The sequence below is a fragment of the Battus philenor genome, unplaced genomic scaffold (assembly GCF_028537555.1).
Source record: "Battus philenor isolate CCGP_79_NKW_IND1 unplaced genomic scaffold, ilBatPhil1.0.hap1 SCAF_22, whole genome shotgun sequence".
NCBI lineage: Eukaryota > Metazoa > Arthropoda > Insecta > Lepidoptera > Papilionidae > Battus > Battus philenor.
In genome coordinates, this window is record NW_027181685.1 from 9,113,379 (window position 1) to 9,690,094 (window position 576,716).

General features: G+C 32.9%; 15 protein-coding genes, 3 long non-coding RNA genes and 3 other non-coding genes across 22 annotated transcripts; 11 read left to right on the forward strand and 10 right to left on the reverse strand.

Annotated features, from left to right (window-relative positions):
- Positions 1 to 11,987: 11,987 nt before the first annotated feature.
- Positions 11,988 to 13,306, forward strand: LOC137923633 (uncharacterized). The gene is made up of 3 exons (XR_011107562.1): positions 11,988 to 12,067; positions 12,876 to 12,950; positions 13,252 to 13,306. It is a non-coding gene; the product is annotated as an uncharacterized lncRNA (long non-coding RNA).
- Positions 13,307 to 16,933: 3,627 nt separating this feature from the next.
- On the reverse strand, positions 16,934 to 19,232 carry LOC137923819 (uncharacterized). The gene is made up of 3 exons (XR_011107571.1): positions 19,097 to 19,232; positions 18,068 to 18,142; positions 16,934 to 17,111 (listed from the first exon to the last, which is right to left on the reverse strand). It is a non-coding gene; the product is annotated as an uncharacterized lncRNA (long non-coding RNA).
- Positions 19,233 to 44,679: 25,447 nt separating this feature from the next.
- Positions 44,680 to 182,822, reverse strand: LOC137923711 (uncharacterized). Of its 2 annotated transcripts, XM_068766958.1 has the most exons (17): positions 182,440 to 182,822; positions 105,046 to 105,181; positions 104,082 to 104,259; positions 84,843 to 85,229; positions 83,051 to 83,172; positions 58,648 to 58,917; positions 57,781 to 58,097; positions 56,148 to 57,710; positions 54,418 to 54,631; positions 52,187 to 52,327; positions 50,387 to 50,546; positions 49,714 to 49,855; positions 48,743 to 48,862; positions 47,875 to 48,070; positions 46,895 to 47,080; positions 46,413 to 46,559; positions 44,680 to 45,833 (listed from the first exon to the last, which is right to left on the reverse strand). In XM_068766958.1, exons 1-17 carry the CDS (start codon positions 182,630 to 182,632, stop codon positions 45,716 to 45,718), a joined length of 4,590 nt encoding a protein of 1,529 aa, XP_068623059.1. In that variant the 5' UTR covers positions 182,633 to 182,822; the 3' UTR covers positions 44,680 to 45,715. The 2 variants fall into 2 exon arrangements, with proteins under 2 accessions (XP_068623059.1, XP_068623060.1); XM_068766959.1 differs by lacking the exon at positions 52,187 to 52,327.
- A 1,112-nt stretch (positions 182,823 to 183,934) lies between these two features.
- On the forward strand, positions 183,935 to 197,226 carry LOC137923812 (RIB43A-like with coiled-coils protein 2). Its single transcript, XM_068767082.1, has 9 exons — positions 183,935 to 184,106; positions 184,689 to 184,829; positions 185,867 to 186,027; positions 187,012 to 187,147; positions 188,976 to 189,080; positions 191,361 to 191,500; positions 195,444 to 195,531; positions 196,168 to 196,274; positions 197,085 to 197,226. The coding sequence occupies exons 1-9, from the start codon at positions 183,984 to 183,986 to the stop codon at positions 197,224 to 197,226; spliced, it is 1,143 nt and encodes a 380-aa protein (XP_068623183.1). The 5' UTR covers positions 183,935 to 183,983.
- A 1,980-nt stretch (positions 197,227 to 199,206) lies between these two features.
- HDAC11 (Histone deacetylase 11) lies at positions 199,207 to 204,689 on the reverse strand. The gene is made up of 8 exons (XM_068766998.1): positions 204,534 to 204,689; positions 204,325 to 204,448; positions 203,345 to 203,455; positions 202,900 to 202,991; positions 202,143 to 202,347; positions 201,081 to 201,247; positions 200,361 to 200,469; positions 199,207 to 199,565 (listed from the first exon to the last, which is right to left on the reverse strand). The coding sequence occupies exons 1-8, from the start codon at positions 204,539 to 204,541 to the stop codon at positions 199,386 to 199,388; spliced, it is 996 nt and encodes a 331-aa protein (XP_068623099.1). The 5' UTR covers positions 204,542 to 204,689; the 3' UTR covers positions 199,207 to 199,385.
- A 369-nt stretch (positions 204,690 to 205,058) lies between these two features.
- Positions 205,059 to 215,075, forward strand: LOC137923607 (uncharacterized). The gene is made up of 11 exons (XM_068766825.1): positions 205,059 to 205,109; positions 205,189 to 205,359; positions 206,528 to 206,635; positions 207,125 to 207,454; positions 208,127 to 208,205; positions 209,923 to 210,106; positions 211,677 to 211,800; positions 213,147 to 213,295; positions 214,273 to 214,371; positions 214,710 to 214,784; positions 214,934 to 215,075. Exons 1-11 carry the CDS (start codon positions 205,059 to 205,061, stop codon positions 215,073 to 215,075), a joined length of 1,512 nt encoding a protein of 503 aa, XP_068622926.1.
- Positions 215,076 to 215,736: 661 nt separating this feature from the next.
- Positions 215,737 to 221,044, reverse strand: lsn (vacuolar-sorting protein SNF8). Its single transcript, XM_068767056.1, has 4 exons — positions 220,682 to 221,044; positions 217,009 to 217,210; positions 216,503 to 216,649; positions 215,737 to 215,911 (listed from the first exon to the last, which is right to left on the reverse strand). Exons 1-4 carry the CDS (start codon positions 220,947 to 220,949, stop codon positions 215,773 to 215,775), a joined length of 756 nt encoding a protein of 251 aa, XP_068623157.1. The 5' UTR covers positions 220,950 to 221,044; the 3' UTR covers positions 215,737 to 215,772.
- On the forward strand, positions 218,115 to 218,187 carry TRNAR-UCU (transfer RNA arginine (anticodon UCU)). Its single transcript has one exon. It is a non-coding gene; the product is annotated as a tRNA-Arg (tRNA).
- A 3,100-nt stretch (positions 221,045 to 224,144) lies between the features above and the next one.
- On the reverse strand, positions 224,145 to 224,217 carry TRNAR-UCU (transfer RNA arginine (anticodon UCU)). Its single transcript has one exon. It is a non-coding gene; the product is annotated as a tRNA-Arg (tRNA).
- Positions 224,218 to 224,581: 364 nt separating this feature from the next.
- LOC137923609 (uncharacterized) lies at positions 224,582 to 245,969 on the forward strand. The gene is made up of 17 exons (XM_068766826.1): positions 224,582 to 224,765; positions 225,201 to 225,295; positions 226,405 to 226,558; positions 227,957 to 228,088; positions 229,742 to 229,926; positions 230,583 to 230,669; positions 232,411 to 232,533; positions 233,011 to 233,172; positions 234,371 to 234,841; positions 235,257 to 235,397; positions 236,367 to 236,488; positions 237,422 to 237,598; positions 239,058 to 239,155; positions 240,671 to 240,767; positions 241,808 to 241,906; positions 243,395 to 243,618; positions 244,720 to 245,969. Exons 1-17 carry the CDS (start codon positions 224,582 to 224,584, stop codon positions 245,901 to 245,903), a joined length of 3,735 nt encoding a protein of 1,244 aa, XP_068622927.1. The 3' UTR covers positions 245,904 to 245,969.
- An 816-nt stretch (positions 245,970 to 246,785) lies between these two features.
- Ankle2 (ankyrin repeat and LEM domain-containing protein 2) lies at positions 246,786 to 261,872 on the reverse strand. Its single transcript, XM_068766967.1, has 14 exons — positions 261,741 to 261,872; positions 261,414 to 261,655; positions 259,962 to 260,117; positions 258,300 to 258,463; positions 257,620 to 257,760; positions 256,686 to 256,859; positions 255,351 to 255,503; positions 253,498 to 253,658; positions 252,029 to 253,077; positions 250,848 to 250,966; positions 250,176 to 250,327; positions 249,220 to 249,351; positions 248,505 to 248,664; positions 246,786 to 247,401 (listed from the first exon to the last, which is right to left on the reverse strand). The coding sequence occupies exons 1-14, from the start codon at positions 261,746 to 261,748 to the stop codon at positions 247,309 to 247,311; spliced, it is 2,904 nt and encodes a 967-aa protein (XP_068623068.1). The 5' UTR covers positions 261,749 to 261,872; the 3' UTR covers positions 246,786 to 247,308.
- Positions 261,873 to 262,330: 458 nt separating this feature from the next.
- Positions 262,331 to 263,808, reverse strand: LOC137923774 (WD repeat-containing protein 18). The gene has a single exon (XM_068767043.1). The coding sequence runs from the start codon at positions 263,675 to 263,677 to the stop codon at positions 262,331 to 262,333; it is 1,347 nt and encodes a 448-aa protein (XP_068623144.1). The 5' UTR covers positions 263,678 to 263,808.
- A 216-nt stretch (positions 263,809 to 264,024) lies between these two features.
- MCTS1 (malignant T-cell-amplified sequence 1 homolog) lies at positions 264,025 to 318,481 on the forward strand. Its single transcript, XM_068767059.1, has 5 exons — positions 264,025 to 264,166; positions 314,582 to 314,734; positions 316,277 to 316,377; positions 317,146 to 317,347; positions 318,226 to 318,481. Exons 1-5 carry the CDS (start codon positions 264,156 to 264,158, stop codon positions 318,305 to 318,307), a joined length of 549 nt encoding a protein of 182 aa, XP_068623160.1. The 5' UTR covers positions 264,025 to 264,155; the 3' UTR covers positions 318,308 to 318,481.
- AdipoR (adiponectin receptor) lies at positions 265,071 to 268,202 on the forward strand. Its single transcript, XM_068766872.1, has one exon. The coding sequence runs from the start codon at positions 265,390 to 265,392 to the stop codon at positions 266,548 to 266,550; it is 1,161 nt and encodes a 386-aa protein (XP_068622973.1). The 5' UTR covers positions 265,071 to 265,389; the 3' UTR covers positions 266,551 to 268,202.
- A 2,166-nt stretch (positions 318,482 to 320,647) lies between the features above and the next one.
- Positions 320,648 to 333,265, forward strand: Etf-QO (electron transfer flavoprotein-ubiquinone oxidoreductase). Its single transcript, XM_068766902.1, has 15 exons — positions 320,648 to 320,688; positions 321,053 to 321,157; positions 321,839 to 321,951; positions 322,527 to 322,725; positions 323,455 to 323,546; positions 323,985 to 324,144; positions 325,016 to 325,128; positions 326,101 to 326,320; positions 327,333 to 327,488; positions 328,302 to 328,426; positions 329,601 to 329,718; positions 330,395 to 330,502; positions 331,306 to 331,419; positions 332,026 to 332,100; positions 332,663 to 333,265. Exons 1-15 carry the CDS (start codon positions 320,655 to 320,657, stop codon positions 332,749 to 332,751), a joined length of 1,821 nt encoding a protein of 606 aa, XP_068623003.1. The 5' UTR covers positions 320,648 to 320,654; the 3' UTR covers positions 332,752 to 333,265.
- Positions 333,266 to 337,018: 3,753 nt separating this feature from the next.
- Positions 337,019 to 347,742, forward strand: LOC137923610 (uncharacterized). Its single transcript, XM_068766827.1, has 6 exons — positions 337,019 to 337,085; positions 341,974 to 342,218; positions 343,494 to 343,734; positions 344,581 to 344,736; positions 345,798 to 345,869; positions 347,554 to 347,742. Exons 1-6 carry the CDS (start codon positions 337,041 to 337,043, stop codon positions 347,740 to 347,742), a joined length of 948 nt encoding a protein of 315 aa, XP_068622928.1. The 5' UTR covers positions 337,019 to 337,040.
- A 1,466-nt stretch (positions 347,743 to 349,208) lies between these two features.
- On the forward strand, positions 349,209 to 353,782 carry LOC137923611 (uncharacterized). Its single transcript, XM_068766828.1, has 5 exons — positions 349,209 to 349,232; positions 349,305 to 349,471; positions 350,557 to 350,728; positions 352,629 to 352,724; positions 353,645 to 353,782. Exons 1-5 carry the CDS (start codon positions 349,209 to 349,211, stop codon positions 353,780 to 353,782), a joined length of 597 nt encoding a protein of 198 aa, XP_068622929.1.
- Positions 353,783 to 362,123: 8,341 nt separating this feature from the next.
- LOC137923612 (fibroin light chain-like) lies at positions 362,124 to 375,260 on the reverse strand. Its single transcript, XM_068766830.1, has 7 exons — positions 375,225 to 375,260; positions 370,384 to 370,466; positions 369,251 to 369,449; positions 368,248 to 368,379; positions 365,927 to 366,024; positions 363,892 to 364,036; positions 362,124 to 362,455 (listed from the first exon to the last, which is right to left on the reverse strand). The coding sequence occupies exons 1-7, from the start codon at positions 375,258 to 375,260 to the stop codon at positions 362,363 to 362,365; spliced, it is 786 nt and encodes a 261-aa protein (XP_068622931.1). The 3' UTR covers positions 362,124 to 362,362.
- Positions 375,261 to 389,877: 14,617 nt separating this feature from the next.
- LOC137923639 (uncharacterized) lies at positions 389,878 to 392,881 on the forward strand. Its single transcript, XR_011107563.1, has 3 exons — positions 389,878 to 389,930; positions 391,471 to 391,572; positions 392,777 to 392,881. It is a non-coding gene; the product is annotated as an uncharacterized lncRNA (long non-coding RNA).
- Positions 392,882 to 440,774: 47,893 nt separating this feature from the next.
- TRNAQ-CUG (transfer RNA glutamine (anticodon CUG)) lies at positions 440,775 to 440,846 on the reverse strand. The gene has a single exon. It is a non-coding gene; the product is annotated as a tRNA-Gln (tRNA).
- Positions 440,847 to 468,541: 27,695 nt separating this feature from the next.
- LOC137923764 (uncharacterized) lies at positions 468,542 to 470,931 on the reverse strand. Its single transcript, XM_068767031.1, has 2 exons — positions 470,109 to 470,931; positions 468,542 to 469,018 (listed from the first exon to the last, which is right to left on the reverse strand). The coding sequence occupies exons 1-2, from the start codon at positions 470,904 to 470,906 to the stop codon at positions 468,542 to 468,544; spliced, it is 1,275 nt and encodes a 424-aa protein (XP_068623132.1). The 5' UTR covers positions 470,907 to 470,931.
- Positions 470,932 to 576,716: the final 105,785 nt, after the last annotated feature.

Consider the following 576,716-nt stretch of genomic DNA (forward strand, 5'->3'; position numbering starts at 1 on the left):
GTTAAATAATTATGTCGTAATTTTAGTTGGAATATGTACAAATTATTTTCATAACTATTGAAAATCTATGGTGGAGGCCTATGTCCAGCAGTCGAAGTCCTGTGGTTGTCATAATGATTTATACATTTCAGAAAAAAAATATAATATTCTCATATTTATAAAATTTAACGATATTTGTTTAACTCAAAAAGAAGAAAGACTGACGAACAAAGGAAAAAATTGTTCATGAGACGTGAATAAAAGATTACATTTTTATACCTTTATGTTTAAAGTGTCAGTTCTTTGTAAGGGATTATCGGCATTATGGCAAAAGGCATTGAAATATGGTCTCTCTCTTCGTGTCTCTTAAAAAGTTATGGAGGGTGTTCGGGACTTATCTTTGAGATTGAATCAGGGTGAGGAGGTCCATAGATAAACGAATAACCGATATAGGCCAACGGATTTGCAAGTTCGTAGAGGGCAGACCACGTAGCGAATCTAGGCGAGAAAATTTTGTCCTGCTGTGGACAACCGTCCAACATTTATATATATTATACACTTAAAGTTATTTAAGTGAAAAGTAAATGGAGCCGTAGTTTGATTCTAAGCCACGAATTCGTCTTATGTAGCAACTTCGAATTGAAACGTGAATCTAGTTACATCACAAGATGAGGTACTCGAGTCACTCTAAGAAGTGTTAGCTTATGCGGCTCTGGTAACTGTAAACAAAACTTTCTTAAGTGCCTTTAGTCCACTGTCATCAGTGAATGTGAAAATGACAACGAGCTAAACATCATTGGTTAATGACAAAACTATTGGCTATCTCTAATTATGTGCGTATTTCACAGTTGTTTTGCTACAGGGGTAGGGTAAGTAGAAAAATACACAAAATGAAATAACGAATGAAATAACACAAAAGCACTTAGGTCATGATAATAAAACAATAATTCCTGAGAATTAGTATCCCTTTCGGGTTTATTTTCAGAAATTGTTTTACGATTTGTTACATTCACGACAGAGGTAATTTATTCATGTATTTAAAATTGGAACTTATCGCGTCATTGGAAGCTGTACTTGTCATACTAGAATTATAATTTAAAGGTATATTTAAACGGAGAAGCGTAAATAGCTATATATATATTACATATATGTGAAGTTTTTGTATGATTCTCCTGTTGCATACAAGTTTTATGTTAAATTTTAATTGAGTCCGGTTTCCGAACGCATTGCTCTGCGTTAAATTTATCGCAGCCGGCATACCGACGTATAAATTGCTTAGCTCCACTTCTTACTTCGTTTCAATACGACGCGAGCGTTCCAACGAGCAGCATTCAGTTTGTTTCATTTTCAAATAAACTTTAAATCCATTCAAAATGCCTTGTGGAGGATGCGGTGATAGTACGTACATACTTATTTAAATTTTATTACTAATCAAAACTGTATTTATTCATATAAATTTAAATTATGCATTTTATATCTATGTATGTTTAATAATTCTTACACATACAGGTTACTTTATAGGTTCCATTTGTTTATAAATACAAAAATTAATATTATTATAAAATATATCCTATACATTGACATTATTAGAAATTGAAATATATAAGCAAAATCTAAAAAAAAAATTCACGTAAATATTTTTATAAACGTAATTTAATTAGTTATTATTACAGTAAAATTAAATTTATATTCCTAAAGCTTGAATTTGAAAAATTGATTTTGGATTTTTTTATTACTGTCACATATACTTTTTTGGTTTTAGTTTAAATATTCTTTGAATATAAAACAAGCATTACATGAAACTTTTCTACATTATTTTTATATTAATTCGAGACATAATTTCTTAAACTATTGTATTTTTGATATATATGTTAATTATTATTAAAAAATATAATGTACCCTAGATTAATATTTCTTAATAACCTCTGCTTCTTTCTTCTTTTTATTATTACTTCTAAACGAAATAAACATGTTTAGTGTAATTATAAATAATTTACAAAAAGTTACGAATAAATTGATTCGAGTTAGTCACTACACGCGGTGCCCAAGGTCAAATCGACCACGGGCACATGAAAAAAGTCTTCATTCCCTGTTTTTTTTCTAATTTGCTTCGTGGCTTGGCAACTAAATAACCGGGTTCATGTAACCAGTTTTTCAAGTCAGCCGCACAAGAAAGTACATCATCTTTTTGCTCCATTTTACGATAATAACTACGATATATTCGTGTTTTTGTTTCCCTACCGCTGTGTGAACCTTTAATTAAGGTCTGTGGAATGTTTTAACGAGTCGCAAAGTATAGAAGCAATTTTATTTTATTTTCTGTACATCATGTAGTTTAGTTACGTATAGACGGTAAGCTATAGTTATTTGTTTAGGGTACCTGTTTCGTGCTCTTAAGTAACACTAGATGTAATTTATTTCGCATTTACTATTTGTTAATTTTCTGGGTATATGGTTCAACTTCATTACAATTTTAGCAGTAGGATGTCCACTGATGCTTTCCCCATAGATTTCCAAAACGATAGAAAGAGTAGTCTGCATCCAGTGTGCCCTTAACAATACCATACAACAGTTATTTCAAAGTAATTTAGATAATTTCAAAATATATACTATTCTATTTTAAAATAATTTATTTAGTTTTTGTCAAATAATATAATAGGAATTACGGATAAATTATTTATTTAAGAAAGAACATTGATTAATATAATGAGATAATTATGTTACGTTGGCAGTTGATATTTTAAAGAGAAATTAAAAATAAGTAATTTTCTTCGCATAATAACAAAACGTCGCAGTGTAGGATTTTTTTATTTTAATTTAAATTACATACTAATTACTTTATATCGTGCCCATTCTGTACTTACTGTAATAAATAACTTTTGTTTTAAAAATCTTATTACCTATGAACATTATTTTCATGTGTAATTTCTTGTAATGAAAAATAGTTAAACTTTTTGGTTTTAATTGTCATTCAATCAAGCTGTGTTTTGGTCCATTATAGCTTTGCTAGTGTATATTCACGTGTACGAACGCACGTCGTTTGTTTCACGGCAACAATGCAAGCGTCCTTTGTTTTGACAACATTAATGTAGAAAAGAAAACTTTGCGCTTGTCATGATAATAAAAGGTATATTCATTCAATCCATTACCTTAATTATATTATATAGAAATATATTATTATAGAAAAAAATATAATACAATTATGGCTTGTATCATCTTCCAAGTCACCAACTACCCGCTTACTCCCTTTTACCTTCAATCTAGATTTTCTTTTCTTACGTGATTCACATCGTAAGTTGCTTAGATCATCGGAGAACTTGAATTTGACTACGCCTGTTCATTGTACCATATTTATGGAGAAATCTTTCACTATTTCGCTGTCAGATTACGGATTGAATTATCAGAACCAATAAGGTGCACTAAATCGCTTTCAGCATTTAAAAAAGATAGAAGTGCACTTCTTTGGTCTCTAAAATAGGATATCGTGTAGCATTTGTTATTCCTTCTAATTTATGTTATACCTTTTCCACGTCACTAAATATATTTATATTTTGTATGTATATATAAGTATTTTTGCATATATGTAAGTTTTATTTATTTTGTAGACAATATATTACATATATAAACATATAGATAAAATGAAAATTAAATACGTCTTTTCATTTCGAATTTCGAATAACATCGTATATGCGTTTTAAAATTATCGACGTCGAACAGGAAAATCGTTTATCTTATATTTACAAAACGCTTGAGAATAACAGCCTTGGTCATGTTATCTTTCCTATTAAAACATAACAGGTCTAAGTGGATACGTATAGGCTATTCCATTGTCTTTGTCACGGTTGTAAACAAGAATTTTCGAGATCATTTTCTGAATATTGAGTCATGTGTATTGCTTGTAGGGGCCACATACACACCAATCTATCATATAAACGACTGTCGCCGTATTGTGTTATTGCAATTGACTTGGGGGCAGACTAATTATTCAAAGGTTGTAGCAATTCAGAGCTGGGTACATACATCATTCGAGTTTAATAATTGACGTGATTTATGTATGAATGTAATTGTTATACATTATTATATTTTATTACATTTTATCGAGTGCTAAATGAAATATAATATCAAATAAACTTGAAGAAGTGTTAGAGCCAAAAATCTTTCTAATAGTATAATATCGTCGATCAAATTATCTAATATAAATAAAACACCAAATTGAAACGCAAATATAAAAGATTGTAGACTACACCAGCGGTTACATTGGTCGCTGGACGAAAAAAAATATTTTTACTACAAATTTTTTTTTATTCAAAATAAATTTAAATAAAGCGTCGTAATTTGTTTTATTCCCAATTAGCTGATACTAATATATATTAGCGAACGTTTCATCTTAGCTATGTAAAATTAATTAAAAACTTAACATATTAATGAATATATTTCAAAAGTATAGTGTTTGTTACATTGATTTTTAGTACACGATATCATTAGTTATATTTTCAAGGGAATAAATAATATTTATGTTTTTATAACAAGGAAAAAGATGTCATACAATATGCATTTTAAAACATGGAGTTTAAATATCGATTATACACAAAATACTGCCCTTGCGAGATATACATGGACATTGAACGGAAAGTTTTTACTAAATTTCTAGTATTTAAGCCATATAGTTCCTATAGAGATATTATGATCATATATGATGAGTAACCTTTTTAATCAACGCGCTAATTTAAATATAATTTTTTTTGTGGCGGGTAGCACATAAAATGAGAAATATTAATAATTTACAAAACATTACTTATTACAATTAAAATTATTTTAAAAGAAATAGTAAAGAATTAAAACAAGAAAAACGAATACTCAATACTTTGAATTTTTATATATGATCATCATCAGTCGGAATTTACTATATGTACTCAAATTTCTGATCATGCTTCACACAGTCCTAATTAGCAAGTAGAATTTTTGATTAATTGTTTCAGTTTAGTTTACCATTTTATTATAAATTATTTTGTAACAATATATTGATGAATGTCAATAAAATAAATTCCGTTTTAGAAAACCTTGGCAGGCCACATAAACATGTTTACCGCAAGCGATCCGCGGGCTGCGTGTTGCTCATCTCTGATATATCCCCCTGGCATATAGACATAAAGACTGATAAATATTTTTATTTAGAAAGTATTTTTTAAATTATTTTATAGACTGCAAATGCACCAGCACCCAATGCTGCCAAAGCTGCAAATGTGATGCGTCATGTTCCTGCAACTGCAAGCGTTCTACCGGTGGAGATTCCGGTGCTGCTGCCACCAAGAAGTAGCTTCTTTGGACTAACAAAGACAAATTAATCATCCATTCATCTTAATATGATCATTTTTCAATATATTCATTATTAGTTATAAGTTTATATCGTATAATTAAATACTTTTAAACTTGGGTGTTACTTGATTAAATTCAAGTTATCTCAAGGCATAAAAATCGTTCTAATTTTAGCTAGCATTGTCCTACATGACTGACTAGCATTTAAAAGTGTCTTAAACTATGTATATCTTTAATCGATGTGTATTCATTTATTAAAAAAAAAACAATAAAAATGCGTAATTACAATCTCTTTTATTTTAACAATTTTTCAAATTAATTTACCGATTTCTTTTCAGTCTTTGTTTAAAACAATTTTGTTCCAGTGCAATTCGATTATTTCATGCACGTACCTGAAAACAAAGAAACAATTAAAGCCAATAAATAAGTCAATATGCTTATAATTACTTCGATAAATAATGAACAATTGGCTGTTGAAGGTCGAGTCAGTACTCAAACAAACATTTAATACCTTTTGTACTCAAGATTCTTCAAGAAGTTTCGATACGTATATAATTTATAAATACTTTGTGACTCGATACTTTCGATGATACCTACAAACTGTTGGCGGAGAGAAACTAAAGCGAAATGACACGTAACCGACAAACACTAATGACATTTTGATAGAAATTAGTAAATGATAATTAACTTCTAAAATTAATGCAATATAAGCACTTCAATATTTTACAAATCATTAATTATTTTTTATAAATATAAAAATTGCTTTAAGATCTCATAGTCGTTGATAGGATGTTTTCTAAATAATTTTCCGAAAAGACTTTCGTCATCAATAGTTTATATTTTTTAAGATACATGTAAGGCGAATGATCAGAATTAGATGTATTTTAACTCAACACTTTTTTAAAAAATATTCTTAAAAACAACTGCATGCACTTAACTATATGAAAGACTAAAATAAATGATGGATACAAAAAGAATGTTCCAGATTATTTTCGTATTATGCATTCATTGACTGGCTTCTAATATTAAATAAACATTTGTAAATCAAGTAATTTAGGGTGGATAAGAAAAGAAATTGAACAGTGATAGAGGACAAAGACTTGCGGTTCATAAGTCGCCGTTTCGATTCCCGGGATATAATTCACACTTTTTACATTAGTTGTAAACGATTGCCACTGTTCTCAAAAAGTTTCCAGTGGCACGACAGCAGCGTTCTTCGATCCTACCATAATACCACAACGCGATCGCCAACCCTATGTCTTGCAGTAGGCGCAATGGGATGAAACGACATAGCCTTGCAGTGGGCGACTATCTAGCATGTTATGTAGTGTAATAAAAAAATTCTAATAACAATTTTACACAAGTTAAAAGAGGGATAAAAAATTTAAGAGACTTTCTAATGTTTAATAAAAATTAAATTTATGAACAACTTCTTTAAGATCTTTAATATAAGATGATGTCATTATAAATATTCCAGGCAAATGTCACTGCGTGCCGTTTTGTCGATCCAGAGATTAATTTAGCAATAACCTTTCCTTACACACACGAACACTCATGCGGATACACACAAAAGCAAGGAAGAGTACATCAATACCTCGCTTAATGCGCATCGATACTGCGCAGTTAACAAGTTTATTTATATCCAGAATTTTGTTTTCATCGTTAACTTATTTTGATAGGTATTAATTATTATTATCTCAATATTAATAAATATATGTCAGGTTTAAAATAAAAAAAAATATTTTTATCAAATACTCAATGAGTCTTGAGACACGAAAGACAATGTTTGAAAAAGTATTTTTTTTAATTTAGTATTTGACATATATCCAACTACTTTTTAAAAGGAAAACACATAAAGGAAGTTTATGTACCCTCATGACAATTGTATTCGACCTACAAATATATACATAGTTCTTTATATACTTCGTCTGAAAGTAAAATTAAATACTTCTGTCATCATCATCACCATTTCGCCATAGATCGACTAGTACATGATATAGACTTTTTTACCTTGTTATATCTCTAACAAAACCAGCTAGTAGCCTGCATACAGCGTCTTTCGACGATCTTAATATCCATCCACCTTATGGGTGGACGTAGAACCTTAATACCACCTGTTCTGTGTTCCATGTAGCCTACCCCCAGCCACTTTCACTTTCGAATTCATTAGGCTATGATTACATTAATAATAATAATAGTAAAAAAAAAAAACAAAAAAAATCGGATTAAAGTTATAGATTTAAATTATACTACATCTCAGCACTTGCGCAGTAATGCGTGTGATATTCGGACCTAGTATTGAATTCTTTAATTATCTTTCGTAATATAAAATAAGTGTGTGCTTGATGAAGAATTTTACAAGGTTAAAGTTACCCATTTATCTTTATTTGCCAACAATGAAATATTACTTGATTTATGCTGAATGTACTTGAATCAACAGTCTTTTATCTTGACATTCTCAATAACTTCTGCGCTGTCGTACATACATTGATTAGCAACATAGGCATTCCTTGTTCTATTCTTATCATAATGAGCGCTATGGTTAATTATTTTATAGTACCTGACATTAGATTTCGACAAAGCTCGGCTGGATTCGATTTTGTAGATGTGGTCTTTATTGCACAGTTCGCATATGTATATAGAGAAGTTAAAAAGGAAGTTTTCATAAAAGATTAATATTACGTGCCAAATCGAATGCCGGATATAATAATTATGATCAGCTGGAAAAGTACGAACACAAAATTGATATACATCAATTTAGTCTTAGTCTTTACAGACTACTGTATTCAAATCCATCGAGACATTGCCTTTTAACATTTTATGGTTTTTTTTTACAATACATGCGACGAAATATTATTGTATATAATCTTTTCAATATTAATATTATGCAGGTTGATTAAAATTAGATATAAAAGCTTTTTTTACACCTATTTTCAACTAGCCCTGAACAAGTGATAACTCTGAAATATGTTACATTAATCAATTTCCTTTTTTGAAATGCTAAAGATTAATAGCTTCTGGAAGTCAAAGTCTGCAGGGACAAACAGTAAACAATAATTGTATTAATGTGCTGTAATTTGGATTTGGAAAAAGGCTTTTTCTTAAAATACCATCATTGCGACATTTGTTATTTCTGAAGCCATTGGTTTTGGATATATCGTACGATACATTAATTAACAGCATATATTCATATATAAAGATTTTACAAACCAATCAGCCTGTACATATTTAGACAGATAAATATTTTCAAAGAAAGATAGTTCTAAACCAATTCAAATATCAGGCACTATAATAATGATAATAATTTGGAAAAGTGCATATACAAAACTGATATTTATTGTACGGTGGCTGAATTTGAATTTTGAATTCCAATTTTTCTATAACTGTTGAACTAAAAAGCAGGAAAGTGTACAGCGCTGTCTATTTTATTCGTGCGGGTTTGTTAATAATTAAGTTAAATTAAACAAGAGAAAAACGCGCGTTTACAATCGAAATAAGCATATGAACGATTGCCTTTGAAGAGTTTATGATTTTACTAAATTATTATTGGGAATATTCCGAGAAACACAACTCACTCTCTCTCACAATATATTTGGGCTATACCAGACCACCATTATAATATATTTTACAGTAATTTCTAAGAATTGTGGTTTCAGAGATATCATGATAAGTCAGTATATAATTGGAAATATGAACATCTTGATATAAATATATACACAAAAACATACACGTATCAATAATAAGCAAGGAATGCTGGTTAAAACAATTTTGAAGGCCTAGCGAGTGTTTTTAAAAATTTGTATGCATTCCAAGATCTAACAGCGACTGCAAGTGAAATATTTATTCATAAATATATTAGTACACATATGAATCTTCAATTTGACATTCTCTAAGAAGCCCTTAATTATTAAAAAATGTATAACCGAATTACCATCAAGATCCATGCTCTGACAATCACATCCAGGCACGCAATCTCCGCTCCATGAGTTATCTGCATACAAATCTATACGAAACAAAATATTATTTAATTTAATATAGTAAAGAGTTAGAAAAGATGTCACTGAAATGTGTTTTCAATAGGACGAAGTCACGAAGAAAACAGCCGCCAAGCAAGGTTTTATTGCAAACCAAATTTCCCAATCGTATTATTACAAGTCTAAATGTTAAATGACTGCACCGATTTAACTGGACTGTTTTTTGTGGGGACAGAAATTGTAGAGAGAAACGAAACGCATCCAAAACTAAAACATAACTCGTAACATTATTAAAGAAATAGGCTTACTATTTTGCCATATATATGGTACACATATTATGTGTTATTACACATATTACACAATCGACTTAATTTTACAATTAGCATTATTGCCAAAACGTATTTCTTCTGCAAGTGATTCCAGCACAAAAAAAAAATTTTGAATTTTGTTCTAATTTGATTTGAAAACCAAACATCGATTTGCTGTTAGAAGTTATAATATTTATTTTAATAGGTAATATAGTCAGAATCGGGGAAGGGCTGTTTGTTGTCCATTAAACATGTTCATGTGGTCCGCCAAGCATTTCTAAAATTCAAATTATCTAACCGACTTTCTCTAATCAAAATATTGTTATAAAATTAATTACAATAAAATGGTGGTACACGATAAACCGAAATAAGCAATTATTAATAACCATCGATCAAAACTGAGTGACGCACAATTAGAAAGCTGCATTCATATTACATATATGCTTGTATCGAAAAAACGGTACCAAATTTCTCTTTAAAGTTTATCCCTTTTTCCATTGTTATTTTGTCTAATTTTATATTGCATTAAAATCAAAACAAACTAGTTTTGTCAATTATAAATAAGTGTTGCATTATGTGCATTCCGTGAAACAATTTAAATTTAAATTGGCTTTTGATTGGTTGCCCGTCCCTGGTCAAAATTATATTCGCAGCTGTGTTATCTGAATAAACAAAATCTTAGATATTTATTTCTGTGAATACATCATGTCATTGGTGTGACTTAGTTGTAAATAAATTATGTTTAAACTTACGTTGTCGTGCGTCGAAAATTTTCATTTTTATAAATAAATATGAACCGTCTAGTCCGGTCTAAAGGTATCAAGGAACTGCAGATAAATGCAACAATGGATAACTGAGCATAATGCTTAAAAAATTATATGATGTAAAAATTGTTAAAGCGCTGTGACGTAATAGCAATGGACAAAAATCGTTGTTACAGTTAAACAGATTTTTGTGGTCTTGATACTGCCAAGATTTCTCAACTTCAACCAATAATTGTGTTTATGCGGTTGTATGATGTAATCTGGATTAGGAAACCATTTTAGAAAAAGTTTAAAAAAAAAACAATTCTTATTTAAAATAAATACATTTAAAAAACTTTTAATTTAAACGGTTTTTTGATACCCATGTTGTGGTGGTTGTGGAAAAATATGTACCTAGTCCGCCATATTTGAACGGTGTCCATGTTGAATTTAAAATTTTGACATAATCATCGTGTTTTACTAGTGTAGCCCTTTCATTTGATACCCATATTGAGGGGGTTAAGGAAAAATACGTAATTCGCCATTTTGTATCGGCAGCCATCTTAGATTTATAATGTTATTGATTTTATTATATTGTATTGTCATCTAAATTAAATGTGTGTACCAAATTTCAGATCAATCTGACAACGGGAAGGTGCTTAAATTTCAATTTCTAATTTTGATCCAAATAAATTCCGTACGGGTCCTTTAAAAATTGTAATTTTATCATGATAATGCGATTTTTATTTATTTTTTTAATATTTTCGGTATGTACGATTTTGTTTTTTGAAGTAATTAAGGTACCCATACTAAATAAAAATATAATAGAATCATTATAAATAACGTTTCAGCTGTAGGAAGTCTACTGTTGGATATAGGCCTTCTCCACAGATTTCCCTTGAAACCGATTGAAAGCGACCAGATCCCAAAAATGTCGAACACTTGCAATCAAGATGTCACTTCTTATAATGTAGATATAGTCGAAATTAATATTTTTGGAGACTCTAGAAGTACTTTTAGGAATGTAATGCTTAAAAACTTCGTAAATTAAAGTAAAAAAATGCGGTAATAATTAATTAACCAAGGCATTGTTCATGTCCTGATTTATTATTATTTAGAAAGCCTAAAACCGTATTACTATTTTATTAATTTTTAGGTGTAAGCTAACATAATTATGGCCAGGGCTATGTACGTCTGCAATAGGTAAATATAATAAAAAAACAACATTTCTATTTTATAATGCGAAACTAAAGAAAACCTATGTTTTGTTGTTGGCGTACCTATTTAAAATAAAGAAATAAAAAGATCAATCATCTTTCGATTACCTAAAAAAATAGCATGAATAAAAATCTTAAAATGCATTATTATTTATTTTATAAGATCAAATACATTTAACAGAATATAAAGCTTACAATATACGATAGCCTACTTTAGGGAGGTTTGCTTAGAAAAACATAGTCACGTCACACTTCGTAGAACATTAACATTGAAAACTGTTGGAGCAGAAACTGGCTGTAAACAATCCAATCAATAGAACCGTCTAGTATGCACTTGTAAAAACACTGGAAGCCATCCGTCCTTGTGATGGCGTGGGCATTTGGTGCTTTTTACAACTATTTGATAATATATAAACTCGGACAAAATGCAGTAGGAGCATTCCGAAGTAGCTTCGCAATCGTTTAGTTTCAATAAACCTAAGAAATTTCTAAATCAACCAAAATGCCTGGACCTTGCGAGCCCTGTAAAGGTAACGTATATAAAATTATTTTAAGCTGTTCAGTTGAGTTCTTCTTTCCTACTATCTTTACAGAAGATAGAAGATCCCTTAAAGTATCTCATTGTTAGGTTTGTTATTTTCACCCTCTATATTTGATCTTTAGTTTCTCGATGTTGTTAACACTGGGAGTCCCGTCAATCTAACTTCGTTAAAACATCCGCTAAGTGATGCCTTTAGAGACTTTAAATAATTTTCTTTAAATAATGACTTTGTCTGTTATTGTTTAAAACAAAAACAATCTCAATTTTGATAGCGTCTTTCATATTATAATAACATGTGTAATATGTAGTGTTTTCTAAAAATACAGTTTGAATTAGTACATGTAAAAATTACTTTGATTTCTTGTAACATTCTCATTGCTTATTACAAGTATCAGAAAATACGGGTTGTAAAGCAGCATGTGGATGTCACGAATGTACGATTTTGTTTCTTAAGTTATCTATCTCGTCATGATGTTTTCTTTGACTATCTGTGAGAAGCCGTGGTATTGATTGTTAGGTACTGTAATCTGAATTTACTCTGTTGTTTGTATGGGATCGGGTCCATTTTTCGTAGCAATTTTTCCATTATTTTTCTTAAAAAGAACTTTCTATAAGGTTTAAAAATAAACAAATTGGTATCTGATCCCAAATTTTGAGCTTAAAACATATTTGGCGATTAACTTTACTTACATAGATACGTATAATTTTAGATTCGAATCGTCGTATAGGACAGATCCATGTTTTTAATTTGTATAATAATACAAAAAATAAATATGTAAAATTGATTACTCTTACAGACTCTTGCAAAGGAGACACTGGATGTAAAGATGATTGCAGTTGCAAAGACAACTGTGGCGATTGTTCTTCGAAAGGTATACTAATTTATTTGTATTAATTAATAATTTATTTATTTGTTTATTAATAATTTATTTGTATATTTCCAGAAACTTCCACATCGTATTCTGTCTCTAAAATATAACATTTAACTTCGTGATATTAAGTTTACACTGTAGTTGTTATGTCCAAAAATAATAATGTTTTGTATCTCATTCTTTCTTTTCGTTTTTTTTGTACACATTTCTGATATCTATATAGCGAACATTGGACACATTTATTATTATCTGTACTTGTTCCTTTTAAACATCTTTTAAATGTAAATAATTTTTTTTTCAGGTGATTGCTGTTGAGTCCTTTACATCTAAGATGATCGTTATTGGATTATATTAGTTTATTTGATGTAATTAAAATACTAATTAATGTAAGAAACTTAAGTTTTATTTCTGCGAATAAATCAGTTGCAACCAAATTTATGTCTTTCATTACTTATATAAAACCTCTGTATATTCTTAATAATTCTAAGTATTCTTAAATCTCGCCACAAATTATCGAATTGCCGTCAATAGCAATAAACCTACGTTTCTTAACACGCATTTTTTGTGACTCATTGCAACTATATTTGTGTCCTAAATACGTGAATTTAGTGAAGGCAAAAAATTTGCAATTAGCAAATATAATTATAAGCAGATTTCATTAACGATCTATGTACAGGTGTAAAAGGGTTTATAGGTGTAAAAACTTCAAAGGTTTGAATGTATTGAAAAAACTTAAAGCTTTTACACTTATATCATGTCATCTTGTGTAATGTAGTCACATAAATTTTTTTTCTATTCAAATGCGACAGGCCAGTAACTCCTGGCAGTACAATGTTTGCAGATAAAATAAATACTAAATAATATGAAGGAATATGATTTTTTTAAAAAGCTTATTCTCATTATATAACCATTTTGTTCTTTTTGAAACCATCGATTTTTGGATAGGATGCAGTAATTTAAAGCTAATGAGCTATTTATTGGTTAGTGGTAACTCAGCGGCAGAGGACTAAGACATGCGACCATGAGTCGCGGATTCGATTTCCGGGATACAATCTTATGTAATTCACACTTTATGCATTTATTACATAGAATTGCTTCTGCTAACAAACGAGTTTCCAGAGGATGGATAGCAGTGTCCTCTGCGTACCAAACTGCGATCACCAACCCGCCCCCTAAGTATACTGGTTATGATATATCTCTCCATGGATACTTTTAGGGGAGGCCTATGCCCTACAGTGGGCGTCTGTGGCTAAAACGATGACGTCGAAGAGCTATATATTCTCCCCTTCTTTAAAGCTTTTACATTAATAACCATTTACTATATATATTACTATATTATTATAACCTTTCAAAATAATATTTCACAGTGATTACTTAATATATTGATAGGAACATTTATTTTTACAACAAACTTGCTCGAAATATTTGTTCGAAGATAATGAAAATTGTGCTAATAGATAGATTATGACAGCTTGTATTGGAATGGAACATTGATGTAGATTATTGTACTAAATTTTTCATTTAACATATTTTATATTAAAAATACTTTTTCACTGTATGGGACATGAGGCAAATACTTCTTGAACTTCAATTTACTTGTCACTGAATACATAGAAAATTTAATAGATTTTGATAACTGTTTCTGCAATATTAAAATCATAAATATAAAAATAAATTGGTAAATATTTCCAGATTTGTATATAATGAAGCTTTACGGCATAGCCTAGCGAATATACAATATGAAGTGGCGGTGGATAGACCACATAACGCAGATAGCTGCATATGCAGAGAACGCAGCGTAGAACCACTACAGCCCATTTGAAATCGATGAGCGAGCTCTCTTTATCCATCGCTGGACGTATATCGGCTGAAATGAATACGACCATGAAAGCCATTCGCTTCGTTATAGCAGCATGCTCATAACATAATAGTAAACCCATAAATAATACTTAAAAATATCAAGCTTGAAATAAGGTAGGATTGGTCCGTTTTATCATCTCAATAGCTCGATAGCACATAACAAGCATAATAAAATTTTCGATGACACAGTGCTTCGAATAAAATCCAACCAGCATGAAATTGTTCGCGGAAATCAAATTACAGGCAACACTTTGACCTACTAGTCTAATTCCTTTGTTATATTCAACGTAAAATTTTTGCTGTTTTGTTGTGTTTTATATAACGTGCTATTTTTGTTTCCTGGTTATGTTTGATGACTGTTCATTTATAAACATCAGAAGTTTTTATTTCAGTTTCCAAATATTATACAATATATACTACTGTGATCATTATCATTCCATTAAACTCCCGGGCATTAGGAAAGCGGGTATTTTTATTCCTAGATTGGTAGGACAGTCTATAACATCTGCCGAGTGTCTGTTTGTCGAAAACTGGAATATTATTTGTCTCAGCTCAAACCATTTTGAAAGATGTTTTATGTCTCAAACTCATCAAGGCACGTTAGGTGCCGAAATAGCTCAATTTTTTTCTAAAAAAAGCGTCAAAAACTCGACTCATATTGTTCAGCAACCACCGCATCTGGTTATCCGCATTTTATTCCGTGCGATTTCTGGCTATTCAGCGAACTCAAAAGACCAAAGCAGAGAGGCCATTTTGACACGATTAAGAAGATAAAAACCGAATGGAAGGTTTTGAAGGCTATACTGGAAAAAGACTATTCAGACTGTTTCGGAGACTAGAAAAAGCATTTGCAAAAGTACGTTTCATCGCACGGTAATAACTTGGAAGTGGAGGAAGTTGATTTGGAAGAATAAATAAAGAATTAACATATTATAATTGAATTCACCTTGCCTTTTGATCACATTATTAAATATTTGGTTAGATCGTCGAAGACACTGGATGCAAGCCGCGTTCAACGAGCCCCATTCAAAATATATGGGGGAGATCCATGTCCTGTAGTACATTCACAACTGGACATAGGACCTTCTACGACTGCAACGATGATGATATACTAATCGTATACTATTTTAGCTTTCAGCGGACAGATCTCTTGGTGCATTGTAAAATAAAGCGAGAAATATTAAATTGTAAACTTGAGTAAAATCCGTCCTTAATTAATATCTATTCAATTACTCTGAAATTCTGCTGTAAATTTGCTGCCATTACCACGTGATTTAAGATCACTTAAGCTCAAGAAATGGTCTACACAGACTAATAAATATAGCCGCCATTTTGCGAAAATGTGAATGAAAATTTCATGAGAAACGATTTAAATTCTCTTTGTTAGTTTGCAAAAAGTATGTCTTGTTACAAAAAACCTTGTGCCGAAAATTGTCATGCTTTTTAAGTTATATACCAAAATGTAATTTAGATTCAAACTATTATTAACTGCTATTCAGTATAAATAATAATATATTCGTTTTATGAATTCACTGATATGATTTCACATATTCTTGTCTTAAATGTTTTACTCATACATTATTTCTATATTATGATTAAAATATGCAATAAAATTTAATAGCGAAGTAAATGTTCAGCTTTCTTTGGGTACAAATGTACAGTAAATATTTACAAAAACCATAATAATAAATATAATATAAGAATAACACCGAATTTACTCAATCCTCCTTCACAATACAATTTATTCTTCTCCGGAAGGCGCTTTCCCTCGATATAAGGATGATCAGGTATCGTTGCGCATTTAAAGTGAAGGTTTAAAAGCTGTTTGCTTTTTTAATTTATTTTTCGTCTTTTATGATATTAACTTGTTTCATATAGCTTCATTAATTTATCTTTGCACCAAACAATTAACTGGTAGAAAATACCTTCAGCATTAAAGTCGCCGTTATACATAAAATGTATAAAACTGTGCTTAAATAAATATGTTATACTTCTGTAATTGTACGTAGATTCATAAAGGTATTTCGAATTGCTTTTCGATACCAATAGACAATTACATAGGATTTAATCAAATCCGTAATAAGTGTAAGGCTTAAAAAATAATAATTAATAAAAAACAAAAATAATGTCAACAAAACATTTATATGAAGCAATAAAACAGAATAATTGTTACAAGGAAGACAGTAGTGAAGGAGACGGGAAAGCAGGTCTCGAGAACGGAGCTGACGCGAGAGAAAAGCGAAGGTCTGCGCCTACGGCGTTCCAGTCCCTCCATGCTGAGAAGAGTTTAACAGCAACCACCTGGAAATCATATATTCATAATAATATAAAAAAAATAATGGATCTTTTAATAAAAACATTGACAACAGTTTTTTACCCGACTTGCACTGCGGCAAGTGATATTTGTATATTCCACAGGTTTAAAGTGAAAGAGAGTAAAGCTTTTAACCTCTGTTAAAGTAACGAAGCTCAAGGTCTCTCAGGAAAGCCTTGACTCGGGCCTTTATATACTACAGTTTCAACGGAGTGGTAAACCGTGAAGCTCTTAGTTCGTCCTTGCTTCACAAATGATGAGACGCAAGTTCCTCTAGGACCTCGGCTTGTATCGTCGCTAATAGTTGATACTCCTATTTTATTTCGACTAGTTTTACCGAGACTATTTGGTTCCCATTACTATGACGAAACAGCAATGAACCCAATTTGTTTCTAGTTTCTTTTGACGTACAAAACTGTTTACTATAAATGTTGAAGGTGGTGATGGCGATGCCCACTCAGGACCACTCAAGGTCTTAATCAAAAGGCGCCTAGCTTCAGTAAGCGTATGTTGTTTAAATATTTTATTATCTAGGATTAGATCCGTAGATGAAGGAAGGTAACCGAGCCTTGCTGATTAGCAAATTGAAGTTGCAGTGGGCACGCCACATAGTGCGCACAGATGGTAGTAGCCTTAAGGATCTGAGTGGAGACCACGGATGGGAAGCGCAGCGTAGAATGTGTCCTAAAACGCTTGGTGCAGACTACTTCCTACCGGCCTTATTGGAAATCTTTTTGGGAAGCCTTTATCTAGCAGTGGATTTCAAAGAGCTGATGTGTTGATAACGGTTTTCTATTACTTATAAAAAGATATTTTAAAACAGTTTTTTGAAAAATTGTCCATACATGCCTGATCATAATATGCGTACGTGTAGACATAAATATAAAGAGGAAAAATATTGCAAATGCTTTAATAGAATATATTTTTAAACATTTATAGTTACCTTTAGATGAGCAATCGTTGCACCCTTTGTCCTTGCAGTCGCAGTTATCTTTGCAGGATCCGTCCTTGCACGTATCTAAGAAAACATATTGGCTTTAGATATTTACATTACACTGACTAATTGTTTGGCATTCATAGAGTCCCCCGCGGTTGTGATTAAAAGCTGAAGGCGCTTGGCATAGACTTTTTTATAGCAACTTTTCTAACTTAAGGTTTCCTAATGAGCTTCGGCCTAAGTCGTTACATTTATCCTACCGTCCCGCCAAAAAGAGATCAATTAACCTTTATAAGATGTCAGACGTAAAGTCTGACATTGGATTTTTAAAACTGGATGATTTTTAAAACCGGAATTTTGGATTTTTGAGCCCGGAGTTGGACAAAGCTGTAAAAGCCAGTAATGCTAACAGCGCCCCAATCTAATCGAATACAGCCATCATATTAAATCTCTGGAACCTCAGTTTAAACAGTCACACGAAGCCTTTAGCATTCGAAGGTTCTTTGAAGTAACAAAGTACAATTCGATCGTTGCTAGTATTGTGAATTACATATTACAGCAAAATTTAAACACGAAAATGTTAACGTCAAATTCAAATCTCAAGTTTTACAATTAGAAACAAAATTTACTATTGCTTTTCTTAATATTGTAACAGATTTATTGTCCTTGCTCCTGAGCAGTGGTAGCCTAGCGATAAAGGACTAAAACTTGCGATTGCAGGTTGCGGGTTCAATTCCCGAGATACAATCTTATATAATTCACATTTTGTGCAATAATTATATAGGATTGTCACTGCTTACAAATTTATTTCTAAAAGATGAGCAGCGTCCTCTGTTTATCATAATATCACACTGCGACTGCCAACCCGTCTGCCAAGAGTGGCGATTATGGTATATTTCCCCACAGATATATTTATGCGAGGCTTATGCCTTGCAGTGGGCATGAGCTGGAACGATGTATTAGTATATGATTGTACACACGACACGTTTGTTATGAGTGAATAAATATAATAAATTTAATAAGACAAATAGGTACCTTTGCAGGGTTCACAGGGAGAAGGCATGTTTGTAGTGGCTTGTCTGGGGCAATATCAAACTATGCCACGACCGGTCCGACGCGATGTTTTATACCGCAGAATACTTGCAAAAACTTTTGCAGTAAGATTTAGAACAAGGCTATTTAAAAAACCTCACTCGATTATGCCTCGTACAACAATAGAGAAATGTGACCAATTGATTCGGAAAAAAATTATGGATTCAATGCCTATTCAACAATCCTAAGGATGTTAAATTGGTAAATGTTATTTTATTTCAGTTTCGACGAGTCCGGCTGTGCACTACAATTCACCATGACACAATTAACTTAACTTACCTTAAAATAATATCTTAACTATTTAATTAAAAATCGATTCTTAGAAAATCGTCTATAAAATTCGTGGGATATTATGTCTAAAGAAGGTTTCTCATTTTTAATTTTGATAGTGACCACCGCACTTAAAAAAGAATAAATAATTAAGATTTTAATTACTTTTATTTCCATATATATTATTTTATAACTGAAATGCCATTAATATATTAATACCTTCTTTGGGTGAAGGCCTTCTCCAACTTCTTCTTCTCCTCTGACTTGGTCAATCAGTATTTTCACTTTCATAGATTATATCATCAGCGTGCCGTCTGTTTGGTGTTATTATTATTTATTGTTACGTTATGCATATAAATTCTACCTTTTTTTGCGGCATTTAAATTTAATTAAACGGTGAATTAATAAAGTCTGTGAAATAAATATATCATGTTATCAACAAGTGTGGCATATGTTTAACTGTGGACATCCTACGTATGAAATAATGATGACGATGAAATACATTTTATCCGCCTATTACATGGAAATCATCCATAAAATTAAGACAGAAAATTTTTATGAACTTCGATACCGAAATCACTTTTTCACGTTTATTATTTGAATTTACACTTGTGTAAGCCTTCTGGTCGAAACCTAGCATATGAATGGGGATCGCGAACATTCTCTCTCTGGTGAGCCAGCATTTTTATTAATTGAAATATAAATGCGGTTATTTATACAAAAAAAAAATTGATCCCTTTTACCGTACATATTTCTTATTTGTACCATCATGAAAGTTCAAAAATCCCAATGTTTTTATTAGATTTGGAAAACATTCGCCATAGTTACAATATGACGCTTGTGAGAAACGTTTCCGATGAACCCTATACGCAGATAAAATGGTTCAATGTGAGATGGCTCACAAGATAGCCACGCGGCCTTTAAGTAAATACTAGATTTTTCACGTGCTACTTATTAAAAACACCTTTTTATTGTTTTAGTGTTGTAAGCTTCTGTATATGTAATTCTAATATTGGTCGTGTATTATCTCATTGTCCCTGAATCTCACTTATGAAGTTTATTGAATAAATTTGATAAATCATAATGTGAAGAACTTTCAAGTGATAATAAAGATTTTGAAAAAAATACTCTACTAATATACTAAAGAAGTGTTAAAAGTGATCATAAAAACAAAGCATCTGAACTTGTTATGAGCGCTTTTCAGACTAGAGCACTTAGAACCTCTTTAACTTTAAGTTGAAGGAAACCATTTTAGCGTTAGCTTAATCTAATTTTTGTTTCTTGCAAAATAACGTTCACTAGTGTACTCACTTTAAATGTTCTTAATTAGATAATACTAGGAGTGTAAATGAATAAACTCGTTTTTGATTTACAAAATAGATACCAATTTCATACTTATGTCGTACCACTGATAATGATACGTTTCTTTTCAAATTCGAAATTCTATCTACTAGGTCTATGTCATATTGAATTATTATTATATAATATAAACATTTCGCAAAGTTAGGTTTAGTTTACTGCACAGAAATCAGCCTATGAGGTAACAATGGCTGTTTTTGCTAACGGAAATTAGGCAAACTGATGTTTCCGCACGATTTCCCTGGATGATCTGGCACGGAAGGCCTTGTGCCATCGATTTCCGGGCTGTCAACCTCCGCTGTTGCATAACAGGTGATATTTATAATGATTAAATATTATATCATTATCATTAGGAAGTTAAGCGCTGGAAGCTACGCACCATGGCAACCGTTGTCGAAACAATCGAACGTAAGTAGTGCAGAAAATATTATTATTACATGAAATGAAATTATACATCTATCTCTATCTCCTGAATCTGATGCTTTAATTAAATTACACACATACATCTAAATTCTCATATACACAAAAACACACACATGGATCACCTATTCCATATATACTTTTTTATTCAACTTTTGCTATGTATTTTAAAGTGTTTTTCGTTGCTAATAGCATTATTTGAAATACGTCCAGTGCCTATAAATCAAGTTTTTCTTTGCCATACATTGACCCCCCACCTGCCCTTGTTAGATTCGCACACAAAACCAATCGGAATGAACTATGACTCCGCCCTGGAGCCACTACACGGGTCCTCCCTTCGGAGAGGAGTTGTTCTTCTTTGTGCGTACGTCTTCGATGTAACTGAGATTCCATCTCCCAGCATAAATTCTTTACCTCGCAGACATGCTGTTTCCGTTGGCTCAATATCGATGAGGCTGCACAAAGCCAAAAGTCTAGCAGCAAAAAAATCATCTGTAACAATAGTAGTGCCTTGATTGAAACTTTCATTGTTGCTTAATTACACTATATACCCACGGTTATATGATTCGCTATATTTGGCAATAGACATTATTATTCTTCATAATTATTACTCAATATGTAGTTCTTATATTGCAAAACTTTGTATAAATTTCCAGCACGCCTCGCGTACCGCAAATTATATGAGATGTATTAAATTATGTTATCTAGCTGCCTATTTATCTTAATTAACGCCCACATAACCCTTTTACGTGTGGAATTTCGTAAAACCCCTTTTAAGTCGACCTTTACGCGGCGAAAAGAATTTCACTAACAAATTTCAAGTCTAGGAACTTGTATATCAGTTTGTTATTAGTTTTTAATACAACACTATTAGTCTGAAGAAGACAGACTTATTGCCAAATGGTATTAGCCTATTCCAGTCGTATTTCAGAGCGATTGCTTTATTTATTTATTTTATTTCCTAATAATAAACAACGATTATTGACATAGGTAAGCATCCTATTTAGTAAGATTTTAGAAGCAATGTGATTAAATTGCACTGTAATACCGTATGGTACACGATATTATTTTGTGTTTTATTTTAATTGTAAAGGACAGATGTTTTATTTTACTCTGTTACTCTGTATGTGTGGTGAAAGATAAATGTTGCTTTTACTATCTTACGCGTAATATTTCCATTTTTCCGTAAGAACCTTCCTCGTGCTTTAACGAAAACGTAAAACGAAATTAGAGGATTTGGTAACAAAATTTTTGTTTGTATAATTGTTTCTCAGTAAAAATAATTAGTTTGTCTGCCTAGATTAGAGTTTTAAAAGTGCTCTTTATTCGCCTGTTTGAATTTTTCCCTTAATTCTTTTCTAATTTTATCTCCATAAGGAACTCTGAAAATTTGCTGAATTGATGAAGGCTTATACGATATTTGGTTAAGAAATAATTTTCGCGAAGATGAGTATTCAAATACTCAAAGACTTTAAACAGAATTCTTATTGATCGTGAGTTTGTTGTTGGTTTATTTTTTTATCAATTTTATTTTTGATTTTACTCTGCTTCGCAACCTGTTATAGTTGTGTGAGAAGAAGCAAAAACTCCACAGCAACACGTATTTTATTAAAATTTAACAATACAGATTTATACATATACACTATTAGATATAGCCTAAATTTAATCAAAATAATCAAGCCAGGATTCTTGTCATTTAAATATTAGTTAATGTGTATATCTAATATGTATATATTTAATAAGTATTGCTAGCCTTAAAGAAAAGGACTGTATATGTATGAAATAGAATTGTATATTAGGTTCCATAAAACGAATGCTAAAGCCTATATACCTTGACTAAAGTTGTGTATCTATGGCTGTTGGGCGACAAAGGTTTTAATAATTTAACACAATTTCACTTCACGGTTGTATAGTTTATTACCACTTATTTATTACAACATAGTGAAGGACATTTAAAAAGAAACATAATAATTTTTGTTTAATTTATACTTTATAAGTAGATATAGTTTTATAACGACTGTCCACATATTTATTTCAAGCTGAAAAAAAAACATGAATAGAATTTTTTAACTAAAAAATCCCTTTTTATATTTATTCATTTACAATTCTTTGTCATCTGGTAAGTGTGAAAATGAAGAAAACACGCCTGTAGAAATTATTATAGCAATTGTGAAAAAAGTTGTCTGTGCTGATAAGAAAGACTTCGTATACATACAGTGACAAGTAGGGATGTTTACAAAAGTAAGCATAAGCTTATCACTGGATATATGTTTATATTCTATTTTAAAAGTGTAGTATATGCATTATAACAGACTGTAATTATTATTATGCATATGTATGTACATCCGTTTCTAACCTCTTCTATCACTTGATGATCGCCCATATTTTTCCTAATTAACAAAGTGCATCAAAAGGTTGTCTAGAAAAAATCGCTGTTTGGAATAACACCTTTGTACTTTTATATGATTTCTTTCTATGTCATGTGTTCATGTACATTAAAATGTAAATAAACTGACAATAACTACACTCACAAACGACCTTGTTAATATCATCGGATAACTCTATATATAGGCTTCCAACTAAGAAATTTATGGGGGACACCTATGTTCATCAATGGACGTCCTATTTTTGTGTCCTATGTCGTGATCACATAGTTTATGTGATAAATACCTGTAGGTGAGATAAAGAACAAATACACCAATAGTCTAAAAAAACTTCTGATGTAAATGTGGTAAGCAAAATAAATTTCTATTAAAATGTGTTGTGCAAATAAACGTACGAATGTACGAAGGATACCTTATGCACAATAGTGAATACCTTACAATGGAAATGGTGATGATAAAATAAATAAAATAAATACCTAATTTTCTTTTCACAGAAACTCTAACACTACACAGATGTAAACCAAACTGCATTTGCAAGAAACGGCCTACATGTCCTCCGGATTGTCTATGCAAGAAGGAAAACCCCCGTGCCACTGCAGTTCGTATCATGTTTAACGTTCTAGGGATCCTTGTCGCTATACTAGCTACCTACATGATAGTCACAACCGATTCAAAACTGTATTTAGTTTTCTGGATATTCTATTCTGTCCTAAGACGAATGATGTTGAAAACTAAAAAGGCCCATATCAAATCTGACTAAATTGTTAAAACAGAAATGAATCTAAAATCCATGGATTGGTAAAAAATTACTGTAACATAATTTTGTGATTCAAGATTTATTTTTAGGATCATACAACTGCCTATATAGAAATTGATTTTTCTGAAATTGACTGATATTTATTGAATGATATAAATAAGAAACGATATAATATAATAATTCTATATACAGAATTAATTAAATGTAATATTTACCTACATATGTAGTTACCATTATTGTAAATAAATTATTTGGTTTATATTATCATGGATTTAATTTAAAATGTTAAATAAGAGAATTTCGTTATATTTTACGATTTTCCGCTATCAAAAGTTGTTTGCTTCATCAGATATCCGAAGTCGTTAATTGTCAGTGCCGCCACCTGCAATGAGTCACCCAAATATCTAATAGTCGCGGCATTGCACCGATACATGCTTTCGGCTATCTGAACATAAATAAGACATATACTTTAATAATACTTGACGTTGTTGGAGTTTCTAACGCCACACAACAGCGTTAAAGCTTTCCAAAGACTACCATTTTTAATCTTAACTATGCGATAGCAACCGACCAAGACAAGAACCTTATCACGGGCGCTCTTAAGTCGGAAAACTGAATGAGTAATGACTGGCAGCTCAATCCGATTACCTCTTGGGCTTGATCTTACAGCACGTTGGCTTCTCAATCCGGTAATATGTATATGTTTTAGCGTCTCGAGTCAAGGTTCCTCGAAGAGCCCTCATGGTAACATACGTAAACGAGATTTAGTCCAAGCGCATTACACGCTCTGTAATTCAAACCTGCGAAATCTGTAAATTTAACAACAGGCATCAGCGTACGCCTTAAAAATCGTTAAATTTAATGTAACTACCTCCGGGATACTTAAACCTCTTAGGTGGATGCTCCGATGACCTAGGCGTAAAGGCACTCGAGAATATAGTGTAAGCTAAGATCCCAGCTTAAGGTTCGAGTGATCGAAGCTTTAGCATTTACGGAGCTTGGCGCGATCTGTTGCAATTGTCGCAATATTATTTAAAATTTATTTATTTAATTCCACCAGCCTAGTTGCAAAACTATTAAATTCAAACATTAATATGAAATAACTGGGGGAAATAAAGAGCATCGTTATTATTATGGATACAGCTATACAACAATTTCGTAACGGAAATAATATTTACATAAATCCATTTATAATATATTTGAACTAGATTAAATTATCCGTTCAACTTAAACATAATTCATAATTATAACATCATAATGACTGAAATCGAAGAAAAAAAACGTAAAATTTAAAAATTAGATCAATTTAAACTTATTTGAACATGAATAACATTGAAAAATTGAAATCAATCAATCACTATAACGAAACAATTGGAAAATATATTGTAGAAATCGTCCTTAATCTCATAACATCAAAGACCTCAAAAATATAGACCAAATTACTGATTTCTGTATGTGTCAACTATACAATTAAGAGCACATGATATTTTAGTCTTGGAAGAGGTGTGGCGTTCACGTGAGACGACATTTCCGGCCAGTACAGCCACTATACTTTTTGGAATTAAATTATTCTTGCGCTTTCAAATTAAAATTCGAACGCCGATTTGAATTTAGAAGTCTAAGGCTATATAGCAACTGCCATTGTGGTTGGATTAGGCAATGTACACCGCATTAATCACACCATGATTTAATTTACTTTGCCAACGAGAACGAACAAAAGAGACAAAAGCATAACGCCTATCGCTAAGGTGCAATCTAGCAGATATCTAGGATATCGCCACGGAACACATAAGCCTAACATTTGCCAGCAAATCTGGTGCATCAATGGTGCTGCTAATCTATTTGTATGAAAAAGTAAGTCGAATAACGTTCGCTGGTCTTCAAGAGCTATTTGGATAAAGGAATTGCCTAAAAAAATAATTTAAACATAGTGTATACCATTGTAGAGTAGAATAAACAACAGATTATTTGCCGTTTATATTTGTTTCTCAAAAAGAAAATGGCAAACATAAACTACTCTTGGTCATAAAATATATTAATGCCCGCTATAAATGAATCAAAATGTTGACTGTATCCAAAAGCAACTAAACGGGAAATATATTCTTTAAAAGATTTGTGGTTTCTACGTATGTATATAGATAAAAAACAGTCTATTCAGAGGCCATTCAACTCACAAAGCAGTTAGATATGATGATTGTTTTTTAAATACGAGAAAATCTGAATTGAAATTCTAAATTTGAAGCCATTTTTATAATAAAAAACTGTTTAATAAATATTGTGTATAAATGAAGTTCAGAGATAATTTTATGAATAATCCATAGTTAAAAATGTTATTAAGTGTAAGGGGGTTTGCTAAGTAATTATTTTTTTATTTGGTTCATTGTCAGGTTTCAACCGGTGTTATTAAAAATCTATGAGGTTAGCCTATGTTCAGCAGTGGACGTTCTATTGAGGAAATAATGATAGCAATGATGATGATTTTCTTCATCAAACTAGTCGATTACATAAAATATAAATGAAGAAAGTATATAACTCGAACGAGATGTACGAATTTCTAGAAGTAAACACTACATGCAATCAAAAATAACACATTGAATAAGAACTAAGTTATACTGTGATTATTTGAAAATAAAATATTATAGATATAGGTTTTATTTTGAGCATCTTTATTTGAGGTATTTTAATTAAAAATTATTAGTCAGCCACTGTCTCCGCCAAATTCTCAGTATTTACTAGCCCCAAAAAATTACCAACACTAATCTATGGAGCAGCTGCAATAAGAACTCAATCGAACAGCTAATCATACTTCGGAAATGAAGCCGAATAAGACACAAGCTCCGAAGGGATCTCCAAGAAATACTGAGGCAATCCGGGACAGGAGCCCTCAAAGAAAGTGAAAATATGGTCTCCCTAACTTGGTAACTGTTCTTGGGGGCGTAGGATAATTACATAGACCGAGCATATAGGAAAAACATGGTCCAAGTTAAACTCTTAGGCTGAAAACCGATCGGAATCTGTGGACGCTTCTGCCTGACTGCTCTGACATGGAATATTAAGTAAGTAAGGAAGTTATATTTAGAATATCAATTTATTTTTGCGTATCATTTTATAAAATTTTATGATTTTATAAGACAGTCTAAAAATCACTTTAACTTTTTAAAACCAACTTTTATAAATACTTAAAAATTAAGAAGTGTCTCGTGAACGTCTAGCAAGTGAAACTGCGTAAAAAGCACAAGTTACTTCTGAAAGTTAAACTTATTAGCAGTGTCCAATTCGCGGTTGCGATTAGATTCTAGAAATGCCACGAAACCGTGAGCTGGAGTCACGCCGCGAGTGCACTGCCCTCCATGAGCGCAGGGCTGCATCTATATATATATATCGAATAAATAGTAGTCCGGTAAATGATAACTCTTAAAGGTCTCAAATCTTTCTCTCCTTCTTATACACTTATTTACTTCATCAATGCCAAAACCCTGAAAATAATGGATAAATTAACAAATACCCTGATTTTTTTTTATTCGTTTTTCGGCTGGAACGACGATGACGAATGAAATATAACTAAATTAGGAAATACCTGAAATAAAAAGTTGCTTCATTGTACCTTTTATTGTTTAATGTTTTTTTTAAATATTCTGTGATATCTATAATCGACATTGAAGTATCTTCCTAGTGGACACTTATTTTTTAACATTCCATTGCCAAAACACAAGAGGTAGTGTTTTCGCCGCACTTCAGGGCAAATGTTTTATTTTTTATTTCTTATCAACGGCTTCTAATTTATATATATATATATATATATAAACAAACACTATTTAAAAAATTATCATAAATAAATTAATCACATGGTTCAAAACTTTTCTAGCGAAATTATCCCGAAACCTATACCTGTTTCAGCGCAATTAATTTATTTATTTATACAAGCGTATAAATAAATAAATTATCTAATTATAACTTTTTCCTTTATTGAATTATTAATAAAGTAGATAGAAGAATTCTCATTATTTTTTTAATCATCAACGTTAAAATTTTAAGATAAAAACCGCCATACGTAGCAATTAAAATTTTTACGACCTAAATATAATATTAAAACTTGCAATATTTAGTCACAATTAATATTAATTAAAAATATGATAAAATACAACTATATCTGATAGTAGCCCTGTTCAGATATTCAGTGTATCAATTAAATCTAAGACATGCAGTCTTGGCAAATGTATTGCATAATTCATGGCTTTATTGTGTCATTGGGTCATATAAGCTACTGAGATTGTAATATTACTTGTCCGCTGCAACTCGACTCAGTTCAACTGTTATAATACTTTAAGAGTAAGGAAGCAGACGTGCAAAGTGGAATAAAATTTAAAAACTTGTTAAACAAAAACTTGTAAACAAAACCCTAACGGAAAGATTTTTTAAATGTTTAATAATTAGTATATAGTCGATATGTATATGATGTTCTATATGTGCATTAGAATATTGATGATTATAACTAAAATAACGATGTACATAAGGCTAGAGAAATGCAAAGTGGTGGCCCAGCGATAGAGGATTAATACTTACGGTAGCAGATAGTGGTTTCGATTCCCGGGATACAATCTTATATAATTCACACCTTTTGCATTAATTATATGGATTTAACACTGCTCAGAAATTAATTTCCAGAGGATAGTGCTGCCCATCGTCCTGATCGTACTATAACACCATACTGTGATCGCCAACCAGATTTACAAGGGTGGCGATAATGGTATATCTAACATAGATATCTTTGGCAGAGGCCTATGCTTTACAGCGGGCATCTATGGGCTGAAACAACAACGACAATAACGGCGACGATAGGGCTAGAACTAGAAGTAAAGATAAAGATCGTTAAACCTTTTTTTTAGCCTTCGTATAATTAGTTACTCTTTTATGAGTAACTTTACGGTATTACATACACTCTTCTGTAATATCTCTGAATTATCGTTCATTAAATTTAAGAAGTTGATTAAACAAAAAATTGTTAATTTGCCTATTATAGTGTAAAGTATTCTTAGATCACAATACACACATATTGTGAAAGTGACCACAATAAACCTGTCAGAGATTGTTGTAAGTACTTTTTCAAACAGAGCTCCTTTGGAAGCCTTATATCTTTAAGTCGGAGGATTTCAAAGTAGGTGAGTTCAATCTAAATCGAGATTCGGGCAAATTGGGTTCTTTTGAATTCGTTTTATGACATGACATATAAAAACGGTCATTGTAAATGATTTTAAGTGAGTCTACAACGAACAAATTATTATTTACATTTTCAATAACAAATTAAAGCAAAGAAATAATACAAAATGCAATAATAAAACAAATTTATTACAATTAAAGTAAGATATATCTACATCCATATCAAAAGATTCTATGATAAGCATTTTATTAATCGTATCCGTCAAATTATTATTTTTGGAATTCAAAACATGTTTTTTCAAGTACACGCACTTTTCAACTGTCGATTATTTTAACATAATAAGTATTATACTTCCACCGGAGTGCTGAGAAGCACCGCCCAGAAACTCAACAGTTGCTATTTTAAAATAAAATTTAACAATAGATGATGTATGTATTATATTGTAACAAAGTATGTAAGTTACACGTATTACTATAAAAAAAACTCTCTAATGCTATGATAAGATTAATTTAATTAAATATTTTTCATTTAAAATCTAAAGCAAGAAAAGGAATGTGTATGATAACTTGCCGAACTTTATATATATATATATATATATATATATATATATATATATATATTATATGTAAATGTGTACGCTCAGAACCGTAAAAGATCTATTAACTTTTTCAAGACGAAATTTTGGCATTACATGTAAATCATCTATATTTAATGATTTTTAATATACCATTAGATATTATTCTTTACTCAGTGAATGATAAGAAGAAATACTCGAAGCAAGTTAAAAAGTTAAACTATTGATTAGTACAAATGACACGTTTCAAATGGTTTCCTTCATTAGTATTCAATCGTAATGCCATTAAATAAAGTGGCGCCGGTACATTTTCGATAAACTGGAAATTTAATAAGTAGTTTAATGTTTTTTTTTCTCATCAAAGTTCTATAAAGTTGGCCTCTGTTCCGCTCAGATTAATTTCAAGGTCGTAACTGACTACATTAAAAGTTCCTTGCTCGGCGTCGGTGATGCGTTTCGAAGTAAAAACTACATACGACGCACAGATTGAAAACAAACCATAGCGTTGCTTGTATTTATTTCACGCCCGGATATAATATCGAAAAAAATGACTACCATTCTATGAATACAAGAAGGAAAAATAAGCCGGTAACACCAGTTTTCGTTTACTTAAAGTTAATTTGTCATTCTCGGGAAAGTCCCTGAATTACATTTTTGATTTTTAATTTTATTTTGTGGTTTCATTATTGTTACATGTCAATCCCATTTTAGCCATTATTAATTTTCACTGTTAAACCATTCAACAATCACTTTGGAGGCAAGACGCCAATCTACAAAATAATATAAACTCTTCTGACTTTGATTCCGAAAAAATATATTGCGCGGTGCCAACATCGTACAAACCAATTGCCTCAACAGTGAGTGTCTTAATTCAAATCTTGTCTCATTTCATCAACATGTGATACACATTTTTCTCTATACCATACAAACTACAGTTAATAGAGTCTGATTTCTTCATCAAATACAATTTTTTTTCAATAGTATGTGTCCAGAAGCATATTATTGTTCTTATGTTCATAAACGAGACATGTACGTCTGGGATTAGAATCATATTGATTTATAGGTGGAAAAAAAATTATAGATTTGTAACAAAAAAAATTCTAAAATTGATAAAGATTCTTGCTAAATTCTTCTCGATAGAAACAATATTCCGAACCTGACAGTTGTTTATGGAGAAAACTAGAACCAAGAAGATTATATAAAATGTTTATATATATATATATTTTAAAGGTTCATTATAACAATGTTTTGACGTCACGAATGAACAAAAAGCCTATTCAAAAATATTATAAAAACGTAGTCAAGAACATTTGGTCTATAATCGATTTGCCGACACACAACAAAAAACTTAACCTGGTCCATGTTTGTGATGCCTGGATATAAGTTGCCAACATTCACGACACTCTCGTCCAAGCTCTCAGAAAAAGTGTCGATTAGCTGCGCACGTAACGTGCTGTTAAGATAAATAACATAAACACTGCTGTCAATAAATTGGAAAAATCAGTTGGCAAAAGAAAAGTTGGTAGACCATAAAAAAGATATTATACATTATATTTCAGTAATATTAGGGCAAAAGACAGATGCATGGAATACGCTAGAGGAGGCCAACACCCACAGAGGGGTCCAAATCAATGAAAAATAAATTACCAATGATATTAATAACTTACATACTTTATTTTTATTATTAAGTTTGATTTTAGTGTCATAATAACTTTTATTTAATCAAATTATCTAATTCAGATTGTAGTATTGTTAGTAATTCAATTATCTAACTATATACATGATTGATTATAGATGTAAAGGGTTACGTAAAGTACATTTATCTATTCCAATCACCCTTTATACAGTAAACACTATGAAAAAGACATGATTTTTTGCTAATGGAATGCGACTGGCCTTATACACTACAAAGTCTACACAGACAGATAGTTAAAAAAATATTTAGTAATGCGAATTAAAACAAAAAACTCCTTTTCGCACTATATCGTTACATTATTTATTATTTATGAAGCCCTGTATTATAAGTTTGAGTGTACTATATGTTGATTGACGGTAAATAAGCTGTTATAAGCAGGGCCCCTCTAGGTGGACCGAGGACACAGATCGCTGGAAGTCAGCCCAAGACCTGCCATCGTGGCGATCTTTGAACGAGGCTTATGCCTTGCAGTAGGCGTCCATCGGCTGAAAAGAAGTAACTATTAATTCACCTATAAAACTTCAAAACTTACACCTGTAACTTATGTTCCAGCACATAAGAGATATATTTCTATGTACTGACTCATAAGATATCTCTGGAATCATAAAGCTTAAAGACTTGTCTTGGTTTCTCCAGAAATATTCATTTCTCCAAGTAGAGGTCAGCTAAGTACGGCTTTTACGAAATTCCACGTGAGAGAGAAGTTGACGTCATTCATTAAGTCCGAGCAGGCGGAGAACAGGAAGTTATTTATAAAATATCGATAAAACTTCGCTTCAGTCTTGTGTCTTTCGTTCAAATATCTGATGCTATAAATTAAAATTATCATTTACTTCTATTATAAATTATATATTATAATTGTCTGTGCAGTTATATCTAATTTAATAGTAATGTTATTCTTTTTAAATTGTATATTAATTATATCGTTACTTTAATAAAAATATTTAGAACCGTAAATAAAGTGGTTACGTTCCAAAAAAACACGACACAAATTGAAACGCCGCATAATGAATTAAGATCTTTAGCAAACTATGTAAAAATCGAAGATAGGTTCCAGGGTTACGAAAATACTATTTTTTAAAAATAAAGTTGAACTTAGTAAACATTTAAAAAACAAAAATAATATAATTCTGCCAATAGATAATTTGGAAATTTTTTTACCTTTTTTATAACCAGACACATCACGTAAAAAATTATATAAATTTATTATTCTCTTTTAAACTGAACTCTTAAATTAGCAAAACAAAGTGAAAATAAAACTGTATTCAAATTGCGTTGTTTTTAGTGAGAAAGGGTATATAGGGCAATAAGAAACAAAATGTTGCCATCTTTTGGAAAAAAAAGAAAATTTAGAAAAAAAATTAAAGACTCGAACAGAAAACAACGCAACCTCGAAAGTCTAACGACGCACTGTGAAAATTAGTAATAATTAAGCAGCGACGACGCAAAGCGAAGTATTGGTGTGGTTACTTAAGCAGTCTATTATATGTTGTCTTTGTTAATTACAATCTTCTTCTTTTATTGAGGCAATGGACGCCCGCTGCAAAGCATAGGCCTTCCCCAAAGATCTCCTGCACTGCCCGCATCCAGCAACTTTAAGCGACCTTAACTGCTTCGTCACGAGCCACGTCGGTGATCTTGGTTCTTGTATTGTATTGTCTCTGAGATGTTTTTGCTGCATACATATATATACAAATACAGCTTCCGAACGAAACAGAACGGAGAGATCCGTGAACTATATAAAACTAAAGGAGTCGGGTTTCCGAACCTGCATTAGGCACTCAGTTGGAGGACAAGGAAGTAACAGTGAGGCAGTAGCCGCGAGGCAGTAGCAGCAAGGCACACCCAACCGGCCAGTAGAACTAACAGCAAGCGTGCTTAAGTCAGTCGGGTTAGTGTTACTGGTCGTGTGCTGAATGAGGAGTTAAGTGTGGAGGGCAGCGTGGACCACTCGGCAATCTAAGGAAAGATACTGATCCTACCTCGGATCGCCCACGCTGTTCACATTACGACGCTGTTTATATAACGGACGGCGAAGAGTGTTGCTTGATTTTTGAACATCGCACGCGTTTTTTCGTGCGGTGAGCGGTCGCCAGTGGAGTGGTACCTGTAGATGGTGAGTTAGCGCTTGCAGTGTAGGGTCTTGGTTTTTTTGCGGATCTCGTCTTTTATAATTCGATCTTATAGCCAAACTCCGAGCACTTTGGATGACGTTGACCTTTCTAATGAGGCCCGTTGTTGATTTTAATAAGAATATTAAATTATTACATACAACATACATACATAGGAATATACAATCACACACAATCACAGAGTAACAATGAAGTTTTTTGCTAGGTTCTCGTTAGAATCAGCATTATGAAACTGGCTAGTATAAAATCGGGACTATTAACACTGTGTATAAATATATATACAAATATGCACCTAAATGTATTACTACTAATGTTAGTAATGTTAGTACTACTGATGTACTCTTGGCGTATTTGTTGTAATTATAAAAACATATAGTTTATAAATGAGACAAAAAATATCTAAACTCTTGTTAAATATAATGCGATGGGTTTATTTTAATGATTTAATGACATTTATGACTATAAGAAATAAATTTACAAACGCTTATATTATAATTTAAAATTTTATTAGCTTGTCTGTTTTGATTAATAGTGTCATAAAATGCGACAAGTTATATATCGGAGAATAGTTTTCAATGCATTCAACGTCAGGTGATTTACGTATTTTTAGAATCTTTAAAGATTAAATAATTAGACAGTAAAATCATTTTTTGTATTATTTGTGGGTTAAATTGTATCGAACTATAAACACGATAATATATAAAATTAGATAAATTAACTTTGATATAGGACTATCGCCGGGATTTCTCTATGAAATCGAAGCAAAAATGTAAGGTATCTTTACACGAATGAATGTAACCGATTTAGTGCAATGTTTGTAAGTTGAAAAAGCAGTGAGCAAACCACATAGTGGAGCGAACAGATGACAGTTGGGATCTTAAACTTCTAGACTGGAGACGGGCTTGCGTTAAATTGAAAAGTCTAACTAGAAATATAGATAGTAATATACATTGATCCACAAGGCTACTTTCGTAAATGCATAATTTTGAAATAGGCAGAAATATTAATTCAAATTTGCAAAAGTAAACCGTTTAAGCGTAGCGAAGGACGTCCGCCTATTAGGAGGACAGACGACCTTATTAAGGTCCTTCGAAGAAGCTGGATAAAATGATGGTAATGATGAATAGTAATATAACAATAAAAATGTTTTTATTTCTCTTACATATAAAAAGTTAAATTATACATTTCGTCCTATTAATTGTATACATTATTTATTTTCATGTATGATTTCTATTTAATACATAGTAATAAATAATGAAAATTAAAAGGTGAAACAGTAACTTTCCGGCCACGTGTTCCAATCATAGCCGGTCGTTACGTAACATGTAATTAGTGCCTCGGCTAGATCTCTGACTAACATTTTCTTGTTTTCCCTTGTGAAACTCATATTAGGGGTTATTCTGCAACTTTAATTAAATAAAGATTTTTTATTTATTTTATAAATTATACTTTCATCATCATTATTTCGCTGTTAAGACGTACACTGCTGGACATAGGCCTCTCTTAGAAATTTTTAATAGCACTGGTAGAAGGGGCGTGTATCTGAAGTCTTCCGACGACGAATGCTAAATAAAAGTATAAATAGACGTAAAAAGATTTGTATTCGCTTCTCTAATGGAAGGTTTACATTTTGATTTCAAATTATCTTAATAATTAAGTTTTATTATAAAGAAAATAATAAAATAATGTAGTAGAAATAACAAAAATATTGTGTAGATTTAATGATTATGCTATTGTTAATTATTTTTAGAAATCTACGAGAGAAATCTATGTCCAGTAGGCCATGTAGACGTCATGTGGGTGAAATAATCATGATGGTAAGTGTTGGCGGGCGTGTGGAATATAGATCCAGAGGCCGCTGGTTCAGATCCGGCTCAAAAGACCAAAGATGTTGGTGAGCATGTGCACTGTATAAACGGATTAAATAAATGCAAATTATGGTTGTAATTTAATTATAATTTTACAAAACTAAGTAACAGTAAAATAATACGTAATAATAGATTGACAAAACAAACGAAAATATGTAGAACGCATAACGACGTATACTGTCAATATAAAAAAAAAAAAAAACAAATAAAAATTTAAAGATATTTTAAGTGGCCCAGTCAGTCGCTAAAAGTAAGTGATTGTTTAGTTTGATGACTTATGAACTAATATTATGTATAAATCATGATTGATGTTTTAATGTCAGAAAAATACAAAAATCTGTTATTAGGTGGGTAAGTAGCAAAGTTATTTATGTAAAACTAAATATGGATAAAGATTATAATAAATTATTGCAGAATGAAGCATAGACGGCGGGTCGTTGACTTAGATAATCTGTCACAAGGCAGTGATTGTGTTCTGCTCGCAAAGATGCGAAATGATAAATACGAAGTAGTAAAAACCCGTAATTTTTAAATTAAAAATTTAGTTTTTAGAGACAAGATTATGTTAACATTATAAAAATAAAAATAATCGACAAATGTTATCGGTTTAGCAACTATAAGTGGCAGTGGACAGGTTACATGGCACGCAGAACAGTAAGCAAGTAAAGAGAAGGACATCCAAGATGATAATGTCGTTGGAAGACGCTGGATGCAGGCCGGTTCTGGTACCATTTGAAATCTATGTGGAGGCCCTTATCTAACCGAAACGATGACGAACGATTATACTGTCAGGAATTTACGGAACCGTTATTTTTGCTTGTGTTTTTTATTATATGTAGTTATTTATCAAATCTTATGGAATATGTATCGTGGCCTGTGTTCAAGTTTCCGCGAATTCAAAATTTGTTAAAAACTTCAGAATGCCAATAAGCTAACATCGGTGACTAAAAAAACATCAAATAATCAACTCGTAGTCCACCAATTTTTTTATTAGTTTCGACACATAATGAGAGATCTCTTTTACTGTAATTTGAACGTCTTTCTCAGAGTATAGCACTGTTACCTAGTGCTTCGCTTAGAAGAGGTCTATCCAAGAGTAGTTCCAAAGATATTCTAACACTTTCTTTAGTGGTCACCTTTTTATTTGAAATATTAATTATATTATTGATTTAGTGACTACATCATTCTATGTTCTCCAACACCATCATTTAAGCTATAGGACGTCCACGGCTGGGTATTTATCCATTAGCGTATGCTTTACCTGTAGACTTCTAAAATGACAGGTTGGAATTTAACTGCATCTAGAGTCTTCCGATGACCTCGACAAGGTTGTTTGTCTACCTCGTGGGTGGACGGCCTACCCTTGCTTGCCGGTCTGTGGTCTCCACAGTAGAACCTACAAGGTCTGTTGTGCTTTTGAAAAATCAGGTAATAAAGAATCATTCACTAGATTTTTAAAGTGATTTTGTGAGCTCGTCTAAATTCAGGGCGCGTTTGGATCGTAGCGTTCAGTTCAAGAATAAAGTTACAACATTAATCTTGTTCTCATTTCTGTCGAATTGAATTCGTTTCATATTCTTCTTATGATGTACACAAGAAGTCACTGGTAATAATCCTAAGTGAATGATGATATGAAGAAATATCATTTAGTTTCAGTTTTTTGTTGCGATATTATTATAATTTAAGATATTTTAGGAGCATTTTGACAAGTTGAGATAAATATATATAAACAGTAATGGTCTGGATTGACGGTATATGATCGACAACAACATTGTTATCTCGTTTTATTGCCTTTCATTGATTCGTTCGATTCACGGCTCGAAGCCTGCCCGGGGAAGGAACCGGTCTTCCGTCTCGCGTGTTTTTGTTGATAGCACCGCGACCATTTTATTGTGGCTACGAACCAAAGCGAACACTATAACTTACTAAGCTATGTCATTAGTTGTAGGAGCTTTACATGTTTTAAAAAAAGATTACTTTTGACAAGTTTTTTTTTTGTTATTTGTGAAAGAAAAGGCTAGACGATTTTAATAAATTCTACTTTAATTGTATGCATGTAAAAAAGATGTAACATCCATCTTTTTTTTCTTTCTAAGTATAAATATTGGAAAAATAATAAACTAAACGATGAAACAAAATTATTAAAAATAATAACACAGGCTACATACCTACATAAATTTATTAGTATATTTATAAATGTATATATATTTAAGTGTATGGTTCTACCAGAATTGCTTGTGATTCTTTAGACTATGGGTTTCTATTAAGTGATAAGCTACAATAACTTGATTTAAACTTATTTATACCTGATTTGAACCTTTTAGTAATGATAATGTCACTTATGATTAATTTCAGCTTGGCTGGTCTTATTTATCTGCAGACCCTGAGGTCCCGAAGACATAGTGGTTTGTTTGCATATAGTGCTTAAACATTTAGAAAGGTCAATATTATATTTTTGCAACTTTTTCCTTGTTGTTGAGGAACGAAAATTTAACTGCAATTATCTAATGGTAACTGAAGAATATTCATGCTAACGTAAAACAAAACAAAATACTTTTCTGGACTAATAGTTACCAAAAATGACACAGTAAATGATATTTGCTATAGTTAAAAGTAAATGAAAGAGGTGTACATTTTCAAACACACCCTTTTACTGATTTTTTAAGATCATACCTGATCAGAAAAAGCGAAAATAAAAATGTGATAAGAAATCATAAAAAACTAAATGACATGAGCTGTATGTATTATAGAGAAAACTACATTAATCATACAACAAAAAATTACATGGAAATTTCTTCTTGTTTTTTAAGATTTGAGATACGTATGTATGTGCGTGCAACTGTGAAATGTTTGTGCGATCGATATGTGGAAAAAATGGAACATCGAGTTAACAAAAAACTTTTACACATAGTACTTTATAATATGAAGTGGGTCGGATACATGTATATATACATATACAAAGTTGTGTGTAAAGTTTAGTTAAAAAGCTTCAAAGAGGTAAATCTATTGTTCATATGTCAGCAAAAAGCTTTTATAGTTATTTTCAATCGCCCTGTGTAAAGAGATCACACGGAAAGATGTTACATTATTTGAGGGCAGTACAAAATCTACAGGAACAGGTAGTACATAATAACTAACTTTAATATGCAGTAATCCGTTTTATGAAGACTTTTTCTTACTATATCATTATTACGTTTAATCCTCTTTATTATTAATTTAATGAAAACAATGATTTATTTAGAATTTCACCAACATGGTAAGGGTGTAACTAGAAAATATATTAATTAAGCCCATATAAGTATAATTGACAATTAAGAGGTGCATGTAAATAGCTACATAAGTATAGATATTTTGAATTTGTTTGGTATAATGGCAACCAAAAACATTTCCTTCGAGATAAACTATTGATTATGAACACTGTTACCAATGTTAAGTAGTGATGAAGCCTGTATTAGTAAACGAATTAGTCTAGTTAACGTTTATAATTATGTTAAATAAATTCAATAAGTCAGGTACCTTCCGTGATAGTTTCTATAGCTATCGTGTATCTCGTAACCGAGATCCCGGCGAATTGCAGACAAAATCAATACAGCTCTTGGCCTACGTGAGCGAAGGAGACCCAATCGTTTGATTCCCCCACGTAGCAACTCAGTTATTGACCTGCGGCTGAGCGCAGCGCGCCGGCGCGCACCGAGCTCGACTCTCCGCCGACTCAGCCTCGCACAGGCCCCGCCGCACGATGCCTGCGCCCTGCGACTCGTGCAAAGGTAACAATTAATTAATTTAATCATTTACATTATTTATTATTTAATCATTAATATTTAAACTCCTAATACGCGGCGATATTATTTCAGTCTTTCCCGGTTTAATTACGTGGCGTTCTATGACGCAGTTATGTCGTACATTTTAAGTCGTTAGTGATCTTATTTTTAAAATATAATCTAATCTTTAATATTATATAGTAAAATATAGTAATGTTGAATAAACTATTATAAAAATATTAACATATATCTATACTAAAGTTCAATTAAAACCAAATAAATGTCGAAAGTTCTGTTTTGTTTATCAAAAAAGATTTAATTTGTGCGTATTTATATTTCACTTTCAAGTAATGAAGTATATCTGACTGTATTATATTTAATTCTTGATAAGTTTAGTTCCTTTATAAATATATCATATCGATACTGAAGCAAGAGAAAGTAGACGGTATATTACGCATTAATGATTTAGTGCGATTATTAAATTGGCATATTTTTGTTGTGAAATCTATTTTATATGTGAAAGGACTGTAAATTTGTTGTCAATAAATGTCGCTTTTATTTAAAAAGTTTTCGATGATTTATATTATTTTAAGGCTATGCTCGAAGTGTATGTGAGATAGAATCAGAACTAAAATCACCAAAAAAAAAAGTAGCTTGAAGAATTGTTCGTTTGAAATGGGTGGTGCACATGGTGTGTGCTAACGAGGGGGTCTAAAGTTCCTTTTGGGCCTTGTTCCGATAGACCTCTACTTGAGCAACAGGTGTTGACATAATGATGTTGATGGAAATGTTTGTTCGTTTTCAGGGACGTGCGGCGGTGGCTCGGCGGCATGTGGCCCCAACTGCACATGTGGCCCAAACTGCACCTGTGGCAATGGCAAGCCATCAGGTAATCTCTCTACCCTTCTACATTTTTCCTTCACATTTTAAGCAATAATTCGTACTAATTTATTGACCTAATTATATTACTATCCAGATTTAAAGTGATCATTTATATACCACATACGAAGAATCACAGAAGAGCTTAAATTAGATTAAACTTCCTTTAAGGCATTCTGTGAAGCTACGAGGATTCCTAAAGCGCCTAGATCTGAGAAAAAAAACTCGGACGGGTTTCATTTTGTGGTCACTTTGACACTATTCAGTATTTACAACAATTCATTTACAAACTCTATTATCACTTAAAAATGTTTGACGCCATAACAGAATTATTTTAGTTTTTCTTTTACGAAAATTTAAATTTTTTTACAAGATAATTTAGAGACATTACATTGTAGTGTATTGTAATACCGTACACAGTTGCATACGAGAGAGTTGCTAATTTTATGAAGCCTAGGGAAAGTAATAACATGTTTCCTTTCTTTCTGGCGCTAGCTACTGACAATTAAAATATAATTTACATCGCTTGCGCTGTTAAAACACATAACAATTTATTTTTTCAGGTGGCAAACCTTGCTGTCAAGATGGCAGCAAAAAATAATTAAGAATAGAAACTAGAAAACTAAAAAATAAGTACATCATGTAATCAACACTAGTATAAGAAAGACACAAATATGAAGATCTTCATATTTAAAAATACATTAAGCAAGTTCTACTAGCATAAGTACATGTAACTTATAGATATAAGAAGGAAACGTAGGTAACTTATTTATTATTATATATATATAAATATGTATCTTTTATTTTTTCCGGTCATTAAGAAAAAAACTGTGTCATGGAAAAAATGTTGGTGATTCTTAGGCTTGCTAATCAATTAATTGGTGTTAGAACGGATAAGGTCTACTGTAACTACGTGCTTAGCTATTATAGTTATAAGATTGTAAGGTTATTAAGTAAGTAAGAATATTTTATCGCATTCAGTGTTGAAGAAATTAGCTGTCGTTTAAAAAATTCATAAAGTAACATAATAAAGTTCTGTAGTACGTATAATACTCATTAGTAGTAAGTTTTAAGTGTTTGTGGGCACGCACACACACATGATTATCAGTGTAGTGTAATAGCATTATCTTATAAATAAAGATTGTAGATCAATTGTGCATTTTTATTTACCTTCCATAATTAGTCGTATTCAGGGCCACTAGTGTAAAAAAGGCAAAAAATTTTAATCCTTCTACACATATTTCCAATCAACCTGTATAAATTAATCATTCTGAAATAAGTTACTTTAGTTGATTTCTTCTATAAGAATGGGTCAGACTAATAAATCCTAGCAGTACAAAGTCTAACAGAGACAGACATTAAAAAGTAAATCAGCGAAAGTACCCAGATCACCGACAAATCTTGGAAAATCACTCATCCAAAGTGCCAGTGGGCGGGGCTTTTGCTACTGACGGCCGTTAGGACAGTAAGCTTATAGGATGAACACCATGAGCCGATAAGCGTGTCGTTGGTACACCTCCCACTAGATGGACTGAGGATATAGTCAAGGTTGCAGTAAGTCTCTAGATAGGAGCAGCGCAAAACCGGTCATCTTTGCGATCTTGGCAGAAGGCCTATACCTTACAAAACTCGTGTTTTCTCTCTAGTACGGCGGTTGTTTACACTCAACCCTATGAGGTATGACAAAGACAAAAATAGCTTTCTTTATGTCTGCGAAACATTGACTCAATATTGTAAAAAAATATTAATGAACATGAGGCAGAAAAGGCCTCAACCGCACTACTAGGAAGTTTAGCTTGAGGCTGATTCGACCTCAGCCGCACCAGCTGAAAGTTTTTCAAAATTGGGCCCGCAGTGAACGTGTTAAAGGTTACAAGCACACAATTGTAAACATTTTTGGAGACTTACAAATAATTTACATGAAATCGCGTATTATCGACCAACAGAAGTTATAAATTTTAATTTCTGCCATATACCAATACTCCACCGTCTAATTTTAGATTTTAGATTAAGATTTAGATTTAGAATTTAGATTTTAGAGAATTTTAGTTCATTGACTGTCATAAGCAACCATAAATTTCTAATATGACTATATGTGTCATATATGTGGTCTTTATAAAAACAACTATTCGTCTGATAATAAGACTAATTTCACCAATTAAGTTATTATAAATTATAGTCAGACGCTGGAACGTGCTTCCAACGGATCTTATTGAAGTCTATGATGAGAGACTGTGAAATGTAGACTGATGAAATAAGATAGACGCATTTTTTTCTAAAGCTTTTCTCCAACGGGTCGCGCCTTATTGATTACTACAATCTGACTAATTACAATCGTGTACTGTTTAAAATTTTGACCAGAACGCAACGGCAGCAACTATCTCATCTACGGCGTCCTAGATCAAATTGGCGTTCGAATTTCAATTTGAATGCGATAGAATGATTTAATTCTGCAATGTAGCCGTAGTGGCCAGTAATATTAAGCGTTTTGGGTTTAATTTTTTTAAGCACATAATTAAGGAATGACGTTAAATGTGACGAGAATATCTTTACGGGTAGCGTATTTTAATAGGTTAGCGCCGTTTTAATTTTGATACGAAGGGTGCTTTATCACACAACCAGTGAGAGCGCAGTTAACTTTTTCCCTACTTTTCAGCCGATTGACCCCGACTGCAAATCATAGATCTAACTCAAAGATCGCGACAATGACCAGTCTACTATATTATTAAATAAAATGGACTTAGCAACATTATTTAAGTAATTTCTAGATTAACAATAAATTATGATTAAGTTTTTTAAATTTACGGCTGTAAAAGTGTAGTAACGGTTACATTGTATCTTCAGATGCCGTCGTTTCAGCTTAAAGATGCCGACTTCAAGGCATAGGTCTGTCCCAAGATATTTATACGTTGTAAATAATAAAGGGACTATGCATAGCGGAAGTAGCTATATCCGCTATGCAGCTGCAGTCGTGCAATGAAGTGCACCGCTCGCTAACCCGCCGATAAATGCGCATGCGGCAAACAATGCGAATTACACAACTACCATCATTAATTCACTTAACACGCGTTTCACCCCTCCACGGGGCATCCTCAGGAGTAACGTTATTCCGATCAGAGCCAAACACCGAGTGTCATTTGACGGGCGGTGCACTTCATTGCAAGACTGCTGCTGCATAGCGGAAGTAGCTATATATTAGTTTATTTCTTACTTAGGATGGACTTCTGTAAAGTAACGCCTGAATCTATTAAATATATAGGTTGATATGCTAAATTACCACGCTTAGCAGGTGGGTTAAAGATAGCAGTGTGATATTTATATTTTTACAGGACGCTGCTGCCCAACTTCTGAGTAGTTATTTGGGAGTAATGGTAATCGTATATAATTAATGAACATAGTGTGTATTATATAAGATTGTATCCTGTGAAACAAACCCATGACTTCAGGTCGCAAGTCTGTCCTCTACTGCTGTGCTACCACTACACAAAATGTAACTCCAATGGATGTATTTTTATATTATGATAATTAGTGAGAAATTTCCTTTTATTTTGGTTACCGATAAAAAGATTCTCCCTCGGAATTACCCCGGAAATAGTTATTTATTTTAAAATAAGGTTCGAAATTTATTTGCGGAAGATTCTACTTAATTATCGACGCTATTCGTGTATAGTACATGCGAAAGTCACAAAATGCGTTAATTATTCGCCGAGCACTGGTAACCTAGCGGTAGGACTAAAACTCGTGATCCGAGGTCGCGGGTTCGATTCCCGGAATACAATCTTATATAATTCACATTTTGTGCTTTTAATTAAAAAGGATTGACACTGCACACAAAGAAGTTGCCAGAGTATGGGCAGCTATCTCGTCTGCATACCATAATACCACACTGCGATGGCTAACCTGCCTACCGAGCGTGGCGATTATTGTACTATAGATATCTTTTGGGGGAGGCATACGCCTTGCAGGAGACAACAATTAGTAGCTTAATATTTTTTTTATAAATAACTAATGGTTTTTATTGATTTAAATAAAAATTAACTGCAGTATCTATTATATCTATATTTATTTAAATATTTAAACACAAAAAACTTCTTCTATTGTCCCCGCAAGCCTTTTTTTTACGACTAGCGTATTTCTTTGAACTATTCCATAATAGTATATTAAACTAATTTGCGCCTACAGTATCAGTTTATAATAGACTTTCTTAAAAGAATGGGTTATGAAATAATACAGTGACAATTTATAAAAAAATCTTTATTCATGCGACATTAAGTTGGTAAAGGTTATATTATCTATGGAAGCAACAAATGGGACTGGTTATTTTTAACCTATAAATATAGGAATATTAGTTTTTACCTTAATTACTTTATTTATTTATTACGTAAAAATAATCGCCCCTTAACGAATTTAAACAATGTAGATATAATAAAACACAGTAACAAAAGAATTATGATTTATAAAAAAATTAAATTTAAAAATCAGTCCGTCATTAACATACATATTCTATTGTATAATTATTAAACAAAATAGAATCTGAATGTTAATGCTGCCATAAAACTACCAGAGACCCGTTTCATTTCGCAAATGATACTTCAGGGCTGCACAAGAAATAAGCAAAATTTTAAATTTCAAAATGTCTTTTACTTAACAAAAAAAAAACACTTTAATTAAATTTAAGTCCAGCGAAAGCATTTCGTTGCAATAGTTGAATAAATTTAATAATATAATGAAACCTTTATATTGACTTATTATACATAAAGCCTACCATGTACACGTAGGATTTACTTATGATTTTCATACGCCTTACCAATAAACTACTAATATCCCGAGAGATACAAAGATCAACATTTATCAAAATATAATAAGTACCTAACGACGTATAATTTTAGGTACGTAAAATCTATTCACGATAAACTCTATAATATAATATATTTCACTGAATAAGAACAGTTGGACACAATAAATAGACTGAATATTACTCTCAAATACCAACAGACATACAACATTTAAAAAAATATATTTCCAATAACGTGAAACATCAAAAAATACCAAGCTGAACAAATGCACGTTTAAAATCAAACTACAATCAATATAAAACCGCGAAAATGGCTATTAAAAATATGGCAACTCAAAGTTAACCTTATAGGTACTTATATTTATGTAAATAGCAATACTAGACAATTAAGTCTTAAACATTTAATGTTGTTTATATATCGATCACAAGTAGCACAATCACTGTAAGATCACAACTCGCTCTGCGATGTACATATCTATGGACATTTTGGCGGGAGATTTGACAGTTGTCTATGGCACTGGCTCTTCGTCGGTTCCTTCGTCTGAATCGTATACAGGAGCGCCATTTTTCATTTGAATCACTGATTTCTTTCTGTGCCTGCGTTCATTGACATCTCTGTCGAGGTTCCTGAAATGAGAAACTCTGTTTAACATAAATATAACGTAGACTGTCAATAATACCGCAATTTTTAAAGACTAATGTATGTTGCCAGTGACGACATACGGATCCGATACATTGTCTCTAACGATGGGCCACTAAGGAAGGCTTAAGCTCATACAGGGAGCAACAGAGAGGACAATGCTCGGAGTTTCGCTGCGAGATCGAATGAGAAATGAGAAAATCCACAGAAGAACCAAGTTCACCAATGTAGCTCGGAGAATCGGTCTGAAGTGGAATGGGCAGGGTCTATCGCTCATATGAGCAAATGATGGCCGTCAAGGCCAAAAGGTTCTCTAGTTACGGCCACGAGCCAGTAGAAGGAGCGTAAATAGGTTAGGTCCCCGCTCCTGGAGGGCCTTGTATATTTTAACACATAAATAATTTTGACAAATGTAATATTTTAAAGATTAAATTCATATAAAGTATTTAAGTCAAGATTAAATCCGCGATCTACGAATCATAATCATGAAACAATAGAAATTTTTCTCAAGCAAAATTGCGCTCATTTTGCCTAATCTGTTACAATGTATAGTTATTTAACCTTACCTTGCACTAATAAGAGGATGCATAGCGGTCTTCAGGCTGCTGAATAAATAGGGATGGATTCGTTCTTGGCTGGACAGTAGTTCGCGGGCCGCTTGTAGCAGCTCAACGGGGGAGTCGGCGATCGACGCGCGGTCACAGCAGGGTTTGCTTAATAAACAAAATTAAATTTCATCACAATCATTATTATATCAGCCGTGGAACATACATTGCTGGAAATCGGAATCCCCTATAGACTTCCAGTAAGACCTTGAAAAGACGTCTACATTATACTTGAAATTTAATGTTCACAAATCTTAAAAACAAAAGTGAATGTTTCCATCGATTTGAAAGGTTTTGCATTTACGAAAATAACTTTGTTAATCGATGTATAATAATATCTATATTTTTTTTATTATATATGAATGCAATAGAGTGAGGTATTAGGTAATACACATATATATATTTGTACATATATATTAACTACATAAACATATTGAGCTTACCTAGTTTCGCTTGCGGATTTTTCACTGTCAGGTTCTGGTAGGGTTGTGGTAGTTTGCGTAGCCGTGTGCTCACACTTGTGAGGTGTGGAGCTGGTGAAGTCAGGTAATCCTCGGGAGCAACCGAACGCCTCCAACGATCGAGCTCGTACGTAGATAAACGGTCTTATTATGCGCAAATCTTGATCTCTGTAAAGATTTTATTCTATTTTAAACACCATACTTATTAGCATGGATAATAAATTTATTTATAATAATATTACAAAAATACTTCTGCGCTAGGTGTAGATCTATCTGTGTTATGTAAGTCAGGAGTCTTCAGCAAATAGGAATAAAAAAAAATATTACTTTGAATAAAGCTAAAACAATAAAAGAACTGATCATAAAACATTTAACAGTATTTAGAAAATGGACTGCAGTACTATTCCCTTGCAAAATAAGGATAGAGTTATAATGTAAATAACATTTATATGTATCTTACACAATAGTTAAATTCGCGGATTGCATATTGCTACGTCCGTTCTAAGACGTCCAATTATTTGTAAAAGGACCGGTTGGACGGCTTTCATCCAGTGTTTTGTAACTTTAACAGGTTTAACTACTTCCACCTTGTGGATGAACTTCCGAACGGTCCGTGTTCTTCACCTCTGAACATAAGAGCCCCAGCAGACATCTATTGCTCTCGCTAAGTAGCCTACGCACTGCCAGTTCAACTTAACAAAACGTTAAGCTAGCTATGTCTTTTACTTTTGTTAAGCTACCAATTTTTCCATTCTTTTAACGATCTCGCAAAGAAATCCCAAGAGCAGGAGTTTCATTGCGCGACTGTTTAAAAAAAATCATGTAACCCGGTAGATACCCACTTTAAAGCTTAGGCAACCTAAAAATTACCTCGATGATCCGGGGACTACCCGCGAACTTGACTATTTCATAAAAAAAACACATGTAATGGTTTTCAGCCTCTGAGTCGGAATTTAACAAACCTGACTCTATAATGTGCTTTGACAGTTCGTAAAGCGGCGCCGTACAGCGCAGCGGCGAGGAATGAAGACGCGGCGTAGTCCAGGCATTGGGCAATAGCCGCTACCCCATAACCGTGGGCAGCTGCTGCTATATACGCTCGCCGTCGGACTGAATGTGATGCCCAACGATGGAGCTCCGATTTACTGTTACTGCCTCCTGAAATACACAAATATTTTCAATGCTATCGATGGTTGCATAATGTGTGTATTTTTCATTTATATAACTTTATAAAGAAGTATTATAATTTTTATAGTATATACCACAAGAAGTCACCTTGGTTTGTATTTGTGCTATCAAGGTTTATTTATTTATTTATTTTAGGAAAATATATAGTGATACTAATTAAGTTAAAAGTGGTCCCATCTATAGAAAAAAGAACGTTAACCTTACTTTCAGATGAATATAAAAAAGTGTGTTTAGTGTATAAGATCACAAATATAATACAATTGTTTAGAGTATATTATTACACCACTACCTAACCTGTGCCCTGTGTCAATTTAAAAAGAAATGTTTAGTTATTGAACAGTTCAAAGTCAAAGGAGTTTTTTATTTACAGTTCTGATGAAAAATGCATTTATTCTGTAATATGTTGTGCTTTGAGACGCATATAGACCAATAAAAAAAAACTAATTTTAATGAAGTTGATCAATAGGAATGAACGAAACAGGACAAGCCACTGTTTGAATCGGCAATAGGAATCTTGAATATATGCACGTTCGTCATTAGTTATTAAATAGACAGTTAAATAACACTTGTATTTTTTTTAAATATTCGATGGTAAACTTCATTATGGCTACTTTTAGATATTAATTTAAAAAATTAACTTACTCAATGTGTCATCATCGTCCAGTTTATCTTGATATATGAACTTCACTCCCAGGGTTCTGCAATAGGCCATCAGATGTAATGGATCTACATCCGACTGTGGCTCGTGGACAAACAGAGCACCTGCAATACATTTTTTAGTTTATATACATTGTGATTATAGATGTAAAAGTACTAAATGGGGTGAAAGTATATATCACCAGCTGTCAATTAATGTACGATACATCCAAAAATGAATAGCGTCGGAAATAATAAATAACGAGATGATAATACGAGTATAGTTACAAAAAACGTTTTACAAAATCCCGATTGTTATATATTAAAATGAATTGTTTACTACGAGTATATGTCAGGAACATGACTTTGTACTGATAGATGTTGGCCTATCGCATTCCAATAAAAAAATGAATTATTGTGATATATTTCGGATTGACCGGCCAGGTTGAGACCATGACGGGTAGGCCCTCCACCAGTTGGAGCAATAAGATAGTCAACGACGCGAGTAATAACTGAAAGCTGGCGACTTAATACCAGTCATTGTGGAGATATTGGAAGGTCTATGCTTTTGCAGTGGGCCTCTTTGGGCTAATTTTATGAAATAGCAATAATGAATAAAAGGGTAATGTTAACGGTACATAGTTATTCATCGATCGTTAACCTACGCATTCTTTGTACGCTTGTAGATGAATAATCGACACTTACTAAGACATCGACTAACTAGTGGATTAATATTATAGACATTTTTTATATAATTTTAAATAATGCACATGTGTATATATACATATATAGCATCAAAAATGATTTTGACAAAACATCAAAGTAGACGAAAGAGTTATAAATCAATTTGTTACCTTTTTTATTAAACAATACATAAATTATGATAAGCGATTTTAATGTATAATGATGCTCATGTTTACTATACATCGATATACAAACGATTTTTTTGCGAATACGTAATTGTACAGTCTGCTTACCAATACTGAAGTGTATCCCTTTCGCGCGTGCGTAGAATTGATACTGGTGCATGGTGTGGAGCAGCGCTATGGAGTCACGTCTGCCTGATAGGCACACCAGCACCTTGTCGCCAGGGCGGACCATGTTGTACTCTTGTATCGCCTTTAAACATACACGCTAACTTATAAAGACATATAAACGAAGTTTCGGTTCACTAGAATATGTCACTACTTTTACTACTTATTTCGCTATAAATAATTATTGTAAGAAAAGCCTTAAGACATGTACTGTACACCAATGTAAGCAGTATCTATATTATATAACTTGAGGTATGGTGGTTAGATTAAATAAAAACTGATTATGTTATTCTGGAGGTTACTATTAATATTGAACAGCGAAACAGTTCATTGATCACAATCTAAAGTTAACCCACGATGTAGAGATCGTAAGGGCAGTTGTACAGTGTTTGTGGTATGAATCTGAAAAATTCATATTTATCACATGGCCAATTATATGTCGCAATTGTATGTTTGACTGTCACTAATGTTAATTATTTACGCAACAATAATAGTACTTTGTTAGGTATAAAAAAGTGTTAAATAAACATTGTTTTTAAATAACTCTTTTTAACTATGTATTATAAAGATATACCGTCGGTCAAATTGATAATAGCCATATGTAGATAAAACTTACCTCAACGGTGGCCTTCCAGATGTGTTTCGGCGGACAGTGCCACTTGCCCTCGTCATCCATTGTGAAGTCAGTGAGGGAGGCATCGCTACAAGCGCTGCTGTCATCCCTCTCAGTTTCCTCCCAATAGCACTCCGCTTTCAAATGCCGGCACTCCAAGTCACTGCGACCAAAATAGAATTACATTAATTATAACTTTCTATTAATGAAATCTGGGTAGACGGAAATAGCAAGTAATAAATAAATATATAATATAAAGTAACACCTCTGTTATACACGATAGATTACTTCTGCGTTATAAGAAATGCGGTACGTACAAATAATTCACATTTAATATCCATCTACCTTTAAGAAAACTCATTATATAAACAACAGAAAGTCTTCATAATGCAAATCAGCCAATCATTTTCATAGGAAAGCATACATAAACATTTAAAATTTTTTATCGGACTCAGTTGTTTTTGTTGTTGTTGTTGTTGTCAAGTTATTGGGTTGGCCTTATGGTATTAACATCTTCATTACACAATGTGTGATAAGCACACGATATTTACAGGAGCTTAAAAACAATTTTTGAAAAAGATCAAAACCAAATTATTCTTTATTTAAATAGGTAGTACTTTCGAATTGTAAGTGAAGATAAAATGTCGGCATTGTTAGCACTTCAGGAATCTACCACCGGCTCGGAAGACAATTCTGCAGAGAAGAACCCCCGAGAAACTCAACAGTTACTCTTTACAAATAAAGCTTCATAAAGAGTGATTTATAATAATTAGCTTCCCGAGTGAGCATCAAAAACTTTTAATTCCACGCATTAACATCAGTATATAGGTAGTATTTTTTGGTAGAATAATATACTTTTTTCAAGTAATTTTTACTATTTTTTAATATTGGTTTTAAATCTCTGTCAGGTCCGAAATTGATTGTGGAATTTACTTGTACATACGTATAACCTGTGCCATAAATTATTTATTTAATATTTGACAAGACAACTAGGAGTATACGCTTTATTTATATTCCTTGTATTAACACCTTGTCTATTACTGTTTTTTTTTGAATAATATTTGATATTTTTGCGGACTAATAAAACATTAATATAGATATATTGCGATGGCACCGTAAGAATACTAGTTTTATTAAAAACTTCTCGCAAAGAATTACGTAAAGTAAGCGATATAGCCCTACAGTTTAGCAAGTTAAAGTGGCAGTAGGCAAGCCACATAGCTGGGGCCTTAAGGTTCTGGAGCGGAGACCAAGGACTGACAAGCACAGTGTAGGGACGTCCATCCACAAGGAAGACGGATGGCCTTGTTAAGGTCATCGAAAGACGCTGAATGCAGACTTGCTTCCAAACACTCTTATTGGAAATCGTTAAAGGAGATCTATGTTTACCAATGCACGTCTTATGGCTGAAATGATAATGATGGGAGAAAGCTTTTAAAAAGAAATTGAATAGTAAGAAGATGTGACAAATGCATTATCTCAGCGTTACAATAAGCTCTACCTTTAAGCGATATTGTTGAACATTTCTCTAATAAAAAAAGTTAATGATAGGTGAGTGCGTTTTTGTGTTATGTTGTGTTGTTTTATGGTATGAATAATCATTGTTTACAAACGCATTCAGTTTCGCTGATAGTGCTAAGAGTGCCAAAAGTATTTAGTATAAATTTCTTCAGCTTCTACCGGAACTATGGTGGATGCTCTGTGGTGTGACCTTATTAAAGAGATAGGTATCCTTGGCTTAGGCTGTCTTAAGGTGCCCCTCAGGGCCGGACCTGGGTTTCTGCTTAAGATGACGTGCCTCACCTCCTGTCACAGCAGGTCTCCTCTTGCGAGGAGCGGTGTGCGTCTGTACAGTATCCGCTGGAACGCGAGCTGCGGTCCGAACAGCTGGAAGATGCGTTCGACGACCTGCTCGATCGTTTCCAGTCTGACGCCGTTGTAGTTCTGGAATGTTATGACGTCATTCAGAAACTACAGAACTATATAATGCCAACCATGTAGGTATTATATACGAGTATGTTACTTCATGTATGTCATGAAATTCTTTGTAGCACCCCAAACTTCGGGCAATAAAATTCATTCACTCATAACTTTTCTTATAGTTAACACTATTAATTAATAAGTTTTGATGCCCTAACTAGAATCCAAAGAAAAAGCGCTTTACCATTTCAGTCCTAGGACGTTCACTGACGGACTTAGATCTTCTCCAAGGATTTAAAAAAAGAACGGTTGGCCTGCAGCCAGCGTGATACCGACCTTAACAAGGTCATCTGTTCACCATCAGATGAATGTTCATAACAGTTTAAAAACACTACTAAATTGATTTTTCATCGACCGTAACTAATTAGTTTTATTATTTCATTCTTGGAAACAAATAATATAAATTAGCAATATGTTTATTGACGATTATTAGCAACTGCACAAAAAAAATTACAAAATTAATGCACTAACAGTATTTTAACAAAGAGTTGACGTGTTTTAAATATTTAAAGTGACTATAAAATAATGTTTCAAATGATAATTTGTAGAGTTTTCATTGTAAATAATGAGACTGTGTTAAAGTAAAAATATGTACTGACATATGATTTCCATTAAACTGTGGCAAAGTTTGCCAACTATTTCGTATTTAATTTAGTATAATCTAAATATGAGTGCGTAATTGTTTTATTACCCGTTTTAAGTGTAAATTTGTGTATGAAAATATTCGTTATAATTCAATCGACATTTAATCCTTTTATTAAAATTTGTAAGCGTTACTTAATATATTGTAATTTAAATTTGTATCAAATATCATTAATTATACATTTCGAATATTGTATGGCTATCTGTTTTAATGACGTCCTATTTACGCGCCGTAAATAAAAAGTTAAATGAATAATTGTGAAAAAATACATTATAAATACAATAATTAAAAGAAATCATATAGGAAATAGATAACAAATGCTTTAAGGGTCTAAGTGTACGCGTATATAACCTAAGTTCTATAAGATACCTTAGACGTTCTTTTTCTTATTTTGAAACATAAAAATAGAAGAATACAATTAAGCAACTTATAACAGTATTCAAGATTTTTTAAATGATCAAAATGTATGAAACTTGGTTTGTAGACTCATTTACATGGCTGATAATATAATGTACACATTACAAAATGGTAAATTTAATTTAAAAAGAATAACTGTTGAGTATCTAGCCGACTCTTCTCAGCAAAACTGCATTCCAACCCGGTGGTAGCTAACTATTTAAAATTTAAAATAAACCACCATCCAAAAGTGCATGTAAATGCCTACTTAAATAAAAAAAATTTGGGTGTTTAATTTTTGAATTTCAAAATAGAAAACATGCACCAGAATGACAGCGACGATAAATTATTTGTGCAATAGGCAATGCTGGAGACAACACCTAACGAGCTGATAGATTGATAGATAAACGAAAGCATCTTAACAACAGTAATTATTTCGCTACAAGTATTACATTGTATTTTATTATTTACTTCATAGAACACGCACACCTACGGAATCATGTATTTGTGTTCAGGCTATTTCAATCTTTACAGAGTTTGTAATTTTATTTTAAGAAAGTATATCGTCGTCGTCTTCATTTCCACCCATCCACGTTCACTGTAAAACATAGGCCTTTTCTTAATATACCTATAGCGGGATATACCATAATCGCCACGTTTGGCAGAAAGGTTAGCGATCGCAGTGTAGTATTATGGTACGCAGAGGACGAAGCTGCCTATCCTCTGAAAACTTGTTTCTAAGCAAAGGCAATCTTAGATTATTAATGCACACAGTGTGAATGTCGGGAATCGAATCCGCGGCCTATGATTTGTCTCTGTACTCGATTGATGGGCTACTACTGCTTGAATAAAATACATATTCCCACAGAAGAAACTTTTACTCCTCTGTCTTCTCAAGTTGACTCAACTCGACATCAATAAGAGATGTTATCCATTGTACTGTATAATGGTTAAATAAAACGCAACTATCAATATTGTCTTATTATAACAGAGATGTCGAAATATGTATACTCACACATTCTGCCTCTCAGCTTCGTCAGATATTTGGAAGGCAACCCTGCCGGCGCCCGCTTCGCAGTTCTTGTCAGTTCTAGAATGATCTCCAGAACAAACTGGAACTCCTTCTATGATATCGGGTACTTCGCTCTTCTCGTGTTTGCATATTCTTAGCCTTCCTTGTAGTTTCTTGAGCTTGTTTGTCGTAGGATCAGATGATGTGCGCCATTTAACTGAAAATAAAATTTAACAATGATCAATTTAAAAACAGCCATTCTATTTTTTGTTGGTGATTGAGGATTAGGTCGTCCACCCACTAGGTGGAGAGAGGTCATCAGGAGACGCTAGATGCAGACCGCTTCCGGTCTCACCGGAAATTTTTGGGTGAAGCCTATATACAACGGCTGAAATGATAATGATGAATTTGGTATTTCTCATTCGTATATGAATATTAATTTTGTTTTCTCTGTGACTGACACACTGACACAACACACGGAAACATATATGTTTCAGATCAATAGGGGAAACTTGTTCGGCAGTGGGTGAAGATTATAAGTTAACATAAAAATAAAATCCGTATGCACTTCGAATGCAGTTAACAACACTAATGAATATATATATATATATATATATAATGTTAAGCTCTAACCGCAACTACGGCTCGGTAACATATACATAACATAACAAAAGCAATAATAATAAAAATGTCACAGACGTTAAAACGTCGTTCTCTCTGTTTAACATTTACGAGCGCATGAAAATTAACAGTGCACAGTAAAAACTCGGCTAAATCTGGACGCAAGCGGCCTTTAACAAGGCGCAATATAGTGGCGCCAGGAGTATAAGAAATACCTTTGTTAAGAATCATTGACATGAATTATTCTATTAATTATTAGTGGAACAAAATTCCTTATTGTTAAGTGCTATACTCTATATAATTCCTGGTATGTTTTGAAATAAAAATATTTCTACACGTTTGAGTTTGTTGAAAAATTGTTGACATTGGCATCTCGCATTATTCTTTTGTAATAGGAATGCCGAAATCAGTTTACCCGAATTCGAGTAAACAAAGCTCGGCAGACTTAAATCTATAAACTCCAGATTGAAGTAAATTTGGCATCTAATAGCCATCTGATTAAAACATATAAAACATAAAAATATATTCGTCGCAGAAATATAGAAGGCCATGGTGTTTAGAGTGTGGTAAATAATATAAAAGAGAATTATGATCATTAAGTCAGTCAACAGACGCCGACTACAAGGCCGTCCTCAAGGATCGACCCCATGTTCAATCTTACGATGCCCGAATCTAACAATTTCCTGCGACTTTGACTATATCGTTGGTTCACCTAGTTGGGAGCCTATCCAAGCCAAAAAGAATGAGAATGAATCAATATCCTACAATGTTTTCACTGTCGAGACCCTTAAAGAGCTGTACTGGCGTAATGTTTTAGCGGTGTTTGTTCTTCGTTTGTGAACAAGTGATGTTGTGTATAGAGTCTAAGATTTGCGATTCTCTGCCACCAGTCCACCACTGTCTAAAATTTAGTGATATAAGTTAGGTAATTTAAAACAACATTTCAATTAATATCTATTTCCGTAGTGTGTATTGCGTATATTGGTTATTGGTAAGTTTGTATTAAAGCCAAGTAGACAAGTGAACAATGTATAAATAATAATACAAGTCGAGTGATATTTGCAAATACAATAAGCTAATATTGAAGTCTGTTATACATAAAAAGTACATACCGAAGTCTAAATACGAATCCGTTTCAGTAAATGTCATATTGATACCGCTGTCTTGCGAGCTGATGGAAGGATTTTGACACCAAGTCTTCTTCACGCAACAATGTCTGCAAGTCACGTCTGTGCAGGCTTCGTCATCTGACAATTTGTTTGAGCTTAAAGACTTCGGGAGGACGGGAGAATCTTGAGCCGTTGTCACCACTTGAATAATTGTATCCGGAGTGGAAGTTTCACTAGAGTTGAAGGAGACATTGTTAGTACCAGATCCTTCATGTGAAGGTGTACCGTGAGATGACTTAGGAGATTGAGTGCTTGGAGATTTCTTTTCGGAACTACCGTCTTCACCGTCAACAAGACACGGCAGGACAGGGCTAGTCGTACATTTTCTCAAGCATTGCGTAGATTTCTTCAAATCTAATCCCAGCTCTGGACCAGACCCTATTCTTCTTCTGCCCGATTGCGGAGGAGAACATCGCCTAGAACAAGATCCTACGTAATCTGGAGAAATCATTTCGTCAACCTGATTAACCATTTCCCGTATTTCATGTTTAACTTCCGAAGCCATCTCTTTTGACATACCCATGAGGTATTGGGCCACGTCTATGACCGATACTGAATTCTTTTCGCTCTGACTAGAGACTGAATTGATGCTAACGTTTGATTGATCAAGCGAATCGGAATTTTCTAGAATATCATCAACCTTAGAAATGACTCCTCTAATTTCCGATTTTATTTCTGTAGCAAGTTCTCTAGTCATTTCTTTGACGTATGCCTGGATATCTTCCGACGTATGCGATGTGACTGACGTTGTTGGAGATATGCGACCTGTCTGGCTACTGTCTGAGATAGAAGTGCTGCTTTGGGCGCTATATGGGAATGCTTTTCCAGGAGAGATCATTGCATCATCTAAGGACTGTAGGTCAGTTTGACTGCCACAATTGCAAAAGCCGTTAGCCGTATCTACATTGTTAGGACTTGTTTCTTTTAAGCCTAGGTTCATTTTAGTTTCTGCACTCAACTGTACGGGTGGACTGTCTGATCCCAAGCTATAGCATCTAGATCTACCTAACATCGATTTAGTAGACTGTGGACACATTCGTAGCGGAGAAACAGATTCGCCTAAAGCGAATTTTACTGGATGTGCAACAGTGACGATTTCTTCTTTAGTTGTCTCTTTTAAACTCGATTCTCGTGAGAAGAATTTTTGCTTTTGTTTTAACCGAAACATTTGACAATCGTCTATGGCCGAAAGACTAAAATGTCTAGATGATGCTCCAAATACTGGAGAAGATGTAACAGAAGACCTGGAGAAATTCAGGCTCTTTCTTGCTCCGGTATATCCAGACGGGTCGAAAGGAACGATGTGTTTGACGTTAGCTGATCGACCGAGCAGTAGATCATGGGCTTCTTTGGGCAACATGAACCATCTCAAATAGTCTATACGCGGATTGAAGCCTCCTTCAGGCTCTACTGTTGAGCATTTCATTGCCAGCTTTCTGGCTCTATTGAAAAGATTTCTTGCTGTCTGTAGGCATTCAGTAAACGTTTGTGGAAATATCCCGGGACCTGAAATGAATAAAGATATAAAAGCACGATACAAAATATCCGAAGATATTAAAAATATTTTAATAATTACCAGAAATTCTTCGCTCTTTCGCAGTCATTTGTCCATCGTTGTACCTTAAAGAGTACAAAGATTTCCTGTCGCGGAGAATGGAACAAGTATGATGTCTCCACTGTCCAGTTTCTGTATTGACTACGTACTGAGGCAAAATCTTCCAGCCTTCGGTAGCGACCATCTTTAGTGCTTCTAACACAAAAGCTAGCTCCGTCTCGGACATGAAATATGGTAACGATACTCTGAAAAATCCTGGACGTAGATGCTCGTTATATATAGGTACATCTGGAGCTTTTGCATCGCTCAATTTGCGAACTCGGGCGACTTCCTTTTGTCTGCAATAAACATGTTAATGTCAACCATTACAATTAGCTTTGCCTACATTAAAGCGACCTTCGCCTGCCAACGGCAATCGCACACATGGGACTCGTACGTTTTATTATTCAGCTATTAATTTTTTTTGCGATAATGAGTTTCTAGAATATTCCAAATGGGCATATAAAAGTACTATCATTATATAATAATTTTAAAATGTATTACTTGTTGCGATTTATCATTTAGTCACCAATTACTTTTTTCGGATGAGATTTTTTAGAAAGAGAAGTCCGTTAAGATTTTACTGTCTAAGATATTTATAGACTATTTTATTACGGAAGTTAACATCAATGAAAAATACAATGAAAAGATTGTATGTAAATTTTATGTTATTAAAATCTGTACGAAATTATTTTACCTACTTGTATTTTTCTATATGTTTTGTGTATTGACTTCAGATAATCAAAATTAGAAAAAAATAATTTTAAGCCCAAACTAAGAGTCATTATGTGGCTTCTTGCTTTCTGAAGAAAAAAAATATTTTAGAAATACAAAATAAGTGTTACTTACGCTTCGACATCTAATAATTTCTCGTACTCTTTGAGGAGCTGGTCATCAATTCCCAGGACATCAGATCCATAGTTCAAGTTACTACTTAAACCACCCCTAGCTTGGATGCCGAATACATCATTAAGGACTGCGCAGATAAAGTTGTGGTGAAGGAATGTACCGCGCGGATGTTTGACCATGAGTGAGAAAATAGGAAGTCTTCGGACCGTTGGTGACTCGCTTCCCAACAGGATCAGCTCTGGGATATTCTTTATGTGTGATAGAACTTGTCTGCAAAAGAACAATGAATTGGTTAAATTGAGACTTAAAAAATTCAGCATCCTCAGGTACATTAAAGCAGACATAATGATCAAGGTGTTATTTTGGTGGTGAATTGTACGCCTCAAACTATTTGATACTAATGGGTGTTTTGAATTATAAAATCGCGTGCAACAACACTTAAGAATACATTTCCCCAGTAATTATTCTAGCAAAAGCGTTCTTGAAATTATAACAGTAATACTTATACTATAATGTTCGTTGACGGCAAAAATAAACATTGGGATAGTACACAAAAAGTCTTTAAGTTACAACAAAAGACTGCGGAGAGGAAGAAAGAGAAAACATCAAAGCTTTACATCTGCAGGTGGAGTTCTTGAGCTCAGAGAAGATTATACCACGACCTGTTCGGACCCACATAATATAGCTTTAGCCACAGATTTAGGGTGATCAACCACATGTATCTTTCACCTGGCTCTGGATAGCTCCTGCTCTACCCTAGATGGTTAAGGCTCTAGGCCAATGCCGTTAAGCCTGCGATAATATGCGACGGCGATCCTCCTGAATTGATCCGATAGGAATTTCGAGACCTTTTTTACTTCGAAGGTAAGCCCTGTAAGGTCAAACGGCGCCGGATAAAGGCCCGTCTACGTCATCAGTTAACGTACTGCGGCTAGTGAATGCAATGAAGATCATGATAAAGTATACCGGAAACACAGCAAGTAAGATGTAATTTCATCACAAAAACACTCATTATCCGCGTTCAGCTGCAGCTAGGCAGACGATCTTGTTAAGACCGTTGGAAGTCAGTGAATATGGACTGCTTCCACCCGGCCTTGTTGGAAATTTATGAGAGAAGCCTATGTTTAACAGTGAACATCCTATAATCTGACGTGATATAATGATGACATATATCTGTATTTCGTATCGAATAACTCCATCCTTGCTAATGAAATTTATCGACTAAAATATTAACCAGCGGATGCTGTGTTTCAAAGCTTTATTATTACCCTATCGTTTAGCTAATTTTAATCTTTAGTCCGTCTTTGTCCTCGCGTGTATATAACGATATTTTTCCACGTAATACACATACATACATAGTTTAGCAGAAAGTAGCTGAATATTATTAAAATAAAGGATTTTCTACGTTTATAACATTAAAAAGGCCAGTAAAGATTTGTGAATATAATAATACTCTTTAAGTTCAAACTGATTATTTATTCACTTAAAGTATAAGACATAACAGCATATATTATATTGTCAATAATTTTTTCGAGGCTATCACTGGATTACGATTTGGCGTTAATTTATGGGACAATATATGTCAATGTTTTAGGGAGACCGGAAAGTAATGTCGTTTCCGTCGACATTTTTTTACAGAAAAACCGCTTGATTTAAAAAAAATTGTACTATATGGCAAAAGTTTTTTGATAACGAAGGTTAGGTTAGGTTAGGAATATTGTTGATTAGAAAGAAAAAACTTGTTAAAAATGTAGTCGTGTGAATATAACTTAAGAATTACTATATTACTATATGTAATTCTTAAGTTGTGTATATATTACTTTCTGGTCATATAAAAATTTAAAGTTATTTTTCATCGCTTACTTTCTCAACGTAAAAGATAAAAAAGCAATATATACATTATAGTCAATGTACAGGAGAAGAAAATTTATGAAAGAGGAAAATTCATACGGAAAATGTGTAACATTATTTCTTAGTACTCACCCGCGCATCTAACAAAGAACATTATAATAGCGAATCGATTTTGTAGCTGTTGCATGAAACTTAGACATGCGGGCGCTGGGAAACGAAGAATCGAAAAAGAGTTTTATATATAAATCGCTTTTATATATTACTGTACCGATATAAAATAGTTAATCTGATGTTTGTTACTAATGTTTGACTATCCCAAATAAATACGTAAATATGTATTTATTTGGGATAATATTGTGAGTACGTATACGTATGTTTGGAAACCTTGTAGATTTATTCATCTCTATCTGATTCTAATAGATAATCTAAAAGATATATCAAAATTGCATCTTCTGACATTGTTTTTATAACTAATCATGAAAAATAATGTCATGGATATATATTAATGGATACATTTGTTAAAACGATATCTCAATCATTGATATAGAGCAGGGGTGGCCAAACTCCTTGATTTTTTAAGCCATTATTCGAAACATGAAATGTTTGCGAACCGCAATTTAATACGCATTTAAAACACGTTAACGAACATTTCTGTTTTTACAAAAATTGTACTTACTGAAATTTTATGACAAAAGAACAAAATATGTGTATTGAACTTACATATCCATTATATGTACACGTATATGATAGCACTCCTAAAAATACTTAAGACGCCGGTTAGTTAATAATGATCGGTATTTGGATTTCCCTAATTTTATGGTGGAATAATAATAATTATTATTCACACTAGCAATTTGTTTTGATTTACCAGGAGCTGATATAAGTAACATAAATTTAAATATTGAAATTATTCGACAATTTGAGCTAAAAATAATAAGACTACTGGCTCGCGAGCAGCAGTTTGACCACCCCTGATATAAAGCCTATGTTCGCCGACATACTTCCGATCGAAATATATTTAATCAGAGTAATATTAGAGGAAGGGTTTGACAAGCCATTTTAACGCAGGATGTGGGCGATACCATCGTTTGTGTCCATCTTAGAATTCTAAAGCGCTATGACATAATATCGATTGTCTTGATAAAGCCTTTATAATAATTCAAGTTGAAAATGAACGAATGATTGGCTTGATAATTTAAATTCTTCAAGCAGATGCCTATCAGTAAAATATGAGTGTTACATGATTACATAAAAACTATCAAAGATTTCTGAATTATAATTGGCTCCTTTTAAATCGTTTTATCATAAGTACACTTAAAGGTTTAAACTATTTGAGAGGCCCATTCAGCACAAACGTAATACTGTCGAAGATTTTCAATTTGAAAACCCTACATAACAAATTATAGTAGGTAGCAATCTTTAGCGTATTGGATCAACATAAAATATTACATTTTAATATTAGTGTATATCCATGTTTCTACATGTCATTTTATATATTAAATGCATTGCATATGCACAGCCGCGACATCCAAAGGGAATCAAAAGTTAGCACATAACTTGTGATAAAAGGACTTTGTTATGTGCTAAAGTGTATTTCTTCATGTTTAAAGCACATAACCATTATTATTTTATTGTTACTTGGATTCAAACGATATCATATCCATAGGTGATATACACGGGATAGGTTATGCAAAGTTAAACAAAATTCAAATTTAAAAACATATGTTTCACAACATATACGTCTCTTTGGTATAAAGAAAATTAGCAAATGTTAAAAATTAATAATAAAAACAGATAAAAATTTCATCTATAAATTAAATGCTTAATTCATCACGTTCAAAAGCAATTGGCAAACCGTATGTTTTATTTACCAGAACCGTAAATCAAAATTCTTCATTGAATCAGTTGTTCACCAAAACTTTATAGAATTAAATTGCGATGTATTTTCAAATCCATCATATAATCCTGACTTTTACCGTCTACATTACAATTTTTTAAAATCCAAACAGTTTTACTTAAATATTTACTGACACTGGTGATAAAATCACATTTAACTTTCACAATGATAAAAATCCAATATTGATTAACGAAGTTATGATACGACTTAAAAAAGGTTATTCACAATAACTGACAGTACTTAATTAAAGAAGTTTATTACAAAGGAAAACTTTTAAATTTTTCCTTGGCATTCAGGAATCGCGAAGTTATAAGGCCAATATTGAAAAAATAATTGAAAAATTGTTTCTTCGATGATATGAAACGAAGTTTTCGTTATATTTTCAGAAATATAGCGCAAATCTAAAAGGAGTGGGACCATGCGTTTCAATAGCTTTAATATATCCTCGACATCTATATGTAGTTTTGAATTTAAATCTTCGTAAGACCGTATGGTCGTATGCTAAAACTGTTGACTATACGACAACATCGATCTACGCGTATGCCATCTGCGTTTTTCTCTCCCACTTCACCTTCCTATTTATCTTCTCAATTCCTGTACTTAATTAAACAAGCTTGCAATGTGTCTCTCTCATACAACTGACTCAACTCACTTCTCTTTCACAGTACAATTTATTCTTCTTTGGAATGCGCTCCTCCATGGTAAGATCAACACCGTTGCGCATTTCGAATTGTTACAAGAACTGAATTCTATTATATATTTACATACTATGTTTTAGTTCTATAGTATGTAGTATTTCACGCATTATCACTTCATAAGTAATTTCTTTTTATTTCTACCTTTTTATGATTTCAACTACATTCATGAACGCACGACTCAATTGGTTTACTGGTACAAAATATCTTCGGCATCATGTTCGCTGATGTACTTTGTAAAATAAGTAAAAAAATATATTTGTAAACATTTAACTGTAAGCTGTGTTTAAACATTGTAGTTTAATTTTGCAACTTCCGATCAGCAGTCATAGGTTCGATTCCATGCTCAAAAAACGATAAAGAAAGAGGGACAAAACCGGTGTGTTCTAAAAAGTAGAAAGGCATGCGATATCTTTTTAACCGCACAAGGCCTACGTCGTTGAATTCAATCTTTGCTCTTTCACTCAAATAAAAAGCCCCAGCTGTGGGAATCTTATAAAACTATTACAAATAAAAAAAACTTTTTGATATAAGCTTTATAAAATACGCTGTGGAGATAAAAATTACTTTATCTCTTGTTATTAATTTTTTTTGTCTCTGATACGTATGTCGGCGTGACTGTCTTATAGAATAGCGTAATTTTTAATTTTAGGTGTACCATAAAAAAACAGTTATACTATATATTTAGGGAACACTTGATTATTAAAAATTATTTATTTATGATTTACGAGTCTCTACTACTTGTATTTAAATATAACTAAAATATAAAAAAAAATATTTAAATTTGGTACGACGTTCGATATACAATAGAAAAATTTCATGTCAATTCAATTGTTCTTTTTACATTATTTCGGTGGCTTCAATTTAGTGCACTCGTAGGCCTTTACTTTTATATTTATTTTAAACTCTATATGCATAATTCGTATCAAATATTATCAGCTCTATGCCATTAAAAAGGCATAATATAGTTTTAAAATGAGATATAACCGTGTTAAACAGAACTTAATTGTTATTAATTCCGTTTTGAGGACATTTTCTTTGTTGTGGATTGGTTTTGGGAACGGCGACATAATTTACGAGTGCATTATTTCGTTTCGAAGAAAAACGTTTGATCCGTATCATGTTCCACATTTAAAAATATAGTTTTTATTTTAATTGTTGTTTTAGGTCAGTCAACGTAACAATACTGGACGTTTTTGGTTATTTACTGAATTAACGGTGTGACAGGCACTTTTTTGTAATTAATCCTAATTAATTAAAGTTCAAATATAAAGATAAGGTTTGACCTAGTTTGTATTGCTATGTTCGTGAAGTCATCGCTCTATGTATACATTCGTAGTAAAAATAATTATAAAAAACCTTTTAATGCAATTCAAATAAAAAAGTAACTATTATGTATTATATAATATTGACGTGCAAATAGATTAAATAGAGTAAACATTAATTAAATCAGAGGTCACAAGCTTCCTGTTACAAAAGATAAACCCTGACTCGAGACATCTATTCCAAAACATTTATTATTACTTATTACATGCGCGATAATCAGACCGAACTAGACATTCTGTCACGAAAACATTATTCATATCCTCTTATAACTCTGTATAACGAATTACAAATTTATTAAAGTATACTTAAATTCGTATTTTGTAACCAGGAAACTTCTATAAATTATTGAACAAAAAATTCTTCGATTCCTACTCGATCTTGAGCGTTGTAATATATACGATGAAACAATGTTTGGTCTCTCAACGCAAGTAGTTATAAATAAAACTACAGCGGCTTCAGAAATAACAAGTTCTAAGATGTTCAGAAAATTAAAAATAAGAAAATCTAATTCACATTTTATGTTATAAAAAAGAAACCAATTGTAATATTTACGTTAATTAATTTTAAATTAACAGTTATTTCACAGCTCGATAAAATCACGAATTGGATTTATAACTACAAATTAAGATAATACGGTTTGTAAAATAAAAAAGTAATGAAAGTTACCTAATTTTACCTTCTCCATAATATAAAGAAACTCCTGGATCGCTAGGAGATATACCATCTCCATATTTCAGAGTGATCAATTTATACAGGGTGATTGGGAAAAGATGTAATATCTCAATTATTAACTTATGTGACATATATGTCATATTTTCACCCAATTTAAATTTTTACACCTATAACTAATCACCCGTGTAGAGATAAGTGACAAGACACTATAAATATAGCCGCTTTAAAAAGTTTTGTAATTAAAAATAAAGTGCAACAACATATCTTAGGGAATAATCGTTGGACATGAATCGGTATTATCTATTAAAGTACCTTTTTACCAACTACGAAACCCATAAGTGGGGACAGAGCAATGTTAAGTTCAGAGACATACAGAAGGCGTCTGTTAATATATATACACTTTTTAATGGTGATAAAAAAGGATAAAAATATATCTTCGTATCATCAATCGTCGTATTTTAAACGACGAAATTTAATATCTCACCCTCGTCTAATAAGGATAAATTTAATTTAATTAAAGCTTACACAATAGGATTATTTTGATCTAAAGTAAGTTATAATTAATCGCGCCGTAAATCCAGAGCGATATTAATAAAGCTGTCAAGACGAAATATTCTGCGAATACCATAAATAATAAACGCAGAGATTTATGCGCGGAATGCTACAGATAACGAATTTCTCGCTTTATAATTCATAATCATTATTTTAGCTATAAAATGTCCATTGAACGTCTACACTGGACATATGCCTTGCTCATAGATTTCCGATAAGACCGGTTCCATAGGATCCAGGGTCTTCCGAAAACTTTAACAAGGACTGTCACTCTATTTGCGGGCGTACGTCTTACGCTGCGCTTGCCGGAAATGGTCTCCACAACTTTTAAACCCCTATCTATCTATTCTGCTTGCTATGTGCCTATTGTCACTTTAACTTGACAATCTGTTTAACTACATACAGACATTAATGTCCGTGCGTTTGTTTTACATTTATAAGTATTATTGCCGATGTCATTTGTTCATGTATTTGTTTTGTTTTCGTTTATCTTAACAACGCCCTTGCTATATCCAATTATTAAGATTCCGTTTCGTGCGATCACTTCCTCTTCCCTACTCCAAATTGCTATCCTCCGCAAAGAAAAGTCATTCACATTAATTTCATTTCATTCAATTTCACAACCATCTTATTTTCTAGAAAGGATTTTTTTCTTAAAATAAATACGAATACTGAAACTATATAAAAAGAAATGTAATAAATAAATATTCGTTAATTTATTTTATTGGCTTTATTTCCCACATTGAATCATACATAACAATTTTTTTGTATATCGCGAAAAGAATGCTTGCTTTTAGATCAATTTCATAGAAACTGGTTATCAAATAGAACCGGACTATAATGACAATTTACAATAATGTTACATATAAGAATACAATAAAATCAGTTTGGTTTTCAAGAAAACGTTCAGAAGAAGTGATTCGAGCAATTCACTCCCAACCTATAATTTCACTTGAACTTTTTAAAATTAAGCATCGTGGTTTAAACCTTGAGACGCCCACTGCAAGGCATAGATATCCAGATATATCAATGGGGTGATATACCATAATCGCCATGCCACTAGGCAGGCGCCGGAGAGGCATCAAGGAAGTACTTCCAAGACGCTGTACACCACCCGAACCATCTGGTGGCCCAAGCGGCCGACTACGAACCAGAACAAATCTCAACAAAAGTAAAGCGAAGGCCACGCAATACCGGACGAGGACGCACCGACCACGAGAGGTATCAAAAGAAGCTCCCCAAAATGACCAAGGGAGGCCCCCATAAAGAAGGTCACACACAAAGTGACAAGACACGCCCAAGCAAGAAGAGCGCACCGAATAGCAACTACCAGGAGGTAGAAGCAAGAAGAAAAACACAACAAGACACCGACGCCGACGCCGACTCCAACACCACCATCAAAGGAGAAAAGCCGCAACACAGCAAATCCCTCGCAGCGCACCGACGCCGGGAGGCGGCAAATAGTAGTGAAATTCTTATTAGCTCGCGGGTCAAAAGTTGTATAAGCCTCACAAGGCTAACAACGGAAACACCATTCAGAATAGGCAGGCGGGTTGGCGATCGCAGTGTGTTATTATGGTACGCAAAGGACGTTGCTGCCCATCCTCTGAAAACTTGTTTGTGAGCATCGGCAATCCTATACAATGAATACACAAAGTGTGAAGTAATGATAAGATAAATAAGATTGTATCTCGGTAATCGAACCCGCGTCCTGCGATCGCAAGTTTAAGTGTTCTACCACTGGCCTACCAATGCTCTTTACATTAAATGAAGTATGCTGTGGTATTTAATGGATCATAGTAAATGCCAATTAGATTAACACCAAAAGTTGCTATACCTACTCCAATTACTGTTCGTAACATGTTAAATGAGGTAGACAGACATTCCAACCTACCGGTCCTATTGCAAATGAACAGAGGGTTCTATCTTCAGCAGTGGGCATCCTAAGGCTGAAATGTTGATGATGTAATAGTGTAGTAGTGAGGTAATAGTAATAGTCAGGTACTTTATTTATTTTCATTAAGAAAGTTTTAATAGCGTCGTTACTTACAAAGAATGAGTTTAATGTTTAGTTACCTGTTATTTGATTTAGGATGGATTTTATTCGTTCGCGATACATTAAATTGTTACGATGGAGATATGTTTCGGATTTATCCAATCGAGTCGACATATAAATTTAATGTTTTTATCTCTTATTTAAAATATAAATGGTAATGTTTCAACATTTTCACATTTCAAAGAGTCGTTCCCTATTCAGTGTTAAGGAGCCAAAAATTTTGTTCTTGGCTTTGGTTTTGACGCTATATTTAGCGCTGTGTGGGCTACGTCTCCATTGGCAGCTATAAATAGAAAACGAAATGAATGCGCTAATGAAACCTTACGAGAATCGCACCGAGTGATCGGAGGCAATTGGAATATTAAACGTTTAGCTTGTGCGTAATTTCCTACTGACATTGATTTATATACAAAGTACATAGAATAAAACAGGAAAATATTCACAGACGATAGGAGGCAACACCTCCGGAAAATATTCAATAATAAAAACTGTGCTCGCCAATACGAATGTCAAGCGTGTTGAGCAACATATACTCTTCGTATGATAGACAATCAGACCAGGTCCGCATTTCCCAGCACCTCCACTATTCCCGGCATGGAGTTTCCTACAACTAGATTATTATGCATAACAACACACTCCTACAGCGACTGACCCTGGTAATTTCTTTTTTTTACAGACAAGACCCCAAGAAGCGGTGACAACTTAAAAGAAGCATTGACCACTCAAATTGTAGATGGACCACGCGAGCTCAGTGTTAATTGACAAACTAAAGTCGTAGCATATATATGGTTCCTTAACCTTTAAGTTGGAAAGGTTCACAAACGGCGACCGAGAGCCGACAGACACGGCGTGGGTAAGCCCCTCACTAAATGTACCGACGACATAATCAAGGTCGCGGGAAGTCACTGGATATAGGCGCAAGACTGGTCAACATAGCGATCTTTGTGGGAGGCCTTGCAGTGGGCGTCTATCGCCTAAAATGGAACTATATATTATCCCAGAGACAAGAAATTTTGTAGAAAATTTTTTTGCTCAGTAAAAGCCAGTTAAGAACAACTTTTATGCAATTCCACCTTATCGTAGCCAGCAGGGCAGTTAAAATGTACAATTATGTACAAGTATGTAGCAATGGCATTATCGTATTTGCAAATCTTACATAATTGCAATTTTTCAAATAAATAATACGACGAAGATTTGGCAAGCGCCACAATAATTCGCATCACCCGACTGGACCAACCCCAACGAAAATAAAACACAACGTAATCAAAACCGTAACGGACAGTCAAATACGGAGACGATAAAGGTGTTTATCGTGTGAATGTTATGCGCAAAAGATTTATTGCCTTGACAGCGACACGCATCTCGCACACTGACCCACTTCTCGGAGCGACAAATCAAATGATTGTGCACGGAACGGGTTGCGGACTTTTCCGTCGGAGCGATCGAACTCGCGCACGTGTAGGAGCGGTGGACCGAAATAGTTATGTTTATTAAAGCCGATTATGAAAGAGACCATTTCAGTTATTTTGAAAGCAGGCTTAACAAAGTCATTTTTTATTTAACATTGTACACATAACTAGATACACAAATATCTACATTTATACATCTACTACAATATTTAAAATAATTAAAAATGATCCCAAGCCACAAAATTTTTTTGTATGTACATGTAGGGATTATTTCAACTGGTCAATGTGAATATAGCTTTCTAATTTAGTTGGATCTAATCGATCAAACTTAGTGACAACGATAGAACTATTTTATTGTTTTTATTTATTTGTGAAAACAAAACAACCAAGACAAAAATCCACACAGTTTCCAGAAATTTAAAAATCACGTTAACGAAGACAGGTGTTGCGGTGTTTAGTGCATATATATATATATATATATATATATATATATATATATATATATATATATATATAAAGTCAATTTTTAATATATATATCGTAAAAATTGTTCAACAAATCACCCCAGTAACAATAATAAGTTTTATATGTATGTAAGTTTTATATTACATTTTCTCAAAAAAGATAAGCCAAATATGAATAAAATCAGTTCAAAGTAATTCAAATTGAATTTATGCTCAAGATATTTCGCTGCGAAACCGCGAGTACTCTACTTTGAGTCAACAAAAATACATCGAAGCGTTTCGTGTATTTTATACAGTAAATTCGTTTCAATACGAATCTCCTATCGCAAATGGCTTGGCATAAATTCGGCGCTATCCGTATAAATTTTATTACACAGTAAAACATTTAACTTTATCGAAACTGTAACATATTTTTTGACAAATATCAAAACTAATATGCCCTGTTAATAAAAAGCGGTGTACCTATGATTTTGAAAAACACTTTTCCGCTTAGCACTGAATTAGTGCTCGTAAATATTCACTCAACCGAAAACATGAAGATCCTGTCAATCCGATTATCGAAAGAAAATAAAGATCCGAGACGAGAATCTCGGAGTAGCTCCTAAGCTTTGTTACTAAAGTACAGGTTAAGCGCCATCAGCGCACAGCCACTATAAATATAAATAGCCAAACAGTGACCATCAGTTGCTAAAATAGTATAAACTAATTGTTGCCAATTTTACTAGTTAGGTATCCCTTTCATACTCCTTCCCAGTAACATACATTAGTAGAGACTTATCTTCTCAGCATTCCATGGATTCACCATGCAGCTGCCGGGTAAGTCGCGTTTTAGGGGGAGGGACTGGAAACGATGTTCCGGACAAACGACCCGCGTAACAAGTTTAAGGAGGCCTCATAGGCGCCCACTGCAAGGCATGGACCTCCCCCAAAGATATCTATGGTGGATATACCATAATCGCCATCGTATTATGGTACCAGAAGACCGCTGCTACCTACCTTTTGTAAATTTGTTTGTGAGTAAATCATATTCCGGGAATCGAATCCGCGACCTTCGATCGCAAGTCTCAGTTCTGTGACGCTGGGCTACCACTGCATCTTCACCAAATTATAAAAGATCTAATGCTGGTTTGAAACGCCGTTCCAGAAATGAGCTTATGTTCGCTCTTAATATGTCTAAATCCTTAAACAACGTATGAATAGATTTCGCTTTTGTACCTCCCGCTCCTTCCTTCACCGCGTGCAAAGTCACTATGTATTTGTTTCTAGTTATTTAGTAGAGTAAGTCGTAGTAACATACTTGTTCATCTTAGTTGTGTGGTCTTAGGCATATTTGTAGCCCCGGAAACGGTAAATGATAATAATACTAAAATTTTCCATGTTCTTGAGTATGTCAATAAGTCAACAAAGTCAAAAAAAGGTATACGTCACCACAATCGTCTGGGGGATATAATATTGTTTTTCATACGTATCTACCATAGCGTGAAAGATTCTGTGATCTTCATACTTTAGATGGATGCGTATGTTTTTATGCCTGTATTTCAGATAATTTTCACCCTGTCTGTGATGCGCTTTTCTCTTTCAGTGTACATCAAGATAATAAAAATATGTGTTATTATATATATGTGTATATTATATATGTGTTATTATACACATAAGAAATGTGTGTTTAATAAAACTACATGTCAGTAAACGTTGTCAACCGTTCATTCGTCTCAAACCTAGTAAACAATCTTCATACTTTGATGTATGTAGCTACTTTTGCAGCTTTATTCTCGAACTTGATTCATGATACTCATCGCTGATGCTAAAATACTATGGTATTATGTGATAATAAAGCACGCTAATAAAGTTTTTTATTTAATTATTTTCGTTCCGAATAAATTAGCAGAAACTTGTGGAAATGTATAAAATATTCACTTGACTTTATTTATTTTTAACAACATATTTATTACTTCGGAAAATGAATTTTCAACTAATAAATAAAATTTCAATTTAACTTGGCTTCAAAATTTTAATAGGAGGAAAATCAGAAACAAGTTTGCGGAGCGTAGTTTCCCGGGATATAGGTCAGCGTGGAATTAGGTGGTTACTGATAGAATTGGGAGCGGATCTGACAACGTTCTCGGCATGTTCACTTTTATAATAAAGTTTAATGTTTTTTTTATTAATTCTATCGGACTACAAGTAGACTAGTTCCATTTTATCTTAAGTACGAAATCTTCGTCAATAAAACGTGACAACCAATTTTCCACTCCCGAAAAAATATTTACCCGTAGATTTCCAATAATACCTTTTGGAAGAAGCCTGCACCTAGCGTATTCCGACAATCTTAACAAGGTCGTCTGTCCAAGTATGGACGACATACCCTGTGCTTGCCAATCCGTGGTCTTCCCTCCTGTAGCCATATCTACTGCCATTTCTACTTGATAATCCGCTTAGTAGCTTTGGTTACTCTATATGCATTAGTTTTTGCGTTAAATATAAATACAACATGCTAATTCACATTAAATATAGTACATTACAGTTAAAAAATAATCTTTTAACAGTTATTTTTAGTATGTTTGACCCGCATAAAGCTATTAAACAAACCCTTGTACATTTTTGCAATTGTTCTGTAATCCTAAATAAAATAATTGTCAGTTAACATTTCACTTCTAGTTACAAAGAGTAAAAATACGGAACTGATTAAAAATATTATAAATTTTTAATGTACATGTAGAAGAAGTAATAAAAAGAACATTAATCTCTTTAATAACGTCCCAAAGACTTACAGAAATTTACTGTCTTCAGTGTCATTAGAATTATTTTTGGCAACAACGTATGAAAAATAGAAAATAAATGGTTTTCGGAAATGAGTTTATCGTCCTATTTCTGTACAAAAGACACATTTAAAAACTTATATTTTACCCGAAAGTCAAAACCTCTTCCAATTTTATAAATAGGGCGGTGTTTATTATGCCAAATATATATTTGAAAAATATTTATTTGCCAAATATATATTTGAAAAATATTACAGATTTTATTTTCAACTATGGGTAATAAAAATCATTTGTGTTTTATGATAAACTTAGTATAATTTATTGTATTGTTACAGCTTGACGGTGCGGGGAGTTTGAAATAAATTTTTTGCTGTTTTTTTTTAGAATATGTTCACATAAAAGAGCAAAAGTATAATTAAATAGTTGGTTATTTCAGTGAAGATATCTATGGGGGATTTACTATAATTGCCACGCCTCGCAGGCGGGTTCCCCATTGCAGTTTGGTATTATGGTACGCAGAGGACGCTGCTCCCCATTTTCTGGAGGCTTGTTTGTGAGCAGTGGCAATTCTAAATAATTAATGTACAAAGTGGGTATTATACAATATATACCTACGATTGCAAGGCTCAGTCTTCTACCGCCTACACTACAAATGCTCTACTCAAGGGTTCTCGGCTCGAGAAGTTCACGTGGTTTTGAATCTTATTTATATTATTTACTAAATATTTAATATATTATAGTATCTTAACAAAAAGTATTAAAAAAAAATTATCTTCTTATTCTTCTAATAATTTTTTTTAGAGAAATATATATCTCATACATGTGATAAAAAGCTGGGAAATGAAATTATGGTAGAGTATATATGGGGTAATCTACTACGCGCATCCATAGAGATCTGGGGCTTATTATTGGTTATTATATTATAAAGGGACTAGATAAAGTCCAGCCGTTACTTATAAGTAAAAGTTTCGAGAGCGCCTAAAACAGAAGACCGCTAAAGCCTTAAGGTTCTGGAGTAGAGACTGCGAAGCGCACCGAACGACGTCCACCCAAAAAGACAGAGAAGGATATTTAATGGATTAGGCGTTACCTTGCGGAAGTCCATCCTAAGTAAGAAAGGGACCAATGTTTAGCCACTTCCGCACATGCAGTGGTAGTCGTGCAATGAAATGCACCGCTGATAAATGCGTATGCGGCAAACAATGCGAATCACACAACCGCCACCACCAAATTACTCAACACGTGTTTTACCCCTCCCCGGGGCATCTTCAGGAGTTATGTTACACCGATTAGTGCTAAACACAGAGAAGAAATTATTAAAATAGACGGAAGACGCTAGATGCGAGCTACTTCCAACCGTTCCTTTTGGAAATCAATGGGAGAGGCCAACGTCCAGCAGTTGATGTAAAATGACTATATTTTGTTATATATAGGAACAAGCTGTTTATACGGCCTTCTCTATCGCCTTTTAATAAATCCTCTTACTACCAATAATTGTACTTTTTATTAAAACAAATTTCGTTGTTATCGATTGAGGTCCTTATTTAAGTATTTTATATATTACTTTCACAAGATTATTTTCTTGTTTATAATGAATATATGTCCGTGGTATATAAATACTTGCGTAACATGCATAATAAATTTCCTTTTTATTTATTTATGTCAGCTGAACGACTCCCCTAAATCTCGGCAATGACAGATAGACAGACTAGCGCTGCTTACATCCAGTGACATTCCGTGTCCTTAAGTATATTTTAGATCAGTTAATATACCCTTATGAAACTGTATTGAAATATTTATTGTGTAATGTAGTTAGTGTACTATTTAACAATAAACATATACATACCCTAACGAAATTATCTGATATAGTCCAGCGAAATGAGCTTAATCAGTAGTTTGAAGTGGTAATAGCAATGCCACATGCGCGAAGAACAGAAACACGAACTGACAAGTGCATCGTAGGACGCCCACCGACAACATGGAGAAAGGAATTTGTTTAGATGGAAGAAGCTGGATGCGAGCCGCTTCCAACCAGTTCTGTTGAAAATAATGGAATCATACTTCCAGTATTTTATTTTTTACAATATGCATGTTTCGTTTAAAATCGTATTTGACTGTCGAATTTCAAATTGGCGGCTGGGTGTGTTTAAACAATACAAATTCGAATTAGCCGAATCAATTCGTAAACATGACGTTTGGCGTCGATTTCAACTACGCAGCCCGTCTAGGAGTGTGGCGCCTTCCGCGAGTAAACACGCGAATAAATTATAATTAGCGGTCCCCGCCCGGGCGTCGAACAGTGCCGCTCTTCACGAGCCTGAGGTTAACGAGTGGACTTGACTCTAGTACGTAGAAGAACGAAGTTATTTTCCAAGTAAACAGCTCCTGGAATGCGTCTAATGGGTGTCTAGGCGATAACAAAATAACTGAATCTTACTATATTTTCAAGACAAAGTTTTTAACATCCTACTCATACTCTCGAGTTTTATGAGATTTTTGTTTTTCGTGTGAAGCTTTTATGAATGTTATTGAAGTTTTGATAGCATTACGTAACTTAGTATTTGTTTATTATAACACAGACAGTTTGTCTATATGTTAATAAGCTTTGAAAAGTTTGACCATGTTAAAACCACTCTAAAATTCTTTACATCCATTTATTTTTTTATTTAAATCCGTCATAACTTCTGTCGTACAAAGTCGCGAATACAGATAATAAACTCTAAAATTATTTTTAATATGTAGTAATAATATGTAGTAATTCGAATTTCGAAAACGCTTTTTCTTAATATATTATCAATACATTATTAATTATTTTCGTATACAACAATATTTTTATTTCCGCTGTAAGGCTTTTGCACCTATAACCAATCATCACGTTCATTCACTTTAACTACATCACGGATTTGATATTAATTCTGCAATATATTCGATAATATCTTTACGATACATCTCAAAAATAATTCAGTGTCATTAAATGGTATGGTTGGTACGACCAATTAACAGCTGAAGGTCGTTTACAATAAATTAACTGTTTCGTAGGCTGTGACGTACAGTAGTAAGTATCATTCTGTTAAAACTATATCTTAATGTTTTTTTAATCTGTTGGTTGAACAAAGTTCTATTAAAAGAAGTCTCCTCAAGACAGTAAACAGCATTACGAGTAAATGCTTTATAAAGTGTAATATCTAAAATAATTTTTATTTTATTTAATAAAAAAAACATACAGTTTTTAATAATTTATAGCTAATATAACGTTAAGGCTTTCAAGTAACATTCGCAGTGACAAATTTTTGTTTTTTGTAGGAAACCAAATTTTCTTTTTTCTTTTCTTTTTTCAAACTAATGTTACTTTAACCGTGTTTAGAAGCTTCAAAATTATAAATTTTCCCAATATTCCGATAATTAAACGTCAATTACGTATACGGCAAGAATTAAAGCTATCTCTAGTATTGAGTTTAATGAAAAGTAAACTAGGTTATTGGACTCATTTAACGCAGAGCAAATTCGTTTATACTCGAAAATGTGACTGAAATTAAATATTCTTTCCTCTTATCGTCAAATGGAAATTGAACATGAAAGTTAATTTGATTCTTACCTGTTATATTCAGAACATATTTTTTATTACATAAAATATTACTGAAGCTTCTGGATTTTATAAAAGCCTCTCAACTCGAAATGTTGTTAATATATTTTTATTGGTTGTATCCATCTTTTATAAGACTCAATGTGATTGGCACCGCTGTGTCTTCTGATTTCAAACTGTTTTTCAAAAGGTTTACTGTAAATTAGTTTAAACGCTACTATCACTTTTATAAGTATAAAGTTTGACTTGAGTTTCTTTTAGCATGTAAAATAAATAAGAATAGATTTTTAACGAAATTACATAAACATTACACACACTCGAAGCGAGCGGGGGATATCTAGTTAACAACTATAGTTTAACGGAATAAAATAAATAAGTTTACCATCGGTATTCTCCTTTTAATTACTCGTTACTCGTCCTTCTACAATTACAATACTATATTTGTCTATAAGATATTTTCTTGGTGATAAGACATTGTATTCTATTTCTAAGTTATTATGCAACTATAAACTTTTCAGTAAAAAGAATTATCTAAATAAATAGATTTAACTTTCGATGATCATATTTTATTACAAGTCCTTCAAAGACAATCTATTGTGGGAGATATATACACGAAGCGTCAAAGTGTAGCCAAGAGACATGCACTAATGACGCAGCATCCTACTTGCAATTAGAATGCGTCTCGGTGGCACCGGACCGGCGCCTAGCAACAATTTGTTGCCCATCGTCCGCTGCCCACTGACCCATTTCCAGCCCCACATCGGAGCGATGTCCTAATTTCATTCCCAGTTGTGTCTGTAGTCACAGACAAGGATATCTGCGTAAGTATATTGTACCACAGATAACATAGATACAAGTTAGATGTACATAGGTCAGGTGTTAATAATTCTTTTATACATACGATATGTATTTATTAATATGTAACAATCTATACAAACCTTATAAATTTATAGGAAATGTAATTTTAATATCGAGTAATATTCATTTTAGCATCATTTAATTCTTTTAATTATTATCATCATCCGTAGAAAGTCCACAGCTGGGCATAAATCTCCTCCCATTTAGATTCTCATTTAACAAATTATAGATGGAAGTCCTACAACCCCAACGGCAGTCTATTGGGCATCTGACTTGCCCACATTCACTTCAACTTGTGATGACTTGGGCTACGTCGGTGATATTTTAGTCCGTCTTTTTCAATATATTATAAAATTCTTAACTTAAATGGAAATTCGTCATATTAAAAACATTCAAAAATAATTCTATATAAATAAATATACAACACCAAATGCATCAGTAACCGCAAAATTCAAATATATCTTTAGTAATTCCGGTCTTATTTAATTATTTCAGTGTGGCACTAGGAAGGTTCTTATAGAGAAATTGCAAGAAAAATATTATAAACAACACTTTTCTTTACCAACACAAACCAGAGATAATTAAAGTTTGATATATATATATATATATATATCAAGCATTTAACGTCAATTTAAACCAAAAAGGTGTGTTAAGTTTTAATAAAACAAGAAAAAATATAAAACAAAAAAGTAAATCTTACTATGAAAATAAAATGATCAGCAATTACTATATGTGCGAAATAGTAGAATTAAGATTGAAAGAAATCATTTCCTATTTTACATTAAATCGTTAAATAAAAAAGTCACTATGAAAAAGGTTTTATTTTTTTTCCTTTAAAACTGTAACGGACCTATAATTTAAACAATACGAAATCTGTGGGGACAGTTAGTACAGTACAGTACTTTGTTATTAAATAAATAAAAAAGTACTGTCTTTTATTGGAAAAAAAAACTTCTGAAATGTAGAGATAAATAAACAGATAATAAACAACAAAGAAAGACAATTTGATCCGCTTCCTAATCGAAATAAATGAAAGGAAAGCGATTAGGTAAGTCAATAGATATAACCTCAAAGATATATCCCGCAAAAGTCGATGAAACGTCCCTGATGGACGGAAATAGGAAGATGGGAATTTATTGTTCCGTTATAATGCTAACGAGTGTGGAAGGTCGTTCGATAACACAAATTGTTACATTCGTTTTGTTCCTCTAAATGTGCATCGTTTTATGGCTACTATTTACTATTTCATTTCAAAGACCTTCGAGCTACTGAAACAACAAACGGCACAAATAATGTGGTGATTACTTATCTTTTTGGAAGATCTTTTAAACACGTTTTCTAGTAAATTTTAAAGGTGTTGGACACTTCTTAGCCAGGCGCTTTTGGCACAATAGTCGTGGACACAGAATCCGTAAGAAAGCCTTTTTTAATCTCCTACCAACAACACAGAATGAGGCAATTTTGTGAGAGTCTTTACTTGATAAGTACATCACAATGCGGAGCGATTGGATCACGATTTATTTACACCAGCCACATCGACAAGACGCTCTATTGTTATCTGTAGTCTGCATAACTTGGCTGAAGAAACACAAAATTATATAGTGAACGAGTATAGAGTAAGGTTGCTTGATATTGAGCTCCTGAAGCATGATGACATTAGTGCGTCACTAAGTCCATTTGGCCAAGAGGTTCTTTGTGGCAATTACCAGAAGGTAGACGTAGCGCGTATAGGCCTTCTCTGCTAGGTGAACAGACAACATAGTTCAGGTCGTAAGTCACTGAATGCGAGCAGCACAAACCCAGTCATTGTGCCGACCTTTGGGGGACGCTTACGCATTGAACGAATGAAGTCCATGATTCTTTTCCAGTAAAGTAATTCCAAAGTATCGATGTTATTGTTTTAATACTAAAACTCTATTCGAGGCGTTTTATTGTTTCTTCCGTTGTTTATCTTATCGTTTATCCATACTATCCTTAGTTGTAGTTATCTTTTTATTTATATTTAACTTGATTTTATAATCCACGAGGTTGCCAGTTTTCGGTGCTATCTAGGACTTTAAAATCCAGCCAAGCCTAAACTTGTATATGTCTTCTTATTAATGGTAATTCTTTTTGACCTGATACTATACTAATAATTCTACAAATAACTGTGTTCACTGTTGTGGATATGTGTGCTATAAAATCAGCGATCAGTTTTTTTTAACTAGCCTGCATTTTAACACGTTATGCTTGAAAAGTTTTGATTAACGATAGAAGCTTCATTCACTACTAATGCTAATACTAGAAGCAGATAATACTCAGTAATAAAATATTGTATACTGTGTATCATTTGTACGTAGCAAAGTATAAGTCTTACACAATACGACCTCAAACTGAGTACATTTCACAACTAGTTAGTAGAGCGAATTCTATTTTTCAATCTCCCGACGCGACTTCCTGGCTCTAGCGTAATATATTCTAATGCACGGCTGCAATAAAAATCCAATGACGTAATAAAAGTAAACGTGCACGAACTGTACGATAGGAATAATCTCGGAGTTATTTACGTCATAAAAATGTCGAAGTACTCTGACAAATATTAACGTGTCTTAGATAACATCAACCGATCTGACCTGGATTCGTCTCTCTTCTACATCAAAAAATCGGAACTCTTGAATGTGTATCCAATGATCGGCCAAAGTCTGTGGTCTTAGAGGTTCTTCATCATCATGATCTCAGGTAATAGATGACACAACTGTTTTTTGTCTTGACAACCCATAGGGCATCCGCCCAAGTGGTCTTAAACTCTAGACCAGAGGAGAATAACCTGTGGCTCGCGAATCATATGTAACTATTTGAAGAACTACAAAGGTTTCGTAAATTTTAAAGAATTAACAAGACAGGTAAAATAGAAGTGTTTAATTTTTAATACATAAATTCAATACACATATTTTTTACTTTTACATAAATGTTTTCAAGAAATATATAATTATTTATTTATTTAAACTCTTTTAATACATTTTTATCACGGTTTACGAAAACTGCAAATTTTTAAAAAATAATCTAGATTATCAAGGGCGAGTCCCTTCCACTTCTGTCCTAAACCTACCTGGCCTTTTTGTCAGAAACTTATGGCAGAACTTTAAGCCATATACTATTTAAATAGCTTCATTTATCGTATTATACGGAAAATATAGCACAGTTTATCAAAATAAGTTATTCAATGTAATATGTAAATGTAACTTCCGAAGCTTGCATGTAGGTGTACTTTGTATGTCGTATCTTATTGCGAACTCAAGGTTAGTGATTCAATTTAAGTTATAAATGCAATATTTGTGCATAACTTCAATAATGATTTATTTGATTACTTAAATGTTACTATAGATAGACTTTAGACAACACTACTAAAAACGTGCGCGATTTTTCTGTTGCCTAAAAAGTGAATGGCCCAAAATCTAAGTCGATCAAATTTACTATAGCAGGATTAAGTGAAAGCCCTCAAGAAATGACTCTTAAACGTGTGCACCACACAGTTTTCACAAATTTTTAAGGGGGCAATTCGAAAATGCACTTGACACTAAAACTTCTTTGCCGAATTTGACTGTTACTGCAAATTCTTAAATAAATACGAGTATAGGGGTGCATAAGAATTTTAGAAGGGCTAATAAGGTTGAACATGACACAAAAATGATTCGGAAACACTGTTCTAAACTGCTAAAAAGGCCGTGCAAAGAATAACTAAGACTTGCAAAAAAAATATCCTCTACCTTAAAAACAATAATTTCAAATAAAATGATTTCGTAAAGAATGTTAATTATTAAAAATGAGAGAAGTTCGCGTAAATATTCAACAGACTCTACTCCACAGAGAACTAGTTTCCAAATATGAATTTCTCTAATCGTGCAACTGTCATACCGCACTCGACCGATCGTCACGACAGCACGACAAGCATACTGTCAACGCTCACCTATCGAAACTATCTCGCACTGCAGTTTCATCGTCATCATTACAAACAGTATATCCACTGCTGGACTTTCTCCATAGATTTCCAATAAAAACGAAATACCATAAAACTGTTATTCATGATAAACAAACAATGAACCCCACAAATGTTTATTTTTTAAGCTATCATTAATTTCGAAATGAAACCTTAACCAAACCTTAAAAAGGCTTCATTTAATGAGCAGAAATAAATAATATTTATCAAGCCTTTTAAACTCCTGTGGCAATCCTTATACATCGCTGGCTTTATGAGATTTTATTGCTAAGAAAGTTTCAGCTTTGTATATTTGCATAACTGTACATATTAGGAGTACATAAAATTACGTTTCCTCATTACTCAAGCACATCCGGCGTAGATGAGTTTTTAAGCTTTAGTTACCAAAAAAAAGTTAAGCTTAGGTTACCAAGGCTTAGGTTACCAATTGAGAATATCTTGACAAGTTATGGAACTTTGGTACTATATAAAGGGTCGTTTAGATGGAACAAAAAGTTTATGTTATCTTTAATTATTACTGTATGCAATAGTCTTTTCTTCAATAGTTGAATGTTTATCAAACCGGCACCGGTTAAAATCGGCCTTGTAAATATTTACCCCGGCCGCGGCGACCGTAGTGATTTTCCGCGGTTTGTAGACGAAACAACTTGTGTTTATACTAATTCCTGGACATGTGAGATTTATAAGTTCTACGCAAATCATCATATATCTGCAGGATGTCCACAGCTGAACAAAGGCCTCTCTCTTGGACTCAATTAAGATAAGTATTTGACAAGGTCTGTCCACCTTGTGGGTGGACGTCCTGTATTGCGCTTACTAGCTCCTGGTCTTCACTTAAGACCCCAGCGGTCACTAGTTCTGTGCACTATGTTACCAGTTGCCACTACTTCTTCAAATATGCGAATTCTTTGAGCTATATCGGTTACTTTCGTTCGTCTGTCTACAAATCTCCTGATTTGTGATTCGATCTAGTAGAGAAATGCCGAGTACAACCCTCTTCATGGCAGGTTGTGTGATTGTGAACTTTCTAATATTGCCACACAGCAAGCACATAGTAAGTGATTATAGAAAAACTTTTGAGAAACCGAAGAACAGAGAGGTCTATGTATTTTTTTAAATGACAAATGCTTTTTATTCGCTAGAATTCATCGTTTCAACTACGATAGCAGTTCGCTGAAGGCGTTGAGCCTTTGGTAAATATTCACTAAGATCGAGCGTATTCCTTAGCCTCGGCTCGAACCATTCCATTATTTATTTGACCGGATTAAGGGATCGTCAAGATTCTTGGGCTATCTTGGACATGCCGAACCAAAATAAAAATTAAAACATAGCTTATTTTTTATTCTGATAACGTTATTAATATCCGTTCGCTAAATATAGAGTACCTTATATTACAAGTATTTTAATTTTATTTTGAAGAGTTTGAATGTTGTGTAAACTTCAAGAATTGGAAGAAAAATGGATAAAAAGTGATTTCTTACCGGGCTCATTAAGTTTATAAAGAAAGTAGTCGTGGATTTAAAAAGTTGTACCAAATAATGGGTAGATAGGTAAGTCTATGCATATTTGTATTGTAAATAATCTCGGCCGAGGTACGGATCATTCGTCTCATAATTCATTTATAATGACAGAATAAATCCTTCGCCTATACACGACGTGCGGCGGTCGGCCAAAATTTTTACAATGACATATTTACAAATGACTTCACTGGTCCTATCGCCAAAGAATCTTCGCTGACCTGAATAGTTATTATTTGCAAGACCGCTCCAGGTTGACCTAGTAAAAAAAAAACTATCTACCATCTATATTTTCCCGCGAAAAATATACAATTTGACGGCGGTAACATGAAACAAACCGAAACATTGAAATAAATTTTTAAGACATTTGATTTATCGTTTCGGCGTCGTATCAATTTAAATATCTATTACAAATGATAAATGAGGTGAATATATAAATATTTTTACACAACAAGTTTCATAATAAAGTTTATAATAGCCGAACTTAAAAATTGCTATGTTTTACCGACAATTAATTAAATTCGTTCTAAACGAGAATCGCAAAATTATGTTATTATATAAATAGCTTTTTAATGAGCTTTACATTTCAAATAAAAATATGTAGTGCATGTGTGGACAACACAACGGTGTCACATGTCACATCTATCTTAACAATGAATTTACGACAAATTAAACTTTTAGAAGATTAATTTTTAACAGTCTATGTTAAAGATGGGGACTATACAAATTCAATTGAATCGAATGAATTTCATTGGCAAAAATACAAATAATAAATAACTCTTTCCTACCTGGTGATATAATCTTGTTTCTCCACTATGTTCTGCAGGCCAACTGCATCACGAAGCTGAACCGCTAAGGCCGCCCGTACAGCCTCCGAACATCTGTATTCTTCAATTCTCTCCGATAATACCTGTTTCGATAAAACAATTATTAGATGGTGGTCCGACTACTAAAAATAATTCTTCCCCGATTTTTGATCATCATCATTATTTCAGCTTTAGGTCGTTTAATCCTGGACATAGACCTTCCGAATAGTCCCACGAATTCTTTCATATCCGTGGTCTCCTATCCAGAACCTTTAAGCCATAACCATCTATTCCGGGCGCTTGTGGATTTTTAAAAGCAAGAAATTAATTAAATAAAAACGTTTAATTTGTACTACTCCCATTTAAAAAAAAACATCGATATTCAGAACTAGGCACTTTGGCATCTTTATTTTATGAACGGTTTAACGTTTATTGATGAAATAAATAAAGAGTGCATGATTCCATAACACTTCTGGGACCTTGTCTAGCACGGATATATATATATAATACAAAGTAAAAATAATACATTATATAATCTGAAATTACCAATCGAACATCGAATTTCATTACAATGTTGAATCTTTGTACATTTTTTGTTCTTAAAGCAAAGACTCCCTGGAGACACAGACAACTCTAATAAAAATACTCAAGTATAAATATATATAAAAAATTAAATATATGACTATATGTAGGCATCGATATGTAAACATCATGTGGATCATCATTGAATACATTTAAAGTATATTATTTTTAAAGACTTAACGCAAACGTTTACAAAATGTCGTAGATATAATATGCTTAATATTATTAATAATGTAAATTTCAATTGACTTATTTATTTACTCAAAACGAGTACTATAAATAAATTTATGCACTATACGAACCGTACCCACATAACCGAGGACATAAACAGCAAGTAAAATTATTAAAATATCCTTAGAAATAAAGAAATTTTCTAAGTTTATACTTTGGAACCTTTTTTTGTAAATCTACAAATTTCAAGTTAGCGCTGTACTCGTTGCTTAAAAAAACTTTTTTGACTTTTATTTTTATACGCCGCATTTTGATATTATAAAAAAGGTATAAAAAAACATTTAGTTCTCTGTTGTTTAAAGTTATAAAAGAAATGTTTATTTTAAAAGCAGCCATTGTTTTAATGAATGCGCTCGAAACCGGCAAAGCATTTGATATACTCAAAGACCGTCGCAATATATACATTGTAATAATCGTACATTTTTCATATTTTATTTGGCAAGACAACAAAGTAGTAAAGCATTATAAAAACAACGAGCAAATGGGTGGTCACCACTTACAATTTTATGCGCATTAAAACCTAGAAGTGTTCAAAGTACAGTGATGTGAATGGAGGGAACTATAATTAATGTAATACATAATGCAATACCTAGTGCAAGGTAATAGAGAGTGCTATGCTCGGAATTACTCTACAATATCGGATCAGAACTGAGGAGATCGGTAAACAGGCAAGTTCAAGTAGTTGTGAGCAGGGCACATAGCGCACAAGATAAATAGCCGCTGGGGCTTTAAGAAGAGAACGCGAACCAACAAGCAATAGGATGTCTGACTCTGGATGCAGGCTGCTTCCAACCGGTCCTGTTGTAAATTTATGGGCGGGGCTTTTGTCCAGTTTGGCAGAAATGATTATTCAGCAATATATATATATATATATATATATATATATATGTATGTATATATATGATTTAACTACTAGAAGCCATAAATCTTATTTCAATTTTACTTTATATACAATACTGACCTCAACATCATCCGAATAAAGTGGAGAATTTTTAAACACATCTTTCTTCACAACAGCCACGTAAGGACCCTGAACTCCTCCGATAAACTTCTCACAATTGAAGAAAAGCGCATCCTTCTTCACCATGCCTTCTTCAACACCGAGAAAAGTTGGATTCATGTCCACATTACAAGATGGGGCGACGAGGGTGTAGTCCCAGAAAGACCAGGCTCCATACTGATGTAAGAGTAGAGTTGTGGCAACATCGTCAGCGAAGACCCCTGTGAGTTTAGAAGCAGCTGGGAAGAAACCAATCATTCGCTTTCCAGTCCCAGTATTCTCTTGAAGTCGCAGCTCTAAATTGTTCAAGTCTATAAAACCTTCTTTTGATTCGGAAATCTTGATTATCTGAAAAAAAAATAACAATTATGTTATATGCCATTTATTACGCGAATATTGGAAAATGATAAGACTGTTCTGTGATAGTTTGTACTATAGTACGTCATACTTTTTTTGTAACCACTTTTTAAATTAGTATTCATGTTGGCAACACTTTGATGGCATGTTCAAACCTTATCGGTGAATCTTTTATGCGGTTTATCGTCGCTAATATCAAGTGAATGGTTTTGACTTTTAATTTTGGATTCTCATATTAATTCTAAAGAAGTCTTTAAAACGAAATAGGTTTTTTATTGTGGACGAAAATAGTCTTATGAGAACGTTATTCTACAACACGATAAGTCACCTGTTTGTGACCGCCGACAGGTGACTACATTGTTTCGCTTTGCTCAATAATGACACTAGTTAGAGCGATTTTCAAACGAAAACCTCTAGCATTTGCATATTAAAATCTCGCTACAAAATAAGACGAAAGGTATACGAAATTTTATGTTGCCCAACTGATACCTATCGTTTAAATAACTTTTGACATTTAACTAAATTTTAAATTTATTAAATAAAATATTGAATATATGTTATATACTTTCGCAAGCCATTTTAAAATAAAAAAAAAATGTTTTTCACAATCATAAATATACTCATTTGTTTATACTTTATTTTAAATTAAAATTATCATCTAAAAGAAAATGTAACAAAAAATGATGTTACCAAAACAATATATGCAGAGGTGGTGCAAGAGGCAGCTAATTTATTTATTTACTGTCAAGGCAATTTATTTATTTAATAATAAATGGCGATTACTGGTAAACATAAGCTTTCTATTAAATACACTACTAAATGATTTGATTTATCCAATACAATCATGACACATCTTTCGTTTTCAATCACCAATAAATTCATCTGCCTGTGTTTAGCACAATCAGGTATTATTATTTACTGTATGCAAAAAAGTTTTAAATTTAAATTAATAAATGTCGTGTCTTTCGCGAGTACATAGCAACTAATTTTAATTTATATTTATATAATCTTCAGCACAATAGCTATTATATTATTACCTATGTATGCATAACACGTATAGATACTTTTTTAATATTTCAACACGTCGTCGGTACGGTGTTCCCGCAAACTATCTTATCAGATTGCGAACGACCAAAATAGTAACTGTCTATGACGGCTGTCCCGCCTTTTGGAAATGGTAGGTTATCAACCTCATGTCCAAAGTCTATTTAAGCCAGTGTTTCTCAATTTGGGGTCGATACCCCACAGCGAGCAATTTGATAGTTAAGAGGGACAATTTGAAAGTAGACTCGACACTAGTAACGAGTAACCTTTTCAATATTAAAACATATATATGTTACATAGAGGACGTATTTAATGGAATCAGGCGTTACTTTGCGGAAGTCCATCCTAAGTAAGAAAAGGACCAATATTTAGCCACTTCCGCACATGCAGTGGTAGTCGTGCAACAAAGTGCACCACCCGCCAGCCCGCTGATAAATGCGTATGCGGCAAACAACAACCGTCACCGCCAAATTACTCAACACGTGTTTCACCCCTCCACGGGGCATCTTCATTAGTTATGTTACACCGATTAGTGCCAAACACAGAGTCTTGACTTGACATAACTTTTATTACTTATAGAGCACGTAAGAATTTTAAAAAGACTACCCCACCATAGCCTTTTTAAAATTCTTAAATTTCAATGGTACTTAAAATGAGAAACACTGGTCTAGTCTGGAAAAAAGCCGTAAAACGACTAAGACAGGAATTAAAACCACTGTATTCCAAAATTTTCAGATAATTCAATTCATGTTCATAATCTATAAATGTACATTAAAATGCGAAACAATGCCATTTGAATTATAGCTATGTAAAAATTAAGGTCCTGGAGAAGAGACCACGGTGTGGCAAGCGCAACATATATCGGCCTCAGTGGACAGATGCAGGTGGTATATAAATTTAGCAGTGAATGTTTATGTAATAAATATTATTAATAATTATTGCAAAAGCTACGCAAAAATATCTCTTTCCGCTTAACCTATATTATATGCCAAAATTTATATTTGGTCAGAACGCCCGAAGCTTGAATACTACTTGACTAACATAGCTATCACTTTAGAAAGCGATAGCGCTGGGACAAGAAATAGTGGAAGAAACTCCAACCAAGCTTTTGTCTAGAACGAACGGGGGTTGGCGACCCTTGTGACAAACGATCCGACTTCGACTCCAACGAAACCTTTTGGTTGTAAGATACCTGCTTTACGATCGCGTCTAAGGAAACGGCTGATACTCCAAGTCTCGCCGTGAGTACGAGTATATCTCTCTGTGTTTGGCACTAATCCATGTAACATAACTCCTGAAAATGCCCCGTGGAGGGGTGAAACACATGTTATTACATATAACACGCATTATTTGCCGCATACGTATTTATCAGCGGGCTGGTGGGCGGTGCACTTTATTGCACGACTACCACTGCATGTGCGGAAGTGGCTAAATATTGGTCCTTTTCTTACTTAGGATGGACTTCCGCGAGGTAACGCCTGATTCCATTAAATATACGAGTATATCTAACACACGGTACAGCAGTTTCACTGGCACTATAGTTAAAACACGTTGAGAACAAAATGACAACATGTAATTATAAACTGGAATTAAACGTGACATACTATGTTCCGTCACTCCAAATGCAAAGTTTATTTGCTTGTTCTCCGGGCTGCAAGTCGGTCAAGGTCCAACAAGCACTTGAGGTTGCACTCGAGGAGGATTTAAATCCTAATAAGGAGGGCGCTGTCTAAGTGTGGGTTATAAGTATCGGCTTGCAAAATTATTTTATTCGAGGCATTCCTGATACGATCTTTCCTGTCCCCGAGTATTTTTAACTTTATTTATTACTCTAAAAATGTTTGTTTTTTTTTACAAGAGAAGTCACAGTTCATCCGGATAAGTACCACATACCAAATTAATCATGAATTACATATTTGTATGTATTTGTGGAAGGTTTTTTGTGGCGACCATGAACCTGTAGACGCGGGTTGGGTAGACACTAGCTAGACGGATGACACAGCCATGGGAACTCCCTAGATACAGGCAGCGTAAGACTTTGGGGAAAGTCCTATACTTAGCGGTTGCCGTTTATCGACTGATATAATGATGATGATCAACGGAAGACAACTATTAAGTTTAATGTGTTTATCATTTTTAATGTAAATAATAAATACTATTGGAATAGAGATTGTATATATGCCTAATTAACAACAACAATACAGCGAAATAATAAATTACATTATCTTATTTCAGCCGAAGGACATTCACTACTAGACATAGACCTCCACCATAGATTATCAATGAGATCGGTGGGACAGTGAGTTTCTATTTTGTTGAATCGTTAAATAGATAAAAATATAATTTTTAAAAATAGAACACTGAACCGATTTTTTTTTTCATATTGGGGTTATTTTTACCATATATCTTATCAAAGAGTAAAAAAAATAAAATTTTCGACTTAATGCTTTACAATGCTAACGAGATATAACGGATCTATGTCTATTAAACATCGTGAAGCCTTGCTACGAGTAACGCTGACTTCGCGGAATTATAAAGCGTGTTTATTGTTCGATCTTGGATACAGTATGATTAGACATACGTGCAAAAGCTAGGGTAAATAAATAGTTCATATCCTGACAAATTTATATGGTACATCAGTGGCGTAGCTATGGTATTTGGGGCCTGGGGCAGATTGGGGCTTGGTGCCCCCCTCCCCTCCTATAGAGTCTAAATAATTTCAAAATTCAGAAGAAAATGTAGTTAATATATATATATATAAATATATATATATATATATATATATATATATATATATTGTTCAAAATAAAAATAAATATATAAAAAATAACATTAGATCTTAATAAAATTTATTGGGAAAATTTAAAAACGAACATTCCTCGCTTTTTGGCCTGCAGTCATTAATCACATTTTCAAAATCAATAGTGTCGACTAGTTCATGTTCATGGCTTAAACACTGTATATTATAATTTGTAACCGTTTATTTTTGATTAATGTTCATATTATTTAACAACTTTTTTAGCATAAAAATAGTAAAATTCGATATTCTTTTTGTTATTTACTTTAATTTATGGTTTTCATTTTTCTTTTAACATTTCATTATTCATCATTCAAAAAAAAAATTCAAAAAAATTATTTTCAACTTTGGTGCCCCCCCAACTTGTGGTGCCTGGTGCGGCCGCCCCGTTGCCACCCCCTAGCTACGCCACTGTGGTACATCCTATCCAAAAATTAATGGTTTCATAAATAATTAATATTTAATGATAACATAGTAACAATAATGGTTTCGAAGTTCAGATTACTATATATTAAAATCAATAATTGTTTACTATCTAACGTAACCAGTTTATACAGGTTGATTTGAAACAGATGTAAAAGCCTTCAAATCATTTTATACATTTATGTAAATTATGAGTATTTACATTGTAAACATAATGTAACTATCACCAAACAACTTGTATATATAAAACTATAGCTTTGTTTCTTTATTCATAAAAGGTTGTTGTGATAAAATCTATATATAAAACCGAACTCTCCTGAATTTACTAATCAACAGTTATGTTAGTATCGGTTATGTTCAAATTAATACGTCATCATAGATTAAAATTATTTTTTTTTATTTAACAAACTACATTTGGTCCTTTCATTTATATGAGCTGATAGACGCTCACTACAAAGCATAGGACACTTCCAAAGATCGCCACAATGGCCGCCCTAATCCTTATTATGTAATCCCTGTATACTAATTACTGTAAAGAGGTCTAGATTAAGTACACCCATTGCTATGCCATCTCAAACTTGATGACTTACATGCATCTATCAATCTTTGAATCTGTTATTTACATTTACAATGTAAATGTTAATATGGTGGAAAGTAAATATTTAAAAAAAATTCTTCAGTAAGTTTTTATATTAAGCGATTTTTTTAAATAAGTTTTATAGTTAAATTGTATTACATACTAATCCATAACTATTATAGCCTTTAAGTAAATTTTGTTACTAACTTACTTATATTCTATGGACTCACTAGATACTGAAATAATATTTATTATCATTATTATTAAATATTTAATATATACTCGATCTTATTTTCGACACACATAGGCTTCAGGGAAGGGATACAAATGTCTTATGACACCTCTCTTATGTCGTTTTCATGTTAGTCTTTTATTATTTGCGAGTATATGGAGAATATTGTACAATGGATATTTTTAACGAAAAAAAATATTCAAGCATAAATTATTTAGTGTATATATTTATAATCTGGACACTTTGTACTAGTATTAATTTTTTCATGTGTCATTAATATCTAATAAAACTTTACCTACTTTTTGCCTATATTATTGTACTAATTAAAACTATGATTTAAATATTTAATAACGTTTACCAATAGTATCTATTGTACTGTATACGTTTTGAAACTGAAAGTTTTAATTATATTAGCATAAATAAATACAAAACGTACATGTATTCAACAAAATATATAAACAAACACAGTGTTTTTTGTTGCCCCGTCGCGCGTGGGTGTAGTAAGATAAGTCACGTTCAACCCTTTGTATAAGCTTTGCATTCGATTGCTTCTAACATATGATACTTAAAATCACAATTTATGTAAGTTAAGTCAATTACTTTTATCATCATCATCATTAGAGCTGTAGAACGTTCAATTCTAAAAATAATCCTCGCCTATGGATTTCCGGAGTTAAGGATAAACAAAAATTTTTTTTTAATTTGTCAAGAACAATGACTAAAATTCATGAAGCGACAATTAACCGTGTTTACTTTTTTATCGCAATCAATTAATACTAAATTAATTACATAGTAAATATAAATAAATACTGTTTAAAACCAATCGATTAACGTACAATAAAAATAATAGTTGCCTTCAGCCGCTTTATTTATTTAGAACTTTATTCTATTATTTTTAAACGGTTTTATTTAGTTCAACCCGTACAGAATTTATTTGGGTCAAAATTAGAAATTGAAATTTAAGGACCTTCCCGTTGTCAGATTGATCTGAAATTTTGTATACACATTTAATTTAGATGACAATACAATATAATAAAATCAATAACATTATAAATCTAAAATGGCCGCCGCTACAAAATGGCGGATTACATATTTTTCCTTAACCCCCTCATTATGGGTATCAAATGAAATGGCTACACTAGTAAAACACGATGATTATGTCAAAATTTAAAATTCAAGATGAACGCCGTTCCAATATGGCGGACTAGGTACATATTTTTCCACAACCACCACAATATGGGTATCAAAAAACCGTTTAACTTAAAAGTTTTTTTAAATGTATTTATTATTGTTTACTATATTGTTTTAATTCCGAAATCACGGTGGCATGTCCATAACAATTTCTTGAACAATGTGTAACGGTAAACTTAAAGGTATTATCTACTAGGGTGGTGCAGAGATAAATTTATTCAGGAAGGTGAAATAATTGAAAACCTTACTCGAGAAAGAAAAAAGTCTTCATTTCCTGTCGACTTACCGATTCCAATAATTTGTAAATGACGTCACGTTATCCCCTTTGTAAATAGGTAATCATACCAAGTTTTAAAAAAAATACATTATATTACGTAATATTTCCACCAGTCCCCTTGACACAACAGGCCACGCAATTTTATTATATTTAATTCTTCATCAACGTACAACGTATTCTTAATATTAATTTCTTCGATATTTATTTGTCCTTCGCAATATAAATATTCTCCTGAACTATCTAAATTATTGTGACAATTTTAATTAAAAGATCAATAGGCAAGTCGCAATACGCTGCCCTGCGTTCGACTGGTGTTATGAAAGTAAATCATTTTGTTGTTGCAAATAAACTGTTTCTAATATCCTGTGAATGAACTTTGGATTAAGATCATACGTTGTATGTAGTAAAGTTCGAATTCCAGCAAATGCGCACCAAATATTCAAAAGATATATGAAATCACTTTAATCTCTACTGAGCTGGCGTAACGGCTCGTAATAAAGTTGATAAAACAAAAATTATTAAAGCTACGAATATATTTTTTTTTCGGTCTGTGTATATACTATCGGCTTTTTGGTACAAACTGATTATGCGGGATTACAAGCGCATAACCAAATTCATTTACGCACGAAAAAAATCCCGAGATACCTCCGTTCAACTTACCAGACCTTCTCAAGAAAAAATCTACGGCAGAATCTTTGGATGAGTTTGCTCCGCACATTGTCCTAAACCTCAAGGTATTTAACGGTCTGTAGCGCTTGGGCAGCGACTTGAAATAATATAATGTACCAATCAATGTATAATTAAGTAGAACTTACTAGTTGTATTATTTATATGTATACATTTTACTTGTATTTACTTATAAGAAAAATTGTAAATAATGATAAAGCGCTGTCTTGACTCGTAGCTGGGAGAAGAAAGATCCGTATTAAAAAACGGCAATCCTCCCCCAACTGTCTGCGTTTAGTAAAAGCGAAAACATTTAAAAAAAACACTAGCGGTAATAATTAGAAATAATAATAAAAAAAAACATCTCGGCCGCTACGATACTTTACATCACATATAACATAATCGAATTGGTTAAAGTGATAGAATGGTGAATGATCTAGTGTCAAGGTAATAAGTCAAAACTAGTGGTTAGTTTAGTCACGCTAGTGGTTAGTCACGCGTTATCTATCCTTTTTCTTTGCTTAATATTTTTAGTTGTCGTTTTATGTCTTACTTACAAAGTAACTTAATAATCTATTATTATACTCAAAATTATAAGAAATATAATTTAGACAGGTAATAGTTACATTAAGGTTAGAAAGCTACGAAACTATATGTTTATAATTTCGAAATGATTATTTGTTATTGCAGTGGTAGCATAGCGGTAGAGTATTGAGACTTTTGCGATCATAATTTTATATAATTCACGCGTTGTGCATTAATTACATAGGATCGCCACTGCTTACAAAAAAGTTTCCAGACTCTCGGCGCATCCTAATACCACACCGCGATGGACAACTTGCCTACAAAGCGTGGCGATTATGGTATATCCCCCAATAAATCTTTGGGAGAGACCTATTCCTTGCAGTGGTTGTCTATGGGCTAAAATGACGACGACGAAGTTATTATTCCAAATCTCTTGTTAAAATTACCGTTAAAAGAGTTAAAAAAAGCCTAGACAGTGTTAAAAACAATCACAGAAAATAAATAGATAATTAATAAACAGTGACTTGTCTATCCTATTGTAATAAGCGGTTTCTGTATTTACGTGCATTGTAACTGATAATGAGCAAATAGGAATTTGCCGATCGTAACTCTGTAATACGTACTCAAACGCATAGGGTTTGTACTGTACTTATTTAAATTATATTATAAAATATAAATTAAAAAACTACACTGGCGGTCATTTTTCAATGCAATAACTTGAACAGTGATTCTCATAATATCATAAATAAAGCCTTTATACATAATTCATTCATCACTTACCTAAATCGATAAGTAAAGATCTTAACTTTTTTTTCACGATTCAGCGGCCACAATGAGATAAATATTAAACCAAATAGCGTTATAGAAGCTCACTGTTATATATACTTAAATAGTCTGAAGTTATTTTGAGTACTGTTAAAAAGGTAAAATATAAACGTAATGTTATTTCTGAATGTTTACACTATTGGAATTTAAGCGCTGAATTGCTGGATTTGAACTCGATTTTGCTCTAAAAACATGTTCGTTTATTCATTATTATTTCCGTCTCTTTTTGTGAGTAGTATAAATATTATATAATTTACTCAATGTGCGTCCACTGGGTAATGAAACCACAACCTCGTTATTCACGGTCCCTCACCAGTAGGGTATTTAAGAGGAGGTCGAAATTCCGATTAAAATTTATTTAGCAATACTTTAAAGTATAAACCATATTGTTTTAACGAACCACGGAGGTGATTTGTTTGCAATAATATTACGCAAGTTATATTCACGTAAAGTAGATGGCAATAATTATGAGAATAATTTAAGATATGTCTACGATTTTTTTTTAATGTACATCAATAAAAACAAAGTTCTTAAATATTTAATGGAATCAGGCGTTACCTTGCGAAAGTCCATCCTAAGTAAGAAAAGGACCAATATTTAGCCACTTCCGTACATGCAGTGGTAGTCGTGCAACAAAGTGCACCGCCCGCCAGCCCAGTGATAAATGCGTATGCGGCAAACAATGCGAATTACACAACTGCCACCGTTAAACCACTCAACACGTGTGTCACTCCTCCACGGGGCATCTTCAGGAGTTATGTTACACCGATTAGTGCCAAACACAGAGATAGAGGACGACTACATGTGCGGAAGTGGCTAAATATTGGTCCTTTTCTTACTAAACAGAGTTCTTGTTAAAAAAAAATATATATTTAATATGAGTCATCGGTAATGATGTTGACAACCCTAACGTACATGTAATAAAGCAACTGTTATTACGACCTTGAGTTTACATAATAGGTGCGATAGTTATGCACACTGGCAGTTATCGAAGGACACGACCGCCACGACGCGTCCACTTGCGACGTTAAAACCAATCCGTGCATTAGCACGTACGATCACAAAATAATGGCGTTCACATATTTCACTTAGGTATCATAGGTCAGTTCTGATTTTATTTATTACTAACTGATCTCGCAAACGTTGTTTTGCAAAAAAAAAAATAAAGTTTTTAATTAACAAATAAAAAATAAGGGTTAATCGTAGAGGGGTGAAAATTTAGGGTTGTATGTATTTTGGTATGCTGTATCATAATAAAATAAAAACCAAAAAATTTGTTAAAAAAAAAAGAATAGCGGTGGACCACCCTTATCACTTAGGGGTATGGAAAATAGATAGTAGCCGATTCTCATATCTACTGAATACGCATATAAAATTTGGTAAAAATCCGTCGAGCCGTTTCAGAGGAGTTCAAGTTCGAAAACCGTGACACGAGAATTTTATATATTAGATTATTTTAAAAATTTACATGTGGTAGTGTATATATATATTTATTTATACATAAAAAGACTGTCATATTAAAATACAATGTCGTAGGAAGTCCCCGACTGGATTTCTAATAGGACAAGTTAAGTTGCGTGCATCCAGTGTCTTCCCGATCTTACCAAGGTCCTTTATCGACCTTATGGATGTGAGTCTCACTCTGCGTTTGCCGGTCTGTGGTATCCAGAACCTTAAACTCCTAGCAGCCATTTATTCTGGCCGCTGTACATCCTGCGCACGGACTGCTTAATTTTCCTACCCGCAAGGCAATGTCGATTACTTTTATTTAAGAATCTCGTTGAGAAATCACTCATATAATTCATTATAACAATGTGTTCGGTACATTAGTACTAAACATTTTACTAAATTAATTTTGATCAGAATTCCGTTTATCTTCCATTAAAAACCCTATTGTTTATGGACCGCAAACTCGATAGTTACGTATCGAGGTTGCGGTTCCAGTTCCCAGAAGACACGCACTGACAGACGGTAGTATAATCCACATATTATACTACCGTCTGTCATACAGACTTTGTACTGTTTTCAGCCCATCGCATTCCAATAGAAACAACAGATTAATATAACATATTTCAGAACGATCACTTTATTCAGGGCGATTGGATTTTAGGTTTAAAAGCTTTAAAACTTATTGCTGTCAAACGAGCTAAATATTCGCTCACTTAGAGCACACCTATTTATAATTAACCAGTATTACCTCTAAACAAATCACAGATGGAGTCTATCTCTAATCATATTAAAGAAACGAACATGTTCTTAAACCAAAAATCAAGTTTAAAAAATACAGATATCCGCACTCGTTGCACGACGTTACAAATATTTTTTTTAATCGTCTAAAATTTTATTAAGGTTCTTGCAAGTTTGTGAAACATGTACATTTTCATTTATTTTTACACACACTTCGTACTAAAATCATAAATGTGATAAATTCATTCCAAATTTAAAAATATACTTTGTTAAAAGAGACATTATTAAAAAAATTTAAGACAGGTTAAGATTCGTATCCCGTTACATTTTCTAGTTATGCCTAATTTATATTCCATGCAAGGGTGTCGTTGTTAGTAAAATCACTAGACTAATGAAGAGCGGCTAGGACATCTTAATGAGAAGAACATAAACGTGTTCAAAAGCCCATGTAGCGTTCATTGTTATGCATAAAACGTTTGACATTCAGAACGCCCCATTCGTTTCTAAAATATATGCATGAATGAAGTGTTGGACGTAACAAGAAGCTCTTTACAAATTTATATACATCAAACTGTTATTAAATTTGTTTGGCTTTGAAACACCTTGTTAATATTATAGTAATAACTTACAAACTTTAAACCTTTTCGCATCTACCATATATTATATTTGTTTTTCAAATAAATTACCATAAGTTCCAATTAATTTGTTTAAAAATTGACCAACAACCTAATGAAGACTGTCAAAAGACGCTCTACATAGCTCTATCTACAAATCTACGGCGAAGTTCTAAGACTAGAAGTTAAGGTTCTGTGTTTGAAATGAATAATTTTTTTTTATTTCAGAATCTAGTGAGTCCATAGAATATAAGTAAGTTAGTAACAAAATTCACTTAAAGGCTATGTTATGGATTAGTATGTCATACAATTTAACTATAACACTAATTTTAAAATAGTCGTTTAAGATAAAAACTTACTTAAGATTTATTTATTTTTAATAGTAGTGGTTATTTTGTGAATGGTCACACTTTTGTGTAGGTTTATCCAGTGGTGATAAAATACAATGAATACAACAAAAGATGATGATAGTTTTAATTTAACTATTATTTTACTAAACAAAATATTCCTGTAACGATACATGAAATGTGCGACAGTATTTTAAAATATTAAAAATATAGACAATTTCAGGTATACAGGGACGGCTAGAATTATACTCTTTGTTAAATTCAAAGAGAGGGATTTTAAGAATGCGCCTTTCAGTTGCTTATCTATAAATGAAAGGTGAATAAGTTTGCTAAAAATATTAAGTATTATGTAATTTAATACGAGATACAAATTAGTATATTTATCTAAACACGGAGCCGTCTGAGAAATGTTTGGAAAGCCTTCAAACAGGTGACGTGACTGAAGACGTGGACTAAGTACAGGTTACTGAGGGAGCATAAGATTGCATAGTTCCTTCAGAGAAATTTTAACCTTAAACCAAGTGAATCTGGAAATACTGGCAAAAAACAGCATTCGTCATTAATAAACAACCGTATCGAGTAATTTCTTTATATTTTTTTTTAATTGTCAGTTTATATCACAGAAATTCTTTTTAAACCTGTGGTCTACTATTTAATTTAATATTTATATACAGGGAAGGTATAAAAACTTTTATTTATAAAAACCTTTTTGCTTTACAGATAACGACCAAAACTTCTTTAGATTTACTATTTATATTTTGAGCGCTCGATGGCAGTTTAAATTACGCGGCTAATCCTACATTGTATAATGTATTAAAATATCTCAAGTTCGAACATCTTACTCATCCTGCACATTACTGGCATAAAAACACTACATAAAAAAGGACAGTTAAATCTTATTACCTATTAAAAACATGTTGTTATTACATAAACATACATAATATCCTGAGACATAAATACATACATACCTACCATGGGAATACAGATTTCTGTTTTTTCTGGTGAGTTTTTTCACTTCAAAAAATCTATTTTAGGCAACTTGTTTTTGACATATAATGTCTGTTTTTATTTGTCCATTTTAAGTCATTAAAAATGTAAGTCAAAGACCAGAAAAGCCTAATTTAATTGTAACTATTGTAAAATTGATCTCTCTTACAACCACACGCCTTAACTTATAGTAAAAGCACGAAGGTTCTTTACGTGTCTTGGTCTTAACAGAGCCCAAAAGAAAGTCATGTTTCTCATTGCGGTTTTAGTACAAAGTTTCTATATACAAAGTCCGAAGAAGGCTCATTTGTTGAATCCGCTATTGTGTTCATTCGTATTTTAATATGTTACCAATATATTATACAATCTTTGTATATATTATTAAGTGCAGTATTTATCTTAACTTACAAATATACATTGGACTACTGGAAATTTTGCTTTTATGTTGAAGTTTTTACCGTGTAAGAAGAAATTATATTAAACACGTGAGGTTTATTGATTTTAACCCTTTCACGACCACGGGGACGCCGGTGTCCCAAGCAAAAATCATGTATTAATTAAATATTTACGTAACCATTGTAAATTATTTTTTTGTTTTAACATTTCGGAAAGTACCTTTTTATGATTTTTTACTGGAAATTCATGATAACTAACACCGTTTATTGTCTATCGTCACCGGAACGTTAGAGTTCTTTTGGCGCGAATGATCTGCTATTTGGAATAAATAATTGATATTGTAAAAGTGCTTTTCAAATTTTTACAGTGTCAAATTATCATTACCTGGTAAGTAAATTGTTATTCTAAATATTCAGTAGTAATGTGTTTATGTTGTATTCTGTGATAAATCGTTATAAAGATTATGGGACAGGGATGTCCCTGTCGGCGTAAAGGGATACTTTTTATACGGAATTTCTTAACTTTTGGCTTGGTGATATACCAAAATGCAATCATTTTCTTATTGATATTTTTCGCAAAATATATTTCGTAAGGGACGTGAAGTTTTTGAACTTCGAAAAAATAAAATTGTTCAAATTTTTGTGGGTGACAATAGCGATGAGGTAGATGACTTAGCGCTTGATGACGAAGACCAAAGACTTCTAGTACAGGATGATGACCAAGGGGTATTTGGTGTCGAGGTGGAAGAAACGACGACTCTTCAACGGCAAGAATCACCTGAACCTTCAACATCTCAAAAAAACAATCCATCTAATCAGTAACCAATCATCTAACAACAGGAATTGTTTCGCCGAGTACCACAAATAACTTGCTCTATTATATTTATATTATTCATAAACAAGTAAAAAAAGTACACTACGTAACAAATGTACATTATTTACAACAAAATAGACTTACCAATACGAAAACCAAAATTTACATGTTTAAGTAGAATGTAACCCTTAGCGACCATAGGGACATATTTGTCCCATAAATTTCCAAAAAAATTGTAAAACTTTTTTGAATTATTTGTATAAATTATGTTTTTAGGATGCCTATTAATTCATTACATCTAGCTAAATTGATTAAATAAGGTACCGTAACCTTATGGTCCTGAAAGGGTTAATACATTATTATACATGACATAATACTGATACATATTATGAAATACTGGTTCTAAAGTGTGTAATTATATGTTTTACTCGATTATACACAACGTCCGGTAGCGGGTTTAATTAATGCAAATTTAAATCGCTTCTGGATCAACTATCTACGCAATGAAATAAAGTATATTGACGAAGAAAATATTATAGAGATAATAAAGCTTTTTGTAACAAATTATTGATTATTTTCATACAACTATTTCACAATTCTATTAACTATATTATATCTTGTTATTCAGCGTGGTTCTTGGTACAAGGCTTCCTACAGATCTCTGCTATATAATGTAGGTTAATATAACTCTAAGTCCAGGCGAGATTGCGGCTTCCCATCTTGTTTTCTTCGAAGTCCTCTTATTCCAGTGTCCTCTCTTTTGTACCATGAAGGTACTTATTTGGTCCATTTGACTATATTGCTCTGTACGAGCTCAGTAAACAAATTGACGAATATATAATAGTATCATAAGCAGGTCATCAAAACACGCTATATGCATGACGAAATCTTTGTACGTGGACCATATCCGATAATGGACATCCTACGATTTGAAACGTTGATAATGATAATAACCACGATATACGGTCTAATAAATTTGAATGAAAGTTTCTTTTATGTAAGACTAAAATAGAATAAGTAGATATCGATTTGAAATAAAAAATAATAAAAGTAAATATGCAATTTCAAATAGTCACGTAATGTCACGTAAATGTCATGTAATAATAATGATAATAATATATAATCAACCCTTAAATGCAAAATGATAAAAAACTGCAACATATCACTTTGATTACAATAGTGTACGGTAAATGAATAGTGTTGTATATCTGCAACATACGGTTTTTTTTAATAAATAGGTATAAAAATATCACATTTTTTTTTCTATTGTTCCCTGCATTGTAATGTACTTGTCTGCAAGATCTATATTTTTTTAAACTATAAATAAAAGTCATGCATTTAAGGGTTAACGCATCCAAGGAATCGACCCCGCGATCTGCGATCAAAAGTCAGTCCCCGATCGCAGGACCACCACTGCTCACAACAATAAATAAATAAAAACAAAGCTAAGTTTTTTGATAATCCAAGGAGATGTTATTTTTTCTGGTAAATAAATAACGTTCATGCTTTTCTAACACCGGAACAGTCAACGTACAGACAAATGTCGCAATACAGATTTTTTATATTTATCGACATTGACAAATGCAAGTCACAATGAAAACTGTAATATTTTTTTTAAAAGAACCTTCTACAAAGTATTTGGAAATATAAAAAAGATGAAAGAAATAGGTACAGTCGTTCTAAGTTATGGTTACGAGATGAAAGGATTCATTATAACTTTAAAATAGATTAAATGGCGCAGTAAACGTATTACGTAACCATGTGTATAACTTTTAAAATTGATTACATTCAATTAATTTAGGATACATTTTCGTAACAACCTTTGGTCATATTTCATTACATTTATAACAATGCTTCGTCATTAACACATGTCGATACCGAAGTAATAAACAACGTACTGTTGGGAATGCAATAAAACACTATGTCGCAAATATTTATAGTATGCTAGTAAATATATTACTGGGTAAATTTTTAATTTATATTTTTTATAAACAACGACACTACGACGAAGAGAATTGCGTGTTCAATATTTTTCAGCGTTGCATTTTTAAAAACTTGGATTACTCTTAAAATTTAATTTTACTAGAGATTTGACTTATATAACAATGATACTTCTAGTATAAACGAATTCTCTAAGTACGTATGTTTATTTTTTTTTTACAAAAAAAAATGTACGTTGTATACAGTCTTGTTTTTAATCAGTTAACGCTGTTTTTTTTTTTAAAAAAAAAAGCTAATAGCGCATATATCATCATTTTGATAAAGTGATTTACTCAGCTAGATAGGTTATAATTAAATGTATTAAAGAGGTAAATGCTTTAAAAATGACAGTACAAACTTTAAAATCATTAACACCTATATCCAATCATTATACAAGATAAAGTGTTCTCTCTAAACCCTAAAATCTGCAGCATTAATTTATTTTTTCATTTGTAATACGACAATTCAATAACTTCTAGCAGTAGAAAGTCTGCAAGGACATGCAGTAGGAAATAATGAATTTTAATATTTAGACATCCTAATTTTGCAAACACTTTGTTATTATATTACAGTAACGTTATTTTTTATCTCTAAAACCATTGACTGTTAGACAGGGCGCACATTTCACTAACTGATAGCAAATTAATAATACATTTGACACTTAAGAGCTTAACACTTAAAAGCCTTTACAATCGATCTACATATAACCGAACATCTTGTATATTTATTTCGTCTTATAAATTGACCAGGTTAAAAAAATACTTTAATAACAGAAGCCGGTAGACGCGGCGAGGATAGGTCCTTCACTGGGTTGACCGACGACATAGTTAAGGGCGCTGGATGGTGGTCGTGCCGCTCGTTGGGGGAGGCCTATCCCTTATTAACTTGTTTCATTTATCATTAACAAATTATTTGGAATTGATTTTCATTAAAACTACTACATTATCCAAGACAATACTAATTTTTAACAGACAGAGTTTAAAACGAATTTTCGAAATATACCGTATATTATTATGAATAAAAGGAATTTCAATTTTTTAATTTAAAGTTATTAATGTATATTACAGCCTCATGTAAATAGGTGCAACTGTTCTGTTATAGAAAGGGAAGAAAAATAATTCCTGAAATGTACACTTACTTACGTTCTTAATTCAAAAACGTAAATAATAGACAACATGCCCACGCTTATCAACAATGTATACATCAACAATATTATATAATATGATAAGAAACTTATGCTGTCTGCGTCTAAGAAGATAACAAGGAAAAAACTTTGTTTTTCAATTTAAACTATTGTAATTTTTATTTCACCTCATATATTTTATTTTCCTGTTTTATTTATAAGTTCATTATGAATCAGAGTATCTGATGTTATGATTTTTGCTAGAACTTAAGTAGATATAATGAAAATTGTTTAATCACATATATTAGAGGGACCAGAAAGTAATGTCGCTTTCTTAAATTAAAATCACACGACTACATTTTTAACAAGTTTTTATTTCTAATCAACAATATATTCACCTTCGTTATCTACAACTTTTTTCCATCTAGTGTGCCGTCTTCCAAGTACGTAATTAGCTACCAAATGACAATCAAATATTATCCGATCCCCCTAATATCTTTTGAATTTTTGGTACTAAGATATACAAGTTTTGTCAGAATATTAAACCGATCTTTCTTCACAAAAAAATAAACTTGTGACATGCACTACTACCCAACCAGTGAACACCAAAATACTTATTAAAAATTATTATTGCAGTCAGACACATATTTCATAGAACCCTGTATCACAAAGCGTTAGAATACTTTTAACTAAATAAGTTGAAGTCGGCGAGGTCTCTGTGATTTATGGGATTTAGAAATGCATGAGAACTTCCACGAAAGCTTTTTTATTTCTTACTGCGATTCATACGAAATATTTGACTTTTAACTATTTATACAGGCCAACACGCTACAGGGCAATGACCTCTGTTTATTACTAACAATGATGACTACTGGCATATAAAGAATTATTTTGTAATTTATTGTATAATAAAGGGATTGTTGTTCAGCAATGAAATAAGAAAGAATTCTTACATGAAGACCCAACAAAGCAGTATCAAATCGAAAACAATATTTCGTCTTTAAAAATTGATAATTTTTAAGCCTCAATTTTTTAAAATTACGTGCATAATAAATATAGATAGACACTTGTGATGTACACGTATAAAATACAACACGATCCTTTAGGATAGCGGTGATGTCATCTAGATCGAGTATAAACCTACTTTAGAAAACAATGAAAACAGTAGTACCAATGGGACTTACAGTCCTTTGAGAAACAAATCCAAATGATTAGGAACAAATTAATAATGAAATATACGTTGGAAGTAGAAACGAGTGGTATAGTAGCAAAATCTCTCTAAAACCTGTTAAAGAATGCGAGCTAGTCAAGAACAAACACAGGATATTCTTTAAATGAGCTTTTAAAGCACCATTACTAGGATCATTAAAAATTGGGTTAGTTGGGAAGAAGTCTGGTCGGTAATAGTGAATGCCAACGCACATTGCAAGGAGGCGTCCTTTAATCTACCATGCGGGTCTTAAGCCCCGAGCACCGTATCGGCTCAGGCACTTACTTTACAATACGGTAGACCTGTCACCTTTACGGTAAATCCATAAATGCTGAGAAGTCACGTCTCTATAATGACTTTATTATATATGGAGCATAAACTTTTTAAGAAAATTTTAAAAACATTTACCAATTCACGATATGATTCTTACAGTAATATAACAGAGTATTTTTATTAAATAATTTGGCTAGTAAAAGAGTTGAATTATTAAAATATCTATCTCTACAAACACATCTCTTAGCATATATTGGTTTAACAACATTTTTTTTTCATTTTACATATAGCATAAGCTCTTGTCACAAAAAAATGAGACGATGCAATATATTATTCAACAGCTGTTATAAAATTACCTCTGCATTAAACTCCCTCCAAGGTGCCAATTGCCTCTCCGTTTCCCTCGAAGATACGAAAAGTGCGACCCTCTGAGGTCGCAGAGCACGGAGGAAACGGGGCAAAGAGGCACCCAATACTATGACGTCATCGGAGTTAGCTCCTACCGCGTTTCCAATTATCGCTTTTGACTCTGATCTGTTGACAAAAGATAATAATTGAACTGTAAACTTATACAGGTTAAGGTAAACATATACTTATTACAGCAACAAATCAAGGAAAAATCCTTTTAGCTATTACATAAAATATTTATTACTTTAATCTGTGTTAATCTATACATTAATACAAGAACATAACATAGCTTTGTACTTCATAAATATTGTGAATGTTTTACACACGTTAACAAGCAGGTATTGCAGTTTTTTTATGCATTTGCCTATGTGTTATTTTCTAAATATATAAAAAAAAATATTAAAATTTTATGAAGCTTATTCTTAAAGATCCATTGGGTTAAATGCAGCCGCTGTCGTAAAATATCAATAGGGTCACGCAGACTTTCCACGAAAAATTTCACTGTCAATATTAAGGATTGTTTCAGACAGTTCAAATTAGTTAATTATATAGCGTATAGAACTTGCCATGCTATGTAAAGCTGAGTGTAAATCAAAATCTAACGAATTAGGATCGGAACTAGTTTCAGACTTTACTCCTGTTGAAATCCAAAACGTCCGTTCCTAACCAAACTTGTGTGGATCGAACGTTACGAGTGAGCTGTTATATTCTTGGTAATGGAAGTTTGTGGATCATTTAGGTTCCAGTGTCGAGACAAGGGAGAGGCGTATGTCCAGCAGTGGATGTCCTATGACTGAAATAATAATGATGGTATGTCGTTGTTAAGAGACTTAATTAACTTATCAAGAATCGTATCTCGATACGCTTGTGCCGATGTTTTACTTCGTACAGTCTATCGATGATATTAATTACCTGTATATCTCGCTCTGGCCGGACGTGTAGGAGAGTGCAGTACACCTGGTGGCGTGCGTCGGCAGCACGTCTCGTGCGATGTACTCCTCGATCCACTGAAGAGCTCTGCCGGATCCATTGTAGTCGCAGTACACCACTGTTGAAGAAAGTACACTATTAAAGCGCGCTGTTCAAAAATCACCTTTATATTCATAGAGATCGAGTTCATAATTACAGAGAGACATTTTCCCACTCTATAATATTCTTTTTAATCCGTTCACTCCCTCTTATCTCAAATCAAGGTTGCGATTTTAGAAAAAAAGATCTTTGAGATCATCAGAGAATCGTAAATTAAAAATGCCGGCGCATTATTTTTCGTTTATGGCGAAATCTTTTACCGCACAGGCCGTTCGATTGTGGAATGATTTACCGCTGAATATAAGACTAGTCACTACCTATTTTTAAGAAAATAGTTAAGAACTATTTATTAAAGATATGATAATTTATGCGTTAATTCATTTCTTTTTCCTCCTCTGTTTCTTTTTTCTCTCTGAGGCAAGTGCGATCCTAATCAGTTTGATGTTTTTATTTATTATTGTATTGTATTTATAATATGTATTATGCCGTAATATGCTCTATACATATGTACAAATGTTTGTATATATGTATGTTTTGTACACGTTAACTACCCATTATTTATACTTCTATTGTTTCCATACTATGGATGTCTGTAAGAGATTGCCTCGTGTGATGGAGACCACCCTTTGTATTTTTTTATTATCATGAAAATATTTAAATATATCCTAGCGTGTACAATAAAAATATTTAAAAAACAAACTAATATACATATGTCGAAAATTCGGACTTTTTGTGTAGAGTGTTGTGATTTCAACTCGTGAATAAAATATTTACCACCTTCCAAGATGAATCAATAACTGATCCGTCTTTTAAAGTATCGAATTCTACGTCTTTTACGGCCAAGAGAATCTAATATCGAGTATAGGCTTATATATTTGTATTAAATATTTTCATCGGTATAAATTTAAATTCTTCTATAATGACATTCTTCAGATGATCTAGTCGGATGGCGTAAGGTGCAGGCCGCTTCTAATCGGCATTATTAGAAACCTATAGAGGAAATATGCAGCTGAAATGATGGTAATGACGTTCTTCTACCAACATAAAGCAAATCCGAACGTAGGGCACATTAGGGAAAGCAAAATTATGTTTTTTTTTTGTTTAAATTTTCAGAAATGTCGTAATAGAATTTCAGGAAGCCATTGAACTTAACAAGCGCAACCAAAAGTTGCCAAACAAATGTTGACATCGAATCCGAAAACTTAATCGCAAAAAGTTTGGTCATAACATCGAAACTAAATCACGTTTATCGAATTAAAATACACAGTCACGTGTTTTATCGAGCAGAAATATTGCATGCGTCATTGCTTTTTTATATTATAACTCTAAAAATTATTAAAAAATTTTACATCTGTAATGATATAGTTTTACTGTGAATTTGAATCAGAAATAAGGACATTCGCAGAAGATCGAACGACACGTCCAAAGTGGCAGTGGGCGGGGCACGAGGGGATGGCCGTTGGGACCGAAAGGTTCTCGGGTGGCGACCACAAACTGGTAGACGCGTCGTGGGTTAACCCCACTAGGTAGACCGATGATATGGTTAAGGTGGCAGGAAGTCGCTGGCCTGGAGATCTATGGCTTGCAATAGACTTCTATCGGCTGAAAAGAAAAAGAGAAGACTATTCAGATTTAACATTCGCTCAACGAGCTATGGAAAGGGCTACGCTCGGGATTTCTCTACGACATCGAATCAAAAATGAAGAGATCAGAATTGCCAAGTTTAAAAGGCAGTAGAAAAGTCACGCAGCCTGTGGAACAGAGGGCCACTGGGGTCTTAAAGTTCTGGAATGTCGACCACTCTCCGGCAAGCGCCAAAAACATCGGTGCTTACTTCTGCCTGCTTCTATTGGAAATTGGTACGATTGAATATGTCTTAAATCCAACCACAAGTTGTATAGTTCTATTATTAATATAATTTTTAGTACCGTGTTATAATTTCAAATCGTAACATTTACTTGCACAATAACTCCAACAAAGTTCAAGTAAATTTCCGCAAATTAACAACAGTTGACATTTAATGCAACAGTAAATACAATGTAATTGTCTATACAATTATTTATACAAAAACCGTAATAATTTTCGTAAATTTTATAACGAAAATTTGTTTATATTTTTTTGCAGGAAAAAAAATTTATAGCCTAGCATATTTCGTATTTCATTTGTTACTTTATGTAGACTATGACTTTGTTCTATTTAGAAGAATGTAAATTTAATGATTACATCATTTGGTAGAGAACGAAATCTATATAAACAGCTTAATTTTTAATAACCAGATAGATTAACGTCACGATAAGAACATTATCTAATGTTGCATACTGATAGTGTACTTTTGAATTCAACAATGCTTGATAGGTTACTTGGCAGCTGTGGCCGAGTAGGAGTGTCGGAGTTCGACGAACTTCTATGCCAATGTCAGACAGGTTGGCCATGCATCGAACAAAAAATAACGAATAGCTATCTACGCTGCGATATTATCTGTGTACACCGTTGATGTTAATGTCGATGACAAATAAAAAGGCGGGCTTTTAGCGGCCACGACTATTGGCACAGATAACGTATTGTATTGTTAGTGTTCTGTCAATATGGGTGCGATTTTATGCGCTAGGAAAGTTTAAATTGTTTAAACTTTAAATTAGAATTTGTATATTAACTCTGCTGTTAAATACTCCCAGATGCCTTTTTAAATGTTACAAAAAACTCTCTAAGTTAAGTATTAAAAAAAATATAATTAAAATGTTTTTTTTTTAAGTTTAAAAAAAAAATATTCACTATATATTAATTCCACGAACCATAGGAAATCGTTCTAAACATTCTCTATCATCTTATTACGTCACTCAAAGCCAAAACAACTATAGATTCAATTTGTAATTCAGAAAACAAAATTGTATAGAGGAAGTTGGCAACATATACTGCTATAAATCAGACAGTGCGGAACTTTTCGGTTGAATATCAGAGGGCAACATTCAATAGGACAAGAATATCGCCGTGAACGTTCACGAAAAAGTTTATTTTTACAAATCAACAAATATTTCTTTACTCTCTTGAAAACTATCCAGTTCCAATATTTGAAGATAAAGTGCAAACTACTAAAGTAACATATTCCAAGAGGTTTTACGTAGCCGAGCGCGAAATTTTGTTATGTAAGAATAAAGATATTGATCAAAAACTGAGACCCATTTTCATGCAACACGAGACAACGCTGTAAGCAAAAAAAAGAAAAGAAAAGCTCTAAAGGAATGAATGTGTAGTCAATTTGTCAGCAAAAAGTTTTAATCTTTTCACGCCTATTCCAATCCCCCTGTATAATGTAATAACTCTGAATTATATTACATTTTTTTTGCACAGAGTCACACTGTGTTTGGCACTAATCGGTGTAACATAACTCCTAAAGATGCCCCGTGGAGGGGTGAAACACGTGTTGAGTGGTTTAACGGTGGTTGCCGCATACGCATTTATCAGCGGGCTGGCGGACGGTGTACTTTGTTGCATGACTACCATTGCATGTGCGGAAGTGGCTTAATATTGGTCCTTTTCTTACTTAGGTTGGACTTCCGCAAGGTAACGCCTGATTCCATTAAATGTATTATTTATTATTTTATTATTACTGTGAGCATTGATTTTTTAATTAAATGTACCATACATTAATAGACAGTAAAGGTACATCCATCCTTTTAAAGCTTTTACTTTTTATATTATTTAGACCAGAGTTTCATAGTCTATCGAAGATCGAACCTATAGCTTATGATTCGATTGCTACCCGTTGCGCTGTCATCGCTCTACAATTGAAAGCAAAAGGACAAATAAAAACTCATTCAAATCGTTCAACCTGTGTGATAACATGGCAATAATCAACATCAAATCCATTTAAACGTTAATAAGCCATAATAAAACAACTCAGGCACCGATAGCGCGACCTATGTCCGCCATTTTCAATTACGTGTCGAGATAAGCGCCGACCGCAGAGCGAATTGTTATGCAAAACGCCCGCATTCGTGTCACAAGAAAACATCTAGGTAAACTTCATACATAAAAAAATACTGGCAAGTTTATTCCATTTTTCAATTTCAAAGCATAAAGAACGATATACACTGTGGTTACTAAGTCGTATAGTGCTGGACATACTCTTCCGATGACCTTAACAAAGTCGTCTCTGTACCTGTGGGAGGATGTCCCATATTGCGCTTGCCGGATCATGGTTTCAATTCCAGAATCTTAAGATCTTAGCGAACATTATTTCATTTTATATATATATTATTAGTTCTGCACACCTTATGGCCTGCCTACTTTTATACATCTATGAATCTCTCATTTCTAATGGTGGAGTTATCCCGAACATGGTTTTCTCTATGGCTCGTTGAGTAACTGTTAGCTTTCGTGTACTCGAAGTAAAGTATCACGTTTCACTGCTAAGTCCTTATAATATGGTCTTAAGGCATTGAGGGATATTTGGTGAGATGCATTATTTTTCTCTCTCTCCGACTTGAATTTTATATCAAATGTATTATATATAAGCTGATAATGAAATTAGAAAAATCAGAGTGCATTTTCTGTTTTTAATGAACAGCAACAATCATAGCTATGATATTTTGTTTTGCCAAATAGAATAAGCATATATCTAAAATAAAATATCTTTATAAACGAATTAAATATTAACTACGCAATGATCCAAATTCAAAAAATCTTACAAAATTATATTCTATAACAAATTAATAAAGTGATGTGAATGGTACAAGTTCCAAGTTTGAATCCATCTTAAGTAAGATAGTTTATGTCATAAGTGATAGATAAGATGAAGCGATTTACGAGAAATAGTGCCAAAATATATAATGTGGAAATGCTCCCAAGATTCCGGAAATTGTGATAGATGACCTCGATTAATGTTCTTATCTATTTACTGGCTTCGTTTTACGACTCATTGTATAAGCCAACGACAGGAGTTTAAAAACTCGCATGCTCTTAGTAGTTACTAGAATAAAAGGCATATCTTTACTGGACGTAGTCCTCCCCTTAAGATATATATAAATATATATATATAGACGTATGAATATTTATATTAATATATAAAACCGGTTGGAAGCGACCTTTTATCTTTGTTATGACTCTTTAATCGAAAGTTATGGTTTTTAATGTCATAGTAATTGTGATAAAAATCATGACAATAATCTTCTTTAATTAAGAAAAGTTTGATTCTTTGATATGAATGGACAAAAGTCTAGAATATTCCACGACAGACCGGTAAGTAAACGCGACGAATTATGAATAAATTGCATTAGCTATAAGTATAGCGTAGATTACATTAGACCCGTATATGGAATTTCATCTATATAGTAATGTGATTATATAACGCTGTTGTCGTACGTGTTGAGTTTTTAATTAGTATAAAACGCGTGAGTTGCTTCAAAATATGATTTTGAAACGACGCAGTGTCATTAATGTAAGAGTTATATAGACGATATCTTTGAAGTAGACAATCGTGAAGATCATCGGGCTAATCATCGAACAACGCGAAGTTCTAGCTTTTCTTTTTTATTTAATTTCGTTTGTCCGTTGGCATTTAAAGTTTCACAAATGTTGGAGGTAGAGTGTTGAAGGTGCCAAAATTAGACCTTTACAAACTTACTAAGCACTATGTCTTCCTTTCGAACTAAAGCTCAGACTGTTTAGTACATGTTCCATCAGATTTGAGAGCCGAAAAGCTCCGAAGTCGTTTAGAACAACGCTCCATGCCAACCCCAGCCAGTTGCTACCAGGTTTGAGTGTTCCAGGGTCTGGAATTTTGGCGACTGACTGGGTCATTAATAACCTCTCTATTTTTTTACGTTTTTTATACTTTTTATATTGACAGTTCGTGACGCGAGACAGTTGCGTAATATCGTTTGTTCTGACAGTCTATTGTTACATCTTATTTTATTGTTGCTTAGTTTTGTAAAATTATAATTCAATAATTTCATCATTTTCATTTATTTAATCAGTTTATACTGTCCACACGCTCACCAACAGCACTCTAGAGCCCCCAAGATAAAGTTTCTCGTCTTATGCGTCCCGTGCCCGAGAAAATTGAACCACTGCTTGATTGTTAATATATATGGGTCATCAGCTGAATTAGTATATATAACATTATTACCACTCGAAATGTATATTATATATGTAAAAACAAAAAAACAAACAATACAATCATTACTGGTAAAACTATGGTTATTACATTACATCAAGATATATTTTTAATACACGCTAATATTAGGAGGTATATGATAATAATCGTTTATTTTCGAGCTGACGCCAATAGTCTTTGTAAACAGTTTTTCTAAGAAGCTAATGTCATTGATAATTATAAAAGTATACATTTATTTCATTTTTGCATTTATGCTGAAGACACTATATAAGTGACCATAATGTTATATGTTTTTTGTGACGAATAATCTCTGTCCTGTTGTCATTTACCGATTCAAAAAGTTTGAGGGAGCAGTGCGCAGTTGGCGCTTTGTTTGAATCTAGTTTTAGGTAGGAAGAGCCATTGCCTACAAGCGACAATCCAAGTTGAATTAAGTCAATTTTTCTTGAGAGGGCGCTTGAACCTAATTACTTTATGGAGCGTCCGCTTAAGCGATTCAAGAGTAGCGGCCTTCCGGTTCGGTGAAACTACACTGTCTAGGGATCCCGCGAGCTACCTTAAATGAGTTTTTAAGGGCTAAGTACCATCTGAGCTCTGACTCTTTGAACACAATGAAACTGCAATTGCGCAGCAGTGTCAACCAGGAAATACATCCCTAGAGAGCCTCGACTGAAGCCGCTACAAACTACTTTTTTATTCGACAGGGTATACAAGGTAGATGTAATAATAAAACAAAATGGCCGGTCGCGGCTATTACTGTTAAGGTGACTTAGTAAAATGTAGTCATGTGTTGTAAACCAAAACACAAAGTTGTTTTTCACCTTATGTGAGAGTAATATAATGATTATCATACAAAAATATCCAGTTCAGTCTAACTAATTTGCAAGTTGTATAAGGAGTGGGCAGACTACATAGCGCGCAAACTACATGGCTACTGAGGCCTTCAGATTTTAGAGTGAAGACCACGGGAGCGTAAAAAGTCCACCCACAAGTTACACAGACGACCTTGTTAAGGTCGTCGGAAAATCTGGATCCAGGCCGCTGCCTATTTTGGACATAGAACGTTTTACGGCTGAAATTATGACGATGATGAAGTATACCGCTAACACGCCATTAAAAAGGTAATCTCAACACATAAAACACTCATTATTCGTTGCTAGTTGGTTTGAAGTTGGAATTAACCTATCCATGCATATCTCATAAAGCATTTAATAGTTTTAATTGTACATAATTGTGAATTAAATGTAAAGTCGTCGTTACAGCCCATAGGCATCTACCTACAGCAAGTCGTAGGTCTCCCACAAAGATATATGTTGAGCGGTATACCGTATTCGCAACGGTTAGCAGGCGGGTTGGCGATCCACAGAAGACGCTCCTGTCCATCCGCTGAATCTTGCTTGTGAGCAGTTGCTATCCTATATGATTAATGCACAAATTATGAACTAACTATATAGGATTGTATCCCGGAATTGAACCCGAAATCGCAATCGTCTACCACTGCTCAATGTTACTGTCGCTGTATGTCACTAGTTTTTAATGATCCTATATATCTTGCATTAAATGAATATGTTACGGTTTTCCGGATTCAGTAAGTCAGAAGTTAAAAGGAAAAAAAATGTCAAGTGCGGAAATATTTAAGTTAATCTTTAGGAAGTGAAAAAACACAATAATAAAACGTTACAAAAAAAAACCTCTAAACGAAAGCGAGAAGTCGGTTTCCATACTTTTCTGGTGTAAACAAAAGGTTTATTTATAGCTTCAGTAAATTATTTCGATCCATGCTGCAGTCGTGTTTAATTACTGCAAGTTAAAATGCCGTTAATATGGCGGCTCACTGAATGTTTGCTTATCGTGATGTTTGGCCACTATTAGTACACTGGTTTGAAAAAAGAACTGTTTTATTTCTCCTATCCAATGCCAATAACTTGCACAAATCGGTAACAAGATTCTTCTGCAATAACCAATTCAAATATGTATGAATTAATAATATTATTTTTCACGTGAACATTTTTGTTGATATTTTATGAAGGTCATATGAAGAATCGCTGAAGCCCCATTTAACATAAATAATACAATAAACCAAAATAATAATAGACTGGTCATATAGAAAAATAATCGGTTATTTTTTACCGGTATGATTTTTATTTTTTTGCTGGTGATAATACTGCAGGCGTTATTAATAATTAATAGTGTTTATTTTGATAGGTATCTTTGCAATCTTCATCATTGTCATCATATCAGCTGATAGATGCCTAGTGCAAAACATAGGCCTCCCTCAAAGACCACGTAGACCGGGGTCACATTGCACGCATTCAGCATTGTCTTACCGACCTAAAAATCAATGGTTTCATAAACAATACATAACATAATAAGGAAAAGCGTTTACCAAATTCTTGAAACTTAATAATAATATTAAATATGGTATACTATCTGTCCGTGCAGACTTCATACTAACAGAAGACATATTTTTTTTATTTTTTTGGACAGGAAGTCTTATACATAATTGACTGCAAATTCTGTCAAATAAAGAACGAAAACATACTTGTGAACAGAGACTAATAGTGAATATGATGTCAAATTGAAATATTGAACTGGAATGCACGCTGGCAGCATTGCTATAGGCAAGTCAATATACATTTACGAGTATATATTTTAATATCGGCCCCTGTTATTGGGGACTACTCTTACTCCCCTAATTTATTTTGGGACATGGCATATACATATTTATTAAATAATTCTTTTCACATACTTTTTTACCTGTCATATGATCTTTCTTTTTCTTTCATTCTATTGCCTAAAGACATTAATCAGTCGTTTTACAATAGAAAAAAAATTAATGTAACGTATTTCAGAGTGATACCAATAACACATAGCCAATCAGCATATAAATTCAATTATTTTCGTTGACCAAAATAATCATCTGCGAACATCCTTTACCAAGAAAGACCAGAAGAATCACAGGAATTGTAGTAACTAGTTTATTAACGTTATTTCGACTATTTTTATTTATCGACCTACTCAAAGATATGTAAGTTAATATACAAGGACGCTTACACGGGATGAGCGTGTGAATTAAAAGATAAACACTACACATTGCCTTGCACAAACACCCGGTATTTGCGCGAACAATATTTGTGCCGTGGTTTAAATATTACACTAATCAGTCGTCGAATACGTGATAGGGTAGTGTTACAGTTTTCCTACTGTTTTATCTAGGCATGTATAACAATGTAACGAGAGTTATCTTAGCTACTACTGGGCAAACTTGCTATAGACTGTCTAGATACCAAAATACAAGACTGTGTTCGATTTAAAGACATACACTATACATTGCTGACCTAATTCAACGCATCATATCAAGTCATAAGGTGAAGAACACCAATGGATAAATACATATGCCAGATTTCGATTCAAATATATATAATCTAATATAACTTGACACGTAAACAGGGAAAAATGGTATGCTGGCAGTTAAGAGTTTGTACATATGATCGTATGACTATATATGAGACGGCATACACGCCATTTATCAAACAATATATTGCATAATGATATTTGCCCACAGACAGCTACTGCAAGGCATAAGTCTCTCCCAAAGATATATATGTGGGGATAGATCATAATCTTCAGATCTTGTCAATCGCAATGCGATATTATAGCACGTAGAGGACACCGCTGCCCATCCTATGGAAATTTATTTATGAGCAGTGGAATTTTCATATAATTAATGCACAAAGTTTAAATTACAAAGATTGTATTCCGGGAATTGAACCCGCGTCCTAAGATCGCAAGTCTCAGTCTTCTACCACTGCTAATACACCACCATACTACACAAATTTACTAGACTATAAACACTATACAAATTTGTTTAAACCTATCAAGTTTTATTTAATAACCTATCTTGACGGTTGTGCCAAGGCCCTCACTGATTTTCTAAAGACCTTCTAAACGGAACATTTTAAATTAATTCAATTTTATCCTTAACATTACTAAAAAAAGAAACACGAAAAAAAATATCAAGGTAAGCGATAAGAATTGTACTATCAGTTGTAAAGTTTATCATACATCAATTTTTCTAAAAATAATCAAAGATAAAATATCATACAGATGCAAATACAACTTACAATGTTGTCGGCAATAGTTCACGGACAAATATGTTTAAACACACACACCTTAACCTTGCAATGTTAAATATAAGTAACGAAGAAATATTTTGTATCGATTTAGGAACGTATTTTTTTATTTTCATAGGAAAGTGCGAACTGCATCCAAGTTCATTTGATAAACATATTTATTCATCAACATTTAAGCTACAGGTCTACTGAACATAGGCATCTGCCATAGATTGACAAAGAAACGCATGGTAGAGATGTTCGCCCACAAGGTCGAAAGACGACTGTTAAATTCATCGGAAGACACTGGATGTATGTTGCTTCCCGTATATATACATATATATATATATATATATATATACATACATATACATCTATGTATTTGTCTCATTGAGTACATAATATATTTAATAAATCTTGAGTTTGGAAACACTTAACATATATGAATATCAGTCTTGTTCTAAACATTAAAACTTACTAACATACGTTTTCATTTTTATATTTTTTACATGTACGAGGCAAAGACATGATAATAAGTGCGCATCTATGACTTAGAAGCCGTACACTGTCACCGGCAACGTAACAGTTGTCAATATTCTTTTACTACAACCACATACTAGGCAATTCTTACAATAATATGACAACAAAAGTATTGATAGTTGTTTTAGCTGGTAGCTAGGGCACATACGTCGTGCAGGCATCAGCTGTTCGTCGAAAAGTTCTTGAGTGGCGACCACAGGCTGGTAGGCCCCCTACTTGGTAAAACGACAATATGGTTAAAGTCGCGAGAAATCACTGAATGCTGTCAGCGCAAAACCGGTCTTTTAGTGATCTTAGAAAGAGGTCTATGGCTTGCACTAGGAGTCCATCGACTGAAAAGAAGTGTTTGCATTATTTATTTTATTTATCATTAACAAATATTTTGAATTGATTTCCATTAATTCGACTACATTATCCAATACTATATTAATATTGTAACAGAGTTTAAAGCGCAAATATGAAGTATCAACCACCCTGAATAATGCGATAATTTACGTTAAATCTGATATTCATTAGAAACAATATAAATCCGCATTTTTTTTTCAAACGTATAAGCAGGTTTACAATGATTCCATATGTTAATCAAGCAGGGGAAATTTGATATTGAAATTCGAACTTTAAATGTGAACGGAGATGTCGAATGCGCGGACGATCTGTAATCTCATCGTGATGCATTCCGACGGGCGTTGACAATGACACGCGCGTCGCTTAAATGCTTCTGGCGTTAGCCGCTAGACCTTGACAGTAAAGAGCATTATGTAATGCACACAATTATACGCACATGTAATGGTCGCGTCACGTGAGCAGATGTGGCGAGGCTGAGATCCGTTATCGCGACCGATCTCTGTCAAGGCGTGCGGTTTGTTTTTTTTTTTTAATAAATCTAACTTTTATAAGGATTTTATTAAAGAATTCAATTATAAATGGACACGGCAATGTATACTTTTTACGAAGGAATCACAAACGTGTTCAAAAAACCATTTGCTAGATTTAAAAAAAAAAGTTAAATGTGTTTGTGTGCTAAGGGTTGCTACAATTTAAATGACTACTTAGAAAATAGCACACCTTGGGAATGACCACACTACCTTGTTTTGACCTTATTACAATTACGTAATTAAATATTATTTAAAAATATATTTTTGCGCTGCGGTTCTTACGTCTGTTCTTCTGACTGGCATTTCATCTGAACAGGTGGGAAAATCAACTTGACGTAAACAAAAGATATAATCCATTGTATGGTGAATAAATAATTCTTGAATTTTGAATTTGTATTTAATCGAATACCACATATGAAACACTTAACATTAATATTTTTATTACCGTTTTTTTCTGTTATTTGACACTATCTTTTTAAAAAATAACAATCTTTGAGATGCCTCGCAACCAATCAAAACGACCCGTCACAAACAACCGCTTTTATAAGCTATCTCTCAGTAAAATGCCACTATTAGAAATGAGTTCCGTACACGAGAGAACATAACCAACAAAGCCAAGCGAATGGGCGAGTTGAAATGGCACTGGGCAGGTTACATATACCAGAACAGACGGCCGCTGGGAGCTTGGGGTTCTAGACTGGAGAGCACATAAGAATATAAATAAATTACTGAGTTGTTCTCGAGTTTTACGCTTTGCAATATTTATATATATATATATATATATATATATATATATATATATATATATATATATATATATATATATATATATATATATATATTAATATATACATATATTATATAAGAACGGTAAGATAAGAGAAAAAAATCTGTAAAATTTTAACTTACGTGACAAACATTTTAAGAATGTATAAAACGTATTTGACCCCTGCGTACACAATCAGGACATTCAATATTATATGCAAATCGAAGGATTCGCAACTGAGATAACGCTGTAGGGGCAAACTCGGAATGTTATCGCGATAAGATTCGACAAATCGGAACACTTGTGAGCTCAGAACAAACTGCTTATTGATTATTTATACAGCTGGTGTTTGATTTATGATAGGAATTCGTTTTGAATTCTAACCAATGCCTAGAGCCTGTGGACGAGAACTAGTTCCTTACTACGCAGTCAGTTTCGAACGGCAATTGTCTTGCCTTACGACGGAATGATAGCAAATACTTTTATACTTCAAATCAAATTTTATTTGTTTACGTTCTTACTATAATAAAGTCGCGGAAAGACGATGTTTGCGGGAATACCAGTCATAGTGGCGTTCTTTGAGGGTGGCATGTATTGCAGTAGGCATCTATCGGCTGATATGATGTTGAAGCTCGTATATATATTTGATTAATTTATTTTACTTTTTATTTATTAATTACTGATAATTTGCCATAATAAATGATTATCTACAATATTGTGGACATTTTTCATTTATCAAATATGCCACTTGCAATGGAAGTTGAATGTACTTATTTTTAATACTGTATGTCGGAACTGCCACTTAGGTCACATACATGTGTAACATTCTAAGTAGCTATATGTTTCAAGACTTGCTGTAACTGTGTAAACTTACTAATCGTAATTTATATGTCATACAACATTACTCATTATCCAATTTATATATAATAGATAATGGATTTATTTAAGTATTATTTAACATTGTCGTGCAGTATGTTGAATAATTTTAACACTTGAATAAAATAAACTTTGAAAAGTTAAAGACTACGGCCTTTTTACCATTGACAAACACCCATTTACCCGAAGACATTTACAACTTCATGACTTAAAGTTCGCACAGCACTACAGGCGCTGAACATAGACGTCTACTGAAAAATTTTATATTTCACTAGCTTGGGGACTACAATCCATATTATCGCCTCTGATAGGGCTCCTGTCGGCGTAAACGACAGTAGGCTAATAAAATACCAAAATAAAATACACATCTTGTAATCGAATTAAACAAAGTTACTAAAAGATGAATAGTACAGTACAGGTAACCGCTGGGGCCATGAGGTTTTTCGTATGCAGTCCCCGGACCTTTTCATTGTGAATCATTTTTTTAACTAAAACTAAAATAATGACATGCTCAATATTACTTATTTTTTAATAAACTTCCAGAACTTATTTTCGCTCAATAAGCCATAACGAGCTATACTTGGGATTTTCTAGATTCGTAGACGAAAAAAACTAGCCCACAGCTCAGTGAAGTCGCAAGTGGTAATAGGCAGATAACATAGCGCACAGAGACCATGAACTGGCAAGCGCAGCGAAAAACATGCGTCAACGAGTTGGATAGATGACTAAATATCATCTGAAGACTGGATGCAAGCTGTCAAAAATCGTTCTCATTGGAAATTTATAACAAAGACCTATGCATGTATGAAATACTGCTGAAAAAATATAAAAGTCTCTATAATATATTATTATTTTCTAAAACACTCTGAAACTTCGGAAAGAGTCTATGGCAGAATAATTGGCAATCGCAATATGTCACATATTAAGCCCTCTGACGCAAACGTCACGATCGTAAACAGGTGCTGTAGTCCTGAGAAAAATTATAAATATTCAATCTTATGTCATCTAGTTTATTTTAAACACTGAATATAGTAGATGTAGATATAGCTCTGTCTAGCATTTCGAATTGAAATAAACAGTACGTGGCGTCAAAAATTTAAAAATTGAATTTAGAATTTAATCGTTACGATAATCTATTTCGTAACGTAAACAAGAGTAAGAAAATTTAAAAAAATTGTCAAAACAATTTCTCAAACTTGTCGAGATATCTTCAAAGAATCTCATTTACATTTTTATTGAGTTCTGTCTACTAGGAATCATTTTTATACTATGCAATGAGAATATAAAACGGGTGGTTTTGTCTAGAAAATGGTGAAAATTTCAAACCTGTATTACAATTTTTTTCTTGTCTCTTTCTTCAATTAGACAAAAGTTTGCGCTCCGTTATCCATCATTAATGATTGATTACTAAAAGAATATCTTTGAAAATAGCATTATAGCTGTTTGACAAAAACAGGGTAGCGTCTTCTTTACTTGAACCAGATTGTTTCACTGACGCACCTATATTTACCATTAAGCCGCAGTGTGTATACTCGTATAGCCTTGAGGCTAGTAACAAATACCGAAAAAGGTTGTCAATTGATGACCACGAGCTGGTAAATGGTCAAGGTTGTGCGAAATCGCTGGATACGGTGAGCGTAAGATCTGTCGTCGTGGCGATCATTGGTGGAGGAGACTTGTGCCTTGCAATGGGCGTCTACCGGCTGACATTAATGAATAAGTAAATTTAAAGCAAAGAAAACACTGTAATAGACAAATAAACAATACAAAGCGGAAGTGTAACAGGCATTATTTGATACCACACAAGAACACATTGATAAGCTAAACCATACCGGTCAATGCTATCAACGTTATTAAACAATATTGAGAGTCAAACAAATTATTATAATTGTTTACAAAAACAAATACTAGCCGTAATAACTTAAGACAACTCTGCGTAAGAAGTAAACAAGTATTGTTTTAATAAGTAAAATGTTTTAAAAGAGTAATAAGGCTAAGATGTCTCCTGACCAACATAAAAGACCCTTAATATGAATTTGATTCGAGAAATTAAGGATTCGATTCCAATGTTGAACGACGAAGTTCCACAGTACAGATAACATGTTAATGTAGAGTATCGATGACCCCAGAGGATGTTGAACCCTTCGTCGAGACGTGTCTAGATGCAGTATCAAATGTCACCGATGCGTTCCTCAGAAAATCTTTGGGCACACTTTTGACGTACTTCGACCAGTGAAACGAAGAAAGTAATTGAACTCATTGCTAACCAAATATGAATTATTAAATAACTAATGATTAAATGCCTAAATATGTATAAATATTACAGTCGTGATTAAACTAATATTTATTATGTACACTTTTTAAGATTTAGTCCTACATATGACTTTTAAGACCAGTTTACTAATTGTGTATCTTATTCCGACAATTGTCACTAGACCTTCCGCTCTATTTTCCCTAATCCAAGTTCATCTAATGCTTGTCTAAAAGATATGGCCGTTTGCAACAAGATCGTCCTATGTACTTAATTTTCTGCCTATATTCTGTTGATGTAGAATAAAGAGTACATAAATAAAATTTTCGTATTAAAAATTACATGTCACTCTTAACAATGTACGGTGAATTGAAGCTAACAATCTAATACGTGCATTAGAAAATATTAAAGTATGTTTTATTCATTATCTCGTTACATGTTTTGCGCAGCAATTATTTGCTTGGTGGCATAAAAAATACTTCAACCCATTACAATTTAAAAAAAAAACAACTAGGGGTATATCGTGAATATAATTCACATTTAAAGAAGTATTTAAAAAAAAATCATGGTGCCGAAGTAAATTTTATCATATATAATTTGTACAAAGGTTCAATTTTAAATGGTGTAATGTTAGCAAATAAACTCGCCTCACGTTGTCGAAGTAGGAAGTTCAAAAATAAAGATATACACACATTAGCGGGCCCGATATCGCTCGGGGACCTTGTGTGGCGGACTGTAAAACGCCTAGCAACACGCCGCTAACAGATATTTTAGGCCCGAAGCGGCTTACGTCATGTGTTTTGATGAAAATTCACGCCGATACCTCTACGAGCGTTACAGTAACCTATATAACAGGTTATGTAAATATTGTGTTTAACATAGTGTTTAACGTGTGATATTTTAAAAATAAACTAGAATTTTTTAAAATTTTTAAATAAAATTAAATGTAACATGAGGTTCGACTTGTTCCTTAATTATATATATACCATATTCGATCGTTTCCGTAAAGATATATAACTATTAATACATGTTGACATTATATTTTAATGAGAATATTAAGAAATATTTTTTTTTACTTCTAGAACATTAATCGTCTTCATCATCATTGCAGCCTTAACTGCACTCTTCTATATTTTTCCAAGAGGTCCATTTAGAAACGGCCTGCACCCAGAGCCTTCCGATCACCATAACAAGGTCAAATGTCTACCGTATGGGTGTCTACAGTCCAGAACTCAATTTCCCCCAATTCATCTTTCCAGAATATAATGTTCATGAATCGGATCATGTTCTGATCCTAAAAATACCTCTAAATATAGTAACCTTTAACAATGTATAATAATGTTCTAAATTGAAATACCGATAACACTTTCAAAGTTCAAATCATTTTAAATCTACATAGCGGTTAAAAATCTATAATCAACCCTTAACAGCAAACATGTATGTTTATCATCTTACATTCCGACTATGCATAGTAATATAAACAATTATAATTCTGGTATAATTGAAATTATATTCGGTGAGAAAATTTTATTTCATCATTGCGAATATCAAATGTAGTTTCTAAAATGCGTCGTTGCTCTAAAACCGCGAAGCTATCACATTTGTTTCTATTAGCATACCTAAACATGTAACGCGCAATTCAAACAATACAATACCTAACATAACATATGAAAACAAGGTCAGAGTCCACCAATTAATTACGGGAGCATAAATTATTTTTATTGAAACCGCCAGCGACAACTTTATTAATTGTAATGACTAAATGTTCATTCTGTGTAAAATATGTAATACACTTAAATAATAATACTTCTAATGATATTAAAAAAAAATAAACAAGCCACTTGTGATAACATTTTTTCGATGAAATCGTGTGTTTGCGTTTATACAATCTGCAATTTACCTTTATTTTATATAATTAAATTATCTAAAATAATTTTGAATAAAAACACATTACATTAACTTTCCTTTTCTAACGAGACCCCCAATGTAATTTTTTATGGTATTATAATTCTATGTTTTTCTTTCTGGTGATACGTGTATAATAAATAGTATTAAATTAAAGACAAACGAATGTAGACGTTTCAATTTATCCACTAGATTTTGTTTATTATTTTGATTTTGTTTATTTTGTAAAATGTAGTAATTGTTCGTATCTTATATGCTGTCATCCATTTCGATATCATAGTTATATTACGTAACATATTTATTGTATTTCAGTTCTGACAACGATAGAACAGTAGTCCTTCTATAATTTTAACTGTTTTCTAAAAGCCTTCTAGTTTGTCTATTTCTGTTTCACGAAACATTACAGTGTTTATGTTGAAGGAAGCTATATTTATTAAAAAGGTTTAAGCTTTATTTTATAAATAATTGTACTCTTCCGGTATTCTTCTCATCAAGTATGCAAATGGTCACTATAAGTGATCATAAGAGGATTCCAAGAACATAACTTTCTATGTGACTTAATAAATGAATACAGCTAGATGGATAGTCTAAGGCAGTGCTTAAGAGATTTTTTACTTAAGGAGAAGCTACATATGATTCATTCAAATAAGAACACTAGAACAAGGAGAATCAGTTCAAAGTTCATAAAACAACACACTAATCTTATAAACTTTGTATTGTTGATGTAACCAAAGTACAATGTTTAATGTATCCAATAGTATTTCAATCCAGTTCGATGGACTACAACTGTATTCGTAAGGCCACAAGGTCAAAGAGCAGAAACAGTTAGTCATTCAAAACATGTGTTTTATTTCGGTTACAAAACAGTTCTTTGTGAAAATAATCGTTTGCACGAAAGCGGAAAACAAGTCTTTAAGAATATAAATCCCTTGTAGCACAATGTTTACATTTGCCACGTGACAAGTTTGCATATACTATTACTCCTGTAATTATGATTATTAACTTGGTAATACCACTGACAAATCTCCTCAATTAAAAAGAACTCGTGGGTTATAATCCACCACAGACCCACTGTGGATTTATTGCTACATTCACTCATACCTTTCGCATTGTCAGACTATGTACATATTCAGCTCTATTAGGGTTTCAATATAAGAAACAAAACAAAAGCCTTGAGGACATCGTCTATAACGAATATTTTTTTATTTTCAAGAACCTTGAAACGTGTATATCTAATAGAAGCTAATAGAGCTTATGTTCCCTGAAAACAAATATGTATAAGTCATTAGCCAGAACAACTAAGGTAAATAAGTACCGACTTAGTGAACGAAATGTCTAGGAATAAATTCTTAGCGTCTTACCTCTTTTACGTTTAATCACAAAGCGAAAGGTATAACAGAGAAATTTCGCTATAAAGTACTTAATAATTTAGGAATGTCGTGTTTAAACAGCTGTCCAATTCTGGAACAGGTTTACAAAGCAGCATTGGTAGAATCATTTATAGCTTGGTTAGATAGTGAGAGGAATATATTCGAAGAAGATGTATTGCAAAAAGGTGTCCTTGAATCTGCCACACGAGCACCGATTATCGTACCTGGTTCTTTTCTCTACCCCCATTGTGAATTCATAGAATGCTGAGAAGTTACGTGTTATTCCAGTTACCTTATGATATAATTTTTTTTACTGTTTAAGACTAATGCTGACATATAGTTGACATAAAGTGTAGAGTATTAATCGAGGGTTTTAAATGATTGGTCTTAACCACTTTTGTATGCCTCTAGTATGTAGTAGTAGAGATAGATACTGCGGCACTCATCGGTGTCTTCCTAGAGTTCTAGTACTAGTTAAAATCCAACAAACTCTGAATCAAAAATGTCAAACAATAAGTGGTCATCATTATCATCATATTAGCTGATAGACGCTCACTATAAAGCTTAGATCATCTACACAAAAATTGCCACGATGACCCGACTTGCGGTATCCGTATACAGTGACTTCCTGCAACCCTGACTATGTAATAGTTCATCTAATAGGGGAGCTTTCAATGCCACGTTTACAACAAGGAATATAGGACAAATAATCCTTGAAACATCGAAAAAAAATACGCGCGGAACCAGTTTCCGCAGACCTGCCGCGACCTTGGGTCTGTAGTTATTCGCCACGTGCTCGAACGTCGTCGACGTGTTGATTTGGCGCCCATATTACGTAAACACAAAAAATACTTATTTAACTTATTCATAACATATCCCATTAAAATTATATAGCACTTTCTTCCAGCAATGAACCACTTCGGTATAGCTATTTTTTATAAATATAAACATTGTCTTAAAAATACAATTATAGAAATTCAAACCTATTAACACAATAGGCGACCAGTATTCTTGTTCTTGTTTATATATTGATTTTATGGAAATTAATACGAGGAGTCGATCGAAAGCATTCAATATATTTATATTGGTAAATGAACGATGGTAAAATTTCAATAGAACACCAGCCATTATTGACCAAAAAAAAGCATATCTATACTTATGTATGAATACTAAAATTCTCTCCATTTATAGCGATCACTGTTTTCAGATGATAATTGAGGGTGGAAGAGTGGTCGCGGGCTTAGATAACAGCACACCGAACGTACAGAGTTGTTATGGCTTGAATCACCAAAACATTCCGACCTCTCAAGACATTGTTATGATCATAGTCGAATATAAAAAAATTCTGCGTACTGTTGGAAGAAGAGTAATCATCAAAGTGATGATGTTTAAGTTATTGTCAATCAAATCAAAAGAAAAGTACTGGAGCTGTTCCTTCGACACATAAGGGGTGATTAATTATAGGTGTAATATCTTTAAAGCAGCGAATGTAAATCTCATTTGCAGTCAAATAATGTAGGATACACTCTATGCAAAAATCACTGGTTTAAAAAATAATACTCACTATATTATTAGTCGTTACTAAATCAGTTATAGTATATCATTATAATAAATAACATTATGATAATGCAGTAAGAAAATATGTTTTCAAAATTCGGATTACTACATATTAAAATTAATTATTTTTGACTATTTATCAAATCAGACTTTGTGAAGTTATTGGAGTGTCTCATACCAATAAATAGAATAATTTTTAAGAGTAAGTATCTCTACAGAATTATGTAACGTAATATAATGAAATATTAATTTTACACCTAAAACCAATCAAGCTATAAAAAATACAAATTAAATCAGAAAAAGTAAGTGTATTCGACGTTTTGTACTTTGACAGCAAATTAAACCTTCAATAAAAATCATCTCTACCAGTTACGTATTAATATAGCAACACCTATAAAAGTTAAAATAGATTGTAAAAAAAATGTCTTATTCCCTTAAGTGATAAATCGTGTACGACTTTTCTAATTTTAAATAGTGAATCGATGTCATGCATTCCACTTTGCGGAATGTAAACGTGATTGATATCTAAGCCGAGCTATTGCATTGAAATATGAGAACAAGTTATGTGCGACTGTCACACTATATTCGCGTGCTTTGAAGACAAAACATTTCTGTATTAGATCGCTTATTACGTAAATATTTAAGTGTAAAGATCTTTGCACTGAATTTTTATAAAGCGTAGTAAGAACGCAATTTCATAATACGTTGTTTATGAAAAATGTTATATTTATAAAACTGCATTTTAAAACTATTGTATATATGTTTTAATTTATATCTTAGTTTCACAACAAATAGTAATAGTTTTATAACAAACACATCTCACTTGCGCACTTGCGATCATAGATCGCGGATTCGAATCCCGGGATGCAATTTTATATGATTCACACTTTATGCAATAATTATAAAGGATTGCTACTGCTCATATACAATTTTTCAGATAATTGGCAGCAGAGTCCTCTGCCTACCGTAATACCTCACTGTGATCGTCAACCTTTGATATCTTTGGAGTAATTCTATGCCTTGTGGTGGGCGTTTATAGCCTTCACGACGAACACAAAACTATACAATGTTACCTATACTTACATTATGTTACAAACTATATAGTTTTTCGCTTCCAGAATGCATCAACATCAACCACAATAAAAACTAATGATTTTTTGTACTTTTTCTTAATTAGAGGTAGCCAAAATTTTACGAAAAATCGGTAGATCTATTTTGTAATCAAAACTGCGTAAGTGTTACCCCATTTTTTCTTGGTAAGCACCCTAGAAATTAATGACCAAAACGATATTGCAAAATGCTGTCTCAGGTAAATGGAAATGTATGTTAAATAAATATATATACTACTACATTGCCATCAGACATATTTATTGTCAGATGTAAGCCTCATTCTTCTTGTGATTTTATTTATTATTCATCTGCGTTACGTTTACGTTTATCAAGGTATTGGAATACCTTCAAATCTTTCTTTATTCGTGAAAAAAACTAAATATTAGCATATACCACGAAATATATAACCACGAAGATTAACTTCACAATGAAATAAATGGCACAGAGACCTTTTTGATCATAGATAAATGTGTTAAGAATTGAACTTAAAAAAGACTTGTGTCGCTTGTGTAGATGTCACTGTGTCAATAGTTAAAAAAGATAATCTATAGCTTTACTCGAAATAATACGACAACATATTAGCGAGCAAAAAATATCCGTGACGTAATAGAAACATCCTATAGTTAAATAACAAGTTCGTGGACAATAACGTGCTTGTACCTTTGTACCTACACGAATATAACTAATTTAAATAATTATAATAACAGAATACTTTATTTCGGACCATTAATAAAACGTGTCCATTTGTTTGAAAGACATGACTTGTTTTTAAATTCGCTTTACGAATTTCAAAGTAAATAATTATGGTTATATATGCCCGATATACCAGAATATGCCAGGTATACAAGTACAATATTTTAAACTTCATTTATATCATCACCATTATCATTTCAGAAGTAGGAAGTCCACTAATGACTATTCATTCCTGAGCCTATGCTTAGGAAACAGCCTGTAATCAATGTTTATGAAAAATGCGTATAAAAATTACTAACAATTTTGTCTCATTTTTATAACAAAACATGAAGAAAGATATAAACTAAGTAAAAATCATCATCATTTCAGCCGTAGGAGGTCCACTGATGGTCTCTGGACTGATTGGAAGCGGCCTGCATCCACGAAAGCCTTAACAAGGCCGTCTGTCCACCTCGAGAGCCTCGCAGAAGCCTTACGCTGCTCTTGCTGGTCCGTAGTCTCCTTCAGAACCTTCAGCTCTTAGCGACCATCTGTCCTCGCGGCTTGTCACGTGCCTATTGCCACTTAAACTTGACAATCTTTGGTTTGTCTATATGTCTTCACGTTCCTGATTCGATCTAGTAGCAAAATCCCACAAATGTATATTAACCGTTTTATAATATTAATGAATAAAAAATGGTATTTTTTACTATTTGATAACATAAAACCCTGATAAGCATCGCATTGTTGAATCAAGACAATCACACTTGCCTCGTCATCATATGCGTAAAAAAAATAATATTATTGAACGTTCACAATCTCGCATCAAGATAAAGATTTCTGTAAAAACTTTCCACGAAACAATAACAGCTATTGTTAACCACAACAAAACGTAAACACTTTAAAATCATCCGCCGTGTTTTGTTTACGCTAGAACAGATAATATATTGTAATGTGCTAATAAGTTTCAAAACAATCCTCTGTCCTCTGCCCACCAATAATCCCACGCGAAGCAATAAATTTATTTTAGAAATAATTACGAATATTGAAATTCAAAGCTTACTACGCTAATGTATATTTACAAAACGAAATACATTTCAAACTTCTTGATGTATCTTTTACCTATCTATTGCAATGTTATTTTTTACACGAAACATGACGGACTGCTGACTTCAAATATAAAACATTGTTATTTGCGGTTAAGCTAATAAAACCGAAAGCCTTTGCGTTTCGGTCAACCTAAGGAGCGTTCGCTTACGTGACCCATGAGTATATGTGCTCCCAAATCTGAGACATGTACACATATATACACTTAAAATATATACAAAGAAGTCCACATTTGTAAAATCTTTCTACCCATATTTCCTATTATTAAATTATCAAACATAAGCACAGTTCATTTGCAATTAATTGTTTCTAAAACAATTTAGGACTTCCATAAAGAATGATACTTTATTGAGTTATTTATCTCGTCATAACCCATTTACACTTTACGAAATGTGATATGTAATAATAAAATTATTTCGATAACTTGTTGGACTTCCAAAATAAATTTAGGTAAAGATAACGGAACAATTTATTACAATATTGGTTATAAGTTTCTATGAAATAAAACTCGTTTTTGTTAAGTAAATGATTAATGCCGAATATGTCTGTTTTGTTACTACGAAGTCCTTGAACGGAAGGCCGACGTCGCGAAACTGTTCGCCAAAACAAAACAATTAAAATACCGCGACACGAAATATGGCTCGTACGTGTACTGCCTTAGAAAATTTATCTAACCATATCTACATTCACAGTGCCTTACTGACTCTGAAAACAAACACACAAAAAAAACGGAAGAAACCTTCATAAATTATTCTGAACGTAACTCTAAAAATTTTTTACCTCAATATTTTTAATAATATTTTTGTAATAAAAATATCTACATCGTACACCTGAAATAATGTTTTTGCACCGATATTTAAATTAAATCTCCCTGTATTAAATGAAGACTTGATATGTAAATTTCTTTCAACGTAGGTATTAAAATATAAATGAGTACTTGTTAATTAAACTAACTATATATTAAATATATACTAACTAACGAACTAAATATATATTTTTATACAATAAAGTAATGATTCCTAATGTATATATTATTTTTTATTATTTTATCCAAATATTGTTTTTAGTAATAAAAAGCCAAACCGAAATAAAATCAATAGTTAAATTATGATTTCATTACAGATATTGAATGTCAAAGTGATATATTTAAGATAATTATCGCCGTCAGTCGCTAACGCTCGCGGCGTCCACACCTCACACCACTTTCTTAAAGAACGGTACAGAGGTTTCGGTAACACTAGTGATTACTTGCTTGGTCTAATAAGAAATTGGTCACATGTCGTTGTAAGGCTTCCCCATTCAGATGGAATAACTAAAGTAACAGCTCAAGTAGCGGCTCTTGGAGGAGCTCTCGTGTGTGGTTATTATAAAGATGAGTTTCTGTTTACATTCCGTACTCCCAGCCTCTAACGTAGTGAAACAACAAATGCTTAAGGTTAAGACCATTTGTCAATGACAAAAAACGTTCAGTTAGATTTATATTGTTTTTAAAAAAACCAGTACGACTCTTTTATCATAAAGCTAAAATAATAATAAATTTAATGATAGCAAAGAAACATTACAGTTAAATTTCTCTATCTTTCAAAACGCAAAAAATGTAATTTATTCAATAGCAAAAGAAAAACGCGCCACGGACAAGAGGTACACCTGCACGAAATACATGACATCATCTCGAAACTAGCGTACATGTTTTTATTTTAATCCATATCAGGCTGTAATATTTACTGTTCGGTCATGTTTTAATGTAACGGTGCTATAATAGACAAATCTTGAGACTCTCTACATAGTTTATAATAAAAAAATAACTTCTGGTCTTTCGATAAATACCTATACAAGGTGATCGGTTATAGTTTTAAGTTTTAAAGGAGTGAATGTATTAAAAAAATATACATTTCGTCAATTATTTCTAGTAAATTAGTCAATCTCACATATGTTATATTAATTTTATTATTTAACGTTAGTAAAATGGCAGTACAGTCTGAAAGAACAGATAAAAAACATTTAATGGAATCAGGCATTACCTTGCGGAAATCCATCCTAAGTAAGAAAAGGACCAATATTTAGCCACTTCCGCACATGCAGTAGTAGTCGTGCAACAAAGTGATACCACCCACCTCGCTGATAAATGCGTATGCGACAAACAATGCGAATTATACAACCGCCACCGTCAAATCACTCAACACGTTTTTCACCCCTCCACGGGGCAAACACGGCTAAACACATGCATACCACTGTATCTGCGGAAGTGGCTACATATTGGTCCTTTTCTTACTTAAGATAATAAACAATAACTATATTCGATATGTATTAAACCGAATTTTCAAAACGTTTTTTCTAATTATATTATCATTACGTTATTTCGTATTTTTGGAACCAATGGTTTTTAGATTCAGAGAACCATATATTAATGTGCTGGTACACACAGCTACACATTCGTCCCTCTAAAGCTTGTACAGATATAAGCGGCTTGTATCCAGAGTATCCCGACGACATTAACACATGGCTTGACACCTTATTTGTGTACGTCCTTCCCTGCACTTTTCTACACCATTTCTACCAGAACTATTACATAATAATTTTACATCCTCTTTCTCGCATCATGAACCTTGCACGCACAACAAATTTTGTATTCATAATGCTACGCCACCTGCTCTTATCCCTGGCATTTTAAAAGATAAAATTCATTTATACAACATTGGAACTTTTAAGTACTCTTATTGATGGTCAATTTATTTTTTTAATCTATTTTGTTCTTGACTCTACTCTACTCTGCAAAGGTTTTATTTGTTGCGTGTTCAGGTTTTTATCCAGGAAGAAACTCCACTTTTGGAGCGATGCGTGACGTTTAGTTAACGTGGGAAAATCAATTCAAATTAATAAGATGGCACCAATCTTATATAGATATACAAAACCAATATTCATGTGATTACGAAGTCTGTATTTTCCCGTGACTTTTCTATTCACCAACAGTTATTTGAAGCCTAGTTCATGATTACAGGTTATACAACCGTATGACTCGAGTTTAACCACAATCAACAACGAACAAATACGATCGATATAATCTGCAGCATCTAGAAACTATACCATCCTTTACGACCTAGATAGGCCTTCTTCAAGGTCCACGTTTATAACCTATAGCTGAAAATATGGAGAAGAACTATGGGTTGATTAGAAAAACCATTTATATATATATATATATATATATATATATATAAATATATATATATATATAGTAGTGCACAGACATTTTGTTTCAAAAGGTGAATTGATTATGTTAACAATACAGCTAAATAAACAGGAAAGCAGGGCTTATACATAGTAAAGAGATAGCTTATCTAAGCGAGATAAGTAAATCGGTGATTACCACAATAAAGTATATATGTCCTGCCCTTTAAAATAGAAAACATGTTTATACGTTAAATTCTAGTATTGTCTAGTACGATAAATATTTTATGGTTTTTATTTGATTGCTAATTATCATTTACAATTTATATTCTTCAATACCAAGATTACATTAGTTCATTATTAATGTATACAAAATTGACACTTCTCGGGGCGCGTTTGGGACGTAGTAAGCTTTATGTTGAAAGATGAATCTGAGAAACTCAATCTTATTCTGGTTTTAACCAATTGACCGCTACTTGTATTATTCTCACGATATTAAAGTTATCATTATAATTTTTTTCTAAATTAATAACATGGAAAAATGAATAAATTTCCGGTAAATGAAATGAGTTAATTAAGTTTATATTATTAGTATTTGTAAATGTATATGTATAACCCTGTACCTTGATTATATTTATGTATAGATATGTGTGGTAGCTCTACGGTAGAGGACTAGAACGAGATACAATCTTATGTAAATAATACTTCTTGCATTAATTATATTGGGGATTCCCACTGTTAACAAAAAAAAATCCAGAGTATGGGCAGCAACTTTCTCTCCGTACCATAATACCACACTGCGATCTTCAACCTGCCTGCCAAGCTTGGCTAATATGTTACATCCCCCCATAGATATTTTTGCCTTGCAGTGGACGTCTTTGGATTAAACGACTACGACAATGATGTAGAACAAGTTAAATAGTGTGAAGTTGGTAAGTACTACTAAATTTCGTACGTAATATTCAAGAGAATAATTTATGAATTCACACAAATTGTTCCCTTGAAGGGTACGGAAAAACATATCACAGCATTTGATGTTGTTTATTTATTAAACTTTACTGTACATAAACATATTTTCACCATATTCTATATACTTAATTAATTCTGATCGACACATATCATGTGTTTAATAAGAAATAAATTAATATAATAACATGAAAAGTACGTAATAATGTTTGATATATTATATTAAAAACATTTCTAAGTGCGGTAGTCTTTATAAAGGTAATATACAGGACTTCAATATGTAGGTGTAATAAGGAAGATTGAGTAAAGATAGATATATAGTTAACAGGACAAGTGCGGTTCCAGTTTCAGTTCCCGGAATTATTGATCGTGACGATAATAGGTCACGGCGTACGCTACGCTCAGGGTCAGCTTTGTTTGACATCTCTCCTTCTCCCACATATATCAGCATCCCTTTCGGCAAAAACACGTTTATAATTCGGAGCCACCATAAGACCACTATAAGATTACTCCATTCTACTGAATGTATTTTTATCTCGTGTTTTATTTTTCATAACATTACTTTTACAAAATTCGAATGTTTTCGAAAACTTCAAAGGCCTTTATTTAGAGGCCATTGAATAATAATATACGCAAATTATTGTTTCTACATTATCTGTGCTGTCATAAATCGCAGACAAATTGACTTTTAGCGTTTTTGATAATGGAATCGGATATTAATTTAAAACGTTTATTAAAGTGTATTCATATATATTAACATATTAATAATAATTATTAGCGGTAATTTAATTTTAAATAACTGTAGTTTATTTTATTCGGTAATTCTAAATTTAATTTCATGACTAGCAGTAAATAAACAAGCGATCAACAAATCGATTTTATTTTGATGCTTTGGAATGGCGCCAATGAGGATGTGTCGTTATTTAAGACGGTTAATACTTTATATTGGCTCTATGAGCGTTTTATAACGTAGCCCCGAAATAAAATCAATGTAAAAAAAGAAAATTGAGAACGAGTGTGACATACTATATTACCTTAGCTGCGTATTAAACTTTTGAAAGTAAATTTTTATTAGGATATAAAGTAAAGTTGCCGAAAAGTTTCAATGATCTACTACGCTTCCTTTTAACGAGATGCCATTAATTTTATTAAAAATAAATTTGTTTTAACTTATCTCTTTTGATTAAAAAGTCTTACTTACCAGTTTTAAGTACTACTACCTTACTAAAAAAATATACATGATTTTAAATAATAAGATTTTACATTTGACCTTATATTCCTTACAGTGTAATTATATTAAAGAGAAAATAATTTAAATTACATTAATTTATTTAAAACACATCGATTAAGTTTTAACAAACCATGCATCACTGTTACAACCGTTTCATTGTCCTTATCATTCTAAAATTATTCCGCAGATCACCTACTTCTAATTTTTGGCATTTAAAGACTCCGTGGACTAGATGGGCAGGAGGTAAGGAGTGTAGAAGACGTTAGCCTTACCCTTTGTAACATACCTGGAGGACTAAAAGTGGGAATTATATAAGACTGTATTCCAGTAATTGAAACCGCAACCTACGATCGCAAGTCTCAGTCCTTACCACTGGGCTACCCTTGCTAAACACATAGATAATACACAATATTAACTACTATACTATGTTAAATTGAAACTATTACACTACACTCCGTTTGCGTTAATAATGTCTGTCTACCTAGCTATGTCCCGTGATCACCAATATCGTTTTGTGTTCTAAATTTAAACGATTTATTGTGCATTGTTAGTCCGGCAAACAAGAATGAATCATTACATTCTATAACGCGAACAGACAACACTGAGAGGAACGCTTGTCGAGGCAGAATTGGTAGACAGGAAACTTTTTTATTACAAAATCCTGAAAATAAAAATTTTATAGTAATAGATTTTCAATCAAAGTTTTCCGGCGACTATAACAAGGTCTTAACATCTTGCCTAAGGAAGCCAGATTATTTGGCGTTCCGAGCGAGAATTGCATCGTTCGTGCGTTCTTGATTACATATCGGAGGTGAGAGAACCTCAGAAATCCATCACTTGCTTAGAGTGTTAAATAGTGTATTAGCACAAGGAACACTGGCCTTACAGAATACTGAAGTCAGAGACGGTGGAGGCAAGACCTACCCTAAAAAGGTCCCTGCCTTCGGGCAGGTATACTGTCCCTATTGGTATAACTTAACGGCTTGGTACTTTGGGGACATATAATTTGCAAATTTAAGAAGAGGCAAAGAAATGATTCCTGTCCTTACTGGTGAACTTCTTTAAGTTGCGCTAGTCAATCTTCTGCAAACCTTTCATAAGGTTTTAACGGCCATCTGTTCTATGTGCTGGCAGGCCACTTCAATAGTGATCATCGAATCTGGTGTTATTTTATCATAATGCGTTTAATGACCAAATAACAAAACGTGTCGCCGGCAACCTGGCACGTATCCATCTGGCGCCACGTTCTATCGTTGGTGGTGATTTTCCGCTTTCACTCACCGATTCCACAGTTAATTTCCTCCACGAATGCAACAAACGGAACGGCATAAGATCATTTGGCAATCGATCAAATCATTAATGTCTAATTGCAGAAATTTACGAAACTGTGTTACTGTTTATGAAATATTACGATGTAATTAAACGCATCAACGATGAAAACTAATGCATTATATTTAATATGAAAAGATGCGAGAAACGTTCAATAACTTACACTACGGTTTTGGCATACAAAAGCTTTGGGCACTACACGTGCACTTATGTTTGACATTTAAATGCCGAGATGTATTATTACAGTAAAAATAAAATTCAAAATAAAAACGTAGCGAACCGTTAATACTGGTGGTGGAAGTTATAAATAAGAATTTTTATCATCATCACTGTTGGATACACGCCTCTTCCATAGATTTTTATCATCAATCCGTGTCTTTCGAAGACTTTACCAATATCGTCAGTTCACCTTTGGGGTCACGCTGCATTTGTTAGTCCCTGGTTTCCACTCCAGAACTTAGTCACCAGCAGCCATCTTTTCTGTGGTCACTTAGACTTGTCAATCCGCTGAACTACTTCATCTTCTACTACTTGTCGTTCTAGATACGATTTACAGAAGTTTTAACACACAAAATATTTTCTGATTAACTAGATATTAATCTAAATTTTAATAAAGAGATATTTGTAAGACAACATATTATTTCAATATATATATTTTCAACATATATTCATATTTCAACATATATTTTCAACATATTATTTCAAACAATCTATAACTGATATATTTCAGTATTTAACAATATTTTAACATTAAAATATGTAAATCAGGGGTAAGTAATATTTCTCGCGGTGCTCTGAACGGAGGTGTCTCGAGTTAACCCGTTTTCAAGTTACGATCATTATTCAACTGCACCAAATGAGACGAATAAAAATATTACGCCATTATTTCGATGTCAGCCAGCACTCCCTAAACGTTATGAGCGCGCGTGACATATAAATCGATATATTAAGAGCAATGTATCACGAGTGAATGAGACCGGGCTTCGCTGACACCAATACTGAAATAAATTAAGTAATGCAAAACTTTCCTTCAAAACATAAGCAAAATCAACATCCAATTAAAATTCACATGGAACCGTAACAACTTTGGCTTCAGATATATCTACGTATATCATCTTTATGAATTAAAAAAAAGTGTCTAATATTGGCAAATAGACAATATGCTGGTGATGTCTCAAGGTTCTTGAGTAGAGACCACGATGCAGTAAACGCAATCTAGAACGTCCACCTACGAGGTGAACAGATGACCTTATCAAGGTCGTCAAGACGCTGGATGAAGGCGGCTTGCTACCGCTCCTATTCAAGATCTACGAGTAGAACTATGCCCAGCAGTGTACGTTAAGCCACTGAAAAAGTGATGATATGGTGATGATGATACGAAAACAGACGTAACCTTGGTGCTAAATTCGAAAAGTCTCTAAATGTGTAATATATGTATAATTAGTTATTATTTTTAAAATATAAGACAACAGTGAATGGGTTAAAATGTCTCAATGTTTTACGATGGACGCATAAGGTGAGAACTCCCATAGTAACTTAATCAAAGTACTTCGGAATGATATGAGAAGGGCCGTGCAATGATCTCAACAGTTCCACCAAATGCATAAGACTACGGCATAACTTAGATATCGACCTCGTATCGTGTGAACATTAGAACGCACAAGGAAAAAACATATTATTAAACTATTTACATTGTAAGTAATAAAATTTAAATGTCATTTAAAAATATTAAAAACATTGCAACAATGCATTTACGATAAGCGTAGGTAATGTTTATAAATTTTATTGCGAAATTTTGTAATGAGAAACTAACTATTCGTAGAGCTGTAAAAATTACGACGGAGTAGCGCCCGCGCAAACAAACATTACATCAGCAAAATAATAAACTGTGAGAAATGCAGCGTCGGTCTAAACACCGGCTTCGTATTTCACGCGTATCTGCCTCGCGTTCACAACTTACTACGACTTACGTCCGGATATCCAATAACGAGGGGACATAACGAGGGTCCCAGGCGAACGCTTTGTAGCAATAACTCCCATAATTGTACACTTAAGCTTCATGTGACCTACATATTTTTTTAAACATACGCTCGCTATATTTATTTTACGCAGTAACGAATATTACGTTAATTTGTACTTTGTACTAATTTATACATAAAATATAGTTAAATGACTAAGCATTAAATGATCAACTGTGGTCATTTATAAAGTTGCTACAGTCACTTAAAATATTTGAAATTGCTCAACAGCGTTAATTGATAAAAATAAATAGATAAAATTAATAGTAAAACGTGTTTTCTCCCATCTGACTCGATTGGTAAACTTACAATCGCACAACAAACCATAGAATGCTCGGAATTTCTCTAGAAGTAATGAGGAGAACCATATATAAACTAATATAACCGATATAGCAGAAAATTTGCAGTAGATGTTGCAGTGGGTAAGTAACACAGAACGCAAAACTAATAGCCGTGAGGACCTTTATTTTTATATTCTGGAGACCGCGGATTGGCAAGCGCAATGTAGAATGTCCATCAACAAAGTGGATGACCTATTTAAGTTCGTTGGAATACGCTATATAGAGACAGTTTCCTATGGTAACTATATTGGTGAGGTCTTTACTCGGCAGCGAAATGATGATGATTGATTGTCTACGACCATATCTCACAGCAAGTAATAATAGTAATATAAACAGACAGTAAAATCCACTAAATGTGGTGGGTTTTACTGTACGAATTAATATTAATATATTTGACCTAATAAACGACATTAAAATAATTATTATTTAAATTGTCTAACACGAAAATGTGGAACGCTTTAAAATTATTTTTATACATCATTATTATAATTACTACAAAAAAAAAAACATTTATAACGACCGATAAAATTAATAATATAGATCACGAGTTAATCAATGTTTACATGAAACAGATAATTAAGTAAATATTAAAGGAAAAAAATATAGGTTTGATAAGAATTAAAATAATAACAATAACAAAAATTTAATACAATACAAAACAATTGGACTTGTATACTATTTTGTTACATATCAACGTCTTGTTTGTTACCCACATTTGGAACGGCAAATTTGCATATGGAAATAAAGAGTGACATATAGATTGCAAATTATTGCCACGTTTAGCAGTTAAAAAAGCATTTTTATGCGGGTGCGAAGGAGTAGGCAGGGTTTAAATAATACTTAGCCTTAATCTGTTTTATACCTCTATCAAAACTCGGGGGCTCCCTCGGGAGCATCGTCTCAGTCCGATCCACAGTGTTAGAATGACCTGGTGCAATAACCCACAAGAACTGACCTAGGCTTAGAAGAGGTTTGAAGTTTGACTTGCTCAGTTGCTACTGCCTAGCTACTCGCTACTGTTAGTAGTAGCAATAATTAGTTATCGAAAGGATAAAAGGATTTTAGCATTAGGCATCAACCATTAATTATATACCTGGTCAAGTGGCACGGTTCCCATGGTCTCCGCATTGAAACACGTCTAATCTATCGATAGTCACTTGAGAAATTTACATAATTGCCACTTGAAATTGTAGATGCGACAGCCTATATTATAAAAGCCTGATGAAAAAATCTATTTTAACATTATAAGTTGTAGCTTACTACTTTTAATGTTAAAATAATCGACAATCGAAAAGCGCAAATGCCTACTTAAATAAAGAAAAAATAGAATATTTAAATTTTGCATGTAGCCAGTACGTGTCTGAAATTCTCACGAGCTTAATACTCGTTTGAACCCAAATTCTTATTAATCTTTGCGTTAACAAGAACTCGCAGTTCCAATAAAAAGATAACATATAAATTGTGCATCGCATCAAAATATACATAAAGATATTAAGCGGGAGAATATGAGGACAATACACATGAATCACTGTAAAAAATACACAGCACATTAATTTTGTAAATGTAGGTCAATTTGCACAAGGATGTTATTGTATACACGATTTGCTTTGTTTGGAAACATTTATGCTAATGCAACCCTCGTTTGTTCAGTGGGTAACTTAAAGAATTTCAGATATTTATTTGTACATTCACAAGGAGAAAACATACATAATTCTTAGATGAAAACAGTATATTTTATTATAACACTAATAAATATGTAACTTGCGAAATTATACAAATAAGACAGGTATTACGGTCACAGGTAAAGTTCGAAGAAATGCTCATTGGAAGTGTCGGTAGACGGCACATATTGCTCGTGCAAACGACGGTCGTCGAGGTCGAAAGGTTCTCGAGAGACCAGGAGCCGGTGGACCTGACGTGGGTATGACCCATTAGGCCGACCGATGACATAGTCAAGGTCACAGGAACTCGCTGGATGCGGGCAAAGCAAGACCAGTAATCGTGGCGATCTTTAGAGAAGTCTTATGCCTTGCAGTGGGCGTCTATCTGATTACATGAAAATGAGATAGGTACACCAAACTCGCGACTGAATTTTTTTTTTCAGTGTTCTGTTTATAGCTGAACATGGGCATTTATAGCTTCATCGAATTCCAGTTGGCAGTAACTAAGCTTGAGAGCTCCTTGGAATATCGTCCCGGGCCATCCTATTTGGTAAAATGATTTTTCTACCAGGTCAAATAAGGCGAAATATAAAGAAAAAAAATCCCGACGGATTAGCAAGTTGGAGCTGTAGTGACCAAATCACATATCGCACAAAACGCATGGTTGCTAAGGCCTTAGGAATCTTGAGTAGAGATCACAGTCCAGTAAGATTAGCGTAGGAAGTTCTCCCATAAGATGAACAGATGTTAAAGTATTGCGGCTATATTAAGGTCTGTACGCCGAACGCAGGCCACTTCCTACTGGCCCTAATGAAAATTTAAGGAAAAAGGATATATCCACAGGTGATCGTCCTAAAGTTGTCGTGATTGCGATGATTTTTTGGAAATATACTCGTATTAGATTTTAAAGAGGAAATTTAAATTCGATATCTCAAAGTTAACTAGGATTTTAAAAAACGTTGATTCATTTGCAAAATGTCCCATAAATCAAAGTCATAATGCTAACAAACCTTGAAAATTTATTACAAAAATCTAGGTCACGATTTTTCAATTACTCAAACTTTCATATAACCATAATTTCTAGTAGATGGTTTAATGAAAAGCCATTTAACTACAGTATTCATTTTTGTAACATTTTGTACATGAAAGTATAAAAGTTAATTTGAATTGTTATAACAATAAATAGAACATCATAGGGAGTTTAAATTGAAATCGCCCTTATTAATTTATTTTTATATATATATCATCGGTTTTCTATTTGACGTTGATTTATGGGAAAGTGTGTATTTGTAGAGTTGCAGAGACATCTGCAAATAATATAACCATGCACAAACATACATAACATGTTTGATCAAGCCGTGCAGGTTATCTCACACGTGTCGTGACTGGTTATACGTTCACATAGTGATAACGAACAGCACGCTACCCAACCGTCCGACGCCGTTGTAAACAAAATCGTAAATTCAACGAACAGCTATCATGTACGTAACACGACAGAATTTTCTTATAATTATCGATAATTACAAGGTAACCTATTTCATTATTTATACGAGTGGGTTTACTCTATTTGTATACAAATATACGTTTAATTTTTGTAAACACTATCACATGGGCAATATATATATATACGTTCAAAATGTCACTTTTAGCTTAAATTATTTTCTCTACGTGTTCATATATATTTTCTGTGAAACAGTTAAATATTCCACTGTAGTTAACACCAATCGAATATATCTATGTTCATATGCATCTTTGTACCAAATAATTTACTAACGGATGTTGTTACCAAAGGCTATGAAAGTAAAAGTGTTTATGAAAATAGATTCCTATTTAAAAACACCGTTTTTTCAAACTACTACTACGTTAGTATCTTATAGCAAAGTTTCGTAGCAATTTTTAATTTGCGTAAGAATGCGTTTAATATTCACATTATTTACCTACAAATTAAGAGAAAATAAGAAAAGAAAGCTACGAAACATCTTTCCATCCGGAATACTGCAATTCACGGCCGTCGGATTTGAGACTTGGTCGCTTACGGTGGGCTTTGTAAGGCAGAAGGTCACCCAAGAGTAATGGAGATAGCTACCCTCGGAGTTTCGCGAGATCTAATCAGTAATAAGGAGATCCGCAGGTTACTGACGATGCTCGAAGAATTGCCTGTTTGAAGCCGCTGTACGCAGAGAATATTGCTCGTGCAACCAATGGCCTATGCCTTGCAGTGAACGACTTATTTATTTATAGCAGTTTTAAATGGATTAGTTTCGTGGGAATCAAAAAATTCTCTCCGTTATTAAACTATCAGTTATAAAAAAAATACAAAATCTTAATATTTTTTTCAATAAAAGGAAAATATGAAATTTTGGTTATATGACTGTTTTTAATTCCAATGTGCTGGTAACATGACACTAGCATTATTCTTCGACAATACCTGAATCAACACGACAATTAAACTTTATATTTTATTTATTTAATATGAAACTATTACATTTGATTATTAATAACAATTATAGTAGAGTATTGATAGGAATATAAAATTGTATTGCGTGGGATAGGGACTTTCACTTTAACATGTAGCCTAACAACTAACTATGTCAATGTCTAACTAGTTTAAAATCTAGTTCTAGAACAACGAATTGTACAACACCAAGTTTAAGTTCGTCACCTTGAGTACTGTCTCAATCTCAAGTCTCAAGTATTATGTCTTGTTAGCATAATAATTTTACTGGCTGCGATGCCCTTCAAACTTAAATAGTCAAATGTTTGCACATTGCAACATTGTACCTGCTACATAGGTGACTATGGTACAATACACATAAATTTATACAGATATATACATACAGATTTATAATGATATATATATATATATATATATACATATATATATACATATATATAAATAACCACAAATAAGTTTTTCACTTGTAAATCTTTATTAATGCAAATTATTTTTAAAACCTGTTGATCATTGTACTAGGCTCACAGACTTGTAAAGCAGAGACCAGAGTGGTTACAACTACGTTTGTTTATATTCAAGTTATTTTATTTGATTCTTATCATATATAAGTAAAAACAAACAATTACATCTTTTACTAAACAGTTTATCTTTATAGAAGGAATGCACACTAAGTTAAAAATTTGTATCTCTCTTCCAAACACGTAATCAAACGAATAACAATTTAGGTCTGAAAATATAACTAATGTAAATAAATAAGGTGAATAAATATATCAGTGCAAATATGGTAAAATTAGGCTATGGTTAGACAATACGGAATCATTATATCTACACGTGTGAGAATGCAAATTTTATGTGGTAAAATTATCCTAAATTAATTGATTATTGTTCAGTATCTTGGTGTGAAAGTGTTAAAAACCAATCAGTTATTTTCGGTTTAATCAAGTTATATGTGTTTATATATACGATACTATGTATAAAATTATTTATCATTATTGTCATGTTTGCCATAGGACGTTCACAGCTGGACATAGGACACTTCTATGCATTTCTGGACCGTTAGGATCCATCCAGTTTTTTCCACGACTATAACAAGATTGTCAGTTTGTTGTGTCTACCTTGTGGGGGGACATCTTACGCTGTTTTTCCACTTCTGAAACTTAAGATATGATCTGCGCCACTACCATTTTGTCTAATTTACTTTTGTTCGTCGATCTTTTCATCGCTGATTCGATCTAGATATAACCCTATAAAAATTGATATTTGAAGCCTGAAATTATTCATTTCTAGAAGCGAAGCTTTAAAAGTTATTAGTTATAATAACTGAAACACTAATTCTGAAATATATTTTATCTAGCTTACGTCACTGATTATCATAGTCAAGCAGCCATGTTTGCATACGTATGACGTCATACGCCGTGCTAATTTTAGCCTAGTTAACACTTTTATCAGAGAACTAATTCTGAATCTATAAAGACCTAAGCAGAGCACAATTTTAAATTTTAAATTAGATACATAGCAAAGACGACGAGAATTTCAATAACCTGGAAAAGTATTCCTAACTTTTATAACTTCTGGATTTTTATTACTAAATATAAATATTTTATTTGCTAAGGTCAACCCTATTAGATCAAAGGTTCGATAGAAGCAAAAAGTATACAATTTAAATGAATTATATCTTTGCAGATAACGATAAAAGATGAATAATCTATTTATGTCTTGACTTACATTGTAAGAGAGAATATTAGAGATGTAATTGTATACAATAATGTATAATAAATTTATATAAGTACAAAGTTAGAACAAAAAAAGTTAATATTGATATACCAGCATTGCCAAATCATTTAACAGCGTCCCTGAAATGGTCTAAAACAAAACAAAACAGTAGAACAGGAAGTGTGGCGACGGATGGGAGGCGGTGCGTAAATATAACGTGAGTGAATGCTGTATGTTGCGTGTATGATGAATAATAGTAATTATGAAGGATAAGAGAAAGAGAGGAGTTGAAAGTCTTTTAGGGTGTATGTCCCTGTCTCGAAAATAAGATGTAGAAAAGTGTGTTTATAAAAAAAATGGTCTTGAGATGTAAGACGTTCACTGTTGATCATGGACCAGCCTGCATCCAACGTCTTACGACGACCTTCTATAAGCCATAGTGTCATAAGCTTTATTGTTTTATTATTTAAAAAGTGTTTAGCTACACATTTAATTTGTATAATGATTACATTTGTTGTGATATGTAAAAAAAAAACATTGATTGGCCTGAGTAAAACGGATCTGATACGGTCATTGCATTCATCACGTTGCTCCGCTAGGTTCCATTCACCTGCCCGTCTCATCACAACGGGACCTGTCCTGCATTGTTCGATCACAGCGTACTAAATACTAAGCATTGTCTGCTCGATATAGAGGCTAGATTTTAAAAGTAAATTGAATCCTTTCTTTAACAGTTAACCAGTTACAGCAGCGACAAATTGTAAATTTATTAACAAAAAATTGATCTACTTTCACGTGAAAATTTCATTAAAAACCTTATTGAAAAAAAGTTGAAACAAAACAAAGTCATCCGAATGCCGAAAATTAAGTTTCTATATGTATGGATGCTATAAAAGAAGAAGAACGATTGATATTATAATATATACATCAAACATTATTAAATTTCATTTAAAAAAAGCAACTGCTGAATTTTTGGCTGGCTTTTTTTAACAAATGAGCATTGCGATCTTATGAAAATAACTTATAATGTAAAAATAATTGACGAATCAAAATTTCAAGTATAAGCCTACTTGAATAACGATATTTAAATTTGATTCTGAGAAAACATTATTATCGCTATTTAATTATAACTGTCATGCATGAAAACAGGAAAAGAAAATTAAATAAGGCTCCACTGACGGTAGTTGGCTAAGGATCGTACGACCGTACGACCTAAGTTCGACGACAAATGCGTACGAATTTCAAAACATAAGGTTATCTGCTTGTTGGAATAGAATCTATGCTCTTTTAATAATTAATGTCCTCATTGAGGAATGAAAAAAAATACAAGATGATTGCTCATCTTAAATATTTAAAACGGTGAATGTACAGCTCATTTTTAAGCAAAAAGCTTTTACATCTATTTTCAATCACTCTGTATAAAGTGATCACTCTGAATTACGCAACATAATTTTCTTTGTTTGTTAGGATGCGAGAGTCTAGTAATTTATGACAGTATAAAGTCTGCAAGGACAGATTTTATACAATAGTTAATATAAATATTTAGTTTTACAGATTTTGAAACGCTTTACCTTGCTATATTATTCTTACATTATTAATTATATCAAAAACCATTAAACTTCGGATAGGCTGTACCATACATTAATTGACAGCAAATGACTTTAACATTCACTTATTTCATTTAAGCTTTTACACCTATAACTAATCATCCTGTATAAATTAAAAACTTATTTTTTATAAATCATTTATATGCAGACATTAATTGCAAAATTAAAATTAAACTAACAGGATTTCTCATATAAGTCATAATTTTAATAACTAGACAGGCATGTGAGAGAAAAATCCTTTTTAAAGTACATTCACGTTGATTGGTTTATTAAGAGAAGTTTCAACATTGCTGTCCAACGTACTGACACTCAAATAGACGTTGAAAACGGTTCTCGAAGGTTCCGTAAGCCTTTGAAAAGAACATGGGCGATTCTCAGAATCGGCGACTTGCATTCCAACTTTATAGGTCCCGGTACCTTTAGCTAGAAATTGTTAGAGCGGATGAGAAAAATTAAATTCTCCACTGGTAATAAATACTAACATTCTTTAAAGAAATAATTAAAATTACAGAAAAAACTACACAAATTGTTACCTTATAAATATAAAATACTTATAGTGGCTAAAGAAAAATTGAATAGATTTTGCGTGAATTTGTGAGTGAACGTATTTATAACATATGTTTCGGAAACAACTAAAATTCTTAAAAACGAAATAAATATGTACAGCTACCAAATAATAAGTAAATTATTTAATGTAATAATAGGTCTAGTTAGTGTAAAGTAATCTTATTTTATTATCATAATTATCATTTCAGTGGTAAGACGTCAACAGTTGGACATAAGGTTCCCCCATAGATTTCCATTAAGACCGGCTAGAAGCGGCCTGCTTCCAGTGTCTTCCAAAGATCTTAAAGTCCACATATGAGGTGGACACCGATTGTCCAACGCTACGTGTGCCGGTCCTTGGTCTTGACTACAGAACCTTAATACTCCGGCGGCCATCTGTTTTGCACGCTATGGAACGTGTCTGTTGGGGGAATCTGTTGGGCTTGGTCGCTTACTTTCTTACGTACTTCTTTCGTACGTACTTTCTTTCTTTCTGTCGTCTCCTCATTCCTTATTCGATTTCTTAGAGAAATCCCTGGTTTAGCCCTTTCCGTGTCTCGTTGAGCAATAAATCCAGAAGCGTGTATTATTTCTTAACATTATAATTTTCTTTGTTATATCTTTGTCGCTGAGATCGTGATAAACTTGATATATAGCCGCAGATTGACGTTATTATAAGTTCTAAAACTTCCTACATAAGTTTACGCGACAAAACGATTTCTGTAATTGGATAATTGTTTGTTGACATTTCCTCGATCTCGAAGGATTTATGTGCCACGAAAGCTAAACAAAGATACTTGTTATTTCATTTATTTACAACAAAATCGTAAGAAAATATATTTTATTTAATAAAGCAAAATATTCAAGCATATCATCGCTATTATCAAACAAACAGTGTTTAATTTTGGCATCGAGGTTAGATCGACAAAGCACATTCACTTCAACCCGAGACATCGATAAATATCATTTAAAAAAAGATAAAATAAATCAACATGTGTAATTAAAAAAAATAACACATGGCCAGTTTGAAGTTTCAATTGATTTTTTATTACATTTGTTTTTTATTCCTTGTTAAAGAGGTTATATAATTGAACGTGTATTAGTCACTGCATAAATCGCACTGCACTAAAAGAATGAAAAAAAAGTATATTAGTTTTATAATGAATTTACAGTAGACTTATTGTCTCTTGATGTAGTTTTTTATAAAGCGAGACGTAGTTGAAAACTTTGAACATTGTCACAATTGTCGCGGCAAACAAAGCTTCCACAGTGACGGACAATCACACTATTCAGTCGATTTCTTGCCATTTAACAGTAAATACTCCATAATGTAGCTGTATAAATGTTAGATACATTTATACACTAGGTCGTACAAATTATATCTGGCCTTGTACATTCGTATCTGACTTTAATACAACACTATTATTTGTGTATATATTTAAGTGTATATAAATAGTTATTAAAAACGAAATGTGCACTATGCATAACCAATATTATTATTAACGTCAATGTGTTTAAAATTATTGGTTGTTTTAATCGAAAAGAAATTTGTTTCTTATTTAAGAGCAGTCTTCTAATAAAGACTTCTATGTGTAAATGAAGGTTTCAGCGATTATTGTGTAAGCAAAAAGGTTGTAATAGAATAATTAATAATTTAGTATATGTTGTTGATATGCGTTATAAATAAAATATAAAAAAATAGATTAACTACAAATGATATATTAACAAAATGGTAATGTAGATTTTCTCATCTCTTGGTTCCTAGACTTTTGTCATAGACTACTTTAAAAATTTAACTGGTTCTAATGTACCACCAGCAACAACATTTCTTATATTTGCCGATTAACAAAAAACTTTTTTTACATATATGTTTAAATAAATTATCACCTAACATTGATATGAGTCGACTTGTTAATTATTTTTTTCCTGGATCCCTGGTTGCGAATTGTGTACCCCATTTTTTCACTACGCCAACGTCGAGTTTTCTGTAGACCCCTAGACTCCTGGGGGTCCATCTAGGCAAGTTTCGGGACTAAGGCCATAGTTTGTCAATGACCATGGATCAATGGCCTGTGGTAGATGAGGCAAAAGAAAACAGGGCAATTGAGCTTAATGACTAAAAAAGCTAATAAGCGTTCAACGCTCTGCCATCGTACCAATAAAAAGCTAGATATTGTCGAAGACGCAGTATTTTAACCGCTTAATTAGCGCTAATAAATAATATTCTAGACTCGCCAGCTAACTCGACTTCCGCAAACCGAGCGTCCCGGCGCAATTAATTCAACACAAGTGCACCAATTACCGAGCCCGTAATTATCGCGACAATCACTGCCACTGCACAATCTGATCGAAGATGCCGTATATAGTTCTCTGGACGGAAGCTATAAATTAATGGATGAGATATAATGCGATTGCTTCAATAGTCATGAGATAAAACTTAATTGTGATAGATACGGAGAAAGAAATACGGTTTTTTATTATAATATATTTCAATTAAAACTATTTTCTATAGTATTTCTTAATTAACTTGGACAAAAAGATTTATAGGATATTTTATTCATTATCGAAATTACATAAAAACTCTTATTATTTCAAATTTTATTATATTGTTCAAAGTGGTTAAAATTTCATAAATATAAGGTTCCTCCTTTACACCGTAGGGCATTCACCGCCCCATATAAGCCTTAAATATTTCCAATAGGATCGGTTTGAAGCCTCCATCCAACGTCATCCGACGACCATAAGATCGTCTATTCACCTTGTAGATAGACGTCTTATGCCACGCTTGACAATCCGAGTTCATCACTCCAGAAACTTAAGAACCTAGAAACCGTCTGCTCCAGGCGCTGTTCCTGCCTTCTGCTACTTCAAATTGCCAATTCAGTGCGCGATGTCGGATACCAATCTATACAAAAAAATTGGATTGTCTATTTATAACAACAATATACGTTTTTACTACATGCATATTAATATAAACGGTAAACAAACCAAAATAATTTTTTTTTAAGTTTTTGCCTGTCTTCCTGCCTGTTTGTTCCGACTAATCTCTGAAATGGCTGGATTGATTTTAACGGATCTTATGCTGGCAGGTAGCTGATGTAATAAGGAGTAACCAAGGCTACTTTTATTTAAAAAAAGTTCTTAAATGTAAAAAAACTTAATGAACTAAATAATTTTATAGTTAAATTCCACGCGGATGCAGTTGCGGATAGAGCTAGTATATAAATATTTGAATATTATTTGGGTATTTTAAGTCGCTCATTTGTCTGAAACTACGTATTTAAAAATATATTGCGCAAAACGTATTCCGTCATTATTAACACAAAAACCATTCAATTTAATAAAAAATCAAAATTCGACAAAACATTACTGTAATCTTTACGGACACACTGTTTGACTGTTTAATTAAAATGTGTTTGAATATTTACTTTTATAATAAACTTCAAACAATCGATTTTATAGAAAAAAAAAATAAATACTTTAAAAAGGCCTCCTGACAATTTTATATTTGCGTGTATATTAGCCATGTTATCTACTACAGTTTCTGACAAACTTTTTCACAAAGAGAACATTCGAGGCGCAATTCACTGCGGTTCTAGTTAGGATTACAGGTATTATAATTGTAATAATATATTATTTCGTTTCATATAGTGACACGTGAAAAAAAATTGTATAGTAAGAAGACGTCAAATATTAGACATTGCGTCGATAATGTTTCTATTTGTTTTAAACCTCTGATCAACGTTGACTTTGTTTAACTTTACAATTAACTTTATTCTGCAGAAAACAACTCGAAATCCAGTGCCGCGCAGCTGCATATTAATTTAAAGAAATAAGGCAGAATATACACCGTCATACAAAGTTGGCAAATAAAGAAGGAAAACCCTACCGTCTTTGTTTCATTTAATCTTTGCCAGGAATATGAATCGGACAATTTGTATCAAGTCTGACAAACAAATTTTATGAGATACTAGCCAAAGTTATTATATTAATAAGCACATTTGACCAATTCAATGTTTCTTTTTTACTATTGGCATTCACAACTTGAATTTAATCAAATTTATTTATAAAATTAAAAATACATCATTAATATGAAAATTATATAAAGCATATTTTATTAAGATTAGAAAAATTACAGACTGCATAAAATAGAATGCACAATCATTTGTCTTTCTCTTGCTTACATAAGTTTGATCGAAAGACAAGAATACGTGCGTTAATATTAAGTGCAGATATAACCCAATAAATTTATAAAAGAATATTTTAATATAACATATCGGTGATTATAATCACGTCGTCACGTTACCTAACAAAGTACTCGATATAAAATAATTTATTTCAATGAAATAAATCTTCACTCCTAACGAACGTTCTTCAAAGACGCCGCTGCAATATTCCTAGTATTCGCATAAGGCTAATAAAATAATTTCTGCTGCTTAGAATAAAGGATGTAAGAATTAACTCTATAATGAAAACATATACCTGTCGCATTACTAATTAAAAATACACGCTCACTTCAGATTGGATAAAATTGCAAGTTTTAATTGCAATGTCGCTCAAAAGTCTTATTCTGTCCTAAATTTTAATATCTGCTTTTTATCTTTTATTTCGGGCGAGATGAAAAGCCTTTAGAAATCAAGAAAGTTATATAAAGACCTTTTAATTAAATGTCAAATATGATACGACCATAAAATGTCTGCCATCATCATTTCAACCGTGGGACGTCCACTGCCTCTCCTGAAGATTCGAATCGGTTGGAAGCCTGCATCCAGCGAATTGAAAGATCGTCTGTCTACCTCGTGTGATGACATTGTACTCTTGCCAGTTTATAATCTCCACTCTAGAACCTTAAGGCCCCAGAGGCATATATAGCCTGTCTATTTTCACTTCAACATACCATTCCGCTAGTCTATGTTAGCTAAGTTTTTTTCTATTCTACAAAACATACGATTTGATTTTAAATTGAAAATAAATATATGTTCGTGATCTAGAACAGACTATCGATTGAGAATGCACTATTACCTATGAAGACAAAGATATATTATCTTTTCACTAGCTACAAGTTATAACAAAGAATAGTTAGAATAAATGGTAGACGTATAATAGCGTCATTATCTCTCCTGTACAATAAATTTAAACAAATTATGCAGCGAAAGCATACAAGATTAGTGACTGTAAAAAGGTCTAGGCTAAGAGCCTTCGGCGCTCTACGGCCTCAATAAGTAGCTGTATATGCCAATGAGCAAACAGCATTTGTCACTGTATATAGAAATATATAAAACTTTGTTTACTGTAAAACAAATATATTAGGGGAAATGGAAAGTAATATCGCTTCCTTAAGTTAAATTCACTCGACTACATTTTTTAACAAGTTTTTATTTCTAATCAAAAATATATTCACCATCGCTATCAACATCAATGGCGGAGCAGTAAATCAATCAGTTTTTCTGTAAAATATATCTAAACAAACGACATTACTTTTCAATCCCTCTAATATTTTATGACCACAAACTTATGTGAACAAATATATCAAAATTAGTAGTAAATTTGTACGCATTGGCGGAAAGAGCGAGTGGCTTAAAACCGAAATATTTTTATAACCTGCTGTAGAATTGATGCCTGTCAAAAACGAAACAGCTCATTTCTGAAACTGGCAGTATTGGCAGGATCATTTGTTTAGTTAGATAGAGTGGGAAATCTGGTCGATAAAGGTGAACGTGAATTCGTTTCAATTAGACCTCTTTCAACCTACTATGAAGGCCGCTGGGGACTGAAGGTTGTTTGGTGGCTAAAATAAATCACCAGGTGAGTCCCCGATGTAGTTGTGGTCTCTGGAGGTCGCTAGATGCGGGCGGCATAGGACCTGTCATCGAGGCGAACTTTTGTGTAATGAAAGCTACTTAGCGGATCATCAGCACCGAGCAACGTATATAACGGTCGAGTTGTTGTTTGGTATTGTATAGAATGTTCCAATTAATTTACATTTTAAAGTACCTAAATAAGTTAAAAGAATTACTCTTATTACACAGAATATTTGGATAAGAAGAAAGATTTTATAAACAAATTAGTTATTCAGTGAATACACTAACGACTGTGATGAACGTCGTCACGATAGAAGGCACAAGTGAGCCATTGTTTAATAGTGATAAATAAGTGGAAAACAAAGTGACTCACGTACAGCGTTTATGTAATAGCACTTGAGAAACCGAACATTAGAGTATTGAATACATTATAACATTTATTCGCCATATTTATTACGGTTTCTTGCGGTCATGCTCAACATATAATTTGCAAGATAAAAAGATATAGTTTAATAAACATGTTGAAACGTACCGACAGAAGCAATAAAATTTTACTAGCCCGTTTGTTATAATGCAAGATGCGCCAACATATTATAAGAGTTAGACGATCTGGTCCCTCCGACGTCTGGTCTCTAAGAGATAATACAAATTTGTAATAATATAAAACTTTGATAATATGTACAAATGTATTAATATACTATAACAATCAAATAATATTGTGAAAAACCTGATAACTGTCATACTTGACGAGTTTAAGTGATGAATGAAAGGCAATGAAAAAAAAATTATGTTAGAAGACTGAATGAATGATCATAAGAAGAAAGAAATAAGGGAAAATAAATAAAAGAAGAATGCAAAAAAAAACATTAAAAAATTATAAGTGGCCTGTCCAAGATGGAGTACGACAGGTTCCTAATAACGGGGGCCTTAAAGAAGATAGTCCAATGCTACGCATTAAATCGATCCGATGAACGTCTGAACGCAGTGTACTTTTTAATTAGATATTGCGACGATATCGAGCTATCGATGATGGCACATGATTATCTCCCTTCATACGATATTCAACAAAAGCAACCGAAGGCGCAAGTAGACGAATTGTTTTCAGGGAACTCCACTCACTTAACACCTCCGTTATTTCCTTTAAGATTCTAAATACTCGTAAATACATGACTCACGATTCCAAGAGGAAAAGTATATTCTGGCATTGTTAAAGGTAGAGCTAATTGTGGTATTTTGGGGTCGACATTTTTATATAATTCACACTTTGTGTATTAATTATATGGTATTGCTACAGCTAAGTAAGAAAAGGACCAATATTTAGCCACTTCCGCACATGCAGTGGTAGTCATGCAACAAAGTGCACCGCCCGCCAGCCCGCTGATAAATGCGCATGCGGCAAACAATGCGAACTACACAACTGCCACCGTCAAATCACGGTATCTAGGTAGATAACGCCTGATTCCATTAAATATTGCTACAGCTTATATATAAGTTTTCAGGGAATAGGTAGCAGCGTCTTCTGCATACCATAATACTACACTGCCATCGCCAACCTGCCTGCTAAACATGGAAATTAAAGTATAACCCTCCATATTTTTGGGGGAGATCTAGGCCTTGCAGTGGGCGTCTAGAGCTGGAACGATGATGACGATGACAACCGTGGTGTCATAACATGGATATGTCTATTTTCCTGTCTACTTATAGCAGTACAATTTTTATCTTTTATTTTACACTTTATTTTCATAGAAGATCACTAGACGCACTCGCTATTCGACATACAAGATTAAAAATACCCGTCAGCTGTGAGTGTTATTATTAAATCAGTCTTGTATTTTCGCTCTATTATTCTATTTCTCGATGGTGAATAATTTAACTAAACCTAGAATTTGACTTGTCTAACTAGAATTTGACTGGAATAACCTATACCCCGAAACACTAAAGCCCTTAATAACATTGATTATCCGGAATTAACATATTTAAGGATCCGGGAGGCATTTTCGTATTTATATTGACATCATTTACTGTTAATCGTACAAGCACTGGATACAATGATTATTTAATTATATTATAAAATGATTGATTATAGATGTAAAGGGGTCCCTCCCTTAAAGCTTTTATATATAGCTCTTTTGCTGGTAATTAATTTACAGTACAATCAAAAACAATGGTTTCAGAAATAATAAATAACGTAATATTAACAACGAACAATGTGTTCAATCGTGTTCAAAATTCGGATTACTTCATATTAAAATTAGTTAATGTTTACTATGGTCCCCGTATAATTTACTTTGTTAGAAATTAAATCAATGTGATATAGTTTAGATAAATCATTTGTACATGTTGTTTTAAAATAAGTGTAAGAGCTTTCACTACTTTAAAGCATTTATACCTATAACAAATCACTCTGTATATTTGGACTTGATACTTAAACATTGTATCTTAAAACATTCTCGAAAATTGTCAAAAATCGATTCTTCATGTATCGATATCGGTAATGTTGACCCTCGCTACATTTGGCCTAAATATTTCAGTGTTTTGGCCCGAGTCCAACCGAAAAGTTCCGCATGCACTCCCTGGCGACACAGAGTCTAGTTCACAAGTTGAAGGACAAATAGTTTTAACTGTTTTATCTGTACGTTACCCCTGAGGGAATCTCTGAAGATAAAACTTGTTTAATTATCCGTGCTAGTGTAAATAGTTACAACTGTACATAACATCAACTACGGACTGTGTTAAAATTGTAATGTAATTAAAAAAAGATTTTAGTCAGTTTTAAAACTTAGACGAGAACCTTTTGACGTGAACACTTAAATCATTTTCAAATACAAGTTATTGCGAACATGTTCTGTCGTTTGAGCTGTGAACTTGTTTGAGCGGATCGCAGTCCACGAAATTTGTATCTTCCTTTAGCACCACATCCCCAATGCATCTATACGATCTCAATCGGACTTCTTCAAGGTCTTATTTCTTACCTGTTGCTAAATATGGAAAAGATTAATGAATTGACCACTTTACTTTTTGTATTACTCGTAATGTTCGTCTGTCTGATTATACAACATCTAATTTTTCTTCACGGGTGTTGCTGATGATAAAGCTTATGTAATATAAGTAATTAGAATCGCAAAAAGCTGGTATTGTGGTTATAGTGCATATATAGACAACCGTAAAATTTAGCTAATGTAACTTTGCAAACAATATTTGCTATGTGCAAAAAGTAAAATGTTAAATTATTACGCTCTCTTGATAATTTTAAAGTCCGTTCTTTTCTGTAATGAAAGTCTTGGATTTCCACGTAAACTGCTTTCAACTAGTTCAATGTTTTCTAGAGTCCTTGATGATCAACTGGGCCCTGGCCTTAGGGTGAACAGTTGGGTTGCGTGAACCACACAAGCATTTACATACTCTTAAAATTGCCTTGATGATGAACGCACCAAGCTCACTCGACCAATGCAATATGTGACAAATTTTTTTAAATTTGTAAAACATAACATTCAAAATTTCGAAAGATCTATTAGGTGTACGAAGTGTATTTTGACTAACACAATATTTTGTTTCTATTTCCATTCACCCTAAATATTTTACATGACTGAATGACTCTGATTTAAAAATTTACTTAGCTTTGTGCCGGTGATAAAGAAAATCTTGAACATTACCCACATTGATCTGACAAAGCAGCTATTACGCACTATTGTTATAGAAATTGCAATAAAATAATTATGACGTGGATGCCTTCAAAGGGAAAGGTAAAGAAGTTATTACAAGTCTACTAGCATTCTACCTACGAAGGCCGCATCGCTACTTAACAAAAGGTGGGATCGTAGCCAAGCGCTGATCTAACTTGATAAAAAAATACAGTGTATGTACATTTACATAAGTAATGATTTTTAGTTTTAATATTTAAAATAATTTATCATCGCCATACATACATACATTTCCATCTCCTATACATTTCCAATAGGACCGGTAGAAAGTGACCTGCGTCCAACGTCTTCCGACGACGTTTTGATTGAATGATAATTGAACATAATGAATGCAAATCTGTCGACATCTGGTTTGGCTTAACCGATATGATCCGAATGACATACCAGTGCCATTATAAATTTCAAAATTTCTTTATCGATTATAAAATTAAGGGTACTTAATAAGTACATAAATCTGTATGTCACAAGACTTCAGCCATTGCCGTAACTAGATGATGTAGTCATTTTAGCATAAAATAAAGCGCCTTAGTTTAAAGTACATAATAAACTCTGATCAATATACTGTTCTGTGGTTGCTCTCAAACGTTTGCCCAATTAGTTTCCGACCGTACATTAGGATTATACGCAACGGTTTCTACATACGCCGGAGAAACTTAAATATCAAAGCGGCCATACAGCTTCCATTCACTTATATTTCACAACAATGTGGAAACCATCTCAAGATACATTTCGTACCTCGCGTTGCCGGCGTCTCTTTGCCAACGGCAATTTTCTTTGACCTTTCAGTCGCATTTGTTACGTTCTTTCGTGAACAGTTTGAGAGATTAAATTGCACTAAAAGCTTTTTTGACGAGACTTTGAAGAAAAATATATTCGTAACGCTTAAATTTTGTCTTCAAAAAGTTAAACAAATCCGTGAGTGTACGCATGTATAATAAAGTTCTAAAAGATATATCAGACCTTCCTTTTCTTAATTTTAAATTTAAAATCAAATGTATACTATGAAACAAATAGTAGTATAGCATTCAAGAGTTTTTAGTTGATCGAAATGTGTGGAAGTTCATTTTTATAACTCTCTTAAAGGATTGATGCTACAATGTATGTATCAAACATTGTTAAATTTATTTAAAAAGTGCCACTGAGGTGTTTTTAGCCGGACTTTTCTCAAAAGATCAGCATTCCGATGGTAGCTTATTCACGGACTGACTACAATAATATTTTTAAAGAGTTAAAAGTGTGTGTAAATGCCTATTTAAATAAAAATATAATGTATTTAAATTTGAGTATCTCAAACAACATAGTGAATGATATCTTAAAATAAATTGATCACTCAAATGTATTAACGACAATATTAAGAAAATAATTCTCATTTCAAAGAATAATCATTTAATAAAAAACTGTGTAATATTAAAAAATTTTTACCATGTTAAAAGGGAGACTTAATTTAAATTATCTAGATACAGGACAAACGATGAAATACGGTGCAAAAATAACTCTGTACCCTTACCTAGATAGAACCCTGTAACTCATATGTATTACACATATAATTATATCCCACATATAATTATATACTACTGTTAAGTAAAGTAATCGACAGGATACAACAAACAGAAATTCAATAACTTACGTATACAACTTACGTATTTCATATAAACGGTGCAGTGTAAAATATTACCTGTAACAACAAAATAAATATTAATTAATTTTATGATTAAAAAATTATAACTGTTGCTGAAAAGACTACATTATAGGCATGGGCAAACAGAGCGGCAAGTTTAAGTTGCCGTAGGTGGTGGAGACAGCTTAGGGGCCATCGAAGAGGCTCCAGGGGACGTTAAGGTTCTAGAATACCACGGATCGGCTAACGCAACGCACGACGTCTACTCACAATGTGGACAAACGATCATGTCAAGGTCGTCGAAAGATTAGTCCAACTGGTTTATTTAATATATACATATAAACAATGAGGTCGGATGAAATTATTACTTATAGGAAAACTTACGTAAAAAACCTTTTTTTAATTATTTTTTAAACACATGTGTATATCTATCAGAAAATTAATCATTTGATAAATAGCACATTTTTATTTTAATACAGAAATAAGATAAAACAACAAGTTGTTTTAATATTTTAAACCAAATATTCTTTGTAAATACATCTATGTAATGATATCAATGGTAAACAATCGAATCGTTGTACATAAACACCTCGCGCGATAAGGAAAACAGTCGGCCATTGTGAACTCATGTCCCGCAGACACGATTTGAATGTAATCAATTGCGAAATCGACGCTAACTGATCACTATGAAAAAAAAACAAGCGTTTTATTCTTATCGAACGACATGTCCCAGGCAAAAACATTTATACATAACTCTAATGGTAACAATTATTCAAAACATATGTATAAAAAGGCTTGTCATCATTATTTCTGTCGTAGGACGCCCACTATTGGACCTTATCCCCCGCCACTGATTTCTAATAAGATCGGTCTGAATCAACTCATATCCAGCCTTTTGGTGACAATCTGAACAATGTCATCTGTCTTACTATAAGATATACATCCTGCGCTTGCCGGTACGTGATCTTCGCTTCAGAACCTCAAAAATCGATCCCGCGACTTAGGATCGAAAGTAAGAAAAGGACCAATATTTAGCCGCTTCCGCACATGCAGTGGTAGTCGTGCAACAAAGTGCACCGCCCGCCAGCCCGCCGATAAACGCGTATGTAGCCAACAATGAGAATTACACAAAACACAGAGACTCTGTGTTTGGCAATAATCGGTGAACATAACTCCTGAAGATGCCCCGTGGAGGGGTGAAACACGTGTTGAGTGGTTTGACGGTGGCAGATGTGTAATTCGCATTGTTTGCGCTAATTATTGGTCCTTTTCTTACTTAGGATGGACTTCCGCAAGGTAACGCCTGATTCCATTAAATATTTAGGATATAATAATTATAAGTCTCAGTCCTCTGCCTCTGGGCTACTAGAGCTTACTTGAATATTGTAATTTTCTTGTAATTACAACTCCGTGTTTTTTTTTTGTTCTGTCGTAAAATAATGAGTATTAAATATATTGTTAATTATGAGCGTATAAAAAGGTAAACAGATGATGCCGACGAGTAAACAGTATAATTGAGTCTATTTTTAAAAACTGTAATTGATGAACAAAGACTATTGAATGTGTTTTAATTACACTAATAAACGACGAAATTAGCGGGGCATTCACCCTTTGGTAAGTAATACGACGAATCCATAACAAAGCATTGAAATACAGAATTATGTAAATTAGATTTATTCATTAAAACTGCGCTAACCACATTTTAATATGAGATTAGGAGATACAAGGTCTGAAAACTGAAACAATTGCTACAGCAATGCGTGAAAACTGCTGAACTGCACCTTATGAAAGCGCATCGAGGTGGAGGCTGAAGAAAAGAATCATTCAGCGCCACCACCGTGACCGTTGGTAGCGGTCTGACGAAAAGGCGCGGCGAATGCTCTCTCTGTCTCATCACCGAAGCCGGAAGCCCTATCCCACTAGGCGCGATACAGCGGCTTCGGTCGTAGAAGGTCGCATTTATGTATATAGAGCCATTTTACAAACCCCTCCTCCACCATTTTTTCCATTAGTTTCACGATATGCTGAGACTGTAAGGACCATGTCAATTCCATAATCACATCAATTTTGCCAAATGCTTATCACTAACAAAGGTTTGCTTGCACAAATTTAAGTGAAAAATACTTTGATCATTTACAGTAATAACTTGTATACTTCACGTAAAGAATGCCAGAATAGCCCAAATTGACTAAAACTAGAATCAAATTAAGCTCGACTATAATGACATCCTTCAACTTAAAACTATAAAAGTTCTAAACGCACCCTGATTTGACGAAGTCCCATAGCTAACTTAGAAGGGTTTTTATTTTATACTCGTACACTAGTTAGAAATTGCATTCCCTAGCTTGTAAATCACTTAAAAATTCCTATACACTTTAATAGAATATATGTCAGAAGTTTTTGTTTCATTAACTAATTCAATTTATGACATGATAATTAAGAGAAATGACACAGGGGTGTATTGTAAAACCGTATACAAGTGTCAATCTGTTCATCGTGAAGTTGGACTAGATTTCGATCTTATTTCATTCACTCTACCATGGATGACAAGCGTTTCAAGTCGTTAGAATAACTTTCAATAATAAACTGCAATAAGTAATGATATAATGCAAATGAAGGTAAAGAATCAATTACTCCTCCTGATTAACCTTAGAAACTCGTTGCAAACGAACTGAACAGAAGTTAAGATTGAAGTAAGGCGATAGCTGCCGTGTGCAGCCTGCCTAACAGACCACCATGATAACTGATATGAGTCTCAAAACCGTGCCTCATTAATAATACTTTACCGAGGTCAATAAACTTTAGGCGTCGTACAGTCTGAAGCATACAGCCGTCACAACTATTAATAAATGTAATTTTTTGCCGGCTACAAAAAGCGAACGTAATTATACACTGACAGTGACGGAGGTTGATGAACCTAACTCCATGTTGTGTTGACCGTTCAGGTGTCAAATGGATCTAATGATTTCAATTGAGCGACTTTTGTCCTCTACGATTATACAGTTCAGGGATAAGGAAAAATACTCTTGAAATATTTCTCTTCTTATGGTATCTACGAGGCGTGATAGATCTCGCAGCGAGCGCCTATAGACTGATATGATGATGACGATAATGGTGCCTTCTCTTGCCAGAGGTTGGATATCATGATGGTTATCTTAATATACGACTTAGTTATAACGTCTCAAGTCTGAAGCGCTCTCTGGTGTTCATTTATTCACCGTAAATTCTCCACGCAGGATAATTTACAGTGACCACTTGTGTACGTCATGAAGAATAATGCCAGGAGAGCCCGAATTGATAGAAACTAGAATCAGATTCAAATCTTCTATAATAGAATCTTTCAACTTAAAGCTAAAAGGGTAAACCGTCCCGATGTTAGAAGAACCCGAACCTTTGCAATACCCAACATACAATAATACTAATTAAAGCCAATAATAATTCAAGCGCATTTCATTAAACTTTACTGTCTATCAAAAAATCCTTCACGATATAATTGGATTTTTATATAAGTTATGATTCAACGAACTTCTTGAATTTATTGCATGATAATTAAGAAACATCTTCAAAGACATCATGTGGTTTTCCAGACATGATGTGCGTCTTCTGTCTGGTATTCGATCTTTTACCCTGCTTTATTAATTGCTAAATAGATATGTTATTAGTTAATTAAAAGCAGAATTGCTATTTATTTTTAATAAAAAAATTATTATGATAGATTAGAGGTTCACTTCGATTAAAAAAAAAGATACATTCTTCTCTAGCTTTTTTAGAAAACACTTACGTTTATTTGCTCGAAAATAATGAGTAATTAATAACATTTTAATTTATAATTAGATTTGTTATCTCTTTGTTTCTTTTCTACGGAAACTGAAACCTCACAAAGTCGCTGCTTCGATCGACTAATTAGTTTTTAAGTTTCTTGAGAAATAAATATTGACTATTTATAAATAATGACTTGCGTAAAAAAGGAATATAACTATATTATCACGCATAAACGAATAAGCTTCAACTTATGACAAAGAGCAATTCGAAAGAAATGATTTACGTGTGAAAAAATTCACATTACAGTACGTATTGCATGTATATTCTTATATAAATAATTTTGTGGATAGTCATAAATTTTTAAATTTCGATATCGACGTCGCTACAACATTGATCTTGTTTTGACACTTTAGTATCCTGACACAACCATCTATTATCCCAGATACTTTCAAAATAATGTTTGGCCTACTAAAACTAAAGGTTCAATATAACGGAGGTATAATTAGCTTCGAATTCGAATTTCGAAGTTTAATGCCATGGTATCTAGAAAACATAAAATAAGAGCCCTCGGTCACATTAATTAGATTATATCAACATATCTCTTCTTTTGGATTCAACGCATAATTTTTTAAATAATAAATCTAGGCGTATATGATTACCCGTGTTAATGACCGCTTGGGAAATAAGCTAATTGAACATTCTACTGTAGTTTTAGATTAGACATGATAACTCCAAACTTAAAAATAAATTAAGTCAGTTAATTGAGAAATCATTACAATTATTAAATTTTAATAGTTAAAATTTAAATATCATGATGTAAGCAAGAGAGAATGAAAGACAATAGTCGAAACGTAGGCTAATAATAAATACGTATAAATACTGGCCAGTAACAAAATTTAATAAATTAAAGAATGAAAAAAAAAACATCAGTCACCAACCTCTTGTTCCACTTAACACACCCACAAACTATTAGCGCTTCACTTCAAAGAGAATGTAAAAAGGTTGAATTGTTACCGTTTTAAAATAATTGCCAACAGAGATTTTTGCACGGAGCTATGTTTTTATATACCAAGTTTATACATTACTTTTGCTAGTCGATAGAATAATTACAACTATTTGGTTTCTACAATTCAATAATTAAAGAAACATGTAATTGTTTATATTTAAATCTTTGAAGAGAAATCTTTTACGAATTGAAGTTATCGTGATTACTGTTATGGAAAAAATATGTAGTTATATTCACACAAAGTAGATAGCAAAAATAAGGTAAGACATGCCTGTTAACTATTTTTTGTATGATACATCAACTAACATAAAGCAATAACTTACAATTAAGTAGGCTTACAGAGATAATGGAAATTATAGTGTCTGGTAATTACGATTGTGGGTCGCGGGTTCTATTTCCGGGATGTAATCTTAAATAATTCACATTTTGTTTATTAATTATGTAGATAGCAGCGTCGTCTGCTTATCATAATACCACACTGCAATCGCTAGCTCATCTGCCAAGAGTAGTGACAATGGTATATCCCTCCATAAATATCTTTGGCGAAGGCTTATGCCTTGCAGTGAGGGTCTATGGGCTGAAACAAGGACGACGACTAAGTTGATAAGTGCTATTGATCTCAAAGTGATGAAGAGATGTGTATTATTGCAATGCTATACTATAAAACTAGCCCTGTTGTGAGGATGCCGCGAATAAAGCAAATCAAAAATTAAAATTATTTATCGTGTTACAATTTCTTTTAACTAAAATAATACCAGGAATGTAGAAGATGATTTGTAGAAAAATCTCTTTTAGTTCCAGCATTTTATCACAAATAAATCTGTGAACACGCGTTCTCAATATTTCCTTATAATTCCTTTTGGTTTTGTTTCATGATTAGTTACTGTCATCAATAACAATCCGTCTCTTTTATTGACGACTAAAATTGTATTTTAAGTTTCCTCGTTCCTCGTCTTTTTACAGAATATTGATTTAATTAATGGATAAAATAGTCCCTACTCTCTCCTCCCTTGATTGCCGTAAGTGCCAAACGTGGAAATCGACCCACACTTCCTAATATTTGATAAAAAGATCACGACTTCTATCCCCGGCAGTTACGCTGTTCCTGACAAGGGTAGTAATCATAAAACCGCCGGAGCAGAAGATGCTAAGCTTAGATGTAAATCAGTTCCTACCGCTTCTATTGAAAAGTTATGAGAGGAAACCTATCTCCAGCATTGGACTTTCTACTACTAAAATGGGAATGATCAAGAGATTTTAGAAGGTATAATAAATTTATCACATAAATTTATGTATGCCACGGCATATGGACTGGACATTTTACAAACAGCCCAATCTTTCACAATTAACGCAGCGTAGCGAGTATATTTTAGTACAAACTGAAATCTGTCGATTCGAACAAAAAAAGATGTTTCTACGTAAATTATATCTGTATGATATAGACTTACATTGTTATTATTTTAAATCGATATAATTAGAAGTAGCGATTTCGACTCGAGAAAGGGTCAATAAAATCATATTAAGACAATTCTACGGAGAAACTTGTGTAGAAACACCACATCTATACTTAAGATCCATCCCTTTTACATCATCATCATAATTTCAACCTTGGGACGTCCGGTGCTAGACATAGGCCTCCCCTATACACTTTCAATTAGATCTAATAGAAGTCAGCGTTATTTGACGACCTTTTAAAGGTCCTTTGCTCAACTTGTGGGTGGACGTCCATTCTGCTCGCTTTATAGCCCGACTACCGCGACAACTTGCCATCCTACCCTGTTCATTCGTTTTGTTCATCTACGAATCTCCCCATTCCTGACTCGTTCTCGTAGAATCCCGAGCATATCACCCATGACTATTCCTCCCCTTAACCCTGTCTGCATAATATATATATATATATCTTTAAGTCTGTAATATATTTTTTATTAATATTGAATTTATATTGAATGTGCGAAAGAAGATCAAAAAGTGATGTATGAAAGGAAAAAGATAAATAAAAAATATATTGTAATGTGCTTGCCCCACACAAAGTAGGGGAAACGAGAGATTTCCAAAAACGGAGGCCATAGAAAAAACAATGTCATTTAATGGAATCAAGCGTTACCTTGCGGAAGTCCATCCTAAGTAAGAAAAGGACCAACATTTAGCCACTTCCACACATGCAGTGGTAGTCGTGCAACAAAGCGCACCGCCCGCCAGCCCGCTGATAAATGCGTATGTGGCAAACAATGCGAATTACACAACTGCCACCGTTAAACCACTCAACACGGGGCATCTTCAGGAGTTATGTTACTACGATTAGTGCCAAACACAGAGTCCAAAAACACTGCCATACGTAGCTAGACAGCATTTTGCATTGCAAATCTGCAATCAGTAAACGTGTAAAGGTATATTAAAGATTTTCTTTGACATACCCCGCTCTGTTTAAATCATCATATCCTGGCCTCTCCATAGATTTCCAATATATACGCGGTAAGAAAAGTTATCAATGGCTCAACTACTAATATATCCTTATTCGTTCAGGTAAAATATAACCAACGACCGTTTATTTACTTTATTGGAGATAAACAGTAACAAAAGGCAGTAAGGAAGTACAAATTTAGAAACTCAGAAATATAAAATTACTTACAATTGTTACCTTATAACTATTGAGATAGTACATAGTACTAAGAACATTTAATGATTTAAAGTCAAACAATGACAAAACAAAGAAAAACAGTACTAAACAGGGATCAAAGATCCAGCGCATTCTGCAGATCACATCGCAATAATTACGAGTCACAACAAGCCGTCACGTTTCAATGAGGTTTAAATTGTATTATGTGTATTCAATAATTTCGAACGAAATTGTCTTTTAAAAGATGCGAGAGAGCATGAAAATATATCAATATCATTAATATATGAATTGAGGAGGGCACAGATCCTGTATAAGGGTGCACGTTTATTGATATTTGTCTTAGCCGCTGATAAAAAAAGAGAGATCTAGAACGCGTTCTTGTTGCAGGAATTTGAAAGTTTACCTCGGACAACAGTTCCGAACAGTTAACATGGCCAGCACAAATATTTTTAAGTATAGTGTTAGGTGCACAAAAAGTTTTAAGTGTAGTATAATATTAGAGAACGTCGATCCTTCAATGATTTAATTTTTAGTTCTTTAATTCGCGAAAAAAAGCCTTCTCCACACTAACAGGGTCATGCTAACCGGAGTGCCGCCATAGTTTCTCATTACATAGTTTGACCTCATAAAAAACCTACACTCGTTTTTAATGCAGCGTACTAACGGCATTGATGCAATTGCTAGTGATGTCCCTCCGATATATGTTTCAAGTTAAACATCACTAGTGCAAAAATTCTATCATAAATCATACGTTACTAGTACTAAGAATTTAAATTTTACATATTAAGTTCGACAACAGTTCAAATATACTACTACTAATATAGTATTTTTAAATAAAATATAAATTGTCCAAAATTACGGTCTTTAATATTTGATCACACAAATTAATATGACAAATACGGCATTACCAAAACTGATGTACCGCGCCTTGGGAGCGCGGAGGAAAGCGCGGTGAGGTTGGGGCTGGGGGAAAAGATTTTTAGCGACGCCACCGCGATCATTACTAGCAGAATGAAGAAACGGAGCAGTAGATACTCTGCTCTGTCCCGCCGTCTCGCGGCATAAGGTGCAGTACAGCGATCACACTTTAATATGTACAACATAAAGTATAATATCAACAAATTCCGAGACTTAATATTTGGAAAAATTAAGACTTAAGATTAAGATCTTATTTTTTTCGTTTATGACAATGCCGTTTGAAAACTTTTACGCAACATTTGATGTTCCTCCGGATTATAAGGCTGCCAAGCTTAAGTTAGTTAAGCGCCATTGAGGAGTGAGAGAAAGGACCTAGAAGATGGAATCTCGGTTCGAGTTCCACAACTTAGTTGGTTACAATTATCGTATCATCATGGTTATCACTTCAGCTACAGGTCGTCTACTGTTGACCTTCCTCGTAAATATCCAATAGGACTGGTTGGAAGCAGCCTGTGTCCAATACTTTTATGACTTTCACTAGGTCAACTATCCACTTTGTTTAGGTATGCCTATGTCTGTCTCTTAAATTTCGTTATACAGGGTAATTGGTTATAGATATAACAAGTTTCAAGAGGTGAATGTGTAACCCAATTAGCAGTCAAGTAATGTATGATATTCCTATTTATGCATCAATAGTTTGGAAAATGACAAATAAAGTAATTGATTATTGTTTACTATCTGTCTCTGCAGACTTTGTACTGTCAAAATATATTGTAATAGCCTGTCGCGTTCCAAAAGAAAAAAAAATAAATGTAACATATATCAGAGTAATCACTTTTACAATATATATGAAAATAGGTGTATAATGTCTAAAGTTTTTTGTTGACAAATTAAAAATACAATCACGTCTTTATATTTTTACACTTATAACCAATTACTCTGTATATTTTGTTTAATAATATTTCTGCGAGTAAACTTCAAAATAAAACAAATAAAAAGTTGAAACGACCACATCACTAGCTGCGGCATTGGGTCGCGCGTTATATGGTTCTTTAAGCGAACATTTCACACGAGTAGCCGCCAGTTCCCTCTATCGACTTTTCTGTTACCAGCGTACATTTTCTATTTCCGGTGCGAAGTTAACCTTTAAGCGAGTTCATGAGGGCGGTCTATTCAATTCTAGATTCAATCAGGTTCATCCGCATCGATTTTCATTCTATTCACGATCTTGTACAAGCAGTGAAAAGGTTGAATTTTCTTTGTTCAAGTAAAGACAAGGATGATGAGTCAGTCAGTACAGTGGAGATCACGCACCGGCAAGCGCAGCATGACACGTCCGTCCACAAAGTTGATAGACGACTTTGGATGCTAGGCTCTTGCAACCACTACCATTGGAGATCTATGAGGGAGACGTATGTTCAGCATTGGACGTGGTACAGCTGATAATGATAGTAATGATAACATAAGAACAGAATAAAAGTTTTAAATGTTGAACTATTAACAAAACTATTGTATTTATCGTGGCTATCTTTTAGAGAGCTCTATGCCTTGCAATTAACATCTGTCGCAGATGCGACGATGGTTCTTTTTCATGTGAAATAAAAATCTACAAAACATATTATATGTATATTTCTACATTTTTTCTTGCATTATATCATGACTACATTCGAGACTTCTATTCTTAATAATTAAATAAATAAATATATACTGCAGTTATATATAATGCACAAATCTTCGTTTATATATCCTGTCATCTAATTAAAAATTTGCAAGTTCACGAACTCTTCCGTTCTAAGGATAAAGGCATAAACATCTTTAAAAACAATGGTAATCAAAGATAGACAATATGATAGATAATATGTTCATCAATAAACTTCGCAAGACGTCAGTTAAACCAGAGAGCGGCACTGATGCGCCGAACAATGAAAACAAATGAACATCTATTAGCATCTAAATTAAGTCGCACGCGACAGCGATCGCTGACAACTGTATTCTATTAGACGTCGCGAAGTCTGGAAAATACCCGGTTTACTAACCTAACCGAGGGTCGGCGACAGGGCGCACCTGCGTCGACGTCCTATCGATTTTAATATTCCATTCACCTTCATACATTTTTGTATTTCAATCGCATAGACTTAGTTGCAAAGCATCGTGCAATCTGTTCATTCGTTCATTTTATTTTATTTAACATTTGTGGAGATAACGCAGGTGTGGGAATGACCTTTACTAGGTGGGCCAACGACATAGTTACGATCGCGAGAAATCGCTGGATGCGTTCAATGCAAGACCGAAGATCTTTGGGAGAGGCATATGTCTTGCAGTGAGCATCTATCGCGGCTATTATGATGATGATGATAAATAACTTGAGTAAATCATCAAATTGAAGCTCGCTATAATGGCAAAGTCAATAGAGCTTGGAGATTAAATACTCTACTATAGTAAATTGTGTAAACTTCTGTGGAAGTGTTCAATAAAAAACCGGACTTCGTATGTTATGGGCTCTTCTGAGATTAGAACATTTTTAAACTGTCTAAGGTTCATTTTAAGTCGAGAGATGTTATTATTGAGGAGTTCAATGTGATACTAGTTTCTATCAAATGGAGCTGTTCTGATATTCTTCTCTTATCCTACATTAGTGATCGTTATAGATTATTGAAAATGAAGAAAAAGGTGCATATTAGAGAATTAAACATCGAAGTTTATTGCAACATAAGCATTACTATATTACAGTTTGAATTTCAACGTAGTTAATATATAATAATGTACTGTGCATATAAAATATATTATTTAATGTCTCCAAATGATCAAGGCAAAGAAGATATTATCCAGGATATCGTGTTTCATTTCTTTATACAGCACCGCAGTGCTATCTCAGTCTGTATCAATTGGTAATAAGTATATGAAAATGTTCAAAAAAAATAATTAAAACCTTAAACGTTCCTTTTAAAGAATCTAATTTATTTCTCTCGTTGGAAAAATTAACACGTAAAAAGGGATATAATAAGAATTATATTTGGATTGAGTTAATGAACAATTAATAACTTTTTCAAGAATTACTTAAAATATAATAATATATAAATATACAAATATATTTTATCTATTCTTTATATTATAAATAAACGTAGGACATAGGCTAATAGGTTGTAGGTGGTTAAAAGGATATATAACCTACGACCGCTTCCAACCCATCCATTTGAAAATCTATGGGGAAATAGGGAAAGCCATGTCCGACAATGAATGAAGCGAAAATAATAATTGATTCAAAAAAATGTACGTCAAAATTAACATTTTATCTTTCGTATTTTACTGCGTTCATTAAAACCTCAATGATTTATTTGGTTGAAAACTTGATATACATATATATTTAAAGCTCATATTTACTCCCGCGTCAAAATGACCCCTAATTTATGAAATCTTGCCTAGACCGCTCATAAATTTTATAATTTTACACCAAAAATAATACAATATCTCTATCTCTTACTATAACCAAACATTTTTGTGTTTATCTATTAATATGAATTCTCTATAAGTACAATTTTTTTATACATACATTACTCAAAAGACAACATACAGAGATCATTACTTAAGCAGCAAGTTATGTATTTTATATTACAAACATTATACAACAAAAAAAATAAAACAATAAAACATTTCGTGGGGCCACCGACGCTCATCAAAATTTTGTTTAGCGCTCGGTAGATGTGCTGACTTATCGTTTTTTGGTCGAGGTATTGTTGATAATTGTAAAAGTCCGATATCTGCTAGTTTTATTTATTACTGTTACACGTACCTACTCATAAGTATTGTGTCGATCAAATAAAGATGTAATGCATTCATTTATTCATTCAAAATGATTATTATAAATTTAGAAAAGATCATGCTGAAGCGCAATTTCACTTGCATTTGTACGACCTGTTGTTGTAGCAAACAATGCGTAGACACGGACATCTTCGCAATTATAGTCTTGTACAATATAAAATATTTACTTTAGATACATTTTTTACATATTGATCTCAAAAATATGATACTTGCATCGAATCCATTCAGTTCCCATGAAGAATTATAGCTGGTAACTTCTCTTAGAAAGGTTATTGTTGAAATCAACGATTATAACAAAAATTAAAATGCCCCGGTCTTTTTTAACATTTTATTATGAATTTAAATAATAACCTCAGGGCACAATGTCGAAAATTATCCCAAATTATTCATATTCAATCTAAAATTTATAGCAAAAAAACGTAATAAGACTCTTGGATCGTCTCAAGCGGAACATTAGCGATAAAACATTGTAGATATAATAAAATTAAACAAAGTGACACTTCTATCTCCGCGCTCATGTCGTCGAGTCATCGATCAACAAACAAGTTTAGATAAGAGCCACTAATTGAATGAAACCCGAAAACAAGATTGAAAACGAAGCTTACGCAATCACGCAAGATCATTGGAACAAATATATAAATATTATTTGGTCCTTCTAATTACAAACGACTTCGTCTAACCAAAGGAAGACGTACAAGTGTTAGAAACAAATGACAGTTCAGCTGTGAATGTAATATAATAAACCCGTTCTTTAACCTGATGAACTACTAGAAACGGAGAAATATGGTCGCCGATAAACATTATATTCAGGCGTCTTTTGGCAGGACTTATTGGAAATTTTTGGGAGACGTCGATGCCCAACAGTATATGCTCTATAGCTAAAATTGATTGTGGTGATGAATGTCATTTTAGGACAATATATAATTGCTCATACTATATCTATAGTATATCTTAGAAACCATGACACATTGATGTCATTGAACTCCGCTGGAATAATAAAAATATAAAAAAAAGTAATTATCGGTGTGCTGCCCACTAAATTTACAGAAATGAAAACACTTTTTTTAATTAATAAAACGTCAGTTGATATGTATTTACTTACGTTATTCACTTGAAATAAATTGCAGGCTGTTTCCAACCAGTCCGATTAGAAATCTATATGGGAAGCCTATGTTCAGCAGTGGATGTTCCATGGCTGAAATGATGATGGTGATGATGATTGAATCATTTACAGCGACCACTAATTTCAGCGTTTTGGAAAAGGTAACAACTCTCTTTTATAAGGGCGACTTATATTCTTTTATTTATATAATTAACCATATAAAATCATTTCAATCACCACACGTGTAACTCGTGTGAAAAATGCTAGAAGAACCCATTTTTATTCACAACTAGATTTAGATTAAGGCCTCATATGAACACCCAAATATTATTGTTAATCATTATTGTCTAAACGTACAATTATCCGTACTTCATCATAATAATATAATAAATCTCTTTGGAAACTATTTACGCTAATTAGTAACAACGCCTCCGCTTTACGGTCAAAGGGGCCAGAGGATAGTCTGTATCCGAGCACGTGATCAATTCACACGTAAAGCGATATAAACAGGACACAAATTTTGAATATCATTCTTATTAAAGCTATATATTTTAAATAATAGATGAAAAACATTCTCTTGTATTCATTTCATTCTCTTGTGTTTCACTCAACTGCAGAGATGATTTATAATACTTTGGTTAACCAATAACTTGAAACGTTTTTAGAACCAAAAAAATAAGATACTATTCGAATTAAGAATAAATTTTTGATAAAACTGACTTTTCTAATTATTTTATAAAACAAAAAAGAAAATGATAAACACCCGTATACAATAATTATTTGATCAGTTTGACCTTGCAACGCGAGAAAATATCATATACGTCTAACGACTTTACCATTCAAAAGATACAAAACAGAAAATAGAATTTTAAATCGGTATTTTGAAGTAAAACGCATAATAATCTAATCTCGTATTGTTTGCGGAGGTAATCTCGACAGATTGTACAGACGTAGATCAAAGCAGTAAGAGATAAAAATAAGATAATGAAAACAATTACAGAACAGTATACGTACTCACGTACGGGGTACATTCTCAGAGGTAAATATCAAAAAACCCTGTGAAGCTTTAAATGCAAAAACAAAGAGTGAAAAAAAGTTTATAACTATGGAGTATAATATTGTATATGTATGTGTACATTCTGCATTTAAAGCTTCACAGGGTTTTTTGATAACATTGAAAGCATAGCCTAACCTTTTTTGCGATAACACAGAGAGCTTTCTCAGAACATTGGCTCGGTCATTTTACTATATTATATAGAAGTCACCAAGTTTTAAGGTTGTATAGGTTGCGGTTCCATAGAGTTACAAGCTCAAGGGCCTATATAGTACACCTGTCAATGTAGCAACATGTATATTTTTAATCTCGTTATCTATCTTAATTTTGGGGACAGGGATATAAATCTTCTTATTGTCACCCTCTCTCTCTCTCATCCTTTACAATTTCTCTCTTTCTCCCCTCCTTCATCCTTAATATCTTCTATGATTCTCAGTGACATGTATTGAAGGCCTTATTTGTAATAACACTCACTGGCTTCATTAGCTAAGCTTACAGTCGTTCAACGAGCCATAGATAGGGCAAAAAGGACATTCGAATAACGAATGTAACCAACAGCTCAGCGGTTTGGCAATTTGAAGTGACAGGAAGAAGCCGGCCACATATGACGCAAATCAGATGATTATTTAGACCGGCAAGCTCAGCGTAGGATGTCACAAAGTAGATAGATGACCTTCTCGGAAGCTGCTAGAAGCAGGCCGCTTCCAACAGGTTCTATGAAATCTATGTAAAAAGTCTATATCTTGCGGTCGACTGAAATTAAATGTTGATTTGTAATAACAATCCAACGCATTCAGTGTCAAACGAATTCGTCATCAAATGTAAAAGATTTCCATGAACATTTATCTGAAATGATGACTAAGATATGAAATACGACAGTTTTGAACGTTAATATTTACATTGGCTAGTTAAATTTTTGACAAACGAATGACAATCGATCTCAAGATGATATTAGGAAAGGTAGATGCCTTTTTAAGACCTCTTGTAAAACTTTATAATAGCTTATCATCTATTTCAACCGCAAAGTTAATACACAGCCGTTAAGAGTGACGTCTTAGTTAAGTACTGCTTATACTTACCACAACATCAAGTGATTTTCAAAAAGCTTTAAGGCTTCTACCCTCTAGCCAAATCGCTCTAAAATTTGTTACATTCATTTTTATTTACTAATGCATTTAGACAGACCAATAACTTCTGGCTGTACAAAGTCTGCAGAGCAAGATGGTAAATAATAATTAATTTTAACATGAGATAATCCCAATTTATTTATTTTATTTTATTCTGACGACATAGTCAGAGTCGTGGATCGTCGCTAGATGCGGACAGCGGAAGACCGGTGATCCTGGTGACCTTTGGGGCGAAAATAAGCCGTGCAGTGGGTGTCTACCGGCTAAAAAGAAGATAAAAAAATTATCTAACTAAATTCATTGTAGTCTATTCTTAGATAAGGTTCTGTTTGAAAATCTCGTAATATTCTATATTGAAGTATGTTTTATTTAAACCGGCATCTTCTGGCATTATTTTGATAAATAGTTATTTCACTAAATAGAAAATAATAAACATGGTCATATAAGGAATTCAAATTCTTCTCTTGATGTATGCAAGTTATTATTATTAATGATACAGAGTGATTAATAATATATAGAAACTATATGAAGAAAGTGAATTGTAGTTAAGCCCCTCTTTAGGTAGACTGACGTCATAGTGAAGGCCGTGGTAAGTCCCTGGGTGCGGGCAGTGCAAGTGGCGATCTTTGAGGGAGCCCTATGCTTAGCAGTGACTGTCTATCAGCTAATATAATGATAATAAAAGATATATTATATATATCATGAATACAACAGCAGAACCCAATTGCTTTCTTCGTTCGTCTTCGTATTTTCTTTATAAAATCAATTATTTTGCTTAAGTTATAAAAAGGATATTTATAAACTTTGAAGGAAGTCGTTGGCCCCGGGCGACGCGAGACCCGACATCGTAACGATCTATGGTGAAGCCTATGTTTTGCTGTGAACGTTTATCGACTGACATGACAATGATATAAAGAAGATAAAATAATATTGATTATACATGTATAAAAGCTATAACATACCAACCATAAATCAATAAATAGAAGCGAAAAATACACGTACAATCAATAGTAAGAAGAATGAGAAAAGTAAAGTATAAAAAACGGAGTTACGAAATAGTTTATGCAAATAAAATTGCATTTTCATTTACATTACCTAAATTTAGAATTCTAAAGTCGGATATTTGTGCTAGACCGATACGGGTGCGACGAAAACAAGCCGCTCGCGGCATTGGGTGTTGTTAATTTGCATTTCAAACATCGCTAATGCGCGCACCACGTTTACATATCAAGTGTTCCACGATACGAGCCTGCGAATCGTACAATCACTTCGGACGCACGCTCTTGAATTGTTTGCTATCACTTGTTATGATTGCTGGCAATATAATGTTTCATATTTGAGTATTATTACAAGCTTATTTAGTTTATTCCTTGTTATAATATTATGTTTGCTATTTAAACATTTTTTAATACAACGTTTTTTCCTAATTTCGCATAAAGAATATATGTCTACACCCGTATTTGAATAAGTAATATATTGTGTGTAATTTTTTCACCTTTGTGCACGGAAGTATCCTGGAGAAAAATATTTGACAGATATTTGATTACTTACGTCTTTTATGTGTTTTAGCTATATTACATTCAAAATAATATATTTATTATTATAAAACGAACCGTCATGTGTATTATCATAAGCAAAATTCGCCCACAAAATTAATAGTTCGAATTAAATACAATCAGTTTATTACTAAGTCATTGGGTGTATGAAAGAATAAACTTAATTTTTTTTATTAATTGTTGTTTATAGTTAATTATCAAATCTATAAATAAGGCGATCTTTCGAGATAAGCTTGCCTTTTTTTCGTTTAATTGAATTGCAATAAGGTCTGTCGGTGCAGCTTAGCTTAGCTCAGCTGTTTGTGCCGTTGCAGTTATCAACAAAATCCATAAAAGTATTGCACCGGCATTTTAATGGTAAAAAAAATACAAGACATGTCTCATAGAAGGTAAGAGGTAATTCCCCGAGTGTATATTTGTGACGTAATGGAGTTCATCTGATTTTTAATTCTCATCAAATACTAGTTTTCATTCTTATTTTAAATCGGTGTTTTTTACACCTGTGAAGAATCGAACGGATCTTAAGTTTTTGAAACTGATAAACGTTATGTGGAGATCTTATATTAACAAATAAAATATATAATCACTGTTATTGTATTGTTTATTTTACAGTATCACACCATAGAAAACAGAGAGAACAAAAAGAGACGAAAGCTGAATTGACATATGTCACTACAAGTTCGTTCAGTTTTATTAATAATAGCAACATAAAATTATTATATTAACAGAAACAACACTACCACTACTTTTGAAACTCGATCGTTTTTATCTCGGAAAACATTACAAGACTTCTAATGAATTACCCTGGGCCATTCGCGTCCATTTAACGTTCTGAATTTAGTATACCTACGCAATAATTTTAACAGCTACAAGTTATTGTTTCGATTTCCTGGATTAGAAACAATAGGTGGGCCACCTTGGCAACATTCCTGTTGCGCCGGACGTGGAATCAATTGTATGCAGTTAAGTTTTATTTGTGTGTCATTTGGTGAAGGACTTTTGATTGAATTTCTGTGAAAATCACTTTATGTTGTGGTAAGTATAAAATACATAATCATGACCCATTCGCGCTAAACTAAGACAAGATAAGAACAATGACTTTATAGCTAAATATAGTACCGGCATTTGATTTGGCACATCAATCAGAAGATCTGATCAGATCTGGATTCTGAAAAGCAAAGAAAATATATAATTATATATATATTTATATATATAATTATATAAAAAGACAATGGCCAATCGATAAACTCGGTTCCATGAGCCATAGGTTTTTTTTTATCGCTCCTAGATATTTTAAATACAATAGTTAACATAAACTTCAAAATATACTTAAATTATATTACCTCGACAACTCTTTTATATTGTAGTATATAATATTTACTTATTAAATTTTTTCGTTAGTATTTATTCTTAATAAGCTTTTTAAATTTATTGCTTGATAGTTCATAAATAAAATGAATAATTTATAACAAATTATAACCTCTTTAAATATTCAGACTTCTCACGTGTACATTTTATGTCATTATTATAGCCAAAATCAAAACCTATGTCCAGAACGATTGTTAATTTTCTCTTAACATTCCATATATTAATTTATGTATATACGTAACAATTATGGCTGATGCAATTACAAAATGTGTATAAAAAGGTAACAATTTTTCAGTAAATTCTGGGTCAAATTTTAACGAGCTTGAAATTGAATAAATTTCACCTCATTTCGCTGAAAGCTGAGGGGTTCTTTATGGCTTTGTCTTGCAAATCAAATTGAATGTAATCATTTATTTGTATTTCTGAGCAGTATTACCCCAGCGGTAGACAACTCATACTTGCGATCGTGGGTCACGGGTTCGATTTTTGAGATACAGTCTTATATATAGTTCACATTTTGTACATTAATTATATAGGATTTTTACTGCACATAAAACAAGTTTAAGAGGATGGGCAACAGCGTCCTCTGTTTACCATAAAACCACACTGATATCACCAAGCTTTCTGCCAAGCGCGGCGATTGTGATATATCTCCTCATAGATATCTTTTGGGGAGGCACCATGGCATTTAGTGGGCTAAAACAATTTATTTGCATAATACTTTAACATTGTGTATTACCAATTATTAATAAAAAGATATTAAGTTTTTCACGAATTTAAAAAGTTGAAATATTCGTTTCGTGTGTATTCGGTATTTAATATATCTATTATATATATATTTAATATATCTACACAGACCATACGAACGAATTTATTAATAAAAATCTTTCAATTTACCACAGATTCAAAATAGATTTTTTTATAAAATTAACAAGTTTTTATAAAAACTTGGTTATTTAAAAAAAATATGCCGAGAGTACAATACAATATATGAGTGAAATAAACAAATAAAAATAATATCAAACCAAACGTATACATCGCTATGGACATGACCCAGAAATTTCTAAATAAAATTGCGTAATTTTGAAGACTGATATTGTTGTTGTTTTCTGAAGACTGATTTTGTGGTCTTTTAATATTTTGATATAACCGTTATAAAAACAATAGTAACAAATAATTTACGTTCAAATTTAAAAATTAATTAAACAACACTTGTAAACTCTTCCCTGACAGTTCATCATTGTTAACCTGAACTTGTACTTTATTAATTAAGTCGTAACTTTGTATATTGTAACATAAATTCATGGTTCTTGTTTTTTTTTTTAAAAAAGTGATAAACAATATTATGGTCGTTACCTATTTAAAAAATATATGCATTCTAATAATTGTTCTCTTCATCTAAAAACATAAATTTTTACCCCTTAAGAATTAATTTTAAAAAGGAATATCTATGTTATGATTTTTCGATAGAAGTACTAAAAATCACTGCACTTGTTTCATTCCTCAATAATTATCAATGTAATTCAGAACATTGCAAACTATGCTTAAATAACCAAAACTGAACGCCGTCCGTCTTTCACTGTTCATGACGTTTCCATTAAAAACAGCTCCATTTCGTCTGGTGTGACTGCAACGGGTTGACAGGTGGACAAGGTGCACACGAGTAATACGCAGCGTGATGTCAATCAAATTTGGCACACGGAGCGCGGTACGGAATTTCACCAGTGACTACAAAGCTTCGTTTTGCTAGTTATGTCATCGGTTTGGTTGAGTGCCATGGGCCTTCTGTTGCGGAGAAATCGGGCCGAAGGCTCTTACACATAATCACAATATTACTTCGCTTAATGAGCCGAAAATTTCTTTATTAATTAATCCAATTGGTATGAGACATGCTTATAAGGCAGTAAAAATTCGGTAGTGACTTCTAGTTATTATTAGAAAAATATATATATAATATATTGCATCGATGATGGTTGAATGAAAGAAAGACCTGATCAATCTTTTTTAAAAAAAAAATAATCTTTACGAGAAGTGACAGATGAGTTTAGTAATAAATGTGTATCCAGCGTTATAATTGTCCGACACATCACCTCTTATCCGCAAAGCAACAATCATTTCCATTGACCATATGCTCTAGAACATACTAATGTGAGTCATTTTAACATGGACAATTACGCAAAGTTGCATCTATTGTTACGCGGTGTTATCTCTGTGATAATAATAATGGTTTCATTACATAAGAAATATCTGTACACAACGAAGACAAAAAGCAAAAATGAATAATGTGTTATTGAAGTGCTTAATGAAGATTATCAACATCATTTCAGGTATAGGACCTTCACTTCTGGACGCAAGCCTCTCCGCTAGTGTCCATCATCCAATCATCCGACGATCTTAACAAGTTCCATCTGTCTTCCTCGTCTTGTAGACGTACATTGCACTTGCCGTTCCATGGTATCCATTCCAGAGCCTTACAACTCCCAGCCTTCATATTTTCTTGGCACAAAGATCTGCCACTTCAACTTGCCAATCCGATTGGCTATATCGGTATACATTCATTCAGCAGCGGACCTCATCATTCCTGATTCAATCTCGTACAGAAATCTCGAGCATAACTCTGTTCACGGCTGGTTGAGCGACAACCACCTTGCCAATTAGGCCTGAAGTGAGAGTCCATGTTTCTGAGCCGTTGGTTGTAGACGTACGTCTAAAGGCACTGAGATATTAAACGATGTATGTTTCAAACACTTTAATAACGTTGTAAATATGGATACATATACATTAAGCTAACCAGCTTGTCGCTAAACAATGGTGCATTACTACCCATTGCAAGTATTGTTGTGTTCGATCGAGTCAGGTTTTTATTTCTTTATTTAATAGCCTCCGTTTTTGTAGGCCTGTCGTTCCCTCTGGTGTGGGAGGGGCTTTACAACATCGGGTTAAATGAGTTTTTCAGTTTTTAATTTTACATTCTCTTTCGTCCTTCACATAATCTTTTATGCTTCACATGATCTGTCATTCTTCGCTGGTAAATCTTGTTCTTTGCATCGCCTTACTTCTCTTATCTACAATCCTAGATCACTGACACGCCCGGGATTCTTCAGAATTCTACACATATCGAGAGAGTCAGCTAAAGACGAAGACACCTCTCAGGACACTTCATTCCCAATACACTTCATGGATGGCATGGCATTCTAATTTCTAGATATATCTAATATAAATACTCGAACAAAGATTCAAGTGAAACTCTCAAGTTTAGTTCATGTTTAGAGGCAAATTTTATTTATGCACGGCAAAAAATCCGCTGTGAAGGACATTGGTTGCTAAATTATTTTCGTCTTCTTATACAGTATGATTTATTATAAATATATAAAAATATATTACACCCCATTTTAAAAATAAATGGTTTCATGAATAACTAACAACAAAATCATACAATGTTAAAATTAATTATTGTTTCATTTTTCACCCTGTAGACTGTACCGTCAGAATTTAATATCCCGTCGTATTCCATTAGAAAAATAAATTAATGAATCACATTTCCAAGTGAGCACCTTGGACAGTATGATTAAAAATGAAGGTACAAGATTTGAAATAAATGAGCAATACATTTATAAAACTTTTACACCTATAACCAAACATCCTGTATAATCTAATACCAAGCTCATTAATTAGTCTTGTACTAATGAAGAACGAATGCAGCGGTTTTTGCAATTCAAAATCATGTACCACAATGTACATACAGTAAAGACAATCATATAAATTATACATGTGATATTTCTTCGTAAAATTTGTAGTACAATAAAGTTAAATTTTTTGTACTAAAAATTTTTCGAATGCAGAACAAAGGTTACCGTCTTTAGCTCCTATATAGGTCAATGGCTTCGTAATAGGGTCAGAATAGGTAGGCGAGTAGAGTAGGTATACATAGTTGTTTTGCACGCTTTATTTGCGACGCAAAAGCTAAATTCTCGCATTTCCTTCATTCAAATACGTTTGATTGTTATGCAATTGTTTGTGTTGTAATGTGAGACCCACTTCCTCCCCGGTTACCTGGTTTTAATGCTAATATACTAGTTTGTTTGAATTATTAATAAACCGACTCTTTTATGTAACAGGAATGTGACTTTAGTTTTGTTTTGCATTGTAAACATTAATAAAAAAATTAATCACATTAGACGAAGGCTTGATTACCGTTTGTAACACTTAATTCTGTGGGAAGCACTAATCAGTGTAACATAACTCCTGAAGATGCCCCGTGGAGGGGTAAAACACGTGTTGAGTTGTAAAGCGGTGGTAGTTTTGTAATTCGCATTGTTTGCCGCATGCGTATTTATCAGCGGGCTGGTGGGCGGTGCACTTTGTTGCACGACTACGACTGCATGTGCGGAAGTAAATGTGAAGAAGTGGCTTAATATTGGTCCTTTTCTTACACTAAATTCTCTTAGTTTTTCGTCATATTCTTATACTGTCATATTCATTTTACATTTTACATTTTTGCAGTAGGAATAATACATGAGAAGATCCGTAGTTCAGTGAATTAGCAAGTTGGATTAATAGCGTCTTTACTCCTAATCAATAATAAGAAGTAAAAACGCTGGATACAGTCCACTTTCTACTGAAAATCTGAGGAGTCTTATGTCCATCAGTGGACGCCCTATGCTGACATGATAATGATAACGAATAGCTGCCTTTACCTGATCCGAGTGATAAAAAATCAAGCTTATTTGTACATCGTACATAAAACATTACGTACAAAAATTCAAAAAGCTTAAACGATCCGTTGTTCCGTATACTTTTTGCTCACACCGGGCGTCCTTCGAAACTTGTTTTATTTTTTTTTATGCGGCTACGTGCTCTCTGCCTTTCACCCAGACTTTCCTCCAGGAAAAAAAAAACCATAACGGTCCCATTACTGGTTCATTGCTTCGGTATTTTCCATTACACGTAGTATAATTACACAGAAGTTGCATATGATTATTATTTAATTTCACATTTATATTCATATAAAATGCCGTTAAACCGATCTCAATAAAAATATATAGTCAAAAGTTTTTTATTATTTAATTATATCGTTGAACAGGTACAACACTATTAAATCGAAATAACAATAAAAATTGACACAAATATTAATACGTAAGAGAGTAATAATAATAAACACATTTTAATATTTAGGTCTATTTAATATATAACATATCAAGATTACGACGTAAATTTTTTAATCTTAACATTTAGGAGGTATTTTCTTATCAGTTCATTGTACTTGAACTTTTCAATAACAAATCAATTTTGAAACCCACCGACATGCGACGGCAATCGATTAATTCTGGCTTAAAACAAAATTACTATTAACATTTTTACTATGTAAAAACATCAAGAAAACAAGTTACAAATTAGAATTATCACATTGCATTGACTCTACCTACAATTTTGATTCTATATAAAATTCGTTAGGATATAATAAAGTATAAAGAAAATAAAAATGATCATTTTTATTTCGTAGAATTGCCCGCGGCTGGCCTGTTCCATAGATTTTTAATAACACCGGGTAAGGTAATCAATCAGCAAAGTTAAGGTCGTTGGAAGGGGACAGCCTTCACATGATCGACTGTCCACCTTATGGGTGTCTTCGCTTGCCGTTCCATGGTGTCCACTCTAGAACCTTAAAGCCCAAGCTGCTATTTATTTCGACTTCAAGCGATCTTACCAAGTTTGTGCTTGCCAGTCTATACTTTCCACTTCAGAACTTCAAGGTATGGGACCTTGTTCTGTGCTCTATGTCGCCTGCCTACTGCCAGTTTAACTAGCCAATACCCTGAGCTATGTCAGTTACTTATACCGTCTACGGATCTCCTCATTCGTTTTTCAATCAATATACAGCTTGGTAATAGTAGAGAAAGTCCGAGCATGAATATATCCATGGCTCGCTGAACTACAGCTTTCCCCAAAAATCCCAAAATGAAAGACCATCTTTTGTTTCAATAAAATTATACATATAGTTCATAGAAAACTAGACGTATTTACCACAAACATACCGGTAAATGTTCTGGCATTTAAAAGTTTAATTAAAAAATAGAACGTAACAAAACAATAGTGGCATTCCGCATTTTTCTATCGATAAGCGTGCGTAATCGATTGTACTAAATCGAATTCAAGGACGACTCGGGCGCACGATTTAATGTCTATTTTCGCCCAGTTCTCGAGACATAAATACAGCTGAGAAATGTCCGGTCGGACAGACGAGTGGTCTAAACACGAGTTACCAAAATTTAAAACGTACTATTATATATATGAAATAATAATCAACTATTTCACATTATATACGCAACAATAAAAAATACTGCCTGCAATAATTTTATATTTTTATGGATGTCTAAGTAAATATATGTTTATGTAAATATATCTAGTAAATATATAAAAAATAGTTACAATTACTTCAAACTTCGTCCATTTCATAGGTTAACTGGAAGAGAATCCGTGTGCGCCTTTATATATACAATATTTAAAAAAATAAAATAAAACAATATCTGGTATTATTGTCCCAATCGTAAATAACTGGGTAACTAAAGTTTATCTTTATATATGATTTTACTCTACAATGTGTGTACATTCTCTCTCACGACTATCAAAACGGAAGGCGATATATACATATGTATTAATATCATCTAGAAATTTAGATATCATCCAATTTTTATTAATAGTTAAGACACTATTAAATCTTACTGCCATATCCATGGATAACAAAGACACGGTCATATACATTATATGATATACATATCTATATATATATATATATATATATATATATATATATATATATATATATATATATATATAACACATTTATATAGGCAAATGTAAGAATTACATATATAATAACTATAATAAAAGTGAATATTAATCCATTGGAAAACTCGGTCAATGTTCATAATTATTAAATGTAAATCATTTAGATAAATAAGATAGATCATCACAAAGTAAAGTCTTAGTGGTTATCATTGCTTATCCAAATCCAGTCAGAGATTTATAAATATTTCTATATTCGTCGCAAAATATATTCGTCATATAAATTAATTTAATAATATAAATGGCGCAAATGTCACGCTATTTAATTTTAAACATAAATATTTATAATTACATTAGTTTTTATGAAAATATCGATTAATAAAGAACTTCTTAGGAATTACACAAAATACAAAATCATACTCTACCATGATATACTTATGGATTAATCTGAATTATAAATATATGAACTATGTACTCGTTTATTGTCCCATATGAAACATATGACATAAACACACGCCGATCAGGGGACTAATAAAACATACAAGTTTATTTAGGGAATTGATAAATAACCAAATTAAAATTCGTAAACAATGTACGCATGCCAAAATACTAATTGGATATACATAATTATAACACTAAAAACATTTAAATAAATATTTATTTGGCATAAAATTTTGCTATGTCATTTATAAAAAAATATTTTTAAAAAATATGAAAGGACTGTAGAGAATATTAATGAATGGAAACAGTTTACCTTTTCTTCGTCCGAATGGCCCGCAGAAGGAGTTGCCTTTTCCGATTATATTATCATCAATGTATCTGATGAGGCTGGAGACATCCTCGGACTTGTGCCCGCGGGACAAGTTCCCCCATCTCGTCGGCAAATCTTCTTGCATGGATTCTGATTTACCTTTTGTGCCTCTAGATTTTTTTAAAACACTTATCATATTATAAATCACATCACAAAATACGATAGCTATTAAACTTCACTGTAATTTATAATGCACTGTCTCAATTAATTTAAATTTTTGAAGAAAAAAAATGTTTTTATAAAATTGTTTTAAGTATTTGTCCGCGCGAACTGAATACACGTCTTTACAAGGTCAAGTCAGCGGACGAGTGAAGCTCATAGCAGTCGCAACTACGAGCGCTGTGTTCATGCAATTGGCATCGCGGTACGGGACGCACAGACACAATAAACGGTGTTGCCATATGACTAATATTATTACCGTTTAGTGCTATATATCGTCTACATATATCCATATGTATATATATGTATACACATATAAATATATACGTATAGAGACATGTACATAATATATACTTAAATTTAAAATTAATGTACGCGCATATATATATATATATATAAATAAACATAAAAGTCTTCATCGTTTATTTTAAATATTTTTTTAATTTTATAGAAATCAAGTACAATGCAACTTCAACCAAATATCAAGAAATAATGTTTCCTCGAGATAAACCCAATTGTTTTTACTGACATTTAAATGTAACGGTTACGTGATAGAAAATGTAATTTTTTTGTTGTTTAATGTAAGTCATTGGCTATTACCTAATTAATTAAAAAAAAAAACAATAACGACGCAACGTAGAGCGTTTTATATACACAAATAAATATACACAAATTGTAATGCCTATTAGTAATATTAAAGCTGGCGATTTCTACTACATGTGTATGGATATATACATATAAATAAATATATATATATATATATATTTATATATTTATATATTTATATATTTATATATATATATATATATACATATAGGCGCGTACATTAATTTTAAATTTAAGTATATATTATGTACATGTCTCGATATGTATATATTTATATCTGTATTTTAGTCAAATTCCGCCGCAATCAAAGTCGCGGGCATAGTTTGTTGAATATTTTATTTCAATGTTACATTTATAAGCTGGAGCCCTGAGGTTCTGGAGTTGGACCACGGAACAGCAGAGGGCTGCATAGTACTTCCACGCAAAAGGTACACATGAACTTTTGGTTATCGAAAAACGTTGTATGCAACACGCTCTCAACCGGCCCAATTGGAAATCTATAAAAGAAGTCTATATCCAGCAGTAGACGTTCTATTGCAGAAACAATGATGGACATTTATATTTATGTAGACAACACTTTTATTTAGTATGAAGATCGTATCTATATACGTAACCTAGGCAATAAACAAATGAAGTTACTTTGACAACCAAAGCTGTTACTTCGTTACTAATATTGATTTTCAACATTCTATTTCGAAGACTCTGATATTAATTTTAATAAGATGATGAAACTACAAATAGCTAATGAACAGGACAGAAAGGAAGCTAAGAACAGGGAAAGGAGACGGCAGTGTGAACTCGAGAGAAGGTCCAGGATCTTTAACGCCAGAAATAGGAAAATAGGCGTGAGTAAATTTTATTTTGTCACGTCACACAAGTCGTTTTATTAGTTTTATTAAAATCGTCAATGTGTATAATAATAATTATTATACGCTGTTATGATCACTGTTTTTTTTTTAATTATTAACCTCTTACGTACTTACACAAGGCGAAGGGTTAATGATGTAAACGACTTAATGTATCACTCATTTGCTATCAATTATGGTACACCCTATCTAAAACTCAAGGTTTTTTTTCGGACATTTAAAATTCATTATTTACTATCTGTCTTTGAAGACTTCGAAAAGGCAGCATTCTAATAGAATTCCATTATGATCACTTTATACATGGTAATTAAAAATAAATGTAAAAGCCTTAAAGCTTTTTGCTAACAAATGAACTCTACATACCTTTAACCAATTATAAAGTTAGCAATTATAATTACTTGATACGTTTTTAAAAACATTACTATTTTTATAAAACGAGCTACAAAAACCAGTATTAAATTAATAAGGCTATTTGTTGCCTTCTACGAACTCGCCGTGAGTTTCTTAGCAAAAGGATATATTTCTTGACGCTTAAATAATATCGACGTTAATTATTTACAGGTTGATGTGCCTTTCCTGGAACGTCAGGTGGCGGAGAAGCGGGCTGAGAGGGAAGAACAGGAGAGGAAGAACCTCGCGTTTGCGCAGCAGATGATCAAAGATAGCAATCTCGCTGTAGTTCTAGAAGCTAGAGAAAGAGAGGTTGTTTCAATGTTTCCACTACCTTTAGGTGTTTCACCTCTGACGACCATGACCTCTTCTAACTCTACCAGCTGTGACCATTGGATTTATTCCATTACGTGATGTATGGAACTAATTGATAACCCCTGCAATATCTGGTCTGACTCCCCAAATGCCTAGTCATTATCGGCGGTGAACACATTCTAGAGCTTACTCGTAAATAGAACAAACGCTTATGTCTAATTTTTATATACCAAAATACTTAAACTAGTAATAAAATCGTACGGTGATAATTGATAAGTGCATATACTGTCAATCGATTTCGATCTGAAATTTATTAATCAATTTTATATATATATTGTATGTATCTCTACCAACAGCATACACATGGAAGCTGGTTTCTGTTAGATGTCGACGCTGTTAGCCATGTAGGGATGTTACAGCTTCCTCTATCATCACATTAAAGCATTTACATCAGTTAACATTGTCAGGCATTAATTTCAAATTACACGTACACTATTCACTGGTATCGTTACAGCGTAAACAAAATATAAATATAATTACCTGCCTATTCTTCGAGTATTGAGTACATTATAGAAAATAATTGTAAAAAAGAGCAAAACTTATTGTACTACTTATTATACATCACAAAAGTACAATTGGTATTGATAAAGCATTTCGGATTTATTAAACGCAATTTTCGGATGAATTGAAAAAGTTTGTATTTAAATAACATCTCTCTTTGTTACACGAAAAAAGAAGAATTAATAACGTATAAAGAATAAAGACGTAACCTGACTACACTAACGCGCGGTACTGGGGTTCCGGTCAGACCAATGCAATTAATTACAACTTAATAGAACTTAATGTGTGTATAGTTTAAAAAATTAATAGATTAAACTAATACAACAATGTTTGTTGAATTAAACGCAGTGCTTTTAAAATGTTAATAATTGTTTTTTTCATTTAAATTATAGAAAGACGTAAATATTTTTTACGAAGTCTGTTTTTTTGTTACTCCTTAAAATACTATTATACTTACATGCTAACTTTAATAGGAGCGCCGTCGCATTGGTCTCGAGATCAACGAGTACAGGCAGCGATACCAGCGACCCGAGGATCGGCGCGAGTATGACCTGAACGACCCCGATGTCCTGAAGAAACAACTGCCACCACGGGCAACCGATGATACGCCCGTTGGCATGTCCAGCGCTCAGAAGTAAGATTTCAAAAAATGTATTAACCTAAACAAGTGTAATACTAAGAAAGAGACGCAAGTGGCACACAATGCGAAACATAACTACCACCGTTAATTTACTCTACATGTGTTTCACCCCTCCACGGGGCATCCTCAAATATTACACCGACCAGTGCCAAACACCGAAGTGTAAGATGTCCTCCCACAAAGTGAACAGACAATCTTGTCAAAGTCGTCGAAAGATGCTGGGATACAGGTCACTTCTAAGCGGCCCTATGGGAAATCTTTGTGAGAGGTCAATGTCCAGCAGTAGACTTAAACTGAAATGATAATGATGATTAACCTTGTAATATATTTAAAAAAGTTACCGGCTACGTTCAAAAAGCTACGAAACAGCTTCCGTTCCGTTCGTCTAAAATATGGCAATGCTTGAAGATGAAAGTATTTGACCAGTGTGTATTACCAGTGATGATATATAAGCTGTGGTCGTTTACGATAAGCCTTATAAAAGAGATCAAGGTCACATATGCCCGGAGCTAACTGCGAGATCAAATCTGAAATGAGGAGATCTGCAAAAGAACTATGATAAAGAACGTAGCTCGAAGAATTACTCGTCTGAAGGGGCAGGGGGCTTAGCACATAGCTCATATAACCGAATTCCGTTGGAGCCGAAAAGTTCTTTAGTGCGGCCTAAAGCAGGATGGATACGGAATGAGTTGGACTTCCACTAAGCGGACCGACGATATAGACAAGATCGCCGGAACTCGTTTAATGCATTGCAATAGGCGCCTATCGACAAACTAATTATGACAAGAACTATTTTCCTTACGATAATTATCCGCACAAACACAGATCTACTATCTTTTAATCATTTATAAGGCGTTAAGCAACATTTAAAATAACTAAAGTCATATGGTTATTTCACTAGATACATTAATAAATCGAAATATGCACGCTCAGGTTTTTATAATAAAATCTCCTTTATACACTACGGCAATATTTTAGATTTGAAGGCGAAGATCTTGAATATGAGGAACGCAAGAAGATAATGGCGGAACAGAAGAACGCCTGGCTAGAGCAGCAGGTCCAGGAGCGCAAAGCAGCAGAAGAGGAAAGAAGGCAAGCAGAAGAAGCTTATATGGTATGCAAACATAATTTATAAATAAAATTCGTTCATGATAGAGATATACTCGTATTTTGTAAGTTTCTTTAATAACAATAATTTTACCTTCATTATATAAGGACTTTATTTAAGGATTTTTAATTTACAGTTAATAATTACTTTACAAACGGTAATAATTTTTCATTTTTTTATGAAATCAGAATTAATTTAGTTAACTGTTCTAATTTCGATCGAATAATTTTAAAATAGAACAATCAAACCGTCGAGTATTCATAAATGTTGAAGGCGGGGAAAGTGTCTATTGTTATTAAAGATAAGAATGAAAAATGAAATGTCTTCCGCGCACCGGACACTGTGGGTGTTGGGAGGCGTCTTAAGGGACACCTTCCTCTGGTACATCAAGTGCACCGTGACGTTTCCTCAATTCATCGGAATAAATCAATCATCGTAAATCACCGGCTTCCTCTACGCTAATGCAGGCGGTTTGCTAACGGTTCGACTTGCGCTTGGATTACATTTAGGATCGTGTCCTGTCATCGAAATATAAACAAAACTAAATATGTTCTGTAATAATGTTCTGATGTTTTTAGCTTTATTGTAATCCATTTAATTGTATCTGTAGTTAAATTAATTCATCCCTTTACTGTACTAATACCAAACGAGAAGTCAAAATCCTTTGCCCTCAGGCAAGAAATGACAGCAATGATATCGATGATCATGCAAGAACTTTGGACTATTATTCAATTCTTGTGCACTCTTAAATGCAAAATGTAAAACGGCCTGCGTGCATCGTGTTCCAACGAACTTAACAGAGTCCATTTTGTGAATAGATATTCTCCACTGCGCTTGCAGCGCCCCAAGGGTTATCCCTTCTGCGTGCTATGAGGCGTGCCCAGTGCTACTTCAATCTTTTAATCCGCTGAGCTGTGTTGATTACTTTCGTTCGTCTACAGAATCCTCCATTCCATTTCAATTAACCTAGGTTCATGTACAAATATTTTTACATGGCAGTTTTTAAAATCTCCTTTCATGCTGATATGCATTTTGCCTCTTAAAAACAAGACTTCGTTCTATAGATGGATCAAAGTTCATTGGAAAATCGCAAAGCTCATTTGCCATTCTTAAACCCCAAGATTTTTGAAATTAGTATCACTTTTCCAGAGCTTGTTGAAGCCCCTTCTTCGATGGGCTGTGAATTTAACACTTTAACATAACCATATTAGTCCATTTGACGGCATTTATAAAAGTTATCGAGCTGGATAAATGTTGGAATCCTTTCACTACTATGTATGTAATTATTATATCAGCGAATAAAGCAATTTTAGCGGCAAATATAGGGACTGGGTCACACTTTTTTAATCCGCGAATAGTGAAAACGCAAATGATAGAAGCGCGGATTAGGAAATTTTACTGTACAAATATATTTGAACTAAGATGAACATGCTATAAATGTGATGGTATTGATAAATGTTTTTACGCATATTTATTACTTTATTACTAAGAAGTTTTTGTACACACATCTACAGAAGACAAGTTCTTGCTTGAGGTATAGTCGTCAATCTGCTTCTAATTTCCATCAAGATGGACTTTTCTGGCGTTCTTTTCATAAAGTACACAAGAAGTTACTATGAATAAACCCAGGTGAATTAAAAATATGAATAAATTAAACTTCGATATCGACAATTAAAATCCTAAGTTTTTGGAACTGTGACTGTTAACACCTATTATAGAAAATTACAACGGTGTCATACTTTTATTAGTTATCTTTATAAATACAACTTTTTTAACTTGCCATTTAAGCAATCTAGTATGTAGTCGTTCATTTAAAAATGTAGCTAATACTTAGATGGCGATAAAATCACGCGACGCACGCGCCAGCGAGCTGGATAAGCTGGAACGAGAATGCCGCTACCGCCTCGGACAAGCTAATCTACGCTACAACGAAGCTCTGGTAAACTCTTATGCTATAAAACCATTATTATTTCATTTGTAAAGTTGAGAAATCTAATTCTGATATTATGGACTTCTCATAAATCAACGTCAAGTATAAATCCGTTCATAGAGCGGGTAATCAATAAAAGCAAAAGATTTGTAGTTATAGCAATAAAAAGATGAACTCAAGTTTCATAAGAATCGTTTACTTCTTTGGTCCGCAATAATTGTTTTTATTTACATAGATATTTATATTTGTCTGGGTACGGTTGACGTTGATTTATAACAAACAGTATATAGCGCTGAACAATATTGTGTGACAGCATTACTCTGTGAAGACAACGTGATAGCAAAAGCAAGCTGTAAAAGTCGGTCAGCATGTGTGAGTACTGGAAAATTCTTTTCCTACAAAGCGATGGAACTTGCAAAAACAAAGTAAATCCATAGAATGCTGAGATGTTAGGATTCTCATCTGAATACCCTTATCATCATCATCATCATCATCACCACCATCACCACCACCACCACCATCATCATCATCATCATCGTCATCATCATCAATATTTCGCCGGAAAATATTTATTGCTGAATATGTCCTCCCCATAGATGAAAGCGATCTACATTCAGGGTCTTGTGACGATCTTAACAAAGTCGTCTGTGTGGACGTCCAACGATGCGATTTCTGATTTGTGATCTCCACTCCAGAACCTTAAAACCATATTTTCGTCTACGGATCTCTTCATGACTGATTCGATCTGAAAACCCTACTAAAGAATTTTTTTTCTGTAAATTATAATTATAGCATTAATTATGATTAACATTTCAACTATTAACGATAACTATTTTACATTACAAATCAAGGATGAAAAAATATGTTCTAGCACGCTACTACTGCGGTTAAAGTGTATACACACCTTAAATCAATAATTTCTATTATACACGTATGCGATTACGCAAAAGAATATTTACTAACCAACTCAAACTAGATTATTATTTATTTTAAAACTCATCTAATGCTTCCGCTACTTTTTGTTGTATCTCAAATGTACACAGATTTACTTTTAATGCTATTTAATAATACATTTATTGCATACAATATAATTATAGTAATTGAATTTATCAAACTCAAACACTTAAAAAACTAATGTAGTAATAAATAGGCATACTATTCTTCAATTCGAGAAATTCATATAAACATTGCTTTGTTGTTCCAACCGGAATAGTGTCAGTGTGTGTGTATACGTGTGTATGTGCGCTTGTTTTTGTGTATGTGTGCAAGCGGACTTATTTAGCATGGGTCCGCGGAGAAGAAGCAGCGCGCTAGACGTCCACGAGCAGTATTGAGATTAATTAAATAAATATAGTACGTGGTAATAACCAAACCAAGAAATCATATGCGTTGAAGATTAGACCGCCAGTCGTCCAATAAGCCCCAAGTTTTCATAAGCATTGGCGTTGCTTTTCGTTTTTTTGTTTTGCATTATTTTGTTGTTCTGTATTTTAATCAATATTCATTTGAGCCTTGATATAAAAATACAATAGTTGCGCTATTTTATTCTTCATTTCGGCTGATCTACGTCCACTACAAGGCACAGACCTTCCCAAAAAATAGCCACGATGACAGGTCCTGCGCACCTGCATCCAGTGACGTCACGCGTCCTCAATTATGTCGTCGTTCCACCTAGTAAAGCCACCACGCCCCGTCCACCGGCTGGTGGAGAGGTACTCGCGCTACTCGAGAACCTTTCGACCCTTTCAGCTATCGGTAAACACAAGCGATACCCCGTCCACTGTTACTTCAAACAACCAATTTTTCAGACTACGTTGGTGATCTTGGTTCTTTTGCGGACCTCCTATAGTTGCGCTATACATGGTCCGTATATATACAGATGATTGGTTATATTGTAAAAACTTGAAAGGGGGAGAGTATAGTACTATTAAGTATCATAATTTATATATAAATGAAGTAGTATAAGCTCATACGCCTTAGTAATATACACTCTAAGCAAAAATCACTGGTTTCCGAAATTATAAATAACGTATCTTTACGTAAATATAGTAACAAAAAGCGTTCAAAATTCTGATCACGCGTATAAGGAATTAAAAAAATTAATTAATATAACGTAATTTAGAAGTGGTAACACTATACAGATTGATTATAAATAGGTGTAAAGGCCCTAAAAAAGTTTTTGCTGACAAGTGATTTATATATTCCATACATAGCTTTTACAAATTATAGACAATAATCATATGTATTCCATCTATTTATATCCTTCAATTGTTTTTTTTTTATTTATAGGCAGCAGAACGTAAGCAAATTCAACAGATCATGAAGGAACAGGAAGAAGCCGACAACACCGCGGAGATGTACAACAACTTGACTTCGGACATGCTCACTGAAAATCCGGACGTGGCTAAGAGTGCGCTGGGCAAGGATAGGTAAAATATAGAATCCATTTTTCAACGCAGATAAATAATCGCAAGCTGTCACATTGACATTCACCTAATATTGAGTATATTATCTACCTAGGAATATTACTACGAGAAGTTGTTACTTAGTATGGACTTCCGCAAAATAACGCCTGAATTTCTTAGATATTACTACGAGAAAAATTATTTTTTTTTTCTATTACGTCATCATCATTTTATCCGTAGGCCAGAGACAGAGGGACATTTGTCCAACAGTGGTTATCTTATGACCGAATGATGAAAATGACTGTCTTATTACAAAAAATCATCTCTGTCGATGTTATGAATTATTACAAGGACTTCGAATTATCATGATATGAGCATGACATATGAACCTTGCCACGAAACTTACACTTTTGGTTAAGATCCAGAGGATTAGATGAAAATCAGTATATACATATATATATACTGATCATCATATGTATTGATTTCCATACCGTTATATATATATATATATATATATATATATATATATATATATATATATATATATATGTATGTGTATATATATATATATATATATATATATATATATGTATGTATGTAAGGTAAAATACCCAGTAGATGACACCTTAACGATTTATCGAGATGTTTATTGAGATAGTTTGGTATGAAATCATCTTAGACGGAACTGCTTGTCATTACTGGTTGCGCTAATTATTCCCCTTTCAGAATGTGACAAGATTGTAGCAATAAAACTAATGTGTATTTTTATGTTATTTTTTAATAACATAAAAGTACTATGTCGAGTAGTTGACACCTAGTGGAAACTAAAATATTCAGTAGTTGACACTTTTTTTTTTCAGTAGTTGACATAGGTATGCTTAAATTTTTATGAAGGTACAAAATGTATACAAAAAAGATATCAGCTAGTTCCATAAAAAATCTAATTCGGGGACAGAGTATACATTTCTTGTCTGACTCATTTTTAATGGCTCGTTGATATGATACAACACGTCTTCCCAATTATAGTCCAAAAGATCCACTTTTGGAGGCCATTTCCAAAGTCTTCCACATTTCTGCATTGCCGAAATAGAAGCAGCTGTTTTGGTAACATGAGTAATAACCCCTGGAAATGACTCTTCTTCTTAATAAAATACTACATACTCTCCTACCTTTCTCTGTACTGGATTTTTAAGATTGTTTTCAGGTATGTTTTCTCCATCGCTCTTATTTTGAGACTCATTTTCACTGTCAAGAGTAATGCCATCAGTATCTGTGTCAGAACTATCATCGAAATTGAACAATACCCTCTTTTCAGTCTTTTTCTTACACTTCTGAATCTTCGCTTTTTTTGTTTTTTCATTATCTTCTCTTTTCTTTTGTCTTTCAGCAGCACGTTCCATTTTTATTTTTTCTAATTCGTCCTTTTTTGCTAATTTCTTTCTAAAGTATTCTTGACACAGATGTCCCGAAACTATGGCAGGCATTCTTTCTTTTGTAGGTCGTATTTTTTTTATTTCTTCTTGATTTTTATTGTAATAGAAATGACTTTTGAAGGGGCTGGGGATTTCCGCTGACAATGAAGGTCCAGCTTGGCAAAGGTTCGTACCAATTTCAGAAGATTCTTCAAAAACCGTAGAAATGTTGTTTTCAGATGCTAGGTTGTTATCTTCGTTAATTTCGTTATTGCACTCATTGATGCCACCAGAAGTGAGCGTAGTAATACCGCTTGCTTCTGTAGATAATAATAGATTAATATCTTCACTGCTTTCTTTGGTAGGCTCGTTGATAACAGAGGTATTTATCAAACAACTTTCTATTTCAATTTTGTATTTTGCCATAGTTCAAACAGTGACAAATCTTTTTCATCCAACTCATTTTTATCTCCATTGCGAAATGTAATGAGCTTGCTTTGTGGAATACTAGATTGAGAAACCGAAGCCCTTCTTTTAAAAATCCTCAAACCTCGTTCCTCAACATTCGTGAGTTGATCACCTTCATTGTTTAGTGGGACAGAGACAATTTCTGGGTTCCATGGAAATAGCCCACATTTCCTAAAACCATTTTCGAAGATTGTTGCGTTCTGTGTAGTGTCGATAACTTCTGTTAATAATTTTGGAAAATCTTTTTTCTTAAAGATTGGAGATTCTTAATTAGATAATCTCCATTCGTGAACCTTTTGTTACCAATGCTCTTTCAGCGTTCTGAAAACCGCAACATCCATTGGTTGTAATAGATGTGTTGCATTGGGGTGCAGAGCAATAAGGATAATCCCTTTTTTTTACAAAACGGACTCACTTGTAAACTTAGGTGAGACTGATGCCCATCTACAAAAAGAATGACCGGCAAAAGAATATTTCTTTCTCTAGCCAAGGATGGAAAATGTCAACAATAAATTCAAAAAACGCCTCGCAAGTCATCTAACCAGAATCTGTTTTATCTATTAAGGCTATCTTGTGTATAATTTCTAAAATTTCTTTTTGTCGGTGGCATCTAAAAAACCAAAAAAAAAATTCAATAGTTGACACTTACAGCTCTAATAGTTGACACCTCCTGTCAACTACTGAACAAAATAATTCAAAATTATTTTAGAAGATAAAATAGAGTAATTTAACGTATAGGTAGCATAATTTCAATAAATAAAACATTATTAGCAAATTATACTACAATCCATAAGTTGACACTCACATGTCAACTACTGAAATCTATGTGATTTCGAGTTTCAGTAATTGGCATGACACCATTTATATAGTTTTTATTGAATTTGATTTTAAATAATATGCATTCACGCTTCAAGCTCTAATATAATTAAAGAAATTAATGTTTATTTGACAAAGTAAAATAATATTACTTTTCCAACATTAAAATTCTTCCCGCTTGCTCTTAACAAACTTCACAAGAAAATAACAATAAAAATGGTGCGAAACGTGCGGTTGCCGTCATGCAAACGGGGTAACTAGCGGTGTTGTATAAGACGCCACGTTAGTTGGTTTTTGTGCTGCAAGATGTCTGTACTATACCTTAGACACCATCTCGATTTATGGCAACCTGTATTTTTCTTAATATTTTATTTTCTTCCTCAAAGTGTCAACTACTGGTACAGTGTCAATTACTGGTGGTTTTACCTTATGTATATATTAAAAAAATTTGCATAGTAATGATTGGCACTAGAGTAGTAACGTAAATAAGTTTTTAGGTTCATAAGCTAATTATAACTACGAGATATTAAATTTTTTATTTCAACTATTTACTTTAGAGCAAAGAAAAGAACAACATTTAAACGGGATTATAATAATATAACGGATTGCTTTGAATTAATATTTGGTGACACTTTGAAAAAGCAATCACGATTTGTAAGAAGCGTTTTTAAAATTTCGTATTATTACATATTTATATTAATTATTGTTTACTGTCTGTCCCTGCAAACTGTAGTTCCACAAGTTGTGGATTCTTGTATTTCAGATCATGTTACACAATATGATGGGGAATAATGGGTGAAAAATATTTAAATCTTTTTGCTGACAATTAAGCTATACATTCACCCCTTTATAGTTTTTAAACCTATAACCGTCACCCTATACACGTTAAAAGAATTTTAAAACGTAGAAACACGTGTAGTAAATGTTTAAAATAAAACTATTTTTTAAAATACAAAAAATGTCAAAAAAAATTGTATTCAGTAAGAAATACTAAAATAAATATTTCCTTTGATATAAATTATTATTAACCCTAAAAGCGGGTGGGATTGCTTCGATTATAAGAGACACGATAGATTCCATTTTTACAACGACCTTTTACAAGCTTTCTCAACAGTAACTAAATCATTATAACCTCTGAATATAGTCAATAAAATATGGGCGGACTAATGATTAATTAATTTTAAATTATTTCGTGTAATGAACTAGAAATATTAAAATATTTATGATGTTACAAAACTATCTGAATGAATATAAACAGCTTATTATTTCAGGGCCATTGGATTTATGTACAAGGGCATGAATCAAGAGGAGTTGAAGAAATTCTACGCCGGGCAAAAGGAACAAATGGTCGCAAACAAGGTTCTTTGTTTACTTTGAATATATATTTGTGAGGAGATCTGCTAAAAAACCAAGGTCACGTAACTCGAAGAATTCTTCGTCTGAAAGAGCAGTGAGCGAGGCTGCTCGTACAATCGTCGACCTACAGCTTCTAGAGTGGGTAGTTGCGGCGTGATTACGCCCACACTAGGGTCTAGTCTAGGCCGTGTGAAGTCACTGGATACTGGCAACACAAGACCGGTGATCCTAGCGATCTTTTCGGGGGGGAAGGGGTTCTATGTCTTCCAGTGGACGTCTATCAATTGACTTGATGATGACTATATACTTTGTTTTTTTGACGTTGTTGATTACGACGACGACAGATAATGTAGACTTTCTGTTAAAGGTTGAGAATAAATTGTTCCAAATACGTTACGCAATAATTTTATAATCCAGTAATCTTGCTTTTGTAAAGGTTATTTTTAACTATATTGTCATTAGTTTATTATTTTTTCTGAAACCATTGAATTTTTGTTATGGTATATCGTACATTAATTAATAAAATAAAGCTGGACATTCGGCCTTTAGAGCTTTTACATCTATTACTTATCACCCATTAGGTAGTATATTTGTTTAGAAATAAAATCAAAAAGAAAATAATTTTTACCATGTAATTAGATAAAGAAAGAGGCGGAAGAAAAGATGGAAGCAGAGTGGCAGGCTTTGGCGAAATCTATACAACGAGAAGTCGCTCGGCAGGACATTCAGGATAAGAGAATGAGAAGGTATCATCACTCAAATACACACACAAAAACGCAATAAGTATTCGAATCAAAATGACTATTTAAGTAGGTATTTACACGCACTTTTGAATCGCCTATTATTTTAACATATAAAAAGGCCAGTGCAGTCAGTCCCTTACTAAGCTAACGCCGGCTCGGAATGCTGATCCGCTGAAAAGAACTAACGAGTATCTTAACAGTTGCTCTTTTAAAACGAAATTTAAAAAGTGCGACTACTGCAACAAGCAAATGAAACAAAATCCACTGGAAACAATTTAAAGCACAAAGCTTTCTACTGTAGTGTTAATTGCTGATTAGAAGCATAAACTAAATTTAATTCTTTATAATTCTTTATTGAATCTGTGTTTATTTTCTGGCTAAAAAGATTTAGGCAAAATAATTTGTAAGATAAGTATTTTACCACACTAAAAAGATTTATTGAAAACTTGCAACTTATTTTCTTTTAGTAGTAAATTTTTAGTGATCTGTGAATGTGAAAACATTTGTATAGTTTTTAATTTTTATGTAACGTTTAGTTTTGTAAAAAAGTTTATTGCATAATTATTTAAAGTGATAAATAATAGTTAACCATAAAGTTCAAATGCAAAAGACGTACAGACGTCGACGTTTGTAATTTAAAGCAAACTGCACGAGTTTGTATGACACCAAATAATTAATATTTAATTATTTTGTAATAATAAAATTAATGATACTGATTTGGGTCTCATTTTTTAGAGTTATAGATTAAAAAGTATTTCACTTTCAATGACAATGACATTGCTAGAAGATTACTAAAACTATAAATTTCCACAGGGAAATCGCTAAACAACTTATGGAGGAGAACCACTTAATGGCGCTGCAGCAGAAAGAGAAGGAGAAGTACTTCAAGGAAGTGGTTTATAACAACACGCCAACCGATGATTATTATTCCCAATTCAATACAACTACAAGATAAAACGAATAGCCTTATGCTAATTTAAAAAAAAACTCATACTTTGCTGTCAATGTTTCACGTTAAATGTCAAAGTTAAATTTCGTTTGTCATAATATTAATTTTTTTGGCTGTTGTTTATTTATTTATTAGCACGTAATAAATTTCGATGCTTTTTTGTCTATGGAGTCTTATTTCTCTTTTTCATCGGCATCATTTCAATATCCGTGTCAATAATTTGGATTAATATGATATGCAAATAATGAATTACATGTAAAATAAAAATTTTAATTCTCGTCATTTCAGCCACAGGATGTCCACTGTTAGACCTGCATCTTAACCCTTCGTTTCAGTGTCGGGAACGATTTTTTTAAATAAAAAATGAAATATTATTGTTTATGATCCTGTGGTCTGTAGTACATCCAGAGCAAGCAATTTTAAACTGTATTTTTAAGGAGATTCGATATAATTTAGCCTACTTTATTTCGGGATGATCTGACCCGCATACACCCGGGGAGTTCGGACAGATTTGTCCATAGGCAGCCGTCAAGTTAATACCCCAGATGTCATGTCGCGTGCCTACAGTGACTTTACCTTGCCAATTCAATAATAAGCTAAGTAAAAAACAAATACTACAGATTAAACTAATTATCATTATTATACAAACATGATAACACCTCAAGATACCGTGAACTCATTCTACGTAGACTGTACAAACAAAACTAAATAGTTTTAAAGTACCCCGGAATAAAAAGGCCTGTCCTAAAAGATCACATGTGCCGCACTTTCAAACCTAGAATTATAAAATTTAAATAAACTGCAATATAATAAGTAAAAAATAAATTTCATATTACGACATATACTCACGTAAATCAATAAGTTATTACTGCCAAATTATAATTTAAAACTAACGGTTTAAACTGTAAACCACGAAACAGCAAGCGCAACGAAGAACATCCACTCATAGGATAGATTTTAAAGTAGTCAGAAAACACTCAATGCAGACCGCTTCTAACTGGTCCTGGGGCGAGCGAGAATTGATTCATTAGTGCGTTCTTGGTGTTGTGTGGATAGTGTGTGAGCCTTACAACTGCATTACTCGCTTAGGTAGTGTGTTCACGGATGGAGCACTTACCTTGAAGAGGCATCACCTACCTATAGGTCCCTAACCTAAGGCATACTGTCCCCATTATTATAACCTAACGGTTTGGAACTTTGGGGACAACATAATCAACAAATTTAGGAATAGGCAAATAGAGGGTCCTGCCTGGTCCTATAAGGAACCGTAAACCGTAGTATTATAAAGTTTTTTCAATTAAATAGTCATAATAAGCACCGAGATTAGCCGTCCGGCTAGGCTCCCTTGATTATCTTATTAACCCAAAGCTACGTCGTTACAAGTAAGGAGGTATGACCTATAAAATACCGTTTGGCGCGGACCCTTACTTAAATAAATCTTAAATTACTGTATTATTCAATATCGTCACATAATAATTTTCAGATCTAAATTAATAAAATCCGCCAAATATGTTGTTAAGCGTAAAACTCCTGAACGGAGTAATAATTGAAGGAGCAACAACTTCAATTATATTAAATATATTCTTAAAGCATTATAAAGATTTCAAAGAGTAAACCGCATAGTATATTAAATAAGTCAAGTTGTCATGTTATTTGATTTCAATCAAAAACTATAAAGATTAACGTATTAAGACAATAAAATTCTCGAATCATATATACATATAACATATTCATGAAACTATTATTTATTACTCGTCTTGCCCTTTTTCATACCTATATTTATACATCAAATCGGTACCTAACGATCTCTATCAAATATGTTGTACAGGTGTTCTTTTTCAGTTGGACTGTGACCAGCCTATAACTTTCGACAATAGAAATCTATCAAGTCATCTAGTTACAAATAAAACACAAAACAGAATAAATATTATTTAATTTAAAAATTTAATATTGCTTTAAAATTTATTGCAAACAAACAATCAATTATTATTGACTGGAAGAAAATAAATTATTCTAGAATACGCAAATCCTATTTGCAATTAATACCAAAGTTGGCACCACGATATCTAAACTACGTCATTTTAGGGATGTCATCCCAAAATATCCTACTTTGAGTAGAAATGGTAACTAGACTAGGAATGGTAACTACTTTCAGTGTTGCCATACTATTTATCTATATCAGTCATTTTACTGCCTTTTATTAAGCCTTTTCTCTCCAAATTCATTATTGAATCGGCTATTATCTTTGCAGTTTTCCTAAGGTAACCACCGCTTGTCAACATTACTATTGGAATGTTATTTTCTTTGCACTGCTCGAACACGAATTGATCCCTTTTGATTATACCCTGAAAGTATAAATAAATTTATTTAAATATATAAAAAATTGCCACAATTTCTTACATAATTTGATAAATTGTACACAAAACTAATTATCATTTCAAACTTTTCCCCGTTGATTTTTAATAGTTCATCTGTCACTTTGTGGATGAGCGTTCTTTGCGGCGCTAAAAACAAACTAAACTATGCACATATGGATTTAATTTAAATAATATATTTATATATACTTTTAATGTGTGTGTCCGTTCGTAGTCATGTATTAGTCAGTTTAAGTGTACAAAAAGGTCTTTTCATCAGATCCTGAGGAATGGATTCGTATATTTTAGCTCTGCTATAAGCACCACTGGATAAAATAGCAAATGAAAACATTGGTGGAAAAAAATAGTTGTGGTTCGAGACTCGGGCACAATTAACTCGGAATCCTAATCGCGTATTTATTGAATACAATATCATTGAATAATACTTGGTATAAGGTTCTCATAGGTAAAAAACAGATTTCCAGTGCGACTTGCATTTTGTCCATAAATAAATCATAAAGGCAGTGAAAGAGTGTTTGTGGCTGTGGGTGTTTCTTATAATATTTCCATGTTTTTGGACAACTGTGCGTCGTAACATGGTATTTTGGCAAAACTTCAATATTATTTATTTGTGCATCAGAAAAAAAAGAGTAATATTCAGCGCCAAATAGCATTACAATATTGTTTTTGAAATAGTTTTTTTTTTATATTTAATAATAAATATAGGGTCACCTAATAATTTTTCTACATAAATAATAAATATATACCTAATAAATATATACTCACATCCTCACTAATGTTTAAGTGGCCAAGTGGATCAGAGTCCAGTATATCAGTGCCCGCATTGTACACCAAAATGTCGGGTTTAAAGTCATTTAAAGCAGCTTTTAAATGCCTACAGGAAAAACATTATATGTGTTTAGTTTATTATGTAATCTTAACAATTATTTATTTCTGTCATCATCATTTCAGGACATAAACTCCCCAAAAGACTGTCAATAAGACCGGCTGAAAGCGGGCTGCCTCTTGGATCTTCCAGCAACTTGGTCATCTGTTGTGGATACGATACGATGCACTTGTCGGTTCATGGTCTTCACTCCAGTACCTTTACACACCAACGGCCATTTATTCAGCGCCCTCTGTGTCCTCTTACTGCCTTCAAGTTTAACTTGTCAATCCAACTAGGAAAACTTTACTCTCCAATGATTTTTTATGTAAAATCTTTTACACTCTACGACTTATAAAAATAGTTTTTGCAACACAAGTGTTAAAAATATATTGAAAGAGATTTTTTCTAACTATTCTGTAATTAAAATCAATATCAAAAATTCAAACGGCTGAGTCCACTACAGTATGGGTTTTAACACTTCAGTATATTACCTAGTAAGGGTCCCTATTGTAGGTGCTCTTATAGTATCTTGCATTGTTAATAAGTTAAGCTAACAATATAAATTTACATCAATAATTCTTTCTTTCTTATTTATGGTTCAAAACAGTTATACTGACTTCTGCAATTTGTCCAGGTACTCTGAATCCTCAACCAAGTTATCAAGCTCGACTTTCTTTCGAATAGCTTGTTTAGCTCGCTTGTCCTTGGGATATATGTGACGGTTGTACATGTCCATTATATATACCTCCGGTACACCAAGAAAATCCCGCTGGTAACCATTGCCCTGCACAGAAATTCTCTAATTCTTAAAGTTAAAAACCTTATCTTTACATACATATTTACACATAAGTCATACATATATATGTTTTCCTATCTAATTGTTGTTTATTGTAGTGATATTAAGAAATTACATCAATAAATAAAGTGATCACTCAATAAGTGTAATTTATGTATTTATTCTATTGAACTGCAACAAGCTTGTAACTTTTGACAGTATGTCATACAAGTCTGTCAAAGCAGATAGTTATAAATAAATGCACCATACTTCATAAATGTAAGTATCACATAATTTTAATTTCAATTCTAGTTAAATATTTCTACATTTTTGTTACTTACTAGTGTAACCTACATGTTAAGAAGTGAATCTGACAAAATAGTAGATATTTCAAAAAGTATCCACAAAGCCATACTTTTACATCATCATCATTATCATTTCAGTCATAAGAAGCCACTGTTGAATTTGGCCTCTCCCATAGATTACCAATAAACCCAATGAAAGCAGTCTGCATTCAGCGTCTGTAGTCTCCACTCACAACAGCCATCTATTATGCATGCTTTGTGGTCTGCCCACTACTATTTCAGCTTGCTAATCCTCTGGGCTATATCATTCACTATCATTTGTCTATGGATCCACTTATTTATAATTCAATTTCATAGACAAATCCTAAGCCTTTTCCATGACTCGTTGAGCGACTTTGAACTTTGAGAACTAAAAGTGGAAGGCCATGTTTACTGGTATATTCATCACACATATGGTTGAAATTTTTATTATATTAATAATTCAAAAATATAGAATAAGAAAATTCTGGGTCACAGATTGTTACATACTTACTGATTGTCACTGAAAAAGCAGTTTTCGAGTGTATGAGTTTGTTCATGTGTTTGTATGTTTATAATACCTGATGAGCATCCAAATCAACAATCATAGCATTCTGTATCATTTGATTTTCAACTAGGAACCGGACCAACAGAGTTATATCAGCATATGGGCAAAATCCTCCCCCTTTATCAGAGCTACAGTGATGGAAACCACCCCCAACGTTGATTGCCCATCCTCTCTCTAATGCTAGCTTTCCCGCCAAAACTGAGCCTCCAGTTTGTAACCTGTCCAAAAGAATGAATTCGAATATTTAAGGCAATGTAAAAATAAACTTAATAATAAAAGTTATTATTATAGTTGGTCTAAAATACTAAGTGACTGTTTTTAAAAATGTAATGTTTATTTGAAGAATAAAAAAAGTGAATAATACAATATATAAAAATAAAGACTTTCTTAATCACAGTATAATATATGTGTATAAGTTAAAATACAAGTTTATATTTCTACCACAAAGAGCACTTGAAATGACGACAGACAGGTCAAATGTTACATTGCATCATAGGCAAATGGAGTAAAAAGATTTTATGGTACCCAAGAGACATGGAATGACATATAGAATAACTGTGACCTTAGACTCACACTCAAGCAGAATAGCAGAGGATAAGAGTGGAGAAGGCTGTAAGAGGAACTAAGCAGCATACTCATTTGCGAGGAATGGTGTAGTTAAAAGAATTGTAAAATATGTATTGCCAATTGTTAATTTGGAATAAATAGCTGTTTTTCTAATAATTACTATATCTGTATACTTCACAAAAAAATTATTTAAGAATAATCACCTCATTGGTTTTAAGTAGGCATACTGTACCAAAATGTTAGGCAAGCATGCAACAACTGGTACTTCTGCAATCACAGCTACCTTTGGGCTCCACTGTAAATAGAAAAACCAATATTACAATGTAAATTTTACTTACGGGTTGGCAGCTTCACTGTAACACAAGCTGTAGTAGCAGATGATTTGTAGCATACATTGACAATAACAGATTACTACTACCTTAACACCCAACAATACAATCTGCTGAACTTTTTTAAGAAGAGACAAGCAAAGAATTTACTTGATGGTTAGTGATTCAACGCAGCTAAAACTGCAAGCCACACAAAACTGTAATAAAAATTTCATTATGACAAAATAATGCAGACATTTAATTTCATTTTCATCCTAAAAAAATTAGTTTCCTTCAACACTACATAGACAATATATAAAACAACACCAATACTACCTACCTTAAGAGATTTTAGATACTTCTTCGTATGAACAACCAGCAGATCATTTTTTTTTGCTTCCAAGGGTTGCACCAAGACATCCTTTGTGATAAAATTGGCATCTTCTAAATGCTGAAAGTGGTAATATATGATAATGTACGCAACATAATAAAAATCATACACTAATTTTTTTTGTAATGAACTAAAGCCCTGTCTGGCTTGAAAAAATCAGCTTATTTTTTATCCTGCTTTGCCATATCAACTTGAAGCTATTCAGATTTTGTCATACAATATCTAATTTAATATTTATGCTTGTTTCTTTGAGACCACATATATTATAGATTAGTTCTATGATTTTATCCACAAGGTTTTTGGAACTATGGTTACACAACATTGCCAAATGACAAACAAAAGAAGCAAGGGTCCACTCAAATGAGTTCTTGTAAAAGAATCCTACTTCCTATATATCCATCATATGTTACTTTAAAGCTCTTTTTATTGAATATTTAGTGTTATTCATGGAGTAGAAGAAAATCTTATTAAATTTATTGAAAGCTGCTAACATATAATAATACATTGTCTTTTATACTTAAGATCATTATTTTAAATCTAATTAAATAATTAATTAATATTAAATATGTTTTGTAAAGAATTATAGTCAGATTTTAGAAAGTTCAATACTTTTTGAAGCTAGAAATGAAACCAAGATGTAAAGATTTATGAAAAATGCCATCCCAAACTCTTGGGTGCCATGTCTGTTTTGGTTTGGTTTTTCGATGTCCTTGCTCAGACTAAATAGAAATCGGCCCAAACACCCCTACTTATATCTTAAACAGGTGCAATCAAACAAGAATATACATCCACACTGACAATGACTTGGAGACTAACATTTTGGCGTCACGTTAACTAATTCTTACCTCGTTATCATTAACTAATAAGTTATATAAGTTCTACGTTTTCTGCTATTAACTCTATCTGGCGAATAGAGTATCATAACAAACCTGTATAATATTGCGCCATTTCTTCGCATCAAATACATGGAACTTCTCAAGTCCCATAACCGAAACATTATATTTGTCATCGTAAACAAGTGGCCACTGATCTTCTCGAATATCAAAATAAAGGCTAAAACAAGAAAAGTAACCGGCTTTTAAAATATTTCTGGTTTAATATATTCTAAATATTCCTCAATTACTTCCAGCCTAATTACCTGGTCATTTCTATAATTATTTATTTATTTTCTAACATTATTTCACCAACTACATTGTATCTCGCCTTTTAGCTGTGCATTTATTGTGGCAAATGCCGTATTGCGAATTTTTGTGAATATTGACAATAGTAAGATTAGCTTTTTCTTGACAACTTCGCTTTCGTCGATAAACTCAACTACTGTTATAATATATTTTTTATTAAAAGATGCATCTGTGAAAACAAATTATGTACAAATTTAATTTAAATATAAGTAATAAAATTTAATTTAAATGAAATATTTAGGCAACAATTACTCCAAAATTTATGTGCGTTAGCCTTCTCAATAAATATTTTGAAACAACATTTATTGCCTAGCAACCAAAAATGACACATCCTCGCGGGAAGTGTAAACAAAATGTTAAGGTCGTTCGCTAATAAGTTATTAAATTATAAATTCGTGAATACTTTAGACCGTTATATAAAATCTGTTCACACTGTTGTATAACATTAAACTTTTTAAATTATTTCGTATTAACACTGTAAAATGGATAATAACACCTTGGACGATTTACAAACAGAAGTCGATTTTTACAGGGTATTTTATCTGTGAATCGAATAAAAGGAATAATAATCTCTTTTATATAAAGTTATTTAAACATTTTATTATTTTGTAGCAAAATCAAGTGATTGTAGAACAGGAAATTAAAACACTCATCGCTGATAATCAGAAACTTTCCAATCAAGTAAGCATATTGCTGAATGAAAAACTACACAGTGCACAGCAAGACAATAATCACGACAAAGAACTCGAAGACCTACGAAAACAAGTGATTTTACTTACTAAGGTATAATAACATTTAAATAATAATAATATTTAAAATTGTATGCAGGGTTTTCGGCTATAGTCGAAAAAGCTTTAAAGGCGGTGAATGTATAGCTAATTTCCTGTCAGTTAATATATTCTACACCTTGTCCTAAAATCTTTGGTTTCGGAAATAATAAAAAACGTAAGTAAGAAAAATTGTTTCCGAAATTCGGATTACTTCATATTAAAATTAATTATTGGTTTGTCACATTCGAATCGTTATTACTTTATACACGGTGATTGAAAATAAAACTTTAAAGATTTTTGATAACAAATGATTTTTACATTCACCCATTAAAAGTTCTTACTCCTAAACCAATCACCCTGTGTAAGTATATGACATCTGGATGGTATTCACATACTGCCCTTACTTATTGTTGCCATGCCCTGATTTACCCATTATTCTATATGTGCTTACAAGACGATGTTGTCGAAACTTTTTAAATTCTGAAAGAGTATATTATGTACTATTAAAATAAACATTTTTATAACAGTAATTTTACTTTTCCTTAATTACGTCACTATAGTTTGGCGAACAATTAACCTAAATTTTTCTTATGTTTATAAATATATTAATCTTCTACTACTAACTGTTACTTCCAACAGTTGATTTATTTAAAATAACTTAACTTTTTATAATAACTTTTAAATAAAAAATTAACAATTTATATAGAGGTACAAGAGGCGGTTTTTTCGCTCGAAACGATCTCTACTAGACAATCTTTGGATGGAGATGAGAGACATGAACCTGTATTTTTGCTAACAAATTCATATTAAGACAGTTTCACTCTATTTTTCTAATCACTTATCATACTAGTACAGTTTCTCTTTACCCGCACTCATTGTAAATGACAAACATTATCCATAATTAAATTTATCAGTTCCTCTTTTGTTCACCAAAAATAAACATTTTGAGTCTTAACCCGCATTCACGTAGCCTAAATTACTGACGCTTACACTAAACACATTCTAACTTCAAGCATATAAATGTTTAGTAGTAATTGAGAACACGTTAATATTATGTTCTAAAAACTATAAATCACGTAATAACCTCTTGATTTTATAAAAAAATGGAAGTAAGAACTTAACTGTGATCATTAAAAATAAATCCTTTTTTTAAACTTGATTAAAGTATATAATTCTCACAGGAACGAGATTCTTTGCACGTCTTATGGCAGACATCTCAGAAAACAATCGACGCCCTCGACAAAGAGCTAAAAACTTATCAAATTTACGACAACAGGAGGAATAACGATGTGAGTTCTTTTACTTCTTTTTTATTTCAATTCGATTCGTAGCAAATATGTACATTTTTGGCGTTTTATTTAAATAGAACTTTTGTGTGCGGAATATCACACATTCGAATAACAAATATACTATTCAAGTTATGAGGCGATCTTTTAAACAATTGAATTACATGTTTAACTTAGTGCTGCCGAAGCCTTTGTACCCCACCTTAGGAATGCGTGGGGAGATTGAGCCGAGGAAAAAAGCATGAGCGTTGCGACCTCAAGCACTCTCATACTGACTGACATAGTAGAGAGGCCGGTACTCCCTCTCTTCCCAGTTTCGATGCGTATACCAAAGGCGCGTCAGAGCGATCTCATCAGTACTATAAGGCATCATCCAAACAAACATCAGCATTCCAAACAGTTATTTTTGATTTAAAAAAATTATTAAATTAAAACATAGAAAATCATACTCTAACAGATTTGTAAAATTAAACAATAATGTTACTTCTACAGATAAATCTAAACGAAAAAAGAAGTTTAGAACTCAAACTCGAAACATCATTAACAGAGTACGTTGAATTGGAAACCAAATATAGAAATTTAGAAAAAGAATACAAATTAATACAAAATGATTTGAAAAATGCAGAAAAAGAAATACACACGTACAAGGAGAGAGGTAAAGATTTAGAAATTAAAATAAACGTTGCAGAGAAAAATCTAGAAGAATATAAAGTAAATCTAATAGCGGAAAAGAAGAGTAACGAAGACATAAGACAACAGTTGATTGCGTGTCAAAAGGAGAGCATAGATAAAGTAAAAAGAGAAGTAGAAGCGAAATCTAAGGTCGGTATTGAATGACAGTGATTCCAAATTTAAAGTTGGAGTATTTTAGTAGTTTAAAATAATTTTTTTAAGGATAATTTACGGTGTTAGAGAAAAATAATCGCATGTATTAATTACTTTGAAACATGAGTAGTACACGGGTAAGTCATAGGCCCCTGTTTCTTCTAGTTTCTGTGCCTATAAATAAGAACCTAGTAACGCTTATGAACTAATATTTGGCAACAGATATAGACGATGAGATTATCCTATCAAGTTAGACATTTACCAAATACAACCAATAAATTACCAATGTTTAAATCAAGTGTTATTATTTGTAGTAACGTATTTATAATTAAAACTAAAATATAATAAGTATGATACATTCAGCAGGTGTCCAAATCTACTGATCTTACCTTTTTTTAGGCTTTATATATATTGTTAATTTTTAAATAATGTCAAATTTTCTCGTTTATAACTATATTCCGTTGGTGTTAAGAATACGATCATTAGGCAATTAAATCGTTCATAATTAGATTTTACTTTTGAAAGTATGTCTTCAATTGTAAGATTAGCTTTTTTATTCTTCTATCTTAACGGAAGCCGTAAAGGTTGACATTACCGAACGCAGAATATACCTTTACAGATTATCAATAATAATAATTACTGGGAAATAAGCGGGTAATTTATTTTTAGGTCGCAGAAGCTTTACAACTCTTCGATGTTGTTTCGGCACAAAAGAACGAAGCCTATCGAAAAGTTGCTGAACTTACCGGTATGTTGTTCTTTTAAAAATCATGTACTATTTATATCCTTATAACACGTACTTATTAGCATTTTATTATACCTTTAGTTTGAATAAAAACCTCTCAAAGAGATGGAGAACGTCTCAACTCACTTTACTGACCTGGCGCAGATTGATGTATGTCAATAATCTTTCGGAATTAATTCTTACTATGCTTTATTTATATAGTTTATTACTAATAATATATAAAGTACTACGTAGCAAAAACTTAATAAAAATAGTTCTTTTTAATATAAGTTTATTCTATATAGCGTGAACTCTGCCTGTATTTACATAGCAATAATAATAAGAAATCATCATGGCTCTCTGGGATTAAAGTTTATATAATCTTTGTATTAAACCGTAATGAATTTAATAAATAATACAAGAAGAGAACAAAATAAAAGAAATGCATATATTGAGTTCGCGACAGACACTAACTAGACTGCGATGTCTGGCAATTAAAATTAGTTTACATTACCGGTACGCGGGCCGAGACGGATTGACGGTCGGATGGGGAAAGCTACTGCGATTTCTTTATGAACATCTATCAAATCAAACGTTACACGAAATCTGCTAGCCTAATATTATAATTCCTATTAAATGTTACTTTTGTGATGATGAATGATATTCCCTCAGTCTGTTCTTCACCGTTTGTTAGTAATTATTGATTTAATGTTACAAAATTAAGGTGTGCTTCCTGGAATCGAACCACCGTTCGTTAAAAGACGATATCTTTTTTAATCTTTAGAATTGGCTTTGATAATCTTCGAAACGTCAAAACACTGACATACTGACATTTATATATATATATATACATATATATATACATATATATTAATACGTAGTATTAATGGTCTTAATTTTCTCTACATGTTATTGCCATATTGGGAATTTTAATGACAAGAATCGATTAAAAGCTTTTGAAACACCAATTATATATTTTTTGTGCTACAATACTTCTATTCCTCACATTAAAATCAATATGGTACTATCCCCAGTTATATCTATTGCATAATTTTTAAAATAATAATATGTTATATTAATCAAGATTTAATACATAAGCTTTAAATTTTCTTACAGATAAATGTAATTTTGCTATAGAACAGTAAATGTTACCTCCAAAAGGATGAAAAGTAGGGGTTACAAACCTGTTTTTCACTTTGGTGTAGTCGCTGTTATTTTCGAAATAATTTACACTTTTTTTGAATATTGACGATATTATGTTAAAATATTGTGATGCTACTGTTAGTAAATCTATTTTATTAAATACGTACTTTCGGAAATGTCGCACTATGAGTTTATAATTTTTTTTATTTGGGCTAAAGGGATAATCATATTAGTTAACTAAATAAGTAACATTGGTAGCTCAGCGGTAAGGACAGAGACATGCAATCGTAGGTCGCGAGTTCGATCCCGGGGATACAATCATGTATAATATCACAGTTTGTGCATTAATTAAAAAGGATTGCCACTGCTCACAAATAAGTTTCCAGAGGATGGGCATCAGCGTCTTCTGCGTACCGTAGTACTACATTGCGACCGCCATCTCGCCTGCTAAGCGTAGCGATTACGGAACATCCTCTAAATATATCTATATGGGAGGCCTATGCCTTGCAGTGGGTGTCTATGAGCTGAAACGACGAAATAAAAAATAAGTAGTATTTATGGGCAAGAGAAATTTAGTTTTAAAATAAGTAATTTGCAGGTGTTATATCACAACTTCAGCAAACTCTTTCAAAGGTTAAACAAGAAGCGGAAAAGAGTTTTAGAGCAGAACTGGAGGAAGTGAAGGAGAACTGTAACGAAAAAGTGTCGGACATGCTGGAACACATACGGAGTCTGGACGCGGAGCTCGTAGAGAAAGGATTGATATTAAACAAAACGTTAAGGTAGGATTTTTCTAAATTAGTCGTGTAATATTACAAAAAAGTAACTTTAGGCATTATTATCACGGCTTATCTTTACAACTCTTTCGGTCATATTAATATCATTTACATATACAATACCCAGGGTCGTGCAGAGATAATAGGTAAGCGGTAAATGATGGGTAAATGTATTAGAAAAAACCATTATTACGAGTATATTATCCACGATAAATACTATACTTATGACATAATTACTAATAAACACATACAGTACCCGGCAATAAATATTGCACAACGACCCACACTACCTATGTGTCATTTTGTCAGTCGAAATTAGCCGATTATCTCTTTCCAAAGGTCGATGTGCAATATTTATCGCCGGCTATTGTACTTGAATAGCAGGATATAATCATCATCACCATAATTATCACGTCACCCGACAAATGCCCGCTACAAGGCGTAGGCCTCCCCGAAAAATTGCCACCATGACCGATCTGGCGCATCCAGCGATTTCTTGAGATGTAATATATACATAAATTACACATATGTTTATGCATATATTACATAATATGTGATTGGAGAAGAAGTTACGATTATTCCGCCAGTAAGTCACGAATATTGTTTTTAAATATATACCGGTTTACTGACTCTCTAATAAAGAATTTGTAAGACGTACAAAGTAGTGAAAGATTATTGATCGATTTTGGTTTGATACAAGGATTTGTTATAATAATTTAAGAGATATGTTTTGTGTGCTCCATGTAGCGATGGATAAAGGAGCGTGCAAGCCGGTTATTAACTGCAGCGTCAAATTCTGAAAATTCTTTGTATTGTTTCTTGTATTTATTTACTTCAAAATTTTTCCAAATATGATTACATAAAATTTTATTTGAAACACATATACTATTCCATATTTTGTATAACTTGTAAGTAAATATTTTTTCGAACGAGTTCCAAATTTTGTTTTGCCCGAGGCGCTCATACAACTGAAACCAGCACTGCCTTCTTGCGTTGCTTTTGTTAATGCAGAGAGTGGTGATACTCATACTGGGATTTTTCCATAATGAGGACGGTTTTCCTAAGTAAATTATTCCGCTAGACTCTCATGTTCTTCCGCATATAACAATTTGAGGTGATTTATTCCTCTCCGGCTATGATGCGTTCTACAACCGAAATGATTACGATGCAAATATACATACAATTTTTTTTTAGTAATTTCAAACGTCTCTCAAACCTGATTAATTCTTTTCTTCATATTGATAATGTTCTTCATTAAACATCTTATCTCTTGACACAATTCTATTTTTGTCTTCTCTTGTTTCTTATTTTTCTTCTACCTCGATACAATGAAACCAGAACAGTTGATGTTGACTTGTTTAATGGTATACGTATGTTACACAGATCCACAAAGAAATCGAACAGACCGATATTTCCGAGGCGGGTCGTAAAACAGTGACATCAGGTACTTTAGGAACGTCGCGTTCGTTTTGCGTTTAGGAAAGTTCTATATTAAGTAGTCAGGAAAGTCATAACACAATTTTTTATTAATTTTACGATAAACTACATTTCTAAAAAATAAGACAAATTTTTTTAGAGATAATCAGATTCTGCGAGAAGCCAACGAAAATTACACGAAGCAACAAAAGGACAACTTGAAGTTAACTGACCCCAAGCTGGCTTTAGCCGAACAACGACTGGAGGCCATGTTTCAAGAGCTGGTAAATTTAGTATTTACATCGTGTATTTACTTCATTAATTTAATTATAACAAACAGAGAGTTTAATGCTGTCGAGCATTTAGACTGGTCAACAGTGTGATGTCAAAACTTGAGCCTGTCAAAAGTGCGTCCATACGTAATCAAAATAATACTTAAATACTATTATTTCTTTATTAATACTCTACTGCACATCTAAGATGAATGTGTAAACGCAAACTAAAACCAGAGGCAGCTTAACTTATAGTACAGGGTTTGCAATGCACACGGGCGCCGTGACGCCCCCTGAGATGGCAAAGTAATAGTTACAGCCGCAGGGGGATCAGGCCTAGGGAGCGCTGAGTTTCACGACATGACATTCTATCCCTTGATAGATTCGTTCTATTTTATTTGATTAACAGAGTCTATCAAACAGTTGTTTGAAAGAAATTGATGGTAGCGATAAGACCACGGATTATACTTCATATTTTATCGTTTTATCCGATTTCTTTTTTTGTCTGTTATTTTTTAAATAAAAAGAAAAATGAAACATTAATATTTTAAATAAGGTTTACATACATATAATAAACAATAAGCCGTAATAAAGTTCACTACTAAAATTATTAAAAAATATGAGCATTTCACTTTGACGTTAAACGAAGGAAGAAATATTTTTAATTTTTTTTAAATTATATTATAAAAGACTACAGATTTTCAGGAACGTTCTTCCAAATGAAACTAAAAGTTTTCGAAAAACCGCCATTTCTTCTCAAATGATGTGCTGTAATTCAGAAATTGTTTTCACAGAGGTACAATAGACCTCTGTTCTTGAGATATCCACATAAACAATTAAAAGGCGACAAACCTACATTTCGGGGTGGCCACTGAATGTCCCCCCTTTTCAACGTGACTTTATTTGGGTACATTTCTTATCCGATGTCCATCTTTGGATTAGTTAGTTAATATCCTTATTGTAAACGCAAAATATGTACATAATAGTAAATAAAAAGTACATTGGGCGGTCTTATCACGTTATTATTAGATGTATGAGAGGTGGCGCCGTACCGGAACTAAGTCATGAAGTTGTACTCCTTGAGCTCTTGAAGCTCTGGTTGCAAGAAGTTAAAAAACAAGTTAAAAGCTTATTGCTGGCAAATGCGCTAAGCATCCTTTAAAGCTTTTACAACTTTAACTTCATCATATATGTATATAAATGAATATCATATTTCAATGTTCAGTAAACTTTATTATGGACCTACTTCGACGATTCAAAAGCGCATGTTAATGTTCACTTGGACATATTTTTAATCAATTTTTTGCATACGTAAGTTCTTAATTACGAAGTATACACATTAAGTATTATAATCCCAGGTTGCATCGGAACGACGTAACATCCAATTAGTATGTGAGAAACAGTGCCTGGCTATAGATATACAAAGGATCCAGGATATTCACAGCAGGGAGACTAAGAGACGCGATTGGGAGGAAAATTTACTGAAAACACAATGCGAGGAACTCAAGTAAGTGAGGCCTTGACGTTGATTTGATAATTTGAAAATGTGTGTGCTGTATTATATTGTTAATAGGTCTTATGACGTTTTAAAACTGATGTATAAGCATCATAATTTATTACAAGAACTTTCATTAAAATCCACTGGTATGTTATATCACTGATAATATAATTCCACTCTCTTCTCGAGTCTTGAAGCCTATTGATCACGTTTAGATTAGTTTTTTTTTAAATATTTAATTACCGCTGTCTCGTAGAGGGCGCTTTCACTCTCCTCGAGATTATACAAGCTCGACTAACTTTAAGTCCAGCTATGACTATGAAACCGCAGGTTAATCCGCACCACGTACTCTTTTCAATCACTCTAGCTTGATGTGCTTGACCTGTTATAGGGATTCACTGAAGATTTTGAGTTGGGAATATTTTTACGAACATTTTGACTTATAATACGGCACTGCAGCTGGAAAAAAAACTTACTTTTTAATATTTTAAAACTACAGGAGCACGCGATTTCTGAAGGTTTCACTAGACAGCTTAGATTTAAATATTACTATATGACAATGCGCCTGTCTTCATTAATAAGCAGCGTAATATAAGTTTTAAGCAGTATTATATAAGCAAATAACATAATGTACCTCTTTTTTTAATTGATTCCCTTCATATAGCAGAAAAAAAGATTTAAAAGACATCGCTTTTATAACTTTTTTTTAGCTTATAAAAATTGTCACCTAATAGAAGCAAAGACATCTTACGTTGCTGAATTAATTAAATCGAAAAACTTTTTCGGTCTAAGTAAGGAAAATTATAGTAATTTTCATCAAATTTGTTCAATGCTATTTGTATTTCAATTACTCTCTTTGATTATAGGTTCAAAATTTTTAAAGTGGTGTATCTTTACATTCACGTATAATTTGGCGCTGTAGTTTTGTACTTTCTTAATAATAAAAATGATGTAACAACAGACATAATGTCTTATTAAAATTTCAGACTTCAAGTGGAGCATCTTCAAAAATCTTTGAACGAAACCCATACCATGATCAACCGACTACAAACTATGCTCTCTTCAAGAACTGAACTCAGTCACAAGTACGTATCGTCCAAATATTTTAGAGAGCTTTAGGAGTATAGTTTCTTTATACTAACTGAAATGAAACACTGCGCTGTGTTCAATCTAAGACAATATTCGTTTGGTTGTCTGGTAGAGATCGACTCAAGCAATAAAACCGCCTTTTGTACCTTATGAATTGTTTCCTTTTTTCCTCTATCTATTGTCTATGGCGTACAACAGTGTTAATAATGATAAATATTAGTTATGTATTAATCGTTTTTATGGCATGATTTACACTAAATAGCGGTAGAAACTGCAACAACGCTTCTCTCTGGAATGATAGGAATTTTTAATATTTTTTCTTTTTCATACACAGAATGGTATCGACAAAAGAGGAAGAATTATTGGAACTGAATAAACATTTAGAAAATCAAATGGAATTAAACAGGAAGTAAGTACAATGATAATATAATCTGTAAAATAAATATCGACTTAATTTTAACAATTAGTTTTTATGCTCCAATCATTTAAATAAAAATTAATTTGCAAATTATAATGTACACTTTAAGAATTTACGATAACCTATGCATTCACTTGCAGGTGGAAAGAGTCCTACGTGGACATGACCGCTAAATTAAAAAAGAATTTGGAGTCGCTTTTTAAAGAAAACAACGAATTAAGATCCAAACTGAACATGCCGTCTGTAGGATCACCAAAAGGCGACAACAGCTCTAGCACTTAATAATTTATATGAATTCAGTGCAATATTCATTATAGTTAAGATTTATTGTTTTATTTTATTTTTAATTAAAGGTATATTGTTTATACCTGTGTTTTAAGTATAATTAATGCCTCAAATTTATGTTATCTGTACACTACATGACATGACTTCAAATCTTTATGTTTCTATGTTTCACCTACATATGACAGTAACCTTTCTCTCATCATTATTTCAGCCGTAAGACGTCCACTGCTGAACGTGGGCCATTTCCAGAGACTCCAATAGGACAGGATTCAAACTACAAGTTTTTCGGATGCGCTTGTAGGTCCCCTTAGTCTTTAATCCAAATCCTCAAGGCTTCAGCGGACAACCGTTCTGCGTGTTGCGTAGCCTGCCCACTTCAACTTACAAATGCTCTGGGCCATTTCGGTTACATTCCTTTGTCTACTTACCCTCATTGCTGATTGACTTGTTTATAGGCTAAAGCCCGTTTTAAGTTACAAAGCTGTAAGACTCACTTGAGAACCTCGACTTGGGCCGTCACATTATTCATGATTGCTAAATCTTGTCCTTTCTTTATTTTTGGATTTATTTAGAATGAAGGTTTTTAGTATTTTCCGTCAGTCATTATTTTGTAATATAAATAAATAATAATCAATAATATTTAATAAAATTTAATAATAATTACCAATTTATTTTACGTACATAACAATAAAGTTTATTTTTCAGCTGACACGCACTCCGCAAACATGCTAGGGAACCAATAAAGGGTTTCGTTTGAGTCCTGAACGTCGACCCAAGCCAGACCTTCCTTGACCATGTGGTTGAGAGCGTTTTGAGCCCTGGTTTCATTCCATCTGAAAGACATTTTGACATTTTAATTTTTTTTCTTTGAAGAGCTGTATGTATAGCTTAATTACCAGTAAAAAGCTTAAAAACTTCTACACCTATTTCCAATCGTCCTGTATAAAGCGATCACTGAAATATGTCATATTATTTTTTTTCTATAGGAATGTGGCAAGCCAAAAATTTCTGGCAGTACAAAATTTTTTAAAGGAATACATGTATAGATATATAGGATAAAGGATAGGATAAGGTGTATAGGATAAACAATCAATTAATGTTTGGTACACGCAATGTACAGATCAATGGTTTGAAAAATTATAAATGACGTAATGATAATTTAGTTAGAAAAATGTTTTGAAAATTCGAATTACTATAAATCAAAATTAATTATTTGTTACTTTCTGTTTCTGCAAAATTTTCTATGCAGATTGTCACAAGTCACATTGTCTTTTAAAGTCATTTAAAGCTTTTTGTTGACAAACGCATTCACCTCTTTAAAGCAAACTGAGTAAACTCAAACGTATATACAGTACCAAAATTAACATTCCAACACTGATTCTATACATATTTAAGTGAAATATATTAATAATATGAATACCTACCCTAAGTCTCCGGTAAGTATGCTGGGGGATACCCATGCCGTGCCTAAAGCGCTGGCCTTTTGCAGAACTAGAGTCTGGTCAAGGTTTAGTTCTCCTGGTATTGACTGGACGAGCCATTTGCCTTTGCCTATCGAAATTACTGTGAAACTAGAAAAAAAAAACTTTTGTTGTTCACGTAACACCGGTAAATTTATTAAATATATCAATTTGAATTAAGAATAATCCTGCAATAATATGTTTAACAGTTTTGCTTTTATGGTTGAAACGATTTCTCCGATTTCCGCAATCAAAACTTCATCACCATGGATTTCAAAAACAACCGGTTGGAAGTGACCTGAATCTTGTGTCTTCCGACGACCTTAACGGTGGCGTCAGGTCACTATACGAGTCTTACTCATTACCATAATTTAGAAAATAATACTTACCCTCCATAACTGCACCACCTAATTTTAATTTTGTCAGAAATAAAACCTAAATAAAACAAATGACAATATTCCAAACCTTACCCATTCCCAAATATTCTTAGCTTCTTTACGGCTGCCAACAGATCCTCATTGGTGATATCCTGGTGCTTCTTTGCCCTTCCCCGCGCCGCTACCAGCCTACTCCTCAACTCATCCAATGTGATTAGACCACCGTTCTTATAATTAGTTGCTAAACACACCTCCACAATCTGAACACCCAGTTCGTAATAGAAATCACCGATACCTGTAGTAATGTTTTAATTTAGTTTAATATTCTTTATTATACACGCTAGGATACATTTGAATAATTTCATAATAATAAACAAAAAAGTACAATGGGCGGTCTTATCACACGAGGCAATCTTTTACAGACAACTATAGTAAAGACACGGTTTAAATATAAGTAAGGGGTAGTTAACGTGTACAAAACTTACATACACACAAACATACATACATATGTATATAGCATATATACTTATAATAAATAAGGTGTAATAGATATTACAATAAATAAACACATCAAACTGACTTGGATCGCACGTGCCTCAGAAAAAATAAAGAAACAAAGAAAGACAAAAAAATTAGACTATTTTTATTTAATAATTAACCATTACATTATAATAATTGACATAATTTCAATACGTATTTTATAATACAAAATTTGTTTGGTCCCCTGACTTTCAGCTTTCAAACTTCGTGTTACAAAAGTTGAAGTCGTCATCTATACACAGAAATTAAACGTAATATTTAAAAGCTTAAGCAAAGTGAGTTTTATGGTACAGGGATTACTTTGAAGGGGATGAAATTGATTTGAAGGAATAAATAGAGAAATTACATTTTATAAACAAAGTATTCACCTGATTTTTGATCACAGTTTATAGCATTCATCTACGCACTCAACCGATAAAAATAATTAATGATATCATTTAATGTTATCACAAATATCGTCTATTTACAAATTAATCAAGTTTTCATATAGTACTACACAAATTTAAATTTGTACTATAAAAAAATTAAATATCTAGTTTAATATAAGAGAAAAGATATAATTTAATCTCGACGCGGTATTCAAATTTCGGAAAGTAAAATAGTTTTAAATATAGTCGTGTTTTTAATAATATTACCAAAATTTTAATAATCGTATATACGTCCCTGTGGCGCAGAGGATAGCGCGTTGGACTTCTAATCCAAAGGTCGTGGGTTCGATCCCCACCAGGGATGCAACACAAACAACTTTTTAATTAATTTCGTAAAGCTTTAACATGTTACGAGAAATCATAATATATATATTTTAAAAAAAGAAAAAACATAAGTCATATAAATATTATGAACTTTAAGATACATAAAATTTAATTTTAAAAAGTATTACTTAAAATTATTACTTTAAGATTTTTAATACATTAATTCTTTCAAGTTAAAGAGCAGTTATTTAAATAACAAAAGAACAGTAAAAGCTGAAAATAAAGAATGTCATATTGTTTTAGTTGTTTCAATCTAATGTTGCATTGCCAAAAATTTATCAAAATTTTTGATAACACTGCATTATATAATTTTTTAGGATGTAATGTTAACTATAAAATCTCTTTTATAAATTTCTCATTAATGTTTCTTTTTCCTGAAAATAGTATATAATAAAAAGTAGAGAACTAGTAAACTGGATGGTTGAACATAGTAACATATATCTTACTAACAATTTATGGAATAAAAACTGAATTTATGTTTCAAGATGTTTATTTTTAAGTTTGTGTCTGTAATCCTGTGAAAAAGAAATCTCATTGTACATGGTCAAATATATGCAAACATATGCCAAATTATATTTTTGGTTATAAATATTGTTTTATTTTATATTTGCCTATTACTAAATGAATATAGCTAAAATAGCGTAAAATAAGTACATTGAATTTGGAAGCTAATAGCTTTCCAAGATTGCCTGTGATATCAAAGGACAGTTGGAATTTCTCGAAAGGTTGTTGTGACTAGACTGATGTTAAACCTGATGCAAAATGTCCGCACTGTAGCTTTGAAACTGCAATCATCACATTGAAACATGATAAATACAAGATGTCTGAAAGCTGCAATGTTATGGTAAAAGCTTTAAAGGGCTGAATATATAGCTCATTTAACAGCAAAAAGCTTTATAGGTTATACACCTGTTTCTAATCACCTGTTTAAAGTGTGTATTGAAATTTATATTGTAGTAATCAAAATTTTTAAAACACCTTTTCTTGCAATGTTATCATTACATTAATTATTATTTATAATACCATTGATTTTTAGACGGGGTGACCATACCTTAATTGACAGCAAATTAAATATACATTTACACTTTGAAACCATTCATGTCTATAATCATGTATATAAAAATTATACCCTGCATCCCTCTTCATTTGAAAATGACCAAATTACTTTTGGATTACATATAAAACTAAAGAAATAGCTGATAATACCTGATATTATTATTAATATATTAATAGCTAATATCAATACTATTAAATAGACTAGACTAGACTAGATTTGACAATTCTCTATGAACTTTGTGTGTTTAAAAGGTTACATTGAATATCACATGTTTGGCTGTTTGCATTGTGCAAGCTGATATTGTTGTGTAAAAGTTGGATCAGACAGTTTTTATCTATCACAAAATAATATATTCCTTCCACTTTTAAAGAATAAATAAAGTGATCACTCTTAGGTAACTTGCATTATTTTAATTTTAAAATAAGATTTCAACAGGCCAGTAATTTCTGGCAGTTAGGAAAGCTTGTTTTCTTTAAATATATATGATATTAATTACAATACAATATATAAATTTAATCGTTTTATATTTATTTCAACAACACAAACTCGGGTAATAATTAAACTAACAATTGCAGAAAAAAGTAGTTTAGTTCCATCCAACCCAACAGATTATTATGTATATTAATAATTGCTGGAACTTTTCCTGCTCCTATTCTCCGAACACTATTATTTTTGGGGTGGCAGTAAATATCATCTATTAAATTCTCCAGACAATTTAATGAAAGCAATGAGCCATGCTAAAATTAAGCTTTTCAGTTAAAATTGTATGGAAACAAAACATTATTTTGTCATAACCCAAGCTAGCAAGAAGTACTGTCAAGTGACTAGTGCCTAGTTTATTAAACACCTTGTTTTACAATGTTTATGCTGTTTGCTCATTAGCATATATAGCTTAAAAAAAGCTGGCTGAATGCTATTTGGCTCAACCACACTACACAAACAAAAACATTTTTACAGCAGAACTAAACCTGTAGGCTGAATGTACCTTGGCTATGACTTTTACATCATTTATTTCATTAGATTGGAGCCTTCAATAACTTTAGATATCTTCGGTGAAGGCTCGGGGGAATGAGAAAGCTCAAACCCCTTGAGGCCAAAGTTGATAGATTTGAATAACATGTTTACAATTTCTTTATCTCATTTAGACAAAAATAATGTAATATTTGTACTCCTACACAATTATTATATGCTTTACTAGTTCTTTGATCTATAAAGAACAGATTGTCACCATTTAATTTTGTTTGATATTAATTTTTATTAACGTGACTTAGTAAGTTGTGAAACCATATTATTTTCAGTTTATGATCTGAGTCAATGTAAGCACCAACACAAACAATAAGTTTGGATGGTTCGAAACAAAGTTTTTTTGTGAAAATTAAGAAGAGTTGCTCACGAATTATAATAAACATGAACTTACCCAAAACTGACCAAAAACCTTTTCCTGAAGCTAAGGGGTCAACTCCGATTGCAGCGCACATTTCTTGGAATTGCCGCCTAAACTGTGCATTCTTTTTAATTTCACTCTTATGTTTTGTAGCAAATTCTTCGAGGTTTTCTCTAAATACATCTAACTGTTTAGACATTTGTTGAAATTGATTTTCTTGAATTTCAGATCCTTTCTCCTTATATTTTTCCTGTTCCAACTTTTGCTTTTGTATAGCACCAACACCTGCGCGTCGTCTCATTTTAGCACTTTGGTAATACAAATAAGAATAAACAAAACTTACACAACAATCCAAACTTTCAGTAAATATTGATGACTACCCTTGTTGACAGTCTATCTAACCATCTGACAATGACATTTTAATGATAACGTTATTGCCATTAAAGATTATCAATAATTACTAAGTCATAAAAAAGACAAATAGCAGGCCTTTTAATGCGTTATGCTTACATTTCATCACCTTTACATTCGAAGAATTCAGAGAAAAATGTTCAGATATTAGATGAGCAGTATTGACATATTGTAATATATTTTATATTTACATAGACCCAATACTCTATTGTGTAACAATTTAAAAGATATATGCATTATTTTTTAAGAAATGAAAGTTATATTATTGAAAGAGAAAGTATATCATAGAAAATCTTTACTCTTTCACTTCATTAGTTATTCTTTGGGATAGTTCATAAATGTTGATTCAGAGATGACAGTATAAAAAATTTTTAAAAAACTATTTAAATCAATGATACTTATTCCCATTAAACGATAACATCATTCGATCGACTAAGCTTATTTTATATGATATATTTCTATTTTCAAGGCTAATTTGCAATATAGAAGAAATAATTAATGTACTCGGAGATCGGATATTCAAATGTATATCTGCTTAAAATTGAAATACGGCGTTGCTTTATTACGAAAAGTACTTTGGTATAGACAAAATTTCGGTAGGCAAAAAAGCCTACCGAAAAAAAAAAGATAAGTTTGAGTAGTGGAACCTCAAAAAATAACCATTTTCGTTATTTTATGTACTAAAAGTAATTCTTTGAAACCGATTCTGAATTTCTTTAGCCCAAAACTTTACGTAAACAAACATACAATTATTCTTTTGCTGATTCTATTATAGTGTTTCCCCTAATACACACTTTTATGAATTAAATATTAAATAATGCACATAACTTAAAGTAAATCATACCAATATCATTACCAAATGATTATGATATACAACATTAGATGGCGTGAAAAGATATATATTTGCTTTATTTTACCTGTTACCTATAAAGTTATGCGTACAGAAATTTAAATAAATAATATAAAAGGAAAATCATTAAAATGTAACAAACCCGAAGAATACAGAGTTTTCAATTGCTGGCCAATTGCCATCAAGCAAAATATTTAAAAAAATGACTTCCTCAGAAAAAAATACAATAGTTTACAGGCAATAACCATATACCAGCGCCACTGCGAAATAGCAATAAAACTAATAGAATTGGAATCTTTAAAATCGGAGGTAGAATCCAAAAAATTATAATCAACTTTGTAGACTTATTAATTGCACGGAGTATTAATACAAACAAACAAATTTAACTTTTACGTATTGCATGCAAGCGTTGTAAGCCCACTTAATCGTTCTGGTATTATAACAAAAATTATTAGCACTTCAATAATTTCATTACATTTTTATCAACATAAAATTATCTACAGGTCACTTGTTTACGACATGAAAAGAATGCCTGAAGAACCTAATTTGTTAGAAACTAAACTTTAAGTTCACGGACCCTTACACTCCATGAACTAAATTTCGATAAAGCTGTAAAGGCCGAAGGCTAACAGCATCAACATGTACCGCTAATGAGCATAAGCTATAATGACATCTTTCAACTAAAATCCACGAGTATTCTAAACACGGCTTATTATGAAAAGAGCCCACAACAAACTCAGACGGGATTCTTTGTGGTCATTTTTTAGATATCCTTAAAAGAAATAGCGCCAATAATCCAAAGATTCATAATCATTTCAACTTCTGTTACAGTATAATAGAATTATTTAATAACCTCTAGTGCAATGAACTTCAACTTATTACATGATTATTTAAAGACATTATATGGAAATATATTTTTTAAGCGTAAGTAGTTGTCTACAATGCAATAACTTATTTTTTGAAGTATAAAGGAATAATTAATAAACTTATTTTTACTTCTAATGTATAAATCCCTATTTTTCTTCTATTTCTTAATATATAAATATATTACGCCTCGTTGTAGATAACAAAATTATCTAGCTCGATTGTCGCAAGTTGAAATGTTATTGCCTTTTTGCCAGTTTTTAATTTATTAACTTAATTTTTTAACATGGTATTCTATAGCATTAAAACCAAGCACACCAAGCGTGCCTATGTTTGTATACCTAAAATATTTTCTATGTAAGATGACAGACCCCGTCAGTCGCTATGGAGCGTTTCTCGGAAATGGATCGCGTGTTGTGTGTGAGAGAATATTACAAAAATGGTAATTCGGCTACTGCAGCGCGTAGAAGATATTCTAATATACGAGGCTGTCAATTAGATGATGCTCCAAACGTTTCTCTCATACGAAAATGGGTCAAAATATTTGAAGATAACGGCTCAATATCAGAAACAACGTAATCCAACACGATGGCAACAATTTGAATGCATTTAAAGATGAAATTTTCGTCATGAAATAGGCAGATATGGAGTCTATCATCGATCCGCTAGAAGGAATATCTATTCAAATAATCGAATTCCAAACCTTAATGTTTATATCTGGATGATATTGTTATTAGAGAGAAAATTCTCTAGTCGAGTACTTAAATAATAAATGTCTTTATAAAACTTCTTTTTTTTGTAACCTTAATGTATATACTTAATCATAAAATATGTTAATAAATCTAACATGGCTAATTAAGAAAGAAATGATAATGATTTTTGATAAATGGCTTTTATGACTATATGACCCGACTAAATATTAAAATTATAAATAATGGCTTTTTTGTCACATTTAATTGGTCAGATCTCAGATCTCATTGGCTAGATGGACATCACCAAATTTACTTAGGTCGTGTGAAGTTTTGAATCTTTTTAACTTTATAATTTAAGTAATTAATTAAACTCGGTAAATGTGTACCATTCGTATACATAAAACATCTGTATTTTTTGTTATTTATTTCATATGAAAATTTCCACAAACCGCATGTTTCTAATTAGCACATTTGTTACCTACGGTTATGAAAAGGGCCAATTTTGAATTTATTCTATGCCGTCCTACATACAGACCAATTTAAGTAAATATATGATGACAAAAATTTAAACAAATTTAAAACACCCAAATTAATATAGAAAAGGAATAGAAGAGTGAAAATTTTAATGAAAATTTAAAAATTGATTAAAAACAGATGTTAAAAAATTGTTATTATGGTGCATCCCTGGTGGGGATCGAACCCACGACCTTTGGATTAGAAGTCCAACGCGCTATCCTCTGCGCCACAGGGACGATTGATGTGATTGTCAAAATAATTGTTCTAGAGCAAATGATAACATTTGTAGATATAAATTTGAATAAATTAATTATGCAAAAATAAAAAAAAACTTATTCGTTTTTGAATATAACAAATTAAAAAAACAAATTTAAGTAATTCTTGATACAAAAAAATAATCCCTAATAATTTTATTTTATTATAAAGTATTGTGAATGATGTTCTATTTAATAATAACAGGAAATGTCAACAAACTATTGTCAAACGAAGTCTGTTCGGGAAATTTAAATTTTGGTTTGGCATAAATTGCTACTTTGTAAATTAAGAGTATGTGCAAAATTTAGAATTTCCTGAAAGCAAAAAAATTCAAAAATTTTTATGATGGAAAAATCTATTGTACAAAATGAAAGGCTTTGTGATAACTCATTAAATACGGCAAATAATGAAACCTCAGAAGATTTTCAGAAATTTATTTACGAATTGTTTGAGAAAAATGGTGTCCTTAGTGACCTCAGATCTTATTTGCGAGGGCACATTGTTAATGTTTTGAAAAGCGTACATACAGGTATTAATACACGACGTGATAATTTCAAATATGTACGTTTATTGCTTAGAGTATCAGTTTCCGCTAACATACGTCTGTTTTCTATTGTAAATGAAATGGTCTATTGCATGTTTCATTTATTTAATAAATCTTACTTTGCTATCCTATACTCCATACTCCATTACTCCTATACTCCATTACTCCATTAAACAAATTTATAAACATACAATCAGGTACTGGTATGTTTTACTTTATAGGTCTTAGACCATGTCTAAGACCTATAATTATATAAGATCTGCCTGCAAAAGTGCAATGTTACTGACCATAAATCAAGCACGTTTCAATGCAGAATTACAATTAATATTCATAGCAGAAGTATATACCTAGAAAGGGTCTACATTATTGCCCTAAATAATTCACTTACTATTTTACTTAATAATACCATTTTCGTTTTAGGTGACACACTCACATGCCAAAAGCATTTTGTACAGCGTCTAGAATATACATTTCAAGCACTAAATATTCTTATAGTTGAATATTTGTTACAAATGGTAAGAACTACATTGCATTTGTTGACATTTATTATAATTATTAATGTAATTATAATTATTTATAAACTATGTTAAACAATGAGATAACTACTCATAATATATTTGGATATATTAATGTTAAAGTAAGCATGGTGGCTTATTTATATTTAATGGTTAATAAAACATCCTCCCCATAGAAATAGGGTGATGTACAGTTTTAAAAACCCAATAATTTTTAATTTTTATGGCACCTTCAAACCAAAACAGTACTGTTTGGCAGCAATTACAAATAGTGAGGTAGTAAATATTTAAATTGGCTCTCATGAGGATTTATATCAACAATGATATTACCTTTTGTCTGTGTAACAATAAGAAGACACCCAGGATTTGTAACTTTATTAAAATATTTAGACCCATTATTTTAAGAACATTCAAGGTAAGTTTTTGGATTAAATGTGAATTACTTTAGTAGACAGAATTTACTTGACTGTTTTAAATTGAAAGAGTTGTTATTGGCCCTTTAAACATGGTAGCTTTTTACAGGGGTGGTATGTTCCAAACACCCTTTGGGTTTTAAAATACCTTTATTTTCATAAAATATTATTTTATCTAGTCATCTAAAGTGATAATTTTTTTAAGTGGAAATGAACATTGAAAAGGGGTTTGGAATTTTTAAAATAAAGGCAGCTAAGACATAAAATTCTAATATGAATTTTATGGATCACAAATGTAGATAGTGATTGTTTATAGGTGTAAAACCTTTATAAAGCTCATTTGCTGTCAGTTTGTGTATAGTACACCATATCCAAAAATTAATTGTTTAAGAAATAATAAATAATGTTATGATAATATGGTAAGAAAAAGTGATTTCAAAATTCATAATACTACATGTACAAAGTAATTATTTTACACTATCTGACTCTGACAAACTTTGCTACAAGTGATTGACCTAAGGCATTAAAAAAAAAGTAATGTAACATATTTTAAAGTGATTTATTTCCATAGGGTAAATTTACATAGGTGTGAAAGCTTTTTAAAGACAAATGAGCTATTCCTTCGCAACTTTAAAAGCTTATTCTGTATATAGGGAAAAGGAATGTAATTGACTTTGGTTTGTATTTTTGCTCTAGGATTTTAATTATAGCCTCTCCGTATTTATATCAGAGATACCATTGGCTAACATGGTGTTTGATTTTGCAAAATCTTTGCTTGAAAGTACAACTGAAACATATCAAAATTTAAGATTTAAGGATAATGATGTATGGTGTGTTTTAAATTACCTGGGTAAGTTTTTGCCATTGTTATATAGTGTCCAATTTTTTTTTCATATTTTTTTTAACAGGCCTCCAGAGATCTTCAGTAGGACTGGTTGAAAGCAGTCCGCATTTTAAGTCATTTATATATAAAGGAACATCAAGGGCCGTAGTTTATATACCAGTTTAGCTTACATACACCCTTTTAATAAATAATGTTATAAAATTGTTGACTATGATAGTCAGAATACCTAGTATTTTAAATTTAATACAAAATACTACTAAGAAATAGCAGAAATAATTAAAATATTCTAATATTTACTGCTAACTGTGTTTAAGTTAGTGTATGTTTTCTTATCGGCTTTGAGTCATTATTAAAAATATACACAACATGAAACACTACAACTGCAAGAATGACGATAGAAACATTACCATATAGTAAAATATAGTAATGTCTCTATTGCATAAAAGTGAGAGAGTGAGCCAAAAGCTAATTATACAGGCTCAATGTTCTTATGCAGCTATCTGAACATGTAACTGGAGTCTTAAAGTTCTGAAGTGGAGAGAACAGATCAACAAGTACAGTGTAGGATGTCCAATTTGGACAGATCAACTTGAAATGATGGTGAATGCATGAATGAATGGTCATAACGAGCTATGTTGGCCAATTTTCTTCGTCTACTGTCTTAATTAAAATAGTTTTAATAATAGTGTTTACGTCTTCAACTGGGGTGTTTTATTTATTAATATTTATATAGGGTAATCAGTTATCTGGTCAGTACATAGATGTAAATATGTATACAGGGTGAATGGTTATGGGTGTAAAAACTTTAAAAGGGCAAATGTATGGTCTATTTGTAGGCAAAATGTTTTTAAAACTCACATTACTCTCAATCACTTTAATAAATTTGAAAAAAATCATTAAATTAATTTTTCTATCAGAATGTGTCAGGCAAATAACTTCTGGATGTACAAAGTCAGCGTGGACAAATAGTAAACAACATACAAAAATTTTAAATATATATGTCATCAGTATGTTATTTAATGACGTTATTTCTTCTGAATCTATAGTATTGAATAGGATGAATCATACAATTACGGCAAACTATAAGTACATTAACTCCTTTAAAGTTTTTACACGAATAACCAATCAGTCAGTATTTGTAGTGTATTTTGACAATAGTGAAGGATTTACAGAAAAAAATAATAATTATAGTTAATATTGAATTTTGAGTTCAATGCGCTTTGATGCAATGTTTGCAATGTGTACTAGTTCAAATCAATTTAAAATTGAGCTTGTTAGGCCACATCTAGCCAGTCCTACTGGAAATATATAGATACAGTAGAAATAACTATGATGACTTTATTATATAGCTTATAAATATAATAATCAATATTATTATCTTTTAAAATGTTACCGTAATTTCAGGTATTAAATGTGATTCAGAGACTGCATCTAATATAGCAGAAACGTATAAAAAAGAGCACAAATGCCCTCTTCTACTCTGTATACTCCAAAGTCTTCCTTTATATAGAAAAGAATCGGAAACTTTTGAAGCATGTATGTATTACACAAATTTTTTGATTTTAATGAAGAATCGCATTAAAATGAAATTCCATCGTATGTTATAATATTTAAATTGTTTATGTTATTATGATCTATAAAAGAACAAGAATTATAAGGGAATAGGTTTTGTTCTTTTGTTAAAAATTTAAAATCATTTACATTGCTTCCATAGTGGGGTTCACCGAGTGCAAAGGATTAAAATTCGCGGGAATAAAAAAAAACAAAAATGTGTCATTACACATGTGATGTGTTATAGGTATGTTGATTATTTAGAAAAAATGCAATTCACGTGAGTTGATAGACGCAATCTTAGATAGAATCTATTTCCTTGTTTTTTGTAATAAAGATATTGAAAATCAAATGGCAACAGTTGATTCATTTTATTAATTATTATTAATGCTACTATTTCGTTGATGAATTTTTTAACAGTTTTTATTTAAATGTTGGGAACTGCTTTGTTATACTATTTGAAAAATTTGTGTATATTTATAAATTTTGATTATTTCATTGTTTCCCGACAAGGGCGGCTTACCCTATAGTGCAGGGTGTGTGGAATGCACACACGGGCGCCGCGGCGCTCCCTGAGACAGCGTTAAGAGCATAGTCTTGTACCATCATGGTACAACACATGGTTGTAAGTTCTATGGGCCGCGAAACAGAGATTCGATATATTTCGCTTCTATATCGCTATCCATAAAACTTAAAATAAGACGAAACATGAACTATCGCGGATCGCCGCTTACTTTTGCAACAGAGATGTGCAACATGCATAAAAGCAATGAATGATATTCTCCTATAAGAAGAAAGGCCGTAACTAATACCATACTGTAACCTTTACCTACTTATAAAATAGCTTCTTGGAATATGAAAAAACTTTCATTTTACGTCGGCAAAGTTAATAGTTATAGACCCCCCCCCGGGGGGGGGGGGAAGCCCATGAGGCGCCAGGGTTTCATTGCACACGGGCGCTGCATGAGCTAGAGCCGCCCCTGTTTTCTGAACTTCAATAAAATAAAATAGGTGTAAAAGATTTAAAGGGGGAGGAGACAGATATAAAGCTCATTTTCTGTGTATTAATGTATTGTTTAACCAATCCAAAAGTGAATAATAACATTTAAATAACGCAATGATAAAATAATAAGTAAAATAGTTCGTAACACTGGGTCAGCTATAGACGCCCACTGCAAGGCATAGTTCTCCCCCTTAATATATTTATGGGAGATATACCATAATCGAATCGCTTGGAAGGCGGGGTGGTCTTACGGTACGCAGGGAACGCTGCTGTACGTCCTCTGGAAACTTGTTTGTGAGCAGTGGCAATCCTATATATTAGATGTATAAATTGTAAATTGTATAGAATTGTATCTCAGGAATCAAACCCTCGACTTACAATCGCAAGTCTCAGTCAGTATATTTATGACGCTGATTGTTCAATATCTAAAGTTACCTAAAATAAGAAATTATGGAAGAGGCTTTAATGAGTTACTAAAAGAAAAATTAATTAATTAAAACTATTTTTACAAGCAGGTACAGTTTGTCCAGTTCATTAATATTCCGGAATTTTTTTGAATAGAAAAAGCTATCCATAGTTATCTAACATTTTATCTTTACGCAAATACGCCATCTTTATTTAATATTTATTGGCAGTGAACACATCGGAGGCAAGTGTGTCCAGCAGTTCACGTGTATCATCCACCAGCTGTGCCAAGTGCACCGGCAAGAGGTCTGACCCTTACACAACATGCAAACACTGTTCATACTGCGACAGCTGTAAGCAGAGGATGCTGAAGATTCATAGGAAATATAAAAAGAAGAAGGAACAAATGTATAAGGTAGACATTAAAATGTTACTTTATCCAAAATGTTTGTAAATATTGTAGAGTTTTTTCGTAGTCAAAGTTTTTGTAAGTAATACGGGAAATGTTGATGTATTCTCGCTTCTGTGAGGGCAAGGTTAGTATCACCAATGTGGGACAGAGGTCAGGTTCTCCCAGGTAACCTTGTGTCTGAATGGTAAACAGGTGTTATAGATGAGTGACGGCTCAAGCCAGGAGTGTCATCTGAAGCGACGTAAGACCTCGGCGGCGAATACAATCTGTTGACATAGTAGTATGTTGTGGTCCGAGCCAATGCTCAACAAGGAGCCCTAGAACTTTGCAACCTTGAAAGAGATTTTTGACTAGAGCTTAAAATCTCTTTCTCTGGTTTTAGATTCTAGTCCTCTGAGCCGTGTTCTCACGAACTTGCGGAACCTGCAAATGCGATATGGGTAGCACAGCAAATGTAGTAAAAAAATACGTAATTTAGGCTGTTTATATTGTATCATGTATGACGTTTAAATATTGTTTATATAGAATTACTGTACATAGGCACTTATGCCTATGAAGTTTATAAGATTTCAATTTAAAAAAATATATTTTGATTTAGAAATTAAATGAATTTTACTTTGAAAATAAATTAAATATTTATTCACGAGAATCAATTCCAGGATGCAAACCAGTCTAGTCTGGAACGGGTCAAGATTGAAGATTTGCTTAAGAATGTTGATCTTATGGAAAGGGGCATCATTGAAGAGGTTTTATAACTTTTCAAACTGTTGACTTGAGATGTCATTTAGTAATACTCATTACTATATAATCCATTTTATTTCATTATCTTTTTAATATAACGACAGCTGGAAAGAGTATAGATTGTAATTCACCATGTGCCCAATAGATGGCGGTGGTAGTAACATAACTTTCGGATTTTTATGCCTGAGTTATGTCTGTTTTTGTACTATTTTTACAGAAGGCCTAATCTAGGTCTAATAATTACATAGTATTATTAAGTTCTCTGAAGGAATGGAATCTTCGAAAAAATCGCAAATTCTCAAATATAAGCTAAATCATTGAAAATTTCTGAAATTACATGGTGGAGAAATATATAGGTATTAAAGTTCCCACTCCTAGTACACCTTTGATCTACCCGCAGTGTTACACTTAGTATAGATCATAAAAAAATGGGAACCTAGACTCGACCCCAGGAGACAGAAGTCGAAGTATTTAACCACCAAACTAACACGTCGTTAGTGTTCATCTATCAAATATTAATTATAATACGGTCTAATTCAAGTAATTAGACCGTATTATAATTAATTAATATTAGAGACGTAACTTCTCAGCATAGATTTACCATGCTAGCGAGGGGACCATCACGTTGTAGAAGGTCAGGGTACAGTGGTCGAGGCTGACGACTTGCGTAGTAGATTTGAAGGTGACCACCATGAAATACATTGGCTTTCACCTACACCGACATCTTCCTCTCCCTTTCTAACATATAAATGATCTTATCAACGCTGTTCTGGAAACTAGTTAGAGATATGAGGTGATTTTAGTTATTAACAGGCCGTCCTTCAGAAGGTTATAGAGATTTTGCTGTTATTCCTCGCGTTCCTACCTTCACTGCTTACAAAAAACGGTAAATTTATTACTGATTATTTTGTCGACTAGATGGTATTTATTCAATTTGGCTGTGTTTGCTTTACGTAAAAACAAATAATGTGTAAACCAATGTAGATATAATGTGCCTAATATTTCTTGATTTTCTTTTAAGCATTTAGCTCACCGACAGTAACCAAATAAATCAAATTTCATCCAACTCTGGCACCTTTGAATTCTGAACGCTAACCTCATATGGACTTTCAGCAAAAATTTTCATCTTAAGAGCCTTTGCGCCTGGTCATTTAAAGCGTCCGCCCAAGTGTCTTAAGTATTTATTAAGTTGAGCGTTTCTGGCATTCTTGTCATTACATATGTTATACTATTATCACTATTAATAATCATTAGTGCTATAAATAAATGACTTAAAACTAGGGGACCTCTAAATTCAGTAAAAAATATATCTAACAGCCGTGGCTCCCGAGAAGGCTATCGGGTTTAGTTGCTAAGTATAAAGCTAAGCGCCCACGGTGCTTTGATATTTAAAACTGTAAATTCCACTAAGTAAATGCAGTCCCTTCAACAAAAAAACTTTCCCGGTGACTTTTTTAGATCGCACTCAGTCCACCTAATGTTACTTATCTACCTAAAGTCACTCATTCAGTTCACCTAAAGTCATTCGTTCAATCCACCTAAAGTCACTCACACAATCCATCTAGTCTTTAGAGTTGTTTAGATTCGTAAGTCAGAATTAAATTTTTATTGCAATCTGTTAAATTAGTCGTTGTGTGTTTTACATTATTTTACACAACATAATGGTAGAATTATTATTGCATTACAAGTAAAATTTGAAGTTTACTTAAAATTATTATGAATTTTCTTTCTCTTTCTCTCTTTTAGATGTTTGAGCAACTAAAATCGGTGTATGAAACGGAAGTGGAGATGGTAAAAGAAGAAGAGGAGAGAAAAATTAAGCGTTCCCTCGCGAATCACGCACTTCTGTATCAGAAGCGATATGATGAGGTAGGTTTAAAAAATATAAAACAGACACAGGCGTTTCAAGAGCAAGTATCATTCATTAATGAAAAGGGCATCTAGAACAGCATTAATGTGATCGTTTTAAATTTAGTTGGATAGCAGTCTGATTAGTGAAGATGGATGGCTCATGTACTGCAAGGAGGCGTCTTTAAACCTTTGCTACGCGGGTCGTCAGCCCCGAGAACTGAAGAAATTGCAAATATAAATTGCACCTTTTTCTCATTAGAACTTTCTATAAAATGTTCGGAATATTTGCAGATGTATTAGTATAATATTACATCAATCGTTGGACAGTCCACTGTTGGACATAGGCCTTCTCCATAGATTTTCTAATGGACCAATTGGAAGCGGTCTACATCCAGCGTTTTTCAGTGATCTTAACTCTTTCAGTATCTGAAAACGTTTTATCTTTCTATCATTCGAAAAGCTAATATGTGCTTAATCAAAAAATAATAATTACAGATGGAAGAGTCATTCAAAGCGAGAGAAGCAGAGTTGGAGTCAAATGTTCAGCTGAGGAAGAAGTTCCTATGGGGCCTGGCGCGGGCATTACGTGAGCAGCATTCCAATATGTCGACCGCTATGAAGGCTGTGGAAATAGAAAGCGAACGTTTAAATACAAAGGTTAATATACGAATTTTGTTATAAACCAATATCACATAAAAACACGACGCAAATTGAAATGACGCAAAGTTAATAAAGGTTTTCTTTAGCAAACCATGTAATGATTGAAGATAGGTTGCAGGCCTACGAAAAAACTACTTTTTAAAAAGAAAATTAAACAAAGTAAACGTTTAAAAAACAAAAATAATTTAAAATTTTATTACAAACATACAAAAGACAAAATATACGTATTCAATTAAAACAAAATAAACTATCCAATTAATTTATGAAAATTAAAATGAATTACTGTCTGATGAGTCTATAGTGGCTGTTGTAGGTTGTTTTTCCTAAAAAATGAGTCCGAATTTTTTTGGACGCGTTTTTATCATCTTAAAATTAAAGATTTGGCATCTCTTCTCCAAAACCTTTCAATCTCTATAAATGTAACGATGCACAGGAATTAGTACTAATTAAGTAGCGATGCAACTTCGGAAAAACGCAAAACAAAACTATGCAAAGGTATTGGTGTATACTTGAAAGTTAGTGACTATGTGACTATGAACCACGAGACTCGAAATAATTATAGAAATAGAGAACCTTAGGGTCAGAGATGTTCTCTATCTTTAATTAAGTGAAAGATCGCTGTGTGAATTAAGCAGAATAATTGTTCTAGCCGGAATTCTTGTATTTATCAAAATTGATTAGCTATTTATGCTTATCAGAAGAACCAAGGTAAAGGTAGTGGGCGGGGCATATCTCTCGTGCAACTGATGGTCGTTCAAGTCGAAAGTTTTTCGATTGGCGTCCGCAAAATGGTAGACGCTTCATGGATAGGGCTCCCACTAGATGGACCAACGACATAGGATCGCAGGAGGCCCCTGGATACGGGCAGCTCAAAACCGGTCCTCATAGCAATCTTTGGAGGCCTAAGCCTTGCAGTGGGTGCCTATCGATTAATATGATGATGATGATATATACACCTACGGGAATGATGTAAAAAGTTTCGTCTCTCGCCTAAGTTATGGCTACGTTGCAGCTGTTGCTCGAAGTATATAAGAATGGTTTTATCAAAAGGTCGATAAAATATAGAGGTTCAAGTGGCAGGTACCTAATGATAGTTATTATCGTCGTTATTAATATTTGCGAATAAAAACATTTCTCAGTCAAATTTTCCAAAAATCTGATCACTGTTTTGTAAAATTGAGAGGTTATGTTGCAGGAGGAAGATCTCAAACAACAAATAAGAGAAGCAGAAGAGACTCTAAAAAAACGCGGCGACGAAATGAGAAATCAGATATCCAATGAGGTAGTGCTTCTAGAAGGTCGCCTTAACTCGATGAAATACGAGCGTGACGTCATAGAGAGGGAACGAACCGAGTTGGAGACGCTAAAAGTATTGTGCGATAGCAACACAAAAATAAGTATAAACAATATGAAAGAAAGAGAGGAGCTGACTGCTCAATATACTTTGCTGAGGGAAGAGTTATTAAAGTTAAAGGAACGAATAGCGCTGGCGAACGGTGAATCAAAGTGTTTGGTCGATAAGGGAGTGATGACCGACAGGAAGATGGATCAGACCATGAACAACGAACAGGAATTTGAGAGAAACGCCAGGAATGATGACGCTGTGAAGACACCCAACCAAGTAGTCAACGATCTCAAAAAACAGAAGAATGTAAATTTTAATCAGGTAAAATAATATCTATGGTTTCTATTTTTAAATAAAGAACGGATTGACAACGTTTGTATTTTTGAAATAAAAAATCATATACGGTTTCTCTAATTGACTTCATGAGAAACCCATTCTTCGCGGAAGTCGTTTTTGAAGTGGGCAATCGCCATTGGTTTATTGATATACCTCAGGAGAAATAATTTAGTGGCGAGAAATCTGGGCTCGAAATGCCACGGATTGTCACCACGACGACCAGTTTTCCACCAAAAAATTTATTTACAAATGATTGAAGACGTTGTTAAGTTTGTGCTGTTAAAATTATGTTTCTTTATTCGCAAGCCACCACCCTGAGTGTACTTGTTCCAACATTAAAGCATTGCAAACTAGACACCATAACTTGTATCGTCATCAACTATTACTTTATTAACTTTAGGCTAACTTAGAAGAGATAATGGATCGTGGCCGGGAGAGAGGCCGTGCGGGTGTTACTTGTGAGCAAGTGGGAGCTCGTGAAGGTCGACTCGAAACCTTACTTCGAGAGGAGAATGATCGCCTCAAGGCCTTTGCTGATCAGGTAAGATCAGGTAGTTATTTCATATTAAATAGAAAGTAAACGAGACCGGTAATCTTGGCAACATTTGGGGATGAGGGGGGGGGGGGCTATCCCTTGTAGCAGGCGTCTATCGCCTATCAAAAACTCTCAAAATTCAGCTGGATCATTAAAAATTACTCGACATACATTGGGATTAAATGGTTATACTTAGTATAACAGATCACAAAGTGTACCCACCACACGGATCGAAACCATGGTAGCTTCATACAAATAAGAACAAACTTTTATTTTGTATAAACTACCAGGTTTACGGTTTATAAAACAACTTCCATTAAGCATCAATTGGCATTAAAAAAAGTGAGAAAACCAAATGAAGTCCTCCCTACCATGGTTTGGATCCACCGTACCCCAGGATTTGAAGGCAATTCTTTATTGTTAGTAATAGAGGTGTAAATATTAAGTGTTTGGTGATCGAGGCTGACGACCCACGTAGCAAGTTTAACTCTCTAACTGTATAATTTTGTACTGTAAACTTTTCTGTCTGCTTAGTTATTTTCTAAGACGAGTCTACTCGACATTACGCAATAATTTTCCTTTCACTATGACGAGTATATTCGACATAAACAGTTAAAAGATTGGAAGTGGACCACTTCCAATTCTTTTGGAGTTTATTAACTTACTTTGAAAGACCGTTGGAAATAAGTTGATGTTCGGTTTTGGCAGTCCTCAATTCTTTAGTAGCTTATAAAGAGATTTTAAGCAGTAGATATATCGTCTGTTTGTCGGCTTGATGTTTTTTATTTCTCTAGGAGATCTTAAGCATTATTTTAAATGACTACGTCAGCCATAGGACGTCAAATGTTATATATATATATATATATATAATATAGGCATATTAACATATGCCTTCCACGAAGATTCCGAGAGAACCGGTCGGAAGTGGCCAGCATTCAGGGACTTATTTTAATAATTAAAACCATTTACATTCAGCAACGCGAGCATATCGAGGATCTGTCTCGTGAACAAATCCGGCTGCGATCGGAACTGGTGGCCGCGAGACTGGGAACACCTCGGCCACGCACCGCGCCTGCTGTCATGCCCCCATCACAAGGGTAACTTAATATACTTTTTAACACTTTATACAGAGAGCACATATAGTTGTTTTAGAGAAAATCGTAGTAGAGTCCCAATATACCATATCTTTTTATTTATTTAATATTTTAATAAAAAACATGACTATTGAAATCAGTTTTCAGAGGATAGGCAATCGCCAAACCTACCAAGTTTACCGTATCCCAGTATACAATAATAAATTTTAATTAGATATGTCCGAAATATATTATCGTAAACAATATTTTTGTCGAGTAATGTGTAACTGCTAGTGACAGGTGTTTCTTATTTCTTATACGTATTATTATTTAAATATGATACATTAGTTTATTTTCTCTATTGCAATGCGACACGGCAGTAAATTTTATCAGTACAAAGTCTGCAGGGACACATAGTAAACAATAATTATCTTTAATATGTAGTAATTATAATTCTACGAACGCATTTTCTTACTATATTTCCATATGCTACTATTTGTGGAACCATTGAGTTTTGTATAAGGTGCACCGTATATAAAATATATTGACAGCAAATGACTTAAATATTCATCTCTTTGAAGTTTTTACTACCCCTTTCTAACCTACCCATCATCCTGTATAGAAGAGATATATAATCGACATTTATGTACAGACATAAATTAGACATTAACATGGCATTACGCTAATTTTTCCGCAAATAAATATCGAACCTTTTAAAACACAAAGATTTGTACTATAAATATGGTTAATAAAAACATTTTTTTTTAATTGTATAGCAAATGATCTATAAAATCATCCTTGTAACATTGTTATTGGTGTGTTATTGTCTATATTATATAATTTATACAGGATAAATATCAGTCATAATGTCAATTATTAATCTGCATGTACAAGCGTATCATAAAGTGGGACAAAATCCCATCTGTGAATGTTAAAATATTGATAAATACATTGCAGTGTAAACCCGAGCGGTGGGCGTAGTACGACGGGGTGGTACAAGGGCGCTGGTGAGGAGTTGAGTGTGTTCGTGGAACCACCGAGAATACTGCGGCCAGGGGATGTGCTGCCATTTGTAGGAGTTCTGGCAGACAGACACGCGGACAGAAATGCCGACAGACGCGCCGACACGCGACGGTATGTAAATCAAATTCAAAATATCTTTATTCAAGTAGTTAGCTAACACGCTTTGGACGTCAGGCGACAGCTTAGGCTGGGAATGCTTGACGAATGGAATAGCAGGTACATGAATGGAACGACGGCATCGACAACGTGGAAGTTCTTCTCGGACGCCGTCGCGGCCTACCGCGCGCTCCGTAGCATGGAGGTGGACGCGGTCTTGGTGCAGCTCTTCACAGGGAATGGGGGGTTCTCTGAGTACCTTCATAGGTTTAAGCCCAGGGAGGACCCCTCGTGCTTCTGTGAACCGGGCGTGGACCAGACCGCGATCCACCTGGTAGCAGAATGTCCCACATTTGGAGGGCTCCGATATGAGACCGAATGCCGGCTAGGTAAAAAGATAGAGAAGGCAAAACTTGCCTCCATTAAAATGGAAAAGGATAAAAGAGGGTGCGTCCTCAAATTCTTTAGGAAAGTTGCACAATACGCAATAGGCAGGAACAAAACATAGGTGTATAAAACATTGTAAAGTTATTAAAATAGCTTCATTTATATTTAAAAAAAAGTAAAATAAATCCGTGATAAAATTGATGTACACGAGAAAATAATAAAACCGATTAAAACTGTGATACTGTAATAGAAATGGATAACTGAAGTGTTTGAGGATGTACGAAAGGAATGGATGAAATGATTGAGAAAGGAAGATGGAATTGTGGAATGACAAAAGGAGAAAAAAAAGATATTGTGTACTATGGAAGACGAGAAAGAAAATAAAAATTCAAGTGAAAAAATTATAAAGAAATAAATGCTGATCTACTGAAAAGAGCCAGCCAGAAACTCAACATTTGCTTTTTTTTAAATGAAATTTAATAATTTTTGATGTGTACATTATAATATCAACGATTTAAATATTGACACAAATTTCCACGTATTTTGATCTTCCAAAAACTTTAATGCTATAGTAAGATTTATTTAATAATATACTTTTAACAATACGTAGTTGCGTACAATGGGCCATATAACTGTAGTAACGGTTTTATTATTAATAACGGTGGTAGCCCAGCGGTAGAGCATTGAGACTTGCAATCATAGGTCGCGGGTTTGATTTCCGGGATACAATCTTATATAATTCACACTTTAAGCATTAATTATACAGGATTGCCACTGCAAACAAGTTTTCATAGGATGGGCAGCAACAGCCAAGCGGTTACGGCATTCATCTTCATAAATATCTTTGGGAGGAGGCCTTGTAGAGAGCGTCTATCTAAGACGACGAAATATTAATATTATTTTATTTGGTGTTAAGTATTCTTTACATATGCTAAAATCAATTTAATTTGTATGGTATTGTTAAAATTTAATATAAAAAAGTCATTAATTTCTATTTTTAACTTTGAAATAACATCTATCTAGATATTATAGAAAATATTTTGGGTTTTAAAATACAGTTTCTTTATAAGAATTAATTTATTTTTAGTCACCTAATCAACCAATGGCGGTCACTGACGCGGCGATTTTCACCAATCAGCAGCAAGCATAGAACGGCCACCTGCCGTGCTAGTACCTCGCGCACAGGTCAGTTGTACTCACTGTGCAATGTACACAGTATATATATTTAAATCATTAGTTACTAATACACAGGATGATTGGTTATTGGTGTAAAAGCTTTAAAGAGGCGAATTACTCATTTGTTATTTATAGTAAGAAAATCATTTTAAAAATTCGTGTTACTATGTATAAAATTAATTATTGTTTACTATCCGTCCCCGCAGACTTTGTACTGCCAGATGGTATTGATCTGTAAAATGTTTCACGTGAAAGTTTTTTTGGTAAAAATGAGTTAATTTAACGCTTCGAAGCTTTTACATCTACAACCAATCATCCTGTATAAATGTAATGTTGCAAAATAAAATAGTAAGGGAACCTAGAATGTGTGTTGAGGATGGATGTATGGCTAAAAAAATGAAAGAGAAAGCCTGGGAAAATTGTAGAACGAAAGAAACAGTACAACAGATAATATGATACATGAAAGAGGAGAATCATAATAATAAAAAATTATATGAGCGGGGACCATAAAAAAAATCACCTGTACATAGCGTAACAGTGGAATCGGAAATAGGTTTAAAAGTTATAAAGCCGACAAATGAGCTATATATTCATTCCATTAAAATTTAAGCCTGTAGTCAATCTTACTGTTTGTGTTTCATTCATATTGCCAAAGTCAGTAATATGGTTTTGTTGATTAGTATAAATTTCTATTATACAACAATTTTGCAGAATCTTTCTTAAATTTCTAAGTTATTCTTAAATATTTACAACTCTTTTTAGAGACACGAACGTTCAAGCGGTTGAAGCGACATCTATGCCTGCGCCGTTAATATATAGTTATAGATACCCCAAAAAGGCTTATAGATATATCTCCTATCTTCAATACTTATGTCTTAATATGTTATACAATAATTATTTTTTAAAATCGTAAGGTTATGCAACGCCCTCGCGCTGACATATAGATATATCTTAAAATAATGTTTCCATTACAGCCTGCAGCTCGTTATGTGTTAAAGTCATTATTAATAATTAAACTCTCATAAAACGTGACAATCACCGTCTCAGAATATATATATTTTTTTAATTTACATATCCGCCCTCTATCTAGAGAGATACAGGGTCTTTTTATTGTGTTAAATAATTTTTTCATGTTTCTATTTTCAATTTCTTTCTCTTCATACATTATTTATATATCTTAAACACACCACTTTCCTTCCTTCTCTTCTTCTCCTAAAATACTACAGTAAATTACTTCTTTATATCAAAGTACAGTTTTATCAATTGTATTCGTCCCAGAATATTTAGGAAACTAATACATCAATACCTATAAAGAAATTAATTGTTTTGTATGATTAATCATTATTTTCAAAGTACTTCAGGGTATGTTTTGCAATGTAAGATTTCTAAGGGAATGTCGCATATAGTGTAACGAGGGGGTAGGGAGTAGTGGCAATGAGCTTAGGGAATTTTTGGTGGTGTATAATTTAATTTTACAGGTTCGAAGAGGTTCTGTATTTGTAATCTTATACGATGACGTTACAGATGACCCGGAACAAGCAGAAAATGAGTCCACAACCCCGCAACGTACGCTTCCGCCCGATCAACTGTTAGGTGATTCCCCGTGCTATGATAACAATAGGTAATTACTGTTTTAGTACTTTTTTTGACATTTGCAGGTTTAACGGGTTTTAAGTGGCAGAACGCTTAGCCTTAAGGGAATCGCTTAGTATGAATGAAAGAGGTGACACAAAGAGACGAGGGAGGGAAGGGCGGGTCTTTAAGAAAACCTCTCAATCACCATTAAGTTATGCCTTAACCGTTTGACTGCTACGCGGCGAAACACGCCACTGCTTAAAAATCGTACGAAAAGAAATATTTAAATTGATTGATATTTGTCTAAATTGGTGTTTTATTTGACAACATCAAGCCAAAATATGTTTCAAAAGATTCATGCGTTCCTGCAAATTGCTTAGCAGTCCGATAAAGGTTTCTTTTATTTTTATATCAGAATAATGTTCTGGTGCTGCCATCTAGTAACGTCACTCGAGACTAATTTTGAATGATATATGAACTTATGACTGATTGACTTCAAAAATACTAGACTGTTCATTACAGCTCACATCATTTTATTATAAGGGTGCGATAGTTCTCGGAAAGACACGCGCGACATCGCTCGTTGACTTTTTAACACTTTTTTACTATTGTATCTCTTTATATATAATGTTTATTTATTTATTAACACTTTTTGTACACCATACACAGTAAATGTAGGAAACAAAGAAACAATTGATATAGTACAAGTGGCGGTCTCATCGCTCGAGGCGATCTCTACCAAACAAGCTTTGGATGGAGATGAGAGACATGAAGAAGAGTGCAGTCTAGCGTGTACATACAAATACATTCATATATAAAAAATCTACCTATACATATATATACATATATAATATATAAACATACATACAAGAATATTGTTGTTGTTTACGTCATGAGAAGAATGCCTGGAGAGCCAGTTTTAATAGAAACTATATGTGTGCGTTATTTGATAGGATTTCTATATTTTTTTACAATTATAACATGACATGTATCTTTTATATAAATCAGGCCAGAGAATTTCCATTTCAAATGTTGTCTATATATAAACTATTAATGGATCGGTTGCCATTATGGCTCATGTTACAGTGAAAATCAACAGCGGGAGGAAAAGAGTGAGGAAGTGAAAAAAAGTAGAGAGAAGAGTCCAAAATCATTTCTACGCGAGGCCAAGCAAAAGTTGAGAAAGTGAGTTATTTCGTCATTATTATTTTAGTTATGATGTCGTTAACAAGCTCGTTCATCCAGCTTATGGTGGGGACGTCTTACGTTGTGTTTGTGGATCCGTGATCTTTACTGCAGAATTTTAATCAGCTGCCATGTGTTCTTCGCGCTGTGGTCTTTCCAATGCTACTTTTTATTTCAACTTGCCAATCCGCTATATTCTTCCCTAATTCAATCAAAGAAATCCCAAGTATAGCTCTCTCTATAGCTCGATAAGCGACAGTGAGTTTGCCAAAGAGGCAGATGGGGAAGAGAAAGGTTCGCTGCCAAAAATTATAACACATTTCTAGTAAACTTTAGTCTACGCTACATAATTAACAGGGGGACCGAAAAGTAATGTCGTTTCTATCGACATGTCTTACAGAAAACCGATTAATTTTTAGCACTCCGGCATTGAAAATTTGTATACTAGATGGCAAAAGATTGTTGATAACAAAGGTGAATATATTGTTATTAAGAAATAAAAACTCGTTAAAAAGTAGTCGTGCGAATTTAAATTAAGAAAGCGACATTACTTTCCGGTGACCCCTAATACATTGTAGGAGCTACATCTTTCAATCTACTACATCTTTCAATTCTTTATATACATCAGTATAAATATGGACAAAGCCCGAATGAATATACACACATCTACTTCAAAGTTCGTTTTATTATTACCGACACCTTCTGGCCCTAGCAAGAGTCTTTCAATATCAATCATCAATCAATCATCGAATACTTTCTGTTAAATATCTATTTTGTATTTGAAGCCTTAATTGTATATACATGGTGATTGGTTATAGATGTAAGAGAATATAGCTCATATACTATAAATTATTATATAGTACATACATCCTGTCCAAATATCAATGGTTTTAGAAATATCAAAGATTTAGTTCTTATTATTTTTAAGGGAAACCGTGAAACTAAATACTGTTTGAATTTTTTCGGAATCATTTTTGTATTATTTAATATTTGCAACATCATATATACATTATTTGACACCACAAAAAAGTAAGAAACATGACGTTACGTATTTAAGTCATAGACAGAATATGAAACGTGTTTTCTTAAATTTTTACATATTAAAAAAAGTGAATTGAGATACTTGTGTAAATATTACACAAATAAATGAATTCCTCACTTTATTTGAAATGTTATAGTTTTGTTGCATCTGTATTAAAATTATTTACGTAAATAACTTCTAGCTCTAAATGAATTTTATATCTATAGGTATATAGTTTTCAATGACTGAAGTTTCTTTATTTTCTGAGGCATTTGAGAAAGCCGTGCGAATGAAATAAAAAATAATTACAATATTAATTTATTTCAATATTGCCACAAACTGACGGTAACGATTTCCAACACAAGCATAAAGCCTTTTTGTAAATATTATTGAATGATTTGTCTTGATTTGTTGCACCGACACACTCGTGAGTATTTAATGTAATTTATAAATAGTAATATTTTCAGTAAAGACAGCATAAAACAGCAACCCAGTCTAAGTTCGCGTGAGAAAAGTCCTAACTCGATGCTTCGAGAAGCGAAGCTTCGTCTTCGGAAGCTGGAAATCGAAGCGGAGGCCGTGGAGAAATCTTACTTGGACTTCACGAGACGGCGCTCGGAGCTCAGGAACGAAGAGTTTCTTCTGCCTGACGATAGCATCCCAACGTTGGATGTAAATGGACAAAATATATGTACGAGTTTTTTGTTATGTATCCGCCTCTTCTATATAGTAGTTTTCTTCTCTCCGGGAAATGCACAAGTGAGGAATTTTTATAAACGCCAAAAATAAAACAAAGAAGTTAGAATTACTTTATTGTGTTGGTAGTTGTGGCTAAAAGATTTTCGAATATCGACTGCGAGCTAGTAGACGCAGCGTGGGTAAGCTTCCACTAGATGGACCGCCGATATAGTAAAAGTCGCGAGAAGTCACTGAATTCGGGCATAACATGACCGGTCGTGACCATGTGTTGCCTAGGTGTTGGAAGTTAGTTTAGCTGACATGATGATGATTGCGTTGGAACAAGTAAGGTTTGATTATTGTTTAGAATATAGTCCCGATACATTTATCAAAGTGTTTTTGTTATGGTTTAACCGACCTTTTACAAAATAGTAAAATTGTACATATTTGTTATATATATATATATATATATATATATATATATATATATATATATATATATTAAATTTTAATATATCGCCAACAAGTTTATATCTCATGGTAATAAAGTAAATATTTTCACGTTCGATTGATAATTGTTTTTTTTTTTTAATAAAAAAAAGAGGTTTGTCATAACGTCCTCATTTTGCTTTCATCCTACTACCAGGTCTAAAATTGTATCACAATTTTAATAAAATTTTTGGTCACTATAATAAATGCATCCCGACGATTTTTAAATATTGACCAAAACTTTCTTATTCCAACCCAATAATCGTCGTATCAGCCGACAAACAACCACTGCAACACATAGGTCAAATATTGGTCTTTTTCTTACATAGGCCTCCCTCAAAGATTGGTACAATGATTGGTTTTGCGCTGCTAGCATCCAGCGACACGACTAGGACGATAAAATTACTGCATTGCAGCTTGAAGGCACCTTACTTGTGTAATACTGAATTAATAGCAAGCTGTATAAATGCAAAGTACCCGACAGTATTTTGAATTTTAAAATTATCACCTACAACCAACATGGTTTGAATTGATTACCAACACTTAAATAGGGTAGTGGGTAACATTACAGTTATAAACCTAGTATAATAGTCTTAGATGTAATTTTTAAATATATTATTTCCAGGCATTAAAAACAGCAGCTCCCATAATATTAACTACAGTAATATTAATATAAACAAACAAGTGACCAAAGAGTTTTTGAGGAAAGATTTTGAGAAATATCTTCGGGATTATCAATCTAAGGAACCGTTGGACTCATATAAAGTTAAAAATACAACAGCTGTTAAAATTAGTCCAATACCGGACGCGTTCTTCAAGATATCATCAAAATCTGATAAAGTTCAAAGAGCTAACTACTTAGAAACGCCTTTAAATGAATTTAGAAAACTATACCACAATCCAAAGCCAAGATATACAATTGATGATAAGCTTCCAAAATCACATGTTGCAAATAGTTATGAAATCCAACAGAAAAGGATAGATCAACAACGAACAGAATCAGAGGATATTGTTAAAATAACCGAAAACCCCACAGATAATATCGAAACAAATCAAATTCCAAATGACAGTGTTAAGGAATTAAAAATAGTAAAAGAACAATCAAGTGATATACATGGAGTGTCCAATGAAGATATACCACGCAAGGAAATTGTTGATGAAACATTAAAAGAAGAGATCATTGGAGATAATACAAGCAAAAATCTGCTCAAAGTGGAAGTTGAAAATGTAACAGAGACTGCCAACGTTAAAATGGCCGACTCTCATAGTGACTTGATGATTGTAGTTGAAAGCTCAGTGGACACGCGAGAGTTGACAATATCCCAAGAAACCATGGAAAATTATGTCCCAACTATTGTAATAAGCCCTAAAACAGATTTCAAAAATATAGAGGAAACATCTGACAATGTTATACCAGAACAGAAAATAATAAGTGATTCTAATGAAGTATCCAAAAGGTCTATTTCACCTCTTTCTAGAAAGAGTACTACACCTAAACGATTGGAAGAAATAGATAAATGTTTGGATAACTTTAATAATAGCGCATCGCCTGAAAAATCATTTGGCGTTGATAAAAAAGATGTTATGGAGGCAATATTTGACGCAGAAGAGATTAAAAATGCATCCAGCGTTGACACTTGTTTGGACAATTCAAAAGACGGACTCGATTTGATCGACATTGAAGCGGAATCCAGGGAATATGTGGACGATTTCTTAGCAGACGCGGACAACTACAACAGCCAATCAGATCTCGGAAACTCTCCCCTCTCCCTCGCCAAGACCTCCGAGGAAGACAATTTTTGGGATTAATCTTCATATAAAAAAAACCATCAAACATATATATTCACATTTTATTTTTCTAATTTTTATGTTAATTAAAAACGTATATAAAACATCATTTTTTACATTTATCGTTTTATTTATAAAAGTACAAACATTCGTAATATCTCTGCACAACATTCCAATATCAATTTCTGACAAGTTTCGCAACTTATTGGGACACAATATAATTAAACTGTAAATGCTAAACAACGAGAACGGAGTTATTGTCAAACACGTAACTGAACTCTTGGAATACTATACAAATGCAAAAATCAATTCAAAATAAAAACTTCACATTAATAATGTCAACCAAAAATTTTACATAAAATGAGATTATCATTAGGGAACATTACGAAACGTAGAAACCTTGTTAAGTAAGTATCGAGAACCTAGCAAGTTAATGTCATAATATCATACAGAAACTGTTTCGTATATGTAATATTTTTACTATATATGTACGTAATTTTTTTTAATATAATTATTAGAGAAGACTAGAAATAAACCAATAGTGAAATAATAAATCGCTTCCGTGCTAACCATAACACAAATATAAGATTTCTGTAAAGAAGTAAGGAATAAATAAATGCAAATCTATAAAGCTATGGTCTGAATTTGTCTGTGAATGAAAATAAAGGATTTAGTCCGTGACATAACACAAGATCTATCGAATAGATCCTCACGCTAACGGATTACTATATAAATACCATCATCATGTCATTGTTAAAATAGAAATATTTTTATTAACATTCCGTTGAACCTAAACAAAATGTATCGCACGAATTCTTTATGTACTTACGCATTATGCATATATATCAGTACTTTTAAATTCAACCAATGAATCAAGTCTTAACGATCACGTTTCAAGCATAATCATTTCCTTATTGGCTTCAATGACGGTTAGAGATAAAAAATTAATTTAATTATTTTTTAAGAATACACACAAAATTCAAATTAACAGATGTCAAAGGTTACGGTCAAAGATTGTTTTCTTTCAGTAAATACAACAAAAGCTGTCGGAAATTGAGTTTATGTATGGATAGGCGGATTTGAGCATTTTACATAACACAAAAGCCTCTAAAGATCTTTTCCTTTATCTAAGACAGGGTTGAACTAAGTTACCCTGTTTTCCTTTTCTTAATAAAGATAATTAGTTGCTTGAACTGTTTTATGTCATATTTAAAACACAATTGAAAATGTTTTTTCTGTTTTTTTTTTTTCATTTCAACAACTCGCTAAATTGAATACTAAAAATTGCTTCTAGCGTAGATTAAAAAAATATGTTTATAGCTATTAAGTGATGCAATACAAGTAATCGCATTTTAATTGGTTTTGTAACGTACATCTTTATATTGTTTCTTTTAATGGATGAGGGATAAACCATAGGGTAGTTGTCTCAAAAACCGAAGCTAACGTTGTGTCCTATGTTCTTGGCCGCCAGCGCAGATCGCGGTGAGTTTGGTCCCGTTACTCGAAGCCAATTCGTAACCTGCAAACATCATACATATTTTATTAATCCTATTCATTTACAAAAAAAAAAAATTTGCTTATCAGTAATATAAGATGATTATATAAATGTAAAAGCTTTAAAAGGTTAATATACTGTGCTTTTGCTGTCAATTAATGTATGGTACTATAAAAAAAACCAATGGTTTTAGAAATTATACTTAACGTAATGATAATATATTTGAAGGACCGGAAAGTAATGTCGTTTCTGTTGACGTATTTTACAGGAAAACCTATTGATTTGTTACCGCTCTGACATTGAAAATTTGTATACCAGATGGCAAAAGGTTGTTGATAACGAAGGTAAACATATTGTTGTTTAGAAATAAATACTTGTTAAAAATGTAGTCGTGTGAATTTAACTTAAAAAAGCGACATTACTTTCCGGTCCCCCTAATAATAATAAAAAGCGTTAATAATATTCGGATTACTATTTGTTAAAATTAATTATTGTTCATTATCTATCACTGTAGCCTTTGTACTACCAGTATTTACTGGCCTAAATATTTGTATTAAATAAAATATTCAATGTAACAAATTTCATAGGTTTTTGCTGTCAAATGTGCTATACATTCGTCTCTAATACTTTTACAACAAATCAACTTGTATGGATGACACATTCATTCCTATATAATGTTCTTGAATCATTTGAAATGTAATATATAGATATATATAGAAAGAATGCCAAACTTTCAAAAGTTGCAACATGAAATAACTTCAATTGTCCCATTATCAATTAAAACTTGACTATTTCAGCAAAATACAAATCTAAAAAAAATGGCAATTTTTTTAAAATTTCATTTGATTATTCATAAGGTTAAAATTTGTTTTTATCGATATAAACTGTCTATATGGTGGTCAATTTTATAACATGCGATATAGTACTAAACTAATTACTGATGTGTCCATCAATCCAAGTAAAGATTTTAATAATTTAAGATTCTACTCTCGGAAGTGGAGAACTAAAATGTTGTTTTAACTTCACCTATCAATGTAGGTAAACAATATTTAAATTCTCTACCAAAATAATATAGTTTTGGGAACATGGTAGAAAAAAAAATTTAGTAAACTCTGTTCTAAACTAACCTGCAAAGGGAGCGACCTGTTGGAGTCATCGTCTCTCTCCTTGTTGGGGGTGCTGCACCTAGCTGTTAGTCTTGACCGCGCGTTGCGGCCGGTCTTGGCACATGGACTGCTCACCGCAAGCGAAACCCCAGTTACGTTCATCTCTGATGCCGCCTGCCATCTGCCAAAACGTTACTTAATTTCAGAGCTTTCCAAACTTTTAACATCTCTTAATAGGACTCACATCTTCTCCCTTAGTACTAAGTTCTTGGCAAGACGAGAGTAGACCAACATTTGGAAATTTTGTTGGTGGTCATTTTCCGATACTGCCTCATATTGAAAGTTTGTTTGTCACCAAATTATATTAGTGATGTTGGCAGGCTGATACTCTTTCAAAATTAGAGGTTATTTCTCCAATATATATAACTGTCCTTGTGCATTCTTATGATTTGTTTCGTGAAGAAGTTTATACCGACAGGCCTAACGCTTTTACAACGTCATCGAACATGAGTTCACTGAACAGAAGGGTCCGTGAAATATGCTAAAACTAAATCAAGGCATCGTATTTCAGACTCTACAATGACATTCACACGAAGGTGAGTGGGAATATTGTCGTAGTTACATCGTCGTCTGTGTCGGGGGCACTATATATTAGTTTTAAATATATTTAACTATCAATAGCCATGGCAGTAGATCATTCATCAATTGAACAGTTGTGAAAGAAAGAGATACTCACTTCTCTCTCTCCTCCGGCGTGTAGAGGGAGATGGTGTGCCGCCACCTGTACACGTTGGGGAACTGGTCCAGAGGTACTTCACTCTGCAGTATGGCTTCGTACACCAACCGGTCCATCTTCGAAGGTTCTTCGCTAGGGGCCATGATATGTTTCTTATTTACCATGTCACAGACAGGGTGATTTTTATGAATGATTAAAATGGTTTAATTATATGAATGAACGATTGACAAAAATATGATTTAAGTTTTATTTGGGTAGTCACTATATGGAGGCAGGGTAAGACCAGTCATCCTGATAATGTTAAGGACATTCCTAGGCCTTGTAGTGGGCATTTATTGGTTGACATGATGATAATTATATCATTCCACTCAAGTATGCATTATTTGTAGTTTTAATTTCTTTTATTAGTAACAATACATTCCTCCATCCTAAAGTGGCAGAGACATAAGTTTTTTCCTTTCTAAATATTCTGTGTGCTCTCTGTATATGAAATTACCTTTACACTAGTTCCTTTCATCGTTTTATACAAATCTTATATTTTTTGTCTCTGGCAGACAGCATTTATCACGATGGTATAGCTAAATTTTTTTAACTATCTATATGAAATTAATTTATTTCTTATTAAGAAAAGGCTTTCTATACTTGTTTATTATTTATTTATCTCATTTATAACATTCCTATTTATAATATTAATAAGATGCATCTGACAATTCGTCTACGAGTGGTGTCGAAACTGGCTAGGTTTTTTTAATAATTTGTAGACGGAACAAAGATACTTTATAGTATTACTCGATTTTATATCTTCATATTTATAACTGCCTACTGGTTACCTTTTCGACACTCCGGGTTGAACGGTAGTGAATGTCTAAGGCGTTAAGTTTGTCACTAAAAATTTAAAATAAAAACCTCTCGAACCGTCAGCACAGAACGGTGAAGTAAGATTGGCTATAACTTACCCATATATGAAAGGTTCGACAAGCGCCCGGTCGCTGGCGTCTACCAGTTTTACTGCATCCTCGTCATCTTGCTCGTCCGAATGTTCGGATGCGGTGTGGTAGGCATCCTCACCATCTGACTGGCAGGAAGCCACAGACTCGTCGTCAGAAATCTAAAACAAAAATCGTTCTCAGGAAAATATATAATAACAATGTAGGTTACAATCGAAACATTAATATTACGTCATCGTCGCATTGAAATGGAGAATTCCACGGAAATGGAATTGTTCATTTACGTCGATATAAATACGGGCGAAGCTCGAATGAACATACACACTTCTACTTCGTACTTCGTGTTGTTACTACCTCAAGACCAACCCGGCCATAGGAAAAATCCCGCAACAGTAACCACTTGCATAAGTGGAAGAATGTTAGAATATGCCAATTTGACAAAAACAAGAATCAGACCTCTCCCCTATAGAATTCTTCATCTTAAAGCTGCCTTAAGGTAATATAAACGAACTACCCTTTATAAGTACTTTTATCTTTTCCTTACTATGGTTGTCTGTAAGAGATTGCCTTGTGTCATAAGACCGCCCATTGTACTTTTCTGTATATTATTGTATCTGTATATTATGTATCTTATCGTGTACAATAAAGAATATAAAATAAATAAATAAAAAAACAGTTCACCTCTGGCTCCACAACCTGGCATTTGGCCATATCGACAGTGTATAGAGGGCTGCTGTCCCCGGCCGGGGAGTTCACGCTCACAGGACACTCGGCTACATTCGACTGGACTCTGCCATCACCTATATATTTCCATTAAAGTTCAATTAAAACGAAAAGATTACCATCTACTAAAAACTTCCTATAGCATCAATGATATTACTATAAACTATAAATGCTATTAAATCTATTATTAATGTTATTACTCCAGGATAAACCTCCCATAATTTTGTGTAAGTGAATGTAACAGCGAAAACACTTGTACATTGCAAATCTGACAGTCCCCGTGACATCCCCTGTCAATGTCAATCCTTACGTCCTTCTATACTAGTGTTGCCATATAACCATTTTTCTCCCATACATATTGAAAAATAGTTCTGCACACATGATGCCCTCTATTATCTTCTCTGGCAGTATAATCCACAATTGTATTAAGATGAATTATACCGCATAGATATATCCATGTTGCGTAGTAATTTTAAACAAAGGTGGAAAAAAATGAACATCATTTCAAGGTCAGTTCAGCCGATAGACGACCACAAGGTATGGGACTTCCCTAAAGATCTCGACGATAAGCTATCTTGCCCGCATCCATTTTCCTTGACTATGTCGTCATCTACCTAGTGGGAGATCTAACAAGACCATGCCATATTACGTATATACGTACTACTTTATTATTAAATGCATTATTCGAAAGACTTTTATAATTCCATTGTGTTAAATACGCACAGACGGATTTTCATTCATGAAACAATTCTAAATAGAGTACTAATTAGGTTGAATATTTGTTCTAATAAACCACTTTTAAAAATTTAAGTGGGCCCGGTGGACCTAATGAAGGTACATTTCTGCCTTTTTCTTAAAACTTGACAGATTATATGTAGTAGTGGAATGCGGAAAATGGAATATAAAGTAACAGTCATTAAGTTTCCTAAAATATTATCTGCCTTCATTAGTGAAAGTAGGTGAAGTAGGTGAAGTTATTTTCATTCATCACTATCGAAAGCAGATAAATCCGCTTATTAATTGTGAATCCCTTTTTCTTGTCACACCTATCTAGGTCTCATCAAGTTTCCTGGGTGTCCACCTGGACCACTTTGGGGACTAGAGATTAACGAAAATTAATAAAATACAAAACCACTCACCAATATCTTGATCGAACATCAGTCTCCGTGCAAAGCTCTCATTCTTTGGACTTGTTGACAACGATGACCGATTTTTCCTGAACGAAGCGTTTTTCTTACTGTTCCTTTCGAAAACCTCAATTTTCCATTCGCACCTGCATTTACTCGCTCTTCCCCAGATCTCCGAGCACTCTGTGTCAGACACCGCTGGCCCCTTGGTCTCGTCCGATTCCGTTAATTCTTCGCAAATAAAACTCGCCAAGCATCTGACGTGCTGGTCGATGACATGTGACATTTTGACCCTACTCCGGTAAGCGCTGGGTTTCCGGTCGTCATCCGAACTGAATATGTCATCGTTAGGGCATTTTAACTTTATCAGGAATTCCACCAGATTGTTAATGTCGTCCAAGTCTTTAGTCTGCTGCTTCAACTTGAAGACTACCAGCTGTGCGAGGCGAGAGTGGATCAGCGAGAAGTTTATCGACTGAAACCTTTCGTCGTCCATGTACGTGAAGATCGTGTGCTGTAAATGTTTCGCTTCTGACTTTAAAGAATCGCCAGCGACTTCTGGCTCCGCTGTGAGTGAAAACACTAAAGCATCTGCTATCCTTTTTGCAAAGACCTGGCAAGTCCTCTCTATACACAGTAGTTGGTTGACAGTGTGATTGATAGATGGCGGTGTGTCTCCATTCATTAAGGTAGGTTTGAGGGTTGGCTGTCTGCAAAGCCTCTGCCTGATGGGGTCCGTTTTCATCCAATGCGCGGGTCTGTCCGAAGAAATCTTGCATGTTTTCATTGCAGCACAAAGATCTGATATTGGACTCAGAGGTGATTCCCTAATGGGGCTCTGGGTTATGTTTCCAAGACTTATGCCTGATACGGATAAGTCTTCAGGTAATTGCATGGATTGTGCGCAACTGTCGCTGTATGCAAAGGTCGCTGCGCTATTATATTTCTCGCTTAGATAATTCTCTAAAAGTGTTAGACCTTCGCGTGTTCGCAGATCAGTGAAGGTGTCTAAGAACGGCCAGTACTCTTTCCACCCGACATTCATTTGCTCCGCTAGATTTCTGTTAACAAAAGACATGAAAACATAACAACAAAGGACTTTTTAAAACAATCCATTAAAAGAATAAAAGAGTAAGGAATGAAATCATTCATCCAAAAGTTAATACGAAGTATTAAACACACGTGTAAGGTGATGATAACAACAAATAATTAACGTTAGCGAATGTAAGACAACTATTATGAAGAAATATAAAGATTCTTTACACATCAATATTTTGTCTGGCCTCTTTAATTCTAGTAGAATAAATAAAAATAATGTGTCATGTAATTTTTCAGTGATCACTTTATACAGGTTGATTAGAAATAAGTGTAAAAACTTTAAAGTTTTTTACTGACAAATGAGCAAACCTTCACCCGAACTCGACCTTTTAAAACTTTCAACCTGTGTAACTTGATTTTAAACTAAATTCAAGAAAGCTTACCTGCCCACTGACTCCAGTCCTTTGCTCAACTCCGCTAGCCTGAACGCGGCTCGGGGAGGCGTTTTCCACCGGCGGCGAAAGGAATCGGCCTCTCGAGATGCCATCGGGCCCGCAAACGCGCGGATCTCGTAACGTGGCCTCATAGGATCTATATTGATTTCCTAACACACAAACAATATTTAGTACATGTATAGAAATATTTATATACTTAAGACTACGTTGCACGCGGCGTGGGCAGGTTCTTCACTAAGTAGACTGATAACATAGTCCCGGGAAGTCGGTAGATGAGGGCAGTGCTAGACCGGTCATCATGGCGACATTTAGGGGAGGCTTGCAGTGGATGTCCATCGGCTGACACGATGATGATAAAATAATTGAAAATATGGGGACCCAGCATCTATCATTAACTAGCTTACAATGCAGAGATGACAATAATTCGAATAAAGAATTGAAAGAAAGAGACAAAGAATGGCCGTTAGACCAGGTATTAAACATGCTGGAGTTACCAACTAATGATATGCATGAACCAAAGGAATGTAACGAAAGAGACAGTTCGTCCTCAGTCAGGAAGGAAACAGCCTGATAGAGAGAGACAAAAGTGATTAACAGATTAGTAATATGATGATTCAAATGTTGAAAAAAGCTTTTGTTACTAAAGAGTGAGCAACAAGCTCAGAAAGAAAAACATTATATCATACATGTATTTTTTTAATATCACAAAACAATTTCTGAATTTTGTTTCATATTTTGTCTATCCGAACCGAACAAACAATTATTATTTATATATGGAAGTGCTTGTTTGTGTCAGAGAAATAGCTTCTAGTATAATGCATCATCATAAAAACTTGTCTCAGTCTAGGGCAGTTTACTGGTGAACATAGGCGTCCCCGTCAGATTTTTAATAGAACTAGTGGTAAGCTCCTAAGGGATGGATGACCGGCAACACGCCTGCCGGTACGTGGTCTCCACTCCAAACTTAATAATCCCAGCGGTCATATGTTCTGCGCGCCATGCAGCTTTACCATCAAGCATATCTTCGTAATGGAGGCTACAGAACAGTACATCTCGGAATTCTCGTAGGAAACCAAGAATTAAAATTTGATAATTACAATGGGCAGTCTTCTGTTTTAGACTTTAAATTTTTTCTAAGAATATTTAAAAAAGTTATCCTAATGTGAACAACTTAAAAGGTATATCAGAGTATGAAAAACTTGTATCAGCTCTGCTTATGCTTCTACCAAGTGGGCAAAAAAAACTCTTTTGAATTTGCTCTAGCTTGGCCTAGGGATCTACAGTCAGTTCTCAACTTACTACGGGGTTCGGTTCCCCAACTTCGAACGTAAGTCGATATGGTCATAAGTCGAATTTCATACACAATAAATAATAAACATATACATATTTCTGATTTTTAATTTCTTAATTATTATTATTTTAGTTGGTTAATTAAATAACTACATAAATAAATATATATAAGCATTATTCTGGTTTATTTGATTATCATCTAAGCTATTGATATTCATTGCTGTCTCTTAAAATTTATCAACTAGTGTAATAGTAGTGCTTTTTGTTTTTACAAACAAATCCAATTTTGTTTGGACAGTTTGTTTTTTCTTCTCATTATAAATTTCATCATAACAGGCAATTGCTTGGTGAATATTGTGTTATACCTTCGAAAATCTATCGTTGTCTGAGTATTTTCAAACAATTTAATTGCCTCTAGAAGCGTGCAAGATTATATTAGACATATATGAGACTAAAGCTATAAAAAATTGACACATTTTTTAGAAAAAAAATTATGAAATATTTTGGTCGTAAGTACGAATGGTCGTAACTGGAAAACTGACTGTACTTACAGGTGGCACGGCTGGAGTGAACGGTCGGCCAATGGTGGGCTCTATGCTGCCGTCTTCTGAGTGCAACACGGGCACATAGAACCGCTCCTGAAGCATGCTGCGAATGTTGCGCGCCACTTCAGCCGGCGCGTTCGACGCCCGGTTGCAGATTATCTATATATATAAATTGTACACTTTATTAAAACATAATTTTTGAAAAATACTTCATTATAATGTAAAATGACCATCATTGTTTTAAAAATAGATAGTTGTGAAAAAAAAAACTATTATAGATAAAAATTATAGAAATATAGTAAGAATTTATTTAAAAAACGATCTATATATACACGGTAATTGGTAATTGAACTTATGAAGGAGTGAATGTACAGCTCATTTGAATACAATTAATGTATTGTACACCGTATATAAAAATAAATGGTTTCAAAAATAACATAATAAAAATAAGAAAAAAACGTTTACTTATTTATTAGATTTTTTACTACTATTTCATTGTTTAATCTGTTTCTGAAATCCTAACTGCCAGAAGTTATAGGGCTGTTTTATTCTAATCACTTTATTCAGGTGATTGGAAATAAGTGTCAGAACTTTATGCTTACATATGAGCTACACATTCCCTTTAAAGCTTTCACATATATAAACAATCTCCAGTATAACAATGTTTACAGCTTATTTACTATGACATTAGTTTATTTAATTTTTTATCAAAAATAATAAGTAAATAGACCTAAGTAAAAATAAAAATTAATTTTTATTATAGTATTTGTACTTTCATTTATTGACAAATGATCTATACTTTTACCTTTTTATAGCTCTCTTATAAGCAATCTATTTCCAATTACTCTGTTTCTATATATCAAGAATTATAAAAAATTGATATATTGCACATGACAAGTACAGTAATAGTAAATATTGCCTATACTTGTCATATATATAGACATATCGAGGAAACGCTAGTCACCACACGGTGAGCAGTAAAGGGAAGTGCACAATTGGCTAAGATTGGAGCTTGTTATAAGCAGCCGTAGACATGTACTTCATAGGAAGTTCTAAGAAGCCTTACAACCAAAACTCATAACAAGGCTTTGGCAATCGATTTTGTCCAGTATAACCATTTGATATCCCCACAATGAAAAATTATTTCATGTAAGATATATACAGACAAAAAGGTTAAATTGACTAGATGCACAAGAGATATTTGAGAACACGTTAATCTTAAGACATTTTAGCTTTAATGGAATAGGCAAATATTATAAATGTAAATTGATACAAAGATTTTCTCCGATAAGGGTGAAATACAAATTTAGTGGCTATATACTTAATAAAAAATATACTTACATCTTTCGGTTGCTCGCCATATTTATTAGTTGCCTGCATATTGCACTGCGGGAACGCGGTGAGGACGTCCACGACAGCTTCAGCGCCGAACTTGGCAGCAAAGTGCAGTGGAGTCTCATTCATTGCCTTGTCCGGGGTATTTAGGTATCGGTCCACCAGAATGGCCGAGAATTCCTGAGTCAAGATAAACTTATGATTGGTAACTAAAAAGGAACCTGGTTAATTAAATATGCCTCATAAAGTTTGTACAAGATGGAGAGACAGCCTCATTAAAATTGTCGAATGACACTAGATATATTCCACCAACCGAAGCTGTTAAAAGTCAGGGAGGCTTACGTCCAACAGTGGACGTCTTAATGATAAAATGACGATGATAATGATAATAAAAAGATCTTACAAGTCTGATTAAAGTTGATAATCTGTTGGCTTATTCCAGAAAACACTGCTGGTGCGAGAGAGACATATAACTATACCCACATGCTCAAGGTAGACGACAACTGAATGGTTTATTTATTAGTAACTTACTGAAGACACATACATAATTTAAAGAAAGTATTTAATACACAAAAACCTATTATCATATTTGAGGCTTTGCTGGAAGCCACTCTTTATATTTCACATAAAACATCTGCTTATAGTAACCAGACTGATTACAGATAAACACAGAAATGGACACCTTCACAATTGAAATACAATAGAACCATTTGGAAGAAGCAGTTTGTATCCAGCATCTTCCTTGTGGTCATCTGATCATCTGGTGGACATTCTAGATTGCACTTGCCAGTCGCTGTCTCCAATTCCTAACCAAATAAACTATCCAATATTTTTTTTTAACAAAAATTTACATAAAATTTTAATAATGGGTTCTTAGAAGAATGTCTTAAACTAATTTGAAACAAGTTCTTCATAAAAATATATAGTAAATATAACTGACCTTACAAGATTCTGGATCTGCATCCATCCCATACAAGGTTTGCACAAATGCAGGGTTACCAACAGTGGTCAGTATTAAATTGCAAATCTCTGCATTCATTGCTTTCGCTGCAACATGCAATGCATTGTAACGTGACCCTTCCTGGAAATATGCATATGTGAAAGAATTAATAAGAAAATATAATATATACACATAAACAATTAATTCCTATTTTCTTTGGTTTATTCATTACTTGAGAACAGCTCCTACATTCATAGTTTTTCCAAGTTTCCTAATCCTTTGTAGAGGAGGATTATTAGTATAAAATATAAACTTCTAATGTAGCATGTATTTGCAATGTCTATAAGTAAAGCGAGTGCTGGTGTTGAGTGTTTGTGAATTGTGTGTGAATTTTTAAATGACTAGCACGGGCCAAGATGTAGAACTAACAATGATATATGTCTAAAAATAGTACCACAAATATTATAATAACTATTTACTATTAATTCACACCTAAGTAAAAATATATTATTCATAACTAGGACAGGATGGAGTCTGTCAAGTGAACTAAAAGAGATTTTCTTTATTTTTAACCCAAAAACATTTTTTTTGGTTATTTACATTGATTAGTTAATAGAGACATGCATTAATGACATAGACAATTAAAATATAAAATTAATATAAACAAAGGTTTATCTAACCTGCAAAATAGCTGGAGTGTTTCCACTGCTGACAAGGAAACGAGGATTGTCCCAAACTCGATCATGAACAGTAACTGCCAGTCCTGCTTCAATCGCCTTCCTTAAAGACACCATGTCTTGTGGAGAGGGTGCCTTGAATGGGTAAGGTTTTTCTCCCATCACAGCTAAGTTGCAAGAAAAAATTATTGTTTAATATTATTAGAAACATATGCATAAATAAGAAACTAATATATAAACATTACATTTATAAATGAAAAATGATAAATTCATTGTGAATTGGTGGAGGTAAAAGCGAAAGATATAATGATGAAATACCACATGGTTCAATACACATTGGGTCTCTAGCCATTAGCTGAGCTCTGTACCTTATGCCGTTAAGAAGAAAATATTACTTGGATATTGATACCGCTAGGATAGTGTATTTTAGTTATATGGGGTAGAAGTGCGAATATTGAGTACAAATTTATGAAAAACAAAAATAATTCTAGCAATTTATAACTTAGTGCTATAGAACTCCTTGAGAAAATGGTTCATTGAAATCATTATTCTCACTGTGGCCTCACAGTATATTTATGATAATATTTTATGCTTTACAATAGTTATGGTAAATTGAAAAAATAGGAGAATTCCATAGTGTAGTATAGGGGAAGTTCTTGGCAATGATGTTCCTTGATTATTTTGTTTTCAATTAGTTTATATCTGTCAGAAAAAAAGATGTTTAGTGGAGTTTCATCCTGATTCTTCTCCAGAACTATAATACCTTGTGAAGCAGAATATGGTTAAATAAAAAAATAAGTATGGTTAAATAGATTTAAAAAAAAGTTAACAATCAATATAATGTGTTATGTGATAAGTCTGCCCATAGTACTTTTTTGTAAATTCTCAGCTCCGAAAGCCCTTGGGCTAACAGCATTAACATCAACAGAGAATAAGTTAAATGTATCCTAGCGCCTAAAATAAAGTGTTAAATTTTTAAAAAATAGTTTTGTTGTACACTTCAATGTTGAATAAATTAATTTTATCTTTTATAAATTCTTTTAAAAGTACATAAGTACCTTGAAATGGGATTTATAATAACAGGAGATTTATGACCAAATTTACATTAGCATGTCTAGTAAAATCATTAAGTTTATTTTTAATTATTTAATTAACAAAAAATAGTAGGAGTGGTTCATCAGTGTGTTGGCTTATTTATTACATATTCAATGTTGAATTCGACGAAATGGCCTTGTGGCACGCATACGCCAAAATAGATAGCTAATAGCTTTAGGTGTGGCGTACAATTTATGACCTTAAATTCTTTGACATACTTAACACAAATGAATATTATGAAAAATGCAAAAGAAGTTACAGTGAAACATAGTGGTAGCTTAATTAAAATAATATTTTTATTTCATGATCACCATTTTAGCAGTAAGGCATCCACTGCTGGACATATGCCTCCGCAATTAACTTCCAAAACCTATACAAGTTAACCTTTCAACCTTGTTAAGTTAGCTCCATCAATATTTTGGAAAACCATAGAAGCTACAGAACTTAGTAGACAAGCCATTGCATTATTATCAAAATATTTTTATATCTACAATATTGACATTTGCAATCTACAAATATATTTAAAAGGTGCTGTTTAAAAATATACAACAAAAACCAATTTATTCTTACAATTTGCATTTCCATCATGGGCATCTATTGGTTCAGCGCCTCTTAGAGCAAAGGAAACTGCATCTTGATGATTCCTGAACATCTTGAACCTTGCCAACTTATATCTCCGCACCAGCTCCAAAGCCTCAGACTTGTTCTTATACACATGTAAGGCTTCTGTGGAACATTTAACACAAAATGAAACTTAATGTATTTAGTAACATATTGATATTAATTCTATCAAAATATGTAAGTGATGATATTAAACTAGATAATTAGTTCAGCTGTTAACAATAAGTATGTAAAAATAATTAAATTAGGTCTAAATGACCATTGGTAAATCCTTGATGAACTTGACTCTATAACTAAACTTGAGTAGATTTTATAGACTTATTACAAAAGATATTAGAGCTATCTCCATACATTTAGTAAAAAAAAGTTTGGAGTATGAATCTGAATATCTTACTTAACGTCTGACCATAGGAGAAAACTACAAAGTATCACTTGAAATTATCTATTTATCATTTCAGCCCATAAGCATACCTTGCATAGGCCTCTCCTAAAAAGGATATCCCATAAGGAGGATATATACCATAATATATACCATAATCATCACAATTTGCAGGCAATTGGAGTGTGGTATTAAGGTACACAGAAGATGTTTCTGCCCATCCTGTGAAACTTGTGTGTGATCAATGGCATTTAATTAATGCACAAAGTGTGAAATATTAAAGACTGCATTCCGAAAATCAAATCAATGACCACTGTTTAATCACCTATTAATATACAAACATCCTAGCTACTTCCAATCGAATTCTATGGGGGTGGGCTATGTTCAGCTGTGGACATCCTATGGCTGAAATGATAATGATAGCATAAGGATTTATATTTTGGTATACAGAAACAATTTGTAAGCATTGTTTTATAAATAAAATTCATAACAATGAAAAGTATTTTAAAGTATCGTGGCACAATATTATACATAAAAATGATTAAAATTTATTAAAATTAATATAGCTAAAAAAGCTTTCAAATATCTATCAGATATAACATTTAAATAACCATTAAAAAGTGCGGTTGTCCATTTTTGAAAATGAAAGTGATCTTGACCTACTTTACTCAGATAAGAAAGTATTATAGATAAGATCTAATTTGAACATTATTTGTTAACCATTTTTTAAACAGTTGACTTAAAAGGAATATACATTTAGTACCCAACATATGTTTTTATCTAGTATAATATAACCAGTATTTAAGATATTTTTACGAAAGCAAAGAAAATCAAGTAAAGGTAAGGTGTATACCTGCAGACTTTATTTGCTTTAGTATACCAAACAGGCAAAAACTGAAAATGAAACATTCCAGGTCCATCCTATGTTCATACTATAGAAATTTAAATAAGTGTGCAAATTTCTAATGTAATAAGATTTCAAAACTAAAAATTATAATTAAATATGATTACAAAAAGCTCACCTTCATCCGGACCTTTCTTAATTTCACAAGGAATATAGACTCCATAGTAAGTTGTGCCTGGCTCAGGAGCCGTTGGACTTTCTGAACTGTGTCTTTTACTCAAAGTATCTAGGCGGAGAAGCCGACTAAATAAACTAATTGCCCCGTCTTTCTTTTCAGGCGGTGAGAGCGATAACTCCTCTTTCGTAGTTCCGATGTCCTTACATCCCGGAATTAACACTGCCTTCGACATTTTGCTCTTACTGGAAATGGTAAACAAAATAGCTTCATCCTTTTGTTTGTGACAAAAACGAACGATAAACTTTATTCTTATATTATTTACAATACCTTATCATTAAAGGGCGTCATAAAACCATTGTAGCAGATGTATTGCTGGCTTGTGTTTCTTTATTTAGCACATGTTCAACCAAAATAAACGAACAGTATAATTACTGGTGTATTTGAATGAAAAAATAAAAGCGTTAGTCGAACGATCAGTGACGTTTTTATTTGACGTAGCTGGTTTACCATAGATAATGTATACAACAAACTAGGTGTATTAAAGGGATTATAACAAAGTGAGAATTTGTGCACAAACTTTATTTATTCTTTTGGTAAAACGGGCTATTTTGTCTACTTCAAAAAATAATGTGGGAAAAAGTAGCCATTAAAAGATGTATATAACAATTTATGACATAATTTATGTTTTGGCGAAATGTAAATTGGACACAAGAAAAATCAAAAGTATTGATAAATACAACAATTACTTTAACATTGAGACTAAACTGAAAATGTGATCTGCAAGACAATTTCAAGTATATCTTTTTTTACTTTTATATTACTTACTCATTTTTGTCATAAATGCTATTTTCCTAATAAATGTTGTTGATATAAAATAATAGACCAAATAAAATAAAATTTATTATAAAGTACTTTATTTATGATTTGAATGTTTTTAGTTTCTTCTTTTTAGGTTTGTTTTTTGCTGTAGGAACATTATTCACTTTCGGTGCAGTGGTTAAAGTTTTTCTAATTGTGTAGGCATATAAACTAGCATTAATATTTTTCAGTTGATCCAACTCTTCCTTGAAAGCTGCTTCTTTATTTTGAAACTCCAATTCTAATTCTTTAGATTTATCACATTCCACATCTTTGCTCTGTTGAAGAGGCCAGAAATTAATTCTTTTGTTTACTAATATTTCAAGTTCTGTAATTTCATCATTATCTTTTTCCAATGTTCTTTCTAAGCTATGTATTACTATTTTGGGCTTAAAATCTTGTTTGTATGTGGCTTGAGGATTAGGAGAAAAGAAAGCATTTAAAATTGGGCCTTTATGGGTAATAGTTCTCATAGGCTGTCGGCTTTTTATATGCCATAAGATAACTTTTCCATCATTTGATGCTGACATAATTGATTCACCATCAAGTGAAACTGAAATGCAGTTAATAGCTTTTGTATGCGATGAAAATTTAAGACTGTTGTCTTCGTTCATCATTAAGTCTTTATTTCTCACTGGATTTGTTAGACTAAATTGAAACATGCCACCTTCTGTGGTTCCTACAAATATATTTAATTCTAATACATCCATTGCAATACTTGTTAAAGGTACATCAAAAATTAAGTTTAGTAACATGTCACCTGTAGTTAAGTCATAAATTTTGCAAGTTCTGTCATTAGATACTGTACAAAGCCGCCCCAGCATACCGGTTTTGCTTACACACAAATCAGTTACAGGTAAGGAATGATCAGAGATAATATACACTGGATCATGTTGACCCGCAGTTGTTTGAGTGACTAGATCCACTTCCGGATGTGTAGCAATCGCTGCTAAAGACCACACCATTACCATTCCATCTTCAGCTGCAGATATAAAATATTGGCCATCTCTTGTAAATTTTATTATATTAACCTTTTGGTAATGTCGACTTATTATAGTCAAGAGACTGCCCGATGTAACTTGCCACAGGTAAATTTTTTCGTCGATACCCGCCGCACAAAACGTTCCGTCTTTGGTAAAGGAAAATGCATTGGCTTTCCCTGGTAGTACGAAACGCATGCCTTGAACTGTTTGCTGCGAGTTCAATGGCCACACATGAAGAATTGGCCTAGTCTTTTCAACAGCGGCGACGTAGTCATCGCCTATAAAACAAAGCGTCTTCATTTCACTTGTTCCACCACCTTTATAAGTCATTAAACTTGTCCCTGTGTGAGGATCCCAAAGACAGCAAGTCCACATAGTATTATTTGAATCGCTTGTCACAAGAACTTCTAATAAATTAGACATTTTTGTCTTCCTTCGCAAGGAATTTAATAATTTACTTTCTTCCTAAGAATGTACACCATGTGCTTTTAAATTAAATTGTTGTTTCAAAAATTGACATTACTCTTGAAACTTCTGTTCAGTTGCCAGAGAGAAAAACAAGATTAAAGAGATAATCCAATCTATTAATTTTCAATGAATAATTTTATTACTAATTTTTTTTTTGTTTTAAGTGTCTAAAAATTAAATATTTATTTTACTTAAATAAATACTGAAAAATGTAAGGCTGTATATACAACCAGTGAACAAAACGGTTAGCGGTTGGCGGATCTGTCTGACATTTCAACCAATGACTAAAGGGTATTTGTGAAGTTCATTGGCTGAGCCGCAACCTTCATATATTTTGTCAAGTGTTATTCAAGTTCTGTAGCTCTGATTAAAATTGTCGGTGATTATATTGTATATTTAGTAGTTAAATAGAGTGGTTTGTCAAAGCTGCAACATGTTTAAAAAGTAAGTAGATTTAACTTTTTAAGGATTAAATGCTTACTTTTTCTTATATTTAAATGTAATAATTGTAAGGTTATATAGGTTTATGTTTTGTCAAATAACCTATAGACGTAGTATACACAGTAGCCAATCACAGAAGAGATTTCGTTGTAGCATATTTGTTGCCAGTTTCGTTAAACAGATATAGATAACAAGTGGTGTTTGGTAGACGTTCAAATACCATTTAACTTTATGTTAACAAAAAATCGTATTGTAATGATTTTGTTTAAATACATTCCATGCCGCGATCTCGTTTTTTTCTTAAGCATTTTTTTATTTAGAGGGTTTAATTATGTAACCATTTATGCTATGTTCACTAATTATTAAACAACCATTAACAATAATTATATTATATTTATAATGTTCTAACTTCTAAGGAAAATCAGTTATTAGTTTTTTGTTATTTCTGCTATATCTTAAGCTGGTTATAGCGTCTAAGCCCTTATCGGAAGAAATAGAAAAACAAAAACGTTCCAAGCCATAGTTTCTGAAATCAAATCCACGCTAAGCACCTTCAGATATCTTAATCCATTGAAGGCGTAAGTTCCATTGGGAAAACAATATTTGTTTTTTACAAAAAAACAATTAATTATTTACTATTTTATCACATTTTGGAACAAAGAAAAGCGAAGATGTAATTTTTTTATCGTTTCCTACCTATGTAGTTAAAAACCACCACACTCATAAAAAAAATTTCCGCTATAATGCATACTAAAAGTAGGTAAATACAATTTTCGTTATTATTAGTAATCGTTATAACGATTATTTTAGTTATAGAATTCACTTCACTAATGTAATGGTGACACGACAAAGGCTATCCTTTGTAAAAATGCCTCTGAACCAATCGAATGTTGTTTGAGTGAGATAGATGTATTAAGAAACGAATATGGTGATCGGAATCGGTCGGTCGACATTTCAACAGTTCTTTGCAGCTGCTCTAAATTGATTGTTGTTTCACGGCGACATTACGATTTTCAAACAATAAAATTAACTTTGAAAAAATACATACGCACTACGTTTAAATTTTGTAAAGCCTCGTTTTGTATAAATTTACATCGTGCGCGTCGTGTTTATATTTCGTGACGTAACTGGATTTCTACCGACTGGAATAACTGTTTCTCCGTCTTAAACGAAGGCCGTGTCGGATGCGAAAGCTTGGAGTGTAGCCGATTGCGTACAACGCAACGATGTGGGAAGTGGACTCTGACACGGGGTCCCACAGCGCTTCGTCGGATGGATTACGACGGCGGCAAGGATGGGACCCCGAGGCCGAGAGCCTCGCTTCTCAAATGGATGAACTCGATGAAGTGCTCGCCGAGGAGGAGGAAGGTTGCCCTTTGCCGTCAACGCCAGAGGATCAACATCTATTAGACGCGGAGATGGCAGAAGTTTTAAAAGCAGGTGTGCTCTCCGATGAGATAGATCTCGGAGCTCTTGCTCACAATGCGGCAGAACAAGCTGAAGAATTTGTCCGTAAAGTTTGGGAAGCTTCGTGGAACGTATGCCACTTCAGACACTTACCGCGTTGGCTACAGGACAACGATTACCTTCATAAGGGACACAGACCGCCATTGCCGTCGTTCAGCGCATGTTTCGCGTCTATATTCCGTATTCACACGGAAACTGGTAACATCTGGACGCATTTACTTGGATGTGTAGCCTTCATCGGCGTCGCGATATACTTCCTGTCGCGCCCGTCCATTGAGATACAGATGCAGGAGAAAATGATCTTTGGTGTATTTTTTATTGGTGCTATTGTGTGCTTGGGCTTTTCGTTTGCATATCACACACTATACTGCCACTCTGAAATGGTGGGTAAATTGTTCTCCAAGTTGGACTACTGTGGCATTGCACTGTTGATTATGGGTTCATTTGTTCCTTGGCTGTACTATAGTTTCTACTGTCACTACAGACCTAAAATAATATACTTATCTGTTGTGGTTGTGTTAGGAATATTATCCATTATAGTTTCATTATGGGATAGATTCTCAGAACCACGTTTGAGACCTCTTCGGGCTGGAGTGTTTATGGGCTTTGGATTATCAGGTATTGTGCCAGCAATTCACTACGGAATAACTGAGGGATGGTTTAGTCAGGTTAGCAAGGCATCACTTGGATGGCTTGTTCTTATGGGACTGCTATACATTTTAGGAGCAATGTTTTATGCCCTTAGAGTTCCAGAAAGATGGTTTCCTGGTAAATGTGATATCTGGTTCCAGTCTCATCAAATATTCCATGTTCTAGTTATTGTGGCTGCATTTGTCCACTACCATGGTATCAGTGAATTAGCATCATACCGTGTAACTGTTGGAGAATGTTCAATGCCCCCATCATCTATTGCATTCTAGCCCCCAAACCCTACCAAATGTGATAGTAGACCATAGATAATTTTAAGTAGAATACAGATGATCAATAGTTTCATTGTTTCTTTTCAATATTGAAAGTATTATTGGTTTACCATCTTCAAAAGAATTTTTTGTGTGTTTAACAGTTAGTTTTATTGTTTGATGGTAGATTCTTTTTAATAAGCCAACTAATTTCAATGAGACTGTTGATTTAATGTTTTGAAACTAAACAAAGACGATAAGAAAATCAGGGGTTTTATTGGGCTAGAGAATATTACTTATATAAGACCTAATTTTTTATTTATTTTTAAATTTTAGTTAAACAGATTGTATCAGTTCAATCGTTTGTTTTGCACTTGAATTAGAACTTTTTTAGATTGTTCTTTTAAGGCACATATCTTTAACAAATAGTACTTAATTGTTTTTTGTTGTAATCACCTTTCTATTAATTTAGCACAATTGTATATTATCCATTCATCTTCAGAGATTTTTGAGTTTCTTGTCTACACTCCTGGAAATAATGATTACAATTTTCTTGTTAATAATGATGTCATGTCATAAATGCTCTAATTTGTAAAACAACTTTAGTGCTTCTGTTATATTATTGAAAATTTATATTGCTTGTATTTAGACCTGAATTATTTGTGGATTCAATAAAAACATCTTTATCATTTCATATGTAAATTTACTTTTCTATCATTGTATTTTCAACTATTTATAATTATTCATTTTATAATGCACTTGCAGCTGTTACCTGATAATGAGCTAAATAATTGTAATAACATTTGATAAATATAAACAATAAGCAATTTTTATACAGTAATATTAGTTTTTTATACATTCCACTGGGTGGGGAATCCTTTAATATGTTGAAGATAAACATGTATTTATTTGTTTACAATTTTCATTTTATTAAATACATTCTTATTTCTTGGGAAAATGTTTCATGTGTTGTTCTATGGTCTGCATTAGTATTAAAAGTGAAATAAATTCAAAGTATATTCTAAATTGTTATATAAGTGTTCATAAATATAAAGATTTTATGAGAAAAAAAAGGAAAAAAAATGTGATGATACTTATATTTTAAAACTGAACTCTATTTGTCATGAGAAATTACATTTAATGATATTAATAGGAATGAGGAATTAAGTACTATTTTCATTGTAATCAAAAGATTAGGATAAAGTAGATTTTGGTTTTTTATGTGCACTTAAAGAATTTCAATAATGTAGTGGTATTGGTGAAAAAGATTTTTCATTTTGTTGTAGTATTAAACAATAGTGAACATATTTTTGAATTCCTTTTTGGCATATCAAGAGAAAGATACTTGAAATACTGTTTTGGTTTGAATTAAGCTGGCAATGAAAGACAATATTTTTCACAGATGTTTTTATTGCAATTTTCAATTTATTATCTGTTATATATGTATGCAAATAAGTTTTTTTTTAAAAACAACTTTAAAAATATTGAATTTGTGTGTTATAAATAAACTAAAATTGTAAAGTAAAAATTTTCATAAATACTATAGTTCTTAATTTGGAATTATTTTTGAACTAAAAATGCTTGTGACTTTCTGTTTATATTGTTACATTTAATTTGTTATATGTTTTTTTTAAAGATAAAAATATGATATTGCAATAAAGAATAAGAATATATTGAGTCGGTTTATTTTCTCTACTATAAGTTTTCGAGACCTCACTACCATGGATTGTGGACATGTTGTGTATGAATAAAGTAACAAAAACAGTCTTAAAATTAACATTGAGTACTGACTTTATAGAAAACTAATTATTTATTTCATAGTTTATATCAATTGCAATGTTGTATGGTACCCAGAGGTTACTGCTGCCCAACCTCTGAAAAGAAGTTTGTGTGCCACTGGCAATTAAAAACAGTGTGAATTATATAAAATTGTATCCCGGGTATTGAACCCAGAGTCCAATGATCCCAAGTCTCAGTACTCTACTGCTGGGTTTACCACTGCTATTTATTATTTATATTGCAATGAATGCTGAATTTTGCATTTTTAAAATAATACTTTAAATAAAAATTACTGCGGTTCAATTTATAAAATAAAACAAAGATAACAATATTTTATGGCATTCTCAAGCAGATAAAGCCAAAGGATCCAGAATTTAGTATGGTTTTGTGTATTATCTACATAAAATTTAGCAATTAATAATTTGATAGTTAATAATTATCTGTACACCTCTACATGGTAATGGGCTAAAATTGTAAATTCTTAAAAATGGTGAAAGTTTAGCTCATTTGTCAACAAAAAGCTTTAAATTTTTTCATCAAATTTTAATTATTTCCTATAAAGTTTATTGAAATGTTACAGGCAAATAACTTCTGGCAGCACAAAGTCTATGGGGACAGCTAGTTATCGATAATTAATTTGAATGTAAAATTCGAATTTTGAAAATGCCTTTTTTCGTTATATTATCGTTATTTTATTCTTCCTTAAATCAACGATTTTTGAATACGGTGTACCGTATGTTAATTGACAAAAAATCATTTATACATTTACCTCTTCAAGGATTTAATACCTATTACTGATCACCCTATATAATATTATTGATTGTACGAAAAGTTAAATGTTATCAAAAAAATAAATTATAGTATTCCGTAGAGGGTACTTCTAATGTACAGAAATATATTTTTTTAAATTGAAACCGTCTGAACTAGGTTAGAATGCTTCGAAGTAAATAATTAGCGGTTTGCACGTCAATGCAATGCAAGTGTTGCGTGATCAGTAACATCAGGTTAGGGTTCAGGCATGGAACTTATTGGCACCGATCGATTTTGTATGACCTTGTGACCATCTGTAGCGAAACAGATATGTTAACCATGTAATAAAAGTTTCAATGTTCAATATTGTTACTGTTTGCTTTTTATAAGAGCTGCAATGCAAATTGTTCGCTATTTCAGTGGTCAAATTAAACGTAATGTTTTTGTTCCACATCAAGGCATAGGATCCAAAGATCATAGATCCCTCAACCTAATATTAAGTTATAACATTATATCTTTATATAAAAACCGACGGTCCACATTAGATCGAAACCGTGGTAGGGAGGACTTACGGACTTTTTTACTTTTTTTAATGTCAATCGTTGTTCAATATCATTTTTATATATATTTGTATACACATACATATTTCATGCTTGTTAAAAAAACAGTTAATATGTATTGTAAACAATTATCGTTGATTAACTATGTAGATTATGTAGATTATAAAATACGGAAATAGATAATGCAAAACACTTGTTTCAAAATAGGTTGTTTATTAAAAACATAATTTATTGCCTGATACTCTTCTGATTTTAATTTATGAAGCGCGTCCAATAAATATTTACTACGTGTGTATTTCGGGGACGTGTTGACAAAAAACAACAACAATTACATGACATGACATTCAATCATTTACATCACGCAGACAATGCCTAGCTTCCCGCTAAATATAGCACGTATTTTATATTAATAAGCACTTAGCTTAATACAAAATAGCGTCTTTGAGTTTCTTTTTGATGCTAATTGAAACATTTACTTATATTTATGTCCATTTGAAGAACAATCAACGATCCATTACATTTCTCATTCATGTAGGATAATATATAGTGTTCACATGTGTCACGGAAAAGCCCAATTTGAGAGACACTACTATTAAATCTAGCGGTAGCGGCTTGACTGATTTGCGATCTTATATAAATCACGCGTTGTACATTAATTATATAGGATTGTCACTGCTCATAAACAAGGTCCCAGAGGATGGGCAGCAGCATCCTATACCTTTCATTATACCATACTGCGATCGCCAACAAGCCTGCCACGCGATGTAGATGTCTGGGAGGCCTATGCAGTGTGTCTATGGGCTGAAACGACGACGACAAATGTATCATCTCATATCATCCTTTGACTTAAAGCTACCAGGGTTCCACGCTCTGAAACCCACAACTATTTTATTTGTGATTGCTTTCACAGTATCTTTAATAAATTTTTCCAAGCTTAAGATACATTATATGGGAGGGTATTTTAAAAACATATGTTGAAAGTTGGACAGATGACTTTGTTAATGTCGTTGGGAGACAATGGAATCCGCTTCCAACTTATCCTATTGGAAATATATAGTGAGGCCTATGTCCTGCAGTGGGTGTTTTACGGCTGAAACGATGTTGATGATGAAATATAAACCTTCGTCAATGGTATAACAAAACAAGGGCGTGGATCGTATAAAATATTGTAAAAGACATGCATATATGACTGAAAGGAGCGGTTGATCTTCTTACGCATACCCTTGGCACAGGAGAACGCTTCTGTAAGCATTATAGTAAAAATCAAACATGTTTAACTAATAATCAATATTAATTTTTTGGTTATTCATATACAACGTGATCTCAACATTAGGTACACGTCGATAAAACTTCTGTGAAATAATTAGTTGGGAACAAGTGCAGCTGTTATCACACAGAAGCATTGCACGCGTGTATGTTGTGTGTACACGGTTACTCTATCGACTTGTTGACCTTATTAGTATTCTTATGTTACAATGTTAATTATTTAAAATTTACAATAAACAGCGGAATTAGAACTAAGTGTTTGTTTTTTATAATGAATAATGCAGTATCCTCATTGGAATTTACAGCTTTGTCAGGTTTTGAGTTGGTAGACTGCTGTTTAAACCTTTATACAAATGACATCAGACTTGATATAGTCTCCCAGTTCCAGCATAGCTTCTGGTTAAGGCAAGTGCTCATTTAAGCTAACTTATCTGTCACAAACTTAACGACCAATGGATAAGTTCTCTCATTATTGTTATCAGTAGCCAACTTAGATCAGCGTGGTTGGACTGACCTCGAGACACTTGAATAATGTCTCAATTCGGGGTATTCCCCGGCAGCTGCGTTGACCGTTATATATTTCAATGGATTTAAATTTTCCATTGAATAGAAAGGTTCTATCGGAATGAACGACAGGTCCACAGCTGGACAAAGACCTAGGCCCTTATATTTCCAATAACACCTGATAAAAGCGTCCTGCAACCCGGGTCTGTCGTGTGTAGATGTCTTACGCTGTGCTTGCCAGTCTGTGCTCTTCACTTCAGAATCTTTAGGCCCCAACGATCATCAGTTCTGCATCTGCATTCAGCGTCTCTTTACGACCTTAACTAGATTTATATATATACATGCCTTGCCTTTCATGTCATCCGCGTGTAATAATTGTTCCAGATTTTTGGCGCCGTAGTTACTAGGCTAATGTACTTTTACAAGAGTAACTTACTAAACTAAAAGGTAATTAAATCGCGGTATTGCCAGATTTTGTAAAAGCCATGTGTATTACTTCATCATTATTTCCGTCATAGGATGTAGTTCGCCATAGGCCTCTCTACAGATCTTCAATGGGATTGGTCCGAAGCGGCTTCGATTTATGAAATAAAGCTAAAATTATTTTTAATATAATTAACGTATACAAAAAGCTTACTTAAAGAACCGTTTTTTTTCATGATATTCCCCCTAATAACGAATATGTTTGTACTGGATCGGTACAAAATTCCAAACGCATGTTATCACGTATACTGTTTGTACAACGTAAATATATCTTATCCGACAATATTCGCTTTGTCTTTATAGTCACATGCTTATCATAATCAACCTTATCTATGTAGACCAAATGTGCCTTTGGATTACAAAATATTACAATCATTTATAAACTTTATATAATATTAATAAAGACTTTTATTGTGACTTAAAAAGTACAATAATGTTTACTCAACACTACTCTTACATGTATTAACTAAATTTAATTTTATTTCCACATTTATGGTGTATTGTTATTTTTTGTAAGTCCTTTTGCCAGTTGGCTAAGGTCTCCTCCAACCTTCTCTATTCTACTCTATCTCTGGCCACTCTGCTCCTACTCCAACTTGCCTTATATCATCGTCCCACCTTGCTTATCACGCACCGCACTTGCCATTTGTCAATGAGCAATGGAGCGAAGCGTGGTAGTAGAGGAGAGAAACAATATGAAAAAATTGACACCAGGAAAACGAGCAAGATACAAGACTTTATCATAAAAATAAAAAGACTTAAATGGAAGTGGTCAGGACTTATGATAAGAGGAAAGGACAAGTGGAGCAGACAGTGATATCCAAGAAAAGGAAAAAGGAAAAGAGTAGACAAAGAAAAAGGTGGGACGATGAAACTTTATATATATATATTGCAATAATTCACCGTGGTTTCATAATAACGATTTATTTAACTTATTGTTATCAAAATTGTTCAAGAATATTGACCTTCTCTTTCTGCACATGTTCATTTTATTTTAAGACAATACTAGTATTTAAAAAGTTGATATACAGGAAGTATTATATTGAAACCTGTTATCTGTTATTTATTATAAATGTCCAGTATATGTGTGAGAAATGGGCAGCAATGTTCATTACTAGCAGATTTTTGATGTTATAAAACACTTATAATACAACACAGTTTTGAATAATATTTTATGTTCGAACCATCCGATGGTATAAGCGACTGCTCTTTCTTCATGCCGCTATTAAACCTAATAACAAGTTCCACAAAGTATTAGTCTATTCTCAAAGTGTTTACGAAATATGTGTCTCATCATCGTCATCAGTTGAGAGGTAATATGTCCTCCACTGGACATAGGACGCGTCCAGAGATTTCCAACAGAACCAGTTGGAAGGGACCCGCGTTCAGCGCCTTCCGACGACCTCAACAAGATTGTTTGTCCACCATGTGAGCAGACAAACACATGTCCTCGCAATAATCAATTTTTAACAATTACACTATTTGACAGTCTCGCCGACGTGTAAATAATCAATTGATTTCCAATTTCGCTGTTATAAAAATACGAACAACGCAAACAAATTGGAATTAAAAATGTACACGAATGTTCTTTTACGAAAGGAACACGTTAAGATGGTGTGAAATTTAATCAAATTATTCATAGTACAATCTATCTCTGAAACTGGGGTACGAAATACGCTTTAGATCGTTTTTGTTTTCGATCTGAGTCTAAACTGTTTACTTGTTGGCATTTGCAGAATTCAAAGGCTTGAGTGGGTAGAACGTGGAAAGCAATTAGCCTAAATCTCTTTTACGCAACCTTCAAGGACTATGAAACCTTGGCCCGGAACGATAGATCTTATGAGATATTATCGGATTGTGAGACCGCCAAGTTGTTAGTGAAAGTGGGCGCTCCATGATGTGATCTGGCACAAAGGCCTCCGAAAGGGGACATTATGTTTGGGTTTTCAATTAACCCTTTAAAGCACAGAATTTTAGAAAATAAAAATACCTATATTGCAGAGAAATTTTATATAATTCAAAAAATTGACTAAAATTGGGATATTTTAATTATTATAACGACACACAATGATATAAAAACATAAAAAAATTATAAATAATACAATTCGAGCATCAATTATAAGGTGGGACTCAAATAGTCCCACCATGCAACGTGGGGTGAATGGTACATGGACATGTTGGGACGTTTTTGGTACAACCGCGCCTCAGAGAGTTAATATGAGTTTAGCATCCCATCTCAGGAGCTCACGACAGGGAGTTAGGTCCTCGGGGCAATACAGTATGTATATATACTATTTCTCCGGATCGGAAGACCTCCGAACTCTTAGCTTCAACTTTCGCTTTTCGCTCAAAGATGTTTCAATAAAGGTGCGTATACGCACGTTAGTTAAAATATTAATGTTTCTTTTTGTTTAAAGAATGAGGTGAGTTACAAACCAAGCACGTATTCGTTTCTTAAAGGAGAGATCACTAAGTACACAAGAATAATTACAACATAAAAAGTATTGTGGCCATAGTGGCCAGTAGTACTATGCGTTCTCTCGTAAATGCGACATACGATATCCAATTTAAGAGTAATAACTGAATATAAACTATTCAATCGCGTGTTAACTTACTTAAATGTATCGCTTTAGATTTAGAACGGCGAACATTTAATGAGATTTCGGGTCAATGACCTCGCTTGCACTACTTTTGAAAACATGCACTATTCAGCTATGGGGAAAGGCTCACATAAGCTGTCACGAAGGTATAAATATCATCATGTAGTATATACATATATATATTTACGATCTAGCTTTTATATGTGTTCTTTAATCTGTACATTATTTTGATCACTTGTGTACGTTAGGAGAAGAATTCGAGAAGTGCCTAATTTAAGAGTAACTAGAGTTAAATTGCACTATAGTATTGTTATAGTACGCCACATACTTTCCAAAAAATATCACGATCCAAAGCGAAGGATACGACGCAAAGAGGAGGAGGAGAATCAAATAGTGCGTTATCTTGGAGGTATATCCATATTAGCAACAACGTTTGCACAACATTCCATAAAACAGCCCTCTTCACTGATTATACTAGGTGTTTGGCTACAGGCGTAAAAGTTTTATAGGTCTAAATGTATAGCTAATTTGCTATCAATTATGTAAAGTATACTCTAACCAGAAGTCGATGATTTCAGAAATAATAAATAGCGTAATGATAATATAGTAGGAAAAAGGTTTTAAAAATTTGAAATAATTATTGTCTACTATCTGTTTATCTGACTATTTGGTATTGCCAGACGTAATAACTCATTTTTTCTATTGAAATGCGACAAGGCAATTAGCCTGATAAAAAATAAATTAATGTTACATGTTTCAGAACGATCGCTTAATGCAGCGTGGTTTTTTATTTTTAATATCGTTTCTCCTGTCACAGATAAAATAGGGACTTTTCTTTAGTTATTTATTTTCGATTTACAAAATTTTTTCTGAATTTTTCTAGTTAATCGGTGTGGTTGGAAATTTGGAAAGGTCCAAAAATTTTTGCGATCAATTAAGCTATACTTTTTCGCAGCGTGTAAAACCGATTATTCAAATTTTAAAAACTAAACTAGTAAAATTTATTCAAATCAACCTCGCCAAAAAGTAACACATAAAACTCGTAATATTTTGTACATTATTCCTTATTAAAATGTTCGACGTAATAATGTAGTTTACCTTGAAGTTTTCGATAGGGACATTATTCATATCAATCCGTATTTGTGTTTGTTTATATAAATTATACCCAAAAACATAGCAATATATTTGGTTTGAGAAGGTGCTAGAAATTAATTGTTATTTGTGTGGTTAATAATAATTCTTCGAAGAATACTAAAAGCGTCTTATTCAGAAACAAATATTTTCTTATGAAGGAACCAAATAAAACCAATAATTTTTCACTTTATTACGTTTTGAAAAACACCTTTGAAAAGTCAACCGACGACGTTTCAGCCCATAGACGCCCCCAACAAAGCATAGGTCTTCTTCCAAATGTCTATGGGGGAATAAACCATAATCATCACGATAAGCAGACGGGTTGGCGATCGCAGACTGGTATTATAGTACGCAAAGGACGCTGCTGTTCATCCTCTGGAAATCTGTTTGTGAGCAGTGGTAATCCTATATAATTAATGCATATAGTGTGAAATTGTAAAGGATTGTATTCCGGGAATCGAACCCGCGACCTAAGATCGTTAGTTTCAGTCCGTCATCGCTGATCTAACACTGTTCGTAACAAGGTAGTACGTGATATTTCTAACCACGATATAAAATTATATGGTTACTTTTTGATTTATTGACGTGTTGTTTTCAATGAGCAGTTAAGTTTGACAATACCTCCTATTGAAGGTTTCGATTATTATTCAGTTTACTACATTTACAACAGTTTTTATTTATATAAACTGCACCATAATATTTAGAATAAGTTATTGTAATAAATATAAATGCTTTTTCATATTCCACATGACTTAAACCAATTGTTTACGGATTTACTATACATTCACATGTACTATTCAGCCGATGGACGCATACTGCAAAACATAGGCCTTCTCCAAAGATCGCCATGATGATCGATTTCCAACGACCCTATGTCGACGGTCTACTTAGTAATGTCACTGAATTATTACGTATTAAATTTAAAACGTACGTAAAACTAAAACTATCAAAACTCTTATTACAGTGTAAAAAATTTTATTAATAAAATAAAGGTTGACAATTGCTATACTACTGTATTAAGGTTGTTGTGAGGTCATAGATCAGAGCGTGTTTGGAACCTTTGTAGCTTCAAGCTAACGAATGCCATTATAGGGGGACTTTAGTCTTATCTTCGTTTTTACTAAATTAAGCTCTTCTGGCATTTTTGTCACTGCAAATGATGAAGGTCCTATCCGGTTTAGTGATGCCCATGACCTTCACTATGTCATTGGTCCAATTATGGGCCAAGCCACGTAGGCCGTAGGTTGCAAGAGCCATGTGCCGCCTGCAGTCACTACAGACAAGCCATCTTTTGAATTATTTCGTTAACTTTGGTTCTTTCGTAAATCTTCTAATTTTTGGTCCGACTTCACAGCAATGCTCTGGCCGGAGTATGAATAATAATTAAAAAAATAACTCTCATCAGGTTATATATCACAGAAAAAGTTTGCTGAAATTTTAATCCGAAAAAATAATTTCAACTTTCTTTTATTGTTGTACAAAACCGTTCTATGTAGCGTTTGGTTTACGTAAATCGATAAACCGAATGGTGTCGAGTAGATTGTGGTTTTAATAATGTCGGCGTGTTGAGTGATCGATGGTCTATTCAAATGTATTATCTGTCACTATTTATTTGACGATATCACGCTAATGTCTTTGGATAATTTTAAAAGCAATCGTCTATCGAATATAAATATTTAAATATATTTTTCTAATGACACTATATAAGGGGTAATTGTTTATTGGTTTTAAAGCTTTGAAAGTGTAAATAAAATAAAATATACAGCACATTTGTAGTAAAAAGGTCTAATAAAGATTTTACACTTATTTCCAATCATCCTGTATGTTATCTATAGTGGAATTCTACAGACCACATTAGTTAGACCACATTACAGAGTACATTCTGCAGATAGTAAACAATAATTAATTGTAATATGCAGTATTCTGAAGTTTGTTAGCGCCGTGTGTAAAGTATCTATATTATTATTACATTATTATTTCTAAACCCATTAATTTTAAAATTACCATTAATGAATAAAAAATTATTCAATATTCTTCTCTTATGAGTCTGTTACTTGTAATATAATAAATACGTACAGAGCCGGACATACGGACATAAGGATGACTTCTAAAATAAATTTCATTATTATTAAAATTAATATTATTATATGATCATATTTTTAATATACCAAAAAATAATTTTTAAAAATGATAAAGTCAAAGTATCATTCAGATCTTCGAGAACATTCCAAACATACGTAACGTCGAACCGCCGCCATTTCTTCTCGAATGTTTTGCTTCAACTCGGTAATTGTTTTCGGAATATTACAGACAGTATATTAAGATTAAGAAAGGGACTAATATATACTGAAAATTTTTTTATCAGCGGGCGGTACACCTTATTGCACGACTACTGCTGCATAGCGGAAGTAGCTATATATTAGTCCCTTTCTTAGTTAGGATGGACTTCCGCATGGTAACGCCTGAATCTATTAGATAGTATATGATGATGTGATATGATGTTTCTATAAAATATTCACATGTCACACTTTTCGATATGATTTTTCTTTGAAACATTTTTCTAAGATCTTCATGCTGGCGCTTAATTATGTGGCAAATGGCCTCGTCCTGCTGAAACCAAGCCATGTAGTTGTACTCACAGAACTCTTGAAGGTATAGTTGAAAGAAGTAGAGTGAAAAGAGATAACTCTATTATGGAACACTCTGTACTGTTTACGAGACTTGTAGCCCTTCCACGTTATTCAATTCTTTAATTAAAAATCTTTGTAATAAGGAAAATGGGCGCGTATTTCCGCCGGTACAGGAAGTCCAAATTTATCAAATTTAAAATTGAAGGCTCTAAATTGTTTGTTTATTAAATATTTATTTAATGGATACGACTTCGTTCAAGGTCTATTTATTGCCAAAGATATTTTTGGATTAAAAATAAACAAACATTGCCTTTTGTACAGTAATATAAAACTCTGAAATTATTCCAATTTCGAATATATTTTGTTTCCGGGTTAGTTAACGTTAAAAAGGTTAAGGCGGGCTTTACGTCATTCTTTATTTTTAAATTGGTCATTTGGAACATAAATTTCATAAGTGTGAACTGTTAAGTATTTGGTTGTCATAATCACCAACATTTCAGCTACAAGACGTCTAGAATTGAACATAAGCCTTTCTCTTAAATAAGACCGGTTATAAGGGGTCTACATCCAGCGTCTCCCGTGACCTTAACAAGGTCATTTCTCCACCGCTATGTTGCCTGTCCACTGCCACTACTAGCTATATTTGGCTATATTTTAAACCAAATCATGTAATGAATTATGGCCAAAATTAATCACCCTAGAAATTCTGAAACTGTTTGAGAAAAATTAAATATAAATATTTGTAAAGAATATATAAATATGTACAGTTTTAAAATTAAACATGCCGGTGGGCGGCTCCATTTCCCGCGGTTTTGAATTCAAATAGATAATGAATCTAGTTCACGAACATCGCACTACGGAAATGCATAGATAAAAAATGCTTTACGATCTAAAATTATATTTTAGCATTGCAATATTAAACGTAATTGTTTATAGGTGTAAAAGATTTAAAGGGATAAATGTTTAGCTCATTTGCCGATTAATGTATGGTGAATCATATCTAAAATCAATGGCTTCAGAAATAATAAAGACATTAGTAAAGAAAAACATTTTCATAATTAATTATTTTTTACTATCTGTCCCTGCAGTCTGTAATGACAGAAGTTTTTGGTCTGTCTGCATTCCAATAACATAAATTGATGAAACATATTTCAGGGTGATCATTTTATACTAATGATTGAAAGTGGGTGTTAAATATAATGTTTTTTTTTTCATTTGTCAGCAGTACCCCTTTAAAGCTTTTACGTCTATAGCCAATCACTATGTATAATGTAATATTAATGAAAACTTCGTGAATATATGTTTAAGATATAATAATTTTTGTATGTGTGTAAAATCTATGTCAACAAATGTCAGGAAATAACTTTTTAAATGACGTATTCGTCACTATAACGTTGTACAGATAGCGGTACTATTGCGGTAGTAAAAACTGACATAATGCAGGAATGAACGAGTCAAATCGTACCAGTTAAATTTATAATATCTAACGGAAAGATATGTTTCTTGGATGCCTATGTCCAGAAGTGGACGGTTGTCTTATGGCTGAAATGATGATGAAAGCAAAGATAACCTATAATCTGTGTGACGGTAATATTCTTAAATGTCCAAACCCTCGAGTTTTGTTACTGCTTTCCCCAGACGGAGAAACGAACGAACGTCTAAATACTCAAGGAAGTCAAAGTGACAACGAGGTTTTCATTCGTCTATAAAGAGCCTTTGAGTATATTGGTCACATAGCTCGCATAGACGAAAGGAACCTAGAGATGCTTATACATCAAAAGTAAAAAACCACGGAGAAGAAACCCACCACTTAGACAGTAAAATTAATGATGCTATACACGAAACTGATGATCGCAACCGATGGCGTAGGTTTGAAGAAACTGATCAGTGGAGGTGTGATCAGTGGAGTGGATAAAGGCTGCTCTTATATATGCCGACATGCAAAAATCATTTGTATGAATTGATACATTTCTTCATTAAATTTGAATTTATTGTATTCAAATTTGAACATACCTTATATGATTTTGTAATATATTCGCATATTAATGCATAAAGGTACTTCCGGTATATGGCGATGTCTGTATGAAACGCTATCATAAAGGGGACCCGACTTCCGTGTTTAAATTAACAAGGAAGCGGAAAGATATATTTGGAGATAATAAAAGTATCAATATAGTATTGGTAAAAATTTTGTGATGCAATTCATAGTTTGATGATCCTAACGGAATTTTAAAGCCGAGTTGTCTTTGTCCTTGTTGTAGTTTTAAGATTTATGAAAATGTCTCCGTGGCCCAGCCATATAGGGATATAATGACGACGCATAAAAGTCCAAATTTTGTGCTGCATCCATTTTAGTTGCGTAAAAATGATGGCAATACGTGATTATCGTCTGTGACAATACGTACTATCCTACTATAGTATAAAAATGTTATTCAGTTTGGCATTAAAGTCTACGGGGAAGGCATGGGACCTGCAGTGGACTTTGGGCTCAAAAAATGATGATGATGACTTTAAAAATGATGTGGTGAATAATGACTATTACCTAGTAATTGATTTTTACCTATCGCGCTAAATTCTCCTTGTAATTGGCTGTACGACAATTAATTCCGCAGCTTTATTGCAGCACGAGTCGTTATGGTTTTTTTTTAGATAGACTTGGAATGACCTAAATGGCTTTGTCCGAGTTTGGGATATGAAACGATATTGATTTCCCTTGCGTTAAAAATATCTAACCCAGTTTTGCGAGTGGTTGAACTCTGTCGCTTTGTTATAAAGGATATTGTTTTTTTTTGTATCCTATATAGTACTGTACTGTGGGCAGGAAGAATCACTAACCATCAATTGGATATAATCAGGTAAAATTTTGTTGCTGTCAACATTAATCTGCATCGGATTTTCCCAGAGGACTACACTGCGATCGCTTTACCGCAGACGATTATGGCATATCCCATATATATGAGCTGAAACAACGACATCGAATTTTCAACTTTCTATCTCTCGATGACCGCCTCAATTTTGGTAACCATGAACTGGTAGACACTATGTGGGTTGCTCTCTCACTAGGTGGGCCGATATAGCCCCAAGATCGTGGAAAGTCGTTGAATATGGTCATCGTAGATATCTTGGGGGGGGGGGGGCTGTTTTGCAGTGGGCGTCTAAAGGCTGACATGCCCTAGTCTATCTAATGGCTGTATGAAAGCAATCGCTGTTTGCGATTAGTTAGCTGTATATACTTCAGCTCTTGCCTATTTTATATGATATTTTTTATGTGCTCTGGCTTGACGTGCAATAAAATGTTAAATAAAGAACCGTTTTCATAATATTTTTTATCTATTGTAATACGACTGGCCGATAAGTTTTCTCATATCAATATCGAGTTAATCACTTCTGTAATGCATTGAATTATATATAGATCAATATATCGATTAATTGCTTTCCACGATTGTAAAATAGGTTTAATAATTAGAGAAAGTACATAATCGTGAATACACGACAAAAAAGTGTATTTTAAACGCATAATTGTTGTCATTTTTTATACAGCGTATATGCCACAAGAGTTATAACAGATTTTTTTTAATTTTAATTATGTACTTTAAGCAAACGGCCTTGAAGCCATGAATATTGCGAACCGGAGGAATTACTTTCAACTTAGTGCTATTTTTTTTGTCTAAAATCGTAAAACATATATTCCCTCTTACGTTGCGATCATTTTTCATCAATCTTTTTTCAATCTCTTTATTTTTTGATTTGATATAGTCTGATCCTTCTGCAATGTAAAAATTTTTAATGTATTTACTCACTAGTTTTAATTTAATTTTAATTTATGTGTACTTCACGTGTATTTAAATAAATAAAAAATTCCAAAGTGCCTAATCGGCCAAAGTGGCACTAATCTTATATATATACTATAACACTATCTTATATATATATAATACTTAACCCGAAGAACGTATGGTCGTTGAGGCTTGAAGGTTCTGGAGTAGAGACGACGGATCGGTAAGCGTAGCGCAGGATGTCCAAGCATATGATGGACAGATGACCTCGTTAAATTCTTCGGGAATACGCTAGATATATGTGGCTTATTGGAAATCTTTAGAGAAAAACTATATCTTTCTAGGTATGTCCTTTGGCAGAAGTTATGATGATGATTGGTAACTATTATCTGCCAAAGCCAAGCTCCTACCTGTTGACACCACACGCCGAGATCAACTTTAATATAACGAAGGTCTGGCGGTCACGAGTTTTTAGACTATTATGTATATTTATACTCACTTAAGTTTTATCCGTGTATATATAGTAAGAAAAGGACCAATATATAGCTACTTCCGCCATGCAGCAGTAGTCTTGCAATAAAGTGCACCGCCCGCCAGCCCGCTGATTAATGCGCATGCGGCAAACAATGCGAATTACACAACTACCACCGTTAAATCACTCAACACGTGTTTCACTCCTCCACGGGGCATTGGGAGTAATGTTACACCGATTAGTGCTAAACACAGAGTGTTTTCTTACTTAGGATGGACTTTCACAAAATAATGCCTGAATCCATTAGATACGTGTATATATAGTGTGTGCTGTTGAGATTAAATCAGAAATGAAATGATCTGTAGAAGAACCAAGGTAACTGATGTATGTCTAATAATTGGTCGTATGAAGTAGAATCGTACGGGGCACATCGCGACGCAGCTGAAGGTCGTTTAGGTCGAAAGGTTCCAGAGTATCATCACGAGCCAACAGACGAGTCGTGGGTAGGCCCACTAGGTGGACCCACGACATTGTTAAGGTCACGAGAAGTCGTTGGATGCGGGCAACGCAATGATCCTATGAGTGGGGTACCCTTGAGTAGGCGTGTACTGGCTGAAAAGAAGAAGAAATAGCGTTTAGAAAGTCTCAAATAACGTTTTTACATGTTTAAATTTATTATATTCACAGATAAATCATTATTTTGCTACGACTATCTAATTCGAATACCGTGCGAGAATTTAGAACTGTAAATGATTGCAGTGTAATTGACCGTTACACGATGTATGAGAATAGCGACCGGTTGACAAACCACGGCAGTTAAACACACTTTCTACACAGTTATCACTGCGTCTCTACGAGACGGACGTGTGATCAATCTCTGTTATTTGTATGACTTCAACGTTTTATAAAATAGTTCGTATAAAAGTTTTATAAAATATGTCCGATATGACTTTCTACCGTCGAAAGTTACTGTACTGTATCAATGATGTTAGTGCTATTAGCCGTAAGGCTTTTACAGCTTCATCTGACATAATTTCACAGTATTTAATGGAATCAGGCGTTACCTTGCGGAAATCCATCCTATGTAAGAAAAGGACCAATATTGCCTCTGTGTTTGACACTAATCGGTGTAACATAACTCCTGAAGATGTCCCGTGGAAGGGTGAAACACGTGTTGAGTAATTTGGCGGTGGCGGTTGTGTGATTCGCATTGTTTGCCGCATACGCATATATCAGCGGGCTAGCGGGCGGTGCACTTTGTTGTACCACTGCATGTGCAGAAGTGGCTAAATGTTGGCCTTTTTCTTACTTATGATTTCACAGAGCGGCAGGATCCGTGAACTATACGACAAAAATTATACAGGCTGATTGGTTATAGGTTTAAAAGTTTTAAATGAATGAATGTACTCTGCCTATTAATGCATGGTACAGCGTATCCCATAATCATTGGTTTCAGAAATAATAAATACGTTTTTTAAAATTCGAATTATACCATTTTAAAATTGATTACTCTTTATTATCTTTCCCTTCGGACTTTATACCGAAATAAAGTTATTTGCCTGTTGTGTCGCATTTCAATAAAAAAATATTTTATAGTGATAACTATACAGCATGATAGGTTTAAATAAGAAAGGACCAATATCTAGCCACGAATGGCTAGATATTGGTCCTTTCTTATTTAGGATGGACTTCCGCAATGTAACGCCTGAATCCATTAAATATGATAGGTTTAAAAGCTATTAAAGCTGATTCCAAACAAATGAGCTATATATTCAACTCCTTTAAGCTTTTTCAACTAAAACAAATCAACATATATCACTTGTACAAATTCATATTGAAAGCATTTCCCAAATCTGTGTTTTCTTATTATAATTGGTTGGAAAGAGAACGTGTAATAGGTTTTCATACTATTGTATATGCTCTAGTAATTTATAATCTTCAAATGATTTCAATAATAGTCTGTGACAGTAGCTACATAAATATTCATCGGCCTTCAAAGTACATTACTGACAAGCGGTTAAGCGATTTAAAATTCTATGTGTAAGGCAATAAGTAAAATTTTTCATTAAAATTTTATCCGAAGGTATCTTTCAGTAGACACAATAAAACATTTCTACTTCAATGTCAGTCCAGAAGGACAAAAAATCTGAGTCTAGACGTATTCGTAAGTAGTGAACGAATATAATTACTTTTATTGTTAAATAAATTGTCAAGCGTAATAATGTCTTCTTTATTAAAAATGTCAATCGTGTCAACCGTTTCTTAAATTGTTTAAAAGTCTCTACTAAGAGATTGTAAAACCCACTCAATCAGTTTTTATTTGCGGTTTCCTGTAATAGCTTTTTGTACCACTACCGTACTGTTCCATTGGTTAAGAGTCACACGGCTTCAGACATAAGCATTGCCTTGGTATTTACCTTTAGAATCGAATTTGAAACAGACACCGAAAAGAGGGAACGAAGTCACTCCATGGAGGGACCGCCCGTGCGAGAGCCCGGTGGTATCCCCCGGCATTAAAGTAGCATATAGCGACCCGAACCGAGGCTCCTTGGGGAACCCCCGTGTTTTGTCACCAAAACGTGGATTAGACTAACCGCCATCTGCGCCCAGCTTCATTAAACCTGTGGAATTTGCAAATCATTGTTAGTTATTTAAAATGAATTAAAATTATTAGTAAACATTCTCTACCTGTCAACCCAAGTGGCGCAGAGATAATATGAAGGTAGGTGTAAAAATCACGATAGAAATGGAGTAATAACAAATAAACACATACATGATTCGTATGATATAATATATGCATAAATTACAAATATGCCTTTGTTTTACATAAGTATTAATGATACATACCCCAATGTTTCCGCAAAAGGATATTGAACCTTGTTTTTCAAAGTCGGTCTGCTTAGGAAAGAGGTAACGAAAGTCGGTTTTGAGATAAGGACAAAGTCGTAAAATAATTTTTGATGATTATAGATTTCTCACATACAGTCAATAAAAAAAGTAGAATAAAGGCTAACGAGGCGAATTTTGATGGTCTCTAGATCAGAAATCGCTGTTCCGCCCCTGAAGTACCCGCGCGGCGAGTCGGGAAAAAGTATCGGGCGCTCTGTTCCGTATACTGCGAAGGTTTTTATGTAATAATAAGGCTTAGAATAAATTGATTTAAGCATAAGGATGCTAATATAGGGGAGGTCTATATGATTCTAGTTACCCTTAAATAAGTAAATGAATACTGTTGGATATTAATATAAAACGTAATAGTTGGTCCGTTTGTTCATGCTGGCAACAAGACACAAGTACTAAGGCGGATAATGCGCATTAAGGTATCGTATTCCCAGCTGGCTTGTCTAACCATTTAACTGCGTCTATTTGACAAGGTTTCTTAGACAATTGCGAACAAGATTATGTTACGTACGCTTTAAGAATTTCCTTTGGATGTTACTAATTTATAGTTCTCGACTTTTCATTTATCATAGCATATAGTATTATATTATTATTTTTTTCTATAATATTTACACACGTAACTGTGTTATCATTAGACTGGTAACGAATGAAAGCATTCAATTGGCCATTACACAATGTGTGAAAGGAGTGATAAATAAATAAATAATTGATTCATTTGTTGTCATAGTGGTCAAATGTCAAAAAAAATTATATGAAATATTTATATCTATCATATGAATACCTTTAATCTGACGTATTTGTTCTTTTTCTTACATTTATACATCCGTAGGTGGCATAGTCTTTGAAAACCGGTTTGAGATGCAATACAATGAAGATGATTATGTATTTTTAAGTAAATTATTTTTTTTTTAAAGTCGCCTTTGTCGTACTTAAAATGAACTCGGAAAAAATACTCCATTGCTGAAATATTTGCCGATTTTATATATTTACGAAAAATTATTATGTCCTGTTAATAACAATCATTACTTACATTAATGTACGGTACAACCAGAAATCACTGAATTCAGAAATAATAAATAATGTTTTAAGATTTTTGATTACTAAATATTAAAATTAATTAGTCTTTACTACCCGTCACTAGACACTTTTTACTTTCAGAAGTTATGCCAATAACTTCTGAAAGTAAAGTCGCATTCGAGTAAAAAAAAAATAATGTGTTACATTATTTTTTCAAAGATGGAAGAGATAACTTTATATCGGGTAATTGGAAATCAGTGTAAAAATTTTAAAGTTTATTTTCAATTATCCTGTATGTGTAATTGGAACTTAGTTAATGCTTTAAAGAATTATTAAACAAGAAAGTACGTACAACCAGGCAGCATGGAGTTTTAAAATTGTTAGTTTTTTTTTAGTTTTTGAATGATACATTTATATTAATCCTAACTTGAGATGTCTATGGACAATGTAAAAATGTTGTAGACATCTGAAAATAAATACTGCGCAATATAAACAGATGTACGATGTTGCCATATATTCTAAGCTTTCATAACTAAATCTTGTGAAGTACAGCGTTTTGATTGTCATCTTGATACACGATGTATCTCATTACACAAGCACTTTCACTAGCCACGGTGTCTTACAAACCGGAACTTGGCGGTAGAAATATACGCCGTGTCTAAGACTATCGCTTGCGTAAGAGACAAACCACAGGCTATGAGTAAATAATAATGATTATTTTATAATAATTCGATTCAACTCCAGGGTAGATTGTGCAATTTGGGAAGCTTCGGAATATCATGTTCGTAATAATTGAAAACGAAGATCAGTGTGTGTTCCGGGTGATATCGGGTCCTGTTTAAGATGAGCCTTATTAGAAGATTCATAGTGAACTAGAGAGTAATGGAGAGGGTTCGCTGTGAGATCGAATATAAATGAGGTGGTAGTATGAACAATTAATCATTTGAAGTAGCAGTGGGCGGCACACATCGCTAGTGTAACAGACAGACAGTTGGGGCAGAAACGTTCTTGAGTGGTGAACATCAATCGAGATGCGGTGTGTGTAGACCGCCCATAAGTTGGATCGAGGACATGGTGAAGGTCGCGGGCAGCGCAATACCGGTCATCGTGATCATCTTCGCGACCACTATAAGGCATTGGCCTCCCAATGTCTTATAGTGGTCGTCTATTGGCAGACATGATTATATTTTAAACGTAACACTTTACATTAAAAGTGATTTCTCTGAAATATGCTCCATTTATTTTCAATAAAACCGTAAAAAGGAAATTATTTGGAAATTACCTATGTGTGGAATAAAGTATCAAATAAATGTTATAATTCATATTTGTGTAAAATTAATGAGCGGGTTATTGACGGGATAAACTTAACAGGAAAATTGGCCGAAACTGTAATATTATAATAATACGTGTCTGTAATAATAATTACCGGTTTCTATATAGTCTGTCCTGAAAAGGAATTTTACTTATCATCGATGTTTTGAGATTTCAAATAAATTAAGATGTAGACGCATCTTGATGTTCAAAACTGGTTTAACGGGTCATCATCATAAGACTTCCTCTGCTTGATAAGTGTGTCCACCATATAGTTCCTGTAGAAGACTATGACTAATTCCGTCGACCTTAACAAGTTTGTCTGTCCAACGTTTGGACGGATGCCTTACGCTGGTTGCCGGTCTGTGGTCTCTACTCCAGAACCTTCAGCGTACACCATCTTGATGCCATCGTCTTAGTAGACGTGGTTTCGTAATCATCACGGACCGCGGAGAGCGTCCAAGGTTACTCTCCAAGCGGAAGACGCATTGTGCCGAATTGATGCTAAATGGTGAATGCCAAGGAGACGAGCCTGGGCAGCAATCACCGGGGGCTCGACAGCAGCCCGATATAGAAGACGATTGAGAGCGTCCCCTATTTCTGGCTTAAAAACCAGCAATGAACTCGTGCCTCCCGGTCAGTAGAGAGAGTCGAAAGACCTCAGCCCGAGCTCATTAAAAATGAGGTTAGCCCATCGTTGTCGTATGCCCAACCCGAAGGCAACGGTTAGACTTGAGGGACACATGTGCCCCCCCATTTGGGCTATCCGAGCATCTCAGCTCGAACCTGGCACGGGTCATGCTTAGCCGTGAAGGTAAGCGCTCGCGCATGCCGGATGAACTCAGGAGACCCGCTCACAAGCCTGTTTAGCGCCGTAGGTCAAAGACAAACAGCACCAGTGGAAAATGCGCTTCGTTTCTCGCATTGTACGGAGGTACCAGCGAGATTTTTTCGAGGCAGAGATGTATACTGACTTACACCGTTATTCGTCACAGTTCGCTTTTTGCTTAAGTACACATAATAAGATCCAAACGGACCGTTATACGAAGTCGTTAAGTTTTTACACTATTTTTACGCCGTATAATAAATGCAAAAGTTTCATACTTACGTTTTATTAAAAAAAAAACATCTGAAGACCAATTTAAAGTTATTTATTTTATTTGTAAGCGAAAATTTTAAAAACGGTACTCGAATTTATTGACCGCTATTTGAAATATAACGCGTTAGTGTAAATATTTTGACATAATTAGAGGTTATGTAGAGCAAACTTTTCATTATTTTTCAATAATGTGGCATAAAAATACCTTAATAAGGAAATGTAATGGTTGCCTTTATTATATTTTGGTATTTATAATTACTTTATTTATATTGCTAGCCTGGTAAGGGAAAAATAGGTCGAGTCTTTAACTAACAGAACACCAGTGTCAGTGTTTCATTCCCTATTATTCTAGTTCTTGATGATTATTTATCATCATCATATCAACTTAAAGATTCCCACTATAAGGCATAGGTTTTCCCAAAGATCGCCACGTTGGCCGATCTGTGATGTGATAATGAGTTTTACTAAATCTAGAAGCTTTGAAATTTTGGAAGAACTCATACTGACCTCTCTTTAGAGTACATTTATGAAGGCCAATGTAGATCAGCTTCGTCGTACTAAGTTATCCTGAGACACTCGTGGAACGAGGTACATTTTTCATAGAAATGAATATAATTGTACATACATATGCGTATATAATGAACCCTGTGACTTATCTTAGTGCTATCGCATGATTACTTCTGTAGTAAGTGGCACGAAATACCGAGGTCAGATTCCAAGAGTGTATTCAACATAATACTTAGCATAAAGACAATATCATTTTTATAAAAAATAAATCCGCATAATTCTTCTTATTAATTTTTAATAAAATAAATGTTTAATTATAGTAGGTTTTTTTACAATTTTCATTTGAAATTCGAATTCTGTCACCGGACACTATGGATGCGTTTTTTTGCAAGCTATATCCTGTGATTGAAGAACGCTTCACAGCGTAAGTATTAATATTTTATTTTATTAAACTTAATATATGACGTGTATCCTTCGTCGGAAGTCATTAAATAAAAACATGAATTACGATACGATGCATCATTTACCATAGTTGCGCTTATTAAAATAATAAGAAAAAAAATATCTGGAACACACACAGATATTTAGACAGAAAACGTAACGATATTTGTATTTTTTAATTGCGACTGTCTACACTAGTGCCAAGCGCAATGGACTTTGCTCGCTCTGCCTTGAGCTATCTCGTTAGATAGGTCATAGGTAATTGAACGGTTTAGTGATGTACCATTATTGTTCGTGTTGCAGTCGTGTTAAATATTTGTATTTTGAAAAGACATAGAATTTGTATAATCTGCGTTGAAATAGTGAATCTGTTGATTTTAGAAAAGTGACATTTTAAAATAAAAATTGTAAAATATTTTGTTGTCATTTTGAAGGATTTAAATGTTATCTTTAATGATTCAAGGCATTGATATTATGACTCAAAACTCTGTTTGTTCATTTATTTAGTCTTTATTGTTAAACAACGGAAATAAAAAGAAATCGCATGTCAGGTCTTGTTCTTATTTCTTCTAGACAACCTTTTTAGGATTTAGTGACGACGGGAGGTCACCGAATGATAAAAAAAAACCTTTTGAACCCATGGTTATTGTGATACAGTTTTTCATTTCTAAATAATGCTACTATAGTAATGCTTGGTACAGTTGTAAAAGCTTTAAAGGCATGGTTGTGTAACTCATTTATCAGCAAAATGTATTTTTTATTTCTTTAATGGCCCCGCTATTGGGGGCCTTTCGCCCTCCCCTATCTTATTTATGAGACAGCAATGACTTCTAAAGTCTGTTTCAATCATCCAGTATAAAATAGTCTCAAATATGTTACGTTAATTTATTACACAGGACAGATAGTAAACAATAATTAATTTTAACATCTAGTTATTCGAATATTAAAAACGCCTTTGTTTTACTTTACTGCCATTACTGTATTAATTATTTGCGAAACCATTTTTGGACAGACTGTACCATATATTGACAGTGATGATACATTACCCTCATTACAGATTTTACACCAGTAACTAACCATCCTGTATTTTTATTGAGAGCTTACACTACATCAGTTGCTAGAAAATTAAGAAGAAACTTAACTAATGAGTCTAGGAAACCTCTAGCTGTTTAATAATAAGAATATTTTTATCTTTTAAAGTCACATAGATAATAAATTTTGGCCAGTGTGCATGTTTCTACATAATGTATTATCTAATTTTTCTCTGTCCAGATGTACTGTACCATTCGATGTGTTTGTATTCTTTTACGTTCTTTTATTGTTAAATATACCCACCCACCCAGACTTTTTTTCTCATAGACAACTTTCAAAATTTATATGGTAGGTTTACAGGAACTTGCAAAGGTGGTTGAGAAATGTTTCTACCATGTTCCCAAAAGTCTAATGTAATATATAATATTATTTTACATCTATCCTAGAAGACAAGACAATATTTTGGGTAGATAATTTTCACTATCGAAAGCAAATAAACTTCCATGGACCCTGTTTATAAATTATGCATCACAATGTTTATATTACACCAACGTGGGGTCTCCCGTATAACCTTAGGGGTCCTATACATCTTTGGTAACTAAAGTTCTACTGGCTGGAATAAATATTTTAAATATCATATTTGCTGTTATTTTTGATGAAATATTTAACTGAATCGTCACATAATGTGTAAAAGTTTTAATAAAAAATCAAGTTTGTAGTGTGGAAAGTTTTAAATAGAAAGTCTAAACGCAGTGCTAACAACTATAACATTTAGAAACTAATCGATTGAGTTCAAGGACAAGGCGTCTAGCCAACTTCATTGAAACACTAACTTATGTAAACTAGCGTTTACACGCGGCTTTATTAGTCTCAAGTGTATTTTTTTTGCGTACAGTTTATTTCAAACACTATGTTATGACGATTTATATAAAATAACATTAAATATAAAAATGTAACTTTAGATGTATGTATTATTTTAATAAAACAAATAAAAAAACAGAACGAAAAAATTACAAAATGTAATCTTTAAAGCTTTTACTTAAATATTTCAAATCACTCTGTACAAAGCGATCACTTGTAAATATGATACATTTTTTTTTTCGATCGGAATACGCCAGGACAATGACGTCTGGCAGTACAGACTGTAGGGACAGACAATAAACACTAATTCAATTTAGTATGCAGTGATCCAAATGTTTTTTTTTTGTCTTATTATCTTTAAACAGTTATTATTTCTCTAACTATCGATTTTTCGTTACGATGTACTTACTTATTTGACTGCAAATGAATTACATATTCAACACTGTCTTTTACTTTCATAAACAGTCTCCCAGTACAATGTTTTTTTTAATTAATATAACCTAAATATTGTATTAAAGGTATACACCAATATACAAATACTTCGCTTTGCATCGTTTCGTTTTGCGTTTTTTTTCGCAAAGTTGCGTCGATACTTAATTAGTACTAATTTTTACTGTGCGTAGTTAGATTTTCGAGGTTGCGTTGTTTTAGGTTCCAGTCTTTAATTTTTTTTTGAAATTTTCTTCTCTTTTCTAAAAGATGGCAACACTTTTGTTTTTTATTGCGCCATGCCATTAAAACTCGAGGATTCCTTTTCTAACTAAAAACAACGCAATTTGAATACAGTTTTATTTTTACTTTGTTTTGTTAATTTTAGAGTTCAGTTTCATATACGTAGTGTGTTGTAATGTAGTGTGTTGTGCTCTTTTTTAAAGAGAATAACAAATTTATATAAATTTTACGTGTTATTTCTGGTTACAAAAAAGGTGTATATTTTTCCAATTTTTTTATTGGCAGAGTTATATTATTTTTGTTTTTTAAAAGTTTGCTTTGTTCAATTTTCTTTTTATAAAGTAGTATTTTCGTAACTCTGGAACCTATCTTCGATCTTTACATGGTATGCTATAGAAAATCTTCATTTACTTTGCGGCGTTTCAATTTTCGTCGTGTTTTTTGGAACGTAACCACAACGCTAAGTGAGGTATTGGTGTATGCTAAATATTTTAAACTAAATATTCTGTAAGACACAAGCTATAAACATCTCTTATTGACATCAAGTTAAGTCTATTTATCCGGACGATAAATGCCTAAGACCTGAGAAGAACAAAAGCAAAAGAAACTGCAGGATTTTTTTGCAAAAAGAACACATATTTAATAAGAAGATATTCTCACACACACATTCCTGAAGTGTGCTATCTTGGTTGTTTGACATTTGAAAAAAAAATAGAAATTAAATTTTTAAAACATTCTGAACATTGTCTGGGTTCCTATAGTATGAGCGTATACATTGCCTATAGAAAAATTTGTTATCTATTAGGGAGACCGGAAAGTAATGTCGTTTCTGTCGACATATTTTATAGAAAAACAGATTGATTTTTACCGCCCCGGTATTGAAAATTTGTGTCCTAGACGGCAAAAGGTCGTTGATAACGAAGGTAAATATATTGTTGATTAGAATTAAAAACTTGTTAAAATGTAGTCGTGTGAATTTAACTTAAGAAAGCGACATTACTTTCCAGTCCCCCTAATACATAAAGTCGAGTCTTAGGTGTATATTGGTTTTTGCTCTATATATCTAGTTGTAAACATAGTATCACTAATAATTAAATCGAAATATTATATCATTATTTTTTATTTTATCGTAATTAGGAAAACAAACTGTATATTATACTTAAACAAATTTACATCATAATACTAAAAAGTTTCCGGCATCTAAATGAATGTCTTTGTTCGCTGCATCACATGTTTGGCAAGAACGCGTTCAAGCTTCAAAAAAAAATCTATTTTCGTTAGGCCTCCGCGACACAGCGTAAATAGGTTGACGCTATCCGTTTTAACTAAACGGTGTAAATAGTTTCAGTAGCTTTTTGGTTCTTTTATTCAGTCTGGATACCGTAGTGCATTTGCAGATTCCGTGGGCTTGAGGAGTCAGAACGCGGAAATCGCTTAGTCGAACCTCGTTCACGTAAGAAAGTAAATAAGAATAAATAAATCGTTAAGCAAAGGTATGAAAGGTAAATAATAAAGAAAAAAAATTAAAGCTATGGAAGTGAAGCGATGCCCGGTAGGAAAGTATGTAAAGGAATGAAAGATATTGTGAAGGAAATTAGTGGAAATAATAGAGGACATTGAGAAAGACGAAAGATGAGTATGGAAATAAAATGAAAAGAAAAAAATAAAAGGAAAAAAATAGAAGGAAATAAAAGGCGTAACCTTGCGGAAGTCCATCCTAAGTAAGAAATGGACCAATATTTAGTCAACCTCGCACATGTAGTGGTAGTCGTGCAACAAAGTGCACCGCCCGCCAGCCCGCTGATAAATGCGTATGCGGCAAACAATGCGAATCACACAACCGCACCGTCAAATCACTCAACACGTTTTTCACCCCTCCACGGGGCATCTTCAGGAGTTATGTTACACCGACTAGTGCCAAATACAGAGTGCTTGGCACTAAACTTGGTGGAAGTGGCTAAATATTGGTCCTTTTCTTACTTATATAAGGACCCTGTCCGTCTATATAGACGTTTTATGACAGGCTTCATAAACAGGGCCAATATAAAATGAAAAAAGTTCATATTCAAACTCGAAGGCATCCAAGAGGACCATACAGCGACTTGATTGGCTACTATTGCCCGGAAAAAGTGTTAGCGTTGGTAGAGCGGTAGTTTGTATGTACCACTCACTATACGAAGATGTCGTCTTATTCTTATTTGAGATATATTGATTATTATTATTTTTCTCTGACACATGCTTGGTTTAAAATGACAGAGAGCTGATGCCGCTACGTCTAGGTGACCTAATAGCGCTCTTTAAAGAGTATAGGTTTAGAACATTACACTATTTACTTTGCCGCATTGTTCCATATCTTTTGTTCATCGAAAGATTTTCCCATTTCTAATTCGATCACGAGGAGAAACACCTCATGTTAAGCGATCTAGCTTGCCAACCAAATAAACATAAGAACAATTATATAAAGATTATATAACATCAGGATATTTCTGCAAGAAAACTTTCTACTCAAATAAATATCTAGGACACTATGTTAATTGTGTATTCATTACGTAACATTTTTGCATTTCAGATTATCATTCGTAAGCTAACAATTAAACAGATGTTGAAGAAAAAAAACGTTTGAACTATCTTGATGATTAAAAACAAAGATTTAAAATTCAACGCTCATAAATTACACATACCAACAATAAAGTATTTTAATTTTCGTGGAATGAAATTTTAAATCGTCTTTCGACGTACCATAGATATATATGGATATTAATCACTAATTAATACGTTGTTGAAAAATAAATTACGTAATTCTCTAGACTAATAATAGTTATAATATTTATTTATGTGTTAGCTGTCACGACTGAGTTTCCACTGCAAGGGGATATTGGACTGTCGCGTTCCTGTAGAAAAAAAATAATAATCGACGGTATATAATTAAGGGTGATCAATTTATTTATTGATTAAATGTGAAATAAATTTATTTTGTAATGTCGACGCGCGAAGTTCAAAGCGGACTGTTGCTCGCACGAAGTTCAGATCGAACTATCACATACCCTGAGTTTTATAAGTCATAATTTTTTTTGAAATTTTTTAGTTACTGTGCAATTTTCTATTATTTTTTTCTATACGATACTTCTAAAAAGTTTCACGCGGCTTATTAAAAAAATCTTTAAAGTCGTTATCATGCAATGATGTGATCAAGGGAAATAGGGATTAATTTTTATATTCACGCATTCATGTATGCCGATAGACGATCACTGCAAGGCATAGGCCTCTCTCTAAGATCGCTATAATGACGGGTCTTGCTGCCTGTTGCGACTTGCGAAAACCTTAATTATGTCGTCGGTCCACTTAGTAAGGGGAGGGGGGGGGTCTACCCACGCCACGTCTACGGGCTCGTGGACATGACTCGAGAGCTGGGTTGAACGAGAAATGTGCCCCGCCCTTTACCACTTGGATTAAAATGGAAAATGTTTGGGAAAAATCCTTTTATTTCGCCAGAGATCATTATGAAGTTGAATTATATAATAAATATAGAACAATTTTCATCACAGTTAGCACTTTCTCAATCTAACTTAGTTAATATGTTACATAAACTATGTGACACTGGAGTTTGACCTTTACGATTAAATAGTTAAATAGCATTACGTAAAGTACCGATAAAACTAATGCGTACAATGTAAGGAAAATCTTAGTACATGAGTAATTTTATGATGTTTGTTGACAAGCCAAATGGTTACGTGGACTATTCATTTGACCTGTTTTATATTTCCCTTACGTCAATACAACTGTACATTCATTGGTGTAAATTCAGTTTAAAACCATTATATAAAATGAAGATGTGTTTGCGTAATCCCAGTTAAAAGTCTGTTTTGTTTTAATATCCTGAAAAAAAATGTAAATCAAGTGTAAGATTATAAGCTTCTATATCTCAAGAAAGCCAATATGAACAATGACTATAGGAATGAAGATTGATCGCGATAAGTCGACCGTTCTCAGCCATCAGGTGACTAAGAAGTAGACCAATGAAACAATAACCTTAATTAATTCAACAGAGCTTGTTATGTGTGGGGAGACGTATCACTATATAACAGGTGACAGGAAGCACCTAATGTGAAGTCTAATGACTGTATTTTGGTTCCGGAATGATGACAATAGGTTCAATTTTTATCACGTATGAATATCTAATACATATGTGTCGAATTTTAAAATAATTTCACGGCACGAATCAACGATGGTGCTGTTGAAATCAGTCAAAATATAAGTCCATCTTGCATATCATCTACAGGTGAGGAAACTTGTGCTTCATTAAACCTAGGTGATGGTGCAAAATTTTGAATTTGAAATATACTATAGCACAAATTTTCTCGAAGTTGCTGGTAGGTAATCGCGTGCTGTACAACTTCGATGTTAGTTTCCAGTGGTCGCAGAAGGAGGTCCCTCATGCAGATATTAAAGTGCGCCGTTTCAGCCCATTGATGCCCAAAAATACCTATTGGAGTAATCGCCATGATTGGCAGATGGGTTGGCAATGAAATTAGTACAACCAAGTTTGAACTCGTTCTTCAACAAAAACAAACGAAGTCTATTGCGACAGAACATTTTCATGTTTAAATTCATAATTGAATGTAATTTTGAAGTTGCCAATTCGTGAAAATAAATTACTGAATTGTCTAATATACGTGAATAGATTAGTAAAGTGTTCTATTATAGATTTTTGTATCATATTGCTTTTTAACTGGCCAGTTATAAAAATTTAGTATCACGAACATATGATTATAACCATCATGTGCTTGTGTTGTCTTGTTCTGGCTTTAAACATCTATAAACACAGCGCACGTGTGTTTTATGTTTAAGAATCACGTGGAAGTTCAGAGAACTTTGTTCTCTACACTTTTAAGGTATTCACGGGAATTGGGAAACCTGTAAATTTTAATTATAAATAAATTGTGTGGTGAAAATACTTTATGTTGTTGGTGAAATTTTCAGACTTCGTATGAAATTGAAATCATTCATTAAAATAATTATATATATATATATATTAAAATAATATTATATTAATTCTAGGTATATATATTGTTTGATTGGTAATAGGTGTAAAAGTTTTTAAGTAGCGAATACTTAGTTTATTTATGAAAAAAGGCTTCTTATGTTTCTAATTACCCTGTACAAAGTCATTAAGTGTACACTCTGAAATAATGTAACATATTTGGTGTTTGAAAAAAAGAATGTATCAAAGGCCACTCTATATAAAGTGATCACTCTGAAATATGTAACGTAAGTTTATTTTTTTTTATTAGGAATGCGATACCCTCTAACTTCTGGCAGTACGAAGTCCGCGGGAATAGATACTTATGATAAATAATTATTTTATATATTATTCGAATTTAGAATTTTATAAATACAATACATAATCATTACGTAATTTATATTTTTTAAACCATTGATTTCTGGACAGAGAGTAAACTGTATCTACATTAATTGACAGCAAATTAGTCACTTTCATCCCTTTAAAGATTTTAAACCTGTTTTAGATCCTCCTGTATAATCTACACGATAAATTAAGCATTAAAAACGTTATACATGCCGTATTAAGGGCAAAGGTTTTAGTATCCATTTTATATGAACTACGTATGCGAAGATTACGCATTACAAAGCGTCATTGAAATGTCCTTCGCATATGAGAGCACACATTGTTATTAAAGGTTATTTAGAATACGCAAATTTTGTTAAATATTATTAAGTACAATATTTTCTTTGGAAATATAGCGGGATAAGTGGTCAAGATAACCCGTAATATATAAAATTATTTTCTTTCTCTAATAAGTAAATGAAACACCGTAGATTAACCAATTATGTGAAAAACGAAACAATTAATAGAATATTATTTAACTATATTTAAGTAAAGCATTCACAACTTGTAATATTGGCGATGAAAAAAATATCAGACTACATAAAGAAAGAGCACGCGCCGTAATAATTGTAATAATTAAGACTAGTATGAATATACAGAAAATTATGTATTTAAAAAACGTTACATGGACATTGTTATGGTATAAGCAGTGGTAGCCTATAAGTAGAAGACTATGACTTGTGATTCTAGCTCGTGGGTTCGATTCCTGGTACAAATTGTTGTATAATTCGAACTTTGTGTATTAATTGTATAGGATTGTCACAGCTTATTAGCATGTATCCAGAAGATATGCAGCAGCGTCCTCAGTGTATCACTCAGTACACCATAATGCCAAACTGCGATTGCCAACCCGCTAGCTAAGCGTGGCGATGATAGTATATTCCCCCATAGATATCTATGGGGAAGGCTTATGCCTTGCAGAGGGTGTATACGGGCTAAGAAGATGAAGAATATATAATTCTTCATGAGGCTGTTTGCTAAGAGATCTAGTAATTGTATAGTACGGCTTAAGATTAATTTATCGGAATTATCTTAATCCTTGTTATAAATAAACTACGAATTTTCGTAGATAATTTATCATAGATTAAAATAAAATAGGTAGTGCCAAGCGATAGAAGTTAAAATTGTAATTTAGGTAAAATAGTTTAATATATATAATAATTATTACTTATACTAGAGATATTTAAAAAGGACATTCTAAGCTCACAAAGTAGTGAAAGATAATTGTCAAAAATCAGTTAGTATATTAATATTAAATATATTTTATATTCAAAAAGCAAAGTATCAAAGAACCTTACGTTACTTGGACGCCTAATCCGATTAGCAAGGGATCCATCTCAAAGGCTTTAATTAGCATCATTTCTTGCTCAGGAATTCTTAATTACTCGAAATCCATCTCATTAATTTCCACTTAAAGATAACTTTAGAGAGGGTTGTTCACCCGAGTGAGTGGTAACCTCTATCCATAACAATGCGGTGGTCAGGTTTGTGAATGTAAAACTAAGAAAGGCGCCATACAAACTTTTAGTGTGTTTCTCTTCAAAAGAAATTCTAAATTCAAATTCACGAGTTTCACTAAATTCAAATTTATGATCACATGTGTCTGTCCACTACCGCTGTTTTACCACGGCTCACTATTAATAATTGTGTACTACGAGGGTGAATCAAAAAATTCTTGGAATCAATATTAAAAAATGCAAAGATTTAAATAATAATATTTTATTTTTCTACATAATCTCCCTCCAATGCAATGCATTTAGAATAACGGGTTTCTAACTTCCTTATTCCTTGTGAAAAAAAATTATTTTCTTGATTCTCGAAAAAGTCCTCTACGGCAGCTATAACCGCGTCATTATCGTGAAATTTTGTTCCACGAATTTCCTCTTTTAATTTTGGAAATAAGTGAAAATCATTTGGGGCTAAGTCCGGAGAATATGGTGGGTGGTTAAGGAGATTGAAGCCAGCACAGCGGATTGCGTTGAGCGCAACTTCCGATCGATGAGCAGTAGCGTTATCTTGAAGGAACAACACGCCCAACGACAGTTTTCCACGACGTTTTTCTTTAATCGCTTCACGCACTTTCGGGATTAAATTTGCATAATAGGGTCCAGTAATCGTCTGGCCTTTTGGCATGTAATCAATAAAAAGGATTCCTTCACTATCCCAGAACACAGAGGCCATAACTTTGCCAGCGGTAGGAGCAACTCGAAATTTCTTAATGGATGGAGAGGATGGTCGTTTCCAAGACATGCTTTGTCTTTTAGTTTCAGGATCAAAATGGTGGACCCACGTTTCATCCATGGTGACAAGACGACGGCAAAAATTATCCGAATCACGCTGGAACATTTCGAGATTACGCTTGGAAATTTCCAAACGTCGCTTTTTGTTTTCGTCGGTTAACATTCGTGGCACCCATCTTGCAGACACTTTTTTGAACCCCAGTGAATCAATTAAAATGGATTGAACGCTACCAAAAGATATCTTTAGGATCTCAGCTATATGTTTTATAGTCATTCTTCTGTCTTCCAAAACCAGATTCTCAACTTTTTTGACATTTTCTTCTGTAACGGAGGTTGAAGGCCGCCCAGAACGCGGGTCATCTTTACAGCTTGATCTACCTCTTTTAAATTCAGCCAACCAGTACGCAACCGTAGAATAGGGTACAGCATCACCCCCTAATGTCCGCTGAATGTCCAAAAAAATTTCCTTCGTAGACATTTTTTTCAAACTGAGATATTTTATCACCGCACGTAACTCATTTTTATCCATAATTTTGACTTTTTAGCAACTCGTTGCACAAAAAAATTTATTACATGCGAACGAACTGACAAAAACAAGTGACAGTCTGCTGCCAGAAGCTTAAGCCTGTCAAATTCCAATAACAAGAAAAAAATAATGTAACGTATTTCAGAGTGATCAGTTTATACAGTATGATTGGAAATAGGTGTAAAATTTTAAATCTTTTTGCTGATAAATTAGCTATATATTAACGCTTACCTTTTACATATATTACAAACCATCTTTTGTGTGAACTTGGCAGCCTTGTCAATACGTCATGTCGACTCATCTCAAATGCTAGGATATATTCACACGATCTATTTATATCCATCTTAAGAGGCGATCTATTCTAATGCGATTACTTAATAGTTTAATTTGATGTAATAGCAAAAGTATTTGTGTTTAACAAATTACGGTATTCAGTAATATTAAACATGTAGGAAGCTTATAATAGTAACCTATTGAGAAGTGGCATAACCCTGTCGGATACCCTAGAATCATATTGCTAAACATATAACCTAACCTAACCTAACATCACCATTGAAAACAAGAGAAATAAGAGAACTGTTATATATAGGTATAGGATGTATAATTAACTTAAAAAGCAGTCATATATATGAATTGTATAAATAAACTAAACTGCTACTAAACTAAAAAACAGTTACTGCAACAGAAGATGGACGAAAGGACATTAGAGCGGAAGAGAAAAATTAATTGAATTATGGAATGAAGAACAGAATGAAATAAATTTTTCAGTATATAGATATTGTCAAGAATTGAAGAAAACTGAAAATAATAAAAAGAAAGTGAAAAATTTAGGAAGTAAATTCCTGTTCCCAACAAAATAGGGGGTGAAATAAGAGGTCCCTAATGGCGGGCGCCAAATAAAAAAAACCTAACTTCACCCACCAGTAGAGAAACGCCTGCAAATCCAGTGGAATGTATATAGTACGACCCGAGCTGATTCTCCCAAAGGAACCCCCTAGCTTATTATGCTACCGAAACCGTTATTCCGGGCCATAAGTATGCAAGAGACAGAGGGAGTATCGATCGACCCTATAGCCTGCGGTCAACGCTCGCGGTAACGACACTCCTGTTCTCGTCTGTGACTCTTTTTTCACGAAGGGGAAATTTCTCCGTTTACTTTCAGTTGTAGAAGTAAAGACGACTTAAACCTCCACTATGTTTCTATGTCATCCTTATATAGTATTGTCTTCCCTACGTTGTTACACACATCTACAGTTCTGTCTCGGTAAATATTACTATCATCCCATGTACTCGTAAAGGTGTGCCCATACATAATACAACTTTCGTCTTCTCTTTATCTAACGTAGATTTCATCGATTCAGTCACTTAGAGGTCAAGGATTAATAGAATGTGTACTCACATGTACAAACTTCCTTTAAAGCCCTTTGCGGTGAATCTGGTCTTTACTTCCATCACCAAGTATCATTCAAGCTTGAAGGAAAACAGCATATAACTGTAAAAGATACTATTTTATAATATTTATGCAGAATACTAACTGAAGTCTTTATTCGGACGAAATAATTTGGTGGGTTATTTTGCCACCCTTAGCCTGGTTAGATCACTATCACAATTTTGACGTCATCGCTATATAATTGACTCAAGGCTATACAACGCATTTAGTTCCAATCTGAAGGTTGCGTAGCTAATGAAATTACAAGGTTGGCGTGACATATGGTGTCAAATAAACAGAGAGATGCTTAAAGTGATTTTGAATTTTAAAATTTAACACTTACCGTCAAGTCAATGTCTTGTTCTGTTTGTTTAATATATTCTTATTATTATTATTGAGAGATATAAACCTATATATGATAAAAACACAATTTTTTATGTATGTGTAAAAAAAGTAACCTAACATACGAGTACATAAAAGCTTGCTTAGGTTGTCCCATTTCTTGGCTGTTCGTAGTAAGTTGCAGAAGGCTTAGTATGATTTGTAGAGATTTCAATCATCTATGTTGTGAATCAATGCGTCTTCTTGTAGGATGGAAGAACAGAGATGTATGAGTTAATTCATGTAACTTCGACGCACACTCTCCAAAATGCAGAACGACGATAAACTTCTTTTACAACTTCCTAATTTACAATATTTCGCTGATGTCTCAAGCTATGAAGCTTATTGCTCACCAGACCTTCATCATCAATAAATCTTTTGGTTCGTCTCTGTATGGAGGCCAAAACTTTGAGCTGGTATTTTGTTATTCCATCACACAAAAGGCTACAGCATACATACTCAGAAAGTGCTTTATATATACGTATAAATATATTTATAAGGAAGAGGCAAGTAGCCACATAACAGAGTGATTTTACTTTTTTTACGCCTAATTATAAAAGATTTGTTCCAAAGAATGATCTAATTATGACAAGAAGTCAGATCGATCAGATATGGATGACGTCATCGCATAATTCCATTCTTAGTTCACGCTGAAAATGACGAAAGCAAGGTGTTCGTCTGATTTACGTCATTGGTTTTCTAATTATTTTTTTTTTTTAAATTTCTTCATTGTCTGCCTTGGATTATTTACTCGTTATATATATACTCGTATATATATTACAATAATTACTCGTGTATGTAAAGAGAAAATAACATTAATTTTATAGAAACTACACTCAAATTAAGCTCGTATCTAATCACATTCGTCGATTTCAAATTAAGATGTGAGGGATTCATACGCGTTCCGATTTTATAAATATATCGTTTGTATGTATATTTTTTTTATGTATGAATTAGATGAAATTATAAAAACTAAATTCAACCGATATAAACGTATCAATGAGGAATGTATTTTTATTATTTGTTACTTATTTTTTTCCCTTTAATCAGTTTAATGGTGCGCTAGTTCGATTAAGTCCGGAGCACGCTATCTATCACTGTAGCTGAATATAAAGACTGGCAGAGATGATGTAACATAGCGCGGCAAACTTTCCAAAAAGGGTCACGATCCTCAGTATTTAGAGAAACGACGCAAGGAAAAAGAATTCGTATAATATGTTCTAGACCTATATTAGCTAGGAGAGCTACAATCAAACAAAAGTAGCAGACATGGATTGGCAAGTTGAAGTAATAATGGGCAGGTCAGGTAGCGAATACAATAAGTGATAGCTGGAGCTTTAAGGTTCCGGGGTATGTATATGCTGCTCGCTGTTATCAGCTTGGCAAGCGTAGGACTTAAGGTGGACAGACGATCTTGTTAAATATCTAATGGATTCAGGCGTTATTTTACGGAAGTCCATCCTAAGTAAGAAAAGGACCAATATACGATCCGACGTCTAAGCATATGATAGACGAATGACTTCGTTAAAGACATGGGAATACGTTGGATGTATGTGGCTATTGGAAACCTGTAGAGGAGATCTATATCTTTCTGCGGATATCCTTTGGCTGAAGTTATGATGATGATTGGTAACTATTATCTGCCAAAGTCAAGCTGTTGCATGTAACATGTTGAGAGCATACGCTGAGAAACTTTCAACTTTAATATAACGAAGGTCTAGCGGTCACAAGTTCTTAGACTATTATGTATATTTATACTCACTTAAGTAAGTTTTATCCGTGTATATGTAGTACGAAAAGGACTAATATATAGCTACTTCCGCTATGTAGTAGTAGTCGTTCAATAAAGTGCACCGTCCGCCAGCCCGCTGATAAATGCGCATGCGGCAAACAATGCGAATTACCCAACTACTACCGTTAAATCACTCAACACGTGTTTCACCCCTCCACAGGGCATCCTCAGGAGTAATGTTACACCGATTAGTGTCACTCTGTATTTGGCACGGTCTGGCGGACGGTGCACTTTATTGCACGACTACTTCTACATGGGCGGAATTAGCTATATATTGGTCCTTTTCTTACTTGTTAAAGCCGTGAGAAGACGTTGCACGCAGACCGGTTCTGACCGAACCCATTGAAAATTTATTTGGCAGGTCCAGCTTTGGCAAGTTCAGCTGTGGACGTTATAGGGCTGAAATGATGATGATATTAATTAAAACCTAGTATCCATTAGTATGTGGTCAACTTGGTAGATTATATACTAGTTTTAACACATGCAAAGAAATTTGTAAGACGTATGCCTGGAACCGTACGTGTTTGTGCAAATGTGTACGTTCTAAAATCATTATAACTTTGTTATTTATGAAGCAATTATTGTGGAACATTCTTTTCTTAAATTAGTTTGTTTGAAATTTTTATAAATTATAAACTGGAATACGCTTTAGGTATTTAAAAATTATTTTAATAATTATAATAAAATTTTATTTAATAATAAATTAATTAATAATTAATACACGAAATAGAATACAATATATTAAAGTAGGCGACATCTAAAGACAGTGTGTAAAAATACAAGTTATTTCGTGACCCATCCGTAACAGACGGAACATGAAACACTAGAAAACACGTGAGCAATTCTCAATGTGTTATGTGTAATTTAAACAATGTGAATTTACGACATTTAGAATTATATTGTTTGCTATATGTATCTAAATATTAATGTCCACCTCAATATGGAGAGTAGTCACTGTCTTGTCTTTAAATTCCATTTCTCTAAATTCGGCCTTCTTAATTCTCGATCTATAGATGATGATTCCTAGGATATATCTATAGAATTTAATAAAAAAAGAAATTAAGTATTCTTATATAATTAAGTATATATTTAGTTCTATTATGTATGATATTTTGAGCTAAAGTTACTAATATAGCTTATTAAATACAAGTACATCGATGGTTTAGCGAAATTCTTTTTAAATGTGTACGTACAGAAGCATTAATGTATAAAATTTTATGTGATATCATCATGTAATTGATAGCAAAACGTGATCGAGTGCTCACGTGTTTTTCAACGGCATTGGGCGTAATGCGTATCAGAAGTTGATAGGGTTGTCGCATAACATAACTGATGATAGTTATAAAAACTTTTCAAAATTCGGATTACCACTTATTAATACTAATTATTGTTAACTATCTGTCCCTGTAGATTTTGTACTAGTAAATGGTCTGTCGCACTTGTATAAAAATAATAAATCGTGACATATTTCAGAGTGATTTGAACAAAGTGATTGAAAATAGGTGTAAAAGCTTTTAAATGTTTTGATGACAAATGAGCTAAGCATTCGCTCTTTAAATATCTAAATATGAAATTTAAAAAAAAAATAATTTAAACTTGTTTGAAAAATCCAAAACGTAAATTAAATTTTATTGCCAACCCTAGCGAGTTACGCACGCGCCGTTTCCCTGTTTGTTGAGAAAATCGAATGTATCTGTTAGTCACAAAACAATGCCAATGCCGTACATACACATTTAAACTAAGGCATACCAAATTATGCTGCCCATTTTTTAAGGAATGTGGTTCAAATGTCACTGCAGGGGTCCATTGAAACCATTTAAATTTTGCAAATGGTATATGAAAAAAAAAGTCTGGGGACCTCTGGTTTAATGATTCGAAGTGGATATAAATAAATATCAACGACAGTTAAAAATTAGGTAGCATATGTCTGGCTAGTTAAATTACAAATGATTTATACATTTTGATTATGGAACGTCACGAACACTTTATACGATTCTTATACCAATTATAATATGTTTTAATCCTTTATATGATTGCGTATATGTTTGATAAATAATTGTAGTCAAATGATTGAATTTCAATTCTTTGATTATGAAAAACTTTCTGTGCACGTTCTGCACGTGACTGTACTCGACTGCCTTTCGAAATGTGAGTTGAAATCGACGAGATTTAATGTTTATCTTGAGCGCCTTAATTACAATTCGTAACGGTAGAGCAGGAAATAAAATTCGTAAAGATATTTCGGTGTTATCAAAGTTGTTTAAAATGTCGTTTTATTGTTATTGATAAAATTATTCGTTGGTGGCTATAGAATAGGTAATCTAACTATAGCAACTGTTGAAGCCGAGTTTGGATCCTTTCACACTCGAATCAGAAAGATGAATACGTGTGTGACAGCCCTAGCAGAGTTCCTCTATCGAAGGCCCTTGCCCTTACTTACTTTGTAGTCCTTCTAAGCCGTCTTGGTAGCTTCCCAATCCGCTTATTTTGCATATATTCGCCCAAGTTGAGGTTCCCAAGGAAGCTCTCGAGCTATGTTACATAAACGAGATTTAAGTTAAGCGTACTTTATCCTATCAAGTACGCGGAACCTACAAAATAAGCCCCAAATTCGTCCTTTTATCTTAATGCCAAATGTACAAATATTTACAAAAATCACGACGGATGTTCAAAGTTCATTGACGTCGGGGAACATCAGAAAGATATAAATTTAAATTACTCATGCTACCGACACACCGTGCGGTAAATGATTATTTGTTTATGGTGAATAAATTTTAACAACTTTTTTATTTTATTTATTTCCTTCGTACCATGTTAGTATATTTTAACTTTGGGGTTTTATGGTAGTATTTTATACTGGTTATTTAATAGGTTATTTTTGTATACATATATACGTAAACAACAACTACAATTTCTAGCATGACAGATTGGAAGTGGCCTGCATGAAGCGTCTTCCAATGATCGAAGTCATACGCTGTGCTCACCAATCCGAGGTCACCACGACAGAACCTCGAGGCCTCCGCGACCTTCTGGTTGCTATCTAGTCAGATCACTGCTAATTCAACTTGTCAGTTTACTGGACTATCTCGGTTAGTTTTGACCTGGGGGACGCCCATGTCTAGCAGCGGAAGTTTTACGGCTGTGATGATGATAAGAGTATATGCATTAGATAATCACCCCCCCCCCCTCCGACAATCCCTCCTAGGTTATGAAACCTTTTTTTAATGATTTCCGTCTTGGGACCCGCTCGTGCTTCGCTGCCATGTAAGCAGGGGCATTATTTACAATTCGTTATTCACAATTTTTTTTACACTGAATTACGTAATGTGTTATTTCTACGCTCCTCTTTTGTCATTCTTAAGATCTTTCATTGATTCTTCTGTTGTCCTCCTTATTCTCTTTCATTCCTTTCCTTCCCTCCTTACCTGTTATACATCGCGTCTCTTCCTTCGTCTTCCCTACAGAATACTGTACAAAATTCAACATCTATTTTACCGACGGCAGCCGCCTAAAGAAGGTGAGTGCGACGTTCTGCGTCATGCAGGGTGTCGCAAACCTATATTATAAGAAGCTCAAGTTGGGCAACTTCTGCACTGTATACCAGGCAGAGCTGCTGGCATTGGCGCAAGGGACAGGATGCGCGGCCAATGGGTCGGCTGAGTCGTACGCTGTACTGAGATATGCAAACGTTGACGCCACGGAATTGACACCGGAACACGTTTTTGAATTTTCGGACGATAAGTGGAAATAAGCCCGACATAAATCGCTGCCAGATAAGACCACGCCATGAATATACCCTAGGTAATACTGCATACCAAGCAAGTTTTCTTCAAACATAGATGAAACCGTAATCGAAGGCTTACTCGTGTCTTCCTACAGTTAAATTTTATGTTACGAATATTTAGGCGGTTGTCGGTGTTGTAATGTAAGATTGATTTTTTCAATACCAAGGAGTTTATCCTATTATTACTTATCTTACTTTTGCTTAATATAACCATATTATGCAAACTTTTCAACTTTAGATAACACATACCCGATCTACGGTCATATTATTATTTCATAAGCGCTTTTGTTGCTGACTGTCCAAACAAGTGGTAAATGATCGTATGTAACTTAAATGGAAAAAACAGGAAGGGTAATGAACGCGGAAATTACCTGTGAACTTTGATGACTTAAAATTGTATTTACCAAAAAAAAAATCGCTGTAATTATTGGCGTAGTCAATTCATTGTCCACGTGTTTTTAAGCATCGTAATGTCGAGAGGAAAAGTTTTTAAATTTAACGCTAACGTTTTTATTCAATGTCTTTAAAATAATAAAAACACTTAGTGTAGTATATTCAGACAACTTGTATATATTTATTAAATAAGTTTTTTTTGTTTTAATAGTTGTTTAAAAGTAATTCAATATGCAATGTCATATGTGTCAGCGTAATAGACAAATTTTCTTTTTTAAATGAAATATATCAGATTTGCCGTCATTCGAAGGTGGCATTGGTAGCTTTTGAATTTATGGTTAAATCACTCATTTTGGAAAAATTGAGAGGAGAGGCATAATTTACAATAAACGAATATTTGAACGACAAGAATCTTTGGCAATGGTGTCGCTTGATTATTTTGTTTTCATTTGGGCTATGTTTGACAGAAAGTTTATGTCCATAAATCGTATCTTATAAAATATATTGTCGATTTTTTTAAAAGATTTGTTGTTGCAGAGTTTCTTACTGCTTTTTCTCCGCAGCTATAACACCTTACGTGGATGAATCAAAAATAAAAAAGTTCACGATCAATAGAGTCCCGTTAAAAGTTTCAATGTTAAATAAATAAATTTTATCTTATGTCATTAAAATACTAATGACACAATTGTAAACAAATTAGTTTTGTCTGTTGAGAAGTTAATTCCGTCTGATTCATTTAAGATAAGAGAAACTATCTCTACTCTTATGGTCCTCAACTCCTAAAGATTTCAGTAAGTGTAAACATATGTAGTCCAGTTATTAAAATAATAAATAAATAATTCCATTTTGAAGATGAAGAATAAATTTGTTTTATTAAAAGTGTTACAACAAAGTTTTGATGTGCCAACATCCAATTTGAATGATTTTAATCGCTTTTTAAGTAAAAGGCTTTAATAAATTGCAATGTTATTCAGAACGTAACCACTGTATTGCCTAACCTGTTTGCGAAAAAACGTGTATCTCATATTTTGTATCGAGTTTTATACAAATATCCATAAAATTTTTCCACACATTTATAATGTTTTTTTAATGCACTTTTACATTTTCCGTAATTAATATGTATGTATATTTTAATGTAGTTTGTCACGTGATTATTCGTCTCGCCTGTACCAAAGTAGAGAAATTAAAGAAATTCGACCTTGTAGGATAACCAAAAAAAAAAACTAAGAATTTGAAGTATTGAATGTTACTTTACAATAAGTGCATGAAAAACTTTCCTATGAATACAAAAGAAATGTGATACACGTGTATGCCAATACGTGAATTAAAAAAGAAAACATTTTTTTATATTCAAGACAATTTAATCTTAAATCGTTATATGTGCAATGTTTTTGCTTTTACAATAGGATCCAAGATAATGTTTAGAAAGCACTTATTTTAAGATCTAAATTAAATGTCAAAGGACGTTTGTGTACTGAGGCTTTCTACACTGTGAATGAAACGTATTCGCCTAGCTATTTCATTGTTAATTAAACATGTAATTATAAATTATTTTAGAAAAATAAATCGTGTCTTTTGTCCGTTCTTCTATAGCTTTACTATCTAAACAGTATAACGGTATTTACTGTCCAAACAAACAGTAGATTTTTCTTGATGCTAGCAAGAAAAACAATCCATCCTTTGTTGAACAGATATTTTTTATTTAACCTCGATTCGGGTAACACAATCTAGTTAGGCGACGTTCTTGCCTAGATGGCTTTAGATAGAGTTTTACCTTATTTTAGATTATTTCAGGGTTAATTATCGCGCTATTGATAAGCATTTTATTATGGCGAGTATATAGAGCTTTTTTCTATTTCGGGGGGAAATTAATGTTTAATGTACTCTGCCTTTCGATAGTTATGGTATCCCGCTTACAATATCCACTCTGTGGTTGCCTTCTTAGCGATGTAATTGACTCCGGTAACTCCATTTGGAAGAACCTTTGAATGAAGGGGATGCGTAGGTTACGCTACTACTTCAATATCTCATGAACACATGGTAGTGAAGCCGATAGACTCTAAGATCCACTAAAATATTTCTGATTGTGCAACCTTTACCAAATAGATGATTTTAAACAAAATTTTTACTCTAATTTAGTGGAAGGCTTTCACAGGCTTCGAAATCAATTTTTTCTGAAACCTCTCATTGTGCTATTGCGTTCTAAAGTAGCTAAAGCGGTTTTAGCTTAACACCAAGTCACCGAGGCATAACGCCAGCGCTTTTAAATCTGCGCTAGTACTCTTAAGAGTTCCCGTAGTTTCATCAACAAGAGTTGAACGAGCGTTGGGTTTTGAGCTGCTAGTCCAGGATAACCCATGTAGACTTCCCTATAGAAAAAAGAGGTAACAGCAAGAAGGTTTTATTTTCAAAATATTATTTTATAAACTGAGTAAAGTAATCTGTATTGTAATTAATACATTACACTAATAATGAAGTTGAAATATTCGTTCGTGCAACCTCTACGCATGATTACTTTTAGCAATCGCTGTTCGATTGGCAAATTTGTACCTGTAATTTAGAAGTGCTGTATGTAAGAAATTGACAATACGTCATATTTATTCTAACGATACGTATATGGTTCGGTTTTATTATAATACAAAGTGATTGATTATAGGCGTAAAAGATTTAGAGAGGTTAATGCATTTGCTGTCTTACTTATTTGAATAATGTATAGTAATCTATCCCAAAATCAATGGTTTCTGAAATGGTAAATAACACAATGGTAGCATACAATAGTAAGAAGTGTCGATTTCCAATTTCAGTTTATAACATATTGAAAATCATTATCTCTCTCCTATTTCTTCCTGTAGACTATGTACTGTTTAATTGAACATAGAGGAAAGTCCTAAATTTTTTCAAAAATTTGTTAACCATTTCATTACCATCGCCTGGGTTAGCCGGCGTCCACTGGACGACCCGTGTTTACCAGCGCCGGAATTAGCCGGCATCCATCTTGTAATGTGGGCTTATGTGTAGATCCCTGTTTTGAAATTTATCACAGACAAATAAATTTCTAAGAATTATCCCAACTTCTATATTTAATTAATATACCAGTAAAATCTTTAAAATTGACTTCTGGAGACCCGTAGTTATTAAGGTGACTTGTTATTCTTGTTCTTTTTATGTTTTAATTGGCTTAAAAATATGTAGTAAAAGTTAGCAGTGAGTTCCTAGTTCGAAACGGTTGTTAAAGTTTGAATAGTTCAAGGTAAAAATGGCCGTATTATCGTTAAATAAAAGACATTTTAGACGGGTCGTAAATGAATCCAAAAATAAATACATAACAACTCGATGGTCCGTGTACTATTTTGTATATCATTATTTCACTTAACAGTTTTAAATTCTCCTTCATTTTTACATCTCCAAAGTTAAAACATTACTTATAATAACAACATATGTAAGGATAAACTTTCAGCTACTTAAGCGAAATAGTAAACTTGTATTGTGAATTAATCAATCCTTATCACAATACTAAAGTTCCAGTGACATTTATAGCTAAGCCTCTGACTTATTACAGAGGGTTTGGCTTATCACTTGCACAGTCAACGGGACTCAGTCACGATTGTAATTGAATCTATTGGTGAATTTACACAAATATTTCTCCTGTATATTAAAGTCTATTCTTTTTTTAAATTTCTGAATTTTCATATGATGTGTAAACAGGGTATAACACGACCTGTGGACTAAACGTCTCCCAGTGTTGGGGGACCTCAATACCTATCTATTTTGTCCCTATGTATGTTCAGCAATTTTCAATAGTTGGGCGTATTTAATGATAAAATGAAAGTGCTTGGCCTACGCTTTTGTCTCAAACCAGATGAATACAATGTTTTCGGTATAAAGATAAAGATACAATACGTTTATTCAACATAGGAACTTTTATCAGAACTCTTATTGATCGTCTATTTTTTTAATGACTCTACTCTTCTCTGCAAGGTGTAATTGTGGAGAAAGAGCATGAAGAACCTCTACAACAACACATCTTTTAATAAAGTTAAACATAGATTTTTACATATCACGTATAGCTTAAATGAAATCAAAATAATCAGGTCACATCACAGTGTCATTTAAATATTCGTTTATAGAATAATAAGCGTTATCCGTCAATTTACTTTTAATATGCGTTTTAAATTTTGTTAATGGTAGCTCAGTAATGTTTTGTAGCGTTTATTTAAAATATATTGTTCCGTTTATTACAAATGAATTACGAGACTTTTGGAACTCGAAACTTTGATACAGGCAGTTTTTACGGTGCCTTGTAAATATACTATGGACGTTCCCTCATACATATATAGGGATGAAATGAATAGGAAAGCAAAGAAGTCCTTCACATCTGGGCCTCTTTTGATCCATCGGTCGTTTTACACCCAGTAATGCTAGTACGCTTGAAGCATTAAGTCTTAACCTCCTTACAATAACTAAGATCGCGTGCTCTCCTGGGATTGAGTAACATAGCCAAATACCACTACATTGACTAATGACATATATTACAACATACGTTGACTTTCCTTGACTTAATACCGTTGTAGTATCGCCTTTGTTCTTCCAGTCACGTGTGGTGCAAGGCCATAGGGCCTCAGAAGCCATTGCATGCATGCACGTGAGCTGTTTAAATACGATCATCTATTCACACGCACTTTCTAAAGTACATATACGTTTGTAGTCAACATATCTTCCGTTTATAAGAGGATAAAATTTTTAATTTATCAATGTAGTATTTTTAATCTATATTCATATAAATGTAAAAAAAAATTGCCGGCTGATTGCGGCTTTAATCATCGTTCAATTTATTTCGGCTTCCATTTTCAAATATTTTGACGTTGCCAATATTTTAATAGGTTCGTGCGCTATGACCTCCAGAAGACGACTAAACGCTTTTCCGATTATTTAAATTTTTAATCTGTATAGATGATGTATTATATGTTATATAACATAACATTACTGAAAGTTTCACATTGCTTTTTTCTAAATAATTAAGTAAAATTGTTTGCAATTAATATTGAAACATAATTATTGAAACATTTATATATTGTTATCGATCAGTTTAATGATACAGAAAAATAATTATATATATATATTTGATTGTTATTCATGTTGATAATTCTTCATTTTAAGTAGGCCTAGTTCACAGGCAAATCATCATCTTCATCATTATTATTGTCAAACGACGTCTGTTGCTGGATATGAGCCTCTACATTGATTCTGATATGGACGGCAGGCAGGCTCAATATTTTACAAACATAAAATGTTTTAATATTAATTAAATTTAATGTGACAAAGAAAAAGTTATACACATGGTCACCCTACTTCTAGCCTCAATTGAATGTCCTCGACGACCACCTACGCATTGTTTGCTTGAATATATCACCACGTAATAATTATCGTTCGTTCGATGACAAGTACATGTTAAAAGTAGTTTTAATTCTTAAAATTAAATGAAACCTAATAAAAACAATTTACAAACACAATATTTACATATACAGGTTGATTGGTTATAGGTGTAAAATCATTAAAGGCGTGGAATGTACACCACATCTGTCAAATGTACAAAAACTCTGACATATTAATTTATTTTTTCTTTTGAAATTTGACGGGTCAATGACTTCTGGCAGTTTAAAGTCGGCAGGGACAGATAATTTATTTTAATATGATTTTTCTTGTTATAATATCATTCAGTTATTTATTATCTTTGAAACTATTGATTTTTATATAGGGTGAACAAAAACATTTGACAGCAAATGAGATGGAAATATTCTGCTTTAAATCTATTATATATATAATCAATCACTTTTTGTGTGTAGTTCTACTTATAAATATTAATAATTATTTGCGTACGTGCCTATTAACATATTTGTTGATAAAATTTAGACTTTTCCCATGTGTTCAATCAAGGGTTTAAGATTGGGATAATTAATGTTTGATATACTTTACACTGATCATAGACGTGGTCGACGAGCCGGTGAGCGCTGCGATGGTAGGCCGCCCACTAGGGAGACCAACGACATACTTGGAGTCGCAAGAATGATGAAGGCAGCGTCAGATGCAGCCAAGACCGGTAATCGTGGCGATTTTTGGAGGAAGCCCATGTCCTGCAGTGGGCGTTGATGGGATGAAATTTTATTAAGTCCTAGTGGTCTTCATGTTTATAAAAGTGTGATCAAATTACTTAAAATAAAAAAGTTAAATTATTCCTCGTTTGCCAGTTTAGAAGTCAGATAAACAATTCGTTTTGATCTTTAGAATTGATCGAAGTGCTTTCTTTATTCCAGATTCGACGAAAAGGAGAGCATTTCCGGCATGCAGCAGTTGAAGTCTTCAGTGCAGAAAGGTATCCGCTCTCGACTCCTGGAACTGTACCCCCACCTGGAGAATCACATCGACCAGGTGCTTCCGAAGAAGGACACATTCAGGATCGTTAAATGGTATTAATATTATTACTATTGATGTACAGGATGATTTGTTAGACGTAGAAGCTCTAAAGCTGTGAATATATAGCTTACTTGTCAACAAAAAGCTTTAAAGCTTTTACACCTATTTCCAACCACCTTTTATCATTTTTCACTATATCTCTTATTTGGAATACTATAGACCAATAACTTCTAGCAGTACAAAATCGACAAGGACAGAAAGTGAACAATTAATTAATTAAAATTAATAATAGAAATCCGAATTTCGACAGTGTTTTTTATCATTACGTTATTTATTATTTCTGAAACTATTGATATTTGGATTGGGTCATTAATATTTAATTGAAGGTGCAGAACCCATTAATAAGAATATATCATTATATAGTATCGTTATGATAGATCAAAACTTAATGCTAATTTTGGCTTTTCAATTTCTTTTACTATAGACATTTAAAGATTATTGATTGTTTTAGCATCTGTGTTTATAGTTTGGTCTCTGTAGAATACTACAAAGACCAAACTTTATTTATACAGAAAATATTCGGTGTTCGTCGCACACGTTTTGTTCCATTTGTTATAATTTATTCATATTTTTGTAATTAAATTTAAGTCCACTCTTTACATCGTCTTTATAATTTAATGATAATTTTTATATGCATAAATATCACCATAATTTCAGGTGAAGGATGTACATGCAGACATAGGTTTTCCGACATAGAATTCCGTCTTTCGACATGCATTGAACTATTAATGTAAAATTCACTTACATTATTTTTAATCAACTCATCGCGTTGAATTCATTGCGAATTGCGTTAGTCCCGCATACTCGCGACGCATAAGAACATAGCGTTTAAAATGTACTGCGCAAATGCTGATATTAGTTGATAAAAGCGCCACTAAACCTACAATATTAATTCACTTCTTTTTTCTCATGTGTAACTAGCACGTTACTTCTTCCGTTTGGTTGCACCACATCACCACATTATGCTGATTCATCATTTGCAGCCCTATGTCACTTTACACAGACTTTTTGTCACTCCATGTGACCTGAACATATTTATTTTGCAACTATCACGAATAAACATTTTATTTATTTATTTATTTCTATTAGCTGCAATATAGTATGTAGCAGATCAAGCCGAAGCTCCGAAAAGAAACCTAGAACTTCGCTATCGACCTGCCCTCTCAAATCTGTGAAATAGCACTTTGACAGGAGTCAGCAAATAAAAAAAAACTGTTGTACTATGTATCTTTATTGAGAATCGTCCATAATGTTAAAAAAATAATATTAAAATGTCCTCCTACAAAGAAAGACATTTTGTAAGCAATTATAACGATATTCATATATTTCTTACATCGGTCGTAACGCGGGGAACTCCCTTATATTGGCGTACTTTCCTGTTGGCCAGTACAGCTAAGCCCGTGAACCGCAAAAGTTACACATTTTTATTGCCACGTCAATCGAATAAAAATAAGTTCTATAAATTGTCGTTTTGTGTGTTTTATTTATATATTTATACCGACACAGTATCTAATATTTTGGAATATTATTTTCAGCCATGACCATATTGAAATAATGGTAAATAGTGCTGGAGAACTGCTCTTCTTCCGTCACCGCGAGGGACCTTGGATGCCTACGCTTAGGCTACTGCATAAATGCAAGTGGATCCTCTTTTATATATCCGACTATTCTTGAATGTAGTTATATTAATTAAAAAGCATATAAAAATAATACTAGCCTAGCCGTCTATATTATACTAACCTTTGCTGTGGTGTTATCGACGTGTAGAATATCCCCTTCCCTATCCTGCTGTGACAGTTGTAATAGTATGCTAAAGGAAAATTATTCAAGGACTTTAGGCAGCAGCATCTCCTGAACATATTTGAAATAACACATAGAACTGTCGTGCAAATCAACATTGAAATAATTACGGTATGTTATTCAGACAATTTCAGAGGCTCTAAGTTCGACAGACAAAAATGTTGTGTATTTTAAAATTTAAAATACACTATAAATATTAAATATGCAGAAAAATGTGGTAGAAAATCGGTGAATACGAGTGAAATATTATTTTGCCTAGTTAAACTAGGTAAGCAATGCACAGAAAATTATTGTACATATCCCTACTCATTTGCTGCTTATATCTAAGTATACCCACATACATTAGACCAAAAAATTCTAAAGATCACATAGTGAAAATCTTTTAGTACAATAAAATCGGCTCAAAAATACACAAATTTATTCTGTACGTCCTATCTACGTCTGTAGTAGCACTGAAATGATATATGTTGGTGTACCCACATGCGTAAGACTAATATATAGTAGTAATAATAGACAATAATTTGAAAAGGTATTACGAAGCTGAACTGCGATAGTGTAAATCGACAAGGAGACAGAAAAAGACGACAAATTTCTACTTTCACAGATCCATTCTTTCTACCGATGCAGCAAGTGGACAAAGGCGCGATTAGATTTGTGTTGAGTGGCGCTAATATTATGTGCCCCGGTCTGACGTCACCCGGAGCTCGCATGTCCACCGTGGACAAGGGACAGGTGGTTGCGGTGATGGCTGAAGGGAAACAACACGCCTTAGCTATAGGAATGACGTCACTATCTACCGATGATATGTAAGTCACTTCGGTAAACTATTTATTTATATTGGGTACAGCTGAAAAATAATCTTATTTCATTTTAATAAGGGTTAATTTTGGTCTTTTATTTTTATAAGAAATACACCCTTCAAATTAATAACACATTCTTGTAAAAGTTTTGTTATTCAAGTAAAAATTATATTATTATAAAAAGTAAACTTTGGATTTCGAAACAGGTCGAAATTTGTGACGTTTATGGTCATTAGGACTACAAGCAGTGTGTCGTCAGTAAGCGAAGCACAAAGTAGGTTTAGACGTTTTCAGTCTAGAAATTTTGATGTCAAAGAAGATACTCACCTCGCTCGCCCAGTTACGGATAAAATGGATGCTATTTTTTTTTAATGTTTTTTAATGTTAGTTCAGGATTTTGTTACTTAAACGTTAGTAAAAAGAACATTTGTTGAAGATATTGATAACTGGTGATGAATATTGGATGAGTCATGCCTTAGATAAATGTGACAAGAGGTCCATCAAAATTACCTGTCTCGTTTTTTTTTTAATCAGAAGTCCCAAAATTTCTACAGCAACGGCGTTGTGTTATTACCAACAAGATGGCTTAAAATTATCAAATGAAATGGTACCAATATACTTTATTTTAATGTTTATTAATATGTTAAAATACTTTTTGGTTTTTCATATAAAATGCGAAAGTTTTTTTTTCAAAACTGTAATGTCGATTACGTATTTCCATAATTTTAAGTCACACAAAATTTTTATTACAGAGAAGAAATTTGTAACCAATGTTCTATCGCATATTAGAAAAGTGACAGCAATGTAAAATGGCGCTAATTTTGAGAAAATATGGCGGCGTCCTGACATTTCGTTTTTTTTAAATAAATATTTTTTTTTTTCAGTGCAAAAGTTAATAAAGGCGTTGGTATCGAAAACTTCCATTACTTGAACGACGGACTCTGGCAGATGAAGCCCGTGAAATAAGAATTGCAAATAAACTACGCACATACATATTTAAGCTTTCTTTAATAAAACTTGTTATAACTGGTATTACTTTTAATTTCCATACTGTGGGTTGATATGTTTTATGTGGTTTAATGTTTCTTGTATAACAAACTGCTATTTCAGGTACAATATGATAATAAAAGTTATGTTCGCTAACGATTAATATTTGTTTTAATTTACTTAATCGGGATATTTTGTAACATAGTGTAACTTATTAACTCTAAAAGTTTCAACGAAAAGAATGATACTTTGAATTTAACTAAAATATCCGAACAATTTTGAGGTACGAATAATCAATTCGAATCTCAAAGCGTATTGTAAAAGATGCAAAGTTCACAGCGAACTGTTAAATATCGAAGAGTTAGTAAATTATTCATTACATCGATCAATCATGACTTGACGCGTTGGTTATACAAAACATCCTTTAAAATGGTTTGAATTGAGCCAAATAATATTCCAATATTAATAACGAATTCTTTAATTATCTCTCGACGATTTTCAAGCGTCGAAAATTAAATTTTTTGGCCCTCGTCGGTTTTAAAAGACAATTTCATCTTACTTTTTGATCCCAGTAATATATATATAAAATATTCTTCCCAGAGACATCATTTTTAAGACTGCTAACACGGAGGATATTTGAAGGTGTATCGAAAGAAAGGAACATTCGACTTACTACACCGCAATAAAAATCAATCATATCTCTAGAAGTTAGATGAAGTTTCTGACAATAAAAAGACTGCAGGGACAGATAGTAAACAATAAAGAATTCTACTATGTAACTTGTTGTTATATATAACATAATGATAATATACATATGTTATATACATTAATTGAAAGCAAATATGATATACATAGACCACTTTAAACCTTTTACCTCTATAACCAATCACCTCTATATTATAAAGTAAAGTAAAGTTTTCTGTTACTAAAACAAGAATATACTAATTTCTGTATCTTTACAGCACTAATAGAATATGATGCAATTTGAATTGTAATCATTATGGTTTTCCATTATCATAACCATTATAAATTTAAATGATTACCTATTAACTTCATTAGATCTTTACAGAATATTGTTAAAATTAAACCCGCGAAGCACTGGAGGTCTGAGGACAAGATTGTATTTCATTAGTTCAGTAATAGCCAACACAAGTTAGTGTTTTTAAATTCGGAAAATATTGTATACTACTATTTGGATATGGTTAAAGCTACCTATATAATATGAAAAGTTATTTGGTTGACAAAAAACAAGTCAAATGCGCCCTTTAAAATTTATAACATATAAATATAACTCTATCTCATATTAATTACATATTAAAATTTGTTAACTTACGTTAATTTCAGCAATTTCAAATCGTATAAAAATGTAAATGCCAGGCAACAGCAAAAGACCAAGTCCAGGTTACGCCCCAGCGAGTACCTTGAGTCAGAATGCTAAAAAGGTATTATCGACGAGTGATCAAGCAAGCCTAAAAGGTATAAGAATTCGGCGGCCTACCAATTCGTTGAAATAGAAGTATAAAGTGGCCCCAGCCGTGGCTTCTCTTGGAGCGCTCGACCTTCACAACCTTAAAAACGGCTTTAAACTAGACGCCGTTTGCAATCTGCCTACTTTAATCCACAGAATCTGTATTTGCCATTTCGGCAGCAGTCTGGCTAAAAAAAATATAAATAATTTTCAGAATATTGTTAACCCCTAATTGCCGTATCGTAGTTTCAATTTTGATACCAATCTTTTAAACCGAATGTTCACATTACTATTAGTTTTTTTATAGGTTGGCTGTACGAATTTTACTGTTGCATAATATTCTTTCCAACGAAATTAAAAAAAATCTATTTTTCTCTTCATCTAGACCCTCAAGCAAACACAGTAATATTAAAAAAAATCACTTTCGTAAATCAGGCTATTAAGGGTTAAAACGTAATATAGATCTTGTGCCAGTAGGTTAAATGTCCATCGGTAAAATATCTGACTATCCATCTATGATAATACAATGGCCTACATTTAAAAGCCTCTAGTAAGATGACCTATAGTAAAAATGACAGCTTAATGATAAGAAATAAAATTTAGTTTTCCCGCCTTTTTAGTACGGAACGTTCCATTGTATTAAACTAGAAGTTAATAGGTTTTAAAAGAAAATACTTTCACCTCTAAATAATATGAACAAGATTAGAAGACAAAAACATATTAATCAAACTGAATTGGTATTATTTTAAAAAATATCAATTTCAAAATGTAGCCTTTTGATTTTCATTTCTTAACTGTTTAGTAAAAAAACCTTGAAACAAGATCGAGACAGATTTCGGAACGGATGTTGTTGTAAAGATGGCGACAGCACTTGTTAGTTCGGCTCGTCAGGGTAAATAAATTATTTTTATTTAGTTTTTTCAATTAAAAAGTTAAAAAATGTACTAATTTTGATACCAATACAGCTTTTGAATAGAAGGTACCATTGAAAAAAAGTTCAGTTCCATTTTGGAAAACTTACGTATATCGTCAGCTGTTTGCAAAGTAGTTTTAAATCAAATTGTTACTTTTTTATAATCAATGGATTATGATCTGTACAAATTATCTCAAATATGTATAATTATTCGATAAGTTTTTAAATAGAGCGCTTATGCAATGTCATAACAAATTCCAAAGGTTCAAAGTTCATTCATTGGTCCAATGTTTTGATTTTGTTTTATTAATAATTATATGCTTAAATTGCTTTTGTGTTCCAGTGGGGAGGCTAACAAAAGCAGCCAGAAGGTTGTATTCAGATGTTTATCCAAAAATAACTACACATTACACTATACACCCTCGCGATAAAGACCCAAGATGGAAAGGTAAGAGATAACCTCTAGTTACTTTAGATAACAGTACAAACATGTTAAATATTCACGAAAGTTTTTAATGTTACGTCGTATCTAGTTTTCATTAGAATATTCGTTTACCCCTTTACTATGTTTTTTAAAGTTATTTTATTCAATTTCGTACACATTACGTATTTAAAAAAAGAGAAACATTTTAGTAAATGAATTTATAATGTATGATTATGTTGACAATTTCAGAATATTTATTTGTATTTATTTTTTGAAGATTTCTCAAGGTAAACAATTAAACAACCAGAATAATGTTGCAGTTATGTAGTGACCTTATTATAAATCCTTGAATATATGTCATATATTCAAATAATTCTGGAAGACAAATTGAATGTTGATGTAAAATATAAAGGCTTTATAATAAAAGAAAAGTTTAAATTTTTTTCTTATGTTGTGGAATATTAATACAAATACCTTTTTATTTACAATAGAAATTTTTCTACATTTTTTGTACTAATACTAAATTTGATTTTCACATTCTCATTATAATCTTCTTTTTTTGCGAAAAATATCTGTAAAAATCTTTCAATACTTAGTGTTCTTTTGTTTGTTTGTAATTTTCATTTATGTATAATTGAATTAAAACTTATGATTAATACTTTGAATTAATAACTTCTTAATTTTTTTTAATAATTTTATTACCAGAAATAAATATGGAGCGAGTGGCAGAAGAGACAGACATCCTAATCATTGGTGGAGGACCTGCTGGAATGGCAGCAGCTATAAGAGCTCAACAAATAGCAGAGGAAAAGGGAGCTGTAAGTTTAAAATCTATATGATATGCTTGCCTTAGACAGCAGACAACTTATACCTGCTTGTACTAACGAGATAATGAACTGTTAAAAGAACCATAAGGTATATCTCCTATAGATATGTTTGTCTTGTTTGGTCTCAGCAGGCTGATTTCCGCAACTAAGAGTGGCATTGTGCTTACTTTATATTGGCAGATTATTTAAAATCGGTAGATAGTTCAAAAAGATGATGTAACTTTTTTGTTTTTATTCTCATCGGATTATACAAGAAATAACAAAATGTTTTTTTAATAAAAAATTACATGATGGAACTTTTAGTTATATTTTTGGTGTTGTTTTTGATACAAATTACTTTTATCTAAATTTGAATATTTTTTTGTGTTTAGTTTGTTATATTATCATAATAACTATAAATATTACAAAATAGGCTTGACGCATGTTATTAATATTATGTATTAATATTATGTAATATTAATATTATGCTACACAATACATCTCCCATGAGTTTTTTTATTGGTATATATAGTACTTTTTTAAATTTAATACATAACCAATGGTTTATTTTTATTCTATGTTTACAGGAAGTAAGAGTAACACTTCTAGAAAAGGCAGCCGAAATTGGAGGACATATCTTATCAGGAGCATGTGTGGATCCAATAGCTCTTAATGAACTCATCCCAGACTGGCAAGAGAAAGGAGCTCCCCTTAACACTCCAGTCACTTCAGATAAATTTGGTCTATTAACTAAGAGTGGGAGAATCCCTATACCGGTGTTTCCAGGTATTGTTTTATAATAAATAATTTTTATTTATTTTACCCCATACCAATTATTTTTCTAGTTAATTTATAATTTTTTGGTAATTATATATACTACATGCAATTATAACAATTGCTTATTTAGTTGATTATATTTATAGCTAAAGTTCTTAACTAGCATTTGGAGTGTAAATGTTTGCTCAATGAGATCATAATAAAAGTTGTTGGAGATTGAGACTGGGAAGTTGTAGTGGCAATTGGCAGACCACATAGCAAGCAAGATTGATGGCCACTAACTGGCTTTCTGAATAAAAAGAACACTGACTAGCAAAACAGAGAACTATGTCATTTGAATCAGGATAACACTTATGTATTTATATATTTTTTAAAAATCCTGCTAAGTACTCATAGATTAATCCTACCCTCAAATAATTTTCTGCCTTTCCTCAAATAAGTTATTTGCGGGTATGGGACAGGGTTTAATTAAATGGACAATAAAAAAATTGGAATCATTAGTAACTTAGTTATTTAAGATAAATAGATAATATGTCAGTTAATATATATGGATGTACACAAAACTTTTTTTAATGTGTACATATGTATTTTTTTTTGTTTAGCACTGCCAATTGTATATTTTTAATAAATAAAATAATAATGATGATGAAGAATTATCTAAAATGTTACTTTTATATTTGTTCAATCATTTTTTTGATGACAAAATTAGATAACTATATTATGAATTTTACATTTAAGGTTTACCTAATTACAATCATGGCAACTATGTAGTAAGACTGGGACACTTGGTGCGGTGGTTGTCTGAACAGGCAGAGGCATTGGGGGCAGAGGTAAGATATTATTCAATCATACATATTGGATTCCTAGTATACTTATATCAGCCCCAAGCACCGTACCAGGCCTCTCCCCTAAAATTTAATGGTACACCTGGATCTATTACATGCTTCCATAGAATGCTTAGTTGTCTCTAAGAACCCAAATATTTGTATGAAAAAATTGTCAACTGTGTCTAAGTATAATTCAGTGAACTGTGGTTATTAAATTTTACTTGAGAATGTTAAACAAAGTAACATATAGATCAGTGTTTTCAACGTGGGGCCCACACCCTACAAGGGGGCACTTTGTTATTAATTGGCCAAATGTGGCTTAAAACGACGATAAAAATTTTGTATGTTACAAAGGGGACACTGATATAGAAAATTTTTTTCAAGATGTCTGCCTCTAAATTTACATGAATATTTAAAATTAATGATTCAATTGTTTTTAAGGTATGGCCAGGTTGCGCCGGAGCAGATCTGATATATCGTGATGACGGTTCCCTTAAAGGAGTGGCAACAGGCGATGTTGGAATAGCTAAAGACGGCAGCCCTAAAGATATGTTTGAAAGGGGCATGGAATTTCATTCTAAAATTACTATTTTTGCTGAAGGTATTTTAACATTTATTTAATCTACTCTAATCACAATTATCAAATACTTATATGGTTGCAAATATACCATGAAATTTTGTAGTACCTGTTTGACTATTTTAGAGATATTCATGAGTGCCACAAGACATGGATATTATATTAAATGAGTCATGGTTTAGTGAATTTTCATGAACTCCTTTTTAACTAGAGATTTCAAGAACTAGAGAGTAAAGTATTCGAAATTTCTTTTTGGCATTTTGAGATCGAATGGGGACCAACTTACACTGCATTGATTTGGTTTGAACCAAAAATTAGAGCACATTTTGATATATCAATGGAATCGGAATGGTTTTAAACTGTGAAAAAAAAATTAGTATCTATCAAATCAATTTGATGTATAACCAGAATATCTATTGATATACATCAATTTTTTTTATTCTATTACCACACTTAGAAACTTAACTAATTAATGCTTTTAAATTCTAAATTATGATGTGAAAAATAATATGAAATGTACATTAGATAGTCAAACTATTAATAATATCTGATGTTTTTTTTTAAATAGAATTAGTAGATGAAAGTTCAATAATATTAATAATTCAGTATAATTAACAAGAAAAGACTAATATTATCTTCAAATCGCACGCAGTAACAATGAGTACTTAAGTGTTAGTTAAGTTTAACCTACATACATACTCATGATTTTTTATTTATAGGTTATTTCACAGAAAATTACAGTTAAATTTTTCTTAACCACTTAAGTTCTATACTAAATTTTATTTCTAGCAATATTCCTTGATTATTTAGTTAACATACATGGTGTACATAATTTCATTTTCTTGATAAACAACTTCTGAGTCGTAATATTTATAAAGTGTGTTTTTGTTAACAGGTTGTCATGGTCACTTGACTAAAATGGTGTCTAATAAATTTAATTTAAGAGAAAAAAGTGAACCGCAGTCATATGGCATTGGTCTGAAGGAACTGTGGGAAGTTAAACCGGAGGTAAATATATTAAAAAATATTTTTTAAGACTTTTAACAAATTTAAATGTTAAGGTTATATACCTATGGAGGTAAATTAAGCTGATAGACAAAAGACTATAGTTGTTGGGGACATATTACTGATAATTATTTACTTTTTCTAGCATGTAATTGCATAAAAGTTACATTTATATACCTATGGAGGTATATTAAGCCGATAGACAAAAGACTAAAGTTGTTGGGGACATATTACTGATAATTATTTACTTTTTCTAACATGTAATTGCATTTTATTTTGTTTAGTAAATCAAGGTTCACCAATCAGGTTAATACCAATATTAACAAATATGCCTACAGTAAAATGATCGTAATTATTAAAATATGGTTGAAATCCTTTTAACATTGAACAACCTACCGGCGTCGTTGTTTCCAGCCGGGTATAACTTGAGAGTGTTCAAGCGTGAATAGGTATCTTCTATAATGCAAATTGCTTTTAGAATGTTTTTGGATCACATTTAACATATTACCAATTTATATATTAACATGTTTATAACATATAAATTTTCTATTCAGGCCATAAATAAGACATATGATTTACACATTCTCAATACTGCAAAGCTATAATAAGCGAGAAAAAATTATGAATTTGAATATGCACAACTTACGCACATATGTGATGTGAAGTTGTCTATGTTCAACACTACAATTCATTTTTTAACATCCTTTTTTTTCAATGATAGTTGCTAATGGCCTGAATAAAGAGTAACGGGGGTCGTATACATCCACATGTAATGGAATGTGTTATATAATTTGTAATTGTTTACATTTATAAATATTTTAATACCAGCGGTAACTGAAGCGTAGGACGTTCACACAGTTGGACAAACAACCTGCGGATGTCAGAAGATGCTAGCATCCATATCCGCTTCCTATACTGTTGACGACTTAGAGTTGCAATGACGGTGGTGTTAACATGTATATTACAAAATTTTAGCATCATAAACCTGGATTAGTGGAACACACGATTGGCTGGCCTTTAGACAAGAACACATATGGTGGATCGTTTATATATCATCTGAATGTTCCGGAAGGAGAAGCACCGCTAGTTGCCATTGGATTTGTTGTTGGTTTGGATTATGTGAACCCATATTTGAGTCCATTCAAAGAATTCCAGAGGTTTAAGCTGCATCCATATGTTAAACCTATGTTTGAGGGTAAGTTAAAATTATTTGTTTTTTATTTTTTTCCTGTTAAATTGATTTATATTAAATTGAATTTGATCTAATTAAATTTGATAATCAGGTTTTTAGTTCTTTGATATGAACCATTTCCTCTTTTAAAAAAAATCACCTTTTGCCAATTTTTCTTATATCATTTAATCATTTTTTTCTCAAATAACGTTGTTGTCTTAATAAATATGATAATATTGTATGATAATTAAATTACTGTCTACATACAATAAAAACTTATTTGAGCCAGACATAATTGTATGATTTCGAAGTAAATGATGTTGGCCTATGTTGGTCTTACAGCTTTATCGGTACAGAGTTTTCCGAAAAGACATTATTACATCATAATCAGTGTATGAATGTGTAAAATATCTCAAACACTGACTTTGATATATCTATGATAATTTAATATAATTTTTTCTTCGCCCTTTGTCAGAAATGCGCTACTTATCTCTTTGATTAATATGTAATAACGAGTTAAAAGGATGTGTTTACATGCAACTATCTCTTGCACGATGGGAAAGCACTCTCTTGCTCTGATGATGATTGTCGCTGTTTATTGTGCTACATAAATGATTACGGCAGCTCTGCGAAAAGTATACGTCCAAGATGATCCTCTCTTTCACGAATCTCTTTTTTTCTCTTGCTTTTAAAAATGAAATTGAAAGAGCCGTAACTATTTCCTGGCGAATATATATTTTTTTTGGTACTGACTGAAGTTAGCGAAACTGGATGTCTTTCGGAGAAGCTTCGGCTTGGGTTACTACATTCTTCTATTTCACCTGGTTGGTAGGCCGCTGAGCTCGTAAATCGATTCGGCAAACGCTCCAAAGAGTGACTAGTCTCAAGGCCATCACGAACCACAGCACACAGGTCACCCGTCGCTAATTCCCGCTTGGTATTCAGACACGGGTGCCGCCCAAAACGGCCGAAACGTGTACATGTATATTAGTATATAATTTTGTAAAATGTCGTTATATGTAAAATGCAATTCCAGGTGGCGCTAGAGTAGCGTACGGGGCTCGCGCTTTAGTGGAGGGCGGTTGGCAATGTTTGCCGGTGCCAGTCTTCCCTGGCGGCTGCTTGGCAGGAGATACCGCTGGATACCTCAACGTACCACGCATTAAGGGAACTCATAACGCTATGAAGAGTGGTAAGAATATATTTTAATAATTTCATATGTATTTATAACTAGCAAGGCTGTACTGCCAGAAGTTATTAACCTTTCGACTGGCAATTATCATTTTTTTTAGAATCTTCTACTAAGTATTAATTACATTTTGGTTGTATCATACAAAGGCCGCCTTTTAATAATCTATACAGAATAATTAAAAATTGGTGTAAGTTTTTAAGGAGTGAATGTATAACTCATTTGACAGGAAATAACTTCAAAGCTTTTATACATATAGAGTTAGGTATAAAGTGATCACTCTGAAACTCTGTTGGAATGTAACATCCATATAACTTCTGGCAGTACAGTCTGCTGAAATGTGGGGCGTATACGACCCCTGCTGCACTTTTCGTTCAGGCCATTTGCAGTTCTCATTTAAAAACAAAGGATTCTTCTAATGAATTGTAGTGTGGAATATAGATAACTTCATCTCGTACGTAATGCATTTTAAAATTTATAACCTTTTCCCGCTTATTATAGCTTTGCAGTATTGAAAAAGTGGAAAGCATACGTCTTAAACTACTTTTTTTTTTACTTTTTAAAGTGTGAATCGTTTACGCCCCACGCGGCCTGAACGTAGAATCTTCAAAATTTGCCGTGGGACGGAACGTGATAATACGTTGTAGGCCGAATTGTAAAAGCTTCCGTTATTTTATAAAAGCTATTTCTTAAAACTAGAGACTAGAGTTTTTACACCGATTTCCAATTAATATCGACTAATAAAAATTCCTTTATGTTTTCCAATTCAAATGTAATTATTTGAAACGGTAACACATTATGTGTGTTTCTGTACAGGGATCCTGGCGGCTGAGTCGGCGATGGAATTAATTTTGTCTGGAGAAGCGACTCACGATAAAGGCGTGGTGCCGACACTCTATGAAGATAAATTGAAAAATTCATATGTTTATAAAGAGTTGAAGGTACCATATATTTATTGTTATACTAGCTGATCCCGCAAACGTTGTTTTGCAAAATAAATTAAAGTTTTTAATTAACAAATGTAAGATAAGGGTTGAACGTAGAGGGGTGAAAATTTAGGTTTGTATGTATTTTTGTATGCTGTATCATAATAAAATAAAAACCAAAAAAATTGTCTAAAAAATTAAAAATAAAATTTAGGGGTGGACCACCCTTATCACTTAGGGGTATGGAAAATAGATAGTAGCCGATTCTCAGACATACTGAATACGCATATAAAATTTGGTAAAAATCGGTCAAGTCGTTTCGGAGGAGTTCAAGTTCGAACACCGTGACACGAGAATTTTATATATTAGATGTGCTTTGTATTTTTTTTAATTTGACACTGTCCTATGCGTAGTGCCGCAGGTGAAATAAAGGTATCTATTGTCATGTAGTAAAATGTAAAATATTTTGATAGATGTCAATAAAATCAACTTTAATTAAACTTATACGCGATTAGCGGGCGGTGGTGATATACCTTACGAGCATGTTGGCGAGGAAGATGATAAACAAGAGTGATCGAGATGGTGTATTTACACATATACAAAGAGTAGTTACAAATCACACGACAGATGGCGTCCGTTTTAAAATTCGAACGCCCAAGAATAATATAACTTAGAAGTATTGTGGATGTAGTGACCAGTAATTCAAACTATCAGTTTCAATCGGTTCAGGTTTTTTTTATCTCGAAATGTTAATTTTTTTTAAAAAGTTGAAGTTGAAGATTTTTTTCTTTTTTTATGCGTGTGGTAGCCAACATGTCATTGCTGATTTAGCAAAGTATCCAAACAAAAATTTAGAAAAAAAAATTGTAGTTGAACTGTCAGTTGTCATTAGCTGCGACACTTGAAAATGTGCGATAAATATATAGAACAATAGTTCTTCATATTAAAATGTTAAAAAAAAAATCTTTTTGATCACTAATGATTCGCTTACAATATTGCATACAATGTCACCCTCACAGAACACCGTTCACTTTACAATTGTAATCCTGGAAGATGTCAATTACCCTTTATCCAGTTAAGAAACAAATATAAAACAGAAACACTGTATTCTCTTGTGCATTTTAATCTACAATTAATATGAAGAGAGAAGGCTTTTTTTTAATATTAATAATAATGTTTTTCTTTTCAGCAAGTACGCAATTGTCGACCATCATTCCATACTAAATTGGGTCTGTATGGTGGTGTTGCCTACTCCGCTTTCTCTACGCTCGTTCGTGGAAAAGAACCCTGGACTTTAAGTCATGGTGGTAAGTTAAAATTCTTGAATAACATACTCCATATCAGAGGTGGTCTAGCTCCTTGATAGTTCGAGCCATTGTTCGAAATTTAAAAATTTTCGCGAGCCGCCATTTAATGCGCATTTAAAACATGCAAACGAATATATTTTTTACAAAAATTATATTTGTTGAAATTATATGACAAAAGTACAAAATATGTGTATTGAAGTTAGATATGACACGTGATGCACACATATATGACAGCCACTCCGAATAATACGTAAGATGTCGGTTAGTTAATTATGATCGGTGTTTGGATTTCGCTAATGTTATGTTGGAATAATAATGATTATTATTCACACCAGTAGTTTGTCTCAATTTTCCAGAAGCTGACATAGGTTATATAAATTTAAATATTGAAATAATTCGATAATCAATCGTAGCCAAAAATAATAGTTCAAAGAGTCGCATGCTGTTTGACCGACCCTGGTCTGTGTAATCTAAACATACACACACTTATCTTGAACATCTAACTAAAAAAGTTGTTAATAAGATCTAACATAAATTTTGACTCGTAAGTTTACTGTAGAAGCAGTAATGTCCACACTTTGAGAACATTACAAAAATTAGAAAAAAACTTGTACATGTAATTTGGTGGCTGGGCTGTCCTGTGATTGTAAATAATTTTGCGATATTTAATTTACAGGTGCTGATTATTCAAAACTGAAACCGGCTAAAGAGTTCCAACCAATAGAATATCCAAAGCCCGATGGAGTTGTCACATTTGACCTGCTCTCATCTGTCGCTTTAACAGGCAAGTAATTAATTTATTTAATATTCAAAGAAATATTACAAACTAATTACAAACACGTGTTTAAATTAGACATATATATAATGAAATTGGTTTACTAATTAGCGGTAATTACAAGCTTACACTCATAATAAAATTATGTAAAATGAATATAAAATGTAACCGCTATATAAAGTCTTTCTTAGTATATTATACATTTAATGATGCGATTTATAATAATATATTTAATGCAACCAGTAATTACAGCAATATAACATATAAAAGCAGACATAAAAGCACAAAAAATATATATATATACTCAGTCTGTCTGCATTGCGTTGCTCTTGTTATGTGTAGCTGTTTATTTTCTGACAATGTAATCAGTAAATTTTTTTTGCTAAGACGATTTTACTAATTTTTAATGTGGCTCCACTATATACAGACATTCTGTTATGAAGCTCACATTGTTATTTAAAGACTCATTCAAAAAGGGAAGGATATGAGATATGAAAATGACTTTTTAATTTACTGCTAACTGGAAAGTTTTTTAAAATTCCTTTTTAGCTTTGAGAGTTTCAAACAAAATGATATTTAGACCGTACAATTTAAAAATCGCATAAAATTAATCCTCATAAAAAGAGAATTTACTGTATTTAGAATTAGATGATTAGTACATTTTGCCAAAGAGCACTGTTGTTGGCGTTTAGGGGCTGAATCAACGACGACACTTAGCCTTTTCCATTGTTCTATATTTCTCACAAACCTAAAAAGTGTAAAAAAAACTTTTTATAACAATTATTTTTGACATTATTCTTCTAATGTAACAGGCACAAATCACGAAGCAGACCAGCCACCCCATCTGACTTTGAAAGATGACACCGTACCAGTTAAGAGAAATCTCGGTGTGTTTGATGGACCGGAAGCCAGATTTTGTCCAGCCGGTGAGTAAAAAGCTAATATTCAATAGAAAAATAAACATACATACAAATCTGCAATGTTATTGGGATTAATCTTTAATTATATCCACCCTGTACTAATTATGAAATAATTATTAGTTAATCATTTAATAACCATAACAACTTGTCATTTACTAGTTTTTAATAAGGAATTTTCTGTTCTATTCCCACTAATACTATCTCTTTCGCACTAATAAATCGTGTTCTACCTTATTTTTCTATTTTCCACTGCATTTCTTTCTGTTCAACTTTAGTTTACCAATTTATTCTAGTCAATACTTTCCCACTCTATTGCACAAATTGAACTATCTTACTCTTTACTTCAGTCTATCTCTTTCTTCTCCATTCTATCTTAATATCCGCCATATATGCTAACAGCGCTAAAAATATACCACAAGTTCTCATATTATAATATTACATTCTAAACTCCAAGTAATCTATGTTCTAACAGTGCTAAAAATATACCACAAGTTTTCATATTATAATATATCATTCTAATCAATGTAATAACTAATCAATTTGAATTACATAGCCGTTTTATTGTGTTATATATAATTTAACGTAATTAACTATAATGCTATTATTTTTCAGGTGTATATGAATTTGTACCTTTAGAAACCGGTGACGGTCAAAGACTTCAGATTAACGCGCAAAACTGCATTCACTGTGAGTTACCTTATTCATAAAATATTACGTATTGTAACATTCTACTTCCTGGAGATAAACACAAAAAAAAACTATCTTCGAAAACTTATTTCAGAATGATCACCATATTTATTGATTTATTGCAAGTCTTTATGTTTTTTTATGTATATCTAAACAATTCTCTTTTATATTGATAGACATCAAATATTTGACAGCTATTATCATGGCAATCTTTAAGGATGTCGTATACCTTATATGAATCTATTGGACTGACATGATAATGATTTGACAGCATGAGAGAGAGAGAGAGAGAAGAGTTTATTTTTAATGTTTATTCTAACATTTTAACTTTTTCAGTGTCATATACCTTAGTATGATAACGTTATATATAAATTAATATTTGTTATTTTATTTTAATAATCATAATAGTAATTAAAAACGATTATAATATAAAGATTTCTTTTTCGTGTTACATTACTTCTTAGACTCATAGATTTTTTTAGTGTTCACAAAGAAATCTCAACAAATGTGAACTTTCTTTTGGGACAATACTACATAAAATTTTTTGCTAATAAATTTACAGGTAAGACGTGCGACATCAAGGACCCTTCACAGAATATCAACTGGGTTGTACCGGAAGGTGGTGGTGGACCTGCTTACAACGGAATGTAATGATAAGTAGATAATTAAAAAAATCCATCTGGGCCGTTCGTGAAATATGTCACCAGAAATTTAACTTTTCTTGAATTCCCACACATCTTTATATTTTATGCACACCCTATTAAATAAATTTCCATCATAAAAATGTTAAAATGCCAATCCTAATTCATCATATTTTTTAAGGATTGGTCAAAGGACTTTGATACAATATGATATTTCAAAATGACTTATGTAATTAATTTTTTTTTTATAAAATTCATGATTATTGAATCAAACAGTATGATCTCGTGAGAATTTATTTAAAGGCCATTCGTTAAATACATCACCAAAATTTAACTGTACTAAATTTCTCTTTCCACTCATTACAATTTATGCAGCCCCAACACGTGAAAAAATTAAATCGCAAATGCTTGACCGTATGGGTCCAGTTTTGTCTAACCTGATACAAAACCATAAAAAAGTAGGATTTTAAATAATAACGTTATTTAAATAAATTAATGATATGAAATTTCAAATAATACCTTTATTGTTCACACGTACATGCATACATATTCTGATATATCTATAATTGACATTGAAATATCAAAACAGTGATCGTCGTGTTTTCCTAGCCTAATCTAACCCCCTATGTCCCCCCAACCGATTTTAAGAGTGAACATATTTTACGAACAGCTCCTTTGTATGGTGGATTAGAGATAAACATCTTCAGAAAGAAATCTTTTGTCCCAGCATTCATAATACCACAAGACTAATACACCAACGTAGACCATACAAGTCAAATAATACAAAATGCATTATATTATTTTAATACAATATATTAGACCTATATATTTACAAATTTTATTTTTGATTATGACTATTGCAGCTAAAAATATAAGCTCAAAATATTTATATAAGTTTCATGTCTTAATAACAAAATAAACATTTAAAATTAATTTTTAACATTTAAATTTATTTGAAATATTTGTTTTCTATATATGTATATGTGGTTTGTAAACAATTATTATCATTAATTGGAATTTTTTTATTTGTTATATACGACAAGGGTTTATATTTGTGCTAACAGAGTAGATATAGTAAGAATATATAAAATATTATAAATAAGAATTAAATTGAAACTGGCACTGAGTAAAATAATTTTTCCAAATTTATTTATTATGTGTTATTCTTTACCTATAACAAGTAGAAAATAGATGATGATAAACTAGTGAAAAATCTTATAATAGTGTGAAAGCTTTTTTAATGACAGTTGAGCTTGAAAATGAAAGTGAGACCGTTACGTGTATCTATCTCACTCTTTGTGTTATGAGAGTGAGACAGGTACATATGTCTGTCTCACCCTTGGTAATGAGAGTTAGTTATATCTGTCGCACTGGCCTATTCGCATCCAGGATTTATTTTTTTATAAAAAAGTGTTTTCCTTAATAAGCTAACGTTTAATTGTAGGTAAATATGCGTTCTAATGTGAAATCTTTGGTTATCATTCAGAGCACTATACTCCAAGTACAATTTTCAAGTAATCCATTGTTCCTGTATGTAGGTGTTTTGAATTGTTTTTGATAGTTAAAGAAATCGACCATTATTTGTCTGCATTGTAAGTAATAATATTTTTTCTGAAGGTTTTATGTAACTTTATTATCTGTATCATGGAGATTATAAAATATATTTTGTGATTATATTGTGTTTAGTTTAGAACTTGAATTTTGAATTCATTGCTACATTACATTACATATACGTTACATACATTGTTATAGAAAAAAAATGTATACTAATTTCACAATTTTTCTTTTTTTTTTAGTTTTTATTTAAGTTATTTACGATGAAAAAAGTAACATGTTCAGTTTTTTATGCCTATAATGTGATAAAATATAGACACTGACTCGTAACATATTATGACACTTGAAAATTATATCTTTAAGATAATTTTTGTCTATTTTTGAAAAGAAAATCATGTATTTTGTCCAAATTATTATTATTATTCTACTGGAAATATCTAGGAGAGGCCTATGGGAAAGGCTGGTATGATGACGATTAAATTGAAAGAATATCTATACAATACAAAATAAACAGCTGAACAATTTATTTCCACATTTATAAATACCTAAGTACAATCCAAATACAATACAATAAACACAATACTATACAAAATTTCTCACTTTAGGTCTGAAACTTATTTCACTGACATAGTCGTTCGAGTTATTTATTATTATAGTAGTAAGTTGTAATCATTTCTATTTTAAACATCAGAATTTACAAAGGATAAACTCCCATTGTTTTTAAGACTAAATAAATCAATCACTTTGTATATTAGAATAGAATTGTTATGGAATTAACTCGGTCTTGTCTTCTCTTTACATAAATCTATTTCTCAATTTTGATGAATTTAACTGAATTTTTAAATTCAACATAAACTTAACCCGGAATCACGCCAATTTAGATGTGTGATTTACCATAAGACATTCTGATCAAATAAAACAGAACATCGTCTTAGTGCGGTATTTTAAAGAAAAAAGTAATATACGTACTTTCCCATAAATCAACGTTAATCAAAAGTTGGTGGTGATACGGGCATGAATAATTAAAAAATCAATACTTAAATAATAAGATGTGAAAGAATTTTCATTGTTGCCATGTAAATGTAAATACATGGTAGGAATAAATTGTTTTGAAAATCAAACTATTTTTTGATATCTTTAACAAAAAATTATCAGAATTTTGAAGTATACATTTATAGTTTCATTTATGCATACTTATACAAGTTTGTAACCGCTGATAAATCTGAATTTGTTATTAATATACTTATGTAAATATTTTTGGGAATGTTTTAATTGTTTATAAAAACAATGTTATATTTATATATCTCATTATGGTGCTTACAATATGTGTTCATAGCGATTAAAGGAGTGTAATTCAAATCATTTGGTAAGTATTTAATGTCACAGATAACATTTGTATAAATATAGACGATATAATTTATTTTTTAAATAAATATATGTTACCATAATTTGTGTTTTATTTTCACATCTGATTGTTTATTTATAAAAAATAAAGTAAATTAATTGAAAGTGTCTGTTCATCCTTGTTCGTAAGAATAATGAGTCGATTTTATCTTCTTATTGATGAAGTTTATAGTACCCGGCATTTGATTTGGCACAAACAAGATTAAGATATCATAGATCGGCTTGATTTTTTTGTGTAGAGCTTTGTCTATATCGAACAGTTTTCTGAGCTTGGTAATGTATATAGGGTAATAAAAACCGATTGGGTTTGTAAGGGCGTCATCGTCACCTGTCGTCCTGTCACTACAGATGTAAATAAAGAATTATATTTCTGTCGAATTCCTCTTTTCGATGCTCCGCTGAAGATGACGCAATGAAAATTCAAATTCATTCAAAAAGCTATATTTATTTATTTAATAATATTTAATTAAGAATAAGTAAATCAATCAGATTAAGATCACATTATTGATTGACATTGTATTATATATTGTAATAGGAGTGTTATAGAATTTCAGAATTAACTCTGTCTTGTCTTCTATTTCAATAATCACGTTAATCGATTATGATGAATTTAACTACATTTATAAACCTAATGTAAACTTGTCGTGATTTTAAGTTACTGTTATCTCTTCAGTTGTAAGTGCCAACTTAGGCGGCTGATTTACCCCTATACATTTGAACTATATAAAACAGTACACCAACTATTAACCTGTCAATTGCCTGTGGACATATCTGTCCGATGTCCCAATGGGTGAGTACGGGTCAGATGCCCGAAATAAAGTAGGCTACATTATATCGAATCACCTTGAAATACAGTTCAAAATCGCTTGCTCTGGATGTACTACAGACCACAGGATCATAAAAAGTAACATTTTATTTATCGTTATAAAAAATTCGTTTCTAACACTGACATGCGCCATCTTGCGGCAAACGAAGGGTTAATGAGGTAAGAAGATGCTCCCGCAAGAAACATACTTTTCACAATTTTTAAAACAGGTAAAGCTGACAAAACTATATCAGATTTATCCGATAAACTTTACGATTAGACTATTTTGAAATTTTTATTTCAATACGGCAACGAAGGTCTCGTGTTAAAAATATGAAATATATACCAAGGTATAAGTAAAAAAAGGGATAATATTTAAGCTTCACATATTGTTACATTTATAATGTAAATCGATATTTAATCTGTATTACCGTCATGTTAATAAGACGTTATAAAAAGCTAATCTTCTTTCATGTCTCAATAAAATCTAAGATGTCATGACGTATTATAATAAATTGGAGAAATTATAAGTTACAATGTTAATGTATACATTAATTCTGCTTATTTTCGTGTGTTTTGCGGTATGTATCTGTTCTCTTGTATTTTGTGTTAAGCACTCACAAAGTGTAACACAATCGCTGTGTTTATATGCTCTATTTAATGGAATCAGGCGTTACCTTGCGGAAGTCCATTCTAAGTAAGAAAAGGATCAATATTAAGCCACTTATGCACATGCAGTGGTAGTAGTGGTAGTGCGCTGATAAATTAGTGACACTAATCGGTGTAACATAACTCCTGAAGATACCCCGGAAGGGTGAAACACGTGTTGAGTGATTTGACGGTGGCAGTTGTGTAATTCGCATTGTTTGCAGCATGCGCATTTATCAGCGGGCTGGCGGGCGGTGCACTTTGTTGCACGACTACCACTGCATGTGCGGAAGTGGCTAAATATTGGTCCTTTTCTTATTTATATGCTCTGTTGTGTTTCTGCTATAGGGGAAGGTTGAAACTATTTAAAATGGTGGATAATACTTGTCATATTAATTCATCATCAACATCATATCAGCACATAGACGACCACTGAAAGGTATAGGCCTCCCCCAAAGATCGTCATTATAACCGGTCTTGCGCTGCTCGAGTCCACCGACTATCCGCGACCTTGACTATGTAACTATCATAAACAAAATTAATTTTCATTATCATAATTATTATTTCTGCAGTAGAACGTCCAGTGTTGGACGTAAGCCAGCTCTATAGATTTCCAATAGGACCGGCTGGAAAAAGCAGTCTGCGTCCAGTTTTCTGAAGACCTAAATGTTATCTCCCTACCTTGTGCGGCTGGAAAAAGCCGTCAGCGTCCAGTCTTCTGATGACCTAAACGTTATCTCTCTACCTTGTGGACATTCTACGCTACGATTGCCGAACTCTAAGGTCCGAGCGGATATACATTCTACGCTTCATGTGACCTGCCAGTATGGGTCATGTTGGGTACTTTAACTCATCTACGAGTCATTTTATTCCTGGTGATGGAACCAGGAATGAAATGACTCGTAGGGTAATCATGAATATAATCTTCTCCGTGGCCCGTTGTTTCGAAGTGCGAGACCACGTTTCACTGCAGTAATTCATCACTAGTAATATAGATTGGTTTTAGACCATTATCTTATAGCATTGAGGAATATTCTAAAAAAGGAATTCAAATTAGTAGTGTCAATTTCAAATAAGGGTAAATTTTCCGTTTGGATTACTAGCTGCCTTTATAGGTATTTGCAGTTTAGACAGATTGAAGGCAGTACAGCGATGACGGCTCTTAGCCTGGCACTGTTTTTAGTGACTACTTGAGGGCTACGTTGGGAAACTCAGTTCAGGCTCCCGAGTTTTCAGGTCACTTTGGTAGAAAATAAAGTGCTATAGTGATCCAGACATCGATTTAGGCTAATACTTAAACCGCGTCTAGCACGGTCACTATAGTCCGATAGATTATATAGCCCTACCAATATGTAATATAATTGGAATATTAATATAAGCTATAGTGGAAATAAGGAAAAATGAATAACTAATAGATTTTATATATTACATTTATTATAATGTTTTATCACTGCGTAATAATAGTAGCATATTTAAAATAGTCGAAAAATCACAAGTACGACTCCATCTTGAAATAATGCTTATAAAATGTAAAAAGTTGCCCCCTTAGTCAGGGGCCATTTACTTTTCGGCTTCATAAAATTGTCGCGAGTTGGTACTCTCAAAGGTTTAATGCGTCCCTATTATTTTGTTTTAGTAATGTTGTGTTTTCAACTTTGTGTATTATAGGCTTACCTTTACTTAAAAAAAATTATGTATAATGTACAAAGTTGAAAAGAAATTGGATATGCAATTATTTTTCTCTAATTTGAAGGAGTACAGGAATATGTATGTTATATATTAATAATTAAAACGTAGAAACTTGATAATATACGGTCTTTGAAATATACTTGATATAAAATCTCGCTGTGCACATTGATTTTAATAATGATTTTAACTGTCCATGAATACGATAACAAAAAATTTAAACACATTGATAAGACGGAAAAAATAATTTTTTTCATATATTATAACATGTTAAAAATTCGTGGATTTTGCGTATCATCTTTTAGCGCGGCAATTATTTTATGGTCAGTAGTTACGAAGTACTCAATATTCTATTTGAGATCTAATATAATTGGGCAGAAATAGTTCTGCGACCTTATTCATTTAAATGAGAATCAAGTGACCAATTGTGACACTGATGAATTTCTGGTGGAGCTCCAGCTTTGTTGTTATAGACTAAGCACTTCATTGGTAAGGATACAGTCGCTAGTGCTATCGAAAGGGCTATGTATATCGAATCAGCTGATGGCCGCTGGGTGTTCTGGAATGAAGATCATAGTAGGGAAAGCGCAGCGTAGGACGACCCAAAAGGTGGTCAAATGTTTTTGAGATGGTCGGAGGAAAAAGGATTCAGGCCGTTTCTAAACGGTCCTATTGGAAATCTATGACCTCCGCTATGTCCAGCACTGGATGTCTTTCGGCAAATGATCATAATAATGATGAAACGTCTGTAGTGCGAGTCTGCCTCAAGCGTTGAGGCTGAAAATGCCAACTGGTAAAAAGCATTTGTTAATAACAAAAAAGATCAATAAACGGACTTGTGTTGTACATAACATTTATTGCTCTAGTATTTTTTGTCCTTCTGAGGGATGGCAGTTACAAGAGGAGCACATTCAATTGTCTGTGTACTTACATATAAAAGAAGGAATTGGGCTACCAATTTAGAAAATTTTATTTACAAAGTTGATGATGATTTTAAATAATTTACAAGAAGTTAACGTTTCTTTCTGTATATCAAATTTAGTATACTTTAATTAAATCTAAGAAAATAACTCGGGAGCTCACTGTAAGTTGTTTTGAAATATTGTGTTGTAACAAAGTCCTTTGGCACTTACACCTTTTTATGGGGTTAGCCGTTTAACATTTTTATGATCGGTAATTTATTTAATGGACTCTTCAACATTTCGCAAAATGTTAATTGGATTTAATCTTTAAATTGTTTTTTGTAGACAGCTATTAAAATGAATTTAGACATTCACTACCCACAGAAAAGGTGATAGAATTTGTTTATTGGAAACTGTCTATTTTATATCTTCTTTTTTGCAATGGAGTGCAACCACGGACTGAAAAGCGCAATGTAGCTCATCCATCTATAAGATAGACACACGATATTGTTTAGGTCGTCGAAAGACGCTGGATGCTGGCCTTTTAAAACCGGTACTTTTTTATGGCCTCCGTTGTTGGGGGCCGCTTAGGGGGAATCCCTATCTCGTTTAGGGACAGAGAGCTTACAATTTTGTTCAGTCTTTCAGTCTTTTTAAGATCATTCATTCGGTCTTCTAACATACTTGACATGATTTTACATACTCATCCATTTTTATTTTCCTCCTTTTCATCACCTTTCATTCTTCACCTAACTTAAATCTTTTATCACAATTTATTAAGCGCTTAAACCATTTTTACTAATTAAATTTGTAGATATTATCGCGGTTGGTATCACATTTAGATTTATTTATTCTAACGTTTTGTTAACTATTTTACTTTCTTCCTATCTTTTACCGTTTTACTGTTTTCATATTAAAAAAAAAAAACTGATGTTATTAGAAATCTATGTAAGAAAAAAAAAGATCTGTGTTATGTAGTTGTTCCACGACTGAAATGATTATGATGTTGCAAAGTATACCTTTAAGGTAGCTGAGTCCAGAAGGCGTTTATCCTAAAACTCTTTAAAGTATCTAAATTCAATGATTCTCTCGGGATTCTAGACTAGAACGGTTACATGTGATATTTTACAGTATTGGTAGGCCGTTAAATCCATGGGAAGACTAGGTATTTAATACGCATTTAATTTGACAAGAATTTGTACAAAAATAATTACAGAGTGAAAGGTTTTTAAAGTGGAACAATGATTAGGAATGAATTCCTCTACATTTTTCATTAAATGTAATGTGGAAGTGATAACAAAATAAAATCCCACTTGAGTAGGTTTAAAAGTTAGCTTTAAAAATGGGAATGTTTTTGTAATACCATAAAGTTTTTTTAACGATCCATTATTTTGTCCAGACATCAATTTATTTTCTGAGGGCATTAGATAAAAAAAATGACGCAGACTTTTAAGTTTGTGTTCGCGAGTATTATTTGTAAAAAAAAATGTTTAAACAAATCTTCGAATAAGCGACATATGCATTTAAAATAATTATCTTCCAGAAACATGTTTACCGACAATTTCCATCGAGCGCTTCAATTTCGCTGTATTATATTTTCAAACAAATAAAAGACAAGGGATAAAAGTTGAACGATATGGGAGGCCAGAATTTCGAATTATATTACGTTTATTAAAAACTTTTTCAATTCCGTTCGCCTTGCGAAACTGAAATGAGAGCGGCGACGAGCTTTTGATATTTTACATTGAAATTATAATAATATAATATTAATGACATAAGAAATCGTATTAAAAATGTTGAATTATCATTTAAACATTCATTTTAACATTTATTTTAACTGTTTTTTTTGTTCTTTAATATCTTTCACGCCATTAAATCATAATATTAATAAAGTTGGAACATTTAAAGTGTTCTTGTGTTGACATTCTTAGAGCAGCTTTGAGCTGGATTTCACAACTTTTATTTTTGTAATCACTTTTATAATTATTCTTAATACAGTAATTAGAGTAGTTTATTCCCGAGCTGTGTGATCGTTTAAAAATCTTAAATATTAAAAAAGGATTTTGGCTAGTGCTTTTTGACGAACAATCAAACAAAGAAAAACTTAAATAAAACACTCTATCGAAAAATATATCATATTACGAACAAAAAAACTTAGGAACACGCAATGTACATATCTATGTTTATAATTAGTTTACCTTTCTTTTATATATGAATGATTTTTATTTTTTAGGTTAAAGCGGAAGATTATTATTACGCTCCGGGTAACGTGACCCGTACCACGTTGTCCGGGATACAAGCATACCGATCAGCACTGACCCTGGACTGGCTCGCTGCCGAAGATTCGCGACAGCGTGAGCTCGTTGCGGCGTATGAGACAGAGCCTTCAGCTCCTGCGAGGGTAATCACAACTGAGTGCATCAATTACCCGCGCCCGTCGTCTGGCAAAGTTGGCAAGTTGATGCTGGAGTTGCTTAAGTAAGTTATTAATACATTGATGTCACGGACAGTGACGGTGACGGTGACGGGACGGTGACGGGACGGTGACGGGACGGTGACGGGACGGTGACGGGACGGTGACGGGACGGTTACGGGACGATGGCGGGACGGTGGCGGGACGGTGATGGGATGGTGACGGGATGGTGACGGGATGGTGACGGGATGGTGACGGTGATGGAACGGCGACGGTGACGGCGACGGCGATGGTGACGGTTGATATTCGTCAAAAAATCGTCTCATTTCTGTTTCGATCTCAGAGAAGTTATGAGCATAGATGTCACTCATATATTCCATAAATATCGATATTTCCTGACGCGCATCTTTGATTTGGTTTGGTTTGGGCATAATTAAACAGCGGACCGCGAGTGACTGGTTTTCTGCAAGTTTTGCCGCGAATAGATAATTCAATATTCCATCAGCGAACTAAATTAACGATAGATGTTTTAATTATAACAAAAATTACTGTATCACAAAATTAAAATGTATTTAAAATAAGAATCAATGTTAAGATAATTGCTATTAAGATTATCATTACTATTACGTTTGCAGTGAGTGTTCACTATGAATCTCTATCACTCATCACCAATGTAAGCGTTGACTATCACCGTTCGCTATGCCTTTGTCTTTCTACTTCCAATTATAAAACTAGGTTTGATTGTCTAAGGAATTAATCATGTTTTTAATTTCTTTGTATTATATTTATTTACATTGATAAATCTTTTTTAAAGAACACAGGGAGTTTCAACACACGTCTATGCTCTGTAATTTGTGTGTATATTTTATGACAATATTTTATCACTATAAATATCCTTCTACGCAAGAAACGTACCGCTGTGTTTATACTTATTTATTTATTAATTGTAATTATTTATTTGTAAAAAGTATAAGGTCAGAAGAGCACAACTCGATAAAAGCTAAAATATTTGGACATCTTTCAACTTAAAGTTACAGGGGTTTCAAAGACACCCTTACTTAGGAAAGGCACGTATCAAACTTAAAACGGATTTTTTATCATAACTCCCCCAATAATCTGTAATACAATAGGTAGATCAATTCATCCTGAAGTTTTATTATCATTTTTTTTTCTATGACAGGATTTTTTAAAAAGGTATCGTGCAGAATTTTTTTTAAATTTATACATGATTGTTTTTACGAAGGCCTCCTGTAAATAAAGATGTATTGGCTTTTTTACAATTGATTTCAAACTAAGATGTGGCTGTGAAAATAATGACCTATCATCATGTATTTGTAAAGGAATCTCGAAGGAGACGATGGAACTCTAGTACCAGAATTGATCCAAGTGCTATTGCGTACCAAATTGCTGGTGGAGACGTCCATGCTGGACTCGGAGCCCGACCTCGAGTCGTTGGTGAAGACGCCTATGATGATGATGGGCGAGCCCCACATCACCTTTCCGAGAATTCTAGCGATAGTATGGATGCTGGTAACAGATACGACTACAACGAGGAATAATGGTTGGTGTCCTATTCACAAGGTTAGTATTATTTTTATATGATAAAAGAGATTAAAGGTTCATGACTTTTATCATCATTTCATCTACAGTCCTTACGTGTTAAAACCGCAGTGAATCGTCATTATCCTCCGGTTTTCAGTCAAACAGGTCCTATTTAGCTGTTGTACAATATTTTAAAGCAATAATACCATCGTCTTAAACCGATTGTAAGTTTTACAATGTTTAACATTTATACTCTGAAGTCAATATGTTTGTATGTATTTAGTTATATCCAATCGTTATGCGACTGACTCATCTATCAATATTTATCTTTTTTTCTATATAAATAAAATGAGTAACACGTTTTGCTAAGCTTAAACTTCGAAAAAAAATTAAATTTATTTGACTACATTTTTTGTATCTTAGGTGAGGTATAATAAAGACTCTTATGGGAGGAACATTACCATACAGACTAAAGTAAATTTTATTCTTAGCTGAAAAACATTTGAAGTTAATCGAACAATAATGTCAAAAAATGCTGTGTTTCATAAATCCATTGTTTTTTTATGGCCTGTGTTCACCAGTGGCGGTCTTATCGCTGAAATGTCGATGATGTTGAATCAGTGAATAAAATAATCGCTTTGAAATAAGTATTATTACTTGAATCTGTTAGACTGTTACGTGTCAAAAACTTTTCATCGTAAAAAACCATCACCATGTCATCATATCAGTCGATAAAGGCTCACTGCAAGGTATAGCCTCCCTCCCCCCCCCCCAAATATCCGCAGCGGCTTCTTACGATCTTGACTATCTTGTCGGCCAGCTAGTATTAAAAAAAAAAAACAAAAACTTTTAGATTAACGAATACAAAAATAATGATTTGTTTAGGTGAACAAATACTTGATGTCAACAAAGCCAACGGATATAGCGAAGCATCTGCGTGTCCTGGAGACGGTAGTGGCACGCGCGCGTTTTATAATGGAAGAGTTTATTCAAAACGTGACGCCACTTAACATGTACCAGAAGAAGACTACTGAACTTAAGGTATTTGATACAGAGATTCGCGTAAAACTGTCGAAAACAATCAAGACGTTTACTCGATAAGCCGTACACTATACTGGGAGATTAATAAGTTAATAAGTGTTTATATTAGAGATTTGAATGGAAAGCTCATTTATCAGCAAAAGGTTGTAAATATTTTACATCTATTCCTATTTACATTGTACAAAGCGATAGGTCAATATTTCAGGCAGTATTGTCTCTGCAGAGACAGATAAACAATTGTTAATACACATTAATTATTTTATGTCTGTCTGAATTTTGAATTTTTCTCTTTTTTACTGTATGATGATAATGTGATATTATTATTTTTGAAACCATAAATTTTTAGATTGGGTGTACAATATATTAATTGACAGTAAGTGGATCTATACACGTTTAATATGTAAACATATTTAAAAATTTAAAGCCCGTAACCAGTCATTTTGTGTATGATTAAACGAAGTTTATCGAAGTTAATGGTTTCAACAACATAATCCTGTATTACTATTTAAAAAATGGTTCGTGCTCTTTGAAATCAAAAAAGTTTATCACGTTATTCATTTACGTTTGCTATAATGTCGACGTCATCGTCGAACTTATCGTAACTTATTTGTATTGCATACACGGTGGTTACTGCTAAAAAGTGAACCTAAAGTTACTTGAATACCGTTTTAGTGCAAGTGTGAGATTGTGGTTTTGTATTGATTGTTTTCCTTTCTTTTCCATAATTATAATAAAATATGACCAGATTTAGTAGTATATGTTAATTAAAATAAAGGCAAACGTTTTAGACATGGAACCTATATTAATATCTTCTAAGGTTGGTTTTAATATATTCATAAATTTTAATTTATTTGCACATTAACAAACAGGAACAGGAAATAAATCATTTCAAATAGGCTAATATTTTTATAGATACCAATCTCTAGATAAAGTATGCTTATTTAAGCAAGCATAACATGAACACAATGTAATTACTTTGTGTTCATTATATGCTTGCTTGGTAGTCTTTTTATCCCATATTTCTGTAAACCCAAATATACGTCAATTATTATTTCTTGCAGCTCGTACAAACGTCGCCAATTGAGACGGTTGACATATTGGCGAAACTGCCTCGATCCAGTGGGGAAGAAATGGTAAGATGGGAATCATCACTCCTAATACTTCAACGTGAACACATTTTGAGCAGTGGTAGCTCATTGGTTACAGACTTGCGATCGTAGGTTGCGGGTTCGATTTTCGGGATACAATATTATATAATTCAAACGGATTGCCACTGTTCGCAAATAAGTTTCTAGAGGATCAGCAGCAATATCCTTCGCGTACCATAATACCACAGTGCGATCGCCAAACCGTGGAACTTGGCCATTGTCATATATCCCCGTCAGATATCTTTGGGAGAAATTTATGCTTGGCAGTGGGCGTCTATGGGTTGAAGCGACACCGACGATATTACCACACTGAGAAATATTTTTTTTTATGGGAATGCGACTGGACTTTATCTTCTGAAAGTAAAATATTTACAGGGACAGCTACTAAACAAAATTAATTTTGATTTACGTCGTAATCCAAATATTGGACACTTTACTACATGATCATTGCGTTATTTGTTATTTCTAAAACCATCGCTTTTTGGATAGGATATATATTAGGGAGACCGGAAAGTAATTTCGCTTTCTTAAGCTAAATTCACATTTTTAATCAGTTTTTATTTCTAATCCACAATATATTCAGCTTCGTTATCTATAACCTTTTGCCATCTAGGACACAATTTTTCAATGGCAGAGCGGTAAAAATCAATCGAAGTCAAATCTGTCATATTTTACAGAAAATCAAGGTGATTAGTCATAGGTGTAAAAGGCTATGCCAGTAAAAGCTTAAAAGCTCCTATTTCCAAGCAACTTGTATAAAGTGCACTTTGTAAATAAGTAAAATTAATTGTTTTTTTTTAATATTCGAATGCGTTAGGCCAGTAACTTCTGACAGATCAAAATTTGCAGGGACAGACAGTACACAATAATTTTATTTTAATCACTGTAGTAACATATTTAAAGTTCACGATCATCACGTTACATAGACGTCCATTGCCAGGCATAGCCATAACGTCACCTGTCTTGCTTTGCCTGCATCTCTGACTTCCCGCAAGGTATTAATTGTGTAGTTAGTCCACATAGTGTAACTATAAAAAAAATATTTTATAATTTCTTATAAAATGTTTTTAAGCAGATACCAAATGTTATCACTGAAGGATCGACGTTGTCTAATGGACGCCACTACACTTAAAAATATTTGTGGTGGCAACGTTAACTGTTCAGAACTGTTGTCCGAGGTAAACTTTCGAATTCCTGCAGCAAGAACGCGTTCTAGATCTCTCTTTTTGTTATCAACGGCTAAGACAAATATTGGTAAACGTGCACCCTTATACAGAATGTGTGACCTCCACAATACATATATTAGTGATATTGATATATTCTCGTGCTCTCTTGTATCTCTTAAAAGACAATTTCGTTCGAAATTATTGGGTACACACAATACAATTTAAACCACAATATAAATATATGATATAGATAAATAAACAAACATAATATAAGTTTATAAACCATAGTCTTTGACCCCTGTTTATTAATGTTTTTACTTGTTCTGTCATTGTTTGACCATAAATCATTAAATGTTTTCAGTGAGATAGTTATAAGGTAGCAATTTTAACTAATTTTTTATGTCTATGCTTCTAGTTTGTACTTTCTTACTACTTTTTGTTACTGTTTATCTCCAATAAAGTAAATAAATTAATATAGTAACGCGTTAATCCTCTTTATTCAGGAACAGCCAGAAGAGCAAGAACAGCCAGATATGCCAAGTTTGGAGACGGAGTTCTCCAGCACTCCGGTGCTGGAGCAAGCGCAGCAGATTGCAAACGCCATGGAGGAAGCCGGTATCATCCCGCCAAAAAGTCGTGCAGCGCATGTGACGGTGTTTTGTCCAGTGTTCACTGTATTTGCTTTATTCTGACGTCCTTATTGTGTCATTAATAAATGTATTCAATTATTATTAATTTTTTTTCCTGGATCTTGCGTGTATTAAATATAAAAATGAATGAAGTAAATTTCCGCAAGTTAAAATAATTTTTACTTCTTTGTTCTGCTCTCAAATCTGATTTCTTTTAGTCTTACTATTCCTACGTCACGGTTTCAGAGAATCAGCGAATTGGAATGTTTAAAAAGAATGTTCACAGTCTTTTGACGTAAGAGTCAACGTGGCTTCTTTAATTGCGAATTAAGTATATACTTACAAATACAAATATTATATAATGTATGTGTATGTATATATAATTTTTTTCCTCCTATCTGTGTGTTTTTGTCATTACAATAATAAGTGTCTTATTTATAAAGTATTTGGTAAATATATTTTGTCCAACGTCAACTCACCACGTCACGGCGTCATGGCGTCACTGCGTCACGGCGTCCCCAACAAAAGGGAGGGGGGGTAGGGGAAAGAAAGTGGAAAGAGAGATCCCCAATGGCGGGGGTCATAAAAATAAAACTACGTAGGGCTTAGAGGGCTCCCTCGGGAACTTTGACTCGGTTCATTATATCACTTGCAATATTACGCGATTGGGATCGTATCTCACACTCACTGCAAGGCGTAGGCCTCCCCTAAAGAACGCCACCATGACCAGTCTTACCTTTCCAGCATCCGGCGACTTCCGTCGACCTTGACCATGTCGGCGGTTATGTTACGATGGTATACTCAGTGTACTACTATAATTTCTACGCTACAGCTCTTTTTATAGCACCAGAGCAAAAAGTAATCTCATAATATGTATCTATTTAGCTGACACGAGCATCCAATGCATTTAGAATTATTATTACAACAGATAACTGATAGTATTTAGCAAGATTAAAAATATATTTTAATATCTATACGTCCTGTCAGTTTGTGTTAAAGTTGTTTCACAAATATTTGATATGTCACATTGGCAGAATGATTATAATTTGCTTTTTGACCAAATGTTTAAATTATCATGAGTAATTTAAAATATCTACGATGGACTTACAATTTTATGTATTATCATTATTATTAATAAATGTGGTTAGTATTACTCTATTAGTACGGTATGAATAGACTTAGAGATATATGCGATGATCTTATATCGAATTATTTTAAAGATGTTATCGTATTTAGAGTTTAGATATTTTTTATTAGATTAAGTTTCCTGTATAGCACAGTACTCAGTGTTTTTAGGCAAATTCTGGCAGGCTTTGTCTTTCGTTGTGTATTCTTATACTGATTAATTATCAATGGAGATTACAGTAAAGTTTTTAAATTTTTTTTTATTTAATATAAGTTGTTGTTGTCTATGTATATCTCTTAAGATTCAAAGGGAAAGACGACAACGTAATGATTAGATAAAACCAGTCACTGTGCCTTTATTTAAGTGGAAGCCTATGCTTTGCAGTAGGCGTCTATCATCTGACATGAGGATGGTGATGATGTTGACGGTGAAGATAAGACACAGTAAATCTAGAACCATTGAAACAAAAGTGGAATATTATGTTAGTTTTATTTGTTAGCCGTCATCGAGGACTGCGATTTTGGTGCCTGTCGAACGTGATCAAGCTGCCCCTGGAGACAAAGCGTATAAGCTGGCCAAGAGACAGGATGACATAGACGAGAGCTGTGGACGCGTCAAACCCACTCCTAGGGACATCGTGAGACGCGTTTACGCCATAATGCCGTAGTGGGTATCAGTGTACAAACTTTACTAGAGTTATCACACTTGCTACATAAAGTATATATTTATATATGCTTTTTAAATGGGTGAATTTATAGATTATATATAATATATATTGTTGTGACATGTTATTATGTATAAAGGAAAAGATTTTCTAAAATTTTCATTACTACATTTTAAAATTAATTGTTTACTATTTGTTACTGCAGACTTTTTTTTTTTACTTTTTGGTCTGTCGATTTACAATTAAAAAAAATTATGTAACACATTTAATATCACGATATGGGTGATCATGTTCCAGTTGGTTGAAAATAGGAGTAAAAGCTTTATAGCTTTTGCTCCTATTAAGGTAACATTCTCCCTTTTAAAGCAACTACACCTACATCTAAGCAACCTGTATATTTAATTTGATTAGGTTACTCAACAGATGTTACATTGCTATGAATAGTCTATATGAAAATTACAAAACATTGTTAATTCTATACTGTGTTGTATAAATAAGAAATATAATTAGTTTTCCAGCATGGAAACAACGTACATTAGCTACGTAAAATGTAATTTTTAAAATTAATAACACAAAAAAAGAAAACAACGAATCCTCGTGCGATATGTTAACTGACATATTAATGGAAAGGGCATTGAAAATAATATTTTTTACAAAATAATTTGATATCAAATATGAAAAAAGCTGATTAAAAAAAGATGGATGAAATCACAAGTTTCTGAAAACTGATATTAGCATACGTCTTTTAAAAAATAAGATAAATAAATAACAGTGTAATATGTCGAAGAATAAAATAAATCACTGTTAATTTCTGCAATTGATTCAAATTAATAATTACTTTTATGGGCGGTTTAAAATCGACATATCGTTAGATCACTTTTAGTAAACAAAACATTAAATGACATATAACTTAGTTATGATTCCAATTTTTTCTATATTGTGTTTGATAATATATTTAAGCACGTTTTTATAAGTGTTCCAATGTCAACTGCTTTACGAGGGCAGTGGATTTTCAACATGAGATCAAGATGATACATATATGTATATAAATATGTTAAGAAATTTATCAGGTTTTATGTCTGTTTAGTTTCGACAAGGACCACGCGAACACGGCATTTCTCCACAAATACCGCGCTACTATTCACGGCATGTCAGAGGGTGAGGACTTGTTGGATAGAGAGGCGGCCCTCTACGCCTCCATACTGACTCCTTTGGTCTTCTTGCAGCAGTATCGTGATACTTGGTGCTTGCTGGAACGCGTGAGTTTATATTAAAAATACATTTTAGACTAATGATAAATTACAAGTAATCATCATCATCGTTTTAGCCGTAGGACGCCCACAGCTGGGCACAGGCCTCCCCCATTCCAATAGGACCGGTCTGTGGTTTTCACTCTTGTTCCTAGTTTTTGGAGGCTCTCACATATTTCCCGTTTCGGGCACACAGGAACAATTTTGGCTTATTAGTTTTTCCACGTTCTTTGTCAATTTTTGAAAAAAATTGAAAATTTTGCTCACTCGTTTTATATCTTAATATCCTTCAATCATTCTTCTTTTATTTTCTCACATTACTCTCATTCCTTTATCTTTCATACTTTGCTTCTTTTCGTTTACCATTACTTACAGATTGCTTCTTTATAATGTTTATTTTATTCTCTATATTTATGGAACATTTACAATTCTTTAATTTCTTAATTTTCTTTTATTAGTTATTTCTTATAAATATATATATATATATATATATATATCACATGGTTTCTTAGTCATTACTTACAAATTATCTCCTTTTCCTTTTCCTACTATTATTTTATTTTATTATTTTTGATAATTTTCAATATAAACTTCTGCAGTTATCCAGACATATTTGGTGGCTTTCCTCTTTGTTCACCAATGAGGTGATAATTCTATCTTGTCGTGGAACCGAGACTGGCATTCAATCCTTAACGCTCCAAATATTGTACAGCCGGTGACTAGGAGACCACGGTCTGGTCCACTGCAAGGTCACAGATACACGAGGGAATCCTCCTGAGTTTGAACCTATGTAGGTACTCAGCGAATTCACTGTTAACGGTTTCTACTCTAAAATCTTAGGGCCTTAGTGGACATCAGTTTTGTGCGCTATTTGGCCTGCCATTGTCAGAAGTGCAAATTTGTTACACGCTGTCGATTACATTAGTTCTTCGGATTATCAAATTCCTGCTTTGAACTCAAAAGAAATCTAAGTAATCAATAATTTTAAAGTAAATTAATAACTGTTATAGTTAAATTATATTTTTATAACGGCATACTATATCTTGTGTATATTTGAACTATCTTTTTGCATCAGAACAAATTTTTCATGGCCTATGGAAATAATACATTGCTCTCAGTTTATTATAATTATTTGTATATTAATTATATTCATTGCGTCTGTCAGTTGTATCTACAATAAAAATAAATAAACTATCATTAATAGTATTAATAATGTGAAAATGGCAGCATCTCATAATATTTAAGTAGACAATATAAACTGGCAATAGACAATATAACAATAGTTATACAGTTAATAAATGACATCTGGTGCATCCTATAATCGGGCTGTTTAATATGCTTAATGATAATTATTCTGTAGCGGATTTCATCTTCGTTAAATTCCATTTACATTAAACTATTCCAATCGTTTGCTGTAAAAATTAACGAGCGATTACGTAATGCAATTTTTATCACCGGCGCCAACTGCTGCATAATTTAATATAAAAATCGCTAACTGATTTTGCGGTCCGACTTCATTAGTACAGACATTTTTATTTAAAATACATTGTTAATATTTTTTAAATCAATTTTAAGTTCGTTAGTATAAATTCTTTATATAATAATACGTATTACATCATTGTATTTTAATGATAAATTCGGTTTTCAATTGTAGAGTAGAATATGTAATCCCTTGATGAACAAACGGTTTTGTTAAGGTCGACGGAAGATAGTGCAGACAAGTGGCTTTCAACCGGTCCTATTGGAACTCAATAAGAGAGGTATATGGGCTATATCCAACAGTGGACTCTACCATAGCCAATACGTATACTTTAAACACCTGAAGCTAGGAATTAAATATTTTCTTTCTTCTTTTGATGTTTTCGTAAGAGTAAGACAGATCTTAAATTAAATAAATTCTTATTTGCAGTTTCATCGCGCAGTTCGTTTATATCAAATATCCCACCCCACTGAGAAGAGATCGTCCTTAAAACTATTGCAAAACTTCAGGGCTGTCAATCATAAGGTAAGATTAAGTATGGTTTCAATCCCTCTACAATCTCTCTACCTTTGTTTCCTCTGCTTAGGAATGCGACTATTTCTACCTCCGTCAACAAGCTGTTTCCGTCGATTGCGTTCTGTATTGCAGCACTAATTGGTATCTCCAACTCCTGCGATAGTTTGGTCACCGTTAGGAACATGAGCTTATCGGTCTCTGTCTTTATAAGTATAAATAACAATTGTTAGGTTTTCCATATTATTTTAATCCCATACGAAAATTGAGCCTGAAATATTTCGCACAGAAAAATATTAAACGTCTAGTAAAATTACAGTTCTTGAATATTTAACACAATACATATGTGGATTAAAAAATAAATGTTTTTTTAAGTTAGTTTGGTTAGTAGTTAGTTTTTAAGTTATTTCCTTATTACTTCATAAATTTGTTTGTTACTTTTGTTTTTTTTTGTCTTTTAACTGTTAAGTCGAATAAGAACAAATACAAAACCAACAGTACAAATAAGAGTGAGTTGTTGCTTGAATCGCCGAAGGTATATTTTAGATTGTATGGAGGGTACTAGGAGCGAAGAGATAAAGAGGGCAATCATCGATGGGCGGACTGTGTGCGGGTGGTGACGGACCTCATAATAAGGGAAGCACTAAGGAAAGTCGGTCCTAGAGAGTGTGGAGGCAACTCGTCGAATCCTCGCACCATGGCTTTCCAGGAAGTGTGTTCATGAAGATATATGTTGTATATTGATAATATTGTCAACGTGAATGTAATAGTCTCGGTTTTTTTACACAATTTCTTCACTACTTATTGTTATTGGAAAGATAACCTGCGAACTATTTAAGTCGTAATACATGTGTCGTAAATACGTAACAATAAGTTTTTTTTGTTAGTAGTATTTTAGTTGTTGTGTTAATATCAGGATACGCTTTTCGCAGATACGTTCTTTCATCATGGAGTTGCCGGGCCGGCGTCACGTGACTCGCGCACCAGCTCCCTCTGATGGCGAGGAAGAAGAAATCCACGACAAGAAAGACATACGATACTTAAAGGAATTGATTAAAAATCTTGGTTGATCACATTGCGGTTTTTTATTTTCCCTTGTTACTCTGCAATGCGAGAATTTAGTTTTTAAAGTATTTTTAAGATCTGACTTGAGAGAAATTAAGTTTGTGAACTTTAAAGGAACCTTGACTCAGGCTGTTAAGTTATTTATTATGCCTGATTGATCAAATCGAATCTAAAAGATGAAATTATATGAAAGTGATTAAATTTATGCTGTATTTAATTGACATTTTCGTTAATTAGCGGCTCTGTTTCGTTACGTCACGGACTTTGAATATAAAGACTGCCATCGATCCCATTGGCTCTGTTAATAGTAATTTCTAAAGTATCCTTAATATCAGTTATAAAATTTTAAAGTGATACAAAATCTGATCAGGCTGGGATCCAAAAGTTTGCTTTGTAATTAATTCATTGTTTCGCTGGCTGTGTGGCATGTAGCATCGAGTTTTCTTTTCGCCACCTGTAAATTTTTTACTGTCTATTGGCAGAAACCTTTAATGTCGGGTATTGAATTTTTCAGCACATTTTTTAAATATTGTCTTACTTCTGTCTTAATTTACACGCTGTCTTGGTTTCTTGGTTTTTATCTATCTTTGTATCTAGTCTTCTTTATTTTTTAATTATAAACATCTAGTTTACAAAATTCGATTTTCAAAATTTTGTAATTCATGATGTTTGTCTTTGATATATTAAAAAAATGTTATTATATTTTTTCTTAAATTGCCCAAACTGTTTCTATCACACAATTTACAATAGTAAACCTGTGTTTATGTTCTCTTGAATTTGCGGTTTAACCACATCAGCAAACGATGCGGCTTGCTTTCCATTTACTAATCATAAATTCCATTTGTAGCTCGCTGCCCGACACACTGCGCTGTCAAAAGTTAAATATTTCACAAAGTTAAAGCAGAAAAATTAATAACGAAATCCATTTCAGAATAATTATTCTACTTATTGATTAATTAATTAACAACTAGTAATTACAAAAATAAGTTTTCTTTTTCGTACATTTCTTATTTTACTGACTAATGTTTACTAATAATAATACCTTTTAGTTATAGATCCAATAGTTTAATACCTTCAATTGTTTAATCTTAGTGAATTAGCAAAACCTGATCCCTGAACAAATATGCGTCAAAAAATATCGTCGTCACCTTCGCTGCAAGGCATGGGCCTTCCCCAAAGATACCTATGGAGGATATACCATTATCACAATTGGCAATTCCATAATGCACCTACGATCGCAAGTCTTAATCCTCTATCGTTGGGTTAATACTGTTCTAAAGATTTTTTTGCTTATTCATTTACTTTGTATTATTTTTAATGTATTGTTATTAAAAAGTGGATATGCAAAAAGCACAAAATAAAACGGTAACTCTTAATAAAAATCTGCGCTTTAGTACGGGTTAGACTGAACGAAGCTAATATTTTTGGTGTTGCTGTCTATAATATTTCTTCTGTATTAATTTTAAAATAAGCCAGAAATTTAAATATTAAATTTTTATTTTTATTCATAAACATCCTTCAAAATAACTAGATAGACTATGGCTTAAAACAATATCAACATTAAAATTTAAGTTTTTTTGAGACGTTTGTATGTCGGACATATAACAGGACTTTCTTCTTCTTTTCAGGCGTTAGATGCCGACAAAAAGACATAGACTTCTCTCAAACATCGCCGATCCTGCGCTGCTCGCATCTAACGACTTCCTTCGAACTTACCTATGTTGTTGGTCCACCTAGTGGGGCCCACGCCTCTTCTACGGGATCATAGCCCACACTCGAGAACCTTACGGCTCCAATGGCCAGCGGTTGCATGAGCGAAGTTCCGCGCCGACTGAGCTATTCTCAGAATTACGCCCATGACTTTGGTTTTTCTAAGTGTCTCTCTATTTTTGACTTAATTCCTCAGTAAACTATGAGCATAGCCTTCTCCATTGCTCTCTAGGTGACTTCCAGCTTTCCTATGAAATCTGTCGTAAGGGACCACGTCTCGAAACGTTCAAGTTAATAGTATAGACTCTTGAAAAGTATCCACTGTACTAATCAAACAAGTCGACTGTACTAGGAATGTTATATAACAGTTTAATAAGAAGTTCCGAGTAAATTCCTTCAGCCCCTAACTATCTTTAATCCGATTAAAACCCGGCGAAGCGTATGATTTAATAACGAGCTTTTAAATAGAGCTACTGAAATGTTTTCACTTAAGTGCGGCGGTCGTGAGTGCCTATAGTGCAGGGTTTTGCGTTCAGAAACGATTTCCAATATAAACATGTAATGTATGAAATACATGTTGAATTAACAATATCACATATTGTAACACATATACAACATATGCCATAAGTTGAGAATGACTTTATCAATTTCATTCATCTATTTTTATAAGTTTCCACAAACTTTGTAGACGGTTTTATGTTTTTTTTTACAGAACTGCCACTACTGCTCAAAAGGCATTAGTAGAGTCAACGGGTTTGAAGTGATAGGACGTAGAGGGCGCCGAACTCTTTTTTAGTAGAGACTATCGAAGGTTCCCGGGGTACTCTCGGCTTGGGTGACTACTACTATTTTATCGGATTAGGTTCTAAAAGACAAGAATTAAAATTTAAAGGTGGCTTGCCTTTGTCTTGCTGTGCTCTGAGAGTGTAAAATATGTAGGATGAAAGAGGGAAGAAAGAGAGAAATTGTGAAGGATGAGAAGAAGAGGAAAATAGAAGGGCGTATGTCCCTGTCTGTAAAACAAGATGGGGAAAGAGTAAAAAAAGTTAGGAATATTTTTCATATTATATTATATACAGCCGGTGAAAGTGTATTAAAAACCATTAAAATAAGCAGTATATTTTCAATTTTTTTTTCTTTATTAATGTTTGAACTAATCAGTTGTCGTCCCGTTTTAACTATGAATAATCAATCATAGTTAAAACGGGACGTCTGTCAAGTATACCAGCTACGGAAAATAAAAAACTAGAAAACGGCTTGACAAATTCGGGTAATTTTTTTAGGAAGATAGGTAAAGATTTTTATGAATAGTCCTATTTCTCGGCAGAAAGCTGCCTGCATCGTTTGTTTACCATGTGGCTGAACTCCCTATGATGTGCTATGCTCTCGAACTCTTTTTCAGAATCTCAAGGCCTTGGCATCTGTTTTTTTCGGTATTTTGCCTTTCGATGTCCTTTACGGAACTTTTAATTCTTGCATACGACATGTTCAACGTGTTCGGGCATACTTGCGACGAGGCTTATGTAATGAGTGGAATTATAGAGGATTGCGATTTGATAATTATTTATTAAAAAATGGCAGCGTTTCTGAATTCCTCTTAATACTTTTCTACATCTAAAATAGATCAGAAAAATAATATGATCAAAATGTCTACGTCAATATTTATGAAGAGAAATGTATTCGATTTTACGTAAATTTTCCATGTCTATCCAGGTAGCAAAGATTGAAATCGTATTTCAATAGATTAATTCGTCTTTATTAAAATTTATAGGGAAACGGTATAATTTGAACGCTTCGTTGGATTTTAATTATGAATAGTGTGTGCACTGTACGGGATAAAATCATGATCTGGTAAATTAGATGCATATAAACTTGTAAATATCTATGAGATAATTACGATTTTTATTTACTTTCTAAGGGAATTACGTAAAAAGAAATATAAATATAATTAGTAAGTCAGCCGATAAATACACACTGTAAGGCGGTTTTGCTCTGCCCGTATCCAGCGACTCTCTCTCCAAGTGTCGTTTAAGCCTATAGACGCCGATTGCAAGGCATAGAGCTCCTTCAAAGATATCTATGGGGGGATATACAGGTTCTTGGAGTCCCTCAAATCAGGGCACAGGTCGACCACCATGGATTGCAATGGGTAGTAAGTAGTAGTAACATCAACCCTCCCCTATTCCTGTATAAGAAAGAGACTAATTATATAGCTACTTCCGCTATGCAGCGGTAGTCATGCAATAAAGTACACCGCCTGCCAGCCCGCTGATAAATGCGCATGCAAACAATGCGAATTACACAACTACCACGGTTAATTCACTCAACACGTGTTTCACCCCTCCACGGGGTATCCTGAGGAGTAATGTTATAGTGGGTCCTTTTCTTACTTAGGATGGACTTCCGCAAAGTAACGCCTGAATCTATTAGATAATATCCCTGTATGTTAGGGTATCTTGAATATTTGGAAAATTCCCTTACGAAACCAAAGTAAAAACTATTGATAAATGTAGTCTATTAAATAATAATTTAACTTACTCGCATTTACTATTGAATAGGAAAACATAACTTTATTCTAATCACTCATGTTTAAATACCTACTTCTGTGAGAAGCACTCGTTACTGTCTCAAAACATGTATTTAATTTTAATAGGTAAGTTAGTTTTAATTACATTTCAGCTTGTGATATTAATCATATAGTATATCATTAAGTTATGCTTTAAATTCAAGTGATCTAATTGAAAATGAAGACAATTTACGGAGATGTAAATTCTAATTAGTAGTATAAACATTTAGTATTAACAATATTACTAACATTTATCAAGTTAACTACGATAAATAGAGAAAAATATTGAAGAATGATCTCCTTCTGAAGAGACAAGATCTCAGTAGAGCAGTCGGAAGTGGGTAGAAGAAAGAAGAATCATGTATGGTGTGAAATATTGGAGAAGACTTATATTTCAAGCTGTAGATAAATATGGACTAATAACAATGATAACACTAACATTTACAATAGTACTAGAATTTTATTTAACAAAAAAAAAAAAATTTAAATTCAAATGAAGTGGAACTAGTGAGTATGTGTGATATTATTGTTTCAACACCACCAAAGTCGTTTAAAGTTTTAATAGCTTTCGTTCCTGAAAACCACAAAGAGGACATGAGCGCCTGTAATACAGCGATAAAATATTAATTACGTGACTAATATTGAAACAAATAATTTCTTAACTAATAATTGCCAATTAATGATTGCCAATTGTGTTACCCCAGAATAGGGAGGAATAAAGGAGTAGAGATGTACTCTACCCTAGCTAAAGTAAATAATTACACAATACACTATACAAATTACATAGTTATTTATATAGTGTATTGAAAACTCTGCGACATGTCAAATGGCACGCCGGTTGTTAAAGCAACTTTAGTTAAAGCTGTGGTATCGGCGTTTCACGAAATGCGTCTTCTATTGCGGCGGTATTATTTAAGGTACGTTTCTTGCTAATAAGACGGTTTGAAGAAAGTTGACTTTGCTCATAGCAATTTTGTAGTAGACCTTGCGACAAGTGTGTATTTATATTTATTATATTTATACTGTGGCTTACCAAAGTTGCGATATAATAAAAGGATCTTTGGTAAAGATTTTGTATTTTAAAATCAAGAGTACTCAAAATAAATATTGCGAGGTCGAAACATAAATGAGGTGATAGGCAAAAGAATCAAGGTTACGGATGTAATTCGAAGAATTGGTCGTCTGCAGTACACTGATCGTGCAATTGGCATCCGGAGAGACCGAAAGGTTCCTGAGTGGTCATCACAAGCCTGTAGAGGCAGCGTGGTAAGTCATTGAATATGGGCAGCGTAAGAACGGTTAATCGTAGCGACCTTTGGAATATGCCCAAGCTTTGTGATGGGTGTCTGTTGATTGACATGATGACAGGCTATCACACTTTGTTTATCTTCATTTTACTATAAAAGGTTGGAAACATTAATTAAAATAACATATTTACTTCATAAAGTACGAAAGCAGTCTGGTCTGAATCAATCAAAACTCTTAATACCTTAATCCATTGAACAAATTAAATCTCAGTGCAATCCCGCCTCGCCGTAAGATGAATTGCAATCAAGATGGATAAGAGAATTTCTCGTATTTTCTCAGGCATAAAACGGTTGTACTTTGTGGTAGAAATTCGATTTGCTCCGTCTTATGAAATTACCTTTGTTCGGTTGCATTCATCTTTAGGTATGAAAGTCTGGACGTCGTTAAGTATGGAGCTTTGTTCGTCTTCGAGACGAAGGCAAGATGCACGAAATGCAGCTTCGAGTTACTTGTCTAGCGCGCCCGTTGAAATTTGTTGAATCGAGTATGTTTTGATTTGATCGAACATTGAAACGATGCTTCATCAATAAATAATACTCTAGTATAATACATCTATTTTAGACAAACAATAGTTTTTTTTGTTAAATAATTACTAGTTAGCACCTATCTACAGAGGAACAGGTTCTTTTCATGGTGTTAAATCATTTTCTTTCTCTCCATACATTTTTTATAGTTTTTTTCATTAGTCATCTAATTTTCGTCACAATATCTTACACACTCCAACCTTACTTGTCTCCTTATACACACTACCTTTCTTCCTTCTCTTTCACTCCTTAAATACTGCTCTAGTAAATTACTTCTTTATATCAAGACACATCATATTACATTCTATCATCATCATGTCCTTCTTTAAAGGCTCCCTTGAGGACAAGTCTTTCGCTGCTCGATTTGTGTGTTATCTGTTCACCTATTGGTGGGCCTACCTATGACGTATCTAGACGCCATCTAAAAATTCTTCATCATCGATGACCTTCGATTGCACGAACGATTTGCGCCACACACTGCCACTTAGGACGAATAATTCTTCTAGTTAAGTCGGTAAGCTTAGTTCTTCTACGGATGGACGTCTTCATAGGACTGTTTATTTATTTACATTATTTTAATGTTTAATCAATCACAGTAATCCCTTTTCTACCCCATATGATCTTTAATGAATAAAAATATAAATAAATTTTATTTAACCGATCTAACCAAAATTCGGGTCTCATGATCTCTTTCTTGAATAAAAATGCTTTACGTACTAAATGGGAGTCATTGTAACTTAAACGCTTTTCAGAGCTTGGAGATAGATATTCTTTGGTAAAATTAATAATGTAACGTCCCGAACTGAGGTTCCTGATGGAGCCCTCTTTGATAATTACTTAGGAGATAATTAAAGAGGTTTAAGCTTAGCGCCTTTAGTGCTATGCTGATTAGCATTATAGACTAAAATACTTTTTAATTAACATTTATTTAACATGAAACATATAAATAAAAATATATAAACTAGCTGTTCAACACCTGCATTGCGTTGCTCGCATTAGCTTTTTTGGGTCTTATTTTATTATATGTATTTATGGATTTTTTTCAAAATACCAGAAAAAATTGCCAAGTTTTAAAGCTATATGAACTATAATTTGAATAAACAGATGTGGTATCTCTAAAAATCGTTGTTTGATGGTCTCTCTCTACACGGCAAAAGCAATATTCCTACCAAATTTCTTGTCATTATGCCATGTGGTTTCGGAACCACATCGCGATGAGTCAATGGGATAGAAGTTATAGGCGGAAATTTCTTATATATATTATATATATATATGTATATATATATATATATATATATATATATATATATATATATATATATATATATATATATATGTATATATACATATATATACAAATTACTATTTTAAAATCTCAACTCTAACATTCGTAAATAGCTTTTGACGGCGTCGTTTTATGAAATGCTCATGTTACTTTTCATTCAGAAAATTTAATTTTGTCGGCCCGTAAATTCGGCGAACTAGTCCGTGATATATGAGCGGGTTAAGGCCCTAACAAAATTAAAGGGTTACTTACGAGGCGTCTAGGAGCTTGAATATTAAGCTTGCATGATTTAACACCTTGCGAAATTCACTCCCTGTGTGCTAGGCATAGTTTTCATTACGTGAATTATGTGAAAAAACTTTTACTGTATAATTTATACAATACTAGCTATCCTGACATATTTAATACTGTTACAAGGTCTGTCGATGTTTAACATAAAACACTTTATTACTTAATATTGGATATTTTTGAAAGTATCACAGTAAAAATACGATCTGACTTTGCAGTTTTAAAAGCGGCTTGCATGAACTTCAGTAACATCGTCGCAACTCATGACTGCATATCAAAATATCAATGGTTTCAGAAATGACAAGTAACGTTATGACGATTTAGTACAAAAGAGCATTTTCAAAATTCGGATTACTATGTTATTATTATCTGTACATACAGACTGTACTGTAGAAAAAATAGATTGGATATTTAGGTTTCATCTCTTTACACAGAGTGATTTTACCTACAACCAATTGCTCTGTAAACTAGACGATTTTTCTACTATATTTTCCATCCTTTTACTTGTTTTGTTACGACATCTCATCGTTTTAATATAAATAAAAATCTTTTACAGATAATCAGATTTAATAAAACAATACTTACAAAACTAGGATACATTTTATTGATAATCGAAAATAATTTATCAACTAATCGAATCCGGAATAAAACGCCATGTCGTTTGTTTGTATTGGTTTGTATTCTTATATAAATACATATATACTATTTATAGTATTAATACAATAATGAATGTATGCAATAATTATATACAAAAATATGTACAACGAAGTGAAGGTGAACTATATAGATTGATCTATGAGTATAGATATATACTGATACTATATTTCAATGTTAAGGGCTAAAACAAATGACGTAAGTAAACGGGGTACAGTAAAAATGTGTCTTAAGACAAGGGTCTTGGAGTTCAGACTACGCTGGCAGCGGCGCCGATGAGCTCGATCTTAGCAGTAGCGGCAGCACCCACAACATTACCGTTGGTAGCGATTGCATTCAAGAGCTATAAAAAAAGTAAAATTCATTAATTTAATACTAGCCTAGATAGAGAGAGATAGATAGATAGCGACTGATAATACTAAACTAGCACTTGTCCGTGAATCTACTTGACGTTAAACGGAGGTGTTTCTTTAGTTGTATAACTCTTAATATATATAAATAAAAGCCACTATTATTATTATTTAACACGTTTAGTGCCAGCTATTGGTATCCGAGTAAGTCACCTGTTGATTTTGTTCAGGCTAGTCGACATTCCGCTCCGTGGATATTTTAGGTATATCAGTCATTTATGCATACCTAAGTGAAATTAACCAAAATAAATTGGTATCTGAGGTAAAAAAATTATTATTTCTATAGAAATTTACCATTCAAGTCTCAACGTCATATTTACACGAAATATTAATTGCAGAGAAATTATGTTTCATTTCACTATAAATATTAAAATTATATTTTATACACTGAGGGATGTCCGTCGTGCATTTCTACGTTTGGTGATAAAAAACGATGTAACAGACTGCTCATATAACATAAGATTTCTCCACATAAGATCGGAAAATCAAACGAAGAAGATGTGCTAATTTGAATTATAGTCTATTCGCGTTAAGAAAATATAGATTAAAATATTATATATATATATATATATATATATATATATATATATATATATATATATATATATATATATATATATATATATAGTTCGTTCGCGTCAAGAAAATATTGATGAACAATACGTGTATAGTTCGTACGCGTTAAAAGTGCTAATCAATATAAAGGTGTTCTTAATGAGCCGTTACATTAAAAAGTATTTTTAGATTGATTCGACGCAATATTTAAAATGTAAATATAAACCATAGGGTAGAATATCCAACATTAGTTTTGTACTATAATATTATCATTCTCATTTCAACTGTAAAACATAACGACCTCCGGATCTTAACCTTTTTATATAGATTTCTGTTAGAACAAGTCAGAAATGGCAATCAGCATCTGCCGACGATATTAATAAGGTCCACTTTGTGAGGTGAGTTATAGACCCAATCCTATTCTTTATCCTTCAGTGACTTCAGTGGCTTAGAAAAAAATGGCCAAGGACGATACGCGAGCTCCCGGACATATTTGAAATAAAAAGTACTGTGGTTGCCCACCCTCATGCCTGACGTGGCGAATATTGGCACACTCTCCCTGATGTAGACATAAATATACAAACCTATTTTGTAACTTATAGGTTTATAAACTGTATATATTATTTTAAAACTGTTCTTTATGAAACATTTTTCCTAATTAGTATATGTACTACACTTATTACACACTATTAGTATATGTACACACTTCATATATGTATATTCACGTGTTTTTAATTTCTGAAGCTGTTACTTAAATTTTTATTTAAAGTGGCTATATTATTTTAGTATTTACGATAGATACATTAACACTTACATTAGCCAAAGAGCTATAGGCTTTTTGGATGATCTCAGCGACAGGGGGCAGGGAGGAGGCTGTGACGGCGGCCCCAACGTTGTTACTGCGGATGTTGAAGGCGTTATACAGCCTCTTCGTCGCGCAGTATTCTTCGTTCAACAAACTGTAAGGATAAAAAAATATTAAGAATGTTATAGAATTGATGTAAATTCGTCTTTACTATTTATTATTATTATATATTCTTATCCAATTAGGAATATTTTCAGGGACCATTAGTCATGCGAAGAATTCTAAAAGTTATTTAGTGCGAAAAAAAGTAGAATACGATAGAGCTCTCCTAAAACGAAATATTATTAAATAATATATATTCCATTAACTTTCGTATTAATAAATTCCGCTTATTAAATATTTATTAATAAATAACATGGGCTGTAACGCAGTTTATTGATCGAGGGCCGTTACACTGGATCCGCTGAACTTTAAATTAAAAAAAAGAGTTTGGCGCGTATCTTTAAGATAAAAGACGCTATTATACTTAGTCTTGCCATAAATATTGTTATAAAGAAAAGCACGATTTTTTTTTTATACGTAACATTTATTCCTTTCATAGTGAGTTAGTTTAATACATCAATATATAACTATTAAAAATATACAATGTTTATTCGAAGTGGTCTCCATTGGCTGCAATACAGTCTTTTAAACGTTGAGGCCAGTTATCAATAGCAGCACGAACTCTTTCTAGAGGAAAATTCTTCACTGCCAACCGAATGGATCGTTTTAGGGACTCCAAATTATCATGGCGTTTAGAGCAAGCCTTACTCTCTAAAACTGACCATAAATCATAATCCAATGGATTTAGGTCAGGACTTGACGACGGCCAGTTTTCAGTGCTGATAAAGTCCGGAACGTTAGTTTTCAACCAAGATTGGGTGGATCGAGCTCTATGACCCGGTGCCGAGTCTTGTTGAAAGCACCATTCTTTGTTATTGAACATGGTGTTAGTTAAAGGCTTAACTACCGTCTCAAGAATGGTATTTTGATAAACTTGTGCCGACGTTTTAATACCTTTTTCACAAAAATATGGCTCAGTCACCCCTTCATAGCTAACACCCCACCAAACCATCACTGAAGTGGGATAATGCCCACGTTGTACTCTGTTTACTAATTGCGAAGCTTCTTTAGAGCTTCCAGCATAAATACGGTCATTTTGTTTATTAAAATACTGCTCAATTGTAAAAATTTTCTCATCCGTAAACAAAATTTTTTTGTGACCTCCCTTTGCGTACCGCTTAAGTAGTTGTTTGGATTTTACCACCCTATTCTTCTTTAAATTATCAGTTAAGAAGTGACCAGTACGTCTCTTATAGGCTGCAAGTCCTAAGTCATCTTTTAATATACGCGACATGGTTCTAGGAGCTATCTTCATCTCCCGAGATAAAATCTTTTGCTTACGGACAGGATTTCTTCGAATTCTTTCCCTAACTGCTTTAATCACCTTTTTCACACGAACGGTACGTGGACGGCCAGATCTTTTTCTGTCACAAACAGAGGAGGTATCATTGTACCTATCAATAGCCCGGTAAACAAACATTTGACTAATACCAAGCGGGTGGAGGGTTTTAACAATTGCACTTTTCTCCATACCTACTTTATGTAAGGCAATCACAGCGATTCGGTTCTCTTTATCACCCCACTCCATTTTAATATAACAAAATATTTAACAATATAATGGCGCGAAAATAAGAAAACACATCAAGCAATCATATAAAAATGACAGATTCCAAATTCAAACGTAATATTTTCTTTTTTTGAATAGTAACAGTATTTATGGCCAGACTAAGTATATGGGAGTTAATCCGATTCTAGTTTCTATCAAACTGAACTTTTCTTGCATTCTTCTCATGACATACACAAGTAACGTCATAAGAAGAATGTATGTAAATGATCTTATGTCGTAAATATATATAAATAAGTATAGTGCACATTTGATAGGATCAAATAGTAGAATTTCCACAAGGTTTTAACATGGTTGATAAAATAAATGAATACATACCCAGCTTGGAAGGGGTCGGAGTTGGAGAGGATCGCATCCCAAGCCGGCTCGTACGAGTAAGATCTGCCTCCACCCACGCAGTTACCTCGTCTTCCAGTCTAGTATCACAGAAAATTATTAATTAACACCTAGTTTTTGCAAGCTTTACAGAAGACTAAATTAGATTAAATGCTAGAAGTCGTGTAAAACCCTTTCGTTGACCCATAGCTTTACGGTATCCCATAAAGAATTTTTATACTAGAAAACTGAAGTTAGGCATCGATGCGTTCATTCTGTGTTTAATAAATATTGAACATTGTTCTTCAGTAACACGTTTCATAGGTTACTTTACTTCGATCAAATGCTTTTAAAGTCTACGGATTCCACGTATTTTTTTACTTATATATCAACAAAAAAAAATCAAAACGTTACTGTTATAAGTAAGAAAAAGACCAATATTTAGCCACAGAGCAAAGAGTTTGACTCTGTGTTTGACATTAATCGGTGTAACATAACTCCTGAAGATGCCCCGTGGAGGGGTGAAACACGTGTTGAGTGATTTAACGGTGGTAGAGGTGTAATTCGCATTGTTTGCCGCATGCGCATTTATCAGCGGGCTGGCGGGCGGTGCACTTTGTTGCACGACTACCACTGCATGTGAGAAGTGGCTAAATATTTGTCCTTTTCTTACTTAGGACTTCTGCAAAATAACGCCTGATTCAGTTAAATACGTTACTATTATTTTTAATAAAATAAAACATTGATGTAAACCCTTAGATGTCATGACACGTACGAATTGTTGAACAGCAATAGTCATTACTTTATTTATTAAGGACCGAAAGATGTTCAGTTCTTATTAAAAGATCGACAGGAGACGTTGATTGCTTGTCGTTTCAACCAGTCCAATTGGAAATCTACGGGGGCGATCTATGTTTAGCAGTGGACATCATAAAATAAAGAGCGAAATTCACTAATTTGAACTAGTAATAAGTATCGTCATTATCATCATATCAGCCAACATATGTCTCCTCCAAAAATCTCCAAGATGGTCAGTTTAGCGCTGCCCGCATCCAGCGATTTCTAGTTGTCGACCTCCTAGTGCGTGGAGGAACTACCTAGTGGGGGGAAACTCCTGGCCTCGTCTACCAGAACAGAGCTGAATTCAAGTGTTTTAATATTATACATTTCCTTTAAATGCATTAGTTTAATGTAAAATAAATAAAGAAATGATGTTAATTTTATATATGTTGCATTGCGCTAGTTGGGTAAAACATTAATCATTCTGTACGTAAAAGTGGAAGAAATCATTAATATCAATAACAATGTAAATCCCGGTTTAGTGGCGCAAGGGGAATCGGTTGCAAAGATAAATGGAGTGGGAGCTTCTGTAGCGCTAACTGTGGCGTCAGTATTAATGTATTGCGAGCTAGTTATACCAGTTCCATTCCATAGTAAACGTTCACAGTGACGCAAAATATGAAAGGAAGGGATGGAACTTATTAGCATTTAAACTAGTTTTACTTCTAGACTGTTTTGTTCTGGTCTAGGAATTTAAACTTACAATGATTATTAGTTACATTTGTCATTATTTCTGTGCATATATATTAAAGAACAATACTTTTTTTACTTATAGATACAGTTCAGTTGTAAGATATGCATGTAATATGCAAAGTATTTGACGTATGGTTTGAAAAGGACGGACCACTTGTTACTCTGCAATCAAAATAATGTATTTTTGCAAACTAATTAACTTATTCGCACTTTTTTCATATATTTTAAAGACTGAATCAGAAATTAGGATATTCGTAAACGAACGAAAGGGACCAACATAGTGCAGCAGATAGGCAAGTTGATCGCTGGGACCTTAAGGTTTAGGTGTGAATGCTATGAACCGGCCTAGCCCAGCCTAGCGCCACGTCAACGCAAAAGGTGGACGTTAAATGCAGACCTCTTTCAACGATCCGAATTATTAGTAGAAAAATATATTCCTAGCTATGTCCCGTCGTGGATGTCTTTGGCTGAAATAATAATGGTCAGGTGATTTAAAATTACTTATCAACACACTATTATTTTTATGGGATATGTTAAAAATCATCATCACGAGAAATACCATCAAACTGGTCAATTCCTTCTTCTCTATATTTAGCTATGGTGCAGGAATTGTGTGAATGATTTAAATTTATAATTCTGGAGGAATATGCTGCAAATTACATGGATTTCTTCCGCAATTGTAACAGCTATGAATTCGTTCTGTGCGATAGCAAAATATAAAACTAGGTTTCTACCATTGGTATTTACATAAAAATTAATTATATACAAAAGCAGAGTGTTTTTATACTCACTGCGTAACGGATGGAGCTGGGATTGAGGATCAGTTGGACGATCGCGTCGATGTTGCTTGCTTGGTTTTCGATGTACTTAAGAAGGGCGGTGCGAAGAGATGCCTTGTTGCCACTGACGTACGCATTCACAAGCTGTAGTGTTAAAAAATTTACAGTAAAGTCTTCACTTTTAAAAAAATGTGTTGTAATGCGTACATATACTTCTAGAAAGATAATACATGTTGATGAATGTAGTCAATTCATGAAGCTATAGTCTTTATAAGTGTCGTAGGATTCCATGATGACATACTATGAAATCCACATACATGTAGGAGAGCTATTACTTCAGAAGGTGCCGCTAAATGGCGCTTGTAGCTGATTTACTACGTAATAGTTTAACACGGGTAGTCGCATATGGGCACTGCTCGGTTGAACCAACACTTATTTAATTAATAAATAAGAATCAAGTAACAATCAACAGATGTAACAATCTAAAAAAATGTTAGTGCTATAATCAATTTAAATTTTAAAATAAAAGAAGCCTAGAGGTAAGGAATAAGACTTGTGATCATAGAGCGTGAGTTCGAACAGTTCACAAGCAAGTTTTCAGAGGATGGGCAGCAGCGTCCTCTGTAATAACACACAGCAATCGCCAACCCTCGTGCCTTGCATGGCGATTAGGGTATATCTCCTAATAGATATATTTGGACAAGGCCTTTGCCTTGCAGTGGGCGGCTATGGGCTGAAACGACGATATAAACTTGACGGCATTTATTTCCGACTTTAAAAGAGAAAAGACAGTAAGTCTGATGTAGACAGTATCTCGACAGGTATCTGTCAAGGATCAGGACTGGCGTCGATTTTGCAGACTAAAAACGGTAACCTGAAGTATCTTATTACCTGTAATTTGTGCTTCGTTTCATTTCTTTATTTAAAGTCACAATGAGGGTTTCCATTTATTTATCGCAGTTCCATGGAATTACGTTTTAATAACTTAATATCTGCATCTACCACTAGTACTTACTTCAGCAGCGGAGCAAGCGTCTCCGGGATTGCCGTATGCAAGCTCTCCAAGGATGGCAATTGCTTGGCCAACAGCCAAAGCTTGGCTGCATGGGTCAGGCTGGTTAGCGAGATCGTTGAGGATCTGACGGACGGTGAGGATATAGATGTTGGTCTCACCGCCATCGACTAATACGTCGAACGCATTCTCGATTGCAGAGCTAAGAAAAGAGCAGACATGATTTTATTTTATTTTTTACTATATTTTTTATAATTGGAGAGGACTGGATGTAATGTATAAGATAATGCCCAGCGTTTACCAAATCGTCTGGAGCTATACTGTATTCAGCGGCCAAAGTTAATACCAAATGAGCTACCAAGGTCAACCACGTAGCTCGAAGAATTGCACATCTGAAGTGGCTGTGAAAGCACCTCGCTCGTGCAATCGATGGCCTTTGGAGCTCAAGAGTTTTTGAGTGGCGACCATGACTTGGTAGACCAATGCCATAGCCAAGATTCCAGAAAGTTGCTGGATGCGGGCCTTACAAGACTGATCACTGTTGTGATCTTTGTGGGAGTCGACGTTTGTCATCTCACATGACGATAGTAAACGGGCAACTTTTTTTAAGCTTTGTGTTTTAGTAAGAGACAAAAAGGTAAGAATGTGTTTACATAACGACAAAATGTCAGTCTTTGTTTATTGCATGAAGGAAACGCGTTCTCTAGCTTTGAGTTTTTTTTCCACTTTACATAACATTATGACAATGACTTTTTTTTTGTTATTTGTCTAAGAAATGGACGGTGAATTCGTAAGTGAACATTTTTAAAAAGTGGCCGGTATTACATGTATTTAATTTATTTATTTTAATCAAAGTGACTTCAGCAACAATCTGTCTCTTCCACTTGCTTACACAAGTGCATTAAAAAAGTTGTATCTTATCTTATCCTCGCGAATATAGTACAGTATCTTAAATTTTAAATTGTACACTTACTGTACGGGTTTTTTATGTAAACGTAACGCTATTCCGTCGCTTTAAGGGTATAAAAAAAGTAAATAAAGTAATACAATGTCACATATGTTATGTAATGATATCTGTACCAGCTTTTCCACATATCTAATTTTTTTTATTTCATTTAAATATTTGATAAAATTACCTTGGTTTACCGTTGTTAGCTACAGGTGGTATTTCGTCTACATTGTATTGACTGATAACCACAGACGGAGCCGCATAAGCGCTCTGAAAGAAAGAAGATTTTTTAACAATTTTGTTAATCAAAATTATTGATACATGTTTGACGCTTCCTTCCCTAACACTTTTTGACGATATACTTTACTAAACAAAGTGTTGGGCTAAGTTGAATCTTCATCAATGCATTAAACAACACAACACCTTAAGCATTCAAATACAAAATCTTTTTATTGGTACTCTCTTCCTCATTTGCTTATGTTCACAATTTTTTTAGAAAATGTTAATCTCATACGCACCGTGAAAAGTCAAATTACTCTATTAATCTTTAATTTAAAAAAAAATTTTAATATATTCCGGTGTGACTTATTCACATCTTACTTTATTAACCTTAAATGAAGAAAGGTGACTCATAACCGTGATATTTTTCTAGAAAATCACCACAAAACATGAGCGATTTCCCATCATAACTGAGATACCAGTACAATAAACGATCTTGTAATACAAAATTCTGCGCAGTGCCTCGTCTGTATTCGTCACTATGAGACTCGAAATGGTAGTATATTCTAACTAGTTTCTCTTAGAATCTCTCCCTTAACTCTTTATTTAGTAATTCAGTTTGGCATCTATCAATATCTTGGCTTATCTAGTTACATAGATATTTTACGAGATAAAGAGACAGCCCAACTTTTAAGTCCTTTGGACACACGCTCCCTGGGCCCAAATCTTCACGAGAGAGAACTTCGGTTTAGGCTGTCAGTAGAAACTGCCCAAACTATGGTGATACTGAAACTGATGTATAGTGCCTTAAATGCGCGGCGAGACAGCAGTTAATACTTGTGGTTCATGCTCTTTTCTCCTCACCCCCACCTCGGGTTAGTCAGTCTTGTTTGTATTGGATATGACGCCAATTTAGATCAGCTTGACCAGATTGGATTTACCCGAGACACTAGGACCCTTCACCCCCACCTCACCGTGCTTTCCTTAGGCGCAGTATAGTGTTTTTGTTGGCACTATAGGTAGGTTACTATTATCCGATTAATATAGAGCAGGATAGTCGGTTTGTATGGAAGACATCGTGTATAGATGCCTACGAAATCATTTCATACGTCAATATTACAGTTAAATTCACAATGTCTGGCCATTTGGGTATTTATTGTTACAAAAAATTGTTCTTTAAAAACAAAATAATATTTCTGTGCGATCGCAAACTAAAACAACTCGGGGATGTGGGATTAAATGGCGACAGTTAACCGATAGTTGTCACCACATTGCCCCCCGGGTCAGGCACGGCGGGAACGATGACACGTTTCTCGTAAAGTCCAACTCGGATTTATCTATTTATAAATGTTTGACAAACATCGGAATTATTCTAATTTTTTCTTTTTAACGATTTTGTAAATTAATTATTCCTTGTTAATTCAGGTGAATTAATTATGTTTGAATTATAAAATAATATTATCATTATTATGTCAGTCGATAGGCGTCCAATGCAGAACACAAACCCCCCAAAACACCACGATGATCGATGGTCTTACGATGCCCGTATCCGAGCTGAGATTGTAACTGTTGTTGGTCCACGAAGAGTATGACCTACCCATGCCGCATCTACTAGCTAAATATTATGATGTTAATATATTAATCAAAGTAAAAGCTAGAAATATAGCTTTGTTTATATTTAGCGAGCTCGATAAAATTAATTCTCTTTTGGGGAATTACATACATTTTTATTATAAAATCCCGTATCAGAATTATGATGTAAAAAAATTACGTGTCAAAAACAGACTTCCTGAACGACAGTGTAAAGGGTCTTTAAATGATAATACATTGCTTAGGAATGTATTGTTCAAATTATTTGCAATTTTGTTGTGGGTTCTTCTCATATCACGGCGCGTTTGGAAATAATGCAACTTAAAGTTGATGAATGCTAGTAAAGTGGAGATCAAACTGATTATAAGTTATACCAATTGGACCCCTCTGATTATTTCTTCATGACGTACACAACTGATTATTATAAATTGTCTTAAGAGGATAAAATGGTTTTCTAACTCTCTGAACACTTAAATGATTAAAAACGAAAGTACATTAGGTTTCGGGGAGTTTTTCTTGGAGAATTGAAGGAAAAATGTTTCCATTTCGATTGACGGTCGTTGTTGGTGACACTGTGGATGGTGCGGTGGAGGTTTTAGTAGGTGCAAATCTGATATAATCGACCATAACACCCGCAAAGGCATCTTGTATGAAGATTGAAAAAATAATTAAAAATTACTAAATGAATATTGTGGTTACCGAGCTTCACATTTATTTGAATTTTAGCCTAATGTTCGTAATACACGGTGAGTTGTACTTGAGAGGTGCTAGTATATGAATATTTATCGAATTACATATTCATAGCGAAGTGGATTGATGTGCAAATATACATGAACGCGTTTCAATTCCGAAATTCCAAAATCTAGAGGATTTCGCTTATTTCGTACCCTTGTATTATATTATCTTATTCGTATAGCTGAATATACAAAGGCTGTTCAAACGTTACCAAATATTTTACAAAACCTTTTCTTATTTTTGTAGTCAATACTAGAACTACGAATAATATACAGGATGATTGAATATAGCATTAAAAGTTTCCGATAAATCTGTATAAAAATTTACATTATAAGCAATTCTAATTTTTTTCTATTGGAATGAGTCAGACCAATAAATTCTGGGAGTACAAAGCCTGCGGGAATAGATAGTAAACATTAATTATATTTGACTAGAGGTCATCCTGACTTTAAAATTGAATTTACTTATATTAGAGGAACCGGAAAGTAATGTCGTTTCTGTTGACATATTTTACAGAAAAAAACCATTGATTTTTACCGTTCCGGCATTGAAAATTTGTATACTAGATTGCAAAAGGTGGCAATAGGCATGCCAGATAGTGCGCAGAATGGCTAGCATAGCGTTAGACGTGGACTCAGAAGGTAGAGAGACGATGACGACAAAGGAGGATATGGATGCTACAAGTAAACCGGTCGTAGCGGGAGGCCGCTCAAAACCATCCATTGCTTTCAAGTTGTTCATAATTAAATGGGACCTTCTTAAGGTTGAAAGACTCTGAGTTATGCCCAATAGTGGAAGTCCAAAGGCTGAATCGATGAATCTGAATCTAATATATAAAATTCTCGTGTCACGGTGTTCGAACTTGAACTCCTCCGAAACGGCTTGACCGATTTTTTACCAAATTTTACATGCGTATTCAGTATGTGTGAGAATCGGCTACTATCTATTTTCCATACCCCTAAGTGATAAGGGTGGTCCACCCCTAAATTTTATTTTTAATTTTTTAGACAATTTTATGGTTTTTATTTTATTATGATACAGCATACAAAAATACATACAAACCTAAATTTTCACCCCTCTACGATCAACCCTTATCTTACATTTGTTAATTAAAAACTTTAATTTTTTTGCAAAACAACGTTTGCGGGATCAGCTAGTTTTTATATATATATCTCTCAAAAAACGCTTCTGTTACTATTTTCACAACTAAGCGAAAGAATTCAGCAAAATCCAAGTTTACGTAAATATCTCTTGAATATAGTAAGTAACATCTCGCAACACATTCCCCTTACATAGTCGAGCCGTCAATAACCATTTGCGACGAATATTCGAATTTACATAGAAATACGTTCTCCAATACGATGAAGCACAATACTCGTATTGAAAACGAGGTTTGCTTTTGACAGGTCGGTTTACGAATTACAAATAAAAAATAACTTAACAGATAAACACATACATTATTCACAATTTTTTTACATGTATATTATATGTAAGGTTTAAAAAAATAAAAGTGAAAATAAACTTGAAACAAGTCTCTCTTATCCATTTAAGAGTTCATTAAACAAAAACTTATAATTTAATTATAAACCTTTGTAATAATTGTTGATATTGAATGTATTTCATAGTGATTATTAATTTATTGATTAAATGAGACATAGAATAAATAGTTTTATGATCGAACGCTGGCTGATGCAGCTGGTTAACCTATAAATGTGCAGCGCAAAAATCATCATACGTTCGAAATTTAAACTGAACTGCCAAACGCGTAAAATTCACAGCGAACACTACATCATATGATTAAAGAGGTAGCTTTTTACCAACATTATAAACATAATAATAATATAAAAAAGTCGTAGATATTAATATTAATTTCTAACACAGTATGATAGAAATACCCTATCATTGCTGAGGGCTCTGAGATGGAATAAAAATGACAAATAGAGAAAAAAAGGAGAAAAGAAAGGCTATTATTTAATCTCTTTGCTTCGTCCCGGGGTAAAGTTAAGGGAGTCTGTTATTCTACTTAATTGTAGGTTCCGAGAAGGGGAGAAAGAGGTATCTCCGACAGATAAGGGACTGCAGTAAATAAATGTGATAGACCAGACCTGTGATATTCGAGGAACGAGGCGAAGGAAGTGAAGCGATGAATGGAAGGTAAATATTATGGAAAAGAAATATAGACAAAATTGTAGAATAAAAGAAGTGGAAAGATAGATAATGTGAAGAATGACAGAAAGGTATAGAAATAAAAGAAATAAATGTGAAATAATTATTAATATTAATTCATCAGCGGCACTGACATACAGCGTTGATGAAATATTCTAGTAGTTTTAATCGATACAACATAACCTGTTTTTACCTACGAGTATGCCAAGACACTTTTCGTAGTAATATTACATGGCCACCGATACACGCCATTAAATATATAAAAAATTAAAGTAAAATAGAATGGCTTAACAAAGGAGATATATATAATAAACTCACCGTAGCGACGAGCAGTACCAGTATGAACGGCAACATTGCGATAGTCACCGAACGATCAATACGGTATATAGTATACACGTCCAGGACCAAATCTATCCACTATTTATATCTTAATAACGCCAACATAATTAAATCGCATCTGTGTAAACACTGCTTAAGTAAATAAAAATCATATATCGATTGCTGTTTCTAAAACACGTGGTATACAATTATGACCCTTATTAACACGCGATACGGTAAAGGTGGTATTATAAATAAAAGTTGCGTATGTAAATTAAAATTTGTCCGTTTCGAATATCGAACAAAAAGATTAATTACTTGCTCCTTTGTGGTACTGGCTGAAAGCGATCATTAACGAAAATTTGTCTTTGTACTGAAAACAATGAAATTAAATTGTTATTTTTTAATATATTCACGTCATCTTTTGAACAATTAAATGTTTATTTTATTGAATGTGATATTTAATATGCGTTGTATGGTGTCATGAGATTTCATGTTATTGATAGCCTAGTAAAATTCATCGTAGAGAAAAGTACGGAAAATGGAAACTTTTGAATTATAGCTTATAATTTTGGTTATTTAAATTATACGTGAAGCAGATAATCCAATCCAAGAACACAATTAAGAACAACGAAGAAAAGACTCGTCAAATTTGTGAAAGCAGTTTAAAAAATAAAAACACCACTAAAGCCTTATTAAGCCAAAAACGAGATTGACTTTGTAATAAGTAGCTACCCTAAGGCATTTACAGACACCACAGTCATATCTACCCTCAATTTCAACACAAATCATCGTATGGTAAGAAGCTCTCTCAAAAAATACCCAAATAAAACTTCGCGGAAGCATATTAAAAACTTGGTGACAGAACAGCTCAAAGTAAACTATAGCAGCTGCAGCACAAATTATCTAGGAGACTTGGAAAACGTAGTAAACAGCGACAAGATTGATGTGAGAGAAAAGTATAGTCTCCTTGGAAAACAACTACAAAAATATATGACCACTAGTGAAAACCAAACCCACAACAAGTATCAACTTAGCAACCAAACTCTAGAACTAATAAATGAAAGAAAGAAATTAATATTCAACCAAATAGGGAAAGAAAACATAAAACTGATATCAGAATTAAGCAAGAAAATAAGAGAAAACATTAGGAAAGACCGTAAAATAAAAAGATTACAAACCCTAGAATTCCACATATCAAAAACAGGAGGCGTTAAAAAAGCATTAAATGAATTAAAAGAGAAAGGCAAAGAGTGGATACCAAGACTGAAAAAGAGATCGAAGACCACCGCGAAGAGAAAAACTATTAAAGACATAGCCACAGATTTCTACCGACAGTTATACGCACACCAAGGACCAGAAACACCCAAAAATCGCAACTGTAGTAATACAGACGACGAAGAAACCATCCCCAGTATTCTTCCAAAAGAAGTGGAGAAGGCCATTGCAAGCCAAAAGATGGGCAAGGCACCAGGGCCAGATAAAATAACAAACGAATTAATGAAAGGAACAATGGAAGAGCTAGCACCAGTTTTAACCAAAATATTCTATGAGATCTTGACAAGCGGCTGTATCCCAGAACAATGGACAGAATCCCATATAATATTACTGTACAAAAAGGGAGATAAAGAAGACATTGGAAACTACAGGCCAATAAGCCTAATGTCAAACGTATACAAGGTGTTTGCTAAACTTATACTAAATAGAATCACCCCAATGCTAGACGAGCAGCAACCGATCGAACAGGCGGGCTTTAGAAAAGGGTTTTCGACGATAGACCACATCCATACAGTTAAACAGGTCCTGGAAAAATACGATGAATACAACAAAACCCTATATATCGCCTTTATAGATTATGCCAAGGCCTTCGATAGTATAAAACACGAAAACATATGGGAGGCACTTAAACAACAAGGAGTACCGGCAGTATATATAAATATCATAGCAAATATCTATTCGAACAGTAAAGCTAGAATCCAATTAGAGTCCTTGGGCAGCGAATTTAACTTTGAGAAAGGAGTTAGGCAGGGAGACCCACTCTCACCTAAACTGTTCTCCGCAGTTCTTGAGAATATTTTCAGGAAATTGGACTGGGAAAATTATGGTCTAAATATAAACGGGAAAAGATTGAACCACCTCAGGTTTGCAGACGACTTAGTCCTCTTCGAGGAAAAAGCCGATAATTTAGAGATCATGATCCAAGGTCTAAATAAGGAAAGTCAGAAAGTCGGATTAAAAATGAACGCCGCAAAAACGAAAATTATGACTAATAATCAACAGAGGAACATAAAAATTGGACATGAATACCTCGAATATGTTAAAGAATACATATACCTAGGGCAGGTTATCTCTACCGAGGAACAAAATACAAAAGAGATAAATCTGAGGATAGCTATGGGATGGAGAAAGTACTGGGCCCTAAAGGAAATAATGAAGTCTAAAGAACTTGGAATGGCAATAAAAAGAAAAACCTTTAACACATGCATACTACCTTGTCTAACTTATGGATGCGAAACTTGGTCACTAACTAAATCGCTCAGGGAAAAACTAGCCATATGTCAAAGAGCAATGGAGCGAAGTATGACAGGCATACGAAGACAAGATCGGATCAGAAATACCATTGTAAGATCGAAAACTAAACTGACGGATATATTAAAAAGAATAGACCAGCAAAAGTGGCGATGGACTGGTCACATGATTCGTGACAAGAATGGGAAATGGAGTAAGGCCATAACAGAATGGTACCCGAGAGACGGAAATAGAAACCGAGGAAGACAAAAAATAAGATGGGAAGATGATTTAAAACTGACTGCGGGTGTAAAATGGAGAAGGGTTGCAAACGACAGAAGTCAATGGAAGTTTTTGGAGGAGGCCTATGCCAACAGGCACACTGAAATTAGAGACATACTTTAAAAATAAATTTAGTTTTAAAATATGTAGCAATAGATTATTTTGTAAATACTAATTTCGGAATAAAGGGCTTTATTATTATAAAGCCTTATTTCAACATGGAAGCGGCTCCTAATTTAAAGTTGATGATGGACACGTACGACAATATAAATTACCTGAGTTTATTGTAGTAGTAGGTCGCAAGTTCGATTCCCGGGATACAATCTTATGTGATTCACACAACCCACGAATTAGTATGAAAAGGATAGGCAACAGCGTCCTCATGTACCGCAATACTACATTGCGGTCGCCAACTCACCTGCCAAGCGTGGCGATTATAGTATATCTCCTTATAGATATATTTTGGAAAGGCTATACGTTGTAGTGGGCGTCTATTCGCTCAAATGAACGGTAGCGATGACGTCTTCTAGATCGGACTTATCAGTATATTCAAGAACATTTAAAAATGTAGTACTAATAGAAATTATTATAGCCTGTCAGAAAATTACTGCCAGGTTCAGAATGTTATTTATGCTGAGTAGAAACTAGCAAGAAACTCGATAGATACTCTTTTCAACGCCAACTTCAACATTTTTTCAATCATAAAATGTATGTTAAAATATGTTAAAACCTCTAAGATAGTAGTAGTCTTAGGAATGGTTGTTTCTTATATAAACTTTTATATGATAAAATGCTTTATTCATCAATCTTTCCTTTAACATACTTTTTATTAACATTCTTTTTTACTTTTTTAATGTAGTACACCTTGTCCCAGTGATATTTATATATACATATATATATATATATATTAGTTTAGTTTTGGAATTTATTGTCTTTTGAGGCAATATGTACTTCAAAATGGCATCACATCAGAAATACGAAAGTTCTGAAAGAATGAAGGGAATAATTCGATAAAATGTATGAAGGGGTAAAGTTTCTCAATAAGAATACAGTGTGTCTAAATGTAGACTTCAATCATTATTAATTGAAAAAGGAATTCTTGTCGCATTAGAAAAATAGAGATTTATAATAATTCCATGTTCCTTGACAATTAGACCTTAGAATTAGAAAGCTGTGTTCACATTGACCAATCAAAGTTAGTCCGCTAGAAAGAATATTCATGTATCATTAATTCATTATGTTTTTTTAGCATAGTTGAGTAACAAAGATCAACTGGTATTTTCTCAATGTTTAGAAAAATAAATTTTAAAAAATCAGTTTGAAGTAATTCAAAAGCTTCAATAAACTAAAAATCCATAAATAAATTTCGGAACCGTAATACGAATGCATCGTAAATACGTCGAATAGTACTAGCAACATTCGTTTTGAAGTGAAATATTTGACAATAAAAATTCCATTACTGAAGTCCTCGACACTCCCGAGAAATCCCCCAACAATGGCGCCAGCGACACAACCTGCAGATTGTGATAAATAATTCATAAAACTCCCCCTTATCTGTCTCCAAGGCGTGATTCTATCCGCGGCTTAGTGATCCAATTGTTTACTCAGGCCTTTTAAATTCTTATGAAGGCTGCATAAATTGAAATTGGAATAACTTTGATTGCGAGAAATAATAAAAAATGCCCGTTCGAAAAATGTATAGGAGGAAAATTCTCTAAAGAGATTTTCTGCCGTCTAAATTGAAATATTTCCGAAAAGTTGTGTATACATTTCCAGAATAAAAACCCACTCGGTGATCAACTTCGTTACTTTATAAAGAATACTGGAGCTTCCAATATACTGGTATATTCTGGTATAAAACGTAGTCAGAATTCAGATACGTTTTTAAAAACCGAATTCAAATACCTTGTATCATTAAGAGACTAATTTTGTATACCTTAGATTCGACTTAATCGAACTGTGAAAGTAAGGTTCCGAAATAGAGACCACGGATCGACAAGTGAAACGTACGACGTCAGCGCGCAAGGTAAACAGACGACATTGAGGAAGTCGTTGTATGCAGTCCGGTTTCAATCGGTTCTATTGGAAATCAATGGGAGAGAACTATATTTAACATTGGAAGTCTTATAGCTGAAGTGATGATTACTTAATTTCGACTTCAAACAGTTAACAAATTTTTCATGGGTGTCGTCAATGCATTTCACGTATATATAATAAAGTTCAACAAGATATCTTAGATCTCCCGTTTCTTAGCTGTAAATCAAAAATAAAAAGTATATAATTAGATAAATCTTACTGCAGTATTTAAGAGTTTGAGACGATCGAAATGTGTGGAATTTAGTTTCTTGACTTGTTTACATTGTTGATATTATAATTTACATATGAAAAAATTGTTAAATTTCATGAAAAAGAATAACTGATGGGTTTCTGGTAGGTTCTTCTCAACAGATTAGCATTCCATGCCAGTGATAGTTTATTACTTATAGTGTTAAAATAATCGACGATTCAAAAGCGCATGTTGATGTCTACGTGAAGGTATTTTGAATTAGAATTTGATGTTCGATTAATAAATCTTTCTAAGGGCAAATAGGCCTTTACCAAAGGATTCCAAATTAAGTCAGATCTAAAGTAAAATTTATTACAGGTTACTTCTGTAAAGGACTTCATACTGAAAAAAGACTTACCTAGGAAATAATATGTGAAGTAACAAGTTTAATTGTCCTGCTGCGTTTCTTTTGCGTGTTCATTATGGATTTGTGATATTTAAAATCTGAACGAATGGTAGACTCGTCTTGTCGTTAATAAGAGAAGTAACCAATCCTATGTTGTATTAAAAATGTTGGTATTTGAATTTAAAATGTCTGTTAAGATAAGAATAATTTTTGTTTAGTTAGTTTACATTTATGTAGTTATGAGATCTGAGGTTATAGATCCTGATGTTAACAAATTAAAAAATGATATTACAGGCGAACATTTTAAATAAAAAAGAACATTATTCTTCCCCAAAAAAGTACAAAGTTAATAAAAGCTAATAATGGCGCGAGAAATTTTACCGCCTAAATGATTTATGGAGTCGGAAAAATAATTTGAATTTTAAGGTTACACGGTTGACAAAAAATAAGACTTTATGAATTATTTACAAACAATAAATACTATTTATACATTTGTATAGGTTTCGGTAAATTGTAATATGTTCTTTACTTTCTTTCGTTCATCATTCTCTATTTTAATTAATATATATAACATACATAGCATTTATGGTGTTATAACGATATCTTTATAGGCTATAGATTATATTTCATTATTTCTTTGTTGCGATAGGAAGAAAATATATTAATAGTTCTAATCGACGTAAAATTGAGTTTACGGTTATTATTTATCTGTTTTTTAAAATTTGAAACCATGAAATGATGGTTCATGATTCGCTTTTTGTAAAATCAGCAACAGAAGCCTTATACTGAATGCATGTCCTGATTGCACATTTATGATTGACAAATATGAAAGATTATCATGTACAGAATACCTGAGGAAGGACGGTGACATTTTCTACACAAAACTTATAGGTATTTACTAGAATATTGAAACGTGTAGTACGAGTGAAACTTACTGTTTTTAGCAACCAAATATTGCTACGAAATAACTTATAAATTTGCTGAAGGAATTAGTCAAAGGGAAAACGCAAATCAGCGCATTTATGCAACGAACTTTTAAAATAATATTGGAAGGATTTATTATATATATGGTGGAACATGCGCGTGAACGTTCTTCTTATAAGGACACAAGTTTCATCTGAACGATTGAGATCATGTACCTTGTGATTCTTTATATATGTCAAATCTGATAGATGTTCTAAAATTTCAACAATATTCGTCTGATGTATTGAGAAATATCAGAGATTTTGTTAGTCTTCAATTATAAACTTTAACTTAAACCTTTCCATGTTGACGTAAATTTTTAAGTTTGTTTGCGTCAATATATTTTATACGTCTTCCCAACTTGTTTGTTAGTCCATCTTAAAATGGACCAAAACTGTTTCGAAATGTTGATTTGCAACGGTTTTTTCGGACAAAGTTTTAGGGAATTATTGTTGGTAGGTCTTCTTTGTTATTTAGAACTTTTAATCTAATTGTTTTTTCATTTAATAAACGAAATTGTGGTATTATGTAAGATTTATATAACAAATGATTCTATCGTTTAAGGAGTTTTAATATATATGTATATTTAAAGTAAATATAACATATTTGCAAAAAAATTAAAATCATTATGTAAGGAAACATGCACGAGTTCGGCGGCCAAAATGAAATTTAAACAAATACCGAATTGAAATGTTAATGTCTTGCTAATTTATAACATATTGAAAAGTTTTTCTTCAGTTTTCACAATATCTTATCAACGAATATTAAGTGTTTTTGGCCACATCGCTTGTAGAAAACCAGATGATTTCGTATATAACAAAGACCACGTGACGGGCAAATACCCGATGGTCTTATCGAGACAATAATTTGACTCTCCCTTATGACTCCTTGAAGAAAGTAGACGATAGAATAGTATAGAAAGAGCTTGCCGTTGATTCCGTCAGGGTTTTTTTTTAAGACGGACACATTCTTCAGAATTGAAGAAACGACAAAGAAGAAATTTGTTATAATAGACTTACTAGTTATTCTTAAATCTAGTTTCCACGAAAACCTTTTGAAAATAAACTTGTCAATTTATAATAACTACTTCCAGTGTAAGTTGGAGCATTTAAAAGTGGCATCATGCAACTTGTTGGTGGAGCGCACTTTAAACTTAAGTTCTCAAAGAGCAAGTAACATTGTAACTTAGTGGAGTCGCGACTATCCGGAAAAATAATATAGTGTACTCGAGACTTTCTATTTTATAATGTAAGGCTTTTATTTCGAATTTATTCAAGGATTCGTTTGTACATTAATTTTTACGATTATTGAGTTAATCTTTCTTCTACTGGACAAACAGTCATTACGTACAATGTCCTTCACTTTCGACAATCGGATAAGTTGTATGAGCTAAGTAACGGAGGTTCTAATCTAAAAAGATTCAATAACACAGATGAGATCACAAGAAAACTTTGTTAGGTTTAATTTTTCTGGAATACTTCTTCTTCTCAGCTGATAGATGCCCACTGCTATAGGCCTAGTTCAAAGATATAATTGAGAGATAAATCATAATAGTCACGCCTGGTGGTCGTTTTAGCGATCGCAATGTGGTATCATGGTACGCAGAGGATGATGTTGCCTAGCAATGGCATTCATACATAATTAATTCACAAAGTGTGAGTTACATAAGATTGTATTTATGGAATCGAACTCGCGACCTATGATTGGAAACCTCAGTACTCTTCCGTTGGGCTTGCTCTGTTTTTTAATGTACAACAATAATACTTTCTACTAACATATCTCGCTGCAGAATAAAGTACAATACAAACAATAAAGTACATACAATAAAGTATCTTTTAAACATAGAGTAAGATTTTTTTTTCCTTTTTTATTGGTAATACGCAAAGCATTTGACTTCTGTTTCGCCTGATGTTAAGCGATGATAAGGTCTACAGTGGTATAGGCTGGCCTATTCACTTTTGACTTGAAGACTACAAAGTTATAGCTAACTAGATATACTATAAAAGTAAGCAAAACGCTTAGTGCAGCTTGAAGAGATTTCCACCGTAAGTAATAATATTTATTTAATATTATTCGATCTGCAAAATCAGTTTAAGTTTCTGTAGACCTTTAGGAGATAGATTAAGTTATCTTGGAATATCGATCACTTTGGAAATCCCTGGCATTGACTAAACGGTGTCAAGTCCTCACTTAAATATAAGCAATAATTTACTTTTACTATTTCAAATTACCTGTTAAAACAGTTTTACCATTTACATATATTTTTTAAAAACGTCAAACAAATGTATCAATGAAGACAGAAATGATTTATGTTTATAAACTTCTATTATCTAGATATAAGTATTGTAGTTGAGGCCATTGAAATGCGAAGCATTCGTTAATAATTAATCTGTCGCCTCTGTCGGAGTGACGGTTTATTTTATATACGAGTACTCAGCTACCTTATCTGTTCCCAAAGGAAGACGTTATTCTTGTAAGCTGTGACTTTATTTTATCTTGACTTTATTGTAAGCTTGTAAATAAGTCTGACAAAAATTTTAAGATTTTATAAAACAAGAAAGTTAAAAATTGTCTGTTTATTTAGACATACCTAGATGAGATATAAAGATACGACTTTATGTATACTTTTTTCATTTTAGCCGAAGTTTAGTTGGCGCAAACAATAAGTTAAATAAGTGTGTCATTATCATTTCAGCCGAAGTCCACAGCTGGACATAGGTCTCACCCCGTTTCAGGAAGACCGGTTTTGTAGCGAACTGCTTCTACAGTCTTTCATTGACCTTTACAAGATGTATTACCTGTCCACTTTCATTTATATTTGACAATCCGTTGGATCAGTTCGTCTATATCCATGATACTTCTCGATTTGATGTAGTGTATAACTTAAGACAGAACATTAAGATACTTATCCTTTACTAAGTAAACACTAACATAAAATAGTTGACGTCTCACGACAACCTGCAGTTAAGTAGAGTTTACGACCGTTTCAAAGTTTTAAGTTCGGCTCAGTAACAAAGTTTTAGTGTTTTCAGTTTATTGCTAGGAAAGTCAAAGAGTAGAGAACGAAGTTATTTTTAAGTCCTGGTACATCCTTGTTCTATTTAAAGTGTATATAACTCGGATAAATAAGAAGAAGACTGTAAAGAGTTATTCTTTTGAATAAATATAAAAATGTACAGTGTACTCGTCACGGTATTTCTGGAATTATAAACTGGCTTAAAGTATTTGAAATAATATGTATAACATATCAACATTTAATTATTATTCCAGTTATTTTTTTTCCATTCCAGCATTGTTTTATAAAGTGCACCTTTAAAATGATTAATATGAATTAGTATAAATATTAAAGTAACCGTCTCAGCCGAGGCTATCAGTTAAGCATATCAGTTCAACATAGTATTTGATACTTAACACTTAAAGCTACTAGGCTGATAGCCATTTACACTTATATTTTGGCCAAGGCCGCGTTCGCAAAGAGTAAGAGGATTAAGGAGTGAGAGGAAAACGAGAGTCGCCCTTTTAAGCGACTGATTGAAGTTTAGGCTGAATACGCATGGCGTATGAAATAATGTATATAGAAGGCACGACATTATCAGTAACATCAGAAAATATTTCCAAGATGTTGTCTCGCTGGTCCAAATGTTCACAGCGCACGGGGGATTTTCCGATTACCTGCATAGGTTATTAGGCACGTAGGAAGAGTCCTACGTGCTTCAGACCGTGGAGCACCTGATCATCGGCTGTCCCATATTTGGCGCGATAAGAGAAGAATACTAGTCTTGGTAATAGAGAGAATAGAGGAGGTGAACATAGATTCATTAGTGAGTAAAGAAGAGTGTTGCCAGATCTTTTTGGGGTTTCGCAAAAAGGTTATAGAAAAAACCTTAAAAAGCAATAAATAAAAAAAGTACAACAATTATGAAAATCACACAAAAGAATGATAAAATTAGCTGTGATATTATAAATGTAAATTAAGCGTGGTATAAATAGCAAGAATTAGGAATAAATTAATTGTTAAATAAATGATAATAAATTATTAAAATTGTAGAACTCTGGAGGGAAGGTGAACATAGTGAATCGATAAATGGAAGGAAAGTATGGATTGGAATGTAAGATATTGTAAAGGATATCAGAGGAATTCATTAATGAAAAGTCTGCAATTTAGTCTTTAATTTCGGCTATGGGCAGTACCTCAATCATGATGATTACTTATTTTATTTATATTAAATTAATTATTAACAAACTAGTCCTTAAGAAACATGAGTATTTTTAATAAAAATGTAAATAAGATTTTCTTAGCGTAAGTTAACTGAATTTTAAATACACATTAACATTTCACACAACTGTTGGTACAGTGGTACTTCTCGGATTTAGTTTTCTCGAGTAGAAAGTTAAATGCTTCGAGGAACGAGTTTTCTTTTTTTCTGCTCATTTTCTTCGGGGAGCATTTTAAATTCTCCTTTAGTTAAGTGCTACTTTGATTTAAAAATTTAAAGAAAAGTTAGCGGTCGCTGTTCCTTCAGAGTCGATGTGCTACTTGCTATTAAACAAGTAGCAAATTTTTATTAATAACGCTAACGTTTTTATCGCTTCGTTACTTAAGCTAGTTTGCTTATGTTTTATGACGTCACACTTGATACAGGCTGTCAGTTTTAAAATTTAACAGATGTAGCATAACTTGGACTCTTGGATGTGTTTTTAAGCTGCCTTTAACATTGTGTGGAATTGTATGTATGTAGGTAATCATATAACTTAACAATGTGTAATTTGACAATGCCGTCAAAATTTTTCAACTTGAGTGTGTTTTGTGCTTACAGATTAAGTAAAGGACATACCAACTTCCCATGTATAACCTAGTGAATGGCATGGCAAAGCTTGTCTTTACAAATATTTAGAAATCGTTTGTGGTCTGCAAATACTTTAAACTTTATAGAAGAAAAAGTCGTGGTTAACAAGCATTTATAAAATATAGTTATAAAACATACCATGTTCCTAGTTTATGTACTCTGCTCATAATTTATTTACTCCGTTTTTATGATCATTTCATCCGAAAGACATCTAGTGTTGGATAAAGACTGCCCTCCTAAATTTCCAAAACGATTGATTGAAAGCGACATGCTTCTAACGACATTGTAGGTAGACATCCAATCTTGCTTCGCTTGCCAGTTTGTAGTCTAATCCTATCATAGAATTTTAAATCTTCAGTGGCCATGTACTAAATATGATTGTAAAGACATCTTTGAAGTACAAAACTGTAGTGTAGTAATTATGAAATATTTGGACAAAAGGGAAAGTCTACACAGTTTGTTAAAAAAAGGTAAAAGATGTTCTAGCAGGAACAAAAGTCATGGTGGTCAGGAAATTTTCCACTATAAAAATGATTTTCTTTTTTCATGTGTTTTTTTTCATTGAGAAAATAAATAATTATGACTCATTTGAAAATATTCTGCTTCATTTTGGAACTAATACTGTAACATTTAGTCCTCCGTCAACTAAGTTAGCGGTCGGTGTCCCGAGGCGCCCCTTAAAGTTGATTCTAGCGAACTATTAGAAAAGACCTAATTGGAAGCGAACTTGTAACACGAAGTCTAATGTCTGGACCGTATTTATAGTAAATGCTTTAATTAATTGCCTGTATTTAACTAAAATTATCGTTGGCCTTTCTTGCCATATACGTGATCTATGATCACTTGAAAAATGCTTTAGCGAGATTTTAAGAGTACTTTACTTCTAAATTCAAAGTAAGACTTGAGAATATATTTAAATTCAGGTCGTTTAAATCATCATCTAACAGATGATAGATACCCACTCTATACAAGTGCCTCTTCCAAAGTTCGCCGAATTTATTCCAAATGAACGGTCTGGCACTGCTTGCATTTAGTGACTTACCACGACTTTGACTATGTCATCGGTCTGCCTAGTGAAAGGCCTATCCACACAGGCTCGTGGTCAATACTGGCGAACCTTAATGAGGCAATATTATTGTTTTCTCGTAACGTATAAATTGTAGCGTTTGGTTTCTAATTATTAATACAAGATGGCGTTCGTGACGCTCTAATTTCTCATAGATACAACACCATAGCAGGCAATTGTCTCGCGCTGCAGTGTGAATTGGGCGGTTGCAAAAAAGCGCTATCTATAATCGATGTATTTCACAATTTATATTTGTCTCTCGAATATTTTGGATACCTGATGGATTAGTAGTCTGTAATATAAGTGTGTTACTTTATAACCACATTAAAATGCAAAAAAAATAGTTATAATGATTATTGTGACTTATTAAATGTTGAAATCCTTTTCTATATTTGAACAACAGAAAGATAATGTTTGAAATGTATATATATATATGAAATATATAGATACTGCTACGTTTGATTACTGCGGTGGATCTTAATGTATAATATAATGAACGAACTGGAGATCTAAAATTTGGCCGTAGTTAACTTTTTAATGAATTTACTAATTTTTTAAATTTATTAATATGAATTAAAAGAATCACGCGATGAAAAGAATACCAAAAAAGATCAAATTTATTATTACATGAATCAAATTAAGCCTACTTTACTTTGCTTTTCAACTCAAAATATATGCGATCGCAAGATTCATCGATATGACGAAAAGGCAACCACCGCACAGGCTGAAAATGCCAATATGGGTAGGGACGAGGAAGTGGTCGCATAAACCGTAATCTTTAAAATCTTGTTAAGGCATCGTTAAAAACAAACAAGACAACAATGATTTAAAAAAATGTTAAGTTAACTTGAATTTAGTTTTAAATACTTTAAGATTTAAGTTAAGAAATGGTTTAAGTGACTTAGTAATAATATGAATCTAAATTTTAAATTTATTAGTAAAAACATAGGCACGGATGCTAATATCTGTGGAATATAGATTCTAATTTAAAAAAAAAAAAACTCAAATTGTGATACGAGACTTTACCTATGCAATACTGTACATACATGACATTTAAATGAGTTTAGATGGTATTTTTGCATCAAACTAGTACTGAGACACAGACCTTTTTTGGAAAATAATTTTGCTTACTTATTTTTAATCTATTAAATATAGTGTTGTTTTGATGCTATGTGAATGTTTACATAAAAATTCAGTTTCCACATTGCACTATGAATATGGCACGACTCTGTCACTTGGTTGCAGTAGCCTCAATCATACTCGCCCAATTAAATTGCGAAACTGTACTTGTTGATAATTACTGAAACTCAGCTAAGTCTGGTGTAGCGACTAATTGTAGCTACAGAGGTGTTAATCGTTTTAATTGATTACGAATTGATTAGCATCGATAAGGTTAATTTGGTTTTTAATAAAGTTATGTTTTCGGCTTTGGATGGATTATTCTTATTTTACCACGCATAATGTTCGATAATTGTTGGCATTTAGTGTTTCCATTTTTTATACTGTTTATTTCGGTGAGTATTTTGTGAAATAGTATGTCTTTTATTTAGTTTCAACTAAGCTAAAAAAATTTTTGCATTAAGAACTTTTATGTCTCGTAATTTTAAATTTGAATTGATAATAATGCATATTGATAATTAATACAGATTTGGCATAGTTTATCTATCAGTGTTTATATTTAAGCTAATAAGAACTTTGGAATAAATAAACAATGATAAATAAATGAATAAAAAGAGTAAATAATTATAAAAAAAGCAAAAGTTTATTTTAGGTTTTGCCTCTAGGAACCTCCCTCATAGTAAAGCTCAATTTGAAACCAGTTTCAAATGAATCAGTCTCTACTCTTAATATACATACTTATTTAAAACAAGCCTAATCAAATTGAAAAATAAAATCGATAATGGCTAAAATATGTGTAGTCACTGTTGTATCCAAGTAGTGTATTATCATCATCGTTTCAGCCGGAAGACATGTCTTCTGCTGGGAATATTCCTCCCCTGGATTTCCAATAGATTGTATATTAAGTGGCCTGCGTCCAGCTATTGGTATAAAAACATGTAATTAATTTATCGTACAAAATAGTTCCATCTTTAGAAGTAAGGTCCCTCTTCGTTCGTCTTCTATAATTTTGCCAGTCATCTGATTACCTACTGGATGTAACAATACATGTAAAGTTATTATAATGCTTTCGAATATAGGAAAATTTTTAATTCTAAAATTATCGCGCCACTTGCATCGATTGTTTATTGCTTTTGGAAGAAATAAAATGAGAAAAAAAAACAGAGAACTTACTGATTTTTCTTTTTGAACGTACAGAATTCCTTGTGCATCGATGAGAACTTCGACTACTGGTACTCAAATGATGACGGTATGTGAATTATTTATATATTGGGTGTCTTCAAAAAAAAATTAATATATGTCATTTTGTCGCATATACAATAAATTTAAAGGACGCGGGATTCCATCGCTATGGAGTCTTTACTAGAGTGGAACAGCGCGTGTGCTAATATCTGTAGTACCGGCTTTTAATTTGGCACGTCAAAAGCTAAATCGAGATATTTGGTTGGTTTTGATCTTGTAAATAGTTATCTTAATCTATCGAACTAAGCCGTCGGAGAACTTTGCAATAAAGACAACACCAAAAATTTGTTCGTCTGGCCAATGTGCCAAATCATATGCCGCGTACTATTAATGTAATTAGAATTTTAAATACATCAGTACACTTTAGTAAGTCCATAAAATTATACTAAAGTGTGTAAAGGTATGAAATTGTTTACAGGAGTTTTTACAAGCATCCATACGTGTATCTAAACTATCTTTAGACACGCTATTAAAATACCAATGCTTTTATAAATAGTAAATTTATTTAGATAATAACAAATGTGAACAAGTTTCAACTAAATAACTAACTCAGTTAAATAACTAAACAAATAAGGATTATCATAGGGAATAAAAAACATTAGTACTGTGCTTTTTAGAAACTTCCAATCTAACGTGGGTATTAATATAATAACAATAGCATCGCTATTTCTTACAAAACGTTTTCTTACACTAAATTATATTTGGATAAAATATGCATGCGTTCTTTCTTTTTTTTTTTTTATAAAGCGGGTAAGAGATCTAATCCCAGATCCTGAACCTTGTTATCTAAACTCTTATCTATACTGAGGGACTAGTTGTAGATAGTAAAAGCTTAAAAGGGATTTACCACTAAACGTAATGCTCATTTGTTGTCAATTAATTTATAGCATTCCCTTTCTATAAATCAATGGTTTAACAAATAATAAATAAGGTAATGATTGCATAGTAATAAAACCTTTTTTTTTTCAAAATTGTGATTATGACATTTTAAAAATAATTAATCTTTACTATCTGTTCCTACAGACTTTGTACTCCCAAAAGTTATTGGTCTTATTCGTATTGAAATACGACTTCAATAGAAAAACATGAGTTAATCTCATTACATATTTTAGACTCATCACTTTATAAAGGGTGATAAGAAATAGCTTTAATGGTTCAAAGTTTTTTGTCGTCATTGAGGTCTACATTCACGCCTTTAAAGCTGTTACACCTATGAAAAATCACTCTGTATATACAGATTTACTACAAGCATTATTAATTGAATCGCTTGAATTGTATGCATTGCCATATCCTAGCGGTAGAGGACGATGACTTGCGATCCTAGATCACAGGTTCGTTTCAACAACAATCTTATGTTTTATGTAATTCACACTATATGTATTAATTATATAGGATTTCCTTTGTTCATGAACAACTTTCCTGAGGATTGGCAGCAGTGTCTTCTGCGTACCATTATACCACACGGCAGTCGCTTTGTGGCAATGGTATGCAGTACAGGTACTTTTGATTTGTTTGAAATTTTTTACATTAAATAATATATTTCACAGGTTTGTTTCCGGGATTTTTGATAAATGCAGAAAGAACGCAAAATAAGACATCCAAAAGATATTTCAGCGACGATCAAGATTTCGACGAACTTCTGATAAAAGGTAGACATAGTTTTTTTTATTAAACTTTAATTAACACATGGCTCTTAATCATAACCTGGTCGTCCACGATGTAGCTAAGAATGATCTATATGGCTCCTACGAAATAAATCGTTAACCCGAGGCAGCTTCTCTGACGTGGTTTCCATGATGGTAACTGTCACCAATCGGGGGCGCTTAGATAGAATTCAGAAATATATATTGTATCTTGTTATCAGTAATTTGATTTAGTGATTGTTGGAAAATATATGTTTTGAGTGTCGTTTGTCCTGGCATTTAAAGCTTTCTCAAGTTAGAGATTGCAGAGTGCTGACGGCATTTATTTTAGAACTCTTAACAGCCCAGGCTCTTGCAGTATACACAGCATTGGGTACCTTAGTCTGTTTATCTGTTTACAGAAGCTCTATAGAATACGAAGGTACAAAGACTTATAAAAAAGGACTTATTGTTTCATATGTATCTATATTTATATGCTAGCTATTGAATTGACAAATGCTGTTAAGGGGTTAAAATTTACATCATAGTATTGTAGAATGAGGTTATTAATTATCATTTTGAAATTAAGAGTGTATTAAATTTTAAGCATCATCGTCATCTTTTAGTCGTAGATCGTCAACTGCTACACATTAGTGTCCCCTTAATACATACAGTAATAACGTTTAGAAGCGTGCATCCAGCGTATTCCGAGGACACTTATAAGGTTGTCTATCCACCTCGTGAAAGTCCCTCCTACGTTGAGGTTGCCGGTCCGTGGTCTTCATTCCGAACCTTAAGGCTCCAGTGGCCATCTATTCTGCACGTTTTGTCGCCTACCCATTGTCACTTGAACTTGTCAATACTGACTGGATTGACAAGTTTAAATGATGAATGGCTGCCCCGGTTTTAAATGTTAATGCTCTCTAATAAAGACAAATATTTATTAGCAAACACTTAACATTTTATTTACTATCTTCGTGTATTATCCTATTATACTAGTGGCATGTCATCAACAATGCGTCAATCCTTAGGCACCTTATATATTTAATCCTAAAGTACTTTTGTCTACCAATTACGTACAATTATATGTACAGATATTTTCAATGTCATTAGTTTTATTTGTACGAATATCACTCATCTAATTGCCCTGGGTGATGTTAGAGTGTAAGTTATACGGCTGTACAATTTATAAAAATGTGTATAAAGTACTGAATGTAATATTTTTTTTCAGATGATTTACGAAGTGAAAGAGAGGATGACGTCATTACGATCGGTTGCAACAAGTGTGCCCCTGTAAGCGAATCGTTGTTCTTATGCCAATACAACGAATGCTTCAACGGAGGTAAATTCACACCAATTTTTTTCGGTCTAACTAGATACGATAACTTTATATAAGTAATTGTGTCTTTCTTTTTAGATCTAGTCTTTTTAGATCTGAGGCATACCAAAGCATTCAGATCAAGACAAAAGTGTTTAATTATAGAGCCATTCTAACTTTTAATTAGAAATAATTACGGGATATTTTTACAAAGAGTTCAGAGGTTAATAATTGTTTTTGAGTTTAAGACTTGTTTCTTGCCATTTAGTCTCAAAGCTTATGATATTCCTGGCAATATCTTCTAAAGAATGGTAGTGATTATTTAGATAGTATATATAAATTAACAAAGCAATGTGGTCAGCGAATCAATCATTAATTGGTTTACAATCATTTTAAAATGACTCATAATTTGCAGAAAGCTCGTGCTCTCCGGGATTTTGGTACAGCTCCGGAAATGAAAAAGATTGTAAGGAATGCTTCTGCTTAGACGGCGTGATATCGTTTTGCTATCCTTATCTATGTTATGGGGTGAACAGTAAGTTGATAATTTAATATATCTTATTCGAATTGATATCTGCTGGGCGTTAAGATTCTGCAGTGGAGAGAGATCACGAACTGGAAAGCGCAGTGTAAGATATTCTTCTTCAAGTTGGGCAGATGAAGTCACTAGTTAATTTCGTCGGAAGACACTGGATGTCGACTGCTTCCAAGGCAGGCTTATGTTCAGCAGTGAAGGTTTTGTGACTGAAATCATGATGATGATGTAATTTTAGCCAAAACATAAAACACAGTAGAGTTAGACTTTAGCCAGTATATAGTGCAGGTAATGTAGCGTTATTATTCTATAAATAGAGATTGTTAGTCACTATTGAACGTTTTTAATTTCAGTATACGATCTTAGTCTCATTTAAAAGAACATAATAAGTCTTATTACCTCAGGATAGGCGTAAGCCTATGTTAACCAGTGAACGTCCTACCGTTGAAACAATTGTGATAATGATCTGTTAAATATAATAGTCTAGTGGATTCAGGCGTTACTTTGCGGAGGTCCATCCTAAGTAAGAAAAGGACTAATATATAGCTACTTCCGCTATGTAGCAGTAGTGCATTCGTTGCACGACTACTGATACATAGCGGAAGTAGTTATATATTAGTCCTTTTCTTAAATATAACAGTTCAGAGTATCGTGAGTGATGGTGTCAGGCTGTACAATGTTGTACAATGATGTATATCGCTGAATATCTACCATTAAATTAATAGCATAGAATAAGGTGACAAACAAAAATAATTTATTGTCTTCTGACACTTGTAGTAGTTCTAGCAAACATACACATTTACAATGGTTTGTAAAATTTAACCGTGTCAAGGATTTTCTCACTGTAAGGCATAGGTGTCTCTCAAAGATCGTCACTAATACTAATCGATGTTTCTCTGCTCGCATTCAGCGACTTTCCGTGATTTTAACTATGTCGTCAGTGTACCTACTGTAGAGCGTACCCATGCGTGTATCGGCGCGTGGTCACTAATACAGAACCTTTTGGTCCTAATGGCCATCGTCTGCACGAGGGATATGCTCCGCCCATAGCCACTTCAGACGAGTAATTCTTCGGGCTTTGTCACCGATTTTGGTTTTTCAAGGATATCACAAATTTTTAATTTATTAATACTGTCATATATACTAAAAACGAATATTAATAACTAATATTAAGTACTACCAAATCCCACCGCAATTATATATATACATAACCTGTGTCGCTTCCCTATTTTTAAAATAAAGTAATCGTCGTAAAATGTAGGAATTAATGCTATAAGATATTGTTATCCAGCCAACCTTGAAAAGTGTATAAAAAGTGTTAGTTGCTTTGTTGTGTCTAACTCGCGGTACATCGGTTCCGGTTGGGCTTAATCAAAAATTAAATGTTACATATAGTTATATAATATATATAAATAAGCCGTGTAATTTAAAGAGGAATAAAATAAGACATGTCTGTCCTAATTTTTTGTCAATAAACTTTATTCAGAAAAAACGCAACAAATGGTTTTACTTCGCAGCTTGAGTGATGGTTAGTATTTTTTATTTATATAACATACAATATAATAATTTTTAACTTAATCCTATGTAGTAATAACTAAGTCTTTAATAGTTCTCTGGTTAAACAATTTTATGACTTGTACTTTAATATTAAAGTAAATATAACAAATATAAATATTAAGGTAGCATTTTTTATATATTAGAATTATTGTCATTTTTAAGCATTAGTAATCCAGGGGTAGAGGACTAAGCCATTTGCGATCGTAGGTCGTGAGTTCGATTTCCAGGATATAATAATTCACACCTATTGCAATAATCATAAAATATTGTCACTGCTTACAAACAAAGTGTCCAGAGGATTGTCAGCGGCGTCCATTGCATATTATAATACCACACTGCGATACCCGACCCGCCTGCCAAGCGCTTATGTTATATCTCCCCATATCATCGTCCTCTGTTTACCATAATTAAATACTGCGATCGTCAATCTGCCTGTTAAGTGTGGATATTATGGTATACCCCCACTGATAATTTTAGTGTAGACCTACACCTTGCAGTAAGTGTCTATAGGCTTCAATGAAGACGACGATCATAGATACCGGAGAGCACGCGACGCGGCATCGGTTCTCCACTAGGCTGACCGATGACATAGTCAAGGTTTTGGGAAGTCACTGGAAGCGCTGAAGTTATTATCTTTTATATTGGTTGTAAATAGCACGTGTTTTTTTCATATTTGTCTCATATTGCTAATGTCTTCGATGAAAGCTGGTGGCCGCCAGCTGTTCCTATAGTAAATCTTTGGGGAAAAGTTGATGACGATTATGTCTTTGAAACTAAGTGATACTTATAATACTTAAATTACAGATATTAGTGTTGTCAAATGCCTTCCCGGACAAGAGCTTTACCAAGGGGTAGCGGAGAGCTGCGAGAGTTGCAAATGTCAACCAAACGGTCGGTGGTCCTGTTGGAATGAAAAAAAATCCTGTGATGGTAAACATATTATTGTTTTCTTTATTCTTTGTTCTACTCATTGCATGATTCAAAGCGTTCTCCGATTTCATAGTACAATCAAATTGAGCTCCGTTATTTTGACTTCTGTCTACTAAGACGCCGGCTATTCAAAAGAACAACGTTAAAAAATAAATAAATGAGGAGACATCCTTTTTTTAAGTTTATACTGACAAACATACATTGAATTCGTAGATATATATACGTTCCGTCGTTTCTGCCGATAGCAGCTTTTCTAGGCATAGGCCTCCACCAAAAATATCTATGGGGTATACCATAATGGCCACGACGGATAGGCGGGTTGGCGATCGCAGTGTGATGTTATGGTACGCAGGGAACCTTGCATGTCCATCCTCTGTTAATTTGTTTGTGAGCAGTGGCAATCCCATCTAATTAAAGTACAAAGAGTGAACTATATAATATTGTATACCGTGAATCGCATCCACGATCGTAGATCGCAAGTTTCAATCCTCTGCTGCTTCGCTAACACTCCTCGTGTATTTATATACATGTTTATTTATACTTCTGCATGTATGTTTACATATATACATCACTATTAATGTAACACTTCTATGGCTATTTCTGTTACATATGTATATACGAAGATGTACAGCACTATTGTAAAACATTGGCGCTTAAAAATAATATCTATAATAAACATAGAAAATTTATAAGGAAAAACCTTATACATATTAATTAAATATGTCATCATCTGATGATGTGGTGGATGGTGTCTTTGGCCGTCTACTGTTGGACATATGCCTCCTCCATTGATTTCTAATAAAACTGGTTGTAAACGTCCTGGATCCAGCATCCACACAGACCTTAACAAGGTCATCTGTCATCCGATCATACGTTGAGCTTGCCAGTCCATGATTTCCACTTCAGAACCCTTGTCCACACCGTCTCACAATTAATCGAATAATGTCAACAGTTAACTTTTTGTGCCAATTGTATATTACCTGCTGGTATTTTATAGTCGTAAATGCAGATAGAGAGGTGATAGAGAGTTGAACGTCCTAAGTATGGTTCTGTTTATCGTAGCTAAGTTTGAAAGCTCTCGGCTCGGCTATTTTATTCAGGAGGACGCTCTACTGAGTAACAGAGGACACGGGCCTTTGTTTCGGCTGTCACTACAAGCTTGTTTATCATTCCAATTCGATTATAAAGTTTAAAATACACTAAAACATGACTAAATTACGTAAAAAATATCTTTGTCACTTTTAGATTTTCTTCCCGGACTGGCAAGTAAGTATTTTATTTATAATTCTTCGTAGTAAAATGACGCTTTATTTGGTCATGGACAACCTGCCTTCGTTCGTACTAAAGATTACTGGTAGAGAATGTTGAATGCTTGTGTACAAAGCAGTGTTGCAGTTATTTTGAATTAGTTTTATAAATAATCTATTTTTAAATAAACTTAATTTCACATTAAAAGATAAATAATTTCAAATGTAATATGGTTTTACAATTCATCGGGTTATATATTATTATAATTATAAATAATGCTCATAACTTAATAAGTTATATTATTGTATCCTGAATAGTTGTTTATGTAAGTGCCATAGTGATGAGCTACAGGGATTACATAAATATAAAAAAAAAGAAATAATAATTTTATCACAAAATGTAAATGATTTAAAAAATTATATTTTTATTGTATCCTTGAAAGCAAGCCTTTATAGTGGATTAGAAGTTTAGCGGAGGCTGTACCACGAAGTAACCGTTATTTTCTTACTTTCTCATGTAGACAAAAGCTAACATTAATTTATTTTCCAATGAATGAAATATTAAAGTCCATTGTCATTTAAAATATTCAAGTACATGATGTAATGCAACAACAACCTGTCATACAGGTTAATCTAGTTATGATTTATAGGTCGATGTGTGGTCGAAGGTTCTCTGTCAGTAGCTGAAAGAGGTTGCGGCTTGTGTTACTGTTTACCCGGGGGTCACATGTTCTGTAGCACCAATGGACACCATTGCCCTGACGGAAACATGAGTGAGTAATTTTATTTCTTCTGTCATGAAACAAACTATTAAAAATAAATACGATAATTTCCTATGTTATCTAATAAAACTGTTAAACAAGACCTTATAGATGTGACATCTAGAACCAATCACCTGTATATACATAAATAGGTAGTCAAGTCGTAAGTTCTGTCATAAAACGTATTTTTTTGAATCTTGAATGTAGTCATGGAAAAAAAAATTGTGTTAGAATATCGAAGAGAGCGTAATATTTCGTAAGCAGTCGCCATCTTAAAATGGACCCCGTTCGTGCTATACAGGTTTGACCACGCATGTTGAATGCTTAGTTAGTATAAAATGCGCGTATCATGATTATTTTTGGTATATATATCATCGTCATTATTATTTAAACCGTAAGACGTCCATTGCTGGTCTTATTCCTCCGTCATAGATTTTCATTAAGGCTCGTTGGAAGCGGCCTGCGTTCAGTATCTTCCGTAGACCTTAAAAAGATTGTCTCATGAGAAGAACCTTGAGGCTGCAAGAAGTCAATTGTTCTGTGTGTTATGTGGCTTGACACCTACCATTTGAACTTGCTAATAAAAATATTAAAATACAAATCATGATCTTTATGCATCTAAAAATCAAACGTCATTGTAATTGACATTTTTTTCTTGTCTCCTTTCGTTTAGTAAGACAATGCTAAAAATATGAAAAGCTCATCAAGGTGTTATAACTTAATTACTCTACTAATTCAAGTAGTCTTTATATATAAAATGTGATTTAAATTGCTATTTCTACTCATGTAAATCTAATACATTACTACAAATACGTTATACCTAAATCCTAATTATTTCATTACACTTAATTAAATAATTAAAAGGTAATGTAATTTTATATAAAGTAATGATGTTCTTTCTGAAAATATATTATCGTTTTATTGGTCAGGTCAGTATTTATCGATCAAAAAATAATTTATTTTTAAGTTGTCTTATTCTTTTTCAATTGCTTTATCAATCTTCTTAACGGGACGGGTAAAATTATACACTACTGTCAATACTACATTTTTAATATTAATCGCAATCTAACTTGTTATAATCGTGACATATATTCACTTAAGCTTATACATTTAAAAATGCGTTTCAAGGAACTCATTTTCACGAAAGAGATGCTTCATATTTTTTTTCATAACTACATACATAACACTTTACGAAGCTGAGTCAAAAATAAAATAGATTAAAAAATAAATAGATAATCAGTTGGTGATAAATAAGAGTTCTGTCAAAAGTTCCTTCGTTGAATATGTGTATTTTATCTTTTATCTTTTTGTCACAGATATAAAGATTTTTTGAAGTGCCGTCGTATTTAATTCACATTTAATTAATAAATCAGTGATCACTTTTAAATTTAGAATCAATTAATTTTTCTATTGCAATACGACTATGTTGTGTTATATATTGGTAGAGCACGTCACAGTCGAAATTGCAAAACCGCTATATTATTATACTCATAGTATATGTATCCTTCATTGTTATTTTATTTATGTGAAAAAGGTTTATCACTATGCATATCTTCTCCATACTGTAATATTTGGCTGAGACTTGGACCCTAAAAGGGGACCGCTTACGACGCGTTAGATATTTGGACTGTGTTACAAAAAAAAAACATCTATAATAATGTAACTCGGATCACTTATTAGGTAGGAGCACGTACAAGGGTGATTTCATTCGTTGCTCTTTTTTATTTGGCCACGGTTATTCCTCTGATTTAAGTACACAGGGACAAGCGACAATCTTTCAAATAATTTACTCGTTTTCTAATTTTATTTCCTATTTTTTCCTACTCAATTTCTGTCACTAGTTTCTCTTGTGGCCTCTCATAATGTTTCATTCTTTTTCATTCCATTACCATTTATACTTGGCCTATTTTCCTTCACCATTTCCTCCTGTACTTGCTGATTTATATCTCATATATATATATATATAGATATATATATATATATATATATATATGAGATATAAATCATATATATCATATATATATATATATAATATCTCATATCATATTATTATCTATGAAGATGTATGTTGTTACGTGCAGGTCCCGAATGTTCCAGCGAAGCATGCGTGGTGGGATGTTTCAATGGTGACAAACAGCTGGGAATTTGTAAGGAGAACAGGTGCAATTGTATTGGATTTCGGAAGCTGAGAACTCACGTTTTTTATTAATAAATTTAAAAATAAATATTGACGAACTGGAGTGTATTTTTTTAGTATAGCGGTGACTAAAATCCTATATTGTTATCTTTGGTAAAAGTTAAGTGAAACAGTTGAAAACTATGGGGGAGGTTTATGTATATGTAATATGACCTATGGAACAATCTCCGTTGGTAAAACAAAGTATCTTTTTAATAGATATGTCATTATATTGTGCTGTTATTGTTTACTATTTTATTTATTTGAGTAAAAGCTCTGAGGGGAGGGGGAGGATATTTGCCAGTAATAATTTTAAATTTTTTACATATATTTTCAATAAAAAGTGATAAATAACTTGTATCTGTACAAAGTCCGTAGGGGCGGATAGTAAACAGTAATCAATTCTAGTACAAAGTAAAAAAGATTTTGAAAACGCATTTTATACTATATCATCATTGTTTTATTTATGATTTCTGTTTATATTATGTATTTCTGGGTATCAAAGGCATATTATCAAATGAGCTATAACACTTTAAAGTTTTTATACGTACAACCTATTGATCGTGGGAAAAAATACAAAATATAAATTGCACAGAGTAAATACTCTGTATAGTGCTAAGTAAAGCCAGCAATAAACTCATTGGCTTATTTTCCCATGATCACTTTAAAATACTTATATTATACAGTAGTTAGTAAAAAAATCATGCTATAAGTCTATATTATACAGGTGTAATCACTCTGTATTAGATTGCGACAAGCATAACCCCCGGAAACACAAAGTCTACAGGAACTGAAAATGAATAATAATAAATTTTTCCTGTAATCAGAATTTTGAAAAAGGATTTTTTTTTACTATATATTTTCATTATGTGACCATTAATTTTGGATAGACCATACCAAATCAATTTACAGCAAATTAGCTATACTTTCAAGCCTTCAAAAGTTTTACGTCTAATGCCAATGACCGTGTATATCGTCTTTTTAGCCCATAGACGCCTATTGAAAAGACTTTTCAAAAGATATATATGTGAGGATATGCTAGAATTGCCTCGTATATATGTATTATAGTACGCTGAAAACGCTGCTATCCTCCTGAAACTTATTTGTGAGCAGAGCAATCTTATGTAATTAATGCACTAAGTATGAATTACATAAGATTGTAACCTAGGATTCGAACCTAAGTCGTACGTTCCTAAGTCTCAGTCGCCTACCGCTGACCTACTACTGTTCGCGTTGTATATAATAAAGATAAAACAAATCCCAGCGTACATAATAAAAAATAAATAAAAGATTTTTCCTTCCTTACGATATATAATATACTATGAACTTGTTGAAACGCAGAATAACACTAAAAACATTCGTTTCGAGAAATATAAGTAATACAGATATGCACAAAACTTTAAGGCTGTATTATATAAAAATATATTCACGCGATACTTATATTTTTGAACAGTATCCCAAGTTAAGAACGGCCGAGATTAGCTAACAGAGCCCGGGGCCATTTCCCCGAGGAAATCAGCCGTGATATAGAGTTGTCGACTTGGATTACTTCGAAGACGTTTATAACAATTTCATCGGATGTATGAGAATAGGTCAGTCTATCTTGTTATGGACGAAAATTGCTTCAATAATCTGTACGTTGACATGCGGCGTTTGAGAATTTGTATTTAAAAAGCTTAGGTTAAACGTACATCATAATAATGCTGTGAAATCTTATTTATCATTAAATAAAATTATCTTTAATAAATTAATCGATTTAAATTTAAAACTTCTTTCATTATAAATGTAATAATAAGATGCTTTAGATGTCTTATTGACGTCAAGATTCAACTACCTGTTCAGATGATAAATGTCTCAGACTTCAAAAGAACAGGCCAACGAAACACTTTGGAATTACATAGTTTATGAAAGAATATAAAATTAGCTATTCGATAAACATAGAAATAGCTTGGTGAAGTGAACACATCATTCCCAAGGCATCTATGAAGTCATTTAGTATAGTAATCTTTAAGCACACAAACGTCTTAAACTTTTAAAAAAAATCTTGTTACCATAGGTAAACATTACATGTATGTGAATACGATTTCACAATAGGATTCTTATTGTACGTTTGTTGGGTGATGATGATAAGATTTTTATTGCGAAAGATCGTTACTTCACTCTTTTTATTTCTGTCCGTTTTAAAAATAATTTAAAAATAATAAATGTTCAGGAAAAAATCTGTTAATAAATCAATGAATAAAATCATTTTATACCAGAGATTAATTCTCAGTTCAAACACTCTCCTCAAGTGGATTGGGTCCCTTCATCTCGATTGTTTGTTGAAGGAAATTCACAAAGCTCGCCTTTGTTATCGTGACATCTTGGAGTTCATTTCAGATTCAATGCGAATTTTAAAGCAGATAAAATGTTATCTACATTTAATAATTTGAAAACACTATCCGTTATTATAGTTATTTTATATTATAATATTTTCATTGTAATTTAAGACTGAGTTTAGATGACTCATGTTTTATCTATGCAGCATGATTAGTTGTAGGTATAAAAGCTTTATTGAGGTAAACATGAAACTAAATTGCTGTCAAATAATGGTACTCTCTGTTCCAAAATCAATAATTACAAAAATAATTAATTACGTAATAATATTAAAAAACATTTTTAATATTGTAATTACATACGAATAAAAAAAATCAAATTTATAATATATTCATTCATATTCAGAAATAATAAATTAATATAACATATTTTAGAGTGATGACTGTATAAAGCGTGATTAGAAATGGGTGAAATTATAATAAAAAAAATATTTTTTTCTAAAAAATGCATATGTTTAACTAAGTGCGAAAATCAAGAACGGCTCGAGCATTTACGTAATTTTTTTCATATTTTCTTGTTAAATAAATACCAACGATACGGGTGCGATGGCCGCATATGCTTAGCCCTCGTTGAAGCGAAGGCGCGAATGCTTTCAATGCAACTGGATACGACCACGCAGAGTAAATATTTTATTGACACTCGCGGACCTTCTGTTTCCATGAGCTCAATATCGGTAAAACTGCACAAAGCCATAAGGCGAGCAGCAAAAATTTCAAATAGAAACAATAGTAGCGCCACATGCATCGACTTCAAACCGAAACCAAGTAAACAAAAACAACAAAGTTACTTAAAAAATAGAGTCGTTACCCTACATTTGTTAGATTAAAAATACCACACCTCCTTCTTTATATTATATGACGAATGACGCGTGTTATACACAATACAGTTAAATAAACAAATAAACAAATAGATATTAAACTTATTAGTCAATAAACTGCAAAATATGATTAACTTATGTATTTATTCTACCGGACTGATATTAGAAGTCTGCTAATTAGTGATAATAAAGTTGTAATATATAGAGCCGTTGTCATTAGTGAACTTTTATTAAAGATCATTAACTACCATAAACGTATAGGAAAAACTTTACAGCAAATATTAAAAATAGTTCATTCATAAATTATATAATACCATACCTTTTTTATTTAAAACCTTAATATACCTCCGTTCAACTTACCGGACCTTCAAAAAAATCTACAGCAGAATCTTTTGATGAGATGGCCCGGCACGTTGTCCTAAACCTCAAGGCATTTAACGGTCTGTAACGTTTGGGCAGCGACTTGAAATAAAATAATGCACCAACTAATATATAATTGAGTAAAACTTCCAAATTGTATTGTTAATATGTATAAATTTTAGCTGTATTTACCCATAAGAGAAAATTGTGTAAGAAAAATTGCAACCCTCTCCCAACTGTCTGAATTTAGTAAAAGCGAAAAAAAATATTGTAAAAAAACACTAGCAATACAAATTAGAACTATTAAAAAATAGTAAAACAAAAAATGAGGCATAGACAATATATAGAGACAATTATAAAGATATTGTAACTATATATAGGATTTTAGAGTAAAGTTGACAGACCAGTAAGCAAAGCGCAGGGTGTTCACTGAAAAAGAGGACCGATGCTTGGCACAGGCCAGCAGTCAACGTCTTAAAATCCTAAAACTAACACGATAATAACGGTGAATTAATAAACAGTCAAGAGTTTTTTTTTCTGAAGTAGATCATGTAAAATATTAAAGTTAAGCAGTCTGTACCCGCTGATCGGATAAAAATCACCATGCTATAGTTTCGTCTGTTGTAAGTTAAGTATATACTTAAAAATTGTTTAGTTTAATTGCGCATTTATTTTAGGCAGAGCTCAATGTCAAAAAAGTCCCTGAAACAAAGAGAGTGACCCTGAAAGGATTAGCCTTTGAAATACACAATAGTCATAAACAGTGATGTTTTCTTTATAATACAGTGATTTACTGAAGTACTATTATAAAGAAAAGTAGAAGGAAATTAAAAGGCCGATGGATTTATAGCTAGTTAGCCCACCGATCTTTACAGTACTGCAGTCGGTTAAATTTACTTCTTCACCCCAGTGACTAATACAGTATGATACTTTAAAATAATAAAGATTTTTATGCCTTAAAATAGGTTTATCGAACATATTCTGTAATGTTTTTTACACTGTGATCGACTTGGAACTCTCCCACTCTTCCAAGACAAAAAATATTTGAAAAAATCTCCAATACGTTGCCATCCTCTTTTTTGTGAGTTGAAAATACTATGTAGTTATTGTATAAAGTGTGAATTATATAAGATTGCATCCCGGGAATCGAACTCGTGCCCTTTTATCACAAGTATCGGTTGTCTGCCGCTAAGATATACCGAGTTATAATATCTATATGAAAAACAAAGTTATTCTTAAAAAATACTGTATACCTTTATTATTATATAGTAATATTAAAAGTAAAGTATTAAAAGTTAAAAGATATTAAAAGGTTTATATTATTTCGTATACGTTACGTAATTCTTTTCGAGTGAAATATTAACAGGTGTGAGAAGGCCGGTTTTACGGCGGAGGCACGCGGCGATGCTGTAAAAGTGCAATTTTATATTACTGCAGTTGCATTCGGAATGTACAAAGTAATGTACCCTTATATACATATATATTTATATGTATCTTTGTGTATTTATATGTACATGTAATATATTAATTTCAAGTATATTAAAACACAATATATTCGCTTAGATGTCATGGGACTCTTTCTTTGTCCATTCTTAAATTCGGTTCAAAGTTTTCAACGGTTAAGTTATATATGAGGTAGACAGAATAATTTGTTGGGGTCGCAGAAGACGTTGGATGTATGCTTCTTTCATACATCCAACGTCTTCTTCAATCGATCTCATTAAAAATCTATGGGGAAGGCATACGCCGTAGGCAATGTCTACTGGTGAACATACGTTCGAAATTATGATGATATTTATGATGTGTAAGCTAGCTTCATAATGTTTTTGGTATGTCAAATTCGAGAAACACTTATCGGTGGGGCCATGTATTAACAAACAGGGAGAACTTAGTTGCGCTACTTAACAAAACAAAGCTCCTGATTGTAATTTTGTTGTAAATTTTCATTATAATTTATGTAATGATTCAATAATAAGAACATACAAATAAAACTCATACGCCTGAGAAATAGTAATTTGTTTCGTAATCTTGTCATCAATAAATTGATCCATAGTAAGTGGCATAAAAGAAATCGGTACAATAAATGTCTTGGAAGTAAAACGAGACAGTAACTCAATGTTATTGCAAATTTCCTCCGGGAAATAGATCCGCCCTCTTAACAAGACAATCTCGGCAGTCATTCACTTCACTTTGAAATATAATTCCGTGCATTGTATTGTGTGTATGTTTTTTTTTTTAGTTTTAATGAGTGTATCCTTACGCTTTATTTTAACAGCGATAAGATTAAAAAAGGCTTATCAAATATTATTTTACTGTGTTTAGTGTGTGTGCGTGTGTTCGTGTGTATGCGTGTGTGCGTGCGCGTGCGTGTGCGTGTGCATGTGCGTGTGTTCGTGCATGTGCGTGTGCGTGTGCATGTGCGTGTGTTCGTGCATGTGCGTGTGCGTGTGCCTGTGCGTGGGCGTGTGTGTGTGTGTACAGATGGAGGTAAAGACAGGCGTAAAGTCTTTAAAGAGGTTAATGTATCTATTAGCTGCTAATGTCTTGTATTTCCTTAAAACAATGTTTCGTTTCAGATATTAAAAACGTAGAGTAAAAAAACTGTATTCGATATTCAGGTCGTTTTAAATTATCTATTGTTTACTATTTGTCCTTGAGTTTGTACTGCCAGAATTTATTGGCTTGTCGCATTCCAATAGAAAAAATTAATTAATGTTACGTATCTCGAATCCTCACTAATATTTTGTGCTACAAATTAATTATACATTCAATACTTTAAACGTTTTACACTTATAGTCAAATACCCTGAATATTAATGAAAAGGTTGTATATTTTTTTTTTCGGTGTTTCGTAGATTTTTTTTCAAGGAGTAGAAATATAATATACAAAAATGATTAAAAATATGCTAGTACTTTGTATAACTTATTTATTCAGCGGACTTAATTTACTGCATCTTAAAATTTTTGCTTTGAAAGGAGAAAAACGCTTAATTTGTTGAATTTTTCCCAACCCTTGGGTTGAATAAAGAATTTAAAAAATGCATCGTCGACACTACACTGGGAATTTTTAAGCATTTCCGAACAGAATTTTCTGGAAGCTTTTGCCAAGTTCGCAGCGGTTGTACCTTTTTATAAATAACCGCTTCATAATATTAGAACTACAAAATTGTTCTATTTATTTAGTGTACGTTGCGGTTTACAATAGATAACATTGGCTTCATTTTAGTCTACAGACTATAAATATCGGTAGCTTATACCGCTTTTTATCAAAGCTTTAATCTGATATTGTCAATAAGCAACATGATGTTATTTCGTAACTAGCACATCGGTCCCCTAGAATTTATTTTAAAATGAATTTAATGTTATTACACAAAATATAACTCTTTAAGTAGATATTAAAATTACTGACACAGTAGAGTACAGTTTTAATAATATTAAATTCATTTCAGCACCGGACTCCCAAAGCAGCATAAGTAAAATAATTTAAAATTTTGGTTGGACAGCGAGAGGAATCTTTGAAGTTATGTCTATTAAAAGAAATATCGTAATCTTTTTGGTTCTTTACTTATTCATGATTTGGCGACGTTCTGTGTATTTAGATAGTATAAATATGTAAATGTTTATAAATGATATTAATACTATTTATAACATAATAATAGTATTAAGTATAACATTTAAATGTACGTACCAAATTCAGTATACATATTTTTATAATTTTGTAAGAAAAGTGTTTTTTTAACCTACATGTTATAACAATAATTTGTTAAAGTTTAAGGTTTTTTTTGAAAAATACGTAATGTTCTATTGTTACATTGACCGGAAGTGACGATTATAATAATTACAATGGCCACATTTTGGCTAGTGTTTTTTTTATTTAATTAAACATATAATTGTTTAATTAAGCAGCGGTAACCCTGTGGTAGATGACTAATACCATAGTTAATGAGACCGTAGTTTTGATTCGCAGGATACAATTTTGTATAATGCACACTTTGTGCCTTAATGATATAAGATTGCTGCTGCACAAATAAATTTCCAAAGGATGGGCAGCAGCGTGTGTGTACCATTAAACCAAACTGCCAACTTTGGCGATTATGGTATATTCCCCATAGATATCTTTAGGGGAGGCCTATCATTTTCAGTGGACATCTGTGGACTGTAACGACGATAGTTATGCGTATCTATTAGACATATGAATTATCAGAAATATATTAAACTTTGTCAAATTTGAAATTATGTATATATATTGTCGATGCTAAATTCAAAAATCATATTGTTGTGTTAGTGGTTTCAAAATTTCGTTTTGAGACATAAAGGGTGCCATAATAGATTAGTAGATTTATTCGTGAAATATGTTTAGCAAAAAAAATTAAATTAAACATTAAAAAAATACAAGTATAGTTACATAGTTAATATATATATTTATAATTAATAAGTTTATATATTCTCAAGGCGTATTTTAGATAAAATCTAAATAAAATTGGCGGTAAACGCCAAGCACCGCAACAAAAGCGTTTGCAATTAATTTTCCCCTTTCATTCGGTCGGATTTATTGCTTGTTACCCTTTTAACCTTCAAAGGACTGCGCTGCGGCGCAATACTAGTCTCTTTGTTGCACTGCGACGGCGATGTAATATAAAATAAATGAAATACCCGAGTTCAGTCGTAACTCATACATTTATTTATTACTCAAGTTATATTTCAGTTTATTTATTACTCAAGTTACTTATAATTTTCCTTTTTTCATGCCAGCCGATAAAAGCCTTCTTGAAGATCCGAAAGATCATCACAATGACCAGTCATGATTATGTCGTCGGTCCAACTAGCGGGGACCTACTCACGCCGCGAGTACAGGCACGTCTGTGGTTTTCTTTCTTCAGTTGACTACCTCATTTCTAATAATAATATAAAGTATCAAAATAACAATTACATAATCATTACTTAACTATAATTAGTAGCAAATAGTATTGTGCGTTTTGCATTTTCAGTGGCGCCCAGAAGTGCCGGACCTTAATTTAGTCGATTGCAGTACTGGGAGAAAAACTGACAGGAAAAACTCCAGCAACGATTCTTTGTATAATTATTGTGGTTTTTCGTTCCTTGTAGTAGTTTTATCTTCACCGTATGCAAATTATTTCTTGATTTTCTCATAGACATCTTGCCATCCGGAACCTTGATATCATAATTTTTTTTGAGATGCTCCATGCTACATTGAAACTGATTGAATTTGAGGGGACAGCGGCGAATCAACGGTTGCAGAGGCCTCATAGCCTTAAATCTCAAAACCTTTGTCCGTACATACACATTTTAACCGGGTTTTAAAGCCGTCGATCTTTTAAATTTTTTAGACGCTCCAATGAATGTCTAGACTCAAAGGCCTACTCGAGTAGAATTCAGTCTAGGCTGTTATTCTTCAATAAAATTATTTTAGCATTCCAAGTCAAGGGCGTCTGAGAAGGCCGGAATACGACTAAATCGGTTTCTATCGATTACTATCATTTAGGAAAGCGTTAATGCCTGGAGCAGAAGTGACGGAAAAAGCTCCAGCAACGTGTGCATCTGTAATAATTGGCAGTTGTGGGTCATGTAGTTTACGAGCTGACTTTAACTGTTGTTTTTAAGTTGACGGAATAATTTTTATGTTCGAACAATTTTGTATAAACATTTGAAATTGTAGTGGGCAGGCCATATAGCGTGCAGAATAGATGGCTGCTGTAGCCTTAAGGTTGTGGCGTGAAAACCACTGACCGGTAAGCCTGCGCAGTAAGTCCATTAAAGACGTAATGTATAAGACGAACTTTTTTCAAAAGGCGCTGTTTCATACGCTATTGAAAGTTTGTAAAATACTCTTTGCTCCTGTAAATGATAATAATCTTTAAGCTTGTTTTGTGACATTTTATTTGTTTTCTTGGGTACAAAATTTGATTGTTCAAAGACAATAGAAATCGGCGGAAATGCGGCTAAAGCTATGATGATGTATGTAGTGGATAAAAGTGCGTAAATAAAATTATTGACATAAGGCACGAACAGCAAGAGGTGAAAAATAAAATTGCGTACTATAAAGTAGTAGAAAACTCAATAAGGGAACGTAGTTAATTAACTTCGTGCGACCGTTCGCTTTATTGGTAAGTGACCTGAGTAATAAAATATGTTGCAGTGGATCGATACACCGCTTGCTTTAGCGCGATGCACTTTGTTAATCAAGTAACAAGACGTCAATGGACTCTACACTATCGTGAAAGACTTTTTTTGTTTTTCATTGTTGAAATGTATTCGCATTCCAAACAAATTTGTATCACATAATGAATAAATTTATTCAGTCTTCTAGGTATTATAATATTAAAATATAACACATATATATACTGAAATTTAAATTTCACTTTAAAATTTATTATTCAACTTACGATATATTACATCACTAATTGACGTCACGTTAAGTCCGTCTGTTCGGATGATAAATGCCTGAGAAATAAACGCCGAAGAAACTCTGCGGATAAATTTACATATATATAGATATACATATATATAGATAGATACACATACCACATTGAAACATTGGTATAGTGTTTTACCTATTTCCAAGGTGTGATATCATTTCAAGTCATCAAGTGTGAGCTATATAAGATTGTATCCCGGGAATCGAGCCTGCGACCTAAGATCGCAACTCCGTCCTCTACCAGTGATATAGCCGCGCTAACGGACGCATTAGTCACGTCTTAGATACACAAAAATTGTTTCTGTTTATGTTAAATACCAGATATTTATCTTGTAAAACAAATAAGTTTTATATTGCTCTCAATTAAAATAAAAACGAAGAAGAGAGTAAAATACCGCGTCATATTGCTAAATAAACTTACATGATTTTTTAATCTTATGGGACACTGGTCAAGTGGTTTAAAAACTATTTATATTACCTCTTATTTATACAGTTTCTAAAATTATGTTGTATACTTTTGACAAAAATTTAATTCTTTGCTTCAAGTTCCTGAGACTTAATAAAAAATAGTTTGATAAATGTTTTTATTTATTAAATCTTGCTTTGACTAAAACTTCCTCTCCAATGGTGTTTCAAGCGTGACAAAAATAAACAGTACAGAAGGTAATATAATAATAACCAAAAATTTTATTACACTTAATTTCTTTACATATTTGTTGACGTTAAAAAAATTACATCCAATTATTATATTTATACAACTTAATTTCCATGAAAAACAACCCATGAAAAATAAAGGTTGCGTCAAAATCCTGTGTAACAGTAATTCAATTAAGTCATACAACAAACAAACCGCGTGTTATTAAATCACTTGATTAAACATTTGACGAGAAATTTGAAAATAAAAATTCTATTCGAATTGTCGACCTTGTGTTGTATTCATAAAAGCTGATTGGTCATAGGTGTAATAACTTTAAAGGAGTGGATGTATAGCTTATATGCATTTAATTTTTTTATTGAACACCATGTCTAATACAATCAAAAACAAAAAACACAGTCTAATAAATAACGGAACCATAATAAAGACTGCATATTAAAATTAATGTCTGTATAATCTTTAGTAAGAAAAAGACCAATATTTAGCCACTTCCGTACATACAGTGGTAGTCGTGCAACAAAGTGCACCGCCCGCCAGCCCGCTGATAAATGCATATGCGGCATACAATGCAAATCACAACCGCCACCGTCAAATCACTCAATACGTATTTCACCCCTCCACGGGGCATCTTCAGGAGTTATGTTACACCGATTAGTGCCAAACACAGAGTCCTCTGTGTTTGGCACTAATCGGTGGCTAAATACTGGTCTTTTTCTTACTTAGGATGGACTTCCGCAAGGTAACGCCTGATTCCATTAAATGAATAATCTTTCCTCTGCAGACTTTATACTGCAAGAAATTATATGCCAGTCGCATTGCTATAGAAAAATAATATTAATGTTACATTTTTCAGAGTGATCATTTTATACAGGTTGTTTTGAAGTAGATACTTTAAATATTTTCGCAGATAAATGTGCCATTTATTCATACCTTTAACCTATATAATCAATCATCCTGTATATTGTCGGAGAAATAGCGGCAGTATTACTTTTAAAAATGTATGATGTAAGTTTATCTGCCACATTTGAAGGTTTATATGAAATTACTAATATTACTAACCCGCGAGTCGATAACACACTTAAAGTGAAAAAATAATAATGATCTAGTTGATAGACAGATTTCGAGAAAAGCCTAAAGTATAGCAGAAAGCAGTTGACAAACATCGTTATATCGAGCCACTGATATGCCCCGTGGCTGTGGAAAATCTTCATGATATTATTTCCGTGGGTGCATAAATTGCCTTGTAATTTATTTATAGAAACATTTCGTATCGAAAAGTCGTGGGAGTTACGGCAAAGAACAAGCAGTCCTTCATTTTTAAACGGTTTTATTTAGTTCGACCCGTACGGAATTTATTTGTTTATTTGGGTCAAAATTAGAAATTAAAATTTAAGCACCTTCCCGTTGTCAGATTGATCTGAAATTTGCTACACACATTTAATTTAGATGACAATGCAATATAATAAAATCAATAACATTATAAATCTAAGAAGGCCGCCGATACAAAATGGCGGATTACATATTTTTCCTTAACCCCCTCAATATGGGTATCAAATGAAAGGGCTACACTAGTAAAATACGATGATTATGTCAAAATTTAAAATTCAAGTTGGACGCCGTTCCAATATGGCGGACTAGGTGCATATTTTTCCACAACCACCACAATATAGGTATCAAGAAACCGTTTAACCTAAAAGTTTTTTAAATGTATTTATTATCAGAATAGAGAACTTTATTTCAAAATCAGCAACCCTGATATTACTAACATCATTTGAGTGATTCCAAAGATATTTTAAAACACTTTCGAAGAATGTTTTTTAATGCGACTAACAGCGTAACAGTGTCTTGATTGAACAAGAATGAGACAATTCTTTCTTGTGCCGTCAGTGCGTCGTTCTGCACACAGGCCTCTCAAAACATTTGCAATAAGATAGGTGGAAAACGGTCTGCATCAAACTTTTTTCCATTACTTTAGGAAATCTGTATATTCAAGCCAAGAATATGTATTATTTTTAAATCTTGTAAACATTACCTTTTAATATATTGTTTAGAATTAAATTCAGCAAAGGTTGGTCTACTTCAAAAGGATATTTTCATAAAAATTAATATAAAAAAAATAACGCTCTCGAGTAACACGGGTTGCTTTAGAACCTCCGAGGAAATGTATAACCGCAGCAAAGTGCTGGCAGCGCGGCGCCGTGCTTTCTGCGGCCCTGATTTACGACGGCCTTTTGCCCCTTTTCCTGTGTAAAAGACGTAATGTGGCTTGATGTAGCGCAGCCAACTTCGCATATTGCTTTAAAACAAAATTTCTTTTTATCTAAAGTCTCTTCACATGTTTTACGAATATTTTTGTTAACAATCACGTAATCTCTCTGGTGTGGTATCGTCTAAATCATTAAAAAAATTGGACTATGTAGTCAAATATGTGTTATTTTTTATCGAAAATGTTACATTAAATTCATTCGCTTATTATGTCTTTTGATATTTTTTATACTTCTTTTGTAATTAATTAAAAAATATGGACGTACGTTGCGAGGTTTGTTATACATATATTAAAAGTATAATGGAATGATAACCAAGGTTTGACCAGCGGTAGCCGGTCTGTAGAGGACCAAGACTTCGAATTTTAAATTCTATGAGGGAGACCAAGAGTATCTGGGTGGATGATAAGGTATGACATACACTGCCTGATGAGGCAACGTGACGACAGCCTTTGTCTTCGCCAGCAACCGCGCGCGTCTCCATTGCGTCCTTAGCCATTTGATGAAATTAAAATTTTCGTCGTTTTACAAACCACGCTACAAGAGTATTGTCTTGATGATTTTGATGAGTATGGTTATGAAATAGAACAGTACATAGCAATACATTTTTATGTTGTTAAATTATTCATGGGTGATAAATTCATGGACCACCGAAAGTAAGCGACATAAGTCTAGCGGATTAGCAAGTTGAAATGGTATTGGGAGGGTTGCATAGAACGTAGTACAGATTCCAGTTCCTTGAAGGTTCTAGTGTGGAAAAATATGGCAAGCGTAGTGTAGGAATACCAAAAAAATGAACAGAGTTCTTTATTAAGTTCCTCGGGAATTGTTAGATGCTGTCCGCTACCTTGTGGTCTTATAAGAATGTCTTTCTCAGTCTCTAATCGGGGACACCTATGTAGTATCAGGTTAAAAAACAAAAGCTTGCATTGAATATATAGTAAATATGTCGGCGTGACCGCGTTTTAAAATCGCGTAATTGTTGAAAATTTATTATCGAAGGTTAAAAAGTAAATATTGAGAGTGGACGAAGTAAATTTGCTTGTAATGTACATAATAAACATGATAGAAACTAGCGCTAAAAGATTCTCACCTAATACTTTTGGTCGAACAGACTTTAATGCAACAATTGTTTTTAAATATAAGGTAACAGTAACAGCGGAGTCACGCACTACTATTTCTTTGCTTGTTGTTTAAGAGAAAGTTCGAGAACAATGTCCACGCAACAGAATTCTCCTTCATCAACGAGTCAGCGCACTCTGTCAAACGAATGACCGAGCCTGTAACTATGGCAGGTGTCGAATTATTGCCTCTTCCTCATAGTTCGAACCTTATACAATGCAGCTTTTATTCTAAAATATAAAAGGTATCAAAAATTTTAGTTGATTCGTTTACATGGCTGGTATTACAATATACACGTAACAAAATAATCATATTTATTTAAAAAAAAGAAATTGTTGAGTCAGCCGGTTTTTCTCAGCAGATTACTTCTCGTTGCCGAAGGCAGCTTACTACTTATAATGTTAAAATACTTGACGATTCAAAAGTACATGCAGGTGTTTACTTGTATAAAGATATTTGAATTTATTATAACTTACTTCAGAGTAATGTGATTAAATTTTAATAAAGTCGCCTCAAACACATCCAAGTAGCAAAGAGTCATTACGTCTCAAATAAAGAAATGTGTCACGTAAATTAACCCAGTCTTTATTATTAAAATGTTCTTTTGAACCGTGTTACTTGAACGAGCTCGTCCGGCTTGAATTTTTAACGACATAGTTTAACAAAAGTTTGAAACTCTTAAAGCTATTTTTAGTTAATTTTGATTTAATATATTTTAACAATTACTTTTAAGAGGTACATGTACAGGATGATTTGTTGCATGTCTAAAAGGTTTAACATACGGTACACTGTGTCCTACAATAAATGGTTTCAGAAATAATTAATAATATAAAGATTATGTAGCTAGAAAAACTAACTTAAAAATTCGGATTGTTACATATTAAAATATAGTTTTTAAATTAGTTTTACCTATATATTCCTTCAGACTTAGTAGTGCCAGAAGTAATTATATTGTATTGAAGACATAATACGTTACACTTTTTGAATAAGTTTCCGAAATTCATATTTTTGTTGTAGTTCATAGTTCAATCATTTAAGGAAGTTTTAGAAATAATTATTTGTGTAAATACATTTAAAATTATTGTTCGTTAACGATTATGTTTTTTACACTATTGCCTAATAAAAATCAAAGACTTTATCACTAAGCAAATAAAAAATTAATTTATTTGTACATTACATTACACATACGTTATGTTGTCTGTGAAGAGATCTAATTCAGATATTTAATACGAAAAATGTTAAATTGTAATTTTAAATATTTATTTCTATGAGCGATAATATGAAGATAAATATCAAGCAAAAAATCAAATATCAGCATATAGACGCCCGCCGCAAGGAATAGGCGTTCGATAAAGGTCGCCACTATGAGAGGTCTTGCCCGCATCCGAAAATTTAAAGTAACCTTCACCATGCCGTCAGTCCATCCTAGTGGTTCTACCCACGTCGCGTTTATCGGCTCCTGACCTCCACCCGAGAACCTTACAGGCCCAACGTTGGTCAGTTTCACGAGAAATTTATCGAACTACGGCGATATCATTTTCGCAAAAAATATATAGTGGGATTATAAAAAAAAACACCTATAATATATTTTTTGACGTTAGTATAATAGCTGGTATTTTTTTAAACTGGCATCTTTCTCTATTTTACCTGCTATACTCTACAAGCATCTCTTGTTTATGATGTGTTTGTATATAACTAGAGTTTTAAACAAATCTTTCGCGTCTCTGTTTAAGAAAGAACTGAACGCTTATTTCAAATCACACGACAATACTTGTTTTTTCCTTTTGTATACTAAACATTGTTATTTGTGTATGAGAAATGAGTTATTACAGATAAAAGATAAAATAAACTATAATATAGTTTGAAGAATAATTTTGCGTTACATTTTTGAATATTGTGAATTTTAGTTGCAGTATTATCATTGTAGATAGAGTATTATGTAGTAGAATTATCATGGTAGATTAGCGCAGCAGTGGAGGTGGGGGATGGCGGAACCATCGTGATAGCACCACGAGGGTTTCGGGGGTAGCGTATCCACGCATACCCCGGGACGGGCTATCGAAAAATAGCACGGCGCGAGGCAAGACCGCGTGGTGATCCCTGACCGAGAGATACCGCCCCGGTCCCCCGTTTAGCGCAGAGGGCGACCACTGGGGGGGGGGGGTTTAGTGGGTAGGAATCCCACATACCCCTGTCCCCCCCCAGAGGCAGGGCATCTTGAATACCGGAAGATTTCCCCCACCGAAAAAAAAAAAAAGCAGTGGAGGTGGGAGACTTGTGATCGGAAGTCGTGGGTTTCATTTCCTTCTCTTTCATCTTTATCTATCTTCGGCGGTGTGTATTGCTTTGGCTACTGTGACATCGAAAGTGTTTTGTGGGCTGCTGGCCCGTGGTCACCATCCATCCGGTTTTCCGTCTTTTTTAGCTATACTGTATTTTCTTTACTATCTTTTCTGACTATTTATTCTAGATATAAGAGCTATTAAGGGATGAGCGTATAGTTTATATATTAGTCAAAATCTTTAATCCATTTATTTCTCATGTTAAAATAATCACGTCGTGTATTTTAATTTCATTAATTATTATCAAGGGAAAAGGGTAAATAGAGGTGTTTTAGAATTTAAGTATAATACATGTTTTACAAGTTATTTGCTCCGAGCCTGAGGTGGACAGTGTATCGTATTCACAAACGTAAATGCATACGAAGGTATGTCTGGGAAGGTGAGTTCTTGCCTCGGGGGGCGTTGCGACCAGTATAAATAAGTGAATACTTCGCGGCCGTATCCCGAAACCTTATGTTTTATTCGGCGACTATACAACGTTACTTGGTACGTCACATGTTATATATTTACATATATACATTTATGTCTGTATGTATAAAATCAAGCAGCACCTCTGGAACAGCAGGAATATTTGTTTAAGATTTTTGTGTTTTTGGATATGTCTTGATCCGAAATAGGATATTAAGTATAGAAATATGATATTATTTAATTTTAAAATTTTCATCGTAGTTATTGCTAATTATGATGATGGTTTCTCGGAACTTTACCGGAGAGCTAAGTTTATGAAACTTACGCAATAACATTTTGCTTAAAAATAGACTTTATACCTTTTAATTGGTTGTAATATATCAATTTAAAAAATAATCGTTTTTATTTTTTTTTCATTGTGTAGCGTTGATGCAATATATCTTATCCAGAGTGTTATTGACTCTAACGTAATGTATATTTGGGTTTGACATTTTTTTATATCTTACGATGTTATAAAAGCATATATTGTGTGCCTTTCATAAATCGAATCTGTACCCTAGAACCCTGTGTTACAGACTGTCCTTAGCTGCGAACTCCACTAGGCACAAATTTCTTCTACAAAAGTATTTTAAGTACAAAAATTTTAGAGTAAAAAGTTTATTCTTCCGTACGCTCGTACGTACACTTCTAAGTTGGAGCGAAATGTCGGCTGATGTTTGCCAGTACTTTGAATATGTAAAACTCGTAGCTTCTGGTAGCGAATTGCGCTCTATGGAATAATTCGTGCCCGGGGGAACTGGTATGTTTTTCCAAACAAAAAGTTGAAATTTAACGGCAATATTTTCACTGTAGTGTGGACGTGGCTTTATAAAATATTTTGTGTTGTTTTCCAATATTTATTTTTACAGTTGTCTTTTATTCTTTTATTCAGTGAAAAAATATATATCTAAAATTTACACATAGTTCATAGATTTTATAACATTGTTACGTATCCATTGTTGGGGTATACAGGAGTATAGAGAATTTCTATCTCTTTTTTTTATAACTGAAATAAAGCCTTGTTCTCCTAAGTAATCCGAATTTTAATTGTAAACGAAATGCTCATACTGAAAGAATTACATGGCAATTTATTCATGAATACAATGTCATGTTCTAGCAAAGTTCCTCAACGCAGTGTCCTGTTGCGGCGGCGTTACTCGAAGTGTGTCGTCAGTCGACGGTGTATTTTAAGAGCGACTCGCATGACAAACAAGAAGAGTTCACTCATCGCTCAAAGCGTGCTTTATGTCGGAGTTCGCGGGTTAACAATTGTGCGGTTGTTACTTAAAGTGTAACAGCTACGCATTCTTTCTACCAAATTACCTTCCTGAGCTTCAGCAAATCTGTAACGATTTGCTGAAGCTCAGGAAGGTAATAAATTCAAACGTGTAGATAGAATGTTTGTGTATGTGCAATCGTTTGTAGTTCATCCGATTTAGTATTGGTGTTATATGACAAAAAAGAACAATTTGTTAAAAATCTTCCAAAAGATTCGTTTGCATATTTAATGGAATCAGGCGTTACCTCGCGGAAGTCCATCCTAAGTAAGAAAAGGACCAATATTTAGCCACTTCCGCACATGCAGTGGTAGTCGTGCAATGAAATGCACCGCCCGCCAGCCCGCTGGTAAATGCGTATGCGGCAAACAATGAGAATCACACAACCGCCACCACTAAATTACTCAACACGTGTTTCACCCCTTTACGGGGCATCTTCAGGAGTTATGTTACACCGATTAGTGCCAAACACAGACTCTGTGTTGCACGACTACCACTGCATGTGCGGAAGTCGCTAAATATTGGTCCTTTTCTTACTTAGATTCGTTTGCCTCTACAGACTAAGCGTGACCAAATATTTAATTTGCAAAATCAAGCCGAACGTTTGTAATAGTTAGGTGTTTGCGAAAATTTGCAAGCCTAAAGACGCCGCTTTAGATTTTCACAATGAAGACTAGACTATTCAATTACTAGGTTAAAATTATTGAACTAGTATCTCTTGCGGCGAAGAACAGATTTATGGTGTTGTGTAGGGAAATAAATGTTTAAAATATGATCATTTTCATTGGTGGATCATGTCAAAAATTTGCAGAAAAATGTCTTAATAATTCAAACAAAACTCTCGGCTAATAAAATAATATGTACGCTTCCTGTATTCTCAAACGCGATCTCCGATGAGCCTACTCGATGTAAATCAAAGGTTTAAGAATAAACAAATGATATTTATCCTGTCTATATATATGGAAGGATATCTTTCTTACGTAACGTATTTTCCTGTCAATTCCCACGAGGCAGAGCTCAAGAGAGTCTAAACGGATTCAGGACTGAATGCGTAAATTGTTAATGAGTAGTAGTATTGTATACATTTTGAGAAAATACGCGTTTGTGCACGAACAAAGGCTTATGAACCCTTGAGAGTTAGTTACGTTAATTTTTTTTTATTTTTTTATTTAAATAACCGAATAAATTAAATTCGTATGTATTTTACTAACATTTTAGTCTTCCCATTACTGAGTTATCGCCATCGTCATTTCTTTTTGCCGTGGGAATCTACTGCTGAACATTACCCTCGCCTCCTATAGATTTTCAAGAGGTCTCATTTCAGAATTTAAAGACTCCAGTGGTCATCTGCAGATGACCTTGTTAAGGTTATTGGAAGAGGTTGGATGCAGGTAGCTTCCAACTGGTCGCTTTGGAAATCAGTGGGTGACCCATAAGACCCGCAGTGAACGTCCTGCTATTCAAATGTTTTTCATAATGATTAAATAAATGTATTGCAAATTATTAACAAATAAAAAACACCCATTAAATATACCCTTTCACAATTATCGTAAAACATTGTTAGCAGACGTGTTGTTATTCAAACAAATAGGTCCTTTTTATTCGGTACCACATTAATCCTTTAATGATTGCAGGATTATCACTTTGTAAGCAGTACTTAAAGCTGTCAGGGGCTTCATATTGTATTTTATAACGAACGCCTGAGGGTTGGTATGGAGGCACGTGGCATTCTCGACACCCTATCTTATTTCATAGAAATATAACAGGTGCGAGTTCGTCACAATTATGTCTTCCGAATCTGTAATACACTGTGAGAATTTAAATGGTTTTAAATTATATTAGGGCATTACATGATCTGTTTTTTTTCTGCTGGTTAGGGACCGCATATAAGAAAAGGCTGTAATAATCGGAAAAAAATAACTTTACGAGCATCTATAAACATTTTTTTTGCAGGAATATAAAAATAAAAAACATTTTTGCAACGAAACAGGACTGCATAAAAAAATTACACGTAGAAAATTATTTAAAATTTTACAATAAACCTACGAATTTATAAAACATAACCATTATCTTTCCTAGTCTGACAATACGCGAACTTTATTGTGGTAAAATAGTACAAAATTCCTTACGTTTGTCAAAGAATCTTTCCTCCATACGCTTGGATTTGACTATATAGTCGGTGACCAATTTTTGCAAATACTGTTGTTTAACTGGATGCTATTATATGACTCGGTAACCAGATATTAAGCTGGTACCAGAATTGATAACTTTGCCGATTGTTTCAATTTGATTGGAATTTTCTTTTTTTATTATGGCAATATATAATCGACATACATATATGATAATCTTTCCTATCAGCATAAAATACAATTAAATACAAAAATTGCGTAAATATAAATAAATGAATATAAGTCAACACTAGAAATCTATCGGGAAGGCCTGTTTATGCCCAACAGTGGGCGTTATGAACAATGCATTCCTTAATTTTTTTTGTAACAAAAAATCTCTCCAACTTTTGCGATTTTCACACGTTAGTCAGATTGAGATTTTAATTATCGTTTCTTATTGTTTGTCTACGGTATTCACAACTTTCCCGGTAAGCTAACACAACGGCCTTTTCAGGTACTTCAGCGCAGTTCGTTATTATACATTGACTTTACGACAATTTAAAGTAAATGTATTCCAACATTTTTGTTAAGTAAATCAACATTGTTAAAATAAAACAAAGAAAAAAAAAACACACACATATATAATTAAAAAAATACACGGTAATAATGTATACTCAATGCAACAATCAACTATTTTAAGAATAATAAATACATAATGAGATAAATTATTATTTACCATCTTTCTCTACAGACTTGGTACTGCCGGAATTTATTGACCTATTGTATTCCTTTACAAAATATTCATGATTATAACATATTTTAATAAATAAAATAGATTAGCTATACATTTCCACTTTTAAAGTATTTACACTAATAACCGATCATACTGTATAAAAAAATATATTTAATATTCTTTACATCCGTGAAAAATGATAGGCAAACACTTGAGATTGCCACGTGCCTCAGTCCCCTTTTCGAGTTCACACGGGATCCGTCGTGTGAAACAGAATTTACAGATAACAATCGCAACTACCGAGAATTCCGCGAACATGACCTTGTAGTTTTTTATTAATGCAGTGTGAATCTTGTTTACTTACTCTTATTATTATTTACTTGATCTTTTTAAGTTGCGATCATATTTATATACAATAGTAATTTCGTGAGATATATATGTATATACATGTGCACAATCTTAACCTATTTCTCTTCTCTTCTTACTGATTTAATGTTCTACATCAAGCTGTGAATATTGTACACATTTTAAACAAGCAGTTGCATCAGAAGTTTCAAAATCATATAACGCATAAATCTTGCTCTCTCTCTCTGTCTCTCTCTCTCTCTCTCTGCTTTCGGCGTACTTTTTTTTAAAATAAATAGATGTATCAATCAATTCGAAAACAAAAACCGATCGAACTGCAATTTGGTTCCCCCAGGCATCCTCGAGGAATGCTAAACGCATGTTCAGTCATAATTCAAGCTGAAGTAGTCTCAGGAGTTATTGAGCCTAATCACTTCTAAGAGATCTCTCAATCATTTTCATCATAATTTCTGACGTTGAACATCTACTGATGGATACAAGCCTTCGTCATAGAATTCCAATAAGAACAGATTCGAAGCGGCATACATTAAACGTCTTCTTTCGACTTTAACAAGACCCCAGAAGCCATCTGTTATGCACGGTATATGATCTGCCCACTGTCACTTGATCATGCCATTCTGATGCTATGTGTGCTATAGTTTCTTCCGTTCGTCTTAACATCTCTTCATTCGTTGGCATCCTTCCAATGCTGTGAAATTAGTCATTATGTAGCTCTTGGACTAAATCGAAGTTATGACAACTCAAGCCCACAAGTAATTAGCATAGCAAAAAACTGTAACTTCATGTACTTGTGAATTTTTTCAAGCGTCACATGTATATTCGTACTCTTCTCACGGTGTAATTTCAATGGAATCCTGCAACGTAATCCGTGTCTATTTTTTGTGGCAGTTTCACACGAGAGAGATACGAATTCCGTGTGAAAGCGAAATAGGGTGGGAATTGTCGCGCGTGCCGTTAAGTGGAGCAAGCCTTTTGTTATCGTGTAACTGCCAAGTGGCTGAATATCCGAATGCACTGTGAAGTCATGGGTTGGATTTTGTGAATTCATGAAATTAGTAGGTTGTAAGTCTTCATAAATTTAGTGGCTCTTTTGTGGGAAACTGTGTACGGTATTACTATAAGAAGTGTATTTCAATACTGTACATTTATATGTACAGTATTGAAATATATGAAATATATGTTATAGTATATGTTTCAGAATTATCTTGAAATATATTTCGAACTGGTAATCGCGTGTATCTCATGTTAGGATCCTCACTTGGTGTACCGGCGTGTGCAACGACAATATTTTTTTGAACGGGGTTTATGTTTTGATTGTCTAAATATTATAAAAAATATTTTTAACAAATTCTCCTGTACGTAGCTCTAAATATTAAAAATGTTTAAAGATTATAAAATTATAGTTTTACAAATTAGTAATTGCAATTACATTCGCAATTGTTGTATTAATATATAGGAGCGGACACAATGGATGGGAAAGCGCACTCCCACAAGCTCGTTACCTTGAACATACGACCTTGTTTAGGTCGTCGGAAGTGAAAGTAATGTTAATCATGTAATAACAACTGGCCAAGTCGCGGTTCGGCTTTCTTGGGCGCTTTTGTATCGGAATGCTTAACGTATTATCGACAAGTGTTAGCCCAAGCAGAAGTCACCCATGGGGTCCCTTGAATGAATCTTCCTAATCCGCTAAAATTTTAGTTTCGCTACCTTAAAAGAGGTTTACGGATTCCTACCGGTTTTTACAGAAATCTATCGAGGATTCTATCCCCAGCAGAGGATGTCCCACCTAGAAATGATGTTATACTCTCTCTCTCACTTACCTAAAAAAGAAAAAAAATTGTGCCGCTTGCAATGTAAAACTATTTCATTGCGCTCTGGTTTTGAACTGTTGAACACCTCTAGTATAATCTTTAAATGAACCTATTAGTTAGTATTAACAAAGGTTAACTATGATAAAAATGCTGTAACTATTTATTATGGTGCCAGGATTTTTTTTAAACACGTTAAGAAGTAAGGGAATCCATCTGAATTTTTATTCTCACGGTTTTGAATGTTGTGTAGTATCATGGGAACTTTTTCGAATGTTGTTATAGCAACGCACGGGTCGGTTGCATCCCATGCGAAAGCAGGTAGAAGCGAATACATTCGGATAACTTCGTTATATGTGTTACTAAGGTTTGAAAAGGAACATTAGTGACCTGTTCGTCTAATCTCTAACATGAAACCTTATTAAACCTTAAGATTATGTTATAACAAAGTTTCATAGAGTAAGCATTTTGACAAGGTTTTTTAAGTGTTTGTTGTTAGATCATCTCAGAACATAGCGCTTTTGGAACCCTCACAGCCTCATATTTTAAGTTAAAATTTGCTACTGCAGAAGAGCTCAATTTACAAGGGATGATTCAAAAGTAATTAAAAATGAACACAATGAATATGTAATACTAATAATTTACCTCACTACATAGTGTTCTAACAAATTTATACATTTATCCCATTTCTTTTCTAGACTCAGAATTCCCTAAGAATACAATTTTTGATCTTGACTCTCAGATAAATCCTTATATTTAATATTTAATTCTAGTTACAATCATGTATTTGTTTGCAATGTGTTTTATTAGCGTTTATTGCGCGCAGACAGGAGAGGGATTGCCGCTTTTTGATACGGATCTTTCTTTTCCCAGCGTTGAGTCACGACTGCCAATTTTATTTTATATTTTATTTTCTTATAACTCAAGACTTACTAAACCTCAATTAAGTAATATATATATATGTATATATATATATATATACACATATATATGTATATATATATACACACACACACACACATATATATATATATATATATATATATATATGTGTGTGTGTGTATATATGGCAATCGTCCTGGGATAAGTCGACGAAAGGAAAATGGACGCGTAAGCTTATACCAAACCTAGAGTCATGGGTGAACCGAGATCATGGAGAGTTGAACTACTACCTGACTCAGATGATATCCGGCCACGGCTGTTATCGAGCGTATCTCCATAGGTTCAAATACGAAGATTCCCCTGACTGTCCTAGTTGTGTCGGAATGATTGAAGATGCAGAGCATGTCTTTTTCGTCTGCCCCCGATTTAACGAAGCCAGGAGGTCTTGGGAAGAAGGTGTAGGATGCAAAATCTATCCTGAAACTCTGATAGCTACAATGCTATCCTCGCCTTCGGCCTGGGAACTTACGAGCGCGCACTGTACGACGGTGCTAAAGGAGTTGCGTAAAATAGAGCAAGAGCGGAGGAAGTTGGCCTGAACAGCCACTCTATCGGAGAAAGCTGCGGCTAAATCCCCCCCGCGAAGTAATGCCTAACGGCCAAGCCGTGGGGACCAGGGATACCGAAGAGAGAGGATTGTTTTTAGTCGGTATTGATCTAGATCGAGTCCGACATACGGGGCACCAACATCAGGCCCTATGATACGTAAACGTATTTTTAAACCTCTATAAAAAAAAAAATATGTATATATATATATATATAAAGATATCACATGGCTAACGTTGTCAAATTTCTCTCCAATGGTTGTTTTTGAACCGAAGAAAGAGAAAAACTCATCGGGAATTATTTCAATTCTAATGGCAACTGCAGCTTTATAAGCCAATGCACTCGTTATTCTAGTAACTAGGCCACTGTAAATAGTATATAGTCAAAAAATATTAATCATATCGTTATAAGGCTATTACAAACAATTAATTGGAAGTCTTCTAGTAATAAAAAGTTTTAATTTAAAAGCATTTTCAGATTCTTAATATTATGTCATAAGGCTCTGCACTAAACAAATCTAGTATGGTCTATTGAATGTCGTATTTTTGGATATAGAATATTCCATTTTCGAATTGAACTCCCTAAATAGATAAAAATAACTGGCTGATAATATCTATATGTAAGAAATTTCTACCTATGTACTGACTCATTATGATATCTTGGAAACCATGAAGCTTAGATACTTAAATTCCGTAGGAATATTCCTCTTATCAAGTAGAGATTAGGTAAGAACGAATTTTACGAAATTTTACTCGCAAGAGGGGCTGAGAGGATGTGCATTAAAAGACCTATTTTCAAATCTGTAGCTCTTGTAAGTATAACTAGATGGTATTCTTTGTCAGTAATTTTGGTTAAATAAATTCATGATAAATAATGAGGTAGCGTCACACAAAGCAAATAGAGGTCATCTAACAAATATATATTAAAAAATATAAACAAAAAGCCATTTTCCAAAGCGATCTACGAGTTTAATGAAGCTGTAAGTCGTAAAGTATCAATCAATGTAGTTTTATGTTCAGTTAATTTCTTGATAATTATTTCTGTGGCTTCACAATCGTGTTTCCGCTGCAACTTTAGGGTTTACTGTCACGTGCGAGAATTCCCACCCCGGTCCGCTTCACACGGGACTGCCACCATCTCGTGTGAAAAGGGCATTATAAAATCTCGGGGTCAAGGCGTACCGTTGAAATCCGACCGTGAGAATTTAATGAATAATTGACTGGAGTTCCTGCATTTTTAAAAAAAAAAGTCGTTAAGGGTTTTTTAAACGCCGCGGGATCTACATTTGATTCAGTCTTAATTGTATTCATATTTTTTTGAATATTTTCTTTATTCGAAAAGGAAGAATTTATAATTTTTTTGAATATTTCGTTCGGGATATGTGTTAAATACAGAGAAGATTGCAGTAAGAATGTTTAGTTATATTTATCTTGTTATTAACAGATATGACTTTGTAATTTTTAAAAGAGTAATTTATTGATCTATTATTTAGATTTGTTTGTTATTATTATTCTATATTTAAACTTCAAAATAGAGTCTGACTAATTTATATATTGTAACCGTTTTATAAAAATAATTAATAGGGGGGCTATAAGATTCTTTAGTGAAGATCAAGGACAGGCAAGAACTTTTAATAGGTTCTATTCGAAATCTATGGGGAAAGCCTATGTCTAGCTGTGGACGTCTTGTGGTTGAAATGGTGGTTTACTCTATAAACGGATATACCTTTAACAATTATTTCTGCACTGCAAGATTTATAATGAATTGTTTGCGCTAGAGCAGTGGTTCTCAACCTTTTTTCACCTGCGGCACATTTTTAACTATTCTGAAATCTGGCGGCACATAAAGAAAAAAAACCAACAGAAGTTTTTTTGTTGGCATGACAAACTGAATAAAAAGAACCATAAAAATTGTATTATATGTAAATAATCTAAAAATACAACAAAATGGCCAGTTTTCTTAACGATATAAAATTAAAAGCTAATTAACTAAACTACTTTAATGAGAAATTTGAGCTTGATGTTTTTCGATAATTTCATTTATATTTGGTCGTAAAAATGACAATGCTACTCTCATATCGTCTTCTACATTTAACAACCTTGATCTTTTTTTAGTTTTAATATTGGCTAATGCTGAAAATCCGAATTCGCACAAATAAGATGTGGAAAATTGTAATAGAATATTTAAAGCTTTTCTAGATAAAAGTGGATAGATGCATCTGATTTTTATCCAAAATGTATTAAGTGATTCTTCAGAATGTTTTAAAATTAAATCTCGATTAGTTGAAAGCAAAATAAGCTCTTCTTCTTCATTTAAAGTTAACTCAAATACAGCAGTGTCCGTAATTAGAAATGGGTTACGAACCCAATCAAACTTATTAATATCCAATTCCGGGAAATAATAAACAATTCTCTCCTCTAATGTTGTCAAATGATCAAGAACAATTTGTTTAATAATTTTATACCCGTCTTTAGGAACTGATTCGAACTTTTCTAAATTACCTTCTTGGGCTTTCTTTTTCCATAAAGAAATTTGTCTTTTTAACCCCACCAACTTATCAGTTGAATTTAAAATATTTTCATTTGAACCTTGCATACTTGAATTAATACTGTTAAAAATGACAAAAATATCTGACAAATAAGCAAGTTTCGTTGTCCATGTTAAATCTTCTAATATTTCAACAAATTCAATATTATTATTTTGTTCAAAAAAAGCTTTCATTTCCTTTTTTAATTTTAAAACCCGAGATAAGACTTTTCCTCTGGATAGCCATCTTACTTCAGTATGGAGTAGCAAAGATTCATACTTGGACTCCATTGCTTTACATAGTTCCTTGAATAATCTGTTTTTCAATGGTCTTGATTTTATGTAATTTACCATTTTAACACATTGCTCCAAAACTATCTTTAAATCTGGTGACAGGAACTTTGTTATAAGAGCTTCTCTATGCAAAAAACAATGTGTAACTATTATATTTTGATTCAATTCTTTTACATAAGATACAAATCCTTTAATATGCCCGGTCATTGAGGGTGCACCATCTGTGCAAATTCCAATACAAAAATTCCAAGAGACATTTGTTTTTTCTAGATATGAATTAATTACTTCAAAAATATTTTTCCCGGTTGTAAAATTTGACAGCTCCCGACAACATAAAAATTGATTTATAATATCATCTTCATAGATAAATCTAACAAATGCAATTAACTGAGAATTTCCTGTGATGTCGGTGGTTTCATCTATTTGTATTGCAAAAAAGGAATTTTGAAGATTTTTTGTAGTATTCTGCTCGATATTTTCTGATAGATCTTTTATCCTGCGATGTATAGTGTCATTAGAAAGGGGTATTTTGGAAATTTCAACATCGGCTGATTCACCAATCATCGTTTTGACTATTTTACGGCAAGCAGGTAATATAATTTCTTCTGCTAAATTATGGGGCTTCAATTTTACTGCGATCAATTCCGCGATTTCATAAGAAGCAAACTGAGCTTTTTCGGACACACAAAATTGTTTTTTAAAATTTTTTCCTTGTTTTACTTTTGTTGAAAGATACGTTTTAAAATAGTTCTTATCTTTGGTTGATAAAGAGGGATGATTGGTAACCAAGTGACGAAGAAGTTTGCTAGGAACCATAGCACTATTTGATAATTTTAAATTGCATATAATACATTCTGGGACTACTATGTTATTTTCTAACGATGAGGTGAATCCAAATCTTAAAAAATTGTCGTTATATTTTCTAGGAATTATATACTTTTTTAAAATAGAACTATTTTCACTTAAAACAGAGGAACACTCATTACTTTGGTCGTATATGTCATCATTATTGTTACTTGCATCATCATCATCATTATTCTTTTTTTTCTTTATCCATTTGTCCATTTTTAAGGGGTCTGAAAAAAACAAAAAAAAAATACTGTCAAAAAAATCGAAGAATATATAAATTTAAATTTATAAATATACAAATTCTGTAACCATTTGTAATTTATGAAAATGAAAAATATAACCCTTATGAAGTTATATAACTTTCACACAAATACAATTTTTAATGCATAAAATCGAATTTTATTTAAATAATTGCTGCCATTGTATTCGTGAAACAATTTAGCAGCAAACCTCGGGATTTTTTTAGATATAAACAGCAAACTTTTTTAATTACAGAAATATTCATCGAATGGAATAAAATCTGAAAAGTCTTAGATATTGTAAATCAAAGAATACGTGCATTGCAAAGTCAATATACCTCCTATTTTTTTATCGAAACTACATGCCAACAAATTAATAAGGATACGAATCAAATACTTTTCTAATTTTACAAAGGGTAGATTAGTATTACAATGGAAAATCATGTAAATTTAAAATATCACACAAACAACATGCTCATTTGGAAAAAGACAAGTGTGGTAGACTTGAGACAATTTTTAATACATAAACATGACTTTATCATAATTAGGGATTAAGAAAAGCGTTTTGTAAATTAAATATAATTAGCTGGTTCAATATATAAATATTTACGTTGAATATTTTTTTTTGTATATGTGTTATATATATTTTAAATTTTTCGCGGCACATTTTTAAAATCTCGCGGCACACAAAAGTGCCGCGGCACATGGGTTGAGAATCACTGCGCTAGAGTATGATCCGCAGAGATTTTCTTATGGCTTAAATGATAACGGTGTTGTTGCATCGGTTTATATAGAAGATATGTGATACAAGTTTATCTTTAATGGGCATCCTTACTCAGTTGTATTATAGTACTAAGTGTTGCCGAAATCGCTGTACCGCGCCTTAGGTATGAGCGCGGAGAGGGGACGGGAATGACGCTGCGAATCACTCGTCTTTTTTCCTCGGCGCGCTTTTCTTAGGCACGGTCAGCGGTGTCGGTATTATTATATCTAATACAGCGCTATTATTTGTAAATAAATAAATTAAAAAAAATATAAATTAATTGAAGTGTTTAAATGTAAGCACTGCCATCTTTTACTTGTTGTCGACATGTTTAACTAGGTTCATTTAATTTGCTCTTCGCTCCCAGTTCGAGGAAAAATTATATTCGCTTTATTTTCGTTGAAAGAATTGTTTATTTACTGTTTGTATGATGTAATGAAAAAGCTTTTCGTTGTTTTTATAAGGAAACAATGAGAAAAATATATGTACAAAAGATCTCACGATAAACAACTTATCTTTGATAGCGTACCGTTTTATTTTTAAGAGAAAAATGTATGCTCAAAGAACTTCATTACAAATTGTCAAAAAGCTATCTAATGAGGCAATCCTTCTGTGGCGGTTGCCGTAATCTCATATTCGTCCTCTTGACGCACTTTGTGACCCCACTGTCAGCGGGCGGTTCTTTATATTCTAATAGATAGCAGAAAAAATGTTTTTTGTTTTCTAACATACTCGTAGATTACAATGATCTTCTATCGGAATGGATATTTCACTTTAATTTTAATGTTTTTGTACTCAAGAAATGTTATTATCATACAGAATTCAATATTATGTACAACGTTACCAAGGAAATACAACATAAGAGTTTTCGTACTTATTACAATAATTTGAAACGAATACGAGTCACAGATCTCTACAGGTCTGACACTCGCGATCGTAGGTCGCAGGTTCGATTCGCTCCATACAACCTTATATTAATTTTATTGGATTACCACTGTACACAAACAAGATTCCAGAATATAGGCAGCAGTGTCCTCTGCATGCTATAATACACTACTGCGATTGTAAACAATCCTGCCAATCATGGCGATTATGGTATATCATCCATAGATATTTTCGATTAGGCCTATGATTTGCAGTGAACGTCTATGGGCTAAAACGACAATAGGCATAGCAAGTGCTATTGTGCAAGTGGATCATTGTAAAGGTCATTGTAGAGACATTAGACTCCTTTGATTCGCCGTGCGGGGTCCGGATCCATTGCTTTATAGAGAGTGTTACGCAGGGCTGGCGACCTGCGGTTTCGGGAGGCCTCCTTGCATTTGCGTTCATCTTCACAGACCAGAATTGTCTCCCTACATAACCAAAATGATAGTACCTATACTTCTTTAGAAACCGGTTCCATAAATATGCTTGTTATTATTCACTCTAAACAGGGTAAAATTCTTTAGCATGTTATAAAAAAATCATAGTTACATCTCTGGCTCTTGCCTATTTTAATAATGGCAATGTTGCACGTAACATACATAAATATTTTCTACACTGTGGGAATAATTAATTGGTTACATACGATGAACACAAAAAAACCGCTACAAAAACAGAATCACTTGCACTTAAAATACGAAAGATACGTGACACTTTTTTACCCGAATTACAGCCAACCTTATCTTGAATGGAGACTTTTGTTGAAACAATAAACAAAGGTTTCTATTATTAACTTTTTGAAATAACTTTTTTCTTAAAATTGTTTAGTTGTTTGTTCTTTTTTATTACGTAAGCACTCTTGCAGTGTGGCCACACCTCGAGCCCATTATGCGTAAATTCGCTTGGGAATCTCCGGAGGCGCGTGGGAATTTTTATTAACGGCTCCCTTTGCCTCCATCGAGGGTTGACATGTTTTATTAAGTGCACGAATGAAGCTGGAATGATAAGATTCTCACACCTGCAAATATTCCTCACACGTCTTTATAAATGTATTTAGAACTTGTTAAAGAACGTACATACGGTATAAATGAAAAAAAAATGTAGCATTTTGTTGCATTTATATGTATTAGGTAATTTATAGCTGTTGTCAATCTATACTGGTCTACTTAATCTATCAGCTATTGTAAGGTTATTATGATTTGTATGCACTTTTATAATTTTAATAAAACGAACTTATTTCGATGAAAATAGAGTTTTTCCTTTATTTTCGATTTAAACCTTCTTTAACATGGAGGTAAACGTGAATCATATGTAGGTAACCCGTTATACGTAGTCATGTGCCCGTATTGTACGAGAATGTTGGTTCAATGTATTATGATTTTTAAGTTATTACTATATTTATCCAAGAACTATTTGTAAAATTTATTTCTCCAATGAGTCATACTTTTTGTCTCTTAAAGTGTCAAAATATTGTTTTTGTTGTCATTTAGAAATACTTGGTGCATTCAAGTTTCAACTTAATTTAAACAAAAACCACCAATTATTTTTATCTTTATCGTTCGTTGTAACATGTATTCAGAATTTCTCAGTGTTCCCAACCGACGAAAGTTCACATAGGAAACCACAGGGTCCCGTGAGAAATGGTGCGACCTTGCCGATGAACCCTGATAATTCCCATGACGTGGCCGGGCAAAAACCCGTACGGGCCATCATTCCGCTTTCAACGGAAATTCACACGGGGCCCTCGTCAGCATTTTAAATAAACATTTTAACACAATTTCAAATTAATTGGGTTTGTTAGTTTTTTTTGACATGTTATTTAATCATGGTTTTATACGTGATGATTCGTTTAAATTGTTATTGATATACATAAACTTATTGGCATTTATTTACACTTATTAATTTTGTGTTCAAAAGGTTAATAAATACTTCTAAATAATTTTAAATTACATGCATATATAAATACATATATATGTTTATATTAATGTATATTTCTTTTACTATAGATTAGTAATTTTAATAAAAAAATTAAGGGGTTGATCGGGCTATTAACAGATTATTTTTTAATTGATTTCACGGTCAATTACATATTACTTTAGTATTAAATATTAAATCCGTTACACACAAAAGAATGTCTGCTTCCGTGTACAACCCTTTAATAGTTACAGAATAAAGGCTCGTCCACATTAGGGTAAATATTTAAACCGCGCTTGATCCCGGCTATTAGGGTCGTAATAACTCGTCAGGCATCGCAGTCGGCACGTGTCGACACACCCTAAGCGCGCGGGGTATTCCCACACTGAAACGTTCTCACAGGAAATGCGATTCCCTGAGAATTTCGTGGCGCAATTAAACTTGAGAATTTTTTGCTAGTGTTGACTTAAGGGCGTTCCAAGGATTGGTAAATCGACGGATACCTTTTTTTTTTTTGCATGTCTGGCTTGATATCTTTGACTGGCTGATCGTAATAACATTACTTGCTTTAAAAAAAAAAAAAACAACTTTTTTCATGTTTCATGTGTAGCCGTTATTTACAAAACGACGAGATATCTACACATATATGAGATATCCACCAACGTTTGACTCATCGCCTGTGTATTGAGCAGCTGTAGTTCAGCGGTAGAAAACTGAGATCTAAAATCATAGGTCGCGGGTTCGATTTGAAGGATAAAATCATATATAATTCACAATTTGTGCATTATTTAAAAAGAATTGCCACTGCTTTCAAACAAGTTTCTAGAGGATGGGCAGCAGCGCCGTCTGCGTACCACGCTGCGATCGCCAATCTCTCTGTTAAGTGTGGCGATTATGCAATGTCCCTTCATAAATATCTTTGGAGGAGTCCTATAGGTATAGGCCTCCTCCGAAGCACCTGCAGTATGCGTCTATGGGCAAGTAGAACAAAATTATGTAAGAGTGTATCCCGGGAATTGAACCCACGACGTACGATCGCAAGTCTAAATCCTCTATCACTAGACTACCGCGGCTCGACTTGTATGACTTGATATTTTACCAAAAATATTCAATCAGTGGTTATATAAGAAAACTAAGATTATTAAACCCTTTTTAAGTTTTTCAAAAGTGAGTCAAATTGAAAGAATAATTTATTTTTAAACCTCTTAACTTTTTACAGCATTTGTAAGATTAAGTAATTATACAAAGTAAAAAAGATAACAGACATCTGTTCACAATTCTTTATTTTTTCTTTTAGCAAAAGACCAGATCTTTTCAATCATATAGTTACAAAGACTCTATCTTTAACATAACTTCACAAAAAAATCTTATAGTATTAAATCACACGATCCGATTTGACTTGTAATAACTTCATTGTCTCATTGTGTGACATATGGCACCATCCTTTTACAACTAATGTTAATGATATCAAAAGAAAAGTTTTTAAAGAACTTTTATACTTCATAAAATACCTGACCTGTGGCATTAAATAATGAATTATTATTTATCGGTCAGAAATTTCTCATAAAAAAAACCAAAAACACAATTTTACAATTTATATTATTTCCCACACACCCTTCTCACGGTCACGAACCATGGAAGTGACGTCTCTACTCCGATTATACGAGCCGGTAGGTTATAGAATTTTGAACTTTATTGACGAATAGTGGACTAGTTTTAAACAATTATCGCTTACAGTGAACTTGTAACAGAAATTCCCACGACGTTTTAAGGTAGGGTAAATTTGTCGGTATAAATTCCATGGCGACGTTGAGAACTAATCAGAGTTGAAGCCGCCTTCATCGGTGATGGAGCTGGTCTGGTATATACAAGAGTTAATAGGGGTCACACTGTTACTTGTGAGTTAGGTTTTTTTTAATAATTTAATATCTTTCAGATTTCGAATCTGCCATAAATGTGAATAGTTCTTTTTATATTTATGTTATTCGAAAATAAAATATATTGTTGTCGTGGCCGTGATGGTTAAATTGTTAAACTTTTGAAATATTAAAGGTAACAAAAAAAGATTGGAGTTTTAGAGAGATTGAAAAAGATTGAAGAGAATATTGAGAAAGAGATCTAATATTGTTTTGTTATACTGTAAGTGACAAAAAAAGGACGACGTTCTAAAGAGAATAGTTTATTGAGCTGTGTAATAGCGAGTGAAGGGAAGGTGAGGGAAATACTATACTGGTAAGGAATGACAGTCTAAGGCAAGGTCTCCTCTCAGGGTTTTTGCGCCAGGTCATGGACCGTCCGTCTAAGCGAACTGAGAGCTCAGTGGTCTTCCAATCTAGTAATATTACGTGTAATGTAACTTCCCGTGCCGAGGTTAAGAAAGGAGGCCACGAAATAATTCACGTAAACAAGGTTTAGGATATGTCCTTTCTGTGCTCTTCCTTCTCAAAAAACGCGAAATCTATAATTGTTATTTGAATATTAGTAACATGTCCATAAAAAAAGTTTTATCAGTATTTTTATGCTAAAGGCGGAAACTTGTGATGACTCCTTGTTATGCAAGTCGCGTATGTAACTAGTTTTTAGGTTTCCCAATAAGTAAAAATGAAAAAATGTATTTAATTAATGCTGTCTACTATTTTTATATATAAAACACTAACTGGCAATATTTTTTTTTGATTTTATTGCCATTAATGAGAACGTTACGATTAAGCATCAGTTTTATGGATAAACATTGGCTCGACGAGAATGATTTCTAATCTCCTTGCAACTAATACTCATGTTCATTGAATTGTCTGTTGACAGGTCCACTATCGTATTGGGATATTAAGGAATGATCCTAGTATCTAAATATTAATAATAACTACAGTTATATTACATGACTTGATAAAATAATAAGATATAAGAATTGAAATGAAAATGAGATGACATGAAAGAAAAGGGAATATTCGACATCGTTTAACCGCAGGACATCACTGCTGAACAATGATTGATCGCCATATCCTTCCAAAAGCACTCGCTAGAAATATTCTGCATTCAGCGATCTTAACAAAGCTTATTGACCCAGGCCTCTACCACAGAAAATTACTGCAGTTGTCTGTTCGGTATGGTTTTTGATTTTTTAAATAACAACATTTATTTCAGGATAAAAGGGCAAAATACTTTTTTGACTTTGAATTTATAAAATGTAGATAAAGAAAGTCCTATGATATTAACAGTCACAGAGTTAGGTTTGAATAGGCACTATTAGACATCGTGTTGGTATCGATTAAGAGTTTAATTTAATTACGTTGTGCTAAATAATTAGCACACGTGCAATTACCGAAATCGCTATTTCCTTCGGTCATAATTTGAGAGCGATTCTACCGATTTCATAATTTTTTTAACATATTTCCTAATATTATGTAGCAAGTTTTGAAGAAAGAAAATAATATACACATTTCAATATAAATAATAATATAAAATTTTCAGTGATACAAGTATTCGTTGAGCGGTCGTTGTTTGCTACCTGTTCCCGCGTTATAAAAGTATTAAAATTATTTATTTACACACCAGAAGTTATAAGTAAAACTGTTGTATATTAATAAAACTACAATAAACACAAATTTTTTGATTTGAATTTTATTTTTATTTATTAAGGATCAACGTCGGTCGGGTTAACTAGTTATATAGTGAAAATAGACTTAAAGACATATTTATTTATTTAAATCTAAACATGACATTCGCTATTTAGTAAAGTGAAGATTATGAAAATAATTTGATTTAAATACGGCCTTTTAAAGAAAATTATCCAGCGCAAAAATACTTCGAAAGCACTCGACGATACAAATCAAGTGAAATTGGGATGTCTTTAATAGATTTTCCAATTTAACTGACGTTCGTCTCACTTCGCCGAGTTTGAGGGAAAGAAAACCTTTTTCAATTTAGTCAGAGGGTACATAAATTAACACATTCAAGATCTCTCCAAAATATCCAGTTTAAGTGTGATGACCCGAAAAGAAGTCAATAAAAATCTGGGAATCAAATCTGGTATCTTGTCCCAGAATTTTATTATTTCCTTTTATTGCCAAATGTTTGAGTTAATTGGAACTTTCGTTATAAGTCATTCGGCTATTACTTTTATGTCAGCGAGACTTATTGTAAATGTTATGATATATTTATTATTTTTTTTTTACTGTGGCGGACTTTATGCCTTATAGGCATTCTCTACTGGTCATTTATATTTTTCATGATGAAATTTAAAAAATAATAGAATTCAAACGTATTACGAAATATTATCTACATAATGTAATTCACCTGACAAGAACACATAAAGAAATCCTCGTTGATCACAGAATATGTTTCAAATTGACTGCGGCGAACATTTGGAACGACCTCCCACCTCCTTCATGAAATAAAAAGTATTTCATCATCATCATCATTTCTGCCGTATAACGAAAACTCTTGGATCACTCATATTTTTACAATAGCACCGCCTGGTAGCGTTCTGCATCCAGTATTTACCGAGGACTTTGAAAAGGTCGTCTGTCCATTTTGTTATTAACATTTAAATTGAAAGTAAATTACGCTTAAAAGATAGTTTAAAGTAGATAACTTGAGTAAGTTTTTTTTTATTAAGCACATTTTACAGTTAGGTATGTAAAAATACATACACAAAGATATACAATATACAAACAAACTGTACATAACCGTCTCGTTTGCGTATTTACTTTTAAAATATTTTAGAAGTTCTTTTTGTGATAAGCCAACGTTATAAACATACGTAACTATATATAAGAATATCCAAATTACATTTAAAAATAAAAATTAAAAAGCTTAAAGTCGAATGTAGCATAATTAATATTTAAATCGTTGCAAGGAATTGAAATCTTTAAATTTGCTAATTTATGTCGCTCTGGGGCGAAATCGAAAAAGCTTCCTCCACTCGACGAAGAGTTTTTATGACTCCCAATTGTTGACCCGTGAAAGGACAAGGCGCAAATTAAAACTAAAGTGTTTATTGAGGTCGATCTGTTTTCAATATTTATTGTTTTATTCACATTCATCAAAAATGATATTATCTCTATGAAATCAAATTGATTCCCAACCATTTTTAAAAAAATAAAATTTTTTTTATAGTGTGAACGTGAAACGTTTAGCGGGAGAACTCACCATATTACGGCTTTTTAGTTATACTACAAATTCGAACACATATTTTAATTCAAACGCCATTATTGAGACAGTCGCTGCCATTGTGTTTAAAAATTATAAAAAGAATTTAAGATTGTAAATAATCTTTGTATAATATAAAATAGATCACTTTAAACACTTCTGACTTTCATTCATTTCGCCATCAAGAAGGAACAAAAAACTGCACAAGTGTCCACTAGGTGGTCCACTAAACGCATACAAATTTCTTATTACTATTTATATCTTCATAAATGTACATAGTAAAATTCCGACAAAATTGATTAGAACCAAAAATATCACATAACACAATACCGGATCATATAAACAATATTATACTAACCAGATAATATGTTGCTGAGTGCAAAACAAATGAACCATTCAATAAATTTGGGTATTTTTAATGTTTTTGTTAACGTGTAAAGAATGTTATCAAAATAGTAATTTAAAAATTCACTTCTCTATTCCCATATAAACCACAGAGTAAATTTAAACCTTAATGACAATGACAGTATGAGAGACATTTGATGCTAATTAAAATCAAAAAAGGCGCGTCTGTGTAAATCGACAAATAATGTGTATATACCATTAAGTATTGCAGTGAAAATATAGTTTAAAATTGCTAAAGTCTATGAAACGAATAAGAAAATTAATACGTGAAGTACTCGTTGCTTATTATTTATATTAAATCAATTAAAACAAAGTTATCACATTAATATACAGTTTATTTGTTTTGTAGTCTCTTAAATTGGAATGAAATGAATAAATAATGTGGACGAAAATGAAAACAAACATGCATTTTACGACATCGATTGTAATAGACATGAAGTTATTGAAATTTTAAATATGTGGTAGGTAATATTGGGTAATGGTCGTAGTACGCGGGCCGAATTGTATTGGTAGCCCAGATACAGAGGAGTGCAGACTGGTACGAAAATGTCTTTTCACTTTAACGATCGCTAAACAAACATTTCTCGATAATTATTAACCTAAACAACAATAGCATTACCAATAAATATATTATTTTGTAGAAACAAAATATTATATTTATTGGACTACGACAAGCAAATAACTTTTAATTTAGAGAAACCGATGCCAAGAACTCAAAATGAAAAAACAAAGCATTTTATTAAAACAACTATCGCACCAGATAATTTTATCAAAAAATTCTCATATAAATATTACAAAAACATAATACCATAGTTATATATATTATAATTAAACAGACACAAACTGTTTTTAAATAATTGCGGAATAAATTACGGAAAGAAAACTATATTTTTTGAAGGAGTTCTGTTGTACAGTACACTGCCTAATGATTTGAATAAATGCAATGATATTTAAAAAAAAATGCTTTAATATTAAACATTCTTTAGTTAATAGAGTATTCATCCGTGCGGTTTTAAAAGTAGTTAATAATGAAATATATTATAATGTAAGTATCTTTGTAAAAGGTATATGGTGAATAAATTATTTAAACCCAATACTTTTAATGTAAATGAAGTCACAATTTGAATGCAATTTCAAAAATTAATTGAACTCAAACATCGTTAATTTTAAATCAGAACTTTATAAATTACAGTCATTATGTCCACGAGAAAGTCGAATGAAATATTCGACGAAATCAAGATTAGCTCCGGCTCATATTTTACGTGATTTTAATCAACGCTCCTCCACTTAAATGCCTTAAAAATCCCAAAGAAGCGTCCGCCCGGAATACGAATGAAAGGGAAGATTAAACGTATTATGCAATATCTACAGTTTAACAGGAGCGCAGAAGTAACTTCTGTCTTTGTGTTGAAACAGTATTATTCAAATCCGAAGCCGTGAGGAAAGAAAATGTCCAATAAAAATGCAGAGATTGCGCCTACTCTTTCTTCGTCGCTAACTAAATCGTTGTGTTAAGCGTGGGGCCCTAGTGTTCGCGGGAACGGTATTCATATGTACTATTCTTTATGAACATATACGATCTCCACATTTCGATATTAAGAGCTCTTTGAGTGCCTTAAAGTTGTAGTAAGCTTGATGTTTCCTCTTACGTGCGATCAGGTTTCTTTTTTTTTCTTTTTACAATGTTGTATTCAATAAATATTAAACCGTTTATCTTCTATAAAGAAATACTACTACTATATAAGTACTATTATTTATAAGGCAAGTTGTACGAAAGTTTTTATTTTACATGTACTGCTGGTGTACCTAGCTAAATCTATGTACCATAAAAGTAATAATTACTATTTTTCCTATATGTAGATGTATTGTTAATAAGGGTGACGATGCACAGAATATTGTTTTACAAAAAAATGAAAAGCAAAGCGTTACTTGCGAAGAATACTACTACTAATAAACGATGGTTTAATGTTACTATTTTAATAATAATATTGTAACTGTGTTTACTTGTTCATTTTCTATTTTCACTTTTATCATTATTTCAAAAGACGTCAACGTCCACTGTTTGATATAGACCTCCGTTATGGAGTTCCATAAGATCTTTTCTTGCACCCTCTGCACCTCTGTTAACATAGCTGCTACCCCAGCCAGCAATAGCGGAACTGCCGGTGATCTGACCTTTTTAATTTTATTGTTAATTCTCGTCACGCTTGTCGTGCGGATGTGCGTGCACGGTTTTTTTTTTCAATATTTCAAATTTATAAGGAAAATGTTGCTGTTCATCGTCCATAAATATTTAAAAGACTAGAATATTTTAAAATACAATTTTTTAAATCATATTTATGAAAATATTCTTAAAAGCTTACACTCTGTCAGTGGAACCCCACCTTTATGATCGTAGCCAGATCTACTATTTTTATTCGCCCTCTTCAAATCGATGGCTGATTCCAAGTGCTCGGTAATTGCCCCCAGTAATATCATTGGGGATTTTTAACGATGAATTTTTATGCTATTGTTCCAGCTTAAATAAAACTAAAATTTTATTTTAAATTTTGATACTCTTTTAGCTATATTTTAGAGTAATTTTATATATGTCTGCTATTGTTCTTAAGATAAGTCATAACATTACAGTACATTAAAGGAATGATTGATAAAAATAATTATAGCAAAAAATTACCTAAAAATTCTTCAATTAAAAACCGTGTTTTAATTATAGAGAGAATAATAAGTTTTCACCCGTACGAGCGTGTTTATGTTCACAATATTGTTTCAGTCTATATATTTAATAAAAAAATGCAATAACAACACATTTTAAAAATTAGAAAATACTTACGTAGAAAATACTTACTTTAGATCCTTTATTAACATGTAATTTATTGGAATTTTATTTTGAAATTGGAACTACAAAAAAAGTTGTATTAATCTACGTGTACTCAAATTTAAGCGCCTATCATAATGAAGAAAAAAAAACATTATTAATAAACTTTTTGATGAAATTTTTGTCAGAGTTATTTAATTTTTATTAGCATATGATAAAACAAAGAAAGGTCCCACCGAGATTTGAACTCGGATCGTTGGATTCAGAGTCCAAAGTGCTAACCATTACACCATGGGACCATTGAAATTTTGATTTAAATTATGCTTCGTTACTTTTTCGTACTTATATAATATTTTTTTAACAAATAAAACTTCAAATCATATCACAAATAAACCAATTTCGTTAATGATCGTTTGGTGAATAGTTATTTTAATAATAAAGAAACCCAATTTCTCACTAATAATAATATAAAAGAAATTATATTTTATAGAAATTCTTAAAATTTCGGTATAGGATTAAGACTAGCGGTCGTAGGTCGCGTGTTCGATTCCCGAGATACAGTATTACATAATTCATGCTTTGTGCATTAATTATATATGATTACTAATGTTCACAAACAAGTTTCTAGAGGATCGGCAGTAGCGTTCTTCGCGTACTATAACATACACCTGCAAGGGGTTGTATAGCTCCTTAAACATCTTTGAAAGAGGCTTACGCAAAAAGGCGTCTTTGTATTATCACTGCTCTGTTAAGATTTACCTGTAATGACAAAAACCTACTCATCAGCATATATAATTATATATAAGTATATATTAATTACATATGTGTACATTTATATGTGTGTTTGTATGTAAATTAAATGAATCCTTTTATTAATCAATTAATGGCAGTTTTAGTAAAAAAAAAATAACACTGCAATGTAGCTCGAATTTACAATTACAAAAGACAGTCGTTGACTTCATAGCGAGAATCCTTAAAATCCATGTCTTCGATCATGCCTACGATAAGCATCAACAATATTATTTACGCTCCTGAAAATACTGCTAATAATTTGTGTAAAATAATCAAAACCAACACTGTGCTTTTCAAATTGTTTCAGCGACAGCCCAATGGTAGAGGACTGGGACTTGCGATCCTAGTTCGCGGGTTTGATTCCCGTGATACATTGTTATATTTCTTAATTCACACTGCAATGTATTAAGGATTACCACTACTCACAAAAAAGTTTTCAGGGAAAGGGCAGCATCGTTCTCTGTGAATCATAATAATATATTGCGATCGCCAGCCCTCCTGCTAGCCGTGGCGATTATGGTATATCTCCCCATAGATATCTATGGATAAGCCCTATGCGATGCAGTGGGTATCTACAGGCTGAAACGAAAAGACAGAACAACTTCAATCACTAGTATTTAAACAAATGTACGAGTACATTAAAAACTACGGTTCTGCAATTAAAATTAAAAAAAAAAACCTTACTGGTTTTATTTATAATTTTTTTTTATTTTACGTCCACTGCTCTTAGTAGGAAAATGAATTAATGGCGACCACGAGGCCGCAATCCGATGTATTGGTGAGAAACACGCTTAATACCACTGTATTCGAAGCAATACACAAAGCCAAAGACCGGCACAAATGACGTAATATATTTCGCGACAAACTTTCCAAAAGGTGTCACGATCTTCAATAGTTTGATGACTCATCACGACATTGGCAGGAAGCTTTCACTTTAATACCTTGATTACATCTTCATCATTTTCATAGACATCCGCCCAAAATCCCAACGATGACCGGTCATTCAAATCTGATACGATGTAGCAACTTTCTGCGATCTGCCTGCTACCTGTATCTACCGGCTGGTAATTACATATTATATTTATATATATGTAATATTATTAATAAATAGCACATAAAAATATTATTTTGTAAGTAAGTGGGTTATTTATTGAGATCCGTTAGTTAGTTCGTTCGTCGCATCGTTCTAATATGGATTGTTCGAAAAAAAATCTCCCAATTAATGATTAAAAGTCTGTCGGCTTTATCTTTGATGTCAAGAAATCAAAGGATCGTGTAGTGCGAAACTTTACGTGACTACAATAATCCCGTAAAGGCCTCCGATAATATCCGTAAATCGGATCCACCCTCGCCCATTAGACGCTGTAAATATAAATTGTTCGTCCCTCATTTCTTTCAGCGAAATTAAATTAAGCTCTCTTTCCTTTTACTAAAAGAATCAATTTGTCCCAGGACCGGTTCGCTTAATGTAAGGCGATTAGTGAAGGCACAATCTCGGATATAGAGTGCGTTTAAATTATATTATCCGAGAATCTCGCCTGAAAGAACCTTTTACATTTTTCTATAACTCGCGTAGTTATTGTATTAATGATAACATTTATAATTATGCTTGAACATCCATTCTGTAATTTAGATGATCATTATTATCATTTTAACGAGTTTCGATTATCGCGCTATTACTAAAAGTGCTTGTATTCAATTATTGTTAATTTGATATATAACAAACATAGTGATAGGTTACAGGTGTAAAAGCTTTAAAGGAGTAAAGTTCATTAATTTGTCAGCAAAAAGTATTAAAGGTTTTAAGTCTATGTACAATCACCCTGTATAAGGTGATCTCTATGAAATATGAATTTGACTGGACAATAACTTCTGGCAGTATATAGTCTGCTGGGACATATAGTGAAAAATAATTAATTCTAATATAAAGTCATGCGAATTGTTAAAACGCTTTTTATTGTTTTTAGAGAAGACGTACTATATATTAATTAAAAGTAAATGGGCTGTAAATTCACCGCCTTCAAGCTTTTATACGCACAATCAAGTGTATTTTTTTTATATTGTGTTGTTACAACAAGCAGTGACTTAATTTGTATACAAGTGTGCAGAACTCCACGACAACACTACAACGACAACAATCCTACCCTAATTCTTTTTAGGTTTTGTGGGGAAATTCTTTTGGGAATTCAAGATGCAGAAGATCGAGAAGGACTAGGGAGTATCGAAAACTGTTGCTACGAACCTACTAACAACAGTCACTAAAATTTATGAGCTTATTTCTCATGCATATGTAAATTTTTTACGCGCATCTTATTTGAGTATCAGAAAGTGTTTCCTGAGGCTGTATTATCATCACTTTAGTCGTAAGACGTCCACAGCTGGGCAAGGACTCCTTCAAAGATAGTGACCGCTCTTGCGCTGCGCATTTCCAGCATTATTTCTTTTTGGTATAAGAGTATTTAAATAACTAGCTCCATAGTTAACTTATGTTCTGATTTATGGTCTTTATTTACACCATTGCCTTATTAGCATTTATACATAGCGCGGGCTAAAAAAACGGCTACGAGCGAAAGGTGCTTAGCATAAATCTCGTTTATGTAACTTAGCTCGAGTACCTCGGCTCAGGTCATTATAATAAACATTTTTACAAGATTGGGTGGTCAACAATTTCTAAGATTTCTTAGGCGGGCGCCTTACGGAGTGAGCTGGTACAAGGGCCCTCCAGACCCTACTAGTGCACTTCTAGTAAAATCAAATTCAAAATAACTTTATTCAATTAGCCATATACAAGAGCTTTTAAATCGTCCATTATTTTATCATTGTTACTAGGAAGCTACCACCGGTTCAGAACTTGATCTGTTGAGAAATGAAATTTAACCATTTTCTTTCATGTTTACATTATAAAATTATCGCGGTACCCATCCGTAACCGGACATCTAGACGTCGCATATCATAGCAAGCCTTCTTGTAAGCCATAAGTCTTTGGCAGCAAATTCAGTATGAATCATTGTACGTATGATTTGAATCTGCGGGGCGCGCATGCTAATTCTGCTTGTTTCATAATGATTTCGGGTCGGACAGCTTCAGCTCTAACCTAAAGCGTTAAGAGGCTAGGTTACCGCTGCTAAAACTACAGTAGTTTGTGAAAGTGTTACTGTGATTTCAACTAAAGTTTGCAACGAAAACCGTAGGGTTGTAGCCGATAGAAGTTCGGCGAACTTTTCACTGTCCTCGCAATGGAACGCTATCTCATGCTAGATTACCTTACGAGACAAATTTTGCACAATTTATTTTTATTATCTGTAGGTATAATTACGAAGCTTTTATGTAACTATTGTAATATTTGATCGTAAATATTTTTTATTTTAATTTTAAATATATGTTTCTAAAGTATAGTCTTGGGATAACACCTTAATTCGGGTGGTATGTTGTCTACAGGATGATACAACTATAACCAATCCACTCTGTTTATAAACACACGCGTTGAGTTTTAATAAAATAAACTTGTTTATATGTTAAACGAATACGTCATAAATGAAAAGGAACTGTTTATAAACTATTCATAATGGGAAAAGCTTTGCGTGATGTAAACTGAAATTACACTAACAATGTTACCACCGGAACTAACACGAAGCGAACTCGAATTTCGTTAGTCGATAATGCACTCGGGCAGAACAAAATGTTCAATATAAACTTTGCAGCCACTACACAAAACTAATTGAATACGAACGGGACGCGACGCTTTGTCGAATTAGACCGCAAATTGATTGCTCTTGCAGTTAAATCCGTCGCTATTAATTCGAATATTAAACGCGGCCGCTTCTCACACCGACGTGGACATTTTTTCAAATTTCAAGTTTCATAACATTATTCTATCAAGTTTATTATTATATCAATTAAAAATTTAGAATGTGATTTCATAATTTTAGAAGCTATTTGATATTATTTAAAGAGGCTTCAGTACAACATTAGCATTTAATGCAGTAGAATTTTAATTTAGTTATTTATTTAAAGTTAAATTAATGAGATAATTACTATTGTAAAGTGAAATTTTTAATAATTTTTTTTAATACTTTAATTATTAAATGAATAAGCGTGTTACTTACATTATTTTTGCAATATTATACCAAATAGATTATTTATCGTGTCATTTCAATAATTATAAATTGATTAAAACGTTTTCATAGTTGGATGCTGTACCAATTTATAAAGTAAAACGTAAATAATAAAAAAATTAAACAGAGTACTGTCATATTTTGTTAACCTAAATTAAAAGTTATAATAAAAAGCATTACTCATTCGTTATTTCTGTCCATAAACCCCCAGTGCAAAGCTAAGGCATACCGCAGAAAAAAATCTTTAGGGAGATTTACCATAATTATCATGTTTAGCAGGCGGGTTGGTGTTTGCAGTGTGGTATTATAGCACGCAGAGGACGGTGCTGCCGATCCTATGGAAACTTCTTTATCAGCAATGGCAGTCCTTTATAATTAATGCACGTAGCGTGAATTATATAAGACTTTATCCCAGGAATTGAACCCGCAATCTAAGATCGCGAGTCGAAGTCCTCTGCCGCTCAGCTACCACTGCTACTTATTATTAAGACAGACTTCAAAAGCAAACAACAGAAAACTTTTCTTGACATAATGAGGTTAAATGCCTATATTAATTAATTGTATCTGTCAAAATAAAAAAATGATTCTGTGTACAACAGTAAGTACAGTAATTAAAAAGTTTAGTACCAACAGGGAATTATAAATAAGGTGGAAAGGTTCTAAAGAGGGAATGTATAGCTCAGTTGCTATCGATTAATGATGGTACACCGGATCAAAAAGTTAATGGTTTCTGAAATAATAAATATTGTAATAGTACTATATTAAAATTCCTATTGTTGCATGTTATATTAAAATGTATTATTGTTTACTATGTGCACATGCAGACTTTGCACTGGCTGAAGTTATTGTCCTATTTAATTACAATAAAATAAATAAATTTATGTAACATTTTTCAGAGTTTATACAGAATGCATGGAAAAATTGTAAAAGTTTAAAAGTTTTTTCTCTAACAAATTAACTGTACATTCATCCCTTTAAATTTTTACACCTATCAACTTGTATGTAGCTTTTTCATCATCGCGGACTGGTTGCATAAATGAACAGTCTTTCTGCTATTAAATACTTAGCATATCTGAAAGTAAAGCAAGTTATTTTAAAATATGAGGGAATCTAGGGTCCGCCCACCTCCCTCTAGTTGGCCCAGGACGTTTTGGCGAGAGTCATAGCAGGTACAAAGGTCGATTTTCTGTCGTAATGAGGTACGGTGATTAATATAATGCATGAGAGGACAAATACCCCCAAATATTAATGGTTAAACGATTTTTTCTAAATTCTAATAAATAATATTGTGTTAATTATAATATAATTTGGTTAATTTATTTTTGCAAATATTTTTAAAAAATAATATTAACTAAGACTTATTTGAAAAACGATTGCCGAAATAGAATATAATATTTATAGTTACAGTGTGATAGGCGCCGCTCGATGCGACCAACTAACTATCTCCCGTCGGAACTCGACGCCATTCTATTTAAGTAACAACAAGTTTTGTGGATTCTCGTCTAATTCTGCTAACAGTTGGTAAGCAGGAAAACGGAATTTGTTGTTTCATTTGTTAATGAAATATTTAAGCTGATTTTATTTACAAATTTCGAGATAGGTTTTCATGTTCTTTTAATAGAATTTTAATCTCTACATGAAGTATTTTTGTCGTAGCCAATGATTTTTCTCACTTTATGAACATTATATAGCTTAATAAAAAGATGAAATTTTTTATAGGGTGAAAGGTAATAGATCTAGTTTTAAAGTCTTACCTTCAATCAATCATAAAGACCACTCTAAAAAAGTCTCTAGAAACAGTGTACACAATAATTATTGACAATCTGCAGTATAAGAATTTTGAAAACGATTTTTCCTGTTAAATTAATAATACTTATTTTATATTTCCGAAACGGTTGATTTTTGGGTACGGTGTTAATATACGTTTGACAGCAAATAAGTTATACATTCATCCATTTATAGCTTGTATATAACCAATTAAAAGTAAATTAGTTAGCAACTAAACATGAGTATTATTATTTTTAACAATCAAATTTAAATGTACAATTAATAAAGTCACCTAGCTATTTATAGTTTTAGCAAAATTTAAATAACTGATTTTTCGTAACGGTTTCAAGAGAATTTTCCCAGATGGCTTTAAAACTACTTAGTTTGGCCACAAATACTGTGAAATTTAAAAATTAACAAAATATTGCGTTATAATTTAAAATGTATTATTCTTATTTTCTCGATAATATGTTGTAAAATATTTTGTGATATTAAAATGGAGTGGGGTGATAAAGAGAACCGAATCGCTGTGATTGTATTACATGAATTAGATATGGTGCCACATATAATTTTTATAATCCTGCATATGCTTGGCATTAGTAATATATTTGTAGACTGATATATGAAGCCTCCTTTGTTTGTAACTGAAAAGAACCCGCCGTCCACGTAGTGGGAAGGACCTTTGTCACATTTTGTCCGAAAGCAAACGATTTTATCATGGGAGATGAAGATAGTACCTAGAATCATGGCGCGCATTTTAAAAGATGACTTAGGACTCGCTGCCTATTAGAGACACAATAGTCTTATTTTAACTGGTATTCCAGCCAATTGAGACGACTTCGTATAAACTTTATATAATTTTATTGGTTTTATAATAACAAATCAAACTACCATAGTGTAATAGTATTAAATGTTACTTACAATAAAATTGTTTTTATTAATAATAATATTTATGGCAAGTCTAAATATTATATTTTCCTTTTTTATTTACACTGCGTTCGTCTATTTTTGATATTAAAGTACGCATTAGGTTTTAATAATTCTAATATATTTAACCTCATAAAGGATGTTTGTTACTTACTATAATTTTTTTTAACCAAATCTTAAGTAAATTCTGAAAAATTGACGTATTATACTTGAGTTTTTATTTACAAAATGAAAATTATAATTTAATTGCCTTTCATTTATTGCCTGTATTCTCTCATGCACCTAAACGTGATATAGCTAAATTAATAAATTTACACTATAATTTTTGATTTATTAAAAAAAAAAACAAAATGGCTGCCATTTTTATATTGGCAGGAGGAAAATAAAGTTTTGGTGTTATTTTTCCATGTGATTTACTCTGCTACATGCCCGTAAACTCTCTGAAATGTGATGGTTACACATTGTATAATTAACTAAACTGTTAGTTATGTGCGAAAGTCTCTATATAATTGTTATAAAATTCTGTAAAATATTTAAATATTTGAATTTATAGATCATTCGTCCAAGAAAAGCAAAATCTTTTATACATATTTCCAAATACAGCTGTACATAGTGATCACTCTGAAATATGTCGCATTTTATTTTTTTGTATTGGAATGCGCCTGGTCAATAATTTATGCCAGTACGAGTCTAAAGGGACAGTAAACAATAATTAATTTCAATATGCAGTAATTCAAATTTCGAATTTTGTTTTTGAAATGTTTTTCTTACTATATTATTTATTTACGACATTATTTATTATTCCTGAAATCTTAAATTTTTAGGTTGCATGTATGATACATGAACTAATATAAAATGAGCTATACATACACAACTTTATTGTTTTTACGCCTGTAACTAATCACCCTGTATGTATTCTTCTTATGAATTCTTTGATATTAGATTTAATAAAAGATCAATCTGCGATAAAGATGCAAACGTAATATTCCGCATAACCTAACCTGCAACGTATTGAAAATTTCGTAACAAAATAGTGTCGTGACTGGCTTTAATATTTCAGAGGCTGCAGAGCGCTGAATGGCGGGCGAATTTTCATTTATTTACGTCACTCTAAAACAAACTCCGGGCATGCATGTTGCGGCGCATGTTTAACTGGTGAAACGTATGCATTGTTAAACTCAAGTGTCGAGATGCAGCTATTCTTTAAGACCTTGCTTTCTTACCCATTGTAATGTTCATGTGAGGACGTTCTGTTTTACAGGCCATTACAGCCACAATATTTACTGCAGTTAGATAAATAAAATATATAATAAAGTTTCACAAGATGTCTTAGATCTTCCTTTTCTTAGTTTTATATGTAAAAATAAATGTGTATTACTGTCTTATTGCATTTATGAGCATTTTATCGATCAAAATGTAAAAAACCTGATGTGTTGACTTAAATACATAGATGATATTATAATGTTTACATAAAAAAATATTAAAATCTATTTGAAAACGGCAACTGTTGAGTTTCTAGTCGGCTCTTTGCAACAGATCACCTCTCCAAACTGATGGTAGCGTACTACTTATAATGTAAAAATAATTGACAAATCAAAAGCGTGTGTAGATAATTATTTGAATAAAGATATTTTGAAATTGAATTTAGGTTTTTGCGTTTTGTTACGAGTCTCGGTTGAGAAGTGATAAAAAAAGTAATTAAACAATAAAAATTATGTGTATGAGTTTCATAAATAATCTTTAAAATATAAATAAGCTACCATTTGATAATGATGATAGAAGGAAATTGGCTAGGCAGAGTGGTTGGATTGACAGGAGGCTAAGAAATACAGGAGAAGATTTTTTAGCTTTGGCGCAATATCTTCAGAATATGCAAGAAAAATGTAGCGATCACGCGAAAAGGCTCCGTATATAACTGGCCACTACGACCACAATACTTTATTGAGTTATATAATTCTTGTGCGTTCGCAAAACGCCTCGTGCCTTGAATCATTTTAGTGGCATGTTCACGACCTTCAGTATATTGTTTAATATCGTTATTTCAGCCGTGAGATATCTACTGTTGGATGTAAGCCTTCTCATAGATTTCCACACCAAGCAGTTAGCCTGCAGTCAGTGTCTTCTGTCTGTTCACTTTTTGGTTGGAGGCCTTATTTTGCGTCACTGCAGAACCTTGAAGCTCCAGCGGCCATCTGTTGCCTGTTCACTGCCACGTTGTAGGAACGTATTACTGAATTAGAAACTTCGGTAAAATTTTATAATTATAGTCTAAGTATATACAGATTAGAATAATATTGTTCCAAATATAAAAAGAAACTGCACATACTTCCTCAACCAAAGATAGTTATGATTACCGGCCCTACACTGTCTACATCCAGTGACTTCCCGTAACCTTAGCTATATCATCAGTTCATCCAGTGGGATTCACGCCGCGCCTCCCGGTTCGAGGTCGCTCTCACCTATAAATATATATAATTAGTTATAGTTAGTTTTAATTACATCAAAGTAAATTTAAAATTAATGAAATTGTAAATAGTAATTAATGTTGCGGAACTGTAAATTAAATATTAATTTGATGTTTATTAAAGGAGTCATGTGAACAAATCATGTTACTATGTACTTAGTGAACGACAACAGAAGAAAATCAATATAACAATTATTATTGATGAAAATCGAACAGTTTATATATTCTTTACGGAACACTTATAGCCTCGTTCAGAATAATTCAATTAATTAGACTTCAACGACCTGTAAGAAAGAATTGCGCTTTGGAAAATTCAAATGATCGCTTTATTTTTATTTTGTTACCATAAATTATTGCTTTGTATAAACTAAATAGTTTGTGTTGGTGCTCACCTTTAAAACTAATTTAGGAATAATTAAATTATGGAAGTGTAGTAGTCTATTAAAAACCACGTACTTAATTTTAACTGTATCACAGTTTTGTGAAAATTATTAAGAGAATCACAGTACGCACTCAAATCACTTTTGTGTAGTTTTTTATCTGTAAATAGTCATTAAGAAAAGGACCAATATTTAGCCACTTCCGCACATGCAGTGGTAGTTGTGCAATGAAATGCACCGCCCGCCAGCCCGCTGATAAATGCGTATGCGGCAAACAATGCGAATCACACAACCACCACCACTAAATTACTCAACACGTGTTTCACCCCTCCACGGGGCATCTTCAGGAGTCCTCCTCCTCTCCTGAAGATCCCCCGAGAACTCCTGAAGAGCGGAAGTGGCTAGATATTGGTCCTTTTCTTACTTAGGATGGACTTCCGCGAGGTAACGCCTGTAAATGTAAATTGTAAATTAAATGTAAATGTGTAAATTAAATATGTAAATAGTCATTCGAAAGTATTATATATGAGACAATGGTTCAGTAAGCTCATATAAAACTGGAAATAACTTTTGTTCAATTCAAATCACGCTCGAGAGAAAATATATCATTAAATGAACTGAATATTCAGTTCACGGAGCGCAATAGATTTTTAAAATGAAGTCTAAATTAGCAAATAGCTCTCTTTACATATACAAATTAAATCATCATCATTTTAGTAATAGAGTATCTACTGCAGTTAGCGATCTCACGCATGTATTTTCCATAAGGCCTGGCTAGAAGTGGCCTGCTTCCAGGTTTGACATGGTGGTTTATGCATCTCTGTGCTTCCCCGTTCGTATGTGGCCTACCCACCAGAACTTTAATGCCCCAGCGGCTATCTGTTCTGCATGCTATGTTCCCTGTCCATTGCCGGTTCAACTAAATTCTGCTACTCTTCCCCTTGAAGCCCGCGGAATATGCAAATAATACGCCAATAGTGAAGATCCAGACCGGAAATAATTGCAGATAGCGCATACGGTTCGTAAAATAAATAAAAAAAATAATCTTATTTACTTTTATTTTTCAATATTTTTGGAACTAAATTTTCATTCGTGTTTTTTATGTTACGAATACGCCTCTACGTTTATTAATGTAATTATACAAAAACACATATAAAAAATAAAATATAAAAAAACTTATAATTAATTAAACGAATCTTCAAAAAGGGTAAACGTGGCGATGATGTCGCTTGATTGTTGTATTATTTAAGCTATATCTGTCAAAAAATGTATGTACATAAATCAATATTGTTAAATTTTTGTTTAAAATATGTATTGTTGTAAAGGTAGCTCCGATCCACAGAAAGTTACAGGAAAATAGATTGCGATGGTATGGCCACATTCAACGAAAACCAGACAACCACGTGGTAAAAACTGCCTTAAGCCTTTCAGAATTCCCAAGAGGAAGAGTGCGTCCAAAAGCTACGTGGTGGTCTAATATCAGAAAGAAACTGGAAACCCTTCAACTTGATGCAGAGACAACCCAGGATAGAGTGGCCTGGCGCAAATTGATAAGGAGACCCGGTCCCAAATAAAGGGAAAAGGGAAGGAAGAAGAAGAAGAAGAAGATTGTTGTAGTTAATTCCTGCTTCCTATAACTAAGTAGAGTAAAAAACTTCGAAGCAGAGTAGAGTTAAAAAATAAAATAGAGTTAAAAGGTGACGATCAATACGGGTTCGGTTACAAGTTCCAATATCGAATAAAGGAATTTAATCTTCTTTAACATGGGAGCATAAACTGAGAACCACAGATTACACATCAATTTTGAATAAATTCATGTTACGTGTTAAATTAATAAAGCAACTAAATTCAAGCGCGTTCTGCTTTCAGTTTAATCCATTTAAAATTTACGACAGTTTACAAAGCATCGTAAATTTCACCGGTAAAAGGACTATACATAAACCAAAAACTATAAAACCGTAGTCCCACGAATCCGTACATTGTGAAATACCCCCCAGCGTGCTATGCGTTTCACAAACTGCAAATTTCATTTTCGCGTGCATACCGTACATAGATTGAGTTGTCGACTTTATTACCTACGTAAAAGAGTTTATTTTTTAAATAAAAACCGATATTCGTAGCAAATAAAATATGTTTTCACTGTCAACGATGCAACGGTGGGAACTTATAAAGCCGGTTTAAGACCGTGTAAGATATTAGTTTATTAAACCATGTATGTATTAATACTGCTTTAGAAGGATAACTAAAGCAGTATCGCTATGTATAAGATATTTTATCATTATTTCGTCTGCTGCTAGATCTATCCTTGAGACTTCCAATACAACCAGATGGAAGCGGTCTGCATCTAGACTCTTCCGATGATCTAAGTAACGACTCTTCCATATTCTTCGCTACGCTTGCCAGTCTGTAATCTCCACTCCAGAACGTTAAACCTTTAGGTTACTTTATAATTATACTACTAGTTCAGTAGTAGTTAATTAGTAGTAGTAGTAGTTAATTATACTACTACAAGTTCCATGAAAACCTAACAAAATGTCATTTATAAAAGTATTAATTAATCTTTAAAATCGATTTATCGTTTATTTTGCACGCGGAAATGCTAGTCACCTTAAGTGTGCGAGTAGGACGGGTAGAGCGGGAATGACAAGACGCACACGAAATATTTAAGAACAGACGACTTGACGTTGGTCTAGAACCCTTGTTCTACGGCCCATATTCCTTAGGATATTAACTAGCACCTATACTAACTAGCACCGCATTTTATTGTAATAATTCTCAATCTGGTAATATTGCATGTGATGAAACGATCCAAATGAGATTCCTGAGGGATCTCTTCGACAAATTTACGTAAATAAGGTTTAGGCTAAGTGCATTGTGCACTCTATGCCCTTTAGCCATCGAACCTGTATTTATGTATTTATTTATTTTACACGTTATGATACACCCAAAATTCTCTTTATATATAAAAAACAAGGGAATGTAACAAAATAAGATACGGACGGTCTTATCATTGGCGGCGATCTCTACCAGACATTTGGATGGAGATGCCAATGTAAATGCCAATAAGGCAGATGTAGATTTAGACTAAAAGGAAAAATAATGTAGTAATTAATTATTTTTCATTTATTTTTCCACAGTTTCATCAATATCATCATCATTAATTTATGGACATTAGGCCTCTCCATAGATTTACAATTAGAACGGCCTGCATTATCAAAGTCGTCCACTTTATTTGTGGACTTCCTTCGCTACGCTTGCGGGTTCATGGTCTCCATTCTAAAACTTTTAGGCTCCGACGGTATCTGCGCGCTATGGGGCCGAACCCTAGGTATTCAGCTGCAATTTTTTCTACGCGCTAGGGGGCCTGCCCATTGCTTGTGAACAAATTGACATTGTCTTAGGAATTTATTGTTAAAGTGGAACAATTACCATTTTTGTTTTATCATCATAATGTTCGAGATAAAAAAAAATTGCTGTAATACGTGAGTCGCTTTGAAACTTTTAATATAAGGGTACGGATAAATAAAAAGACATAGCCTTTAAAAATATGTATAAATTATTTTCAAGAAAAAAAAATGAAAAGAAAATACAGCGAAAATACCTCGAAGATAAATCAACGTTTAGTCCTCAGGGGAGCTGGAAGGATATCGCGAAACCGTCTCAAATGAAATTTCTCACTTCAAAGCGTATATTATTTTTTCTTACAAATATCTCCGACTACACTCGACATTCGTCTCTATTACAACTGGATAAAGTATCAATTATGTCTGGAAGTATTGCAGGCTGTAGCTTGAGAGACACTCACGCGTGAAATGTATTCGGCAGAGCAAATTGTGCTCCAAATTCAGTGTGTGCGTAGAGCAAAGCATGGCTGTGCGCTCTGAGAATACGGGAACATTGCGTGGGCTACGTTTAATTCACAGATAATATAGAGATCGAACTGTTTTTATATTGAGTCTACAAATTCGCATTTAACACGTAGCTAGTAAAAATATAATTGATAATAACGGGATGTTATAACTGACACTTAAAAGCTGAATATATCCCATGACCTGCATTCAGCGTCTTCCAACGACGTCAACCACGTGGTTTGTCCATCATATATATCTTTAATGACTCCCGTTATTGCAGGCGTCTCGTTCTCCCCTATCTCATTTAGGGATAGGGAACTTACAAAGGGAAGGTCGGTCTATTACTTTAACGCCCATTATCGAGGAGATGCTATCTTCCCTAATCTTTTTACCTAACAGGAGCTCGAAATCCCATCGGAGTCCTCCTAATGCGGAATAGTCGGCTACTAGGTGCATTACCGTCTGGTCTACTCCCGCATAAAAGAAGCACGGGGGTATTTACTTGAACTGACCTGTGAGGGTATGACAGATATATTAACATTATAATATTCTCAATGTAAGTACATATTACATTCACTGCTTTACATCGGCAATAATATTTCCTACAGGACCGGGCGGAAACGGCCATACCTTAAAGACAAGAACAGTAATTCAAGCAGGCACAAGTCCGACATATTGTTTCCATTCCTTTCTAAGTAGCAAAACCCTGTTTTATTACAAGAAAGTTGATGTATAGATGAAAACTAGTTAGCTAAGGGAATTTGAGATATTTTGAATAAAAATAGAGGAATGTATGACTGGGATTATGATCGAAAAAAGGAGAAAAATAAATAAATAAATAGTAGTGAAAAATTATTGAACCGTAAAAAATCATGTCCCTCCCAAGATAGGGGTGAACGAGTATTTAAAAGAAACCCTGTTTCATTAAATAACTATTAAAAGTCGAGTGATATTTAAAAAAGTATTTTTGAATTCATTTGTGTCAGACGATAAGCCCGATAAAGGCATAGGCCTTTCCCAAACCATGGTCACAATGACCAGTCTTCCGCTGCCCACATATAACGACTTTCCGCGGCCTTTGGTATGTCGCCGGTCCACCTTGTGGAAAACCTGTCTACTCCGTGCCCACTAGCTCATGGTAACCACTCGAAAACCTTTTGGACCTAACGGTCGTAGCCTATATTTTTTTAATATTTCATGTTAACTTTAATGTCAATTTTTTTAGCGATCTTTATATTTAATTTGTTTCTTGTAAAACATGGTTGCACAGACTTATTAGGACTAGGGGCCACTCGAGCAAATCATGAACTGGTGGCGGGTCTGCCGCCAGAAGTATAGGTAATTAATTTTTTTTGGTTTTATTCTGGAGTAGAATTCAATAATTTTCGAATGTACGAGAGTATTATTTTTGCTGTCAGCGGGCCACCAGTGTTCGTCCGGCGGGCTGCGGTCTGTGCATCCATGGTAAAACATTTTAATTTTTGCGATAGCATACGTATTTGTGGTAGTTTAAAATTATAGCTTGAATAAAAAGTAGATTTTCTTTTCGTTAATGCGGTGTTTAGTCACGGTATCGCTCCATGCTTACGAGAACTCACAGCTCATCGTGTCGACTAGGGTTGTCAATTATATATTTAGACTAGTTTTTAATTAGTGTAATAGTTTTATTTATATTGAACACAAAACAAAATTTCAATAATGGTTAAAGATGATTAAATAAGTGGTGATTTGTCGTTTTCATTGTAGTATTCATTATTAAGTATTTAATGTATTTATTATTAATATACATAATGAGTGTATGTTTTAGGAGGACCGGAAAGTAATATCGCTTTCTTAAGTTACATTACATTTTTAACAAGTTTTAATTTCTTATCAACAATATGTTCACCTTCGTTATCGACAACCTTTTACCAACTAGTATACAAATTTTCAATGCCAGAGCTTAAAAATCAAGCGATTTTTCTGTTAAATATGTCGACTGGAACAACATTACTTTCTGGTCTCCCTAATATATGTATTTTGTGTATACATTTATTACATATCTATCACGTACAATATAAACATCGATTACCCATTATATGCAATACAACAGTTCCAATATTTTAGTTGTCCTACATTATCAAGAGTGCTAACATTTCAATTTTTTAAGAATTAAATTAAATTAAGTGTTGAGGATCCAGTATCCGTCTGGATTGACAACAAAATCATTGCTGTCAGGAGTGACTTTCTTGCGATGCTATTTTTCTATTGAACATTTTTCGAACTATGCCCTTATGGAGTAGTTTTATTTATATGTAGAATACTGCAAATATAAACATCGTTAAATAATTAAGGAGGTTTACTTGAAAAAGCTTATTAAACATTTCTATAGGCTTCACTAAATAGGTAGTTATTTTGTGAGCAACTGTTTAATGTATTTTAATTCGAAATTATTTTTTTATTATAGTACATGTATTTCTCAGGCTTAGTTCAGCGGTTTAGGTAGGACTATAGCCTATGTAGATATTTATAGTATAAACACTATTCTGCTTATTTTTCGGCGTCAAAATGTGTACCCATGTGAAAAAGTCTGCTTGTAAAATGTCTTCGTTATGAAACTAGGACCAAATTTTTCTACAATATTAGTGAAACCTTTGAAAAATCTTAAAAAACCTACAAAAGTGATTAGAAATGTTAAACAATAAATACGATATTGACAACCCTAAATTTGAAGTTCAAATAGCCTACTCGAACACATTTCACACGTAAGAGTTCTTCGTATATTGTGTTTAAATATAAACTTTGTGTTACTACAATAAGGGTTATTTTAGAACGATTTATGCTTTGTATTTGATACGGCCTAAGAATGACGAATTCAATTTAAGACTATTCTGCCTCCTCCAGAAGTAGAAAGATCGATTTCGAAAATGATTTTGTTATAGTTATTTATGGTTTGGATATTTCATTAAAGGTTGTATGATTTTTATGTAAATAATGATTCAGGGTTCTTTAATAAAACAGAAAAGATAGCCGCTGGGGTCTTAAGTTGTTGAAGTGACCAGGAATGACCAGAAGAGACCACGGGCCGGCAAGCACAGCGTAGCGCGTCCACTTTCAAGGTGGACAGATGACGAATGTAGTCGAAAAACAGAAGACTAAGTTACAGGATCGCTTCCAACCGGTCTTGTTCGATATCTATGGAGAAGTCTAATGTCGAGTATTGGACTTCTCACTGTTGATATGATAATTTTTAGTCATAGATCGCATTATCTGTCTATTAATATATAAAGTTTCACTGGGTTTAAGATAACATACCACGGGAGTCACGTAGCTTATACTACTTTGTAGTAAATATGTGAGATGGCCCCTACAGAAGTTTCAGCTCTGTAAGGACTACGCCTAGGGTTGTCACTCAAATCGTTTTTCACCATCGATGATTCCCGAGAGAGCCAAACCAACGCTCGATTGCTATTATAGGGATTATGCTTTAAAATTAAATAGAGTAGTCGAATTCGTATCAATGTAATCTTAAATTTTCTCTAATCTAAATTTTTATATTAATATATTACACCAATACCTCGCTTTGCGTCGTGGTTACGTTCCAAAAAAACACAACGCAAATTGAAACGCCGCAAAGTGAATTAAGATTTTCTATAGCAAATCATGTAAAGATCGAAGATAGGTTCCAGGGTCACGAAAATACTACTTTTTAAAAAAGAAAATTAACAAAGTAAATATTTAAAAAACAAAAATAATAAAACTCTGCCAATAAATAAATTGGTATAATATTTACCTTTTTTGTAACCAGAAACAACACGTTAAAATTTATAAATTTACTATTCTTTTTTAAAAAAGCCACAACACACTACGTAATTGAAACTGAACTCTTAAAATTAGCAAAACAAAGTGAAAATAAAACTGTATTCACATTGCGTTGATTTTTAGTTAAAAGGAAATCCCCGAGTTTTGCTGGCATGGCGCAATTAGAAACAAAAGTGTTGCCATCATTTAGAAAAAAAAAAGACAATTTCAAAAAAAAAATTAAAGGCTCGAACCCAAAACAACGCACACAGTGAAAATTGGTACTAATTAAGCAGCGACGCAACTTCGAAAAAAACGCAAAACGAAACGACACAAAGCGAGGTATAGGTGTATTGTAGCCATTACTACAGGCAGCTAGTTAGGTTCCACTTTGAAAAGTTTCCTGATAGAATTACCATCAATTATTCATTTAAATTTTCAGTCTTCAGTATAGTATTATTAAATTTCAATAATGGATCATTAACAGTGATCACTTATCTACGTCATGAGATGATGTTAAAATAATCCAATCTAATAGAAATCAGATTTGGCTTCTTGGTAACGTCATCCTTCAACTGAAACCCACTAAGGTTTACATGCACTGATCTGAAGACCTCACAACAAACATAGATAAATTTCTTTGATCACTTTGTCTGTACCTTTAATATAGTAATAGAGCAATTAGTTCCTAAGATTTATAGGTAAAATGTATCGAAATTTCAAAAAATCAATTTTTTATCAAAAAAGAAAATCTTGTGATTTGTGCGTCAGCTGAGAAGGTGCGGTGTATTTGTTTCCTATTACATATCCTGTTTATAATGACAATCATAAAATATAAAATAACATTAGATAATACTATATTAGATATGAAGTATTAATAAACATTTTATCTTGCGATTACAACTTGGCCGCATTTATTGTTATTGTGAATCAACTCACTATGTCCGGGATATGATATGCTTTTATCACTTTTCTTATTACTAATACTTTATAACTTTTAACTAGATTTTTGCAAGCCACATCAGAGATTACCAAACTGTAAGCTGAACAAGTGTTACGACGAAGAAGTATTACGAAAAAAAAAACTTGTGAATTTGTATGTGGACATAGTAACAAAAAGTTTAGCAGTGAAATTCTCATGGCGAATTCATCAAATTCTAAATAAGGTCTCTAAAAGAAAATATAACATAATTTTCTTCGCCATTACCATCGAATACATTTCGATGTTTTTATTTGAAATTGTTTGCATTTATTTTTTAGACAGAAAACATTTATTTGTTATAATTTTCGTATTTATTAATTTTTATTTTAGTTACAAAGTCTTTATAAAAATACTTAAGACTTTACTGTTTTAATTGAATCACTGTTCCGTTAAAATATATTTCCTTTTTATGTTGGATTCAGGCCAGAATGTAATAATTACATTTCTTCTTCGCTTACATTATTATGCTCCGATCCTAGAAAAAAAATATTTTTATAAGTCAAATTAAAATTAACAAATATCTTGAAAATCCAGTTCAGACTTTGATTAATTTACTTAATAGCTTTTCTTTGGTTATTACTCCTTCATCACCACCATCATCATTATGTCAGCCACCTATAGCAAACCCAGACACCTATTGTTAATTATAGGCTTTCTCCGTAGATCGGTCTTGCACCAAGCGACTTTCTGCGACCATATCATCGGTCCATCTAGTAAGAAGTTTACCCTCGCTGTGTCTACCTAATGCAACATTAGTTTGTAGCTAGAGTATATTTTTGAGTAGAGAAAATAATGATTAGCAACGCTTAAATTTGGAGGCCACGGACCGGAAAGCGCAGTGTAAGTTCTTTTTAAGAACGTCACAAGACGCTCTTCTCAATCTTCTTCTTCTTTCTTCTATCTCTAAATCTTCTATAAAATATACAAATTAGTCCTATGTTCACCTGTAATTACTATTAGCTCACGAACCATATAGAAAATTAGTACAATAAAAGTATTAAAAAAAATACAGAAGTATGTATATACGACTTTTATCCAATTGGACCTTCCATCAGTAAATAAAAAAATCTCACCTAAGTTCCCGCAGAACATTTTAGTACAGTAGAGCACGGCCTCAGCCGAGCATACGCATCGATTGCACACAACTCGAAATGTTGTAAAAGGCTCGCATGGTGACGTATTAGCTGAAGCAACAATTGTTAAATGAAAAATTATTTATGTACCATAACACAAAGAGATCACATATTGATAATTTTTGTATTAATGCAAATAATATATTTATAGCACAAAATGCACAAATAACTTTAATTAAACACGAAGCAATCAAACAGAACCAACTTATGTGGAAGTTAAATTACAAAAGAGTCGATTAATATTATTTTTAACGGAACCTTAACTTGTGTATTACTATATAATTTTTACATTATTTCCGCAGGTAAATATATTTGTAACTTTGACAATTACAAGTATTCGGTAATGGCGTTTCATATGGAACAGTGTTTTATTGCAATTACGATAATAATAAATTAATCTCTATTGGTGTACCATTTGGACTGTTTTAAAATATCAGATTGTTTTGTGCTCTTTTTTTTCTGTAGAAATTTGTCTTATAAAACTTTGTCCATCAGATTTGAATGTTACTGATATTTGTTTTCAAAAGAAGCATGTAACCTGTCAAATAGCTGCGGTAAGAATTAATTGATTAGAAATAAAGGTTTCTAACAGCATAATTTCACGCTATTTAACTGTTAATAGTCGTATATCATGCATTTTAATAAGCCTGTTGGCATCTGTTTTTCGTCTAAGTTCTGAAGAGGCAACGAACACTAGACTGAAGACTTAAGGTCATTGGATGAGGACAGCGCAACATCAGTCATCGTGGCGATCTTTAGGGGAAGGCCTATGCTTAGCAGTGGGCTTCTATCGGCTGATATGATGATGATGATGAACTAATATATAGCTACTTCCGCTATGTAAAGTAGTTAGTACAGTGCAATAAAGTGCCGGGCTGGCGGGCGGTGCACTTTACAATAATCATACAATATCTATTGATCATTGATATAGACATCTAATCAATTGTGAATTAAAATATTAATTTAAATACGTTCAGAATAATCTTACATCTTCGCCAGTATAGGAGTAAATCGTCCTCGACGAACTTTAAAGCTATGGCTGACGTGATCTGAAAAAGATGCACAAAATGAAAACATATCTGACATTGGACTTATAAGCTATTTATTAAATAAATACAAAGCGGCTGTTCTATAAATTCAAAAATACTTTATATCAAAGTTTCATAATATATATCATATTATGAAAAAAAGTGATGATTTCCCTGATAAACACCTTTTTGCTGTGACATTAAATAACTTAAACAAGTTATACATAACTTATACTTGAGTTTAAAAATTCTACTTTTGAATGTTTATTAAATTGCTTTTAATTTCCTTTAATCTTTTAGCCACCTTGTTTCACTTTTAATCATTGTAGTGCTTTCATTTTTGTTTTTAATATTATTTATTAAATAACAATACTGATTGTGTGAATCGTGATGTTGAGTATTTGTTACTATTTCTATACAAATAGGCCCCGAAATTTGTGAGGTTGTAGTTTTTCAGTGTCTGTGAAGTCAAATCGCAGTGGTTTGTGGGTTTTTTTTGTAAAGTATTTTTAACAACTTGCATTTTTACTAAACATGTCCGATTGGATAAAATATAAGATAAAAAATGTTAGACAAGGAGATTTCTTGTACTGTTTTGTATGTCACTTGATTATTTTTTTGTCTTAATTGACTCTGGCAGGTGAGTGTTCTTTTTTATTTTTATGGCCATCCTTTTTGGAGACCTTTTGTTTCCTCCTGCCATATGTAAGGCAGGGATATTACATATCAAGTAATGTTTATTTTTAATTTTAATTCTTTAATTTCACTTTATCCTTTCATCCTTCACAATCTATTACATTTCCTTCTCCTTTCACAACCTCTGTCTTTCATTACATTCATATCGTCTCACGTGCTTCACCTTCCTTCACTCCTCTTTGTTCTTAGAACAGTAGAACTTACAGTGTCCCGGGAATCAAACCCGCGGCCTCCGATCACAAGTCCCCCACCCATAGGCTACCATTGCTTGACACATATAATCATCAGTACTATTATCCAATGATGTTATGGTGCAGCACGTGCAAAGAATAACCAAGTTCTTATGTAATTCACACTTTGTGCATTAATTATATAGGATCACCACTACTCACAAATTAGTTACCAGAGGATGGGCAGCTTCGTCTGTGTACCATAATACTACACTACGGTCGTCAACCCGCCTACCAAACTGGCGATTATGGTATATCACCCATAGATATCAAATATGAGACACCTATGCCTTGCAGTGGGCGTGTATGGGCTAAAACGATGGCGACTGTTGTTATTAGCCCTATTTCTTAACACAGTTATTAACTACTCTAGATAAAATAAAACGAGAGAAATTCATTTCTAATTGACGTCTAAATAGGTAGATCATCTGTTCATATAACTAATTACCTTAGCTCAAAGAACATGCGATAAGAAATATAGCGGCGTTTTATAAATCTATATATTTAAATATAATTAAATTACATATTTATTGATAACGCTATCGCCTTCATGCTTCATTACCCCAAGGATATATTCATCACTATCCCAAGGTGTGCAATCGTCTAAGAACACAGTTTAGTAGCTTAGTTCGTACACAAAGATTACAGATATATATATATAAAAATATAAGTAAGTTGCAATTAATGAATAAATTATATTTACCAGTAGAAAAACAACGGGTATTCCCCCGCGCATTTCGCTCGATACTAAAACACTTTTATATTTGCGAAAGGAAAATCGATTATACCGTTCCACTCGGCACTCGTGTTGCGAGTTTGAAAGTATAATCGTATGATTACGTTTTAATGGGTTCGGAGCCAGTGATGCGAGTTATTGGCCAAATTCACGCGCTTGTTTTCCATTACGTATGCCCGTGGAACTTGGTGGATAGTATAGTATTGCTGCTGGTGATTTTCTTCGCAAAGAACACGTATCATTGCCATATATATCAAAATGCATAGACTTTTTCAAATTTAGTGTACTTTTCTTTATCGGAGTCCACAAGTGCGAGGCAATAGTGGGCAGAAGGCACCTCGTCACTAAGACCTCTTTTAGGGTATAGAAGCTCAAGCTCCTGAAGCTTCTGCTTAGAGTAGCTATATCCTGCCATTTCACCGTATTTGGAAGCCGCCGAGCTATTAGATCGCTTCGACTATCTTCAAGGGCCTCTACGTGGGTGTACTCAACTTGAACTGTCACTTGCCAATAATACCCCTTTAGCATTCCCACGCAAGGGCGTCAGAGAGGACCGAACCTTGATTTGATCGTTTGCTTTTACCAGGCTTATAATACTACTATCACTTCAGAAAACCTTTAATATAGTTTGCGAACACATATTTAAGAAAATGGAACACCTTCTCTCCTTACAATAGTGATGTCTGATGTTCTTTTATTTATTTGTTTGTGTATGCTTCTGTCGACGTATGTGAGCTACCTCGCGTGCACGTATCTTTTCTTCCTTGATAAAGGTCACCGATGTACGCGTTAGCAGGTGGAGGCGAGTTACCATGAGAGCACGTACCCGGTCTTCTTTGATGTCGAGATCACCAATTTACGCATTAGTGAGCAGAGGTCAATTATCACCTAAGTAAGTATCTGTTCTTCTTGATGAAGAGGTCACTAATCTTCACGGTAGCGGGTGGAGATAAGCACGTATCTGTTCCTTCTTCACAACGAGGAAAATGAGAGCCAGTTGTGTTAGAGGAATGTGTTTATATATTTACAATATCGATGCAAACGCAATGGCAGCGACCACATCACTGAGAGCGTTCGAATTTAAATTGGCTTTCGAATTTGAATTTGGAAGCGCGAGGGCGAATTAACACAAAACTATTGTGGACACTACATGCGTCGATGCTAAATATTAAAAGCGGATAAAAGATGGTGGGTTAATACCGTGTTTGAGAAACAAACACTTTCAGACGAAAGCACGTTAAAAGTTATATAAAATAGGAAATACAAGTAGTCATGTCGCGTTTATGTGTGAACGCACACGGTGAATACGTTCACTTGTAACATATAATTGAGTGGGCGCTATAACATTTTTTCATCTCTGTCCTAGTTTTCTTTTATTACTATTGTATATAATATTTTATTCAGAGCCTTTTGTGGGGGATCTCCCTTTGTGACGGCGCTAAGATGAATATTATGGCAGTAAAATATTTTATCTGTCGTAAAACCTAACGCGAATGGTTCTCATTGATGTGTCTTTGGCAATACGGTGACGAGTACAGTACATCGACGAAGTTTTTTTTTTACATAGAGTAATAAAACAAGCAGAGAGTTTTTACGTAATATTAAATTATATACTTTTCTTAAGATTACACTGTGTAGTCTAAAGTTTTAACGAACGCAAAAACTGAACTGAACGGAAAAACTTTTGTTTGACCTAATGTTTTATATCTATTCTTGCATTTGAAGACCGCCCGGTATATTTTTCCTTTTTAATGAAGTCTGTTCAATGTTTCTTGAAAGAATATCTAAAATTTAAATAAATAAGACTGGCCTTCGTCCTCAATTTTTTTAACCCATTTCCTTGCGTAACGTATTCTTGAATTGTTACCTAGAAACAATGCCTATATTAAAATTTTCTGTTAGTGCACGTTCTTAAAGATTATTTAGCCTCGTATTTAGAAGCTGTCTATATTTGAGGAATATCTGCGAAGAGCCCTAATTAAATTTTTATTTATACTGTTTGATGTCAAACATAGATATTTTAAAAGTAAGGAAGATAGAGGAGGCACAGAATCATTTTGGTACAGCCACGGAAATTGCATGCTTAAAAACGTATTCAACAATTACGAAGTTTTTTTCTAATTTTTTTTTATGAAAATTGGCTATTCTTTTTTCGTTATCTCTTGGTTTTAAGTTTTAAATAAAACATACTATAAAACCTTATACTATCCGGGAAGCAGCTCCTGATTGGACATTTATGACGGATACGTATGAGAAACATTAAAGAAACCCTGAGAATATAGCGGCAATGTTTTCTATACCGAACTATTTCTATTTTGAAGAACATTGAAACGCGTGGTACTAATAGGTCTTCTGTTCCCGGGAAAACAAATATACCTACTGACCTAGAAAACGTAACGACTAGGAATATATTTATAGTGAATTTGCAGTCGATGAAGGTAAAACAGCGAAATATCTTTAAAACTCGCTGAAGGACTTAGGTATGTCAAAGGCGTACATCAGCTTATTTTTGAAACGGGCTTTCAAAGTTGAATCAGCAGCATTGTTTATAATTCAATTAGGTAAGGAGAGAAGTCTGGTTGGTGAAGGTGAACGCCAATGATTGCAATGAGGCCTCTTTCAACCTTTTGCGCTGGCTTGGAGATTTAAAACCCGCGAGCCTATAAATAAAAAAAATACTACAGATGTGACTTCTAATGTGTTGTGTTACATAATTTATATATATTCGGTTATCGGAGAAAGGTTTAAGCCTACTACGCGAGTGGTTAGCCTGAAGCAGAGTACGCAGTATCTCTCCCTAGAATCCATGAAGTGCTTAGAAATTGCATCTCCGTTAATGATTCGACTGGTTTTGGATTAACTCTACATGGCTACTAAAAGCAAAAATTGTGTTAAGTCGAATAACCTTGGCGGCTGTATTTCCAGAAATTTGTCTCGTGATGGTTTCACTGTCTTGAAACCAAATGTTATTGATGTTCAATATCGAAATGAAAAACCCTTTTTATGTTTGTTTTTTAAAAAACCGATTCGATTGTGTGAATATTAAAAAGGTACTTGGCACAATCCGGATAAGAAAAGAATGTAACAGATAGAAGCTGTTAATCTTCCGTTGACGGTCCTAAAAATCAGCACATCCCGCGGCGATGGCCTTATGACACAAAGGAATGGAGGAATTTCAATTTTTTTCGGCCTCAAAGAAGGTTGCCTGGAGGGCGGTGCCTTTCATTTGCGAATATTTTTTTTCCTTTGTATTCTTTAAATTATGATATATGTTAAACATTATGTAAACTACAAAGACATCGATGGATCAATTTGGATTTGGAAATTTATGCTTCGGTATAACAATAAAGATCTCTCCATACAACAAGTTGCTTTTAACTGAATTATTAAGAAATCGTAGTATACAGAGGTCGAATCCGTATTAATGTGAACTTTTTATTAAAACTATTCTTTTTATTATTATTATATCGATTTTAAGTTAATATTTGTTTCAATTACTTAGATAACAGATGATATATATAAGTGATATTTAGACACAGGTGAGTATTTTACGAAAAAAAAAACATGAAGTTGCGGGCAAAACTAGTTTGAAATATAAAATAATTCATGTATATTTTTAATGAAAAGATAATGATGATATTTGCTGTGATACTTTTAAAAATAGATAAAATTTTATGCACATTTTTTTATCTTTGATAAAAATAAAAATATAGCAATAGGGGTAATCTTTTAGTATTCAACCCTCTTTACGCACAATTTGTAGAAAGTTTCAGTGTGTACAAACTTTCGATAAATATACGAGTAAATTTAATGTATAAAGAGCAAATTTGTGCTTAACTGGGCGGAAAATCGCCGGCCTCGAACCACATTATAAACGGGGATAAGAGTTTCAGTCAGTCATAACTATTTATATTTCATAGAACTATTGTTTAACACTTAATTTTCTTCTTATACTTAGAAACATAAATTATGTACATTAAAAAAAATACGTAAAGAACAAAAATATCCATGTATTTCAAGCTATAGCTCTCTTTATTTTTTTTTCATAGTCTACATATTTATAGCTATGTTAATTATTATTTAGAATAGTATGTAAAACCTACCCTGTTGCCTTTTAGAACCTTTCGTATCGAAACTATATCTAAAATAAAGTGCACTTCAGCGCTAGGTTAAATTGTCTCGGTTTTATTTTCTTTTACTCTCAGTTTGATTTTTGTTCAGAATTACCAGAAAAAGTAGATTTGATAAAAAAAAAACTTTTAGTTTTAGTTTGTTATTTTCATAACTTTATATTTTAATATAAATATTTTTTCATATTACAAAGGTGGTTTTCAACATGTATTGCTGTGTACATTGAAAAAAACTAAACTGCTTTCTAAAATGCGCATCCCTCACTAAACGTGGAAACGTTTCTCTTCGACCAATATTGATAACAATTTTCTACATTTTACCACTGGATAAAAATAAAGTAGTTTTTTAACATTTTGCTTGCCGTTTTTTCCCTTTTATAAGATGAGTTTTGAAAATACGTGTCAGTAGATCTTTATAAGACCTATACAAGGTCTTTTACATCGTACAAGATATAGAAATAACATTTTTATAAATTTTAAAAAATTTGAAAATCTTTTTTCTTGCTATATTATCATTACGTATTTATTATTTTTAAACCTATTATTTTTAGACAGGGTTTGCTATTCATAAATTGACAACAAATTACGTACACATTTAGCTTTTGAAAGTTTTTACATCTAAAACCAAACAACCTGTTTTAGCATTCCCCTACATAATATAGGACAAGAATTGATGGCCCTAGACTGGCTTGAGAGCCCTGAGTTTGATGAAGCTGTAAAAGCCTAAACGGCTAATAGCGTGCAGCAACAATCAAATATAGCCAGATGGCCCTAATAGAAAAAGAAGATGAAAAGAAAAAAAGAAGGTGGGAAGAAAGCAATTAACCAAACATCAACTTTATTTTTTAAATATTTAATAAGTTATACATTTACACGTTTGAAACCTCTACATTTATATAATAACCAATCAAACTATACAGAAATGTGTCATCATTGTTTAAATTTAAATAAACTAATAAGTCAAATAAAATAATGTTTTATTTTTACATAAAATTCGTTTGAGTCGTATCAGCCAAATACCCATATTCAAAACAACTGTCAATGACGCCCTCTATACGTTCTTTAATAACTCCCACAGTTTTATCCATCAACTGTCCAACCTTGAAAGAGTCCGGAAGATTCGTGCCATCTATTTTTTCAAACGCCGCTAAATCCGGCACCTCTTGCACCGGTCTCTGTGTAAAGTTAAGCATTATCAACGCTAATCCCAGGGCAGGTTTACCGTATCTTTTTAAGTCAGCGTCGAATTTGTCTCGAGGGTAAACGTAGTTTACTTTCAGGTCATAGTATTGTAAATATCTATCTAATTCTGAGTGGTAAAAGTCTATCCATTCGTAATAGTGTCGGGATCTTGTGGCGTAGTCGGTGCAACTGAATATCAAGTTATGAATGTCAGCAACTGGAACGCTGTCACGTGATAGTTGATAGTCAATTAATATGCATCCTGATGGGTGACCATCCTGAAAAAAAAATGTAAAGGCTTTTATTTATGATTTCCTTATAGGTACTTGTTAATAAGTAATGAATTTGATGAGTTTTTGTTACAGGAAAAGCATAGTGGTTTAGTTCTGTAATAGGCATAATTTTCAGTTATACAGGATGATTGTAAAGAGGTATGAAAGCTTACATATACGAACACCCTATCCAAAAATCAATAATTTTAGAAATAATAAATAATCTTATGTTAACATAGTACTAAAATTGTTTTAAAATTCGAATTAATGTATCTGGCTTGCAGACTTTATTCTTTAAGATATTATTAGCTTGCGTATTTTATTAGAACCAACAAACTAATATTAAATATTTCAAATTTTTCAATGGTCAAGGTGAAATAAATAAATTAATTGTGTAATCGATATATATTACACGATGTAGCTGTTAAAGTTTAATATAAATCTTCCGTATAACTGTAACTATCAAACGTGAAAACTTTCGTTTTTGTATTACTTTGACAATGTCCTCAATTTGCTGCATACAGTAGAGTAATAAATTTAAAGGCTATGTTTTCAATTCAAAAAATCACTGTCATCTTTTGAAAAGAATCATTATATTATTATAAACTTTATAATTTATGTATAATGAAGGTAGATATTGGGCACCATAGGAAAGCTCAAAGTCGCTCAAAGAATCACGAAGAGAATTCTTGGAATTTTTCCACGAGGTCGAAACTCTTCGAAGATCAGCGAGTGATCAAGATTCGAAGATCAAGTGGCATTGGGAACATAGGTTACAAAGCAGATGGCAGCTCGAGTGTTTAGGTCCCGGAGTGGAGACCACGGGTAAGCAAGTGTAGAACGGCCAGTCACAAGCTGGAAACACAATCTTAACAAGGTCTTCGGAAAACGTTAGATGCAGGACATTTTCAACCGATTCTACTGGAAATCTATGGGGCAAGCCTATATCCAGCCATGAACATCCAACGGCTAAAATGATGTTTATGAAAGTGAATTTAAGCAAATTGTAGCAATTTAACAAACATATTTGGTTACATGTGTTGGTTACATTTGATGGATTGACACTGCACGCAATTTTTAATAAAAATATTTGTACCTGCATCTGGAACATAATATTATTTGTCCACAAGTCTCCATGCTGGATGACACTGTACTTTGAGCCCTTGTCTGCGCTTACCAATTTCATCCATGTCTTAACTAAATGTTGCATAACATAGTCTATCGTGTTTTTGTATCTGTCTTTATCGAATATTGACTTCAGGTCGTTTAAGGCATGCTCGAAAAACATTTGCGTCTGCGCCATGGTTTTAGGGTTAACCGAAGCGTTCACCAATGTTCCCATGAACTTGTCAAATACCTGAGGCTCCTTGTTTCTTAAAACGTATGAAAGTGAGTGAAAGTTTGCCAAATTCTTTAGTACTGTCTTAACAATTTCATCGCTTAGAGGTTCGGTTTTGTTTAACATAACATAGTTATATGGCTCTAAATCTTCTAATAGTATGATTTCGTTAATTGGCTCATCAAGGGTTCCGTAGCAGATAGGAAATTTGAATTTGTCATTATCAGGTACACCAAAGTTTTCTTGTAACTTTCTAAACATTGGTAATAGTTCGTTGTATATGAGTGTTTCATTTGCGAAGAAGTCATTCACGGGTCTTTGCTCACGGAGTATCATGTTCGCTGGTGCTATTTTTGCTATCATTTTAAATTCATTACCGTCTTCTTGTTCAACTTTAATCCGCTTGACATAAGCTCCATAATTATCTCCTTTCTTACCAACAGCTTCTACTGTAACTATACTGCCAGTACACTTATGTTTCTTTAGCACTTCACTCACAAATTCAATTTGTCGTTCTGTTATTGTTTCGATTTCTCCTACAAATTCGTAAGACATTTTGTAATCGTTTGCAAATTGTATCACCGCGCCAAACGCAAGCGAATGTTATATATGAAGTGTTATCGTTGTTCGATTATCACGTTAACAGATACATGCAATGATAAAGGTTTATCAGTGTTGGTTTAATTCATAGCTGCGAAAAATGTGACAATTAATCGCAATTGACAACATCACAATGAATATTAGTTTTTTTTGCTGTTATTTAACTTTGTTTTTTCAAGTAAAATAGGACACTTAATGGTAAGTATCCATTTGCGATGCTTTCCAGAATTAAAAAAAAACTCAATATTTTGACAAAAATATATATAAATTTTAAATAAAAGATATCGTTGTTTTTTCTAGCTTGTTCACCATTTACTAGCGTGATATCGGTGGATTAAAAAAAATTGTTACATTTATACTTTGGCTTCCTACTTATCTTTATTTGCCACCACTTGCAATTCCTTGACACAAGCCATGACACCATGAGAGAAATCTATAATTGCCAACTATTCTCTTCCTTATTTGTTCTTCTTACAAATCAGTCAGATTTGTGAGTTGTGTCCGTTGAATACTCTTCTGTCACATCTGTTCTACTTCTCTTCGGAATGAGGGAGTCAGAAAATCGTTACGCATATGTTTATAAAAGAAGTATCAAGATCTGTTGACGGAAGAATCAATGTAACTTACTATATGTGTATGATAAACAATATTATACCCTTTTATTTAAGTAGGTCTTCGTTAGTAGGAATAGTGTTTATCATGTATTTATTCTTTTTCATTTACATATTACGTCTACTTATTATCTCTTCACCGTCTGGGGTTGATGGTAGAAAACGTCCGTAAGGCATTAAGTCCCTCATTTCATCATATAGACGGCCACTGCAAGGTATAAGCATTCTCCTAAGATATTTATGTGATGATATACTATAATCTACACGCTTGGTAGGCGGGTTATCAATCGCAGAGTGATTTTATGGTACGCAGAGGACGCTGCTCATCTTCCTTGAAAGTTGTTTATGAGCTGTGGCAATCTTATGTAACGATTACACAAAGTGAAATATATAATATTGAATCCCGGGAATTGAACCTATGACCTACGATCGCAAAGAAGTCTCAGTTCTTTACTGCTGAGTTACCACTGCTTATAATATAAAAGAGAAGCAAAAAGATTAATCAATATATATTAAAAGGAGAGTTTGTTTGTATGTTCTTTATAGAATCGTAACCTATGAATTTAATCATGTGATGATATTCAGCAAAGTTGCGTATGAGCATATGAGGTTTCTAAGTTGGTATGTCCAATTTTCGACTGATGGCCCCACTGTCATTCCAACGAATTTCATATATTACCGTGACAGTTCATGCTGATTTGAATTGAAACGAAAATAGCAAACGAATGATGACGTTTCGAGTTGTAGGTGTCATAAAAATTTATGTAAATTGATTAATGTCCAGCTGACATAATTAAATTTAAAATGAAAATAAAAACTAAACGAACTAAATATATTTTGTTTAATTTCAATGCAAGCGAAGTCGCGGGGTTAAGCTTCTTAAATTAATAAATAAATTAGTAAAATATTACAACTATATGATCTTATACGTATCTATTCTAGTTCATAAGTCTGTCGGTGTGATAAAATCTATTTCTTTGATCCATTTCTTCCTAACATTACCATTGTGTATTTATTTGCAAGTCCTTTGAGACGCGCGGTCTTTGTGCGGCTGTGCAGCATGAGTAGCGTGCCAGTAAAACATTTTATTTGTCAGAAAGCTTCGCTCGTATACGTCACGTCGAACACTTGAAGTGTTTTCTGTACGGATTTATTTTTCTATCGTTTGAAATGTACAACAAAGTCAAAAGTGTTTCATGAATTCTACAGAATGATTTGTTATGGGTGTAAAAGCTCTAAAGGGACGTATATTTACATATGTATTTATATATTTACTTATAGGTTATATTTAATACATTTTCAAATTAATTACATGGTAATATTGAACCCTTAAATGCATGACTTTTATTTATACTTTAATAAAATATATCTTGCAGATAGGTACACTACAATTCAGAGGAAAATATTTTTATATATGTGTAATATTCTTACACTTATTTAATTTTTTTTCAAAACCTTTTGTTGCAGCTATACAACACTATGCATTTACTGCTACTTATACCGTTTAAGTGGTATGTTGCGATTTGCATCATTATGCATTTAAGGGTTAAAGATCTTCGGTCTCTAAACAATGCGTGTTGCCGGTGATGATACAACGATCCGAGACGTGGTCACTTATGCACGGGACTTTTAAGAAGGCTTAAGATCACCCAGAGAGCAATGGAGAAGGCTATGCTCGGAGTTTCACTGCGAGATCGAATTCGTAATGAGGAGATCCACAGAAGAACTAAAATTATCGATGTAGCTCGAATAATTGCTCGTTTAAAGTGGCAGTGGGCGTATTTGGGGGAGGTCTATGCCTTGCAGTGAGTGTCCATCGGCTGAAAAGAAGTAGAAGAATTGGGAAGCATTACATGAAAGTTTATTTCGAAAGCATACACTTAGGTATATATATACCTATAAAGCAATTTATATATGAAATAATAAGAATTTCAGAGCCCGGAGAAAGGTGAATTAAGCTTACCTTTATGTTGTCTTGTATGTATAACTTGATTTGGGAGCTTATTTAAAAATTTAACATGAAGTCAAAAGATCTCTTGCATCTTATGGACTTACCACGAGATCGTTTTCGATGTTTGATATTTGTTCTTGTGGTTAAGTTTTAATAATGAAGTTTCATATCGTGATATTTACAACAAGTTTGACGAATTCAAACGTGGTCGTACAAATCTAAGTGATATTAAAATAGTACCAAAATATAATTTAAAAAAAGTATCGGTTTTTTTGGGACTCAATCTGAAATGTCTCTATAGTAAGAAACACTACTTAACCGCAAGGATACTACAGCTCTATACAACTAGCGTTAAGTGCCAGATGTAAGTAACACGCTGTACATAAGTTACGTTGGCAATCGAACCGAAGACAAATGTTTGTTGCCAAAGTTCCACGTTCGAATTCGGCGCGATATTGGAGACTGGAGACAAAGTTGTCTCGGATATTTTGGTACAGAAATTACATACAGTAGAAGGAGTCAATATGTACAATTTGAAATTTTAATTTATACTTAGTTCCATTACAAATTCAATGATTAGATTTATTTTTGGTAAGTTAAGAGATAATTGACAAGACAGATGTTAAAGTCAAATAATAACTCCTTAGAGATCTGCCAATCTAAGCATTCCGTATTAGCATTCTCTATAGAACAAACGTGAGGTATTTTTCTTACAACGTTGTTTCATTCCATTTAGCATAGAAAACCTCTATTCTATTCTATTCTATTCCTGATTAATCTATTCTATTCTCTATTATATTCCTGAGGTTCTCGTCCCCTGAAGTTTCTATGTGCCTAAATTTCTTCGCTTATTTAAACTCGGAAATTCCTCTATGTATTATGATGCAGTTTTTAAAACAACTTCAATTATACTATATTGCGTGGTAATTTGATGAATTTCGGGGCAGAAAGGTCGATTCGAACTGTTGGTTTACCATTCCCTCGAGACTCCTTCTCTCCACATAACAATTAGGTAAACCGTTATTCAAATATCTGTTATCATTTCAGTATCAAAAGTACGATATTTCCTATCAGAAAATAGTTATATTACTACTAGATACTCAATAATGCTAGTAAGTTCATAATAACAAGTCATCATTGTCATGATTGTGTACAATGATGTGATCCAAAAGTCACCACGGCACGGCATAGGCATCTGTCAAAGATCACTAAGCTGACAAGTATTTAAAATTAATTTAATACATATGTTTATAACTAACAGGCTTGCTATATTACAATCGCTAGACCACCGTTGTAATATTTCATTATTATACTTATGTTTAATAAATTTGAACCGAAGGTCAGATCGCAAATGTCAGGAAAATCCTTTGCAAAATAATGTATGGTCACCCTATTGTCTAGACGAGGAATATCGTAACGCAATATATTATTCACCACTTTCTTCGTATGCATGTTGCGTAGCAAGTTTTCTGCGTGACATTGTTCAGTGACCGCGACAAGTTGCTCAGTGCAATTTAGCAGGCGCCGCTTATGTACGAAATTTATGTTACTTCATCTTACTACATGTCACAACATATTTAAGTGAAGATTTAAGTTTAGTTCGTTACATTTACAGTACGATGATTAATTTTAGTTATGCTTTTTCTTTACACTCTACATTCATCACTTTTTAGCCCTCTGAATATACAGAGTGATTGATTATAGGCGTGAAAGTTTTAAAGGGGTGAATGAAAAGCTCATTTGACGAGAAGGAAAAAAAGATTAAGAGTTTTTACACATATCTACAACTCATGTACAAACTGATCACTTTAAAATATATTAGATCAATTTTTTTTCTGTAACGCGACAAGCCAATAACTTGTATCAGTACAAAGTCTGCTGGAATATATAGTCAACAATAATTAATTTAAATTTGTAGTAGTTTGTATTTAAAAAACAATAGGACGAGTGGTGTTTTAAAACATGCATACGAGGGACTCTTTTGTTTAATGGATAGATATAGGTGTCGTTATTGGTGTAAAGTAAGCCAGCCCTGAACCTGCTTGGATTGTCAGTCGGATTTGGCTCCGCGTACTGTAAGCGTTGATTTAAATTTAACTGCATTACAATGTCATTTGTAATTTAATAAGCCGGATCACAATATACACGAAGTGCCTTAAATAATCATTTGTCAAGATTTATTCCTAAAAGCCAACGTTAGGGAGTATTACAAAACATTTTTTTCATATTATGTTATCATTACGTTAATTATTACTTCTGATATGATTGATTTTAATATGGGGATGCCACATAGAATATTGATAGCGAATGAGCTATAAATTTACTCATTTAACGCCTTTATACATATAGCCAGTCAACCTATATATATATATATATAAGACAGCAATTGTAACCGATTTAACCGATGTAAAAAAACAAACAATTGTACAAATACGTTTTTTATTATAATTTTTGTAACGTTGTCAAAATAATGCAGGTAATTTTACAGTTATTCCCTTAAAAATTCTTTAGCGATTCAATAAATTTAATATAAATTTTTGGGGTGACGAAAACATGAATATCCGTATAAAACATTTCCACGAAACTCGAAAAGTCTCGAAATGTTACAATGTACGTAAAAGAGATATCAAGGAAGCCTTGCGACGCCTCGCCTGGGGCGAGATGAAACTCAGACGACGCGAGAAGTACAGATGTAAAACTCTTGGGTACATTTCGCCAATCTTGGCATTTTAGTCAAACGAAATAACTTTGAAAATGAACAGACATAAATATAAATCGTCGTTACCTAACCAAAATTTACCTTTTACTTTTTGAGATTTTCCAAAATAATTTAATTATTCCGATCAATCTACTTCTTAAATTTTCGTGGAAATATACAGGTGTATGTCTGTAAACATTAATGAAGGTTCTGTGTGTCTGAAAATTTATAAAATGATTTTAGTAATTTTAGTTTAAAGGAAATAGAAATCGGAATTAAAACAGTGTGCTTAGTTTAGGCCTAATTAACAACCTCACATCGAGCCACGGAGAAGGCTAAGCTCAGGATTTCTTTGAGAGATCGAGTCAGGAGGGAGTTTATCCATACATGCACGAAAGCAATTGACAGTCAAGCGGATTTTTAAGTTGATGTGGCAATGGATAGGCTACATTGCGAATTGAACATATAGCCTTTGGGATCGACAAACATAAAGTTCGATGTCCACCCATAAGGTCACCTTTTTAAGATTCACTTCGCGGGATGACGATGGACACAGGCGGAGTCCAACGGGTCGAGAAATGTATGAAAGCGCCCTATGAGCAGCAGTGGATATTTTACGGCGATGATGAGGTGATGAGTTTAAATATGTTTCATTAGCCGCGATGTAAACATTTTTTATTAGAAAAGAAAGAACAGATCGTAATACGGATTTATATTTTTAGTGCATACATAGGTAACGTACAAGCACGAAAAGCTTAAAGTTTACAGCGTCATTTGAATAGGATTCTATACTCGTCAAAAAGAACCTACTAAGTCAAAAATGTTAGTTGTTATGCTATTTGACGTAAACTCAATGAATTACCGCTTCTGTCAGGCAAAACTTAAAAAAAATTGTTGTTTTTGTTTTGATCGTAAATTTCTTTTTTAACTTCAGCTATAATCTTCTAAACTTAGAGTTTTTCTTATCAGAGATGTATACGTATACATCCTTGTCTACTACTGTACCTCATACCCTTCGCACAGGACATCGCGTTGTTCATAACAGAACAGACACACTCACAACACCTATACCTGTATATAATATACATATACCTGTTTCTAAGACGCGACCGCCCGCTCCTTAACCGCGAACAGCATGGCCGAAACGAGATTGGATTCGGATCCCTCCTTGGCTCGCCTGTGGTTGACGCTGCTGTCCCAAGCCGCATACACAACATCTACACTACACAGCTCTGCTAGGGTAGAGCGGTTTTAGCGGTTTGAACGACTTCGTAAAACTGGAATGCCTATACCCAGCTTTTGTTTTATTTTTAAGTTCACGGACCCTTCCTCTTCGAGAACTCATTTCCGATGAAGCTATAAAATCCCCCGGGTTAACAGAATCAACTTCAACCGAAACTAAATAAGCATACATCCTCCCATTTTGCTTAGGCGAATAGATAACTGGATGATCATGGATCAACATCTATGACATAAGCCTATCAAACACATTTATTTACGATGTTTTCACCTTGATAGTAATAAAGAAGTGTTTTTGTATTCGTCTTGCCTATAAAACCTCTCTTACTTGAGATAGGTGTATATACATTCTATTTTGCACAGGCAAGTAGGCAACTGGATGATCATGGATTAACAAGCATACTTAATACAGGCTATATTACATAAACTTATTAAAGAACCATTTCTTCAAGATGTTTTTAAACAAAATATAATATATAACTTTTATTATCTTCTTATTATATTACTTAAGACAATCTTTATAAGAAATGAATATGTATACAACTTTACATTTTGCAAGGGCAAGTAAATAATAGTTCTTCACTTTACATTAAAATTCGTGTCGGACCTTCAGTGCATAGTTGCCCAATTTAAGACAGAAGACTCCCTCAAAGATTTCTACGGGGGAATATTCCATAATCGCTACGCTTGGCAGTTGGATTGGCGATCGCAGTGTGGAATTATGGTTAATGTTTGTGAGCAACGAAAATCTTATTTAATACACAAAGTGTAAATTATATAAGATTGTACCTCGGAAATCGAACCCACACCCCGCGATCGCTAGACTCAGTCCTCTACCGCTGGGCTATTATTGCTCCGTTTGCATACCTAACGAAATAATATTTCTCATCAACATTTCCTCAACGTTATCCTAATAAGCCTTAAAGGCAGAGTATTAACATTTTGCTGCCTCTCAAATTAATCTTAACCTACCTTCGCCCTGCCCTGTCCTAAGTGAGGGTGCGCGTCAATCAAAATGTAAATTTCTGATCGAATTATAATTACATTTGCTTTGAACGGTAGGCTTTCAAACGGTTAGTACGTGATATCGTAGGTATATAACTGAAATATAAGATTAACACACTTTTCCTTTATTTAAAATTATGTAAAAAATCTATGTTAGATTTTTCATAAGTTTTTACTTAGTAATCTAATTAGTTTGCTTGGGCAGCGAATTCAAATAAAATAATGTAGAAATGAATGTTTAATTGAGTAAAAGTCTTAAATTATATTGTTTACATAAATTTTAGCTGTTTTACCTATAAGAAAAATTGTATCTAGGAGAAGAAATATCCGTATCAAATAGCGGCAATCCCTCTCCTAACTGTCTGCGTGCAGTAAACGCGAAAAAAACACATTGTAAAGAAAACACCCCAGTGATACAAATTAAAATAAATAAAAAGAGTAGTTAATTTTATATCGAAAAAACTACTCAACCTACATGGCTATTCACCACAGAATTACATAAGAACAGTTTGAAAGCGACTTACATCTAATGTCTTCCAACAACCTTCATAAGATCTATTCTCTTTATAGGTGGACGGTCCTATGGTAAGCTTTCCACTCTGTGGCCTCCAATCTAGAACCTTAAGGCCTTTTGAGCCTTCTGAAGTTTTAACAAGGATTGGAAAGCCTTCAACTTTGCTTTTTACAATTTCGATAATTTAAAAGAAAATAGAAGTGGATAAATTGTAGTAATGAATGTTTTATACTAATAATTAAGACGTTATGTAGATATCATTATAGTATATTCTAGTGGAGAAATCCTTCAAGGATTCAACCGGATTCGTACATAAATCCCATGATCTTAATTAGCGGAAGTTGTCGGAACTGAGTAAATGCTTTAATAAACTACCGCAGTTTAGATTACACCATATATATTCAAAATACTAAAACAATATGCATCTTTTTAACATCATCATAATTATCGTCATTTTAGCGATGTGAAGTCCACTCTTGGTCCTAGACCTTCCATGTAGATTTGTAATAAAGATTGGAAGCGGCTAACACCCATCGTTGTTGAACGACCTTAAAAACGTTGTCTGTCCACCTTATCGTCGTCAAACGCAGCGTTTACTCGTCGTCAAATGCATCGTTTACCGGTCCGTATATTATTATTGTTATTTTTATCAAATATCTCCTAAACTAAGACAATGTGTTAAAAGTATTCACTTAGTTTTGACAACAGTCATCAAGTCTATATGAAACTGGCATATGGTATAATTGCCTCACGAAGAAAAAATGGTGGTACTTACAGAGCGATTTATTTATTGTTATAAAAAAATCATTGATACAATTTATCCATTTCTAATTCTATTAATTAATAAACAAAGTTTTAAAGAAACAAAGTTTATGGCTTAAAAGTTCCGAAGCATTAAACAGACGCCTATTCAAAACAATACAATTAATTAGAAGTCTAAAACGGGGAGCGTGAAATAATTTAATTGAAATTGAATTATCAGTCTTAGAATAATAACGAAGCGTTCGCGAAATTAAAAGGTCCTTTTGTAACAACGAAACGTGATTTATTTAAATTGTTATCATTCCATTTCGACTGTCTCTTTTTATATAATGCACTGTTGAAATTGTATTTTACTATTATACCTATATAATGACTTAACTATATCTAACATTAAAAGTCTTTTGCTAGAGTCTATATACAGAACGTTTTATTAAAGAAGAAAACTTTAAACAGGTAAATGTATCGTTGATTTGCTGTCAATTATTGTATGATATGATAACCTAATAATAACATAGAAAGAATTATATATATTCAAAATTAGAATGAATACATATAATATTGTGTCCGTTCATGTGATGTAACGCATGAATTAAAATGACTTATTTCAGAGTGAACACTTTGAATAGGGTGATCGGAAATAGAAGTGAAAGCTTTAAAGCTTTTTGCTTACAAATGAGTAATACATTTAGCCTTAAAATTTTTATACCTGTAACTAATCACGCTATAAACATTTTTATCATCTTCAGCATTATTTTAGTCGTAGAATGTCTACTGTTGAACATAAGTCTGACTTAAGGATTTCCAAAAGGTTCGAGAAGGTTCCAGAAAGTAACCTGCTCTCAGCGTCTTCGGGCGACCTTGACATGGTTTGTTTACTTTGTGGGTGGACGTTAATACTTATGTATTCGTACAGCCCGAGTATGGAACGGTCTGCCGGATTCCTTATTTTCCGAGAATTATTTGCCAGGTCTCTTCAAGATCAAACAGAATTGGTACCTACTGAGTTTGCGCGTTTCATCTTCGACCACGTCGCTTTCCATCAGGCGAGTTGGAGGTGAAACGCGGAAAAGAAACAAAGTAAAAAAAACTTGGATGTGGTACATTTTAATTAAAACCTATTTAATTTAGTCATGCTTACTTGGGAACTACTAATGATTTAGTTCTTCTTTTTAAAAAAAATCTAGTATTTTATTTGCTAAACATGAAAATTGTTTGAACATGTAATGACTCTTGAAGACATGTGCATTTGACAGTTCGCTATGAACTTCGCGCGTTTAGCAGTATGAGCGCTATAAATTTATATTGTCGTTTCATAGCTGCATCAGTTAGTATTTTTTTTAAATTTTACATTAAGAAAACAACAAATTATGTGACCATTGTATACTATATGTGATCATACGTAACATTATTTTTTTTTCTTTTGGAATAAGACGGTAATAAATTTCTGTTTTTGAGCTGAAATTTTTAGATTTACATTCATAAAAAAGGCGTTAGAAACAAAATGTAGGGCGTAGCAACGTTTTCCTTCATTACTTTAAGATAATATAAACTTGTTATGGCGTATTTTATGTTTGCATATAAAAAGTACTCGCCGTAAAAGGCTTGAGCGAAGAGGTCAGCGAAGTTTTTAATCAGCTTAACATTATGTAGCGGCGTCTAAAGCGTGAGTTTAACATAAACAATTGTGTAAGCTTATTGCTATGTAAAATGGACTCGTCGGCCATCTCAAATTTTCAATTTATTCGTATAAATATTTTATGAGGACTTAAAATCCGTTGTTTTCAAACTCTAACTCATTTTATTTATTACTTTGCTAATGTCGAATATTTTTACATTCCTTGCGTTAAATAAAAAAAATGTGTGAATTTTAATAATAATGATAATTATCAGTAATGATAATAATGATGATGATACATAATATAAGAGAGAAATAGTAACTTAAGGATGGATAAAATATTAAATCAAACACATATTAAAAATATCTCGCCGAGTATCTCATGTGTGTTATTTTACTTAATGCACAGAATAAGCATCGTTCAAAGATGCTACGTGTGAACGCCGTGTTGAGCGGTTTTAAATTTGGCTGCATCCAGTGACTTCTAGGGTCTGTCGGTCTTCTTTGTGGGTTGCCTTGACTATGATTTATTTATCTGAAATATTATCAAAATACTGCATTCCGAGTTAAAGATGCTAATGAAATACGTTACAACACATTCTGGAAGAAAAATAAATGCATTAGAGCTCTTAATGCGCATCGTAAGCTAAAATAATCACTGCGCGGCGATTGTGAACGCTATTAAATTTATTGTGGAATTTTTCCTTGCAGTGATGTAAAACTTTTGGGCTCGGGGCCTCAATATATTATAAATACATAGCATAATTTTCGTAATAACATATTTTACTGTAATTATTACAGCACGAAAGTAATAGTTAAAAATATAAATTTTTATAATGTATGTAAGTTATATATCTGTGCAATGGCATTTAAAATAAAGAAATTATTTTTTTAATTAATAAGCTAATGACCTGTTTCAAGTTCAAGTTTATGTCAATGAGATATTAGATTTAGAAAATTAAATAACACATAGAAAAGAAGATATATAAAACATATGAAATATATATGTGGATTAAGCATGAAATTATTTTTAAGTTTTTATTTATGACTTCATAAAGGTACTTTATTTGTTACTTTTGTTTTCTTGACATTTAACTGTCAAGTTGATGAAACGTCACGAGAAATTTAGAGCAAAAAAAAGATTGTTATGCTACTAAGAATGTAATAAAGACTAGTGTTCGGCACCGCCGCCTATATAGAAAATTGACACTTTTTTGGTGTTGAACTTTGCTAGTTTCTGAATCTGCTATTTCAGGTTTATGCTGGTTGGTTATAAAGTATACTGAATTTCAAAGTTAGCAGACGCCACTGACTTCATTTGTTGAAAGATTATGTTTGCTTATATTAATAATATTTAATGCTGAAAACAATGTGTTTAAAAATGTGTGGATAAAAAAGGTAGTGGTAGCTCAGCCATAGAGAACTGACACTTACAATTGTAGGTCACAGGTTTGATTCCAAGGATACAACCTTATACAATTCACACTTTGTGCATTAATTATAATGGATTGAACCTGATTAAAAAGTTTCCAGAGGAGATACAGCAACGTCTTTTACGTACCATAATACCACACTGCGATCGGCAATCGTTACTTATGGTATATCCCATAGATATCTGGGCGTCAGATAGATGGGCGTCTATGAGCTGAAAGGTCTATACAAATTTTAACGTTAACTAAAAAAAACTGTTGCACACTTGTTACAAAAGTTTATTTTTTTCCTGAAAAGTTTGTCAAATTTTGATATTATTATTAGTAATGATATCAGGCAGCTATGATAGATAAACATTCGATTTATGATTTTTTAATATTTAAAATTGATTTCCATTAGTTCGCCATCACTGCTATAGAGAATCATACTTGCGTAAATTCGCAACAAAGTACAGTACATTATGATCTGATATGAAAAACATGAAAATGAACATGAAACAGTCGAACCCATAACCCGCAAATCGACAAACCTAATCTCACCACTGCGCTGCAAGCGAACATTATAATTACGTTGTATATATTTACATTTTGATTAAACGCTTCCTTACCTGCCGGAATTTGTTAGGCGTAAATTAACGAGATTCTTATATAAATGGATATTTGATTTTTATACCATAAAATTAAACGAGCAAATGTTAAAATAGCCATAATAATTTTTAATAGCGTACTTAACTTTGCCGATATCAAAATAATTATTTAATAATCAGGTGTCTACAAAAATAGGAGTGAAAGCTCTTTAAGAGTACTGTAGGAAAAGAGAAGGTCTCTATTGAGTAGAGATAATCCTCAATATAAAAAATCCTACTTGTGATAAGGGACTATTGTGTTAAGTAAATGAATGATTTTTCCAGACGGAATGCTTTTACGGAAAGCAAGCAGCATATAAAACACGAAGGTTCAAGAGGTAGGTGTAACTCGATTATAATCAAATTTCAACAATTACGCGATTTTACAATGCGGGGACGCTGAAAGGATTTTTTTGGAATTGAATTTCGACAAGCTAATAAATTTTGATCGTATTTTGTCTATTGATATGGCTGATTCTTCTTATGGTCTATTCATGTCTGTTTATAGTTTATCGTAAAATGTAACTCGAAAAAGATTTCCGTGGATATAGTCGAATATAATAAACTAAAGAATAAAATATGGAAACAACAAAGCAAAGTCAATGTACACAATTTGCATACAAATATATGGAACATTGGCGGGCCCGTGTCCGTTGTGTGGTCTCGGCTAGCCCCAGGCGTCGTCACTGTACCTTGTCTAAAGGCACAATGATATTTTCTAGCACATTTTATAAATCCATTTCATATATATATACTATCTTTAGTTCGAAGCTTTATCCACTACCTGAAGAACTCATATATACATACAAAAGAATACTGGTTTTAGGTTTTAAAATTTTGATATTTAAATTATCATTGGCGAATATAAAGCTCAACGAATCCGCTGGCTTGGTCACTTGGAGCGAATGGGATCGGATCGGAGCGTGAAGGTAGCGTACCTGGAAAAACCGAGGGGTCGAAGACCAGTGGGTAGACCCAGGTATCGCTAGATCGTTCGCGTTGAGGCAGACTTGCGCGAATTGAATGTCAACCAATGGCAGACGATGGCGCAAGATAGAGGAAAGTGGAAGTCTCTCGCTTCGGAGGCCAAGACCCACTTTGGGTCACTGAGCTAGCGGAGTAGTAGTAGTAGTAGTAAATGCTTATTTATTTCTTTCTTCTCTGTACCGTGCTCTAGTTTCAATTCTCTGTACCTAATTTTTTATTTTTACTTACTCCGTATTGTCTTGAGTGGCCACCAAGAGTTGGTATACGCGGCACGGGTCACAGCAAGTTGCTAGATGCAGGCAGCGCAAAACCGGAGGCAATCTTTGGGGAAGACCTGTGCCTTGAATTTGATATGATGATCACTGTCTTATCACTGTACACCAGTGCAAAATGTTAGTTTAACGTAATTAAAAATTTAAGTATGAGACAACCCGTGCCTGGCGCCGATAAGCAGAAATATTCATTACAATTCTGATTTGATGTATAAATTATGATTATATATCATGATAACAAAAAAAAGATTTGATGAATGAAACGAAAACACTAGGTCATTTAACTTTGTCTGTGTTTTCTCTGAAGAATGGTAATATCATGTTGTTCTTCCGAAACGTTTCCTGGGTTATGAGGTAAGGAAGCGCTTACTTAGTATCCGTAAACGGGACAAGATCCGTGATAAGAAGAACCGAAATGGCTGGCCAATGGTAACGGCGGCTGAAACCGTTTCAATTGGGTTAAGCTAATCGTTTGGAGAGATCGATAGAACGATTTTACAAATTTGGTTAATGTTTGATTTTAAGTTTTGTTAGGATACGAGAAAGGTTGTCATTAAAAGAATAATAGAAAAACTGAGACAAAAGTAATAAAAATACACACTTCTTTTCTACTACAAATCACTATGTAAATTGAAACACGGAACCTTCGCTGTGGAAAATTTTTCTTTAGCTAAAACCAAAAAATAAAGCGCGTTAGGACATAATCAAAGAACAATAAAATATTACAAGGAAGGTTGTAACTAAAATATTGCAGTGTAAAAAATTGTTTTCGTAAGTATTTTTGATGTATTAATACGAATATTATTATATATAATAAGAATAGTAATCGATGTTTATTATAAGGACATGTAATTCATATTCCGGACATTTTGTAATAATAATTATTAGTTTAATTCTATTATACTGTTATGCCAGGTTGCGAAGTAGTTAAAAGCTACATATACTCACAAAGACCTGGAAAAACCGTAGATTAACCAGAATAAATATATTTAAAAAACTTTTAAGGTAAACGGTTTTTTGATACACATATTGTAGTGGTTGTGGAAAAATATGTACCTAGTCCGCCACATTGGAACGGCGTCCATCTTGAATTTTAAATTTTGACATAATCATCGTGTTTTACTGGTGTAGCCCTTTCATTTGATACCCATATTGAGGGGGTTAAGGAAAAATATGTAATCCGCCATTTTGTATCGGCGGCCATCTTAGATTTATAATGTTATTGATTTTATTATATTGTATTGTCATCTAAATTAAATGTGTGTACCAAATTTCAGATCAATCTGGCAACGGGAAGGTGCTTAAATTTCAATTTCTAATTTTGACCCAAATAATAAACAAATAAATTCCGTACGGGTCGAACTAAATAAAACCGTTTAAAAAACACAGGTTCGAAGCATGAGCCTGGTCTTTACGGAGTCCAGTATTTCTATATGGTGCTGCGACCTGCATGCCGGAATTTCAGGATTATAGAAAAATTGACGTCCTGGAAATGTGGTGCTGAAGACGGATGTTCAGAATCCCGAGGACTGTGCTCCAAACCAACGTTTCCAACCTCAAAAAATATAACGTAAAAGAGAGGTTATCATTGACTGAGAAAAAACGAATTCTCAAGTTCTTTGGTGGTGCACGGCAAAGTGCAAGCAAACAATCTCGTGGACCCTATCTAACTAAAAACTCAATTAAGGAATTCGTGGGCATCAGAGCTGACCGGGTCACAACCATATTGGAAAATGTACACGACTGTGAAGAATAAGATTATAATGTGACAGAAAAACATATTTTGACAATTTAAATTATGACGGAGTAGCTAGTTTATTTAAAAAGTAAATATTTATTTGAATATGGTATGTTTTTCTGTTAATTTTTATATTCATATTTACAAATATAAGTGCGATTTGTATATTTTTGGCATATTAAATAATTATCTTAATTTACTTTCCAACGTTTTACATTATTATTATAAATCGATACAATTCATACAACTGAGCAACGCTTGTACGTGTGAAGGTGTAAAACTTTTAATTGGCCCACTTGTATCTTCGTTAATATTATTTGAAATATTTGGAAACTTCTAGAATCTATAAGATTAATAGTTGCATAATTACGAGATCCGTAGATTAATAAAAGCAACCGCCGTAATCCAGCGGATTGGGGAATTGAAGTGGCAGCGAGTGGTTTACATAGTGCGCAGAGAAGATGTTGACCTTAAGGTTCTGGAGAGTAGAGACCACGGAGCAGCTGGCTATATGGCTAGCCTTACACGCTTTTACAGGTCCTCCGGACCATGGACCAGCATAAGAAGCCAAGAGCCCCGTTTGTAATGTACATAGACGAGCTTGTTATTGTTGTACAAAGATGTTGGGATGAGGTCCCTTCCATCCGGTCCTATTGAAGATCTGAGACGGAGGGTTAAGTCCAACTGTGGACATACTACAGCTGAAATGATGATTATGATGCGTTTCAAAGCGATATTCGCAAAAAAATCATATCAGAGATTCTAGTCACCTCTAATATTTTACATTGTGTATAATGTTAAAGAATAACATAGTAACGGCATAGTCGTAAATTGCGGTATAACAAAGTTTAATGATGACTACAATATTAAGTAAACTTATATAAACTTAAATTAAAACGACGCCTAAGTTCCTCAGTTCTGTTTTATACTTTTAATTTCTTTCCTGAAATGCAACTTGGTAAAGATAAATTACTTTCCTAGGATTTTTATATCACTTTGTAATGTAATTTTAAGCCTACGTTTCTCACAAAGGTTTATGTTACTTGTTTTTTATACAGGTGTCTATGCTGGGACAACATGACAATTTGTAATTTATTGGTCGCTTTAAATTTGACTTATTGATAATAATTGGTAATATTAAATGCATAGTGATGAAAAACTGCAACATACTACACTTAAAAGTAAACGTATAGTGTTGTATATCTGCAACGTAAGGTTGTTTAATAAATAAGTGTAATATATATATATATATATATATATATATATATTATTAGTATAAATAAAAGTCACGCATTTAATGATTGAAGTAGACAATTTTGCTGCTCCAATTTTGTTAAATGATACAGAAGACCTGGTATAGTAAGCTAGCTGTTAGTTTGAGGTGAAAAAAACATGAGCATAGGTCTAACACTTACATACTATTCTTAAGTCAGCTAAAAGAATTGAATATTTTTTTAAACTTACAAATTTTGGTTTCCACTGAATCATCATTGGAAATTGCTGAACATACTGCCTAGCCTAAACAGTCCACCTCTTTATTGTTCATTTATATTTACATTCATAATTTCTTTCTCTAGATGTAACGGAGTTATTCTGACAGGAAAATGAAGAAATATTTTTTATAATAATTTCGCGTTAGACAATAAGAAAATATAATTTTTAATAATTTAACCTTTTTTTAAAAAAACTGTTAAATCATTTACGTGCAAAAACTAATTGCATCAAAATTAAAGTGTTTTTTTTTTATTTCAACATTCTTTAAATAATGTTGGCTATGAAATATTTTTACTAAAGAGGTTTCGTAATATTTTTAAAAGAAATTATAATTCCTGTGTAAAATGACAGCAGAGTGTAGAAACTTAAGTATGGTTATCTCGGTCAGTGGATATAAAGTATGACAAGATCAGGGAACTGTTGGCTCAGCCAAGCGTAAACATTTGCGGCATGATCTGTTTGTACTCGTGATGTTTACTAGCATGAAAACCGCTTTTGTACTCTAAAATACACTCACACTACAACAGTACATCTTTAATAAAGTCTAACTGACCCATTTAAAATTTTACTTTGCCAAAAATGTAAAACAATTTTGATTTCACTTTACAAAAGCTCATAACAATTGGTAATGTGTTATATTGCGTTGTAATAACCGATCGCGGAAAGGGTTACTCAAGTAATCATCACATTACTTTTGGCATCTTTAAAATATAACACGGTGATGCTTTCCTTGTAACATCATCATTTTCTTTTCCAACTGTATAACGTCCACTGCTAGATATAGGCCTCCCCCATAACTCTCCAATACGACTTTTTGCAAGCGGCCCGTATCCAGCGACTTTTGACCTAAACAAGGCCATTTGTCCACCCAGTGGGCAATTAAATAATCGGTTTTAGATGTAAAAGCTTTAAAAGGGGAATGGATAGCTCGTTTGCTATAAATGTTTTCAGATATAAGTGACGTAATAATAAATTAAGGAAAATCGTATCCATGATTCGAAGAACTAAGTACTAACATTACACATACACTCTCATAACATTACGCTCTGTGTTTGGCACTAATCGGTGTAACATAACTCCTGAAGATGCCCCGTGGATGAGTGAAACACGTATTGAGTGGTTTAACGTTGGCAGTTGTGGAATTTGCATTGTTTGCCGCATACGCATTTATCAGCGGGCTGGCAGGCAGTGCATTTTGTTGCACGACTACCACTGCATATGCGGAAGTGGTTACTTACTAATATTATTTATTATTTATTTGTCTGAAATTAATGGCTTGTCGTATTCAAGCATTTTTAGAGTAATTACCTTATACGGAGTAATTGTAAGTTGGTATAAAGTTTTATTTGCTTTTTGCTGAAAACGAGTTATACATTCACCTTTTTAATGTATTTAATGTATTTATTTAAACCCATAACGAAATTCTCTATATGTATGTATTTTCGTGAGATTTACCAAGTATAAGTATATATTAAGTAATTGCATGTTGTGTGTGTGCATACGTAGTAAAGTTTCTAGTTCGCCAAAAACAAGTTTGAAAATATTTTACCAAAAAGAAGCGATATTTTCATGCAGGTAACCTTATAAAATTTAGCAAGATCGTGACTCTTCAGCCGTTGGTAAATATTTGAGACGACGTCGTCTGGAATCTTTTGAGTGTGCATTCTGAGATGGGAAACGGACGTGTTCAAAATATATTTTCTATGCAAGGATCTTTAGGAAAAAGGAAAAGTGCTTTCATGGGTCTGAGTGATATTTAGAGATTTATTGCCTTTTCCTATCTACTTATACTATCGATTACAATAGTGACGTCAATGTAATTAGTATTTAAATAATTATTGCTAATTACTATAGCTTATATTTTATAGGGTGATCGGAAATAGAAGCTTTAAGTGGTGAATATATAACTCATTTACTCAATGGTTTCAGAAATAATAAATAACGTAATAATAATATAGTAAGAGAAAACATTATCAAAATACGAATTACATTATAACTGTCATTTGAATTATATAAGATTATTGGAAAAATGTGTAAAGACTTTAAAAGGGAGAATGTTGTTGTTTGGTACACCCTATTCAAAAAACCAATGATTTCAGAGATAATTAATAATAGTTTGATAATATAGCAACATAATTATATTAACACATTAGTTACAAATTACATATTAAAATTAAATAATGTTTACTATCTGTACCTGCAGACTCTGTCCAGTTATTACTCTGTCGTATTAAGCTGGAGTTTAAGAGTGATCCCTTTACACAGGTTGATTAGAAGTAAGTGTAAAAATTATATAACTTTTTGTTGACAAATGAACTCGAGTAGCCAGTCACTTTATAGAACACGCGTGGATTCAAATACGACTTTGTATTATTAAGTACTTTGTCAACAAGGACTTTGTTTTTTTTTTTAAATAAAACAAAAATTTGTTTTAGTAATCATCCACTTTATTGTATTGTAAAGTGAAGTTTGGTAATTTTATTTATATATATATATATATATATATATATATATATATATATATATATATTATTTATATTTGATCAAAAATTTTGACATACGTTGCTAAATTTATCTTTACTGGTTAACCGGTAGAGGATACGGTCTGCAGCACTTGGGCAGCGACTTGAAATAAAATAATGTACGAACTAATATATAACTGAGTAAAACTTCCAAATCGTATTGTTAATATGTATAAATTTTAGCTGTATTTACCCATAAGAGTAATTGTAAAAGTAAGAGTAGTTGTGTAAGAATAATTGTAAATAATTATAAGACGCTGTCGTACCTTGCAGCTGGGAGATGAAAGATCCATATCAAGAAACCGGCAACCCTCTCCTAACTGTCTGCGTTTAGTAAAAGCGAAAAAAAAATATATTGTAAAAAAAACCACTAGCGATGCAAATTAGAATTAATAAAAAAAAATTAAAAAAACCAGTAGAGGATGCTTATTACATTGTTTTTGCCGTTGTACTTTATATTTTTTATATAACATATGTTTAAATAAATATTAACATCTTGATGTGGAAAAAAATCTTTCTATTCAATTACTCTAAATAGAATTTCACAAAAAAGAGCGATTTAACAGTATGATTTGTAACTGTGCCCACGTACACGAGAACGTTAAGGAATCTATTTTCTAGTACACTTCACTTCACTTAGACATTATAATGAATTTGTTGTAATTTACATTTTGATTGCTATTCATCTTGTTAGCTTGAGAATTTACGTGTTAATTTAACGAGTTTCAAACATAACGCACATTATACATATAATTTAAAATAGCACATACTTTTATTTTTCAGAGTGGGTTCTATTAATAAACAGGGTGATTGGTTGTAGGTGTAAAAGTTTTAATGGGGCGAATGTATAGCTCATTTGTTTAATGGAATCAGGCGTTACCTTGCGGAAGTCCATCCTATATAAGAAAAGGACCAATATTTAGCCACTTCCGCACATGCAGTGGTAGTCGTGCAACAACAGGTGTTTGGCACTAATCGGTGTAACATAACTCCTGAAGATGCCCCGTGGAGGGGTGAAACATGTCTTTAGTGATTTGACGGTGGCAGTTGTGTGATTACGCATTTATCAGCGGGCTGGTGGGCGGTGCACTTTGTTGCACGATTACCACTGCATGTGCGGAAGTGGCTATATATTGGTCCTTTTCTTATGTATAGCTCATTTATCAGCAAAAATCTTTAAATCTTTTACATCTATTTTAAATCATCTGTTATAAAGTGATCAGCAAAAACTCTGACATGTCATTAAACAATAATATATGTTAATATGTAGTAATTTAAATTTTCAAAAAGCTTCTTATTACTATATTACCGTTACATTATATATTATTTCTAAAACTATAAAGTTTTAAATAGGGTGTATTATCTATTAAACATTCTGTGTATTTTTAATATAACATTAGACAATACAAGAGTTGAGGTTAAGTTTTATTTCCCTTTTTTTTTTCTTTTTCTGATACCGTTATATGTTCGTTTTATGAGCGAAGGAAAAATCACTTGTAGGTTTTCCGACCGTAAATATTTGCGACGCCTTCACTTGGTTGCATTCTAGCTCGTTTGAGGAAATGCTTAACTTTGAACACAATGCATTTTCAGTGTAGTGTATCCACCGCACGCCTGAAGCTTAAAATATTGTTAACAGCTTTCGGGCGTGATGATGGATAAATTCGGATGATGTTTAATGCTGTTTGCCTTATAGGCTTTTGTAGCTAAATTGAATTATTAGAAAGTACTTTATTTGATCTAAATGTATCATGTTTTTGTGGTGAAAAAAATACGTAAAACATGCGATCATAAGTATAATGTCAACTGAAAGAGGTCCACTGCAAGACCTCCCCTAAAAGTAGCAAGAAAACCAGTTCTGCGTTGCCCGTATCCATCGACTATTCACGTCCTTAACTATGTCTTTGGTCCACTTAATGAAAAGCCTTCCAATGTCGCGTCTACAACTCGTGGTGGCAACTAGAGAACTTCTTGTTCTTCTTGTTTTTTGAAAATCTTTTTTCGGGCGGCCATGTGTTATTACGTCTAGTTTTGATAGCCCTTCTTTTTTGGAACGCGTCTTTTGATCCCTTCCAGAGCCCGTGCCTCAGGTGGTGGTAAACCTCTGTTATAGCAGGGTTTATCTTTGATATGTAATTGACTACTTCGACCACTAATTATAAAGGTACCAAGCATGTAATTAACTTTAATTCAGTAATATAAATCTAACAATATACACGGGTAAATTTTTTAAATAGGTGTAAAATGTTTATCAAAAGATTCGTAGTTTCAATCAGTTCTACTGGCTATACGGCACAGGGACTTAAAATCAAGTAGGAATATTCCTTTCACTACTTGGAAGTCATATATGAATTTACGAATTTTACGAACCTGAATTTTCGAAATTCAACTAACAAATTTAGTTGAAGGAGCGTTCATTAAGGTAGCGAAGCGGGCGGAGGACAGCTAGTTTTGCAATATAATAATTTATTTTCATAAAATAACATTTAATTTTAATCATACTTTTCCTTGTAATCAGGATAAACCTTAATCTAATTCTCGGAACCTTCCGCTCCGTGAGCTCAGTACCGATGAAGCTGTAAAAGCTTTAGGGCTAACACCACTAACATCATCAGAGAAAAAGCAAATGATAAACCTTAATGATAGCAAGATTCTTTTTTAAATTCGTTCACCAGGGTATCCTTGTCGTCGCTTGCCTTTTTAAAATGTAATAAAGTATTATATTATATAATACTTTAATTGGCAATAAAGTATTATATTATATAATACTTTATTGCCAATTAAATCACAAAAATAGAAATAAATACGCACGTTGTTTTATATCGCAATGCTTTCTATTTCTTATCCCAGTCCGGTCCTGTTGCGTATCAAGCTCCACAACACGTTTACGTTTCGCAACAGTTTCTTATTCCGTGTAGAGGTTGGAAAGCCTTTGAAATGTTTTACGAAAATAGAAGTCAATACGAACAAACAAGCGAGTGGTTTATTTATATCAGTTAAAGTTAACAGGCAAGGTTTAAGTATAACTAGGTTCTAAAGGGTTTTACAAGGTTTCAATGTAGACAGCTTGCAGGTGCTCTTGATGTTTATTCATTAATTCCTCCTTGCTTGGGTTTGCATTAGCTATAGTTAAGGTGGTTCACTTGATACGTTCTTCCGGATCAGATTTAAAGGGATTTAGTACTTACGTTAATGGTATTTGGAACTGAGACGTGGTCATTTACGACGGGCCTCACAAGAAAGCTGAGAGCCATTCAGAGGGCAATAGATAGCGCTATACTCGAAGTTAACTGCGAGATCGAATCAGAAATTAAGACATCAGTCAAAGAAAAAGCGTCACCGACGTAGCTTGAAGAATTGCTCGTGTGTACTTGCAGTGGGCGGAACACATCGCTCATGTAACCGATGCCTGGTGGGGCTCAAAGGTTCTCTAGTGGTGACCACAAGCCGGTAGAAGTGGGTAGCTGTCGTTGTTTCAGGTGGCGCAGGCCCAGTCTTCGTGACGATCTTTGTGGGAGGCCTTGCAATGGGCATCCGTCAGCTGAAAAGAAGGAGTTATGACTCTTACTGATTATCGCTTCATTTGCGCTGTTTGGGCATGGTATCAAGTTATTTCCTGACAAAGGATCTACATAGACCTAAATAATATCATCATCATTATTTCAGCCAGAAGATACCCCACTGATAGATCTATTTATTTCCAATAAAACCAGATGGAAGAGAACTGTATTAAAACTGTCCACCTAGTGTATGATTGTACTACGATGCCCTGATAATCATATATACAGAAAAATTGCGAAGTTTATATAATTATATACTTCAATTAAAATGTTCAAGAATAAGAAATCTAACTGTTTATTTTGTAAAACATTTTATTGAAAGTAAACCATTTATAACGCGCCTCATTGCTCTGTGATATTTATTACAGAATAAAAATAAATTGAATAAGCTTCAAGGATACACTTCCAAAGAGTGAGCGAACAATTTCCTTTGAAATTTATACTCGATCTAATTGTTTCAAAATTGGCGTTAAAATTTCTATCAAATACTTGGGTTTTTGTGCTGAAGTTAAAATTAATTTTATTGTCTTAAAAGGAAACTTAAATTAATTCAAGTATACTGTAGAGTGAGCATAAAGGTATATTACACCTATATACGTATGTTTAATTTTAACCACTATGAAATAATTTTTATGGTTATAAAAATTCATGTACCTAAAGACTATGTTTTCTTCATAAATTTTAACTTTGAATAAGTTAATTAACTAACAATTATTCATGAGCCTCTATTTCCGCTAACAAACTATTTGTATAAATTGGCGGTTTTGCATGTAAAATTAAAAAGCTCAATTTTATACAAACTGGAATAAGATTGCGCTCCCCAGAAATGGCATCTTTCGGTTTAAAGCTACGATGATTCCAAGCGTGTCCTGATTTGGGAAACGCCGATAACAAAGAAAGACCGTTAAAGTATTAATACCTAATAAAGTAAAATAGGTTTAAATAAATAAAAATACATATTAAAGTTGTAAGGAAATTTATTTACAAACTTTATTATTACCTATATATACTTCATATTGAAATAGGACTATTAATAAGTTTTTGTTTATCACACACAGTTTCCAATAACGAGTTACTCATTTTATGAAGCTCTAGGCTTAAGTATAGCAAGCCCAGCCATCGACATCAGCTTGGGCGAAACCTCCACTCCTACGTCACAAAGCTTCGACCGCTGCTTCCAAGCAGCTTAAGCCTACCAAAACCCAAGCCGGGTAGCCAAGGTGCTATGAATGGAGACCTATTTGTCCAAGATAGACCTCGATGAGGTATCTATTTAACCGCTAAAGTCCACGCAGCCCCCGGTCCAGTGGAGTTGAATTTAAATAAATTCTCCCTACGCACATCTCCGCTAAGATACATTTACCACATCGAGCTACCAGTGGGCGTAATGCACCATCACACTCAAAACTCACACACACACGACACTGAAGGCCTTGTACACCGCGCGCGCGTACAAGCGACGACGATCGAAGAGTCGGGACCTCCCTTCAACCGACAAGTAATTCTCGCTTCTCATTACACTATAGACCTACACGGGTATAGCTATCTTCGTGCGAACGTCTTCGGTTAACTGCAACAATGTGGTTAATTATATTAAGTTCACGGAATTCATTTCGATGAAGTTGTCCTGCATAGATCCCTCCCCTTGCGAGGGCAAACGAAAGGAATATGCTGAAATCCCAGTAGCAAAAATCCCACGGTCTTCTTAAAGCTTTCCTTCAAAACTGCGAACCATTCCGTTACTTCTACTGCTTTGGCCTTGTACCTCAACATCTTAGGTAAAAGCTAGAGCTTCCCACACATTATCATAAAGACGCGATATAAACTTATTAAACCTTCAGGTCTCTTCTGCGATTAAGAAGCTCTGAAGTAAATTGGTGATTACTTTTCTTTACAACACGCCCTTACTACTTGTACTTTTCTTTACGCCCCTAGCAACACATACATATATTTCTTAAACAATAGAGTTCCACACTTATTAAATTTAACAATATAACGCATTCTACAACGAATTTGTTATTAATTCTATAATAAGTATAGTATTCGTCATATATTTATTTATATTGGGAAGAGTCTCATCTCTTTTCTATGATTAACCGATAGACGTCAACTGCCAAGCATCCTCCAAAAATTTTTTGGTATTTCCATAAAGTCGTAACTCTTGGAAGGTAGATTGGTGATCGCAGTATGATATTATGGTACTCAGAGGTCGCTGCTTTACATCCTCTGGAAACTTCTAAGCAGTGGCAATTATATATAATTTATGGATAAAGTGTGAACCATAAAAGATTGTATCCCGGGGATCGAACCCGTGACATACGATTACAAGCCTGTCTTTTATCGCAGGGATATCGTTGCTCTATATATATATAGTACAGTATTATTTAATTTATAACTTTTGATTAACATTTACGAACTTGCCTAATAGTTAGTTACTCCTTGCCCCTTAGGAATGATTGTTATAAAATATCTAAAGTCCGCCATTACACAATTTGTGAAAATAGTGAATAAACAAATAGATAATAGCACGACAGGCGCATTATTCATGCCCTTGTTGTCACACCGCGAAATATAAAATGAGCAATCTATTATACAAACAATGTCACAAAATTTCAAAAGCTCGTCCAACAAAGTTATTATTCAATTACTATTCAAAGTCGGTTTAAAAGCCATTTGGAAGTTTAAATTTATTCGAGCATTTGTTGAAGCAAGTTATCTGCATCTTAAATATTAATACCGGTGTTTTCATTATTAAAATGTTCGACAAATTTCCATAATTTCACCTAACAGACGATAGAAGTCAGATATTCAGAGAAGTTTTTTTGATAATACAATTGTAAAGGAAGTTCACATAGGCAATTGCCTTCATAGATAGCAACAGTTATATTGTTAGCGATTATGTCTAACATAAGTCGTATTATTAGTTTGGTTTCTTTTTATTGTATTTAAGTGAAGTTCTTTACTTTGTTTCTAGTTTTCTTGGCACTTTTATTTTGTTTCAAACTTACGACATTCGTTTTAATATGGTTTAAATAAATCGCAAATGGGTTCCATGCGATTTAATTGCCAATTTAAATTGGTGCTTTTTACGATAAATGTCTGAAAATTTTAGTGGGCCTATTCGCATAATTTTATAATTGGCAATTAATTGGACGATCCAGATAAATGCGTTCAACTTTTGAACCATATTTAATATTATTTGTACCACAGCTTCATCTAACGGTATAACTTTAAAGGTTATTAATAAAATTTTGGTACGAAACATGGTCATATTAGAAAAATAATTGGTAAACGTATGATGAATACACAAAAAAGTTTTATCTTTTTCAAACTTAACAATACGTAAACCGACCATTTAGTTATGTATGTTTAATGTTATTAAATAACTTCAATTACTATGCTAAGAGCTATATTATATATAGCTATGACTATAATATTACGAAAATAGCATTCCACGAAATCCAAACAAGGCAAGTCTTTTGAAGAATAATTTATTAAAAAATTGTTTAAATAAGTTCTAAATAAAGTTTTCCAATCTTCACAGGAACATTCCAGAAGTTCGGTGATTCACTAAGATTGATCGACTTTATTGTTTGAAAAATTTTTAAGGGGTTAAAATAATAAAGGAGGAAAGAAGTTAAGGCTTAATTAACTTTAGAGATTTTCATAGCCGCAGCGTCTTTTAGTGTGGCTTTATAGATAATTAATGGTTATATAATTTTACATCATTATTTAATTTACAAATTTGAACATACAAGTGCAAAATATATATAAACTTGCTATATAAAAATAGCTTTTATTCCACGGAGTATTTTACATTTCGAATGATGTTAGTAATGTTAGATAATATATTTCGATGTTGGTATTCCAAGAAATATTTCGTTTTGAATTAATGTAAATCCTTCCAGTTTTGTCCTTACTGTTGGGCTTCATACAATTTGTACCAGAAGTTGTTACAATATTCACCACTAATCGTTTCATTGGCCTGCCGACACTTATCTTTCCTTTTGGTGCTTTCAACTAAGTTGTGGTTGTTTTCAATGTGTTGTTAAGCATTCGCCAAATTACATCATTATTTATAAATATATGTCTTAGTGCTAGTATTGCATTTTGTATATACCATTTTGGCATTTTATTTTGCATTTCTTTTTTGTTTCAATCATATAACAATAAAATGTTTATAATTTCTTACATGGCAGTTTATTTGTTTTGAATTCTAACAGTGACATAGTTAGTTATTCCAACTACTACAATTAAAACCAAAAACGGTATCTATGTCCATGTAAATATTTGTACTAAATAAAAAAAAATCTGTATATAAAAATATATAAAATCCTTAATAAAAATGGAGAAATATATAAAAAATAATATTACTCAATACATCATTTGTTCATGTCGATAGTAATGCTTAATTTTGAAATAAATATTTAGAAAATACAGTTTTAATAAGACCTCTATTTAAAATATGTATAAGTCGAACGGGCCAGTATGGTTTTATCAAGTCTTAATCGAATACAAATTTTTATGCGGGTTGGAATCAGACATAGGTATAGTCGCACTTTAGTACATACGAATTAATTCATAACTAGATGCTATTATTCTTTCTTGATATTCCTTGGCAAAGGAGAAGGCAGATATGAACACGGGTGATTTACAAAGACTATCAGCAAGTCTGAACAAATCAATTTTGATACCTTACTTCAGAACTTAACATATATATTAACATATGATGCATTCATCTACATCATTTCAGTCGCAGATTGTCCATTGCTGAACATAGGCAGGCCTTCCTTACATTTTCAACAGGATCAGTAAGAAGCGATCTGTATCCAACGTCTTCGTGCGACCTTAAAAAGCTGTCTGTCTATCTTATGAATGTTTACCCTCTGTCAATAGTTTATACTGATGATATGTGGTCTCCGTTTCAGAAACTTAAGATCACAGCGGCTATCTGTTCTGCGCGCCTACCCACTACTATTTCAACTTGCCAATACTCAGGGATATGTAGATTTCTTTCGGTCGTCTACGAATCACCTCAAGGTTTTATATCATCTAACAATCTAGATTACGATTGCTATAATTGAAACTGCCGTAGTTTCCGTGACTGCGAGTACGAGAAATTATAGCTTAACAGGTTTCTACTTTTATGCTCAAGTTATGTAAGTTTTATGCACCAAGTACAACAGTCAATTATTGCATGTTGTATATTATAACTTGTTTTTATTACTAAAGCGTTAACCGTACGGTGTTACCGTAAAAATTAATGTTTAACAACACTAGTAAAATGAAATTAAATCTAGATTTGCTATACTGTATGGTGGATACGGTAGATAAATTAAAAATATAGTTGGATTTGAAGTCTTGCATTTGAAAATCGAAGGACGATATTGTTCTTCGATTGATCTTGATAAATATTTGCGTCAATTGTGACGATACCATGTTGAAGAACACTAAAATCGAATATACAGGGTGATTGGTATAAAAGCAATAATTAAATATGTATAAATTAAATTTACAGCTTATTTGTCAGCGAAACGTTTCAAAGCTTTTCGCCTATTTTCAATCACACTGTATAAAACTGTAATTTTGAAATATGTTATAATAATTATTATTTTATATAAGATTGCGATAGACAGATAGATATCGATAATTACTCTCAGTATATAGGAATACAAAATTCAAGACACTTTTCCTAACAATACATTTTTTTTCTGAGATCATTGATATTTGGACAGGGTGTATCATACATTTATTGACAGTAAATATGCATTTCTTTTTTTAAAATTTTTACAGCTATAAATAATCACCCTGTATGTAACACTGTAGTCGGCCTCAGTTAATTTTAATGTATTTATCTTGGCAGAACGGTACTTTATTGAATTTCGTGTGCAGTTTTCGTAATATTTTCAAATATTATCGAGTTGTGATACGCGGCATTTACAATATGTGACGTTCGCGATATTTTGGCCAAGACGGATTGATCATTAGCTCAGTGCTTCTGGACTTTTTCTATTCGCAGCTATGTGTTTCCTTTAAACAGCATCTGACGTATGGTATTTCCTCTTTTCATAATTGATAGTCCAATCATTATGTGAATATCTGGTATTTTGAAAATATAATTTTACGAATGGGATCAAAAAGTCTAACAATTTCAAACAGGCCTGCGTAATGGACTACAACCAATGCAAGGAGTGTTACTGTCCCCTTCATTTAACCCTTAATTAGGCGCATGGGGTCAGGGCCACTTGAAATTCAAAAAATTATGACTTACAGTCTTCAGAGCGTACTAACGCTCTTTCTAGCTTCCTCACTCCCCCCGGGGTACGCGAATTAGTCACATCCAGAACATTAACGCATATGCATGCATCGCTGTCCTTTAGAGAGCTGACCCCATGCGCCTAGTTACGTTCCATTTTTTGGCGAAGGTAAGTTTTTACTTTTGTGATTTTTATTTGTTTATATTAGTATATTGTTTACTATTTATCTTTGTATGTGTGTATTTTGATACGGTATGATTTCTTTATGTATTTTTGAGTTTTTTCTTTGCTTTTTCTTTTTTTTTTTAATTGAAATGCCTAACGACAAACAAGTATTGCAATGACTGAATGAAGTGCTTGATGAAGAGCAAGATGTTGCTGCTTCGGATTCGCAAGACGAAACTTTAAACGATGCTGTCATTGATAGTGCTCATAATTCAAAAAGCGAAATTGAGGAGTCTGAACATATCCAAGACATCGGAAGACGTAAGATAATTATTTTTTATCTCGACATACTCAGAGAAATGGCCCGAAAGTGAAATGGTGTAAAGTACCATCATCGAACGCAGTAAGGACCCGAGCACAAAATATTATTTTACATTTATCTGGAGTATAAACATATCTGGCATTTGTCATACACAAAGCGAATATTGAGAAGACTTTGACATATTCAAGACGGATTTTCTTGTAGAAAATAGCTGCGGCACTTGTGGAAGATCACCAAAAATGTCGCATACAACTACGTGCTGTACCAACGACAACAAAAAAAACGGCTCCATGAAGTTTATAATGTGAACAAGGCGGTTTATCAATCGACAGCTAAGCGCGGGCGCTGTTCATCATGTCTTAGAAAGGACGACAAAAAAGTGCCAACAAAATGTTTCAAGTGTCGTAAATTTATTTGTCAGCAACACTCAAGGATTTACTGCGTCGGATGCTGAACAGAAGATTCCGCTGATGAGACTGAATAAACTTTATTTCTTAAGTTGATCTCGGCTATGCCAAAAAAATTAGTTTAAAGAAAGGTTTACTATTTTAGTTTTTTTTTTAATATTTTTAATGACATAATAAGTATTTGTTTCTTAAAGTAAAGTATATTAATGAACTTTATTAATTACTATAGAAATCCATTAAATTTTATTCCTTTTTGATACTCCTTTCCCAATGTTTTTTGGGGTCATTTAAAACCCCATGCGCCTAATTGAGTGATTTTCTTAATGCGCCTAATTAAGGGTTAATGGAGATCATTCATTAAAGGGAGAGTCCTTTTCATTATATTTCAGCCGTAGGATGTCCACAACTAGACACAAGCTATCCTTAATGATTACCAATTGGACTTTTTGAAAGCGGCTGGCATTCAGTGTCTACCTTCTGGACGTTTTACAGTGCCTCTAGAGGCTCGTGGCCTAGTGATCTCCAAGGGCGTGCGCGTAATATTAAAACAAAAAGAGAAATAATAACAAAGCGAGAAAGATATATTGATTTCTAAAATTAAAAATTTTCCATGATATAAAGAAAGTAATTTTTCAAAAGTTTCATATCTAAATTTCCATTAAAGACACCCTGTTTTAATTATAAACTTGTAATTAGTTATAATATCCGCAATAAAGCGGCCATTAGCTTTACCGAACTTTCCTTTTAAGTTACTTTGTATGCAAAATTAGTGGAGGATGCTAAATTATTTAAATACTGTTAGACAGATTGGTGTTTTGTTTTGTTTATGGATCGTTTTTGATACCATAATCCACAATTAAAATGATTATATCGATAAATACAACTTTTTGTCTATGATTGACCGCATTGTTATACAAGTTAAGATGACTATTTTTTTATTGATCTCAAAGGTTTGAATGAATAATAAGCAGAGCTGATGATAGATAGTGTTTTAAGGCTCTGAAGTGAAGACCATGGACCAGCAAGCAAAGCGTAAGACGCAGTAGTACCTGTCTACTTACAAGGTAGACAGACCTTTCAAGGCCGCTTTACCGTTCTATAGGGAGTATGTAGACCTTTGTCCAGCAGTAGAACTGCTCCAAGTGAAACGAGGTTGATTATAATGATTAATGAGTTAGAAAAATATTTCACTACCAAAATTTTATAGTTAGACATACGAGTATAAACACATCTTAATGCTTTCGTAAAGACGACGCTAAGCGGTAGATATGAAAGATTCAAGTGGTGAACTGATCAAGTTGTATATCTCCGACATATTAGATATATATTTCGTTCATTAAAATAAATGTTTCTTAAGTTTACTCGGGCATGTTCAATTATTCTCTCAATAATTAAATTTAAATCGTGCCGTGGGTAGAATAAGCAATTAATTTGGAAACAACAAGATCTGCTTTATTTATTTTTGTGTAAAATTATATATATATATATATATATATATATATATATATATATATATATATATATATATATATATATGTGTGTGTGTGTGTGTGTTTTATGGTCTCTTTCTTGGTTACGGTGCCCCCGTAACCCTCACAAATTAAAGGATAACATTATATGAGTTTAATTATATTCTAGTATCTATTAAATTGTGCTCTTCTAGTACTCTTCATTTGACGCACGTGATCACTATAAATTATAGATCATAGATAATGACATAAATAACTAAAAATAAATATAATTCAAAGGTGATCGTCTTAAACTAGCGAAATAGTGAATTAATTTGGCAGTGATCAAACCACATAGTACAGAACATATAACCGCTCGGTATTTAAAGTCCTGGAATGGATACTTCGCTCCAATAAGCGCAGCGTTTGACCTCTTGTGTGTGGACATATAGGATGCAGACCACTTTCGACGGATTCTGTTGAAAAACTATATGGGACGCCTAAGCCCAGCCGTGGACATGACGATGACGAGTTGTTTGTGTAAATATAAGATATATCTAAAAACTTCATAGTTATGTAATATTAATACAGCAATTGCTCTCATTACATCGAATCTTACCTTTTATGGCAATCTCGGCGTCTCTTTCTAACTGAGGCATGTAAAGATTTAACCCTTAATTAGGCGCATGGGGTCAGGGACGCTTGAAATTCAAAAAATAATGGCTTACAGTCTTCAGAGCGTACTAACGCTCTTTCTAGCTTCCTCACTCCCCCCGGGGTACGCAAATTAGTCTCATCCAGATCATTAACTCTCGCGCACACATCGCTGTCCTTTATAGAGCTGACCCCATGCGCCCAGTTACGTCCCATTTTTTGGCAAAGGTAAGTTTTTAGTTTTGGGATTTTTTTGTGTTTATATTAGTATATTGTTTACTATTTATCTTTGTATGTGTGAATTTTGATACGGTATGATTTCTTCATGTATTTTTGAGTTTTTTTCTATGCTTTTTCTTTTTTTGGAATTGAAATGCCTAACGACAAACAAGTATTGCAATGGCTGGATGAAGTGCTTGATGAAGAGCAAGATGTTGCTGGTTCGGATTCGCAAGACGAAACTTTAAACGATGCTGTCATTGATAGTGCTCATAATTCAGAAAGCGAAAATGAGGAGTCTGAACATATCCAAGACATCCCTTTATCAACGGAAGATAATTATTTTTTATCTCGACATACTCAGAGAAATGGCCCGAAAGTGAAATGGTGTAAAGTACCACCATCGAACGCAGTAAGGACCCGAGCACAAAATATTATTTTACATTTACCTGGAGTATAAACATATCTGCCAACCCATTTGTCATACACAAAGCGAATACTGAGAAGACTTTGACATACACAAGACGGATTTTCTTGAAGAAAATAGCTGCGGCACTTGTGGAAGATCACCAAAAACGTCGCATACAACTACGTGCTGTACCAGCGACAACAAAAAAACGGCTCCATGAAGTTTATAATGTGAACAAGGCGGTTTATCAATCGACAGCTAAGCGCGGGCGCTGTTCTTCATGTCCTAGAAAGGACGACGAAAAAGTACCAACCAAATGTTTCAAGTGTCGTAAATTTATTTGTCAGTAACACTCAAGGACTTACTGCGTCGGATGCAGAACAAAAGATTCCGCTGATGAGGCTGAATAAACTTTATTTCTCAAGTTGATCTTGGCTATGCCAAAATAATTAGTTTAAAGAGAGGTTTACTGTTTTTGTATTTTTTTTAATATTTTTAATGTCATAGTAAGTATATGTTTCTTAAAGTTAAGTATATTAAAGAACTTTATTACTTACTATAGAAATCCATTAAGTTCTATTCCTTTTTGATACTCTTTTCCCAATATTTTTTTGGGGTCATTTAAGACCCCATGCGCCTAATTGAGTGATTTTCTTAATGCGCCTAATTAAGGGTTAAACATGATTTTGTTAAGATTTACAGCAAATCCCACCATCATAAATCGAGATATTGTCTGAGAATATGATAATGAGATTTTGAACTTTCTTCCAAGTTTCGGAAGTTGAAATTTAGTAGGAATATTGCTTTCATCGAGTAGAAGTCAGGGTTTTACGAAATTAGATCCGCTAGGAGGTGGAAGGCGTTCAATAAATAAATGCAACATTAAATTTGCATCGGTATAAAACTTAGCCAGTAGATGCGGCGCGGGTAACCTCCTCACTAGAAGAACCGAGGATATGGTTAAGGTTGTGGAAAGTCCCTGGATGCAAGCAGCGCGAGAACGGTAATCAAGGCGATCTATCGGGAAAGTCTGTGCATTTTAGTGGGCGTCTAACGGCTGTAAAAAGGAAGAAGAATTTGACTAGAATATTATAAGCGTGTAAAGATTAATAAGAATTAAATTTATAAAATTAAACTCACAAGGCCGCATGCCATGTAAACGCTAGAGAGCTATATATAAAAGCAACATATTGAATTTCACATTCAAGAACACTAAGTACTTAAGCTACTCGGTAAGTAAACGAGAGTCATGTCTCGCCTTCCATACTCGATTGGCTGTGTTAAGTAGACAGCTTTGTTCAAAGGCACTTCATACACTCTGCTTATGCAAGTATCGGTGCATTTGATAGCTTTGACGTAACTTATATTAAACATGTGTAGACTTAATTAAGTTTTGAAGACGAGTGTGTTTATGTTATCTGCAGGTAAGTAACTTAAGCATCTATAGAGAGATATTACTCAGTATTTCATATATTGAGTGTGTCGGCTCCACAGCGTTGTATAGAGAATGTATGGGTCACCAACAAAACGCCTCTTTCCACCTAACAATATTATAAATGAGTTTACTGTTATTGCTATGAATGCTTGTTCCAGAAATTAGCTGATGTTCCTTCTTGATAGGACTGTCTTTCAGCAGGTTATAAAGAGATTTTGCTGCTTGTTCCTTTCTCGATATATGCTATCGAGAAAGGAACAAGCAGCAAAGTCACTATTAATTTATTTCTAAATATTTTGTTGACCAGGTTGACTTTAGTTGTGTGATTTTTAGATCCAATTGTTTCCATGAAAACAGTAAGCTGTATTAGTGCTTGTTTTCTATAATCTGAACACAAAAATCGTGTTGTTCAAATACGCAACATCTATTCACGCCATCATCGCAGAAAATCCAGTAATCGGCGCAAACAGTTAAAAAAGAGCCTAGTTGACATCGAAATCTCGCAGAATGTACCCGAAGGCATGGATTTTATTTAAATCTAATTTGTATCGCTGGGTTACCTTGTTTACAATATATGTTTTTCGATTCACTTAGCGCGGAAAGTTGGGAAAAGGATTGTAGTTATTTGATACGGATATTTTTTCTCCCAGGTACCAATCACGACAGCGTGACTTATTGAATATTTTTCTTGAAGGTAAATACAGTTAAATTTAAACAATATAATTTAAAACTTTTACTTTTAGTTAATGTGTATTTGAAAAAATAACTTTTGTGTTTATTTCTAGTATACTATTTTAATCATGCGGAAGATTTTGGGACCAGCGAGAAATCAAGACGGATCTTGGAGGCTCCGAAAGAATGCCGAAATTGAGACTTTAGTAGCACAGCCAAATATCATTTGCGAATGTAAAGCTCAACGAATCCGCTGGCTTGGACACTTGGAGCGAATGGGATCGGATCGGAGCGTAAAGGTAGCGTACCTGGAAAAACCGAGGGGTCGAAGACCAGTGGGTAGACCCAGGTATCGCTGGATCGATCGCGTTGAGGCAGACTTGCGCGAATTGAATGTCAACCAATGGCAGATGATGGCGCAAGATAGAGGAAAGTGGAAGTCTCTCGCTTCGGAGGCCAAGACCCACTTTGGGTCACTGAGCAAGCGTAGTAAGTAAGTAAGTAAGTGGTAAGTTTATTTCTAGTCACTGCCCAACCGCTACAGATCGTTAAATGCCTTGAGGTCTAAGGCAATGTACCTGGCTAACTCATCAAAAGATTCTGCCGTAAATTTTTTCCTAAAGAGGTCCGGTAAACAGTCCACATAATTTGTAGCATCTTTTTCCAGCATTTATAAGCATGCAAAACTATATCTTTAAGGCCTATATTTTTGGTAATGAGTTATAAATATAATGCTTTTTATACCTGTAGGTCTGTTAGATGTATTCATTTTCTTTCTATCGTTACTTTATAAAATGAGTTCTGAGAAGACTAAAAATATTTTCTCACTGAGGTAACCCGTAATTTAATTTAAACAAGACCGCACAACTTCTCCGGATACGTCGGTTGATTGAAGCGTACAATTTTTATTTCTATTATTTATCTGTATTCGTTATGTTATTTTTTGAAGCTAAAATATCTGACAATGTTAACTAACCACACTAGAGTTTATACTGCCAATTTAAAACAACCTGGTTATATATACAATATCTAATATATATATGGAGCAGTGGCCGCTAAGCGTGGGAAGGAGTTCGATTTTTGGAATAAAGTCTTACATTACTCACTTTTTGTGCATTAAATATTAAGAACTGACCAGATCGCGAAGAATCTCGCTGCGAGGTCATCGGCTTTTCGGCCGCTGATCTCCAAGATAAGCGCTCCGCTTACGGCACGTCTTTGGGGAAGAGCATCGTTACCGAGGAACGGGCGCAAGTGGTGCCAACGTTCTGGTTTTTCTGGCGTCATCAGTTCACATGTTGTAGGCTTAGGTCGCCGGTGCTGATGGCGGCGGTGCTGTCACCAGAGATAGCGCCGCTGCAGGAGGATGCGTAGGCTTCTTCCTGCAGCGCCTAGACCGTCGCGGTCGCGGCGGCTCAGACGGCACAGTCGATGGAGTCGGACGTGGTCCGGTCCATCCGGCGACCTATGGAGGCCTGATTGACCGCCCCATCGCAGTGGAAGCAGTTCGCCGGACAGGCTATCATAGTATATTCCCCGATAGATATCTTTGAGGGAGGCCTATGCCCTGCAGTGGACTTATATTTTCTGACGTGATAATGATGACGACGATTATAACTAGGACATTACAAGGACGTTACAAAAGCGCATTCAATAGTTTTTTCAGAATTATTTTTTTTATTTTTCTATCTCGTTTCATTCATCACAATTCTTTTATTCACATTTCGATTTTCTTTCGCGCATCACCTTATTTACCTTACCTACATTCCCTGTTAAATCTGGTTCCTATCACAGCACCTTTTTAATTTTTTTCATACACAATTTTTAATTTAAAAATTTTCATTTCAAATTTTATTTTTGTTGATAGTTGACTTGATATTTTATAACATTTTGTGTTCTTGGTGTCGGCCTATATCCGGCTTTATTTCAATCTTTAGTTTTGTTTCTACTGATGGTCTGTTGCATTACAAATTTTATATTGTAGAATAAACAAATAGCGCTCTTCTGCTCCTTCTCCTTTTTAGCCGATTAACTTCTACTGCAAGGTCTCCCGCAAAGCTCGCCATAATGACCGGTTTTGCGCTGCCCACATTAAGTGACTTCCCGCGACCTTTGTCGTCGGTCCCCTTATTGGGGGGGGGGGCTACCCACATCGTCCACTGCCATTTCAGACGAGCAATTCTTCAAGCTACTTCAGTGATCAGCATCTCTACTAAATATTGTATTGATATAATATCAATATAATTATCTAGTTATTCTGTGCAATGAATTAATTACAATATAATCAATCATTATATACTCTGTTTACCGCGTTATTATTACACAGATAATTCATAATAGATCTGCTGTTTGTGTGTACATAAATTTAAACAAAACCTATATAGTCAGAAATCGCGTGACAAAAGTAAGTTTCACGTAATTGTTATACGAACTAGTATTCTTGTATTCCTAGAAATGATTCCCTAGAGAAATTTTCTTTGGGAAAGTCCCTTGATTCACTCTTCCTAGAACTAACGTTGTTGTCTAGTCGATAAGTGTAAATCCGTATACCACTATTTATAGTTTATTTTATATTTCTGATTTGTTTGTATGATTCAAGATGATTGTTAATGGGTGTAAAAGCTTTAAAGTGGTGAACGCATTGGTTTATTCGTAAGCAAAAAGGTTTAAAGCTGGTGTACCCATTTTTAATCAACTTATAAAAAATGATCTCTGTTCTCTATTGAATTGCGACAGGGTAATAACTTCTAGTATTATTAATTTTGTGTATTAGCCCCAATTTTTTAAAACTCTTTTCTTTACGATATATTCAGTGCGGTAATTACGGTTTCTTTAACTCTTATAAAACTTGTACACCTATAAACTTTATGAAGAGTGAAAATCGAAAATCGAACCGAAAATACACATAAACACCACTATAGCAAAACTTTTTACTATCTAAGATCATAATATATAAGATCAATATGCTATATTTATGTTATAATAAGTCTTACTAATAAAAAATAATGCTTGTTTATGACTAAATATTTTTAAATAACACATCTACATAGTCAGAATAGCGTTAATCTAGTAAATAAATATAATCCATATATATTGAATTGATTATATTTTTAAAAGAAAACAAGATTTAAATTATAAACCCAAAAATAATAACATCTTACCCCGGTACATTGGTTGTCGTTAGACTTGTCACAATGAACCTGATAAATCTTACCCGGAACAAGGCGGGCGGTGAGTCAGCGGGACTTCCCAATTTGTTGAATCCAACTTAGTGAATAACTAACAACTGAGCGTGACTAAAGGAAATCTTTTGTACAGTCTATTTATAAGTAACATGGAAAGTTTAAATAGGCTTTCAACAGCCAACAACTGTAACCATAATCGACCAGTTTCTGAAAAGTAAATAAGACCGCCATTCATGTTACACATTAAAATCGATAGATGTTATACATACATTACATTTAACTAGACCCTATCGTAACTTGTGTTTAATTTTTAAAACAATTTCATGATATTTGTAACAGAGAGTAATAGAGTAAGTAACCTAACCAGGCTTTTAGAAAATGTAGCCTTATTGAAATAAATCCGATATTTCACTAAAATGTGCCAAAATTTGATCCTTTATTTTTTTTATTGATATTTTACAGGTAACAATTTAGTTTTAAATTCTAAAAAGCTAAATGTATAAATTTTCTTACCCGAAAGTTTTGTTAAGAACTCTTAATAATAAAACAAAAAATTGTGACTTTTACATTATGTATTCTCTACAGTTTTTGTGAGTGTTACAATCTATTTTAACCTTCAATGGAGGCTTCACGTTGACTCTTGCGGTTAGGTCTAGTGCTACAGCTTATGCTGTTAAGAACATAAAACTTTACTCTGAAATTGATACTGCAAGGATAGTGTACTTTAGTTATACCCACAGCATTACGTCTTATGGATTGATGCTATGGAGGGTGCCGATATTGAAAATTTATTTGTTTTGCAAAACTGTGTCATTTGGATGAAAAAAAAAAATAGTTTGGACTATTTACGACTTAGAACAATGAATCTCTTTGAAAAAGCAGTTTAAACAGGTCAATTTTCCTACAGTGGACGCACAATATATTTATGATAATATTTTGTATGTTTACGATAATTATATTAAATTAAGGAATATCCATAATGTATTTACAACGCACCGAGAAAAACTGGCTGTACCAAAGTTTCTACTGCAGTAAGTCTCTTATTCATTTGTAATTTTTATTATAAAATTCCGTAAAACATTATTAGACTACCATTTATAAAATTCATAACGAATATTTAAAGGTAAAATTACGGTAAAAGGTTTATTAATCCTTGACAATGGTTTCGCTTGATGATTTTGGCTTTCATTTAGACTCTCTCTGATAGTGTATATGTTTAAATCTGTATTGTTGAACTTTAATAAAAGGTGAACTGTTGTAGAGTTTCTCTCCGCTTCTTCTCTACAACTATCACACCTTGCGAAGTAGAGTAAAAAATGTATTAAAGTTGGTAATTAATATTAAATTGACAATCCAAAAAAGTTACATAAATGTTGAGTAAATGAATTTTATTGTTATGTTTATCTTATATTATTACAAAATCAAAAATGCAAAACTTAAATATTTATGATCCAATGAAAAAAAGTGGTTTTTATTACAATTATTTGCTTTTTCTCGTTAGCAACTTATCTTTTTGATTTTATGTATGTTATGTTGAGATATACATTGTGATAATAAAACATTGTATCTTATGGTAATCCTTTAACGAAACATGTAAAACATTTACAATTTTAAATGTTAGACATGACTTGATATTGTTTGCGTATCATTAAATTGTGGTATGAATAAAACGCACTAAGTTTAGCTATGTTGGATTATCAGCGCTGAATTTTAGCTCGACCTAACGTCAACCGCAGAAAACCCCCTGAATGCCCCCTGCTCGCCCCGTGCATGCCCGCTTCCAGCAAGCATCACGGCCGTCTGCGGTCACGCACTAGGGCTTTGAAAATTCATAAATTCAGTGTAAAGCTTTGAAACGTTTCATATAATTTATTATTTCAATTACTACATATGTTCACAAATTAAAATTAATCGCTAAATGCTAACCGCTATAATTGAGAGCTGCATCTAATTCGTCAATTTTTTTTATATAAACTAGAGATTAATCTAATATATAAAATTCTCGTGTCACGGTGTTCGAACATGAACTCCTCGAAACGACTGGACCGATTTTTACCAAATTTTACATGCGTATTTAGTATGTCTGAGAATCGGCTACTATCTATTTTCCATACCCTTAAGTGATAAGAGTTGTTCACCCTAAAAAAAATTTTTTTAATTTTTTGACATAATTTTGTGTTTTTATTTTTTATGATATAGCATACAAAAATACATACAAATCTAAATTTTCACCTCTCTACAATCAACCCTAATTTTTTATTTTTAAATTAAAAACTATTTTTTGCAAACAACGTTTGCGGGATCAGCTAGTATTTAAGTAAAAATTGAAATAACCTGAAATACGTTTTACTTATTTATATTTTCAACAAGACTGCGACTAGGTTTTTGATACTTTAAAATTTTTTGGGTTGTCGACACATTATTATTTACATATCTCTTGTTGCGTGTCGTCGTTTTAGCCGGTAGACGTCTACTACAAAGCAAAGGCCTCCCCCACAGATATGTATGTGGGTATATCCAATTATTGCCACGCTTGGTAGAGCGGATTGGTGATCACAGCGTGGTGTTATATGATACGCAGACAACGGTGTTGCCCATACTCTGGAAACTTGTTTGTGAGTAGTGGCAATCGTATATAAATAATGCACAAAGTGTTAATCTAAATCCAAAAAAAAATAAAGATTGTATCTTGGGAACCGAACCCGATCGCAAATCTCAGTCCTCTACCACTGAGCTACTACTGTTTACAATTTAAACATGTATGACACAGACATATCTATATACAATATGTGGGAGTCTTAACAGAGTTTAGTGAACGATCTTAGTACTATAAACAGTTAAATATTACGGTCAGGTACAGAGAGCTACGTTATATTCTAACACGTCATTACCAGTCTACAGGATATAAGGATACGCCGCATTGGCAAGCGTCTTGGACTCCTGCCAAAATTAGCTGGATCAGACGAAATTGTACGGAAGTTCGTGTCTCTTGTTTTGATAACAACCAAAGTGTGCTGCTATAAGTTTCAACCAGTGAATCGGTTTAATCGAAGTCTTCGTAACTAACACAATTAAGAAAATAAAGTTAAATTTGTAGGTAAATGCTGTTACTTAAACCGTTACTGATTCTAAAAGAAACGTTACATGTCTTCCTCGCATCGATTATCATGGTAAGGGGTTGGGATCTCTGGGACACGGAGTAATCTTCACCTTCTTTGTGTTGCACCACCTGGTACTTTGTGCAACGCTTAGTGTCAAGAGGCGTGCGGAATTGATCCTACCAAATATATGTTACTAAGACCTTGTGTAAAAATAGAAAATAAAAAAGTTAATTATTAAGGCACGTAAGTGTAATAAAAAAGCAAAGTAGTATTCTGGTGGAAAGGCGAAGAAAGTGAGGTGATGATAATTATAAAGCATTAGTTAATTGTGAAGAACAGAAAGTAAATGAATAAATGAAATTTAGAAGGAAAAAAGATGAAAACGAAAATATTTGATTAAAAAAATATTTTATAAAAATAATCTTTGTGTACCTAAAACGGAGGAAGTACGAAAAAAAATGTCATATATTTTCAGTAGAACAGGTTGAATGATGCCTGCATTCATCGACGACCATAACAAGGTCGCCTGTGCGTTTTCTAGTTGAATATTCTTCGCTACGCTTGCCGGTTTATGATCACAACTCCAGAACTTTAACGTTCCAGCCACAATCTCATCTGAAGGCTATGTGACTTGTCTACGGTCACTTCAACTTGCCAATTCACTGATCAATATCGGATACTTTCGTACGTCTACAGTTCTCCTTGTTTCTGGATCTACGGAGAAAGCTCGAAAAATGCCATCTTCATGGATCGTTAAACTGTGAGTTTACTGCGAGGATCAGTAAGTAATTGACGACCCCGTCAATACACATTTATTGTTTGAATAATACATTAGCCAACGTGACATCGTTATAAAATCGCTTGATTGTTGTCGATGAGCTTAAATAATGACGCTAACAGCACAGAGGGAGAGAGAGTTGCAGCTTGAATCGCCAGGGCGTTTGAATCTATCAAAACATTGTTACTCTCCTATTCGAATACAAGAAGAATCTGAATACTAGAAAATTATGTTAGTGATGTGGACAAAACTGTCACTACTTAGACTTTTAGTACCTTTTTGAATCTAAAAACATGCATAAATTATTTTAATTGAATATTTAAAAACCATAAGCGTGAAAGCTCAATTTAATTTGTATACAAACCAGCAAACCGGACGTGGGGAACGTATAATCGACGAACCGCAAATATAAAGGAAAATGATAATTTTCCACAAAACCGTTAAGCATTCAATCTGTCAGCCGCAAGCTCTTGCCACAGCCGAGCCGCAGTTATTGGACGTCTGAAAATGTCTCCGATTTTCAATTCGAATTATAAATTACTATGAATACTAATAAAACATTGATATCATTTTAATTATCATTAAATACAATTGCGATGGAATACCTTTATAAGAAGACTCAATATCTAATGGATTCAGGCATTATTATCGATCGGAAGTCCATCCTAAGTAAGAAAAGGACCAATATATAGCTACTTCCGCCATGCAGCAGTAGTCGTGCAATAAAGTGCACCGCCCGCCAGCCCGCTGATAAATGCGCGTGCGGCAAACAATGCGAATTACACAACTACCACCGTTAAATTATCCAACACATGTTTCACCCCTCCACTGGGCATCCTCAGGAGTAAAGTTACACCGATTAGTGCCTTGGACTCTGTGTTTGGCACCAATCGACGGAAGTAGCTATATATTGGTCCTTTTCTTACTAAAGAAGACTCAAGGTCACCTATATAGCAAAGGAGTGGGATTTGCTCGAAATTCGCTGCGATAGATAGTCAGAAATGTGGGGGTCTGCAGAAAAACCATGGTCAAAGATTGTTCGTCTAAAGTGGCAGTGAATGAGGTACGTTTCTAGTGCAATTCACAGGTTTTGCCGGTAAAAAAAGCCGGTAGATGCAGCATGGGTAGTCCCCCCACAAGGAGGACTGACAACTTAAGTAAGGTCGCTGGAAGTCATTGACTGCGGACGGGGCAAGGCATATGAACTGCAGAGTGCGTTTTTTTGTAGATATGATGGTATCGGTGGTATTATTACCTTTAGTCTATTATTGGCTACACACTTGTCGGTATAACATAGTCACTTACTTTTAAAGTAATTCTAGGTTGGATTTATATAAAAAGAGGAGAATCCCTTTGCTAAATCACTTGCGCGGCCCTTTAACCTTCTATTTTAAAGTTTAATACGCTTTTGGTGTACAGTGCCACTTGTGTTTTACTTATTCCTATAAACATGGTACAGATGAAAAAGAGCTCCAGGCTATTTCACTTACGAGATCTCACTGCTTCACTTTCCATTTTCAAGTCTGTGAATTACATTGGCGATATTATAGTACATAATTACTTTGATAAATATCAATATATTAATGAATAAACTATTTAAAATTTATGTAAATTTATTTCAGAGATTTGTCATTTATATTCTTTATTTATGAGCTTTCATAATATAATACATTTTCATATAATGCGAATTACACAACTACCACCGTTAAATCACCCAACAAGTGTTTCACCCCTCCACGGGTCATCCTCAGGAGCAATGATACACCGATTAGTGCCAAACACAGTCTCACAGTGACTTTATTCGCATTGTTTGCCGCATGCGAATTTATCAGCGGGTTGGCGGGCGGTGCACTTTATTGTACGACTACTGCTGCATGGCGGAAGTAGCTATATATTGGTCCTCTTCTTACTTAGGATGGACTTCCGCAAAATAACGCCTGAATTCATTAGATATATACTATTTATATAAATATAATAAATAATAAAATCCAACTATAGTGAATTTACCAATAAGAGAATAAGTCTAGGGTTCTGTTAATCTTTACGGGTTTTACAGCTTATCTCAAGGCTAGAGGATTCGTTTTAAGTTAAAGTTAAAAACAACAGTATGCAAGCCATCTTGCTAAAGATGTGTAAAGAAATATGGTGTATGTTCGTATAGCACTTCGCACGGTGTAATTAGATAAAAAATTCGCATGAAACTTTAACAGGAATTGTGTATATAGATTATATACAGGGTGGCCCATAAGTCCTTTGATATGAAAAAAAATTATTAAAATAAAACTAATTACATTATGAATTAAATTTTTATTTACAAAAAAAGCTTAAAAAACGGGAATAATTTTTTGAATATAACATCTTCTAAATGTAATCCGTTGCGATCACGGCACTCTTGCAAACGACGTCTAAAATTGTCGATGACTGCGCGGCACGTCACTGCTGAAATGCTTGTCATTTCTCTGCGGATGTTTCCTTTTAGGGCCTCAATTGACCGCGGGTTTGTGTCGTATACTTTAGCCTTAAGGTAGCCCCACAAAAAAATCCATCGGGGTCAGATCTGGACTACGTGGAGGCCAGGAAATGTCTCCTCTCTTAGAGATCACTTTGCCAGGAAAAAGTTGACGGATAACGGGCATAGCAGTGTTAGAGGTGTGAGAAGTGCTCCCATCCTCTTGAAACCACGTCCTGGCATTAAAGCCTGAAAAGTTTTGCAATTCTGGTATGAAAAACTCTTCGATCGTAGCCACATATCGCTCCGACGTAACAGTAACTGCGCGCCCTCTGCCATCCTCAAAGAAGTAAGGCCCTAGGATACCATGGGCTGACATAGCGGCCCAAACAGTCACTTTCGGACTATGTAAGGGCTTCTGATGCTTAAGTTTTGGATTGATGGGGCTCCAATAGCGGCAATTTTGTTTACTAACATGCCCGTTAAGATGGAAATGAGCCTCGTCAGAGAACATTATGTTATTGAAGGAAGTAAACCGATTCAACATTTCATTCGCATAATTTTGTCTTTGAATACCGTCAGTTTCCTTTAATTCTTGAACCAACTGAATTTTGTAAGGGTGCATATGTAAATCTTTCTTCAAAATCCGTTGTAACGATGTCCTGGATACGTTTAATGCTCTGGCGCGCTTACGAGTTGACCGTGTCGGATTTTCGCGAATAGACTGTGTCACTGTGTCTATGTTTTGTTCCGTACGTGACGTCCTTGGGCGACCCAACCGCGGTTTATCTAACGTCGAACCGGTCTCCTCGAACTTAGCAACCCAGTTCTTAATCGTTTGAAGAGTTGGAGTGTCGTCAAAGTTGTGTAAAACTTTGTGTTTTCGAAATTTACGCCGCGCAACGGTTGCCGAATTGTCGTTTTTATAAAACTCGCGCACACAAAACGCACGGTCTGCCCTGGTAAAATGCTCCATCGCGACTAAATTCCCAGAAACCGAAGTTACTCCCATCGCTTCCCCTGCACCGTTCACGCGCGCCCTGTTCGTTTTATTCAAATTTTACTTTTCAAAGGACTTATGGGCCACCCTGTATAAAAAAGAAATAAGGAGACTAATTATAAAAATATACGTCGCGATCAAATTAGTTCTAAGTACAAAATTACTTTAGTTTTTATTTTAAAGTAAGTAAGGCCTGTTATAATTTATATAGTGTTCAGCGTATTACACTATTCAGACAAAATTTTGCCACCTCAACTTTAAGCTTCGCATATGAAATCTTAAATCATCTGATTTCAACAAACTTCAGATTTGCGTTCTAAATAAGCACTCATTGTTACTTTTACAAACGCTTATCAAAAATTATTCATAATACTGGTTTAATTAAAGCCTATATTTTCAACACTTTTAATAATATTTTTTATTTACTTCTGCAATTTAAGATATTTAAATTATGTTGATATCTGTAGTGTGTCATAAAATGGTACCCTTGTAATTTAATATGCATACAGGTTAGGTTATTAGTGTGAAAACCTTATAAGGTTTTTTGGTGAATTTGTCAGCGAAAAGGTTTTTAACCTAAACTCTGAAACTACTAGAATGCGACAGACCAATAACTTCAGGTAGTATAAAGTCTACAGCGACAGATAATCAATAACAATAAGTTTTAATATATAGTGAATGTTTTCATTATATATTTTCTGAAATCATTGATTTTTGGATAGGGTTTACAATATATTAATCAGCAACAAATTTCCTATACATTCACCCATTTGAAGCGTTTATATCTACAACCAATCACCCTGTAAAAATATGGTTAATTTCTATAAATTACGAATTAGTGATCAGGCAGTGAAATGCCTTTAAAAGAGAAACAATCAAAGTTTTAGACTTTTTTCTCGTAAAAATACAGTAGATAATCTTTTAGTAGTAATTAATAAATTTAAGAGAAATAAGACTGTAAATATAAAAAAAAACTCGCGAAATAACTCAACTGCGCACTATAAATAGAAGCAAATTACTCTCAAAGCGTTCGGCAATCAGGAATCAATTTACAAACTATATTAGCTTCGTGGAAAACTCATTTCTGTTCACACCCCATTTAGCTGTTCAATTTACAGGCTCTCTGAAAAATTTCACCTAACGACGACTGCCGAATTAGCCCCGAAAAAAAGTTAAATAACTCCACCCATGTCACTCGCAATAGAATGGTTAAGGAAAATTTATTATTTACTATTTCGACAGTAATAACACGTATTTATGAACTCAACTAAACTTTACTGCTACAAATTTATAACAGAATAAAATTATAATTATTCTACCTGAGGGTATAATATTAAACAAATGAAAAATTTTCTTTTGTATGCGTAATTACAGAACTAGATGGCTTGTTATAGGATATGCGTACTAACTGTTATAGGATATAAGTACTTTTCCCATATAAACAACAGAGTAATTTAAAAAGCCAGTGCTTATTTGTTAAATGTTTCGTAGTTTAGTCCATAGACGTTCATTGCAAGACATAGGTTATCTATGTGAGGATATATCATAATCGCCACGTTTGGCAGGTTGGCGATCGAAGAGTGGTATTATGGTACGCATAAAATCTAATCTAATAAAACATAACCTTTTTCACAGTGATCACTTTATAATAGTTGATTGGAAATAGGTGTAAAACCTTACAATACACTAATTGACTGCAAATGATACATTCACCATTTTATAGCTTGTAACCATATGTATACAGTTATTTTATACATTCTGTAATATTTGTAAAACGTAAAGAATATTTAGAACAATTTTCAATTTATTGTGATATTATAATTGTTCTCTAAAATTCAGCCTCGATTGCAATGTCTAAACTTTAAACTAACTTTTAGAGCGAAACCAATTTGCGTGGATATATCTATGATATGTTGCTCGTACATTTCACGGATGGCAAAAATTTTTGCGGCCACATTTTGGCAGGTTGGCAATTTTTTTAGGCAATACATTTTCAACGAGCATTTCGGCTATGTTGAGCCATGTGTGTAGGCAATCAGTTTTACTACGGCGCTCAATATCGTGCTTTTTTAATACATAAATATCTACGTTTCTGTAACACCTGATATTAAGTGATTGTAGTTGTTGAAACAATGCATTGGCCGTGTCTTATAATCCTGGAATTCACAGGATTATTTGTTGTAAGTGTAAAAAAAACTTTAAAGGGGTGAATGTACAGCTCATTGGCTGTCATACTCTATCTAAAATCAATGGTTTGAGAAATAATACAAAAGTATAATGATGACATAGTAAGGAAAAGTGTTTTCAAAATTTATTAACGTTTTTATACTTATAACCAATTACCTGTAAATATCCTATAATTTCTAGCAGTACAAAATATGTAGTTAAAGATAGCTAACATATGTTTACATATTAAAATTAATTATCCTTAGTCTTTTCTCTTTCTGTTTAAAGCCTTTATTTTTTTCATGACCGGCCTTGCGCTGCCAGCATTCACCAAAGCGTCGGTTCATCTAGTGGGGTGGTCGACACTTCGAGGTTAATTAATAATTATAATAATATAATATTAATTGAATGTATATATTTTTTTTTCAAATGTCCCAACAGTTCAAGAGTTGGTATATAGTAGCTTTTGACATAAAATCCACACTTTGCTACACTTTAATGTACGTATAAATATTGGAATTTTATTTATAATAGAAGCCATAACTTTCATTTTTACTCTTGTGTACTTATTAACGTGGTTGACTAACATATGCAGCTAATTACAGAACGCTATAGTGTATTTGATCAGTGGTACCTCAGCGGTAGAGGACTGCGATTTGCGATCATAGGTATTGATTACCGAGATACAATCTTACATGATTTACATTTTGTGCAATATTTATTTAAGAATGCCATTGCTCACAAACAAGTTTCCAGAGGATGCGCAGCAGCCGGTCAGGGTCTCGTGAGTATGGTATATCCCCCATAGACATCTTTAGGCGAGTGTCTGCATTTTACGTCTATGGGCTGAAACAACGATCTCGGTAGTGTTGTTAACCAAAAAGCAAGTTAGGAATGACTTTATGTTACAAATATATAAAAAGGGGTCGCAAACTAAATGCTTTTCTGAAATTTTTGACCAAAACAGAAATCAGAAGAATTCCTTTAAAATTTGAGACCTTGTAATAACATAAAATCAAACCATAATGTTAAAGATTAGGATTTTTGTTTAGTCGGTCTTAAATTTTGGCAAAATTGTTACATCCAAAACAATTCAAGCGATGACGTAACTAAACATAGAGCGCAACAACCGGAAATAGATCGGGACGGAAATGACGACCGCTTCCGGCGCAAAATATATCCATGCAGGCCATTTCCTTTGACCACTAAGTCGGTTATTTTTCCGGTTCCGGTTCAACTGGAAACCGCTTTTCAAATGCACAAAACTTTATTTATTTCTCTTGCAGTTGCTCCCAAGTTCAGTACTGTAAGTTAGTGCGGTAAAATAGAAAATTCACATAAATATCGGTGGACAAGTAAATATGTAATACGTTTTACTTTTATATGTGAGAATGCTGCTCGCTATCACGATAAATCCAAACTACATACATTTTCAGCAGTTCAGCAATATATCGCAAGAACATAAACAAAAACAAGTTTTGTGTACCTAAGCGTCGACTTAGTCGACACAGCTAAATATATTTCTCTCTTATAGATTACCAACATGACCGATCGGATGCGTCCTGCATCCGATGTCTTCTTAAGCCTTAAGAAGCTCGTCTATCCAGCCTGTGAGAGGGCGTCCTAGCTGCGCTTGCCGGTTCGTGGCCTCCACGCCAGAAACTTAAAGCCCCAGCTATCATCTGTTCTTCCCGCAATGTGATCTGCTAATAATCTTATAACATAATTAATGTATAATGACAATAAATGATACTTTAAATAATATTTAATAACATAATTTCCACATTAATGTACTTGTTCTGTACAAAAAAAAAATAAAACTTGTTATATCTAGGAAAAATAAATTATTATACGTAACGTAAGGCTTAAATTTTTTAGTCCAACAACTTTTTTTATTTAAAAGTTAAAAAGCCTTGTTTTCTTCATACAATTATAAAATACGAAAGACATAATAATACTTATTGTAAATATAGAGATAGCTACGACTGGAGCACGCACATTCGATAATAGTATCCTAAAATAGATATATAGCCCTCATTTAAAAAAAAAACTTTAGCGCCTGTCGTTAAAAATAGCAAATCTGTGTATTAGATTTATTGCTAATTATATAACCTCTGGAATCTACGAAAATCTAGTGCTTATTTTGTCTATGCAAACCTTGTCTATCAAAGTAATATCTGCTGTATTATAAGTAACTTTTACAGAAGGTAACTAAACAAAAATTATTAATCGGGTTAGTGCTATTTCATATGACTAACCTATGAAGGTACTAAATAGAGTAAAAACGTTCCTTATACGTAGAAAATATCAATGACTAAGCGCATTGACTTTTATCGTGGAATGTTTACCCCGGGAAATCCGCTGACTCACTTCTAAGAGGGTAACGGACTTGCGATTAATCCAAGCGTATTTTATTAATTGACTACAATTCCCACGAGGGTCGTGACTGTAAGTGCTTTATTTTCAATTATTTAAATCGGCTTTACACAGTGAATAATTTATTTTTATAATCTTTATTTCTCTGTTCAAACACAAACAATAGTCTTTAAAAAAATTAGCGCCTGTGAAAAAAGGTTCCGCAACGTTTTTCGTTTTAGACGTTTAGTTTTAATTTTTGTGAAGACCTATTTTTATATTTATCATTGGAAGTAATAATTAAATAGATGATAGCAGCATTTATGTTGTATTTTTTATTCGAAAAACCGCAGACATGAAGGCGAATCGTTCAAGCCATAACCACCGACCGCTACCCGTGTCTGCCACAAGCGCACGCCGGCGACACGTGCCACAAAGAGCAAGCTACCACAGAAATCGGGGGAAAATTTTTGGTCTTTGAATTAAATTACAGTTAAATTTAAATCGAATTCGTTATTTGCAATAGAAACATGAATGCTCTTTATTGGTACAATTAATATTACTGATATTTAAAATTCGAATTTACGATTCGCGTCAAATATGGTAAGCACAAATGTTTTGAATTTCTTGTTTGATTTGATACAATTACAATAAAAATTTTGAAACAAGTCCCTGTTTTGATGAAACAAAATTTTAATAAGAGCTCATAGAAATTTAAATAAGTGAGGTAAGTATTTATTTATTACTAAAAGTAATAGAATTTCACAAAGTACTTTTACAAACTGGTCCTAAAAGAAATCTATGAGGTAGGCTTATACCTAACAGTGGACTTCCTGCAGATCACATAACGTTGATAATGAATTATAATATTTATTTAGTCTTTTTGCATGCTATAATTATTTTCACCGTCGCTAAGGAAGGTGTTATATTGTAAATTTTTAAGTTTTAATTAGTGAATAAATAGCAACTTTTTACATATAGTAATATTTTACAATTATTTGAAATAACAACAATAAGCATAGCTTATACATAGACGAAAGCATATCGAGGTTTTCTTCTACAAATAAAAAAATAATTTATAAAGGCGGTCGTACCAAATCGTTAATAAAAAAAATATTAAATTTAAGTATCTGATATCTCAGAAAAATAATTTTATTCCTGCGAATTTTTTTTTAATTTAGTTACTGTACCAATAATTATTATGAAAATGAATACTCGCAATTTTTTTAAAAATATAATAATTATTATAATAAACATTGTACGTGGAATTTAAACTATTATAAGAGTGTTGTCACCTAACAAATTTAAATTCCATGTGGATGTTTTTGTAGGTGCATACAACAAGCGAATTCGGAGTTAAATTTACCTGTATGATAAAGCTGATAATAAAGAATAATATCAGCAGATAAAAGTAACTCATTAAATCGTTTTAGCTCATAGACGCCCACGGTAAGGAATAACCCTCCCACTAATATATTTATGTGGGTGGAATACCATAATCGCCACGCAAGCGGGCTGGCTATAGAATTGTGGTATTATTATAGGCAGAGGATGTTGTTGTCCATCTTCTGGAAACTTCTTTTTGAGCAGTTCTAATCATAAATAATTAATGCATAGTGTGAATCGCAGAAGGGAAACCCTAGGAATCGAACCAGCGACCTTCAATCGCAAGTCTCAGTTCGCTACTACTGAGCTGCCACTGCTCACATATTAAAAGTTAGTTTTAATAACATATTAACTGTTAAATTAAAATATTACTATTAACAGTTACAATAGACTAGTATGATCTTGTATTAATATGAAGATACAATGCTCAAAGATGTTTTATTAATACATATATCATACGAGCATAGTAATTTAGATGTATAATTTGTATAAAATTAGTGTTTACGAGACTACAATTTTGGTACTACTTTTGGTTAATTTTATATAAAAAATTATAATTAATTTCCACTTTAATTTTAATTCGGTTAAGTAGACCCTGAACTATATTTAATATTGATATTCTTTTTAAAAATATTAAATTAAAACTTTATGGTTGTGAATAATTTAAAATTTATTAAGACGTTTTCATTGAAAAACCTGTTTAATTTATTTTAAATTAACGACAATATAAGAAAAGAAATAAAAATCATTTTTAAAACTAAATATACGAGACGATCATTGCGGCATCCCTATTCGATGTTTGACAAACCACAAAGACATCGATTCGTTTAACAATTACCAGAGTAAACTTTGAAATACACTGGCTTCATAAATATTTATGAAATCATTTGATTACACGTAACCAATGTTCCTTAGGGTTCTACTCATTGTGTTAGGATTTAATATATTTTACGACAAATTGGATTTATAGATTTATATTTTTACAGGGTTTCTTTAAATTCGAACACTTCTGTGTATATGGTTAGATCAAAAAATCAGCAGTACATATATATTATCTATACTAATACCATTGGTCAGTCTTGAGCTGCTCGTATCCAGGGACTTCGGCGACCTAAACTATGTTGTACGAACGAATATATGAACAAAAGCCAACGAGAAATTCTTCGAGATACGTCAGTGACTTTTGTTCTTCTGCTTATCTTCTCATTTCTGATGCCGCCAAGAAGCTCTGAGTACACCTCTTTCCGTTGCTCTTTGAGCTTGAAAGAGCTTAAAAATATAGAAACCATTAAATTCAGAGAAATCCTTGTGGTTCCAACGGCCTTCGGTTGCACAGGCGATGTGCCCAACTACCATTTCAGGCGACCGATTCTAAAATAGATACTAAGATAATTTATTTGGTAATGGTTGCATTAATATCGCATTTGACATACTAGAAATAAAATTCTACAGAAGAAAATTAATTTCGTAAAATTTCGTGAGTCCTTGTTCGTCGACAATAAAAAATTTAAAAGCCCGCGTTCGTCGCCGGCTAAACACGCCTTCGGATAATCAAAACGAATACATTTTTATTAGAATTTGTGCGGAATAACGCGGCTCAGCTATTAATTAAGCATTGGACGAAACAAAGGCGTCTAATTCGGAAGTTTTGCGAGTTCTGAGCGCTGAATAATCAACGCAGCCGAATTATTGTTCGCAACAAGATAACAATTCTGTCTACATACGTATATTTAATGTTAAAGAGTTTGAAGAGAATGTTGTTGGTTATTGTTTAATAAATTGTAATATTTAACTTCGCTTTGCTATGTATACTTGTATTGTATACTGCACTCGTGTTAGGTGGAAATCACACATCTTTCTAAAATTTAGGTTCTAAGACAGGCTGTTTTTTTATTTTTATTGTAGCGTTTTTGAGTAGTTTACATATTTAGTTCACAAAACTGTGCCCTTCAAAAACCAAACCTGCGCCTTACGATCGTTAAAGTTTTTATCTGTAGACTAGGGCCGTTCGTGTCTATTAATCACACATTATTTTTTTTGGAGTTTAAAGTTAAACATGCTCGTAATTACAGATAATTACTGCACAGATGATGATGTCTTTGAAACCCGTAAAAAGTAAAGTTCATGGATATTATTACATCAGATTTAAATTCAATTTTAGTTTCGATTCTACCATAATATATAATCGTAGCTTCTTTCGGGTCCTGTTGAAAATGTATGAGGGAAACCCATGTTGAGCAGGGAACGTCTTACGGCAGCACAAGGGTGATGATGAAAAACACTTGAATAAAATAAACAGATGAAGTTTAGTACTTCAATTATAAGGAGATTGTTGAGTGATAATATAATAAGTATTTACTATTGTGTTGTATAGTTGGCGAAAGTATCTATATTTGTTGATGTATATTATTTATTTATTTATTTATTCTAGGTCCTTCACAACAAACATATTAATACATCACCAAAAATAAACATTAATAAATAAACTACTATTATGAAATGAAGATAATTATAGAGTGCAATTAAAAATATGTAACTAGAAAAAAGAACAAAAGAAAATAACAGATAGTGTATTACATTGACGGCATGTGTGTGCAGTTATATATAGTATAACATATACAGCTTGTATATGTTATATATCATATATAACTTAAAAGCGGTATATAGAAAAACTTGTTTCGCCTAAAGTACGTTTCTATACTCTTTTTGTTACCGAAAGGGCCTAACGAGGTGTAATAGGTCTTAAAAAATCTGAAGTGCGTAAAAATAAAGTTATTTTCAGTTAATTTTGGCTGAAGGAACAGCTTGAAAAGGAGCTATGTTTGTAGATCAATAAATGGGCTTTTCAATTTCACTGCGAGGCGAGGTGAATGGCCGGCTTAGCACATGCGGTGGCGGGACTAAACACTCTCGTTAAAGACTAATTCCGCTACAATTAGCCGCTTCGCCGCAGTTTTCGATCTCATCCGATACCGCACCGTCGCCGCTGTGAAGTTCCACAACCACACTCGGGGCATGTTCCCATTACCTGTATAAACTTCAAATGAAGCTTGTACCTTAAACGGATTTGATTTTCGTACAGAACTGTACCGCGTAATTATATTTCAAAACTAAATTAACTACAAGGGAGAAAGATAATTATATCATAGTCATCATTTCAGCCATAGAATGTCTGTTGGTGTAGTATATGTATTTATGTGGATTATAAGTGGTCTGCATCCTGCGTTTGGCGAGGACCTTAACAAGGTCGTCTGTCGTCGTAATTATATAGAAAAGATAATAGATGGGGTACGAGTGTTCTTATCGTAATCCTTCCAGACAACCATTGAATAGACTTAGAAAAAAATAATAAGCGAAATGTCAAAAGTAAAACATTAATTTGCGCCATAAATACCTTTAATGTACATAAGTGCAAAAACTTAATATTACATTTTAACTATTTAATTTTGACAGGCGCTTTGTAAAGAATATTACATTTTAGAATCGACAATTACTAACAAATTAACAATAAATGAAGTATTATCATGCTTGATACATACTTAAGGTTATTTTATAACAAAATATACAAGTGTCTTACAGGTATATTTCGTACAATGATGTCTACTTATCTGAACAATTTGTGCAATGTATACCACATGCTCTGTCTGGTTTCACGAATTTGTTGTATTATACAGTTTGCCTTTTAAATCTTTCGTAAAGCCAAAATTTTATCGCTATAGCAATATATTATATTATATATATTCATTATCTATTAAATTTGCACCTGAAGTAACCAGACGATTAACAGAATTTTTAAATATTCTTGTGAGAGCACTTGATAGCGCTCGTATAATTGGGGAAATTAGTATATTTCCTTGGATAAAGGAAATATACTAATTTCCCCTGTCCGATAACCTCAATAAAGAGTTTTGTCCAACTTATGGGCTTTCTTATAACGAATTGCCAAGATGTACGTGTTAAGTATTAGGTTAAGAAAACAACACTTAATACTGTACGATATTGACAAAATCACATGGAAACACACAAGCAAGACAAAATTACATAAACAAGACCTTTAACAGAATTTTGAAATATATTTTTGCAGCACTAGATGACGCTCGTAAAATTCGCGAAATCATAACAAATAACGATAATACTACGTATGCCTCTTGTCGTAAAAGTTTTACTACCTATAGCTCCCTGCCCGTATTGTTTTACTCTGGTTTCTAACTGAAACTGTGTCGCAGTTGCGGGTGACTTTTCATGTTCCGACAGAAAATCTTTAGTAGACAATATACCTTGCCAACTGGTAAGAAGACAGGGTTATTTTAAATTCCTACCCATCTTAACCGGCTTAGTAGTTGCCCTTAGTAATTTTTATGAGGTCCCAATCCTTGATTTTTTTTTCTCAGAAATATGGTAGGCCGCTGCTAAAGATATATATGGGCAGATATACCATAATCGCCAGGCTTAACAGGCGATCGCATTGTGGTATTATGGTACGCAAATGACACTGGTGTTTATTCCCTGGAACCTTTTTTTAATTATATCATTAAGATTGCCACTGCTCATAAACATGTTTAGAGCGGATGAGCTGCAGCGTCTTCTGATTGCCATAATACCATCTCTGACCAACCTTTCAAGCATGGAGATTATAGTACCCCCATAAATGTATTTGGGGGAGGCCTATGCCTGACAAAGAGCGTCTATTAGCTGAAACAGTATTCTTTCAATGGTATTTTAAAGTCAATGTAGTGATGTTAACTTGTAAATTATAATTTAAATAAATAAATTTTAGGTATTTTACGCAAAACTACTATTACAGTATAAATGAATTTCGAATTAACAAATGACATAAATTATCATTGAATTTGCTTGTACTACGGAATATAAATATATATATATATATAACATGGTGCTGGTTATAGGTGTAAAGGCTTTAAAGAACTGCAGCTTTAGCTCATTTGTCAGCAAAAAACTTTTAAGATTTACTTCTATTTCCAATCAATCTAAACTAAGTGGTCACTTTGAAAAATATTTGTTTCTATATAAAAATACCAATAATTATTGATAGTATAAAGTCTGCAGGGCGGATAACAAACATTATTTAATTTTAATACAAAGTAATTTAAATTTTTAAAATGCTTGTACTTAATATTTTATCAATGCGTTATTTGTTACTTCGGAAATCATTGTTTTTATATTGTATTTACCATACATTTGACGGGAAATGAACTGTACATTTACTCCTTTTAAATCTTCTACATTTTTAACTACTCACATTTTATATAAACACAGTGTATATATAGATCTGAAATAAATGTTTTGTTGTGTTGCCTTGAATGTTATAAAATAAAACAGTACTATCTAAGGGATGCAAAAGATAATTTTTATATTCATGTAACCCTGAAATGTATGAAGACATCGCATCTGTAGACGTAAAAAGTTTTATTGCTAACAAAGGATAACTATTCGGTAGAATAAAAACTCTCTTCAGTTTATGGCTTTTACAGACTCAGTATTTATATTCGATAAAAAATCATATTTCTTTTGTATGAATAATGATTATTGACGGGCTTTGAACGTTATAATAGTTTGGCTAAACATATATATAATAGCATATAAGGAAAATTTTAGTGAAGAAAAAATGTACATGGTCTATATATACGCGCAAGACAATCTGGTCTACAGGCTTTTTATGTCCTTATTAATAAAGTTAGGAGAAATAGCGAAGTACATACGGTTAACATATTAAAATATAAACATAACCTTTTCTAGGCTTTGTGACACTTTTGTGCGCAACTGTACACGGTATTACAACACACTCGTATTTAACAATACCGAATTGACTTTAATTTGAAAAAGTACATTAAACGTGATTTTTTTTAATGAAATCCTATGAAAGTGTGAAAGATTTCGAAATAATAATAAATTGATATCTTAAGAATAAATTAGTCCCTTAGTTTATTGCAAGCTTTTGAAAAACAGTGACATTTGAACTTCGAAGCGTTAAGATGATTTATAAAGTTAAATCTGATTCTAGTTTTTATCTAATTGGACTCTTCTGGCATTCTTTTCATGAATTATAAGAGTGGGCATTGTAAATGATCTTATGTGGATAATAATATATAAGCCGTCATCAATAGCTACCATCCAAGACGTTCTGAAAAATACCTTTGTAAATGGTTGTTACTGTCTATGAACAATAAATTTTATTTCACAAGTATATTATAATAATTTGCGAAATACGAATTTACTCACTTTTCTTTCGCAATATATCTATTCTTCTGTGGAACGTGCTCTCCTTCGATGTTAGGATGATCAGGAATCGTTGCGCATTTAAAGCGAAGGTTCAAAAACTGTTGGCTGCTTGACAAACTGGCGAAATCATCACGATAATTGGATTTTATTATTTGTTATATTTATATAAATAGTATATGTACATATTTAAATATATTTTGGTATATTTGCATATAATTATGATAGGTTTATATCATTAGTATATTTAAATAAGAAACATTTTTTAGTGTGATCATTATCTGTCTTAATTTGATTTTACTATTTTGTTTTATTTTTTGTCTTTTATGATGTGAACTTGTTTCATCTACCTTTATTCTTATCTCTGCACTGTCCAAACGGTCAACTTGTAGAGAATGCCTTCGATATTAAGATTGTCTTTATACATAAAACGTATAAAAAGTGTTTAAATAAATAAATAATTAAATCGCTACCCGTGCATTGTTAGATTAATAGTGGAATGTACGCCTTCTCTGAGTTTTGATTCCATATTACAAAAAAAATTGGACTCCTCTCAAAGCAGAACCTGTGTGTTCCCATTGTAACAACGTATGGCAAGGGGAGCTCAATTTCATTTTAGTTTCAATGTAGCCCCACTCTTCTGATATTCGTTTCAAAACGAAGATGAGTCTCCTTGAGGTTCTATAGTAGAGACCACGGACCAGCAAATAAACAAACCTCTTGATTTAATGAAGTTGTAACAGCTAGAGTCGTGCGCGACGGGATGTTGATGACCTGTCAATTGTGGCTAGTGTTCAGCGTCTTCCAATCACATTAATATGAATATTTGTCCACCTTTTGGGCTTGCTGATACTGAATATCAAAGATAATGGAAGAAAGAATAAGACTGCAAAAATCAAGAAATAAAAATATGCACCGAAAAAAAACTGTAGACAAAGAAAATGAATATATAAATAAATGAAAGTCATTCTGTAATACGTAAGAAAGTCTTTATAAAAATAATTAATTTAAACAATGATCTAGAATGTAAATAAAGAAAGTAACGCTAAGAAAAGCTAGGAAGATTTGCAAGCGAAGAATGACAGACCATGTGAAGCATAAAAGATAATGTGAAGGATGAAAGAGATTGTAAAAGAAAAATAATTTAAAAAGTAAAAAACTCATTTCAAAACATCGAGTTATGTTATAGTCTCTGTCTGGAATGGGTCCCAAAAAAGAACTCCCAAAAGACGGGGTCCATAAAATAAATTTCTCCGTGATAAAATGTATTTCTGCGGTCAATGTTCTCGTATATGTAAGTTAGGCTGTTATATATTAGGCAAGGGAAATAATAATCTATAAACATTCATGTTATTGTACATTTATGACACACAAAAGTCAGCTGGAGTTGCGGAGATGAGCAATATGTAAGAAATGCAAATTGTTTGCGATTGCACCGACGGATGGTGCGATCCTTGAACAGCCGCTCACTGGCCTCCGTGCCATCACGACTTCGGTACTGAGTCAAATCAATTGCACGAAATGATTCATGAGGAACCATCATAAACTTTTTGATTATAAATTGTAAGTAAAGACACTAAAATAAACTGAATTGTGAACTGTTCACATCTAGCAAATACTAGGCTATATTTAACGTGTTAAGATTTTTTTACTGATAATAAAGCTATTGCGCCTCCGGTCTCGTTCCACAGAGGCGCTTTTAATACAGACTTTTAGTGGATTGTAGCGTGACACGTGAGGCTAACTCCGAAAAGAAACACGCAGGACGATGACGTAAACAATCATGTTTATTGATTGTATTCTCAAGAATACAACAATTAAGTACTTAAACTACACTCAAACTACATCTAATGAATACTACAGACAGACTAATTATACAATGTTACGAGGTACCGTGTCCGAGGAGGGTGCTCTTGATTACGGCACCCCGGTCCCTACTGTGCTGATCTGCGCGCTGATCTCGAGTTATCTCGAGATTTCGAGGTGCAGGACGCTAGTTGGGGTTCCCCGTATGCACATCCGGCACAGACCTCCTAAGCGCGGGGCGCGGGGAGGGTCTTCGCGTATGCCCGCTCTGCGCAATGCCAGCCGTAACAAAAGCTTTAATATTATTAACTTTAATTACTATATCAAGGAAATTTGCAAAATCAGAAAACAATATTTTATGATTATCTGTCTATAAAAAGTAAAATAAGAACATCAAAGGGGTAGGATAATAACTGTTGTGGTTTTAATTGTGAAATAAAGTCCCCTTCAATACGTGTACTGATATTATTCAAAGCTACCCCTATAAAAGGTTAAGCACTTTTGGCGGTCGGCTACCTCGAGTCGGTTGAAATTATATACAGGCCTTTTGAGACAAACAGAGAAAAAAAAAACTTTTACAGTGTAGTGCAGATGATAATCTGCTTTTGTCAATTATGATTTAATATATTACTTTGCATTTGTCTGGCCCAAATTCACTTGGTACGGGGAATTCTCGAACCATCTTGCATCTGTGACCCAGCGGTGGACCAGACCGTGATGCACGCAATTACTTGCAGTCCTGTATATAGAGAGCTTAGAGACTCGCGAAATGGAAGTGGGTAAGAGAATTGCTTGCAGCAGCATCACTTCCCTTTAGGAGGAGAAAGAGAACTACCACAGTTTCTTGCGGTTTCGTTACAAGGTGCTGTAATTAAACGTCAAAAAACTGACTAACAAGAAATGTGACAAGGAATGGGAGATGTTTGAATGTAATGTAAATAAATGCTGTGAGAATGATATAAATTATGACTGATGAAAGAGAGAAACTGTGAAGGATAAGAGAGAGAGAGGGTGAAAATAGAACGGTTTATAGCCCTGCCTCAAAAATAAGACGGAGAAAGAGTATTAAATGAGGAAAAACAAGTATTACGTTTTCATACGTGAAGTAACTGTACTGGCTTTTAAAGTAATGCTTGCGGTATTGTTCTGTAATTAAACACTCTTTTTAGGTCCACACCATTGCCATCAAATTAAGCAAAAAATTACACTTAAAGCATAGACTTCATATAAACTCAACGGCTACAATATTTGTCAACTGTTCAAGAAGCCGCTGAGCAATTAGGTCTAGATTTTTCCGATAGGATTAAGTTTGCTATACAAGACTTCAAGGTATGATTAGAAAGTCCGTATTGCCGTATAAGGTCAATCCGTGTCTTCTCTAACTAGGTATATATTGAGGTGTTCTTCCTGGCCCATTCACGCTTGATCGTTGTTTTACTTCATATGAATACATACTAGGAGAAAATTAGTCACTTGCCTTGCCTACACATTTGCATTAATGAATAAAAGATCAAGTCGTAAAACTTTTTTAAAAGCCGAACACGTTTATTTTTAAACTGTCGAAAATAGTGTGATCTGTTTGTTAAAAAAAAAACAAATGTCAATGTAAGCAACTTAAATTTTTCGCAGACTTTTTTTATAGTTGTCATCTTAATCCTTTACAGCTTAATGGCAGTATGTTTATAAGTGGGGTAATATTTTTTTGTTGATTTTTAACTTGTTTATATTTTTATTACTAATATAGTGCTATAGCCTTCTTAATGTTATCAATCTATTTATGTACATTGTACTAAATTCTCGTGTAGTTACGTCTTAAGTATCGGAACTTATATAGGAAGCCTTGCAGCTTTTATCGCTACAATTTTGTTCGCTATATTTCGTTATACAATTTTACAATTTATACAAATTATTATATTTTTAATTTCTTACTCTGTGTGCGTGTCATCTATTTAAAAACAGATAGCATTATGCACGCTGTTGTAAAAATTTTAGAAAAGCTAGTTTTATTTTTTTTAAATGGCAACACTACTCGACCCTGTCACTCATTTATGACATGAAAGTTGTAAATGTAATAAAAGGATTGAGAGTGGTGGGGTTGAAACAGCGATTTGATTATTGTGTCAAGAGCTCGGTCACTCGTTCGATAACCATCGAAGTGATAAGTTGTCTAGTGGAAACTATGCTAGTTGGCCTATAAGAGTATTAAAAGTGGAATAAATGGATTTACTGTGCTGTTAATTGGAGTTTTACTGTAACTTATTTCTAATTCTTAATAGAGTATATTTTATTATTTATATAACTATATCATATTATATTATATTAGATATATTATATATTCTATTATTTATATAACTATATTTTTTTACTGTTTCATTCTATTATTCTGCTTAACTTGGGCCGATCCTTGCCGGTGTGTATTTCTTATTGACTTCAAGGACTATCTTTTATATGAAGGTGAGGACATGCGGCCTAAGCGCCTCATCCGGAAGAGCCTCCGGTTATGCGTCGAAGTCTAACCTCCTACCCGCAGATGAATTCGACGCTTTCACACAACTGTTGCAGCGGATAAAAGAGGCAGAGCATCCTTACTCAATTGCTGCAGGAGTGTGATTAAGAACATAATCGTAAATAAAACATATTAAAATAAAAAAATTAAAAAGGGCGTCGGGTAAGCAATTCAAACAAGAATAGAAGTAGTAAAAGTAGTTCCTAATATAGAACAGCAATAAAAGTAACTGAATAACGTAATAAAATATAAATGTAAATAAAAGTATTGAAAAACAATCAAATATAGCAATTTTCATCTTCATTATCCTTGATATATTTTGGTTTTTATTATACTTTTTTTTCTTTGGCATCGTGATCTAAACACCTAATGTAACTATGGCCTTTCAATCATTTTCCCACAATTTTTTCAGTCGCCATTAATTGTTTGAGGTTTCGGCTGCCCTTCCTGGCTTTGTGACTAAAAATTCAAGTATTCTACACAGATAGATGGTAGAAAATTTGTTTTTTATTTCGAAATAGCGTCGAACAGACGCACTGTGTGGAATAGAGCACCTTATTTCGAAATAAGACACACGATCTCAATAGGCTATATAATGGGAGAAGATAAAGGTATTGACCGGTTTAATTTTGGTGCGTGTTTTGCCTTTTCGTGCTTCGATTTTTACATGCTTTGTGCAGATTATTCTTGTAGTAACTAAACAAAGCGACATTGATTGTCGGAATGACAGGAGTGTTTTGTATACGAGAGTTGCGCTCTTTGAACATCATGTTTGTGTATCAGCTTGTTTATGGGTTCGATTTTAAAATAAAACGACGTCGAAGCCTGAAAATATAACCTACTCGCGCCTTTGGATCCATTAAATAGATAAATAGAAATGTCTAATTCTATTACAAAATTAAAACCTGAGTTACATTACATTAAAAAAATTATTATGAAATATTTAGTATGGCGTCGTTAATAAATTTACGTAAGAGGTTTTTATTTTAATTTTACGTAAATTTTATTTCACTTATCTTCATTAATTTATCTTTGGTAGAAAGTTCCACCTTATACTTTATACAAGAGTTTAAATAAATACGTAAATAATTAAAAACAAAATTCGAAAGTAAAATTTATCTTAAAACATACTTTAATTAAGTTCAAACATTTAGTAAGCACAAACTTTACCTAATATATACAAATAAATAAATAAAATTGGAGCGTCTCTTTATAATATTTAAATACGGTATATATACCAAAATTATTTTTTTTTTCAATTTTTGTGTCTGTTCGTTTGTTCCGGCTTATCTCTGAAATGGCTGAACCGATTTTGACGGGGCTTATACTAATACGTAGCTGATGTAATTAGGTATAACTTAGGCTACTATTATTTTAGATTAATTCTTTATTATTGTAAATATGTAAAAACTTGTAGTTGCTGAGCATTGTTACTTTCCTGCACGATCATGGCGGAACGCCAAATTCGTCGATGTACGTAAGGTTGGAGGAGGAGATGTATCCTTTGAAATAATTCAATGTACATATTTTTATTACTCCTTGCACAGTTTTTCATTAACAAAAACGCGGTGAAACCATATAAAGATTTCTTTCTAATTTATGTTAATTAAAATAATATATCAAATCAATATTGATAGTGAAATCTGTATTTTTAATACACATAATGGAAATACAGACCTTTTGTACTTTAAATATATATATAAATAGGCGTATAAACTTTAATAGGGTGTATACATATAACAACATATGATAACCATAAATGTATATAATTAATAACGTATGAAAATGTATTAAGAAAAAAAAAGCCTTTTCAAAATTGGCATCACGACATATTGAAATAATTATTATTCATTATCTTTCCTTGTTGCCTTTGTAAAGTCTGAATTTGTTGACCAGTCGCATTCCAATACAAAAAATAAAATAATATAATATATTTCAGAGTAATCACTCTATACAGAGTGATTGTAAATAGATGTATAAATAGTAGATATAGTAGATAGGTAGACGTATAACTAGTAAGCTTTTTGCTGATAAAATACTATAATTTCGCCTCATTAAAACTTTTACACTTTAACTAATCAACCTGTATAAGTTGCTATGTGTTTTTGTTAAAATTAGAAATTTTGTTTTATAAACAATTATAAAAGACTGGAATAATGTACAAGTCAATCTATATTCACACATGATGTTAGCAGAGTACGCTTATTGAATTGTAAATAGGATATAGGAGGGAAAAAACTTTTACTAATTCGGGTGAGAAATTGGTATTCTAATGTCTGTTTTTTTAACACTTTCGTTTTATTCCCTACTTATAATTCTTCTCACTATCGAAATACAGTTAAACAACCTTGGATTAAAATCTACTTTGGGTTAGGTTTAGAGAATATTTTCTCATAATATTAGATCGAGGAAAAAGTCTTTAACACCAGTATCTGTATAAACTTGGGATAAAACTTATTTTGTTGTACTATACGTATCTGGTCTAGTCTAGGTATAGTTTGATGATATTAAGCAGGTTAAAATAAAAAATAAACATGTTCGTAAAATATTCTTCCAAGCTATTTTTCATTTGTTTTTGTTGCTGTAAGAATGATTGACTTAATAAAGAAAAAACACATATTAAGATTTTTTTATTGATAAAAGGAAATATATAATGCCACGCACATCCTAAAAAATTTACCCCAATCTGTTATTTATACTTTAGTTTGCTTACAATGAGATAAACTTGTAATAAAACCTCTTTGGTCATACTATTCGTTTCTAGCTAACTTGATGACAAGAACTAGATTAAATTAAAAAAAGAAACGTTAGTAAAATTTATTGCAAGCCATTTTTCATTTGTTTTTGTTTCTGTTAGAATGATTGAACTTAATAAAAAATTTAATACATATTAAGTTATTTTAAATTCATAAAAGGAAATAAATAATGCAACACTTTACCCTAAAACTTTTACCCCAATCTGTTATTTATACTTTAGTTTGCATACGTTAAGATAAATTATGATAAGAAAGGAATAAAAAAATATTTCAATGTCTGGTATCGGTATAATCAACTTATAGATATAAAGTCTATTTTAAGTTTAATGTATTATTAAATTAATTTTTACTTATGTATTATACTTAATGTATTATTATATTATTATTATACTTCGCTCTTTCAACATGGATTTTGTGAAATGATTCCATTTAAATAGTTAGTAAAACAATTTGTGCACAGGCATGTATGTTTGTGTTAAAATGTAGTTTGTGAAATAGATTCTACTTTGTCATAGTTTATAGTATTCAACCAATACAATATTACATTATATTAATTCAATATTTTTAATTCGACCACTGGACGCTTAAAACAAAATAAAGCATGCAGCATTTTATTTACCTTTATTTTAAAAAATTACATTATTGTTACATTTCTTTAATTAAGCAGTGGTAGCCCGACGGTAGAGGACTAAGGCTTTCGATAGTCGCGGGTTCGATTTTAGGGATACAATCTTAAATAATTCACACTTTATAAATAACTTATATAGGATTGCCACTGTTAGCAATCAAGTTTCCTGTGGATGGGTAGCAGCGTCCTCTGCATGTCGTAATATCATACTGCATTCACCAAGCCTGCCAAGATTGATGGTTATATTATTTACCCCATAGATATTTTTAGGGCAAGCCTATATCTTCCTGTGGGCGTCTTTGGTCTGAAACGACGACGTCCGTTTATTGGGTTGGTCAACCTATTGGTGACCTTGACTATCTTATCAGTTCACCTTTTAGTTAGAGACAAGTTCACGGGAAGTCACTGGAAGCAGGTAACGCAAGACTGGGCTTCGTGGCGATCTTTGAGGGAGGCCTATACAAGAATGGACGTCTATCATCTGAGATTATAATGATAATTGGATATGTATTGTGCTACTGTACTTCTTCAAATAATGTAGTTATCTTTTCGTTTTTAGTTAAAAAAATAATAAAAGTTTCTATATATTTCTAAATTATATAGCTATGTTGTATAGTTTTAAATTGAAAACAATTTATAATGTATTTGTAAGAGCCTTTATTTTTGTTTACATCTCGTGTTTATTTGTGTGTACTACAATAGTTGATTACTCATTACAAAGACGACTAAAAAGCATATGACTCACTTATTGTTAGGCATCCTATAACCTATAACAATAACAATGTATCGGGTATTTTATCGAGTTACCTTTGAATATCGATTTCGTAAAAGTGTGTTACATAGAAAGTGGTATAGCACATACTTTTAAGAGACAAACATAAATATACTTATGAATTTGTTATAAAATAATGAACAGCTTAGTTTTTATTGAAATTAAAAATTACTTTGTCCTACGTGAAATTTTGATCAGTAATAATTTTATAAATTGTAAAATATATCTTATTTCCATTAATGACGTCATAGTCTCTTCTCTTCAGCCAACAGACGTGTACTTCAAGCCTTACGTGTCCCCTAAAGATATCTATGTGATAATATAATCGCTTTGCTTGGCAGGAGGGTTTGCGATCGAAGTGTGCTATTTTGGTTTAGAAACTTCTTTATGTTATTATCAATGAGCCGATTGTTTATAGGACAAAAGTGATCAACAATTAATCGTGAATAATTAAAATTCATTAGAATATAGCCAAATAGAATAAGAAATGAAAATTTTAAATTTTAATGTTGAATGGTAATTTGGTATAAAAATGCTACCTAATAGACTGTCGGCAGAATTGTCAATGCAATATTAAATCAATTAATTGAAATTAAATATGTAATAACGTTACATATCAGAAATAATTTTGTAAACGTCTTCTAAATTACGTTTTAAATAATTTTACAGATCATATTAGAAAGAAGTGTTAATTTTTTTAGATAAAGTTGTTTATAATATACTAAAGTAACGTCTTACAAAAGACGCATTTAAATAATAGTGAAAATGACGGTTATAATAATAAAACACAAATTTATTTTGTTAATCGTTAATCGTCTGATAAATCTATTTATCCTAACAAGTATTTTTAGCTTTCTGTAGCGCTAAAACTAGCTTAAGAGCGATCAGATCTAAACCTTCGTGAAAATTCCATTTCGTACTCTTTTATACTTTTTTATTAAATTACAAATAATTAAATTGTTTTAATTTTTAAATAGCTTTAATTTTGTAAAAGATATCACGACGGATGAACAGTATTTGGAAAACTCCGAAGCACCTTCTCGTTCAAAATACCGCAATATCTGAAAACAAATATCTTTGAACAGTATATGTTTTCAGTGGTTGTTTACGATGAGCGTCATAAAAAGGTTCAAGGTTACCCAAAGAGCAATGGAGAGGGCTAAGCTCAGAGTTTCACTGCGATATCCACGACGCGACGTGGGTAAGTCACTCGCCGCCCGGTCTGTTTTCGCTTCGTGTTTTGGTATTTGCATTGTGTACATTACATATTCAGGGAAAATTTATAATATTATTGAAGACAAAATATAAATTTTAAGTCACGTTATACACCGTATAATTTAATAATAAAAATTCTACTATAAATACTACTAAACTTAATTGGGGTTGGTAATAAGTCGACATCTCAATCCTCATCCAAAAAAATTTTAGTAAAAATAAGTAGGCTACAAAAAACATATAGATCAGTGGTTTTTAAAGTACTCCCTGCGGACCTCTAAGCATGCCCGACATCATTCACAGGGATCGTAGGAAATTTAAATTAATTGGGTCCCTGAATAATGTCACGAGGACAACGCAATGTTAAATATAAAATAAAATATTGAAATACATATTAACTAGGAACATTTTTTATTATTTTTAAAACAAAAAGGTATTAATTATATGTTTCTATCGTGAGAAATTTTCATTTTTATCATGATTTTCACTGCTGTCCAAATGGCATTTGCAGATCCGGGGGGTCGAGGTGGCAGTGCACAAAACACGCTTAGATAGACTCCTTTTAAGATAACAAAGATCGAAGGCTTCCCGAGAAGGTTTAGCTGGGGCCGTTGCATATTAATATTTCAGATTTGGGGGACGCCAAGCTCTTGGATCGCTTCGGCTGATGCTCCATGGAGTGACTATACCCAAGAGCTTCCACGAGAGGACCTCGCCTTAAGGTGTCACTCGTCGATAATATTCCAGATTTTGACATAAGTGCGCCTGAGAGAGAAAAAGAATACGTTAGACACTAGAGACGAGTACGTGAGTGTTAATCCCTTTCTTTCATCTTTTTATCAATAGCAATTTACTAAATAATTTCGTAAATATATACTTTATATGATAATGAACTTTAGACCCTGTAATTATATTTTTAATTTCATAACATCAAATTTCAATATAACTTGCTTAACAAAACTCTGTACATTAGATATAGCCTGTCTCGTCAATAAATTATGTTAAAGTAACATTTTGCACTGGCGTGCAGCTTTAGACAGTACTGTAAGAATATTAAAAGAAAACCAAAAGGCTACGATTTTAGTTACTTGATGCTATTCATAAAATGTTTGTTCTGTAAGCAGTACTAATTTATTAGCTCCTTTGTATTGTTAGCTTTCCAAAAGTTCAAGTTTTTATACATTATTTTTTTAATATTATTGGATATGTGATATAAATAAGGTTTCAAATAAAAACTGAAGCGTTGAGCGAATACTGTGCGGACAGGTCGCTAGATGTTAAGGGCTACTACCTTTGTTAGGAAGAATTTTGAAGTAGTTCAAGTACGTTAGTTTCCTATTGGAAATATTAGAAAGAGGTCCGTATCAGGCAATGGACGTCCTGCAGCTAAAATATGATGATGAGGATATATAACGAAACGAAAGAGTAAAAATTTTATGTATGGGTGTCGAAACAAATAATTTTAATTTATGTAAATAGTCTAACTATTATGTTATATATCAAGAATTGTGTAGGTATCAATTAGTGTCAATTTAGATGCAAAAAACAATTGCATGCCATAGTTGTCGTAAAGTTTAAAAGTTTCGACCGTTCATGGAACCCTTCACAACTTACTTCTCGGAAATTTTAACAAAATCTTCTTCAAATCTTTTACAGCATGTTAATCTTTCCGTTGCTCCACGAAGTGTTGGTGAAGTTCAGGTCGAACTTGGTGGCGAAAAATTGAATTATTAATACACATATAAGTCTGTCCGTTGCTAGGTATATCCCGTAAATAGTATGTACTCTATATAAATGCAAAGCTATCTTGTACATTAATACCGCACGTCGGAAAGAGACGTACGTAGTTTTCCACTTGCGTTTCCCGCATGTCAGCCGGCGTTCTCGGAGAGCTGGTTTGTTTTTCGCTCACTTCTCTACGCTTCAGTATCGGCCGTACCATCGAAGCGTTCGCTTCGAAGTCGTGCTTATAGCTCTTGATACAGTGGAAAACGAAACACTGTGAAAATATTCAATTATCAATCAACGGATTTGTCTTTGTTCACCAGCCATCTAAACTGACTCAGTGCTGAGACTAGACCGAAACGGGTCTGTTATATTCAGTTATATCATTCAGTTCTGTTTTGTTTTCGTTTCTCTAATTTAGCCGGGAAAACACCGGTTGGACGCGACGAGAGAGAAATTGCGCGAATACTCAATAAAGTTGTGTTTTATTAAGTGACGGTTGTAGAACCATAGAGACGATTGTGTGAGTTATTGTTTATTTTGATTGAGTTTAAAAAAAAACTCAAGTTGTGTTTGACAACTACACGTGCTTTACCGATCGACCGGCGTACAACTCAGGTGAGATTGACGACATTAAAAATTATAAAAATAAATTAACTTTAAAAATATATTACCTGTTGCTTATTTACTCCAAACATGGCTGATCTGCGCATGTTTGTTATAATCTTTGGCTAATATTTTTTTGACAGGAAAACGTGCGATACAGTTATCGGACTTCCGCAGATAAACAGCTGTGTTTTGTACCTACATGCATATTAAGTTAGTCCGGTTGTGTTTTTGTGACGTAATATATTCTCGTAAATCTTGTTCGGTTGCCACGCGCGTTATAATTACTCAACTGGAAACAAATGAACAGAAGTAATTCATACAAATACTAGCTCTGCACTTCCGTGACCTTATTACTTTTGGACACAATTATTGTTTAATTATTGATCAAACAAAAAATACAGTTACACAGTATCCTTTCATCTAGATGTCGATTGGTTTTGTGCGATTAAAAATAATCCAAAATTTTTATTTTTGGATTATTTTTACTCGCATAAAATACAAAATAAAATAAATTTTATGAATACATAATAAAATGTATAAAAAAACATTCTATTATAGATTTAAATTAAGCTTGATTTATCTGGTGCTCTATGTTAAAGGAATTTTTTTTAAAAATTCAACTTTTTAATTTGACCATCTCTTAATTTTAATTGACATTCACGTTCATCGATGCAAGCTTGTTGTAAGCAAACCCATTTCATTTTATTTTTTGTCTAAATCATCAAAATAGCTTTATTGTATGAGATGATTACAATAATTTATTATCGTCAGCTTAAAATAAAGTTTACGCAAGTTTATAACGCGCCACCTACTAAGAAGAACTATTAAGAATCTCGGCAAAGTTTGTTATTTATTTTTTTGACGATTTAATTTTTTTTTCTAATATCTTTATCGTGAATATATTCTGTGATAGCGTTATTTGCTTTTTGTCAATGCTTGTATTATTTAAACTTCCTGTCATTAGTGTGTATTTCGTAAATATACATTAATAAATATACAAATAAATAGATAAATAAATGGCAGCAATATAGTAAGAATAGACTATCAAAGAATAGCCATATACATAGCTTCTGTCTTCGATGTTATTGAAATACATAGATAGCTTTTTTTAAGATGGTAATAGGTCAGAACTATCAGTATATATTCATATAATATTAATCTAGTTTACATAATAGATATTAAAAAAAAATATAACAGTCACTAATCAAGCTAATAGTTAAATATATTCTTTCAAACATCAATACACTACGAGAAACTTTGTGTCGATGCAATTCTTAGATTAAGAAGTCTAGGATAATAAGTTGATTGATATAAGTATAGAATTTTAATACAATAACTTTGTTTATTACGAATTCAAAAAAATTATATTAATATTTTTAACTTCAACTTGCCATCCATCAGGTGAAAATTGTATTTTTGTTTGTTAATATATCTTTTTTAACTATTTTATTTAATTCATTTCCTGCGCAAATTTATATATTTTTCCGTCCCAAAATGCCAATAATTAATATATAAGCAGTAACCACCGGACATATATTAATAAATAATCAAATAACTGAGTCCTTACTGAATCAGCGCTGTCGTACGGTTTATTTATGACTCGGTGTTTGGCACTGATCGGTGTAACATCTCCTGAGGAAGCCCCGTGGAAGGGTGAAACACGTGTAGAGTAGATTGACGGTGGTAGTTGTTTCGCATTGTTTACCGCACGCATATTTATCAGCAGGCTGGCGGGCGGTGCTCTTCATTGCACGACTACTGCTGCATAGCGGAAGTAGCTATATATATAGTCTCTTTCTTACTATGGATGGACTTCAGCAAGGTAACAACTGATTCTATTAGATATTTAATGACCTGATTAAGGTTTTTGATAACGCTGGATTCAGATTCGAACATTACTTATAGGAAGTCTAAGAGGGAGGCTCATGTACAGTAATCAAGATGCTACCACTGAAATGATTATAACAATTGTTATTAAGATTCCTCTTGTAGTTGGACTTGCCTAAATTTTGTAAATTAATGGAAAGAAGAAGTACGAGGAACAACATGAAAAACATGTTCGCAACATCACCAATAGCATGATTTGAAAAAGAAACGCTCTAACATTCCTACTACAATTATTTTCACACATATATATTTCTATACAGGTTTAATGAAACAATTGACATCTACAACATACTCTATAAACTCCTGTAATGGTTCTAAATTATTGTCAAAAGCGAAACCTTCGAGAATAATCATTGTTACAACTTTGAATAATAACCAATAATTTTAAAACAGTCGTCTTTTCAGCCCATAGACGCCCCTGCATGATATAAGCCTTTATAGATATCCATGGGGAGATATACAATAATCGCTACGCTTGGCAAGTGAATTAGCGATTGCAGTGTGGTATTAAAGTACGCAGAAGACGCTGCTACTCATTCTCTGAAAACTTGTTCGTGAACAGTCGCAGTCATTTATAAAAAATGCACTATTGTGAATTATATAATATTGTGTCCTGGGAAAACCGCGACCTACGATCGCAAGTCTCGATCATCCACCGCTCGAGTACTACGTCCGTGTTAAGTTCGATTGGAACTTGATACTTAAGTCAACTTAATAGTAAATGTACTGTAAATTTGTTATATCCATAGAAACTATTATACCCTGTGCAAATATTCCTAAATACTGCACAATTATGGTAATGTGTGGAGAAGGAGCGAAAGGTATAACTCCCGAATCTCTCTATAGCCTGTTGAAAATTAAAAGGCGACTGAAAACATACTACCTCATAGAGATAAAATAAGGTTCTTTTTTTTCTTATTTTAACAATATGTTTAAAAACGAAAAGAAGTAGCTAATCTGAAATACAAAAGTGTGATCTGGTTACTGAGAAGAAATAGCAAGCTATCAATATAAAATAAGTTATTAATATATCAAATGTTACTGACTTAAGCATGGATGTATTGGATTCGGCCCTGGGGAGTAGCCAGCAAAACCAATATATTTATTATACAACGCATGCAAAACATTATACTTGGAAGAATATGTAATGTCGCGTGGTTCAATACCGACTATGAAATCCACATACATCGGCAAATTATGCCAAGCGCCTGAAGATGAGATAACATCCTGAAGCCGCCTGAACGAATGCAGCTCCGTGAAATGGGAATGGCTTAGCTAGAAACCACTCCTATCCTGGCATATTTAACACAAAACATCCGGCTGTAATCACCAAACTGATCGTGGGTAAGCACAGACAAAAAAATAATCTGTGAAGAATGAACATCAGAATATTTCTATAACGCGTTTCCAAAATAACATTGATATGCTCATTTAAAATTCGGTCTGCAGAGGAAAGCTTGCAGGAGGACCTTCTTACACGTGCAGGTTAAACTTAATGTCATCAGTCCTATGCACCGTACCCTGCCCCTATACCTACAACTCTCTACAAGACGATAGACTTGGCACCCACACGGTTAATCTAAGAATTGCCAAAAAGGAATAATTTAATGTGTATGTGTATTAATTAATTAAAGTTAAAAATTTAAAACAAAAATTTTTAAAAATTGCATTTATATTCATTTTAAAACAAATGTTTCATAGGTTTCGATGAGATTACTATTTATTGACAAGATTATTAAGATATGTGGTTTGATTTTCAATTTATGTTTAGGAAGAAATTGATTGATTTCTACTTATTGATATATATTGTGAACGTGGACTATGTGTTGAATAGATATCAGTGCGCTCTATTTTTCGGTTTATAGTCTTGTCTATATCTTTAAGTAAGTTTGAGAAGTTATATACAGTGCGGCATATTTTTGAGCTTCAAATATATTACGTGCGTAAATGATTGTGATATCAAATTGAAAATTCATTAATTTTGCGACTCCGCCGGTGACAAGGTGAAGCCAATTGAGGCCAAACAGTCTGCCAAGTCGTATACTTTAATCAGTAAGAACCGTCATTGTGTTCCTTATCGATTCCCGTTCTAGGTCAGTTTAACCAGTTATTCATTACGGCCGAGTATACCTTTCAAAGGACGGGGACGTTTGTTTATCACGTGAATTTGGGTGACTATGTCACTATTGTCTCTTTCAGGTCATTCAACCGAAATTTCGATAGTTGTAACAGCTAATTTTTACAGTTAATGAAGCATTTTACTTAAAGGTAAAAACTACTACTAGTTTTAACGGTTTTTTTGTATCTATTATTAAAGATTGAGGTACCATCCATCGATACTTCAATAAAATCCTTGATGTTTTTTAGCCTGGTAAATCTCCAAAGAAACCTCGTGGAGAAAGGCTGTGAAAGCAAATAGATCAGGCAGTGTAAGTTGAATTACATTGGATAAATCCTAAGTAAGACGTGGCTATGTTACATAGGGCTTCTGGCTATAAACTTGATGATAGTCGTCACAAATGAGATCCTAAGTTGACCGTAGCTTTAAGTTGAAGTATGTTATGTTAGGCTTTCTGGCATTCTTCTCATGGAAGTGGTCACTGTAATTCGTAAGCCGGTAAAAAAATTTTTTATTATTAATTTACCTGCTGAACGTTGGTTTCCCCACATAGATTTACAATAAGACCAGAAAATGTAAATGCAAAGGGATAAAAAGACCAAGAAATTAAATATGGATACCTTTGCACAGTGGCGTAGCTAGAATATTTGAGGCCCCTGGCAAAATTGTGGTCAGGTGCCCCCACCCCCATTTTTTTACTGAGTTAAAAAATTTTTAGATTTCAGAAACCAATGGCCTTTTCTTTTCACGCACATAAGACCATATGGTGTTCTCTTGGGGTGTTTTTTAAAACTTCATATGGTGTATCTTCAAATAAATCTTTTTTTTTGAAAACGCCATATGGTACTATCTTGAAGGTCAAAATTTACAAAAAAATATAAGGTGCTATCTTGAAGGAAAAACTTTTAACAAACACATATTTAGTTATCTTAAAGGATTAAAAAAACGGGCGTTGGTAGCTTTGGGGAGAGGGTCCCAAAAATAAAACGAAAAAATTTCCTTGTAAAAAGAAATTAGCCGAAATTTTAAATTTTATTAAAGTACATGTTAATTCGGTATCCAAATAGTGACTTATTATTAGAGGTGATACAATCAATTAAGTTCAAACGTTTACGTCGCGAAACAGTCACCACAATCTACACTTTGTTGACCCTAACGATTTAATAATTCATACACAAAATATCGAATGTTTATGGAAAGTCTTCAAGACTGTTTGCGTTAAAACCAAAGGTCTATTGAAATAGCTGCAAACCTTTTCGTTTTCAATAAAAATATGCGGCTAGTTTCCTATTTTAATAAATTCTTGGCCTATTTCATTAAATTCTTGATTTTTAATTTTGGGGCCACAAAAGATACCAACTCCCAAAAAAAATTAAATAATAAAAATCTCTGACTAACGAACTGAACCAGTTTCGGGATATATTAAATTTGTAAATGTTCTTAGGGCCCCACTAATCTGTTGAATATGTCATTTTTGGCAAAAAAGGTCCCACTGGAGATCTGAACTCTGACATCGCTAGTTAAAATCGTGGTTTTCATTTTTATTTTAACATTTTTTTTTAACAAAAAAAATATTTTCAATTTGGGTGCCCCCCTTGCCCGTGGTGCCCTAGGGCGACCGCCCCTCTTGCCACCCCCTAGCTACGCCACTGCCTTTGCACCACTACAGGGATCTTGAAATAAAAAAAACGAAATTATTAAAATTAAAAAATACACAATCAGCACAAAATAAAACAAAACAATGCATCGTTTTTTTGTTTTATTTTGTGCTGATTTATTTAGCTCCACGACAAACACAACTATTGCAACCAAACAAAATATCAAACATAAAATAAAACCAAGCACTGCGCATCATCATTGTAACATGTAACATAATAACAGCTATATAACAATTTAGTTGTAAAAATAATAATCACACATAAAACGCAAAATGTGAAGTAAATTAACATGCAAACACAATTTATAATAAAAACTAAACAATGTCTGAAACTGAGACGAAGAGATAAATACATTAAAACTTTTTAATAACAATTATTTAAACCTAAAAAACATTACGGTAATCAAATAACCCAATTACAATTAACATAATGGATGCACATTTTACTATAATCTATATGAAATTAAAATTATTCGCAGTAATATAATAAAGCTTATATGAAAGCTATGCAACTTTATGTTATGTTCCCATACAGGTGTAAACGCTTTAAAGAGGTAAATGTACAGCGCATTTGTCTACAAAAAGCTTTCGAGGTTTCAAGCTTATTACCAATCACCCTGGGATGACGATAAACCCATAATTAATTTTAATATCTCGTAAATCAAATTTTAAGAATGTTAACATTACGTTGTTTATTTCACCTGATGGTCAGTACCATTTATTGACGACAAATGAGCTATAAATTCACTTCTTTGAAGCTTTTATGTCAATCATTAGATATAAACATCACTATATAAAAACATAAATGTTATAACGCACTAGATAAAAGGTTTAAAAGAAATTAACTGTGGAAGAAAAATAAATGTATCAGAAACAAGTTTGACTAAATATAAAATTTTTTACTAGCTTTTAAATTTAACCTTTATTAATAATAATAATAATAAACGAACACAAAATATTTATTAGACTCATAAATATAAATAATAGTTCTGCACTAGTTGACTTAATAATAAAATTTTATTTAAAAATCGAATTACGATTTATTTATCTTTTTGTTCTATATCAGGGATGACTAACTTGTGGCTCGCAAGTTACATACAGCTCTTTCGAAGATTATTTGTGACTTTAGATAACTAAATAAAATAAAATATCATTAAATGTAAACACCGTTCCCGTGTAAGGTCACGGGAAGTTGCAGGATGCGGCAAAACCTGTCATCGTGGCGATCTTTGAAGCAGCCTTACAGCCATGTCCATTGCCTGAAAAGAAGAAAAAAAAAGAACGTATTATGTACTTTTATTTATAAGTTTTAAATAAACATTTTGTGTTAAAAAGTTAGTACATACTATAACAATTTCATATTTTTTAAAACGTGTAGAACTTTTGAAGAGTTTTGCCACCCCTGCTAACATACCAGGGTGGTCAACCTGCGGCTCGCGAGCTATTTGCGGGTCTTTGGACGATTGTTTTTGGCACGGATTGATTGTAGAATTATATTAATATTTAAATTTATATTGCGTGTATCATAGTTCATAAGAAATCGAAACAAATCGTCTGAATAGTTTTATTGTACCATAAAGTTAGTGAAATCTAATCATAATTAACTAACCGGCTATTATAATAATTACCGAGGAGTGTTGTCGTCACCATTCGTTAAACTTATTTATATATTAAATATACCCCTTTGCATCCTTCATGAGCGTATTTATTTGTAGCTTGCGAAAATTTTTAAATTTCGAAAAATAACTCCGACTGTCAAAGAATTTGGCTCACCTTACTATATATGTACATTACGTATTTAGTTAGCAAAACAAGATGGGACGTTATATGTGTAATAGTGGCTGTAATTTCGAATTCTAACTCGGATTAGGGCGCAAATCTCCTGTCAGCCGAGGATATAGGTGGACGTGGGAATAGAATACTTAATGACATATTCACTCACTAAATACTTAATAACAAACTGTGAACATCTATGTGTTTGTAATTCGGCAAATAGAAATGGGGATTTATGTATTAATTACGTTTTATTACGTAGTGCAGTAAGAGATGCGGTGGTAAAAGTATGAGAATGTTTGAATAGTTTTTTAGACATTCAAATGTACTTTTTTAATTAAAAGTGACACATCTTCAATAATGAATTTCCACAATTTCAGTTTGAAGTTTATTGTTATTAATTGTATTTATATAACACAGTCGATTTGACACAGAAGGTCTTGCTTCTGTGTCAAATCGACTGTGTTACGCCAAGACACCTAGTATGAATTAGAAATTAATTATTCATATATATATATATGGCCGGCAATTCGTATAAATTTACTCATCTATACAATCAGTTTAATGCATTTAGTATGTGGATATTTTGTATCTTTTACACTATTTATACTTGAATATTCTGTCTGTCCGCAGATCAAAGTACCAAGATATTCCTCCAGTATACTTTCACGTGCAAATATTGTACTTTTAGCGATTGAATGTTGATAAATCCTAAGGTATGGTTCGTGTTAAATTTAAAGAAGTTGTTCTATTTATTTAACTAACTAAAACATTCATGCCTTTTAACGTTTTATATCTATAACCAACCAACCTGTATATAACGTTACAAAAATAACGTTTGTATGGTACTATTTGGTGGGAGAAATAAGTGGTGGGGTTCTACCTCTACCGTCAGAACAACTTAATATTTGTTTACGATGTTTTTGTAAAAGGGCACGAACAAAAATAAAACAATGTGGAACAAAGTCCCTTGTAATTCGACTACCGTTTCGAACATTCCCGTGACATTATCAATCAATCGGAACACGATATGTCGGCAACGATACGTCATTAACGTCATTATGACGTTTGAAATGGATTTCGTGTTTAAGTGACAAGTTGACGGTTTTCGTTTACTTTTGTTTGAGTTTCGTTTTGTTTGTATAAATCTTCACTTTTATTTATATTCGAAAAATAAACTGGCGTCATGTGCTTGACAATTATTGTTATTTATGTATTTAAGTCTACATCCAATACGAAGTAATGGTTAAATTTTAATTTAACGCAGAATTTATTTTTAATACCAGGAGGAGACTACCAAAATCTAGCTGGCTATAGCCTTGACTTTTAGGCGATTAGTCATGAACAAAAGGCAGCAGTAAAGAAGTTTGAATTTTTATTGGTAGTGCATAATTTGACAATCAGAGAATTCCTTTAGATAAGCTTTCTGTGGATTTCTAATATGTGTGATTTTCGGAACTGCTAAAATTGTTATCAGAATCTTTTTCTTCGTTTTAGTCTATAGACGCCAACTGCTATGCATAGGCCAACACCAAAGACATCTACAGGCAGGTTGGCGACCGTAGTATGGTATTATGGTACCCAGAGGGCGCTGTTGCTCATCTTCTTTAAACTTGTTTGTGAAAAGTAGCAATGTAAGACTATATTCCGGGTATCGAATGTTAGACCTATGATCGCAAGTATCTGCCTTTAACCGCTAGATTACCATCGATCAATCTTTTTATTCGCTTCTCGAATGTTCTCTTTTCTATGTATCAATTTAAAAAACGAAGTGTATCAAGTTATTAGCGAATAGCGTATGATACACTTTATAAAATCATTCACTAAAACGCGCGGGAGCGTATCGTGCTCAGGTCAAAAGGCAGCTGAGAGCATTGCCTTTCACTTTCTAATTCGTGCGAAAATATTCTTTTATTTTGTTTACAATATGGTCTGACAAGAGAATATCTTTAAGTCTAGGCTTGTCAATTACATTTTTGGGGACAATCGCTCGAGATGAATGTTAGTGTATTACTGACAGCTATTTTTATAACATAAAGCAAAGCGAAAACTACATTCTGATTAAAGTTAAAACTAGGACCAACAAACAGTGGTGTTGTGTGTTTGGGTAGATAGGGGCCCATTGGATATACTTGAATATCACATTGGTAAAACGGGAAAAGAAAGCTGGGCTTCAAATTTATCTACGACTTCGAATCAGGAATGTAAGATTCGTAGACAAATGAAAGTACATTGTCCAGTGCAAGACGAAGCGGCAGTTGGAAGCAACACAGCACCTAGAATACATGGCCACGGCTTAGAACATCCGCTCAAAGTAAAAAAGTACCCGTGTTAATGTCGCAAGAAGATGCAGTCTGTTTTCAAGCGTTGAAATTATAAAGATAATTGTAGGCAAAATATATGTCAGAGTAATAGCGTTGTTTAATAGATTTATTCAAAAGAATTAATTGCTGATAGATTAAATGATTAGTTGTAAGTCATGTTTGGAATGCATAAAAATGCACTGGGGGCATAGATACAATTGTCTGTCTTAGCGTTATTCTGCAAACTATGTGACCCACCTAATGCCACCTTAACTTACTAATCCGCTGGACTATATCCGTACCGACGGAAACGTAAACGGCGTCGGCTACCCGACCCCATCTTCGCGGACAGCGTGGGCCATCCGAGGTAGGATCAGTATCCTTTCTTATTTTTCCGAGTGATCCACACTGCCTTCCAATCTGTACTCTACATTTAGTACACTTTATATTCACACGATCAGGTAAACCTCGTTTGTCGTTGTTGCACGCTTTAGTTTTTTGTATAGTTCACGGACCCTCCTGCTCCATCAACTCTTCTCCGACGAAGCTGTAAAAGTTTCAGAGCTAACAATATTATATCCGTTACTTTTGTTCGTGTGCAAGTCTGTTCATTCGTGATTAGATCTATTTAATAAAAATCTGTTTAAATTTATAACCCACTATGGTGTTAGAGCATTAGTGTTGGGTTTGTATAATACCAACATATCTTTTACGAAGTACGGTAATGCTTAAGATCGATGTAATGATTAAATAAAAATCCTGAGCTTTGTTTGTGGTTTTCATGCTGAGATATATGTTGTTATGAAACGTTTATTGAAGCACTTTGAACACAGTCATGTTCGATACATCCCTCTCGACTAGAAATAATCGTTAGAATGACTTGATGTTTATACGGGAGACATATGTAAAATGCTGTCTACAATTTTTTTAATCGCGGATCAACTGGATATACAATGTAGTTGACATCTAGATGTTTAGTTTTAAATTCTCTTCATCATACCAGTTTAAAAAATTACGTCTATCAAGTGATCGGACAATTCTCGCTGTGCACTATGATAAAAGACTTCGACAAAGAAATAACTCTTTTTATTTCATTCTAAATGAACGAGTTTTCCGTCGACTTATTCTTGACGTCAATAGTTAGTAATTAGGTCAGAAAATGTCTGCTTGGAGTCTCATCAAATATTTCCTATACTTATCTGAATAATTGATGATATTGCGGACTTTCATTCTGACATTATTTTTGCTTTTTGTAAAGTACAGAATCATCTTCATTTCAACTGTAGGACTTTACTGTTGAAGACAGTTTTCTCTCGCAAGGTTGGCTGGGTTAGAAGCCTACCTTGATCGTCTTTCGCCAATTTTAAGTCGCCTGTCCTCTTTGTTGGTAGATGTCTTAGGATGCATATGCCGATCCGCCGTCTCGACTCCAGAAACTTAAGACCCCTGGCGGCCTTCGGATACTTTCTGGCGTGAAAGGATCTCCACATTTATAATTCGATCTTTTAGAGAAATTTCGAGCCCTTTTTATGATTCGTTGAGCGACTGTAAATATGTTAAAAATGCCATAAGATTGAGACAAGGTTGCCTGCTTAACAACATATACTGGTAACCTAAATTGAACAGTATATAAGATTAATACTTAACTAGTACTGAATGCGACAAAATTTAGTGCTTTTTGATAAACAATAAAATAATAATATAAATCATTCGAACGACAATTTATTCACCAAGCTAATATAGTTTCTGTCTTATAGACTTTTCCTTTGTCTTAGCAAATACTAAGTCTAAAACCTAACGGTATTTAAAAACGATATGATTATTGTACAATTATTCACATTTATTTGTTATTAGATTCCCTTTTTAAATATAAATTTACCGGATGAGTATGGTATTTACCCATTGTCCCTATCTCTAAAATATAAAAACATGTTATGAAACGATTAAATTTTTCGCAGTTTTTGAAGATAAAATGTTTGGTTCTATTAGCCTAGTAAGTTAATAGTAGAGTTCTTTATAACAAAAAATATTTTAATTTAAGATATGAAGTAATGTATCGTAATAATATTAGATTGCAAAAATGCCGCACCACTTTACTACATTATTATTAGTAAAATAAAAATAATTTTGTCGTTTTTCAGTTAAAAATATTCAATTGTTTTTAAAATTTGAAATAAAATACATTACTAGTTTAATTATTAAGAATCAATCATATTTAGCAAAATAAATACATACGTATGCAAATTCTTGTTCTTCATGTATAATAAGATTTTTTATTTATCTCTTACTTCGGTCGCATATATCATTTGTACGTTTCTTTTTTAATTATCTGTATATGTATATATGTAACTTACATTAAATAAATGGTAGTCGTTTTTATAAAGATTATAAGACTTTAACACATATATATGATTTTTCAGTGATATAATGTGTTATTCTTATTACAGTAGGCCCTCGAACAAACACATCGTTTGTTTATACACTTTAAAAATCAACCAGTTAATGAACATTATATTAAAGTCGTTCTCATAAAGAAGCTGTGTTCAAACGTCTAGATTTGCATCTGCAAGCTGAGCCGATGCCGTGAATGCTGATTGGCTGATTCACCAGCCCAGATCGAACCGGTCTCCGTTGGAAATGAGAAATGTAAATGATGACAGTGTTTTATATTGCATTTGTGTTTGATAAGGCATGAAATACACACACACACACATATATGTATATATAATTGATGATATTGCGGACTATGCGGATATTGCGGTATATATATATATAGAGATATATATATATAGATATATATATATCTCTATATATATATATACATATATATATATATATATATATAAATTGTATTTGATTAATGTTTTTAGTTGTTATTCAATAAACTTTTAATTATTATTCAATATATTCTTAAATTATTTATTAAATGTATGCAAGGCCTCATATATACAATCTGTTTAATGCATATAGTATGTGGTTATTTCGTATACTATCTTTTACACTATTTATACTTGAATATTTTATTCTGTCCGTCCGCAGATCAAAGTACCAAGATACTCCTCTAGTACACTTTCACGTGCAAATATTGTATATATATATATATATATATATATATATATATATATATGTGTATATATATATATATATATATATGTAGATGTTTAAACATACATATTATGATATATGTTAATAAAATTATATTACTTAGTATCAATTATTATATTTATATAATGTGTTTTATATGTTAGAGATTATTTTCGTTGTCAATTCGTATTTACGTTTTTTATGATATTATCTTGTTTTGGCTACTTTAATTAATTTCTCTATGCACTGCCCTGGTAAACTGGTGGAGAATGCCTTGTTTATTAAGTTCGCCGTCATACAAAAATTGTATACGAAGTGTTAAATAAATAAATATATAGACGATTATCATTTAAGTCGTAGAATCTCCGCAGACCAGTAACAAGCGGCTTACTTCAATCCTTCCAGAAACTTAAGAGCAACTATCAATTCTGAGTAGCCTACTGCCACTTTGACCTGCTGATCCGCAAGACAATGTCGGCTATTTTCGTTCGTCTACGAATCCCTTTATTCTCGATTTGAACTAGAAGTGTCACAATACGTACAAGGATAAGCATGTTACAAGGAGTTACTACATAATAACGCAGTCAAATATGTTTACACCACAGCTAAATTTTATAAATAGCTTAAAAAACATATTCGCGGAAAGGATTATATTTTCAATTAACGTAAATCACTGTTTTTAAAGCAAATCTGTTGAGCGTGTAATAAGATAAATTTGTATTTAAATTTATGTTAATGATTTTGATTAAATATAAACAGTATTATATAAGGTTAAATTTTAATTGAATATTTTGCACTAATATATACGGCGGCGTTAATTAATTTTGTAAATTTAATTCCTTGCTTATTATATTGGGTAAGTTTTACATGATTAATTAGTTTTTGATGAAGTATAGGCTGACAAGCAGTGGTAGCTTACAGTTAGAGGACTGAGATTTGTGATCGTAGGTCACGGATTCGATTCTCGAAATACAGTCTGTCATATAGTTTACACTTTGTGCATTAATTACATAAATACTAGAGGGCAGCAGAGTTCTCTGCGTACCATTATATCAGACTGCGATCTCGAACACTCCTATCAAGCGTGGTCATTACTATACATCCTCCATTCATAGCTTTAAGGGAGGTCTAAGCTTTATAGTAAGCGGCTATGAGCTGAAAAGACGATAGGTTGACAAGCGAATCTATTCGTTTTTGGTGATTTAATTTAAAAAAATATTTAAATGTTTATTTATTAAAATTTTCTAAAACTAACTCTGAAAGGAGTGTTTTATTAGTCTTTATTAACCTATGAGTGGTCTCTAGCTTCGAGTTTCATTGAAAAGCACAAAGTCACGTAGAGAGCCAAGCTGGGGAATCCCCTGCAAAGAAATAATCGATATAAACCAGCGATGGACAAGTAAAAGTGGCAGTAGGCAGGCCTCAAGCGTATATTGTCGCTGGGAACCAAAGATTCTGGAGCGAACACCACGGATTAGCAAGCACAGCATAGAATATCTACACAAATAGTGGACAGACCTCAAGGAGGTTGTTGAGGTCTTCAAAAGACAACGAATGGATGCCGCTCCTTTTGGAAATCTCTGGGAGATGTATATGTTACGGACGGCCAGTCCGTTTGAAATTATGATGTTGTTCTTCTACTAAAATTGCATTTAAAACCTTGCATAAAAATTATATATATGTATATATCTAATTGTGTAATATATAGGGCGATTAGTTAAAAGATTTAAGTAGGTGAATGTGCAGCTCATTTGGTGTAATGTTTTATATACTCTTTCCAAAATTCATAAATAAGACAATGATAATATAGTAATATATAGTATATTATTATTTTATTTACTATATATTCCTACAGATGTCACTATCAAAAGCGGTTCGTCGCATTCTAATAAAAAAAATATATTAATGTAACACATTTCACAGTGTTCACTGTATAGAGAGTGATTTGAAATGAGTGTGAATTTTGTAAAGCTTTTCGCGTACAAATTACTACTGATTCACCCATTTAAAACTTTTACACCTGTCAGCAATAATTCTGCAAATTCAAAATATAGGTATGAGATATATTTGCGGAAGACTTGACGTAATTATCAGATATATGGTGTATTATATTCAATGTTCCACAATATGTATAGAAAGCGTAGATGTATAGTACTTCTTATAATTTTTTTTTAATCTACTGATTGGCTATTTATAATAATGGCAGCTTATACATTACCTTCGTGTGAAAAAGAGGCCTTCTTATCTGATTTTTCAACATGATTTAAGCTGCCAAACAGCTCGCTGTAAAATGATAGTCATTTCCAAAGTACGCATGTTGCGTGCTTCCGAGCGGGTTTTATAAAACGCGGTCACGTGTTGGACGTAATCGCGCGAACAAAGGGGTTTGAGTGGCGATAAGCGGATAGAACAGAATAACACGGCTCTTATCAACTCGCCGGCGGCCCCTGACTTTGTAGCGCCGTCTCTGCTGGCCGGAATATGTATTACTCTATGGTTATATCTGCGTTTCGATTTATTCTTTTCTGTAAAAGCTATCTCGGTTTTATATTCCGTTTTTAATTAACTTTTCATATCTCACGGAACAAAACCAACCTCAAACAACACCACTCGATTCTCAAAATGTGTAATAAAAACAACTTAAATCAGAAATTCGAGTGTTCTACAATTTAGGAGACTCCGGAGATGTGTTGAAGGATATAATGCATAAATAACTTTCGTAAATCATTTACTTATTTTTCTATGAATATTTAATGTAAAATCATAATTAAAAAATTCACTTTCGAATAAATTTTAAACATGTTAAGTTAAAAAGTTATTAATTAAGTATCTTTACAAGTAAGCCGAGTGGTTATTTCCTCAGCTTTCCGCCAATTCTCTGAGACACTGTTGCTCGTGGCTTACGCAAGGTAACACAAGTTGCGACACTTCCTCGATAGTTTTGCTATTGTTTGCTATGCTTTCGAAGGTTCGGTATTGAGGTCGGAAGGTAGATAAGGTACTCTAAGCTCTGATTTAAATTTTTAAATAGTGTTTTTTTCCGTCAGTAAAAATTGTAATGTAATTTATTAAACATTAATTGAGTGTATTTATTTGTCTTATTTAGTACATTGTATACTAATCATATATTAAAATATCATATATAAAGTACACCTTGACTGCCGTAACTTGCCTTTCTTCTGTTTCCATTCTCCATTTGAAATTTCCTCGAGTGACAATATTTTATTTTATTATAACCTTAGGTTTTTCTTTCTAATGTTAGGTGTAAAATAAATAATGTTCACCATAATCATGTCAACCGATAAACGGCTATTTAAAGACCCGAAAATGCGGTCCTAAGATCTCTTTATCTGCAGCGCAAAACTGACAGAAGAATCCAGTTTAAAAAAGGCTAAAGTTACGAGGATTCCAAAAGCGCAAGTCTGAAAAGAGTACATAAACAAAAATAAAAACTAGGACAGGTTTTATTTTTTATAAAATTACCTCCAAATTCAGTCTCTTATCACTGAAATTTTTTTCTTACAATATAGGAATTATTTAATTTTCGTTAAAAAAAAATTACAATTATTACATAATAATTCTGAGGCATGTGTGAGTCTATTGTAAAAGCCTACACAGTTGCTTGTAAAAGCGTTAATCACTTTATGGAGTCTGCAGCCTAAAGAAATGTCTAATACCTTGACCTCTAAAATATAATTCGTATGAATACATTTCGCAGTTTAAAAGTGTGACTCATGTTTTAATTTAAGACAAAACGAATACCAATCATCCAATTGTCTTAATGCCAGCAACAGGAAATCTTATTGTTATCGTCTCGTTTGTTGCTCGATTAAAATAATTTAGGTATTAAAAATCAGCGATTGTAAACCAAAAAATAAAGTTTAAAGTATATATTTTGTTCCAATTATTAAAAAACGAATAAACAGAATACGTGCTTTTAAACGTTTCATTTTATGGATTTTTACTCGAATGCAATTCTATTTTTTATATATAATTTTAAAATATAGATACATATAATATATACACATATAATTATATTAAAAATAAATTGGTAAATGTATGTTACGCATCCTATATATACACAGAGAAAACTAAAATATGTTTCATTATCTTTTAAGCTTCTGACGTCAGTCGAAACTAAAAAAGCTATATAAAGATGACATCAAAAAAACAAGAAATATCGTGTACAATAAAAACATAAATATTTAAGACAAAAATTTACACTATTTTAAATTCTAACAGTTTACGGCATAGAAAATAATTTCTGTAAATATTCGTCGTTTTTTATTAAGATTAAATGGTCAAATAAAGCAGAATTGGTAGCCCAACGGTGGAAGACTAAGACTAGCGATCATTAGTCGCGAATTCGATTTCCGATTTACAATGTTGTATAATTCACACTTTGTGCATTAACTATTGTACATGAGATTTCCACTGTTCATAGTTTTCAAAGGATGGGCAGCAGCATCATTTGCGTACAATAATACCACACTTCGATTGCGAACTCGACTGCCAAGCGTGGCGATTATAGTATATCTCTCCATAACCTTTGAAGGAGGTCTTTGCCTTGCTATAAGCGTCTATGGGCTAAAAAAACGAGAAAAACGTACAAATAAACACAACTTGAAATACCATGCGTTTGTCTATTAAACTACTGTGTCATATGCTGGCAATAACATATTTATATCACCATTTCGTTATGACTATCATAAATATAAAATTTAATGCATAAATTTAATAATAATTCTAATATTGGAACCCGGGTTAAATGCAGAGTTTTCGTTGTCAAGTGAATATCAGAATCTTGAATTCTTTGCTCCTCAAATATTTGTAAATAGTCTTAATGTAATGAAGTTCACAAAAAGTATGCAACTGCAATATAATAAAATCATAAGCTGAATTAGAACTTAAGATCTGCGATCGCAATTCACAGTCATAATAGGCTATCGATGTAGCAACTTGAACGCATAGTATTCCGGACACTATCAACTTAGTCCAACGGTCAAATAGCATTTGGTTAAAAAGAAAAAATATTACGACTACCTTGCAAAGAAAAAAAGAGTGATAGTTTATTCATGAAATGCAGGTGACTGGTTGCGACCGTGAATAACAGGAGACGATTGTGCATAATATCGTGATGTTGCGCAAGCCACATCAATATGAACTTTCAGAGATAATGTGCATGCATCTTTAGATGCCGAAACTGCTACGCAATAACAATAAAAGAAAAGTATATAAAATAAATAGGACACACTCTGTGTTTGGCACTAATCGGTGTAACATAACTCCTGAAGATGGCCCCGTGGAGGGGTGAAACACGTGTTGAGTAATATGGTGGTGGCGGTTGTGTGATTCGCATTGTTTGCCGCATACGCATTTATCAGCGGGCTGGCGGGCGGTGCATTTCATTGCACGACTACCACTGCAAGTGCGGAAGTGGCTAAATATTGGTCCTTTTCTTACTTAGGATGGACTTCCGCGAGGTAACGCCTGATTCCATTAAATAAATAAATAGGATACTACACACAGGCACAGTATAAAGAGCGTTAATTTAATTATTTACTGCCAGCTACTCAGAAATTCGATTTACCCTATCTGTGTATGACTATGTATGGCTTAACTTCCAAAAAAAATTTTTATTTATTACTCATGTAATAAATGACAAATGACTTTACTAAAACTGACGGAAAAGAAGATGCAAGCCGCTTCCAACCGGTCTTTCAGAAGATCTATGAGAAAGACCTATAGTCAAAAATTAGACATCCTTTAACTGCAATGATGATGGCGGTGACCAAAAATCTGACAGAAATCCATTAAATATCCAAGCCCTTGCTGCATGTTCAGTGTATTGCTTTATTTATAAGTTTGTTCATATTATTTACTATTGTAAATCATTTACAGCAATAACGTCAAAAGTTCGTCAAAAAGTGTTAGGTGCGAGCCGTTTCCAATAGGTTTTATTAGAATTTTATGTCTAGCAGTGGAAGTTCGACAGTAGAAATGTAAATGATGTTATATTTCAAAGCTTCACAGAATATATCTTCTTAAAATCAAAAGGGCGCATTCGCTTTATTTAAGGACCTTGATACAATCCGTTTATATTCAGTATACCACCGGAACCTCTCACTTGTCGTGCGCAACCTTTGCACGGGTTTCGCAATACGATTGTCTTCGCTCGGTTAACGTACTGATTGAGATGCATGGCCTAAATACTCGCAATATAATTTTATTGGATAATTGTTTTGGTCTCGTCTGTGTATTTACATTTGCATCGATCATTTCTCTTGCGAAAATTTTGTTCAGTAGTTTTCCGTTGCTTTTGCTGTTCATTTATTTATTTAAAAAGTTTTTATGCATTTTCGTATAACGGCTAACTTTATGCCAAAGGCATTCTCTGCCAGTTGATGGTTTGAGCGGTGCAGACAAATTTATAAGGTAGGTGAAACTAGCTAACAAATTGAGAAGCGAGAGAATCGCATAAAGACATAAATATGATAATACCTACCACATAATATAAATATACCACTATATATATATATATATATATATATATATATATATATATATATATATATATATATATATATATATATATATATATATATATATATATAAAATATCCAGCTATCGTTATGATTCCGTCAGCTTCTTAAGATAAAGCTTTCGAACCTTCGCTTTAAATGCCCGATCCTCCTAATATCGAGGGGAAGCGCGTTCCAGAGAAGAATAGTTTGTATTGAAAAGGAGGAGTGGTCGGTCCTATGGAGGACTTCGCAGTAACCGATTGCTCGAGGAGCAAAGTGTTTTTCGTGTGTATTGGCTACCAAATGGAATTGAGATGATAATTAAGGCTGGTTAAGTTGGAGAAAGAGTAAAGAGAAAAGTGTTAAATTAGTTAGTGCACACAAAGAAGGGCGCTGTCTGATGGGCAGCCATTTTAGCTGAGAACGGTAGGAAGATATGTGGTCGTATCTGCGGATATTGAAAATTAATCGAATGCAGTTATTTTCATTTAATCTTTTATTTATTTTCATTATTATAAACCTAGTATCATTCACGGTGACTTTTCGTGTAATTCATGAGAAGATTGACAAAAGGTCTTAATTTGATAGAAAATGAAACTATATCTTAATTAATAATTAAAAGTTAAAATTATAAGAATAACGACCACCCATATGTAATGTTCTCAATTAATAACAATTTGCTTCTTCCCAGAATTTGTTTTGCAATTCGATACAATGCATTTCAATAGGTCACCTTGAGATTAAAGATAATAAGTTTCGATAACCCAATATTTTGACTGCTAAACAGAATCAAGTATGTTAAGAAGTCTTAAACATTAATCCTTATGTTTGTTAGTTACAAAAAAATAGCTTTAATATCTTTATTTTTCGCATGGTGTTTCGGAATTAGAACTCAAATCAGTTGATTTTTCGATCTATTGACGCTGTGCTTCTTTTAACAATTTGTAGTGAAAAATTATAAGCTTATCTCTCGTCGAATCAAACATATATATAACGACGCGTCACGATATCTCTGAAACCATTAGGCATGGAGCCTTGAAAATTTCTTTCGAAAAGAGAAAACGAATTCCACCAAATCCAACCCGCAAGGGCGTTGAGGAAGCGTTCATTAAATAAAATGTTTATATAAAAGCAATAACTCTTATATAACAAGTTGTACATGTATATATCCATAGCATTGCATTAAAGTTTGTCTATCCAGATTTAACAGTTTCTCAGGACCTATAGGATTACGGCTATTATCAGGAACCACTATTTCTCGGTAAATTAAGGCACCGGTAGAATACTAACGAAATCATGCAAATATTCTTCCATTGCAATTTGCCTACAGATGTCATTCAAATATTCGCCATAAAGTTATAGTTAGCCTAATACTGAGTAATAAATTCTTTTTTATCATTTGAATCTCGTGTTTTCAGCGTTTTTTTTTTAATCTTCATCTAGAGGTGAAGATTAATTATTTTTATATGAAATTAGACATGTGTGTGTATCGTTTACAAACATTAAAGTCACAGTTACTAAGGCCACGTTTACAAAAAAAGTTAAAACTATGATTTATATGGTAATAACGTTCTGCTTAATTTTTTTTCTATATCGATCTACATCGTTGTCTCTGGCATGGACAGCAGCCTGTAAAACGTGCTAAGCTTAAAACTTAAACTTAGGTTGTGGTTTCTCAATGGAACCTCGCTTCTGGCCATGATATCATATGCATGGTTAATAATTAATTTAGATTAGGAGGCTACCTAGCTCTTAGATCGCTTAGGCCGACGCTCCAAAGAGTATCTGGTATAAGCTTTCTGTTTGGATACCTCGGTTTGCATTTTCAATCAATAAGCGTGACATTCCGACCTAGAAGCGTCCAAGAGGACTGAATTTCGACTTGGTCACTTGTTATTGCCTTACTAATACTACTACTACTACGGAAACTGGAAAAAACGCAAAAACTCTCGCTTTTTCTTAAGTACAAACTCGAAAAATTTGAAAATATTTATTGATTATTAAAAGTGACACAACTTCGTTGTAAATGCTGCTATCATCCTTTTTATTACTCTATATATGTTTTAATATATTAAGACGATAAGATTAATTATTTTATTAAGGACCCGTGGAGGTTCTTAATTGTAAAGTATATTTTCATAATGTGTTCATTTGTAGATAATACAGAAATAAAATAAAAATGAGACATCTGTATAGATAGATCAATATTGTATTAATTAAAAACCACCTTCACTTGATAACAAGGGATAAATTTAACCATGTGACTGACACAAATCTCGTCAAGAATACCAAAGCAGTAATCATGTAAATATCATACGACCCAATTCAAATGAGCGCCGGGTGAGTCAATTGTTTTTCTGTCGCGGCAGACGGACCTTATATGGTCAGGCGTTTATTCTTGGGTGCTTTATGATAAACGAGTTAGGAAGCAAAAGTTTTTTACATCAGCTTCCTTAAAAGCGCCTCCCAAAATAGCTTTAAATAAGCGACTCGGTTTTAAAACTGTATTAGATATAGAATTTCTGTCAACAGAAGCATAAAGTATAAAATTCATTATTCTTTTCAGTCGATTGCTGCCACAGTTAGACATATGCCTCCGTCAAAGATTGCCACCATGACCAGTTCTGCGCTGCTCTTTATGGCTATATTCGTATGTTGATGCGCGCTGTTAACCGTTTTGGCTTTTACAGCTTCATCGGACTCAGGGCTCGCGGATCCGAAATCGGTGAGCTAATAAACTAAAAAAAAAAATCTAGGTCCGATGCTTCACCTGACGTATTGTATTAACTCCGAAATCTATTCAGATAAAATGTCTTCGGAGGAAGGGATCTCATCTTTCTCCGAAAACCGACTAGGTGACAATTAGCGCTGCCCTCATATATCGACTTCTTTGACTTTAATTATGTCGCTGGTCCACCTAGTGGGGGATCTACCCACGTCGCGTCTACCAGCTCGTGGTCGCCACTGGAGAAGTTTTTGGGTTCAACGACCGTCAGTTGCACGAGCGATGTGCGCCACTTCAGACAAGAAATTCTTCGAGTTACGTCGGAGATCTTAGCTCTTCTGCGGATCTTCTCATTTCCGATTCGATCTTACAGCGAAATTTCGAGCATAGCCATCTTCATTGCTATGTATTATTGCTACATAAAATTCATTATTGCGTTAGAATTCGCCCGTATACTTATTAATAATAAATATAATTCGACCGTTTACTTTTTTTGTGATGACAGAAATAGTTGGAACAGCACAAGAAGCCGACTAAGTAAGTCGGCTTCTTGTCACATGGTATTTTAGCTAATCTTTCAGCTGAATTAGCCTATAGTATTTAATAAATAATAAGCCATCAGTAATTTTACTGGCTACACCGCCGGCACAGTTTTAATTACGCCTATGTTTGGCAGCAAAATTATTTGACCACATAGCATTTAAGACAGCCTGTTGCTAAAGAAACATACTGTCAGTTTTCGACTAACGACGAGGTTCAGTTCCACAACTTCGATCGTAAGTCGAAATGGTCGTACGTTGAATTTCATACAAATAAATAATATAATATGATAGACATATATGTATATATTGTATAAGCAAATATAATTGCCTTTATTTCTGATATTTAATCTTTAATTGTTATTATTTTAGTTGTTTTACCACATTCACGCTGTTTTATTAATTTTATTTTCACCTCGAAGTCTATTGCCTTTATTTTATTTCATTGGCCTTACCCACCATTTTGGTGACGAAAACTGAAGAAAAACTTAGAAAGAAAAAAATTTATGAAATCTTTTGTCGTAAGTGCGAATGGCCGTAAGTCGAGGTGGTAGTGACTCGAGAACTGACTGTAGCCCAATTATTGCACTGTTAATTTCTTTAGCCCAATAATTTCACAGCTTTGGAGGTTAAAGAGGCTTTCACAATTTTATTTAGGTAGTATACAGATCACTATAACACTTACCGACACGGTCTTAAACTAAATAGGCCTACTAATAGCAAAAGGACTAAATGTATATAAAACCACGTGTTAATTAGTATATTTTAATTTGAATATACAAGGAAAATATTCTGTAAATACGCTGTGAGGAATGATGCTCTGTTACATATATAATGTTTGAACTAATGTAAACGCGAGTGAATAATAGTATCGGGTTTATTCCATTATACAAACTGTATTGCAAATGATTATTGATAACAAATATGTTATGTTAATTAATGTATTTTCATAATTTTACCTTGGCATAGTATACTTCAAAACAGAGATTTTTTTTAAAACTATAAAGCAAAAGGTACTGTAGAGCGCTAACCTAATACGAGATCGATTTAGGAGCACGGACATCAATAGGCTAGTAGATTAGCAAGTGAAAGTGGCAATGGGCAGACCAAATAGTGCACACTGTAGATGGCCTTAAGGTCCTATTAAAGATCTGTGATGGAGTCCTAAGTCCAGCTGTGGACGTCCTGTGGCGAAGAAGTGATGAAGATATTCATTTCTTATTAAGTATTTAATTTATATCAATGTATATAGTACTTGTACTTTTGGCTTATTAAGAATTTTCGTTATGAGTTTTCTTTTAAAGCTCACAAATCCCCCGTGAGTATGGGTGTATGCGTATATAATAAATTTCCACGAAATATCTAAGACCTGTTTCTTAGTTATAAATCTAAAATTAATAGTATATTATTAAATAAATCTTACTATAGTGTTCAAGAGTTTTAGTTGATCGAAATATGTGGAACTTGGTTTTTCCAGTCATATATACTCGTATGATTGATATTATATTTTTAAGTACACATGAAAAAAAAATGTTGAGGTTCTGCCAGGTTCTTCTCAGCAGATCAGCTTTCCGAGCGAGGCGGTAGCTTACTACTTACGTTTAAAATGTTCGACGATTCAAAAGCTCATATAAACGGCTTTTTTATTAAAGATAAATATTCTGTAATGCTTATCAAGACTTGACGAAAATCTATATGGGAGACGTATTTTCAGCAGCGGGCATTCTACGGCTTAAATTAAGATGATGATAATAACAATTATCAATGAAATCAATGAATTTACACTTTTACTAATCTCTGATGGAGAAACAAGGAAGTAGCAATTTTAATAGTACGAGTCAGATTAATATTTTAACTCTAAGTTTGTTATTGCTACAATCGAGTTACTAGCTTATTGACCGACTCTTTGAAGTAAATAGCTCCATGGCAACAGAATTGTTTATTGTCTATTAAGGCATACAAATGTCTTCATTACGCGGCTGAGGCAATTTGCTGAACCGTTTTGTATTATTTCATTAACGATAATGCTGGCAACTTTTACCGGGTGTAGACGTGAATTGGACGTTACGAAATACCTTTGTGGGCTATCCTTAATATCGAACGAAGCTACAAAATATATATGATGTTCAATATATTATTAGCTAGGTATAAACCTGCAAATTTAAGTAACAACAAGATGTAGTTTTCACGTGAGAATGTTTTATATTACTAGCCACAACGATCAAAATAAATTTTAGAGTCAAATTGTTTTTGTGCGTTCGAATTTAAATTCGAATGCAGAATTAAATTCGGACACTACCAGTGAAATTGTCGAAGGAACAAATACGTGCACTGGTGGTTTCTACCCGTCCCAACAAATGCACATAAGTGTTTTCTTGTTTATCTGCTGGGTAAAACTAGTGAACTTTGTGAGATTAATTCTCAAGAGGTAGTTAATTTTAATTATATTTAATATAGCACACTTACATAAATTAAAAAATTTAAGCGATATAGTCTATAACTAAAAGTTTAAAAGTTGTGAGAAATCTTCAAACCCGTACCTGTTAACTACTTTATATCTTACATCCATTAATATACTTATAAGCCTGAGATACATCTCAGTAAAAGGTTATGTTAAAAATACATGATTGTTGAAAATTGAGATATTTGGCTAAATTCTGAGAGCAAATTTTTATACTATGGGTCGTATACATCGTCGTCATCTTGGAGCCCGACACTATAGCGGCCTCTCATGCCTGATAATAAGCTAATTATATTTTTTAATACATTATATGTTTAATATAAATAATGATTGACGATAGCTATAAAGGCTTTAAAGGGACGAAGGTATAGCTCGTTTGTTAGTAAAAAGCTTTAAAACTTTTACACTTATTTCCAATCATGCTTTATAATCTGGCTCTATATTTATATCCTGTCTACTATTCGACCTGCTGCCACCTGACCAGTCCTGGGAAATCTTGCAGCTGCTTACCACCACCATTAGGGGAGTACCGAGCTGCGGTATAAAATCAGACCAGGCGTTCTACCCACTACGCTGTTTAATTATTATTTTTCTTCTGTTGCTGAGTTCACAGTTTTTTTTTTCAACTTACCAACCACAGCAAGTAACGTTACAAACGATGACACTTAAATACGAGTATGTTATGTAAAATTATTTTTTATTTCGGTCTGTGACAAGTTAATAATTTTTGGCAGTACAAACCTTGGGTCGACCAGTATTTCTATATCAATTATACTACCAGCGAGCCGTCTGTTTGGTCTTCTCACCTTTCTCTTTCGTTTTCTCCGATTATCAGCGTAACGAGACATGTTCTGGCACATAGTGACTTTAATTTTGTAAGCGCATCAATTATGTTAGTATTTTGCCTTATTATATCACTTTTAATTTTTATCTTATATTCAGTGTGCTCCTTTGCTTCCTTTGTGTTGTCTGTATCTTTTGTTTAGCTTTGTGGAGGAGGGGGAGCAGATGCAACCACGTGGTAATCTAAAATTTGTTAACGCTATTTTTATATTATTATTACATTAGTTATGATTTCTTAAACGTTAATTTTTGGATTGTGTATACCATACATTGATTGACAGCAAATTATTTATACAATTATCTATTTAAAACTTTTACGTCTATAACTTTATATTATATAACCTTCATAAATTAGTAGGTCATGTGTTATATATACATACGAACATTTAAATTTAAAAACACAAATTGAATTATGAACATAGGCTTTAGTATTTTTGTGGATATATTTTTTGCACTTACAGATTTTTATTGAAAAACTTCACTTCATTTATTTACTTCGTAAATTCTTGAACGCAGAATTTTTTTTACGTCATTTTATCACTTGAATGAAGGGTTTGTACTTGAAATACTACGCAGCCTATTCCGCCCTTGAGTACCCAAATTGCTTATTAATGTATGACTTTACAACAAGCATTGAGCCCGTAGCTAATTAGGTGTCAAGGATTAATGGTTTCCGCGTTCATCTCTTCATCTTCATATCAAGTTAATGTGCATATGTTTAATCAAAATGAAGATAAAACCTTTGTAGATACAAGAATTTTTTTTCGCACTTAATAAACAAACAAATCAAATAAAATTTTATTTGTAAATATATAGTTTGTTACCTTAATCTTTTCTTTGCTTTATTATATCACTCGTCATCATATTCATCATTTCAGTAGTAGGACGTCCAATACCGGAAATAGGCCCCCCACCAATTTCCAAAAGAACTAATTAGAAGTTGTTTGCATTCAAAATTTTTCATCGACTTTAACAAGTTTGTCTCGTGTCCTCGTCTGTCCACCTTGTGAGTAAACGGCTACCACTGCATTTCCCGGTATGTAGTGTCCGATCTAGAACCAGCAGGCCACTTCCAGTCGATCTTATTAGAAATAAATAAAGCACGCCTAACAGTGGACATTCTACGGTTGAAATTATGATGATAAGTTGAGCTCTCGTAGAACCAACAGGTAAAACGGAACCAGAAGTCTCTAGAAATATTAGTTGAGTTATGAAAATTAATTTGCTTAGACTTAAAGATTTTATTACAAAGGAACTTTTTGAAAACAGAAGTAGAATATTAGATTAGATTCTCTGTAAAGTACTGTATTACTCTATAATATTATTGAACGTGAGAAATTCAAAGGATTGAAATCCACAAAAGGATTTGCCGTGTAAAATGTTAACAGGATTTTGTAGTAGCTTGTTTATCGTTAAGCGCCTTAACATAGTCGTGTCGGACTCCATTATGCAGGCTATATTTCATGTCGGAAGTTTTGAGTGCAAAATTTCAACTCTGACCGCATAAACTGGATCGTGTCGGTCCAAACTGGCGTGGACGGTCACTCGGGTGAATGCCCTCAGTTGTGGCGTGCACGCAACATGCTCCCGTTGCAGGCACTGATTGTTAGCACGCTGTTTGCTTTAGTTCGACCGTAACGTTATTCTCGAATGTTCATGCCTATGTTTGGCTTAGGCTTCGTTAGCTAAAGATTGAGTATGTTTATATGTAAGTTTGAATCCCTTGTAGGCCATGTAAGGTAACAGCTCGTATTTATGTGCCAGAAAAAGTGTGGGAAGGTCAAATTTCTACCTGACTTGACTTACTGAAGATGAACGTGGAGTTCACTTCTCACTGAATTCCATTGATTCACTGTGTGGGTACTGGGTCCGACGCATTGTGGGGATAGGATTCAGGTACAATGCTATTGGCCGCTGAATTTTCATAAAGGTCTCATTGCATCTCATTGCTGTGAAGAATGTCCATCGCAAAAATGAATTGATGGTCGCTCTTGAAAGACATTATCACTAGATTTACCTGTTCACAAATAAAAAGATTTATTTGAAATTTTCGTTTTTAAATACAGTAGTTAACCGTACATTAATCTATTGTAGAACTTATTACATTGTTTTTAGAAGATTGTGTCTTTGGAACGATTCTGTAAGCCACTACCGATGTAAGTTAAAAAAATATGAATTAGGCTGTAAATTGTCTTAAAGTGGAACAAATAGCATCTAATTTTTATTTCTAATATAATATTTTTTATCTGTAGGGTATCGCTTGTTTAAAAATAGTGCTAAGCCAAAGAAGACACAAACATTGTCTAATTTATATAAAAGTTTAAAACGATTGTATGTAACATAGTACCATGTATAATAGAACATATGAAAACATTTGTAACATAAATAATAATATAAGCTTCTTAATGAAAGAACAACTTTACTTATAATAGTTATGTATACAATAAAACTTTGGCAGGCGGGTAGAGCCTAAATTTTATACGATTATTGTCACTGGCATCCTAGATCCTTTAAAAGCGCTATAGCACAAACTTCGAGCTACTGTTTTGGGAGCTTCGTTGTAGTGAAACTAAATTATTCAAATTAGCGCACCATTTCATCGTCAAGAGTCCCGTGGATGCCTTACAGTATTTAGTCGCTCTGTCTCTTTGTTTATTATGTTACGTAAAAGGATTAGTTGAATTAATTTTCATATTTATATTTACGATAAACTTGGTACTGCTAAAAATTATTCTATGAAAGAAATAATTTGTCGCAGTCCAACGTATAAGAAAATAAATATGGGGTGGGCCAGAAAGGCGAACTAATTTCAAAATCCTGCACCAATCACACTAGCGTTATGTGAGTTTTTTTTCATAAGTATCTAATTTTGAGCACTTTCTTTATTAAAAAACAGATATTGAGTCGAAGAGAAATTCTTTGGATTCTCCGAATCCTAGATCTTATGTCACTTGGTTTTTTTTTCTGGGTATGCATCAAGAGCTGTCTCTACGACTAAAAACTGACTACGATTGAATCAGAATGATGTTTTAGCGAGTTTCAGCGAATTTGCGGCCCGGATTCTCGTGCCTTTTATACGTACACACACCTCAGTGACGATATTTTTAAAAAATAAAATTACCATATGCTTATTATATTATAAATATAAATTAACTTTTCTAATTTTGTAGTTTTTCTTACTTTTTTTTTAATTCGCTCATCTTAATGGCATTTCCTGTATTACTAATGTCACTTTATGAACACAAAATGTATGTAACAGAGAAAGGATTTTTATTTAACCCTTTGGTACGTATGGGAAAAAAATTTTACATTTTTAGTTATTTTTATAAAATAAACTACGTAATTTCTTAAACGTTTTCACAAAATGTTTATTCGTAGTTAAAGCTATCGAAAATCGTTGTCAACTGACATATTTTTATATAAAACCTTTAAAGCTTGGAAGTACAGACGTATAACTTGGGAAATGTGTTATAGTAAAAAATTACTTTTTAAATGGGAAAATTTAAATCGAGATGTATAAAAATGTCATCTTTATCATAATTTCAGCCACGACACGTCCACTACTAGAGATAGGCCTTCTTAACAGCTTATAATAATAATATATTCATTGCTTACAATAATTAGAGTAACTTATGAAAGTAGACACATAAAAACTATACTGATACATATAAACACACACAAATATACATTTCTCAGTTGTTCCAAACGGATGGTATCTGTAAATGTGTGTGTGTTATGTTTTATTTTTGTGTGTGTATGTACAAATGGACCTATTCAGCATGGAATTGCAGACGCGGTAAGTTGGTACTCCCATTTGAATAGGACTGGTGGAAAGCCGCCTATATCTGCCATCTTCCGACAATCTGAACAAGGTTTGTCCTGCTTGTGGATGGAGCCCATATGCTGCTCTAGTTGATTCGTGGTCTCTACTCCTTCAAGTTACTAAGATACTTTCAAGTCACCTATGGATCCCCTTACTTCTGATTCGTTCTTCTCCGGCCAACAGAGCGACTGTGATATTATAAAAAAGGTATTACAAAATACCGCGTTATAAAGAGGATAACTGTATATCTCACAAATACTATATTACATTTGTTAACCAGTTTAAAAATAAAAAAGCATCACCGGATGCTCTGCGTTAATAGGCTCTTTTGTTTTAAATGTGCACAAGTGATATTAGCGTAATTCACCTGAATTACACTCAGTTGCAAGCTTTTTCAATTTAACAACTCAGTCGCTCTTCCGTTCCATTGCATTTTCAACTTAATTGGTCGATGATCAAAAATAAATAAACTCTATACAAACGTATTTGCACTGGTACATCAAAGAGTGTGTTAAATGCAGTTTGTTTTAAAAACTAAAGTGTATTTGTATTATTGATGTATTCGCTTTATTGCAGCTGTGTCAATAAGGTCTATTTTCCGTTGACAACGCAGCGGATGTTAAAATTGAAAACGCTTGTGTATTTTTCATGGAGCGGTTGTGTTGTTTACATGGCGCTGTAACAGGTGTGTAATGCGCAATGAATTTCGTTCACGTCTTTTAATTTCGTATGATAAAACGAAATTGAATGAGATGTATTTTACATTGGTATATATTTGTTTTAGTGGAGCAATTTTATTCTTTATTGAGTTCTGGAATGTGTTAATTTTTTATGACATCCATCGATGCGTTATTATCCAGGGGTATTCTTCTAATATATGTTATATTGCAGAACATTAAATATCGAATTAAACTCTCGTAATATTATTTTAAATATTCATTTCTATCATCAATGATTTTACTTATTTGTAACGGTGTATATATTACAGAACTGACAAAAAGTGCAATATTGTCGATACGAGATGTCGAATTAAAAATGAGGTGATTCGTAGTTGAGCGAATGTAATCGGCGTAGCCCACTGTATTCGCAGGTTAAAGTGGCAGCGCAGAACGTATGAAGCTGGTGCGTTAAAGTTCGGAAGCAAGCTCAGTGAAGACATCCGCTTGAAATATCATCATTATTTCAGTCGCAAGCTGTTCACTACTGGGCTTAGACCATCGCTATAAATTTATGATATGACCTGTAAGAAGCCGTCTACATCCAGCATTTTCCGATGACTTTAACGAGATCGTGTGTCCACCTTGTGAGTTAAAAACATCATTTTACTGACATTTTTCTACAAAGAATATATTCAAGGAGACAAAATTTATGTTTTCATATTCATGTAAAAAATACCCTCTAAACTTTATCCGTAAAAGTAATCAAACAATGTTAACCAGGATAAATTCATAAATCCTGTTGTATTTTAATATAATAACCTTAAAGTTTGAGAAGCGGTGTTTTCACCTTTACACTGACTTTGCGGCGGGTAAGCAAATGTAGCCTACATTAACATACATTCTTATTTACTTATCGAAACTTCGCATTTGAGTTGGTGAAATTTTGCAACTTTAACAACTCCCCGACAACTTCCCAGAGGTTAAAAGCCGGGATTTTATCTCGATTCTCTTGTTTAAAATATTTCGCGTGCTGAATTTTTAAGCGGAATGGGCGATTAAATATGTATTTCGGAAGGGTTAGGCTGGCAACACTTGGCGGTTTTAGACTTTCGTAACTTGTAAAAGGGACTCGTTTTATTACTATCTCCCTCCGTTCTTGCATCTTATTCTATGTGCCATTATAATAAATTTGCGTATATTTTCATATTTAATCAAATGATATTTGTATATTATACTATTATATAGTACATTGGTATATTTTTCGTTATCGTTTTTTCAGTATGGCTAACTACATTTCGTCATCATTTCAGCCGAAAGACGTCCACTTGACCTTACCTTTTAGATTTCCAATAAGACTCGAAATAAGCTATGAATAATTCAAGTAATTTCAAACATAGATTTTTAATTAAAAACCTGGTTAAATTAATAACCGTAGATTTTGCTGATCGATTGTAACTATGGTTGCGATTTCAGCCGTCATACGTTTACTGAAAATAGGCTTACCCCATAGATATCCAATCGGATCAGTTTGAATCGACTTAGATCCACTCCTCGTCTTTGTTACCTTAAAAAAATTGTCTGTCAACCTTGTGGATGACAGAATCTTAAAGTTCCAGTTGTTTTGCACTTTTTGTAACCAGCAGGTATAACCTTTGATAGAAGCATCAGGTTCATCGCCTTCCTTCCGAGGCATTTTAAAACACACCGTTTCTTTCGTATCTTGAAACCACATTTCACGTAGTTTTTCTCTTGTCAAGTAAAAAACTTGGTAGACCACGGTGCACGCAATTACTTACTCTTCCGTATTTTGCGGCATGCGATCTGGAAATATAATTTTGATTCAAAATAAAGAGAGGCAGCATCGTCTCCCTGATGAGGGATACAGGCTACCGGCACAATTTCTTGCAATATGCAAAAAGAATAATAAAGGAGATAAAAAATAAATTTTATCAATATAGTTGAGATAGAAAGAAGACATATTCAATAACTAGAATTTAAAATAAACAATTAAAAAAAATAAGAATCGTATGTACATTGATGAAAGGCGATGCATAAAAAGTATGTAAATAAAAGCAATAAGAGTGAAAGAAAATTTGAATAAAGAAAGAAGATAGAATGTCAGATATAGTGACCGACTATAGAAGAAAAATAAATAAAACTATACTGAAAAATTTAGTGAAATCAAAGTTCCTGTCTCAAAAAATGATAGAGGAACAAGAAGTCCCCAAAGCTGGAGCTATAAAAAGTACTTGGTTATTCGTTTGGCCAAATGCGCCGATGCATTGTTCTATGAAGAAAGACTTTGCTGCTTGGATATTGTTTACGAACTTTCTCCTTAATGATACCGGAATAAATAAAAGAACGATAAGGGTTGAAACTTTTATGTCAACAACGTATTATCATAATCTCGTGTCGATATAATTACATCTAGGTTACGACACAATTATCTAGAACAATTAAGTTTTTCAAACTTTTATTATTGAAGCAATTGATAATTGAAGGATTTATAATTGCGGAAATACGATTACTTTGATTGTATTCTTAAACGCGAAGCCTTGAAGAAAAAGTCTTGAGATATAAATAAGTTTAAAAAAGGAAAACAAGTATAAAGACCTTCGTTAAAAAGTACGTAACATTTAAAAGTATTTTAATACGTCAAGCATAAAAGTGTATATTTTAAAGCAAAGACGGCTTGAAACTATTTTCATTAGATGAATTAATTATAGTCGGGTTCTAGCAGAAAACACCTACCGTCTGTAAAAATATCATCAACATCATCATTTTAGGGGTAGGATGTCTTTTGCTGATCTTAGTATTCCTTTCAGATTTACAATAGGGCCGGTAGCGAGCAGTCTCCATTCAGCGTCTTCAGACGATATCTACGAGATCATCTGTCCACCTTGTAGGGCAGGAGGTCCTGCTGCGGGCGTTGGTCCCCACTCAAGAACCTTAAGGATTCAGTGACAAAATATGAGTAGTAATAATTTTAAATAAAATATTATGATATAAATTAAAGTGTTGATAAATCATATCTTGGTATATTATTAATAAAAGAACAATTTGCGATGTAATACGCGTTTTGGTAATTGCAGAAAAAATTTAAGGAAATCACGCTAACGCATACATAAACGTTTTATTTATTTATTTATATTTTTATCCGTTAAGAATCATTTGACAAAAGTGCACGATTTGATAGTAACTATAATCACGAGGTATCCATGCCTGATCCGAGCATAGCTTAAAACATATTCATTCGTTTTTTTTTAAATGACACAGCGCAAAAGAAATGTCATAATGTGAACATGCCTTAATTTATACAAATTCTTTCTTCTCCTCATACCATAACTATTACAGTTCTTGTTCTCATTCTATTTTTCACTTTTGGCTTATTCTAGGTGTATATTTTTACAGTATTGTTTTGTTAACTTTATTATTTATTAGCCTATGTTATTGCTTATTTGAACGAGAGAGATTCTTTTTATTTAAAAATTTTGGTAGTTACTTAAAACTGAAAAAATGGCGGTTACATTCTTACGTAAAACTCTTTGCGATTCGGTAATTCCAAGTAATAATTTAGTTATTACGTAGCACCAGTTCTACGTAAATTGAATTATACTAATAATAATTTAATCATATAATTGTTTAATATTAATATATTTGCCGGAACCGCTTGAATTGTAATTGCAAAACCCGGAACGCGTTCCGAACTTCGCGGAATCGCTGACTAAAATTGGATTTGAATTAACATATTTTTCAAATTTTAGAGCTGGAAGAGGCGTTCATTCAGATCTGTTGAAGAATGAACGGAACGGGAGCGAATGAATGAATGAAAGGTAAAAGGCGTAGAAAACTTTAACATACGTAATGCGACCTCGTTTCTTGATAGCTTCAAATTGTTGTTGACACTAGAAAAGAAATTGACTGTGTTTATATTTTCACGTGTAATTAATGTCGAGAATTTGTTAAGACTTATGTAATGCAACAAATGCCTTCACGAATTTAATAGTTATATAATACTAAAACACTTCTTACTACTGACTGAATCATTTATATGTTTATTTATTTACAAAAATCATGCTTTGCTTTTGGAATGAAATAATGGTGAAAATCCATTATTTATTATGCCTTTCAGTTGACGTCTATAATGATGAAACAACAACAATGGTCATAAAGAGATATCCAGCAGCACATCGGTTGATATATACACACACATATATATATATATATATATATATATATATATATATATAAATATATACATACATATATTTATATTTATATGTATCCACCGAAGTTATGACAATCACTAATCACGACATAGATATATAGACAGCCGAGTAGGTCAATTAATAATCAAGTTAACAAATTTTCTTCCGCAAAGGTTCTTGAAGACGCTTGAAAAAAATGTATATTATAAAACTATTGATTTTGTAAGTATAAAACACGCAAATATATTTTTTATTAATTATATTTTTTGACTAATATCAAGTAGGGATTTTATAAATTACACCCACAAAAGGTACGACGGTGGGCTGTTAACATTTAGTATAATATAAAAAAGAAAATAAAAAATGACACGTTTTTGGCATACTATAACTGAAGAAAGACCACCGATTTTAATAATATTTTTAAAAGTTTCTTAATATTTTGTAGAAAGTAAGTCTCGATCAATGACTAAAAGAAAAAGCAGTCTTTGAGTGTTTATAGCATCACTGGCCATCAACATTTCTTTATTTCCTCACCGGGTAGAGAACTAACAATATACCTGTCAATTACCATTACCATAAATACTATCCCAGATTATATTGTTATATCTTACTTTAAACTTCGTTTTGATTATTCTATGCTATGTGTCCCATAGATAAAGTTTCAATATTTTTCTTTGCGTCACTAAAGTAAAGGTTGCCAAAAAGTTTGGATATTGCTTCGCTAAGTAGAGAGTCGAGGCAAACCTCGGTGTTCCTTAATTAAGGAAGCGTCCACACCAAAGCGTTAAAGCGATATTTCAGCCCGCTCATCTAGATTAGTTCGCTATAATTGGATTACACGACGGACATTTCGCACTCTTTCCCCGGATTGCGGCACGCCCGTCAATAAATAAAAACGGACTTTATTGCTAGCGGGTAGAACTTAAATCGGATTATGTTGTACACTGGTAACATTAAAAAACCAGAGATTCTACATTTTAATTTAGAACATCTGCGTATTTTCCGTCATAATTTCCTATCTAATACAGCGAAAAAACTTTGGAAATTTTGAATGTGGATGTATGTGATTTTAGACCTAGTAAATAGCTGTAGATTTAAAATTTCTTTCACCTTCATTCGACCGCGCGTATCACAAATAAAATCGCGATGATTATTATGTTGCAACAGGGTTTTTAAATACAAAATTCTGAACAGCACGTTTCACATTAGATCTTATTATCTTATAAGGAAAAATGTAGCGAGCGGTCATCCGGTAATTAAAGGCTTAAGATCAATATGTACATATGTATTAAAACACAGAATATTTATAATATATGTATCACAATATTCGTAACTGTATTAAGCACAGGCCATGTGTGGATACTGCTGCCACCTTTGGGATGACTCGACTAAATAACAGCCCAAAGCTCTAGATTCGTTAGAACGGCGTGCTGTTCCACGTATGGTAATAATGAGTTTCTAGAAACTTCTCAAT

Bases quoted from the DNA above. Each gene is read 5' to 3' on its own strand.
- LOC137923711 (XM_068766958.1), bottom strand. From the start codon at position 182,632: ATGATAAGTGTTTTAAAAAAATCTAGAGGCACAAAAGGTAAATCAGAA. The intron at 105,182-182,439 runs GTAAACTGTTTC...TTTCTTCAACAG, and splicing joins GCCATTCGGACGAAGAAAAG to TGGTGTACTGCGACTACAAT. The intron at 104,260-105,045 runs GTAATTAATATC...TTTTGTCAACAG, and splicing joins GGCCAGAGCGAGATATACAG to ATCAGAGTCAAAAGCGATAA.
- LOC137923812 (XM_068767082.1), top strand. From the start codon at position 183,984: ATGATGAAACTACAAATAGCTAATGAACAGGACAGAAAGGAAGCTAAG. The intron at 184,107-184,688 runs GTGAGTAAATTT...AATTATTTACAG, and splicing joins CCAGAAATAGGAAAATAGGC to GTTGATGTGCCTTTCCTGGA. The intron at 191,501-195,443 runs GTAAAATATAGA...TTATTATTTCAG, and splicing joins AGTGCGCTGGGCAAGGATAG to GGCCATTGGATTTATGTACA.
- HDAC11 (XM_068766998.1), bottom strand. The intron at 202,992-203,344 runs GTAGGTAGTATT...TTCTATTTACAG, and splicing joins AGTATCTAAAATCTCTTAAG to TGGAGCCCAAAGGTAGCTGT. The intron at 199,566-200,360 runs GTGAGTATATAT...TTATACTTTCAG, and splicing joins ACTTAAACATTAGTGAGGAT to GGTATAATCAAAAGGGATCA.
- LOC137923607 (XM_068766825.1), top strand. From the start codon at position 205,059: ATGGATAATAACACCTTGGACGATTTACAAACAGAAGTCGATTTTTAC. The intron at 208,206-209,922 runs GTATGTTGTTCT...AGTAATTTGCAG, and splicing joins AAAAGTTGCTGAACTTACCG to GTGTTATATCACAACTTCAG. The intron at 214,785-214,933 runs GTAAGTACAATG...ATTCACTTGCAG, and splicing joins CAAATGGAATTAAACAGGAA to GTGGAAAGAGTCCTACGTGG.
- lsn (XM_068767056.1), bottom strand. From the start codon at position 220,949: ATGAGACGACGCGCAGGTGTTGGTGCTATACAAAAGCAAAAGTTGGAA. The intron at 217,211-220,681 runs GTAAGTTCATGT...ACATTACTACAG, and splicing joins AGGTTTTTGGTCAGTTTTGG to GTATCGGTGATTTCTATTAC. The intron at 216,650-217,008 runs GTAAGGTTTGGA...TTTTTTTTCTAG, and splicing joins CTAAGAATATTTGGGAATGG to TTTCACAGTAATTTCGATAG.
- LOC137923609 (XM_068766826.1), top strand. From the start codon at position 224,582: ATGGAAAAATCTATTGTACAAAATGAAAGGCTTTGTGATAACTCATTA. The intron at 232,534-233,010 runs GTAGGTTTAAAA...TAATAATTACAG, and splicing joins ATCAGAAGCGATATGATGAG to ATGGAAGAGTCATTCAAAGC. The intron at 235,398-236,366 runs GTAAGATCAGGT...ATTTACATTCAG, and splicing joins TCAAGGCCTTTGCTGATCAG to CAACGCGAGCATATCGAGGA.
- Ankle2 (XM_068766967.1), bottom strand. The intron at 260,118-261,413 runs GTGAGCTTTTTG...AATGTTCCACAG, and splicing joins TAAGAAAGGTCCGGATGAAG to AAGCCTTACATGTGTATAAG. The intron at 247,402-248,504 runs GTTAGTTTAGAA...TGATGTTTGCAG, and splicing joins ACAGGTCGCTCCCTTTGCAG to GTTACGAATTGGCTTCGAGT.
- LOC137923774 (XM_068767043.1), bottom strand. From the start codon at position 263,677: ATGTCTAATTTATTAGAAGTTCTTGTGACAAGCGATTCAAATAATACT.
- MCTS1 (XM_068767059.1), top strand. The intron at 316,378-317,145 runs GCAAGTGGATCC...CTACTTTCACAG, and splicing joins GCTTAGGCTACTGCATAAAT to ATCCATTCTTTCTACCGATG. The intron at 317,348-318,225 runs GTAAGTCACTTC...TTTTTTTTTCAG, and splicing joins TCACTATCTACCGATGATAT to TGCAAAAGTTAATAAAGGCG.
- AdipoR (XM_068766872.1), top strand. From the start codon at position 265,390: ATGTGGGAAGTGGACTCTGACACGGGGTCCCACAGCGCTTCGTCGGAT.
- Etf-QO (XM_068766902.1), top strand. From the start codon at position 320,655: ATGGCGACAGCACTTGTTAGTTCGGCTCGTCAGG. The intron at 322,726-323,454 runs GTATTGTTTTAT...TTTACATTTAAG, and splicing joins CCCTATACCGGTGTTTCCAG to GTTTACCTAATTACAATCAT. The intron at 328,427-329,600 runs GTACCATATATT...TTTTCTTTTCAG, and splicing joins ATGTTTATAAAGAGTTGAAG to CAAGTACGCAATTGTCGACC.
- LOC137923610 (XM_068766827.1), top strand. From the start codon at position 337,041: ATGTTAATGTATACATTAATTCTGCTTATTTTCGTGTGTTTTGCG. The intron at 342,219-343,493 runs GTAAGTTATTAA...GTATTTGTAAAG, and splicing joins TTGATGCTGGAGTTGCTTAA to GAATCTCGAAGGAGACGATG. The intron at 343,735-344,580 runs GTTAGTATTATT...TGATTTGTTTAG, and splicing joins GTTGGTGTCCTATTCACAAG to GTGAACAAATACTTGATGTC.
- LOC137923611 (XM_068766828.1), top strand. From the start codon at position 349,209: ATGAGGATGGTGATGATGTTGACG. The intron at 349,233-349,304 runs GTGAAGATAAGA...TTTATTTGTTAG, and splicing joins GGATGGTGATGATGTTGACG to CCGTCATCGAGGACTGCGAT. The intron at 349,472-350,556 runs GTGGGTATCAGT...ATGTCTGTTTAG, and splicing joins GTTTACGCCATAATGCCGTA to TTTCGACAAGGACCACGCGA.
- LOC137923612 (XM_068766830.1), bottom strand. From the start codon at position 375,260: ATGTTGCCGTTCATACTGGTACTGCTCGTCGCTACG. The intron at 369,450-370,383 runs GTAATTTTATCA...CTCTTTTCTTAG, and splicing joins GCTAACAACGGTAAACCAAG to CTCTGCAATCGAGAATGCGT. The intron at 366,025-368,247 runs GTGAGTATAAAA...CTGTGATACTAG, and splicing joins CCAGCTCCATCCGTTACGCA to ACTGGAAGACGAGGTAACTG.
- LOC137923764 (XM_068767031.1), bottom strand. From the start codon at position 470,906: ATGTCTTACGAATTTGTAGGAGAAATCGAAACAATAACAGAACGACAA. The intron at 469,019-470,108 runs GTACAAATATTT...TTTTTTTTTCAG, and splicing joins ATATTATGTTCCAGATGCAG to GATGGTCACCCATCAGGATG.